The 576,716-nt window shown below is 39.7% G+C and overlaps 21 protein-coding genes and 2 non-coding genes across 31 annotated transcripts; 17 read left to right on the forward strand and 6 right to left on the reverse strand.

The window, feature by feature from the left end:
- Positions 1 to 6,103: 6,103 nt before the first annotated feature.
- Positions 6,104 to 9,213, reverse strand: zdhhc21 (zinc finger DHHC-type palmitoyltransferase 21). The gene is made up of 7 exons (XM_053343501.1): positions 9,060 to 9,213; positions 8,816 to 8,914; positions 8,439 to 8,550; positions 8,065 to 8,203; positions 7,663 to 7,773; positions 6,918 to 6,961; positions 6,104 to 6,298 (listed from the first exon to the last, which is right to left on the reverse strand). Exons 1-7 carry the CDS (start codon positions 9,211 to 9,213, stop codon positions 6,166 to 6,168), a joined length of 792 nt encoding a protein of 263 aa, XP_053199476.1. The 3' UTR covers positions 6,104 to 6,165.
- A 3,825-nt stretch (positions 9,214 to 13,038) lies between these two features.
- Positions 13,039 to 18,766, forward strand: plaa (phospholipase A2-activating protein). Its single transcript, XM_053342986.1, has 14 exons — positions 13,039 to 13,254; positions 13,679 to 13,872; positions 14,002 to 14,102; positions 14,287 to 14,407; positions 14,541 to 14,708; positions 14,892 to 15,027; positions 15,256 to 15,425; positions 15,543 to 15,694; positions 15,781 to 16,000; positions 16,114 to 16,179; positions 16,274 to 16,345; positions 16,571 to 16,678; positions 17,203 to 17,373; positions 17,543 to 18,766. The coding sequence occupies exons 1-14, from the start codon at positions 13,106 to 13,108 to the stop codon at positions 18,109 to 18,111; spliced, it is 2,397 nt and encodes a 798-aa protein (XP_053198961.1). The 5' UTR covers positions 13,039 to 13,105; the 3' UTR covers positions 18,112 to 18,766.
- Positions 18,767 to 19,185: 419 nt separating this feature from the next.
- haus6 (HAUS augmin-like complex, subunit 6) lies at positions 19,186 to 25,236 on the forward strand. Its single transcript, XM_053343076.1, has 17 exons — positions 19,186 to 19,437; positions 19,558 to 19,653; positions 19,742 to 19,820; positions 20,100 to 20,232; positions 20,349 to 20,493; positions 21,169 to 21,231; positions 21,315 to 21,372; positions 21,578 to 21,751; positions 21,845 to 22,041; positions 22,186 to 22,315; positions 22,447 to 22,549; positions 22,640 to 22,700; positions 23,253 to 23,403; positions 23,493 to 23,591; positions 23,759 to 23,857; positions 23,946 to 24,081; positions 24,226 to 25,236. The coding sequence occupies exons 1-17, from the start codon at positions 19,301 to 19,303 to the stop codon at positions 24,945 to 24,947; spliced, it is 2,583 nt and encodes an 860-aa protein (XP_053199051.1). The 5' UTR covers positions 19,186 to 19,300; the 3' UTR covers positions 24,948 to 25,236.
- On the forward strand, positions 22,789 to 22,919 carry LOC128384877 (small Cajal body-specific RNA 8). The gene has a single exon (XR_008324606.1). It is a non-coding gene; the product is annotated as a small Cajal body-specific RNA 8 (non-coding RNA).
- Positions 25,237 to 26,780: 1,544 nt separating the features above from the next.
- dennd4c (DENN/MADD domain containing 4C) lies at positions 26,781 to 62,165 on the forward strand. 3 transcript variants are annotated; one of them, XM_053342904.1, is made up of 34 exons: positions 26,781 to 27,021; positions 41,114 to 41,424; positions 43,923 to 44,175; positions 44,258 to 44,327; positions 45,839 to 46,008; positions 47,082 to 47,323; positions 47,415 to 47,481; positions 47,587 to 47,645; positions 48,855 to 48,999; positions 50,613 to 50,788; positions 50,982 to 51,082; positions 52,182 to 52,406; positions 53,023 to 53,168; positions 53,382 to 53,420; positions 53,716 to 53,846; positions 53,973 to 54,105; positions 54,205 to 54,411; positions 54,534 to 54,662; positions 54,837 to 54,984; positions 55,097 to 55,246; positions 55,517 to 55,630; positions 55,765 to 55,896; positions 56,066 to 57,138; positions 57,283 to 57,475; positions 57,566 to 57,663; positions 57,782 to 57,957; positions 58,090 to 58,248; positions 58,422 to 58,620; positions 58,743 to 58,853; positions 58,940 to 59,077; positions 59,185 to 59,302; positions 59,592 to 59,748; positions 59,847 to 59,911; positions 60,147 to 62,165. In XM_053342904.1, exons 2-34 carry the CDS (start codon positions 41,126 to 41,128, stop codon positions 60,281 to 60,283), a joined length of 5,760 nt encoding a protein of 1,919 aa, XP_053198879.1. In that variant the 5' UTR covers positions 26,781 to 27,021; positions 41,114 to 41,125; the 3' UTR covers positions 60,284 to 62,165. The 3 variants fall into 3 exon arrangements, with proteins under 3 accessions (XP_053198879.1, XP_053198881.1, XP_053198880.1); XM_053342906.1 differs by having other exon boundaries at positions 55,097 to 55,177; XM_053342905.1 differs by lacking the exon at positions 53,382 to 53,420.
- A 1,128-nt stretch (positions 62,166 to 63,293) lies between these two features.
- Positions 63,294 to 65,757, forward strand: cdca9 (cell division cycle associated 9). The gene is made up of 10 exons (XM_053343077.1): positions 63,294 to 63,405; positions 63,485 to 63,616; positions 63,694 to 63,734; positions 63,825 to 63,873; positions 63,978 to 64,045; positions 64,700 to 64,761; positions 64,839 to 64,919; positions 65,093 to 65,174; positions 65,369 to 65,455; positions 65,603 to 65,757. Exons 1-10 carry the CDS (start codon positions 63,294 to 63,296, stop codon positions 65,645 to 65,647), a joined length of 759 nt encoding a protein of 252 aa, XP_053199052.1. The 3' UTR covers positions 65,648 to 65,757.
- Positions 65,758 to 66,141: 384 nt separating this feature from the next.
- Positions 66,142 to 69,720, reverse strand: plin2 (perilipin 2). The gene is made up of 8 exons (XM_053343486.1): positions 69,677 to 69,720; positions 69,428 to 69,476; positions 68,953 to 69,148; positions 68,603 to 68,685; positions 68,132 to 68,405; positions 67,359 to 67,537; positions 67,001 to 67,117; positions 66,142 to 66,882 (listed from the first exon to the last, which is right to left on the reverse strand). Exons 2-8 carry the CDS (start codon positions 69,455 to 69,457, stop codon positions 66,415 to 66,417), a joined length of 1,347 nt encoding a protein of 448 aa, XP_053199461.1. The 5' UTR covers positions 69,458 to 69,476; positions 69,677 to 69,720; the 3' UTR covers positions 66,142 to 66,414.
- A 12,689-nt stretch (positions 69,721 to 82,409) lies between these two features.
- Positions 82,410 to 175,717, forward strand: LOC128384274 (ADAMTS-like protein 1). 3 transcript variants are annotated; one of them, XM_053343821.1, is made up of 26 exons: positions 82,410 to 82,514; positions 116,996 to 117,112; positions 146,012 to 146,139; positions 151,467 to 151,512; positions 151,784 to 152,020; positions 153,338 to 153,464; positions 154,006 to 154,080; positions 155,278 to 155,435; positions 158,389 to 158,500; positions 158,584 to 158,722; positions 158,946 to 158,996; positions 159,107 to 159,311; positions 160,380 to 160,527; positions 160,633 to 160,717; positions 163,859 to 164,166; positions 165,682 to 165,811; positions 168,522 to 168,732; positions 168,833 to 169,012; positions 169,109 to 169,262; positions 169,446 to 170,457; positions 170,584 to 170,711; positions 171,983 to 172,103; positions 172,265 to 172,469; positions 172,864 to 172,973; positions 173,102 to 173,322; positions 173,859 to 175,717. In XM_053343821.1, exons 1-26 carry the CDS (start codon positions 82,458 to 82,460, stop codon positions 173,966 to 173,968), a joined length of 4,575 nt encoding a protein of 1,524 aa, XP_053199796.1. In that variant the 5' UTR covers positions 82,410 to 82,457; the 3' UTR covers positions 173,969 to 175,717. The 3 variants fall into 3 exon arrangements, with proteins under 3 accessions (XP_053199796.1, XP_053199797.1, XP_053199798.1); XM_053343822.1 differs by having other exon boundaries at positions 173,862 to 175,717; XM_053343823.1 differs by lacking the exons at positions 163,859 to 164,166; positions 165,682 to 165,811; positions 168,522 to 168,732; ... (7 more) ...; positions 173,102 to 173,322; positions 173,859 to 175,717 and having other exon boundaries at positions 160,633 to 160,721.
- On the reverse strand, positions 156,116 to 355,823 carry rpl34 (ribosomal protein L34). 2 transcript variants are annotated; one of them, XM_053343836.1, is made up of 6 exons: positions 355,777 to 355,823; positions 355,254 to 355,325; positions 354,624 to 354,723; positions 353,329 to 353,432; positions 353,038 to 353,130; positions 156,116 to 156,126 (listed from the first exon to the last, which is right to left on the reverse strand). In XM_053343836.1, the coding sequence occupies exons 2-5, from the start codon at positions 355,316 to 355,318 to the stop codon at positions 353,046 to 353,048; spliced, it is 354 nt and encodes a 117-aa protein (XP_053199811.1). In that variant the 5' UTR covers positions 355,319 to 355,325; positions 355,777 to 355,823; the 3' UTR covers positions 156,116 to 156,126; positions 353,038 to 353,045. The 2 variants fall into 2 exon arrangements, with proteins under 2 accessions (XP_053199811.1, XP_053199810.1); XM_053343835.1 differs by lacking the exon at positions 156,116 to 156,126 and having other exon boundaries at positions 353,006 to 353,130.
- LOC128384276 (protein NLRC3-like) lies at positions 176,207 to 180,167 on the forward strand. Its single transcript, XM_053343824.1, has 6 exons — positions 176,207 to 176,541; positions 176,906 to 178,622; positions 178,779 to 178,862; positions 179,012 to 179,095; positions 179,673 to 179,750; positions 179,837 to 180,167. Exons 1-6 carry the CDS (start codon positions 176,226 to 176,228, stop codon positions 180,165 to 180,167), a joined length of 2,610 nt encoding a protein of 869 aa, XP_053199799.1. The 5' UTR covers positions 176,207 to 176,225.
- trnai-aau (transfer RNA isoleucine (anticodon AAU)) lies at positions 180,680 to 180,753 on the reverse strand. Its single transcript has one exon. It is a non-coding gene; the product is annotated as a tRNA-Ile (tRNA).
- larp7 (La ribonucleoprotein 7, transcriptional regulator) lies at positions 181,421 to 187,591 on the forward strand. 2 transcript variants are annotated; one of them, XM_053343825.1, is made up of 13 exons: positions 181,421 to 181,717; positions 182,211 to 182,425; positions 183,375 to 183,475; positions 183,642 to 183,725; positions 183,957 to 184,121; positions 184,210 to 184,300; positions 184,414 to 184,725; positions 184,821 to 184,977; positions 185,082 to 185,224; positions 185,626 to 185,726; positions 186,281 to 186,440; positions 186,693 to 186,784; positions 187,179 to 187,591. In XM_053343825.1, the coding sequence occupies exons 2-13, from the start codon at positions 182,224 to 182,226 to the stop codon at positions 187,254 to 187,256; spliced, it is 1,686 nt and encodes a 561-aa protein (XP_053199800.1). In that variant the 5' UTR covers positions 181,421 to 181,717; positions 182,211 to 182,223; the 3' UTR covers positions 187,257 to 187,591. The 2 variants fall into 2 exon arrangements, with proteins under 2 accessions (XP_053199800.1, XP_053199801.1); XM_053343826.1 differs by having other exon boundaries at positions 184,824 to 184,977.
- LOC128384280 (collagen alpha-1(XXV) chain) lies at positions 193,503 to 333,477 on the forward strand. The gene is made up of 37 exons (XM_053343831.1): positions 193,503 to 193,799; positions 193,956 to 194,025; positions 272,394 to 272,438; positions 276,246 to 276,253; positions 287,162 to 287,188; positions 289,090 to 289,116; positions 296,232 to 296,303; positions 296,962 to 297,078; positions 298,225 to 298,260; positions 303,702 to 303,728; positions 305,184 to 305,228; positions 307,231 to 307,275; positions 307,893 to 307,919; positions 310,667 to 310,711; positions 315,433 to 315,465; positions 316,771 to 316,806; positions 318,816 to 318,860; positions 320,351 to 320,413; positions 321,520 to 321,588; positions 322,360 to 322,404; positions 322,898 to 322,942; positions 323,234 to 323,311; positions 323,714 to 323,737; positions 324,604 to 324,648; positions 324,802 to 324,846; positions 325,028 to 325,108; positions 325,238 to 325,300; positions 325,475 to 325,525; positions 326,172 to 326,198; positions 326,539 to 326,619; positions 327,503 to 327,556; positions 327,727 to 327,780; positions 328,045 to 328,071; positions 328,742 to 328,795; positions 330,752 to 330,829; positions 332,459 to 332,497; positions 333,451 to 333,477. The coding sequence occupies exons 1-37, from the start codon at positions 193,503 to 193,505 to the stop codon at positions 333,475 to 333,477; spliced, it is 2,052 nt and encodes a 683-aa protein (XP_053199806.1).
- Positions 337,880 to 348,286, forward strand: etnppl (ethanolamine-phosphate phospho-lyase). Its single transcript, XM_053343827.1, has 13 exons — positions 337,880 to 338,021; positions 338,501 to 338,619; positions 339,115 to 339,274; positions 340,296 to 340,370; positions 340,543 to 340,636; positions 342,235 to 342,351; positions 343,167 to 343,249; positions 343,699 to 343,924; positions 344,571 to 344,725; positions 345,101 to 345,190; positions 346,012 to 346,142; positions 346,290 to 346,360; positions 346,561 to 348,286. The coding sequence occupies exons 1-13, from the start codon at positions 337,963 to 337,965 to the stop codon at positions 346,669 to 346,671; spliced, it is 1,491 nt and encodes a 496-aa protein (XP_053199802.1). The 5' UTR covers positions 337,880 to 337,962; the 3' UTR covers positions 346,672 to 348,286.
- On the reverse strand, positions 349,031 to 350,835 carry ostc (oligosaccharyltransferase complex subunit). The gene is made up of 4 exons (XM_053343834.1): positions 350,631 to 350,835; positions 350,125 to 350,218; positions 349,817 to 350,014; positions 349,031 to 349,637 (listed from the first exon to the last, which is right to left on the reverse strand). Exons 1-4 carry the CDS (start codon positions 350,767 to 350,769, stop codon positions 349,619 to 349,621), a joined length of 450 nt encoding a protein of 149 aa, XP_053199809.1. The 5' UTR covers positions 350,770 to 350,835; the 3' UTR covers positions 349,031 to 349,618.
- A 10,519-nt stretch (positions 355,824 to 366,342) lies between the features above and the next one.
- LOC128384282 (sodium/potassium/calcium exchanger 2-like) lies at positions 366,343 to 405,805 on the forward strand. The gene is made up of 11 exons (XM_053343832.1): positions 366,343 to 367,259; positions 382,805 to 382,853; positions 384,014 to 384,122; positions 387,366 to 387,380; positions 392,171 to 392,221; positions 395,941 to 396,039; positions 398,046 to 398,128; positions 403,261 to 403,395; positions 403,556 to 403,645; positions 403,901 to 404,067; positions 405,556 to 405,805. The coding sequence occupies exons 1-11, from the start codon at positions 366,352 to 366,354 to the stop codon at positions 405,803 to 405,805; spliced, it is 1,956 nt and encodes a 651-aa protein (XP_053199807.1). The 5' UTR covers positions 366,343 to 366,351.
- Positions 405,806 to 419,925: 14,120 nt separating this feature from the next.
- On the forward strand, positions 419,926 to 433,797 carry sepsecs (Sep (O-phosphoserine) tRNA:Sec (selenocysteine) tRNA synthase). 3 transcript variants are annotated; one of them, XM_053343829.1, is made up of 12 exons: positions 419,926 to 420,010; positions 421,543 to 421,658; positions 421,745 to 421,899; positions 426,156 to 426,274; positions 426,414 to 426,572; positions 426,832 to 426,985; positions 427,064 to 427,166; positions 427,375 to 427,504; positions 428,302 to 428,393; positions 430,413 to 430,506; positions 430,660 to 430,750; positions 432,934 to 433,797. In XM_053343829.1, the coding sequence occupies exons 2-12, from the start codon at positions 421,545 to 421,547 to the stop codon at positions 433,178 to 433,180; spliced, it is 1,458 nt and encodes a 485-aa protein (XP_053199804.1). In that variant the 5' UTR covers positions 419,926 to 420,010; positions 421,543 to 421,544; the 3' UTR covers positions 433,181 to 433,797. The 3 variants fall into 3 exon arrangements, with proteins under 3 accessions (XP_053199804.1, XP_053199805.1, XP_053199803.1); XM_053343830.1 differs by having other exon boundaries at positions 420,003 to 420,132; XM_053343828.1 differs by lacking the exon at positions 419,926 to 420,010 and adding an exon at positions 420,723 to 420,857.
- A 2,804-nt stretch (positions 433,798 to 436,601) lies between these two features.
- On the forward strand, positions 436,602 to 442,518 carry lgi2a (leucine-rich repeat LGI family, member 2a). The gene is made up of 8 exons (XM_053343837.1): positions 436,602 to 437,204; positions 437,416 to 437,487; positions 438,509 to 438,580; positions 439,531 to 439,602; positions 439,837 to 439,908; positions 440,162 to 440,331; positions 440,489 to 440,653; positions 440,860 to 442,518. The coding sequence occupies exons 1-8, from the start codon at positions 436,942 to 436,944 to the stop codon at positions 441,675 to 441,677; spliced, it is 1,704 nt and encodes a 567-aa protein (XP_053199812.1). The 5' UTR covers positions 436,602 to 436,941; the 3' UTR covers positions 441,678 to 442,518.
- A 5,801-nt stretch (positions 442,519 to 448,319) lies between these two features.
- On the forward strand, positions 448,320 to 452,389 carry LOC128383459 (serine/threonine-protein kinase/endoribonuclease IRE1-like). The gene is made up of 7 exons (XM_053343078.1): positions 448,320 to 448,515; positions 449,305 to 449,676; positions 449,785 to 449,948; positions 450,075 to 450,298; positions 451,186 to 451,315; positions 451,779 to 451,879; positions 452,170 to 452,389. Exons 1-7 carry the CDS (start codon positions 448,320 to 448,322, stop codon positions 452,387 to 452,389), a joined length of 1,407 nt encoding a protein of 468 aa, XP_053199053.1.
- Positions 452,390 to 459,307: 6,918 nt separating this feature from the next.
- On the forward strand, positions 459,308 to 467,980 carry LOC128384283 (uncharacterized). Its single transcript, XM_053343833.1, has 6 exons — positions 459,308 to 459,323; positions 459,430 to 459,593; positions 464,658 to 464,878; positions 465,777 to 465,906; positions 466,370 to 466,470; positions 467,711 to 467,980. Exons 2-6 carry the CDS (start codon positions 459,531 to 459,533, stop codon positions 467,928 to 467,930), a joined length of 735 nt encoding a protein of 244 aa, XP_053199808.1. The 5' UTR covers positions 459,308 to 459,323; positions 459,430 to 459,530; the 3' UTR covers positions 467,931 to 467,980.
- Positions 467,981 to 505,523: 37,543 nt separating this feature from the next.
- LOC128383461 (guanine nucleotide-binding protein G(i) subunit alpha-1-like) lies at positions 505,524 to 506,564 on the reverse strand. Its single transcript, XM_053343079.1, has one exon. The coding sequence runs from the start codon at positions 506,562 to 506,564 to the stop codon at positions 505,524 to 505,526; it is 1,041 nt and encodes a 346-aa protein (XP_053199054.1).
- A 1,758-nt stretch (positions 506,565 to 508,322) lies between these two features.
- Positions 508,323 to 523,317, forward strand: LOC128383702 (coiled-coil domain-containing protein 149-like). Its single transcript, XM_053343299.1, has 12 exons — positions 508,323 to 508,431; positions 509,696 to 509,857; positions 510,628 to 510,666; positions 512,741 to 512,848; positions 512,943 to 513,059; positions 513,691 to 513,863; positions 514,827 to 514,899; positions 515,063 to 515,147; positions 515,802 to 515,946; positions 516,150 to 516,226; positions 520,528 to 520,620; positions 522,106 to 523,317. The coding sequence occupies exons 1-12, from the start codon at positions 508,381 to 508,383 to the stop codon at positions 522,648 to 522,650; spliced, it is 1,668 nt and encodes a 555-aa protein (XP_053199274.1). The 5' UTR covers positions 508,323 to 508,380; the 3' UTR covers positions 522,651 to 523,317.
- Positions 523,318 to 532,635: 9,318 nt separating this feature from the next.
- Positions 532,636 to 557,531, forward strand: dhx15 (DEAH (Asp-Glu-Ala-His) box helicase 15). The gene is made up of 14 exons (XM_053343346.1): positions 532,636 to 532,727; positions 534,548 to 534,869; positions 536,419 to 536,612; positions 536,823 to 536,982; positions 538,409 to 538,627; positions 542,830 to 542,997; positions 548,481 to 548,567; positions 548,992 to 549,141; positions 550,117 to 550,225; positions 553,224 to 553,415; positions 554,563 to 554,685; positions 554,781 to 554,971; positions 555,722 to 555,891; positions 556,467 to 557,531. Exons 1-14 carry the CDS (start codon positions 532,720 to 532,722, stop codon positions 556,582 to 556,584), a joined length of 2,211 nt encoding a protein of 736 aa, XP_053199321.1. The 5' UTR covers positions 532,636 to 532,719; the 3' UTR covers positions 556,585 to 557,531.
- Positions 557,532 to 576,716: the final 19,185 nt, after the last annotated feature.

A 576,716-nucleotide genomic window follows, 5' to 3' on the forward strand; every position in this document is an offset into this window, starting at 1 on the left:
CATTACCTGTTCAGAGTTGACCTTTTCAAGACACCTGCCTTTAATAAAGCACTAATTAGGAGCCTAATTATGAGCAGGGCCAATTATCTGGTTTCTAAAAACAAAGAACAATAAGACACTGAGCAATCATCACGGGAGGCAAATGTCAGCTCTTGGCAGAGAAACGGCAAACAAATATTACTCAGAGGGATGACATATGTACTCACTACATAAATAAGGAGCACTGTAGCTTATACATTCAAAAGACAAATGACTTCTAAAGCATTTGTAGTAAGTGTATAATTTTATTTGCGGCATTTGAAAAGCAAATGTTTTATGTTTATTATGCATAAGTGGCCTATTTATAATGGCTTTGGCGATCAAAACTACATGAAATTGTTTTATTACTGTGATACTACATAGCTTTTTATAAATGTATGATATAAACATGATTTGGAACTAATGACTGAAAATCCAGTATGCAAGAAACTATTAAATCTGTTCTGTATCCCACACTACTCTAGCTGAATTTCAGTTATTTGAGTTTTATATACTTGTTTATAAGAGGTCTGACAAGGAGTTACACATATCTGGGGCTTTATTGATCCCAATCATAAAAAAAATATTTTGTCTGTGAATGTCAAAAGTAATATCTTTTTATATAACTTGTAAAATATGAAATGATTTGGTGTATGACCAATGTTGGGTCATTTCCATAGCTTGCCTCCTTCATCAGATATTAAAATTCATATTTATTTGTTTGCATTTGATCACTTCAATAATTTTTTTTTAACAAAACATTCCAGACACATTACTCAGCTGATACCCAATATGTGCTTCATGCTTTTGGAGAAAAGAAAACGTCGAGGGCCGAGCTCACACACGAGAGCCGTGTGCACCTTATTGATTTTGAGGGTAAAATCGATACATATCATCGTCTTGATTGGATTAAATGTGTCAAGTTCAACTTTTAATTGGATTTCTACTTTCTACAATGAGAGCTTATTTGAAAATCAATAGGCAAATCAATACCTCTGTGTTCAGAAAGTTCAGCTGTGGAGCTAAAAAAAAAAAGAAAGAAAATGGATGAGTGTATAGCAAACACCTGCCACTGGCAACCCACACACATAACTCACTGAGGTCTAACAAATGTAATTAAGCCTTCTTTTTTAGTGAAATAAAAAATAAAAACTTATTGAGTAAAAATGTAAGTGTATGTGAACTCATTTTAAAAATTCAAATAGCTGAATGATTTATTAGTGTTTATTTTAAAGGATACAGAAAACTAGAAATGGTTGCCAGTCAAAAACATGTGGGCTTTTACTGAAGCATTAACTCGAAACATCTAAGCAAGGCCTTACTCATGTTGGGGAGGATCCTAATCATCATGCCATATAGGATATGTCCCATATGGACATGAAATCTGAAAATGATCATGCAACTAATAATTAATGATCAGATAATAAATGTTGCTATGTTCCGAGACTTAATCCTTGTCTAGTCTTGGCAAAATGGCCAGAGAACACGCCAAGCCAGTAACTCCAATCCTTGAACGGTAGACAGCCTTGTATCTGAGAGATAACTGCTCCAAGCATAGTTTATGTTTATCAAGCATGTGGCTAATTATTTCTTTTGTTCAGCCAGATGTCATAGACTGTAAAACTAGCAGGTGGTCACTTATTTAATTAGTCCAGTTGAGCAACCATTACAGGAGATTAGGAGCACATTTAACCCAGGCTGCCTCTATTATCTACGAGACTCAACCTTATCATCCGAAGCCTAAACTGACCAATTAAATTTAACCCCAAGAAGAGGCTCAATTAAAGTGATGGTTCTGAAATGGCTAGATGTTTTAGAATTATTAGCGACTGATATCAAAAAGATTAATTGAAAGATTAAGATGTCAAAGTAATTGTAGTTACAGGAAAGAAAAGTAACCTATTATTAATTATGATTCATATTTTAATTTTTTTTTTAGATTTGTTTGCCGGTGTAAGAAAATCGCAACAATACAAAATAAAAAACCTTTTGACCACCATCCTATATTGACCCTACATTAGTCAGGGATTGTGGACAATGCTGGGTTTTGGTTGGTCTCAACCCAAAATGGCTTGGTGTTGTGAGGGCAATGCAGGTCATTTGTGAATGTGTTCAAAGCATGTTAAAAACATATGACAATTTTAGACAAAATGCATAGATTATGTTCACGGCCATGCACACATTACATACGCTTCACTGAGATTTAACAAATTTTCAAGACAATAGCCATTCAGTTCAAGACAATTGGACTGCTGCTTATTTGGACAAATAGTAATTATACTGAGAGAAACAAACAAATGAAGCTTCAAGGAAACCTGATTTTGATGTTGCTATGTAGTCTTTCATTTAAAAAAATAATTTTGTGGAAAATGAGACTAACTATGTAAAGTGAAGATTGATTAATCTTATAATTAGGCCACATAGTGTATGTAGAATATAGAGTCCTGGCTAAAGAACAAATATGCAATCTGTGTTTACTATATTCTCAATAAAATTTATATTGTAATAAATATGCTTACACTGAAAAGGAAGACTCATTTGTCCTTCTGTACCATCTTAAGGTATGGTCATTCATTGATCTGATTAAAAGGAGCCACCAGAAGTCCACAAGCACTAACACATGTTAAGCAGCTCACAGGTTGTGGTCTTCTGATTCCTTTTAGGGTGCGCAAAGACAGATCTCTCTCCATAGCCCTAATGGAAGAATGAAATAGCTGTAGCTTGTTTTTTAATCACGGATAGAGACTCACCTCTTACAGCTGAAGGAAAATAATCACATCAGATAGAGGGTATGATGTGTGCCCCTCTCCACTCACCAGCAGCGGACCATTTCGTGATGATGTGAAGTTTCACATGATCTTTTTCTGGTGGCAGCAAAACATTTCCATACCAAACAACATACTGAAAAAGTTGAAAAGAATCAGCTCACAATCTAATTTATTAGAATATGAATACCTGTATGATCATTTCAATAATCACAATTATTACAGCATTCTAATATGATTAATAGACAATTTACCATATGCTTGACATAAAGAAATGGAGTACACATTCACCGTGTATTAACTTCATTCACAAAACTGTTCCAGTGTTTGAGGTTTCCATGTAAATAAAGAATTCAACAATATAAAGCTTGAAAACACATCCCAAAAGAAATGAAATCGACAAAGTAAACAAAACAACGGAGGTCCAAACCGGAAGCCCTGTGGGACGCCAGGTAATATCTATAAGAAGAAGTGAGCGAGCACAGCCTCTCTGAAACACACTCAAAACCTAACTTTGTTATTAACGACATGAGGTGTTAAGGCTGACATGTTTTTGATTGAAAACACACACAGCAGCAGCTAACAGTAGTGTCAGTCTCGGCTGAGGAAGTATTGGTAAAATGTTCGAGCCCAGGAATCACTTGTTACGGAGTACTGATTGAAATCCATCCACTCAGTTCATATACTTCAAAATACATCCCCACTACTGCTATAACAAGATGGCTTTTACTGATAAACAATGCTTATTGCTTTCAAAAACTAAAATACGAAATTGTTACCATGATTTATCAGTAACGTCCCTTCTTTTTTTTGACTATCACATACATTCACATAACCCACCAACTAAAAAACAAATAAACAAATAAAAAAGAATTTCCATAAACATCCAAGAACCTGAATCAGAGTTATAAAAAACACTTAGCAAAGTTATCGACAAACATAAACACAACTTCTCTGATATAAAATATGAATAAAACAAAAGGATTCACACCAAATAAAACAACTAGCTTCAAGTGAAGATGTTCTTTCAAGAGTACCATTGATGCAGTAAAACAGACTGTGTGCTAAGGTGAAAATCAGTGCATAATATTAAACTGCTACCTCCAAATATTTTGGTGAAACATGCATTTGTTAAGTGCTCGCTGACTATTGCAACATTTCCCCATGTCTTTGGCTTATATGGAGACTAATCTGATGAAGAAGATGAGAATTGGCAGCGAAAATAAGACCTGAACAGGCACTTCAAACTACTTGGACACTGTTATATTTCCCCCACATGGCAAGCGTTGTTTACACATACACGTTTAGTTAAGAGATTGCCAAGTAATACAGACGTTGACAACCATTCTATGCTAGTAATGATATTCACTGAATCACCTTCATCTTAAAAAGGTCCTGTTAAAGAAGTCAATAAAATCTCTAAATAGTACCATAAAGTTACAACAAAATCACCATAAATAAATATTCTGTGTTGTGTCCAGTGTGAACTAGCTGTATGTCACCACAAGAAAACTAACCTGGTAGTTTCTGTATTACCAATCATATTCAGCCACTTGTTCAGACACATTTAAAGACTGACTAAGACAGCTACAGCACTAAAATGATAAGTACAAATCACAAATGATATTTCCATGATAGTAAATTAAAGACAATTGTTCAAGTTATTTGCACTAATGCATTGTAAGTGCTCTGGTTGATCCAGCAGAGTTAGATAACCTTAAGCTAGACAGACTTATTTAAATGAAAGGCTTAACATTTTGGGAGATCTACTTATTTGCTTTCTTGAGAGTTGGATAAGGAAATCATTACTACTCTCGTTAGCTTTAGCATAGCATTTAGCTTAGCTTACAATAAAGACTGGAAACGGGATGAATATCTAGCTAGCATCTCTGAAGCTCACTAACTAGCATCTTAGCTAATTAGCTAGTGCAACAATCAATGTGTAAAAAAAAATAATGCAGCTTCATGGGGGGTTATTTTCTGTAACCATTTCTTGAGCAGTGACCTCTAGCTTAGTGTACCCTGCCTATACTTTGACCATAACTTGACATTTTTGCATTTCTGTTTTGTACAAATTAAACAAACAAGATGTATTAATTAGTTAGCTTTAAAGGTGTTGTTAGGTGGATAGCTATGCATAGAGCCAGGCAAGCTATTTCCAGTTTTTATGCTAAGCTTACAGCTGCTGGCTGTAGCCTTTTATTTTAAGGTCAGAGCGGTATTGATTTACACTACAGTATATTAAGCAAAAAAGCTAATAAGCGTTTTCCCCCCAAATGTCAAACTATGAACTATGAATTAAACTCTGAGTACAGTATTTGCTAGCTGAATGTCTTCAATAAAGATTTTAACTATATCTCCAAAGACGGACATGTTAATGCATGAGGTTATGACGTTAATTTGCTGTGCAATGTTCGTTATAGTCAGAGAAACAACTTGATTATACAGCAAATTTAATTACATTTACAGCCTACGGTTGATTGTTTAAGTTTCTTTCTCATTTTTTTAACTACTATTTTTTTTTTTAAATCATGGCACGGTGCAGTGTTAACTGTCTGCTTGCTATTACTTCATACCTGGCTGGTCCTCTGAGACACGTTAGTATTTAAATTACCAACTTTGTTCTGTGGCCATGCTTGATAAAACATCATATAAGATAAAAACTCTCACAGAGTAATGCAAGAAAACATTCATGAATCATTATGTGATTACCCATTAAAGGAAAGTAGTTGATGCCTAATCCCTTTGCATTTTCTAGGAAATTTCCAAACTGTCTTATTTCACTAAAAGATCACCAACCAGGAAACATAAAGCAAAAGCACTGCTCATGCTTGACAAATTAGAAGGACATTGTTAAAAGAAACAAGGCACAAACTTTATACAAAAAAATGCCTTTCTAATAGACACACTGGAATTAGCCTAGTTTTGTCTGTAGTTAATTAAAGGTCAGTAGCAAAGGCTCTTTATTAAAGTAACCTGAGAGGGTCCCTTTTGCCAGCTGCTTTCAGGTGAAAACTTCCATCCTTCTGATGCACATAGCCATCAAAGTGGTTTCCAAATGCTGGGAGCAGTCACAGTGAGTAAAAAAGCAATATCTTCCCATCAATCATCTAGGCGTTTCTTGACCCAGTTAACTGCAAGTCTGGGTCTTGTAGAGAAAGGCAAAAAAATTAAATAAATAAAAAAAACAATTAAAAAAAAAACACCTACAACCATCGCGTGTCCACTGATAAACAAGGACTGCTGCCCAGCTCCCATAGCACAAAAGAGGACGGTGAAGGCGAGCAGATGGATTCTTTAAGTGTGTATACAGTGTCTCATCTGGCTGAACATGGCAGCACCTACCACCTGTGCAGGTAAGGGATAATGTAGTGCTACCAGCCTACACGTGTGTGCGAAAGTGGTGGCTGGCTTGGAGCGCCTGCCTGCTTCGGAGCGGGATCAACCACAGGACTTTCCAGCGAGTGCCACAAACTTCAGCTAGCGCCCACTGCCAGGATCTCTTTGCGCCATAGCTAGAAAGAAAAAAGTCAATTACTCATTCATTCAAACATGTAAGATGAGAGCATTTTAAAGGAATAGTCCAACTTTTTGGGACACAGGTTTATTGATTTCTTCCCTACCATTAGCTGAGAAGATCAATACCACTTTCAAATTAAAACTCCCTTGAAAACCATAAATTGTTATTTTTACATTTTTGGTATGGATTAAACAAACAAGATATTACATGTTAATTAGTTTGTATTAGAGGTGCTGGTTGGACAGGGCCAGGCTAGTTGATGGTTGCCTCCACCGCCCACCCACCTGTTCCACACAGGTCTCCGCTTCTCCAACTCTGTCGGACAAACTCTGCATTTCCATCACTAGATTATCAAGTTTGCCATTGATTTTTTGTCCCAGGTGATTAACTTCCTGTCTCAGACAGTCACTGTCCCCTTTGAGATCAGATTTTAGATTTATCACCCTAATTATGTTTTCTGACTCTACAATTGGACAGATAGAGTGGTATCAGTCTTCTCATCTAACACAACAATAGAATGCTAATAAGTGTATTTCCCAAAATGCTGAACTGTTCATGTCCAATTACGGTCTATTTCTGGCATTAGAACAGACTTAAAAGTTAAGCAGACTCACATTTCATTTGAGAACTGAGCCATTTTCTCAATGGTGGTAGTATCCTGTTAGTGGGAAAAGGTAAAGGACAGTGTAGAATTAGTGGGGTTATTTCACAAAATACACTCCAGCAGGGGAGTCAGAAAACATTGTGTGAGCAGCAATTATCTATTTCTCTTTTCTCAAGTAATCTTCTGCTCCTGTCGACAGCTCCATCTTTACACAACTATTTTCTGAATATCAGCTCCCCTCATCATGGGGGCTAAGTAAGTATAGACTTGTCCTACATTGCTACTCTACCAAAGATTGTGATGAAAGCTTGTGGATTACTTTGATTTGTAATAAAAGTCATTTGTGAGTAAAATATTTTGTTCAAGGCTATTTTCTTTATGTCACCAAAGATGTTAAGAAGGCAATTCTTGATGTCTCCCAAGTACAAACACTAGCATACTCAAACAGTCTGACCTCAGACTCTCTCTCTTGTTTCTATTCTATTGATCAATGCATTACTGGCATTGATGGTTTTATTTTTGTGTACTATGTCATGTTGGTCTGTCTGAAGCTTGTTTGCTACAGAAGACTCCCCTCCTACAGGCAGTACTTTCAATATGACAAATGAGGTAGAGTAGACTATATTTCTACAGAAGGAAATCTTAATTGTTACATGAGCTTGGAACTATTTACTGCAATCTAATAAGAGTCCACACAATCGTACAACTATAATTGCGTCAGTGAAAGTCATTTGAAACCATTAATCAATACTCACAGAGAGGATTCCCGTCATCTGAGTATAAAACAAGCTAGTCATGCCACCAAACATGACCAAACCCATGAGTGCTGACACACGCAGTAGAGCCAGTTCATGGCGTGTAGTGAACTTCTCCTGGCAGCGGGAAAAAGAAGCAACAAACCATTAGTGCATCATGCTCTAATCTTAAAACCCTCAAAGCTCAATGAGATGACTGCTTTATTGTGAATTATTAACTTTTATAGTGTACAGGTGTTGTAGTTAACTGTAACAACATATCACAAAGCATTTAGTGTCTATCCTGATTTACTATACAGTTGATGAGTTCCTGTTTTCAGGAAACAGCTGCATACACATACATGTCTGGAATGCAGTGTGTAAATTCTAAAAAATTCAACAACATTTTCCTGCAGGGTTTACCTGGTCTAGTCCTGTCAATGGCTGGAAGTAATAGTACTGGCAGAAGTCCAGCACCAGGGTGAACAAACTGAGGACCTGAGCGTAGAAGCACAGCTGCAGGAAGAGCCAGTGGTTGTCTTCTCCCACACAGTTATTGATCCTGGAGGAAAATAAACAGGATCTAGCTAATCGTATAGTTTTTATTTATATCAGTGTTGGATATGAAGATGCATAGAGAGAGCCTTTTGTGTAAAAAGAACAATGTTTTATTTTGCCAATTTTGATGAAAATGTGTGCAAAATTCTGTAAATCCTTTGCATTTTGTTATCCTTCTGTTTATTTTTATTTCCAACAGGTAAGATATAAGTGTCTGACGTGAATCTGTGCATACTTACCAAGGACAGTGGTGGTCCATCCTGCGGACACAATGGCCACAACGACTGCAGTGATGGGACCTTTTAGGTCTCATTAAGTTGCACTTGTTGCACAACTCCCAGTGCTCTCGTTCTGCAACATAAAGATAATAATCAGTAGATGTAAACAGATTAGTACTGGTAGTGCTGGTTAGAGCTGACAATGTTTACACAGTAATATCACATTCAAATTTTGCTCTATTGACAGAGTGATAAGTATTAGATCAGTTTCCCATGATCACAGTGATATTCCTCACTGTAATAAATGTGCTCCAGTAATGTAATTAGTGGAACTTTTACTACAAACATTAGATGGACTAGACATGAAACTAGTCAGGCAGGCTTTTCTGTTTCCATACCGGAGTGAGGTATGTGAGGGTCCACAGGAAGACGACCAGGATCTGCTGTGGAAGCTCTGAACAGGGCTGCTATGCAGAGTGCTGATGCTATGTAATAACCTGAAGAGACACAATGTTTGATTTTACTAGTCAGAAATACCACTGACTTATCTTAATGATCCCTATCCAACAGTTGAGAAATCTCACTTTTGATCTCTGATGTGTCAACAGAGAAATTCCTACATTGGAAACAAAGGATACTCACATACAACTATGGCCCAAGGGATGTGTCCTTCATTGTAATGTGGAAGCAGAACCAGTTTTGGAATAAAGAAGGTGTTGTAGAGCCAGATCCCAAATACCAAGCTGATGCACAGCCAACCCATGGGGTCCACCACAAAGTGCAGTCGAAGCTTCATGGCTGCAAGGACTCCAGGGACACCTACAAATGTGTGAAACCAAACACAAACAGATTGGTCAAATTGATCCATATCCACCAGACAGGAGCTGCTGGCATTTGCTTGATCCCCTGCTCTCACACATGCTTGAAGTTCACCTCCACTCCAAAATGTTTTTCTTCTTCACTTCTCATATATGTGCACTAAAAGGCTGTTGTCACAATCATCTGCTGAAAGTGGAAAATTTCTCTGTGCTAATTGAAAATCCAATTTTAAGAGGTGGGCCTACAAACATGATTTGTGACATATCAACTAGTTTTGAAGCTAATCCTGGTCTGAAATTCATTTTACACAAATGTGATGTGGAAACTTGAAGCCTCCAGTACGCATACACTGAGTATCGACTTTACAGTAGAGTAGGAGATATCTTACATCCAGCAATGAATCTTTAGAAACTGAATACAACTGCATATTCATAGAAGAATGGGGGTAAAGGAGGAAGTGCCAATTTACAGATTTTAATGAGATAATTGCACTTCTTTGGCGGAAAAGACATACCAGACTAATGAGGTATTTTATATTAATCTCAAAACATGTCTGAGAGGATCAGTAATAAACTTGACATACATGTTTAGCAGTAGTGGTTGTCATACCTGTTTGTGACACACTATGACACCATCATCATCATCCAAGTAACCATTAATTTCTTGTTATTTTGTTGTTGTTGTTGTTGTTTTAGAATGAATGATCAACTACAAGACAATGACATTTTCCCCTTAGTAACTGATACATGACAGAAAAGATGCATATTGATTAAAAACTGATCTAAGGCAAATGAGCATGATCTGACACTGAATTTGTCATGCGATGAAACCTCAACACAGGCCTACTGTACTGGAGCAGGTGTTTGTGAGCAATTTCAGCCTTAATTGCCTTTCAAACGATTATTAACATTAGCATTATATCTCTAACAATAAGATCGAAGACAACACAAATAGCCTTCATAGCCCTGCCCGCATGCACTGTAAACCTTGTTATTAGAAACCCTCGCCTGCCCCATCCTTCCTACTCCTGATAACACACTGGCAGCCGGGATGGGCTCGGCACTGTAGCCTGACTGTGTTAGCTCACACTCACTCGCGTTTAAATACAACTAATATAAATCAGTATCAGTCATGGTTTCATAAACTAAACTGAAAATATACATACTTTTTTGTTGCTGTCCTATTCAGCGCACGTATCAGTGTAGTTACTTCCTTATCCAAGCCTCTGTGGGCCGGACAGGACACTCATATTTTTTCCCCAGGATGGCGAAGTCACGACCCGCCCTAATTTTCCTTTGATTGGCTAGTATTTGTTACTTTCGTTGTTCGGATTGGTTAAAATTTGGTATGAGACTTTTGATTGGTTAGAGGTAGGGTAAGAATATCAGGACAAGCCAATCAGAGGCAGGTTAAGACGGGTCATGACAGTGTTTTGCTAATCGCAAATCAAACCTCAATTTCCGGTTATGTATATGTACATGTATACAAAAAAAAGTATATATATGTATATGTTTTCATCCATGACTGAGTTTTAAGATTTTAACTATGCGATGAATTTAAAACTGAGATACGTTTGTTCATTATTGAGTACAACACAAGGCAAAATTAGCTGTATGCATTAATTAATAATTAGTCATTTGTCTGTGGTAAAAAATGTAGGTGTTTGCTTTCGATTTTTTTTTGTTTCGTTTTGTTTCTTTTTTATTACCTTGTACATTCAATTTTCAATTCAACATCAATTTCTTTAATTTAAGAATAAAATATATCTATAACATTGTTAAGGATAGTATCTGAGTGGGAATTAATAGCATCAACACACACATTTATGTTTGTTAAGAACAAATCTGTTATGGTTGTATTGGCTAAAGTTGTGAAATAAAAACAGTGATATAATTCACACATTACATTTTAATTTCTGGTAGTTTTCATTTCAGCAACATGCACTGTTCGAATAGCAAATAGTACATCCACAAATAGCAACCACAATTGTGTGGTGTAGGGAGGATAGATGTGGGGAGGTTATATAACAATAATTGTGATTTACACGAGTCTTGTGTTTATTTTGTTTATTTTGAAAAATGGTCCAAAAGTTTTTATGTAAACTATTCAAGTCAAAACTTTCAACAGGGGGCCCAATATTTCTTTTGCAAGGCCAGATTTGGCCCAAAAGTTGCTATTTGCATACCACTGCTTTTATTTCCCTTTTATTCCAGTTTATGGTGCAGGAAAACAACTGCCATGTTTTCACATGAGGCTCATATATAAGCCTTTTTTCTTTTTTTACTACAATTGAAATAATAACAACAATATTCCCATTTCCAGTTGACTTGTTAAGGGTAGTTAAGGGTAATTTGATGTAGCTGTTGTGTGGCACATAGACATAATAAAGAGTTCACTTTATTATTAACACTTAACATAAGTGTAAAGTGTTTGTCATTATTAAACACTTTATTATGTCTATGGTGTGGCAGGTGAGCGGTGGACGCAGTGCACCACGGGTAAAGCAGTCTGCTGCCGCCCTCTGGTCAAATATGATTAATACAGGTGAAAGCAAGCAGTTTTGTTCTCTTGCTTTTAAAAAAATAAATAGGTCTTTATGAGTAGATATTATTACTGATAATAATATGAACTTTCATGTCACCATCATTTAGTTTGTTAAATTAAACCAGTGGTTTTCTAAGTTTTTAATATCAAGAAATTGATAAATAATAGACCGTTGAACCTGCAACTAATACGATTTTGTGCCAGGGAAGATGTTTGTTGACAGATATGGTCATAATCATAATACAATGAAGATATACTAATAATGAAATAAAGATAACATAAAGAACACAAGTTCACTTGCAGTTTGTTAATACAGTCAACAAAGTAATAATAATAAATACATAAAGGCAGATGAGAAAATCAGATTTGTTAAAAAACTGGAGCATGCTTATGACTCTATGAATAATTTTTATTTTCTCGTATACATTGGTCTCAAATGTTTGTTTTTTTTCTTTTTTGTTGTTTTTATGGTCTACACGTGTTCTGTCATAATATCTACTTCATCTCTGTGAGGCACTTTGTACTTTTTTGATTGATTGATTGATTGATGTGCAGATTTCCTATTTTTTATAAATAGGATACACTCCAAATACTTTTTAATGAAAAGTTTAATCGATGATTGAGACCTGGAGAACTTGGATTTATGAATGTGAAATTCTACCAGTCAGATTAATAAACTGACAGTTTGTTGGACTTTCACTATTCATAGTATCTTACAAATCCTATGCTAACATTCATAAAATAAATCTCCTCTTTATTATTTAATGTTAATTTTGTATTATTATAAAAAATTAATTTTTCATCGATATTCACAAAAATGTAGGTGATAGTAGGCCTATTGATGTGACATAAATATTATGCACAATTTTATGTCTTTCAGTTTTTTAAATTCTTTATTCTTTGTTGAACAAATAATATACAATAGAATAAACAAATAATATACAAACAACCAGTCATTCCAGTTCATAAATATACAAATGTATAAATAATAAAAAGGTATAGGTGACAGACATCTTCAATTAAAACACTCTGAATAGATTTTGATGACAAATAAACGTTTCTTATTATTTATATATTGTAGACACTCATATTATATCATATTCCAATTAATTTTTTTGTGTATATGGAACCTTAACTAACAAAATAAAAAAGTTTGCAAAGCTACAAATATTGATTTTTTTTTAATACTTGTACGTTGTACTTTTGGTACGACACTCGGCACAAATGACGCCATTCAACTTCCGCTAGCGTTAGCGGTGTTTGTTGACAGCAGCGCCGCTTAGCAGAACACTACTGTACAAGTCACATCGTGTTTTAGAGGCGAAATGGCATCGTCTAACTCATACAAACTCAGGTGCTCCATTCCGGGCCACGAAATGGACGTAAGGGGACTCGCAGCTGCTGTTTTTCCGGATGGAGCTTTCGTGTCGGTGTCCAGAGACCGAACCGGAAGGATCTGGGTACCAAACTCAAGGTAGCTAGCGTTAGCCTGCTACTGAATAACTCATAGCGACGCTTGGCCAAGATTAGGTTCAGTTTTTAAGTGGCTATGTTTTAAGAGAAGTCGCACAGACTAAAAGAAAGTTACAAGCACATTACCTCCCCCTCTGAGCTTATTTATCAGTTATAAAAGGCACATTAGTACTGTTAGCTGGCTAGCGAGCGAGTTGCTAGTCAAATTAGCTTTGTCATTCATTCAACTGTAACTCTAAACAAACAGCGCCGATGTTCCACTGCTTTCTACAGTTCACCAGATTTAAGGTGTATTAAGATCAACTGTCTGTTAATGTACTGACTCCCCTTTTTAATTATTATCAGCCATATAATTGGCAGGTACTTCTCCCTACTAAGCAGCTTCACTTACGTTGTCTATTGTTTTCTTTTTCCTCTCTTGACAGCCCTGACAAAGGCTTCACAGAGATGCACTGCATGTCTGGCCACTCGAACTTTGTATCCTGTGTATGCGTAATCGCGCCAAGTGAAACATATCCTCGAGGACTTATTGCCACAGGCGGACATGATAATAATATTTGTATTTTCTCAATGGACCAGCCACAACCCCTGTTCACTCTCAAAGGACACAAAAATACAGGTGAGTAGTGTTCTTTAGGATGTACACACCAACAGGTATCTTATCTGAAGTACTGTCGTGTGTCACATTAATGTCATATATCTTAACAGTTTTTACTGGCCTGGTATTAAAATTGTTTTTTGTCCACAGTCTGTGCTCTGTCTTCTGGGAAGTTTGGGACTCTTTTGAGCGGTTCTTGGGACACTACAGCGAAAGTCTGGCTCAACGAGAAGTGTATGATGACATTGCAGGTATGCTGAAGCTCTGATCTCATCTTTTAGGTTTCCACAAGAGACATTGATAGTAGTATATTGATTTTTCTCATTTAACTTTAATATTTATAACATTGTTTCAAGTAGGTAGGCAGCCATTACAAACAAAACCCACATTTGGACAGTGTGACTGAACAGAATTTGTGCTTGTTAATAATTTCAGGGCCACACTGCAGCAGTGTGGGCAGTGGCCATCTTACCTGAACAAGGCCTTATGCTGTCTGGATCAGCAGATAAGACCATAAAGCTTTGGAAAGCTGGCAGATGTGAGAAAACATTTACAGGTGAGTGTTTGCAGTTGGTTGAGGAAAAAAATCTCTGAAATAAGTGGAAATTTATTTGGATAATCACCCTAAAAAAAATCAATACATCTGTGTGGGTGAAGACAACCTTTTCTTTTTCTCTCTTGCTTTTAAGGCCATGAGGACTGCGTAAGGGCACTAGCAGTGATCAGCAGTACTGAGTTCTTCTCTTGCAGCAATGACACTAGTATCAGAAGGTGGATGGTGACAGGCGAATGTGTACAGGTCTATTACAGCCACACCAACTATATTTACAACATAGCCGTCTTCCCCAATTGCCAAGGTGTGTTCATGAAAACATATATTCAGAAAATGTAACGCTGTTTGTCAAATGTGTCACAAAGATGCTTCAAAATGCTTCTAAAATGACGGTTATTTATTTCTTGAACCAGCATCCATCTGTGTTCCTGCTGCAGATTGCATTTGGCCGACCACTTTCCCTTCACTCTTCTGTTTTTTCCATCAGATTTTGTAAGCACAGGAGAGGACAGGACTTTGAGGATATGGAGGCAGGGAGAGTGCTCTCAGACCATCCGCTTCCCCGCCCAGTCTGTCTGGTGTTGCTGTATTCTGCCTAATGGTGACATAGCTGTAGGAGCCAGGTAACAGAACCCTGCATGCTAATGTGCAGTCCATCCATAATCATTTCATCATCATTCTCTTTCTCCATTTCTCACAACATAAATATTTAAACGCCTTGTTCACTGCTTTCATTTCCTACATTATTCTTTCACCACACTTACATCTTTATAATGTTGCATGCACAAAACAGGATGAACAGAAAATGAGTAGTTTTGTGGCTAACTTTGATGCTCCTCTTCTGGCTACAGTGATGGGATTATCCGTGTGTTTACGGAAGTGGAGGACCGCATGGCCAATGCAGAGGATTTACAGGCCTTTGAGGATGAGCTCTCCAAAGCCACCATCGACCCCAAGACAGGCGACCTTGGAGACATTAAAATGGAAGACCTTCCTGGAAGGGAACACCTTAATGAGCCTGGTATTAAATAGTTGTATTCATCTTATTATACATGTATATGTTCTTATTATTTTCTGATAAGGAGAAAATACCATATTATTCTGGCTCAAGATAATTTTGTTTGCTTATTTCCTTCAGGGAATCGTGACGGACAAACGCGGCTGATCAAAGATGGACAGAAGGTGGAGGCATACCAGTGGAGTGTCAACGACGGCCGCTGGATGAAAATCGGAGATGTGGTTGGAGGCTCAAACCAACAGACTTCTAAGAGTGTAGTGTACGAAGGAAAGGTAAGGCAGCAAACTCAGCTACAACGAACTGAACAATGTGATGTGTGTGAGAGCAGTCATTTGTAACTCCTGATCCCCCCCCTCAGGAGTACGACTATGTGTTCACCATCGACGTGAACGAAGGAGGGCCATCCATGAAACTGCCTTACAACGTTTCAGAGGACCCCTGGCTGACGGCACACAACTTTTTGCAGAAGAATGACCTCAGCCCCATGTTCCTCGACCAGGTTGCCAATTTTATTATAGAGAACACCAAAGGACATGTGGTGGGACCAGCCCAGCCTGCTGTTGCTGACCCATTCACTGGTGAGGCCAAAACATTCATACTTGAGCTAGTTATTTATATAATTGTGTATAGCACCTGCACTATTTTCTTGACACATTATTTTACTCTGTACTTTTGTCTCTTCGTCTGTCAGGAGGAGCTCGGTACATCCCTGGGGCCTCTGATGATGGGTCAGGTTCTGGAGCCGATCCCTTCACAGGTATGTTTTAATTGGCCTAAAGATTATTTTTATTCTGAGCACCATCCATAATTGCATTTTCACAGCTTTTCTTTTCTTTTTCCTCTCTCCACAGGCTCTGGTCGGTACATCCCAGGGTCAGGTCCAAACCCAAGTGCTCCTGGAGGTGTGGCGGATCCCTTCACAGGTGAGCTACGTAGAGGAACCGCTGAATTTTCGAAGACTCTTATGTAAACCAAAGACAAAGCAAAACCAACACACTTAAGTAACTGAGATATTGACATCCAGGCTTGACTGTTCAGTGGAAGACCCATGTTCTGTACATTTCTCCTGTATGTAAAGGGTGCAAGCTAGTTTTTTTTTTATAAACTCTTCAATTGTTGAACTGATCATATTCCTCCCTACTCGGCAGGTGGAGGTGCCTACTCCTCTGCAGCCCTCAGACAGACCGCAACTAACATTTACTTTCCCAAGAGTGATGGTGTGACCTTTGATCAAGCCAATGCCTCGCAGATCCTGAGTGAGTACAGTTACACTACAGTACGACTACAATCTAAAAAAAAAACATGCTGGTCAGGTTATTGGTTATAACAATATTGAGTGGACCAAGACTCATCTATTCATCTGTGGAACAAAACACAATTTCACTAGATAAAATATATGTATAGTGCCTGTGTAGGTTTACCTCAGTCAGACATGTAGGTAGTTCCCAAAATGAAAAAAAAAAAAACATTTGGTAGTGTGACATGATTTAATGAGTCTTGATATAACATTTCTATTATTCTCTGGAGTTATAACACTATTAGTATTGCTATAACTCATACAATACAATGTAAAATTATGTTGCATACCTTCATGTAGAAATATTTTGCAAACACTATAGTAGTGGTACAGTAATAATTGGTTTCGAAAGCCTTTAATACTTCAACTGCATACATTTTGTTGTCAAAATAAAAACTGTATATTGTTAAAAAGTCACTTTATCAAAATCTTTCCTCAAAATGTCCTCAATATCGGTCTCTTGATTTGTTCATTTCTCACTAGCCAAGCTGAAGGAGCTGAATGGAGGTGCCCCTCAGGAGCACAAGCTCTCTGATGACATTTTGGAAAGCCTTCAGAGGCTGCTGATGTGTGTGTGTGGGCCCAACTCCTCCGAGCCTCCCCCAACCATCCAGGAGATCAACCTGCTGTGGAAGGCCTCTCACTGGCCTGAAGGTACAACAGAATTTAAACTCGGTTCATGAAATATTTTTTGTCATTTGTTTCATTGTTGTTAATTTCTCCTTAGCAATTATAATAAACAGAAAGATAAAAATGTATTAAGGTTAATCAGCACATTACTGGTCATTTACAAAACTTTGCTTTCCTTCCTCCTGGATTCTAGACATTGTGTTTCCAGTCCTGGACATTATGAGGCTGGCAGTGCGCCACCCGCAGGTTAACGAGACCCTCTGTGGAGAGGCAGAAGGAGTCCAGCTGTGTAATCACCTGCTGAGCTTCATAAGGCCTGAGGGGCGCCCTGCCAATCAAATGCTGGCGCTGCGGACTCTGTGTAACTGCTTTACTGGCAGGCACGGCCGAGCCCTCCTCATGGCCCAGCGTGAAACGGTTCTATCACGTGCTGCTGACCTGGCTACTGTCTGCAATAAGAACATCCACATTGCCCTGGCCACCCTGGTGCTTAACTACGCTGGCTGCTTGCACCACCAGTCTGATCTCGAGGGCAAGGCCCAGTGCCTGTCTGTGGCCAGTAGAGCTCTGGAGACAGTACAAGACAAGGAAGCTGTGTTTAGGCTGCTGGTGGCCTTGGGAACCACTGTGGCCTCAGACCAGACAGCCCAGGACCTGGCTCGGTCCCTGGGGGTCAATTCTCAGATTTCCAAATACACATCAGTATCTGATCCATCAAAGGTGGGCGAGTGTTGCCAGCTGGTTTTAAAAGAACTACAATGATGTGAACGATTAGAAAAAAGGAGTAATTTCTTTCTTACTATTACACTGTTCTGCTTAATCAGTTGTGGTGGAGACAAAAAAATTAATTGTATGTTCCACAATAAAAAAGGACAAATGAAATCTCTGAATATGCATAGCCTGTGTTTTTTTAATTTTATTCCACCCCTTTGCAAAAGCCCCTTGACAAATTTCTTGGATAAATGCATGTAAAAATGGATTGGAAATGTGCATGAAACTTTACACTGTCTGAAGTGAAATCTGTGTCTAGCCTTTAACATGTTTTATATCATATCCTACTGCCATGTTATACTTCCTCAGCAGAGGAAGAGTATTTCAGGGGAGTAAATTAATTGCAGTGACCACATGTGAAATGTAAAAGTCTAACTGGGGGGAGGGGGGGTCACTCAGGTATGGGGCCTGTGAATGTTGTGACTTCTAAACTTGTCCTGCTCAATAGCAGTGGCTGAATTCATCTATGTGTGACCTGTAAATACACAATACAGTATTTTTCTTGGTAACACTGGTCTTCTAGGGGTTTATTATCTATTTACTATCTTTGTGGGATAATGGACAAGCTGACCAATACATCAATTTGCATGTACTTGATTAACATCTAATAAAAAGAGTCACCTTTCCTACACAAGGTTGGCTCTGTCTGTCACGAGGTCTTTCCTTAAAACTATGAATTATAAAAGCATAAGTTCAACATATCTCAGTAATATATATATAAAAACTCACCAATATTATCATAAAGGTTTAATAATTTTTTATTTTATTTTTTTACTTTTTATAAGTGCATTGAGGGCATAGATTGAGGGCCGAGATTTACCGTTCAATCACCGGAAGTACTTCTTAACAACATCCGGGTGACTATTGGAAAATTTGGCGGTTGGACTTCTGCGGTTCACGCTTTCGACTGTAAAATAAGTACAACTTATTTGAACAATTGTGAACTTAAACGTAACTAGAACAGAACCTGGTGTTATAAGACTTGTGACTGGTGACAGGCAGTGCTTATTATGTCGGTATCAGTTAGTTAAATGTTTGCTTACAAACAACAAACAACGACAAAACAAGGTCGAAAGTTTGTAGCTAGCCACCGAAGCTAGCTGGCTAGCTTGGTTTAAATCAGCCAGGCTGGCTTTTTGAGCTCCGGGTGTCCATTCACTGCTCCTACCAACTCGGAACAATGGCGAACCCGGCATCGTTGCAGAAAAAGAACGGGAGATATCTCTGGTTAGCTCTTCTCGGGCTGGGATTTGAACCAGAAACTGCTATATCGTTGCTCGTCGGCAAAACCAACAAAAAACATATCAACCTGGGACCGTGAGTCTGTTTATCGACTTATTAACATATCTATATGCAATAATATTAACTCCACAGCCGTGCCTAACTTGAATTAATCCTTAATTTAACCACAACCAAATGTCATTTTATGTCCAATAGGAATATGTTTGATAAACCTAACAAGGATGCCTTCTACATTGTAACTCATTTTCTTCTGGAGAAACTCAACGCAACACGATTTCATGAAGCATTCAGGTACCAATATATATTATCGATGATTGCCATTCATGTCAAAGTATGCCTTGTATTCATTTTTAAGCAATTAAATTATCTGTTTTGGTAGACATTGCTGGCCGGTTTCGACTCCCAAAGAAGATGCTGAGTTTAGAAAAGCTGCCTGCTCTTGGCTGCGAGAAATTATGGTAAGCGTGAGTATTTGTAAAGTTATGTGCCACCTACCACACATTTGGGGAATTATGTCCTCATTTTATTCCGGTCCTCACTCCATCCTGCCTTCCTTTTGTCCCACTCTCCGTTCTCCTTATTCTCCACACATACAGCTTGTACACAAACCATGTACATAAAACACAAAACTCTTTTTAAAATCTTGTAATTGGCAAATACAGATTTAGCAGTTAACTATGTGAGAATTATAAAATTGAACTTTTGTCATCTTTGTCATTTTTACTGTGTGTCTTTAGGATGAATCTGCAAATGCAGGATCCAAGGTGGTAGCATCCTTGTTCCTCTCACCTGGAGGTCACAAGTTTATCAGCTTGATGCTTCATTTGGCCAGTCATGTCATGCTGCAGGACATGAAGGAATTCAACACGGGTAGGTCTTCATAGAAAATCATGTAGTTCTTTTTTTCTATGTAAGTAGTCTGTGGGGATTGACGACAATCCTAACGCAAAAGACCAGCAACTAATCTTGAATACTGTGTTTGCCAGATGACAGCTGGTTTCCTGAAGCTGCAGCAATGCCGGCTTCCTCTTTGGACATGGGAGTCAGAAGACTGGACCTGATCAATACTAGGTTTTTGAAAGCTGCAGTAGAGCAGGATCGTTTTCTCCAGGAGTACCAGAGACGAGCCCAGTGAGTCCTTGATGGTCTATTTTAGCAGCTGGAAAGAGCTCAATGTTATTCCACATCAATAGAGGCAGGCTGGAAATATGAGCGCTCTACCCTAATGATTACAGTGCAGAGCAGCTCAGGTTTTGGCAATGAAATTCAACTTTTCTCACTTGGCATCAAAAAAATGAAGTCGCTGTTCTGAAGTGTATATCTGACAACATGAATCAATATTCCTTCTAAATAAAACAATTATTACCCTCTAACTTAAACTGTAGGAACTGTGTCAATTTTAAATCTGTTGTTTACTGCAGATACTTAAATCCTGAGACGTAAGGGCTCCAATAAAACACTGTAGTCTATTTAAGATAACATTTAATTGATCAAGAGGAAATAGTTTTATCATTCTTTTTCCATTGAAAATATATACAGTTAATTTAATAATTCCTATGTGTATTTGCTGTATGGCCTTTTATTTTTAGCACATCTTTGCATTATTTCTATTGCTTCTCCTTCTATTGATATCAAGTCATATTCAGTACATTGCTCTTGATGTTGCTTGTTTCTAGCCCCACCTGTGTGAACTAATTGGTAGAGCTGTTGTTAATGAGGCTGATCAGTGGCAGCTGGGGGCGTTTGCAATCAATGTAATTAGCATTACCATGTGCCCTTTGTTTAAGCTCTTTTCCTCTTTTAAAGGGCCCTGGTGAAGTCTATGAGAGACATCAGAGCAGACAGTGCCAAGTATGATGAGCTACTCAAGTATGTATGACTTTTTACCTCCTCAGTACTTCTAATGAATGTTCTTTGTCCATTTTGTTCAATGAGTTTGTTGCATTTTTCAGGCGTCACAGTAGTGATTCTGCCAAGGAGGGAGCTTCTCCAGCAGAGAAGACCAGAAAGGTTAGGTTTCTTAATACCATCTTACTACAAATCACTATTTAGTCATAAAAATGCTTGTTTTAGTTCTTTTTTTAAAAGTGAGGATTTTACACTTTTGTCTTCTTGTAATAGTAAACTGAATGTTTTTGGGTTTTGGACTATTGGTGTACAAACTGATGTAATGTGATACTGTTTAGTTTTCAAAGTGCTTCTTGGTTGTCTTCAGGTCCGCTCATTGTGGTCGACCATTGATGGAATGCTGTCTTCTATCAAAGAGGAGCAACATGCAGTGGAAAGTGTTCTGAAAGGAGACGTGGACCAGAACACTCTTGATGGGACAGACCAGGTCCTGAAAATTCCCCGGTGCCTGCTGGAGAGAATTGAAAAGCTCCCACATCAGGTGAGAGTGAAGAGAATAATGACTTTTGAATTCATAAATCATCACAGTGACTGGTCTCATTATAGACTTTCTTTGTGTCTGCACATTTTCCAGTTGAGTTCAGGGAATGTGTATGAAGCCGGTCAGCTGAACCTCCTGTGTGTGTTCGAGCTGGTGAATCACGCGCTGCAGCTCCTGAGGGAAGAGCGCTGTCGAGTCTCGGATGCCCCCAAGCCTGAGCTCAGTGCTCAGCACCTGCAGGACAAATGTCAGCAGATGGCCCGTATGCTGCAGGACCTTAACCTCATCAGGTACGTACTTCTACATTACATTTATATTGCATGCTTCTCTAGCTATGCTCCAGCTATTTGTGGTTTGATTTGCCTGCTAGCTGAAATATGAAAGATTTAATATCAGTGTATTGACTCGCTAAGTTTCATATTTTCCTGCTCCAGACAGAAGATTTCCAAGGAAGAAATTCCTGAGGTCAGGCATGGCATTAGAGAGTTGGAGGCAGAGTGGGACAGGAAGTGGATGGATACACTCAACGGCACACCCCTAGCCTCTTTTCTGAATGATGATCCTGTGAGTGGTCCTCAGAGTAAATTTAAAGAAATAATAATCTAAACACCCTGTTATATTATACAGGGTGACAAGACCTACTGATTTGTCACAATACTGTCTGTTTAACTTTTTTTTTTTTTGTGTGTGTTTAGGCTCTTGGCTTCCTCTCACCTATGGTTCAACTGTCATTTGAACCAGCAGATGAAACTAGTTATGGCAGTAGTGTCTTCTCTCAGTACCCTGCTAAACTTCTTGGTGAGCAGTATTGGATTACATTACTGTCCATGTATTAACTTGTATAGGTGTTTTTTTTGGTTAACAATTGTCATTTTTACACTTCTTCAGAGAAGCCTGCAGAGAGTAAATCACAGGAAGGCATCGATTCTAGACATTCAAACCTCAAAAGGTAACGACAGTCTTTCTTTGCATAGATATCAAGGGAAATGCAATCCAAATGATTCATAATGTACAGTTGAAGTGTGTTTGGCTTCTGATGGGAGGCAGATACCTGGGCAGTCCTGAGCTGTGCTCTGTCCGTCACTAGTCCTCCCTACAGCATACATGCTCTCTGATGACCGAGGCGAATTGAGAGAAATCGCCACGGACAGATACGGAGCAGACACTCTCTATCTCTGCTTGACTTTCACTGTATAATAATGACATTGTTTTTATTATGTTTAGGATTGCAGGGGGTAAAGTTACATTACAAGAAATAACACTGATTTTCTAAAGTGCTAAGCAGCTGTGGGATTTATCAGTTTAATTACAACATAACAATGGCCTCACTTTGAAGTTACCCCCCCCCTGCACTCATCCATCACTGGCTGTTAGTGGATACAATAAGATGCTCTAAGTATTGCTTGTACTGCACTCTGAGGAAAAACACTTAATGTACTGTAATGTGTTTCTTTGGTTTTTAACAAATGAAGGCTTTTTTTTTTTTTTTTTGTAAATACAGCCCTTGCCCTAAAGCAAATGAAAGGATTGAACATCCCGTTTTCACCACTGAGTCATCGTCGTCAACATCATCACAAGCAAATCCCCCTGTTGATTGGCTTTTAGATGCACCTCCATCCCCTCCTCTGAGGACTCCACCAGTACCTCCTCAGGCAAACACTGTTTCAGCTTCAGTTATTTCTTATTTTGAGTCAAGCCCTGTTAAATAAAGCATATTTAACAAATCTGTGCTTGTTTTTAGGCCAGCGTGAGGAAGACAGCCCGTGTTAAGCCGAAAGGGACTCCCACAAGGACCAAGAGTCAGATATTGGATAAGGAATGTGATACACCTACTGATCAGGTACAGTGACAATTCTTAAAGTCAGTGAGTATATTAGTACCTCCACCTGAAGCTAGCCTTGTATTTCATCTTCAATTTATTTTAAAGTCACACTAATTGTATTCTCTTACTCTATTGACCACCTCCTACTGGTAAAACACATTTAACAAATCTGGACTTGTTTTTAGGCAAGTGTGAGGAAGACGGCCCATGTTTACCCGAAGGTGACTTCCGTGAGGACAAAGACTCAGATATTTGACATGGAATGCGATAACCTCGCTGATCAGGTATAGTACTGATTGTCAAACTGCCTGAGTCACACGAACTGAAGCGAGGATTATTAAGACACTGACTGTGTGTGTGTTTGTGTGTTAGTTTGCAGATGCTGTAACTGCAGCCGCTCCCACAGAAGGTAGGGTCAAAAGTGTGGATCTTGAGGGTCTTCTGAACACTCTACAAGGAGATCCTTTCTCTACTAGGAAGCAGCTGCCTCGTACACCTGAGAGTTTGAGTAAGTCACAAACTGTTAGGGGTTGGATTTCAAATTTTGCTTAAATTCTACTTAAACATATCAGGGGAAAATCCAGAAGTCTGTCATGGTGGTTAAAGCTGTAATTTATTTTTTCTTTTTCTTTACTCTGTTAATTTCTCAAAGTTCTGGATGTGAAGAGCTCGTGGCGAAAGGCAGTGGAGGAAGACAAAGCTGAAAAAATCCGGCGCTCGGCTAAGTTAAACGACAGCATTACAGGACGGGTCACTCCCCTCCAAGAGATTCATAATGTGTGGCAGAGTCCTGCTGCTGCTCCCCAGAGTGTCTCCTGCAATCTCACCCCAACTGTCATGAGACACAGCAGCCCCCCTTTCAGCCAGCAGGGGGGCTTGCCCAAGTCTACTCTGTTGTGGGACACTTTCAACAAGGAGACCCTAGACAGCCCACGTGGCACGGGCAGCAGAGTCATCCAGTTCAGTCTGGATAATGAAACTCTTCCTGAACTGCCAAGCTGCGACAGTCTCAATCTGAGCTCTGACGACGAAGCTGTGGATCTGAAGAGCGAGGAGGATGACGATGAGCTCCTCATCCCCTCCTTGAAGACTGAGCATGTCAGACGTCATCAACTGGGTCAGATCCAGCAGGGGTGCAATGTTGGCTCCTTCATGGAAAATGTGGAGAGGACACCTGTGTGCCTTTTGTCTGATCGCAGTGCTCCCAGTTTGGACATAGACTTTCTAATAGAGCCTTCAAAGTCAGTGGAAGCCACCACCAAGGTATTCTCACTGGATCTAGACACACTAGAGCCCCCCTCATCCCCGAAGAAGCAGGAATACAGCCTCCCCAAACTGATCACATTCTCCCCAATAGATGACATGAAGTGCTAGTAGCATGCATTACAAAAAACCTAAACTGTGCCTGCACTATTATGATTTGTTTCCTTTTGAATTTTTCTTTAAGTTTAACTTATAATAAGACATGAACTGATTTAATAAAAATGTAAAATATGGCTTGTGTACATAATGAACTTAATAACTTGAAAGCATGGTGTGTCTGTATAGGAGAATGACGTTGTACTGTGATTCTTGGGACTGCTCATTCACTGAGTCCACTGTTTTTATTAAAATATCAGCGCCTTGTTAATATTAACCCTGCACTTTGTATGGCTTGTGTACAAACCACTCAATGTCTTAACTTTTATTCAATTAATGTTGTAGATATGTGACAAGTCTGAGGAATAAATGTGTGTCAAATTGATGGTAGTGGAATTTTTCAAATGTTGGATTAAACATTTGGAAACTGATGGCAGAAAAAACACTGGAAGCATGCACTTTTAGGAATTGTGATACAGTAAGTAAAGATTTGATTAATTTGAACAGCTCAGGGGCTGCAGTGACAATAATAATCTTATTTGTATTTGCTTTGACTGTTTTTTCAAAATTAAAAGGCCACCTTCTGCAGTAAGAGTTCTAACTGCAACAACAATTACATAACAGACAGAGTTGACTTGTAGGCTGACTCTTATTTTTCCCAAGAGAGCAGCAAGAAATGGACAAATGAGGCTGTCTCTCACCTGTTGCTTTTCTAATGTCTGTAACTTTTCCTTGTTGAAGATGGGGGGCGTCAGAAACTGAGCAAAACCATAGAGCTAAAGAAAAGCATGAGTCAAGACAGCTGTATAAACTGAGAAAAGACAGGAAGTAAAATCTAGCTTTCACAATAAAAATGTGAAAATTCAGGCTATAGATCTGAGGAGCTGTAAAAATGTATGAAAGAACTGAAATTTATTTTCACAGTATGTTTAGTCAGTACATGGGTGTTGCATATGTCACAAAAAATGTAAGACACCCATGACCAAAATAACCATAGGGTATACATTTTAGACTGAAAACTATACATCCACTTGTCACATATAAAAATATAACCTGCAGTGGTAATACATACGGGGTGTGTAATATTGCACTGGAATAGAATAACTGAAAGGGCCAACTTGAGTCAATGCACTTTTTGACCTATTTTATGGATGCAATGATATTCTGTCTGTACATTTGTATTCATAAACATAAAATGTAGTCAATAAAAGTAAAAGATTTAGAGTCATCGACTGGCATGAATAGAATATGATTTTCATATAAGTATATATATATAAGTTTTAATTAGTGTATAATTACTTGAAAATAAGAAGTGTTTTTGTTATTTTGTTATTTATGAAACTTTACATCTAGACAGGGTGCGGGTTCCACTGAGGCTGCACCTGCATGTTTCTACAGTAGCCCAGAAAGGACAAACCTAACACTGGCTGTGGAGAGGGCCTTGCACATTTTTTGCAAGTTACGAGGCCAGTCTCCAACATCACCATTAATTTTAGATGGCTCTAAATTGAGAAGTAACACATTTTCCAAACTAACATTTAAAAAAAAGTGTTTTACTGCTTTGAGGTGAATGAGACATGCAGGGTACCAGCAGCTGTCTATTGTCTGTGATGCACTGAAATTACCCTTTAATGTTTTATTAATAGCTATATAAATTGCTTTATTCTGAAAACGTATTTGAGCGTCGGTGAGCAGTTTTAGTTTGAAAAGACGTACCGGAAGCTTCTGCTTTTATACTCGCTAGCTTGCCACTGCTCTCGCCCACTTCTGTCAGTTGCAGGCAGGGTTTGTAGCCTCTCCTCTTCTCTGGGCGGGTCCAGTCTGTAAAGAGACGTTTAGGAAGAAAAGCTCGCCAACAAAACTATCAGCTCAGACACAAACATGGCGCCTGCCTCCGCCGACAACTTCAGGTGAAAGTGTGGCGAAGAAAGTGGCCCGCGAAGTTTTCTGAAGGAGTGCTTTATTCTTGCGCCGTCTGGGAGTAGCACGTCTCCATTTGCACACACAGAAATACGGAATATATCAAGCGGGTAAAAACAGCAAGTTGCCTTCATGTCAACATTGTCTCTCGCTGCAGTGTAAACAGCTGGTAAGTGCTTTTATTTTCGGGTGTGGGGATAGCTGAGACTAAGTTGAGTTAGTTCTAATAATTATTCCTTGTAGTTGAACTGTTTTAATGTAACTTTAGCAGCGTGCAAGTGCTCAAAGTACATTTTCCTGGTGTTGCGCTGCTGCGGAGCCTCTATACTTTCCATCGTGTGTGTTATCCAACCACACACAGACAGAGAGAGAGAGAGAGAGAGAGAGCCACGTATCACTGCACGGGGTTGATCACAGGAGGACATTTCTTTTGTTATATCCGCGGACATGTCGTGTTTCCTGCATGAAAGTTGACCTAGTTATGGGTCGGATGCAACAGTTGGGAATATAACACCCTCACTACCCCCCACTCCACCACCACCACCCCCCTCCTCCTCCTCCTCCTTCTTCCACTCTCTTCACGGGCCCTCCTTGACGCCAGATAATCAGACTCTGCTCTCCTGTAGCCTGTCTAACCTTGCAGGTGTCTGCTCTCAGACACACACACACACACACACACACACATGCCAGCTCATAGACTGAATTTGCTGCTTAAAATCATCAAGATACATAGAAAAAAATACTTTTAGCAGTCTAGCAGAGTCAGAGCTGTATGCTAGATAAGGAACTGTAAACCTGACTTCCTTTTGGCCACTGTGGTTACCTTTTTTATCCAGGGACTTTCTGATCATGATATGTGTGCATTTGTGTGACCCAATGCTGAGTAGGACTTGGAGTTGTGTAAGATGCCTCTGTTGATTTGTGGCTATGTGTACGTGTGGGATAGAGGGGTGGGGGTGGGCACAAATGCCATTGAAAGCAATGCTAAGGTGCTCACATATCTGTGGCTCAGCACTTGACTGTTTGCCAGGCAGCCAGCACTAGTCTAACCCCCTAAGGGCAGCAGAGTACTCCTTTCTTCAGCTTCCCATTGGTGTTTTGGTGATTCATGGCATGCATGTGATGTTCCTGTTATGACAGCCATGACACAAGTCACCGCAGAGCCGAGGATGACACTTCCTCTTGTGCTGCTCTGCATTCCTGTTTTCATTTAGGTGTGTTTTTTTTTAATCACCTGAGATATAACAGAATAATCAAGGAGGGAGTCAATTTAATTGTGGGGACTAGCTTAAGCAGAATTGCATCAGCAGCCCAGACGTTTGCTATTAGAAGCTCTGAGCCACTCACATGTGGAAACACAGCAGAAAAATCTCTTTCTTAACCTTGGCTTGACCTGACGGCAGTTTGAAAAGAGGGGAGTGGAGTGGAGTGAATGTTGCCTCCTCCTACAGGCAGCAGGTATAAAGTGGGTCATGGCCGCTGCACTGTGGCTTTGTGTACATTGAACTTGCACTTTGCCTCCGACTCTAGTTGTACAAAGGCCGGTGAGTCAGGTGAGGAAAGGGAGTGGATTGGCCAAGGCAGCAGCAACAGGCAGATGAAGGACTCAGCGGTTGCCTAGGCACAAGTCAAAGAGGATTTTGACAAGTGTGGGGAGGAAAGCCAGTTATTAGTTCTGTGGGACTTCGAGAGGAGTGTTTTTTTTTTCTTCTTCTTTTTGAAAGCAACAAATATGACAGTTACTGAAACGTCTGCTATGCTGCATTAGTGCAGATCTTTTAGTCTGTCAACTGTTACTTCAACTGCTTTCATCGCTCACTCCCTCAAATGACAAAACAACTACTTTCACCTCTTACACATCAACTTCATTTCTTTCTCTTCAAAAGACATTTCAACTCCTTTCAAGCCTCACATTTTACACTGATAGTTAAAATGCTTTTAGGTTGCAGGTCCTCACTTTTTGAATACCGGTGACAAGCACTATCTTCAGCCCTCTAACTTCCACCCCTTCTGCTTTTCATATGCAATGTATTCAACTGCTGTCAGTGTTTACACTTTAGGTAAATTCATCACATGCACTTTGACATTTCAACAATTCCTTGTCAGCACTTTAACTTCACCTGATACTTAACTTCGCTCATTGTTTACACTTAAACCGACACATCAACATCTTTACTTCTTGGGCATCTCCGCTTTATCTGCTATTTCAGTATTTGTACTTCAGCTGACACTTCAGCTGTGTCAACATTTTAACTATTAACAATGTTTAAACTGGGAATTTTCTGAAGCGCAAAACTGGGGATTTTCTCCAGAGAATTGAGCCTCTTCTCATTTTTAATTATTAACTATATATAGTTTTTGTCACTTCTGCAAAGGAAGTTTTCCTCTATTAAGAGGTCAGAGGTCAATGTCAGCAACACAATAGCATCACCACAGCTTGTGGGGTTAATTATGTAGTTCAAAGATACGTCAGCAGGATGCAGACCAATGCTGATTTAAACCTGCAATGATCACTTAGTTAATTAATTAGTAGACACCAACTGTTTTGATTATTGATTAACCCTGTGAAAATGCACCACAGGCAGTCATGAACTGACTGTGGGAGGTTGTTTAAATCCAGTTTAAATTGATCTAACATAAAATCCATAACAGCTGGAGCATTCATTCTTGTAGCTCACAGCGCGGGCTTGTGTGCCATCATGTAATATGCTCGGGTCATTGCTTTACGTTAGTGCGGTGTGATATTACGATATATATATCGTGGTGATATAAAAATGTCTACCGTAGGATATAACCCTCTAGTGTTTATATCGTAATTTTAACAGGTGGGGTACTGGGTTAACGTTTACGTTAGCGGCTAACACAGTTAGCCAAAGTTAACGTAACTACGGTTGTGGTTTAGGTACGCAGTGTAAAGTACAACTCAACGTCAGAATGACCGTTGGATAATCCAAATGTATCATGTGAGTTCATGTTGTATGAACAATGAGTAAAGGCTAATGTAACTGCAGCAACACTACTACTTTGCGGTAGCATTTTTACATCACGCAGCAAAGACTCATTTACGGCACTGCTAGGGGAGCATAGATGTAAACAACATGGCAGAGGTGGAGAGCTTGGTGGAGAACACCGTGGAAATTTGTGCTGAAAATGCTATATCGGGATATAAAATTACCAAAATCGGGATATAAAATTTTGTCCATATCGCACAGCACTTAAGTTATGTGCGGTGAATAACGTGGTGTCAGCATGCTGTTTGGCGCCAACAGAGAAGCAGGTTGATGGTTCACATAGAAATCAAAAAAAGAGAGAAAGTGCAAGATGTGTGGGAGAAACACACCATTCATGTCGAAGGCAGAGGGCCATGGTGTGTTATCATTGACAGGAACTGTCACCACAAGTGAACACAAACCGCAAATGAAACTATCAACAACACCTCTGCACCCTGCTGAAAATGAGCTAAAAATGTACATTACAGTTATATAATTTAGTGTTAGTTGTGCTGTGAATGGTTTTGTGTATTTTTCTATATTCAGAACAGTATAATTATTATAGTTTAATGACTTCCATAACCTTTTAGTTTAGGTTGTGCTGATTTTAGGGAGATTTACTCCAAGATACTCCAAGAAATGTCATCACAATAAGCAAAATTACAATGTAGGCCATGATGGATCATTTCTATTGCAGTGGGAAAGGAAAAGGGTAAAAAAAGCTTCCAGCTTCTTAAATGTGAATATTTTGTGGTTTCTTTGGTCCTCTATGACAGTAAACTGAATATTTTGGGTTGTGGCCTGTTTGCTGAGACAAAAAAAGACATTTTAGGTTGCAGCTTTGGCTTGGGGAAACAGTGATCAACTTCTTTTTAATTTTATTTTTTATTTGACCTTTTAAGTGATCATCATTGACAGCTTATATTTGCTACTACTATTATTATGGATGGTAATAGTAATGGAATGAAGCACTGTCTGAACTGCTTTTATTTCCCCTAGAACATAAAGTGCTACCTGTGAGGTTGTCTGTTCAGACATATTAACAGCACATAGTCATTTCCAGCCAAGAGAAACAACAAGGATCTTGTAATTCAGCCAAAAACCCTCTCAGGTAACCTATTTCCTTCCTTCTGACCCTCGTACTTGTGTGATGTGACTGTAGTATTTTCAGTGTTTCCCCTACCATCGACTTGGAGCCCCCCCTCCTACCTCCACCCTTCCCGCTACAGTCAACCTTGAGGAAACATTTGCGTTAGTTTCTCTCCTCTACTCACCCCCCACCTCTTCTGTCGAGCAGTGAGTGAACCTAGAGGAAACACTGATTTGAGTGCTGTTCTTTTAGCAGTACTGGGTCAGAGTTGGTATAGGCCCAGCTAGTTAGTAAGGGCAGTGAGTTTGCCCTCTCTCCCTTCGCTTCAGAGTGGAAAGAATGCTCTCTGTTCGCTGGGCTGTCACGCTCCAGGAAGGAGGCAGTCTTGTGACGTTTCTGTTGAGCCTAGACTCAACCACTCTGAGACTCCTCTAGTCGTCCAACTTACCCAAGTTGTTTACAGTCGTAAAAAGTTTAAATCTATTTACCAGTCTTCAAGTCTTCATCACTGTCCTTATCTGACCTTCTTGTCATGTTGGTGTAAAGCAAGGCCTACCTGCTGCTGCTGCTGCTGGCTGTGCGGGCAACAGTTGGTTTTGACACAGTTCAGCAAACACTTTAAATGTGTCACTTTCTCTTGAAAAACACACCTGCCTCTTGAATCACACGCTCAGCTCTCTATAGAAAATGGGGCTACAGGTACCCTTCTGCTGGCTTTTGATGTTATCTCGACAAAAAACATTAGACGAGCAGTAGGTGCTGTTGGATTGACAACGATTTACAGAAGTAGAATACAAAGAGGAGCAGACAGTTGGGATGAGCCCTCTGTGATAGGCTTTAGTGCACATCTGTCACAGCGCTGAAACAGTTGGTCCGTCAGTTGATCAAGGACAGTTTGAATTTGTATTAAAATACATCTCAGACCTGCTGATGGCGACTTCTCAAATGTGAAAAAACACACATATTTGTCTGTTTCAGGTCATTATAAATGAATAACTTCTTCTGGCATTTTTACCAAGCAATCATTTATTATTTTAAAGTCATTCTACTGTATTCTACTATTCAGGAAACGCATAAATGAATTGGTTAAAGACAGTTTGTCCCAGCTCTAGTGCATTACTCCTATAGATAATTCCTCTATGTCTTTATAATGTGACAGTGTTTCATTGCTAATGTCAAAGCTGCTCAGTATGTCTTCATGATGTTAGCAGTTTCTTATTGTAAACAAATAAATGATGGATGCTGGTTAATTAGCTGTAGCTGCACTAAAGCTTTGATTGAGCCAACATTTCCAGCCTGTCAGTAACTGAAGCAGCCCTTTCAACTTTGTTAAATTAAACTGATGTAGCTGAGTGATTTTTAAGGGAGATGACAAAAACATTATGTTCAATTATAGCTTAAGAAAATCAAACAAAACAAACAAAGCAACAAAATAAAAATATCCTGTAGCAAAAACAATAAACATGATCTGGACTGACTGTTATCTATGTGATTTGGCAGCCTGATACTTATTCTGAGAAGTGCTTTGACAGCTATTAGTCAGTCCCTAAATAAAATGGTATTTTGCATATTGCCTCTGTATATAAAAGAAATAAAACAGCTGCCAGGGTAAAACGAACACAAGTGAGGAACAGAGTTCACCATTGGCCTTTGGCTTTGTTCAGGCCTTGCAGAGCGAGGGAGATGTTGTTAGCATATGGATATGATAATGCCTGGCTCTCACACAGGCTTATCTGGAGCTGAAAAGCAGATAGGCTGTGAATACTCCACCTCTTTCACACACTCTGATATTTCCTGCCCCTGTCAAGTGTAGTTGTGTGCATATATGTTTTTTGCCACAATACCACACACCATAGTCAGTAAGTTTTTGTTTTTTTTCCCTGTCTCATAAACTGAGAAGTTGTAGCTTGTACCATCTCAATCAAACAGCAACTCAACAAGCTTCAATTTTTTACCTAGTCTCTCCCCCACCCAAAAATGAATGTTTCACCTCAGGAAGAGCCCCATAGTGTGTGTTTCTGTGGTTTCCGCCTTGTAAAATGGAGGCTTCGTTACCTCATTGGCACCTTGTACTCAGCCTGGCCTCCACCGGCAGCAGCAGCAGCAGCACACTGTGATGACAGGTGGCAGGGAGGGCCACTTTGCTCTTCACATCCTCCCAAAGCCAAGAGAGGCGAGTTCCACTTGAGCCAGACACTGGTCAGCGGCTGCCAATGGAGCTGAAAGGCCAACGTGTCACAGGCTATTACAGCTGAAAAATAATCACCTTTACCTATTTCAGCTGCTACCATTTTTTTTGTGATTTGTCATGTTCGTAGCTGAGCTGCATAATTTCAGTGTATTTCAGCAGTCCTGTTGCATTAAGCTGAATAAGTGGCACTGTATTTCTTTGCACAGAAGCTCACATATACATGCACACGTGTGTTACAAGCATCAACTCACCCTACTCATTACTATCAATCGTCAGCCTCGCTCCCTGTTCAGTATAATCTCTGCATCCACACACATTCCGGCTCACGGCATCGATTTTTGTACAGTACACGACAATTGTGAGTGTCATGCTCAGCTGCTGTTTTAGTCAAGCTGTGGCTCCCGCTGGAATAACTGAGACAGACACAGCACTGTCTGTTGTCCAGCATCACACACACACACACACACACACACATGCAGGCAGGCAGGCAGGCAGGCTCTTTCACCTCTGGGGAGCAAGCCTCCAGGCTCTTTTGTGTGAAAGAGATGAGATCATTGTGGGGCAGACCATGGGGGGATGGAGTAAGGGGTTTCCACTCTTTATACTTAAATAGAGAAATCTCTGTTTTCATGTGTTGCTTTCTCTTCATCCTATTTTTTTAAATCTCATTTTAACTTTGCTTTAATTGAATTTGGCACCTTGTAGAACAAGAGGCGAGGCAGGTGAATGACATTAACACCAGACAAGTGCTAAACCGAACAAACAACAGGTTGGTAGACATTTGAAGAGTGGGGCCTACCCGGTTTTATTTATGGCAGCCAGAGAGCTTTCCTCTGCCCTCAGGGGTTGTTTGGCTGCATAGCCAACCTTTGGCACATTTGCAAGCAAGTGAAGACCAGTGCTACTGCCGAGGAGCCAGAATTTCCAGTGCAGGAAAATCTGAGGCTTGGAGGAATGATCCAGTCAGGATTTTTAGAGTGATCACAGATTGAATTTTTATCCATTTGTTGTTTTTTTTTTTTTTACAATACACTGTTTATAGCTCACAAGCACCTTAAATGCAACAGATTTCCCCCTGTATAAGTGGTGCCCATGTTACTATTTAATACCACATGCTTCTCTGAAGTGTAAATGTATTCCTCTGCACTGCTAGTCCCTGCTTTCAAAAAGAATAGGCTATTGTACTGGAGGCTGTGATTCATGACATGTTGTATTCCATCAAACCCTCCAAAATGGTCCTACCTTCAAAAATTTGAGTCATTCTCCCTCTCCTGTATGCCTCACTGAACAACCACAGAGCATTTGGATAGATCAGATGATATTACCAAGGAGTGTTTGTGTATCTATTACCTGCTAAAACTGCCTAATGACAGATGACATCACAGTTGCCATTGACGCTGCCAAATCTATCTGGCCTTTTGACAAAAAATGTGCTCCTTTATCACTCTATTAGGATTATGGCACAGTAGGCATGCTATACATTTGTCACTTAAAGAATATGTTAGACTACTCACAAATGCCATTTATTTGGTGGTAAGTTTTACACAATTTGAAAATAAGTATGTCTCAGCAGATTTATGGTCATTTGGCCACAACTGATATTGGAGATTCCTTTAACACTGGAATGAGTTAGTGTGACAGAGTTCAACTGAGTGATGGCTCTGAAGCAACTTGTGTCACTTGTTTTCACAGTATATGTAATAGGGGTGCGGCAACGGCTATTTCACCATTGATAATCTGTTTGGTCTATAAATTGTCTGAAAATGGTGTACAATGTTACTGTTTCCCAAAGCCCAAAGTAACATCCTCAAATGTCTTGTTTAATGCATAAACAGAGATATTCAGTTTACTATTACAGACCAAATATTCTTAATATATACATAATGTCATGATTGGGAAGCTTACTGGGTGAATGAACCAAAAGGAAAAGTCTATCCAGCAATTTAAACACCTTTTTTTTTTTTTTTTTTTTTTTTAAAGCTCAATAAATCATCACAGTGACGTAAAAATCATATAAAAATCCAGCCATCATTAAAGAGATGCATACCACAGTATAAATACATGTAAAAATTAATATCATCTCTCTGTGTATATCATTATTGTGGACAACTCCAGTTTGAGCTCATTCTAGTGCTGCATTATCAGTGCAAACCGACTTTGTGCTTTATACACTCAAACTGAAAGTGGACTCTTTCAAGTCAGCTAAAAGAAAGTATAGAGATGAGTAAGCCAGAAACCACTTTCACAATAAGGTCACAGTATGTATGTATGTGTTCAGTTAAAGGGTCACGGTATTTTTTCTGTCATGCTTCATTGTGACCCGACTCCACCAATGCAACCGGGACAAAGAGTGTGACACCTGATCATCGGGGCTCGGGAGTAACAGAGGAACAGGTTTTTGCATGGAGTGGGGGGTGGGGGGGGAGGGGAGGTGGGGGCACAGCTCAACCTTTTTTAGAGGCATGTGCTCAAATTACAACACTAGACTTAATACAGTGGAAATCTAATGGAGCAGTTTCTCCCCCAGTTTGACTCTTGAGTTAGCACTTCTTTCACCGTTTGACCCAGGAAGCCTCTCCTTTTTTTTTTTTTTTTTTTTTTGCCGTAAGGTTAGAAAGTTTTCCACCCTGCATGTTGTTACAAGTGGAGAACATGACAGACTGAAAAGTCCTTAATGTTATGTTCACTTCTATTAACAATAGTTTTCAGGCTTTTAGTCTAATCCACTGTCAACACCATCAGAGTTTATGGCCATTACCATGTTTTATTTGCCTGACAGACTTGAAAGCCGAACAATAAACCAAGCCATTTCTGCCATTTTATTCACTGTACGACTAAAACTGAGCGAGTGGACTTTTATTTTAACGTCCTCTCCGACTGCAGAGTACGTGTCAGCTATACTAAATGTGCCCTTGAAAGACTTGGAGATCATTTTCCTCCGCCAGAGTAACACTACTCGCGGCTCAGGGTCGCGCAGCCCGGCATTGTTGGGGCTCGGTTGCCATGGCGCCGTCAGTGTTTGTCTATCATGGGCTGTCACAAAGAGATATTTGTATGGTCGTGGTGGTTGTGTGTGAGTGTGTGTGCGTGCGTGTATGTGTGTATGTGGCTGAGGGACAGTCGCAAATGGCTCCAACCGCAGTGTGTATCCACAGTGGCGTACACACACACACACCTCATGTGAGTGGCTGTTTGGCCTTGCATGGAAACACAGTTACTCATTTAAGTTGCAGTGGTGGCAGTTTGGAAGTTTACGTTTGAATATCCTGCCACGCAGCCTTACGGAAACTCTGAGTACGGTACATAGATATCACCAAAAACAGCTTTTTCTCTTTTATGTCATGTTCAATGTCAGTTTCAAATAGCTGTATTGATATAGCATGACACATCACAGACTAATCTAACCAGTGATGCTAACCTATTCATAACAATTAATCACATCTCATTCCTACTGTCCCTCCTGTCTTTGAGTAAGAACAGGAAATGATAGGAGATGAAATTTATTTTGGTGTTGGAAATACCCTGAAATATTAATGCATCACATTATTCCTAGATATTTAAAAACAGACTACAGAAGTCATATGGGCACAATAAACTGATAAATTCATTATACCCTCCAGCTGATGCAGCACACTCCTCCCCACATTTATTTGAATCCATATTTAAGTTCTGCTTCTTTCTACAAAAACAGGGCGTTGATGTTGTTCTGTGGGTTGGGGTTTCGGCTTCAAAGTAGGTAACTGTGTGTGTGTGTGTGTGTGTGTGTGTGTGTGTGGTTGTGTTCGTGATCAAGATAATAGAAGCGCCACGGTAAAGGGGTATACAGGTATTCTTCATTTTTGTACAGTGGTTGATGTTCATTGTAAAGTACACGTTGATGTGTTGGGTTGGTGAGCATTCGTAGAGCAGCTTTTGAAGCTCTGTCAGGACTCAACAGATCGACTTGTTACCTCTGAATAGGATTTACCTTTTCTTTTCTTTTTTCCTATTAACATGGCTTTGTTCCCTGCTGTGACATTTTGTGGTGATCTGTGCCCATGCTGTTGGGCAGCTGTATGACTCATGGCCTTGATGTTTTTCATACCAGCCATTACCATTTTAGAGAAGATGAATTGTCGAAGCTAATGTTTTCAAAGGTTAAAATAGTCTTTGCTAATCAGTTGATAAGATTATTGCAAAGGAGAGGTGTTAAATTAACAGCATACCAATAAAAAGTGCCTTCTTTTTCTTTCTTCTGCGTGAGAAGGTGAGGCTCTGTGCCAACATAGAAGCCTTTGCCACTGACCATTGACCTGCTACTGCTGCATACAGGATTATCTAACCTGTTTACAGGTTAGAACCAAGACCCAATCTTATCTTTCCTATATGATAAAGCAAAATACAAACTTACTTATCTAATGCAGGAGGGTTTCACAGGAAATGATTCATGCAGAAAATACAATAGTTAGTATTTTTGCTTTTCAAAATTACTCAAACGATAAGGCCTAATCAATTATCAATCAGTTGCAGATTTTCCTTTTAATTTTCTGTCAACTAATAGTTATCAAATGGTCCTATAATAGTAGCCTTAGCCAAAGCGATACATTCTTTTTCTTGTCGGTAGCTCTGTTAAGTTTAATTTTCCTTCTAGTTGTTTTTATTTGTATTTTTTAATTTACATTAAATGATTAACTTTTAGGCTACTGGGTCAATATTTGTGTGACTGTAAGGTTTGTTGTGCACTACCTGATTCATCCTCATGTCATGTTTGAACAACTAGTCCCAGATATCATGAGTCATTAGGTTTATTGTAAAAGACTACACACAGGGGTCAGCCCCAAATTTAGAAATCAAGTGTATTTACTTAAACCAACAAAGAAAACCGTTGATGTAATACAACTGCACAGATCTTATTTTCAGTTAAATGTTCATAAGCTTTTGACATGAATTCATGAGTTCACAGAGTTGGCCTGTTAAAAATGTATGCAGTAAATCATTCACCCACTTTCATTGCGGGTGTGTCTTGATTCATACTGTGGTGAAATAGTATGTCCAACAGGTGTGTTTAGTTTTATGGGGAGTAACAGAGTTTTGTTTCAGCTATAAACAGACATTAATTCACCCACACATAGAGAAGCTATCCAGTCAGTTTAAACCGCCACAGTGTATTTACTGGGCAGCCTTTGGTGAGAACACATTTTAACAGTGTGGTTCGTAATAAAGCAAATAGAGTCTGAAAACATCATTTTGCTTCTCGAATTGTGTTATGACCGGTGAGACGTAACCATGGATACAGTGCAGTAAATTTCTTCAAAGCAAAAAGTCTTAACACACTGAGCCTCTGGATTGCTTGTTGTGCATCCTCATAAAACAAGAGCTGGATGTAGTCAGAATCAACCGCACAGCATTCCTCATTGTGTTGCAAAAAAAAAAAAAATCCACATCTGGAAACATCTGGGCTCATAAAAGCTTTGTTTACTATAACAAAGAAAAAAAAGTTACAGTGACATTCTTCATAATGGGCAAATATTCTATTTTGTAAAGCAAATTATGAAGTGAATTTGTAAGGATGGCCATGGACTTGTAATATAAGTACAGCCTTCACTCAGTTCCCTGACAAAGCTCACCGCAGACCCATCAGGGTCAGGGGAAAGAGAGAATGATGCATATCTTAAAAATGTTTTTCCACTCACTTTCTTACATGTGATAATTAGCTGAGCTTTTCCAAACTGCCACACTGCAACAGCTGCCCCTTGTAAAAGAAATGTATGCGTGACCTGTGAATCCATTTACACTGATGTACTTTTATTGCTGTTTTTGTTTACAGAAAGTCATTTATTCTTTGTTTGGATAAGACATAAAGTCGTAGAGTTTTTGCTGCTAGGGGGCTTTGTTGATTCCGTTACACTCTAAGCACTTTGATTTGAGTTTTTTCCTGACATTGTTTTCAAGAGTAATGAAGACATGGGCTGTATTCTGGGCAAATATCCAACTACCTGGGCTTTAAGGCTGGCTGTACACTTCAAAACAAATCAAATTTGGCATGTTCACATAGGCACAATGCCAAGTCTATGACCAAAAAGCAGTGCCTCATTTAACGCTCAATCCGATAAGGGTCCGCAAGGTGCTCAGAAAGAATGAAACATTAATTTAATTACTTCACACACATCATGCCATTGTTGCGGCCTGCATGATATGTAGCTAATGGAAATTTAAAAAGCACGCTCAAAGTCTAGAAATGCATGGAAAGTGAGTCGGCTGTCCCTGACTGTTTTTGCTGTCTTGCTGCGGCTACATAATTTTCCTCCCAGGCAGGTCAGTCGGCCTTCCACAGCACAAGCCAGCGGATGTCTCGCTCTGTTGTTGCAGCCAGTAGACACCGCCACGCACTCCTGCACACGGATACGCTGCCAGAACCTACTGAACAACTTCAAAACTTCACATGTATTCTTCTAGATTTTCCCTCTCTTGGCAGAACAACGGTTGAAACCCTGTGGCTGTGCTGGAGTTGTTTTTTAAAAATAAAGAAAACTAGACAGAGTGGAAGAGTTTTGCATTATTGCATAACAGCAGGCATTTTTATTTTATGAGATGTCACTTTGGAGATTTGTGTTAAGTTTTTAATAGGAACTGTATTTTATCCCTGTCACCTTTCAAAGTGCCTTCACTGTGTCCTCACCATGACATCATTTTTTTAAACTTTAGTCAAATTCATTAGATCTAAATAAAAACTACAATGAACAATATTAATGTGCGTCATGAAGTCCAGAGCCGTATGCCTGCGCTGTGATGGTTCAAAGAGGCTGCTTTTCTTTTTCTTTTCTTTTCTATTTTTCCCCCCTCCTGCCACAGCTGACTCACCACTGGAAAAATTGAACTTCCTGTGTAGGTCCCAACAGCTCTTTGAAGGGGACGTGGACGTGTTTGCTTAAAAGTTCCTCTTTTGTTAGACAAACTGTTTGCTCTGTGTCAATTAAGACATAACTTTGCCTTGGCACAGGAACAGGATTTCTCTGCACCATCAGTGATCAACAGTAGCTTTTCCAATATACCAGTGTTAAAATGTCCTGTAAGTTCTTTTACAAGCTCATTAGAAACATTTTTCTCCAAAAGCCCTTTTTGATACAATGAGTAAAGGAAATACTCAGTTGAAGTTTACATCCTCGTGCATTCTTTTTTAATTGTTTTCCTTTATTTCCGCCATCCCTTTAACTTAACTTCTTCTCCTGCCGTTAGTGATTTCTCAACACATTTGAGCAATTCTCAGTGAGAGGTGGAAAAAAAGGACACAGAGAAACAAAACAGTGTCTGTGGCTGCATTGTTAACAGATAACTGAGTCACAAACTGCTAATGAGCTCTAAAATGTGGTTACATGGCACAAACATCAAATCATTCAATAGAAAATGATTTTAACAGCACCAACTATGAAATTGAGGCAAATTTGAGCTCATATTTCAAGTGTTTTATAGACTTTGGTGTCTGCTTGATTTATGCTCTCAGTGACATTTCTGAGCATTCCTGTGGGCTCAGCGGCTCTCCCTTGGCTCTGTGTTGTCCACCAGATCTTTTTAACTCTGTGTCGGCATATTCGGAGCAGCGCTGTGATCTACAGTGACAAGAGTGTTTGTGAATGTCAACAGTTTCAGTTCCTTCATTACCTGTCGTGTTTCCCCAGTTTCTTTACTTTGCTGTGGTGCAGCCGTCTTAAAGGATCCTTTTTATTGCCTTGGCCACAGTATTATTTAGCATTCTGTGTATGCTTGCATGTGTGTAGTCCATCCCACTGTCCCAAGCAGGATAGGAGGGCTTTGCTTTCACTAAAAAATGCAGTGTGCTTTTAGGCTATAGCTTAAATACTGTCGTGAGTGTTCAGTAATAGACCGTGGTTTGCCAATACTTTAAGAAGAGAATACTTTTCCTACAAACCTGGTATGGTTTATTATCTATTACCTTTTGTTATGTAAATGTCATTCTAATTTAATCTTTATATCTATTATCCTTGTTTCCTAGGTACGTCCAGCCATGATTGAGGACAAGGGTCACCGTGTGACTGACTACTTTGTGGTGGCCGGGCTGACAGACAAGTCCACGCCATTGGAGCAGGACCTGTCAGAGACCAAGTCCAGCGGGCCCAAATCGCCCATCACTGACCTTGCCGTCATTAACAGGTCGGCTGGGGAAACGGTGCCTGAGGGCTTCACCTGCATTGACAGCACCTACAGCGGCCAGCCAGCCAACCTTAATCATGGCAGTCTGAAGAGCCCCGAGCTCTTTCTGTGCTACAGAAGAGCTCGAGGGAAGGCTCCTCTCATTGACATTGGGTGAGTTGTAATTAATTGTCGTCAGTATTTGTAATTTGTAATTTGGTCTTCCTTTCAACCCCAGTTTTAGTTTGACCAAGCTTTAGGTCCACTTTACCTTGCAGTAAATCCAATAAATACGCCTTACTCACACACTGTAGATGGATCCCAGCAATTTCTGGTTCCCTCTTGTATTTAAATACCACCAAAGTATATTTTTTTTATTTTTTTATTTTTTATTTTTTTTTAGAGATAGAAAGAAGTATGCATCACAAACTTCTCCCTCGCAGCCACACCTCTTGGCTCCTTTCCATCAATACAAATTTCCTGCTTCCCTCTATTATCTTACAAATTGAATATCAACAGGGAACTCCATCATGATTCCCTTCATGCAGTCAACTAAGCGTAAAAGCTACCACTTTACTTACATAACCACAAGACGTGCCTAAAAGTCTGTCCTACATTCCACTTTTTCTACTCCTGATTGAACACAAATCTGACATCCAGTGATGTTTTAGTAAGAGCGTTGATGCAACTGCCTGAGGTATTCCAGTCCTCCACACACCTTTAGTCTTTGTCTGCATCCTAACCTGCTTACAAACTGGAGTTTCCAGTTGCAGGAGTCTGCAGATGGAAGGGGAATCCTTAAGGGAGAGAGCATAGTCAAACGTTTGACTTAATGAAGTTGCAGTCTGTAGATGGCAACACATCAGACTGTATTTCATTTGAATTGGGTTCGCTTCATGTGTTATTAATGTAGTTTTGCACTGTGGAGGGACATAAAAACCCACATGAAAAGCTGCAGCCCTCGGAGCGCTGAGCGTAAACAGAAGATCGTATGTCAAGTCATGTTTCCTTTGAGAGATTGCGCAATCCTGCTGCTTAGCATGTTAACAGACATATGGGGTGGATTCAGAGATTCACAGCCACTGTCAGGCTATTTTACACAGTAGTTTGTTTTCACTGGTTGAAATAAGAAGACTTAACATGTAAATTCATGACTATGTGGTCTATTATTAGTATGTGATATGATAGAGTGGCTGTGTTTTAATAAAGATACTATAAATAGATACATTTTTTAACTTCCTAACAGACACAAAAGGTCAGTAAACAATAATGGCCGTCTTGCAACTTTGTGTTTACCTCTCATCAGCTGATCTCTGTTCCACCTGCCAGTCGTCATCTTTTTTTTCTATACTGAAAGAACAAATGACAAACTAGCAACCTGTAAATCATTCATTCTTCCTTCTGCCACCTCTGCTGTCAGTGAGGCCAGCATTCCTTGCCCAGGGCTCCACGCCGTCACGACTCACTGTGCCCATTAGGACTCTGTTTTTGTCGCCTAAATGAGAATTTGCTGGCAACTGTCCTCCTGGCCTCTTTAGGTTTGTCCAGTGCCCCGTTCAGAATAAATGGAATGTTTCAGGGGGGCTATTATATATCTGCAATGGGATGCCGTGTACCCTGCACAAGATTAAAAGATGTGTTTTGGAGGTTTCTGTCTTAGTGTAAAGAGGGCAGCCTTGAAAGATTTTGGCCTCCCACATGGTATTGTCCAGATGGAAAGGGAGGATATGGAGCATGCTGCCATAGAAGCCCTGCAGTCATGCAAAAAAGTCCAACACAGTGGGGCCCTGATTGCTTCCCCAACTGTGACTTTTAGCTGTGTGACGTTGCACAGCGCCAGTGATTAAGACTATAAAAAGTAGTGTTTATTTGAAGTTGAATATGAGAATCTTGATATGTGAGTTTCCTTTTACTGTCGGGGATCTGAGTGAGTCATTTGGTAAATATGTCTGAATCACATCGCCCATTGAAGACCTGTGTGTGTGTGTGTGTGTGTGTGTGTGTGTGTCTCTGTGTGTCTGTGTGTGTGAGAGAGACACAGAGCCGTCTCGCTAATTCTTTTAGAGGATTCTTTGAAAGCCTTTGCTTTACAGCTCAGACCTATGTGAACTGGAACGTGCTCCTACATAAAACTCAGACTGCAGATACTGTTTAACTAATTCCCTACAGAGGTTTTAGGTGACACCTTCACCATCTGGGAAAGTTTTTGTTTGTTTTTCCTGTTCCAGACAGAAATTCCTGCTCATATTTTTTTTAAATTCATGTCCTCATGTTGTTGCAGTGTAAACTGTTGCATTGTTAGTATGTAAGTTATTTGTCCTCTGGCAGCAGAGCGTGTTTAAGAAATGAAAACCATGCCTGACAGCAACAACTGATTCCAGGACAGCACTCTCTGTGAGCCAATTAATTAAGTGTCTAAGAGTGCTCTGTTGTATGTGTGGGCATGAGTCATTGCACTCCCAGCTCTTTGCACTGCTCTGCCATCTTAATTTCTACACCATTTTGAACACTCTGAATTTAGCTCTAAAGGTATCTATACAGCCGTAGAATCGTAAATCTTTATTTCTCCTCATGTCCTCATCTGTAAATAATCTCATTTTTATTCCTCACGAAGCCTCAAAATGGCAAATGCCAAGCTAACGTTGCAACTTTGTGTTGGTTGTGTTTATCAGTGTGCTGTACGAGGGCAAGGAGCGTCTGATCCAGGGCTGCGAGGTCATCCAGGCCACGCCATACGGCCGCTGCGCCAATGTCAACAACAGCTCTGCCACCTCACAGCGCATCTTCATCACCTTCCGCCGCGCACCACCCGTCCAGCCTCAGAATTCCCTGGCGGTGACGGACATCTGTGTCATCGTTACCAACAAAGGCGAGACGCCACCACATACCTTTTGCAAGGTGGACAAGAACCTCAACTGTGGCATGGTGAGTCAGAGGTTTTTTTTTTTTCAACACATTGACTTATGAGAACAAAAGTGTAATATGTAATCTTTTTTGAATGTTGCAGTGGGGTTCCAGCGTGTTTCTGTGTTATAAGAAGTCAGTATCTGCGTCCAATTCTATCAGTTACAAAGCCGGTGAGTAAAATTCAGATATTGTTCAGATGCCTTGCTGATTTCCATGTAGATTTTATATCTTATTCATAATATTCTTCAGCTCTGTTGTGCCTCTTTTTTCATTAGTGTCGCTTCACCCATTTTCATTTTGTGGCTCACCTTACTTAATGGCACCATTACTACTTCATTTAACAGCTTTTTATCACTGTTGCCTTTGAGATCAATCATATTTAATGGCTCACCTCCTACAATTAGCCCGCCTGGTGCCAGGGTTACTGAAAATAAACAATATTGACAACATGACATGACATTGGTCAATGTTTGACATTTTATTCAGAATAAACTAGTGTTTGAATCTTTATTCTGCAACTAATTTTCTATTGGTATAGATAATAAACAATGAACACAAATGTCATTGGTAGAGGTCTGCTGTTGTTGCTACTGTTAGTGAACATTAGACATCATCAGTTTTTAGGGCCCGATTAAGATATTGTAAACAGGAGTTGTTAAAGGCCACCAGGTAGAGAAAGTGTCCAATGAGTTAAGTGAAACTGTGTGACAACAAAACCAAGTTATCATATTATAAGATAATAAGTTAAAACAAGACTCTGTAGAAGTTTTTTACTGACTTGAACATCAGTTAAATTTTTCACGGATGTTCTATGTCTGTCATTCCTACCATTTTTTCTTTCTTTTCCTGGTGGAATGACTCCATGCATGATGAATAATTGTGATTTAAAATGTTTAGCTAAATAATGAATCCAAATTATTACCATGACCACAAAGCCCTTTTACCTGATGTGAAATGCTGATATCAGCTGATCTGAATAGAAATGCTGCAGCTTGATGTGCTGTCGCAATCGGCCATGGTTTCATTTTTGTCTAAAAGCTGCGAGCGGCACATTTATTGCGTATCTGTGATCGTGCCGTAGATAGTTGCTTCATATTAAAACCCTCGCTGTTGTGTGACATTTTCGCTGACTGAAGGCTTCCTTAATAGCTTGGCCTTTGGAACGATTCATTGTGCAACACACATTTTAATCAGTTTTCCTATGAGTGTGTGTGTGTGTGTGTGCACACACGCCCATGCAGACACACATGTTGGCTTTATCTTGTGGCCGGCCTTTTTCCTGTGAGGCAGCTGTTTATTCATCTCAGACAACGGCCCTTTCCTGCCACGCCCATTATTTGTGAGGCTACGGGCTTGTTTGTGTATGCCTGAATTCACATAGAAATGTTTGTCTTGTTAAAACGGCATCTTGCCACACAAAAGGTTGGATGTGACACTGAGAACAGTTATTTACTATGAATGAAACCAGAGTAACAGTCTGATTCCTGTGAAAGAGAAAATTAAATCTGATAAAAGAAATACTGATGTCCCTTTTTTTCCCACTTGCCACTTTAAGTGTAGTCAGGTCTGGAAACTAGCAAATAAAATAGTGACATTTTTTTCAATACTTTATTTTGCACTCATAGATAATTCCAAATCTTGTTGGTTTATACTCATCATTTGTGCTTTCTCTTGTTTCCAGGTCTCATCTTTCGTTACCCAGAGGAGGACTATGAGTCTTTTCCATTGTCAGAGTCTGTGCCTCTGTTTTGTCTGCCCATGGGCGCCAAGATTGAATGTTGGGCACCAAACACACGTGACCCTCTGCCTGTCTTCTCCACGTTCGTCTTAACCATCTCTTCTGGTGAAAAGGTGAGACGGAGCAACCAAAAGCAAACAGTCATTGATGAAAAATAAAACGAGGTGTCTTTTTTGTGATGTGGAAGCTAACTCACTGGGGGCCAGATGCATAAATGATGCATACATACAAAAGCCATGCATACGCAATATCCTGCACATAAACTGGTATTCATAAACGCAGAATATGCAGTGAGACTGTGCACACCTCCAGCATTCTTTAGAGCAGACGTACACATGTTGGCCATGTGATGAGATGAAGATGAAATATAAGGTGAGAGACGGTATCAGCTGCAGGGATTTTGGTATTTACACAAAGATTTATAAAATACCAGTCAAAAGCACGTCTGTAGATGTGACTTTCTTTTGTGTAATTCATTTGATCGTTCTTTTACTTTACACAGTCACAGGAGTTATTGTGTCCCTAGTTGTGTCACACCTTGTAAAGTCTGTTTAGATATGAGCGCTACATACTAATCATTGCTTACATTTCTGAGATGTCACTGCTGACGATGGTTTACAGTCCATGTGATGAATTAATGATATGGATGGTATAAAGAGCCACACAGCCATGTGTAATCTTTGCGTGTAATGACAGCTGTTCTGCTGTTGCAGAACCTCGCTGGTGCTACACAATCGGTGCAACGGCACTTCTTCTTCCCCTGCTTGTTTCTATGACAGGTGAACAGACTGGTGGAGCAGGTGGTGAACTGATATGAAAACGGCTGGTTCAGGGCGTGTCTTTATCCATTTATGAGCAATTGTGGGGGTGGAAATGAGGCTCGTGCACATGTGTCTACTTCCTCAGTGACTGAGATTTATAAAACCGAACCATGCGCACTCACAGCTTTATAAATCTGATGAAAGGAATGTATATGCGTGTTTCTGGCTTTAGTTTTAGTCATTATTCTACACAGAGTTTTAAGCATCTGACCTCTAGAAGCAAACTCTTCATGCATGTATGCCAATTTAGCACCAGTCTCCTAGCATTACCACAAGTTTTTAGTCACATTTGTTGACAACTATATGGAGTTTTCTATCAGTGGTTAAGTCTGATTAACATATTTTCATGCAATGTCTGGTTCCAGGTGTATGGATCAGCCATCCAGTTCTATGAACCGTATCAAGTGGATCTTTTGAGTGAGAAGCAGAAGATCCAGCTGGGCCTACTCACCACAGTGGAGAAAAAGATGATCCCAAACCGGCCTGTAAACACCAATAAATGCATCTGTCTCCTCTCCCGCTGGCCCTTCTTTGAGTCCTTCCGCAAGTTCTTAATGTTTCTCTACAAGCTGTCCGTCTCAGGCCCGCACCCACTGCCTATTGAAAAGTAAGACCACCACATTTGTTAGGCACATTCATTCAAAGGGCCACGCAGATCTCAAAACTCACAAGCTATGTTTAAATGTGTCTCTCAACAGGCACATCTCGCACTTCATGCACAGTGTGTCATTTCCTTCTCCTCAAAGGCCTAGAATCTTGGTCCAGGTGAGATATTTTACGTCTTGTCATTATTTATAATTTACATTCAAAAATATACTCTTACATGAGTATCGTTTTCCTGTTATTCATGTGAATCCACTTTTCTTCCAGCTCTCAGCACATGATACGTTGATCCTCTCCCAGCCTGTGTGTACACCTTTACCCCTCAGGTACAGTGGAGCTTAATCATAAGCAAATGTTTCTCAACAACAAACCAGTCAGTTGATTTGTTAAAAAAAAACAAATATGGATTGGCAATCATTCATACTGTAACAGTCAAGTGATGCTGTCCTTGGGATCTTATTCTTTACTTAATCTATTAGCCTTACAGCTAAGAAAGAAAAGAAAAGCCATTGTGTTGTTCCAGAAACAAAATTACAGTAGGGATCAGTTTCATTTTCCTGGCTCTCTCACACAAATCACTTTCACGTTTGTTTTTCAAACAGGTCAAATGCTCACTTTGAAAACGGCCTTAGGCATCATGATATTTGAGACTTTATCTGATGCCACATTGCATAATTTTGCAGTGTTTCCACCTGATCTGAGCAGTTCACACAGCGCCTACTTTACCTGACCTCTTTGTGCCTCTGAAGGCTGCCTGATGTTGCCTTGAAAACACATAAAAATGATGATAGTCAGGCTTTTGTTAAAGCTCACACAAACTGTAGATTGGTATTCAACTTAATGTGATCTACTGTTGTAGCAGCCTTTGTTGGCTGTGATTTACAAAGGTTAGACAGAATCACAGAAACAGAAAACAGAAAATTAATTTTGAGTTACAATTACAGAGGCGTTCATAATAGTCATACCAATTAAACTACATGGCAACATAGGCAAACACAGGCGTTAGCAAATAAAAAAACAGAGGATCAAGTAGACTCAACTCTGACCAAATGACATTTATAATTGAATATTGCCACACCGAGTCTCAACAAAGATGGGCAACACCCAATATAAGTGTCATAGTGGTAGCATTAATTGCTGCTTTATGTTAAGTGTTTCACACCCATGCTGTTATTTTACACATTTCAGCGAGATCCTGATGTTGATATTAAAATTACAAAATAATAAATGAGTCCTTGTGAAAAGTTTAAAATGATAAGCTCACACTCTTTGTTATTTTGGGATCATTATCTGTCATATTTGGATAAGTCTTGAATTACATTTGCCTGCATTTTTGTCTAGTTGCCTTGTTTCTCTAATACATAACATGATATGTTTGATTCCCGTTACAACCTCAGTTATAAACCTTCATTTCATCTCTATTCCCTCCATCCCTTAGGGTCTCCTCTCTCTGACTCAGCTTTTTGTTTTGTTTTCCATTCTGTGCCTGCGCTCATCGACTCATTCCTCATTTCTCTGCTCTTCCTCCCTGTCAGTGGGGCGGACTACAGCACTCTGCTGATGAATCTGGGCTCAGAGAACTGCGCCACGGTGTTGCACTTCGTCCTGCTGGAGAGCAAGATCCTGTTGCACTCGCTGCGGCCCGCTGTGCTCACTGGAGTGGCCGAGGCTGTGGTGGCTGTGAGTAACCTCCGCTGAAACAAGTGTCAAACATTTTTAAAATATTCACCAGTATTACTTGTCAGACTTCTGGCAGCTGGATTTTATTTACTGTATTTTAAACCAAGATAAGATTCAGCTATTACATGGAATACATTTTTAGCCTGTGTATACATTTAAACAAAAGTTTCCCCATCAGTTCCTGACATATGATTACATTTAAGATGAGGAACATATGACGGGTATTATGAAATCTTGGCACACACGATAGCATCTTTTTTTATAGCTACCCTACAGATGAGCAGTGTTTAGGGGCTTAAAGTAAGCCGTGAACAGCCAGACCTTCACTTTACTGACCACATGAGAAATTTATTTAGAGACACGTTGCCCTGAAATAGCAATCAAGGCCCAACTGCATTTTTTATAGGCTTCTCTACTCAAACAACACTCATGTAAATACTACATTTCTTACCCCTTTCATGTATAAATAACATTGCATCATTCTCAGTGGGATTAGCCAGGGAAATAGAACCAAATCATCTGTATATATAAAAATAACAGCATTAATTATGAGTGTATTCAGAACACTGTCAGTTTTATAATCATTAAACTGCCCAGAAAAGTCATCCACTTACAAGTTACATTAGAGTGGAGATAATATTCCACTCTGCCAAGCCCCATTAATGACATTAAAAGAGTCAAGTACAGCATGACCCCATCTGCCCTGCATATTCTGAAAGGCACAGCAAATCATAGAAAATGTGAGTAGATATTTATTTAATCCTTTTAACACATATGTTCCATCACTGATTTTGATCAGAAGCCTTAAAAGCATTCCAGAGAAAAATCAGAGAAATATAATTATCAAATGTTCTATTGATTTCATTTAGTTCTCTCTCTTTGACAATAACTGAAAGAAAAACTGAGATCAGTGAATACCATGAAGAAGAAACAGTGCAAAACAAGCAGCAGGAAAACATGTTTTTTAGATGTTCAGCATTTGATCAGTTTCACCTGTCTGATGTCATCCAGATTTTTTTTTACTCTTGATAAGATTCAAATTTCATGTAGATAAAAATCATTAATACCCATTATGTAATTATAATTATTAACCTGTAATTATGTCATTATGTCTACCTATCCACCATTATATCTACTCTGTCATTATATCTCAAAGCCAATGTCTTTGTGAACATGCACCTTATCTGTAATTACATCATACTTTATTCAAAAATACTGCTGCTGAAACCACAAATGCCTCAAACTGTCACAGCTGTCACACAACTGTCAATAAGAGCATTCTGAAGCAAAGGATCTTTTTAAAACATGTTTGATGTTTCATATATTGCTTCTTTATAATTTTCTAGCTCCCTTTATATCTGTGTTCCTGCTTGTAGTAATTCTACTTCTCTCTCTCTCTCTCTCTCTCTTCTCTCTCTCTCTCTCTCTCTCTTCTCTCTCTCTCTCTCTCTCTCTCTCTCTCCTTCCTCTCCTCTCCTCTCTCTCTCTCTCTCTCTCTCTCTCTCTCTCTCTCTCTCTCTCTCTCTCTCTCTCTCTCTCTCTCTCTCTCTCTCTCTCTCTCTCTCTCTCTCTCTCTCTCTCTCTCTCTCTCTCTCTCTCTGGTGTCCCCTTAGATGATCTTCCCCTTCCAGTGGCAGTGTCCATACATCCCCCTGTGCCCGCTCTCTCTAGCAGGCGTCCTCAACGCCCCATGTCCGTTTATAGTTGGTGTGGACTCCCGCTACTTCGACCTTTACGACCCCCCACCAGATGTTGTCTGTGTGGATCTGGACACCAACACTATCTACCTGTATGCTCTGCTTTGTTTACTGAAACTATGACACTACCTGATTTTTTTTTTTTACTGTATCTGTATATTACAGCTCTCATTTGATGTCGCAAGCTGCAGACATATTTGTTAAACCAAGAGCACATAGCAGACTTCCTTTGGCAGCCCTCCTGTTACTTCCAGTTTAATAACTCTGTGGTATTGTGTGTAACAGGTCTGATGAGAAGAGACACAGCAACTGGAAAAACCTCCCAAAGAAACCCTGCAAGAGCCTCATTAACTCACTAAGCAACTTGCACCACCAGCTGGCCACAGGTACAAATAACATGTCGCGTCCTCTAGTAGCAAAACCACAGACCTCAGAATTAACAGGAAATTAACAAAATAACACAAACATCTTACTACAATAGAATGAGTGCAACTATTTCATATGTACTATGTTGTACTAACTATGATGTTAATGACTATAGAACCAAATGTTTATTCCAGTCTAAAAATAAAAGTAATCCTTAATACTTGTCCTTAAGCCTCTCATTCAGGTGGTAAGGAAGCATTTATACACCACTCAGTTGTTGAAATGAAATAAAATCTTATTTTACTCTGTTTATTGGTATGAATATTAAAGAAAAATTAGGGATGTAGGGATGCATAATAATATTGGTATATTGATATATTATAACGACTGATAAAAGCTTTGGCCTGAATTAAACATTTCTGCTGAAATTCTTCCACCGCAGGCACCACTTCAATCAGCTATCTGACAGACCCTTCTTTCCATTTTAACCTGAATAACAAACCTGGGGGGGGGGTCGGTGTTTCTGGTTGGATGCACACAGAGAGCCAGGTCTAGCCGGGAGTGTAGCAGAGTTTAGCCAGCTATGGTTCCCTCCAGCCATGCTGCAGATAATGCCTCTCAGCTAGAATTCCAGCTAGCCTCTGGCTCTCTGTGTGGATCCAACCACAACTACTTCATCTTCTTTTTAGTTTCTAACAGCAGTTGGCAATAGTGTTTTCAGTGCCACTTTCTGCTCCTGAGTGTGGACCAGAGATTAAATCCTACCCATAATCCTACTCATAATCTGTTTTATAAACTCAAAGAAAACTCTACTGCTCGACCTACTTGGCAGGGTTATACAGTTTTAATGCTATGCTCCTGATCTCCAGTCTTCCTAAGTTCTTTCTTCATATATTGTCTTTCTTGATCAAACTTGCTGGACATGCTTCTATCATATTAATATTATCTTTATCTTCAGATGTATTATGTCTCTTGTCTTCTAAAAGGATTATTATGATGAGGAAAAGGAAATGTTACATGGGAAAATAGGAGTTCCATAGTTATAAGATTAAAAGATATGCATCCAAATGTATTTAAATTGCTCAAATTGTTTTTTGGGGGGTTTTTTTTGTGTTCTAGTTTCAGTGCGTCAAACCACACAGGAAGAATCAGCAGTGGACATGACCCCCATCGAGGCAGACTTCACATGGCACAAGAAGAAGACAGCCCTGGAGATGGAAATCCAGGAAGCGTTCCTTCGCTTCATGGCATCCATCCTGAAGGGCTACCGCTCCTACCTCAAACCCATCACCCAGGCACCATCTGAGAAGGCCACGGCAGCAGACTCTCTTTATGATCTGCAAGGTAAACAAAGATGATTCACTGCTCACTTTTCAGATGTGTGTAAACCTGGAGAAAATTAAGCTTTTACATGATAACAATAACAAAGCAGAGGATGTGTTAAAGAATCAACATTTAGGTAATGGTTTTGTTTATGGGCACCCTAATGCTATGGATTTGTAACCTATTCATAATACATAACTTTGGCTCAGCTAATGTTGAATTTTATTGGCATGTCTGTTTTAAGGACCTGCCATCACTCAACTTAAGTGTTTGTAAAATCAATCACTTACCACATCTGCTATAATAGGAATACACTAATGCTTTCTGCTGGGAAATTGGTTACACTCTCACTTACATTCATTCCTATACATCAATTTAAGATATAGAGTTAAGGAAAGGGCTCTATATTTTACATATTTTAACACTTCTGTTCATTACTTTTCAGACAGGGTCATTCAAAAATACATAAGAATCTAAAGGAGAACGCTCACAACCAACTATATTTCTATATGTAGTTCTCCTTAGAGTGAATTCATGAGACCAAATCCTGTTTATTAATACGTGCCAAAATCAACAATGACTGTTTGAGATGTTTGGCTTTTTTGTGACACCACAACCTCTCCGTTCCTTCCTGCAGGGTTTCTAAAAAGCAGAGACCGTGCACACCAGAAATTCTACTCCCAGCTCACCAAGACCCAGATCTTCATCCGCTTCATCGAGGAGTGCACTTTTGTCAGTGACAAGGACACGGGTTTGGCCTTTTTTGACGACTGCGTCGAGAAGGTGATTACAGACCCGGCGTCAGTCCCGTCTTATACGTCGCATGCTGTTTTTGTTTTGTTTTGTTGTCTTTTCTTTCACCGGGGGTTTTCTTCCATGAGTCTTTGTTTCACATTGTTTTATTGGCAAAATAACATTCATCCGCTGGGAGACTAAGGAAGCAAAATTTTCCTCTGATTCATTCTTTTCCCTCTGCTCTCTTTCCTCTTCTTGCAGCTTTTTCCCTCTGATAAAATCACCGACAAGGGCACCAAGGTAATCGGGTACACTGTAATTAGATTTCTTTTTAATGCTTGCCACTATATTTGAACGTAAACACATTAACCTTCTCTCCCTTTTTGTAATTTTAGCATTAACATTCCTGCCTTTCCTCTATAATTAAATCCTAATCAAATAATGTACTGCCTAATTGGAGAAGTATAATAGATTGTAGTGTGCTTGTTGTTTACTTTCTGCCATCAGATAGGAAATGGCCTACACACAATACATGCATGCAGGAGTGTGCTTAATGTACATAGTTTTCATTTTCTGGATTTGATCGTCACTGCAGGTTGAAGGAGAAACATCTGAGGATACGAGGCTGTTGGAGCTGGACGAGTCCCAGAAGAGTGAGCACACCGTTTTTGTCATGCCTCCTGAACCTCCAGTTGAAAGCGGATCTGAACCCTCTGCCAGATACACGTAAGTCTGAAGACAAAAATAAAAAATGTTAATGTGTGTGACCATGCTGCTGCAATTATCCTTTAGTTGGTTTTTGAATTGTGGACATTTGGATGCTTTTCTCACAACCTATGTCCCATCCTACAGCTATAAAAGTTTCCCCAGGCTGCAGATAGAGCTATTTGACCGTCCCAGGGAGTTACGGCCAGCAATTAGCAGCAGAGCAGCTGGGGCCAGTCTGTCCAGCAGCCCTGCACTACTGGCTAAGAGGACAAAGCAGGTGCGTAAATACACAGTCTCATGTTATCTTACTCATCACTCTTATCTCTCTTTTCGTCTACTGTAAAACTGCCTCAAATTTCTTTGCTCTTTCTGACAGGAAATCAAGCTAGCGTACAAAATGGCGAAGCGTTTCTACTCCAACCCTCAGCTGTGGTCCCGTTGTCTGTTCAGTCACTGCTACAGCCTGTGGTTCATCTGCCTGCCAGCAGCTGTAAGACTGGCCAAGTCCAAAAGCAGAGCCATGCATCAGGCATACAACGTCCTCTTAAAGATGAGGACCACTGAGGTGGAGGTGCTGGATGAGGTACAGTCACATTATTTATCATCATTTTCACAGACCTTTTGGTACTTTTTGATGAACTATGAATGGTCAAATCCAAGAGTAATTCATGATTACTGTCTTTTTTTATTCTCTTTGGTTTTCAGGTGTGTTACAGAGTGGTGATGCAGCTCTGTGGTGTTTGGGGTCTTCCTGTCATGGCTGTGCGAGTCCTGGTTGAGATGAAGAAAGCTGGAGTTCATCCCAATGCCATCACATATGGATACTACAACAAGGTCACATACCGCCAAACACTTTTATTTTGAAACGTCTCTAGCTTGTAAAGAGATATCGAAAGCTCATAACACCACTTGCACGAGCATTTTCTTAAATATTTCACTGTACATATACAATTTTATGCCACAACAACTATTTGAAGGCTGACATGGTTCAATCTGTTCCCTCTGCAGGCGGTCTTAGAGAGCCCGTGGCCCAGCCGAAACCGCAGCGGCCTATTTATGTGGACGAAGCTTCGTAATGTGCTGCGTGGAGTGGGCCAGTTCAAGCAAGCTCTAGACCGTACATCTTCCAAGAAGGAACCAGCTAATTCTACCACAGGTGGAAATAATAGCAGATAATAAATGCCAGACCAGGCATGGTATTACTCATGTTTATTTTTCTCTCTTTCTGTTTCCTGGTTTCTCACTGTGTTCTTTCTTTTGGTTTTCAGCTGCATCAATAGGTGGGTCATCAGTCACTGACGCTGACCGTTTGAGTCATGGAAGTGCAGACAGCTCAAGTGAAGTCAACGGTGAGGAACATAACCTATTTGCCCACAACCACAACATGGGAGACTCAACAGACAACCACTGTAGTACAGGTACTGACTCACAAGGTCTAAAGCTTTAAAACCAGAGTCAGAAATCACATTTTTTGTATGTTTTTGGGCCACTGTTGAGATCTGGAGAATCTAGAGCTCACCATATCTTAGTATTGAAGTAGGTGAGTATAATGTTAACATCATTAGAAGCACAATTAGATCAAATTAAAAAAAGACCCATGTTGCAAAATGCAGAATTTTCCTTAAATCACATCTTTTTTTAAAGCAAGATCATTTGTTAATGTGAATGTCTGTTTTTGTGCTCCACAGGCAGACAGTATGATCAAGGCTACGGCTCCAAGGATGAGTTACATCAGGAGCTGGCTGAGCCTTCACACGTCCTTTCCACTGACAACACAAACACTGTCAAAGCTCAACGTAATGGTAAGAAAATCAACTTCCATCTAATGTGCAACATATAGCAAGTGATGACATTTCATCCAGACCTGCATTTTAGAGTTATAAGCTTGCCGCAAATCAGATTGTTTGTGTTTATGTGCTTTTTGTTTTATAACCAGGAGGTGACATTTCCAGCTCAGTGGACAGTGCGGTAGCTGTAGCAGAGCCCCCAAGTCCTGTTGATGTGCCCTCGTCTGTTCCTAGTATTGTGAAGCTGTCCACAGGGAGCTTTGATGCTGGCAGGGAAACAGGTGAAGCGGAAGAATACAACAATTTTGTCACTTTTTATGACTTTTCCCAATGGTTTGGGTTTTTATTTCCCAGTCAAATTAAGCTAATCAACTATAAGTTTAATTATTCAAATCAAATCAAATCAAATTAAACTTGGCTATTCTAACTGTATCTGTACATATTCTGCAGGTGCAGGAAAGCTGTTCAGGAGGCAGAGCAACAATGAAGATGTGTCTCTACCTGATGATGATGCTTCAGTGGCTTCTGTGGATGTAGCTAACAAGCCTCAACAGCAACGGCAGAAAGCCTTTGCTGAACGCAGCTGTAGCTTCAGCGCTGAAACCCGAGCTGGAATGCTTTTGGAGAAAGGCGTGGACCACATGGCCAGCCAGATGGGCGCTGATGCCCGTATTCTGACTGCAGCGCTCTCTGGAGGTCAAAGTCCAACACCTAACGTTGTGCCCAAAGCACTTTTTAAAGACCTGGAAGAAGAACCAGAAGACGATCAGGGCTTGACACTGGGGAAGCTGTCAGAGGAAGCACCAGAAGAAGGAAAGGGACTTGATAAAGAGGCGAATGAAGTGAAAATAGAGAAACGAGAGAGGAAACAGACTGAAACACAGGACGATGAGTCTGGAGCGCGGGGAGTTCCCCTCGAGAGGGCGGACGTGGAGGCGGGTGCCGACCCACTCTCTATCCTGGTTTCAGAGACTGAAGAGTCTGCCTCAGTTAACAGCCAGGAGCCTCCACGCTCCGTGCCTGCTGTGGTGTCCCGCAACCTGGCCGAGGAAATTGAAATGTACATGAGTCTTCGAAACCCCATGGGTGCTAAGTCCTCCAGCATGGAGCTCCAGCAGGCCCAGGGAGACTCCATTGACGCCCCACAGCCCAAACCGACCATAGAGCGGCGGGCCAGCCTCCCTGTGCCTCCTGTTAAAACTCCAATTGGCTCCCCAGGAGACACACCCAAACGCAGCCCCAGCACTGTCACTCGCTCCAAGACATTCGCTGTAAAGACAAAGACATCAGGCAGCACAACGGCTAGCCCAGGTCCTAGATCGTCCTCACTGACGGCGCTGGTCAAGTCCTCCCAGGGAGGGTCGCTGGGCTCCGTCATTAACTCCATTTCAGGCATCAAGATGGACACCCTGTTGTCTGGGCCTAAAATTGATGTGCTTAAGTCAAGCATGAAGCAGGCAGCAAATGTCGCTAGCAAAATGTGGGGGGCAGTTGCTTCAGCATACGCCTATTCAGATGATGAGGTAAGAGTCTCTAAAAGATCATTCCACATATTTTAAACATATTTTTCACTTTTAGTCTTAGCTTCTGCTCTGATGCTGACCATTACAACTACATACCTCACATAAACAAGAAATTTAGAACAAATGAGACATTTTCTGCTGCAGGATGAACAAGGTCAGGGTGGCTGTGGGTTCCCAGCCCATCTGGATGAACACATGCTGGCAGCACATGACATCGACGACAGTCCTGATAGAGGAGCCATCCCAGGGTTGGTGGCCAACGGTCTGAACCAGAGCTGCACCAGCCTGGGCAGCAGCAGTGGCAGTAGCGACACAGGCCGAGGCACACACCAGACACGTAAGTGCACTCTCTACTGTAAATGTGGAAGAAAAGGACATAAAGCCTGTGATAGCAGCTGTTACTGTTTGTCTTTGCCTCTGTCTGCAGATCCAACTCCTGGGAGAGCAGGCAGGGGTCCTGACTCTGAGCAAGGCTCCTCACTTCACGCCTCCTCCTCCAGCATCTACCAGAACTGTGCACTGGAGGTCAGACATTGATGCACAAACACACAACCTCTTTGCATCTGTTATGATGCCTTTCACTCTTTCACTCCAACATGAACATACAGCTCAGTAACTCTCTGTTCTATTTACCTGCTGACAGGTGCTGATGTCCAGTTGCTCTCAGTGCCGCTCCTGTGAAGCGCTGGTGTATGATGAGGAGATCATGGCAGGTTGGACAGCCGACGACTCCAATCTCAATACCAACTGTCCTTTCTGTCGCACAGCCTTCCTTCCCTTGTTGCACATTGAGTTTCATGACTTGCGGACGATGACCGGGTAGGAATCTGTTGTATTTGTATTCACACAGACTTGATCAATGTGAGCTGTGTCCTTATTTGAAAGTTACGTTTTTAAAGATTCATTTTTACAATGTGATTTTACAGTTAGTCTTGTCTTTTTCAATTTCAGGTTCTATATGAATCCTAGTGCCTCAGGAGACAGTATCCACAGCACCAGTGCCCAGCCCACCCCTAGCAGTTCAGCTGACATTAAGGTGCCAGACCTTATCAGTTTCCCTGAAGAGGATTCGAGGGAGACTACAGATAATAATGCTGGAGCACAAAAGAGGTATAAAGGATGTACTCGTGTAGATCTGGAATCAATTTGACACTGTATCCCTAAAGCAACAGCCAGGATGATCTTTTAATTGAATATATATCAACTCCAAGAAGTTGAATATCCGCCCAGTTTCTTTCAGCGTCACCATTTGTTGAGTTTGTCTTTGCTTGCTGTGTTTCCAGTCTGATTCCAGAGCCAGTGCAGTCGGACCCCCTGGGTCTACTGGAGCACCAGGCTGCAGGGAAGCAGCAGAAATGCAGTGGGACGTCACTGACACGCAGCAACAGTGTTGGAGGCCCACTGCAGAGCCTGGACTCCTCCCAGAGACCTGGTCATGGTGTCTCAACTACCAGCCTGCCCTGCAGCCTGCAGGAAGTGTCGGTTAGTGGCCACAACTGTCCCAGATTGTTCCACTTAAATAATCAAAGAAATCCTTTACCTGCAGTGTACTTTCAATGATAAATCTGCCTCTAAACAGCTTTTTATTAATTCATGTTTGACAGGATGGAATGGGAACCAAACGACCAAACCCCAAGCCTGTGTCCGTACCGTACCTCAGCCCCTTAGTGCTGCGCAAGGAGCTGGAGACCCTACTGGAGAATGAGGGAGATCAGGTAATTTACACACACATAGATGCATAGACACACTTAATGCCATGAACAAACATCCTAACGTTTGCTTCTCTGCATCGTCCAACCAGGTGATCTACACCCACAAATTCCTCAGCCAGCACCCCATCATCTTCTGGAACCTGGTGTTGTATTTCCGCCGCCTTGACCTGCCGACTCACCTGCCTGGGCTCATCCTCAACTCTGAACACTGCAACAACGGAGTACAGGTTAGACATCAGACGTGTCCTCTATCACTCTTCTTTCTGTCTCTTTCACATCAGTTAAATAGGGACCATATCAGCAGGAATATAACTAACATTTTTTATCTTTGCAGCTGCCCCTGACGTCATTGTCCCAGGACAGTAAGCAGGTGTACGTCCAGCTCCTGTGGGACAACATCAACCTGCACAAGGAACCGGAAGAACCCCTCTACCTACTCTGGAGGACCTTTAGTGAGTGCAAACACATAGTATAAGCTATGGTGGTTGACTTCCCTAAACATCTTAAAAAATGTGACTATATAAAGTGACTCAATTGTAAACAAAACTTGACTATGCATTGTTTAAGTAAAATTCAGAAGAGATTAACTTTCCCATCTGTGCTTTGAAAGGTTTGAAAGTTAATACTTGGCATTGTACAGTATGTATTCCTTGGATGCAATATCACTGTTGGCCAGTAGAGGTCAGTCACTACCAAGAAGAGAGAAGAAATGGTTTATGTTGGTGTGTGTGTGTTCTCTAGTGGAAAAGAAGGGGACATTGGCTCCAACAGACCATCAGGAGATTCGTACGCTTCTCAACACAATTGTTCGCAACATCCAGACCAACGACGTCTACGGGCCAATCAACCTGCTGATCCGAGAGATCAAACGGCGTCCTGAGGGGGTCAAACGTCAGAGGTGAGCCCTGTTGGTTTTTGTTTAATGCACCCTTTACTTTACTTTATTAGTTCCTCACAATTTATGTGACTCATTTGTGCGTTCCTTATTTGTCTCAGGAGTATTTATAGGGAAATATTATTCCTCTCACTGGTGGCCTTGGGACGGGAGAACATCGACGTAGGTGAGTAAATGTGTGAGAGGGTGATAAGCCAGTTATAGCACACTGCCTTCATAAACTTTTTAAAGAGCCTGAAGATTGTGAACAAGGCTGAAATGTTTCTAAATTACATCATAATTGATTTTTTCAATGATTCTCTCATATTTCTATATATGAGGGATCAAAAAGGTTATAAATGTAACTTAAAACTACCCTTTGTGACTATGTGAATGTTCTGTCCTTCTCTGTATATCTTCAGAGGCTTTTGACAGGGAGTACCGCCAGGCCTACGATGAACTTAGCGCAGAGCAGCTCAAGTCGCTGCACCGCATGGATCGCCCACCCAGCCCCAGCATGCAGTGGTGCCTTAAATGCTTCGGACCGCCAGTTATCTGACCCCCACTGAGAAGCAAAATCGGAAGAATTAAGTGCAACAGCAGGAGGGAAGGGGAGCATCCAGGATAGGTGGTGGGCTGGGCAGTGTGAGCAAAATGTGATTTAAACACCTCCAAACACCCAAACATGGTACTTCTTCCCCTTTTTTGAAGACGCCCCCTGTCTGCTTTTTTTTATTTTTACAACCTTTTTGCTCATCATAGATTTTCCAAGCAGCACCTGCAAGTGGAACTGTCTCTGGAAACCGATTGGAAAGCTGTAGCGAATCTTTGGGGACTAGTTGAGGTGTGTTTCTTCACAGATGGTGTATAGAATGATTCTTCACTGTACAGAATGTATTGACTGCCCCTAAAGTGTAGGCACACAGTATCTGTTTGTGTGTGTGTGTGTGTGTGTGTGTGTGTGTGCGTGTGTTGATGTGTGTGTTTGTGTGTGTCAGTTCCCAGTCTTGTAGCCTTTTGCCACTTTGCTTAAATCTGTCTAACTCTCCTTAGATTAGATCAGTCTGAGTGGGTTGAGTAGTGGACCGTGTACAGACTCTGACTGTTCTTTGTGCACTTTCTAAAAAAAATCCACCGCCTGTCTTTTTGTATATATTTTTTACTTGGTGGGGGAGGATCTGAAACCAGGGTTGCCTATTTTTTTGAGGCAACAAGTCTCAACGCTTTTTCGTCTTAATGAATGTTCAGGTCTGTTTGTTTGTCATTGTAAATGTGCAAGTACAGAGTAGGGGGCCCTCTGTTTTTGTGTAAATATGTTGGCAGCATGCGTGTAAATGGGAGAGGACCGAGGTCATGGACAATCACTAATTACCACAACATTCCAGATGCCCCGCAATCAGAACAAGTCTTGATCAGAAGTACTGATCTCTGCATCAACACTCTAACGCATGTTTAAAACCAGACATATGGAGGGAGAGATCTTTATTTTAAAAAATCAATTGGAAGTGAAAATGTGTGCCACACTACTGAAAAGCAACCATTCCCACATCGTAAAATAAGACACATGTTCTCTTGCAGGGAAAGACAAACCACAGTCCAACTTGTGTTTTTAATGTCTACATTTTTAACAGTAGCATATACTGCGAATGTTCAGCTAATAATACGCCTTATAGTCTTGTTCAGTTACATCTGTATTTCACATTAATCACAGAATATCACAGTGGACTTGTGGCATAGAATAAACCATTAAGGTTTGTTTTTTAAATCGGGTGTATTATTTGCTTACAAGATCGCTCTTATGGTTTACAGACAGTAGCTTTGAATAAATAGTGTTAGCATTTAGAGCTGTATGCTACAAAGGGCTTTTTCAGAACTGCTGATCAATGTCAAGGAAGACAAATTTTGAAAAACATGACATTCCTCTTAATGAAACACAGGAAGAAGAAGAAAAAAAAAAAGCTAAGTGCTGTAATGAACTGTTGAGAAATGAGTGGTAATGGTTACTTTGTAGACTTGGGAGAGTGACTTGTACAGATGAGATAATGTTGTAAAATATTCAATTTGCACTGCTTGGATTAAAAACCTGATCGTAACCCAGGGTGAGGACGAGATAAAAAGCGCCTCAGAATATTAACAACAAATAATAGTTTTCCCTCCAAAACAACAAGAAATTATCAATTATTTATTTTTGTATTATTGACATTCGGATTGCAGAAAGTGTAGTGAAGTAGCATTTTTATCACTAACAATCCTTTTAATGTGTCTTAAGGGATTCTACCCTATACTGACTTTGTACATTTATCTCCTTTATGGCAGAGGATGTACAGAAGAGACTGTTCTTTAACAATACATATAAGTGATCTCTTACCGTCCTGTGGAAAGGAATTGAATGTCTACACAGAAGTGCGCTGCAATAAATGAGTTTGTGACCTGATTGAAAACTAACGTGTGTGTGCTGTTTTTTTTTTTACCATTTAAAGACATCCTCACTTTGTTCTCCATCTTTCTCTTCACTGTTTTTCTCTTGGGTTGGCTGCTGGTCCAGGGTGTCATACCTGCTCCTCCTCACCTAGGATTTCTTAGGTTCTATTTAAACATATTGCAAGCCTGACAGTGCAGGGTCATCATCATGTACAACATTTACAGCTGTGATGTTTTCCAGAATATCCAGGCACCATTCAGTCTCACTTTCCACTTGTATTTAGTTATTCTATGAGGCCAGCACAGGTCTCCTTTAGCCAAGAAATGTGCCTTTTGTGAGTGCATGTTACACAACAGGGTCTTGCATCATTTAGCGTTTTCATGTGATGGTATTTGCTTGTGACATTGGGGCACTCACTTTTAGTTCATAGGCTTTTGTGGTGTCTGTTCAGTATCACATCTGGGGAGGATTGCATAGTCTTGCTGCAATATCCTGAATTAGTGAGAATCAAAGACTAGTCAGGGGCTCAAACAAACACTGACACATGTTCTTCTAGCTATAATCATTCCTCTTGTTCATCCTGGCCAGCTACAGATCTCCTCATAATGCACTTTTGATGTAAATACCCTCATTCTGTGCAAACATAGATTCAAAAGTTTATTTAAAGACAAGGCTTCAGCAGTCCAAAATAATAAAATCAATTCAATGTCTATCAAAGTTACTATCTTATTAGGGCCAAATTCCTTTTTTTGTTACTACTGCACTTGATTCGGGAAAAAACACTTGTCAATTGAAATCACTGGAAGCGATTCACTGTGAGTAATTCAGATGGCTAAAGCCTCAATCTCTTTAGATAGAGTTTTTTAATACTTGTATTTGCTTGTCCCTTACATTCGTATTACAGTAAGAAGCATTAAATATAAATTATCAGCTCATTAAATATTGCTTACTGAAGGCTATAGTTCTGATTTTGATATAAATCGTGCCCTTCCGCCATGCGATATAGTTCTCGAACCTGAAGACTTGAGTTTCAGGTAAAGCGCATTGATATCTTAATTAAAAGTTGTGCGGTCGCAGGTGAGTCTATTTAAAGAACAAGGGCGGTTTAACACAGTAGACCAAAGTTTTGTGTGTGAAGTGAGGCAAAATGTCACTGAGGCGGAGGAGAAACGAAGGCAAATCCCAAATGAAGGAGCAGCTTAGCAGAGAGATGCGACACAGCAGACTGACTCTCTTCATTCAGCAGTTTGAGAAAGAAGGTAGCTAAAAAAATACCCCACGTTAAGTTTTTACAACATACATATGAATCCCGAAGTGCATTACATTTTCCTCACACAGCACAGGAGCGTATGAACGAGCTGGAGGGCAAAATGGAGAACATGTTAGCAACGGTGGACAAAGTGTTTAAAGTGGAGCTTATGAAGATGCCTCCCTCGCTCCAGAACACACGCATAGCTGATTTAATAAGCGGTGAGATGTGCTCATTATTCAACACGTGATCATTTCCTCGTCTAGAAGGTTTATAATTGGTTATTGTTGTCTGTCAGAGGAGGACATCTCAGCCAGTGATGTGTCTATTGCTATGAGGGTGAGTTGAGTCAGCAGATTTATTCAATCATGCTATAATCTAGAAATGTTTTACTTTATATTTTAATAGAAGAGATGATTGTTTTTGCAGAATGAATCTCTGGAGATGCAGCAGTCCCTCAGAGTTCACCGTAAAAGAGGTGATGATCATGACTTTCAAGCACAGTTAAATTTTGCAACAACAAAAAAAAATTATAAATCAAATTGTTTCCTATGCATTTTTATTTTTTTATTTTTTTTGTAGTGAAATCAACAGATTCTGCACCAGCTCAGTCCACCCCAGCCCAAAAGTCCTTAACCAAAGCCTCCAAAGTAGGTGATGTTTCAGTACCCCTGCCTGCAAACACACACCTGATGCAAATGAATGGGTCTGTCAGATTTCTGCAGAGCTTGATGACAGCTGATCATGCCAATCAAGTTTGTTGGAAGAGGGGGAAACATCTAAAACATGCAGGACAGGACAGGACAGGACAGGACAGGACAGCCAAACTGATGTAGCAAGTAGTTCATTTGTGCTTTGAATGAGACTTTTAAACTTTTCAATGTATGGAAAAATGCTTGCATGGGTAATATCTATAAAATAACTTTAAGATTGAATAAATGGTCAAAGGTCATGACTGATAGTGACATTTGGTATTTTTTTCACTATGCTGTTGTAATTTTATTCTCTTTTCTTAACTGAGGTTTTGCAATTTGACAAGCTGTTGTGAAATGGACAGAATCAAAGCACATACTGATTACCCAACAATTAAGAAAACATGGAGAATCAATAGTTACATCAATAATGCATGCAAGATTGGCACTACAGCTGTATGAGTCAGCCATTATATCTTCATGAGACCAACCTAAGACACACTTTTAGCAGGCAGATCAGCTCATCTTGCATCTGTCTGAACATGCAAAATGATTTTTTCATTTCACAAAGTGATCTGTGTAGACAAGTTATTTGAGTTTATTTGTTTTTAGGGAGGAAAAGGAACCAAAAGGACCAGAACATTAGTTGGTAGCAACTCCACTGGAAATGTCAGGTAAGACTGTCATTATGTTATTTATGCTTAACTTTTGATTTATGCAGGCCTTTACATTAATGTTAATTATCTTTCAGAGGATTTTCAGTCACCTCCAAAAGAACTCAAAGCTTGTTGACCAAGACCACCGAAACTGTGCCAGCCAAACCTAAACTCAGGTCTGTTATTGCTGTCATGAGACTTTTTGATTTTTATTGTAAAGAATTGTTCTCAGTGAATTGAATTTCATTGTTTTTTGCTGATACTTTTCAGATCTAAGGGGTAATAATATACTTAAGTCAGCTCCTAAATGAAATAAATTGACTGACTGGTAATTGTCATGCTTGTCCAGGTCGGTGGTCTCTGCTGGTGATATGCACTGTGCACTGGCAGGATCTGCTGCACACATCACTGTAACCACAGCACAGGGACAGGTACTCATCATCATCCTTGTTACCAGCTCTTGAGGAAGACATGATGTATTATGTGAAAAGTGTGTGTGTGTGTGTGTGTGTGTGTGTGTGTGTGTGTCAGCTCTTCAATATTAAGAATCAGAGTTTCCTCACTGGTTTATTTTGAGTTTCTTAGGATCGTGCAAACATATAAATGTGGTTCTCTTTCATCCTAGGCTGTCTGCTTTTCTGAAGAGACCAAGGATGAAATTAACTTTGACTTGCTGGATGATGTGGCATGGTGTCAGATTCAGAAGCTCTCGGTAATACAAAGCTTGTTTTGTTTTTTTTAGGTTTTTTTTTTTTTAAGTGACTGTTAAGTCTGTAGGCTCTTTGAAGTATATGGTGAGACATTTGGAACTGTACATCTGGTAAAGTCTTCTCCTCAGATGGCATTTTGCATTTTTCAGAGACTGATGGAACATCTGTCAGGACGAAACCGCTGCCAACATTGAGCAACGATGCCCGAAGATCAACTGTGACCAGAATTTTGATTTTTGTTGTCAGTTATTCTTTGGTTGTCTTTTTATGTGTGTTTTTATAATATAAATAAAACTTATTTAGTTTTGGATTACCGTCTGTCAAAATGTCTTACTTGACTGATCAATGGAGTGTTTGAATTTAGAAAAGCAGGCAAGCAGATAAATGGTCACTGTTTTCTCCTAATGCAGTTCAATAAAAAAAAAAAAAATCAATTTACCATGGTGTAGCAATGGGAAGTGTAAAGTCTTATCCTGGACATGACTGTGTGATTAGAACAGACATTGTGCCACATTGATTTTATGGTTTATGAGTCATAAACTGAAACTTTGATTCTTTGAGATTCTCACAAAATGACTCCATACGTGTGTCAAACATTGACTCATTTAGCAAGAATCTCAAAGTCTTAACCTCTAAGGAAAGTAACCTTTGTTTTAAGTGAAGGAATAAAAGACCCAGTTACTGCAAAAAAACTGTTTTCCAGTACATGTTTAATGTAGGGATAAAAAAGCAGGGTTATGTTTTACTACATTGGCAGGTAAATGTCAATTTCCTATCTGCAGACAGAACTAACAAATCTGACATCTTGGTTGACATGATTGAAGCAAGAAGTAGAAAATAGCATTAAAGCATAGAACTACTTTTTATACATGTCCAACATTGGTTATAAAGTCAAATCTTTTACTACAAAGCACAAATATTACCACAGGATATGTTGATTAAAACACAAAGCTGTCATAGATCACTGTTGTTGCTGTTCCTGCTGCTGCTGTTCCTGTTCCTGCTGCTGCTGCTGCTGGGAATCCATTGACTCCATCTCGATCTCATTGAGAACCTCTCGGGATGGCTGGGTGGAGGGACGACAGGAGGATTCAGCTTGTGTCTTCTTGGGCGTAATCTGGGGGTAAAATGGACCCACCAGCCAGTTGAGCGGTGTGTTATTGACCAGATAATCCATGACGTTGTCCAGGGACTCTTTCATTTTACCCAGCTGGATTTTGCTGTTGGTCAACACGCTGTCTGGCAGGTCTCTCAGCACTTTAGCCTTGCTGAAGTTGTTGTAGACCAGTGTTGCCGAGCGGCCAACGGAGAACACCTCCTGCTGGACGTGGTTGGGGAGACCCTGCAGGCTGGAAACGAGGACCAGGCAGGTGGTCTGGAGCTGCTGAGTGAGGGAACGTGCCAGAGCCAAGGTGCGAGACTCAATGGCCTAGATAGAGGGAAGGAGCAGATTTTAAAGGTACTTGTTTGTTTACACTTACATTCACAAATGTACTTATCTCACTGCATATTTGACGTATCCTCCTCCTCCTCCTCCTCCTCCTTACCTCTGCCTCGTGGCTGCTTTCATGGTTTGGACCATTGGACCTCCACACCACCAAAGAACTCAGCTTGTCATTTACCATCTGGTTAGCTCCGTCAATATTCTTTCTGCCATATTCAATCTGGAAAGAACAAACCATTTAAAAGTTGATTTGCTGTGCATGAGCAGTAGAAGAAATCATCTGCTTAACATGACATTTAAAGGCAGCAGTCTAATGAATATTAAGGAATTTGGCATCGTTTTTAAATTACTTTCTCATATTTTACTAGTTAGAAATTGTCCCAGATCTTTTCAGTTTCAAGTCATGAAAAAGTGACTTTGGTCCATTATTATTATTATTATTAATGAATGAGGAAACCCACCAGGTCAACAGTGGAGTTCAGCTCAGAAATGAATTCCATGCTTCGCTGCTTGCCATCTTTTATTTTGGCCAAGGTCTTGGCGGCTGCCCGCTTTCTGAGCTTGGTGGAGAGAGAGCCCAGGCGCACGTAGTAGCTCGGCTCCTTCATGTCAAAGCCTTTCACGGTTTTCGCCTCCAGCTCTGTCACAAGGGAAGGAAAACGTGAAATGTTCCATTAAAGAAGACAAACAACATGAAAGCTCAATCGTGAAAACCCTGACGAATTAAAAACGCTAGTAGACCATTGTCTGGCTGATTTAATCCCTTCTTATCTGCTGTGAACTGCTACAGCATTTTGCATGATCGCTTTAAAGCCTTGAGGAATGCGGTCATCCACAACAAGCCACAGTTCACTCTAAACAACAACTCCTTTAACAACGGAGAAAAACAGACCACCACCACATATTTGGATTCTCAGAAGAGCATAATCCGATAAATCCTGTTTTCCTGGAAACTGGACCGAATCCATGGTCAACAACATACTCCAGCTGCTTCTTAATAACTGACCCTTGATACTGTTTGTCATAGAGGCTTAATCTTAGTAGCCTTTCTCACTTAATATTTCATACAAACTGTGGCGCATGAAGTCATACACAATCTTTCTGCCTCCTGAGATCTAAAAAATATATTGAACTAAGCTCAAATAGGGAAGCTACACTTGTAAAAAGGGGTCATGAGTAGATTTCTGTATTTTCAGGGGTTACACAAGGTTTCTCTGGCTCTGAGCCCACTCACCCAGCTCGTCCTCTGTCAGAGGCAGGTACTGCTCCACCAGGCTCTCAGATGTTGAAAGTGCGGTGTCCACTCCACTGCACACCAGCCTGGCCACGCGGCTCTCCAGCACTGTGCTGACGCTCCCGTTGACCACAGCCTTGGTCTTCTCCACTCTTTCCTGCACCGCACCCCGAGTCTTTTCCACCATGACGGTCAGGGAGTCAGACACTGTGCCCTTGGCCCCAGACATGACATCTTTCGCGTTGGTTACCACATCCTTGGCACTGGAGACAATCTGGGCAGGGACAATAAAACATGGACAAATAAACTTAGCTGTCCTTGGAGTGATTGCAGCAAAGGACATGTTTAAAGTGGGTAAAAAGACAGCAGTTGAGAAAGACATAGATTACAGCCCGATCATGAGGAGATTGGCTCACATTACTGTTGGGAGGATATTGTGTAATTTAGCCTCTTTATCAAACCAGTGCGTACCTGCTCAGATGGTTGGTGAAGGATGGGCAAGTTTTTCTCAATCTTGTCCAGACCTTTACAAGCCAGATCATTGGCAATGGCAACTGTGGGTAACAAAAGAAAGACACCAATTAGAAAAAGATTAGATAAAAAGGTGGATAAATATGTGTTTAACTTAGTCCCAGTGATTAAGAGCAAACTAGGTGAAAGATCATGATGATTAATTATCAGCTGCCTGCCTTGAACTTCCTGTTTAGAGCTCACCCCGTATGACTCAACCTGTAAGCATGTAACTACCCTCACACTTTTGTTTTGACATCCTACAAACTTTAAAACCAAGATATCTAAAATGTACACCCAAAAGCACTTACTCTGAGGTTCCAGCTTGTCGATGATGGGTGAAGCAGTGGTGTAGGCCACAGAGGAGATGGTCCACACTCCTTGCTCTGCTGCCTCACACACGGACTTGATATAAGGGTGGGTGCCCTTGGTGTTGGAGTAAACGCTGGACACCAAGCCATAGGTGGAACTCACCAAAGGAAGGCTGGTCACCCTCTCCACCACACTCTGTGAGGAAACACAAAGGGAATTTATTTAAAATTAATATGAACACATTTTCCATTAATGAGAGATGAACTATCCTAGCAGTACAAAAATGATTAATTAATTCATTAATTTTTACATTCCAAAATAGTAATAAATGATGAGACAGCTACATGGTGATGTATTTGAATAGTTCATGTTATGGCACTTTACTTTACATTAAAGAAAGGATATAGCAAAACTATTCCAGAGTTGACATTAGCTAAATAACTCTAAATATAAAAGTTTTTAAAACAAACTTACCTGATTTGACATAACGTCTGCTGCTGCCATATCTGCTGCTGAGAAACACCTGTAGAGATAAAACAATAGACAATGTTTCTATTGTTCCTCATGAAAACCAGGAAAAGACTGTACAGAAAGTTAAATTATCACTTCCGTATTACAGTAACATGTCTTTAGTAGCGACATAATGACTTAAAACAACTTCACTACAGCTGTCACGTCGTTAAATAAAAGTAATAGCCTACTAATAGCGAATAGGAGACTCACCAATCGATATTAGATATCCGAGTCGGTCAATGAGCTGACTGTTGATGCGTGTGAGGTGTCAGTGGCTCTATCTGTATTTATACTCTATAATTATCGCGAGATGTAGCAGGGAGTTGACGTAAGCCACTGTAAAGTTTCTAGGGCAAAGGTAAAAGGGGTAAAAGTTTAGTCGGGGAATTCCTATGAAATCATCATTGAGGGTGCAATATTTCTTCACATTTCATAAGTTGGTGACATGACAAGCTTTTCATTATACGTTCAGACTGTCTGGGCAACAATAAGCCTGAAATATATTTGAAAATACTTAACCCACTATTCCTACATTATCCAAACTCTTTCTTGTAATAACGAAACTGAAAATAGCCATATGGGCTATAAGTACAAGTGCACACCTACAGGGGGGCTTTAGGGCAAAAAATGAACTGAAATAATTATAATAAGAAAAATAAGAAATGCTTTATTGATCCCGAGAAATTTAAGCACCATTCAACAGCACCATCATCACACACAACAATAGAATAAAATAAAAATAAAGAAACAAAAACCTAAAAAAAAAACAGAGGACCCCCTCCCCCCCTTAAAATCCTTCTAATAACAGATGCTATGAGTCGCCTCCTTTGCTCAGTTAATAATCCAGCTGAAAGTATACAGGAAATCATGTGGACACTGGGCTCAGACAGGGCTGATCATATTAGAGGCCACATTAAAAAACACACACACACACACACAAAAGAAAAAACATGCTACCTTTAAGGGTTCATCATGGTGTGAATTCCCTGATTGGTTGATAATGGTGGACAATCCAGGATCTACCTGTGTTATTCATTTAGTTCAAATGTAATAATCAGTGTCTGAAAATGAATTACAGTGTCTGTGCGTACACTCTCATTATCCATCCACCTCATATGCAACAAAGTCAAACATAAGAACTGGATGAAATCTGGATCACCTATTTCTGAAGGATGCCAATAAAGCAAATAGTAGCACTGCCTTTTATGATTTAAGTGGTAGTTAATCTGAAGTAAAGTAGCCCACAAAGCAAAATATTTTGTTCTAGATTTTAATGTTTGGGGCTTTGATTGGCACATCATTTTCTGAGTAATGTCTTTAAAAGGTTTCCAGTATAAATTCTTCAGTTTTAACCGCACGTGTATGTTCAGTGGAGGAAAATATTGAACATAAAAACTGTCCAGTTCAGTTTGAATTCACTGTCAAAATTTTCATTTGCTCTTCAGCAAAGAAAATCAGTGTTGCTGTTTACTTGCTTTCACATTATTTGTGAGCTATTGTGTAATTCTTGGAAATTGATATAAGATATAATTAAACCAGACTAACACCTCTCTTGATAAATTTCTGATTACTTACTTGAATGGCTGAACAGTACCACATGTCAGTGTCTTACCCACAGACGAACAGGTTTATGTTTGCCAGTAGCTCATCAGAGCCAGATGTGTGGCCCTGTTTCTAATTTGAGAGCACTTCACTGTTTTTTATGTGTCATTGTTCATTTCTGTAGAGTAGTGAATCTACAGAATATCTGGTCAGCATTTCTGTATGTGTTATTTTTAAAAAAGGGAGTTAAAAAAAAGTAAATGAAGTGTTAATCCAGTTTCTGTGCATACATTTGGAAACCTTTTGAGGAAATGTGGGCTCTAGTCAAAATCTTCACTGAACCAATATGGATAACACATTTGGATCCTGGATCCCGCAGACAAACCTCTTGGGGCCCATTTTTCAACCTTTTTGTAATTCAAATAGGCCCCATATGAAAATGTTGGCAACACTAAACCACAGTTTGTTAAGATTCTGTCTGAAGGAAGTCCCTATAATAATTTACAAAAGAATTTAGAGAGTATATAACGAATCAGAAATATACTATAAAGTGAGTCGTACTGTATATAGGCCAGCCTATACATACACTCACATACCCTCACACATGCCACGTTGTGATGGACATTGATCTAATCATATTTTATAGTCCACGTCATATTCATTGCTTTGATTGGCCTTATGTGATACGATGCCAGGCAAAGTACACTCAGTTGATCAAGAATGATGACGAAATCTCCTGTGAACATTTCCATTGGGTTTTAAGAGGTGTAATGTTTGGCCTATAACTGTCCTGTGATGTAATACCTTCTGATATGTGTTATAGACTTAAAGGATTACCCTGGCTTCCACATATTTTAAACATGAAAATGTGGGAAATGTAGTGTGTTTATGTCCAGATATGAGTGCCTGAAGGTGAAGCTGTCCATCTGCATAAAAACATGAGTGTTTTAAAAGAAACAACCTGCTTACACTTAACAAAAGTCAAATTTAAACAGACAGAACCAGTGAGGCACTAAATCTAAATATTTTACTGCATATCTTTTGAACATTGGTTTCCAATATTAATTCAGTTATGTTGTATTGGTAAACTTTAATTAAACCCCCACAGAGCTGTGTTCGTGCATTTGGCAGAGCAGTTTTACCCATCTTGTGTAAATACTGTTCACTCTGACTTCAAAGTGACCTGATCAGGGTCACTTTGGTTCAGTGTCCTGACTTGAGTTCTCTTGAGTCACCGTAAAACTTGTATTCATACAGATTTTACTTTTTACATTCCTGTTTATGTTGTATGTGTTTGTCATGTGTGATGTCTCTACGTGTATTAAGCTGCTTAGACCCTAAATTTCCCCTAGGGAATCAATAAAGTTCCTATCTATCTATCTATCTATCTATCTATCTATCTATCTATCTATCTATCTATCTATCTATCTATCTATCTATCTATCTATCTATCTATCTATCTATCTATCTATCTATCTATCTATCTATCTGTCTACCTACCTACCTACCTACCTACCTACAATCAGAATGACAATATCATTAATAGGTTGCAAACATACTGTATAGGGAAAACACTGATATTGATGTATGTACTGTTAAACAACTAAAATATATCATTTGATCAGACATTTAAATTAAATATAATGAATAACAATGTACTTGTTTTACCTTTTACCTGATGACCAAATCAGTTAACAAGGACTTTGTATGTACTTGTTGCTGATATAAAATGTGTATCTTTCTAGCATTTACTGATATATGCCACTAGATGGCACCAAAGTAGACAAAGTTATTACTCTTAACCCATGAGCAGGCAGCCTGTTTCTTGCCCAAATATTTCCTCTTTTTGAGTGTTTAGGTCCAGAATTGTGGCCACTCTAGTTGTACCTACATTACACCCAGTGCTGTAACTGATGATGTTGCTAGTAAGATTGTTTTTTATATCATAACATATTTCACATGCTGGATTTTATGCATCATATGTGGAGCATGCAAAAACATGGTACCTGGTATGTTTAAGCAAAACAAATGGGGAGTGCCTGGTTAAACCCACAACTACATCTAGTTCATTTATTTAACTGTCATGTAAATAAAGTACTCTTCATCTTCTTTAATTTGGTAAGAATGACACATACACAATTGGAGATGTATTGAGTGATGCACTAAAGCAACATACGTGCAAGGGAACAAAAGGTATACAAACAGGATATAAAATGAGGTTTAGGAGACAATCAGTACATATACATATAGATGAGAGGAAACAGGTCAGTGATGATCTGAGCCAAGTCTCTACATGCTTTTCTCTTTCTACAGACAGTCAAGATGAAAAGAGGGATCAATCACGGAAGCTCTGCCCTGCTGTTTCCCGTGAGGTATGCTGGTGTGCAGGTGGCAGCGGGGGGTTGTACAGTCTAGCAGAACTGGAGAGGAGATCCTCTAACGGCGTCCCTCTATTGTGCCCTCCGAGACAGGCAGGGCTGTGGGCAGCGTGCCAAGGCTCCTGGCTGGGTAACAGATACCTGTGGGCTACTGGGAAAGTGTCACACCTCCGGATCACACACAGTCAGAGGCGCTGCATGAAGAAAGAGCGCAGACAGTAGGAGAAAGACAGTGGGAGAGTGGCTGTCCTTTCATGCTGTTTAGATCAAGAGGAAAAAATGGAGAGACGCAAGGGAGAAAGACAGAGATATGTCTTTGGTGCAGAGGTATGCTTTGGTTAACTCTACACTGCTGATGCCTTAAATACACCTGCTGTCAGACAGTATAGCATTCTAGAGGACTACTAGACTGCTGGACTGTCTATCAAAGCTATAAAACCTGTGGAACAAATTACACTTTGTCTCAATCGCTTACAAATTATAACTGGGCTTATTAAATAAACATCTCAAACTATGACGCCATCTACCAAAAGACAGACCCATTTCCCAAAACTATAAACCCCTCATTTCACTCCTGTGCTTGTTCAGAGAGCACTGGCATTCAATATCATTAACTCACGTCATCACAGCTGGAACCCAATTAACACACAGTTCACTAGGTGGAAACACTGAGAGTCAAAATTGTTCACACACCAATCAGAGTCTCAGGATAGATAACAGGACCCAGGGTCAGTCCACTTGTTTTGAAGCAATGAATGAACAAAAAACTTAAGAATAAGAATAACTCCTGATTTCTTTCTTTATGTTTTTTCCATTAGTTTTTTTTGGTAAATACATGGAAATGATTTTACTGCATTCTACATTCTTTATCAGCAGCACATTTTTACAGTACATTTACCTTTTCACTCAATTTCAGTTTATTTTACTACATTATGTTGAAGAATGGCAAATTTTGAAAGTGTGTTTTTATATCGTGTTCATTGTTTAAAGAGACCATTATTCTGCTGTGACAGGTTTTCACAGTGTTTTGAATTGATCTCCACAGTGTATAATGGCTGTTTTGTAGTGTGTCTCAAGGCAAAGGTTGGTTTAAATGTAAGATCACATGATTTTAAGTGGAGAGTTTGGTTTTGAAGTTTGTGAAGATGAGCATGATGAGTTTTGGAAAAATGGAGCATAATTTCAAGAAATGTGTCGTAGTAATTAAGATAAACTAATAAAGTGGAGTTATGAATCATTTAGTCAAACTACAGGCACATTACACATTTTGAATTCAAAATAGATAAAGGTTAAATACCTTCTCTTACAGATAGAAAGTGTTCTAACATGTTTGTCAACGTTTTTACCTTTGCAAGTCTTGTGACTGATTCATTTGCACACACAATAATATAATAACATAATCATTTATGGCCTAAAGCATTGATGTCATGATTGCAGCTGTTTGCTAAAAGCCACCCATTATTTTTTATCTCTGCATGTGTTGAGTCATGTCAAAACAAAACTTTTTGGCTCTGTTTAGAATTAAACAGTTTTATTAAATGAGCTTAATAATCAACGAAGCATTTGGAAAACATATCGCAATATAATTACTGTAGGATTTACCGGAACAACAGGAAGAGGACATTTAACAAGCAGCGCAGCCATTGTTGAGAAATGTCTGGCTGTCTTTTTGATCAAGTAGGGGTTGACTAACTATTGGCTGTTTTCTTTGTGAATTTACACCAGAATTTCAACATCTGGGACCAAAATTACTTTAAAAAAAAGTTGTAACCCTGCTGACAAATTTGGCACTGTTATTAGTCCCAGCATCAAACCAACCACAGAGCTGGAGAAGTGGTGCATGCAGAAATGAATTACATCTTTACAAGATGATGGCCATCCTCTTGAAATAACCATTACTTCAGCCTCTAATACACATCAGATCTATGTAGACAATGTGTGTTTAGCAGTGCAGGAACCACAGATTTATTGCAACAATATAGACAAGAAGAGTCTTGTTAAGCAGGGCTCTGTGCACCTGTTGGATGTAATCCTCAAATAATGACTCTGGCTCATTAGCTAAGACATCCAAGTTAACCGTCCACATTTCCCACTGAGAGGATCAACTCAGAAAATGAGTCAACAGCTATACAAGGTTAAAAGTGTGAGAAAAGGTCAGTATGTGACCGTTTTTAGTTTGAAAATAGGATCCTCTGTATTTGTAGGGGACCACACCTTGGCCTTGCTTCTACCCTGATGATGATTTTCATTAATGATTTTCTCAGGGAGGCAAGAAAAAAAAAGAAGTCTCAGGTTGCGTTGTTGGAAGAGCACCACACTGGATGCTGACCTGTGAAGCAGGCACAGATAAAATTGCTAATCCGGTCAATGAGCACATACTTTGAGTTGGTCAGATGGGAGATGAGACAACGACCACAGAAGGCTTTCCTTCGTGTGCCTTGGACACCGTCCCACATGACCCTGCCATGTTTCGACAATATCCCGTCACAAGCCATTTTCACAGAGCCGCACTGGGATTAACAGGGTTGCTGTTTGTGCTGGCAAAGGGGCAGCAATTCACAGCTATATTTTGTGGGTGATGTTGCTGACAACCAGACCGAGTCCCTGCAATTATGATATAATTAAGAAGGATCTAAAAGCAAATGTCCAGGCTCTGCTGTCCGAGTCAGTGTTTACAGAAAACAGCTGCTTAAATAGGCACTTAGAAGGAATTAGAATAACATTTTTTATGTCCCAGCGTGTGAGTGTGTCTCTGTCTGTGTGCAAGTGTGCATATATGCGTGGGTTGGCTATTTGGGCACCTACACAGACAATCTCTTTGTTTTGGAAGTGTTCTCTTAAGTCTTCGGGGGCAGACAGGAGCCAAGAACAACGTGGGAAATGGGCCCTTGCTTCATTTCTGCTTTCTCTCCGGGCTTTTCCTTTGCAGTCTCTCTGTCAGATGGACATTCAGCTGGCCTCAAAACAGTACCTGAGGCGTGCAGGAGTTTGGAGAAACCAAGGGAACAGGGCTTGGACATGAGAGGAGTCGTAATGGGAACCGAGTGGCAGTTGACAGCCTGGCCAAGCTGTCTGTCATTACCCTCTCCTTCCCAGTCTTTCTCTCTCTTTCACACATGTACATAGTCAACAGAAAACATGCACCCAGCAAGACCTCTGCCCAGGTGGTCTCTACGGGTAGCCAGAGTCTGCAGCGAAGTACAAGATGCTGAAATTCGAAGCGACCACACTGGCAGGAGCTGAATTCACTGTGAGGTCTGGGCTTGCAATGCCTTGAGTATTGCATGACCCTCAGTGCTTGCCATCCGCATTTAACAATTACTTTTTCTTTTATATTCCAGGAAATATAGGAGATGAGTCACATGAATTGTGATGTGCTGACACAACAGCAAGCACACATGTTTGTCGGCCGAATGGAACACCTGACAAATTACAATGAGATTCACACAATAGAGGAAAAAGTTGGGGAAGCTAATCAAATGAGCGGGCAATACATAAAAGCTGGGATAAAAAAAAAGGAATCTAGCATTAAGACAGGAAGTGAAAGAGAATGTGAAGAACGTCCTCAGGCACGTATTTGCCCAATCCTTGCAGATGAAACTGATCCTAGGGGATGTTCAGTCCTCTACGCTTTAAATAACGCTTCTCCACTGTCCTGCCAGCTACCATCTTGCAGCAGATTTACTGAAACAATAGACACCCTCATCTACAAAATTAGAGCAATCTTTTATGCCGCACTGTCTGTTTTTTTTTTTTTTTTACCAGTAGCTTCATTATTTTCTCCTGATTTTTGCTGAGCGGAAATATCCATGGAAAATCTGTTGAGGATACATCAGATGCTGTATCTCAGGTTAACTTTGTCATTAGATGACAGGAAATCCTGGATTTATGTAGTATGATGCCTTAATCTTCTTGTGTGGAACTTGATGCTCAAGTTATTCATCGCTAAATAGTTTAGGCAAATTTATGAATATTCAGCCAGCAGCATATTTGGTTTTAGCCATGTAATTAGATACTTCCCTAAAAAAAGAAAGAATAAATTATACTGTTGGGTTCTCAGACAAGCTGACTGATCATTGGCAACAGTGTGAAGAGTGTTGTGCCCAGTGTCTGCATTTTTTTGACTGGTGGTTTGTGGCACGGTGCCCGTAGACAGCATGCAGTGGATGTGACATGCCCGATGGAAAGCGATGCCTGTAGCTGAAATAGATCTGCGCTGACAGACAGATCGGTCGTTGCAGCCTTAGCAAGCCTGGCATTTCCGGTTGTTATGTGCGTATCCATCACTGAGGCTGATCTGTACGCATTACGATACATTGCCAATGATCCGAAAACATTAGAGATACATATGAAGCAACTACCAATGTGTTATGATAAAATTCAACTCTATTGCGATTTGACGCGACGTGACATGATACAATATGCATACGATGTGATTCTAAAGAATGATGCTTCCAATTCAATACAGTACAGAGAGTTTGATTTTATTTCATAAGCCTATGGGAAATCATAAATTAACTTGGAAAAAATGTTTACTTACTATTTTACATACATGTTTCTGTAGTACAGCTACTCAGTAAGCGTCTCATTTATTGTATTTCTTTTTGACCTCAAAACACTCAGGCCTTGTCACAAGTCCTTGGTAGCGCAGTGTTTTCTGTCTCCAGTTTACATGTATATGCTCCGTGATCCAAACAATTCCTGTCAAAATAGTTTAATAATCCACTTTCTCCGACGTGCAGAACGATAATTCTAGAGTGGAAACATTTTGGCAGCGCACCACTGAGCTGTAGCATGCTAACATACTCAAGAAACAGGAATCAATGTAAATATCAAATTACTGGTCACAAATGATTGGCCACATTTCTAAATAAATCAGATTTTTTTTCTGATGATGTTTGAAACAATGCATCGCCCTAAATTGTATCCGTGAGCACAATTTTGGGGCAGTTGCACTGTGATCATTTGTGCCAGTGCACCATTACGAATCTCCTTGCCCCTAATTTCCAGGAGCATTTTTTTCCCTAGGATGAGGGGTGAGCAACCTCACCATTCTAAGAAAAAAGTGTGCCTTTCTGCGACATTGCAGCCAAGCAAGGGCAAGAGTTTTCCTGTCCTCAAGCATGGGCAGACACACACACACACACACACACACACACACACACACACACACACACACACACACACACACACACACACACACACACACACACACACACACACACACACACACAGATACAGTGCCAAATTCCACAGAATCGTAAAGCCAATCAGGGACAGATGACAAAGGCAACCAAGTGGTGGTAAACAGCATGCCGAGGGGTCTTAAGCTATAATAAGGTGCCACTTACTTCAATAGTTGTGGACTTTTATGTTAAAAGAGTAGTTTGACATTTTGGTAAATACATTTATTTTTGTCTTTTTGCCAAGAGTTATATGAAGAAGATTGATACCAATGTCATATTTGTCCATTAAATATGAAGCTCCAGCCATTAGACATTAAACTTAGCTAGCAGCTAGCCTGGAAACAGCTAGCCTGGTTCAGTCCAATCTGCCTACGAGCACCTCTAAAACTCACTAATTACTACTGTTGTGTATTGTTTGTTTAAAGACATTGGAGATGTAGTGATTTCACCATGAACCTCTTGGTAAGAAAGTGAACAAGTGTATTTCCCAAAATGTCTAAGCTTTAATCTTCCTTTAATTACAAAGTTTCAACTCTGGGTATGTTTGCTTTGTGAAAAAGAAACCTGCATTTTCAAGAAGTGTTAGCTGCCTCTTTAATGCAAAAACAAGCAACCTGGTGTCCCGTGAAGGGCATTTTCTCTAGCTGGTATCTGGCAAATTCCTGCCCTCTCTTTGAACACATGTGACAAGCAGCGCTTTGACTCTCAGGCCAAATATCACTGATCAAACAGCTATGTTTGGTGTCAGCTAAAGGGAGACAACTAGGTTAGTCATATGGGGGCACTGACCTCCAAGAAGTATGTTTAGCTAGGAAACCAACACATGCACTGTACATACTGCAGTACTATTTTGCACTTGTAAAGTCATACTTGTATTTTGTGTTTACATATAAACTGAAGAGTAAGATGGTGGCAGCTGCCTCCAAAAAGGCATGGACGTGTAAAAAGGTGTCACTGAGTATCCAGCATCCAGCCCATCATTGCATTCAAACAAAATATCTCAGCTAAAACACTGTCATTAGCTGCTGTCTCAACCCCTTACTTGTCTGCCCACACAGTAAAGTCCCCTGTAAGATCTATTGAGCAAACAACTGACAGATGCTATTTAAGCTTGTAGAGCCCCTAAAAATACATTAGTGCCCGGGGCAGTGATTTTGTAACTCTGTTGATGGGAGCTTTGAGCGAGTGATCCCACTGAACATGTCCATCAATAAGAGCAACAGCATTTGTAACATGAGGACGTGGCTTAGCTCTGCACCATCAGTCACAGTGAATGTAAACTATTTGTGTCTCGAAGCATTATCTACTGCTTTCTCTGACTTTGTGGGGTGTCTGTGGTGCTCTCAGGGTGCCTGTGGTGGTCAAAGTTCAACAAGAAGCTCCTAGATGATTCTTTGCCCTTTCAAAGACACTGGATGTTTCTTGATGAGTGGTATGAGCAGGTAGGTATGATGGAACTGATCCCAATTCACACCTCAGTCTTCAGGTAAAGATTTTTTTAACCTTTCCTGGGGGAAATAAACATTTGCATTCCTGTGCTTCGTGTGTTAATAGAGATTAAGCCTAATTCAAGCCTGCGTGTCAGACGGCAATTCAGGTAGCTCATACCATACATACCTGTACTATTGTGTGGCTCTCAAAGGGCATCTCCCTCAGCCCTTTGAGCTTGGCTGAGGACAGATGACATTTCTTCAGAACATTGTTATTATGGTGGCCCTGGAGAGCTTCAAAAGCGACAAGCAAGTCTTAATGCCCTACCACTGTCGGTTAAGCTTCAAAGACCTTAATGTCTCTTAGTTTAATCAAGGTATGGGATCAAAAGGAAGAGGAGTTGTCGAGTCCTGCCATCAATTATGATAGAAATTCTTCCTACGGTGAAGAATGTTGTGGTCCTCAGTAAATCAGTAGAAATAGTTATCTTCTAAAGATGACAGAATCTAAATAAGTAGTTGTAACTGCTTCTTTCACAGTGTGAATAGAGTTCATTTACTGTTCTTTCAAGTTTATAATCAAATTAGGTCAGGTTGGCATTTGACCTTGTTTTGGAGCAGCATTTAGTGTGGGAGGCATTCATGCCAAGAGATATAACACAGACCTTCATTAAATGCACAAAATATACAATCTGTATAAAAACTCGGGGAATTGCTATTTGTATTGGAGCCGGAAAGGAATGACATGGGTCTCATCAAGGTAAATCAGAAACAACAGTGGATTTCAATCACATGCCAGCGAAGGCCGAGAGTATGAAAGTTTCATTCCATCCAGTTGACCTCAGTTAGCAAGCAGTCAGAGCTTGATTCAGATAAAACTCTTCTTGACCTTAAATGGCACACGGTTGGCAGTGCTGGGCTCCCAACTTAAAAGGCTAATGCATTTCATACTTGTGACTAAATCTAAAGTTGTGAAAAAAGTAGGCACACTCTTCAGCTGCACAGCACACAAACATCTGCGTTTACATGATCCACACGGTTCAACTGCAGCCTGTGTATACCTGAATGGTTCACTTAATGTGATGGATAGGGCATGGAGAGCATAATTTGGCTTTTCAACTTGTTTAACTGTCTGTTTAAGATTGACCGTTGCATTGTTTCGCCTTCATAAATCAGGATAATTCAGTTCTGTGAATAATTAACAATAGAGTTGTGGAATCCAAAGTTTAGCTCATCTTTTGGCTGATTAAAATTAGTCACAAGTCTGAATTGTTTTGGAATAGAAGCCATATAGTTGTTGATTTTGTGACATCTCAAGTATGTAATGAGATTGACCATGATTTTGAAGGGTTTTGAGGGTCCAACTGCTTTATATGCATGTGCATAATAATGGTCTAAAGTTCTCTGTGGGTTCAAAGAGTTGCATCTGACCTGGAAATACCTCATGTTTATCTTACCCAAAAACCAACATTGGACATTGATACACCTGAGCTCAAATGGGCCTTAGAAAATGGGACCAAATTTTAAAAGAACGTGTGGTTAGACTTCACTCTCCAGCATGTGCACCCGATGAATTGCCAAAAATTTGTTTCAAGTCCTTACAGAATGCTTTCATAAAAAAAAAACACAATCTTCCTGAATATAAACATGAGTTCTGCTGATGTGTGCATGTCTTGTTTACGGGTGTACTGATCAAAATGTTCTGCAGAGGTCCAATGAAAACTGAGTGGAGACCAGTAGCAATAGAACCAGATGCAATTCTGAACCAAGGTAGGCTACAAGTCTGGCACCATTATGTCAAGTGGGAGCAGATTAAACCCAGACCCTTTCTGCATAACAGAACTCATAAGAACTATAAAAAAAAACCTTACTTTACTCAGATAACCTGCAATTTTGCTGATTTGATGTATGAATGCTCTCTGTCTAAAGATGTGCTAATACTGAAATGCCTTTGAGTTGGATGCACGTATCTCTCATTAAAACCCTCCACCATCACACACACACTCTAAAAACCCACTAAGCATCACTTGTGCTGTTTCTGCACCGAGTTGAAAATCAGTGCGTGACGACCCGGGAGTGTGTTTCTTTAAGAATGTAAGGTGGGTGAGCCCCTTTTCCTGACGCACGCCTGGTATGCAAACATAAATTTAGCAGCAACGTGTTTGCAGGGGGAACAAAATATCTGGAAGCGACCGTGAAGTGTCATGCCGTCTCCGCCACTTTTTTTTTTGGCTGACTTTGTCTCATTTGTGACTCAGTAAACCAGAGCCGGGGCGCAGCACAGAGAGAGAGAGAGGAGAGCGGAGCAGACCTCTTTCTCCCTGAGTGACTGGAGTGGAGAGAGAGAGAGAGAGAGAGAGAGAGAGGCTGGGGGGGACAGGCAAGCCAGTGGGCGAGCAATCACAGTTGTCTCTCTCTACACTTTGCAATCACATTGAATTTGTCAGCGTCAGAGATGACAGGAGGTTGTTTGTGGACGGTCGGACTGGTTCTCCTCGCTGTTTGTGTGAAGGTAAGTTGATTCATATACTGATCCTGTAACATCCATAACATGAGAGGCGCGTCTCTGCTGGCTGATGCGTTTGTGAAGTTGACGCACCACCAAGCTGATATAATAAAACTAAATTAAACGCATTTATTTCTTAATTTACTTTATTTATTTCTTAATTTACTTTATTTATTTCTTACTTTATTTTATTTATTTCTTATAGGAAAAGAAAAAAAAACCCCCACTAAAGTCTGTTATCTTATTTCCAAAACCCAACAAGGGCTCAGGCTTGCTTATCTGACATATTTTATCATAATAATAATAAAATAGCACATAACTTGGTGATGGTTTAAATATTAGCGTGGCACTGAAATTGCAAGTATTTCCAGGAAACTCACAGAAATAGACCTCAGATCATTTTCTAACAACCAATTCATTTGTTTTTTGAACTTGAAGAAGAGTTCATCATCCTCCAGTGATGCTGGAGAACCAAGGATGAGAGAATGATATGTTAAGATATAGTGTGGAAAACCAGGGATTGATGGTGATAGAAAGGAACAGCTGGTAATAATGTGTCAATAAAAAGGAATGATAAACAGGAAATTGAGAGAGGATGGAACATTTTGAGTATAGTCTGACAATATGTGATCAGATGAGGGATATAATTTGCTCTGTGTATAAATCCTGTCGTGACTGCCTGCTCTGAAATTTAATAGTGAGAGGACAGGTCATCTTTTGAAAGGTCACACCTTATCAGCCTAGCATTGAACAAACTTCTAAAATCAGTACACTCAGCATGCACTAATCACCCCTGGAATAGTTGAACATGTTATCTTCTGCAGGCCTGTCATGTAAGGGCAGACACACATACTGCATAACGCCACAAAGCAGTTGTTTGGCCTGCAGACAGATTTTAGGGCTCAAACAGAGGGGTGGGATGTCAGCATTTGTAAATGACCGCGACAGGTGCTAATAGCACTTCAAGGTGATTTGGACCTCAGACACCCTGGCTGCCATGTAGCCCAGCTGAGCACGTCCACACTGTAATCAGTGAATGTCAGCGACAGAAAAGCGCTGGAGGCTTTGTAACTCTTTCCAGGCAACTGTCCAGTGCTATCCTGATTATGTTACAGTTCAAATATTGAGACCAAAATCAAGAAATGCCACATTAATCGTCTGTGTATGGGTACGAGCATCTGTGTTTGCAAGAAACAACACATTTCAGATGTTTGGAAGGCGTTGTTGGTTTCAGAAGGGTGTGTGTTTAATTTTCTTACATACACAAAATAGTCTGTGGTGAAAGTGCCACAGAAAGTATTGAATTTAACTCGATGAGCTGTTTAGTTCTGCGTCCAAAATTGTCAGAAGTGGTACTCTCTCACGCTGACTTCTGTGTTTGTGGCAGCATTTTGCTTGTTTTGTGAAAAACTGTGAAATTACTCAGTAGGTATTTGCTCAAGTGGTCAAGTAGCTACCAACACATGACAAGTTTTCCCTTCTGTGCAAGGAGGTGACTGTGCAGCATGAGTCAGCACTGGTCATTTATCTCTACACACACACACACACACACACACACACACACACACACACACACACACACACACACACCAGAGTGACCCAGTGCTCTGCTTCAGAGACCAGGGATCAACAAGTGCCGCCTCCTGGGGTCTCTGCTATGCAGTGGCCTTTTCTTTTCATCTCCCCTCTTGGGTCAGTGTCTCTGCATTACTGTTTGACAAAAGAATGAGACTCTATATTTGTGTGTATGGTTGTTGGAAGTTGTGCTGCGTGATTTGTGTGTGTGGGCCAAATGGCCTGTGGCTCCGACCCTAAATGGAATAGACCTTCCTTTGTGAGTGACATAATGACGTACCACGAGTGATTCTTGGAGGGTCTTGATGCCTTCACACCATTCCCTTGGTTTACGTAGCAAAGTGGAACCTTCCAGAAACTGTTTTTTCCATTTTGCTGGATGAGGATTTAAAGGTGGCTGTGTGCACCGGAGGCCGTGCCCTTAAAAGACACCAAGCATCTCTGGGCACTGAGGTTAGTGCCTGTAAATAAGGATTTGGCACCTGCTAGGCCCATGGAGCAAGTCCCTTTTTTCCAACACAGATCAACATGGATATTCTGGTGAATGCATTTTTAATTCTTTTTTGGCACTTGACTCTCATTGCTCTCAGGGCTTCTCGATGGTTTTGCCCTTTTTTTGGCAAAAGTTGAATATTTCTATATTGTTAAAACTTCCAGTCCAGTCCACCAAAGTATATGGTGAAAGTAGGTACTGATTCAACACCAATGTCTTCTTTTTCCAAAATGTACTGTGTATATCTGGTAACATGAACAGGCAATGTTGCTCCTCTGCTGTGGTTTTTAACTGAAGTTGCTTCCTGAGCTTCTCTTTTATCAAGCTTTGTTAAACATGTAATAAATATGTTCTGTCTATGCATTTTAAGACACTCCAATGGATTGAATCAAAACTCAGTGTGTGCTCTGTTTAACTTGTTTTTCTGGTGAATAAATTACCGTAACAAGCAAACAGACTGACAGTCATATCTCTTTTTAAGTAGAGGACATTACTTTGCCTTTGGGAATTATTGATGAACGAGATGTTTTATAGTTTTCAACATGTCAATGGCGAGACAGTTTCCCTGCTTCGGTCTTCATCACAGTGTATGGCCACTCTTTAGTGCATGCCGTTCTCCTAATTATTCAGCTGGAATTCAAAAGGAAATTAGCCACAAAAGCAACAGATTCTGCTGTTTATTCAAGGAAATGGTCCCTCTCGGAGTCTGAATGCAGTGAGCTGAGTGTATTGAACTCCTCCGGACGGGGAAGCTTTGGGGTCTGATGGCAGGATTAAGTGGGGTCACAGCGTGCAAATGGTCCCAATGGAGCGTCCGTCAACAACATTTCTTGTTCTCCGGGACACGCTCCTCGGCTTGATCGCTTGATCATAAAAACCACAAACTATCCAATTAGTTTTCATGAGTGCCTTTGTTGTGGACGCAAGTGGAATGGGAAGTGAATTAATTTTGAGAGGGATTGGTCCCACTTGAGGAGTAAAGGAAAAGGCTTCAGAGAACATCTGGCCTGTGATGGATGGATGGAGCAAGTTTTTGGAGTGCGTTAACAAAACCAAGTGTTTTCAGTTACACTGCAAAAGCCTTCATACTCATCTCATTGTTCCCATCTGGCCTTAATCTGTGGAGTGAGACTGAGGGTTGCTTAGTGTGGAAGTGAGGAAGTGTGTGTGTATGTGTCTCAGGCCAAGGCCAAAATGCACTGGTACTTGTGTTTGCATAAATTGCCAAGGTACCCACGAAATGTTTCACTTTTCAGGGAGTGCTGTTAGTTTTCCTGGCACGGTGGCAATGTTTCCTGTGTGTCCGGCTCAGGTGTGCCGAGATGCTGCTCTTCCAATCTTGGAAATCTAGAGAGCAGGCATTCATCCCTACAGAGCCAGGCCAAAAGGAAGTAGCCTCACACTGTTCTCAGTAGGCCAATGAAGAAAAGTAGTGCTGAACAGAACAAGAGATGTCAGCTCCCAAAGAAAGTTCACTTTCAAAAGTATTTGCAATAAACATGTAGCTAGGCTTAAGTCTAAAACTTATCTCCAATTTATGTTGTTTATTTTACTTGAGCACAACATCTCATGCCACCATTTTCTTCAGTACAAAGAAGCAAGATAAGTGAAATTTTAAAAATCCCTAATCAGAGATGAATAGATTTTTTTTTTACTGAACAGATTAAATGATCTCAGTAGCAGTTCACACTGATAGGAGTATCTCTGATTTTGTCATTTTTAAAAGACTACTTTTATGATAATGCAGTGAGTGTCACTTGCTCCTTGTGATGGAATATGATGTTAGGGATAGTTAACTTTTGGTGACCATACTTTCAAACCCCCAAAACCGGGACCTGTAAGAATACCACACATTAATGCATGCACACATGTATGCACTTATGCACACACCATGGGCGTTTTCATCAAGATGGGGTACAGTTATTTCAGCGCTTCGTACACATACCAAGCACACCTTTCAACACCATGGACAGCACCTCAGAAGACGAAAAATTATGTTTTGTCCAGGCTGCTGGCTAAATGGCTTACTGTGACACATTCTCTGCCAGCTGTTTTGAAAAAAAAAAAAAAAAAAAAAATTGGGAGGTGCAAATCTCTTTGTGGCCTATAAATCACTTTATAGGCAATAAGATAAAAATAACTTAATAGCTTACATCTTCACAACACTTTCACAAACTGGTTGCATGTTTACCAAGATAAAAACTTCGTTAATAGCAAAAACTAAGAGAAAGTTTCCTGAAGAAAGTTATCTTTAAGGCAATTACTGGGTACATTACACATTGCATTCTTTCTCTTTAGTTATTTTTTCTGGAGCTCTTAGCTCCCAGAGCAAAAACACGCTTATGTGTGGCTGTCTTAATATGACCTTTTTATATCAACATTTCTGCCGTGCACCACCGAAAATGTACTTCAGACATGTGGTGCATTACTATTTTTATATTGTTTTAGGCTATAATGAATGGGACAGAACATAATAAAAGTCTATGTAAGCGTTGAAAGCAATTCTAATATGATATTATGAGAATTGTGGTAAAGACTTGGAAAATTTGTTAATGAATGTTGAAAATCAGGACATTTTAGTGTTTTACAGATATTTGTCAGGATTCTGGACATTCAGCTTGAAACTGGGACAATCCCGGACAAACTGGGATGTCTGCTCACCGTAAGTTAGCTTGATTTAGCATAAAGACTGAAAGTAGGGCGAAACAGCTAGCTTGGCTCTGTGCCAAAGTACAAGGCAGCATGTCGAGCTGTAGGTGCTGGCAGCCAAATTTTCATACCTTTAGACAGAGTCAGGATAGCTGTTTTCCCCTGGTTTCCAATTCTCCAAATCTTCTCTTCTAAAAAATAAAGACAAAAAACAAAAAGAAGAATTGTATTTTCTGAAATGTCAGACTTTGGAGGAAGCTTTTTTGCTTTCTGGTGAAGATTTAAATAAAAAAATTGATACCACTCTCAAATCTGTCCATTAAATGAAGCTGTAGCCACTTAGCTTAGCTTAGCATAAGGACTGGAATCAGAGGCCTAGCCTGGCTCTGTCCAAAGTTAATAAACCAGGATTTAAAGCTCACTAATTAACATATTCTATCTCATGTGTTTAGTCTGTACAAAAACCACAATTGCAAATTGTAGTGTGTGCTAAGCTAAGCTAACCTTTCCCTGGCACTAGTTTCATATTTAGCATACCGACATCAGAGTGGTGTTGATCTTCTCTTCTAACTCTCGGCAAGAAAGTGAACAAGTGTATTTCCAAAACTGCAAAACTAATTCTTCAACATCAGGACTTGATGAACATGAACTAGACCATGTGAAAATTGAAAAGATGTGGAATGGAGAATAAGGCTTTGCAGTTTCCTCTGCAGAATCTTGTGGAATTTGATATTGTTGTTTGCCTTTCAATCACTTGATGCCGAGTTCTAATAACATGCTTTGACTGAGTGCCCAAAGCATCCTGTGCCAGTAAATGGCATAGCTCTCTGGAATCATGTTGCAGTGCTGTGCCAGAGTGTTTCCAAGAGCGTATGTTGCTCAGACTGCAATATCAAAATGTATAATGAGTTTTTGTGGTTTCATGTGGTTCTTAGGAAATGGAAGATATATTTTTGTGCCACACATACACTGCAAAACTTAAACTTTATATTAAGCTGCAGTCACGCATTGATGAAGAGCTGCCAGCAGATGGCAACATTACAGCAGAGGGACTTTTTGTGTCCAGTTCACATGTGACGGATTCTGTAGCTCCCATGGCCATCACAGATAGTCGGCTCTATTGTGATTTTGCAGGTGGCTGCCCTCTGTCCCGTCTCCGTTTCCTCTGGAGCCCCTTGTGAATGTATTTGTTCCTTCATCATGAGGTTTATTTGTCATTGCGGAGCTTGAAAGCCGAGCCTCTGGCATCCTGTTCCTCTGATGAAACATCTTGGGCTCCATCTGTAGAGAGCCCACGTCCCCTCCATCAGGATGATTGAGCGTTGTTGTTTTATCCTGTTGTGTGTTCCTGGACGCCAGCTCAAACTTCATTTGCAGCAGCCGGGGCCCTCCGTGCATCATCTGGCCTCCACATTTTTCACACTGCCGATCTCAAAGCCGCAGAAACTTGCAGTCGAGCGACTCTGCCTTGGCTTAAGCACATGCGTCTAGTTCTGTCTGTTCCGTACTGCCCCGGCCTTGACCTCAGATCTGTCCCAGGGTGGGATTGCAGCAGGAGTGCCGGGGAGTGGTGCTAACGAGAGGGGAGAAGCAGCACTCAGGGCCCCCTCGTGATGCCTAATTAGAGGGGAGGGCAGGTAGGAGGTGTGTGTGTTTGTCTGAGTGTTGAAACAGTCCTGGGGAGGATTGTCAGGAGAGAGGAAGAAGCCAGATTGGACACTGCAGAGGGAATGAGACAGGAAAGGAAGAGGGGAGGATAATAGAGGCAAAAAGGTCAAGAATGGTGGAGAAACAGAAGAGAGCACATGAGAAATGTGCAATGAGATGGTTTGCTATTAGTAAGTCAGGTTAGAGGACTGAAGGGAAAAATTAGGTCATGAGTATTCAAGGAATTGACGTGTTAATGTGACAAATAATGTGATGTACAAGTTCGAAGCCAAGTCCTTCACCAGATGTAGCACGTGAAAAAGAATAAAATTGACTAACATCTTTGTCAATGAGCAGGGTTAAATAAAATGCAGTAAAATAGAACCAAAAACATCACTGACTTGGAGAGGAAAAGGTGGAAGATGAGTGCCATGGTAGAGGACGCAAAAGAAAATTAATGGAGTGATATTGATGTGGATTTAGGTAAAAGCAAGAGTAGAATGGGACACACACACACAGACACAATGATGTCTGCAGAAAGGGGGAAAAAAAGAGCAATATTGATGGAGTGAGAGGGGAAGAGTTGCATGAAGCATGCACAGAGAGCAAAAGGCCAAGCAGAGGAAATGTAGAAGTAAGCCACTTGCATTAAGTGGGAAAAGTAAAAACAAATATCCAAATGTTGGATATTTGTTTTCTGGAGAGAGACAATGGAGATGCAGTAATTCCAAGTTCCAAGTGGTTGACAGGCATGAAAAACAAACATGAGACTGGCTATCTCTCACTGACCTCATTACTTTTGGGAGAGGGGGGGGGGGGAAGGAGATTGCATATGAGTGAGAAAGGTTAGGTATAGTGGGGAAAGAAAGGATGGACAGTTAAATCCACTGAAAGCATGATTGACTGAGGGGCAGCAGTGCTTGTGTCTGACAGGGTCTCCACGGCCGGCTGCAGTGAATGTTTGCGAGGCTAATGATGCTTCCTGGGGTTCTCACATCTGCTTCCCTCCAGTGGCCACATGTGCTTTGAGTAAACGGTGCGCCGCCACGACTTAACACTGGAGATTCCATTACAAATGATCTGCTATTAGGATTACAGTGGATATGCGTACAGGAGCAGATTCATAAGCATGTAATCTGGCACACTTGCAAAGTGTCTGGTGTGTGGATCCTAGTGTGAACGTGCATGCTTCCGTGTCTCATGTAAATCTTTCCAATGTCCACCAATTCAATGTTTTTAGCATGTTAGCATGCCTTAGCAAACACTGTCAATACACAACTCAATGCTTTCTCTGACAATTTGTGCTACTTCCTCATTTCTTTTGGCAATGCCCTTTTAATCTGGTAGGGAAGGGTTGTATAAAAGTGGAATTTATTGAAATTCTTTCTCCCAATGGACATCTTCCCACAGCTTCCTGATCCACCATCGAGCCACTTTGTCAGTTTTACTGCACCATTTTCAGGTGGATTTTGCTCTTGTTTGAATGAAGTTGAATTTTCTTTTTGTTTTCAAGGTGCAGTGGTGGAAGAAGTATTCAGATCCTTAACTTAAAGCGGCCTTAATCAAAATTTTTATATCATCATAACATGACTATCGGTAATGTGAATGGGGAAGCTAATTTTGAGAATCTTCACAGTCCAAGGTTCCTCTTGGCACTGTTTTCATCAGCTGCATTTCCAGGAGCAGAAGGCAGCTGTTATGGTGAAAAAGCTTTGATAAACCTTCTGTACATTTTCTTCCTAGCAGCAAACAAAGTTAGCAGCTCGCTGATGAACTTGTTGGAGCATTTAGCTGCTAAAGAGACAGATGTTTCCCTCAGAAGCTGGAACACAGAGCTAAAAAGGAGGGTGAATATTGTTTGCTGGATGTATAAATAAGGAAGGGTTTGCAAATGAGTCCACTGTGTGTGTGTGTGGTGTGACCAGGGGGGCCAGAGGTTCATCTGCCTTCTCTGTTCCCAGGCCTGCTCACAGGGATTACCTAGGCTACAGTGCCTTTTCTGAAATGCACTAATACACACCCACTCACACACAGTGGAGTGAGCAGTGACACAGCACAGATGTAGCGGCCGCGGAACAGACTCTCTGGCCCCTGTAAAGAGGCCTGGGTCTCCCCTTTGAGCAAGCCTCTGCCTAGGAAGTCTGTGTGGTCCTGGAGCATGTGTGTAAAGTATATCTTAAGTGTGTCTAGGCATTATTTGCGTGAGTGTGAGGGGGCGAGGTGGCAGGTGGGAGTTTGTGGGATGTTAAGCCAGCTTTACGTCGCATGAAAATATCCAGTGGAGCACAATTGTACTGTTTGGTTAAAGTTTTTTCAACTAAAAAGGGGATTTCTGTTCCCTTCTGGAGAGAGTTATGAACTACGAATGAACTTGACTGTGAACTTTAAATGACCCACTTTTTTTAATTTTTGTGTTTTTCCAAAAAGCCTGTATAGTCTTGTTGTTTGTATGTTGTGCAATGATTGATGTTTGACCTATGAAAAATAATAAGCCTCGCGACAAAAATGCACCCGCAGGTTACCGTTGTTGTAGGTCATCGGCTTGGTTAACGGCCTTTGTCTCACCGTGGCCTTACATTTGAAGTGCCACTGTGGAATTTCGTCCCAGCATACCTCTGCGGTACGGTGACATCATCCACACTGCAGTCCTGCTCTGATCTCAGTGGGGGACATGTACCACGCGCAAAAAAACGCCGTCTCATATGCGCCAAGCTTGTTTGAATCTGTCGTCCACTGGTCTTTGCCCCCGTGAATCCTCTCAGCACCTCCCTCCTCCCCTGCTGTCTCGCTGATGACAGGTATGCAGCTTGAAAAATATTTGGCAACCATGACCCGGAAAAGTGCACATTTGACATCGAACATGTCACTCACCCTTCATTTTCTCCACTCCTCCCTCACTGTAGCGAGACATAATGCTCTCTTAAATAAGCTCTTTTGTCTTTATCAGTGCGGTTTCTTCTCTCATCTCAGCATGATTTGCTTCATAGCTGGAATAGTTGGGATTGTGGTGACCAGGTGGCCTGTGAAGCCACTTAGATGATATGACAGATACTGGAGTCAGCTCAGTATGAAAGATCCCAAACTGTGTGTTCAGATCATTTAAGATGCGTGTTGAGAGACAGGTGATAGGTGGACTGAATTAGTTGACAGCAGGGGCAGGTGAATTTGTCGTGCTCCATGTTCCCATTACAATTATTAAAGAATATCTAAACAAAAACTAGATATATTTCATAATACCATGAGAGATATATCCTCTCTTAACTAAAAAATAAAATATTGTCTGCAGCATACTGTTTGTGGACAAAAGCCTATGATATGATTTTAACTTATCAGACATAGCTTTGGTTTGATTTGGCTAGATAGTTGCTTATTATCCATACATTTTATTTTGGTTAAATTAAAAAGTGTAAAACCTATAAGATCACTTCATCTCATTTCCTAAACCTGTTGACATTGTAAGTAACTTCAGGGGGAATATGGACCTGTTCATCTGTCACACTCAATATTTCATACAAAGCTTACTCCAGGTGCAACTACATCCCATTACTGACTCAGTGGATTCGGATAAAACACAAGGAAATCTTGTAATTCAAAGGCAAAACAAGGTGATTTAACGCCTGAGGTGAACGGCATCATTCATCAAAGAGGCTGACTTGCTCTGTTAATGCAGGAGGAACGAGGGAATGCATTTTGATTGACGCCGAGAGAAAACAGGGATGTTTTCATTGTGTGTGTATTAGTACAAAGAATGAGCAAGAGCCATTCTACGTGTGTCCTTTCAGTGCACCAGCGGCGGAGCAAGCTGGTGAAAGATGTGTGTGTGTGTGTGTGTGTGTGAGTGTGTGTCAGTGTGGGACAAGTGCGTATGCTGACGTTGATTGGCAGGAGGGCGCAGCAGGAATGTGCCCGGCTGCAGCTCTCTCTGCGGGACAGGTACAAACCGCTCTATCATCGCATGAGAGAGTAATCGTTACGGGCAAATCATTACATGATCAGAGGGAACCAAGTCCGTGCCAAATATGCACAGCCCTCGAGAATTTTGGGAGGAGGAGGAGGAAGTCAACAAAAGCAAAGCAAGGATGGAGAGAAAGAATGTATGATGCATACAAGATCAAGATTTTTTATGATTCTCTGTCCAACAGGAGGAGGAAAGGTGACTCACTGTTTTGGCGATAGCAGGGCCCATCAGTCTAATCTACATCAGAGTAATAATTGGAAAGGAAATCAGAAGCTTATTTGGAAAATTAGGAGGATATTACTGTTGCAGTCCATATTTAAATTACTCCAATCAAAAAATCTGAAACATGTTTAATTTTGGCTCACGCAATTTGAAATCTGTTGCACAAGTGAAAAAAAATAATGTACTTACTGTATTTAAAAAGCATTCAAATATTGAAAAGTATGTGTCTACCTTTTTTAAATAGAGAAAATGTGAAAATAATGTTGGGGAAAATATCTATAGTTATCTGACTCTAACAGCATCGTATGCCTGTAGGAGGAACAATTTTTGTCAAGGTGTAGTTGCACATATTGAGTATTAAGCTCAACTTCAACCTTGTGATTTACAAGAAGTAGTGCTGCACCTGTTATGCAACAACAAAAAAATCTACAAGTCCCCACCCCGTGTAAGAGATGTTATTCTACATTAAGTACATAGTCTACCTTGGCGATTAAACATTTACCCACAGAATGTGATGACTAATGTCCTGATTGTATCTGATCTCCAGTCTTTACTCACACTTTATTAAAGGAGTAGAAAAGCATCTGTTGAACTCAGGTTATGGTCCATTGATCTGTGTGTCTCAAACTTCCTGCACGTCTGTTAACCCTGATGATGGTCAAGCAGGAGAAAACTTCTGCATTTTCGCCCAGAACTTGACCAATTCACTTAAAATTGACTGTACGGTTGAACCCTGTACAGTACACTTGCCCATATGCAATAAGAAATACATCATTTTGCACACTCCAGCTTGGTCTTGGTCATGACTTTATAAATACCTCTGTAAATGTCTTGCACTTTTAGCTTGACATTTTCCTACATTTGCTGCATGAATTAGCCTTTAAAACATGTGTGTCTTGAGCTGCGACAAAGGCTCTGCAGAATGCTGAGAGAAGACAAACAGGCCCGTGTGTCCAGAAGAGGTGACATAAAACTTTCATCATGCAAACTGGAATAAATTCACAAAAGTGGGCGAGCACACATGTTAGTCAGCAGCCAGATTTGCGACAGTTGGTCGATCAATCAGCTCAGCATTCTGTCTGAGAGTATTATAGTTGCACTTAAATATAGTTGGCAAAGAGTCTTTTATGCACAACAGCTTAAGAATTTATTGCATTTGCCCAAAGCTAACAAAATGCCAGTCTCTCACCTCACATTGAGTAATGCTCACTCACCCAGCGTTAATATTACAATATGTGGTCGTAATTGCAGCGGCTAATCTATGCTGACAACAAATATTTTTGCTGGGGGAATATTTTCCTTAAAACCAGACTGAGCTTGCAGACTGGTAATTTACACAACAGATGTGGAGTTGGGCAATGCTAACAAAACATTTAGGTTTACAGACTACTGTGGTGCTGAATGACTACTACTCAGGTGTTTCAACATAGTGGGCGTAATTGATTATTCTCAAGTTATGATAAAGTGTGACACCTTTAATAAATCAAAGCATATATAGTGGAGGCATTAAGTTGTTTGCATGTGGCATGTGCAGGTGTGTCAGGCAGACACACCGCCTTAAGGTGCAGCGGAGGATGTTAGGTTCATGTTCAACAATGTGTGCCAAAACTGTCTCGCTCATCTCTAACATTTTTTTCCTTTTATCTGTGCAACCATCTGTGTCTGTAATGCAACCTTAGGAGATTCTTGCTCTGACATGCCACCGTCTTTGGGATCACTCTGAAAGTAAATATGCAAGTGTGAATTTACATGTCTACTGTATCTTTTCAATTTATTGTCTATCTTTTCTTCCACTTGACATATTTGATTTATGTCTGTCTTTGTTTGTGCTTATTAAGACAGCCCAGGATGCTGCGTAAAGACATATTAGTGTCGTAAATCCTGGTTTCATTTCCTCATAGCAGTTTTGTAGTTTGGAATTTGCTCCACAATGCTTGACATCTCAGTGCCCACTGGCTGACTCACTCAGCTCCTGCTGAGCCCTGCTCTTGGATCTGGGGGTTCATCCCCAGCCTCTCCCTTTCCTGACTCTAACCTACTGTAGCTCTCAGGCTTCCTGCTCCTGGGCAGTTGAACTCTGAGTGTATAACAGAGAAAAGCGGGTGACAGATGACCAATGCATATATGTGCATAGGGCATAGGTGTACATGCACGCCCTGCAGTGACTCCACCCTGTACGTTACCTCTTCCTTTGTGATGTTGTGCAGGGCGATGGTGTGAGCTTTTCACACAGCTGGAGCAGGGCCGCTGAGGGCAAGACAATTTCCTCCGCCACAGAGAGAGAGAGAGAAAAAGGCAGAGAAATAGAATTATGGTAGTAGTTTGCCCAGAGGTAAGCACATTCTCATGTCAACTTTTTTTTATTTCACGGAGGGTGGGGAAATTGGTGTAAGCATTCCTACTTATTTTACACCTGGCACCTCAATCTAGTGCGTATGCATTCGTACAGTGAGTTCTGTGCATCTCAACAAGCGTTACAACCTAATTTCAGGATGGTATCTGATGGGCGCCGTACCCCCTACGTGCCTTGAACTAGTTATTGACAGTTTCCAACTGTTCGGATTAATTTGGAAGGATATCTCCCTGCTTTTATGTGATGATCCAGGGCAAAGGATGGATTGTTTTTCTTTCCGCTGTTGTAATCCAGGTTAATACAGAGGCTTGGCCAGTTAGTTCCCTAATTGAACACTGCAAATGAACCCACTGATCACTTACACACATGCACAGGACGGCAAAACTTCCCTGTAGGTCGGACTTTGTGACCGCCAATCAGTGCCTGACTGTTGGATCCAGTACTGTGGCTCTTACTGTACACAAGAAGCCGGTTTGGCTCTAGGACCCACAGTGAACTTGCATGCCCCAGTTATCTGGATGACGCAAGTGAATCAGGGCAGATCCACCACTTGTGTCATTAATTTCAGGCACACCCAGCTGTTGTCATAATGCTGCTGTTTGCATGGCCTTTTGTGCTTCCATCCTCTCCGATTTCTTCACTAACACTTGCTCAACTGCTTAGTGGCAATAATCATCTTCTTTTTCTGTGAGATAGTTCCTGTATTCTGTTCTGTAAGGCTCACCGTTGTCACACAGCAGCACTTATACTGTAATGTAGTGAAGTAGTGAAGTACTGAAGTAAAAAATAGGCTTCCCAGAATAATAAGAACTTGAATGTATTTAAAAACCAGAGCCATAAAATATTGCAGCTTATGGTGTCAAACTCACCTCAAACCTTATTAAGGTTTTTTAATCAAATGGAAAACATGTCATTACTCTCTCATTTTATTGAGCTCTTAGTCCTAAAGAGTATGTGACCACTCAGCATGAGTTTTAAATGAGTTTTTTCACCCTATAATGGTTTCATTTCCATTTCTATTAATTGATAGAAATAGACATGAGTAGAGATGTTAGGAAAGTTTTAAAGCAAAATATCCCACAAAGTCATATTTTAAAATGTACTTAGTTAATATCAAGTACAGATGCTAAACAGGCATCAGTGATACGGCAGAAGGGATAACAAAAGTTAACAGGCAGCTGCCATTTTGGCACTTGATTTTGTTTGAGTCTTCTGATAAAAATTATAGTAATTTTAGTCTTATCTTAGTCATTTGATGATTGTTAGTTTTAGTTAACATAAACTAAGGGCATCTTCGTCTAGTTTTTCCCCCGTGAAATGTAATTTTCAGTGTTTGTGGCTATAGTTGGTGCCATCTTTGCGGGCAATTACTGTAATTACAAGTTTCATTTTCATCTGTTGCAGTTAGCAGAAGATGCACTTACGAACTTGATTATACCAGACTAGAAGTTTACATACACGGTGCTCATATCATCCAGCATAGTCTCCTCTGTAAATATATATAATTCCCAAAGTCTGGCTGTTTGAACTGAGCCACTTACTCGCTGTCATTGTTTTTATTATTCTATTATTGCCGCAATCTATCAAGCATCTACATCAATCCTGTCCTTAATCCTATTCATAATCTATTAATACGAAAGACAGCCAACCGAAAGTAGCGTTAGCATTAGCATTATTCACTTCATGATGTTTCAATAATGTTAGCTTACCACTTTATAAATGTCAGTGTCCTGCCTTGCATGTTTTTTGTGGTTTGTCCCAGCTGTTTCGTTGCTTTATTGTTTAATTTTCAGTGGGACTGTGGAAGCTTTTAGTCCATAAATCTGTTTTCATCCAAGAACCGGTAACGTTAGCTCACAAACTGTATAGCAGAGACTGAAATGTGAGATCCTGCTCATATTGCAACAGGAAAAGCACTTAAATCTTCTGACGAACAGATGGTTACTGTTCTACCTGTCATCTACAAAAAAACAGATGTAGTTTCTAGTCGCAGTTGTGATTTGGGAAAGAGTCCGAAATTTACATAACAAAAAGTCAAAAGTGGGAAAGGCAATGAAACACATTCCTCCTCCATCATCTTTGTAGCTAGCGACACTCCTGTCACTCACTACACACCCCACCGGCCTAGCACATGTCTTTACTTCCTTGTCCTTTCCATGACCCATAATTCCCTTCTTCCTGCCCACCTAACTCTTAAAGATTAACAGAGTGCTCACTACCTGTCCACCTGCTAGAGGCATCACATTTACGGGCACCAGGGTAATCTCAGGGGTCCAGTTGGTTTTCTAATCCTTGGAAACAGACATAGAGAACTGGGCCAAGGGCAGGCTGTTCAATTTCCAAGTGGCTCTGTTATTGGAACTACCATTGTTCAGCTTGGGAGGCCATTTGTATCACTATCGTAATTTTCAGTGCCAAATGGAACTTATTTGGATATTGTGTTGTCTTGGCATTGCGAAAATGTCACACTTTGAGGGTTTTACCTTGATTACAACTTGAATTTAAAGAAACAAACAAACAAGAAAAAAAAGCCTGGCATGGGTTCTGATTTGTGGCAATAAAGATTTTTGTAGAGGTCGTGCTCTTGTTCCAGAGAACGCAGGGGTGTTTGGTAGCAGCACCGGATTGCTATAAAGCTGTACTTGAAGCTTTCATTGGTTTCATCTCCTCCCCCTTGGCTTGAGATATACCCCCAGGATCTCTCTGTGTCACCTGGATATCTGTAGCCAATGAAACCCACAGAAAGCCATCTCTGTTACACACGCCAGCAACAATGGAAGGCTGCTTGGACCACATTTTGAAGGTTTTGGTTGCAGAAGCAATTTTGGAGCTATCAGATTGAAACTCAAGAGGCCAGAGCAAGTCAATTCTGTCAGGAATTTCTAAGAGGGGTGTGCGCACCTTTTGAAAGCCACTTTTTTAATGTAAGAAAAAAAAAGAAACCCTTTCATGGCTAGTGAATCTCTACCACAATGGAGCTGAAGATGCCACTATTAGGTTTTAAGAGTCTCAAATGTCTCTAGTATTTAAAGTATGTCTTTACCTTTGAGGTTGTCCTTAACAAAGCTACTCAGGTATTTAGGCGGCCTGAATGTCTTTGATAAGAAGTAATGTATTATATTTCCATAAGTAGATGAGTTGTGTTTTGGTGTAATACTATTCCATTCATTTTAGAAGTACCGTTATCGGTTCTGTGACTGTGTACGGTCCAAAACTCAATGGACCTTCTGGGTTTCAACTTTTAGGATCTGGTAGCTACAAGATTTTTCCACTTCTGACTGCATGTACTATAAGTAACACAGGCTAAACTAAATGATTTATGTGATATCCTCCTGCCTTTGTGTGTGTTAGCACTGTAAGCTGAGCATGATGTATCTCTCAAAACTGTATATTCTTGCAGGATGGAGTGTGCAAAGTGTGCAAATGCACTGCAAACATAATGACATACCTGTTCCTCCTGACAATAAACCTTGATTCAGTGCCTTAGCTTGTGTAGATTCTAGCGCTGCTGAGAGACAGCTTCCAACCACTTGGCTGCTCTTAGGTTTCATGCCACCAGGGGTTTGCTCTTCACTTTGAAAGAATAACATGTATTATAGGAACTGAAGCCACAGCCAGCAGAGTTTTAAGAGACAGATCCCACATCTCATAGAGTGAAACTTACCTGCTGTAGCTAGCCAACCTGTCAAGTTTGTCCTATTTAAAATGGAACTGTAGTCACTCTTTGGGAAAGGCGTCAGTATTGTAATCCCATCAGTCTGTCTGCACTACTAGCTCAAAAGAAAAGCAGTAATATTCAAAACTCAGTGATATTCAGTCTTGAGTTTCTATCAGGGCACAATATGAAAAAACCCTAACGTATCAACTAAATGTTAATTAGAGCCTAATGAATAAAGTTTATATAGTATAATAACACAGTTTAATATGATTCAACCCTAACATTTTCTTTCTAAATTAAATTATGGTGAACTGCTCAAGAGCCTGTCAGGTCAGTCTGCCCCGGAGTTAGGATGTGAGGGAGTCAGAGTAGAAACGGTTTGCTAAGAAGGAAGACTTATGAATTAAAAGGTCTTGGTTTCAGCCAAGCCAAGATGAGCCAGGTCCAAATTATAGTCAGTCGTAGGGGGGTCTGTCCACAGATAATAATAAAAAAACCAAAACAATTTTTTTGTAAGATAAAGATAACGCTTTAACAACTTCCCTACAGCAAGCTAGTGGCTACACCCAGACCATGGGTGGATGAGAAAATCGCAGTTTAAATCACTTTATGATAAGCCTAGTTTTACTAATGTTATTTTTTGATTTGAGTTTAATAAATATTGTAATGATAATTGCAACCACGGCACAGAAGCCCTCCATAAACCTAGAGAAAACCCAGCACGCCCATCCCAGAACAATACTAGTAGTTTCGGGGGCCTACCACACCAACTTCAACCTCTGGAAAAAATCATAGGGGAAACATTGGACTGGGTCTATTTTGGACCAGGTCTCAATATCCTTAGGTCCCGTTTGGATTAGGTGTCATTTTCACCTTGTTGAGTTCACGTAGGATTTCCACTGGATGTTTGTGGATCGGGTCCATGAAGACCTCTATGAACTTCCCGGCTCCAGTCTGAACCTGTACAATGAAGTTAAGGTAGCCATAGTCTCTGTGTGGCCTTGGTTTACGGTTAGTTCATGTGTAAAAAAGCCTATTCTGAAAAAACTTGAACGTAAGAAATCCACAAAGATTGAGTATCTTGCTTATTTACTGTACACATACTGTAAATATATATAACATCTTTTTGTAAAATGTTGATTAGCCATATTGTTTTCGTCTTTTGTCTTCCCATTGCATAAATGGTGTTTGCAAGAGACTCTTCTGTGTGAGCCTTTTGTGAGTTTTTACTCACTTGTTTCTGAAAGGGGAAGGACAGGGAGAGGGAGGCGTCCAGTGATTCTTCAGCGAGCTTGTACTGTAGCTGTGCCCGGCAGTGCCAAACCCTGCTCCCTACTGAGATGACCCTGGCACACGCTCCAGCTGTGCAAACACAGCCGCATTGCTGAACACACACTCACGTTCAAGCTGAGCCAAATCCAATTATTTGCCTTGCCTTGAGACTCTTTTTTAAAATGTTTCATTTCAGTAGCACATATTCAGCCACCTTCCTCAGAACATTTGAGCTGGGCTGCCAGGTCGAACAAGACTGACAAACGCACCACTGTGGGTTCTTTTTCTTCTATATTTCTCTCATGTGAGCGTTCCCCAGCTTGTCAGCTTAATTTCTCACCCTTTTCCTCATTTTTCTTCCCAAAACTCCAGCATGACAGTAGGTATCCATTTTGTTTGAAGGAGAACCACCAAAGTCAACAGGGAGGGGATATGAGACACTCCATCGTCGGCCAGTCGACACAGACAGTGGGCCACAAAATGTTTTTGTCAGGAGGGTCCAGCCCATACAAACATAAGCACACAGCCAGTTATGTTACCTTCAGTGACCTTTTTTGCTTCAGGTCATCCTAGTCTTTAAAAGGCCATTTAAGTTTAATATGCTTGGATCATAATTTTATAGTTTTGGCTATCGTTCATATTGGTAATAATAACATAAAACCAAATGACTTAAACATTGCTTTAAAAGTCAAATGGGGGAATGGAACATGAGCAGTCAAACAATCGCATAACATGTTAACAGCACCCCATGTTCGCCATACTTAATTCAATAAGAAAATAAAGGTGGATGGTTAAGTTATTACCCAATCAGCCCATTGTAAGCATCCATCATAGTTTATAGATTGGCTTCCTGGTTCAACTTTGACATGTCTAACTTGCCATAGACTGCACACGCAGTTTTCCCGTGCATTGGTTATTTCTGAAACTTCAGGTGGATCACTTTTTTTAGTCTGCCAAAACCAAAACAATGAGCTGAAAGACACTAAAACACTATGTAGAACAATTCTCTGTGGATTAATCACTGCGAGCAACCCTGATAAGAGACCTCATGTTCCTTTCCTGTTGGACTACCTTGGAGCAATGTCTTCCGGACCTCAGCAATTACATTGTGAGCACAGTATTATTATAACTGATAGAAATGATAGTCAAGACTTTCTAATAACTTGGAATTTTCCTTCAAATTATATATTTATAATCCTCTAATGTTGCCTTGCGGATTAATAGTTTCACTCTGAATGGCTCACAATCTGATTTTATAAAGTTGGAAGCTGCAATGTCCCGCTGTGTAGCTGATGTTCATTTGATCTGTTTACCTGTATCAGGGGACAAAAGGCTTCTCCCTGCCTCTTTTCAGATGAACAAAGGCAGTAGAAGAAGAAAAGTACGGACTATCACGTTGCGGTCAGCTGGATGAGTAGAAAGACTGCTGGCTGCAGACATGAGTTGACATCTTAATGGCTGCAACCTTGATTCTCAGTCAAACTTTCTGTCCTCGGTTTCTTTTACTCTTTCTCAAATGTTGAGTGGAGAGTATTACCACAAGTATCTGATTCCAGCTACAATGAAAATGATTAAATGCTCAATGTACTGAGTGTCTTTGGTGCATTTCATACACCTGCTCTCTCCTCTGTACCAGATTAAGAACCAAGAAGAAACTTTTTGAAAATATGATAAAGAAAATAATTGTAAGAGGGAATGTTTTACTGTGTTGTCAGTCTCTGGGAAGCAGAAATAAGCATAGAAGGAAACTTCTTTTGTATACAGACCATTTATCAACCTATGTAGAAGTCACGTTGTAGTAAATCTCCGTTCAAGGCCAGACACTTACAATTAGTCAAACACACAGAAGTTGTGTACACAGAGGAACAGCACTTACTTCAAGAATGCTGAGCAATTCTCCCCACATATTTGGAAACTGTCACTCTCACTGCACCATTGTTGGAACAAGTTAAGTGTTATCTTAACTGACAATAGTTTGTTTGGGAAAGAATTTCTTCAACAGTTTGGGATGAGATCAGTAACAGTAACACCCCAACGACAGAATCTTTCCATATCCGATGAACCGGCATGACCCTATAATATATATAAACTGACCGTAGTAGACAGGAGGAGAAGCTACTTTTGGCTCTGCTGTTGCTTTGGAGCTAAATGATTTTCCTGAGATAACCATGTGCTTGTCTGCCCAGCCCTGATGCAAAAACAAACATACATGATGCTGTCACTCAATGTCACTGCGCCTATATGGGAAAGACCTGACTGTAAAGAAACAAAAGTTCCTGGAATTAACACATATGTTCACATTCAAGGAGAAAATCTGAGGAAAGTGTAACAAAATTAGCAGTTTCATGGGCAAACATTGCAGAGAACCCCATAGGAATACCATTATAGACGCAAGGGAGTAAACTCTTAATAATTTACATGCACAGTCACAGTCACACATATAGTACATGAAGTTAGACAAACAGGGGCCCCTGTATTGGACTCACACATGGTGTCAAATAAATCTCCCATGGCATGTTTAACAGTTCCAATGGCGCCTCTGATCTGTCTCTTTAATACAAAGGGAATGTCAAGGGCGAAATGTGCCAAGCTTCCCTCCACCAGCTCACCCGCCCATCCACTCTGCGCACTCTCTCTCCTTCAAACGCCACTTTGGCTGTGTCCCAGATGTCAGGGACTTCATTCGTCAAACTGCTCCCTCTCGTCGGCAATTACACAAGTATGACAGGGATGTTAGAATAATTTTTCTTGATGTGCCATCATTGTCGCAAGTCTCAGCAATCTTCCTCCATTATCGCTGTCAACCACCGAGGCTCAAGACACTTGTTTTCTATGTGTCTATCTAGTTAGTCTTGATGGTAGATGGAGCAGCCTTGCAGAGATCTTTTTCTGCTCTATTAGTTCACAGCGCATCTTTCAGGGTTGTTGTCTGTCAATCTTCTGTGATAATTACACCCTCTGGAATTGCTTCGTATTGACAAGACAATGGATGCAGCACATTAAACTGTCACATCATGTTGACTGTGTCATTGTAGACTAGTGGGGAATACATTGATGTCTCTGATCTTTTGTATGTCTCCGATATAGTTCCCTGGGGTGATTGTCATATTTGAAGGGGCCCTAGACAAATCACTGGGTTTCCCCTGCTTGTCCGTCAGAGCAATGACGATGTTGTGGTTAGTTTGGCTGCAGGAAAATGTTGAGTCAAGTGGGGATGTCTGGGAGCGTCTGCCAGACGGAGACGAGTGCCCTTTTTAGAAAGTGAATCATTTTACTGTTAGTGTTTGTTCTGGTGTTGTAGGATTATCTGAACTTGACTGTTCATGGAAATGTGGCATTTTCTTGGCCAAAGTTGTCTGTATCTGAAAATATGGTGCTCTAAATGCTTCTCTCAATCCCCAAGATTGACATGTTAACATTAATGTTGGTGAAATTGCTCAGCAATAGATGTACTTTAAGAATCTATTACAAATAAATGATAAAATGTGTAAAATTGCTCTTTTATGGCGATTTGCAGTGATTCCAAGACCATAAAGACATGCTTTTAATTAGCAGTTTGCATATCAGTGCATCTGCCTACTCCACCTGGCCCGTAGACCCGTTAATGAAAAGATCATAAATATGGATCATTAATTTTAAATTTATCACAAAATGTAGTGTTGATGCCCTTTATTGCAAATGCTGTCATAATGAAAGTTGTACTGCACTTTACATAAAACCATTAATTAAATCCATACCTAAGTCAGTATGTATGAAAAAACAAAAGTGAGGAAAGCAAGCACTTATGTAATAAACTTAATTATAGGTTTACCAGCCCAAATACCACGGTTGCAGAATGTATCATTCTGAGACTAAAGTGTATGAAGGCTTTTAAAAACTTGATCAGCAAACACATTCTCAAAGAAAATCTCTCTGAGCCATAATTTGACGATTTGAATTCTATAATTTATAAGCATGCTTCAGAGCTAAATCTCCAATTACAGCAACAGCTCTTGAGTGATGAGAGATGTGACCACTATCACACATACACACTGTAAAGAGAGAGCAATTGAATTTAAGGTTAGGTCCAAGTAAAAGGCGGAAAACTTTCTGGTAAACTTCCAAAATTCTTTCCACTTTGTGCCCAGTGTGCAGCTGGCGTACAGTAATGCAGAACACAATTGGAGATTGTGGATTATGGAGCGGTGGGCCGGATAGTTAAAGATGCCACGCTACAGGCAGGGCAGCATTTCATTATTTGCATCGCTGCCAACCAGATGAGATCAGGGCTCGAGAATGCCGCAGAATATGGAAATTAAGATTGTTCGATGGTCAGGCAACTCCACAAATTAGGGGCTTAATTTGGGAGCAGGCATGCAACAGCGATTCGGCAGTAACCGCAGACGGCGCGTTGGAGAGGACCGGGGCTTTCATGGCGCATGTTGCTGTCGACGAAAACAGTTTAGGAAACTCGGCGGAACAAATTTGTTGGCCCTTGCTGTGGTATGAGAATGGGGTCTTTGCATATTGTAATGTCTCTCTCACTTTACTATTAAAGAAATCCTTTTCAGTACCTTGCTTTACACCACCAAGGTTTAATTTGTTTGGCCTTCAGCGATGTGTGGCTGTGATTCAGGCCAACAGCTTGCCAGGCTTGTTCTCTGTCTATTTCAAAGAAAACAGGGATTACTGGATTGGTCTACTGGGAGGTCTGGCATCAGCATCTGCATGCATTTTATGGAAGGATCCATGTTTGGGGCACTGTCAATCCCACACACGCTTATGATGAGATGATATATTGAGTAAATGGGCAAAATAGAAGAAAATGAGCAGATCTGAGTGTGTTACTCAATTATAGACTACACCCACAAAAATATCTAAAATGGAGAAAGAGTAGAAGTATCATGTTGCACTGATGGACCTGGGACACTAATTTAACTTTTTTTGTATCGTTTTAAAATATTTTATGCACTATACATATTATATACTGTGAAATATCCCAAAGAGTCAAAAGAACTGCAAAAGGAGAAAACTGAAGTCCAGAAATATTTTATTCAAGATAACATTTCTGTTTATTTTTTTTAAAACTCTGATGATTCATTTCACCTCCCAGGTTAGTATGAACTTGTTCATCTAATGAGGTGATGGAGTGATCTCAAACTGCTACTCCTACTCAGTTCTTGATGTGATGTTTGTTCTTGTGCATAGCTCAAGCTGAAATGTGCAGTTTAATTCCTAAATATTATGCTGATTAATTGGAGATGTATATTATACTGCATTTTGTGTTAAACTGTAACATGACAACACTATTATTAAATGTCATGTTAAACTTTTTTTTTTTTTTTAAATTCAATGGAAGATACAAATATTTAACTTCACCTTTCATCCTTGGAGAATCTCTAGGGCACCACGAAAAACCCCATATAAACTGTTATCATCAATCATCCAGTGACAGTCACCTTTATGTGTGAAATTACCCTGGTGTTTTGAATCAGTCGTGCAGCAGCAGCACACATGCACTGAACAGTGAACTCGTTGGCCTGCTACGTGTGGAACATTGTGCTGTAATTGTGCTACCCAGCTGTCAATTTTAGTCCCTCTGTGAATTGATATGATGAAGTAGGACAGATGTGTGTGTCTGTGTGTGTGTGTGTGTGTGTGTGTGTGTGTGTGTGTGTCTGTGTGTGTGGTTGTGAATGAAACTCTGAATTGAAATCCACTGCTTAGTTATGGCTCTCTCAAACACGCCACTACACCATCCATCTTTGTAGCTGCTTTTGTTGTGGCGGACGACCTTATGTTCACACACTCGCCACCACACACAGCTTCATTACTGATAGAAGTCAGCGGTCACAGTTACTTAACACCACCGAACAGAGCCGCAGATGGGCCAATGAATCGATCAGACTAATGAGAAACTGGGAGGGAGAGCTGTCACACAGCTGCTGCAGACTCTGCTCTGTCCATGTCTGATGGTTGGACTGCAGCCAGTGTTGTGTTAATTTGATAGTATGCAGCGTTCACTCTCTCACTATGCAGCAGAGATGGTTTTCAGTGATGCTCTCATGCTCTCATGAGTGTATGTGTGTGTGTGTATTGGACTAAATGCAAGTCTTTCACACTTGATTATACACTCATCTAGACCAAATATCAGCCATGCTAGCAGCTCTGTTAGGCTAAATGCTAATGTCAACATGATAACGCAACACTCCCCCTATTTAATACAGACTCAGTAGTTTACTCAATAGTGACTAGTAAATTGAGATTTCTGTCACTCGTGAAGTTTGAAAACTTTAAAAAAAAATGGCGTCAAGAAATATAATGCATACGTTAATAGAGAGTTCTTTCAAACACAACCAATGCTAACATCCTGATGCTAAGGACATGCAATGTTTACCCTGTTTATCATCTTAGATTCGTGTCTTAGCATGCTAACATTAGCTAATGAGTACGCAACCCAAAGTACAGTTGAAGCTGATGGGAATGTAATTAGTAATGCAGGTATTTGGTTATAAACTAATGGAAATTGGACAATTTAAAATTTTACTGAAAGAAACGACAAAAACACCAAAGTTATTACAGTTCATTTAGAGGGAAACATTAATGTCTCTACCAAATGTCATGGCAATACATTCAGTAGTTCCCCAAATGTCAAACTCATGGTGGCAATAGCGGAAATAGATAAAAAGTCCCAAGATCTCCAGAGTCATTAGGATACGTTAGGATGTTTAGATATTTCACTGGATAAGTGGAAACCTGGACCTCATTGGAGAGTTGTTGTGCATAGGCCAATTGCAGAATCTTCCCAGCTGTGCTCATTAGGAGACTGGTCTCTCCATCAAGGATTATTCTCATTGGAGAGCCAGACAAAACCAGATTTTGCTGAATGGCTCAAATTGCTGACAGACATAGCTTCTTTTGAATTTCTAATCAACTGGACTGGACTAATAATTACCAGAAGTTGTATGAAGAACAGAAGTAAATATTCCTTCAATTTATATTTCTTTGTTTGTTTTTTGATGCGCAGTGCCCCCTGATTTTTATTTCTTTCACAATTTACTGTTTTTTCTTATTGTGCTTGTAGCTAATTCTATTTGCTGGGATTTAGTTAGTTTTGTTTTATTCTGTGACTTACTTTCCATTGATTTACTGTAATACGTGGTCTGGTTTCATTATATTTTGTATATTATGAAGCCAGACATTGCAATCCCTCGAGCCTGCTAACTGGCATGGCTAAAAATATTGCTAAACGAGTTTTAAAGGGAAAGTAAACTCTCCTCTCCAGTTACATTTCATAGATACACTAGCTTTGACAGGTGAGATTTTCCCTGAGTAAATAAGACCTAAAATTGCCTTTTTGCATTTATCACACTAGATGTAATATTATACATGTGTGTAATTTTAACTTGTTGCCCCAGTGCAGCAAATTGAATATTCATTTTCCTGATTAATTTATTCTGCTCAAATGTCCACAGATGATCATGTGCTTGTATTCCTACTCAGATGTTTTCTTGGAACCGCCTATCCCTGCCCCCAGATTGTAATTAATAACCTTTTTAGAAGCTGCTCTTGGTTGGAAATGACTCTAAATCATGGATTTAGTCAATCTGCTTTTGATTGATTTTGGGAAGCTAACTCTGTCTCCTCCAGTGAAAACGTGATTTGGTCATGATTGTCCACTCCTGCTTGCTTAAGTTTCACTCTCTTACATAACTTCCCCGCCTGCGTTACATGCTGGAATCAGCTATAACAAAGAGCCAAGGCCATCCGTCATGGGCAGAGGCAGTAGTAGGGAAAACAAGTGGCTTTTTTGTCTTTAAGTGGGTGTGATGGAAGATGCAAACTGGGTGGATTTCTTAAAGCAGGGCTATTATGTCAAAGCTGAATGCAGCCGAAGTCTCCCAGCTGCTTCTTCTTGTTTCACTTGTTGGAAAGAGAGCTTGGACCAACAAAGCTAGACGACAGCAGAATATTGAAAAGAATTTGGTGATTTATGACCCAAATCCATGTCAGTGCTTTTCACTTCTTTTATTTAATCGTGATAAACTACTACATCTACCTACATCTACATCATTCTATTTATTTTATTTGAAAGTTTAAGCAACATTACAGACTTGTATCTCATGTGCTCTCAGCTATTGCTCTGTATCATCCCAACAATTGCACTTCATTTAAACAGCATTTGGTTGAACACTCAAATCACGCTATTAATCCCCTCTGTGCTTTGTATAGAAACTTCTGCAGGAAAAGCTGGCATGTTTAAGGAAATGACATGTGATGGGACCGGATGTGGTCTTCTCTCCACTGCTCCATAACTCTGCCCTCACTGACATCACTATGGGAACCCATGTGTGTTTCCTGCTGCTGGGATACACTGTCAGAACCAAATTTTTAGAAAGCCTGTTTTAAGTTGTTTTGACAGGAGCACAAATCTAGCAACATCTCAAATTTAGAATGACATTTTCTGCTTGCTTGTTTCTCTCCTTTCACCAGATAAAAAGGGCCTAAAGTAGGACTTTGTAGTCTGGAAAACTTTCTGTTTCACATCTTTACCATTGTGCTGCTACACAAAAGAAGGATTTAACTTTCCAATCAAGGATTTCAGTCACATAACTACCACAATGGGAAAAGCATGGAGAATCAATGAAGCACAGTGGCTGTGGTATATCTATCCTATTAAGAAAATACACTTTTGATTTTGTGGTTTTGCAGTATGTTCTGGTACTGGCGTTGTCACAGTGCTTGCATGCTGTTCTCCAAGCTGTCAGAGCTCTTTTGAGTGCCTCATTAAAAACCTCCACATTAAATATAATAGCAGTCGTTACCTGAGCGGGAAAACCGCACCACGTCTGGTGTAGAGATTAATGTTAGCGCTAAAGCTATTTTTATATTGAGATGTCTCCCCGCTGGCTAATGGGATACAAAGGCCTCAGTGCTGGATTTCATAGCTCCATCTGTATTGTAAGCTGGGATATGTTGGCTTTTGGGGGGTATCCTGCAACATTATTAGCTCCCCTCTAAAGTATAAACTTCATGATAAGTCTTGTGTGTGGTCAGCAGGTGGATTAACTTGTCTACTTAGCAGGAAATAAGTTACTTGCTAATGTTGCACACTTGTACCGGTCAAGCACTCAAGTTGCAGTAAGTTTGTGGTCAGCTCAGGAGTGAAGAACTGTGATTTATTGTAAGGGCACAGCCGGTGTTAGCATTACAGTATTTGGTCTCTGTTTGTATTGCAGGCTGATATTTTGCGGTCAGAAGGGATTCTCGCAAAAGCCAGAGGACAGTAGAAGAAAAATGGCTGGTGACAACTATGGTATAAAATGATCGATGATAACCTCTTTAGATGAGTTATCCTGTTGCATTCTGCAGAGAAACCATGTGACTCAGCCTGGACAGTAAGGCAGTCAGCTCTCAGATACATTATCTTATTTTTGCTTGTTCTTTTTAAAGCTGCTGTAATGAATATTTTTATATGAATACTGGATCAAGTGACTGAGCGTAATCTGAACACTGTCGCTTTTAGTAGCAAACCCTCTGCAGTTTTTCAGCCTGCAACTTTACCACTTAGATTCACTCTCACCACTCTCATCAAATTAGTTTCCACCCACAGCAGGCAGCTGTTTTCTGTGAGAAAATCTTTATAATAGCACTGTAGGCTACCTTACCACTACCACACTGTAGGTTACATGATCACTAAACAGCAGATAAAGTTAGTGACTAGCTAGTGAACATAATGGAGCATTTAACAGCCATAAAAGAGCCAGATGTTTCCATTATTACTGTTTAGGGATTCAACAACTACTTACAATCCTGTGTTTGGACCATGCTGTGTTATCTTCACAAATGTCAATGAAAAGGTTCACATCACTCATGGATACAAAAAATATATTTATTAAATATGTTTCGGCAAAAACTATTATACATATTTACAAAGCCTGACAAAGTGGCTTCATTTACATTTTCAGTGATGTGGTCACACTGGCAGTATTAATGACAGACAGTCACTGTCAGGTCTGTAGGGTGTCGATGTTTTGCTGACTGCTTCCTCTCCGGTGATGACAGACACACCTAAAGGAAGATAAAAGATAAACAGTCAGCACAAACACACCCTTTTCAGAGTTTGATGTTATAGCATGTGGCAGGATGAAGTCCAGCCATGAGTTGCTGTACGTCACTTGCTTACGTTGGAGACATGACTTGCTTGCGTCTTCAAGTGCGTTTTACTAACTCAGCACTGATAAGTGGCCACATGAAATTTTTATTGCTCTGCTTTGATAGAGTAGTATTGGAGTAGTATTGCAACATATCCTCCATAATCAAAACCTCCTACTTTTCTGTAAATGTTTAGAGTCTGCAAATTTAGAATTACTGAAATTCTTTTAACTGCTTTGTTTGATTTGGGCACATTACAATAAAAAGGGATTTTATAGTCCTTTTGGATTTTATATTTCTTCCAACCCAAGAATCAGTATTAATGGATACATTCTGCACAGTGTAAAAGTAAAATTTAGAAAATTTGCAAACATTAATAGCACAAGTATTTTGTAAAACAGTAGGTACCTGAATTTATTTGACTTTTGCAGCCATTTCTGTTACAAACAAAAATCAGTGTGAACAAGGAACTCTCACCTCTTTCTTCTCATTTGCTATCTTTAAGACGCAGGCAACAACATTCCCCAGGGTGTTTGTTTGTTTTTTGTCCATTATCATTCTCCTTATGTGCATCCTGCATCTCATAAAGGCCATCTCTGGAAGATAAAAGTCTTTGGAGCTCCTCTTCCTCACACTTAGGTATTTGTGGGCTTCGTCACCTTTCGTGCATCTCAGCTGGACAGATGGGACGCTGTGATGTTCAGGTGGAAGGATTGAGTCCACTGCCATGGTGATTGAAGAGCAGGAGCAAACCCGTCGTATCCGAATCTGCTCTTGCTTGTGTCTGCTCTTTTACAGTAGTGTGCAGCCTGTCATACGTTGAGCAGAGTGAAGAAACTCTGCTGCCAAGCCAAGTGCGCAACGGTCAAAGTCTTGTGTTTACTGAGGCTGTTGACACCATCATCCCTTTTATCCCCACTGTCTCAAGTTTACGAGATCTCAAGGGCCCAATAGAGTTGCGTTTCCTCACATTATCTCTCTGACGTCTGTATGATCCTGTTCGATAACGACTCTAAATGAAAAAATCACATATGGTCACGTAGCCTGTCACGTAGTCTTCTCCTGTTTATAGCTAAATGGATAACCTTCTTTGGACAGAGTCACTCACAACAGTTTGCAGACATGTTGCAATGTAGAGGACCAAACTGCACAATATGAACTGGTAAACAGAGGAAAGACGTAATGCATTGGACTATTAGAGAGGTGCTCTATGAGTTCTTTGCCTCACTGTTGGAGCCCATGTTGAAATGAGAAAGCAGAGCCCAAAGAGGTTCAACATAAGTCTGTTGTTTATCTTTATGTGAGGAAGTAAGTCCAAAGGCAATACACTTGTCTTAGCTCTGTCATAGAGCGTCTTCCTGCTCAGGGTGTATCCTGACTGTAATCCAAAGCTGAAATAGGCTAGTAAAACCTTAGTTTTTCCGTCCGACTGGGTGCAGCACAAGCCGTAAACATAACACTAACTCGCAACCACTTTTAAAAGGTTGTTATAGTGAACGTGTTAGCTAACAGTTGCATATTTAAACATCCAGCAGGTACAGAGCAACATTTGAATTCATATGGAGTTGATTTTGGTCACCTCATCAATTGAAGTTCAATCTACCATTGCTAGTTGCAGCATTTTGAGTTGCATTTGACGTTAGCATGCTTATGTTAGCGATAAACTCAAAGGAGTATGGCTGTAGAAAGAAACAAATTCAGCACAGGTTAACTGTTAATTTGACCATTCATTGCTTTACCATCAGTATCGTGTGTCAATCCAGTCAATCTTCCCATAAAACGTTTTTGAACAAAGCCCCTCCCCCATCAATTAAATCTGACTTTCTCGACCATTCAGTTTCCTGCATTATATTCTGTACCAGTATCCTGTTTCAATGGCAAATACATCAAATTGAACAAGCAGAATGCTCTGAAAATGCTGTGTCTTTGGGACTTTGAAGGGCCGTGTCAAAGAAGTGCTCATGCATCATTAGGAAGACATTAAAACATGGGAGTAACAGAGCGTGAATGCAAGGGGATCTGATGACAGCGCCAGGAAAATTTTTCATTTTCATCATCAAAGGTAGATCCCGCCCCACCAGAGGCTTCTCATTCCTCATGCTCTTCAAGATGAGTAGTGGTGGGAGTTGAGAAGGGCAGCAATGGAGACAAGTTAAGCTTCTTGCCACTCTTCTCCTCATACTCGCAGGACAGCCTGCACTTGGGAGACAGAGATCAGTAAATCAAGTTGAGAGGAATCTGGCAGAGTTGCTAGGAAGAAGGTACATCTTCAAAGTCTGTTTGAGGAGGAATGTTAAGATAACTAAATAATCCATCAGGAATCAGAGAATGTGATGAAAATGGTGTCTCAGTTTTTGTTTAAGTTTCCCAGAGAGTTTAGTCATGAGCTGGTGCAGTACAGGTATCCTGTGTGAACGGGTGAAGTGAAAATTGTAACCAGAAGTGTTTTTTTCCTCGTTTATGCAGAAGGGTGTCTTGTTGCCAAAGGCATGCCAAGACTCTGTCATGGCCTTTATGACTCTTACCTTTATCAGTCATAATATCCTGGAGTAGCGAAGGCTTTAGTCTGTAATGAGAAAATATTAAGATAAGCGCATCATAATCCCGTAGTTTCTTCATGGTAAGCGGAAAAATCCTCTCACGGATCGATATGTGGGGGCCAGTAACGGATATGGTGGAAGCCCTCCGATAAGAAAAAAGGCCCCTTTTTCCAAGCTTATGAAAAGAGGAACAGTGAGGGAGAGGAAAAGAACGCCACAATGTTTCCTCTTCCAAAATGTGTTAAGTGAAAGCTCACATAAATCCCCTTGAAAGTGGATTAGCAAAAATATCTTTTCCTCTTAGGTTTCATTTAGACAGGAGCCAGTCTTGAAAAAGGGGTGTCCTTATTTAAACATTGGACGGAATCTTATTAATCAAAGGCAGCAGTGCACGAAACATAAGTCTAGGTTTTGGTCTACTGTAGAATGGTAAAAGTCACTCGCTTTTCACAGTTTCCACCCAAACAGTAGAAGCTGGCACCACGTTATAGGAAAGCTCAATTATAATATCAGGTTGGTGTTATTACTGTTGATTATGTGCTTTTGAAGACCCGACTTGCCCCTAAGTTCACTTCCTCTCCTCTGCCCTGGTTGAGACGTGCTCTTTGAAATCTAACTCTTTTCGGAGGTTAATGAATCACTGGCTTGGTTCACTGCTATACTTTAACCCTTGCCCTTTGTCACATTGACACAAACATACACCCTCATGATTTGAGCCTCACATGTGTAGTTTTGGAGACTGGGATGTCTGTTGGAGTTGGTTCTTTCAATTATGGGGCTCTGTTGAACCATGAGTGTGTGTTTTCTTAACCTTTGTCGTGTTCATTTCAAATAAACTCAAGCATCGCCTGAGTTAGTGCATGCTTGTACAAAACACACTCATTATCATAGAGGAAAGAGACTTCATGGTGTGATGAAACCCTCTAACATTTCAAATAAGATAACTAAATAACAAACATTTGTCTGAATAATTATGTTCACATGATGCAAATCAGTTGTTGTAACATTAATACCACCCAGTTAAAAAATAAAATAAAATAATGATAATGAGGAAATATCTGAGTTAATCTGTAGACTTTTTATTGCCAAAGTATTTATTTGTATCCACTCCTGGCACCTGAGCACTTTTATGATTTAAATTATGACAACTCAAAACATTTGGTATAAAACTGCTCTCATTTTTGGCCACTTGGGGGCAGCGCAACAATTTTTAAACACAGCATTGACATGCTAACTTAAATAGTTTTTTTGGGTAACATGTTAGCAATTAGTAGGCTATTTAGCTGCTAAATGCTCCACTCTGTTCACCACCAAGTCGCTAACTTTATCTGCTGTTTGTTAATTAGCAAGTTGCATACAGTGACTTAATCAGTGTTTTTTTGTTGAAAACAACCACCTGCTTTGCCAGGAAATTAAGTTCATGAAAGTAGTAAAAATAAACCAAAACTAAAGCAATGAGCTGAGAAGCACGAAACAAGGAATTGCAAATAAAAGATGTTGCCAGTGCCCTCCAACCCTTTCCTTATATGATAGCATAACCCAATACCTGGAATTATTGAGTCCCATGTCAGTTCCTAATAATGTAATTCTTTGGGGGTGTGCACAATGCTTGACGTTGGCACTGAACAGTCAGCTTGTTTTCTTAAGGAAACCAAGTTTGATAGATTCCTCTTTTAAGACTCCAGTAAGGGAGAGTTTAACTGTCATGCACCATTAGCCTGTAGCTGAGTCTGGTTCCAGCATATCCCACGTCTTTAAGGAAGATGGATGCAAACTTCAAAATGACAAGAAAATGGTTGTCAGATTTGTCTGGTGTTAAGACACTAGAAGTGTGTGAAAAAATAATTTGGGAGGACGGGCGGCGAAAAATCTGTTGAGAAAGACACAATCAGCATTTCCATCTTAGCTGGGCCCCCATTTAGCCTTGAGCAAGGACATCTGGTCACTTAAGTGGTTTTCAGCACATCTTAGCTGACATATACACACACACACACACACACACACACATCAGCAAAGCTTCTATTAATGTCCGTATGCTTGACTTATGTTCGCTTTACCCCTGCCTTGTGGTTGTGCAACATTTTATTTCTCAGCGTTGGTGGCAGAGAGGACACGCTTCAGTGCAACATTAGGCTCGTCAGCAGAGATCTCATGTTCTATTCAGACATGCGATAGTAAGCTGTATTTTGATAAAGGTTTCTCATATCAGTCATTTGCTTTCCCATGCTAAATGCATGCATACTTTGGGATATAATTTTTGGGGGCCCTTAAACTGTTGAGACAATGTAAGAAATGTGAAATTGCTGCAGGCAATGTATTTTGCCAGTTTCTCACAGGTGTAAGATGAGTTTTTGCACTCATTCACCTCCTTTATGACTTGTAGACTCACGCATATAGAACCACTTTGCAATCAGCTATTAATAATAAGTGTGGATTAAAATTTGTATCTTTTATTCTTCTTTGAGAAAATACATAAACCAAAATGTTATGTTGTAGCCCAACAGCTGCCCCATGTGCAGATCCATACCCAACAAAAATGTGCCTTTACATCATGATGTTGGTCATCCGAGGAGGCTGATGCCCACATTTTACTGCAGTGACTTATGTGTTGTTACAAATGCCTCCACTGTATAAGTGACTGCAGCTAAGCAGCGCTGAGTGTAGGGCTTTAGACCAGATTTGATTTGTCTTATTTAAGAGTCCACTCTGTGGCTCTTTCCCACAGAAAGCTGGTGTGAGTTTTGCAGCAGTTGCTTAGCAGCACTTTTTTTTTTTTTGCCCCACAACTAAAAATCTTCAACCCCCTACAATGTGAAGAACCTCAAGTACCCCAAACCCACATCCCCTGCTCTGCTTTGCTCTGACTTGGCACAGGCCCAGGAGGCAGGCAGTTGACCGGGTCATTACTGGGTGTTTATGACCCACGGAGAGCAGCTGAAGGCCCGCGCTCTGTGCATCCTTGAGAATGCGGGCCCTGCTGTGTTGCTAATGGGCCCTATCCAAGATGCCCCTCACCCCCCACCCATCTCCCTGAAGAGATGGGTTACTACGTCTTCTGATATCAGATCTCTTGCACTGAGAATTCCAGATCCCTCCATGATTCCCCTCATCAAGAGGAACGTGTGGTTGAGAACACAAACCAAAAGAAAAAAACACAATGTACTCAGTAAGTGACTGCAAACAGAAACAGACGTTTTTACTACCATTTACTTTACATTTTCCACAATCATTGTTGTTCTGGTGTAAAGTCGTGAAAAAAAAATAGATAAATCTGGTGAGAACACAATAAAGAGGTTATTGCATTACTGTGCTCTGTATAGTGGTTCTTTCCGTCTCTTTATTTAATCCCATAAAAAAGAATCTTTAGGAAACCATTTTCACAAAATGTATGGGTATTGTCATGACATGTATAGCCAGACAAGAGACCCATCATTCATCCACAGAAATAATTGTTAACAGTCAATAACATGGCTATTGCCAAATTTATGGAAAAACTAAAGGTATGAGGAAAATAGAATATTTCAGTCAGGTGCTGTTCAAATACAGTTACAATGTCAAAGACTCAAAAATGCCTTGTTTTGTTAGCACTTGCAAGATACTGAAATAAATGTAAAACACATTTAAAAAGGTCTAGAAATTAGTTATGCACAACATGTTCATCTGGCATGAAAGCATTCAGGGTTTCAGCAACTTCTTTAGATTTTCATAATATCATGAATTTAAACATGGCTCTGTGCTCTTCCTCATTGTATATTTAATATGCTTAAACCAAAGTGACCTGAGTAGTTAATGTGAGGAGAGCTTTAGAGAGATGTTCACACCACCACAGACCTGGGTAATTACTGCATTAAGAGGGCATGGTTGGTGGATTGTCTGTTTCCAAAAAGATACAGTAATTGTCAGGTGCAGGCTTTTTTAATCCTATGCCAGAAAGGTAAGGTGTATGGATGCTACAGGACGCTCATGACTGAATCTTTGTGTTTCAGGTTGCAGTGTGGGCCAATGATGGAGACGCAGTGTTCATCAGAGAGTTCACTCTAATTCGACGAGACCACCTCCCTGAAGAGCCCCTTCATGACAGCAGCCAAAAACCAGAAGACCCAGTGAGTACCCTTTTTCAGAAAACAGTGTTATTTACGTTAATTATCACAGTGCTGAATTCCACCAGTCTGCTTTCCAGTTTTAGACCTAAACGTTTTTAGACCTTTCTTTTCTTTATAACGTCATGTCATAAAAAATAAATGGAGATGTCAGATAAAAACAAAATCAGCCAATAAATCTGTTGCCGTGTGTTTACGTAACACGCCACACCAGAGGAGTGAAAAATCAGCCATATTACACCTCAGTAATGAATTCAAGTGAATGATGATCGTGGGACACTGGGAGTGGAGGTGTAATCTGACTGTAGGTTGACCCAGCTTGATGTGAAACAGGGCAGCCCTTGCAAACACATACTTTAGCGCTCACACTAACATACACACACACACATATACACACACACACATGCACACACGTTTCATGTTCTAGGGTGGGGTGGCGTTTTTGCATCACATTACTCCCACTCTGTCATCACCTTTGATGAGACATTTGTCCTGGCCGCAGCAGTTTTCTTAAGCCAATCTCTCACCCAGATGTTTTATCTAATTGGTGGGAGGGAGGGGTGAGCTGCTGTTGTCACAGAAACTGACGTCTAGCTCGCCTATCTCATCATTCCTTTGTGATGGGATTGGTCCCGGTGCAATGTGAGAGGAATCTTTTAAAATTGATCAAAGGTGTTTGAGCGGTATTACGTTATCTCTAACAGGAATCAATCTTGAGGTGAATGTTAATGTTGCACTTTTCTGTTTGCTTTTAGGACATTACATAATTGACTTGATCATACACATGTTTGAGTGATGATTTATGTGTGCGTGTATGACCTCCTCAGTCAGGTGAAAGGTGAAAAGTCCCACTTACACACATCTCAAAAGCTTCCACGCTTGAGTAAATGACCCTTTGACCTTAACATATAGAATATTGAGCAGCTTTCCACACTCTTTGAACACTGATCAAATATAGTGACATTTCTTTTGAAACAACATATCTGCTTGAACTCACCATCACACTTAAAAGCAGGATTATGTGGGCTTATTTTAACATTCTCATGTGCATGATAGCCACACAGATCAGTGACAGGCAGAGGTCATTTTTAGTTTTAAGATAGGGTCAGAGATCATTCTGTTCCCACTTTCTTTCTTATTTAGTGTAATAATTATGTTAACTACCTATATTATATTTGACAGTATATTAGATTTTTCTCTGTTTTTTACATGTTGTTATATCCCAGAGGCAGACTTAATGGAAAAACCATTTAAAAAGTCCATTAGAAATGAGGAATTTAAATACCATGGTACATACTCACAGTACTGCAGTTAGAAACCACAAACAGCTATCTTTACAGCATTTGGTTTTTATATTGTAACCGAGCAGCAATGTGATTTATGATACACTGACCTCAACACATTTTTGAATTTGCATCAGCGAGTCATTTTCAAACCAAACATCACAAAATAGGGTATTTATATCCACTCCTACGTACTGTATTAATGCCATCCAAGCCTCAGTTGCTCTTCTTGAGTTTTATTAGAATGATATTGGTTACATCATTATTGCCATCAACACACAGGTGCAAATAAGGTGCCTTGGTAGTGATACAACTTATTAATTAGAGAAATGGTTCAATATTTAATTTCAGCAGTCACTTTCTTTCTGAGATATAGATTTAAAAAAATGTTCGTTTTCCAAATATAATATTGAGCCAAGAGGCAGTTAGCTTAGCATAAACGCTACAAACGGGCCATTTCTCACTCTGAAAATCTGCCATGCAACAACTCTGAAGCTTACTAATTCACACCATGTGCCATTTCATTTTTTTATTGTAAAAAGTTGTGACTTTAAGGAGAGGAATGTTTCAGACAATGGCCAGCTGAAGTGAATCTGCAGTCCTGTAGACAAATCAGTCAAGTATTGAGTATTGCAACCAGAGCATGAGCATCTTCTCTGCTTCCTGTCTTTATGCTGAGCTTGCTTCCTGGAACTAGTTCTATATTTCATGATCAATTATTTAATCCAAAAAGAAAATAAATATCTGGGTTTTTTTTTTTTTTTTTTACATTTTTTAAATAAACCACGCTATTGGCTGAAATATTTACCATTTAAAAAGGTATACCATTTCATTTGAACCTTGGAATAGTTGTAATCACTTTTGTGAGGAGGAGAAATGTGTAACTCTGTCAGCAAGCATTTAAAATGGGTACTGCAGAATATTGGAAGGAGTTGCTTCCCCCTGTCCTCCCTAGACTCAAAGCTCACATGGATTTTTAGGCCGGGTGGAATCTATCTCAGTTGATCCAGTTTGTTTACTTGCTTCCATGGCTGCAGCACGCTGTGTTTGTGTGCCAATGTTTCATGTCTGACAACCTGGGGTGTCGAAACGGGCGTCAACCAGATCTCACAGAAATACGTGAAATGACCACAACCTCTTAACATGACGTGGTAGTGGCACGTAATATGTAAAAATGATGTGCCAGCACCATGATCAGGTTGAATGGGCAGTGGGCTGAATCAGACAGGCCAAAACAAAAACAGACGTTCTGTACCAAAATGGAAATTTTAAATGAGAACATACTGACTGCGGTATTATAGCCAGGAAAGCCAGTATTTCAACTTAGCATGTTTACTTAACCTCTGATAACATATCATGGTTATTTAATGAGTTAGTACAGTAAATTTATTACACTTTGGGCCTTAAGTTTCCCTTCTGCCTCTATTGGACAGAAGCATGAGAGAAAGCTGTTCTTTAACCTTTTTAAAATCTGGTGCCATGATACAGAAAAGATGAAGGGTACTGACAGTATCGAGGATGATTTTTTTTTTTTTTTAAGATATTCAGGGTCAGAACTGAATTATTACTATTATCTCACATTCATCTGAATGACAGGACTTTTTCGTTTTAATTGAATATCACCGAGGCTTTCTTTTGCTACATGCATCATTCTTACATGCCTTCAAACAAGGAGCCTGCAGACTCCCAGGAGCCGCACTTGTGATTCCTTTCAGCATTCAGTCGATTTCGGTCTCAACTCGCCTGTAGCGCTGTTCTATGTTGGATCTTGGTTCAATATTAAGCTTGATTCAAAGCCAAGACAAACGCAGCTTAATTAGCAAGCGACCCAGGAGGCGGATCTCAGACTCCAAAGTGTATTCGCTTTCTCTTGTTTAACTTTCATGAGTATGTGCCAGGGTCGGTTGGTGGGCAATAAAACTGACCTCCCCAGCACCCTTTACCCCGTCCCCCAAGAGGGGCACAGATGAATTGTTCTCTCTGAAGGAAAGTGTTTTTCCTGGCAGCCTCACCACGAGCTACTTCGATGGAATAGAGCTGTCTTATATAGCTAAGGCCTAACATACCTTTGTAAATTAACCAATATTTATTATGTGATGGCAAGCATGCCCTGTAGAGCTTCACCAGCATTCATAAACAAATATTAAGTATTAGGTTCCTGCATCAGAGTGTGCGGGGGGTCTGATGGCTGAAATGTTGGCAGCCGCATCTGAGAAAGTCTTTTTTTCCTCTCTGTAACATGACTGAATGAGTAAGACTGTGAAGGTAAACAGAAAAGCTGGTCATAAATCTAGCTACGTACAACTCTTCCCTCTCATTGTTTGGCCATGAATGAATTTTTCCAGCATGTTTAGTTTTGATTTGCTGCAGTTTTGAGACCTGCAACATGTAAAAATATGTTTTAAAATAGTGACATGCTCTTTGTTTAAGTGTCAGATTTTATTTAAATAATGATGTAAACTGTTTTAGAACATATCCACTGCAGCTGGAGTTTCAAAGTCGGTCTTCTAACAGAGATATACAGGTGGCGGCTACTACTCGACCTCTGGGTGATTGAGAGAGAAAAATTGAAGATAGTATAATGGAGAACAAGTATTGTCAACTTCTAAGTATTACACATGACACATGGTCAATCAAATAATCTCTAAGATAAGAAGTATTGATCAATGCAGTTTAGATATGATGAAGCTTTTACCTAACTACTTGGTTGCATCACTGAACTTAAGATCTAATCTCTACCTATAAACCTAAAAATGAAATGCTGTATATCATATAGTAAACGAAATGTACGCGACTCATGTAGAAGTATAACAGTAGAGACTTCCAGAAGGACAGAGTGTTTATATTTAGTTTCTTTGCTCAGTAAACCACCTTACTGATTGCCGCTCTGGGTCACATGCTGTGTTGTCCACACCAAAAACGGTCAGGATATTATGGGGTGAGACAGTCTAGTGGTTGGTAATGACAGTCATTAGTGCTCCACTCTGCAGCAATGACTTGAGGCCCAGTGTGAGGACACTTCCAATTTGCCTGTCTTTGCACGTTTGGTGGAATGGCGGTTATGTTCTCGTCCACTGTTGTTTTGTTTTCCTCACCTTTTCTGTCTCTCATCTTTTTACTTAATGATGCGTTAGATGTCCTCCTCTCTCTCTGCTCCATTGTCTTTCTCATTTAACCACATGCCAAGCAATTCAAGCCTTAATGTTTTTACATGCTCAATTGCACTTGAGGCAGCAACAGTCAGGGGAATTTTTCTCCTTTTAAAGAACCTTCCGAGACAGTTCCACCTTTTGGCAGGGTGTCATGGTTCGGAGTAATTGGGGTTGGGCGAGTGGGACCAAGGGCCAGTTGGGGTGGCAAGCAGGGAGTGCACTCGGTGGCCCAGGCAACAGCAGCTTGCAGAGAAGAGGCCCATCGCTCAGCTGCGCACTGCCTTGGCAGCTGTGTTTTGCATGTCGCGCCAGGTGGAAAGGGCAACGGTCTTGCACAATTAAACACTTCATTTGTCTTCATTAAAAGGATGGGTATGTTAGTTTTGGCAGTCGACAAGGATGTTTAGGCTGAAGTTTTTTCCACTACGTGCCGTTCCTCCTGGTGTTACACCGCACCAAGATAAAGCCTCCTGGGCTTTTCATGTTGTCATACCAGCTCACTTTTAGTCAGTGTATATACCCCTCACAGGCTTAAAGGTACCGTGTTTTTCAGCAAAATGCATTGTCGTGCTAACAAATGCATTAAGTTAATTTTCTTCCTCATAAAACATGAACAAAAAGACTATTTCAAATTGTACTTTGTTTACGCTCATGTTTACTGACTGACTTCCACACTGCCTTTGTACATTACTACATTTGGTGGCACGTTACCACCACCAACTGTAGATCAATACACTAGTGTGAAGCCATTGGCAGGATGTGAATTGCATGTCTTCATTGCATGCACAATACAAAAAAACCCCAGTCACCCATAAAACATGACTCCATAGTGCTACTAGTGTTCAAAAACTCAACAGTACCTTTAACTTAGATATGCTTGCATGTCAGATTATGTTCAAGATGTCATACACAAACATATAAAAATATAGACAAGCTGAAAATTGTGTCATCACCTTTCCCATGGACTTTGGTGCACAGATATAAAGAAGTGAAAATCATGAAAAGGGGAAAAACAATGTGCTGATATCAATGATTTCCACTTTTTAATGACCTTTTTTAATGATAAAATATCAATAAGTTACTGCACATTCAGGCACACTAAAACATGGAGTGAAGTAGGGAAATATCCACTTGTATTGTGTCATGGACACATTTGAAGCACATTAGAATTCATTCATACACCCACTGTTAATAAAAAGCACAATATGTCCCTATCAATGTCTTGTGAAATCATTGTTTTTGCTCATATTTATTCACTATCACAGTTGTTTTCTTTAGAGAAATCAGCGGCTTTGGATCTACCCACGTTGCATGCGATTGACTCGGCTGTTTATTAGAACCACTGCCTCTATGCGAAGCCAACCAAACTGTAGTTGGATTGGAAAATCTCAGGGTGAAGCGACGAGTTAATAACTGCTTTTGTGATGCCAGTTAGCCATAGATGCCAGTGTTTGTTTTTGCATTGCCAACTATCTGAAAGATACCCTGATGCTGCTGAGAGTTGTTTGCAAGACATTACAGTTGCATTACAGTTGACATGAATTGTACGGTTTTAAAACAAGAAACAGAAAGGAAGAAGCAGGCGTGCAGTGAATTAGGAGACATTTGCCTTCCTGACTTGTGCGCTTTGGCTCGCTGACTGGTGTTTGGCACATGCGAGCGCTGTTTGGAGGCTTGGTCCCAGCGCTCTTCAAGAAAGTGCTGAGTGCTGGTGAATGTGGTGTAAAGCCACGTGGCTTTGGACTGAGGATCTTTCTCTCACCCCTGTGTTTGTTCCATCAACATATGTGTTCAGTAAAGCCTTGGCCCTCACGGTGCTGCAGAGAATATCTCCCCTCTGCTTGATGTGGTCTCACATCAGTGCACTGTGGGTACTGGAGTGGTGCTGCTGAGGTAATACCACCAGGGACAAGACCTCACCACAACACCCACATAACAAATGTGGGTGTGTGTGAATGTACGCAGCCAGTAGTGTAGTAGTCTCTTGCTGGCTACTGTTGCACGCACACTCCCTTCTGCAGAACCTCATGTAATCCCATAGTTGTTTGTATTTGCATGCTGACATGTGCGTATACTGTGCTAGGAAATATGGGAATACATGTGTTTGTGATTTTTGCGCCTCTGCATTCAACACTATCGCATGTCATTTTGCACATGCACAGCATCCAAAACTATGTCTTTGATTAATGGGCAGAACCCCCTCCCTCATCATCCTCACACTCTTCTCTCCTCACCTTCAGCAGGATCTGCTGCTCCTGAGCGTGTGAAGGCACGCACACATTTTCTGGGCGAGTGATTGATTTCTAATTGTTTACATTTCAGGTCGCACTCCCTGTTGCAGATGTTTGTATTCTACTCCATGTTCGGCATGCGTTCGCACAGGCATGCGCAGACACAAACAGAGACACACTTGTACAATGGGGATATGTTGATGCCAAAAAGTTTCATCCAGGAATTTTTGGATGTCTTAGCTCTGGGTTTTGGCACTGCACATGCTAATTGCCTCCAAGTGGAGGCGATTGTTACTATTAAGCCTCTTGTTGTCTGGTTCTGCATGTGTGTGTGGCGCGTGGGAGTGATCATTCAGGGCTTTTGCCATGAATGCGGTTTAATTCTGGCTGGATAAGAGAGTAGTAAGAGAAATTCAATTTTGCTGCAGTTTTCAAATAACAACGAAATTGCAGCCAAACAATAACATCTCAATCTAGCAAATTCTTACTCTGGATGGGAACCCCCACCCAGATTTCTTGGACTCTTGCTGTGAGAGATGTTTGCTCTGAAATAAAAATGTGCCTAGTTGTTTTCAAGTTTTTTTTCCACCTTGTGGTTTTTGACTTGAAATAAACGTACTAACTGCGGGGTGGCAGTAAATAACTTTAATAACCGCAGTAGCACTCCAATGTAAGCTTCTGTATGAGTTGTTCATAGTGGGCACTTGGCTCAGACAGACTGCAGTATAAGTAGCCAATCTTCAGTGTAAGCAACAGTCTTATCCTGAGGTACGGCAGTAATTACCTGCTGCTGAAGGATCCCTGCCACCCATGCAGAGCAGAATTTAGGTTAACCGGTGGGCAAGGTGCAACTCAAAACAGATCCCTGTCTTTAATGTGGGATCTAATGGTTCAGTTTGGTGGTGGCTGGGCATGTACAGCATAGCAGCAGAGCAAACATACATGTTTTTCCTACTCAGAAAGCCATGTCTTGTTCTGCTTTCTGTAATATTTGCCTGCTGTATCGGGCACTGCTTGGTGGTTTACTGGAAGAGGGAGTTGCAAATTAAAGTTTGCAGACTTGTTGATTCAGTAAGCCTCTTTTATCAAACTTGTGTGACATACCTTTTAAGCAAAGTTGGGAATGAAAACATAACTAAAAATGTGCCTAAAATGGACAGAAATATGGCACATAGTTTTTCACTGTCACTGCCACCAGTTATACTGTAACATTAACAACAACTTTAACAACATGAGGTGTAGCAATGTGTCTTCTTTGCCTCATTCTGGCCTGCATGTAAATGCCACCTGAGGCCTTAGAGTAGAAAACACCCACTGCAACAACAGCATGTGAAAACTGCATTTGTAGTGGCAGTTTTTTTTGCCCCTATTGGACACAAGGGGCAACAATGAGTCCATTATTCACTCAACAACACACAAAGGTAAGATTTATGCTGTGTTGGAAATGTTTTGGGACAGAATGTTTTGGCTATACAAGTGAAAAGACTTTAAGGGTGAGGACTGAGTGTCTGGTCTAGCAACTGTACATCTGGTTAACTTTCCCATCTTTGATAAAGAGCAGCACACAAGCGCTTCCCTGAGCTCTTCTATGGGAAGCGGCTGGACAGTCACACAAGAATCTGGGACTGTCTCCCACGCGAGGGATGAAGCAATCCTAAACAGGGGTGCAGTAGACTCAGGAATTCTGCAATGATCATATTATTTATCTGAGAATTAGCAGTAATGCTCATAGTGAGTTACTGGGCCTAACAGGTGGCCATTTGAGTAGGTCCCAAGGAAATCAGTGTTTTTTTATGACAAATTGTATTGTTAAAATCATGTTTGACGTAATATGATTAGAATTATGATTTTATTCATTTAAATTGAAAACAAATCTAAAAACTAAAAAAGACACACAGAAGCTGAAGTAAAGAGGAAGTCATATTACACAGAGAAATATTTCCTTTTTCTAGGTGAATAAATGTTAATGTGACTTATAAAAAGAGAAGCTAAAGGGCAACAAGAATGCTGAGCTTTCTGCTGAGCTTAATCAGTAAAGAAGTTTAATTACACTCACACAAAGAGCAACCATAGCAATTTGAGTTCCCTAAACTGTCCGTGACTGTAATAACACACAAGATAAAAGTGGAGGGGAGTGGGTTGTCCCGTCGTAAAGTGGACGTGTCCTGGTGTAAAGTGCAGGTGTACAAGACTGCTATCTGGTTTCCTGTTACCTGTTTGGTGCTGCAGAGATAAATCCATAGATAATAAGAAAGGGGTTTTTGACCGCAAGGCTATTTGATTTATTTCTATGATTTCAACATGGATGGATGCATTAATAGTGAGTTTAATGGATCCTTTCAGATTCGAATGCATATATGTCTACATCACTGAATTGTTACTATTATATGATGGATTTAATACATAAATTATTGTTGTAATTTACATCTCATTGTCTACATTCAACATTTGACCAACAACATCTAGATTTTTTAGGGCTGGGCCAAAAAAATAGATTTTTATATTAATCGCGATTTTTTTCTGGGGATTTTTATTTATTTATTTATTTTGTATTGTTTTTTTTAGATATGACTTATGATGTATTATCAAGTGTTTGGTTCAACCTGTTCTTGTTTAAGGAAAGAAAATCACAATAATTGAAATATAAAATCGCAATACTTGTTGAATCAGAATCGCAATTTAAATCGAATCGGGACCCAAAAATGGTTAGAGAATCGAATCGGCACAAAAGCATATCGGCCCAGCCCTAATATTTTTTGTTGTTCACATTTATCAACAACAATAACACATCCTGCACATTACTCCGTATATTATTTGTTTTGGACGACAGCAAAAGCTATGTTTCTAAAATGTAATATAAAATGAGTTCTTCTGCAGGGCATAAAGCAGTGGGGCTTGTCTGTGTGTAAGTTGTATATTCTTGAGGGATTTTAAAGTCTTATAGGCTGGTGCTTAACTTGACATCTCTGGTTGCGCTGGACTTACAGCGTATTGAAAGGAGGTTCTGGTGTCCACAGTGAGAACGTGGTGGTCTCCCTGTGGTGCATGCTGAGAGCCCATCACTGAAAACTGGTGTAAGCACTCTGAGCGTAAACATGAGAAAATCAAGTCCATGAAGTGGTATGTGTCCAGACCTACTGCAGGGCCACTCATACATACATACATACACACACACACCCACACACACACGCACACACACATAGACACATTCACAGACAGTGTTCGCTGTCTGGGAGCCCTGGGAGAGAATGTAATCTGTTCACAAACCACAAAATTGAAAAATAACCCTGACGCTCTTCCAAGCTGAAAAGTGAACAGTGCTTGCAACACAAGAAGGCATACTTAGAGCAAATCTTTATACAACACGGAGGTGAGCCTTTGACATCAAATTAGCATAATTTAAGGATCTCTTAGGCTGTAGCTGAAGTTTCATTCTGTCACACACTCACGCACACTGTAATCCTCTGCAGGGCATAAAGCAGTGATGCTTGCCAAATCTGCCAATTGTGCATTCTTGAGAGAGTTTTAAGGAGACTGTTTTAAATCAGTGTGCGGTTCTATATACAGTATATAGACAGATGGTGATATATATTGTTAGTTAGTTAATCAATTTTATTTCAAACACATAAAAATAAAAAAACAGAATAAAGCAGGAATAACAGACATAAAATAAACTTATACAACAAAGTCTCATAAATAACACAAATTAAATATTGCATGTTTGAAAAGAAGGAAGAAGTGTACTCTTGTTAATTCTTAGTGATTTTTCGACTACTCATCCATTAACTCATATACACTACGCTACTATAATTTACTGTGTAGAACCCAAATATTCACCCGCTGTCAATCAAATAAAACTTAAATGGTAAAAACAACCCTTCCTCATCCATATACCTCTTGACAATCTTTTAAAAAAATTTTTTTTATAGTATTTCAATGCTCTATCTTGTATAAGGTTTCCAGCAGATTTTGTGGTCTAGTATCAAACCTAGACATTTATTTCCATATACTTCTATATTGACATTGTCCACCATCACTTGTAATTGAGTGTTTATTTTACAATTGTTAAAATATACAGTACAAAAAAATAATGCGCTGATGCATTTGCAGCTGATTCATCAAAGTTTTCCTAACCTTATCATTGCTTAAATTGACAATTTTGCCAAATATTGGTTTCTTCTACCACAAAAGTAGATCAAGGCCTGTTTGCAAGGTTAAGAAAAAGATATGATTGAATGCTAATAACCTGAATTTATATACTTAAGAGCATTTTTTAGCATGATTGGGAGACCTCTGCCAAACAAATACAACATACACAGGAAATTATTAGGGCAAACAGTATTATAATGACATTCAGCACAGATGAGTAATATGTCTTTAAAGGATATTCAGTGCCCCCTAATCAGCAATATGCCCTTTTTATAAACCTTTTTCCCCTCCACAGACTCAGCTTACATAAGCTGAGATGGTTTACTTCTCAGAGTCTTGTTTTATGTGACGTGGGCTTGTGGTCTCCCACAGATCATGCACTCTCAATTGTACAACAAGTCGAATGTGGTTGCGGTTTAATTGGTCTCGCCTCTGATGCATGAGGTTTACAAATGCTCTTGGGCTGATTGTGAGCACGGCCCCCGTTCCCTGATTTGAACATGAACGCAGAAACCGCCAAAGAAGCGGGGGCCTTCTCTATTCATCCAGCAACATGGTAATAATTCCGGTGATGCTTCCCAGATGCATGTACCGGACACTGAATTTGGAGAAGCTGATATGTTAAGCACAGCAAAAGTAGTCAAAGCCCACATGCAATGCCAAAGAGATCTTTAAGTATCAGGATTTAAGTGTATGTGTGTGTATATGTGTGTGTGTGTGTGTGTGTGTGTGTTTTTTCTGAAAAGCTTTCTGTTCTGTGCTGGTAAAGCTCTGGGCCTTGAGCTCAGATTCTCCATGATTTTGCTTGTTTTTCTTTTTCATTATACCTTCTTCAAATAATAGGAATTTGAGAGCAATTTATAAGTGAGAAGAAGAGATGGATACAGTTCCATAAGGCCCATATCAAACTAGCATCTGGTGCTTGAAGGGACATGCATCCTCCCACAACAAACTTCCTGGATCACTTTTCCTTATTTTTTTTTTCTTCTGTATCCCGACCCAAATCCCAATAAAAGGGCGACCCAGCGGAGCATTGAAGCTTCCAGATTTATGGGCCCGTAGCGCACGATGAAGGTCCCGCGATGAAAACATTGTCTGGAGGCCTCGGGCCGGGAGCCAGGGTGTTAGTTGACTAAAGACAACTCAGGTTGGTGTTACATTGTCCCCGATGAAACGTCTGCATTGTGTTGTTATACTGTGTGTCTGCAAAGATAGTCTGTCTGTGATTTATGGTATTAATCTTTGCATCCCAGTGGAGCCAAGTGGGAATATCTGTGGTAACAATATAAAACCATCAATCATTTGATCACTGAAGAAATCATTAATATAGTGCGGAAAGCATCTCTATTCAGTCAGACATGAAAAAACGTAGCAAAAAAGAATCAAGAACAAAGAAGAGAAGGGATGCTTTTTTCAGCACATTCCTACTGACCCCTGCAGTATTAAGCTAAGTCTTATTTCCTCTAAGTTAAAAATGTACTGTACACTGTTGGGTTATGATTTGTGGCGCCTTGGGTTTTACAGGTTGAACCACAAGCAAATGAACGGCATTTCTCACAATCAGTTTTGGACTGGAGCAACAGCCACTGAGTCTGTGAATGACCTCACAGGGATAATGATAGGGGATGAATTTACATTCGAGGAGCTTCTCCTCTACTTCATCTCTCAATGGGATGCCATAGATGATGGAGTGATGGGTGGGAGGTAAAGGTCCGGGGATGAGGAAAAGGTTTTAAGGCCTGGCGCTGTTTGCCCTCAATTGCATGGTGGCACGCGGCAATAGAAGGGCCAATTAGAGGGAGGCGCGGATTGAATCCCTACTAGATGAGCTCAGCCTGCGGCTCCCGTCTGGCACGCACACACACTTAGACATACACAAACACACACATAAGCACTCAATCAGGGGCCCTGCTAGCTGCTTTTCTTTTCAGATGCTGTTTGTCTATGTTTGCGAGAATTTGATGATGATAGCTAAGCCAAAGAAAAAGTGTTTGTCTATACATGCTAGTGATTTAAAATGTGTGAATACAGTATGTACCTGTCTGCTTTGTCTATCTAACACCTACTTATTTAGTGTCTGATGCCAAAAGCTATGGGTTTATGTAAACCTCTGCCACACTTGAGAGAGCATAGACCACCCCAAACACTAAGCTTTGTCAGTGCTTGTCCTGCTGCTACTACAGTCTGCCATGGACTGTGTATGTGTGCGCATGTGTGTATGTGTGTGTCCGAGATGGGCAGTGAGGCAAGATGTCCCTAAGATTTAGTCAGAATCCTGCAACAAATCATCAATGAATAGTTTATTGATCACTGCAGGAAACATCTCTCTTCTTTTAATTTCTCTTCAACAATCTTTCTGTAAAGGTCAGAGGTCAAAATCAACAACAGACTTGACACTTAATCAGTTTGGATGCTTGAAAGGCTAACCTGTGTGTTACCTGTCTGTAGTTTATGATGATGATGATGAATATATTTAACAGAATCTACTTCAATCAGATGATCTTTAAAACTTGTTGAATATTTTTTTCGAGACGAGCCTCAAAATGACTTGTAGTTCTATATCTCACACACAAGATGCCACTCTTGAGCTACAAAGGCTGCAACACCTTGAAGGTAAATAAGATGTAATCAAATGCCTGAAGCTTTTTTTTTGCTCTTAGAGGTAGATAGCTCTTTTTGTCCGTCTTTCACTTTTTCTGTCTCTATTGCTTTCCTCATACTCACCTGGATTTGTATGTGTAAGCCCTGTACCTTATGTCAATTATATAATACAGTCTCACTTGCTTTTTGTTGTCTTTCCTTTGTATCAATTGGCATTTTGTGTCCAAATGGCAGGGACAGAATTTAGCAGCTTGAAGATAGAAAGAAGTGTAAGTCTTTCCTCTCATCTTTTCTCCTCTTCTCACCTCCTGTTCAATTTTACTGCCTGGGCTTTTGCCTGTAACAGGCACAAACACCTCACTAGTAGGGAGTTCACTACAGTAGCATATTTAGACAGCTGTAAGCCCAAAAGCTCCAGGGAAAACAGGGTAGAGGGGTTTTTATGTGGGAGCGGGATGGGATGGGGGGTGCATTGATCCATTGCAGCTCTTTTCCTGTGCGGTTACTCTTCAGTCATGCATCCAAATGTTTCCTCTCACTCTCCATCACCTGGGCACGCTTTGACTTGATGCTAACCTTAAAGGAGGACACATGAGGTTTCTGTTCGTGAGCGTGCGCCTGGTGATTTTTGTTTTGTAAACTGTGAGAGAGAAACTTGATGTAATTTCCACATTTCAACAGTACTATAAAAGGAACATACCCCAAGGCGTGAGTTTTGCAAAATAAACTGGCCTTTCTCATCGTGTATTTGATGTATTACAGTACTTGGCGTGCAAACATGCACCGTCTTGTTCTTACACACTTCCACGCAGACACACACACACACACACACGGTTTCGCATCTCTTTCTCATTCTTTTTTTCTCTCTCTCTGTCTTTCTAACTCTCATCCTTACACACACAAACACATTACCCACAATACTCTCAGATGTGCAGATACAGCCTTCCGTGTCTAACAGCAACCTCTCATCATTGCACAAATCCTGTAATCTCATATGATAGATAATTTGACATTTCCCTGTACAATCACTACCCACAAACTTTAAGATGTGGAAAACAGACTTTTTGTTTTATTTTGTTTTATGTCCTGTTAAAGACTGTCATGTACTATAGGCTGTATTCTAAAACTACTCACTGAATAGTAGTTTTAAATATGCTATAGTTGATTTGGCTTCTTGGGGGGAGTAGAAACAATCTGTGAGAACATTGAAAAGCTGTCATTTTAAGTGACATAGTGAAAATGTTAGCAAAATGTTTCCTATATACACGTCTTACAGAGTGTAAACTGTAAAAAAAAGAAGATTAATTTGAATAAACTGAAAACAAACTAAAATAAGAAAAAAAGTTAACAACAGGACAGTGAAGCAATGGTAATGCTGATCTTTTACCATATTCACATCCTTAGTTTAGTGTTAGCATGCTTCCATTTACTAATAAATACTAAACATAAAGTACAGCTGTCAGTGAGGCTGCCTCTAGCTGTTTCACTTTTATATTCACACCAGTGATGTCAGCTATTTTCATTTGCCATTAGCTTGAGGTCTATTTCTTGGATTCTTTGTTTCGTGAAACTTAGCATTTCGTTGCTACAACAGCTTCCTGTCCTATTTTTTCCACTTCAAAGACAGGCAAGAGTCTGAGGGGAAGTTCTGAGGGAACTATTGGCATGTCTTTTTGAAATTATGTTTATCTTGAGGCTTTGGTGAAACACCATAATATATGTCCCATGGGCCATATTTCCCTGTTGACCTACTCGTGAGCACTCTGTATTCGATATGCCAGTGGTTTTGGAAAAGTAGGACTGGATGGCATGCGTGTGAGTGCTCTTTTCCATATAGATCTGTGATCTGCTCAGTGGGTTTAGACAGGCCCGGTTGAAACGCTATCCAGTGAATTCTATACAAGAGGGATGGAAAGAGAAAAGACGACTTGATGGAGTGACAGTTTGAAAAAGAGAGAGGCTCATGGAGAGAAAACGCAGGAAATACAGATGAAAAGGAGCTGCGTATGGTTCATTTCAGTCACTGTGTGTGCTATTTTTCCACTGCTCCATCTCTGCTGTTCTTCACGTTCAGTATCTGCCTGTGTCATCATCTCCCCAGTGCCCTTTTCCAGCAAGGTTGCATCTTCTGTGTGTTTCTCAGCTGATTACAGAAGCATATGTTTGAGGAATGCTTGATTGGAGAGCTGAACTGTGGCAGGCTGATGGGTTGTTTCCTCTTTCAAAATGTGGGTGCTGCAGGACAAAGCCCAGTTGATGTGTTGAAGTGTGACTGCTTGAAAGACCTGTCAGCACTTCCAGCACCATAGCAAGTCATGGACAGAGAGGTACATTGCATAAGAGCTTCTGTCGTGTCTGTGATATGGAATCAAATTAGAGTCAATACAGTTTTGAGCATGTGTAAAGATGTTTAGAAATGAATCCAGTGGTTCTTTGTAAGTTTGTGAATGTGTAGAAAAAATGTGTATGTGTAGCAAATCAATTCGTTCTGATTCTGTACTCCGATATCTACCAAAGTTAAGTGTTTTTGTCTAACCTCATCACTGATGTAATTTGTGAGAGCAATTAATTTTTGTTGCAACTCCAGATCTTTTCTTCACATTCACACATCTATTATTCAGCCTCTTCATAGTGTGATAACAGGCTTTGAAATTACAAATAAAACATAATTTCACAAGCTCAAAATCTTATTGACCCTTATTTGAACCCATACTTCTGCTTAATACAGAAATTGTTAAGGTTGTAATATCTGCTTTTAGAAAAGTATTGCATACTGATAATTTTGGACGACTTCATCTTTGTTTAATTGACATTTTGCTTGGAACCCTCCATCATGCAGGCAGTAATCAAGAAGATCAGCAGTGAATAGAAAACAATGTGATCCAAGGCAGTTTTCTCAGAGTTTAAACAGGCTAGTTCAGATTGGAAGAATAATATAAGCCAAGATGGTTGGCCGTATACAAGCCTTCATCAGGGAATAGGTTATTGTTTGAGAAGTGTTTTGCTGAAAACTAATTGCGTGCATATAAGAGATTCAGTGAATTTCTGTGTTTCTCAGTGGGAATTAGAACAATGTGCTCGAGGTGTCATCCCATTTTTCTTTAATCGGTTCCATATTTGTAGGTCAGGTACAGGTCATAACAAGGAACTGAAGTACACGCAGGCCTTTGCTCTCCTCGTTATTGCATCATTATTTAACCAAGTGAAAAAAAAAATCACATTTCAGAGGACGCTCCAAGGGTTAAAGCCTCCTTCGACCACCTTTATCATATTACTATCGCTTTCTCTGATCGTCTCCAAGCCAAAGACAACACACAATACATTTTCAACAATGAAAAACACATGTTACTGATGTGACTCAATTTTGGGGTTAAAGACTGAAACCTTAGCTGTATGTAGCATATACAGGAGATCAGACACGTCTTTTTGTGGCAAGTGAAGCTTCAACTCACAATGAGCGTAAATACTCCACACTCTCACATCATGAATAATACTCCGCTGAGACAAACCAGGTGCCTTTTTGTATTTAGAGTTGCTGCTTGGTGTCTCTGCTTGAAAAATTGCTGGTGAACTGTTGCGTCTCCTTTTGCAATTATGAAAAAGGTTAACTAGAGAGCCTGTTTCATGTCTACAGTTCAAGAAGAACTGCTTTAAAGCCTTGAACAGTGTTTCTCTTAAATCTCATGTTCTGAATGTCATAATTAGTCAGAGCATTGGCATTATGCTGTTTACTTAAATTAGTGGTTTGCTTCAATTAGGTTGTTGAAACATTGTCCATGTTTTTGTGTATTTATTTAGGTTTTCTATTCAGTGCATTTTTACGCCCTGTTCTTTGCTTTCTCTTCTTCCTCTTACTGTTTCTTTAAAGCTGCTGTGGATCCTAACATGATCTTGGATGTCATATTTACAGTTCTGCAGTACTGATGGAGGCTCTTGAAGCCAAAATTCTGTGGTTTCACAGTGTTGATTACTGCGAACGGCTGCTGCAAATGGCTGCAATATTTCTTCATTATAACGCAAGACTCCCCAGACAGCCTCTTGAACAAGCTTTCCAGGGTTTGTCTTCATCAGGCATCACAGAGATTGGTTCTAACTTCCTTGGAGTATAGAAAATGTGGTTCTCTTTTTAAGTAGAAGATTAAGCTATCAAAGTTTTTAACAAAGAAAAACATCCAGTGATGTTCAGAAGAGCCTGGGAGATGTCTTAACCTGCAGTTAAGAGAATGGATTTAGTCATTATCCAGACATTGATTGCCCTCACATTGGCCCCACTATTCATTAATTTCCCCACCACTCGAAAGTGAAATAATGAACCCCAAGCTAGTTTTAGTCTCTGTCCAACTTTAACATGAATCTTTGGGGTAACGGTGACAGGTTCACACGCTAAGCAGAACCTCTGGTCTTCTAGTGCAGTGGTGCTCAAACTTTTTCACATCAAGGATGCCTAATCTGACACTAATTAGACCAAGGATCCCCATTTTAAGAGATTGTGTCCCAGGGCCTCTATCAGATAAGCCTGATAAGACCAAAATAGTCACACATTCTGTCATTGTGTTACTTATGGATGGAATTATAAAAATGAAAATAAATGATTCCCCTTTCTGCTGGAGGCCTCCTGGAACCCCCCATGGACCCTGGTCCTGAACCCCACTTTGAGAACTTCTGTTCTAATGGACTGTAGTTGTATGAGGAATGTATTCATTATGTTAATAATAACAACAGTGTGTCAACAAGCAACAAATGAAGCAATTGAACAAGCTGTTAATTACTTAATGATTAAGTAATCATTAAAATGGTTACAATTCCCAGATGTTAAGACTGCAGCAGCCACTGACCTGTTGCATTATGTCACCAGATAGAAACCCCTGTCTTAGGGATTGGTTCTGCATTTTTGTGCTCCTTCAAGACCACTCTGCTCCCCTCCAACAAAACAAATGAGTGCAGCAGCATACTTATAACTTTATGCTAATCTAGCATGAAATGTATCAGGACACCAAATAAATTAGTCACTCAGACAGGAAGGAGTTTAGGGGGCAAGGGATGTGTGATGTCGAATGTGAACAGCCACAGATGGAGCGGGGATGTCTTCTGTTCAGTTTCACATGACTAGCACAGAGAGGAGGTACAGACACTGTTGCCAGACATGTTGTTTTACATACAGCAGTGTGAGATATGGAAAGTCAGGTTTTTTTTTCTTGGACTAACTCCTATTTGAATATGAGCTGTTTTGATTTATATTTGTTGTCTATTTTGTTTTTTTAATACAGCATTTGGCAGAGATGACTAAATTAATCACCATGCTCAACTCCAGTATGTTTAGATGGGCACTGAACCTCAAAGGCAATGTGTTGTGCCTGGAAAAAAGAAAAGAAATAACCTAATTGTGATTGAATTGCCATAAAACAGACTAACTAGAGGTAAATGAACACTCACAAACAAAGTATTATTGTATTTGGATTACCAAATACTTAGCAGCAGGATGGGAAAATTGAGACGGATATACAGAGTTTGCTCTCATATGCCAATGCTACAGTTGATATATATACAAACAAAACAAAATCATTACAGATCTGTAGGACATAAACATGATCATATGAAGTTGACTTTGTAAAGCAAGAGAACTTTAGCTTCTTTGAATCATTTAAAATCTCCTCTTCTTCTTCATCTTCTCTTGGTGGCCTCCTCTTCCTTGCTTATTACTCCTCCCTTCCTCACCTTATCCTCTTCTTCTTTTCCTCTTATAGCTATTTTAAAGACACACAGTACAGCTTTTTATGTGAATGATTCTTACAGTTAGTGTATGCTCATTTTAGATATCTAAACTTTGGTAGGGTTGAAGCTGCAATAATAGATTTTTTTTTTGGCCACTTGGGGGCAGCGGAAAAAACACATTGATATGTTATCAGTCACACACACACATACACAACCAACCACACACACCCGCACACACACACACACTAATATTTAATGAATATTTACACATCCACAAGGCTCCTATTAATATTAGCATTTATTTAGAGTTGTGTTCGTGGCCATAGCAACATTTAGAAAATGCAGTTCAGGCTCTGAGAAAGTGTTTACTGTTATGAAAAGCTATAATATCCAGATGATATGGCAATATGGTCTCCATTTTGGAGCACAGGGGATCACTCAAGCTTGATTTTGGCTAGGAGTCCATAAATAAGATGTGGTGCTTAGCGTCTGCCCAGATCTGGATGTGGGTCCCACGCTCCCTGTTTCCTCCAGCCCACCTTGGCGGGCCTGTTTGGCCGATTCCAGCGGCTTTACACGGCTAATTTATGCCCATCCCCTCCTGTCATACCCTCTTTAAAACGCCACAGTGGTCGTGGTTGGGTTAAGGAGGGAGGCATGTGGGGGTCTGGGGGGGATGTTGGTGTAGTGGGACCCTGGTGGACTTAGCCTGTGCGTTCACCAGAAAGCTGCTAAAACATATGAGCTCTCCTGGATGTGCTAATGGGAAAAGCTCAGTGCTGAGAACATATGAACGCAGGTTCAGGAAACAGTAAATGTCACTGCTGATTCTTAATTACGTGTCCCATTCCTCCTCTGTGCCGTGGCCTGCATGTGGAGTTTTAGAGGCTTGCTCAGGTGGGATCTGACTGAGGTTACTGGCTTATTCAAAACGTCACTATAAAGAGTACAGTTAATTATTATAAAACATTGAGTCTCAGTTAGATCTTGTATTAACCATCTCCTTATCAAAAAATAATCTAATTGTAGAGTAACAATTTTATTGATTTTTAAAAAAATGATGTCATGATTAACCTTGCTGGATTGCCAGGACATTTGGTACAGACGTTCATGTTTCCCTTAGGATGAATTGTAATAACTGTAGTTTCAGGCTTTTCATCTAGCGCCATCATAAGGTCAAAATTTCAGTTTGTCTAATACTTTGGTGTATGACCAAATACCTGCAAAATGACACTAGCCTCAACTGTACTTTGTGTTTAATGCCAATTAGCTAACATGCCAAAATAGATAATGAACTTAGCAAACATTATACCTGCTAAATATCAACATGCTAGTCTGCATGCTGAAGGTAGCATTTTGCTAAAGCGCCACTCTGCCAAAGTACAGCCTTCTGAGATTCCTAGTCTTGTCATAGCAAATGAAAAATATATTAAATATATTGAAACTACCATTGTGAATCCATCCAACACAACCTTGCCGGATGTCCCAGGCCATGCAAGCTGACAAGCTGACTGCTGTTCTGAGAAACAAATCATGTTGTTTTCATTCATGCCGTAAAAAATTTCTGGGACCAATATCCAGTCAGAACAAATGTCTTCCTCTGCAGAGCTGTTGGGATTTGCCGTCAAGTCTCTTTGACTGTATGCAGGCAGAGATGGGTCCGTTAAAGGCCAAGTTGGCGTTTTTCTTTCCCGTGAGTACATTATTTATCCCTAAAATGGCCTAGCATGCAGCACTGTTCTTTCTCTCACCTCAGCCATGATACAGTATCCTCAGAAGGCATGTTTATGGCTCCGTAAATCTGTCATCTTCAGATTACCACCAAATACTGAAACCAAATATTACTATTATTTGCAAGACCCAACAATCCAGTTGACCACCCCTCAATACCACATATTAAGTGACAGTATATAATCATGAGAAAGTAGTTGAGAGGAAAAGTTAGAAACGTGGGGATGGGATAGAGGTGAGCGATGGAAAGGAAAAAAAAATGCTGATCAAAAGAGACGATTAAGAATAAATTATTCTGCTTATTCTACTTTACTTTATGTCCTTGAGTTGCCATTTTTAGCAGTTCACCTCCCATCTGGCTTAAATTGGATTAAGCTGATTGTCGGGGAATTACATCTTTATTTTAATCCTTTGGTTTTGGGGGGGGGGGGGCGGGGAAGTGTGGTTGATTTTCAGCTGCAGGTCGTAAAATTCCTGTCCTGGTAAAACATTTTATACTGTGGCCCAGAAAGCTTTTTAAACAATGGCTTTGGTGTAAATCAACCTCGGAGTACATACGCCGTTTGTGGGGGTGGTGGGAGGCTACCATTTATCCCGCCTGAACCTTTTAAGTCTCCTTGTGGGAGCAAAGGGTTCGGGCTCTTGAGTGTAACTTAATGTCAGTCCCTTGTAACTTTAGCTTCATTTGTCTCGCTCTCTGAGAACTTGGGGCCTATTAACTTGGGTCATCACCCCATAATACAGCAATTCTTTAATTTGACCCTTTATTCCACCACAGAGGAGTACAGGAAAAGATCAGTTAAACACAAGCACTTGCTGTAAAGATGTAGAGAAATATTTAAGAAATACCACAGTTCTACATGCCCCATCATTTATCACTAGCATACACATTTTGGGCGAGAATGGGGAAAAAAATACTGGCAATAAGATTCTGGTGATTTGAACTATGGTACAACATCTTACATCATCATCTCAGTCTCGAGGCTAATACCGCTCCTCGTGTTATTTTATAGTACAGTGTGTGCACAAAGCTGTTTAAAGCATGTTCGTTCTGTATGTTTTGGACAGTAACCTCACCTCCTGAATACATAAATAAACCTCCACAGGGAACCTGGGCTCGTTTATGGATCATTCCGGTTAATTACAACATAGGCGCTACTTCCGTGTATTTGGCAATCATTTCTATCAGTAATAATAACATTATACTCACCGAGATTTATTGTTGAGACCTCAGAAGGTGGTGGTGACATCACTAAAAGGTCCAACGGGATAAGGAACAGACAAACAGATTTCAGAGAGAAATCTCCAAATAAAAGAAAACAAATACACAAAACTGTCCATTTTAAACATCTATCAAAGTTCACAGACAGTCGCCCTGGTTCAACTTTGATTGACTGTACTTATCATATTTCAGTCAGAGAGTTTTACGTCAAGGAATTTACCATTTATAGGAAACGGTTCAGTTAGGTTTGTTGGGAAAGTCTCTGCTTTTTGAGGGGATTCTCAAAGAATTTGTGCAGAAATTCTGCTGGCAGAACAAATTTCCCCTCAACAAATAAACATTAAATCTTTGATATATGAATAATATCAAAAAATATAGCACACACTGTTAGGGAGTCTGGTTATAATGGTTGGACTGTACACCTGCTTGTGTCATGGATTCGTGGTTTTGGAACTCTGTGTTTTGTTCTTTTGGTTTTACGGTGCTACACTTATGTTGCCGAGGATTTTGGGTCATTTGGTTTTGTTCGTTTATGTTATTTGACTTCTCTTTGAAGGATTTTCTTGCATTCCTAGTAAGCGTATGGTGTTGTGTATTCTGGGACAGTTTGATGTATGCTGGGTTGTGTTTTCTTGGTTTTGGTTTGCTCCTTGTTTTTTCCATGTGTGTTCCTTCACTCCTCCTGTGTTCATGTGCTCCTCCTCACACCTGCCCTGCTCCTCATGTCCTCCCCAGCCTACCAGCTCCCAACCTGACCTTGTGTTGTGCCACCTGTTCCTTGTTGTCAGATTCGTTTGGTTTAGAAGTCTAGTTTTCACTTCAGTCTTTGTTGAGTCGTCTGTTCAGTCATGCCTGGTCTGTTCTGTTTTGTCCTGTCGTGTCTGCACCGCATCGTTCAACCTGCTCTGTTGTGCCTTGTATGCAGTTCTAGTTCTGTCTGCTCAGCCAGCTTTTGCTTTTTCCCTGCCAGTTGCAGTAATGAAGCAACATTTCTTCAGCCTTGCTTCTATATTTGGGTCCAACCCCTTCGCAACCCGTGGCAGAATGACTGGAAGTTACTAGCCAGTTGATAACCACACAGCTGCTCAATGAACCAGTGTTTGTGAATCACGATTGACACAGGTGATGCCAGTCAGCTTACGCAAGAGTGACTTCAGTGCTCTGCCCGATCTAATGATACGTTCCATTTGTGCACTCACACACTTTTCCTGAACAATGACGAACTGTTCCAGGTGTATAATAAAGTTGTTGATGTAATCTCACTAAACTGTGGGCTTGTTTACAACCAGTTTGATTATCTATTATTTGCCCTATTTGACTTTGTTGCTGCGATGATGTCATCCCTAGATCTTACCAATTACTTTGGAAAGTACAATGTTATCATAGACGATAGCAATAATGAACAAAACTAGAAAAATAAGAGCTGAATTGTAATAACCCGCAGTTTTCCTTGAATTTCTGTGTGTGGACAATCAGTTCCCCTAATCTTGTGAACCTCTTGCATGCTTTCCTCATGCAACCTAATATCTTAGCCTGCCCTTGTGTAAAATAACAATGCACTATATCATTTTTTCTCACCTCGTCGTCCTCGTGGATTATTGTTTAAACTGTCAGGAGACACCTCCAGCAATGTTGTGGTAGAGGACTGGCTCCAATTGAGTGTCAATCAAACACATTAATTTCCTCCTCGAGTGTTTAGTTTTAAACTCTGGGCACATCATCGATGCCACAGTTTATTTTATGTAGTCATACATTTGCAAATATGAGAAGGATTTCTTCTGAAAGCAAATATCAGAAGGTTATGGATTAAGGGTGCAAGGGGGTATGATTTCTGTGTAGGCCTGTGAAAACATGCACGTCCACGTCCCTCCCCGCTGGCACCACAAAATACACCGGTGTTAAGTGGATGTTTGAGTGTGTGTGCGCATGGGGGTGTGTTTTTAGATAGCTCACTGATTCATAGAATGTACACACGTTCAAGTCAAACAAGCCAAGTCCCATACTGTCAGCAGCGAACTAAGACTTCACGACGGGTTTGCTGTGTTAGAGCTGCAATATCCAAATTGTGTGTGTGTGCATGTGTGTGTACTGGTTTAGTGTCAAGACATCCGCTCCCATGTTGTGATTGGGGTTGCTGACTATTTGCTCTGGAGTGCTGCACATTCCTCACAGCCTTAATTGATAGCAATTATGTGGTTTTTGATTTGGTGCTTGATTGGGAGGCGGATTTGAAGTCTTGATTCGAAGGGCACAGAGTTTTTATTGTCTTTGGAACGTCAGGGTTGAATGCCTGAATGATAGCCTGCTACCTTGTAAGTCACTTCACGGGGCACCAGCGGGTTGGCACTAAAATTTGACTGCTGTGTTTTTCATGTTCTGTTTTAGCCTTGTTTTTGTTTCTTGCCATTGCAAAAGTTAAAACTGGAAAGCTACTCAGTGTATAGTATATTCCCCCTGTGCCAAGAGCTGTCCATCTTACCGGTTGTTTTTCTCTATAACCAGAGGAATTGTCCCTCCAGGGGACACCTGGCTCGTTCCCCACCTCCACAGTGCAAATGTTCACTGGCTTAAGCTGCCAGATGTTATGAAAGGCTCTATTGAAGCTCCTGTAGACTTTTTTGCTCATAAAGGAATAGGAAAAAAAAGTCACCATGGCTGAGAAGTCTATCCTGATAGCTTTAGTGACCGGACTATGTCATCTGATTTACATGGGGCTTTCACATGAAGCTATATTGAGATCAAAACACAGTAAAGTGGCTGACATGAAGTCATGTGCTCCCAAGTACGTCTCGGTTGTGTTTGGATGTATGTTTGGAGTCAGCAGATCTATGCATGCATGGAAATTTCTGGAGCTGTCACTTCGTTTTTCTAAAGATACCACAGTATGACGGAGAATTTCTGACGTTTCCAAAATAGAGCGTTGGCAATAGACAGAAGAAAGCTGTCCAGAGCTAAAAAAGAAGAGAAATGAGAAACAGTGGCATGAGTGAGAATAATAGAATGAGAGAAAGGCAAGAGGAATATGAGAGACAGAAATTTGAGATATTAGGAGAAGAAATGGAAAAAAATCAAAGGGGAAGAAAATTGGTTTGCAGTTGTTGTCTGTCTGCCATTATTCCTGCTGTATGACTCTTTGACACATGCACACACACACGCACACACACACACACACACACACACACACTCAAATGTGTGAAGCTGTGAAGTTGCAGCTGGTCCAACTCCTTGTTTGAACTAGCACGCTTGACTGGGGCCCATTTATTGATTGGCCAGAGTGCCAGACCTGAGGACTCGTGGGGCTTGAACCCCCACCACCCCACCTTCCCCCTCCCCCCTCCCCCACCCACCCCGATTACTCCCCCCTGATTACTCCCCCCCCCCCTGCATTCACGCATCGCACACGCAAATACACAGGCGCACACACGCACACACACTCCCAGTCCTCCTCCCTTCCCTCCCCTTCCCCAAGTTACTCCTGAGGAAGAAAAGGAGCAAGTTCAGAGAGAAGACGGCAGGCAGACAGGACACAGAGTGACCTAGAGAGGAGGGCATCACACGTCAGGCTCACACGCAAATAAACAACACACAGTCAGAAGGAGGAAACGACTCGCACACTCTGAAAAAGGCATGGAGCAAGTGTTTTCATCTTGCAAGCTATTGGTGACAGCTCTTCTTATCCTGGTACTGTAATCTCTACTCTTTACTTTTCCTCTCTTCTATCCTGTTAAAAAAGAGAAGAAGTTAATTTCATTATGTTTTTGTCTTTGCTTACTTCATTAACGTCCTTTTTAATATGTTACATTAAGTATTGCATTCAGAAAGTATGTCCTCTAATAGATTTCTTTACTACACTAAGTGTGTATTGTATTGTGTATGCGCAAAATGCGGTTGCAGTGACATGACTCGTCTTAATTACTTACTTATGAAAAGTTGCCATGCCTCTCTACTAAAGTCACAAAAGTAGACTTGTCATTCACACGCAGGTCAGTGAGGTGTTTTGTCTGAGGTTAGGACTCCCTGTTACATTACAGTGACTGCCCCGCAGCGTGACGGTGAGTACAGCGCCGTGCGGCGTGGCGCAAACGACAAGGGATTCAACAGATGTGCAAATATCATGTGTCTTGCCAACTGAAAAGGCCATCGTATGTATATTGACACAGTCTGCAAAAGAAGGCACCAGAGTCAGGTTTCTTTCCCCTGTCGAGGAGTTTTCCGTCTTCAAGGAAAATGTCCTTAGTCTCAGCTGCTGACAGGTGACTTAAATAGAATCTGTCCATCAGAATAACGTATAATGTGCAGATCAGTGGTCTTTTATCATATGCTCATTTCCTCCTATCCACATGATGTGAAAACACGAGATGGGTGACAGCCGGGGGCCGTCGTGGTCATACGTCCTCTGTTTTTCTCATTGTTCAGACGGCAAGAGAGCAGGAGAATATATATGTCGACATATGTCCATGCTTTGTTGCTTAAATGGAACTGTTAAGAAGAATATCACCTGGAGCTTAGAGAACATCTGAGGTGGCATTGTGAGTCCGTTTTAAGGTGTATTCTGCTATGAAAGGGTGCCTGGGTCCCTGTGCGAAGCTGTCCAGTGCAAATAAAAACCCTAGAGTGATCAGAGCAGGAGAGGTGGGATGTGTAATGATGGAAGGTTAGGAAGCCTCCAAGTGGATATCCGAGCCTTTTGATTATTGGATCCAAATCCCAGCGGGACAGCCGTCCGACTAGCGAGCCTTGTGTTCCTCCGCCTTCATTGAGAACAATAGCAGCACAGTGAGCCAAACAACCTATTACTCCTCATCTCCATCCCTCAGTCCTTCATCTGCTTCCCCTCCTCTCTCCTCACCAGCCTTGTTATGCCTCCGGCTCACTTGGCTTTGCAACACACAGCTCGCAGCCGTAATTGAGTGCAAAATTCACTGATTGCTTTTCAAAGGAGAATTAAGCTGGTGTGCTAACTGGCTGCCCAGAGTTCAGCCTGTGTTTATTTACCGTGGATCTAAACATTGAAATAGTTGGCCCGGGCAGAAAGTAGCGCCGTTTGCCGATATGTTTGGCTGTATGCTCCGTTGGCTGTGTGTTTAGGTTTTTGCCGTTCCCCCTCTGCTGTTCCTCAGGCGTCATCAGCACTGACAGCCATTTATATCAGTCCCCACGCACTTTTAATAATGTGAACCCTCCACCCCGCTCCGCAGCATACAGCACGGGTGTTTTTGCTACCGGGAACCAAAGAAAATAATCAGAAGCAGTATTATTACCTTGTATCTGCTTTCCCCTGCAAGACCCATTCATCTTTGTAGACGAAGCACAATGCCATGCTGTTGGGAAAAGGGGCCAAAGAGGTCAAAATAACTTGGCGTACCTTGAGGTTTTCCTCTAAAATCTCCAGGCCATGTATCTCAAATGTAAGGCTGGACCTTCACCCCAAACTAGTTGTCAGCTCAGTGGGCATAAATCTTTTTAAGAGCAGGTGTTACACATAAAGTTCACATGGTTCCTCCCCTATTCAGTGTGTTCAGAATAAGTGTTGTGGCTCAAAGGGCTTCAGGATTTTTAAGTCACTGTCAAAAACTCTGCTGGATGGGTGGTGGGAGGCTGTCTAAAGCGCACAACAGCTGCAATCTTAGATTATTCTTGCATGGTTCACCAGCACCAAAAAGACTGCCAAAGTGTTCAGGTCATTGTGTTAAATGAATTCTTTTTTTTCTATCCATCTTTTCCTTTTAATGGCTAAAACCGCTAGTGAATAGCAGATTATTTTATTGAATGTGTTTGTACCTCTAGTCTTTTGATCCACATTCCAACTGACATAGGAGGTGGATAATTTGTCCCGGTGTTTGTTCCAATCCCCTGAGTTTTCTTTTTTTTTTGGTTTTCATCCATTCAGCAGGTATAGAACCAGTTTTACTTGGCCTTGGTCTTACTGGCAGCTTTTGAGTAAAAAAAAAAAACTCCACTGAGCTATAGCAAAAGCAATCTATTTTTCTTTTCACTTCATCCAGGCCTGGTATTCAGAGAACGTAGCTCTCTAACTTCATTCAATCAGTTCTGCAAGGGGCTTATGTAGTTGATCCACATCACGTGGCAGTGCCAGCCTTACAAATAAACTCTTTTTTTAAAGCAAGGTTAGTGAGTCCAGTAAAATCTCCTTTTGAGAAATACAAAAGGCTTGAAGAGAAAAAGAAGAATGGAGTGAAAGGAGTTAAAAGTGAGTCAGGTAGACGAGCGGAGAGGATCTTCATTTTTTCGCCTGTCACTCTACATCTGAGATGCACATTGTCCTTGCAGTTGCAAAATTCATCTTCTCATAATATTGATTTTGGATCCTGCGGTAATATCCCTAGCTCTGCTGCCAAATACAGCACGATGCAATTAACAGAGAGACGCACACAAGTGAGGCCCAGAGCTTAAGAGAGGACTAACATTTCATAATCTAAAGGATGACTCAGACATCAGAAATAGGCAAAGGGGCAAAAGTCGAGAGCTTTTGATTAGTTCCCCTTGCGGTCTCTCTCATCCTGTCAAATCCAGTCTTGTTACGTTCGCAACAACTCCTGGAATGTAGTTCAAGCTTTCTACCAGCATGTTTTTTATGGACTCTGATAAAACTATTTAAACTATTTATAGGGGATTACTATCTAGATTTAAAGAGAAAAAAAACACAAGGTACTTATAAGATGTTAATTAACGAGTAGCATTATTGGTTGATCAAGCCCTTGCAGAGTTCTTAAGACAGTCTAGCATAAAGATGGCACTGATTTTCAATGCCCAGTGCATTTTATAGTGCCCCTCTTCATGTCTTTTCTCATGGTTTGCAGAGCTCACGGACAGCCCGATCAGAAGAGGACAGAGACACGCTGTGGGATGCCTGGGGCTCATGGAGTGAATGCTCTCGTACCTGTGGAGGAGGAGCCTCGTATTCCCTAAGACGATGCCTCAGTTCCAAGTAAGGTTCTCCATATATCAATGCTTCAGTTAAAAGTCTATTACATACATGCAACAATGTAGTAGGCAACAATAGAGATAATGCTAATGTATATTGCAACTTCACACATTTGAGATAGGAGTGCTGCATGATAAAGACTCAACTAAGATGTATTTCCAACAATGTCTAATCTTTAATTAATGTATAAATAATATGAATCTATATGTGTCTTGCCTCTTAGTGTATATAGTATATACATGGTATAGTAATCTCAGCGCTTCTCCTTTAAATGTAGTTTCTAATAGTCTTTTATGGTTTTGAAAAGTAGAACAGTCACATTTCTAAGTATGTGGCTTTATAGATGCTTAGATTGAAAGAAGAGAGGATAAACAGTAAATTAAATGTGTGTAATTCCAAGTTAGAACCTCACTGACCTCCAGATAAATGGAAACATCTCATGGCCAATTTGTAAGAGTATGTTCGAACACTATCCAGGGCAGTCTTCTCTTTTAAAGAGTAAAGAACTGACTGAGGTTGGCCTGGTTTCTATTAAAGTGCCATATCATTGCTTTCAGGGGGTCTCTCTCTGTTGCTCACAATCATTCAGCCAAATAAACCCGGACAGCATCCGTAATAGTGTGAGTAAATCTCAATCAACCAATCGCTCCATTTCTATGGGCTGTAATGGGAATGCTCAAAATACATATGATGGTTATGTGACTGTTAAATTGCCCTGAGGGGTCAACTGAGATCACTTGCCCATCAACCTCCTAAAACTGTCTAGACGGCCATATGAGCTTAAGTCTTGAATTCATCAGTGACAACAGAGATCTGATTATTAATAATGGCCCGCACATATTTCTTCACAAATCAGAGCGTAACAATCAATGTCCCTTGCCAAAGCACGTGTCACTTTTAATAACTCTTTTCTGTGATACAGTTAAGGCTCTGCAAGCAATGAGCCTCCATTGGATTCCCACTGCTCATCATCTCGGCTTAAGTCTCGGAAGGAACGAGAAGTTGCACTTTAGACCCCTTGGTCCTTTCATCCTCGTGCCAAAGTCACCCGGTTGGTTAGATTCCAAGCTAACCCAGTGGGCTTGAAGATTAAAGCTCAGGGCCAAGTGCACTGGGCAAAGTGGTCAATTACAAATGGATTTAAGGAACACGAAAAAAAAAAGACAGACTGAGTGAGAGGGTATGTTTTCCATAGAAATGTTGTCACATTTATAGACTGGGAAATAGCTTCAAGGTGACTTCATTGCATTCCTTTATTTTACAGTTCCCAGAATGTACGGCTCACTCACTAAAGGTAGCCAGTGCCTGCCAAAGTCACCTCTGTTTCACTGTTGGGGGCTTCAGAGGGAGCACCGGCGGTGACAGGAGCAGCCAATGAGGTCATAAAAGAATACGACTATCCAAAGACTCACTGACAAAACAAGGCAGATCACACTTGAAGACACAACCGAGATGTGTCAAAAGGTGCTCCCAGCGCTGTCATAACCATGAATCTGTCTCTGCTGGAACTAGGGAACCGGGCTAAGAAGCATGAGACTGTCAAAACCTCAACCTCAAAGTGCCAGACCCCTACTGTGCTGCACTGTAAACACTGAGGTCAATGGCTTTTTGAGGAGTTCATTTCATGATATCAGCAACAGCCATTTCCCTTTGCTTGCCCAGAATTTTTTTGGTCAGGCAAACCTCAGAATGCTACTGGCTGTAAAAGCAATTGACGTGTTAAGAGGTGTTTGGGGTTTGAGCTCAGTGTGGGATGTAGGCAGTGTAAGTGTAGACGTAAATGTTCATGTGTATTTAGGTCCAAGCGGGTGTTTATGAACTTGTGTGTCCTTTGGCAGTAGCGGTAATGTATGGGGTTCTTGAGCAAATGGTCCATCCCACCTCCTCACCCCACTGTTGCGTGGGAATGAGGGAGCAGTATCCTGGCCCCGGGTGGCAGATCAAACAGCGTCATTAAAAAGCACAGCACAAGGCCCCTTGTGTGTGTGTGTGTGTGTGTGTGTGTGTGTGTGTGTGTGTGTGTGTGTGTGTGTGTGTGTGTGTGTGTATGTGTGTGTGCGACTCTTTGGAAAGAGAGGTTGAAAACAGGCATGCAACACCCTCCAAACCAATACCACTCCAACTCTCTGACCTTTATACACACACACATACACACACACACAACAAACACACACACACACACACACTGGACTGGACCCACTGCTACTGCAAAGTACACAAGAATAAAGACAAAACACAGATTGCCTGGTCCTCATTAGTCCTACCCATACAACACACTTCACTTGATCACAAGCTCCATTATTAACAACAGCATAGCTGGTTTAAAGCAAGTGTGGACACATGGATTGGGTGTTATGGCAAGAAAAAGCACTGCTCTATTATTTATGAGGCTCATGGTTGGCAGACACTTCAGATATTGGTTCTTATTTTGTCATTTCTTTCTTATAAAAAGAGGCCAGACTTCTCGTTATTTTGTATTTGTCTCGATCATTTAAAAGTAAATAGGAAGAGACAGTTGTGTACCCCATTGATAGCCTTAAATAAAGAGGAGCCTCTTAACCACAGGCAGAAAACAAAGTAGTATCTAAGTATTGCATAAAATGTTTCATTGCTGTTGAGGAGGTTTTTACTACTGATTTGGTTACTGACTTGTGAAAATTTTAGGCAGTGGCATAAGATGACTTTCACCAAAGGAATGCTACACCCATGTCTAAAGGCTATGCTAGTTAAACATAACATTTCTCCAAGGCAATGAGTTGTCTAATTAACTTGGCACCATGATTATGTCTTCACAGTATAAGGGACCACCCTCTGCCTTTGCAGTGCTAAAAACACCTCTTCTCCAATGTTTCACTGAGCCCATGTGCAGGCTGAATCAGCAACAAAAACAATATGTGTACAAGCTACAAAGGATCCAAACCCATCTTAGTTGTGAATTTAAAGTGACACATTTCTGGACTATAAGAGATAGAAAAGAAAATAAGAAAACATTAAACTACAGTAGAAAGCCAAAAAGAATGTCTAAAATCTGTGCTACAGTAGCAAGCACCACATAAAAATCCTGGACAGAACAAATGGCACTGGTTTCACTTTTAAAGTCTTACCACTAGAATCCCTAAATGCTATAAAAAAGACCATGCATTAATTAAAATCAAAGGAAGTATGAATGTGATGAGCAAATTTACTGGTAGACTGCTCAATAAATTATGAAATATGTTATATGTAAAGTTGGCAATTTGGCTTGAGGGAGTTGCTGGTCATTGAGGGCCCAAAATGGAAAATCTCCATCTGGGGAGCAGAAATGTGCACAGTAGATTTCGTGGCAAACGGCCCACTAGATTTCTTATGTGCAAGGGGAAATTGGGGCAGAAAGGGCAAGAGTTCTGCAAAAAATTATACACCATCACAATGTTTCTACCAAATTTCATGACAGTCTGGCCCAATAGTTGTGGTGGCCTCGATGTTACATTACCCTTCTTAAATGGCCTGACTGCTTTTAAACTGGTCTGACTGAAAACTGATCAATAGCAAAGCTCACAGCAAAAGCCCAATTTTTATGCTGCCTCAAATGTATCAATAATATGGCAAAGGTTATTGAGCCCTGCTTGCAATTACTTTCAATCTACTGAGATGAGTTGATGACATGTATATGGACATTATGAGCCAGACAAATTTTACTGCTGACCCAATATTATAAGATGTTATTACAATGGATTTTTCATGGTTTTAATAGATTTCAGTCCATTACTTGTCTGAGCATAAGGGTTTTGGCATGCGACTTACAAGTTTTACTATATGTGCAGTCTTGTGTGTAGTTAACTGATGAGCAAGCTCAGTGTAGTTGTGTCTTTTGTGTGTGTTTGACAGGAAAGAGCAGGGTCACAGCCTGTGAGTTATGTGTTATGTGCTCCAGGAATTCTGATATTTCAACCGAGTCGTTTTTCCCTAACCTATGATGACGCCATGATGAATCCTAAGTCCCGGCCCCACTTCTGCTTAGTCTTCAGTTTGTAGTTTCCAAAGTCAAGAGGAAATGAAGAAGGAAATTCATTCTATTCCTTTGCCTCTTTTTTTTAATGTCTAGATTATATATTGCTCGTCCCGGTGTGATTTTCCACACTGATCCAGATCTTTGCTACCTGTCTCTTTGCTTTTGGTCTTTGAAATCGTCTTGCTTGGGTTCAAGCCCCATGACCTGCTGTTTGACTTGGCAGAGAGGACTGTCTGGATTCGTCACAGGGTCTAATGTTCTTGCCATGCCACACACTCCACATCCACTCCCTCCGCTCTCTGAAATAATATTGTAAAAATCCTTAAAGCCCTCGTTCATCTGCGAGTCCAAACCCTGCAACGTTGCCTCCGATCATGATTCCAGATTAGCTAAGGACTGATGACACTGGAATTCCTCTTAAGTTTCCAAACTCAAAAGAATATCCTTTGATTAGTTTCCACTGGGGTCTTGGATAATTGGCCTATCATAGTCACCATCAATGGTTTATCATCACTCAGCATCAAAGCACAAAGGAATCCTAATTTTCAAGAAGTGGTTAGGTCCATAATTTGGGCAGAGACACTGCAGACTGTCATGCAGAGAGCCGTGATCCAAACTGCTCCAATCTGTTCAGCAGACACTGCTTGAAGGGACCGGCTGTATCTGCTATAAGACTGAATGTGTGGAACTGGTTTATAAAGTCGGCCTGATGGTCCACCACATTGGTCCAGACATATATCAACAGCTATTGGTTGGATTTCCATTAAATTTTGTACAGGCATGCATTGTTCCCTGAGGATGAAACCCCCTGACTGTGCTGATCCACAGACCTTTTCTGTAGCACCACCAGCAAATTGATATTTTTGTTTTGTAGTAACGCTAGGAGACAAGATGGTTCAAGTGAACATGCGTCAACATGATACAGCTTTTCTAATTAAAACTGTAAATACATTATTGATAACAAATGTTCTGAGTTTATACCACAATTCTTGGAAATCATGATTACTACATTTCATTATATTCATAGATTTATGTTAAGCCCCTCATAAACACACACTTCTGAAACCAAATATACACCCTTGTATTTATGCATACTCACATAGTGTGAATTAGAAGTATTTGCGAACACACCACAGGACTCCTGTTTGTGGGTTGCCACATCATCACTGTAGGATTCCTCTCACGGCTCAGCAATTCAAAAAATGAAAGTAAAAAAAATCAAAATTAATGGTTGAAGTACCAGCTGCCTCGGATGAAGAGGACTTATGTGCATTGTGGTTTGTTTTATCATTCACCCCCAAAGCCAGTTCACCCACATTCTCAATTTTTCCTTCTCCAGGACCTGTGAAGGGCAGAATATCAAATATCGCACATGCAGTAATGTGGTAAGTTCAACAAAACTCATCTTTACGTAATGATGTCAACAGAGTTTTCATGTGGTTTTGTCTCGAATTGCAAACAGTGATTGAGAATACAATGTGGCTAAACTGTGAAAATATTACGAGAGTTTATGGTTGAGGGGTATAATTTAGTAATCTAGGATTCTGTTGTGCGAGAGAAAGTGAGAAGTTGTCAGAAGGAAACACCAAACTCCTTCTGATTTAATTTAATTTATGAATTTTACATTTACATGAAACAAGTGCTATCCACCCTCAGGACTGCCCTCCAGATGCTGGCGATTTCCGTGCCCAACAGTGCTCAGCTCACGCAGATGTCCGATACCAGGGTCAGTACCACGAGTGGCTACCGGTGTACAATGACCCGGACAACCCCTGTGCTCTCAAGTGCAAAGCAAAGGGCTCAGGCCTTTTGGTGGAGCTGGCTCCAAAGGTGCTGGATGGGACGCGCTGCTACACCGAGTCCTTGGACATGTGCATCAGTGGAGTCTGTCAGGTTAGAGGAAGACTCACAGAGCTGTATTATTTCTGTCAACAAGAAGTATATATTTATTTTCTTGATTTATCTATTGTTGAAATCAAAACTGCTTCTTGTAGACTCGCAATACTGTGGAGACAAAATATAAAAATAACCTACTACTCACGCTTAATATCTAGCTCTCTGCCTCAGTCTTTGGACGTTTGTGGAGTCCCAAAAGAGACTTCTCAGAAACCCCCAAAATTTGATTTAGATCCATTTTTATTAAGAAAATATGAAACATGCATCTTCCAGAGTACAGTCTCATAGCGATGTGTTGTGAACAGCCACAAGCTGTTGACGGCAGTCTAAAAGACAAGGACAAATATACAATCCATATACAAGTTAATTATGCAGTTAGATAGTTTTAAAGATTTCAAGTAACGAAACATAAAACCATCTGGCACTGGCAGAACCACACTTTAAGAATCTGAGACATCTTTCTTGAAATGATCATATTTAATACATCAATCATACATTTAAAGATTTTAGACTCAGAGGAGTAAATCAATAAAGCAAAAGCCGTTCACAGCAGGATGACCTATGCTAACATTTGTGCCATCTGCTTTACAGATGAATACCCAATGAGAACAATATTTGAGATTTGACTGACAGTCCAGGAAATGGTTTACAATGCATTTTTTCCCGGTTGAATGGAATTACGTCCCAAGGCATTGTACGTGCACAGACACTCGGGGATTTTAATACGACTTCTTACCATGCTTAGAATCACACTGTGGTTTTGGTTTCGTCTTACCTACAAAAAATGCAAAAAAACGCCATCAATCAACCACGGATGGTTGCAGTTAATGAATGTTTGATAGAAAACACAGGAAATGTTTTTTTGGAATAGACCATGATCGTCTCAAAGGGGGATGTTTCATGTTATCTTGGAAATACAAACAATAGATTTGGTACGAATATGGAAGAAATCAGAAGGTCGTTTGGAACATTTGATTATAGCATTCATGTGGTATGAGAAAAAGTAATTTTCTTCGATAAACAAGATTTTAAGGGAATCGACATAAATGCTTATACTCGTATTTTTACTACTTTTATTTATTTGTTCTGTTCTGTTTTCGCAGAACATTTTTTATTTGTGATCTTTTCTGTATGATTTAGGAGAGCAAATGGGTATTTATTGTTTTCATTGGATTATAGTTTGAATTATTCATCATGTAGGCATATTTAGTGGATGACAGTTTGTATATATTACTGTGTATTCTGGCATTAACCAGGTTGCTGTGCAAGTCAGGGGTGTTATTTCGATTGTTTAGTTCTCCCTGTGTGTTACAGATTGTTGGTTGTGATCATGAGTTGGGGAGCACAGCAAAAGAGGACAACTGCGGCGTCTGCAATGGTGATGGCTCGTCCTGCAGACTGGTGCGAGGACACTACAAATCCCAACATGCTTCAGGAAAAAGTAAAGAATCTTTACTCTGTTTTAACTCAAAAAACTATTGCATTTTCAGTCTAGTTAAGCAGTTGTGTACTGGCTTCTGTGGCTCTTTAGGGGCTTTGTCACGTTACAAAATAGCCCTGATGTCATCAGATTTATCTCAGGCTTGGGCTTGGTAACATCAAAACTGAAACTGAGAGCCTGCCTTACAAAGCAGGGCCATGAAGTCAACAAGATGTGATTTATGAAACTGGAAAGCTCCAATAGAAAACCCCTGAGTCATTGGAAATGTTGGATCCGGAGATTTGGCGGAGGCTTGTACCAGGGACTAAAAGTCAGATGTCTCATTCTTGATCCTGACCATTTGTTTTGGGGCGTACAATAGTAAATGGCCATATTGACCCTTTAGTTATCCATTATTGACGTTTTGTGGTCATTATTTGTATTCAGCGTATGTTCTAATTGTCTTTGTATTGTGTGATTACATTGACTTAGTCACATTTGATTGTACTGATTACATACTTAATGTTTCTCTCTCTCTGTCTGTTTGTTCGTCTTACTCAAGCTGAGGACACAGTTGTCGTCATCCCCTTTAAGAGTCGTCACGTGCGTCTAGTCCTGAAAGGCCCGGATCACTTGTGTAAGTCCTGGTAGGTCCAGGGTGCCCTTCCATCCAAACCAGTTGAACATGATGTTTATATTTGGCTGTGCTTTTTGTATCACTAAATACTGTATATTAAACACAAATACTCTGCATGTGCTCTTTGAGTTTCACTGCAGGTCAAGTTAAGTTTTAGTGATGCAAAAAGTATGTTACTTTTTTTTTTATTACATAGGTTGAGAAGTTTTAAAAAGGACCTGGCAGTAAATGCTGTAACTTAATATGAGAAAGTAGATTTTTATACTTGCAAGACCTTCCTAACAATCTATCATTAACCTTTTATTCCTGATAATAGCCAAATATATTACATTTTGGGCTCTTGCATGAAGACTGGATTTAAAAGTACTGTAGCTCACAGCAGAATAACCAGAAGAGGTATTTATTTCTTCCCTTGCTCTGGCTCTGAGGGGATGTAAAAGCTCCCAGCAAATATCACTGATGTCAAAGTACTGGCATCAAATTCCCCCACTGGATCAAATCTATAACAAATATTCCATCTCTGTACCTATCCTTTGCTCCATGGTTAGTTTACAGATCGTTTCCTAAGCTAGGCCAAAAGCACTTCTTTTTCTGAATGGACAGGTTTTTCATTAAATATTTTTCTATTTGGCCAAGGGCACTTAAATTGTAACCATCTGTCGGCAGACGATGACTGCTGCCGGTTACTGCTAGTTCCTGTGTTTCCCTGTTGTTTTTGTTTAAATGTCCGCACTGGAATCACACAAGACCCTGTTAGGCCAGGGTTGAAGTGAGGTCAAACAGTGAAAAAAGCTCACTGCAGTGCTGGGGTGCTCAGAGACCTATGTGTAACTCCTGGCAGTGCCAAAGTGAGTCCCATTGCCTCCAAACACAACAGCCAGCATGTGTTCTTATTGTAACCGGATCTGACTGAAGGTGTGTGTCAAAGGGTCAATGATAAATGAATACATTCTGAGAATCGTAACACTTAAATCAGACTTCCTTTTATTTGTTTTGTTTAGTACTGTAAGGTGATACAATAATTATGAAGAATGTAGACAAGGAGTGATAATTATGATATATCAACAAGAAACTCACTGTTTATGATACATATTGTGGTACAATCTGTATTTTTGGCATCGGTTTCCTCATTTTGCCTGTATCGTGTCTGTGATGTGTTCATGTGCTCTAGTTATCTTTTTTTTCTTCTCTCTTTAGACGTGGAGAGTAAGACTCTACAAGGAGTGAAAGATGAACTAGTCTTGGATAAATCAGGGCAGTACCACCTGGAGAACACGACCTTGGACTTCCAGAAACTTTCCGATAAGGAAGTCCTGAGAATCACTGGACCTCTAGGTGCTGATTTCACAATCAAAGTAAGAGCTAATATTATATAGCATTTCAATTCAGGTGACTTGAAGCTGCATTAATTACATTGTGTCAATTTAGACTAATTGTAATGTAAAACAGGTCACTCATAGTGACAAACCCATGAAATATCACCCGACACTACAGTTTTCTCAGCTCTACGAAGCGTTTTAGCGTCTTTTAGCTAATTGTTTTGCTTTACAGCTTTTAACTTGACTATTTTAGTTCAGTTTCATGGCTCTTATCAACTTCTTTTCCAGCCACAACAGGCAACTGTTTCAAGTGAAAAAGCTCTGATAATCCCACTGTATGCTAACTGACTGTTTAGCACCAAACGACTGGTAGAGAAATTAGCGACCAGCTAGAGCATTTAGCAGCTAAAGAGCCAAATATTTCCAGATTGGTAAAAATGTTTGCTGAGTATGTCAATTCTGGAGTAGTCTGTTCCACTACCCCAAAGTGGTGGGAAAATAATTTATAGTGCTATAAAAAACATTTCAGGTGAGCAAATTGACGACTGTAGCGACTTTCTCATCAAGTAGCTGAACCTAAAAGTCTTCAGAATGGGATCATTAAAAAAGGACGCTGCGAGTTAAGCTTTTTTCTGAACCAAACAGCTTCGTTCTACCGATGACATCACTGCATTGTGGTTGCATTTTCCGCTGTTAAACTCAAAACTGTAATTTTAGCAATACAAAGCTTTGAAAACAGTGTACCCCTGCCAAACTGGCCTTAGATAAGATTCTTATTTCCATGAACTCTGTGTGAACTCCTCGTGTCATAGAGAGTTCAAAGCAGATTTGATTTTGTATGTTTAGATATTGGAGAAGTGTGAGCCACTTAAATATGAAATGCAAACATTTTTTTGTTTCACTTGCTCTCTTGGAAGGGGCAACATGCTTTGAAGGCAATGTGTCATGTAATGATAACAATAGCTTGTAACTCCAAAACTGGTGGTTTGTTTCGGCTTATTGATGCCAAGTGATTTCATGGCTTCAGCTGCCACACTCCGTACAGCTCCACGGTGTAAATGCCCCTTGACGAAACCTGTATTTGATGCTTGGTGGACATTGTAAAGTGAAGGCTTTGAGAATTGTAAAACATACAATCATCAAATATCAAATGTTTACTTTCCAATGCCATGTAACGATGACTACAACATCTCTGATTCCTCTCTCCCACAAAACACACATACAATTTTAGACTATGGCCAGTGAGTGGACATAAAAAATTATACATGTCATGGACGGGGAAATGCCAGTGAAAACTTCCCCCCTCATAAACACACATCAGGATCACACAATAAATAGGAATTCAGGAGACAGAAATCTGAGAAGCTATAAATGCATAATTTTCTAATCTGTTACGAGGCAGACAGCCAATTCCTATCGCAGTGCTGGAAAAGTTTGGACAAATGGAAAAGGATATTAAAAAGTTGCCAGACAGTCTTTCCACTGTAAACACATGCATGTGAATGAGTGGCAGAGGAGTCTTTGGGCATTTCTTTAATATGGTTGAGATGTAAAGTTAACTGATTGCTGAAATGTTTATGACACTTAACAAAATATCTTCCACAAATGCTCTTATAAAATGCACACACACACACATACACGCTAAACGTTTTACACACATGGCTTACTTCCCAACTTCTTTATTTTACTATAAACAAGTAAAGCACTTTTCCTGCTAGCAGCTGTGCTCAGCCTCTGAATGAACAATTGTCATTTTAGGTTACTGAGGGTCAAATTCCTCCACTGTCTGTCTTTTCTCATTAATGTTGCAGCTGACTTCCTCTCTGTCTGTCCCAATAAATACGCTAAACTGTTAAATGGCAAATATGCAATGTTTGTCTTTTCCTTTATATGAAAAAGAAACAAATTTATATATCAAAATAGATTGCGATTGTGAACAAACTTGCTATAATTTAATCTTTGTTACCTTTGTTCCTCCAAGATTAGAATGAAGTTTTGAATGTTTTGATTTTTCCAACTACTGAAACTGCAGTTTCTCAGAAAACAATCTGAAGACACAAAGTTGAAAACTCATTTTGACATTTTGCAGTCTATATATCTGTATTAACTCAGACATGGTATTTATTGTAGGCCAGTAACTTAAGCTCTGGTCATTATTCCATTCCCTAGCAATACATGACCAACACCCAGTCTATTCTATATGGGCAGTGTCTCTAATGGGGTCCCACTTAAAAAAAAGTAGTCATTTAATATCTCCACTGGCAGGAGTGGTGATGGTTTTCTGGTCCAGTGTGCAAAACCAAAGCAAATAGTTTTGCAAATCATGAATTACTTGAAGTAAATTGTGAATATTTACATCTGCAGACAAGGTCAGCTTTCTTACTGTGACTGGGTTGTGTCTAACCACTAATCTTTGTGAATGAAATAATGGTAGTCCCATTGAAATATTAGAGAATGTTTGAATCTCCAAATTGTCCTAAACGTTTATGTGATTAAGTGACTTAAATGATTACTCTACAGGTATAAACTGACTAGCTGTCCATATTTTTGGAGGAAACAGTATCTTTGAATGTTGGAGGGCTCATTTACAGATATTTCATTTCTTTCCTTGAAGTCTTGGCTGCGTTGGTCACTAGAGTGTAGAAAAACATTATGCGTCCAACAAGCTCAGCTGTGGTTCAGGTTCAGGTTTAAATGATGCAGCTGTTTGCTAAGTTGAACCGGATTGCTTTGTCAAAACAAGCACAGTTTCAAGTCATGTTAGGTTTTTATGGCTTATGTTAGCAAAGAATAGTCAAAGACGCCTATTACAGTTCTCCTGACCTCCTATCCATATACTACGTCCATCAATGATTGGTGGTACAGTGTGTATGCAAACAATGAGCTCAGAGCGTTCATCATCCTTTAGGATTTTTTTAACAAAATGGAATGAAATTTTAATACAAAATAGATGAAAATAATTTGATGGCCCTGAACACTGTGTCTGTAGGTGCAGTTTGCCAGTGGAGCAGACAGTGTGGTCCAGTACATCTACTACCAGCCCATCATCCACCGCTGGAGAGAGACTGACTTCTTCCCTTGCTCTGTCACATGTGGTGGAGGTAAATATAACTTAATAGACAGTGTTACCCTTTGTCCCCATGTCATTTCTTTTGGGATATATTTGACTTTTCTTTGTCTACAGGGTACCAGTTAACCTCAGCAGAGTGCTTCGACCTACGAAGTGGTCGTGTGGTTGTGGACCAGTATTGCCATTATTACCCGGAAAACATCAAGCCTAAACCTAAACTCCAGGAGTGCAACATGGACCCCTGTCTGGCCAGGTTAGAAAGCAGACTTCTGGTGGGATTAAAGTGGGCTGAATACTTATTTTTTTTTAGCAGTGATCAGTTACAAGTTAAAGAGAATAAGAGAGGCGAACAGATCTCAACTGCTAACTTGTTGTTTTCCCCAGACAGTGTAATTTTACTGTAGATGTTAATGATGTGTGAGCTGCTCTTTGCATGATCAGAAATCTTAATTTTCTTCAATGATTCTGCTTTTTAGTGACGGCTACAAGCAAATTATGCCCTATGACCTCTACCACCCCCTGCCTCGGTATGTCCTCTCAACTTCTGCAAGATCAAATTTTGACAAAAAGCAAATTCTGACATTTATCAATCTATATACATCAGTCATTCATAACTTTTTGGCCCTTCCATTGTCAGATGGGAGAGCAGTCCCTGGACGGCCTGCTCTACTTCCTGCGGCGGGGGTATCCAGAGTCGCTCAGTATCCTGTGTGGAGGAAGACATGCAGGGAGTCATCACCCCTACTGAGGAGTGGAAGTGTCTCTACTCCCCCAAGACAGCTATTCTGCAGCCCTGCAACACCTTCGATTGCCCCACCTGGCTGGCACAGGAGTGGTCACCTGTAGGTGTCTTTCATTATTCAGTTTTTTATCATTTTAATATTTATCTGTTTCTATACATTAAAAAGATAATATAAAGACATGCTGAACACAAATTGCTAAACCTGTTCTCTTGTTATCTTCTGTAAAGCATCAAAAAATTCAAAGCATAGAGAAAGTTCAGCTAAAATGCCTCGTAACCAAATATAAATAGATGTTTCTTTGTGTTCAGTAACTGTTGCCACCTGGGAAGTCAAATATGAGCAAATGGCTTATTTGTCTTCATAGTCTGTGAATCGCCACAGTGGGTCTTAATTAATCTGTGGAGTTGGAAGAAATTAAAAAACATGATTAATCCTCTCAGGGTGAAACAAAAATATAACCAAATGGTCTGACCTGTGATTCTGTCATCTCTTCAGATGTCAAGCTGTGTTTCCAGCATGACAGGAACGCTTGCAACTACTTAAGTTAAAACACAACCTTCTTATGTGATTAAGAGTAGCAGTGTGAGTGTCCTTCACCACCTATGCCCTTGAACACACCATCCAAAATATACAAAACTTTAATTAAAACCCTCAAATCAACAGCACATATGGAGTCCTTTAACTCTGTGGCATATAAATCCAGGCTATTGGGATGGTACATCTGAATCAATCTAACCCTCCTGGTTAGCTTACTTATTTGGCAGAGTTGCCATCTCATTAATCAATCATAAATGTCCCACACAACTTTCTCAGGGGGATTTTTTAACCTCACCAGCCATACAAGCACATGTAGAGGCCCAGAGAGCCAGATTTGTGGCCTCCTAAAAACCTGGGACACTGTTTACCTAGCACATTCTTCCTTGTGAACTTGCCTATAAATGCTTGTTTTGGCAGAGGATACACAAAGTTCACCCCTGAGCTGAGAGCTGCAGGGATTTTGGAAGCTCTATTTCTTTACTTCCCTTGAGTCAAAGGCTAAGACTTTCTGTCAAACACAAGCAAAAGGATGTGACCATGAGAACGAGTCTCATCAGATTAGTCAACATTATCTGCACTTGAAAATAATCAGTCAATCAGAAATTAATAGACTGTTCTTGTCACCACCAGTGCACGGTGACCTGCGGTCAGGGTCTGCGCTACAGGGTGGTGTTATGCATCGATCACAGAGGTCTCCATGCTGGAGGTTGCAACCCCACAACCAAACCCCACATCAAGGAGGAGTGCCTGGTGACTGTGCCCTGCTACAAGTCCATAGGTGGGTTAATATGTTTATTTTTGTCATGACTTAACCAACAAAGTTGTACTCAATTCTTAAATAAAACTAAGTATTTTTCTTTTTCTCCTGTGTCATTTGCTCCAGATACATTACCTGTAGAGGCGAAACCTCTGTGGCATAAGCAGGCCATAGAGTTGGAAGAGGAGATCGTTGTGACTGAGGAGCCAACGTGAGTACCAACCACATACAATCAGGCATGAAGATATGTGCAGAGAAATATTTGTGTTGCTTTCTATTCTATTGAAAGCAAATAAGAAGGAACTGGAACTTGAGCTTTAATTATTTCATTCTACTATTCAGCTGTATTCCCACACTGCACTTTAATCATATACTTTAAGCCTTGAAGCCAAAAACATTTTGGCATACAGACATTGTCTCCACAAATCTGTGCAGTTTTTCTGAATCCTAATCCAGCCTTCACTGAGATCACATAGCCTGTTTGGAACTGTAATTTATGGTCAGAGGTAAATGTTGAAGCCATCACAGGTGTTTGGTCTTTACAGTAAATTAGTTCAAGATATTAAAGGCTCTCAGGGTTCACAACCCGGAAAAAAGAAGGGGAAATTTACAACAATCAATTTACCTGGAGGTGAAATTGAAGTTGACAGGGCCAGGTGCTGCCATGGAATCTCCAGTATCGTGGCTGTATTCATATCAATAGCCATTTTCATCAACTTAAAGTCAAAATGTGCACCTGTAGCCCACATCTATTTCCGACACTTGTCAAAATACAGTATGAAACACTTTGAGTGCATGTCTCCTAATGCCAAACGTTTGTCAGACATGGTGGCAAAACAGATTTGTCAAGTAAACAAGTACAGAAGAATCTCCTGCCTGCATCGTATGCATTGTTCATCCTTGTTGAAGTTAGATGTTTGACGCTGTTACACATCAGTGAATGTGTACATTGTCAAGTCTAAGCAATGAATATGGAGGTTATTTAAGGTAGAAGGGGAGGCAGAAGGTGAAAGAGAAAACATATTTTTGGAAACCATCGGACTGTCACTGGCTACCAGCATTACCTCAGCAAGCCCGCAGATGTTCCAGATGTTCTTGTCCCACATATCAATTGACTAATAAAGGCTGTCCTCTGAAGATGGACAATGTTTGGACTCTGCCCAGTGTCTTGCATGACTTGTATTAGCGACCATGTTAGCCAGTTCAAAACATCTGTTACTTTGACTTATCTTTGGAGGGAAAGAGGGGGAGAGAAAGGCAGAGAAATGCCAAAACATATGATTATGCTCTATTGCAAAAAAAGCATGTCTTTCCTCCAAAAGCACATAAATATCTGTGTATAATATACCTTCATTCACAAGCCAACAACAATATCTGCCTACCATATGGGGCCAGGTTACGGATGTGAGGACGGAGAAGGAAATTCTTGTGTTAGACTTACTGCACCTCCATTGCCAGGCTTTATGCCTTCCCCCAACCACCGCTGTGCAACTGCTTGAAAAAATTAAACCCATATATGTTCCACAACTTGGCCAAGTTTTTTTTTTTCACCTTACCACCACCATGACTAAATAAAACATTTCCACTGATGGAAATTTAATTGATATGATTAAGAAGGGTCTTTGGCAGATATTACAAAAATGTGTTGTTTCCGTGCATGAATGAAATCAAGGTTGTTTTTGAACTGACAGATGTACTTAAACTATGCATGAAGATAAACATTTCTGTGGGTTTGCTTGTTGACTTCGTTGTTCGTGTTCCAAGGTGATTCAACTGTCGGTGATTCATTTGTTTGTCCTAAACACAATGAGTCCTTGAACACTCATAAAAAGCCAACTTTGCTGTAATTATGAGCTCTTTATTGAGGCATGTTATAAAACACCGGGGTGCTTTTGTGTTGTGGTCAGACAACTTAACTAAGGCAGACAGCTGCACATTGGTGCTGCCTGCTAAGACGGATTCTACCTCTATGGTATACATTTTGACTAAAGACATGCTTCAGGAAACTCCAAAACTTAATCAGTTATAAAGTGAGCTATAAATATAAGTTATATAATTTAGTTATATAATGTAGTAATGTAGTCATAATGTAGGATGGTCACTGATATAGCTGAGCAACAGCATCACAGAAAACCACATTAGCACATTAATCAGTGATTGCCTTGTATTACCATTTATTAATCCATGATCACTGTTTCAAACTGCCCTCAGGTCTGTTTAAGTTCACTTTAGTGCCTGTTGGATTTTTTTAGTAGTTCGAAACTTAACCTATACAACCAGTGTTAATAAGGTTAAAGGGTTAACCTTTATTTAAAGTCTACAATATCCTACAACAGTACTTACGTGCCATTTTGTTAACTGAAACAAGTTTTTGGTTATTGTAACCATGATGCTCTGAAACTTCTTTCAGTAAAAGAGTCTGATGAACTGTCCTCAACCCTTTCACCCATGCTGAAATGAATTTTGTGTATGCAGTGGGTTTATTTTTAGTCAAAAATCTGGATGGTTATGTAAAGATAAAAAATGTGGGTATCAGGTGCACAATGTGGTATGAATTCCGTTTTTTCTTATTAATTCTGTATTTCATTATGAAAATTACAAGAACTGATAATAAAAACAAGAGAAAACATCAAACTACTTCTTAGTCACCAGATTTAAACATCGTTTAATCTTCATGGAAAATGTGGAAAACATCATGAACTAGATTTCACTTCCGTGATCCTTCAGTTTTTTATGTGCATTCCTCAGAAAGTTAGATTCACATTGATTGAGGGTGACAATTAAATCTGAAGCTCAAATGGGTTTCAATCATCTTTTTATCTCATGCTTCCCAGTTTTGGTATTTCATTTACACTTTTCCTAAAGCTAGTAAAAAGGGTGACAGTCCGATCTCTGGAGCCAAAGTCTCACCCAACTTTGACAGGCCTTCAGGCATTCACGAACACCAATGATCTTCAAGTATTTCCTCCTCTGATCCATTCTTTAAGATGAGGAAGGATGCGCATGAAAGCCGTTTATCCAAGAATGGCTGATCCTAATGCTTGACAGCTGTTCAATTAACTACAGCAGAACTGGATTTCAAAAATACTTAGTGACTTTATGAACTTAGCTGTAATGACTAAAATCTGTATAAAACAGGAAAATGCTAAAAATCTATGATTTGCTATCAAACTACTTTCCAGTCAGCACTGGCTGGTTTGGAGACAGTCCTTATCAAATCATGATGTAACTACATTTCCAAACCTGTTTGCATAGGCACTGTATATGAAGTGCAGACCACTGTTTTAATTCATACGTCTGTGATTAATCATCCCCACTGTGCTTTATCAAACATATTGTCTATCATCTTCAGCTTCATCCCTGGTCCCTGGCAGACGTGCAGCAGGACATGCGGTGCTGGGACCCAGCACAGGACCGTCAAGTGCCAGGTGTTGCTGTCCTTCTCTCAGACTGTGGCTGACCTGCCTGATGACGAGTGTGAGGGGGTCAAACCTGCTGCAAGCCAGCCCTGCTACCGTACTCCCTGCTCTGAAGTGTCTGGCCAAAGAAGAGAAGACGGAGAGGAGGAGGAGGGGGAGGAGGGCAAGGCACCTCAAAAAGAGGAACTGCATGACTGGGAGTATGAGGGCTTTACGGAGTGCTCAGAGAGTTGCGGTGGAGGTATGATTCATTACTGACCTCTCTAAAATGAGGCAGTAAAAATAGAAGTAGAAAGAACAGAAATGGGAAGTTGAAACGTTTACAAGACTAGGAATGTATAGCTATGCTAGCGACTCTGTGAGGCTGTACTTAGACACAGGAGCAATGCTTTTAGCTAAGTTCTAACATTAGTTTGCAGGTTGAGCTTGTTACCATGCTAAAATTTGCACTTCAAAAGTACAGCTGATGCCAATGGGAGGGTCATTAAAACTCCAATTAATCTTGAGGGAGATGTGAATATCAAAACCGAATATAATGACAATTCATCCAATAGTGGTGAAAATGATTCACACAAAAAACAAAAATGTCAGCAGTATCATCCTCTGGGGGCCGTGAATGTCATGGCAATCCATCCAAAAGTTGTTGAGGTATTTCAGTCTTCACCGAAGTGGTGAACCGACTGACATTACCATCCCTAGAGTCATGCTGTGATCTTGCATTAAACCAACAGCAGAACCATTTTTATGGTATAAATACTACAAGAATATTGCTTGTATTAAATGCATTGTAAATCCAGGAGGCAAACCTCACTTCATCCGTGTCATAGTTGCAATATTAAAACAAATGTGAAAAGTCACAGCAGTAAGCAGTGACCTTATGTCAGTGTATGACTAAAGCCATGCCAACGCTGGCTTTGAAGTAGGAGTAAGTTATATGATATTAGATGATAATGGATGGAATACGAAGTTTAACCTTAAAGGTCATACGTCACCAACTCTCACAGCGGCAGTGAATGCTGCGCCAGACAGAGACAGCTTTCTTAAACATTCTGCCAGCATGAGTTAAGGCCCACTTTAATCTCCCCACCTCCTTATCCAAGCTTGTATGCCTGCATTGTGTGTCTGTGTGTTAATGTCTGTACGAGTGTGCATGTTTAATTTAATTTCTGCACATGGGCGTAGGCTTTTGTCAATGTCTGTGAGTGTGTGTGTGTGCGTGCTTTACCCAAACCCAACAAACTCCCATTCGGGGATGATTACAGACCAGTATCAGATGTCACATACACACCCTGAGGGCTGCGCTCCTGTGGACCATCACACCACCGTGGCGTTTGAAGTGCCTGCTTCACTGTTATTGTCCCCAACATTAGAAGCAGACTCAGAGATTTATGTTACGTTGCCTTTAACATGACCTGACATCACACCCTTAAAGTTTATCCACAGTTCAGGCAAGAGCAGGCACTCATACTGTTTTGATGTTCATTGTGCCCCATTGGATACAGTGACTTGTTTTCATTTGCATAATATCTGGGTTACTTCATACATTGTGGTGTCTACTTGCAATATTCCGTGCTCTGATGATCTATGAAAAAGAGATGTTTAAAAAAACAAAATGTGTTTGTATTTAGCCATTTGTCCTAAGAAGATAAGAGAAATGTAAAGACAGGACAAGGAGCATGTGTATATTAACATTAGCATTATAGCTTGTGGTTTTTTTGGTCATCCCTTATGACTGCTCGATACTGTGCAATCCCAGGTGTGCAGGAAGCAGTGGTGATCTGTCTAAACAAGCAGACCAGGGAAGCAGCAGATGAGGGCCTGTGTGTGAGTTCCCGTCGACCCCCGCAACTTCTCCAGGACTGCAAAACTCAGCCCTGCCCACCCAGGTAAAAACCCGCAAATCAAGCCTATATCATCATCATTTAGAAAGTGTTTAAAATGGTTTGAGCATGAACACTAAAAATGACTTGATTGATGGGTGCAGTAAAGAATGAGGAGGAAATGTGTTTTTGGAAACGGCTTTGGCTGCATTCAAGAAGAAAATATTAAGTAAAAACAGGACTCGAATCTGGCTGCGCTCTCTATTAGTTTGCCAAGGCTGTAACCCAGCTAAATATGCAATATACAGAGCTGGGACATAGACATCCAATTTCCTAGAGCTCTGATGCATCTCTGGGCCTTAAACCTGCAACTACTTAACTTTCAGACAGATCAGAAAACACACATCACACTCATTGAATCAATTAATATCTACTAATCACTGTTTGTGTAAAAAAGAGATCCTTTTAATCCCCGACATTATCCCTCTCAACTTAAACCACTTGGGCCAATTAAATCACAATTTAAGCCACTTGGGTCCAAGTGATACTGAAGCAGAATGTCAGAGATGGATGGCTGTATCACTGAGAGCAGGAAATGAAGCCAGTGGGACAGCTTGTGGCACCTGGTCAGAATCAGACACAATAGGGATCAGATGTCCGTGGTAGCTATACCTAGTAGACTCAAATGTGAAGTTGTCCTTGGAAGAACTTCTCAATAATTTATGTTTTTTATTGGGTGTGTCAGTGCAGAAACATAGGAGGCCTACTGCTGCTGTAGATAGTGTTCCTTTTTGGTAAATTGCTGAAGGAATATTGCTGAAAAGGCCATCATTCATGAAAATCCCCCTTGAGAGCACGGATGTAGTCTTAAAATGTCATAGTTTGGCCTAAGATGACTTATAAAGAAAACTCATTAATTGTCTAAAATGGAATCAATAAATCTAAAGATTTTGAAACTTCTTTCATATAATTAGATGGATGTTTATTCCTGATGGCTGTGCTAAAAAGTCACCAGAACATTTTGATTCTGGGTATTCCTTGGACAATAAATATATCTATTAGTTTTTTATAATTTGTATAAAAAGGTGACTCTTTGACCAGAGAGTGGCTGTAAAGCAAGGCTCATTGAGTGTTAAAATAGAAAGAATTCATCCTCTGGGGTGCAGGAATGTGCTTAGTAAATGTAATGCTCCCATTTAGATTTCAGAATTTCAAGAGGAAAGATCAGCATTCATTTTCTTGGAACTATGACATTTCATGGAAATCTGGGCATGAGTTTTAAAGATACCCTGTCACAGACCAATGCTAGTCAAAGGAAACGTTTACCCTCATGGTGGCAAGACAAAAGGCCAAGGTTTTACGAAAATCATTGTGAATCCTCTGGGGACCATGGGTTACCCGTGTAATTTCAAGTTGACATAACTGAAATGTAACTATGATGCTATTGTAAGTAGGCTGCTATTGCAGCATTTTGGTTTTAAAAAAATTGCAAGTTTTAGTGAAAATTATTTTTAGTTTGTCCTTTTGGTATCAATTTGGAATACAGCAGATGAGCAATGTTTGAAATTAGAATCTGGAAACACAGCAGTATTTTGTGTTTTTTAACCCAGCACACATAAGTTTTCAAATTAAATACCTGAATTGCTAAACAGATTAATGGCATGTTGTTTAATATAACTGAGCCGTGGCTAAACGGTGAGTGGATTTTGCGGTAGGCCACACGTTTCAAGTTAACACCATGCGCAGTGTCGGTGCTCCACCGCTCACACTCTTGCCAGAAAACCCAGAGGCTTGCAGCCTGGCCTTGCCTGTTTTTCCAGGCCTTGAGTCTTGTTTTCAGGCACAACAAACGCTGTATTGGACTTGTTTCCTTTGGCCCTATGCTCCCTCCCAGAGGCCTCCTCACCCTCCCATATTAAGCTACACTCTTTGGATACTGTTCCCTTTGAAGAGAAACAGCCATAGGATTAGGCTCTGAGTATAGCACCGGTGCAGAAACGAGCTTCATTCCCAATTCTCCTCAGTCCCTTGACCCTTGAGTAAATATGAATAGTTTTGAAAAATCACCTAAAATCCAAAACTGCTAAAAGTGGATTAGTTGCCAATTTAGTCAAAGCCAAACCTTTTGGAATCCTTTTAAAGGTAAAGGACTAGTTTAATACAAACCATGTCAGTTTCAAGACAGGAGTAAAGGTGTCAAAATAGCTTTGATGCTGGATCGATCACTGTGTATACAATTGTGTTGGACAACAAAATGAATATTGGTTCATGTAGGTCATGCGAGTAAAAAAAGTAATGCCAGGGGGATTTCTCAAATATCACTAAATTCAGTGGGAGATTTAATGTAACTTTGCCAGGTTCCGGCCCCATGAATCACTCTTTTCGTTTTCACTTGTATTCACTTTCATGAATTTCTCTTTCATGAACTTACACATTCATGGAACTGCAAGAGTGTCCTCTCATGGGATCAAGAAAAAACAGCGAACACTGACTGAACTCCTCCTGACTGCACTTCTGTATAGATTGGATAACAGGCTGCATAGATATTTATATTTATATATATATATATATATATATATATATATATATATATACACACAGAATGAAGAATGGTTATTAATCATGGGATAATCTAGTTTAAGAGTTTAAATATAAACGGTCTAGCACAAAAAACTACATGCCCTTCTGTAAAATTCAAAACCAACCAACATGTGTCTGTATTAGCATATATCGATCATTTACCATTATATAATATTATTTACATTATATTTCACAGATGGGAAACAGGGGAGTGGAGTTCATGCTCTGCTTCCTGCGGGGTTGGTCTGATAACCCGCACTGTGGCTTGCACTCATCGGCCCTCTCGGGACAGCAACCGGACTGAAGTTTTGAGAGATGAAGACTGTCAGATCCCCAAGCCTAGCCCTGTCCAAGCCTGCAACCGCTTTGATTGCCCTCCTATGTGGGACACACGTGACTGGGGACAGGTAACAGGATGTTGACCAACATAAATGCTTGATCCCGTGATTGGACCTAAGTGATCTCTCACTAAAAGGAAATGGCACCTCTGTTTTTTTGTCGGTACAGTGCTCCCATAGCTGTGGTGGTGGAGTTCAAATGAGGCAGGTCTTGTGCAAACAGCGGTTGGCAGATGGCAGCATCCTGGAGCTGCCTGACACCTTTTGCCCTTCCAAGAGCCCTGCAAACCAGCAGCCCTGCGCCAAGCAGGAGTGTCCACCTCAATGGGTCACAACTGACTGGTCCCAGGTAGGCTTTTTCTCTACCTATTTACAGCAGTTCACATTCAATTTTTCTTGTGGGTCCGCTCATTTACATATTATGCAATGTAATTTCTTTGACTAGTGTTCAGTAACCTGTGGACATGGCGTACAGAGACTACAGTCAGTCTGCAAGAAACAAGAGGACGATGGGCGACACAGGACCGTTGACCCTGAGAACTGTTTCTTTATGGCCCTGCCCACCAGCACCCGCCCATGCTCCCTCAGGCTCTGTGAGAGTAAGAGGCCCTTTGTTTGGCTGTATTTTGTTCAGTTTATACTAAGCAGGATTCCATAGCTAAGGTGTGTCAGTAAAAATTGGCATGAAATCAGGTCTTATTTTCTGACCTTCAGTTGCATGATTATGGGATAATCCAGACAATAATCAAGCTATTCACCTGTCCTATTAATTTTTATCACAGACTCAATCAAGCCTGATCCCACCATACTGTCGCAGAGGAAGGTTTATATTCAATTGAGAAAGGGCAAAAAAGTACAGTTGGTAGTTGGAGGATATGCCTACCTGCTCCCCTGGACAACTATGGTTCTTCGCTGCCCGACCCGCCACTTCCGTAAGGGCCACATCCGATGGTTGAAGGAAGGGAAGCCCCTGGTCAGCCTCCCGCACCTATCTACAACATCAATAGGATATGTGAAGATTCAGCAGGTCCGCCCATCTGATGCTGGGATATACACATGTGTGGCAGGCCAGGCACGGGAACATTTTGTCCTACAGATCATTGGCAGCAAGCAGAAGTTGCTTGTGCCAGAAGTAGCAGAGTCATGGTTGCTCACAGGTGGACAACAGAAGATTCGGCAGCCAGATGTGGCCTCAACAGGAGAGAGATTTCAAGAGCGTCCCATCTCTGCCAACCAGTATGACAACATTGTTGAGCGTTTGCTTGAACTCAAAGGCTCTGTCCAAGAAGATGTTGTTGATAAGCCACATTCCAGTGAAAAGAACAAGTCGACTCCAGAAGATGAGAGAACAAGCTCAGAGCATCCTGTCCCAGTCGTCCTAATTGCTGATACCCACAGGCTAGATGAGATCATGCACAATCTCTCTGAAGGCCTCGGAGGACCACGAGGGGAGCAACTCATCACTCAGTTGCTCAGTGAGCTCACTATGACACAAGATGAAACCAATGAGTCTACTCTTCACCCTCCGGAAAGTGCGGAATCTTCTACACAAGGGCCCCCTCTTTATAAACCCAACATCAAAGCACACACAACCAGGCCAAGAAGCCCGGTGATAATCCAACGGCCCAGAAAGGTTGGAGTAGTGACATCATCTGAAATCATAGTTCATGTGGGAATGCCGATTTTGCTCCAAAAAACAGTTGCCAGTTTGGAAATGAGATGCGAGTCATTGGGGAACCCCGAACCATCTGTAACATGGACAAAGAACGGAAAAGAGTTACACTACAACAGCAGGTAAGAACTACCCCCTAATGTGACAAAGGGCATTGACAAAACTGCAGATTCTATTTTCCAAATGTAGCTGATTATGAATGAAGAGTCATAAATTTAGGGGTTATATTTTTGTCTTTGTGTTGGCAGAATAGGCCTATTGCCCACCGGCTCACTGACTATCCAGTCTCCAAGCAAGGTGGACGAGGGTCTGTACACCTGCACTGCCAGGAACCGTCTTGGATCAACATCCCTCTCGTCTTTGCTGCATATTACAGGTAAGTTACACAGACACAAAACCCTGTTGTAAATATATTTGAATAAACTATTCTTACCAGGTAATGGTTAGTTTGAGTGGTTCCATGAAATACATTTGTATGAACAATAATGCTCAGAGATGTTCAGAATTATATACAAGAAAGCTAGAACTTTGCAATAGAGTTAAAAACGTGTGATATAGCAGATAATGAAAACATCACTGTGACTATTGAAGTGTTTTTGTAGCTACACAAACAATGGAGTCAGTATTAACCTCATGTCAAGTTGAGTTTGCCCTAATATAGTTTAATGTAGTCCAGTTTGTGGTAACTTGTGTTGTTCTTCTGTGGTTCAGGCTTAGAGGTTCTGGGAAAGCATTATTTTCAACTGAGAAACACACACAGTCATAACCGCAGATACAGATATAAGTCAGCTTTTACATTCAGGACCTCAGTGGCTCGTCTGACTGAGTCAGTGATGGGGAATGTCCAGAGCCTGCTACAGCTCAGGTCACCTCCGAGCCGTGCTGTCCTTCCTCTCCTCAGAACATGATCTTTTGCAACCTTTTTGCATTCCCATCAAAGTACCGCCACTGTGGGTTTCTTGATGCGCCAGCACTTTTCCTCCCCATATGACAACAATTAGAGGTTCCAGGCAATGTTTCATAGAAGATTAAATGAGTACACGCCATTCACCTAATCTAAATGGAAAGATAAAAAGGCTTAAAAATGCTGCGAAATAGCCAAACTGCACTGTCTTATGTTTAATTCAAACTCATTTATAGGTAAGGTCTAATGGCTCAACTTTTAAAAGCGTATGTATCTTGGAAAAAATAAATAAATAAAAATAAATAAATATAAATATAAATATAAAGCTTATATATAAAATTCACTTTCAAGTTCTTGGAAAGTGCAGGCTCATTTCTGAACAAGAATAGGCGACTTTCCATTTCCAAAGATACAAATCAAAGAACCATGACTCTCTGGATGATGTCAAAGACAGAGTTTGGAGATGTAGAAATGACAGTAACTGGCGGCTGATTTAAAGGACTCATTAAGGCACATTTCTGACTGTGGGACCTTTCTTATGTAATGCATCTTTAACTCAGTATTTCCATTTTCACTTATCTGCAATAGCCACAATAAGACATCTATTGAGTTGATGTTTTCCTTAAGATCCTTCTAAACCTTCTAAAATGCTATGAACAGCAATGCACAGTAATTTTTTAGTAAGATTGTCTCTCCTCTACCAGTATTCAAAACTGTATACATTTGGTTTACTGAATTTTCAGGTGGCAAAGGAAGAAACTGTGTCCAAGGTAACAGTAAGGGTGTGAGTGGCCCTCATTGCCCTGAGAGGACAAACAGCAGCCAGTCAGCTGAGCTGTGCCATGGACAAGACTGCCCCTTCAGGTAGCTTGCTGCTACTACATGTTTGTGCTGTTGGAAACTTTGAATATTGAGTTTGTCAAGTCACTTTAATATTCAGATACTCATCTCTGAGATGTTTTAATCATTATCTTTGGACCAAATAAAAAACTGAACCTTTCTGATGAGTTATTATTAACTTTTAGGTGGCGAGCGGATCCTTGGGCACCATGCTCAGGCACTTGTGGAGGTGGATCTCAGACCAGGATTGTCCGCTGCATGAAGGGTCCTGAGGGCAGGTCAAGAGAAGTAGAGAGCCAACACTGCCTTGGCACAGGGAGGAGACCCTCTGACACCAGGCTATGCAACCTTCTGCCCTGTGCTAGATGGGCCTCTACACACTGGGGGGCGGTGAGTCCACTTAGAACAGACATGCAAGTGTGGCTGTACTGTACCAAGGCTGATGACAATATGCAATCCTTCCTAATTTATTGCTGTGGTTAGTAAAGTGAACTTTTTTCTGTGTTAACCTCCTGTTCTGTCTTTCTCAAGCGTATTATGAGAATTTCCTATTCACGTAAATAATGTTTAATTTTACAATTAAAGTATAATTTTTGCAAAAAAGAAGAATCCATCAGTGATGCTGAGTGTAATCAAAAGTGAAAGAGGGACAGTAAAATACTTTTTCAGCCTGGATTTAATTGACTTATTCAGAGGAGAAACTATAAAAGTAGCTACTGATAAGAAAATATTTTTGTATTAAAAGCTTGACTATGTTGTTAATATGATGAAATCTCTATTTTAGTGTCATGGTCAATGTGTGGGTCCCAGTTTGGCTGCACAGCACCGCCATGTTTACTGCCAAGACACAAACGGCACCAAAGTCCCCTACAGGATGTGCAGTGGACTCCAAAGGTAAATATCGAACTCAGAATATGAATTAATGCTGTTCACTGTTGAAATTGAATTATAATATGGTCATGCAATTAAAAATACAGTAATACTATATTCATTGAAAAAGCTGCATGTATTTTTATTTCAAGGCCCAGCTCCCTGAAGAACTGCTCTACAGAGGCCTGTGCCCTTCATTGGCGTGTAGGGCCTTGGACACAGTGTACTGCCACCTGTGGACGACACGGTTTCCAGTCACGCCAGGTGACCTGCGCACACCGCCAAACTGGCAAGGCCATGCGTGAACATCACTGCATGTGGAGGCCACGCCCGCCAAGCTGGCAGCGATGCAATATTCTGTCCTGTGGCAGAGGTGAGATAAAGACAAAATCTTTTTGTGCAGTGTCATTCAGTGACATCATAGAGTACATGATGGCATGACATATTGGTCCTAAATACATAATTTATTGTATATGTATTTAGTTTATACAATTCCTTGTGGAATCCCAGAACAAAACAGGGGAAGGGAAGTATGTTTGTGGTACTCAACAAACAGTGTCATAAAAACTCCACCACTGATGTCCCTGAAAAAATAGTCCCTTTGAAAGTTATTTACATTGAAGTCTGTGGTTTAAAACCTTGATATCAGGTGTCATGTTTCAATGCTTTGAAAAGCATGTATCTCCAAACCTTGGCACATATAACCAAAACATGGCTGAATAACACTCAGGCCAAATGAGAAAGTACGTGTTTTGTGATTCGGTGAACTGATCCTTTAACCCAGGAGATTAAATAGGATTTATGAACTTGTGTGTTGAGTGTTTGAGGAAAATCTACTCTATCTTGGGAAGTAGTGGTCAGGCTTTAAGTGAATTCATGTAAGTTAACTGCATCCTCTGTGTATTCTAGCAGCAGACTGCCGAGACAGCACAAGGTACTGTGAGAAGGTTCGTCAGCTGGAGCTCTGCCCGCTGCCTCAGTTTAAGAGCCGCTGCTGTCACTCCTGCCGGAACACTTGAGACGGGGATGTGAGACGAGGGCCACGGACAACCTGTATAGGTCAGGGAAGGTGTTCAGAATGCCAACAGAGACTTAAACCCCTTTACCCCGCCCTAACACCCACAACTGTCTTCAGTGAACAGTCTTGGATGGGGATACTTGAGTGTGGAGGAATGTTTGCACGGTCATACCTCATGTGGTTGTGATCTACTTTCCTCTAAGATGCTATGGGTGGTTTGAATTTAAAAGTATTGTTTCGGAGAGAAGTGACATATCACTAAATGAAGGCTTCGGTTTTACTTCTTTTCTTAAAATCTGAAGTTCATTTCAATAGCTTTCTTAACTTATACAAAAGTGACTGATACATTTCTGTTATGAGTAAACTTGTGCTGAGCGCATGGTTTCATATCTTAGGAGGAACTCCTTAAGAGGCATTACGTCAGCAACTAACAATCCACACAAATGGTTTAGTTTTAGGGTTTTCCTTAAAACAAAAAACCCTTCCATATTCTACGATAGCAGCATTATTCCACATCAAAAGTAGGGCGTTAGACTGCTTATTATCATGCAATGTAACAGACAATACACAAAATAGGTCATCATATCCAGGAGATTTGAGTTTTTGATAACCACTGGATACTTGTGTGATTTTATTGCAATTATCTCCAAAACAGTGTTGTTAAACAGTGTAGATACTAAAAGAGCTTTTATTAATGTGGTGTGGGTAAACTGAAATACAGTATAATGCTGCATATAAAGGGGAAATAGCTAACATGACTGAAACCCTAATATTTGATAAATGGTATACATTTGGAAAAACCAGCCACCTGGAAAATAGATCATGAACTGTGCTACCATTTTGTTGACCGCAATGATTGGTCAAATCATTAAAAGAGGAGAGAAATTAGGGCAGGAGATGTTTTGACTGCATTTTTGGCAGAATAGAAAGTAGGACAAGATGATTTCAGTTGCATGGGTTGCACTAATGGAGGTGTATGACTGAAGCAAATAACGTTTTTTGGGAAAAAAGACACTTGTTTTGCACTCTGAACTCATCCAAGTCTTTGTTAAAAACATGGCTTGTAGAGTTTTTTTAATCTAGTTTTGTTGTTAAAGTTACATTGTATTTTATTTTGTGATTTTTGTCAAACGTTTTGTCAAAATGTCCCTTTAACCACTTTTGTGACATTACAGTGCGTAATGAATTTTGATTCATTCTGTCCACCAAATCCTATTTTTGCTTTAGTGTGAAATTTCAGAAAGAATCTTACTGAGATTTGAAAACCATTTTTATGTAAATATTTTGCCTTACAGCATTTGGTGTTCGCTGTAATAATCCTCTCTTGCAGCTTTAGTAAAAATGACCTTTGTTGTCATTTGTAGTTGTGGGTCAAAACATTTGGGAAGTTTTTAAAAACATTATTTATGTACAGCACAGCGCCACATAGGCAGGGTTTGCACTTTTGACATTATGTGCTAAGTTCCATAACGCTTAGAAGACGTCTTCGAGTGCAACACATACTTTAACAGCAGACTACTTGGCCTTTCATTGAGGTGTGATTATTTGATTTTATGAGAGAAAAAACATTAACATATTGTGTATGCTCTTAAGTTATGTAGATATTTGTTTTGTCTTCAAACTATTTATTTTCATGTGTGTTCTTGTGCATAGTTTTGTAAATAATTACTGGGGTGGGTTTTAAGTATTAATTTCCCTACAACTGATGGTATTTGATGTGCATGCAATGGGGACCCTCTGCTGGTGACTAGATGAGTTGCTCTCTGCTCATACCTGGTTAATCATGAAATAAAAGCAAACACATTCCTTTTATAATATCCGTTTGTTGTGATTCTTTTTTTCAATAAAAATCAGACTGCATTATTTGGTCAAATGTGTTCATTTAATAAAGTGGTTGTACAGGAGAACTGCTGGATTTTCATTTTCATTTTGGAGTTTACTAGGGTACTTTGGCAGAAGTATAAAATGTGCACATCATTGCAAAGGGAAGTTCTACTACAAACCTGAAAAACCCCCTATTCAGCTTTGTTATATTGCCATCACACAACTCTGTCCAGATGAAATGTCTGCATAAATCTTGTAAAAGGGAAATACACTTCCTCTTTCTATATTTATAACATGCGGTTTGCACTGTACTTCTTAGCTCTGCAGGATACATTTAAATTACAGGAAGTCACTTTAACAACAGCAAGTTTAACTGCCACTATGAGCAGATCATCACTGGACTGATTCGTGCTGGGGCATCTCTCAGAGGAGTTATGGTTGAAAAGGGTAATTGTACTTCTTCTTTGACAGAAATTAGGGTCTTGCGAGTTTCCCTTGTAGATGAACTGGAAGGACGGATTGACTCTCTGCTAGAGAGCCTAGTAAGCCAAGAAGTATTCTCTCGTGATGACCGCGAAGAAGTGCTGTGTCAGTTGGGGCCTCGGGCAAGAGTAAGAAAAGTGCTCGATATCCTGGAGTGTAAAGGTGAGGAAGCAGCCAAGACTTTCCTCTCCATTAGCACTCGTCACCAGCAAGAAGCACACCAGACAGACTCCAAAGAAAGCAGCAGAGATCAGCATCAGTCAATAGGTATGCAATTCTAACCACAGAGATGCCATTGATATATTCAAGATTATCTTTGGAATGACAATTATGTTATGATTGAAACCCAAATAACATTGCACTGTTGCTGTGCTGAATGAGCAATGCTAAGTGTTCTGTATTGTACTGTAAAATTGTGTTGTACTTAGATTATAAGCATTAAGGTTGTGACGTCCCTCTCTTCCCCTTGTCTTTGGACTTTAGTCTTGGACTGAATTTGTAATAAATATTATTTTAGATACATAATTAGTTATGTGTGATTCCCATTTCAGTGGTGGACTTTGAGCTGGTTTGTAAATAGGTAAAGTAAGAAGTGTACCAGACTTATTTTATTTATTTATTTACTTTCCAGATTACAACAAAGTCAAACAAAAGCATAAAGATGTCCTTAGGCGCAGGAGTGAGAGCATGCTCTTCTACAACACTCGACATGGAGAGAAAATTCTTTTTTCTGAACATTATGTCAACCTCCTGTTGGTCGACGGCCACCAGGGCTTAGAGATGAAACGACACGAGGTGCTCTCCTTTGGACAAAAGCGACTATCTTTACAGCAGAATTTGGCGGTGCATAAGAAAATCACACCAGCAGAACTCTTCTCAAGTGCAAACCGTCCTGTCAGGAAGATTCTGGTGACGGGGGTAGCTGGCATTGGAAAGACCATCCTGGTGCAGAAGATGTTGCTTGATTTTGGGGGAAATAAAGATAATCTTGCATTTGACTTTATCATCCACATGTCCTTCAGAGACCTGAATCTGATCGACAAACCCACAAACTTCCGGGAGTTGGTCTTGCGGAAAAACAGGCACCTGGCTAAAGAAATAGATAACATCTTGGCGAATGACGACAAGTTGTTGATCATCATGGATGGCTTCGATGAGTTCAGACACCACAGGAGCTGCGATGTGGACGTATTTGTGACTGAGCCAGACGAAGATGCTGAGATAGTACAGCTGTTTGGAAGTCTGATGCAAGGTGAGCTGTTACCCAACGCCTCTGTCATGCTCACCAGTAGACCTGCAGCTATTAACCACATCCCAGTGGGCTGTATCGACCGCTTTGTGCTCATCACTGGTTTCTCCATGGCTGAAGTTCAAGACTTCTTCTCACGTTATTTCAAAGACAGTGACCTTGCTGACCAAATGTTTGCGGTGGTAACGGCAAATGAACTAATGCTGACACTGTGTTACATACCTGCATTTTGCTATATTGTGTGTTGCATCCTAAAAGAAAGCACAGATCTCTATGGAGAAAGCCCAAAGACTATGACAGACATTTATGTACAATATCTGGTGGCATTGCTTCGTTCTCACACCCAAGCTAGAGCTGAAACAGTTCTTCAAGAGCAAAGAGCAGGGGCCACACAGCAGCTGTCTGACGTTGTGCTGAAGCTGGGCGAACTCGCTTTCAAAAAACTCATGGACCATCAAACACTGTTCTACAGCAGCGACCATGATGTTGCAGCACTACAGGGATGCAGCCTCGTAAGTACCTTCCTTGACAAGACGGTTGCACAGGAACCTGGCTGTACCGAAGAGGTTTATTCCTTTGGTCATCTTACCGTTCAAGAATTCTTTGCTGCAGTTTATTGTGCAGTGACAGATCATCCTTTACCTGATGCACTTCAGCACTCCGCCAGTCTTGGAGAGACGTCAAACAATGGACACTTGGATCTTTTTAACCGCTTCCTTTCAGGAATTCTTTCTGAACGCAATGCTAATCTTCTGTCCAGGCAGGTGGGGTTGAGTTGCCATAAAGAGAAAGTGGAAACCTATCGTCAGAAGATGATCAAGGAGCTTAAAATGCTCTGTGAGAATGGGGCCAATATCCTAAACCATTTACACTGCCTGTTCGAGCAACAGGACTCCTCATTAGTCATTTCCATACAACCAGAGACACTGCGAGTCAATGTAGGTGACGAAACACTCTCCCAAATGGATTACAATGCCATCAAGTACTTCCTTAACCTCACAAAGGGCAAAATATCAGAGCTGGATTTGACAGGGACAGGACTAAGCTCTGAGGCACTTAGAGATATTCAACCTCTACTGCTCAGATGTGAGCACCTATGGTGAGTTTCAGGTTAAATCTGGTTGCATTGTCTCCTATGCTGATCTTACCTATCCATCACAAATGGTCTTCATTTTTCTTCACTTCCACATTGGTAACTCCCTGCTTCTGATTCATGAAATGATTCATGTACTAAATCCACTATTTCAATTTTAAGGCTTGGAGAAAACAACCTTGATATGGACACAGTTCAGGTCATTGCTGATGTGCTGCAAGTGTCAGATAGTGTAACACAACTAGGGTAAGATGACTTTTGATAATATGCTAAAAAGGAGAATAATTTTATTATCAAAATAATACTATATAAATACTATATACACTATAATAAATACTACTTCACATAGAAAAATCACCCAAATTATATTTAATACTTTCTCTTCCTCATTTTAGACTTGGATGGTCAAACATTGGCGATGAAGAACTACTGGTTCTTTCTAGTGCCATACGAGTGAAAAAAAAGCTTGAAGAACTGTGGTAAGAAACTTGTGTCACAATACATAACATAATTTGGAGAACTGAATCCTTGATTATCACGATGGTCTGAATCACAAATAATTCAAAAAGGACGCAAGGATGTAGAAAAAAATCTATTATACTATCAACTGTTGAAAAGAAAACCTTTGTCACTGCTCCAATGAATTAACAGTTTGATAAACTACATTTCAGCTATAAATGTAAACCCCAAATAAAATATACTCCACTGTTGTGTTGTCCATAAAACTGTTTTAGATTAGTGGTAACTACAATGTTAAACACTAAAATTGAAATGGATGCAAGCACTGAAGTCCAAGGGAAAATGGCAAAAGTTTACTCTAAAATTAGCCTGTGTTAAACTAAGGAAAGGTAAAATTGCTTTTACAATACAATCTCAATAAGAAAATATTTATTAATTGAGCACCAGGTACAGATAATTATGTGGCTCTTTTCTATCTACATTTTAGTTGATATAGAAGATGGTGGTGCTTACAATCTTTTCATACTTGAGAATTTCCTGCCTGGTTGCGGTGGTTTCAAAAAATTGTTCAGTTTATGTTACCATGTGGTCCCACAGGATGGAGGGAAACCGAGTGAGCTACAGAGGTCTGATGTCTCTCAGTGACTTAACTCCAAGTCCTCTGAAAAAAGTTGTGTGAGTGGATGACTTTTTAAAATTCAAATCCATATTTCAATAATTTTGTTTTTTTTTAATCTTCTGTTTATACCCTGTTAATACAGAGCCATATGGAATGACTCGGTGGACACACAGCCAGAGTACCTTTGTGAAGTCTCTGCCCATGAAAGCATTACTGTGAACTTCACAGATGACAATATGTGGGAAGCATGGGGGGACTGGGTCTTCAAAAGGTGTGAAATCAGCAGCAATGAGAAACTGGTGACGGTACTCCATAAAGTGTGCAACATATCAGCCTGCTGCTTAGAGGCCCAGTGGGCGAAGACCTTCTACACGAAACTCTCACAGCTTGTCAGGAGCAGGATTGAGTGCTGCACTGAGGAAGACATGTGCAAGAGACTCGAAAACTTCCAAACTGTTTTAAACCTAAGATAGACTAATGTCTGCACTAGCCTTGTGTTATAAGTGATAATTAAAATGTATGTTTTGATACAGGAGATTTTGCAGGACACAAAATATTTTGTGGAAGAAGAAGACAAAAGAAAGAAATGGGTAATATTGAAGCACAGTTAATGCGGAAACAAAATATTTTGTGGAAGAAGAAGACAAAAGAAATAAAATGTTGAAGCAGTTAATGTGGAATAGTCTTCATGCTTAATGCACAGACACAATACCCAATTTATTAAAAAAGTGAAATGCTCTACAAATGTGTTCATTGTGCATTTTAAATACATTGCATTGAAGGCCAAGCTTCTCATATTCTCCCACACTCTTGCTTTGGATTAGCCCTTATCTCCATCTGGGACCATGTGAGAAACACTACAATACCCATATGATGCTCAAGTGCTTTATGACAAGAATACGCTTCAAAAGACAGATTACTTACAAGGACAATCAATGCACGTTACTTAATATGTTCTTTCTTGCAATATTTGCAAAAGCGACAGTGGCCCGTACGGGGATCGAACCCGCGACCTTGGCGTTATTAGCACCACGCTCTAACCAACTGAGCTAACCGGCCATGTTGCTCCCACAGCACAGGCACTTTTATGAAGTTGAAAACATGCGTGCTTCTGTTTATTGTTCTGACGTTTCAAGTGATCGTGTTTGGACAATATTCTGTGTATGTAATTTCTTCTTTTTGCATAAAGTCAAGGTAACTCTACAGAAATGGACCTGCAGGTCAAAAACGACTCACGGTAATGAAAACAAAATAAACGAACAAAAGAAACCTGAAGTCGTCTCAGTTAATCACATTTCTGGGAAATGGTTGATCAAAATACAAAGATGTAATAAACATAAAGCATAAACACCTTATCACATGCAAGTGGAACATCTTTAGACGTGAAACAATATGTTAAAAACATTACAGGAATTAACAATATTAGAATGTTTCAGGCTGTTTATTGAGAATGTAGGCTATATTTATTGATTGCATTTATGTTTTATTTTCATTTTAAACTTCTCCATTGTATTGTATACCTTTGTAATACATATAACTCGCTTATTATTTTTATTTCATTATTATTATTGTTATTACTTACTCTGTATACAACTTTCAACTACAAGTTAATAAAATGTTGTAATACAACGTTGTATTTAATTGATATAACTGACCGGAAGTTGTGCAAAGCGATTCCTCTAATGCTGTTTTTTTTTTTTTTTTTCACAACCCGCATTCTGCCTATTCTGCCTCTTATTTGCTCATACTTTTGTCCTTGTAACCTTCTGCCAACAGTTAGCCAATCTTATCCATGAAGGCAACGTGTAATATCCAATCAGTGGCAGAGTAGGGCGGTTCTCCTCAGAATCCGGGTGGAAGAAGAATCAGAGCTCATGAGCTATATTTCGTGGTATGACGAAATAACTCTGCGCCAACGAATCAATACCGTTTATATGAAGTTAGCCAGCTAGCTAGTGGCTGTTTTATGTAAGTTTTGTGTATGCTGTGCATATAATTGGACTGTTCCCTCACCTTCTACCGGGTAAGTTCCATGATTAGTTGTGCCAGTTCAGTGTTTAGGTACGGTTTGGCGGGTTTGCGAATGTGGTGGGCATGACTGCAGCTTTTTTAAAATACCACTACCCGCGAACTGACGACAGCTGTTTGCTAACAGTAGCAACCTGCACAGATAACTGAGTCAAGAGTTGCTAATTGCGAAGCTAATTGTCGTTTACCAACTTTTTTCATTTGTTTAATCGGCATACACTCGCGTATACTGCACATACGAAGAAGACTCTTTAAATAGTTCATTAATAACAGTTGTGAATTAAAGATATGATTCAATAATAGCCCCCCACAGTGTAACTCAGTCCACAAACCTGCTTTATAAACTTATTGAAAAGACTCGTCCCTTTTCAAGATAAAGACTGACGCTACAAAGACCAGTAATATAAATATAAATAGTTCATAGGCTTAATAACCGTGCTATCTTTAATGTTTCCTTTTTTTGTGCTTGTTACCGGTCTGTGTTGCAGTCTCAATCACAGGATGATCGATACAGAGAGGGGAGGTGGCGATGCTGGTGCTGCAGAGACCAGCAGTAAGAACAAGGACACAGAAAAGAAGAAGAGGTCTCGTGTCAAACAGCTGCTGGGTGATGTGAAGAGGCAGGTGGAGTTTTGGTTTGGAGACGTCAACCTTCACAAGGACCGCTTTCTGAAAAAGCTCATCGATGAGTCAGACGATGGATGTAAGCCCTGTCAATAATAACTCAGATTCACCACTTCAGTCATGTCTGTCATTGAGTCTTTAAAGGATATGTTTGGATATATTGAAGTCTGTCTTAGTACAGTACTCACATGTCCTCATTGCTGAAATGATTCCCCCCTTTATGCCCTCAGTTTACTGCCATATGAACTGAAAAATGATTGCAGTAGCAACTATTTCAGTGTATGTATGACACTCCAGTGTTAGAGATGAGCTGATATACCTCTGTGAAACATGCTGACCAATCAATATTACCAAACGTTTCAAATAACCTCATCATCATGATTATCGTTGTTTTTAGAGGACAAGGTGAACAGATGAACAGCCTGTATTTATAGATTTATATTGTGTAGCCACAAGGAAGGAGCTTTCTTCAGAGAAGCAGTTTGTGCAGCTGGCCTGTATATTATGTTATGTGTATGCTTATTAATTTCACTGCCCTTTTTAAAAGTGAATTTAACTGGATACACCCAGTAGATAATACTAACTACAAAGTAATCTTTCCCAGATATCAATCAGTTTCATCAATTTAAATGAATGAAATTTAATAATATGAATGTGTGTGTACAATCTAGGAGACACTGAGCTGCAGTTGAACTCATTTACAGTCAAGTGTCTTAAACTTTGAACAACCTTAGAGTTTTAACAGTTTTTGATGTTATTTAATACCCTGACCACAATCATGCTGTAAAGTCATTTAACTGCATTTTAGCTCCAATAGTATGATTTGAGAAACAATCACACCAGCAGTGATAATACAGTTTGCCATGAAATTTTTGCCTACAATAATAGCAGCAGTTTGATTTGATAACGGTGCATACCAAGTGAGTATTAAGACAGAAGCTGAACATGCTCTTTTATGCAAGTGTTGACATGGAGTCACTGGATTTTGTCTGTAACAATGGACTAATTGTGTTTTTAATTTGTTTTAGATGTTGATATATCTGTGTTGGCAAGCTTCAATCGAATGAAGAGCCTGACAACTGACACCAAGTTGATTGCCAGGGCGCTGAAAAACTCAACTGTGGTTGAGGTACTTTAATGACAATTTTATAGTGAATATCTTTTTTAAATGATTCTGATGAAACACATCTCAGCTGTCATATTTTTATTGTGTTTGCATGAGTTGGAAGGTTTATAGATGAATCCAGACTGAGATAACCAATAACACAAATGTCTCCTGTTTGTTTGTGTTTCAGGTTAATCTAGAGGGAAATAAAGTAAGGCGTCAGCTTCCGATTGGAGACATACCAGATGATGTCGACAGCCGCACAGTCTATGTGGTAAAAAGATTTATGTTCTTATCTTAATGTTATTTCCACGAGAATGAAATAAAATGAGACAATAATTTGATCTGGGCTGTAACTGAATGAAACTTGACACTGGACCCCTTATTGTGGGGAGACTCACACACTCTTTTGCTGGTTATTTGGTCAAATGTTGTTTTCCTATGAGGAAAAACAGTCCTAGATTACAAAATATTAAATATCTTCTTCTTCTTTTTTTAAAATAAGGAACTTTTGCCCAAAGATGTGACGCACAGCTGGATAGAGAGAGTGTTCACAAAATGCGGAAATGTGGTTTATGTCAGCATCCCAAGATACAAGTCCTCCCGCGACTCCAAGGGGTTTGCCTTTGTTGAGTTTGAGACTGTGGAACAAGCACAGAAAGCCATAGAGGTGACAGTAATATTTGATAATTCATGTCAGTCCAGTTTTTGTTTTTGGCATGAAGGAAACTGATTGGAAAGTTTTATTTTTGAAACAGATGCTGAACAATCCGCCTGAAGATGCTCCCAGGAAGCCAGGCATTTTCCCCAAGACAAGAAGCAGGAAGCCCATTCCTCTGTCCGCATCAGGTACGCCTGATCGGTTTCTACCTACAAACCAATCCCTGACTCATTAGACACTTGATAATATCATGAAAGGCTATTGGTGTTATTTATTTCTTCTTCACATTCACATACTCCAGGTGAGGATGAGGAGAAGAAAAAGCGGAAGAAGAAGAAAAAGAAAGACGGTGCCATAGTCCAGACTCCTGCAGAAGAAGCCAAAGAGCAGGAGATGGAGGCAGAGCCGTCTGAGCAAAAGAGGAAGCGGTCAGTAGCGGACGACATGGAAGAAGAATTGGGCAGCAGTCAGAAGACACCAGGGAAACTATCGGAGAAAAAAAGACGGAGGTCGCAGACAGCAGAGGGAACAGAAAGCGAATTACCATCTAAGATGAGAAAGACTAGCGAAAGTGAAACTGGAGACAAGGAGAGAGATGTTGCAAAGACTGATGGTATGTGCCATTTCCAATTACAGTTTCACATCATCATTACACTCTAAATATACTCGATGCATGACATGTTTATTAACTGCATCATTTCCCCTAAGTAGATCCACCCACTGAAGGCAATAAAGAGAGAGGTGTTGATGACGGCAAAGAAAACAGAGATGACTCAACAGTTAAAGCAAAGAGGAAGAGAAAAAAGAAACACAAGGAGAAACTGAAAATCGGAGAGGAAGTTATCCCACTCCGGGTCTTACCCAAGTAAGATCATATATCCCCTTTCTCTTGAATGAATGAATGAATCCGGGACAACCCCCAACAGTGCTAAAAATCTTTCTTCCTTTTTTTTTTCTTCCCTCATTCAGGAAAGAGTGGCTTGAATTGAAGGAGGAGTATATGACGTTACAAAAGCGCAGCATGGGGTCCCTAAAGAAGTGCATTAGTAAGATTGACCACAAGGAGCACAAGAGTTTAATGGAGATGGACAATGAGCCTCATGATGGTAACAGTGAGTTGAGACAGAATATTACTATAATTGAGATTACCACCATAAGCAGGGGAGATTTGTATACACCATATGTTCAGACACATTAAGTTGCATTTCAGTTATTTTAATGTGTGAAGTGAACCTATTATAATATAACCAGAGCATTTGAGTGGTTAAGTGTCACGCACAGGCGACATTAGGAGAGCCTAAATTATCCGATAGTCCTGACAGCATGCCATCACAGCAAAAATATCAAATGGGGTTTTGTAAAGAATTTCCCACAACATCTGGTGCCTTACAAAGTGATGAGTAGATCATATGTAAAGGATTGGTATCTAGTTTATTTTTAACAAAAGGAGTGTCAAAAATGGATTATTATGTCTAATGCAATAATGTTGATTTCTGTGTCTCTCTTCTTATAGATGAGAAGAGTGAAACGACTAAACTGGGCCCTCAGTTTACCAGCGGTGTCATTATGAAGATTACAGACAATAAGCCGCTGCCAGGGAGGAAGTTGATCAAAGTACAGTATACCTCATGCACTCATCAACTTTTAACACCTTTCACCTTTATCTGTAACTGCTCATCAAGTCATCACTTAACAAGATGTTTTTTGCAATTATTTAACTTTTTGTTCAGTTGTTTACAATCTCCAATCTACAGTAGTGTGTACATGTTTATTTTTGAATCCGTTTCCATGACACCAAACAAGGAGTTGAGCTAATATGCACATCTCTATGATCCTATTGTGGTTATTTCAAAACAAAATGGTTAATTATGTTTTATAACAGAAAAGTTTGGATGAGAAAATGCATCTGCTGTGTCATTCATTTAATAAGCAGCAGTGGACAGTACTGCCTGTGTCATACTGATTTGCTTCATTCAAATAATAACTTCCTGTTTTAGCAAGGTATATTCACCAAGCCTGTCCCTCATTCAGCCTAAAACTCATAACAAAGGAGAAGCATCTGCACAAAACAATATCTCTTATTCTTCAGGTTAATGTCAGATGTTTATTTACTGACACATGGATCTATTTTCATTTGGGTTTGTGTGTGTTGTTTTTTCTTTCTGTAGGATGCCCTGTCCAAAGTATCACCCGTAGCATATGTTGACATCCTAGAGGGAGATGCTGAGGGTCACATACGTTTTAACACCCCTGAAGAAGCTAAAGCTGTCAGTGATGCGAGAGCAGAGCTCCAGAGCGAGCACAGCTGGAAACTTGAGATTCTCTCAGGTGTGAATTTCTTTTTCCTTATTTTACAGTATAATTCTATTTTATGTGTATTACTCTCTGCATAGCTCACATGCATACGTACTAGTCTAGTCGACACGAGGAGAGAGTGTGGGATGACAGAGCTGCTGCTGTGGTTTTCATAATTGATGATAGTGAAAATAATTTATTGGTATGGTGCCCATTATCCTGTCTCAAGTTCTGTGTTTTTGAAAAGGTTGAATACTTATAACAGAGCAAACTGTCTGTTCAAAGGTGACCATGAGCAAAGGTACTGGCAGAAGATCCTGGTGGACCGTCAAGTCAAGCTGAATCGTCCAAGGGAGAAGAAGCGAGGCACAGAGAAGGTGAGGTCACCCTTTTAAACGTTTAAACATAAACATACATATAGCTCACATTCATGTGACTGTGCACAACAATAAATGGATGATCAGTTATTTGAATATTTAAACAAGGGTTTACAGGAGGTTGTATGAGTGCTCACAGAACTTGTGAGAAATAAAAATAACACTGTGATACAGACTGCAGATACTCTGTTTCATATGGTAATATTAAAAAACGTACACTCAAAACAATTACATTTGTGATTATAATCTATGATGCATATTTTCAAAGCAGCTTAAATTCATTTTAGGATATGGAATACCTGGAATACGGCCATTTCACTTGCTGTCGCTTCAGTGTCTCCCGTCCGTTTATCTGCTATCACATCTGATTTTTCTATTTCTTGTCACATTTCAGCTCATATCCAAAGCAGAAAAAATCATCATTGCCCGGGCCAAGGAAGCTCATAAGCACATTCGTTTCCAGGATGACTGAAAGCTACCCAAACTTGTTTTTGATGACCACACATTTAATTAACTTTGTTTAGTCTTTACGTAATGTGATAAGAAGGGGACAGTTTGTGTAAATGTGTACTAAGCTTGGAGAGAACTGAATGGAAACTTGTTCAAATGCAAAATGTCCCCTTATTTTTTATTTTTTTTTCGTTTGTTTGCACTGGAGCCCCAGAGATAATGTGGTTTGCTGCTATGCATCGGGGGACATTTAAGCAACATTTTAAAATTGAACGCCTTTTTAAAAAACAAAAAGATTCTGTACATGATGTAAATATGATTCATTTCAAAGTTCTCCCAGTCAAAACATGGACAAGGCATTTCTTTTTGAAGATGCCTTTTTCGGTTTTTTAAAAATAAAATGTCATGATTGTATGTTTACAATGTTGATTGCTTATTTAAAACAAAGTGCTTTCTTATCAAGTTTGTGGTGAAGGAAAACAGTAACTCTACAGTTACTTTCAGTGAAAACCTGTTTCCCAAAGTGCATATGATTTGCCTGCAGTTTTCTAGATTACATAATGCTCAAAATGTGATATGCTGAGTAGTAGCAGTGACATGCTTAGTAGTACAAAAATAGCTGCCATTACATAATCTCAATGCATTCTGGTGGCTTTTATTGTTATGAAGGTAGAAGCTACCTGAGGTAATGTGGCAGCCTGGTGTCTAGGAGGTTTTAGGTTCTACTAGACATCATGCAGCTGATTACTTGGTGTGGAGCTTGTTCCTCACACATGCTCTCGTCAGACCAAGTCACTCCTTTGTCCACACCGGAGGCCCAGTACACCCTGGATTCTTCATCGCCCCTCGAGATGCATTCATAACCAGCTACTGCTCCATTCTCAGCAGGACATTGAGGCTTCTCGGTGGCGTTGCAGTTGAGACTACAGGCTCTAGTCTGCTCCAGTTTGGGATTTGTATGGCGGATCTCGGCAGGTGGGGCAGATTTAGGCGCAGCAACGGTGGTTTTCTTGGGGCAGTTACGTTGAGTGGGGAAGCATTGTGGCATGTCCCAAACTTTGTAATCCTCCTTCTGGGTAGTCGTTCCCTGAAAAGGCTCCTTGCTTTTCTCACAGGTCTGTGTAACTGGCAGGATCGGCTTGGCGCACTGACACTTGTGTGCCAAGTAGTCTGCGTGCGTTGTGGAGAGGAATCCATTTTGATTTGCTGGTGGAGTTAACTCTTTGGCCTTGCCTTGGGTGTAGAAGTTGGTTCCGACTCCAAGGGACCATTTCTTGAATTGCTGAAAGAGTTCACTGGCTTCGTCAAAAGGGTCTGGGTTTGTTTCCACAGCCTGCTTTTTCCTGAAGGATGTTGCAGGCTGTAAGGGCAGACTTTTGTTGGTTTGGTAAGCAGGCTTGTATGTCTTCATCCTGGGCTGCACTGGATGGGTGATGTAATCAGATCTGTAGCTGGTCATGCTCTCAATAGGGAGTGGTTCTTGTACCTGTGGGGCGAGTGCTGCAACACATTTTTTCGGGCAGCAATCTTTCTTAAAAGCATCTTTTGGGACAATCAACCCTTGGTTGACTTTCAAATTGTCTCGTGCCTTATACGGCTGCCGCTTGTCTGATGACCACACTTGGAAATCATCTGAAAAGGAGAATTTTAAATCAGTATTTGTACATTTGTGTAATATTTCTACAATGTGACTGTGAGACACCACAGGTCTTCGAGGTCCTTACTTTTGTACACTGACATGTAGTCCTCCCCGATGGATTCATTTTGGTTTGCCACACAGCATCCAGGTTCATGTGGGGCGCTGTTGTATCTTTTGCGGTTTTTGGGTGGCACAGGTGGCTGTGGGACCTGGATTTTCTGTGGATTTTTGATCCATTTCTGGGCCACAAAGTAGGACCTAAAAGACATGCTTATGCTTTAGAATTGTTTACATATAGGTTTTCAAAACTAACACATCAAGCAAATCTCAGGAATTATATTGTGATTAGGAGTAATTTGATTTAAGGTATATTTTTTTAATCTACATGTATCCAGTGATAATAAAACAACAGAGCTTACCTAACGTAATTGGTCATATCAACACCAGTCCCCTTCAGTGGATGGTAAGGGTTGATCTTAGTTGAGGTGGTGATGATAGCCTTGTGGCAGGTGGGTGGAAGGAACCTCTCCTGGTACTCTGTGGCCATGGAGGCCCGAGTCTGTGATCTCTGCCCAGGCTGCCTCCTGGACAAGAAGTTTATTTGTAAGGGACTTTCAACATCAAGTAAATTTAAAGTGCTTTACATGACACAACAATATCAAATTTGATGAAGCTGACTCATTGACTGAGAAAAGAATTCCTGAACCATCTGCCTTAGTTTCTACCTTTCCATAAATCAAATCAAGTAGGATATATAGTAATACTTATACCTACATATTTAAATTTAGAACTGAGTTTGATAACCTAAAGTTCTCTCAGCATACATTTCTGTAGACACATCACAACAGTCAATTCCACTGAAAATCATGTTGAAATTTGAAAAAATACAACAAAATGCAAGCTAGTCTCTAACTCATATTGAGTGTTTTGGTCGAGGAAAGCCCATTAATAACACTTTCCCTTTGCACAAAACATTAAGAAATAGATGGCCTTACCTCACAGACGATGCTGGTTGGTTGCTGCCATGCAGGGTGTTCTGCTGCTTCATGGTTTTAGGCTGCATGGCTCGTCAGGCGGGGCGCACTGTGCACTTTTCGGGCGTCCTGTGGCTCAGGAGGTAGATGCCGCCTGCTCTGTGACTCTTCTCTGCTGCAGGCCGCCTACAGCATATGAATTATTGACCGGAGGAACATGGGATGTGTGTTGAACGAGTGTAGCAGGCAGCGGCCGAGAGGATTCTAAAAATAAACACTCGTGGATTGTGCGGGCCTGGTTGTCAAGGCGAGGACGCTGCTGGTGATGATGCGCTGTGTGGCCGCGGTGAGGAGGATTCCACAGCCCTCCTGTGCTCATACAAAAAGTGGGGAAGCAACTTTTGAAAAGGACACCCAGTAGTCCAACAGTCCTCTGCTGTGTGCATGTTATCAAACCAAACGATATTTTACTGCTCAGCCCATTTCAGATTATGTCACTAGTATTACAGTTTTTTTTTTTTTTTTAATGCTGAATATGCGAGGTGCAATTGGGTCGCAGGACTCCATCTGTCACTTTGTAGCAAGTCCAAAAAAAGAAAAAAAAAGGAGAGAGAGAGAGAGGGAGCGTCCACAAGCCTGCATATTATGACCTTGCAACTACTCCAAGCTAAAGTAAAGAGGATGATTTTTGCTACGCACAAGCACAGATGTTAAATTATATATGATTTAATCCATCAGGTCAAGAGTACGGCTTTTTTTTAACCACTAGATGGCGTCCAAAGCTTTATAGAGAGGGATATGCAGTAAATCTTTACAGTCTTTTCAGTGACTTCTACGTCTTAAGACATTTTTAATGGACAGCAGACGACTGTTTTAACAAAATTTAATTAGCAGTTTCAGATTTGAATATAATCTGAGCAAAATTATCTATTTTAGCTATAAATTACACTTTTAAAGGCCTTCTGATAGAGATCCACTGCTGTAAGTTATTGTTGCTTTTAGACTCAAATTTCCGATTTTAGAGCTAATATTCAATATTACTGGGTTAAAATATTTCAGTAGTCGTAAAATGTAATATTTAGTGATTCTTGTAGATTTCTTTTGGTTGGGAATTATTGTGTCAATGTCTCTATATGTCAAGAAATAGGAGCCTTCTGATTTTCAATTCCATGAGAACTCTGGTATGTTAGCCCTTTAAATAAGTTAATGACTTATTTAATTCGTTTTAATAAAAGCACAAATGAAGAATATAGTTAGCAAAATATGAAAAAGTAATTTAATGAAAGTATATCAGTATTGGCTTAATATGCTGGCTAAATTGATCTAACCTTGATGAATACTACATAAAATGCACTGTAATAACTGAAATGGGTCACATTCACATAGTTCATATGGTCCCATTGAAAAGAAGCTGCCCGTCTGTAGTTAATACATAACAAAGGTCCTGCACACCCACACAGATGATTTAAATCATTCTGGCTGATTACTTAAGCTCAGGTTGGGTGAATCAATCATGGAGATAACATTGTGTCCTCCTCTACAAATAACAATCATAAAGGATACATTTGTCCCGCCCTAACAGGTGCAGAGCTAACAGGAGACTGAAGGAGATGTCAATCAAGCAGTCTGTAGCACCTACACAGTCCTGAGAAAAAGCTTAATCGGGTACAGTAATTGAAACCACCTGTGTAGGTTTAATATTGGCGTGCAGGGTCTTGGATTTCCACTTAATATGAAGCATTGTGGGTATAACTTTTGCTCTCCAAGCCTGCAGTCTGAATTTATTATGCTTATATAAATGTATGTGCTTTAATGATTCTGTGCAATTCAAGTAACACATTAGTTCTTGCTGGATGTGCTTTGTGAACACATTCCTCCACTGGATGTCGCATTTGACAATATAAAATCACCTGGCGCCAAATTTCATTGAAAGATCATAACTACTCATTTCATATTTTAGTATGGCCTTGACTCAACTGAGGGGGCAGATCTGAACTTGACGTTTAGATGGTACAGCTGCTAAAAGCTCTTTTATAAATCTGATTATTGTAAAAATATATATATATAGTTAATTCATTATTTGGAAAGAATAATAAAGAGAGAATGTGTCCCTGATGAACCACATCGATGACTCAGACTCTTGTGCAATTGTGGCTGTGCACTTCAGCTCCTTCATTCTCTCTGAGTGATCCGAGTGAAGATTTACTTTCCCCGAGGAGCATTAAAATGCAAAAAGGTTGGAAAGGGGAACGTCAGGATAAGAAGCCAGGAGTCGTAGGAGGTTTATGGATATTTGATATGCAAGTCCCTTGCAGATTAAGAATTTCTGTTTTAAAAATCACTCAAAATGCGTTTTGGCATCTCGGAAACGGGTGAACTGTGTAGAGAGATGAATGTGATTCTATACTGATGTTTATTAAATGTAGCTTGAAACCACCTGCACACCAGCATCATAACGCAGCCTTCAGCATTAATGCATTGTTGTGCTGATGGCTATGTGAACCAGATGGTGGTGCAAAAGCCTTGTAAATATAACTGCACCATTCAGTCGAACTGTTCAATTATGAATGTGGATTACAGTTGATGCAAAGTGCAAGAATGTTTGGAACACTTCTTCACTTCTGCATTTTCAGTCTTTTGTTTTATACAGGAGTCCTGCTGGCACCTCTTAGAAATGACCCTCTCCAACAGGAAAATCTCACCCTCATCTTCAGTGTTTGCCACTATCATGTAATATGCAACCCAACTAAGACTTATGTGCATTGTTTAACACTACGTAATCCTATCAACCAATATGCGAGATGGAAGATGAATAACAGCTTATTCAGAGAATCAAACAAAACCAAGGTACAGAGCGACCCACAGGCGTTGGGCGCTGCAGGGTTTAGTGCCTCTTTCCTCTGCACATGAGGTCTATTTAACACAATGAATTCATAATGAGACGTGCTCTTTTTATAATATTTGTTAGGTTCAGTGTATGCCTTCATCTACCAAACTCTTCCAAAAAGAGCGTTTCAGATGTTCATGCGCTTTTACGCAGCACCTTTGCCCAAAAGAAGGCTTCTAAAAAAAACAACTCTTCTGATTTATTAATCTTACATGTGTTTGTTGTCTTGCAGTGAGTGCCCTTATATTGAACTATAACTTCACAAAATGCAACTGCAAGAGCTTCTTAACACATAATTCCATAATTAGAGATCTCTCAGGAATTCACTTTATGTAAACTAATTGCCAATGTAGTTTGGTGTAAGTGAGCAAAGGAATGGGTCGATAAATTATGTAAATCAGTCAGGACAGATAGGAGGCGTGTTGTTGTCGTAATGAGGGGGAGCATGCCTGCACCGTGGAAAAGCTGTGAGTGGTAATGCTGCCTCCACTATATGCGCACTGTTTCTATTTCCCCAGTCTCTCTTTCCACTTTATTGCGCATAATAGCAATTTCCTCTGCTGTAGACTACTGTGCAAGGCTCGGTGCAACAAGTTTGCAGGAGCCCCCCAACGCACCGTCACACAGGTTGACTCGCTTTGGCTGGAGCGGAGAGGGCTTCACTTAACTATCTGTCACCGTCGCAGGCACACGCACTCACACTGTGCCATAAATTCGTGACTCCGCGCCAGATGCAGTTTGCTCCCAACAGCGCGTAGTTGTAGTTAAATGGAGATCGCGAAGGCAAGAGGAGCATCTAAGTGCGTGGAAAAAATGGAGAAAGAAGTGGCGCCCCAGAAGCGACAATATTGTCGCACTACAGTGCTGAACATAATCTCGTCATTATGCTCAGTGGCGTCCATCGCCTTTTGCATTCTCCTGAGCATCAACACAACTGATATTAAGAACCGGGTTGTGGATTTGGAGAGTGGGAACGGCGAGCACACCTTCATCCGTACCCCTGGCTACTCCGTGGATGATTTTAATTCATTGATTCAACAAAGAGTGAATGAGCTGCTGTCTCAGGTAAGAACTTGCTCTCATTGAGTTAAATTATTACACAGACTCTATAACCCATAAAGTGACACTATTGCAGTTATGCAGAAATTCCAGGAGATACTTATATTTTACTTAACGCATCATGTGCAAATGAATGAAAACTGTATTCTTTTAATATTTCAGCGCTCCTATGAAAATTTGGTCAAGATTCGGACTGCCCGACAAGCATCACCTGAATGCAGCTGTCCTCCAGGTAAATCAAACTACTTTTCATTCAATCCTGTGTTTGCGATTGTGTGTGTGTGTGTGTGTGTGTGTGTGTGTGTGTGTGTGTGTGTGATTTGAAGCCTATTTGAATTTGAGTTGTGTTGATGTCATATTGAATGGGGGCACTCTGGACAGGTTGTTAGTTAATTTCATTGAAACCAATAACACATGACAGTTTGCCTGAATAGTGTTGATAGTTTGCTATGAAGGATGCAGACAGCTGACTGGCTATTAGGCCCAACAGAAAGAAAGGTATTTAACAGTGGCCTATACATAGAGGTGCTGAGTGGTTGTTTGACTTGTGATGTTGCCTGCTCACTTGTCCACTTGAGGGGAAAAAGAGCCACATGAAATTCACATTTCCCACCAGTAGATGGAAACATTTATTCCTTCAGCGTGGGTCAGCATTCTGATCATTTTGGGATGGAGTCGAGGTTGGGTTTGTACATCGGTGTCGGGGATGTAAGAGGGAATGCTGCAGAATCAGAGCTGTAACATCACTCCCACCCCCCTACAATTTTTTAAGTTTTATGCATCATTCTCCACTGTCCATCACTGTCAGGTTTCATCAAGAGAAACACTTTAATGCTGCTCCTGAATGTGATTGACAGCTCCACTTTGAATGTGGTAAAAAAAGAAGTACATTTTAACCTTGCAGGTGTTTTCTGACAACATGGATTTACAATTGGCACAGAAGCTAAAGTAAAAATTCAAGGGGTCTATAGAGATACAGCTCTTTTATCTCACATTTTCTTCATACCAGTGTTGGTCAAAAGGATGAAATATAATCGCTATTTCATGACAAGCATGTGTTTCCAATTCTGATTTTAAATATTTCAGTTAACTGAAGGTATAAATGTCCCTTAATCGGTTGAGAAAATCCTCTTTCTTCATAAGCCTAAAAAAACATTTAAAACCCACTGGATTATCTGGAAGATGCATTACAAAGCTGAAAACAAAGATGTTTTTTTTTTAGCTTTTGAAAATATGGTTTTCATAAGACAGCAGTGATTCGTAATTCATTTGGGTATTTCTTTTGTATCCTACCACACTTGATATTTGAATTGTTTGCTCCTAGCCTTGTACACTTTTATCCAGATATATAAAATATTGTTATGAGTTCCTCAAATATTGTCTTTACAAGGCCACTGACAATCATCCATTTTGAGAATAGGAAAGTCTTACAAAACAGGATCCTCAGCTCCTTTCAATTTGGATATAAGGAGTCCTTGAAATCAGCATGAATTGTCCTCTGTTGTAAATTACATGTCACCGCACCCGACAGGCCCATCTTCAACTGTTCTTGAGGAGCCACATGTGAACCTAATTCTTGTTTCTGACAAACTGCTGTCTGTGTAACTGCGTTGCTGAGCCAGTTGCTTAGACTGTGTGCTGCAGGAAACATGGAGACATGTTTTCACAACTTTTTAAAGTTTGATGAAGAGGGGTCTGCCTACATCATCCTCTCACTCAACTCCAGATGGCAATCAGATACAGTGTGAACATACTGTAGGTGACCTCTGAGGAAAAGGTCATAGCTGTGACATAGCACAGAGCACTTTTTGGTCGGATCTTTCGATGAATTATCCAGGTGTCAGCAGTGCAAGCATCCGCACTGCAGGGTTTAACCCTGAGTCCTTGAGCTTGATGCTGAATCCCAGTTGAAGCTGAGGAACAGTTTTGTTGTTCAGCCTGACCTGTGGCCTCTCTGATGAAGGACTATACATATATCGCAATCAGACGTAGGTGAAAGAAGAAATGCGAATGATTAAAGTGATAATCTGCCTTTTAAAAATGACCCTAATTCTGTAGTTTTCACAAGTGGTTTATCAATTGCCAATGACTCATTTGCTGGGCAAGAATGCCTGAATTAATGAGCTAGAAGTACTGGAAGTATTAACCATAATGAGACTCGCACAATCATGCTGCTCTCTGTTCTAAATCCCTATCATATGTCTGCTATTTATTTTCTCCCACCACATTTCTGTTCAGGGCAGAAATAAAACAATGAAAACATTTCACATCAAATGAAGCACCACAACGCTAAAACCAAGGCGGCACCAAGCTTTGAAACAGGCAACAAGTCAGGCTCTCAAATTTGATTACATTTTTTCATGTCCAGTACTTATTCCACAGTTTTTGAATCATGACCACAAATAAAACACACATATCATCAGTATACTTTGAAGAATATCAAGTATATTTTAATATTGTAAGTGTATTACACATGCAACTTTTACCATACTTTGTTAATGTTCGGGAGTAGGTTTTTTCAGGCCAGGTTTTTTGTGCTTTTGAATGCTGAATGGGTTCACTCAATATTAATCCTCTCTTCTGTCTAGGAGACAGCCCGTGGCTAAGATGTGGGTTTTTTTTCTTTTAAGGGAAGGCTGTAATGTGCTTTTCACAGTCTTCACTTTATTGCTGTCAAAGAAGATGGAGTGGTTGCATAGACAGAGCAATGGTCCATAGCTTCAGGATGTTTTATAGGTTGCTTCTGAATCTGAGGGTGGCATCTTGGCTAGAGAAAGTCTGTCATGAACTTAACATATATTCACACTGATGTAATTCTTGTTTAAGAAAGGCAATAAAGTATTTCTATTGTCATTTATCATTTTAACAGTATCTGGTATTGCTGTCATTTACCCTCAGTTATTAGCCTCTGAGTGACTGAAACCATTTTCACAGTTGGGGTGATCAGTGTTGGGTGTAACGCGTTACAATGTAACACACTACTGTAATCACATTACATTTATCTGTAACGCAGTAATGTAATGCATTACAGTTTATACATTCAGTAATCACATTACAGAAACTAAACAACAACATACGGCATTACTTGTGTTACATAAGTTCTTCAATTATTATGTATAAATTAGGCCGATAAAAAGAATAATCAAAGGTGCTTTTCATGCACACTTGTACAACAATTGCCTGACATCTCATGCTACACAAAGCTAGTAATGAAACATGAATGGACACACAGTGTTCCTCAAGCTGAGTGTACGCAGACCCCAACCAAGCAGCCAAAGCTTGTGTGCTGCTTGAATGGACAGCTATCATCAGACAAGAACATTTTGGTGAGTTTTGGGACCGGTGTTATGCCAGCATGGAAACACCATCTAGTGCGCCCATGGAGAGTCTCTTTAGCCTGGCCAGTCTTGTGCTGACTCAGAGGAGAAACAGGCTGTCTTTATATTATTTTGAGGCAGTTATTATTTGTACAACATGGTGTTATGATGGTCAAGACCCATATTATTTTATTTGTTATATTATTTTTTACAAATATTGCCAGCGTTGCAAAAGAGCAAACCAAAAGTATTGTAATTAGTAGTGTAATTACTTTCCACAGGGAGCATTCAAGTAACGTAACGCATTACTTTAAAAAAAGTAACGAGTAATGTAATACATTACATTTTTTGAGTAATGGCCCCAACACGGGGAGTGATAACGTTGGTCTGAACCTGAGATAGTTTTTGGCTATGTTACTGGCTCTGCTCTAGAGATAGCAAAGTCGATAGATCAGTTGGTCATTTGGTCCATCACTTTGGTTTAGACTGAAATATCTTACCAACTGTTGGATGGATTGCACCACCATGAGGTTGACATTTTTATTTTCTAGTCATCTCAACAACACCTTGATGGACTGACACCAAATTTTGCACAGACATTGATGGTTCCCAGATGATATTGCCTAAAGAGATCCCCACATTTACTCTAGCACCCCCATAAAGTTTACATTAGTGGTTTTTAGTGAAATGCCTCAACATTCATGATGAACTGTGGTCATTTTGATGATCTCGGAACTTGACTGAGTTTGTCCAGTACTTTGATTTATGACCAAATCAAAGTACTGATATGGGGTGGCTGTAGCTCAGGAGGTAGAGCGGTCGTCCTCCAATTGGAAGATTGGTGGTTCTTCCAGTCCACATGTCGATGTCCTTGGGCAAGACACCCCAAATTGCTCCTGTTGCTCCAGGTTGGCCTGCGTGGTAGCCCCTGCCATCAGTGTATGAATGTGTGTGAATGGGTGAATGACATGTAATGTAAAGCGCTTTGAGTGGTCGCAAAGACTATAAAGGCGCTATATAAGTACAGTCCATTTACCATTTACTATATACCTACAAAAGTATTGACATTGTGCTAATTAGCAAATGTTAGCATACTAACATGCTACACATAGATGGTGAACATGGTAAACATACCTACTAAACATCAGCATGTTTTGTAACATTTTCACTGTGAATGTGTTAGCATATTGATGTAAATATTAGGCTCATTGTGCATAAGTATAGCCTCACAAAGCTGCTAGCATGGCTGTAAACTTCTTTGTGTGTGTGTGTGTGTGTGTGTGTGTGTGTTTTTAAATTTTAAGTAAGTAGGGATGCCACACCCCCATGTTCATGTTAAACCAAAGTCAATGTTTTTGGACTGCACCTTGAAACTGTTTTTACACTATACATTCGGTGCATATGGTCTTGGGTTTGGTTGAAAAGCAAACCCATCAAGCCGACTTGGTGTGAAAATGTCTGAAGTCACACCCGCTCAGTGTGCCACACTTTGAAGCGAGTCTCCCTTTAATAATTGCTTCAGCATTGGTGGGCTGTTTTCTTTTTCATTTTTTTGTGTACCTTCACCTCCCCTGGGATCTGCATTCCAAGCAGGGCCTGTTGTTTAATGGGACTATAATAAAATGTGCAGTCAGCAAGCGCTGGTGCTTTGCTCCTTCCCTGTTTACTCACGCATATGCCTCAACCCCCCCCCACCCCCACCCCCCCATGCATCAACTGTTCCCACTCTGCTGCATTTCTTGAAGTTAACGCTTCAAAAAGCCTGGCAGCTAAACACCAGCCAAAGTGCTCTTGATAAAACAGCAACATACAACTCGTAATGTGGGACTTTGTTTTCCCCCACTAAACACCCAATACTGGTTGTCAAGTGCAAAGGGTCAGCAGCGGGTCATGTCAGTTGGCTGTCATGTCTTCCGATTTCGAAATAAAATCATAAGCAGATGCAATAATATATTTTTGGGGTTTCTTTCTCAAGTCCAGGTTGGATTCACTTCACCAAAAGCAAAACAACACAGACACACAGAAAGTCTGCAACATTATCAACCTAATCACTCCTTTTCAACTCAGTGTGGCCAATTTGGTTTACACTCCCCCTTTCTGCCTCACAAAATGTAATCCCAGTGGCTTGTTACAGTTACAGTTGTGCCAATCCCCTCAGATATCCTCAACTCAGTGGGCAACTGGTAATTAATCACTGACAGCTTTTGAATTAAGCCCTCTGTGTGGTTTGGTGCTGGGAGGTGCCCTAATGGCCATGTAATTACTGAGTGCTTGGTAAAGCTAAGCAGACTTCCAGGTAGCCACTGTGGCCAGCTGCTTTTGGTTTGGTGAGTCAGGTTAAGCCGTCTTTGTGAGCAAGTGAGACCGGAGACGAAAGGTGGACGCTGGGAAACCTCGCCTAGAGTCAGTGGTGAATGGGCAATTACAATTTGATTGCTGCTCAATTGCTTAAAAGGGTATCTACATGTAAATCATGAGCATAATGTACATTACACAGCATGAAAAATGGCTTGCAGGCATTGATTTAAGCATGAAAAGCCAGACTCTTCAGCTCTCATTTTGCATCAATCCCAATAAATGAACATGATTTATCTTGATGAATCATCAGAAGTGGTGCTAATTCTCAATTCTCACACAAGGTTTATTATAAAGGCCAAGATGCTGGAAATAGCACAGATGGTCTCTTTATACCTTTGACACAGCAGTTTTTTATGGGAGATGATAAGGCATGCCAGCTGAAAGCACTGGTAATGACTGTGGGGTTTGAAAGGGTGGCACACTTTTCTCTTTCAACTATACATTAGCCTGAGGGGACACTCTGAATGGAGAGGAGATGACATGATTTTTATATGAGGGATGTCACAACAGCACTATACTGGATATTGAAGTACCTCAGGCTGGGAGAACGGGGACAGTGCCAATAGGAACGGAGTAGAATCGAAATGCTCGTGCCTAATGGTTCGTCTCATATGTCCTTGAACATTTCCTGGCATTTATCCTCGATCGTCGTTTTGTGTGGAATAAAGTAGGAAGCCAGGAGATCCTGTCCTGGCTGCTTCTATGGTTACTACTTGGAGATAGATTAATGGGGTTTCCATGACCACAACATAACTGCACACCCCACCTTTGAATAAAAGAATTGCCCCAGTATTTACATTTGACATGCAATTGTTCTGAAGAAGGCTGCGTTTGTAAGAAAATGTATGTTTCCCCAGGGATTTATTGCAGTTTCGGCATCATCAAAGCATGAAGTTGGACAATGTGAAACTGTTAAAGGTGGAGCTAGATTGTTACTTTAGGTTTAGGGCTTCAATAAGCTCTTAGTCATTGGATGGCGTCCAGGTTCTTTGATTAGTTTGCCTCTTGGATTTAGTGTATTCAGGCTTTTCTTGGTCTTCTATGTACCTACTCAGACATGATGTTCGAGTCGAGGTATGAGGCATTATTTTGTGCGGTGTCTTTTCTTTGGTTACACTGTGTTCTTGTAGATGCTTTCCTCAATATTTATAACTCTTCTTTGCGAGTTGGAAAGAAAGGTTCAAAATCATTACATTAGAAGATCTAGAAAGAATCTATACTTTCAAAGGGAACTTTGGTGGTGGTGATGCAACATTAATGCTCTTTCCATTACCCTATGACCACCAATGGAGGATAGAAACAATCCCCTTGATGCTTCTTCTTAGTGGCCCTGACTTGCCTCCTTTGAGCTGGGTGGGCAAACCTTCCACAAAAGACGGCTCACAAACTGTCTGTCTCATCCACTGGTGCCCTCTGACACTGCAGTGAAAGTTCCAGTCATCCTCCCACTGAAGTTTCCTTTGTAATGGCTTAAGTTCATCTCCCTTCACGAGCCCACAGAGTTTCATAGATCAGGGGAACCTTTTCTGATGTGACACTCTTTTGGAACAGCTGGTCTACTGTTCAATATGGTGATTTTTTTTTTTCCCCCTGTGACTTCAGGAAGAAGTTAATGCCACAGTAATGTTTGAGGAATTTCCTCTTTGTATTTGTACTTTAATGATCGAATCTCACATTACATTATTGTATTTATTTTACCAGCCTGTCTCATTGAAGATATTCTTGAGAAACTTTTGATAGTTGGTCAGGTCTTCCTCTTTTGTGAAGCTTTATTGGCATGATGTGAGCAAAATGTCAAATACCAGCTATGTGCAATGCTTTCTGATTGAGAAAACCGTTTAGCTCCAATGCTTGTCTCCATAAAACCATTCTTGTATTATTCATTTTGAATGTAAGAATGATTTTCCAGTGTCAGTCATCAATTTCAAGTCACAAGTAAAACATGATGATGCCAGTATTCACCCGTGTCATGGAAATTTTGGGCTCCAGACAAGCAAGGCAAACTAGGAACCCCTGAGGCGCTCCCCTCATGCTCTGCTACCCCCTCCTTCCTTACAGCCTGTGGCTTTGTGCCCCAGGCCTCTCAGCCCTAGCAGGCATGGAGGATGGTGGGGGGGGGGGAGAGGAGGGAGGGCACAGATGCTGCTGCTCTGTACTCCATCAGCCTAATAAGAACTGGCACTACAAATAAAACAGAATGGTCTGCAAAAAAAAAAAAAGTGGAAAAAAAATACATATACAAAAAAACAAAAAAAAACAAGTGCACAGCAGGAAGCTATAATTTTGCCAACGTGTGCCTGACATGCAAACTATGGTTAATATGACCTTGCCACCTTTCATGGGTATCCCTAAAATGACATCTAATATATCATTCTGAAAACATTGCATGAATTGGGTTTGCTCAGTTAGTTTATTTTGTACAGTGTGTACATATGCATACTTTACTGTAAGTCCACCAACCCAGTGCATTTCTATGTTGTAGTTTGTTATTGGGTCCAAAAACAACTTACCTTGACACCAAGTCATTTTTAGTTATGGTACTAAAAATTCAAGACCCTTGACAAGTGAGTGACCTTCCTCCAATACCTCAAAATGACTCTACAGTATTGAATAGATAAAAATAACCAATATAGATTATACTATTAATAGTATCCCATTTAAAACAGTTCAAACGTATTATCATTAATAAAATCTACATGTATTCTTTTACAAAATGGGCATATCTGTACCACAGTATTTGAGACAACACTGCTGTCCTCTGCATATGTTTGAACCTTTATAACATAATGGTCAACATGGAAGTTATCTTTCTGATATTTTCTGACATATTTGAGCCTCTTTTATATTATCTTGCAAGGTAAGGCTGAAATAAAGTATAAATATATGTGGTAAGAAAAAAATAAGTGATCATACCTTCCCTTTTCTGAAATAATTGAACACAGTCCCTAACCACAAATCCTTCCTCCAAATCAATTTTATTTGCCATTTATGACATCAAATGGTCATTACTTTAAGCTTTTTTGTTTGATTTGAAGTACCCAAACAAGATATGGCAAGGAGCACTTTCCGGCCAGAGGAACCTTTTCATAGGACTGCTACTACCCCCTTTTTTATTGTGTCCACACTGCAGGAGGAACCTTAAATAACAGTACACTGTAAAAATAATAAAAGTACCACTGACTGGTTGAACACATGAGCCAATGCAGCACTGTCAGCTGACATCTTAAAAAATTAAACCCATGGCACATAACAAGCACATCGTTTTCATCACAGTGTTCTCAATTTTGTTGTTGTTGTTGTTGTGTCTCGTGCAGTAGAGATATACTAACCGCTGGCCTGCTTAAGTCACTACGTTTTCTTATTGATGGTGTGAATGCAAATTTTTTAAAAAGCCCTTGATGTCAGGGGAGCTCCCCAGTGGGTAGTTCCTCTAACGGAGTCCCCTGAACTGTTTGGTCTGGAAGTGCCTAATGTAGACCTAATACAGTAATCCTTCCAGAACATTTATTTACAGTGGTTGCAAAACATTTATCAGGTTTAATGCTTCAGAGTGCGCTCTTTTCAATTTTCAAATCATTTAGTCTCAGTAAAAACAAGCAAGCCATTCCTAAAGCTATCCAAAGACAGCAGGGATTCAGGCGGTTTCTCAAAGTGGAAAAAGTGATGGAAGCAAGCAGGGTTTGCCCAGCAGCTGGTCAGATGATTTATGCTCTCAGACTCCCCTGGGGTGCCACCAAGAGGCTGGACCCAAAGAAAACCCAACGGTCCAAATAGTTTGGATGGACTGTTGGTGTTTCCTGTGCTCCTGTGTATGTGAGCCACACATCATTAGATGTCCAGCGTGGCTGTCAGTGAAGGAGACCCTGCTGTGGTTCCCTCATATGTTCAGTTTAAGAAATAAGAATGTCTTGCTTGAAGTCTCATTGACTTATTCGATGCTCCCCTTCCTTGACACCAGGCACTGGGGTACTTTGCCCACAGGCTCGTCCCCCTTGAAGCTGTGCTAAATGTGACATGAAATATGAGTCATGCTGTAGATCTGAGAGGGCAATCAACATACCGAGCAAACATATGAGCCCATGTGCACTCACAAACATGCTGTTGCACACCCATGGACACAACTGGATCACAGAATATGCACACTCGCGGATGAGCTCACATACACATGTAGAGACACCAGCACCACAGAAACATGCAGCCATGCGTGACACCCCTGCTGTACCCTGTTGAAGCTTTTGTAACTTGATCTATTACCAGTGGCAAAGGTTTTTGAAGTTACTGTGGTTTGGTTTATTTTATTTTCTAAATCAAGAGAAGGAGAAAGCATGAAATAGACAAACAGATTGAAGCTGTTCACTCTCAATTTTTTTCAACAAGCTGTGATGTTGAAAATGGCGTGGAGTGCGGTTTTCTAATTAAGGCTTATGTAACTGTATTTTTCTTCAATATTTATGGATACATTTATGTCTTTCCCCTTTAGCATTCAATTAATCTAGAACATGCAATGAAATAATTTGGCTCACACAATACAGCGCCCCAGGAAAGTGGCAACTTGCCAAATTTAACATACTTCGGAATATAAATGCATCTCCTGCATCAGTGTCAGTAAAGATGAATTGATATGCTGAAAGTTGCCTCATGGTCTGGTCAAAGCACGGTCTTGCTTTTAGGGGCCCCTCCCCTTGTATCTGATGAAGAGGAGGGTAGAAACAGCTGTGTAAGCCACAGTTAAGGCCTGGAAAACCCAGCGGTGAGACAGACAACCCTATGCACTTTAATTTAATTGGGCGGTCACTTGATATAGTTCAAGCAGGCTAGACGGCAAGTTAAATTGTAATTTTCGACAGCTTGATGAACTGCACTGATGCTCCCTATGGCAGCCTGAAAATAGGTTTGTCTAATGTCTCGTCAAGGTACTCATTTGTGGCATTGAGAAGGCTATGTGAGCCCTGCTTGTCTGCATACTTTCATTGCTGCTATTGTCAGCTTTGAACTTTAAGATGTTTGGATAAAGTTAGGTATTTTGCCCTCCATCCTCTGTGCAGTGTTTGAATGGAAAGCTTGACAGGCGTAGCAACAATAACCAAGCTAGGCGGAGTAGATAGCCAAATAACCAACAAAAGTTAATTTGACATATGTATTAAAGTGTGTATACTGTTTGTATGTAGATTTTAAAAAAAACCCCAATAATAATATAATAAATAATTAAATAAGAACCAAAGTACTTCTACTGGTGTATTCCCTGCTCCAGTGCACACTGCAGAAGAAAGATTATCTCAGTAGATAATGCCATTCATCTGGATTCATGTTGTTCACTCTGAGACTGATGAGTTGCTTGTGTGCATTCATGCAGTATAGCGTTTGTTAGGTTTTTAATGAATCCGGTTTAATGAGTGGAAATGTTAAATTGAAATATCTCATGCATATTTTACCAATTTTCCTTACAAACATGAAAGTATAATGTTCATTTATGCCGAATGTAACATCCAGATGATACACAAACACAAAAAAAGTCAGCCTAGTTGCCCCTTAAGTGTTCTACATTCTAATACAAATGCATTAATTTATTTTTAAGGAATGACCTGAATTCCCTGCTGTGGTAATATACAGATTACTGTTTTTCTATTTGTAGTGTGCCCCTTTTTTCTGCTCCAGTGTTCCTACACACAATTTAGAAGAGTTCAAATGTAATCAGAGAAGTTTGGGATGCTTGTGCCTCATGTTTTGCTCCCTTAACAGGACTGACGGTGATGCTCTGAAAGCCTTGCATCAGGCTTGCCCTAAATCTTCCAGGCCTACCACCTCTCGCCACGACACGTTGCAAAGCTGTGTTTAGATTCAGGTTAATGAGCCACCCCCCATGAGCCATGCTGCTATCTCAAGCAGTTTCACATCGAGTGAGATACTTGCACTGCACTTGATCTTGCAACACAAGGTTAACTCCTCAACAAAAGTTAATCTGTCAGTCTGTCAGTTTACACTTGAAGCACTGTTCATTTCACACAGAATATTTCACTTAACCACCTGCTGTGGCAGCTGCAGGGTGCCTCAGGTAGAGCATTCTCTGCATAAATTAAACACATGCAAGAAAGTCTATTCATATACGTGACTGTGAATGATGAAACATATCATATTTAGTTGTGCTTTTGTAGGTGAGCTTACATTCAAAATATCCAATGCATATAAATTGATGCAGTGGCAGATCACAAGTGAAGTATCACGCCACCTTACATTGTGTTCTAGAAGGACCATATTGCCCTTTTATGGCACCTTTTGATGGGTAAATTGTGTAAAGGGCAAAGCCTCAATGAATCAGTTGCTTAATTGGAGCCATCCCTGCTCCTTAAATTTTTAGCGCACTGTAAATGTTTATTATGCTCCTAAGTATGCCCCCAAGTGTTTTCACTGTTTTCTCAGGGTCTGTGATGAATTGCAATAGTCATAACCACAGTTTGAAGTGAAAGCAGAGTAAGGTGGTCAAACCCACTGAAACCCTGCAGATGATAGTGACGGTTGATGGGAAAATTGATTGATTCCTTTTTCCGAAGGCGCCACCCCATGGGTGATCCTGACTTAATCTAGATGAGTGTTGGTCAAGGTTATCACTATTGTGAATCTGGATTAAAAAATAGCAAGTGATCTTTCCTCCTCAGCAGATATACTGGGTGTCAGCATGACTGATTTGAGGTGCTGCAGGTAGAGATTATCTCTTCCTCAGTGCTAAACAGTAAAGGATGAGTTGGGATCCATCACCGTGCCCTTCACCTTGAAAACAAATTACCTTCCCCGCATTCCTTTCCCTGCCTCGGCTGCTGTTGTTGCACATTAGCAGCATTTAAATAGCCATAGGAAAAAATTATGTAGAGGAGGAGCGACATGACTTTACATGATGTACATTTCAGTTGATTAAATGTGACATGACGTGACAGTAGTTTGAACTTGCTGTGTTTGGTGCCAACGGTAAGATGGCGACCAGATTAGTTTGTCTTTCCCATACTGCCAAATAAATGTGTAATATCAATTTAAGGCGTGCAGAGCTGACACCCAAATTGACTATTGGATTTCAGCTTCAGTGTGCGTTCGCTGTCAGCTTTAACGTTCTTTTTCCTTTCATGTAACATAATAAATGAGAGGGAAACTGTTGCACACGTGTGGGTTCGCTGTCAGATCCCGAGTGTAATACAGACTTGATCATGTTGTTATTCTTAAAGCAGTTGCGCATATACTATTGGCTATCCCCTCTATGAATGTTGAGTCACTCTGAGGTGGAGGTCAGTTGGCAGGAACTTGCGAAGCGTCTACGTTACTGTGAATGTCAGGTCCCAATAATATGAGGGTGTAGGTTTCATCTGAGCAAGAACAGGGAATAACAGGACATAAGTCAGTGGAACTCAAGATTTAAACCAAAGAAACACAGAGTCCCACAGGAGTTAAAGCACTCTTGCTTGTGAATGTCATACCCATAAATCTACATTTTGCCAGCCCTGGATCCAGTTGCAGTTTAAGATAATGCTGCTGAGTTGTATGAAATTAATGAGATTTCATAGTAAATATAGTCAATCCCAAAAGTATCTTAAAGAAAAAGAGATTGTACCATGAAACTTCTACTCAGCAAAATCACTTAGCATTTCATCATTATATGAATACATAAAAATACTTCATGAAAGATGACTGAAACTCATCAGCGCCCGTTAAAATCTCCATCACCGTGAAGTGCTAGGTTCATGGGCGTATGTGGTTGTGTTTGTTTTGGTGGTGGCAAAGCGAGACAGAATCAAGCAGCCGGATATGAAGCTACCTCTGAGAGGTGCCGCCTGAGGCAGGGTGCAGTGCTGACAGAGGTCAGAGCTGTAAAGTTTTAGGTTGCAAAACTGCCCCACTGCATTGGGCATAGTGTTCATAGTAGCAGGCTTTGCTGAATGATTTAGTTTTAAAAGAGTCTATACAGCTTAGTGTACAGTCAGTTATTAGGCTACATACAGTAAATTGAGACAGTCATGGAGATATGAATGTCTTTAAGAAGGGCTTTATGTGTTGATTCAATGTCATAGTTTTGGGGATGAGTTTAATGGGTGGTTATATGCTGGCTTGTAAGAATAGCACACTGAGAGAGATATGTTGCAAGAGCGAGAGAACAACTTTTAAGGGCTTGCTGGAAAAGAAAAAACAGATATGTACTACATCTCACTGTTTATAGTTTACTGACACTCTGCTCCAGGTAGATTGCTCCCCCCAGGCTACTTCTCAGATTAGCATGTGCTGGCCAAAGTCAATATGAGAGGAAGTGGAGAAACGACTTGCCCCATTTGCACCATGACTTCTAATGCCTTACCAGATCTGGTGTCTGACGAGTCAATTTGAGGTGTGTAATTTGCGTTCAGCTCAAGACAAATTAGAATCTGACAAATCTGAGGAAATCATTTATGATTTTATTATGTTTCAGTGGGCTTTGTGCACATAAATGTGGTCATATTAAAAAGGCAAAAAAAAAAAAAAAGATAAAAATTGTGCCAGAGGCAGTGTGATTAAAAAAGGAGCTGTTCACTGCAGCTGTCACACATTTTTGGGACTTTTTGGTCCTTTGATTTTATTATATTGGCAAGACATAAAGAGATGATAAAAAATATTTAGAATAACAGCTGACTGCTCTTTTGTTACACTACACTGCGTCAAAATCCAGGACATGATGAATATCTCTTTGAAATAGTCTTGACTGCTGCCAAAAAACCCATTTTACAGAGAGGGCCATATATATACATATATATATATATATATATATATATATATATATATAATGTCAACTATATTTTATCAAGTATCTGACCTTTAACGTTAGACTGCAATATAAACAAAAGGTAAAATACAGGTGGAAAAAATGCACTAAAAAAGTCGAAATGCTACTGTATGCGCATCACTGATCAAAAAACACTCAGCAATTTGCATTTAAAGTTTTACACCCACATTATACAAGCCAAAATGGAACGGTAATAAGTCGTAAAATGCACAAAAGTCACGAAAATATCATCAAGGCACTGCTTGCCACCTCTTGATGTCAAAATTGGGTCATGTTCAAGTCCCTTCCCAACCATGTTTAATTGCCATGTGCTAAAGAATTTCCCATGTGCGCACAAACCAGTCAAGTCTGGTGCAGCCTAATAATTGTTCACTCAAATCGCCTCTTTGTGCTGCTGTCTGTACTCAGGCTGCCAGGATTTTTCCCCCTTTCTGCACTCTTCAAATGAGAGCTCCCCACGCTTGCAATCATGGTACAGAACGAACCGGGGGCAAAATATTCTCTAATTGACAGGGGTTATCTGCTCTGCTTTACTGCTATCTGCCACTACATAAAATGCATACTTAGCTATTTGATTTCAACCAGGAGAAAAGCAGTTTTTTCTAAACTATCTTTCACTCGCAAGAGACATTTAAGTCATCTGTGCCCCCTCCTCTGCTCTGTCCAATCGGCTCTTTATCCTGCTCAAAGGCCTCTCTCCAGCTTCAGTGAGAGGAGCACAGGGATGCAGGCTGTTTGGGGTCTACAGCTTGAATGGATTTATCGACTAGGCTAGACAATATAAAAAGTGACCAAAATAAGCAGAAATTACAAACACAGAAACAGACTGGTGGGCAAAAAAAATGAACACTTTGTTTTAAGCGGAGCAGCCTGTGTGTGCGCTGCTGATATGGATCCCCCATGAGAAGGCTCAGGTCACTGAATCCCTCCTCAAACAGTTCTAAAAAGGGAAAAAGAAAAAGATTTATGTGGATTTATTTTATTTTTTTCAAATTGTTTTTTTTTTGTGGGGGGGGCAAGAACAAACAGGGTTTTCAGCCTGCTCTCTGCAAAAGGGTTTTCTGTGATGCTTCAGAATGATAAATTATATGAATGTGTTTGGAGCCCACATTAAATGGTTCATGAAAATAGCAGACCCTCTGAGAGTTTACTGTGCCTTCTCTGTATAGCACACTTTGATGATGGTAAATGGTACACTGTTCTATCTACTGTGACAAAATGTCAGAGTCCTGAAAGGTTTCGTCCCAAGTCATTTTCCCTGCATTGGTGTGTTTTCCCTCCAGTGAGCACGGCAATGTACCAGTGTGACTTTAATGATTGCTGTTGACTCCCTGATGACACGGTGTTGTCACGGATAGCTGGGATTTTATCCAGCACTTGCCACATTCATCCATGAGAAGCTTCTGAAACTCTAAACGGGCCGCTGAGTTGAAGCAGGTCAGGTTTTGCCCAATATTGATGTCTGAAAATATTGTATATGTCAGCTAGGTCTTGTAGCTTGTTTGGGTGTTGTGTGTGTGTGTATGTGCGTGTAGAAATCCAAGCTCAGGTTAGACAGACTGTTGGCATGGCTCCTATTTCTCACCAAGAAAGCAGCCCCTGTCAGACTCCCAAAAATCCTAGGCTGGAGATGAAACAGAGAAGAGTGTGTGTTTGTGTGTATATGCATGTACTGCGTATGTGTGTACCTATGAGCCTTGTGCATCTCTTGCTTGCCTGCCCCTCATACTGACATTTCCAACTCATGCTGGTGTAAATAAGGCCACCGCAGCAGGTGTGGGGAGCAGGCATGGGAGCAGGGGAGGTCTGCGCCCCTTCAACCCCAGGCCACAGTCAAATCATCCTGGAGAAGTCAATATTTGCATTCGGTATCAAAGCCGGCCCTGTTTTTGTATAAAAAAAAATCAGCTGTACAGAAGAAAACTTGTCCGTATATCCTAGGAGATGTCAGGATGCATCAGTGCATCATACGCAACAGTTCCCCTCAGCTCCATGGAGCTTGTTAGCATCTTCCACATCTTTGTTTTGGTTTGATGTCCAGCAGCTTTTTTGGTTCGCTCCCACCACTCTCATCAGTGTCTTTTTTGGCCACACTAGGCAGCTTTTTCTGCCAAAAAAAAAAAAGGTATGCTGGTATGCTAACTTCCCAGCACCAAATAGCAGATGAACAAAGTTAGCGTTTAGCAACAAATCAGGCCAGATATTTCTCATAGGAGTTGGTGGAGACCAAAACATGGCCTGAAACCAAATGAATGTTAATGTTGCTCCATGTCTGCTTGTGTAAATAGCTAAATGTTTGCTAACTTGGGTCTTATTTTTATAGTTTTTGCAATGTCTGCTATCAGAGTGCAGTGACTTTGCTGAAAGGAAGTCCAATAAAACAAGAAACTTAGCAGAGTCAGAGTAAAAAAACAAAAACAAAACAAAACTCCCAAGTTAGCAACATTTTTGATAAAGAAAACAAAGACAATGGCAAAAGTATGACCTTAAGCTTTAACTTTGACTTCCTGGGATAGCAATAATTCAGTTTTTCTGCACAATGAATAATTAATACAGATGTTATATAAAAGGGATTTGAGGATATAGCGAAAGTAATCTGTGTCAGTGTCTGACTCAAAACCTATAGAAAAGATGGAAAAAACTTGAAAATAAATTGTAACTGACTTTTTTAAAGTTAGTTTAGTTTCTACATTTCTTAGGTATGAAATAGACCTGATTCAAAGAAGTAAAAATGTAACTGTATACATCCACCACCCAAACTACGTCAGCTGTACTGCCAGGCTAGCTAATTTAATCTAAACCTTATACAGAAACACATTTTCCTCAGTTTTTGTACACAGAGCACACATTTTCATTTTATGACATTCACAGGAGGCCAGACTGCCCCGGTGTCTGGGCCCATCCCTCCCTGTCTCTTGAAAGTGTGTGGAAAAACACTTACATGGCTTCGCTTTGATTTGCAGTGTGTACCAAGGGGTTTCCATCAGCTTCTCTCATGTGGTCCGCTGCTCCTGCACCCGTCTGCTTATTGAAACCATCCTCTCACGGGGTTCCAGGACAAGACAGCGTCTTGACTCTATCACAGACCATTGCAGTCATCTTTTTTTTTCAAGTTTACACAACCTCAGCTGCAGGGAGGGTGTTTCTGTAAATTTGCTAAAGGAGGCACAGATTGGTTAGTCATACTCATGTAGGAAAGCAAAGAGACACCAGTTACAAAGGATTACACATTAAGGATAAAATATTAAAAAACCATTACTCAATTGTGAACAGACCACATGAGTCACAGGCAGACAAGCTTTGGTTAACACTTGGTATGACACTGCGAGGTCCAGTTAAGAAATTGGAGTGTGGACCACACTGGTTTTCACACACCTTGCATGCGAAGCAAATCAGCCACACTTGAACTTTAAGGTTCCACATTAGTGGGAGCTTGTGGTAAACAAGACAAGCAGGGCACTGCTTGCCTGACTCTCCTGTGTTGCACTCTTTTTTTATAGCCTCCTTCCTTCCTCCTCACACTCCACAGTCTTCTGAGAGGCCGTGCAGGCACACTGGGGAGTAAGGAAGTCAGTATGCTTCATTAAGTGAATGCGGCACACCACGCATGTCACTGGAAACAACAGAGGCTCTGTTCAGGAAAGAAATGACACTTAGAAATAATAGTGAGCCAGAAGCTGCCTTTTAGGAATGGTTGATGGTTACGAGGCCTCCAGCTGTGGTTCACAGATTTTCATTTTATATTAGCAAGCTGGAAGTGTTGAAAAAGGCCTGCTTTTTTACATCAGCGTGAACATGAAAACTTGATCAGTTAGTGGCTACAAGCAATTGATTGAATTACTCTACATAGCATTTGCAGCGGGTGTTGTCTTATAATTAAGTTATTTTATATGGTCTTTGCTTAACCTGCACTTAAACTGAACAAATAATCTTTTAATTCATTACTATTTAGTGTGTAAATTCCTGATAAAGTCAAGATAAGAACACTCACATTTTATAGGGTAGGTATTATTTTATATGGATGTACTTAACTTAAGTACCCTGTTCTGAATTTTGGTCCATTGGATCAAGTATCAGCAAATATTTGAATAAGAATACGATGTAAGAAGATCCCCACAAAGAACAGGAGAAACTTAACATTAAATTGTAGATTGGCGTGGCACATGTCCAATGTATCTATGTGGCTGCCAAGATGGAGGATTAACACCTTTTCCTTAAAATTAGGTGGTAGTGGGGATAGATGTCCACTAAGCTGACACAAGCCCAGGGCTCATACTTGGAATGTGGTCCAGCTGTAAATAGTTGTCTTTAAAACTCCAGACACTTATTGGATACTATAATTATCAGCTTCAGAAAGTGGCTTGACTCTTTGAATTTGTGCCTTAGCACTGACATTGTTCTTATGAGTGGAGGTGAAAATGTGGGAAAATAAATTGACCACAATTTTGATGACCTATGAATCATTCAAAGGTGCCCTGTGGAGTTTTTTGGTAAATAAAACAACTGTTTAAAAAAAACCTATTATGTATGTCCTTGAGGTCTAACATATCTGTTGAATGTATTTTCTTTTTTATAAATTTTGCAAAGCTGATTTTAAAAATTGAAATAATTTTTATCCATATTTACTAGGTAGCAGGCTTATTCATTGCCTTTGTTGGCGCATTGCTACACTTCTCATGAACCCATTGGCAGGAAAGTGCATCAGGTTGCCCACATGCTTGTGCCTGTACACGTGTGTCCTCCAGCGTGTGCATAGTAAAATACAACACAAACAGATTTTCATTTAAACTTGAAGATTTTCTGCTTTTCTCTGTATTAAATAATTATTGGATGTTTTGGAGGCTTTGGACTATTTGTTTGGCAAAACAATCTGGGAACCATCTGCCATTTGGGAGCTCTGTGAATTTGAACCTGGCAATGTGAATATTTTTTATTATTGTGAAAATGATAAATTTCTTGACAATGAAATATTTGTTTGTTGCAGCCTTTATTCATAGAACTATTCCAATGATAAGCCCTAATTCATATATCATTTTTCCAGAGATGCTTTTTGCCTTGTGAATGGTCTTGAATCATGGTGCATTACATGGACAAGACTGAATGAATCCCCACAGACAGGTGCTTGTCTGTATCACCTCCGGGGTGGCTCTACTGGGGGATTAGAGGAGGTGAGAGTGTTGGAGCTCTGCCGCAAGGCTTGTCCCGGCTGCTGCTGTTTAGCCAAGACAGCGCCAGCGAAACAGAAAACAGATGACAGAGGAGAGGGAGGGGGAGCTGAAAGGCTGGCTTGTGTTCCTTCTGTTCTGTGTCTGTGTTTACCCTCGAGGGGTGTCAATAGGATATGGCTACCATATTGTGCATGATATTACCCATGTTGCAGCATGATGTGGTTCCTTCATTTGTCCTGCTTTGCTGGTTATTGTATCATCAGTCAAAGCTAATACACGCTGTGAAATCCAATAATAACTCATCACCTACTTGTGTCAAAACATGCCTCTCTGAACACCCTTCTACTAAAATGCATTTAAACCCAACAACCCAGGCTTATGTAGCTCTTATTTCTGTCAAAGTGAAACTACACATTTAAGTACAGACTGTAAAACACCTTGGATAATTTAATCCAAGGTTATATTGTAGTCAATCTTTTACTTAAACAATCATCCCTGTGCTTACGCAGGAAATTCTGACAGTCCACTTGTCTTGCAGCTGTGCAGTGGCCCATGTCAAAGTGGCTTTGGCAAAGCCTGACAGCCTCAATTACAACTTCTGTGCCATCTTTTTCTTTTTTTTTTGTTGTTGCACAAGCTGCACTGGTCCCTGCTCTAATCTTACAGGATCACGTAATGTTTTCTTTATTTCTTTTTCTTCTTTTTTTTTCTAATGATTTTATGTACATGGTCATTTTTTGCTGTCTCAAAGCCAAGACTGTAAGCTCCATATCCTTGGAGGTTCTACTGCACTGGCTACAGGATACTGTCAGGATGTTTTCTTTCACCAACCTGAAACAGCATGAAAGGATTGTTCAAGTAGTTTGTGAGTATTGGCAACTATTGTAGACTCCAGTAGGAGACAAAGGAGGTCTCAGTATTACCTCATGGTCTTTATTTGTTGGATACTCAGCTTGTTTAAGGGGTGTGGATCACATCATTTTTCAAGATGAAATAAACCCTTTTGGATTAATAAGAGATGCCTTATTGTACTTATGGTTGTAAATAGAGGCATTTACAGCCTGGTGACTGCAGGCTGATGGCTTGGCTCCAGGTTGCACTGACCTTAGGGCACAACACACTTGTGTACAGCACCATGCCATCACGTCAGCCACTCAGCGTTGACAAGATTTGCCAAGGCTTGTATGTGCAGGCGGGTGGGCAGGCAGACAGGCAGGCAGACTCTGCTGTCTGGCACAGGCAAGACTCAGAGACAGACGGCTGAGCCATGGTTGATGACTCCCTGAGCTCATCTATCAATCGCCACCTTTCCAAATCTTCAAGGCTCTTTGGAGATGCCGCAGATACCACACTCTGACGTCAGTACTGACAAACAGAAAGTTAGGAAATGGCCACTCACTTGTTTATGGTCTGGTGCCCTCAGAGTGGACAAGGCCTTTGACCTCAGAGAGCTCTCGTCAGAATTGTGAAGCAGGCAGCAGAACACTTGAGACTAAAATAGTAACACAGGCGAAACATGAGATTTCTGCCCATCTGTTGCAATGCTTAAGTCCCAGAGAGATGGTGCTGAAAGAAATCTTAACAATACTATTTGCAGTATCTCCATTGTCATGCACAGGGAAGAAGCTGTCTGCATTGTAATTTGTCTTCAGTCAACAGTTTGACTGCTTTTTAAATAGATGATAATATACTGTATGTATTAGTCTCCTGACACTGTAAAGAGGTCAAAGTTATTGCAAGGAGCCCACATGCTATAGAGTTTATGGTATGACACAAATGGCCAACAATGCAACCTTTTCATTTCTTACAATGTTTGTGAGGTAGCAGTGTGAGTGAGGAGATTAGTCTCCAGCTGGCTTCAAGTCCTGGAGACAACCCTGGTCAACTGGGACTACTAAGTCATTTTGAAAAACACTGTCAAATGACTTAGTTGAATAAACTGACTTTCACTATGTACATTTTGAATTGTTCTGGCCAGAGCACCCAATATGTAGTTTCTCTGAATGGCCTTAAATAAACACATGTATAAGAGATGCCAGTGTTTCTGTCTCTGTCAAGAAATGCCAAGAGACATAGTGTCATTGGTTGTATAGAAAATGAAGCGTCATTTAGTTTTTTGCCCAAACCAAAATAGAACGTTTGCCTTCTTTGAGCATATTTTCTTTTGTGTATGTGGTACAAACCTTGGCCAACGACACATTTTGTAAATCTTGTGGAACCAGTTCATGTGCTGTGCCTTGTAGCTGCAGGGACATAGATTCTCTTCCTTCTCGACTTTCCAGTGGTTCCCTCTTCGTCCTTTTTTCTTTTACTCTAAAGTTACCAACACTGTTAGACCAAAATGTGCTTTTGTACCATGGGATTGATGGGTGCCAATTGCTGCCCCTTCTTCTGGGAAACATTTCCTCAAGTGAAGGCTTGTGGTGAAATGTTTACAATGTGGCAACTATTAGCAACCTTCAGGGAGAAAACAACCCAGTGTGGTGTAATCAATACTTCTTTTGTTTGTTGAACCCACACACTCAAACCCCAGAGTCTTCAGCTCCCCAGCTATATGGCCCATCGTGAATTTTGCAGTGAGGCAGCTGCTTTGTATATCTGATGTAGTCAAGTGTAATACTAGAGTTTTAAGAACATGTAAATGGCCTTACTGATGATGTCTAGCTTAGCACCGAGAACAAGACTGTAACACCGGAATGTACTAATCAGGTTCTTGTTACTAGCACTAGGCTAACAAGAAAGACTAACCGGGAAGACAGTACGCTTGAAAGTCTTTGGGTCTATAATTGCTATGTTGATTGAAAGTATCATCCTCAGAGACTGGCTTTGTGCAAATCCATCTTTTGCAATAGGTGCCAGCAGGGAATATAGGTGATAATGGGAGAGTTCACTGGATAAACCTGTTGTGCAGAATGTCCCCCATTGGTACCCTAAGTTGAGCACTGGTATTTCTGTAGCCATACCCGTTTGCAACAGCTGTAGATGTGCAAACGGCTCATTTCCGTATGAGGACACATGCATGTAAGTCATATGGTAAAGACCCACAAAACCCTGGATACAATCAAGCGAAGTGGGTCATTGAGCAACACCTGCTATTGGAATTTGAGGATCAACACTCACGCTATACGTAGCAGCTGATTCCCCCTTTTTCTCTCAAATCCCAAATGTATTGTGATGATTGATGAGTTGAGCACATGCGAAGTAACTGTTTATCTCAGGCATCGTCTCTCACCTCCTTGAAATTAGTCTCTCCATATACCTTTGTTGTATGTGGCATAAAGCTTGCTCTCAATTGCGCACAGTCCAGCAGGCATCCACAGTCAAAATTGCCATGCACCTGTTCCCACTTTGGCTCCCTCCAAAGTCCACAACAACTGGGCTCAACGCCGAAATCTTTGGGGCTGAACTGAGATCAGTTTGCCGGTGGATCATCCATAGTTTTCCGTTTTTTTCTCTCTCTAATATCCCTCTGCAATTTTTTGTGTTTTCACCTGCCTGTTAAAAAAAAAAAAAGAAAAAACAACCCCCAGGACCAAACTTATGACATAGACAGCTGGATTCTCCACTTTCATTTTCACACATTAAATTGAAAAATATCCCTTTTATGCTGTGAGGATTTGGAACGATCTCAAAATGTGTTGAAGAAGCAATTTAATAGAAAAGAACAGAGTATGCAAGGTGTTGAAGAAGCAATTTAATAGAAAAGTACAGTGTGCACACCTGCTGTTAGGATTTCAGTTGCCTTCAAAGCGAGCACGAGGATTATGTTTAATGAGGTAGTCATTGATTTATTCTTGGCAGGAAGGTTACCTACCTAGTTAGAGCTGTACAGTTACTAAGTATGTGATATTATTCATCTGTTCACTTCCAATGAAATCATTGTGGCAAGGTCAAATAACCTTTCTGGGTGTAATTGAACTCGGGTTGTAAAACAGTAAATGACAGATTTGCATTCAACATGAATTATCTAAGGTTCATAAATATACAAAGCTTTCTGTGAAAACAGCGCAAATTTATAAGGATGGCACTATCCTTTGTGGTTAATTAATTAAAGGTTTTGTTGTGCTAACTTTCCTAAATTATGAGTGTTAAACCTCAGAAAGATGCTTACAGAGACAGTTATTAAGCTTTCAGAAGGGGGAGGGCATAGTGATGTGTGCCAACTAGGCGTGGACAGCTGTGAACATGAGAGCCATAACAGTAGCTGTGCACTTTTCCTTTTTTAGCAAATCTACTTTTTGATACTTCAGTCATGTGTGAGTTATGTGAATTACGGCCAGTATTTCATTACATTTCACATGATCAGTGGGTCATCCAAGTTAAGCCGTGATCTGATTATATTGGCTGTTAATCTGACAAATATGTTGAAGGAAAGGTGCTCAATGAATGCATACATAGATTTCATATAGAGGGCAATAAGGATATAATATATTTTTAAGCCAGACAGAGATAATTACATCAGTTTAGTGCAAAAATGATACAATATAGCACATTATTTATTTCTGGAATTTAAACTTTATCTGAAAAAATGGATCAGATCAGTTGTAATATGTGTCCCTGGCTCATAGTTCACAAGATGATGCAAAATGATCCCAATAAGACACAAGTTCAGCTCACAATTGAACTTACTTCATTATTTATTCATTGGACAACATTACTGTTCTCTCGATATTGTTACCTCATAGTATGATTTCGCCACAGGTGGTCATAATTGCCCACTTACGCATTGACATCTTTTAATTTAAATCATTCAATAGACTGAACAGCTGTTCACTCCACAACAGCAGTAGTACCTTCTGTCAGTCACTTAACATTGCGCTTTAATAATTGAAAACTAGTTCTGTGTCTAAATGGTGCACTGCAGCCAAATCAATCTCCTAGCAGTTTACAACACCTTGCAGCTGCTGACAGTTGGTTGGCAGGTATATGACCTGTGGTTTCAGAGAACAAAGCACATGTGATTAATCTCCTAAATAAAAAGAACATTTGTCTGTTTACTACTTTGCTGTAGACACAACAAACGTGTATCACCCATACAAGAGAATGCTGTCAACTGTGAACCAGAGAAATATAGGTCCTTATTTTGGGCCAACCTGCAAATCTTACCTTGAAAGCCCCATGATAAGCACACTGTGTTATGCAAATATTGATATTTCAGGAAAGGGTTTTAAATTTTTCCTAAGGGAGCTCTAAGCACATTGTAAACAAGGTCAGATCAATCTGGCAGGTTCATTATAAACAAAGTCTCAGCCTTTCGTCATCATGACATAAGATCGACGCCAATGGTATTAGTCAGTCCTGTCTGTAAACACTGGCACTCCGGGACTGGACAAAACTATGCTGTGACTCTTGAACCAGCTTGGTGTTGTGCTTGGATTTAAAGCTGTATACCAAAGGCAACTGGAGAGAAAGTGCCTGCTGTCTATGACTGCATTGCACCCGAGAATACCTCCACCCTTTCTCAGAACACTACTACATACTGTACCTTACTGACAACCAGTGCTGATTCTACAGCATAGTGTATACAGTCGCTTGATATCTTAATTTGACCAAAATGCATCAGTTGAAATACAAATAAATCCATGTTTTATATTTTGGTAAAATATGTAAATGAACCAGTATGACATTTTTGGATACACTTTTCATACACTTTTTCGCTTTCTTGCCTTTAGCCTTTTTCAACCAGCTTCTGGTTATCTGAGTTATTTCATAAAATGTTAAACTGAGGTGCATTTAATTGTTAGGTCTTTACAAGCCTTTCTCATATCTGCTAATGTAATTGTAGCACATTGAACTAACAAAGTGCTGCAATGCTGTTGAAATAGTTTGGCTCATCGGTAGAGGTAATATTGGTTCTTTCAATTTGAGCAAAATTAAAAAATTGCATCTCAGTGTTCATACAGTTAATACAATTCTATTTTCTGCACCTGAAAGAGAACCTGAGTGTGGGCGAGAGTCTTAACTGGTAATGACTAAACCATGGGAGCTGGATCAGGGATGCCTCATAGCTCACCCTTCCACTCTTCTTTCAAGTCTTGTCCCAGAAAAAAAAAGAAAAAAAAACACCTCACGCTAGACACTGTTTCATCATGCGAGATCGATGGTGAGAGTAACCTACCTGTCCATCTTAATGAAATGTCTGAGGACTTTCCAAGCCAATTAGAGAGAGACAAAGCGAAAGCTGCTCAGGCCACACTTGACTGCATGCTGATTATCTGCTTTATGAGCAGAAAGGAAATTAATTTCCAATGCTTCTGGTCTTTTTTTACCACCAAAACTCAAATATATTAAACAATTTCACTGGTTTCTGATCATGCAAAGACCCTTATAAACTACTTTATCTGGAAAGGCCAGTGCAACTCCAAAAATCCCCCCAGCGCTTGTCTTTATAATGTTAAGAGAAACACATTCTAGTATCATATTTTCATTAAGTAGTCAATGTGGTCTTTGTGTGGCATTTTAAAGTGTGGAGACAGTCGCGGTGAGGTCGGGCACCAGGCTGTAAGGTTAGAAATAGTGCCCTGGGGACTGTGCCGAGAACTTGGCGTTGATCAGATGGAGTTCAGGTTACTACCAGCTGCCCACCCAGATTTGCTGGCAGGTTAAAGTGTCCAAAACCAAATCCCTGCCAACAGTGAGCTCAAAACCCAAGCCCTGAGGAGAGTATTGTGTCTCTGGCACAACCCGATGTTCAGCTGCGGCAAAAGCCTTGAGTGAGGGGAACTAAGCGTTGATACTGTGCCTAGGTTAGGAAAGCCACAAATCAAAGGTACTCCGCCCATGGAAAGAGATGCCCCATAAAAGGCTGGAAAATGTGTGTGTTTAAAATCAAATATAAACCACGATACAGAGTGTTTTGAATAGAATACATCCTTAAAGACGCACATGGATTTTTGGAACTTTTTGTAAAAAACATTTCATAATACAGTTTGTATAGAATGTGGTGTTTCGGTGGTCCCCTTGTGTATCTGCTTGTTGCTTTGTGTTTTTTACTCAACATTGCAGTAGTTGCTGTTTTCACAGGGGGAAAAAATGTGTGAAGAACTTGGAGAGTAACTGATTGCCAGGCAAGCACACTGCTATATTGCCTGCACACTGGCATATTGACCCTGGCTATATGAAAAGCGATAACTTTTGTGGGAAATAAACTTGTTGGACCAAGCAGCAAACCTTTTGTGATTTTAGAATTCCAGGTTGAGCCTTCCATTAGCTTGTAGTTAATAGAGCTTGAAATTAAAGAGCAAAACTGCAAGTGAAGTGTTTTCTTGTTTCATGATCTCTTGCCCTTTCTCTGCCTCCCCTTCTGTTTGCAGCATTTCCTCCATAGCCTCTTTACCTCCTCCCTGCTTCATCACATTCATTTTTAACAGAGTTCATCAGGCACACTTGGTTTCATTTGATTTCTGGATAGTGGACAATTGCCTTCTGATAGAACTTTTGTTGGGCATTGCTTGGTGTATATTTTTAGTGTCATGGCAACGAGTTGAGGCATGGGCTGCAGTGGGGGTGTGTATTCTGTGGACTGTTGAAGCAACCATGCCTGATCAATGAAAGGCCAACATTGTCAGCAACCCAAAGATCCCTTTGTGCGTGGATGTATTTGATGGGGGCCTTGTCATCTCCATGAGACAGTATGTTTGTTGATTCACGACGGGACTCCTTTGTGAGGGCCTGTCACTACAAACGGCGGTTTGCTCCAATGCCAGCTCTGTCTCTTACAGTATCTGAGTGCAGTCGCCTCAAATGATGAGCTGTTACAAATTGTGATGTCTTCAGCCATGATAGTGGCATGGCTCTGATTGGGAATGCCGGTTGGTCAGTCCACTACTTTAGTCGAGATACATTCTTTGATAATCCCCTAACCTTTCCTTGAGTGCCACCATGGCATTTTTGGCTTTTAAAATGTCTCAGAAGGATTGCCCTGATATTTGGTACAGATATACATGGTGACCAAAGAAAGACATGAAATTATGTTGGCGATGCTTTGTTTTTTGCTCAATATCAGGTCAAAGATTTCAGTTGTCTTGTGAAATATCTATAAGATAGATTGGCACAACATTTAGTATTAGTAAGACATTCATGAATCGTAATGACTTTTGTGATCCCCTGATTTAACCTCCAGCACCATCATGATGTTCATATTAGGACTGCACAATATATTGTTTCAGCATTGACATTGTGCCCATGTGTAATAGTCACATTGCAGAACATGCAATGTCAAGTAATGAAAATGAATTCAAACATGCCATGCTACAACGTTTGATGTGCTCTGGTTAAAGGGTGGACTTCATCAGTTTATTAACAACATCAAGCAGGCCGTAGATCTACTACACATTAAACTAATCCTGGTGCACGCAAAGTCTGCATATCACCTGCCTGTAAACACCTGCCACCTGCCATGCACACAATGCAGCTACTGTCACAGATAATGTTGCCTGGATGCCGGAGGCAGTGTTAAGTTATGTGAGGTTTCTGATTTCTAAAGTTGACTTCTGAAGCATTATCAGTAATCTTCCTCCATAATTATTGACTCTACTTTCCAGGTGGACTGACCTTTCTGGTGGACCAAATATTGTCATTTTGTGACAATCTCAGCCACTTTTAAACAGAGAATGGACAAATGACTGGCTGCTGAGTCTCCCCTGAGTTTTGCTCAGCACATCCTTGCCCCCATTGCAATATGTATCACAGAAAAATAGTTATCACAATGAGTTGTTTCCAGTATCATGCAGCTCTATTTCATATTGGTCTTGCAAAACAATGCTGTTCTTTCTGAGGCACAGGTTTCACACATTGCACATTTCTTGGGAATGTTGATATCTTCAACTCTACTTTCTCCAGTTTCCCTGCAGTATAACAAAGTTAGTTATTAGTTGGCTGAATTAGAATTTGAGATTGTATTTCTCTCAAGGCATACTGTCATATTGAAAGAAGACCTGACCCTTAAACAGACGTCACAACCGTTGTGAGACAGTCTGTCTCAAATCCTGTCCTCCAGAGATGCTGCTGAGACTGAACAAGTGGCCTCTGTAGGGCTTGGGGACTGCTGGTTATTTGTGTCTGCACTGATCCACTGTATTTGAAGCTCGTCGTATCAAGTGTTATGAGTGTGTGTAAAGGGTGGATTTGATAGGGAAGTTGAGATTTGGTGTATGTCTTTGCAGGGGGAGTTGGTTGCGGTTGAGGTACGATAGCAGCTGGTAACGCCACTCTCTGTATGAAATGTCTGGCGTTCAACCCAGAGTCAGGAGTCCAGCCATTCATTCCCAGTGAGAGCAAACAAGGCCAGGTCATATCTGCCATCATGGCCACTACACTCTTTTGGCTCTCCAAAGAGGGTGTTTTTGACTAGTCTAGTTTGGCAATGAAGGATTCTGTGTTGAGACTAAGGCCAAAGGGGGGCCTGTGGGCCAGATTTGGCCCTCAACAGACGTTTTTGTTGGCCCTCCAACAAGTTTTTAAAAAAGTGATATGGTCTTTTTTATTTGGTCTATTTAAATGTAATTTAGCAATATCTGAGGTGTGTTTTGATTTCCTTGGGTATATTAACCATAATTTTCCAGACCGAAGAAAATATTTTGTCTTTTTTGTTTTAAGATTACCAATGACCACTGGAGTTCTAGGCTTAGCATCCACTTAAAATGTTAGATTTCAGTCCTTAGCCATAATGTCAAGTTTGGTCAACTATGGCATAAAGCAGGGGTCTCCAAACTATTCCACAAAGCGCCATGTGGCTGCAAGTTTTCATTCCAACCAAGCAGGAGCACACCAGACTTGATTCATTTAATCAGCTGATCTCAGTCTTCAGACAGCTGATTGGTCAAATGGTGTGCTCTTGATCGGTTGGAACTAAAACCTGCAGCCACATGGCCCTTTGTGGAATAGTTTGGAGACCCCTGGCATAAAGTGACAGGTCATTGTACTTGTATACATTACTTAATATGACAGTTGGACATTGGTGCTTTGTTTAAACCTTTTGGAGATTAGGAGTTTCACATTGATGAATGGTGTACCATAAAACAGAAAGTGGAGAGTATTGAAAAGAAAACTAAAAATAGTTGGAGCAGGCTGCATCCACCAGAGAGCAGGACTGAATCTGTGAAATGTAGAGGCAGTTACATTAATCTCCATGATCAGTAAGAGTCTTCCCATCTGTCAGAGGAAGGGCTGCCATGATTAATGGTGAGGAAATTAGCCCCTGTTTGAGTGAGTACACTGAAATTGCCTGATCGACTGAGGGCAGAGCAGAAGGCCTTTAACTAGTTTGTCTTATGTCACATGGTAAATGAGGCAATTAATGAAAGAGCCACATTACTTGTCCAGATGAAATCTACCCAAATGGAATTTGGTTCATTGTTTTCAGGGCATTTCTCAAGACTCTTTCTGACCCACAGTCAGGACCAAAAGGTTATGTCAAATGATATTATACTACATGTTCCATTTACATCTATGCAAATGTTACTGTAGTTTTAGCACCTCTGGAAATGTGAGGCAGGAGAACTAATAGGAATTGGCAAAACGCTAAAAGGGCCTCAACCCTGAAATAGCCTGAACACAGACACAGAATTCCCTTCACGCTTGGGTCACTGAACACATTCAGGAAAAAGGTCCTTTTGAAAGGAAAATAAAGCAACAAGCCACTACCATTTACCATCATCTCCCCTCAGGCCAAGTGTAGGATTGACTGACAAGGTTTTCAGTTTCAGACTTCTCAAAGCTGTCAACATTAGGCCTCAACTACAAGTTGCTTACTGCATGGACTGTTCATAAGCAAAGGCACATGTCCTCTTCTGACCACAAAAAATTACCTTGCTGTTTCGACCCCTTCTTGTAGCCCAAACCGCTACTTATATGGGGCTCAGGAGGCTCATCCGAGAATGATTTAAATTGGACCTAGAAGCAGCTGTTTCAGACAATCTCTTCTCACAATTTGGTGCCACCACACAAGAAATGCCATCAGAAAGACCTCGCCCCATGCCCCATCTTGCTATAACCACCTTGCCCTGGATTTGGAGCAATTACCCAAACACACAGGATAGCGCCATTACTCACAAGTGTCACAAGTATGTGTTAACTGAGCCTGGCATCAGGCTACCAAAGCTCCTGATCTTTTTCATCGCTGCCACTGCTGACACTAACGACTGCAGGTTCTGAGGAGAACTGCATGGTTTGATTTACGGTGAAGTTATTCTGTTACATAGACTATGTTTGCAGCATGTATTTACTCTTCAAGTGCTGTTGCTGGATCTGCATCAGAGGGCAGAGTATTGGAATAGATCTGGGAGGATGCTTCAGAGGCTGAGTCAGCCAGTATTAACACCTGTTATTTAGTACCATATTAAATTCTTAAGCCTCTCTACCGTGATTATACAACATACCAAAATAAATCCGTGCATACTTTGTTGATCCTATTGCCCGAAGGACAAATGCCAATACAGATAGAAAGATTCATATATGACAGACATAAATGAAGTCACCCAAATAGCCCTTTACTTCATTAAGAGTAAATCAAATTTTGCACATTTTCCAAAGATTTCTTTGTAAAGATAATGTATTTTTTGCACAATCATAGTCACTGTGGCTATTACAAGTGCCTTTCACTGCTGACATATAGTGGACAGATGGAGAGAGTGAGTACACATGATGATCAAGGTTCCCATGTGCCAACACAGACGTCGTTATGCCGGTGACAGACAAGGGGATATGTTATATTTTATGGTAGGTGCCATGTCTGAACCAACAGCTGACCCAACCCTCCAGTTTAGTGTGTGGTGAACATACGTCTGGAGCACAGACAGCTTTAACCATATATCTGTACATGACAGAATGTTGTTGTGACCAAAACAAAGACAGACATTCACTAGTTTCACCTGTGGTGAGCATCTGTGTCTGCCCATATTATGTCTCTATAGTTGTAATGTCTTCTTTACATTTTGGCACCATGAAGTGTCATAAGTACACTTTAAGGAGTTACTAAAGCATTATTTTAGAATAGTTTGACCACTCTTGAATGGCAGTGGCAAATGTCATCTTCTGTCAGTGTTTTTACAGTACTTCAAACAGTTTGTGTTCCATAAATCGGTTGATTGAATGTATTTGGGTTTTTGGACTGTTGGTTGGACAAAATGAGCAATCTGAAGATGTCACCCTGGACTCTGGGAAATTGTGAAATTGTGATTTTTTCCCCCTGACATTTAATAGACTAAAAGATTAATCAAGAAAATGATTGGCAGATCAAACTAATTGTTAATTGCATCTGTACATCTATAATGTCATTTGGGCTGACAAAAATGTTCTCCTTTAACATTGATAATGGACTGAGTTATTGGAAGCTTAAAGAAGCAAACTAATCAAACTCTTCTTCTGTTTCACCTGCTATCCAGATGTTCGAATACATCAAGGGATTCATGGAAGTAAACTAAGCCAAATGCAGTGAAACATAATAAACTGATAAACTGGCAACCGTTCTATGTCCGTTCATGACTAATACATGGACGTAAAGTTGGAAAATCAGCTAAGACACACTTTAAATTTCTAAACTGCATCTGCTTTACATGAGGTTCAAGTTAACTGTGTGCATTATGACATTTTGAGGTCTTCTATGAGACTTATCTTGAATGAGTACAGCCTTGTGTGCTAGAATAACTGATAAATCAAAAAGGGAAATCATTTGCAATCCTTCCACAAACACACAACGTCCAATTTCCCTCAGCCGATGCACTCACAGAGAGCCCAGTATTTCCTCTCCTTTTTTCTCTATTTATTGAAAAGCACAGCATGACTGCATTTCATTTTGTTTAGAAACTGACATGTTTGCAGCTGAGAGACTTTTCAGAAATAAATGGATAATGCTGGGTGGCAAGAAGCTCAGTTTTGCATCTCAGGAGTGCAAAAAACTTGTGTCAGTTCTGTGACTCTTTTTTTGTAATTTGGCCTTTTAATTGTCACCATAACACCACTTATTAGCAACTACCATTACGCACATTAAACTATGATTTTGGGCATTTTTTGCCTTTTAATGGAGAACAATAGCAGAGTACCAGGCAGGAAACAATGAGGCAAAGGGAGGTTTATGACATGCAACAAGGGAACAACAAGGAAAGGAAGCTGGGTGCATTGCGAGAAGCAGTGTCAATATCTTTCCTCCATTATTTTGGCAAGAACATTACAGTATATGTCTCATTTCCTTCCTTTTTTACTGACAGTTTTCTTACCAGGATGATCCTTGGCCTCGAAAGTATAAGAAAGTAGATCGGAGTCTGTATCAGCCAAGCTTGTCCTTGAATGCCCTATGCTCATGTAACAGGTCTACATAGGAGTATAGGTTGCAATATGTCTCCTATGATTAATTGAGATGATTATGACATTACCGTATAAAAAGCCAATATCTGCCACCCAAGTGAAATATAATGGCACAATTTATTTAGTGTACCCTCAGGGAAGGGCTTCTTAATTCATATTATTGAGCTAGTTTAATTTATACCGTCTACACGTCAATTATTTTAAGAAATACTGTTGATTTTTTGAGACGTGCTTTTTGGCTTCTTGAGAAGCAATTTAAATTGTGGTCATTACAGAGGTGGTTAGCTTAGCACATCGGACTAGAAGCAGAGGAAGGCTCCTCAGCTTTGTCCAAAATCACTCCCTCATTCACTTATTCACTACTCCCTATATAATAAACACTAAATAGTTCACTCAATACTGAGCAGCAAGTCAAGATTGTGGATGCTCACTAATCGTCATCATTTTGTGTCATCACCATCAGCTGTAGAGTCATGCATGTTTTCACACCTTAAAATGTGGAGAGTTGTAATTTAATTAATTTCAAAGTTCAAAGTAACATTTCTCACTGCTATGTGGGGAGAAGAACACGCTGCAAATGCACTATCATCACCTTGAAGGACAGGTTCACATTATTTTAAGTCTGTCTTAAAACAGTTGAAATCAGGTACCTACATTGAAACAGGTTTTTCTTGCCATAATCATAATAATACTAATTAAAACCAAAATCCACAGTCTTTCTGTATAAAAATGTTGTTAATCGTGTATCTGAAGCTTCAGATGTCAAATTATTGAAATTGAGAAGATAGATTTCAGTGTTAATCTTTTTAGTGCCAAAGTCCCTCTTTTTTGTTACTACTTCCACCGCAGCTCAACAGGGAAACACTGTCGGAGGGAACACAAAGAGGAAATCTGATGCTAAAAAGACTAAATAGGGCTCCACTTGATATGACAGCTGAAGTCTTAGATAAGCTACAGATACACTTTTAAAGCATTTTTGCACAAAATGACTGTGTGGACACACTGTGGATTTTGGCCCCCGTCACTCATACTGACAGACCAATTGAAAGGGATCTTTTAATAGCCAGTATGAAAAGGAAGAATGATTACAGTGATGAAAACCTCTTTCACTGTTCATATTGGCACCTAACTATTGTTTTAAGAATTTAAAAAAAAATTATGAACCTATCCTTTGAGAATTATTGTAAGTAACCAATTCCCTATTTTCATATCTAGCAGACATAGACCAACATTAACCTTACATTCTAGCCACCTGACAAATATAGGCCCAATATTCACTCTCTTTTCAGCTCTGTTTTTGGTCTCCACCAAATACCAAGCAGTAATATATGACTCTTTACCTGCTAAATGCTCCGCTGTAACCACCAGCTAGTTGCTAACTCCTAATGCTAACACCGCTGTGAAGTGCTGGGCAAGTATTGTAAACAGGGTTTAGTGGTTTTTCACTGAAAACGGCTTCCTGCAGTGCATGGAAATTGTGATGAGTTTGGAGTTAGTTTTGGAGCCTAAAATGCTGAGGGAACGATCATTCTCTGTGGTTTCGTCAGTATGAGCACATTACACATATCATTTAAACCACTGTTAATAAAAAAAATATTCATTTAGTGCAGCTTTAATTCAATTCAGACTGCTGAACTTGCTTTTCAGTTTTTATGTGCTATTAATGTTAAATTTTTAATTTGAGTATAAGGATGCATTTTCAAGGCATTCCTCAATTTTATCAGGGTGTTGTTGTTGGCATTTGTTCATAATATATCTAGAAATGAGTCCTGTGTCTGGTGCTAAAACTACTAAGTATCACCTGCAAAATGAGTGGGCAACAACAACATATTCACTGCTCCACTGGGAGCTCATTTGTGAGGCGGAGGAGACATACTTGGAGTGCCCGCCATAAACTTAGCTTTCTTATAAAACTGAAAAAAAAGTGTCAACACTGTGCAGTTCTCTTTATTTAGCAGATCAAGGAAGCCACTTGCCAAGGCTTCCTTTAAGATGTTTTGTTTATTTTGACGAAACTGGGAGGAACCATGGGCCACACAAGTGGATGCTTGACAAGTGCAATAGAAAGATAATAAACACTAATTCCTGGGGTTTCTTGCAGAGGCAGTCAGCGACCCAATGTTTCAAGTGTTTCTCTAAAAACCTTGCAAGGATTGCCAATATTGCCATTAGAACATCTGTATTTGTTACAATTTTTTAAAGAATTAATTATGATAAGTACTCCCTACTTATTGAATTATACTATTATGAATCTCTTATATTTTATGTGTTTCTCTCCTTTCCTGAATAATGCATATGTATAAGCGCCATTCTTCAGTTGCAATGTTTTGGGTGGATTTTATCCATACAGTCCTATCATGCAATTGTTTTTCTACATAGATTTAAACAGTAATACTATCTCCTGTTCCTCCCATTTGTTTTCCCTTTACCACATTATGCTATTGAAGAAAATTTCTGGGCTGCTTCACCTCGTTTTAACAACAAGGCACAAGGACAGTCTGTACTTAAAAGACTCATCCTCAGCAACCAAGACGACAGCAGCCAACATCTGGTGGCCTCACTTCCACCCATTGATGAGTAAAGGACTTTTAACCATGCGTTGTGGGAAACCAATATCTTACAGTGTCCTATTATGACAAAAACACACACAAAAACCCAGCTAGGTGAATGTAGAGCTTGAAATTGCAATTATGTTAAAATTGTAATTATTGTCAACAACTATTTGCCGCATAAAACAATAACAACCAATTTTCCATTCACATCATCATTTAAGAGTGAATTGCAATGGAATAATGGAAAACTGATTAGTCTCAAAATGTTACGTTCCTGGTGTAACCATGCAGCTACCACACAAATTTTTTAACCTAATCATACCGTACGGCTCATAAAAGTTACAGAAGTACCCTTCAGCGTTTGTGGTCAAACAGTAATGTTTCCATTCAAACAGACAATGGACAGTATTCCTTTTTAAAAGAGAATACTTTCTCATCCAGAACACTGAAAATGGTGAAAGGGGTAACTCTATCTGCACCTTTTAGGCTCATGCATAAAACAACAACAATATGGTTACAAAAATGCAGTTTCAAAATGTAATTCAAACTATTTTTAGTGGTAAAACTTTTTTTGTTATGTTTGGCGTTGACAGTTTCCTCTTCCAAGCTATTCTTAACTTAATAGTGACTTCATTTGATGAGAAAACACAATTAAGTTTAAATAATGGATATGAAAATGAAGACGCTCGGAGAAACGTCCAGCCACTCAGTCTTAAAAGCAAAAGCATCTCCAGTACTTTCCCTAAATATCTTCAGACCTGTTCTGAGGAAGCATTACACATAATTTGGAATTCATAAATGTGCTAATTTGACTCTAAAATGAACTGTACACATACAGTAGGTTGCTGAGCCGTCCACTGGTTTCTTCTGCAGGCCCCCATCCAGCAATGACATTACTTACACTATTTCACTCCCCATGTACATGCAGTTTCACTTCCTGGAACATGTTTATGCTTTCTCCCTCCCTACTTATTACTTCTCCTGCGCGAGCTCCCTGAGGTTTCTGCCTCATCCGAGATGCATGGGGCCTTTGTCTGCACCGTGCAGATGAAAGGTTCGTGGTGAAGCAGCAAACCGCGTGGAAACAAAAGGATTCTTTCTCTTGCACTCACACATTGGAGCAATCTCAAAGACAGCTGTTCCCCTCCCGGGTGTCCCAAAACCCTCCGACTTGATCCCTCTCTCCCTCTTTATCCCATCCATCCTACTTGTTACTGATTTATGAAAATATCAAAAGGGAAACAAAAGGGGCCACCAAAGTGGTACAGAGAATGGGCAATGCGTTTTATACTCCTGTTTACTCTGTCCTTAGCCATTCAGGTTCTCTCTCCAGTTCAGATAGCTGGGATTCTAGAGCAGTGAAGCTATCTGAGCAGCACAGAGGATGCACTCCTGTCACAAGTTCCCCGAATGATCTGGGCAGATGACTTTTCAACACCCACAAATTTAACCCATGGTGGGCGTGTCTGTGCGTAATGAAGGCAGACTGGGTTGTAAATCAAAGTTGTGTACCATAGCTGCAGCATGTGGGCTTGTGCTTAAAGGCAGAGGGCACTCCAATTACTGGCTCTGTCACCAAAGCATGATGAAAGTCCTTTTAGCATGGAGAGAGAGTTGCTCAAACATGGGACTTGGACAGTTTAAACAATGTGTAACAAACTTGCTCCAAGGAGGGACTGTGGATTTATTTAAGAGTGAACAGGATTTTTTTTAGCCATCAGTGTGTTATTTTATTGTATGGTGTTGCTTTTTTAGTGCCTACAGATGCAAAGAAGGGTTGACAGTCATGATCAAATCCAATCTTGGGGATAGTCGTCTGCTGAATTGTGTCATAATTAACTCCAGAGAGAGCAGTGCGTCTGTGCTAAATTCTGTGACAGAACTGAATTGCAATGAATTGCCTAGGAATGGATTTTCATATTTAAAACAGGTTGACGTCCTACGGGATGTCTGCATTTTCAGGAATTCCTATTGCACTTTATTAGAAAAAAAGCATCTTGCAAGTTATGTCATGAATTTACATACATCTGTTTTTGAACTCTGTGCATTTGGAATTCCAAAAAATATGAAATATTACAACCTTGGCAAGCTTCAGATAGCACAAACAAGCCTACCTAGTATAATAATAATAAAGCATTAAAAAATCCTGCTCCGCTTAACTTTTTTGCATTTAATCAGTGTTTTCTGCATTAGCTGGATTCCTGGAACCCATGGCTCAGATGAGTAAGACAAAGAACCACGAAAAAGCAGGTCAAAATCGGCTTTGACCTGGCAGTTTACCACAAACCAGCTTTAAACGAAATGGAAATGGAGTGCAGAGCCACTTGCACCCTGGAGCTTGGAAAAAGCGACGGACTCCTTAACGAATCCAGAGCGTGGCAGGTTTACTAGTCATAAACACGAGAAAATATTAAAGGTCCAAACACGGGGATTTATGGTTCTTCTTGAAGGCATCTGGCACAGTTGGACAACATGTGAAATGAGTCAACACTTATGTAAAACATAGGTTCCTCTGCAATGACTTTATGTGTACAAAATTGAAACGTGCATGGGTTTTCTTTTATTGTATCTGCCCACCAGGAGCATAACTCATCTGATACCAAACCATTGTTCCACATAGAGGTTAGATACTTTGACATTTGATCTTTCTTCAAAAAGTTATCTGATATACTTGTATATCTTTGTATACTATATAAAACCTAAAGTTTCACAAGTGCTCAGAATTTATTTGTAGGAGGAGGTCACAGGACTGATTTATACATCAATTTCAATACCACTGGCTGACATCACTCGTTCACTGGTTTCTTGGCAACACTACCTATCTGTAACAACCCACTGACAGAGGCTTCAGCCCCTATTCATGCATTGAAAAGCATTTATAGTGTAGCACATACAGGATACAGATCAGTGTGTCGACAGCTATATAAAGCACAGCACTCTCAGGATCGATCCGCTTGCTCAGCCCAGTGGAAAACTGCAGGCATCTGAGAAAATACCGTGCCTAATCATTTACTGCAAGCATGATTTACCTTAAGTTCAACCTTACAAAGACAAAATAATTATGAAGAAATAGGGCCGATTAAGTTGTAAATTAAGCATAAATGCACAAAATGTTCACAAGAAGTGTTAAGTTTGAACTGTGAAAAAGCTTATAGCCAGAACCTGTTTCAATAACACACATCTCACCTCTGACCCACACAGTGTGAGCCAGGTAATGACTGACACCCAGTCTTGTTGATCACTCTGGTACAGTATGTACCAACTGAAATCAGCTGTGAGGCAACTGTTGCCTCCAGCTGAACATAGAGCGATTTTTAATCTAGAAGACACTGTCTGGCAATCATCAAATGGGATTGTGGGATTGTTTGTGTTTAGTCAATAGCCCATGTATTTATGCATGCTGTCAACAGCACGGCTACAAGGGCTTGCCAGCTAGTTAAAAAAAAGTGTCAACAAATCCATCTGGATAGTTTTTTCAGTCAGGTAATGTATCCCGAAGTCGGCACGCCTTCGCTTGCCCCCCTCCCCTTCCTGAGTGTTTGCATATGCATACTGTAGCAACGACTGAAGCAGATATTTGACGAGGAAGACTCACCAGTAAACACAGTCCTTATCTGTTATAACAGTATTCAGAAGATGTCAAAATGTGATAAATTAAAGGAAATAAAAAAAATAAAAAAAAAGTCATGAAGTCATGTTTTTTTTTTCCATTGGGTTTAGTGAATCCTCTCTTCCTCTCTTTGGACATGCATCTGAGAAGATATAGTTTGGACTCAGAGTGTTTTTCGCTTCAAATATCATCCAGTGGGAGGCTGATGTGTTCTTACCTGGTGTTCTTGAACTGTGTCGACAGCTGAAGAATGTTGTGTATATGTTCTTCTGATAGTTTTCTACAAACTGAATCGAAGTCAACTATTAAAGTGATGTCAAAGTTCCTTTACCATGAAATAAAAATGTACTGACTCCTGTGAAAAATACTAACCCTGTTCTCTTTCTCTGTTTTTTCCCCTTTTCTCCCTATCCATTTTGGCTGGAAAATCAACTGCTTATCTTGGATTGCCTTGAATGACTTCAGGTATGTCAAACTACTTTATACTGACACTACATCACTACATTAACCAATGAGGTTTACGTCCTTCACCTTCTTTGTGCTATTTCAAATAGTAGCTCAATATATTTATGTAAAACAATATTTGCATGTGGAACCAACAAATTTATACATGGCACAGTGCATAACTTGTGGTTCAGTTGCAGTCATTACTGAAACTTCGCAGAAAGCTGAGCTAGCATCTAGCGCTTAGCTCTCGCGCAAATTAATATGTATTGCAAATAAACACATTAATTCAGATCAAAGGCCACAAAGTCTCGAGTGGCAGAGAAAAAAAGGCTTTGAAGTGGCCAGAATACCACAGACCTAATGTTTTTCCCCTGTCAGTGTTAAATACCCATCCCCTCTCAGTCCTTGTGTTTTCATTGCAGCAATGAAGAATCTAAGTCCCCCTAAGCTCTCATGTTCTGTATCTCTGTATTGCATAACCAGCAATTTGCACCCTACTTTTCAACCAGAGAACAAACTAGGCGAGGCATAGTGTGCAACCAAACTGTGTTTGTATCCCCCTACAGTGCAGGAATGTTTTCTTAAATAAAATACCCAATTTATGCAATAACACAGACATGGCAAGCGAGTAGAGTCTCGGTTATATTGGATTCCCCTCAAACTTGGTGCATATTTTCTTAGCAGAGTTTTACTTTTCAATGTAATAAGGACCTGTATTTTTAATTTAGCAAAACAGAGAAAGGAAAAAACTTGCTGCAAAGTCAAGTTAAGAAACACTAAAATGGATGATGACAATATTTGGAAGGGAGTTTTGCTTTAATCCTCACAAGAGAGACTAAGGGATCAATTCAAAACAATTTCTAATCCTCGGCTCTTCATTGACTGGCTCTGGCAGCAGTTTTAGACTACAAACAGCACCAATAAGAACAATCAGAACATATTCTCATCCATCTGCTTGATAGGATCATTGCAGTGTGGATTAGGGTAATGCATTTGATCCCTACTTACTATAGGGCACTTTTTTTTTAACTGTGATATGCCCTCATTTAGCCAGCCAGAACCAGGATATTTCGCTGAATGGCTGCTCACGAAAAGATCATAAGCTTTATTGACTCCATTCAAACACATAAAATGTACAAAATAGAAGCACGAGTTTGTGCAGCACACATGTCAAAGCAATGACTAATTTGTGTTTGGTTAGGGTAATTAGCAGACTGAGCTACAGGCTGGGAGGAAGCTGTGCTCAGAGTGGCTCATAACAGTGAAGGACCAGGGTTGTTGCTAAATCTCGCTGCATTCCCCCCAGTTTCTCTAACCACACTTCTCACCATGATGCTTATTTCCTGATTTAACCTCATGTTGCTTACTCCTCAAAATGTCCCTTCTTTTCATGCCACCACAACCCCTCCTCTTGTCTATCAACTTTCCTACAGTTTTCTCTCTTGTATATTGTACCTCTCCCAGTTTCTATCAAGAACTCTGCCTGCCTCATTCCTGGCCACCCTCCTCATCTAGGACTTCAAGTTCACTATAAATAATGCCACCTGTTGGGCTGGCGCCCGCATTGCACTCGTGTAACGTTAAGTCACTGATCAGGGCAAGTGAGGGTGCCCTATACAGGCGAGGCAAGTCATACCACTGGCACAGAAAGCTATGCCTGGCACTCACTGACTAATGCATTCACAAGTGAGGCCACAGGGAGAATAGCAGGAGCAATGAGGCCAAGGTTAAACCAACCTCTGATTCTCTGCAGAGGGGGGAGTTTAGATATAAACTTAAAGAGGTTTATGATGGTCTGTATTTTGGACTGCAAATCGAACATGATCTCAACACACTTAACATGCAAATATGTACAATATGTTTTAAGTATGATAAAGTTGCAGGCCAATATTGGCTCTTAAAGAAGTCTGATGTAATGGCGATGCACAGTGAAGGAATTGGGTAATGGATACATGTTTCACACTTTTAAAGTCGAGGGCACGGCACAAGGGTTAGAGGGTTGAGTACTTGAAAGCACGCACAGTGGGATGTGATCAGGGTGTGGGTGATGGGGTCAGAGGTCAGCTCTCTCAAATAGCCTCGGTGAGTACAACGGGCCATCGGCTCCTTTGGCTTTGAAATGGAAGGCGGCGCTGGCTGTTCTCGTATGCTGGACCAGCTCTCAGCATACCACGGCCTGCCATCAGACACAGTTGTCGTGTCAGGTGTCCTCCTAGGAGAGGTTATTTTTGAGATGATGAAGGAGGGATTTACGAGTGTATTTGATGATCACATGCTGTATTCGATGTACAATCAGCAAATTAACAGTACAGTAGAAGGCGTGAATACTGATTTGAGCCTTGCTATACACACTCTGTATGCTTGCGCATTTCTACTAATAAGCATGTATGTAGATGTGACAGATGTGGCTGGTAAATCATTTGCATTGCTAGCCAGGAGGAGAATACATGGCTGGTTAATTAGCTCTTGCTACCCATCCATGAAGAACAAAATGCCACACAGCTCCGAAGGACAGAAAATCACAGTTATCTCATGATGTCTGTCTTGAGGGCACTTTCGTTCATCTACTAATTACTGTCTGGTAAGTCTGCAAGGAACAAAAAAATGCTTCCTTTTCTCCTTCAAAGGGACGCAACACGTCAGCCTATTCTGTATGCCAAATCAATTAGTCATCAAAAGTCATTTGGAGAGGAAGAGTTAACCTTTATCTCCATCAATGTTTCATAAGCTACCACCCTTGCCAGCGCCACATTTTCCCAGGACTGGAATAAAAGCAGGGCCCTGTGGTGATTAATGTAAATAAATACGTAAATGCATTCATTAGTATTCTCTTTGTCCTGTCACAGATCTAATGTATCAGAAGTAGCTCAGAGGGGGAAAAAAAGCTTTAATGAAGGTCTCTGAGCCACTTGCGTTCATGGATTATTCAAAGAGAGAGAGGGGCTACCCTTCTGATTGTTTAAATACCGGACCATCATGTACCATAGCACACTGCGAGAAATGCCGTTTCTGTCTCCCCACTGCAAAGTCAGGTACATGTACAAATGAATTCTCCATGCTGTGTCCTGTAAAAGCAATGAATAGTCCCCAAGAGGTTTGTCTGATACTGACATGAATTCTCATAGAGGATTGTGGTTTGTTAGATTGGTTGGTGTGGCAAAAAAGAGGCGGTACAAGCCATACAGATTAACAGGAGAGAGCAGGAACGTTTCAGCATGTCAGGGTGACTTGGATTCATTTCCCACATTTCCATTTTCTACATTTCCTCACTGCTTTTCGAGTTCTACAGGAGTAACTCATTGCTTAAATGTGATAAGCATTATGAGCGTTTTTGCTGGTTGGACTTAAATTGCTTTTGTCATATGAACGTTAGCTTAGTGTTGCCGTTAGCTTGGTGGCTCCTGTCCTTTTTATAGCAACATTTTTCCAAAACGTTAAACTATTCCATCAAGAACAATGCCTTATACTTCTATAAACTCAGTAACAGTCATAGTAGCAGTAGAAAAAGGTAAAAAGTATTCCATTTTGAGATAAGTGGCTATTTTTCAATTCTAAAACATGAAACATAGCAGGGGGGAAATTCAGAGTTCAGGGTGACATCATGACATGTCCGTATTTTGTAAAACCAACAGTTCAAAAAGTTTAAATCAGAGAATTTTTGGTGTTTGTCTTGATAAATGCCTTGATTGATTAATTGTTACTTGTTATTGTCAGTAGTTTACTATCTTTTTAAATATACATTCCTTTTAAATATACGACTCCAAACGTTAAGCTGGAGCACATTAACAAAGCTGTCATCTCATGTTGCCAGAATGCCTTTTTTCTCCCCTGATCTCTTAATTGGATCCTGAGAGGGGTGATGGCTAGGTGAGAACTCCTGCTGGTAATACCCCCTTCTCCACCCTCCGCACCATCTCACACAGCCCAATTCTGCAATGTCTCGCAAGCTGTTGTGCCCATGTCCCACCTCATTAGAAAAGCACTGACAGAAAACACACGTGACAGAACCAAAGAGGAGGAACTGGAAGACTACTTATTCTCTCTGTCCACAGCACAGACTTGTTGGGATAGGTGGCAGCTAGACAGACTGCAGCTGGCTGCGCTTCAGCTCATCTAATCACACCCCTGCTTTCCCAGCTTCAGCAAAGGCATGTCCTTATTTCCTATAGGGGTTACTCCATGCCTGAAATCACTTATAGTTGACATATGACAGGGTAATATGGGTGAAAATGGTGTCATTAATTCTGGCATTGTCAGCACCCATATAACAAGCTAAGCCAATTGAAACCAGTGGAGCAACAGTGCCAGCCAGCTTTAGCAAATCAATGCAGAGAAACTGTTGAGTTAAGTTCTCCTTAGGAAAACTTTTAGAAGTGACTAAAAATACAGATTATTGCAAGAGTGGTATTATTTCTACATTAAGAACCTTCAAAGAAATGTCAGCATGAATAAAACTCTCTAGTTGGTTTGTTGTCTTTATTTCTTCTGAATAAAATACAGCAATGCAGCTTACTGTAGGAATAAAGTCTCTGATTTATAATAAATATCAGCTTGCTTTCATCAAAAGGCTTTACAAGATTACCTTACAAGATTTACAACATTATTGTCATTTTACAACACAAGATTGTAACAAAATGTAGCTTGTAGTCAAAAACAAAAATCATATAAATGCATTAATAATTAAATGAAGTCGTGAAGAAACTATTTTTTATATTGGAGTATATTGGAGAGGATGAAGTGAGGAGTGAACAGCCTGAGGAAAGAAGCTGCTCTGTAGTCTGGTGATACGACAGCGGATATTTTCTGTATTTCTTACCAGACAGCAGCAGGGTGAACAGGCTGTGGCTGGGGTACTTATTGTCTTTTAGTATCCTTTGGGCTCTGTGTTGGCACCTCACTCCACCGATATCACTGATGCTCTGTAAATTAGTTCCGATGATGTTCTTTGCAGGTTAAATCACCCGCTGGAGAGCCTTCCTGTCTTGGGCCATGCACATCCAATGCCAATTTGTGATGTTTCCAGTCAGGATGTTTTCTATTGTTCCTCAGTAAAAGTTAACAAGGACTTGGAATGGAATTGTGCTCTCTTAAGTGAAGAAATACAGCAGTTTCTGAGCTTTGTTTACTGGGGTGGAGATGTGTGATATCCATTACAGGTTCTCTGGGATGCTGATTTCTTTGTTGTATAATTTGTTGCAATACCGCAATTCAGTTGTTTAAACTAGGAGATCAGATCAGAAAATACTCATGTATTGTTTCTGGATCACTAATACGGATGGTTTTGGAAAGCATTGACCATCCTATTTTGTCATTATGGTGTATTTTGTCTTGAAATATGGACACAGAAAGATGTCCCCAGAGTTTGAATACAGCTGCAAGATTTTGGACTGTACCAAAAAATAATGTATACAAACTAATTACTGTACTTTATATTTCTTTACTGTATATTCAAACCATAGCCAGAACTAGCTAAGTGAATCTGTGTTTCTGCAATAGCAAAAACATCCCTGAACTTTTTTTGCAGTCAGTGCACTCTTTTCTCCTCTCAACAGATGCATTAGAACAAAATACAGCATTAGTGATGTTACTTTGTACTGTTTCCAGAAGAAAACATATTTAATTTCAAATGGAAGACCTTTGCGCTAAATTATAAAGAAATACTTGTACTCATTGTTCCCCTTTCATCTTGGTTTTGGGCCTGCTCTGTCTCATTAGCAGCAACACAATTTGCCAGGCAAAGGCAGTCATGCAGACGGGTAAAGGTTCAAACTGATGGGCTTTGTCACCTCGCATTAATCCTGCTCACAATGATTAGAAAGGATCCGCCGCCCAAAATTCCTCACGATGGAATGCTCATCTTGATGAGAAAAGCCACTGCAGACGGTCCTGCTTGCTCTCCCATTTTGTTGCTATTGAAGTGTCTTCCAAGAAAAACTGTATAGTATTAATGAAATGTCCATAGAAACAACATGGGAGGCAGGACTATAAGTGTGGTCCTGTCCAAGCCATAATTAATGAATATATCTTTAAAGTGAATCCCCAGTGTCATAAAGTTCTGATAGCACTTTGACACTCAGTGCCAACAGTCTGGAAGATGTCTGTCAGATAATCTCTATGTTGTGTTAGTCCTATGTTGTTCCATGCATAGGAAATCTGAGATCATCAAACCATTAACCACATTCCACACAGAAAATAAGTACATTTTCTAAACAATCTCCTGTGACAGATGCATGCTTCCATTTCATGCTCATGCACATGGGCACAGTTTTCTTCCTGTCACAGACAGAACACACAGTGTTCCCGTCTGTCCCACCATTTCAAAATTCACCTACCCAAAATTGGAAGCATCCCCAGAACTTGGAAACACTACTGTACATGGGAGAGTTCATTTTTCACTGTCAGCAAATCGGCCACTTCCAGAACAAAGCCCATCAATTTTTCATTTTTATGTGGCATGCTTGCAAAAACAAGGTTTCGTTGGAGGATAATTGTTTGCTTCCAGCATGGGTCTGTCAGCAGGTTTATTTTTTTTTACCAATCCTCAAAACTTTGAAGATGTTGCCGGGGTTGGTTCATGCTTGACTTATACTGATGCACTGATTATTATTTAAGTTCACGTTGATGTATTTTATTAAAATGAAGCCGTCTTCACCTCTTGTGGTCAATTAATTGCATTTTGAATAAACTGCTCATTAGGAGGAGCTGTCACGGTTCTGTTGGCAGCGAGACGCTCGGGCATTAATTGTCTCTAAAGAATATTGTTTTTGGTGGAACGTCCTCTTCTAATTAACTTGTAATTTATTCCAACAGTGTAATGAAGCGCAGCACATGTTCATCTTGTGAAGTTGTTACATGGGGTCTTGCATATAGTTTTTGTAGTCCATGGACAGAGTTACACAGTGATGCAAAAACACTGCTCTTGTCATGATATATGAGAAGAAGGTTATTTGTGTTTTTGTTTATCTGCAGCGTGGACTTGAATCTCACCGCAGTGTTCGTGCAGATAACAGAGAGCTACAGAGATGATAACGGGAGTGGTTCCTTCATTTGTCAGTTACTGGAAGAACTGCTTATCGTCAGCAGCCTCTCATTTGGGGTTCATGAGCGCGGTGTGGTGTATGATCAGTGGTGGGGAGCCAGTTCAGTGGGGTGCCATCAAGGACCCGTCTGCTCTTATTTGAAGCCACCCCAAGTGATTCATTAAATGATATTGGTGACCCAAGGAGGTTTTGGAAAGGAAACCAAAACCGCAGGCATTCCCACCATCCGTTCCCACCAGCCATTCGCATTTTGGAGATGAGAAAGAAAGAAAGTCCTCTTGCTGGAGACATGCTTCAGTGGCTTTCCCAACTTCATTTTCTCCCTGTGTGCTAAAATCATGCTATAATACATTGTGAAAGGTTACAGCTTCCCACAGACATATATCCAACCAACACAAAAGCCAGAGATCTGTCTAACAACTCTAATAAGACTGTGAAAACTGTGCAGACGTATAACTTTATTTGTCTTTTATCCTGAGATCAGTTTGTACATTTCACTTACCTTTTTAGAAGCAAATACTGCATCAGACCATGAAAACCCCCCCAGCAAAGTGGCAAAGCTGCTACCAGTCCCAGACTCTAATCTAGTCGTAACCCAATCCCTGCACCAGGCTTTTTGTGTACAAACGAGCCCTCTCAGTCACTTCAGCCCTGCAGCTTGTGGTCTGCATTCCGCCTGTCGTAGACACAAGCTGTCTAAATAAATGCTCGCCGTTGCCTCTTTATTCTGGTGGCAGCTTGTGTTCAGGGGGCCTCTGGCGCTTTTATGCCAACATCCATGCTGCACACATGCTCGGTAACATCCGCAGACCAAAACAGTGGCGTGCTACCAGTCTAACACATACAGCACACACCAGACACCAGCTGGGGACCTGTTAACAACCAAATAGCATTGGTCTGTCAGAGCACAGCTTGATGCTGATGCTGCCTGTTCATTCTTGTGCCGAGCTACAGTGCCTGCAGCAGTTCGGGGTTTTCAGTTGGCACTCAAGGCTGGTATCAGATGTGCGAAGTGACTTTGCCAGACACTATAGCCGTATGTGCATTCTGATCAGGCTGTACAATTAGCCTGGAGGCCCTGTCCTCAAGTCCGCAGACAACATCTGCTACACTCCGCAGGGGCTAAAATAGACCCACACTCTGCTAATGAAGCATTCCTGTTCAGTGTGTTGAACAGTACTTATTTTAAGTTAAGTGAGTAAACCTGTTCACTCTTCAATAAGGCCATGAGCTGCTATATGACTCCATTTCAAAGCCACACTGTTGTCCTGAGTGGCATGTTCATATTTCTGCATCTATTTTTGGATGAATGATAATCGTTTGCCTGTGAATCAATCTTCTCAGCTTTGCTAAATAACCTTGTGTTCTTCACACTTTCCTGTGTGGTCCTCACCAGAAACTCCACCTATCTTCCAAATGCCAAAACATGTCAGTTATGTAAAGGGCTTGTGACAGAAAAGCATTTCATTTCATCAGCAATAATTACACTGTATTTAAGAAGAGAGGAGATCATCATCCCTTCCATAATGAAATAATGACGGGAAAAAAACAGGCTGACTGTGCCATCCAAGAGACACTGGATATGATTTTTTACAGATGTTCAGGTTTAAAAGTAGAATTGATGATCATTTTCTTAAAATGTATCTTGAAGGGTCCCAGGAAATAATTATTGCTTGGTAAAAGCACTTGCTGCAATTGAAGGATGCAAATAGTCCATTCCTGATAAGGTCTGGGGCAAATCTACCTCGAGATTTGATGAATGAAAGCTGACAAAAGCGTGCACAGCTCCTCGACAAGTTATTTTTTGTCCCCCAGATAGATGTTCATGCATGAAATGTAAGGATTTATTTGTTGACTAGAATGTTCTAAAGCAGTCTTCAGTGACTGTGAGAGTGACAATGTGATTTAACATTTCAGGATATTATTTCTCTCTGAACCTTTTTTGACTTTTATCCCTCAATACTGAAATTCGCTTTGCAGAAGTCCATGAAATTTTCAACATCTCTTCCTGAAAATGATAATAATGAACCGCTTGTGTGTCTTTGGGCTACAACTTTGACTGAAAACATACAGTACGCGTATTACTGTTTTTAACGATCCAATGATGTGGATGTATCTGTGACATTTAAGGCTTACGCTTGCTTAAATTATCAGCTGGTGCTTAGTGTCTTTGACGTTCTTGATCAGTGTGGCTGCAGGATGGGACTTTCATTGGAACCTGAAGAGTGTATAATTCTTTGAAAAAGGCTGCTAAAAGAGCTCCAAAAAGTTTGTTAACTTGGACTCATCCCCACTCCCCCTCCCGTGTCGAACCACAGAAAGAGCCAAAGCTTTGGTAAATCAAAAGCACAAATTGACCTTGTTCCATCTCTTGTCATCGAGTCTCATTAAAGGCTCGGTTTCTGAGGCCACAGGCATCTGGATTTAAAAATAGGATGCTAAATTGCCTTGTTGTATCCCCATTTGGTTTGTTTATTTATTTCATGTAGGCCATGCATCATGCAAAGCGTTTTCGTGGGCGCCTTTTGTTAATTATGCTTGTTTGCACATTGTTGCACTTCGATGCAAATACCTTGATGAATCAAGCCCAGATGTCGGCGATGGAATGCCAGAGGTAGGCCTTGGCAAACGGCACTCTGGCCACCCCTCAGCTCAAATAAATACAGTCAACGTTGAGCATGTCAATTCCTTCTGCGTCTGTGGCCAGAGTCAACAGCCACGCAGAGCAGTGTCCAGCAATTACACATCTCAAAATTAATTTTATTATACATCTTGACAGGGAAAATAAAATGGTAATGGTGCTGAGTTTTAAATGTGGGCTATAATGACTTGTACCAGCAGCCGCTTCAAAAACTGTCCCGCCCCCCGAGACAGCAACAATTCGGCAAGCAGCTCCAGAAGGCGCCAATTAAAATTCAGCAGATATCTTTTATGACAATCATTGCTGTGAAGTCACCACACGGTCCAGCTAGCACCAGCGATACTGTCAAGTATGGAGATGGAAACTTGGACCCGTGTTTCTCTTTTTCTCACTCTCTCATACACACATAAATGTCTAATATCTTTGGCATGCATTGCACAACCCAATGGGTGACAATGTGGGAGTGTTGGGTAATAACATCGAATACAAGACCTTTTTTTTTTCCAAATATGACTCGTTACTTGTTTCACTCTGTGGTACTAAAAATGTTGGCCATTGTGATTTGTTAGACCCAGCATTTTGATACATGGGGAATAGTGAAGATGTATCAAATCTCAATGCAGTTTGACACACACATTCAAACAATTTTGAGTAATTCTTAGAAGTTTGTTGGCGGCTTATTTGGACACTATTATGCAACTAGAGCCACCAGAATGTAGCCCTGGCCATTTTCTGTTGCATCTATGAAAAGAGAAGAACTAATCATCTTTATTTATGCAGTAACTTACTGGAGACATCAGCACTGAATTTTTTCAGCCATTGCTTTCATTTTTGCTTCTGTTTTCCTCATACTTTATAATAGATGAGTCATACAGTTACAGTACAGAAAATGTATGTGTCCTTCATATTTGAAAGATATCTTCATCCAATCTCAAATATAATAGTTTTTGCACTGCATCCTTGAAATTTCTCACTCAAGTTAAAGCATGTGCCTCTTCCTTGCCACCTGTATATTTGTGTTTTCCATCCATTTTATATACACTGCACTTGTTTAGTCTTTAAACATGCGAGTTGGAAGTTGTCACCTCCAACATGAACCTGCTTTGCAAACCATATTGGAGGAGTCCTGAGTTTGAAGTTTTAGGTGCCTGCTGCCACCTCCCAGTGCATATCTGTTTATGCATCAGCAGTCTGATTTAAAAAGGGTCAAAGCTTTGCTTGCCTCTTGTGTCAAAAACATTTCCACAGTCCTGCTTGCCTGTCTGATCTTGGCTGCATTTTATTCAGCTCAGCATTTCTTCTTTAAGAAAACTTAATGAAAATGCTCCTGAATGTTTCTATGCATGTTCAACTACAGCACACACTGAAACTACACTCTTTCTACCTATGATTCGAATGCAGCTGACTTATATTCACAACAAACAACCTCCTGTAAGAGTAAGAACATTTTTTTAACCTTAAAGGGAATATCATGCTTCACACACATAATTGCAAGAGATATTCACCCATTTTTCCAATTTACAACCTTTGTATCAACTTTCCAGATGATTCTCATTGGCTGAATGTGAGAATAATTGTTGCGGCCTGTCCAGAGTTCACAAGGGTCACCAGAGTGATGTGAGGGTTATGCACCCAAACTGGCTCCATGCTGCTAATGTCAATCAGGTTAACAATAGCCCATTTATTTTGTAATTGTGGAAAATACTTGCAACCATCACAAGGTCAAAGTCCATTGTGTAGGAATGCAAAGGTGGCTACTTGATGCAATGAGAGTTAAGAGCTTGCTGCATACTTATAGTGAGGAAATTTGACAAGGGAGTATGTAGATGGAAGCATGTGTGCATTTCTGTGTCTGCTTTACATTTTCTAGACTCATTTTAAATAATTTTGTTATTAATTAAGCATAAATACACGTCATAAATTTTAACCAAAAAAGCGAAAGCAAAAACCCTGCAGTTGATCATGTGCACTCACTTAAATTTCAGTCCACAGATAATCGAGTAAAATGCATGGTTTTAAATCAAGTGTAAAATGATCCTGCATCCAGCTAACTAAAGGCTTTTTCAAACCTATAGTCTGTTTGCCCTGGTCAAAATCAATGGATCAAGAAGCCATAAGAACAATCACTTGTTTATTGGTTAGTTTTGTATGGGGCGGGAGGGAGAACATAAACACAGAAAAAAGGTCCTCAAGGTCCAACTTGCAATGCACTTTGTTGTGCCGGTCCAGTTTGGACTCTCTGGCTAGCTGCTAGCAACTGTTCCCAGTATGCAAAGACCACCTGGGACCTGTCTAGCTCCAACTTGCAGTACATCTTGTCATCAGATCGAGGAAGTTGAAGTCATCTTGATCCAGTTCTGCACATGAGTTTGATTGCTGCCTTCACATCTGTCCAAATGAATCATACTAAGGGGGAAGACTACTAGAATCCAATTCAACCGGACTAAACAGCACAGGTTTGACAACCTCCTAAAATAGAAAAGACATTGGTGTGAAGTGTCAGGTGACATGTTTTTGGCATTGCTTCTTGTAAGGCCCAGGTAAATGATAGTAAGCACAGACTAACACTAAAACAACACAACTATAATGCATTATGGGGTAATTCACATTCACTGTCCAGGCATATATTAAGTAATCTACAAATAAGGAAGTTTGTTTTGTAGTGTGCCTTTCCAGTGCAGATGAGGCTACTACTCATGTAGGAGAAAGAAATATCTCTGCAAACTTGGAAATCCCAAATTAAAATATGTAATGTTACTTATCCACAAGCATGTATTTGGTCATAGTTTGGACAAATGGGTTTCACTTCATGGTTACTTGAGACTATTACCTTAATGATCTGCACACTACTCTGAATTTAATGTAGACACTCATGCAATCCGTAGGTTAGTGACTGAGTGCTCAAGGGCAATCTGCACTCCAGCAGACCTGCCTGTCGATAATTTCCCAATCCCCTTCTCACTTTGCAAAGTAAACACACGTCTGTTCTCCAATTAACTACTACAGTTCCTTGAGTGTTATTGGTGTGTGAGTAAGCGGTGCAATTACTCAGTGCACTTCAGTGTGTGCTCACAGCCTCTCGCAGTACAATAACATTTTTCTTTGCCGCAATTATCACATTGCAGCAGTGAGCAAATGAAGACCCTTTGCATTGTAGAGCAATTAACCTCGTCTGGGTTGACCTGTCAGCTTCCAAATGTGTTTGCAAAGTCTTTTTAATATGCTTTTTAGAGGAATGGTCTCACCTCCAGACATCTCTGCTTCGTGCAAAAGATTTTATGTGCAAAGCAAGCGTGCATCACAGTTCAACTGATATGTGGCCAACTATTATTATGCTGCTCTTGAAGTGATAAACTTCTCTTTAGTAATTATATGTAACAAAAATAAGATGGTTTGGTTGAATTGGGCACATTGTGTGTCTTCCAGTGACACTAAAATGCTGCAATTTTAAACTGATTCAAAGAATAACATTGCAGGGCTTTTGTTAGATTGTGCAAAACATTTTCATTGGTGTGTGGAAACCCATAGAGCATGCGTAGTATGTTTTCATCCGGGCAATTTCTTTGGTTTCATGCTCCACTGAGGGGTTTGTATCCAGTTCACATGGTTGGAAAAGGGCTACTCTTCTTTTGTCATTACCATTTGAAAGGATGTGGTGGTGGTTCTGTCTGTTTAAGGGCAGGTGAAGTGAAATCAATCGAATAGCTTTTCAGGAAAAGGGAAAGTCTAAGAGGCAACAGGAGGTTGTAATTAGCAAATTAGGTTGGTTTCCATAAGGGAATGGTCATTAATGTGGTGCTTTATCAGACCTGTTTCCTCTGTGTGCTGCCTCTTTAGTGCTCTGTCCAGATTTATAGCCTCACCAGTCTTTTCTTCTCTCCGCCTCTCTGCGTACTCTATCAAACACAGAAACAAAAAGTCAGCCACATTATAACCTTGCTAGTGACATCACCATGGTACACTTTAGTACTTTATCTTGTAGAAAACATTTGCTTTTTTCTATCCAGTTAATTAAAGTTAAAGTTAAAATGTACCTTCATCAACTGTAATATCTTAATTCTCACAATCATTTTAATATTCATAAAGGATTGTTGCATTGCTGTGAATGAGCCATGGGGGCAGCACAGATCCCTCACCTGTTTTCAGTTTCTAAGCTGTCTCCCTCTCTCTCCTTCCTGCCCATCACTCTCTCATCCTTTATGTGATCAGTATGAAGTATCTGCCTCGGTGCAGAGGGCCCTAGTTATCCTCTTTGGCTAATCAGCATCCCCTCTGACCCTCTTGTTTATCCGTCCCTTCTATCTGGAGGCTGACAAGGTTCGGTAATGATTTTTCCCCTCTTGAGGCTGCTCCTCTCAAATCCCCCATCTCCTGTTTGTTGTGGGCGGCAGACTCAGGGAGCACTCAAGCTTTTCTATTGCATATGATAAACAAACAAACAATTACTGGCCCAATGACCATTTATATAACAGCGATACCAGTTTTCAAGAATTACTGCACTTCCAAATGTCAGTTCTTTTTTGTGAAGCATCTGGTTTATGCAATGTCTCAGTGAAAAAGTGCACCTCCAAATGCCAAGTTAGAACTTTCTGTTTTTTTGGTAAATCTGTAATTTGAAGCATACATATGGCTATGAACAAAGACAACTATGTTCTCTTCTACTACTGCACCGACTTCCCAATCATCACTTTTAAAGACGCCGCCTCATTTCCTCTTCTTTCTGTATTAGTAATTTTGATGAAAGGCAGGGGTTGCTACTCCAAATGTGAGAGGACGTCTTTGGTGGTTTTCCTCACTGTAATCGATACACATCCACGTGCCTGGATTTAATCAAGCTTGCAACATCACTATTAACACTAATTGGCTTCCTGTACAGTAGAAAGCATGGTCTTAATCTTTGCTGGCAATCAACATTTTCCAGGCATTATTAAAGGGATGTCTTTTCTAATATACTGTAGCTATACATTTAAAATCAACTGACAAAGTTGTCTGTTTGGTTTCTGTACTAAAAAGCACAGCAGCTCCCGCAGACTGTTTTAAAGTCCAACTGAAATCACTGTTAATCATCCCTCTTTGAAGTTAGTATTAATGTCAACATGTTTTAAATGTATTGTTAATAGTTTTTCATTATTAGAAGGAAAAAGGAAAATGGAAACATGTCATGAATGCTTATGTCTAGGTTGGCTGGAGAGGCATTTTGGAGGCATGTTTGATTGACATTAGCTGGTGGACCTTTGCGGTGCATTTTTCCTCACAAATGATTGTCTGGTGGCTCATTCAGCGAGCTAAGGTGCATTCATGTTTGTAAGTTAGATAATGTGGGTTGTTGTTCAGAGTCTGTGGCTCTTGTATTTTGCAACAGGATGCTATCAGGCTCAGTGTGACCATCGGATCTGCCTTTGTTAGAATGCCAGATTTGAATTGCTGCAGTGAAATAAGGTCTCCAGCTTACATAAACATATAACAGAATTCTATTTGATTGAAGTAATTTAAAACAATGTGGCATCATGCAATTGAAGAATCAAGAATATAAATGTCTCCTTTTAAGGGGAATTTTAGGCATCGCCAGGTGATGGATGTAGCAGGGCGTGGCATCACCCATTGGTATGAAATCCAGATTTTCAGTTTACAATTGGCTCTGTCAATTGGCTCTGACCTTTCAAATAAGGAATGTGTGGGGGTGTTAATGCTAGCACGACACATATCATTATCAGGTAGCATTAAACTTGACAAAATACTGCAACAATAGTCTGACTCAGTGTGAACTGAGACCCTGGAATTGGCAAGAGCAGTAGGTGAGCCAACTGTCAATAACAGCTGTCACATGGTGGGCATCAAAGTTACTGTATGTCTTTAAATATTGTTAATGGAGCAATAATTTCCCAACACAAGACAATGATTTACAGACCACATGTATGCTGTAGTAGACAAAGAATGTAATTTAATTTAATTTGAACTTTAAAGCTGTATGTAGGCACTGCTGCACCACTAAAAGATGGATTAATGTAACTAAATATTGAATACTGTACATGTATTATATGTTTCATCTGCTGCTGCAGCTAAACTGCTCATTGCAAAATCTGCTGCTGTACATTTTGCAATGTTGCTGCTGCTCATATAACATTTATAAGCAAGCTTGGTGAAGTCCACTCATGCCACTTTCGGGACAACACTATGGGAGAATGTTAGTGTTTGATCCAGGCTACCTGCTGTTAAACATGCTGTTAGGATTCTGTAACTCCATTTGCCGCTGTTTGTCATGATTACACGGGCCACACATGCCACTTACTGATGCTCTCCTGTGTCTGAATATGGGAACTCATTCTTAAGAAACCATTCTTTACTGAAATGTCAAGTTCTCCCCTTTACCACACTAAGAATTACACTTGGCTAAGTTGGGTAGTTGTTTTTTTTGTGCGTACGTGGTTGATGTCAGGAAGATGTTGTCGCTGCTTTACTGCTTGTTAGTGCAACAAGAATGACACCAGTCAAAAAGAGTTAAAAGTTAAACTTTTTATTGCTGTGTCACACATTGGTTTGTGAGCCATGGTGTCTGCTGTCTGCTGTTAGTTATGTGTTGTGTGGGCATTATGATGTTTCATGCTGTTGGATCCCACAGTGGAAACTAACGCTTGTGGGTCCATAGCTAAGTACAGAGTACACAAGTGATTTGTGGACGCTGCTTACATGTAGATTTCAAATAGTACTGTACTGCAAATTGGTGGTCATCCCTTAATCCCCTAAATTAAGTATATATCTAGCCATAATTGTCATAATTTTGTCGTAGGAGGGGATGTTTTCACATTTTCTCCACTCACTTCATGATCAGACAAGCATTGCAGAACTAATTCAACTCAAAAGCAATGGGTCTATGACATAGTTTGCTATAGTGTTTGTGTCATAATGTCTGCAACTACTCTAAACCGTCTTTAGTATGCTATGATAAAAAATGTTACGTGCACAAGTGATTCATTCCCTGCTGCATATCAGGTGAATTGATGGGTTTAGATTTGTCCATCTCTGTTCACAAGATAGAATATTACCCCCAGCAAATTGAGCTGATTTGTTGGGGAATGGCCTGATAGCATAGTGTTCAACACATAGTCGGTTTCATATATTTTATCTCATACAATTTGGGGGGGAGTCTGTTATCATTGCTGTCTGTGCTGAGTTTGGTGTATGCTCCCAGGAAGAGATCCGAACCTAGAGGGCAAATATCAACTTTGTATATATTCTGTATTCACCAAGACTGAAATATTTAATATCAAAAATATCAACACAACAAGTCCATGTTCATATGACTTTGCTGTAGTGTGCTGTTTGGCTTAATAAGGGACTTCAGTCAGTGGGAAAAAGGAAGAATGAAATACCTCATTGTATTGTGCTCCAGAGAGGGCATTCAAAGCTGCTTCATCTTACAGTCCCCTGCTGTCATAGGTATAATGTACAGCTTGGGTATAATGTCATCTTAAGTTTTGGTCTCTTTTTTATTGCAGGGGAAAGGATTGATGATTTGGCATGTTATTACCTTGGCCAGGAAAGATCACACCTTATCTCTGCAAAAGGCTAAGACAAAATACAGCAATTACTCCAGAGAATTGAAATGTCAAGGCAGGTTTAGCATTTCCAGCAATAGAAATTAGATTTCAGACATGCTTCCAAACTCTGATGAAGTAAGGTACTGAAGTCTGTATTCTGCTGCATGTAACTGTCTAAACAGGTTTGAAGATAAATAATTGATTCCTCAACTATGATTGAAGCCGAACATTGTGGATTGGTATACTACAGTATAGGTTAAGGCTATATAATGAACTGCAATTTATAAGGCCTGCTTCATTATGAACTGATGAAACTTAATGACCTAGGCTGTTAGTAAAATGTTGTACATCAACCTCCTTTTAATTAGTAATCAAACCTTTGGTTACGGTGGGGCCAAGAAAATGGGGATTAATTAATTTCCAAGGGCTTTGATTTTAAAAGAACACTTTTCATTGCTATTTTATTAGTCCAGCTATAATTGCCTTAGTAACTGTATCAAGCAAATCCATTACATTTCTCTATGGTTCAGAAACTGGGAATAAAGATACTCTTAAAAATCAGTTTTTGTAGATAGTTGAAGGTTTTGCAAAATGTTGTTCATAGTAGAAATGGTAGATTAAAGTAGGACAAACCAGATACATCAAATATAAAATAAAATAATTATTTCTCTTAATCAGTATTTTATAATTAAAAGTAGGAAGTTTGTTATTACATGTGCACCTGGTTTGTCTAAAAGTTTGTGTTCAGAATCCACCCTGTGCCTCTGAGAGATTTGAAACCAAGTAGAAATCCCTTTTGCTTACACGCAGCTGTCACCACCTGCCAAAAAAGTCTGAAAAGCAGAGTGGTGAAGTCAAAACAGCTCATGGGCTTGTCTGAAGCATCTAACCTCACTCCAGGTCTCTGGTGTACTGCATTTGCGCCACGTCTGTCTCTCCAGCTTCCCCTAAATACACCCAGGACGTCACCCGCCGCTGTTCAATTACCATTAAAGAAGCCTTTAAACGTAGTCCAGGAGCAGAGAGGTTTATGTCTATGCGTTTGGCATATGCTGAATCATTAGTGGACAAGACAGGAACAAAGAATTTTTCAGGGAAGAAAATTTAGAGGGGAAAAGGAAGTCTCCGGTATGGGAAATGTCAGCTGTCTGACATCTGCTTTCATGAATGCGTCATCAGAAGGCTTGATGACTGAAAAAGGACATAATTCTGAAACATGATGAGTAAAGACATAGCTCAGCTTTGGATTCATATTTTTAAGTTGGATACCTCCAATGAAATCATCTTCTATTTGTTTCAAAAAATGTTAGAAAGTCATAATTTCTGTTTTGTCTGAAGTGGCCTTCAAAGAACAAGAAGAGCCATCCCAAGGGGGTGCCAGTCTGCAGTGATAAAAGACAGATCCACTTGCATACATCCTCCTTCTGTCGCTCCACAACTCCACTGTCTGTCATTGGGGTTGGGGTGAACGCTGAGCAAAGACAGGTTGGAGACTGGTGTAGAATTCCCACACCCTTATCCTGCCCCTGCTTCTTTTTCCTTTGCATCATACGCCTGGCACTAGCACAACCTAAGCAGGGAAGCAAGGCCCATGATCTAACTCCAACTACCCACTCCACAAATCACACAACAACAACGGGTGAAGGGGCTTTTCATGCCGGGGTGTACTCTTACCCTGTGCGGGAAAGTTTCACATGCATAATGTCTTCTGGCAACGTCACACTCATGTCCTACGTCTTGTTATGTGACAGGATAACAACTGAGCTGTTTACTGATTGTACAGCAACGCCGGACAATCGCACTATTGTGTGCTTTGACACAGCTTTTATAGTGCCAATGCTGTAAAGGGAGCTACAGACATTGAGGAGTTTTGGGTAAATTTATCTCCATGTTGCAGAAACCTTAGGGCTGACTTTGCATTAAACATTTCAGTGTCTGTGTTGAGCCTGTCTGTGTTATCCATCAGACTCTTTGGGAACGGAGGCACTGATTCAAAGCATTTTCAAGCAATAGTTTTACATTTTGGGAAACACTCCTATCGCTTTCTTGCCAATGGAAATGATACACTGTCATATTTGTCTGGTAAATATAAGGCTTCAGCCAGCAGCCAAGACTGGAAACAGACTGACTATATCTGAAGGTAACAAAATCTGAAATAGTCACATCTTGACGTACTCTATATCCCCCCTTAAAACCGTAAATTCTCATTTATAGTCATTTATGTCCGTGTGGAGATTAAACAAAGAAGATATAGTGTGGCACTGTGCAAACTAGACTAACTCTCTGCTCTTGAGTTCAGTCCTGATACAAAGCTAAGCTAATCAGCTGGTTGCTTTAGCCATATATTTACTGAACACTTATCTACCTACCTCTTTTTTCCCCTATCCCATTGGTACATGGGATTTAAAAATCAAAGGTGAAGTAATGTCAGTAAATTTTGACTTAAAAGTTGGCTGCTTGTGTCTAATTTGAAGACATGTGCATTTTGTCAAAATCATTTAAGTACACGTAGTCACACAGAGCAGTGAGGTAAACCTTGGCAAACCCCACCAAGGTCCACTTATTAGCCCGGTCCAAGCCTGGTCCTGCCCATAAAGGCCCATTCAATCAAAAGTTATGTGGAAACCATTGTTGCAGGATTATTGTATTGTGGCTGTAAATTGTGTGTAAGGCTCATTATCAAAGGGGCCTCCCTGGCAGAGCTTTGGCACAGGGGAGCCCGACAAGCTGGGGTCTCACCATCTGTAACTGGGGTATGAGAGGGGAAAAAAAGTTTTGCTTCCACTGTGTACATGCATTAGAGAACTTTTCTTGGGATACGGCCAAAGCTCGACTAAGTTTCCCAAGCTTTATTGGAAACGGTGAAACCTTTGAATATGGTGGATCAAGCTGCAGGGAGAAGTGAAACTACCAGTTATGGAGCAGAACGAGGCATATGGTGGATCAGCAGCAGTGAGAATTCAAGACAAGTTTCCCTACAGGATCAGTGAAGTGTGGCGTACTTATTTGATTCAGCAGAATTCTTAAAAAAAAAAAAAAAGCGATTCAACAGTTCAAAGCAGAATTGTCTTGCAGCAACATACAGTTTGAGTTCTAATCTGCTAGTTTTCAGTGGTGGCAAGTTTTGTGTGATGATACACTTTGAAATATCTCTTCTATGTTTAAATGAGAATACCATCTATTATGGCATTGAAGTTGCGGCCAGTAAAAGAAACAAATTCCAATTTACTAAAATTGATTCCTTTCTAAAAAGAATTCCTTGTTGCCATGTTTATATACTGCAGTGGTTTCAGTAATGGATTCTAGCCACAGCTGCAGCATGGAAGAACATTTATCCTACTCCTCATGTTTGCTAACGCTAACTGCAGGTGAAACTTGGAATCGGGAATTCTCTTCAAGTGCTGCTATCTTTGTTTCACTACAGAACGTTGCCATACTTTCATCAGGTTTTCCAACCTAATTACGAGACCTGAGACATGAGCTTTCACTTGGAATATCTGTTTTCCTGTTGTGATGTTAACATGATAGTAACAATGGGCAAAGAGAAATTTGGATACATTTGTTTGGATAAGGATGTGACAAAAACATCCACAGGGCTGATATCTCTAGCAGAGACAAGTTCATCGACTTAAAGTGGTGTGTTGACAACTTGCAGTGAATGTCATGATGAGGCGCTTGGAGATAAAAACAAGATATGCCTGTCATATTTGGATTTTCCAATACAGAGAAGTCTGCGTCCATTCAGCTGTGATCCCTTTGAGTGTTGTCTCTATTCAAGCAGCCTGAATCAATGCAGCTGTTCAAGGCTTCGAGCCAGCCACATCACTTTGATTTGGTGGAGTGTTGCACTTCCAGTAATCATGCTGAAGTTATTAAGGTGTCTGTTTTCCTTCCTAGGTTATAAAAAAAAGTAGTCGGAGTCAGTAATCGGAACGTTTTATCATCAAACTACGAAATCGGGATTGCAAATCGGAGCTAACACAATGTCAGGAAACTAAGTCATAAATAATCATATGGAATCTAATATATTTCCCACACAATTTCCCCTTCTTGCATACTTTTAGGTGCCATTGATCTGGATTTCATTTTTCCAAACATAAATGAAATTCAACAAAAATGGAATTAAATGCAGTTGATACAGTATGACTGCTCACCCGCCATAACAAACTATTCATCACAGTAATAATAATGCTGCAACTACAATCTGCATACTGATCGAATCATATTAGCATCAAGGAGTTTTTTAAGCCAAATTCAAAAACAACACGTCATCATATAATGATCTGCATTTTCATAACTGGTGGAGATTGGAAAGAAAATGTATGAAAACATATTTTATATTTGGATTATATAATTGTGTATGCCAGAAACTTTCTTCGAGTTCATCCCCATTAACATCTTTTCATCACCTGTTTTTAATAACGCCCATCTGTAAATGTTCAGTGTTTACGTAAATCACAACCGCCTTAGCACGCACAAAATGATCCGCCAAAATTACTGCAGAGGGCCTCTGTTCGGGCACTTTTCCAGTAATGATTGATAAAGTGGAGCTTGTGGAAAATACAGGCTGCCAGGGTAGGTGTTATATGTGTAACATCACAGGCAGTTAACCAAGCAGCACACGCACATGACAACATCGCTCATACACGAGCAGTTCCAGTGCATGACAAGCGCTGCGAGGACTGGGCGTATTGGAAGGCAGATAGATGCAGCGTCTCATCGCTTCAGAGGCTGATAGATTTCAGGGAGGATTGTCAAGGATGGCTTGGTGTGGAATTTGGACCAGAACATCTTCACATGCAGGCTCCGAATAATTGAACCTTCTTTAGGAGTACAGTAACACATTGCCTCGCCTTTCATCTGCTTCCCACAAGTCCAAGGCAGTGACAAGTTCTCATGGAACATACGCAGCAATAAACAGCGTAACATGGCAATTGTAATGTGAACAGTATGCTGCCACTCGAACGAGTAATTGACTTCAGCAGACCTACAATCAGTGCTCTGTTTGCAGGGATAAAACCCACTTCTTTCCCGTGAGAGTGTCCAATATTAGGATTGAATTTGGCTTTTTCGGTTTCTTTAGAAAAATCCACTTAAAGGTAGGGCGATTTGATCAAAGTCAAACAATACTAAACGTCTTTGTTTTTTCTAAATGGGGATATTTTCAGATAGAACACAATTAAACCACTCGACACGAAGTCTAAAGGTATTTGCTCTGCTTCAAAGAGCAGACATCGAAAAGCGTCATCTGTTATCACAGAATCTTTCAGGATGTCCCTCTCTATTAAAATGCTCTAAACAAATGGCCCTTTACTTTCTGTGAATGGAAAGTGCGTGCATGTCTCGTGTGTGGTCTCGCTGATGTTCCAGTGGTCTCCAACTGTAAATAAGGAAACATGCATACAGTATGCTACTGTCTAATCCCATTTTCATTAGCGTTTGGAAATTGGAACTGCAGGAGACTCTAAAGTGATGCCAGTTGCAGTGCTTGTCACTTTATTTGGTCAGAAAACCAAATCTGATCTCCACCCAAAAGTTTCTTTTTCAAGTCCAAAGTTTCCCCAATGTCATCATCTCCGGCCTAGTTCTGTCTTTTAATGAAGCAACCAAAAGCTTTGTAGTTTGATTAAACAGAGACTTGGTGAAAGGTGACAGCAACATACATGTTCGATGCGCTGGAGACATGAAAGACTTATTTGGATGAAAAATAATGAACCGGAGCATTAAAAATGCAGCGCATGGGCCGCTTAAGTAGAAAAACGACTTGCTTTCGTGTTTCTTCATATTCTGTTTGTGCGGCGGCTCATTATGCTATGAAGGTAATCCAATGCAGAGTGCGTTCTTGGATCCTTGTAGACACACACAAGTTCTAAATAAGAATAGATTTTATCACAGCCCCATCCAGGAACTCAATAGCCGCATTGTATGCTGAAGGATTTCTACTTTGGCTCGGACTGTAACAAATGGGTGGCCTGAAATAGCATCCAGGTTCCTCTCATAAGCCCTTTAAACCAAAAGATCCTCTGCCTGTACTGCTGGTTTTGTTCACTGTTTATCTAATAATGATTTTGATTCCTTTCTCTTCAGCTATGGTTATTAGTTTGTTTGCCATTTTACTGGTATAGTCCACCTCCTTAAATCTCTTCTGTAAATACCATTCATACTGAGCTCAGGGTATTTGGTTCGGTGTGCAATTTCCGTGCCGCCAAGGTTAAGCGAGCAGGACTAATTGAATCTTGCATGTCTTCTTATGATTTATGGAGGAACAGAATAGATTCAGAGGCTTAATCTGCTCTAATCTCTCTCATTACAGGAGATGTAAGAAGAGATGATTGTCCAGCTTAATTTAAAACGGCTGCAAATTTTTCATAACCTCTTTGATACGGCGCTGGCTCTCATTTGCAATCGACCGATTGCAGGGTATGGCTGCCAGCTGGAGCATGTGCCAAATAAGGTGCCCCCTTATCCCAAATTTTTAAAAATCTATTTAATTCACAAGCTCATTAAAATGCTGCAGTTTAGCAAAGCAGTTGGTTTTTAAGGGTAAACCATAACCATAAGGGACAGCTACATGGGAAAACTTGTTAGGAGACAAACACTAACTCACTAATGATCAAATAATGTTAAAATGCACTTTGTCATATTTGCTGATTCTCCATCTTCTCATCGTGCATAATACAAAGTGACTGCTCTTATTCATCCTGCCACATCCTGCACTCTAATGGTTTTGTCCACTTCCTACTGAAACTTCAGCAGAAGAATAATATTAGGATGCAAGTAGTTGTAATTACCACGCAGGCTCATTTCCAGGACTTCTGAGTCACTTTCCATGTTTGCTATGGTTCACCTTGCCTTCTCGGTTCATGTCCAAACATCCCGTTTTACTGGAAATGTGTTGTGTTATGAAAGAGCAACATTTTGGGATGCAATTTTATGTTGTCTTGAACCATTTAAGTAATTATACATTAGTCTGTCTTCATTATTCACATTAATTTCCTTGTTGAGGTAGCGGTAGGTGATTATCACTGAAACTGGGAGTCAGATATTACATATAAATGTGTATTATCCAGAGAGAAATCGACTGAGCGTTCTACAGCCATTTATCGGCTGCTGAGGAGCTCCACGGAGCGACTAGGGGTTAAGTGCTTCGCTCAGGGGAACTTTGAAATTAGTTGGAGAGAGAGGGAAGAGCTTGTTACTGATTTACTTTCTCCACACATAGCCTACTGTATCTTCACAGACAGTCTGGGGATTTAAACTGATGTCTCAAACCTGCATTTTATCATTTTCCCTAAACCTCATAGGAAATCTCATAGGCAATATCCATAAAACTGCCCTCAGGAAAACCATATATAACATATATATAATTCTTTATGTCACATCTAAGGAGGAGATTGTTCATAGCAAATCTGCCAATGACATGACTCAGAGTTGAGGAGATGGACAGTTTTTATCATGGTGGTGTTTGCAGCTTCTTTGCTTAAATCCTTCAGGATCAAACCTGTAATAAGAACAATGTGTACTGATGAACAGCTGGGCCCAGCAGCAGCTTTACCGTGGCCCTTCAACCACCTGAAACTACAGGTCAGGATTACAAATCGTCCCAAGAGGATGAGGGCCCCTCCTCCTCATCCTTTGGCCTTTGACTTGGTCAGTTTGACTGACATATAGGGAGGAAACATGATGCAGAGGTACTTTGCCTGAATGCTTTCAAAACACTCTTTGTTGTCTTTTCTATAAAGCTTCAAGGGAGCTTGAAAAATCTCCTCCAGTTATTGCTCATGTGGAATTGTGTTACCGCGTCTGGCATTTCTTTGTTAATCACTGAAAAGGTCCTTCAGCCCCGGGTGTCACATATGATTAGCATTTTTTAAACAAGCTTGATGCCGTCACACTGGTATCTAACATTCTTATTTAGTACCAAATATTTGGGTTAATACAATTACACTAATGCTTTTTCTCATATTACATTAAGCTCTGCAAATGTTTTTATTATATTTGTATGGTGGCGTGTGCCCTGCGCTTGATGTGTCCCAGAGCATGAAAGCAGCAAATGCCGCGGTGCACAGTCTTCGCTGTTGGTTTAACTTACAGCAGTTTTGGGCTGGTGGTGCGCTGGTGATGTCAAACTCACAGCTGGGATATAAAAAAAAGTCTCATGCCATGTTTCTGAAAGCCCTTTATTGTGTCTGCCTCATGGGAAAAGATGGATGCCTGATTCACTCATCTTAGTTGGCCAGAAAAGATATATGGCTTGCGGATAAAGATCTTGTTAAATGGTGGTAATGATGTTTTATTGTCTTTGTTTTTGGACTACTTTAAGGTTTATTGTGGAAATACACACTTTCTTGCTGAGAGGTAGAATATAAGAAATTTGATTTTTTAAATTTAGTTTATTATCTCATCATCTCATTCATATACAGAGCCAGCCTAGTTGTATCCTTTCCTGGCTTTAGCTTCATTTAATGAGCAGATATGAGGGTGGTATCTTCTCGTCTAGCCTAACTCTTTGTAAGAAATTGAATAAGCGTATTTCCCAAAATGTAAAACAATTTATCTATTGGTTTTTACCCCAAGAGAGAAAGAATGGAAAAAGTGACAACTTAAGGCAAGAGACCAGCAGGACTTGAATTTGTTGGTGGTCCAATATTGGGAAAATCTTCAGTGTAAATCCTTCCATAGTTGACTTGTAGCTTAAGCACTAAAGTGTGCAGGTTTTTTATGCACTTTCCTTCGAACAATTTGCTGTTTAAATGTTTCATTTGAAACAAGGGAAGACTGAATTAACTTTCATTCCTGTTTATAAGGCTCCCCTGACTTACTGAATGCAGCAAAATTGCTTTTACACCATGTACAGCAGTAAAAAATGAACAAGGTGTATTTAAAGCTTGTTCTTCATGGCTATGACTCAGCTCCAGAGGAAGGTCCTGCAATGAACTGTGATTGCTTTGTGAAAAATAGCCCTCATTAAGGGGAATTAATGGCTCACAAAAGTAACTGAAGGTGCAGTGGTTTATGTGTTTTTAAAAGGAAAGATTGACAGAGGTTAGGAAAAGGGGAGCCTTGTTCATTTGCAGGGAGTTTTGGCTTTCCCTACCAGTTCATTTCCACTCTGGATTGCAGTTAAGCTGCATGTTTGTGTTCTTGATGTATCTATTTTTCCCTATAAACCATCATTGCAAGTTCATAGTGGCAAGATTACAATATATTGTGGTCTCAAATAATCTCTAATAGCAGTGCTTCATTTGATTTGGTTGTTTTGGGGTTGAAAGAAGAGGCAGCATCCCTGAGAGCTTTGCAGAGGGGTTTCCTGGGTTGGGAAAATAAACTCTTGAGTTGGCTGACTCTCAGTGAGTCTGGGGCTGACATTCCAATGATGACACTATATTTTCATTTCCACTCAGGATCCGTGAAAGGCTGACAGACACTTGCAGCATTCACCATTCACACAGAGCTCATCTGCACTGTTTTGAGTTTATTTAAGGTGTTCAGGGAAGTCATGAAATCCTGCAGTAAGGTGAGGTTTTGATATCATGGAGCATATAATGTGTTTTAGACACATGCATCCAAATATACACAGCAGTCATCCTGTTTATCCTGCCAGCACTTTCACAGACTGTGCATGGCATATAGGTCGCTGAGAGGTAGACGATTAGTAGTTTTGATATCCAGATGCTGCTTCTGGTAACTGTACACCTACCTGTCTTATTGGAGCATCAGCCTCTTATCTCAGTCTGTCAGCACCCACTGGTCCGGTCTGGCTGGACTTACAGATAATACCACAGTTGATTTGACATACTGCGCCATTATTTTATGATTCGCTGGAGTGCTGAATGGAAAAATGGGATTGTATTTTTTGCAGTCTGTGCCCAGCAGAGGGCTAAATTGGCACTAGTCTTAAGTGTGGGCAGTTTGAGAGTTCAGTGGAGCATTGTCATTTTGATGAAATTCTAGTTTCAGACTTTAATTGAATCACCCTGACTCATTCTTTCATCTGAAATGATAAAAGGATCCCTTAGCCGTCATTTAATGTCCAATGTAGATTGCTCTAGTGTAACAACTGAACATTTTGCTCAGATTTTTATATGAACAGTGAATTCATCAACTTCACGCAACGCACTCAAAACACTCTGCTGCCGACTCTAAACTTTCCATTTTGCTCTTAAATCTTTCATCAATCTATTCTACTAAGAGATCTCCTCCCTGGCTTACTTAGGCCTCCCTCCTCATCGTAGCCTCTCTATCATACATTTTCCTTTGCTGTTGACAAGATAGGATATCTATGACACAAGAGCCTGTACTCGTCACGCTTGCGTGCTCAAACTGTTGCAGGAGTAATCCCACATGGGTCAAGTAAACATCGGCTTTAGACCACCAACGCTGGCTGATAAGTTGAAAGATAGTGAAAGTGAAGCCCTTGGGAGCTGTGGGGATAAAATACAGTAGAGGGTGGGAATAAAAACAATATTGCACTCACAATCATAGTGGGCAGATCAAAGTAGAAGGAAGCTTGCCACATACTGGTGAAATTGCAGATTAGCTGACCGATGTAAAACAATGTGAGTGTATTTGTTTAGATAAAAGGGTCAATTCAAGACATATTTTCCTTACTTACCTCTTGTGGTATCTATCCATGGAGATATTCTTTGTTATATTTGTCTGTGTTTCAGGATTTTTGCAATACAATAGAGGTCAATTACATTTTGTTTGTGGTATTCACAGAAGTGAAACATGAAATCAATGTCATGGTTACTCCTGGCTTCTCATGAATAACTTTTTGACTGATCGAATAGTCCCTTGCTTTAATCACAAATTCTTAGAGCTAAAACAATCAAAAAACAATTTCTCAACAATTTTTTACACAATATACAGTAGTCATCTTGGACTTCAATTTGCAATGGAGAAAATGTTTCTAGTTCTAATGATTCATTAAATAATTGAGAAATTTTTCAGCAGATGGAAAAAATTGTTAGCTGCAGTAGCACAAATTCAATTTACCTCAACTGAGGAGAGACTGTTATCTCTAAACCTGGACAAAAAAACAGAATGTTCTGGAAGGAAAATATCTTTATATCTTTCTCTTTTTTTGTAATTTGGATTCACTGACATTTCAGGATGCAGAAGTGAACTACACACAATATCATGTGTAATTATATAGTACATAAATCTATATATAGCTATGAATTTACACTATGCAAGGCATGCATGACAGCACTAAAACAACACAGTACATGAATAAGTTCTGTATCTTATACAGTATGAACATACATGGTAATTGGCCAGTGTAATCCCAAAGACCTAACAGAAGTAATGAAATATAGAAGGAGTGCCTCTTGGTGCACGAATTGTGTTGTCAGTGGATAGGTATTCAGGCGAGTGTACTGTACAGTATGCCAGTCTATTAAAATAGCTGAGGATTGTAATAACATTCTTGACTTCCATTGAGGCAAGCTCAGTTGGCGTTTCACCAGCGACTTCATCCCTGTCAAGGAACTGGGATGACTGTCCTTGAGTAGTTTGAGGCCCTGTGGTCCATATTATATCGCTTTGCATCTCTAAATCCATCTGCACACATTCAGACGCACACCACAGACACATACGCACACAGCGCACACTGGCTCACACATCCCTTGTGTTGATAAGGTCAGCCAGCAGTCATGTCATCCGTTAGCGGCAGGTATAGGGTTACGCATGATTTCAATGCGACATCCAATAGCCACAGAAATCTTAAACACAGATAAAGTATTTCATTTGAACTTGAACAAGAGAGGGATCATTTGATGCAAATCATGCACTGTATGTCCCATTTGCCTTCTGGCATCCCAGTTGAAAGTTTCTTCCAGTGACACGAAATGCTCCTGCAACTATTTTAGAGACTCAAACCCCCACAGAAGAAGCCAGAAGAGATACACACTCATAGGTCTATGTGATACTATGCGTGTTGCTATCAGTTTGCTTGGTGCAATATTCGCCAAACACACCCTTGGTAAGCTTCAAAGGCATCTGCTGGCTGATCCCCAGGAAGGAATCATTTTGCCTCGTGTCCATGTGTCCTCACTTTCTTCAGTGTTCATCTGGATGCCACAGAGTCACATGTCTATTACATAAATGAGGATTCTACTGGACTGAAATCAGTTCATCTTGTACTTGGTACTGTACTAAAGGTAGCACACTGTAGGTTCATTTGCTGCCATATGCGTCTAATTAGGGTTATTGATTGACTACCAGATGACTCAGGGCAGAAGCTTAAATCAGTCACTGACTGTAGTCAATCAATTTTTGCTAGGTTAGGCTGACGTTTGCTTTCCTCTCTACATCCATGTGTTGAGTGGTTTAATTAAGTCTTGGTCAGTGTCGGCTCTTCCCTGGTGATTAATACTGTTGCTTGTGCAAATTACATCCCACAATTACACTTATGTTGAGACCTTAAGGCCTTTCAGCATTTGGGTGCTCATGTTTCTGTTCCCAGCCTCTGTTAACATGCTTCCAACACCCAAGCAGTACCATAGGTGGAAGGCGATACAGTTCAGTGCATTTGACTAGACTTTTGGCTGTACATGGTCACTTTGTCATGGCAATTAAATTAAGTTTTATTTATCTGGCCACTCTGCATGCAGGGAGTGTATTCCAAGGTATAAATTGGTTAACACTTAAAATAAGCCATTCATTTCCATTGTGGATTACATTTAAAACTGGCCAAGCCAAGCTGGACTCATCCTAATGTTTCCCTTTTTCATTTTCAAGACATGAATTTGTTGGACTTTTCTCAGTTTAATAATGAAAAAATTATGAAGTTACCCAAAAGTAGCAGTTCCACACATGCAAGCGTAGGTTATGTTACTAGAAATGTCCTCAGCCTACAGCGAAGCTTTTCTGATAGAGCCGTCAGGATGGCCGCCTGTGCCAATTTAACTTGCAGCATAAAGTGATGGGACTTGGCCAATCGATTGGCTGATTACTGACCTCCCCTCATCAGGGAGTGTGTTCTGCTTCCATCACGACCGCAGTCAGTACTGCGGGGAGGATAATTGCAGTGTGCAGTGCGCGGGGTGGGTCTCAAGTATCCCAGCACCCTGCTTGTTGCCAGAGGAAAACACATTGATCTCTGAAGGTGATGAAAAGGCTCTCTCAAAAGGCCCTGCTTCCTTCTCAGGAGCGTTCCAGCCTTGACACTGAACCGGAGCAAAAGCGTAGATGATCCATGCATGCCTGCCAGCCATAGTCGTATTCATGTCATTTGTCTTCTGCGATTGTGTGTGTGTGTTTGACAAAGAACTATAGAAGAGCTGCTTGTTCGGTAATGATTTTCAATCCCTGAAAATGTGCATTTAGTGTTTATAAGTGAGCGTGTGTCTTTGTTAAAGGTTAGGTGGAGAAGACTATAGCAGGATTGTCTTTGTTGTAAGCATTCAGTCAATGTAGACACTCTCAAGTACTCTGGCTGCAATTAGTGTAACACTGGGCAAGTCTGTCATTCTGGTCATGCAGGGAGAAAAAGATGCATTTTTAATACTAGTTTCAATCTGCTTGATGCAGTGTTAATGGAGCCTCCAGCGACAGACAAATTCCTTGCATCCTAATGGACTGACTCTAGGTTTAATGAACTGATAACTGGCATCTGAACAAACACAGTGTCGGACGCAACCAACATATACACACAGACTCAAACACTCAGGAACAAAATATTCTTCAGGGATGGGTGGAGAAATGAATTAATTTCAAGTTGATAACATCCTCTGACCACTCCTGAGTACCAAGTATGTATCATTAGATGTTTTTTAATCAACTGCTGCTTTCTGCATCGTAGTGAATGCTGCTTCATGTAATTAATTGTAATAGCAATTTCCAGTTATTTGATGTCTTGGGACTAGCTGACATTAACAAGTGTCCTGTTGGTACTGTGAGGTAGTTTCAACTTAAACATAATGTTAACAACATGGGCATGCACCCTTGAGTATCAAAGCTCATGATTTTCATGATGCCTTTTAATAGAAAATTGAAAAACAGAGTTTCATTATAGTTTGTGGAGCAGGCGTCACTGTTCATTACCCTTCATGACTGTTCGTTAGATTTAATTCAGACTCTAATCAGTGAGATGTCTTGCTTTATGACTGTTGTATAAATCAAACTGTAAATTTCCAGCTTACTAATCATACTCTCTTGAGTGGCAATGTAAACACATGTCTGACTATATATAACAATGCATTTATTATAGAGAAAAACAAAGATGTCCTTTATTAAAGTTGTGGATTGTAATTGAAAGAGAATCTGTCAGAGCTGTTTCACATTTTATTCACAACACAGAAAATCAGCATTTAAACTGGGTTGCTGGCTTGCATGTGTGTACACCATAGCCACTACTGTACAAGATTCCATGTCGTGACAAAATAATTTTGAAATGAGCAAATGTAAAAATCAGACACAATGGTCTCTTTTCTGGGCAAGAGATTAAATATAATTGCAAAGAATTATTAGGAAATGGCTATAATCATCATATTTATTCAGGAAATGGTTGCATTGGAGTTAAGTGTAGTTGGAAATAAGGATAATGAAGATACATGCCACAGAATTAGAGAATAATGTGAAATATCCTTTACTGCATTGTTTTTCTAGGTTGAGCTGGGATTCAAATGTGAACCTTGGGAAAATTAAAATAGGCCTCCAAATTCTTTTGCAGTATTCTGTGTTTATATTGTGTTGCCAAAACCCTTTAGAGTCTGTAGCAATATAGAGAAGGCAGTATTTATTGCAGACTTATAGGTTAGCACTCTTTAAACAGGTTAACAAGCTATTATACAAGCCTGTATTATAATGCACATTTTATTTTTGGATTGCAAGAAAAATAATCCGAGCAGCATGGGTCCTATTTAAAGGCAGTCAAAGAACCGCTGCCGTTAAACAAGGTTGATAATAGGGTTGCTCTTTGAAATGGCTTAACATAACATGCTAACCATGCTGTAGTCTGCTCCTTATATCAGATTGCCGGAATGTGGAAACTTACCTCTAATTTCCAGGAGTTGAACTTTCATCGACACAAGTGAAGCTGACTTAAAGTGAATCACAAGCATCCACATATCATGGATTTGGAAAAAAAAAAAAATCCTACCAGGGTAAAGCTCATGTTATATGTGTCAGTGCAGCTCTTAGAAGACCTTTAGTTGACCTCCTCCAAAGTTGTGACAGCCATTAAATAGATTGTGTGCTTTACTTATGGTAAGTAAGCACACACAGCTTAAAAGGGTCAGGTGAACTAACTATTGACCAGGACACTTGTGAGACAGTGTTTATGCTACGAGCATTTAGAGAGCAATATGGTAATTTAAGTGCCAGCATTTATTTTGGGACTTTGCAAAGGCCTAACAAGCTGCTCTTTGAGAACAAATTCATTGTTCTGCTTTGTTTCCTAAATCTCCTAAATTGAAAAGGTCTGAGGAAGTTAAGGATTGGAGTAGTCAGAGTACTACACGGGCTTCCTTCGATTCCCAGTTCAATGGGTCATGAGTTCAAGGGGACTTTTCCATTTCTCTCAACAACACATTTAACGGTTGAGCTTGAGTAGAACCTAAAGTTGTTGGAGACACAGTCCAGATCTTCATCTTGTTGTGCTGTTATCTGTTGATTGCATTAGACTGTGAGTTTTGAATCGGATCTTTCTGCTCGAGACACACAAAGGAAGTTCACATTGTGTAACCTCAAAGACAGAGGTCAGCTGTAGTTCGATTTAAATGAGCTAAATCTGGAGCATGCAACAGTTTTAGCACACATTGTACATATGACATACTACTACTGTAGTTGATTTCCAGCCAAAGGAAATTACCCCAGGGATACTTCTGCAGTTATCAGGAGGTACTGTGTGTGGAAAGACTCAACAAATTTGAAAAGATAGAAAGTATAATTTGAGTCAGCTGTAACAACTGAAGACCACCTGTTAGTGCATGAATACCAGTCAACAACCAAGCAGAGAAGTTGAAACAGCTAAACGTGATTGATAGATGGTTAAAATAAGTAGCTAAATGTAAAGGTTAATTGAAAAGGTTTGCTTAGTGGATAACTGATGAATTAGCTGTAATGTTGGCTAAGATAGATCACATTAGCTTAAAGTAATAGTTACCAAAAGTGAAAATAATGGATAATAATAATAGTGAAATAGTTGAGTGTATGTTTAAAATAGCAAAAAGTAATTGATATGTAGTCACAATAGAAAGCTATGGATAGTCTAAGGGATAAAGTAATTGATAAACAGTTGAAATAGTTAGCTATAAGAAATGGATGAATGAATGAAAGAGATGGCAGTGCTTAGAAAGGGGTACTTGAGTTTGTCAGGGCTGTGGAGGTAAATCTGACAGAAAAGGTTGCGAACAGCTGAACTACTGTGTGGAAGACATAACCTTATCTAGCATTTCAAAGTTATCCTCACTCTTGTCTCAGGTTTTACAGTAAGCCCTGGGGCTAAAATCAGACTTGACATTTTATGAGGAATATATCTCTACTTACTTCTTTTGAAAATTCTTCCACATGCTGGCAAGACTCTCTGTGTTACCCGTACAACTTTTGCGATTCATGTTTCTGACAACAATACACATACAGTACACCTCCTGAAGATGAAGAGAGCAGTGACATTCACGGATGAGGCTGATTGTAAAATTATGGCTCAGTTTCCCTTGGACAGTGGACCCAGTGTTCCAGGAATTAGCATTTTTATGTAATGATTTATTCATTGTTATGCAGAGTAATACAGATCTTGGATCACAATTGTTGTTGTCTTTGCCAGACATGTCCACAAAAATGTACTTGTAAAGTAACAAATGATTGTACAGTAGAAAGCCAGTTTTTGTGCAGCTTTAGTTCCGTTGACCTGGATACCCAAGTGTTGCCAGCTTTAATAAACTCATCCATCCATGTTGTGGGATTAAATGGACTATAGCAAAGTCTGTTTTGACTAAATCTTCCTAAATTCTTGGAATGCTTGTGAAGACGTTGGTCATCAGATTTTGTGAGAAATAGTCTGAACATTTCACTCAACGAACCTTGAAACCGCATATTCTTGAAGCTAGTGGCAGCCACCTTGAGATGGTCCAATACACTGTATATTTGTCACTGCTTATCATTTAATTCTCATATTGACAGGCAGAGCGAATGAACATGGACCATCCTCTAAGAATGATTTAAATTCTTTTTCAAAAATATTGCACCTTTGGCCAACACAATAGTGAAGTCAAGATGGAACCGGACAATGATGACAAAACCAATGTTATACATTTCAACTGAGAACTGAAAGCAAACCTCTCTTTATATAACAATTTACAAAAAGAAAATGGTTCCGTTTTGCAGCAGAATATTTTGAGAAGCAAATCACTCAAAAGCGCTTTTATTCTCGGGGCCCCTATTCTATCCTTGGCGTGAAATTCACCATAACTGAACCAAACACCAGTTTGCAATATCATGTCAGCATCTGAAAACATTGGTGTTGGAAGTATGGCATTGCCATGACATTTCCTCAAAACATTCAGGCTGAGCATTGTATTTCTATGACTCATGTATAAACAGTAAGGTCAGAGTGTGGCCCTTTTGGTATCCATGAAATAAGAGAGGATATTTACAGGTTAGCATGACAAAAAGTGAGTTTTAACAAGGACAATGTGTCCATGAATGAATCAAACATGACATGATTTTATTTGTAGCACTAAGTTGATTTCAATAAACAGGTGTTTGTTGTACAGTCATTAGAAACTGCAGCCTATCACTTTCAAAAATGTATGATTTTAAGTTTGAATCATCACTCCATTTTGCCAAAAGCAAAGCAAAACAAACTACTTCTTCTGATTATTTGATTTCATTTGCACAAAGAGAACATGGCAAGGGTCTTTCAACAAATCAAAATTGATTCCAAGTTTCTCTCTTCAGTGACATGAGCAAGAAGATAACATTTGACCATACAACAATCTTTAAACATCTGAATCCATTCACTTTACCCAGAAAGGTGCAGTTGGGTTTGCTGGGAGGTATACAAGCCAGTTCTCTTCAAACCTGATTTACTTTGGAGGTTGGAGCGGGTACCCAGTTTGCTATTTTTGGCATAGACTTTGACTTTTATTCTGAGGAATAGCTGTATTACTTTGCAAGAGAAGCTCTGAGTGGTCTGATTATGTATATCAAGCTCTGAAACAATCCTGGTATTGTAAATGAGTCCGGCTGGGTTTGGTTCCCTTAAAACTGATTTGATTTGAGAGAAAAAAGAGAAGTAGAGCAGAGGTGCGGTATTGTTAACTGTTCAGGGCCAATCAATATTTTATGGGTGATGGGTAGTGGTAAAATTAAATTTTGTCATGAATGCATGAAATATAAACAAGACGTTTATTATGTCAAGCAATGCGTAACTTTGAAGTAATGAACAGCATGAGCAAAGTGGATTCAAAAACAATACAACCATGGCTGAAAAACAGCATGTTTCACAATGTTGCCAATTATATGGGATCCCTTTGTGCCAAATAGCATTAAAAGACTACTACAATCAATATTTTGGACAAAAATACTGTGGGACTGTAAAAATCTCATTTGGTTTGAGTGATCCGGAAAAAGCTGAAAATTCATAAATTTTGAGACCAGCACAGTACTTTCAATATTGTGCGGGTTTGTGGTGGTTTCATGCTGTTCTTACAGCTAACTTGGTGCCATTCACATCACAATCAATAAACATCTTATTAACAGATGCTCCAACGACCTTTACAGCCTGTGTGATTCATTGCATTTGAGCAACAAGACAACTTTTATGCGATTTAAGAAAAAAAAAAACAACTTAAAAAAACTGCGGTGACGGGCAATATGACAACATCACTGGCCAAAATTGCAATTTGCAGTGAGGTCCTAAAGTCTTCTACAGAAACCGACTTCTACAGAACAAATCTAAATTCCATTTGTTGTCTACTTATGATTCCTGTCAGTGACATTGTTTTAAGAAAGCAAAACAATATGATTGTTGACAAGGAAGAAGAGAAAAACAGGTGTTCATTATTCAGCAAACACTCTGATCAAATAAGATTTATGACAGAACCAATCTTTCTCTCAAGTTTACTGTCAGTGTAGTGGAGGAGACTTATAATGTTGTTTGTGCTCTAGTTATTTCAATGAGATTCAAATTAACTTGGTGGGGCACAACATTAAAAAGATTGATAAAACACTGATGTAGCTCATTGTGGTATAGTGAGGTATAGTAAGTGAGCTCTAAATCTGGTAAATTATTGCAGGTTAGTTTTTAGAAGTATTGTTTCAATTCCAGTTGTCTTGTTTGTTTTTAATTACCAGTATGTTCATGCCATTTGTGTCTGCTGAAGCTGCTTTCCAAAGCAAGTTTCTGCTCTTTGATTTATAAAATACAAAGCCACGAAATAACACAATGAAAAAAACAAAATACACAACACCGCAGTTCATTTTGTTATGTCAGACCAAAAGCACTTGAATGAACAACAATTCGCGATGATTTATATCGTATATTTCCAGACTCAAAAGCTGTTGAAATGGTTGAAAAGATTTCAACAGATTGTTCATAGCTGCTGACCCTCATCATGAAATCTGCTGCCACATTTTTTAAAATCTTTTTTTCTGAAACCACTGTTCCATGACCGTACTTGGGATGCAGTGAGAAAAAGGAAGGCCAACTGCAATGTTTTAGAGCAAGAGTGATGTTTTGCATTGACAGGCGGCTGAGGATCTCTCAGCACTTCAGGAGCCAGTTTGAGCACTATTCATTTTATTTGTTACCGGAGCTTTTTTGTCTTAATTTCTTATGATACATCTGAGAAACAGCTTGGACTGATTGTGATAGACTTTGTTAAGTTATCCTTTCATTTGTGTATCATAAACTGACATTTTATAGCATTTTTGTTGGCATACGTGCTACAAAAGTCTTTAAATGGTGTTCTGAATTGGTACAGTTTTGGGTGTGTGGCAGTCTCATCTTTCAGTCTATAATCAGAATGAAAAATATTGTGATGAATATTGTGACTCATGATATCTGAAAATAATGTGGGGCATTTTGTCTGGACCACCAGTTCCCATGTGGGGAGAGTTTTCTCAGGAGTTGTCAAAAATGTACCACTGAAATCACGAGGATGTCGTATCGTCATACCAAATATTCCTCAAAGAGGTGTCAAGTGTCATTTCAAAGTCAGCAATAATGAAGTGGCTGCCAAGTGCAGTAAAGCCCCTTCTGTTTCTTTTAAAACCTTAAAAAACAAACCTACGGAGAAACCCGGGGTTGACGTGAACCATAGTAAAATGAGAGTCAAACTCCACCTGTGGTTACATACTTTAAACTGTGCCTGGACCCTTCGCTGGCAGGGCCTGACATTATATTGGAAATTTTCCAAAGGAGCAGAGTTGGAAGCTGTATCCGAGCCAAACAGTGGGATCAAACTGAGGACTATGCATCATACAAAGGGTTGTGCAACATAATCTTGCATTTTGCACCCCAATAACACATCTGGAGTGTCATAAATAAGCCAAATGCAGCATGAAAGGCATTGCTCTTTTTTATCTTACTCTTTCTTTTCTAACTCTACTCTCCTTCCTTATAGAGGGATGTATAGGCAGGATGGTAACAGAAAGAAAAGCTGACTAGACAACATGCTGAAACATTGAAATGGGTTTTTGCACTGGCTGTGGAATGAAAGGTCATATCAGGTTATTTAGATTTGTAATTAGTGTAGTTGTTTTGTATTTTTAGTCTGCTTTTTCAGCTTTAACAAAAGCTTTGTGTCACAAAGTCATCCTAGGCGCAACTTTGACACTCAGGCAATTAATGTTGAGCCATAGAGTCTGTTCAGAAACTTTCACCAACCCCATTACACGACTATAATTATCTCAAACCTCTAACATGATGACAAAATGCTTTTCTTTGGTGGTACAGAGGTCAAAAGAGTTTTCAAAATGATTTGCATAATAATTCTGCAGAGTATTGTTGCCGCCTGAAATTGGATTTGGATATTTTCTGTGATGCAGAAGCAGACAGGGAGAATTGTTCCTCTTAGTTACATCAACTTCCAGTTTCTTTGATCCTGACAGGTTCTTTAATGTCTGAGTGGAAAGTGCAATTTTTCCTTTTTGAGACATTATCCATTCCACTGCAAGTTGACAAGTTCTTTTCATGAGTCCCAATGCATAACTTTTAATTTCCAACAAGTCTGAAAGTCATAGTCTAACCCTTTGACTAAATTGTGAGTCCACTATTTTTTATGCAAAGGCCAAACAAAATGCCAGTGGCAGAAAGTTTGTTTCCAGCTTCCAACCTCAAGACAAGGTTTCCAGGAGGAAGGAGGAGGTCATTTTAGGAGAGATGCTCCTTGCTCAATTTCTGAAGGTTTTTTTATTTGGCAAGCACTGAGGACTACCTGCAATAACCTACAATACGCCCCAGTCAAGTCTGCGTCGTGTAAAACTTGCCAAAGCGTGTAATTGTTTCACTCCTCCAGCTGAGCTTTAGCTGATTGATAGTGTTGACAGGAAAATGGCAAACAGGAAAATACTGTCTAGATAAACAAATTACAAACCAGGGCATCCATGCAGAAAGGAAAAACTGAAAAAAAAAATTATGTATTATGTGGTAAGACGGTGTGTATTTCCTTTTTCACCTCAGCTTATATCCAAATAGAGACAAAATATTTAATGAATCTTGAGATTTTGACGTGTTTGGAGTCCAAAGGTAATATTTTTCAGTGACTCTCATTGCTCATCCTGCGGCAAGGCAGTTTGACTGTGAGAATACTTGAAGAATATGAAACTTATACAAACAAGAAGACAATCACTACAATGTGCCATATTCTCTTTTTTTTTTTCAGGACCTCCGGGAAAGCGAGGAAGAAGAGGCCGCAATGGAGAACCTGGTATGTGCAGTTGTGTCTATTATGTGTGTGTGTGTGTGTGTGTGTGTCCAAAGATCACTGAAGTCTCAATCCAGAAACGTTTAAGGAATAATTCAGTAGGACATCAGCAATTCATACGGCACTTACAATCATGTAAAAGTACACTGTATATCTTTGGAGGCCAAAATAGGTTATAGATGTGTAATTTGTGGCCTGGTGGTTTCAGTGTTCACTCGGATTGTTTCAGCTTCAGTTGCTATAGAAACACCAGATTTTCACAGTAAAACTGGAAGACACTTTGAGAAGCGAGGAGAAAGTAAATGTGATGCCCGAACTCGTTAAAACAGATTTTTTTTTTGTGACACTTTAACCTTTCAGTAAGTAAAGGCCCACACGTGTTGGCCTTCACATATTCAGCAACAAGTGGTCGTAATGCGCTAAGGCCCGCTCCAAGTTTGCAGGATCCCCCCCCCCTCCCTCCTCCCTCCTCCTGCTCACGCTCTCTCCTGAGCTGACTCAACAAACTTGGCCAGGGCGACAGTCGAGTATCTAGAAAAAGGACATGTTGTGCAGTGACACTCCTACAGACGGAAAGTGTCGCCACAAATTGAATTCACAGCGAGAACATGTACTTGGCAGGGAGCCGCATCCACACTCGGCTCACCTGATAGTGAAAGCGATAATGGGCTCTGGAGTGTGGCAGCGTTCCTGCGAGTACAGCCAACGCTTTGGAACAAAAGTGCTGCCCTTGGAAAATGAAATTAGAAAGACAGAGCAAAGCAAGGTCCCAATTTTAAATGAGGTTGAGTAATAAGGAAGTGGTTTGATTTCACAGCCTGAGAAACAAACACTGCTGCTATTACCACTTAATCCAGCCACTACTTTTTAAAGTCGCAGGAATCAACCCTAATCAGTCGAGGTCTGTTATTTGAATATCAAAGATTCTATTACTTCCTTTATTTTTGATTTTGCCAAATTCATTTACAATCCTGTTTGTGGCCAAGTCTCAACATTTCGAGATGCGGATCAGTGTGGCGTGGCTCTCTGCCTTTACTTTTCACTGATTTACATAATGCTAAAGAGATCCAATGTCTGACTTGAAAGTTAGAGGGAATGTAGAAAAAAAAAGGAAAATGAAATGACAGATAGACAACAGTTCAATGTTCCGGTTGGCTGCAGGTCTGAAATACCGCCAACCTTTGTTTACGCAGTGATTAACGTTCCAATAAACATCCACCGTGCCAGCATATTTCAAATGACACCATTGTGCATTTTTTTTTACTCTCTAGTAAGCCGGAGCAAGTGTGGAGAATGTGAATGGCTTCCTCTTGACAAATCAATTGGACAAAAAGCAAACAATCATACCCACTCTGAATATCTGAACTGGACTGGCACAGTGGTTTATTAAAGGTGGACAAATAGAGCACAATTGAATGACACGTTGCACCATTGTGTGGTAATAATACCTCCATTACAGTACTGAACCAGACTGGAGTGTGCGGTCAAATAAGACTGATTTGGACCACATTAGTCCACCTGAAGTAAAGATCTCACCCTCCAGAGGGTCTTTTTTTTTTTTTTTTTACGAATGTCATAAACTATAAACTTAAGCAGCTTTTATTTGCATGTTCACTGGTTATGTGCAGCCTCTGCAAAAGCATTCATGGACTTTAAGTGGCTTTACAAAAGCAAAGCTTTAGAAGTCTTTATGTAATTTCAATACTGGCACTTGAAATGCTCTTAAAGTGATTCTGCATATTAGCATGCAGTTATAGCTCAGTTATTTCTGCTACATTTGCTGCCTGGATATGTTGAGCAGCAGAAAGCAGTGGAATGGTTGAACAATATTCTTGTGAAACTCACTGAAGCTTTCAAAACAAATAAATATGAAGGCACCACTCTGCATTATTGGAGCCCAGTGTCAAACTCTGTGTACCCATTCCACAAGAGAAGAGAAAGAGAAAGCATTTACGAGACATTATTTATACGACTGAAAAATTCAGTCCTTGATGGGCAAAGGCATTCTGCACTGTAAGACTTCTGTGAATCTAATTTCCTTCTTTTAAGTTCTCAACAGTGGTGGATGTTGAAGGGAAGCATATTTAATTTATGATCCGTTTTTTAACCAAAAGTAACTAAGCCGCTACGAGTTTACCCACAAATTGACGGCGAGGTGTTTTGCAGTTTGCTCATCTACAAAGGCAAGAGGAAGCTCTCACCCCGACTTGGCCACAACTGACATAGAGAAGAAATAGGAAAAAGACACAGTGGCATTTACCTGTGCATTAAGGATGAATGGAATACTTCATTAGGATGCCTTGTTTGTTCACCGGTAACATATGGAAAGGAAAAATGTGGCATGACAGTGTAGGATGTTGTAGCAGTGAAAGCCACAGTCTCAAACTGTTCTAGCAGGTGGTCAATGTTGGAAAGTGTTAAATGTTCCTCTCATATTTTCCCTATGTGTATAATCAGTACTTGTTTCTCATGTAGTTGCCTCCCCAAAACGATGGAATTAAGCTTTAAATTGAGCCATTTATCCCCACAGTTGGGCATCAGTACAACAAAGCCTTGCTTTTCTTGACTAAACAACAACAAAAATCCTTGATAGCTCCAGTGCAGCTGTCATGCAAATCTTTTTATTGCTTTGTGCATTATAACAACTCTCCCCATTGTGTGATTAGTCACATACCACTTACAATACAAGTCCAGTGAGTTACCTTTACATTCTTTAGTGACTGTGGTCAGCAAAAAGCAGTAGGATGACAACACGCAGAGGAAATGAGTTAAAGCACCAACATGAGAATAGAAGAGAAAGTGAAACTGAGCTTGACTGAATTAAACTGAAGTACATGATGTCACAGACAATTTAATTTTACATGGATTATATTTCAGCAAGTGTTGTTTTTGGTCTAGCTAAGGCCATCAGCTTCCAAAATTTGTAATGCTTGAATAATTTTGGTATACCTTTGCAGTAGTGAGTATGTGCTTTATAGGATATTGTACATTTTTTAACACATTATTGCTTTGACTTTCCATAATTGTGAGTCAAACACTTTGAACTGAGCCAGTCGACACAGTGGGACATGTCAAAAGAAAAAAACCCACTGCGTAGCAGGTTTATTAAAAGCTAAGTAGTCTACTGTAACTCAACGATCCATAAAACAATGCAACAGAAGTACAGCCCAGTGAGCCTCAAACACACGGCTCCTTAAAATGCCCCAGCTGCAGGAGCAATTTGCACTTTCCTTTGGTCATGAAGAAGAACAGTTCAAGGACATTGGACTTGTAAAAATAAAATCCCTTTATTTTTTGGGGGTTAAAGCAGCTGGGTTCCTTTTTAATAAGAACCTAAGGACATAAAATTATTTGCAGGGTTCTGAGGAGCCCCGCGTGCATTGGCATACAGTCCAATGAGCGGCAGTAATTGGGGAAAAAGACGAATGTCACCTCACAAAAACGTGGGGGAATTTTTTTTAACATGCACACAACCCCTTGTTGTAGTGAAATTAGAGCCACTTACAAATGTTAAAATCAGATCATCAGGCTTAGTGGTCATTGTTGGCCGAACAGCATGGAAACCAGATAGAAATTTTCTTTAACAATAATAATAAGGGGAAAAGACAAGTGGGATATACAGAAATAGAATGTTGGTGAACGCATCATGAAAGTCTTGCATCTTTATGAAATGTTCCTTCCCATGGAAGAATTTCTCTGCCTGATTTCCCGTCCTACTTATTTGGCTATGTGGTTTCATTGATGATCTGGGTTCTGTTTGCTTGCTGATTGAAAACACTCTAACCAAGTATTTTTTCCTGTCTTTTTCAGGACCTCCTGTAAGTATGCCTGCTTCGCATCTTCTCCAGTTGTTCTAGCCATTGTAAAGGTAAAAACTCCAACACAACAACAGCAAAACATGACTGCGGGATGCCGCAGCTAAAAAGTAACAAACATCCAGTGGCAAAACAGATGAGTGTTTCCAGAGAAAAGGTCCAGCAAATATTTATTCACTGTTTGAAGTCAAGTGCAATTTACATGAAAAGAACAATGAGGTCATATTCAAGGACTAGTTTGACATTTTGGGAAGTTTGCTTATTTAGAGTGAAGATCAATAATACTCTTGTAACTTCACACTACAAATGAAGCTAGAGCTAGCATTCAATTAGCGTAGCTTAGCATGAAGACTGGAAACAGGGAAAAAGCTAGTCTGTTTTTGTACAGATTAACCACATAATATAATCTGTCTATTAGAGAGCTTTTGGGCATTGCGAGGTCAGCTGTTTCCTCCTGTTTTCCAGTCATCCTGCTAAGCTAGGCTAATTGGCTAAAAGCTGTACACCAAACAAACAACTACTAAGCTATGTTTTTACAATTGATTTAAAAGACATCTGATTATGACAAATTTGCCACCAAAAATCTCAGTTACACCACACAGTCTGACTATATTATTAAAATAATCTCTTCATCCCTGCCTTCCCCTAATAGGGACCCGTTCCCTGTCATCTGTACAGTCTGGTTTGTAATATCCTTGCTACCAGCCTCCGTCCATGCCAGCTCGCTGCACCCGAAAAGATTATCTCACCTCATTACACTGCCGACTGATCACAGATTCACTATCCTTAACAGATGGAAAACTTCAGAGTTTCCCCCCAAAGATGAAGACAAATCCATACATACATAAGCACCAAGCCTTGTGACAGTTCTCTGTATAACCAGGTCAAGCGGGCAATGTGTGTGTGTGTGTGTGTGTGTGAGAGAGAGTGTGTGTGTGCGTGTGAGAGTGAGAGTGAGTCCTCTGTTAAAATTATTTATAGTCCAGAGGCAAGTGTGATTGAATAGGTATAATAGCGTGTGCCGACTGAGCCGTAAAAGTCGTAAGTTAATCCTCAGAGCCTTCTCAGACACTCGCTCCTGGGGTTCAGGGACGTAAGTAAGTGCAGGTGGTCTTACTTCTCAGCCTCTCTCGCCAGGTCTTACATCTGACAAATAAAATCACTGGGAGATGTCTCAGGAGCTGACTGAAGTCCAACAAACGTTGTCTCTGACATGTTCTTATACGGAGGGCTTGAATTTGCTTGTGTTTTGGTACTTTTGGGATTGTTCCTTTGGGTGAGACATAGTAAATCAGGTTCTCATACTGTACAGTACAGTTAGTACCTGACAGTGTTCAAGTTGCGTCCAACAAATCACTCTCTCATGAAGTCATTGTGAGTAAGAGAAGGTGCTATAAATGTTGTTAGAGGTCTCCAGTTTTACTGTAGGTAAAGGAAAATGAATCCCTACTGCACTAAGAACAAAATAAAGGCTGTGATTATAGTACAGTACAGACAAAAAAATGGAACTCTGGGTGACTGATTGCATTTCTAAAAACGGACCAGTCTGAAAATGTCTCCAAAATATGCAATGATCTGACAATGACTCACCCAATGGTCACCAAATGTGTTTCAGAAAAAAAAAAATCCAGTGCCAGTTTCTTAAAAAAGAGACAGTAGAAAATGATCTAATGCGGTTTCTCCTTTGATATGCCCACCCGGGGGATGGTTGGGGACACATCGCTATGAATATTCAACAGCTCCCTCCATAACTCTGGGAACACAGCGTAAATTGTACACAGCCGTCTGAGCCAAACAAATACGCCACCACTGAAGCCATTACAGAATCTCTGTGACTTAATTGTGACTCAGCCATTTATGAATGGACAGGGACCTGCGGTTGCCGTCGGTCTCCTCAATCAAAACTCATCAGGAAAGATCCTCATTGATTGGCGTTTAGACATGGAAAAGTGATTCGCTTTGCTTTCATTTCCCCTTCTCTTTTCCACTGCTTGAGGTTTTGTGTTAGTTTCACATAGGATCACAAGGTCAGTTGTCAAGTGATGTTCTGTTTTTGTCCTTCAGACAGACTGGAAAAATATTAACAGAGAGATGTTACAGATAGGCCTTGAGGTGATTTTCAGCTCCGGCAGCATTTACAAGAAGAGCGCTTTGCTGTAACCTGCCACTGAAACCAGAGAAATGTTTTTTTTAAGCTGTACATAAAGGTTAGTAAAGTCTGTGGAATGACAGCTGAGGAAAAAATTATCATGTCTTCTCATTTTTTATTGTCTTTTTTTCATCTTCTGCCGGTCTTCAAGGGCAGTCTGTGTCAAAACATATACCCGAAACCCCCACCACTGCGTGCACACCATTTAGCACCAATCAAGCATAAAACATTATCCCTGAGGCAGCTCTTGAGTACCCACTAACACCACCCGTCAGCTGTACTTTTTTAACACCAGACTCTATGCCATACTAAATTAAAATGATACAGACACAGGAAGAAATGAGCATGCTTTGAAATCTGGTCACGAGGAAGGGGAAATAAATGTTCAGCCCACTGTGCATACCCCTATACCCCACTGGAGTCTCAAACCAGGCCAGTCGCAGTGCAGCACATGAAACGTCTACGAGAGTGCAGTCACATTAGCAATGAGGTAAATAAAGCTGGTTGCATCTGTATGTGTATTTGACAGATAGTTTCCTCCTCCCTGCACCTTCAGCTGAGATACCAACTATTCAGGTTGAGGATGATCTGTCACAACGTATGAATTATGCAGCTGCGGTGGAGGGATTAGAGGCACGTGGGGGTGAAGCAGAGGAGACCAGGCGCCCTCTACTCTTCATCCTTCATCAGCTATGCACCACAGCTCCACACCTGTTAATAAAACATATTCCATCTGAACTTTGATCACTTTTGCCCCACAGAAGGAGAAGATTTGCCAGTTTATTTAAAATGAACTCCAAGTTAGAGTTGAGAGAGGCCCCCGCACATTTTAGATGTTGTGTTATTTTACACTTTTTGTTATGTCGCCTGTTTAACAGTGTTGTATCAGCTCCAGGGAGAACAAGCACACACACACACACACACACACACACATACATGCAGGCGTTGGAATTGTTTTTAACACTGAAGAAGCCCACCAAGAGCTAAAAGTGGATCTATCTGATATGACAGTGTTTATTTGGGCTCATAGGGGCAACGGAGCCTGAGGAGGCCCACTGGCAATGGATGTGACAACATTAAGAGTTTGACCTTTTTAGATGTCAGCCCTCTACTCACGCTGTGCCCATCAGCAGCTCTTGTCTGTCAGCAGATGACGAATGGCAGCGCTCGGGCTAACTATGAGGTTTACACGCTGTGATGTGAAGCAGTCAATAGTGCACGTGGCTGAATACTCACAGAGGAAACTGAGTATTACTACCATAGCTTGATAGAGGAATTAACACAGTATGATTGCGATGCTTGAAGGTTGAGAAAAAGTTCGACAGCTTTTTGATTGAGAGGAATTTTCCTCCAACTGACAACATCAAATGATGAGGAAAGTGGAGCGGCCAATGTGTGGTTCTAATCAAATCAACAGAAGAAAGTGAAAGAAATCCAACTGAAACATTGTCCCTTTTTTAACATTTCATATCAACAACAAGAATTTTGTGGCTCAGACATTTCCTTACATATTGCACAGAAAAAAATTTGGCTGAGATGTTTGGCTGTTCTTTGCCTGCCATTTGGTTAAAGCTGTTGAAATGTCTCCCCTCCTCAGGAATGACGAGACCTTCGCCTGACTGAGATTGTGAATTCAAACGTCCTCCATGTTTGATTTGCATCTTAACACTTCACTTACGAAACACGCACCTACAACAAATCAGACTGCCTTAGTTCACAGTGTCGCCGCTTCCACAAGAACATCCAACACATAACAACAAGCAGACGCATCCTCGCAAACACATACACACACATTAAAGTCATTTTATGCCGGCTAATTGTGATACACTGTGGATATGGGAACCAGATGCCATTCCCAAGTCAGTTTTCCAATGTGGTTTCCCTATCCCTGCCTAACCTCTGCGTCCAGATTCCCCCGACGAGCACCAGCCACTTGTGGTCGTCCGTTCCTGCCTGTTCTGCTCTGATTACTCACATCCCTGTCCTCCATTAGTTTCCCGCCTTGAAAAAAGTTCCCCCGGGGCCCTGACGGTAATATGATTGAGGGTTCCCATGCAGAACTAACAGATGGAGGTGTACATATAGATCTGTGTTTTAACTGGATGTCTTTTACTGCATTCCAGCTTTGGAATTGAGTAGATTCCCTTCCAATGATTTCCACATCAGGCTTTTAGCTGCAAATAGCTAAATGAGAATTTTGCAATTGCTCCGCCGCCACTTCCACTCTTGTATCAGTGCAGCTGATTACATTCATGAATCCAGATGGGACATATCTACTTTGCTTGGTAAAAGAGCTTTTTGGAAATGTGAGAAGAAAAAAAAATACAACGCAAATGCAACAAGAATAATTCTTAAAAACACCCCACTGCTGGTAGATTGCAATCTTGAAAGAAATTAGTCACATATTCTTGGAAATGAGTTTATTCGTTTTCTTGTTTAGAGTTAGATGAAAAGATCGATACCACTCATGTGCGATTGGTATCAGTCTTCTCATCTAACTCTCGGTAAGAAAGCGAATAAGCATATTTCCCAAAATGTCAAACTATTCCCTGATTTACAACTCTTCTTGTTTCAATGTATGGCAAACATGATGCTCAGCTTTACTCCATAAAGTGCGTAATTCAGGGTTTAGTCCTTTCAACTCCTTTATCTTGGCCTTCATCCCATTTTTGAGTGAGCTGCACTCCTCACCTGCCCCCTCTTCAGTTACTCATTCGCTGTCAACACTTGGTGCCTGGAGGATTGCTTTGCTTAACTTCCTGTGTACACACATGTTTATTAATATTGTGTAGCTGTGTTAGAAAACCATATGCCCATAAAGAAGAGGTTGTAAAAGCGGTAGTTGTTGGCCTGCACTCTCAGGGATGCCAGTGCTCCAGGGTGAGATGATTGGATCCATGTGGCCGGCAGTTCGGGCTACAGCAACTGCTGCCAGCCCAGTTGGCACAGGTTCTACAACAAGGATATGAGCCCCATTTGATGGATTGATTTTCTGGACCTCGATACGTTTAACAGGTCACTGTGATGAAAACTAATACAGCTGAATCCAGACAGAGGTTACATGCAGATTCCCTGTTCCTGACTTTTTGCATCTTGTTGGATTAGGTGGATTGCTTCATAAGATTGCACCAGCAGCTCGCCGCCAAACCCACGAGAATTATTTTGCTCAAGTCAACAACAGCTAAAACTGGTGGACGTGAGCCAGCCCCTCTCCTCGTGCTGCATAGTCAGGCGAGCACTGTCAAGCTTTCATCCATCATGTTTCCAGAAAATTATAGGAGAGTAAGAATGTGAGGAATGGATATTCACTGTCTCAACTTCTATGTGAGACATCTTGAAATTAGGCTGACAGAAATCTCTGCTTGTGAGTTGGTATGAATGATGCCTGGATATCCTTAATGAGTTATAGATTGAACTAACTCTCTTTGTTAATGACAGGCCTAAGAAAAAGGGAGCTTATTCTAGCAAATACCACAGGAAAATACAGAATTTGGGTATTCCAATCAGTCATACATAAACATACATAGAGATCACAAATCAAAATGTTAATAAAAACCAACTCAGGGCTTGATATTGGTAAAGCAATAGCATTTTTACTTAGATTTCAAATCCTTTCTAAATTGTTATCGTCACATTGTTATTTTGCCTCCAGCAGTTGAAAACTAGCATTGCAGGGCGAAAGTATAACCCAATAATCTAGATGAAAAGTAATTGACCAAGACACTTTATTCTTGACTTTGGAATGTAGTTTGACAAAATAATTTTAAAGGTGCCCAGTGGAGTTTTCTGGTGAACATAGTTATGTCTACATTCAGTAACTCTGCTTCTCTAGGTTAGGTTGTTTAAAATGTATAGGAGGATACCAACACTTGCACACAAAATGAAAAAAAATATATCCACTCCTCTAGCTTCTGTATAATTAAAGGCAGACCAAGACAGAACAAAACTATGCTGTAGTTGTGCAATGTTTTCAATTCGGCTAAGCAGGAGCCACATATGAAATGTACCTCAGTGCCAGTATCATTTTATTGAACATCAGTTACTCTTTACTTATAATATGAAGTGAAGTAAGTTATTTGTCAGATTTGAATGGCAATGCTCTCCACGTTGCTTGTGGGTTTGGTCCGAGCTCTCATTGCCTTTTTATATTTCCCTGCAGACCTTTCCATATTTCTCCCCCACTCTCTTTTAAAGGTGGCAGGGGTTTCTCCTCACTTTTTTTTTTTTTCATACCAACAGCTCATTCAGGCCATTGCAGGAGACAGTGGTCATGGTTTGGCTGAGAATAAGAAACTAGACATGTATCTGGATAGAAAAAAGCTTAATCCTGATCCAGTGGTCCACCATAAACTCGGCGATATCATGCACACAGGATGTTCTGTTACAAATCATCTCATGATGGAAGTTTGACATAAGTAAAGCAGCAGAAGATGTGAGGCTTACCATCAACGTTATATGTGTCATTTTCAATAAATGGGTGTTCTGCTATGTTGCAACTGTAATGTTGTGTTTATCACCACGCATATGATGGACATATTTGATATTTTAAGTAGCTTTTGTCAGTAAACCTTGTTTTTCTAAGAAATCATCGGCCCTGCTCCTACAGTAGTAGTAAACCACCCTGGTCCAATCCCAAGTACACCCAATCTAAAATGCAAACACATTTGGAGCAACATTGTTCTTAGTTCCTACAGAAATGTGTTCAAGGAATAGTTTGATATCCCTGTTTGCTTTCTTGGTGAGTTACATTAGAAGATTCATACCACTCTCATCTAAATTATCAATCTTAGTTTAGCACATAGACTACAATCAGGGGGGGAGTAAGCCTTGCTCTCTCTAAAGGACAATAAATCTGCCCACCAGCAACTCTGAAGTTCACAGACAATTGACAACAATGTAAAACTGTTTCTTGCAAGAACATTACATAATAGTGTACAGTTTTTCAGATATGCATGTGCCCATTAGAGAATCCAGTGTAATCTGAATAGCTATGAAAGAGTTGAACAGACTACAAAGGCTTAATCTTGTTAAGCTAAATAACTCGCTAACGCACGGCGAGTACGTTTGATCAAACAGAAGCAGCCTGATGAGCCATGGAGCACCTGCTGGAGGGCTGCTTTTGAAAGAGAGCCAGAGCAGAAGCAGTTAAAAAAAAAAGATGTGAAAAGCATACACAGGTGCTGATTAGAAACCTTCCTTGGGGCAGAGTGAAACCACAAAGCTGCAGAGACGGTTTGACAAATAGACACCCTCTGCAATTCTACTGTAGTACAGTTTGCGTCTTTGAAATAGTCTTTGCAGGAGAACTATTTAATAGTATCTATAAAAGACCCTCACTGTAATGGCTTAAGCCTTTTGAAAGGGCTCCAGTGGATGCTGCCTGTCCAAGTGATGTGCAAATGATGCCTTATAATGAGTTGGTGCAGACTGTGTAGCGAAATCATTTCCACATGCTTTACAGCCAGATGGTAGAGTAAAATGGACAAGCTTTTGCAGCAAGATATGGTTGAATGAGTCAAAAGTAGCTTTCGGCTATTGTGAGGAACAAATCTAGAGGTAAATGCTGCTGAATAAAGTGCAGTTACATTTTTTTTATTTGTCTGATACAGATTAACAAACATAAGATTATCAAAGGTTACAGTTTAAAATGAGAACTTGACAGTACCTGATAGCCTTACATTGTTCATCAAACGTATTTGATTTATCTGACATATCTATTGCAGACTTTATTGTACATCTAACACATATGACCCCATTTACCTCATTTATTCCCACTCCCCAAACTCCCAAATTATGAATCTTTTCCCTGTTATGGTAGTTCAACATGGATTTGTTCAAGTTTCATTATGTTGCTGCAGTCATTGATATGTTAAATCATATAAAGCAGAGTTTAAATTTCTTTCCACAAACTTGTGGTGCCCAGTCATTTAGCCTAGTAATTTTGTATGCCAACTATTTATATTTTTCATTGCCAGATGTTAAGCAGGATTGTGCAAAAAGCTGTAGCGGGTGTATTTATGTTTTTCTTTGTTGCACCCTTTTTTATGTTTGCAACAACAGCATGTCAATCACCTCCTATTGTCCAAAGGCAATTTTTCCTTCACAACAAAAAGCCTGCATTGATGTTCTGTAACTGCCTTCCATTTTCAGGAACAAGCTAGAAACTTATTAGCCCCTCTGGAATGCCACTACACCATTATAAAAGTAAAAGTCACATTTGATTCCAATATGTTGCCTCTGTTATTCCTCCCCCGGGGGAACCGCAATCGGAAACATTGTTTTCAAAATGGCACATTTTGTGTTTACAAGTGTGTTGTGGTGGCTGTGTCTATGGCTAGTCGAGTAAACAGCAGGACCACCTCCTTAGATGTGTGTGTATTAATGTTGCATTTCCTTTCTGGGTTTGTACTGTACAAGTAAACACAGTTGTCTTATACAGTATTTGAATTGATGGGACAAGATTGCTGTAAAGGTTCACAACCCCATGACCAAGTCGAATTGCAGATCCAGTCGGTAACACAAGCACTTCTATACATAATACTATACATAAACGAAAAGCTACGGATAGTTAACTACGCATCAAAAATAATGTCCAGAGGCACTGAGCAGGCAGAAACCTGGCTACTTCTCACTTCTCTCAAAGCAGTGTGGTTGAAATTGGCTGAAGAAAACTGCTGGACTACGTCTGGAGCATTTCAGTTTTAGACTGTGCTGTTTTGTGCCAATGCAATGGAAGCCTGTCTGTGTCTGCAGGCCTGCTATTCAGGGTCACTGATCCATAGACTTGCAGGGACAGTATCCAAACACGGATCCCATACTAATGTCATCAGTCTATGGATTACTGTCAGTGTACCTTTCCGTGTCTGTCTGATTTCTTTGGATTCAAATCATGTTCTAGCTTAGAATTCATTAGCTTAGAAAAGTGATCACTGCAGAGCTGTTAGCTGTAGTTGTAAGGCTGACAGCTGAATAAACATTCCTTTTGCATATCTTAATTACTGAAGAGTTTATGTGGCATTTTTATGGCAGTAACAAAACAATGACAACGGATGAACAATTTCCCAAATCATTGCAGTAATACTAACTTCATCCAACTACCAGATAACAATCTAATATATTTGACATATAGCTTTTTTATATGGAATACAGATCAGCATTGTTATACATGGCACAGCAATCTTTCTCAGTTCCTGTAAAGGCTGAAGAACATTGTTGCGAGGCGGGTGGTCAGTTAGTCACTCCACTGACACTGATCTAATACTGGTTTTTCCAAAGCTAGATTTTCCAAACGCCTGACCTCAGAACAAGAAAAGGAGCCCAGTATACAAGGTTCCGCCTCTAAATTTGAGTGTTAAAAATACTATTTTTGAACACAAGCTCATTAGGCTCAGGCGTGTGGATGCACACCTATATGTCAAACCCTCTTATTTTAGTCTTTGGTTGCGTACAGAGCCCACCCAGGAGCCCCTGCCTGCTGATTGACACACACTGGATGCAAAACTGCCTGACAAAAACGGCTGTGTTTAAAAAACAAAAAAGTACAAGAAGAAAGAAGAAAAATTGTTCCTCTTGTTTAGGGCACATTTTTACAATCTGCCTGCCAGTATTTGGTTGGAGATGCTGGATTTGTTCCTCTAAGTAAACATGGACTTGATTTGGGCCTCTTTTTGGTTTAATTGTATGTTTGTTTAAGCCCTGCTGTCTATAATGCATAAGGTACCGCTTCCCAAACTGTGACAGGATATTTTAATCAAATGCTGAAAGAGATGTCAGAAAGTACACAAAGTTAGTTTCATAAAAAAAATCAATTCGTTAACCTTTTGACTTCACTCTCTCTCTCTAAGTTCATGATGTTTGGGCCTTGTTTAGCAGCACTGTTTGTTTTTTGGCTTATTGGACTCATCATTCTGGTTTTTTACATTTTGTTGTGGTGTCCTTGGAGCTGTAGTGAACTGTGACTCTTAAACCTTTGCCCTTTGACCCTCCTGCCCTCATTGCGGGAAAAAAAAGCAAACTACCAGTCTCACTTACTGTGTCCTCTCTTATCCTACTGCAAAATTTAGCGATGATTATTCCAGCTCTGAAACAAAGAAACATGCTAGTCCAGCCTTAGCAATGCAAGAGTGAGAGTCACCACCAAATCAAAAAGTTTCGAATTTTACAAGCAAAATGCAATGCTCATCGCACTCCCACCACACAAAACCAACACAATTTCATGTACTGTAAGTCTACACATCATGACAGTGCATACACAACCAAGCAGCCATTAGCAATTGACGCTCACATTGGTTGATCCCGTCATCCAGCATCCAGAGGTATTGCATTGAAATGTCTCTCAAAAGCATTCGTTTTCTGCACCAAATTACACCCTGGTGTAAGTTTTCCTTTTGCCGACTAACTACAACTTTTCATTAAGAGTTAGTCACAAAAATTTATGGAGAACACAAGCTGTGTTATCCGTACACTTAGTATCATAACTCTTAACTCATAACTCTTTGTTTTTTCGCTAGATTGTAATTTGTGTCCCCTACAGCAGGCGGAATCTGTCATAAATTTAGCAATAGCAAAGTCCACCAATTCAGAGGAGAGATATGATCGGTCAGTTTTAGTGCCATTTGAAATTTGTCTCTGATTAAATCACTATTGCTCAGCCCCTTAAATTTATAGCGGGACCACCAATCATGCAGCTGAATGCAGAGCATTTTCTCTGTTATGTTCATGTGTTGTCAAAAGCTTTCAACAACCTTTTTTTGTCTTCATAGGGTCCTCCAGGTCCACAGGGTGAAAAGGTGAGTAATTGACTTATTGATGACTATAACGTAGATCTAGCTAGAGCCAGCAGGTGGTTAATTTAGCTTAGCATACAGACTGAAAACAGGGAAACAGTTACAAAATCCCAGCAACTCTAAAGCTCACTCATTAACATGTTTTTCTCATATGTTCAATCCATCCCAAGAAATTCAGTATTGAATATTCTCATACATTTTTGCTGGTCAAGACAATAAAGATCTTTGTTTTTTCTCCACTCACAGTTAATTTTTCCACAGAGAGTGTCACTTTGTATTTTCTGCTATAATTCACATTCATGTCATCCTGACCTTAAGTCTCCCAGTCTGAATATTTAAATTCTCCCGTCGTTCACAAATCCACAGCACAGAACGTTAATGACTGAAAGCCGGAGCCCAAGTTGAAGCCCTTAAATGCTTCGCTGAGCATTCCTCCATAAAACAGCAGTGGAGCATGCAAAATAACCACACTGTCTCTTTATAAGTCTGTAAGACTTTGGGACAAATGTGTGACCGTGACTTTGCTTTGAAAGATGTGATCCTCTGATTCACACCAAACTTGATTAAGTTCCTGAATTCATAATGGGAACAGGTGGCCATTAAGCAATTTTAAAGTGCAGACCTCTAAAACTGATACTGGGGTAGAGCAAGGCCTTTTTGGTGTGTCCTTTATATTCCTCAGCAAAGAATAAATTAAGCAGTTATCCATATTTTGTCCAAAATGAAAAATACAAATACAATGAGATAGCGTGAGAGTGCTAACCAGAGCTAAAGTCAAACACAAGAAAAACAGATGATCAGAGTTGTCAACTGCATTAACTTGTGTGTTTTTTTTGGTAACTTATGATTTCCAGTAATGTGAAGTGTGGAATGGTGTTGATGTTGATGACCAACATAATGAATCAATAGTGTGATTTTTGCTTTTGGCGCCCCTTAAAGCAGAAAATAGAACCCATAAGCATGACTTATAAAACCAGATTTAGATGCTTGTGGATGATGATTGTCCGTTATGACAATCATGAATAAGTGAGTCTCACTGATTAGATGCATGTTCATGCCTCTCATGTGAACCACTTCATCTGCAGTTTAATGAAATGAAAAACAACTGTGTTCATTCTCCCACCCAAGACGAATAAAGCGAGCATCAACATGGCCATTCACAACTGTTTTCCCATTACACCGGGGTTTGGAACGACTGCCCAATGAAAAATTACAAAAAATTCCAAAAGCTGTTTTATTTGAAATTGCTCAGGCATTACATTCATGTTTGTTTGAAGTTACTGCTGTGGCTAAATTGCAACTCAGCCAACAGGAGAGCTAAGCGCATCAAATGAAGTGGGTTAAAGATGTTCACTTATCCGATTCTAGACAGATTAAGGGTATAATTCAGTGTCTAACATTTGGTCTTCCTTCAGTTCTTTCAAACAAAAGTATACTTTTGGTTGGGTTTCACTCTAATGTGATAAACCCACAGGCTTCACCATACAGGTTGATTCGAAACCAAACGTCTTTACAGTTTCTCCTTCAGGAACGTGCTCCATCCTCAGAGATTTACCCCCAGAACAGGCAGAAAGCCAAAGATCTCTGGGGCATAAAATCTGGCCTGGCAATGAATTTCACCCACACTCAGCCCCCTCACCAAACCCATCTAACCTCACACCACTAGTTTCTCTCTCTTTCTCTCATACTCAATTCATGTCAGTCCATGTTATCATAAGTGATTTTAGTCTTGACCACAATGAATAGTTGAGGGTTCCTGCATTATTTTGCTTTATCAATGTGTTCTAAATTACGCCTCAATGATTTCGGTGTGAGTCTTGGCTTATTAATGTATTTGTGTGCGTTTTTCAGTGTGTGTTCGACTCTTCCATTTCAAGACAAATTCTCTTTCTTTCCTTCCGCAGGGGGATCAAGGCGACCAGGGACCACGGGTATGTGGGTTTTTTTCTTGTTATTAGCTGATGAATGTGACTTTGTGCGTCTCCCTCAGCAGAATTGTGGGCAAAAGGTTTGAGATGCATGAAATTCCTGGAATAGTGTTCTTCCCATCTGGCCAAATACAACAAGCATTTCAGCACTGCTTATTTCTAAATCAAGAACGGGTAGGCAAATGTGCAAGATACCTCAGACGGCATGGGTTGGTATTCTTTCCCAGATGCAAAGACCCTTTTTTTTTACCTCTTGTCTTCAAAATGAAGATGAATACAAGCTTTTGCATACCAGCAGCAGTGAAAAGTTATCTGTTTAATCGTCTGTCTCTATAATTACTCGTGATTCACTTCAATCCTAGACGTGACATGGCGCTCTTAGAGCTTTAATCATTTCCAGCTCTGTAGTTTGACATTTCTATGAAAGTGCAGCTTCTAAATGATAATAATGTGGGTGCTTATTCATGCTTGACAGACTCTGAAAATGAATTACTCTATCTCCACCTAGCAGCAAGCGCATTTTTCTCAAATACTAGTTAAAAAAGCGACTATGGCCGCACAGGTTTGTTTAAACTAGACTGCATTATAACAAGGGTCACATGTGCACAGGCATATGCACACTTTTCACTTCCTTTGTATCTGCTATAGTCATCAAGGGTAGATCATATGAAGTCGAAGTCACTTTGAATGGCTGTAATTGATTTTCTGGAGAGCAGAGAGCATGTAGAGGTTAGAGGATAAGGACAATAGACCATAACAACGCAGAGGTTTGTCTTGTCACCAGAACACCAGCCATCTCCCAAGTGGATCTGATCCCAATTCTGTACTGGCGCCCACCCAGACGCTAGTAGTTTGCCGATTAACTTTGTCAGCCCTCCTCCAGGCCAGTTCTGCATGTCAAAGTATCGTGTTTCTTATTATTTGGAAGTCAATACAAATGGTCTTCCCTGTGAAATTTGATTAGTGGTCTCAAAGTGATAAGGTATACATCTTACATTACACATGGACACTCAGATGACCAAGCCAAGTTCACAGAGTTTGTGGATATCCTGGTGCCTTTTGCTGGTGGCGAGTTCAACAAACACATTTGCAGATCTGTGAGCTCCTTAGTTAGTTTTTAATTATAGAAAAAGTATTGGACAATCATTATCATTTCTTTTCTAAATAACATTCCAACAAGTTTTTCCCGATAATTTGTACTTCTTTAACCTGGGAAATGAAGTCATCTGTCTCTATCAGTTAAATGGTTTTCACTTTGGAAACGGCAGTGTGGCTGGCTGACAGATTTGTAACAGGGACCGGCCAAGTCCTATTTGTCTTACAGAGTCAATAAATAAACTGTCCACGTCAAGATACCATTTCGTTAACTTCCAATTACTGCAAAATTGTCCCCTAACAGGTACAAATTAACACACAGTCACAGTCACATATGAAGGACTACAGGGCCATGGAAGCAGTCCAGGTCACCACCAAATCATATTAGCTCCCCAGAATAGCATATTGGCTTTGCACATTAGATTAGTAGGTAAATGTAGTGGAACAGTATTTGAAAGGTTTCCTTAATAAATGAAGGCAGAACAAGACAAGTGCTGCCTGACCTTGACTCTGGCTCGAAATGAAGCTCATTTCATGGCCAATATTGACTGTGTGCAGAGTCAATTAAACCCATATGGACGTACATGTAAACAACAGAGTATGTCAAGAATATGTCCTCTACTCATCACAGTCTGCCAAATTAAGTCAAAACTAAGCAGATTTTGTTTTCAAGCTAGAATCAGAGTATTCATTTGAAAGACTGATTATTTGTGTTTGCATGTATATGCAATATGGGTTGTGTCACAAAGTCAAATCAAAACCCCTCAGTCTCTGTGGTCAAAGACAGTGTGTGAATTGCCACATGGCTGGCAGAATTTCCTCGGCCACTTCCTCTGCCTGGTCTCCACATGTCAGGGTCAGCCATTTGTCGGCCCTAAATGTCAAAGGCCAGATCCAAACGTCAAAGGTTAACCAAGCAACAAATAATAAATTGACCAGTTTTGACAAACAAATGTGTGGCTGCAGGTTGCGCTCCACTGGTGGGATGTAATTAACAGGAGTTGCTGGCTATATGTATAACCCAGGAAAAGGTGTGTGGTCTTTTTAGAGGGATGCCACTAACCGCAGCTGTCAAGCAAAGGTTGGAAGAATTCATGGGTGGCAGCCCAGTGAGAGGAAGAATGTCTGAAATTTAACAAAAAAATCTGCCCTTATTTGTCCAGTGCTTTACTTTTTACGTCTTGGGTTCTGACCAATTTGCAATCTTCCAAAATAAAGAGGCTGTGATTATGTAATTTCCAGGATTTTTCAGTTGTGAACAAAGAAGTGTTTTACAGTCTACTGTTTGCACATGAAATCAGAAGCCTTAAAATGAACTTCACTTGAGATAAATGTGATGGTATCATATCCATGCCAAATCTGAGGCTTCAAATGAATGTATTATTCCTCTCTTAAATGTATTAAAACCATCTGTGCACAGAGTTGGTAATCCACTCCACATATAGATATTCAGAAAAATGCCACAGCGCGTAGTTGTTTGAGATGTTTTATGTGTTTGGTGTGGTTGAGTAGATGCCGGTTCTGGCCAGTGTCCTATGACGGCTGTTGCTGATTGTCCTCATATCTGGCTTTTTGTTTACTACAGTACTGTTGCAGTCATCTCGCTGCAGGCAAATACACAGCAATAGAGTTCCCCACCAAATAACCTACATCCGTTTTGGAGGAGAAAAGCAAAACAAAAGCAATCTGTGACTGGTTAGGATTCTCTGTCAACCGCCATGTCATTATCATTCTCACACATACACATCAGCAGAGGGGCAAGTGCAGAGTTAGCCCATGCCTAAGATTTCTCCTCTTTCTGTCATCTCCCACATAGTAAGTTCAAACTTATGTACTAGTTTTGGTCAGATAATCTTTTTTCGACATTTCAAACACACATTGGAGGTGAGGTTGCCAATCTGGCCGCAGTATCTCTCCAGCATCTCCCTTAGCATATGTATAAAATTGACCATATAAAGCACATAGGCTACAACATAGACACTAGTGTTAGTCTGCATTTTCATGCCCAAACTCTTTCTATCATCCATTCCTCCTGTCCAATCCAGTACTTGTTTTACTTTTCTGTGTTCAAAATGCTTGAGGTCGTAAATAATTTGAGAAATATTTGTGCTTCAGTCCCACTTACACACAGCATGGCTATTGTCTGCCCTGTAAGAGTATCAATTGCTCTCTTGTGCTGCAGGGCTGAATTAAATCAGCCTGCCTTGAAAGCAATATTCCTAATGAGCCATGCTTTTTGAATTATCTTTGGAAAACCAGTGGGATGGCACCAAAGCTATGTTTGGATAGGCCAGATTTTATCTTAAGTCTAAATATAAGGAAAGATCAATCTCTTACAGGGCATGTTTATGCTAGTGTGCCAATCTTTGTGAAATACTTCATTCAGGTTGGTTATTTATGGTGGAGCCAAACTTTCAGTCTCAAGAGTCAAGCCAACAGTCTAAAGATAAACAAACATTGTCTTGTTATTGACTATTCAACAAATGGTACGACCTTTGCATGTTTTATAGATCTAATATTAAAGTTAAAGTACAATTGGCCATAGCAGGCAGGCAAAGGTAGGCTTCATTTCTGACTAGCAGCCATCTGTTTTGCCATTTGAAAGCACAAATTTCATTGGCAGCTGTAGTTAGCTCTGTGAGTTACTTGAAAACACACACTCTGGCTGACTCTTTAACATTTCCTGTCTTACTCATTTTAAAACAAGAATCTTGTACAAGGAGACTTCAGTCTCCACTTGATGGCTTCATACATAATGTGCTAAACATCGACAAAGGCTAAAGCTCCATGTCCAAGGTAAACAGTCAGCATCCTTACAAGTTGATGACCCATGTAGGAGACATGGAAATACAGCAACATATTTTTTCTTGTGCTGCATTATAGAGCTAGTTTGTCTGAGTATTTTAAGTCTGATAGGAATAAATGTAAGATTAGACTGTTATTTAGTTCTAATATAACTGTGTTTAACTGCTTAGCTTCATAACTTGCTCATATTTTCCATATGAAAATATGAGGCTTTCAGGAAAGTGGATGATATGATGCGACCTGTACTGCTTCGACAGCTTCAGACAGTATAGAACTCAGCAGCCAGGCTTTGACCAGAGTAAATGGGTTTGAACACATCATCTCAATTTAAGTATCTTTACACAGAGTTCCAGTACATCTTAGAATTGATTTTCAGGGTTCTTTGAATTACTTATAAGGCACTAAATGGTCAGACTCCTCAATAGAGCTCAGATCTTTTATCCCTGTACGACCCTGCTTGCACTTTGAGATGCTAGGGCAGGGGCCTTCAATCTGTTCCACACTCTCAGCTGAAGACTAATGGGGACAGAACTTTTGAAATAAGAGTCCCAAGGCTCAGGAACACCCTGCCCAAGGAAATAAAGCTGGCTGAGTCAGTGCCTTCTTTTAAATCTAAGCTCAAAATATACTTCAATCAAACTGCCTTCCCCAGATTTCACCTGATTCTAGTTTTTATTCTGCTTTATAGGTTTTATTATCTTAGCTTTTATGTTGCTCTTCTAGTACTCTTAGTTCTTGATGTTATTTGTGTTTTTATGTGAAACACCTTGCAATTTTGTTGCCCAATTTTTATGTTGCTCTTTTAGTACTTTTATTTTGTTTTAGCAATAACTTTTGTTGTGTTACTGCTGTGTTTTTGTTTTTATGTGAAGCGCTTTCTAACTTTGTTTTGATGAGCGCTATATAATTAAAGATATTATTATCTCGGATATCGTTAGAGCCAATAACATTACCCTTTCTTTTTACCTAACCTGTAAGTCTACAAACAAATGTGTTAATGATGTACTCCTTGGCTTTGGAAGGAAGTTGGATCAGTAGATAAAATTGCAGCTTACTGTATGTTAAAGTACATAAACACACTGTTTAATTGATTTCTTACGCCTTAGCTTTTTAGTTTAGAGAGGCTGAAATTGGAGACCACCCTTCAAATTCTAAATGCCAAATACCATTCTAACTACAACCCCATGCACACAGCTTGGCATAATGCAAAGCTTGAAAAGCCTGCTGTACCCAGTTATAGTTGCTAAACTATGATTGGACAATCACTGTTCATTGGAGGGATTTAACGAATTCTGAGTGAATGTTTAAGTGGACATTTATGTGGCATTGTGACTGTGAAAAACTCGTCACTGTCAAAGACCTTCTTTAACTGGAATGCATAACATGCAATAAAATAAGAAGGCACTATATGTCTAAGTATGGATGATATCCACAAAAGGAATGATTAATGATAGCCAGTGAAACTTAATGCAGTGCATTTAGTTGAAAAAACATTTGAAACCATGTTAAACTGAAGATATGTCAATGTTTCTGGACTCAGATTAAAGTTACTACCCAGCTATAAACTGTAAGCCCAATGCTTTCTTCCTTTATTCAGTTTTCATGTGTGGATCACATCTGTCATGACGATTGTTAACAAGGGAATTGGAAACCGTTTGATTGAATTTCCAGTGATTATCTCAATTCCTTGATGTTGCTCAACTCTGGACAGTACTGCTTCTCAATTTACCAGCATGTTGTAGCTCAAAGACAATTGTGTGATAATCATCTCAACAAATGTTCTGTCAGATTATATGGGAGGAAACAAGTTGAAATGGTTACTTTGCTATGACATTGTTGCATACTTTACACAGGGTGGTCACAGTGCCATTGCAAACAGTCTCATGGCGGAGAGCAAACATGAATGTTTTGTAATTTGTGAATTTTAAAGATAAAATGTTCTTTGGTCTGGATTTACATGTCTTATCTTCTAAACTTTTAAATTTCATGTTGGCTTTTGACAATATTAGGAAATTCTTTGAAATCCCACTCTCAAAACCCTCAAACACTCACTTACGATAAGGCTTATTTCTCACAGTGGTAAGAATAATTAGAAATAGGATGCTTATCTTCTTCCTCTTTTAACTGTTTTTTTCACCCAGTGTTTGAATGTCATGTGTGTGTTGTGCCATGTTCTGCTGTTTGTCCCTTTAGGGATTGCCTGGTCTCCCTACGCTGGCTGCTTTGCACAGCAATCAGATCCTGACTGTCAAGGTTTGTCGTGGTGGAGTGGCCTAGCTGCTCAGTCCGACCCCTCCACAGCACACACTGGGAATAAATTAATCCCTGTCAGGCCTTTTTCTCATATGCCGATGATGGAGTAGGCACAGGAAAAATCCCATCTAATTAATCACGGCCGGTCAAACCAGTCTCTTTCCCAACTGTTGTTACCAGTCTTTCACTCAACACATTTCTGTTCCGTGCTATATGCCAGGTCCCCCATTGAAAGCAAAGGTGGCCTTTTACAAGCCAGTAATATGTAGCTGACTGGAACAGGAACCGGCATCCTAAAACCAAGACATGGTCTGGCTTGTGTCCATTGATGCTAAAATGAATGGAAGGAACTCCAAGAGGAATACTCGATGATGAACCAAAGTGGCAAAATTGTTTTTTTAAAGCTCATGCCCATGGTTCACCACAAATCCTTCAATCCACCAATTTGGCCTTCAGGATTGTTTCAGCGATAGATGAAGCCACTTAATACCAATGGACACTAGCAGAATAATGCATGCATTGAAAGGAACAAGGTTAGAAATCAACCTCAACTCAGAAGGTCGACCGCCTTGGTTTCAGTGTGTGCAGCTCCCGGGGTCTGACTTAGTAGCAGGCACGTTGATGATGATGACAGCATTTTCACAGAGAAGGAGAAATTCCCATTTTTCCGGCGAGCCTGCTGTGGCGCCCTCGCACCCCTGAGGTGGTAATTATGGGCCCTGGCTCCAAAAAATACGCCCAGACTTCCGAAGCAAACCACCTCTATGTTGGAAAAGTGTGGATTTCTCCCAAGTCTGTGAAGACGCTGGACCAGGGTTCATGAACATAGGCCTTTCTAACAAAATCTGTTTCCTTTTGCATTTGCCTTCTTCCTCCTCCTCCTCCTCCTCCTTCTGGGACCTCATCCTCCTTCAACCTTCTCTCACCTCTGACCTTCGACCTCTTGACCTCACACACCTGCTCAGATGGTCTTCCCTAAGATCAATCATGGCTTTCTTTCCGCTGACCAGCAGCTCATAAAGCGGCGTCTCATTAAGGTAGTGGCTGTGTCTTCACTCTTCTGTCTGTCCACCGTGCCAAGTCTCACCGAATCACTTCTCCCTGGCCATTCTGCAGTTTGCATGCAAGCCTTTAAGCAGATCTGTCATATGTGCTCTTATACTCCTTCTGTTATTGTTAAGGGAAATATGGAAATGTCTCTTTTTTAAACACAGTTTTATTAAAGTAAAATGAATTACTGTCCTGGCACCACTTAAAGCACTTTCCCTGCAAGTTAGAATATTTTCTTAGAATGTCTTATAAGTAAGTAAAATAATGGACCACAGACCTCAGTATGTTTTTGCCTTGAGTATTGTAGCTCTTTACTGACAAATGTGACTTTTTTTTATACAGAACTCCCATTAAACTGGGAATGCTGGGAATAACAGTTGGGAATGCATGCATTTTAAAGGATTAATAGTTTAGCCATAAATCAGATAAATCACAGCATAATATTCATTGTTTTATGCTAGTCTCAGCCATAAGATCCAAAATGCAAACTCTCCTCCATGTTATGAATGGAGGCAACCCATAGCCACCCACGAGATCATTCCACTACTCTTTCTTCATTATCATTTAACTACAGTTGCTCCAGTCTCAGTGGATCCAACAATATCACAGTAAAATAATGCTGAAATGTGTTATTTTGTCCCATAGGGAGATCAGGGACAAGCAGGACCACCTGGGCCTCCAGGGCCACCTGGCCCTCCTGGCCCGAGGGGGCCTCCAGGAGACACAGGAAAAGATGGACCCAGGGGTGTACCTGGTCTACCGGTAAGTATTCATTGTCATCAAAAATCTGGAGAAAACTGAACACAATTTTTCAGTCAATATGTTATCAATACCTTATTAGATTTATTCAAATTATCTGGAATTATCCTTTAAAAATACTGTATTGTTTACAGTAAGAGCAAAACAAGTTCAGTGCTCATATTCAATTTGACTTTGACTCAGTGCCAGAAGAGTTTATTCCAATAAAGAGCTTTCTAATGAAGACTAGACAAACTATGATGCAGTTCATTGCACTTATGCCTTCAGCTAAACATGAACATGGTCCCAAGAGTACGCTTTTCTGTATTAATTTGTGTTTACTTGCTTGTTTTTCATTATAACGTAACATTTTCCATGTCTTTACGCCTGTCACTGGCATCACACTTATTTTTATGCTCTGCCTGTGAGAGAAAGAAGACACAGGCCTGTCAATTATGTTCAGCTATAAAACACTCTGAAGGCTCCAGATGATCTTTATTTTCTTGGCAGTGTTCACAGTGAGAATGCAAAATTATTAAGTGTTGTTTATCTGCATCTGTCCAAGTTTTTAATGATTATTGTTTTTAGTTCTTCCAGTTACAGTTGCAATAGTTGTTGAGTTTTTCCAATAAATTAAGCCTCCCTTTCTGTGGTGCTTTGTTTCTCTCATGATTTTTTTCTTCTGCCATGAGTCATTACAGAAAGTGGCAAAAATTATACTGTAAATGTTACAAAGAGGCAAAAATGGAATAACGTGCATGCAAGACTTTGGCATTGAAATCTGGACGTGGCATATGTCTCTTTCCTACCCTGAGAAATGCAGGAACATCCACATAAGTGCCAAGTCTGAACCAAAAACAGAGACTAAAACAAGGGTATTGGACAGAGACAGTGAAGGGTACAGGTGGCACAGCATGATAAATACCTCCCAGCCAAAATGGTATATGAGCAGAACAATGCTGAGCTCTACTTGGCAACCTGGCCGCTATGCATCATAGTGGCTGTTAAAAGAAAGGGGGAATTCAGCCATAATGTGAAAAATTGTGTAATTTCTGTCTAGAAAATTGGATTGAATCCTGTTTGGAATGATTTTAAAATACCATGCAAGTTCTCAACTTGTCAAAAGATCACTGCTCTCTCAATTAAATGGCTGTTTTGTATTTCTTTAAGGGTGATCCAGGGCAGCCTGGAGACACAGGACCCATGGTAAGCACAGACCTTTACTTTTGGAATTTTGATCATGATCTGCAGCCAAACTGTTAGTGGTTTAGCATTCAGGGATTGCTTGAATTTGATTTGAAATCCATTGGTTCACATTCTGGCCAAGAGTTAACTAGATGGATATTAATGAAATAATTAACTACATTAGAAACAGATGTCATGTCTGTAAGGAATCTACCACCAGCAACCAGTCAAAATTTCACCTTGTTGAATACTTTAGACGCACAACTTATGACATTCCCATCAGCCTTAGCCGTACTTTGTGTTTGTTGCTAATTAGCTAATGTTAGCGTGAAAACACACTAAAAGATGGTGAACATTACATCTTAACATGAGCATGTTAGCATTGTCATTGAGAACATGTTAGCATGCTGACGTTAGCATTTAACTCGCTGGTCTACTGTGCAGCCTCTTAGAGCCGCTAGCATGGCTGTAGACACTTAGTCTCGTTAAAAGTAGATTTAATTTCCGCGATACTCATAAGGTGGTTTATGGATACTATGGTGACTATTAATGACACATTTTATGATGCATTGCAAAAATGTTTTCACCCACAAAACCCCTTATACAGTAGGGACAAGCTGTTCCAGTTAACAGCAACTGGATACTGCTTGTGGTGTTCAGCAAATAAAGCATTTGATTAAGATTTCCCCATAAACGCTACATCGAATAGGTCAAGCCAAATTCCAGAGAAAGCAAGGACGGAAAATGTGACATGTGAAAAGACTTGGTGATGTCAGTTTTCACAAGTGCAGGGGAGGGTAAGTGAAGCTGACAGAGGAGGTGATATCAAGGACTTTCATCTCTTGATTTCTCTCCTCTGACCCTTTCCATGGTTTGGAAAGAGTCAGTACGTTGGAAAGAAAACAAAGGGTGGTGAGGCTTAAATAGACACATAAACTAGAGACAGATAGGAAATCACTTAACACACCGCCTTTTGTTAAATTGACTCCCTCTCTCTGTTTTTATGTCACTAAACCTTTCTGCTTTTTTTGGCTTTAAATATGTTTTATCCATTAATCACCTTTGTGCTCGTAGCTGTGTAAGCAGCACAGCTTTGTTTTGAAATTCAGTGTCACGAATGTCAAATTTGCAATAGATGGTCCCAGGTGTGCTCCCATAAGTCTCCAGTGCTTACACAACCACTCATGGCAGCAGCTGAAGTGTTTTTTTCCAGAAGATGAATGGCGAATCCCATTCAAAATGAGACGAGAGGCCTTGCAAAGAGCTTTGAATAAAAAATACGTGTTGCTCACTGTAATTCTTAAAATATGGCATACTATTTCACAAGTGTACACATAGCGTGACACTAATGGACTTTTAACAAGGAATAATGTCATCATTTGGAAATCAATCCCAACAGTAAAGCAGCTTGAGATGAGCATGTCCCAGAAGTTGTAAAAAGATGTGACATGTCTGCTCAAACACAGTGCAAAACAGTGTGCAGGTTTGTCAGATGGCTTGACTTTCATATAGCTTCTGTTTCACCCAGGCAACAGCTGTTTGTTTACTCCTTCATGGAGAAAAATGTTGCAATGATAAGACAATGGATTAGAGAGAGTTACTGTAAATGATCATTTGGGTTGTTACACATCTGGAGAGGGAATAAAAGAAAACGTCTCTATCCAGACACAAAGCACAAGTCCACACCCTTGATTGGCCTTTGAAAATCAATATGAAGTAGATGTGAATAAGCAACTAGACTGATGGACTCCACTTTGTGCAGCAAGCTGAAAGGATAATCTTTGATTGGCAGTGAATTTGAGGTAGGGATTTTGAGGTCGACCCCTTAACCAACGTTTGCTTCTTTTATGGTACTCTAGGAGCTAGCGCCCACTTGACACAGCTCAGCGTTTTTGATGTAGATGCTATTGTTAAAGAGGCAAGAGTAGATTCCACAGTTTTCCAGCAGCCTTCAAGGACATATGGTGCTGGTTAGAAGGATTAAGCTCTTGTGGAACAACGGGGGAGGAGGGGGGAGGGGGGAAGGGGGAAGAAGAAGAAAAAGGAAATATTTTCAGGACTCAATTCAAAATCATCAGTGCCATAAGGTCTCTCTGGGGTAAATTAAGGGGGTCTTCAGCTCTCTAAAGGTGGCTTGCAGCCTTGCACACAGTTTTCATTTAGGACTTGCTTTTGTTTCAAAAAGACTAAATATGGAAAACCAGTGGTGTATTGTTTGCGGTGTTCCACCGGTAACTGAAAAAACGTCCTCCATCTGCTTTTTGGTGTTATTTCCAATTATGCTGCAGAAGTTCACTGCTCCACTTTCACATTCTGTTCATTCCAAAACTACCCACAATTCACCAGTGACTCACCTTAGACATTAAAAAAAAGCACAACATGAATGCATGTAGGAATCTAATTGTCTTTATACGCTTGTGTAATGAGGTCATACCTATATAGTATTTTGATGTTGTTGACTAAGTTTTCTTTTCATGTGAGGCCAAACATGAGGAACAAAGATGTGAGTAAATGGCTCCGGACATGCTCAATGGACCCAAACAATGTTGTGGCAAATGTTGATATAAATAACCAAAAGCATTTTTGTTTGGAACAATTTTGTTTGTTCTTACTGGAAATTCATGCTTTTTTTTCTTTTCTTTAACAATAAATAAATAAATCTGAGTCTTAATGTGATATGTTCAGCCAGTAGATCTATAGGCAGGGACATTAAAAGGATTCTAGAAATACTGACACATAAAGTTTATTATACAGTACAGTAGCTGCTCAGGAACTGCTGATGGAAGGTAGCAAGTAGCTAAATCTGGTAGAAACATCTTCTCTCTTTCTTCATATTTTGTCTGTTAATTGTTCAATTAGTCACAGTGTACATGTTTTAAAGCCTTCTCCACACTACCACATATGTAATTGGAGGAGACCCTAACCCTAACCCTAATCCAGTCCATATTAAAGATAGAGTGAAAAATGTCAATTAAACTCTAAATTGGGTGTAATTATACAGTGTAAACCTATTGAATATCATTACATCAGCCAGGTTCAAAGAGCATCAGGGAGGCAGGGCAGGGATCTTAGCAACAAGATTAAAGTTGATTAACAATAATCTATTGTAGTCAAATTTTGCATTGCAGAGCTGCGTTTAAGTTCAAATTTTAGGTTGGTTCATTGCATACCCCGACGACAGTTTTTGCAAGCTTTTTGCACTTGTGTTTATAGTTGAAATAGCATTACAGCTACTATGATTGAAATGCCTTAAAGGATGAGTAGTCATGTACACAGTTTAAATAAAGAACACAATGTCTACTATGATGGTGGTGAGCACAATATTATGCTAACCTATAGCTACATTAGCCAAACATAAGACAGTAAGGCCCAAATTTTAATAAGAGTAATGTTCCTTTAAAGCTAAAATCACTCAATTTAACCTAAATACCAGCGTATTATTGCAAAGACCTCCTGACTGAAACCGAAACTTTGAACAGAAGCTCTTAATCTGCACTGCAAAGCTCCAACATGTAGCTTTTCAGTGCTTTGATCAGCCCAAATATTTTTTTATACTCAGCAAGAAATGTAGACTTGGGAAGTTCAAGTGCTGACTGTGTGTGGGAAATGACCAGACCTCATTGCCATTTCCAAGTCATGAATGAAAGCACAAAACATTCAGCGCTTTGTGTTTTGTGCTCTGATGCTCCACTCCAATGGGTGTTGATGGAGCACATTTGAGGTTTCCTTCATTTTATCAATGTTGGGTTTGTGCTGTCGTGATTAATACTGTTGGTTGAAATAATCATCCTTTTTCATAAAAAATGATTATTCTCAATTTTAATTTTCTTGAAATTTCTGGACCTAAAAATAAGAACAAAACACCAAGACTTCCAAAAGGGTGCTTGACTTTATAAAAAAAGAATCTCCTTTCAGCCAGTAGCTCCTGAGTGCTCTCAGATGTAGCCAAGCTAATTAGTGCTCAAGCGAGTGGCACATGCTCCCACATACCTATTGGGTCATAAACATGTTTACCAAACCCAACTGAGGATAGCTAACAAAGGCTTTTAAAGGCAAGTGGAGGAAAACCTTTTTCTTGGTTGGCTGGGATAATGAAAGTTGTTCATTGAGGTTTTTGTTATAAGCGCAGATGGAATGCACTATAAATGTGCTGCAACTGTGTGGGCCATTTCTGTAAATGTGAGAACTTGTTGCTGCCCGGATTTTAACAGGCTAATTTGGTAAAAATGGAAATTAAGAATGGGAAAGTTAAGAGCTTTGGTTACTTGGTGATCAGCTTGTTTGATCAACAGAGTCAAAACAAGGAAAGATGGAACAAGCAGTTTATTCCCAGAAAATTGGTTATTATTATGATCCTTTTAGCTAAGCCAAGTGTCCATTGGTTCTTTGGCCACAAGGCATAAGTTAGCCACTGCCAGGCTGCACTTCTTCTTCACTAAAATTTGCACTGACAGTCAAACTTTTCAACCTGAATGTGTCATTGGTTACTTTTGAATACAGATTCACAAAACTTTCACACTCATCAGGGACCAAATCCTTGGCTTTGCCAATTATACAGCATCAACAAGAATAATACTTGGAGGGTTGTTGTTGTGGAGGGCTTGTGGGGCACAAGGTCTGCCTGGCCTTGACCCAACTGAAGGTGATGAGCCAAATGGCACATTTTACCGTAGACTCTGAGCCGAGGGTGAGAAAAATGTTGGCCAACAAGAACTGTCATAACAGCCAAGCGTAAAGGTGTTGATGAACTGCTGTGGTAAGAGACTTGCGTAGCCAGCAGAGAAGGAACTAACTTTCAGCTTGGTTTCTCATTTTAAGTAATAAAGGAGTCTTGCTGTTTAGGCAGATTCTAGTGGAGAACGTTGGCCTTGAGTTTCATTGTTGTAAACAGCAGGTTGAAAATATAGACTGTCCTCCCAGACACATCTATCACTGATTTAAATCTCACTTAGAGAATATGTGGCGCCTTTCTTGCCCTAACTTATTACTTTTGCAAGGCCTTCCAACTGTTGGCCCATTTAGGTAATGAACTTCTCTGGTTGCTGGACTGTAGATGTCAAATGTAGAACAGCCAACAAGACACTTTTTACAGTCACTAAAACGATTAAAGAAGCAGATCAACATAAAAGATAAAACCATAAAAGTTGTTGTTATTCATGGTTTCATTAGTGATTCATCTTTGGTGCAGATTAATGAATAGAAGGCACAGAGTGAGGATTTTTTTTAAAAAACATTTTTCGTCAAAAGAGTAAAACAAGGGATTGACTGTGATTCTGTTCTGCCTGGAGGGTGTGTGCTCACTCTATGAAATCCTACACAAGCCTTGCCAGTCTCTCTACTGTGACCGTGTTGGCTGTGGAAATCATATTATTTCATCTGACATGGGCTCTTTTTGTTTCTCCCTCTTTCTTTCTCTCTCTCTCCCACTCACACTCTCCTGCTGTCTCTCTTCCCATTTACAGGGACCTGAGGGGCCACAGGGGCTGAAAGTAAGTTTCAGAGAATCATTTCTTGTTTCATTGGTATTTCTAACTTTTGAAATGAGATTCTCTGACTGAGTTATCTACTGAATGACATAAAAACGACACCTCATACTGAAAAGGTTCTTTCTATGTCATCTCTGTTATAAGATTAGTTTCATTTTTGATGCAAATTCTAATGTAAACCAAAGGGAAATCTCATTAGTATTAGAATAATGTTTTGGAACTGTGCACTAGAGACCGTTTTGAAAAAAAGAAAAATCAAAGACGGCAAATTAAGCACCAAAGGGTGTTGAATATGTGTACCTGGAGATTACAGATATAAGGGCAGGGTCAGGGCAAGTAAATAGAGAAGAAGAAAGTTAAGGCTCTAACAACATGAGGAAGAGAAAGGAAAAAAAGGGTGACAGAGTAGGAGACAGAGAACAGAGAACCTAGAGCTACAGTGCTGCGATATAGGCTGCGGGTCCCCAGCGGTGTTGATGTGAAGAACAGATGTAAGCCATATCCAACCATCAGGTAGCTGCCAGTGTTTGTTCAGTGTAACCCAGTCAGACACTTCCTGTCTGCGCTGTCATCTGTCAGAGAGGTCAATGATGACACAGCGCCGAGTTAATGACTCAAAAGACAGGCCCCTCGGCTACTCAATTAGATCCACTGCTGGTGTAGCGCTGTGTTTAGCAGAGGGGCCAAGTCAACAGTTATTTAATTTTCGTCACCTTGGTGATTGATTTAGTGTCATTACATGATGACATGAAGTAGAGTGTGAATCACAGTGTATATTTGCATTGATCTAAGCTGGAATAATACATTTTATGAAGCTTCCCACCTGAGTTTTAAGCACACTATATGATCTCATTGCATTCCCAGTTATATTTTGGAGTGAAATAAGTTATTTTTAGTCTAAATAATCTTCTTTAAATAAGAAAAACCAGTAACCAGGTAAACCAGTACTTATGAAGCTATACATACTATTTCAAACTCTCTCAGGTTAAAGTTCAGCTGAATTATTCTCAACACCCAGCCATCTGCCCACAGTATGTCATCAATAACTTTTGAGATTTTGAAAATGTGACATGCAATATTTATTCTGGCCCGGTTTTGTAAGATCAGCACACACGTGTCCGTGCAGAAGACAGTATGGGAACAATTGACAGACCTGCTGAGGGGTGCTTCTGCAGGCTGTTTAATCCACATCTGTTTGTGTCTGATGTGTTGACCTTTGATGGTAGTTTTTACATGTCTTTATCTCTTTTTAGCTTTTTGAGACTACTGGACAATAGTTCAGGCATTAGTTTATTGTCATGTGCAAGGTTAGGCTTTTAGAGAAAAATTGACACTTTTGAATGGTAATTATTTCTATTTTAAAAACCATGACACTCCAGTCTCCAGTGTCCCATGCTTTCTGCTATGCAAATGTAATGTGATATGTCATCAGATCTAAGGCTTTTGTATTTCTTCCAGGGTTCACTTGGGCCTCCTGGTGTTCCAGGTGTCGACGGACTGAAGGTGAGCTCACTCATATAAAAAGATTCAAATAAGATAGTTGATGATGAGTTCATGAGTTATTTACACTGGTTTTCACCAAGGAAAATGATTGTTACAGCCAAATTGTCCCGAATAACAAATCATATTGTCTTATTCAGTTGGGATCTTTTCTTTCAGAGTCCAGATAATAATTTTATAATGAATGAAACAGGATGATTTTCAAGTGGAAAGTTGAAAAGTTATATTCTTCATAGTGTAAACTGATATATTCATAACAATGAATGAGAAGCCGCTCTAAAATCAAAATACTGCACATGAAAGTTTCCAAAAAGTAAACTTCCATCCACACCTGAAACTATTTTATCCTCAAAAGACTCACTCTAACATACTTACAGTTTTCATTGGTCATTTTTGGGCCATGTGTTGCGCTTCATATTAGAAACTTTCTGCCATGCATTCTGACAATTTCAAACCGCCATCCTATTAAGGAGAAATCCCTTGGGCTGCATCCTCAAGTCTTAACCACAAATATACCATTTCGAGCTGCCTGTGAATCTGCTCACACTCTCAACTCATTTCTGCTTTTCATTCTCAAGTCGAATAAAGACGACACAGTGCAGGTGTGTCACAATGAGGAAAAATGGAAAAGCATATTTGTTCCACAGTAAATGATGGCATAAGCGATGAAAATGAATGGGGAGATGATTTGAGAGGCGCCATCTTTTTAATCTCAAGCATGCATTTGTAAATATATGAGAGGAGAGGCACGCATAGCTGTAATAGGAACCAGAGTAAAGAAGTTTCATTCTGGAGTGAAAGCCATACTGAGTGTGGAGACAGCAAAAGCTGAAAGCCTAATTCTATACTTGTGTAAGGAGTGGGCTTTGCCAGCACCCATGAAATAGAACCCCAATGCTGCGCAATGCAGTTATAAAACTGAATCCGTTATGGTATGTAAGTGTCACTCATGCAGAAAGTTGAACTCCAAAAAAGTTAAAGCTCTTCCACCAGCGGTGGCAGGTTGACGGGCAGACGTCTTATTGATCTGAAATAGATATCCACTGAAGGGGGGTGATCACTAATGCAAACCTTATCAGCCCCAGTTTTTAATCAGACTCCATCATCGTTATGGCAATATATCATCATCATTTTGTCAATGACTCCCATATGTGGGCTGATAGATGATACAAGATTCCAGCATCAATAATGCAGAGGAGGATACACCCTATATAGGGATCATACCACAATTCCACATGCAGAATCATGAAGCATCAAAGACTCAAAATTTATAACTATAAGAAAGTAAAAAGGAACAATAAACAATATGTACAGCAAGCCAGTGTTCCTCACAATATAACCAGTGTTGGGCAGCACATTGGCATAGTTTTATCCAATAGTTTGCTTTATTTTCCTTCCTGGCTACATTAATCAGCGTCATCTGGTCAAAGTTGTCTGTCAAAGTGAGGAATAGCAGCTACTCTTCAAGAAGCCTAATGATGCAGTAGCTTTGCACAGGTCAGGGGGTTAATTGTTTTTGGCAACAGACGGACTGAGGTTGGTTTTCTCGGTTAGAGCCGCAGAGAACAGGGATGCTGGCGTTCCTCAGATGGACTTGGCTTTCTTCTTTTACTCATGTACCGAACCAAACCGCAGATAATTAAGCTTTTAATCAGCTTGTTTATCCTCTCTTCTTTGTGACTTAGTTTGTGGTTTTCAGATTTTTACACTACTAAACTTTTTGGAATTTCATGTTTTTTACATTACATTAACATGTGCAAAATAATTTTAAGCCCATTTCTTGCAATTTAGTAAAATACACTATCTATGCTATCTATCGCTCTGTTATCTGCCATCCTGCAAATGCGTAACACCTGCGTGACACAAATTTCACCTCTTTTAAGGTTAAAGGTTATCTATCTTTTTTTCTTTTTTTTTTTTTTTTTTAAATCTCCTGACCTTAAGTTCACATTGTTTAAACAGCCCACTAAATGCAGCCACTGTGTGTATGTTATGCTGTCCATAGGGGGATGTTGGCATCCCAGGACTGGACGGTGTCCCTGGAGCCAAGGTCTGGTGCACACATATTCTGTGTGCTCTCATTTTTATAAATTCAGTGTCTATATTTTTATTTATTTATTTTTTGTCAAGTCATTCCTAATTTTCCCCCTCATTTTCTTAACTTAAGGCAACTTCTGCCATTTTTTCACATCGTACTTTTTGATGTTTTGGGAACATTTTTCATTTCACTATTATTTTTTTTATACATTTTGTTTTTATATTTATTGTTGGAAAAAGAACCAATGTCATTTAATTTATGTTCTTATAAAATACATTATGTTCTGCATATACAAAAATATTCATAAGAACATGTTACCCTCTCATCTTAATTAATCATGTTTTAAATAACTAACTTTATAGTGAAACTGTGGAAACATATGTTTGGACTGGCATTAATGCTTGTTAATATTGACAGGTCTTTGTGCAAATTATAGAATACCTCAAAAAAGCTGATACTTGGCGGTCTGTCTGGGGAAAAAGCAGCCATAACATGAGAGAATTTCCACAATCTAACATGAATTTAACCCCAGATACCATCTAAAGCTTAGTGGCTGCAATAATTCCCCAACTGAACCCAACTTGCCCTGAGATTTTCTATCTTTAATGCTCTGCTTTCTTTCCCAACAGGGTGAAATGGGAGAGCCAGGTGAAAAGGTAAAGTGCTAATTCAGATCCCCAAACATTATTGTTCACATCAGCCTGAGATCCAGCCATGTGTTGGAACAGCCGTCACAATAAAACGACAGCAGTTATGTTTTACTTCGAACATAGCTGGCTCCTTTTTTCAGTGGCACTCTTTTCTCAGATTTGGCCATCAGTGAGCCAATGAGTCACAAAAACTTAATCCAATTTCTCTAACTCAGGCCTTGAAGAAGACCAGACAACTTGAACCCGCACAATAGTTTGACTGAAGAAAAGCAGCCTTATTCTCTCTATTCTCTAATTCCAGTGGTGCCCTTTTCTTGCTGTTGTTGGACACCAATGGGTGGGAGGTGTGAACACTGACTGTGCTGAGACTTAGGCAGGCTTGGGAGGGAGACGATGACTCATTGTGCCTCATCGACCACAGAATTGGTTTTCAGACAGTTGTTCACAGTTGTTGTTCTGTTTTGTGTTTTTTCGAATCAGACACTTATTCGCCATCATTAAAACACCTGATTCCTTGTAATAATGAGGCTGTGTTGTCACAATCTCCTAGCAACAACCACAGTCCTCACTATGGGTGTCCTGTGGAGTGTAAGCAGGATGCAAATATTGGTTCAATATATAGTTATAGGAAAAGCATCTAGTGGAGATTACCTTGAGGTCAGTTCCGAACAGAAAGTTGTAAATATGATTAAAATGGTCTGAAAAGGTAGATTGGTTTCCAAATTGAAGTCAAATTCTAAGGCAGAGTTTCACAATCTTTTTTAGACAGAAAATGCCAGAGCAATGCAAAGCACAGATTAGACAGAGTAAACAGTTTGTGTAGCAGTGTTTATTTTTCTCTATCCAATCTTCTTAATCATTGTAAGACTTCTCAAATTTACCCTGCAACCTCTTAGAGGGGTGCAGCCCTCAGGTTTGAAATTCTCTACAGTACTGTGAGTTTTCAGTTTAGACGGAGCCAGATCTCTTACATGAAGTGTTGTCTTTGACTTTATTAATTAGCCTCATTGCTCTTCCGTTAGCTTTAAGAAAGCAACTGTCCTTTTTTATCCTGGCTCTGTGCTAGTTGTAATGCTAGAATCTAATAACAAATACAGTCATACATTGTCAAATTGAAAAGAAAGGCATCTAAACTGATGAAGACGTGAAGCCCAACAACTGTTATAGTCCTTGAAAGTGCAATTAACTTTATGATTCGCAAACTGATACTGATAGCTCTTATAAGGTTATCATTATCTTACTATAAACTCATCTGGGTTTCTCAGAATTGAAATGGTCAGTTCCGTGACAAGAACAGCACTGAAACTTCAAGTTTATCTTACTGTCTTTCCTCCAAAGTAGCTGATGTGAGATTATAGCTTGAAAGGAGCCAGATCTGTGAACATGACAGCTGTTTTTTGTCTTTGTTATGTAACAAAAGAGCAAGGATACAACTGTTAAAAAAATCATTGGATTTGCTATTCACCTTCAAATTAAAAACATTCAAGGCTATCATATTCTCAGTATAAGTCAACTTGATTTATCAGCAGTGCAATGGTACATATTCTGTCAAAACAGCTCTGACGTTAAGTCTATTTCATACCGATTAAATGACAAAGTCATGAATTTAGAAGTGACAGTTGTCGATTGTTGCCAGGAATTTAGGGTCTCTACATTGCCCCACTATGTGGCTTTTTTCCCATCTTTATTCAAGAGTGTGGTCTTTCAATTTGAGCATGATTTATTGATTTCACGTTCAGACTTTGTCAATCTCTCCCTCAAACCCTGTCCTCACATTCACATATCCCCTGCTTGTGCTTAGGTTTGCTCTGATTCTGCTCAAATCGTACGCTTGCACTCAGTTGTATTGTTGCTTGCCTAGATGTCTGGCTCCAGCTTCACCCTTTCTCTACACACTCTGAGATATGCTATATGGTTATTATTATATGTGGCTATTATAGTAAGAAATGCAGGCGTTGGTAAATATATTAACTGTCATTTTATTCCAAAAGTTATATGAGAAAGTAAGGCATGTATATTTAATAAAGCCCTGGAGGACAGATGTGAAAGTAACCACCCCTATGGGATGCTCTAAAAAGTAAAAGGAACATACTCGCAAGGAAGCAGAGTCAACACTACACCTAGCCTTCTATTGGTTGGAGAATTTTGACAGGGTTGTTGCTCAGAAAAATCAGAGAGCACACAAAAGCAACTTGAGTGTGAGGAGAAGGGCTGAAGCTGTTGCACGAAATCTGTGCATGCAACAATGTACCTGAGTGCAAGCATAGAGCATAGAGTTTGAGCAGAAGTTGAATGTAAGCACAAGTAGGGCCTGTGTGAGTGCGCTGACAGGGTTTGAGGGGAAAGAACTACAAACTCTGAACATGAAATCAATAAACCATGCTCAAATTGAAAGACCACGCTCTAAAGTAAAGATAGGGTGAGTTATATCACCTGACGTCAGTCATATTTGAACCATGTGTGATTACTCAGTTAGTGACTAATGTTAGCTTAACATGTACAGTAACGTTATTTCATCTTTGCTTCAATGTTCTTGGCTTTTTCCTCCTAACATCTATTATACTCTAACCCTTTTACAGGGCAGTCAGAGAAAAAGCAGAACATTTGGCAAATGCCTGCTATGTTTTATGCCTGTTTGAAAATCTGAAAATCCTGTTTAAGCTCTTTTTCTTTAGAGTTTAGGTTCTCAGAATTGATGTCCCCTTGCTACCAAAAGACTGAATTTGATTCTCTTTGTGTGATTTGTATCACAGGGCGATATGGGTGAAGAAGGCCTAAAAGGTGAAATTGGAGAGAAGGTATGTAAAGTCCACTTTACCTCTCGCTCTGTGTGTTTATGTATTTGATCCAGCTCAGAAGAACAGCAGAGAGTCTGACTGTGGCCGGAAAATATTAAAAAATAAAAAAAACAAGTTAATGTTAGCCATCTGAGTGGAGATCTGTGGTGAGCAGCAGCAGCAGAAGTAGCTGAGGTCAAGTGCCATCAGCTGTAGTGAAGGCTGCAACAACAACAATCATCCTGCCACATGATGCATCTTTTGTGCTTAATGTGGACTTAATTGCTATGCTACACTGACGCTACATTTTCTGGTTGGATGGCTCTCGCATTAATTTAGGACCATTTATCATCAAGACAGCTTGTCAGGTTTAGATCCATTTCCAACTAAAATGCTGCATGGAGCTCTGCTGGACAGATTGTTCGGTGAAGTAATAGATTCATGTTTCTGTCCAAAAGCTTTTGTTTTTCGGGAAACGTTTCTTTGTTTTGTGTTAGTACACTGACATCATGTCCAGAGGCAGTTGATGCATCCTATCCAGAAGTTGTCACGCTGCCTTTTGCTGTTATTATTTTGTCAAAGCAGCATTTATGAAAATACGAGTTGGGAGTGAAAATAGGTCACAGCCTTATTTGTATTGGTCGACCTTGTGACAAAATTGGGGGCCTTTTGCAAAGCATTTCAGAAAACAATTACGGATTGGAATAAATACTTTAAAAAATGTTGATTCAATGTCACATCGGCTCAAACAAAGCTGTCTCACACTTCTGGGAAAAGATGAAGATTCTGCACAAAGTTGCCAACAACTGTGTAAAACATTTGCTGAGAACAGACACGTAATACTGGTATTTTTTTTTTACCCACTGGAGATGCTTCTTTTTGCTAGAAACACTGAGTTAGGTATAAAAACAAAACATAACTGATAGACCAGCAGTGCAGTAGAAGCAATGTACTCAAAATGTCACTGCCAATTTATTGCTGTTCGGCGGTGAACAACTTTGATAACTTCTCACTTTATGGGTACTCTGGTTTTTTTTTAAAAGACTGCCGAACACGGCTGCCAAGAAAGACACAATTCGAGGGAAACAGATGCAGGATATCATCTGTGGAAAATGAGTGAACAAAAAGGAAAGTGGAGGGCGATAAAACTTTGCAGCTCAAGCACTGCTTTGATCTGGTCTACCTTAGCGCACTTAAAGTGAGAAAAAAAAAAAGTGATGGATTTTCGCTGCAGGAGTAAGAAGAAAAAAAAAGGAAAAAATGGAATTGAGTGTCATGGGAATGCAGACTTCTGTAGCCAGTCACCTGCCACTTGTTCTTCTAAAGCGTACTCATTTATTTTGCAATAAAAAGAGACAGAAGGTGGTATAAAACGCTGGAAACAGGGAGGATTTTATTATAAGCATGGATACGATTACCTCATTGTCAGTGAAAAGATGTAAAAGTGGCTTTTTGAGCATATGGCAGGAATAATTGCTTTTCAATCAAGGTATAACTTGATTTGGCATTCGAAGGAGTGTAACATCTGTCAGACACCCTATATGCACATACAAACACATGCACACATAGACTTTTAGAGGAGAAAACTGCATGTTACTCTCCTGTCATCATTTAGAGTTTTTGTGTCTGATCAATTGCTCTCCCCTCACATTATGTGGAAGAGGAAGCCAGAGAATAGCGGGACAGATAAGAAACGGCTGAGGCATCTTCTAGCCTTCATGCTGAAGGTGCCAAAGTTAACAATACACAGCACGCACTACTGGGTGGGGGGGTTGGGGGGGGGTTGTGGTAGCACGGGGTGAGAGGTGACGCAGTGAAAGCTTTAGTTTGGTGAGCAGGGAGACCTCAGGGAGCACATGAGGGGGAGAGGAATGGCAAAGCAAGCAGTCGGACCGGGCTGTGTTTGATACAAAGGGAGATTGTTTTGATGGTGGGGGATCTGCAGAGTGTGAAAGAGACTAAATGACAGGACAGATATACACACACACACACACACACACACACACACACACACACCCACACACTTGACTTAAGACACAAGTTTAAATGCACACATGCAAAATCTCCTTCTTCCTAAAGACACAATCTATTGTACTCTGAAACATGAATGACAAAACATTCATTAATATGATGTTTTGTGCATTTCTATATAGTATACATTTATGTAACATATCACCAGCTGTGTTGCTTTCATAAGCCATCATCAAATCAAGAGTAATGTTGCCTGCTGTCTCTGCGTGTCCATTTCTGGATTCACTAAACATAAATCATTAGCACAATTTAAAGCTTTCGCTCTAAACCATTTACTTCTAATGTAATTAACAAGGTGTGAAATTAACTGTGACTGCTCTTGTTGAAAAGAGATAAGAAAATCAGAAGAAATAAATCTTGAATCTGAAGAACTCTTCAATGAGTTTTTGGGAACTTCCAGGCTGTGAGCATTTGGCTCAAGCTAGTGTGGCACAGTGGTTGGTATAATGTTTGAGTCCCAAGATCCGGTCCAAGCTCTTGTGAACTGGCTGCGTTTCAGCTGTTGGCAGAGCCGCTCTACCCAGGGAGCCCAATCATAATCTGTGTTGCCTCACATATATCCCAACTGAGTTACTGAGGTTGAAATTCAGCCGAGGCCTCTGAATTTGGTCATCTCTGCTAATGATCATAATGTGGAGTAAGAGTCATGCTTTGAAGGCTATGGTGGCATTTAATGGTTTGAGTTTTCACAACTGTGCCTCGGCTTCATCGCTCTCAGATTAATTCTCTCCATCTCAGGCGCTCTTGCCAGGCAAACAGCTGGAGAATGGTCTGATTTACCAAGCATACATTATAAGATCTTTATGCTATTATCTTTAAATGGCAATATGCACCAACAGCTCTGGGTGCCCATAATGAAGCAGAGCTGTGGTGACAGCTCTCCGTCCTGGTTTGCTCTGTGGTTTAATCACAGGCTGTAGCCTCACCATGGTAATTGGCCCAATTGGGACATTTCAGCACTCTGTGCCACACCTCAGCTCACCTCCCAACTCCCCCACTTTTTCCATCTCATAGTACTTCATTTAGAATAGATTTAACCAGTGAGAACTTTCACTTGGTACTTGAGCTCGGTGTCACTTGTTAGGCCTGTGATGACAGAAAGCGTTGCTGGGGTTTAGCACTTCAGCACTAGTGATAATTGCTTTTGTGTGTGATATTTGTTTTCACACAGGTCACCGTGGCTTTTAGGTTGAAAGTGCACATCATGCTGTAAATGTGTATTTTCTACACTATCAGCTCTTTATTGTACAATGCTGCTCAGCTTAATCATTTGAAGAAAAGTTAACAGCGCTTGCACTGAGTCTCAATAGGTTGATTATGAGTTTAACAAGGTGAGACCTTTTTGTAGTTTCTTTTGTGCATAAGATGTAAGAATTAAAGGCAGATGTGAAGCATTCTTCCATGTCCATCCCTGCCAAAAAGCAACAGGTGTAAACCAGCACTGACTTTGATGTTTGTTTTGTTGAAACAATTATTCAATCAAGACACAAAAAAGTCAGAATATGGGGTTCAGTGTAAAGTCTCCTGTTTTATTGTGATTCTTAGGTCAACCACAACATAACATCCATGTTGTTTCTCACGTATTTGCCCAAAACATTTTCATTTCATGTGTTAAATCATCCAAAAGCCTTCCATTCATCTTCTATATGAGGAATAATGTGAGGAGGCTGTTATTGTATCTAACTGTAAAAGTCCATCCTCTGAGATCTTCTGATCCCTTAATGAAATCTGTAAAAACTTGTGAAAACATCTATAAAAAAATTGGAACGATAAGTTTCAAGATAGGGATAGAGGCACCCTTGAGTATGCAACAAAGCCCAGCTGTAAACAGTAACACATTTTATTGTCTGCAAAAAAAATGCCGCAATTAAACATGCCTTGTGTGCTATGCATCTTAATGACTCCCATAAAAAGCTGAGGGCAAGAGGCATTCCTTCAGCAACTTCTGAGCACGAGGCGTATGTGTAGTGCAACCACAGAGTCCACACCAGAGCTAAAGACCCAGTCTCCTTCTTCCCACTCCCTTTTCCCATCAACCGCCCATAATTACACTTATTGGCCCCTTGTTTTATGTCTGTTTTTACTGTACACTGCAGTAGTAATGCAGTGTACAGGAAAGGTCTGGATGACTTTGCTGGAAAAATGTGATATAAGTAGCTCAGTCCCCTTTTACTTCAATACATAACATTAAGAGATACAATGAAAAAAAAAGTCTAAATGGCTGACATTAGTACAGTATATCTAGCAAGCACCTTATATACTATAGTGTTGTGGTTGTGGATTTCTTCTTATATAGTGTTAGATTTCACCCATGTCATCACCACTATGCAGCTGCACTCTGACAGTGTAAAAACAATGAAATGATTCCCAGTGCTGTAGTTATAAAAAACGCTGTCTCAAACTTTTGTGAATAGGTACATTCAATCCGAACACTGCTTAGAATGGCAGATAATCTTCTTTCTAATTGGATTTCCACACAGTTGTTCTCCAAACAACTCAGTAAATGCAGCAGCCTCGACATTATGTTCTGCATTGTTCAATAAAAATGGACTTCTTTCATTTTTTGTTGTAACTTTAATTACACAGTAATGGTTAGTATCTCATGTGACTTTACAGAAAGAGCCATTGTGTCCTATAATAACCTCTGTCACTGTTGGATTGTTTTCCCCTGTTGTACCTTTTTCATTTTTCTTTTTCTCTTGTCCCTTTAGGGAGATGCAGGCTCTTCCGCAGCAGGCATCAAGGTAAGAGTTAAAGGATTTTAATTTCTCTATCTTGATTCTCATCAGGAACCAACGGCTGTCGACTCTCTCGCATTGATTGTGAGACTAATGCAGTTTTCACACTCTCACGCCACACGTCCATTTTTCTCATCAAAACTGATAACGGGGAAAAGAGGACACTGACAGACAGCGCACAGACAGACAAGACAGAGCAGCACAGCACAACAGCAGCACCATGCAGCCGCAGAGTTATTCAGCAGAATATACACAAATCTATTATATTGTAATGTAATTGTAATGCATGCAGCTCAGTCAGTGGCTGTTCTATCAGCAGCACAGCGGCTCTCCCTCTCCTCTCACGCCATGTGAACACAGGCAGGGGTGAGAGTGAGTTACTACGGTTACGGGAATGCTCTGTGTCTGTTTCTCTGAAACGTTCTCACAATTCCAAATAAGACGATTTCACTCATTTCATTCATCCGAACTGTTTCCACTTCGTTGTGATTGTTTGACTTTGAAGATGGCCATGAGAGTATTGAGAGAAGCAACCCTCAAGTGTAACATTTTTTAACCAGGTTTCATTATTCAAATCATATGAGTTGTAAGACTATTTCATATTTCTTTTGACCTTGAAGATTTTCTAGTAGCCTGCAACCTACGGTACTACCTTTTATAGGCTGAATAGTGTTTTTATAAATATAATTTATAATATGAAATAGCCCTTCTTCTGATAATCATTTCCTATCCTGATCCACCCAACTATATACTGTTCTGATGCAGTCTTGGTTTTCATAGCACCCTCAATCTAACTAATCTAGACTGGCTGTTTCTTGGCTTAATCCAAGAGATTAGGTGGTGTAGAAATGCAGGAAATTTGTTTTAAATTACTTTTTTTTTCTGGGTGAGGACCCCCCTTAGACCCCCTCACCAATTATGTATCTTTCCAAGTTCGCTCCCCCCATTTGAAAACATCACCAGGCACCCAGAGTGAGAAGCATAGATCATAGAACTGGCTTTTATATTGAAAATATTACCCAATAAATGCAAATTAGCAAAAAGAAAAGGTGTTATAAAAAGGTGTTGGTTCATAAGGCCAGAGAGAGGTCATCTGGGTCCGTTTGGAAGTTCAAACTTACGAAGTGGAAATGTACTTAAAGTCTCTTCTCACATATTAATGATGCAACCTGATACAATAAATCACTACAAGCTAGTAGTTGCTAAGAACTTTGGACGATGTTATGCACAAACTTATAAGGGAATTATTTAATGCAATCCAATCCAGAAATGAAGCAGTTGGAAAAAAAACCCTCTTTGCGTGTATTACAGGGTGAACCTGGAGAACCTGGACGAAGTGGACACAAGGTAATCATTGCTCTTTGCTACACATGGCTCTTTAAAAATATAATAGAAAAATAGTATTAGCAAATAGATAGTTGTAGCAGTAATGGTACTAGTGTAATTTCAATAACAAATTCAATGTCCTATGATTAGCTATAGTTAGTTAACTCTATGATGTAGAGTCATTTCTATATTAAGTGAGTAAATGTTCTGGTAAGAGAAAATGTTTGACACACAGTAGCTGTCTGAACATATTCCTTCAGTTTCAATGAATACAGTATTTCCTCTGTGCTATCTGACACATACAAAACAAATTCTAATGTAAAAGGTGAAGCTCAAGTCTGTTGTGCAAGATGAAACCGTTCCAGTTTTGACAAGAGCTTTCCAATCTAAGTTAAACCTCAATGTTTAAAGTGTAATGAGGTCTCATGTCCATGTAAGGCTCCCCGCACAGGACCTGGCATTTAAACTTGAACTTCGGCTCCGACTCATTTTACATTTTCTTTGGCTTCACACTTGTTTTGAGCCAGACAGGGTAAGCTCCCAGGTATCACACTGACACCTCTGGACACACTAAATCTTTTGGATGTTTTTTGCTTAGTTTTATTGCAACGTGCACTTGTCGCAGTCTTAAACCATCAGGTCATTGCAACAGCCTGACAGCACAATGTGTTAAGTTTGTTAATATAACCTACCGACCGGTTTTTATTCCACACTTTGTAAGCCAACACACTGTATGAAATAAAATTAATTTGGAAAAGAAACAGTTGCTGAGAAGAAACTAATAAAAACAAGCATGCAGCAGATAAGGAGCTATTTTCCTACAAAATGAAAGCCATTACTTGTCCCCTGACCAGACTGCTGCTGAGATTTCACCAGTGCACCATCTAATTACACTTTTTAATCCCAAATTCCGCACCCCATTAATTTCCCCTCTCATTCCTCCATTTGGACAAACTGTTTCCAGACAAACAGAAGAGCTTTTAGCAAATGTCTTTTTACTGCTGTGCTGCAAAGAAAACACACATGACCTGACTAATTTTTTTTTTTCACTGCTTCATCTTATCTCTCATTTTACAGCCGTTCTGCTTGTGCTGACACACTTACAAATTGTATTCCTCATCATTACGGCCATCATGAGATTGAGACATGCCCCCCCCCCCATTAAATATTACCACTGGATGCTATTCAATAAGTGTTGGTGAAGTAGTAGTCCACCAGAAAGACTTTTATTCATTAGTTTTACAATGCTTTCATTAGCCACAATGGAGATTTACAGCCCTCTCTGATCCCCTGAGTGCTATTACGGCTGATCATTCTCGTGTGGCGCTAATCATTTCTTTTCATATGCCATAAATACAATGGTCTTAATAGCACATTAAATTATCCAGAGACAGAAATTTTGTTTTTAAAGTCTTGCAGAGGCCTCGCAAGGGACTTGACCTCTGATTTTTTTTCCACAGTTGAATCAAATGACTGCACGTTACTCAAACTTGCATGTAATGGGAGTCTGGAGTTGTCAACTTGACAATGACCCGACCTTGGTAACAGAGAAATAGGCCAGCTCTCGACATCCCGCACTGCCAAACTCTAACGACCTTGAAGCCACGGCAGCTCTCTCAAACAGCTTTTGCAACTTTAATCCAAAATATCTGACAGTTTTCCCTTCCAGAAACCAGAACTTTTCACACCTGCCCAAACCAATAAAATCATAAAAATAAAAACTCCATTGCACTTTGCGAAGGTTTGAGTGGTATAACAAGCACTAATCACACTGTCAAACCATGGCTGCATGAGTTGGTATGAAAGTGCATGTGCAGTATCCTCTGCTAGTGCTTACCGCAAGCAAATGACAGTTTACATACACTTACGGACAGCAGGCCACTTTGCCGGAATTACAGCAGGTTGATAGCCAGAGAAAACACAAATAGAAAATAAAATGTAGAACTAATAGAACCCTAAAGAGCCTACCAATGAGGCTTGACTCAGCTTAGCTTGGCTTGGCTGTAACATGTCACACTCTTCCTGTGTAGGGAGAGCCAGGACTTCCAGGGCTGCCTGGACTCCCAGGGATAAAGGTAAATGCTTCGCTGTTTTTATCCCCAATCATTGCCCCCGGTGTTGTCCCTGTCCAATCGCTTCAGACCGTCAAGAGCAGATTTCACAGCAAAGCTATCGTCATGCCTCACGTATGACCAATTAAGGTCTCATAATCTTGCTTTTCTCGCTGTGTGGGATTTTTTTTTTTTTTTTTACCTCAACCGCAAGCTTCCATCTGCTGGAGTGACAGAGACACAGATTTACCTGTACTGTATATTCAGTGCAGAGAGAAGTCCTGAGCTCAGGCAAACTGACAGGGCCAAGTAGTCAATGTTTTTGATCTAAACATGCCAGAAGTCAGACAGGAAAGGATCTCATTAAGGTTTGTGGGTAACGTAGAGGTCTATGAATTAATGATTGGAACACTGCATCCCTGGCAAAAACATCAGTCGACTTCCTGGAAGGTGCAACATGTTTCAATACTACTGCTTGTTAAGAGCAGGAGGTTTCAGTTTTACTTTAACTATTAGCATTTCCCAAACTACACCTCAGGTATTTTTTTTACTGTATCACAGCAAAACAACAGCAGATGGTGAAACTAAATGCACAAAAGGCACATAATATTGCTCTGCCACCTATATGCTTAAAGAATAGGATCATCAGCTTGAAACATAACATGTGAATGCAAGGAATGTTCAAACGGGCATGATGAGATGATGCTTGTTGCTGTTTTGGTTTTATTTTTTCCTCTCTGTGTATGCTTGTAATGTGCTGGCTTTGTAAAAGCCCGCTCATTCTCTTTTTTTATACACTCCTGTTTTTACTTAAGAGGCCTGAATGCTTGATGGACTCTAACAATATTTTGCTAACGTAGCACTCATGTGCTCTGAGCTCCGCTTGCACTTTGTTCTTCTCCGCATTCTTAGCCATTTATCCAGTTGAAGTGTAAAGGGTTTGAGAGGCAATTGTCCACTGCCTTTCCAAAGACTTTCAGAGTGCCTGAAGTACTGGAGGTGGGTCCTCTGACAGCAGATGGTTTACTAATATATTGCAATTAAGTTATTTCACAATCAAGTGTACTCAAATGGAGCATCACACCTCATACAGTAAGCTCACTCCTCATAAATCGAAGTTCAAATACAGAAATGTCAACGCTTCTTCATAAGTGGCAAAGAAGCTGTTTTTTGCACACACAAGCAGAACACTTCTGTGCCATGATGAGTTTCTAACAAGGTCAGTCATTATATCTGTAAAGGCTCAGGAATGTTCTTGAAACGAGGGCATAAATTAACAAGCCACTGATGATTTGTGTCCGTGTGTGTGATTTGTGCATGTGTCCCTGAGTGTGTATGTTGTGTGCATGTGAAAGGAACAGTAAGTGCATGCCTGTCATTTTGGATATGTTTGGCCATGCATCTTGTGTATGTGTTTAGTGCTCATTAGGACTGAGTGAAGGTAGTTCTACACCAAAAATACCCTGTGGAAAACTGAGTTTTTGTTCTGATTTATTATTTTTTTTATTTTTCAGGGTGAGCCTGGATTCCTTGGTCCCCAGGGAGAGCCAGGCCTTCCTGGGCTGCCAGGAACAAAGGTGGGTCACTTTAGCTTTCCACAAAGTGAACTACAGTAGTCTTGCTTATCACTGTGTGAGAGGTATTTTCTGCTGACAGCCACACAACAGATGTCTCAAATCAGTGACAATAGGATGTAGCAGCTTCCACAGATTTGTATCACATCCTGTCTGTGTGATCATCATTGAAATTCCTGATTGTTTATGGTCTCATTAGCCACTATTATCACTTTTCCAAGGTGATTAAGCCTCTGTTAATTCAAAATGTCACTTGGAAGTTGCCAGAATGAGCTAATCCTCGTCGCTCCCTTTGTGTTGTGACATTATCACACTGAGAAGCCGGCAGTGATAATCCAGACACACTGGAATTAATGTTCACATTGTCCTTTTACATCAGGCTGTTTGCGCACTGATAATATATCAGTCTGGCATTGTCCTCTGACATAGTTCTGTTCCTTAATCAAATGTCAGAGAGAAAGAAGGAGCATTGCAGTAAATATATGATCTAATGGTTTTTCCTTATGTTTGCGACAAACTAACAGCTACAAGTAATCGTTAGCTGGTATTTGAAAATGAAGACAGAGCTATATTGACTCAACATCGCTGAATAGTGGTTGTGTCTCACTTGGTTTCAAGTATCAGCAGTGAGCAATTAAGAGTATGGGCTCTAAATTATACCACACCTCCCTCTGTTGGCTCTTTTAACTCACTTCATATTGAGAGAAAAGGCACGTAACTATCCAACTATACACTGCATTTCCCCCAAAATATTCAACATAAAGGACAAAGAGGGATTGATGCATATTTAAGTTTTGTTTTTTAGGAAATTGCATTTACCTTCGTCAAAGGTCACAATCTAATACAAAGACTGTGCTTACTCAGCGTAAATATCCATAATTCACCATGTAAATCTGTTGAGTAAGGAAACTTCTGAGAATTTGTCTATGCAGGAAAGGTGGAGAACTATTATACAAGGTTTCACAGCTGTTCTGTTGACAACAGAAGACAAAAAAAGACACTGACTGTGGATCAGCATTTCTCTGTGATACTTGTTAATTATAGGTTGCAGGAGAACAGTAATAATTTACAGTTTTTGTCATAACTTTTTCTTTCTTTTGGCTGTATAGGGTGAGAGAGGAGACCATGGGCCCCAAGGAAAGGGTGAACGAGGAGAAATTGGACCCGTTGGACCAAAGGTCAGGAATGCAAGTGCACATACATGTGTGCATTCACAAATGGCATGAATTAAGAAAGAAATGAAACTGTATTTGCTTCAGAGCTTCATACTTGCTCATGTATGGCCCTCCACCCATGAGGCTCATTGATTTTTGCTGCCATCTAGAGCCTCTATGATGTAAGTGCACACAGCATATCTTGGAGTTTTGGATCAGATGAAGTAGAATCATTCCCAAAGCGGGGGTTCATTTAATTCATCAAATATTCAGTTATGTTAACAAAGAGCACTGGCTAAACCATTATAGCCTGTAATAAGTTCAATGTTTTCCCTGGAGTCCTTGCAATGTAAACCAAATATAAATGAGTTTACCATTGTTTACATCTGGCACTGACCCAGCAGGTAGCTTAAGCTCCAGTCTAAACTTAGACGACACACAGATTTGTTTCACATCCTATTAGAAACCCCAAAAATGAAACCCCTCCTTTGTCAGTGACAAAGTTCAAATAAACACAGTCTCATTGCTTGGCAGTTATGACATATTAAAAGCAGGTTATTTTAGTGAAGTTGACTGCATGAATCTCTCGGGAGGAGTAAGAGAGGTTGATGATATTTCTTGTGTGAAATCTGAATTTGGCCTACATTACATTTTTCATGAAGAATTTGGACTGAATCCATAAAGAATGTTTGTATAATTTAATGTTTATAATGTCAAGTGCTTTTCTTTCCTTTTTTATATGTACGCTCAAACCATGACTTTTTTTTGGCATCTGTGTTTTCTTACTCATGACAGGGTTCACAGGGAGAGTCTGGCACACCTGGTCCTAAAGGGTCAAAGGTAAGAATGGCAGATATGTTTACTTTAAATCTGGAGACTCCTTATTGGTTCAAGGGTCAATTGATTATATTTTCATTTTTTAGTCACTACTAATACTTTTAATATGCGTTTTTGGCAGAATGACGCTATAGGTTTGCAAGTGGAATTCAATGTTGGTTGGGGTTTTGTGGCATTATTCATAGAAGCAGTATTTATAATATGGCTCTGATTATTATTGGCGGTGTTATACTTATACCAGGTCTGTCCAATGCAAAAAAGAACTTGAAAAAACAGCCCCATATAGTTGCATTGCATGTCATTCTAAATACTAGACCATGTTGCACTATAGTGAGGCTTCACGTGATGTATGATTGACAAAAATTATTCAATGTTCCACAGTTTTACAATGTGAACTACTTATTTGAGAACAATAGTTTTACTCACAATGTGAATGTAGTAATAGGACTGCTGACATTTTTTTGAGCTCTGAAAATTTTTTGTCATCTTACATCAGGGGGAGACTGGAGATAAAGGAGACTTGGGATCCGTCGGCCCAAAGGTAGGAAAATACATTAAAATATGATACCAGTATTTCTATTCTCCTATTTCCTTAATAAGTCTGTGATGTTCTCATCTGATTAAAATAATTAATGCTCCATGAGATGATACACTGCCGGCACACTGATATCCATACATTGTGAACCACCAGGGGGCAGCAGTCACTCCAGAGCAGGATCCCATGCATGAAAATCATTTTTTTCAAACAAATGTATTTTGGCTTTACAAGTCTTATGAATAAGTTATATAACATGCAATGCATTTAAATGTGTTTCTAAATGTATGTGTGCAGGGTCCTCCTGGGCAGAAAGGAGACCAAGGAGCCACTGAAATCATCGACTACAACGGCAACATTCAGGAGGCTTTACAGGTCAGAGATTTGATGACCTAATGCCCATTTTTGCTGCTTCAAAATGTTCTATTTTGCCAATAGTAGATAGTACAGTCAAGCATTTTGCAATATCAGTCACAGTAGGAGTAAGATTTTTCATACAATATACATCACCCTGCACACATACAACTTCCCTGCATTCATGAAGCAATAGATGTGCATTTAAGCATTTGTATCTTGTAGTAGTATCTTTTTGCAGTACTTAATGTTATATTTTATGAATTCAAAAAAAGAGAAAGCTAAAATCTGTTCTTTTAGTATGATTAATTTTAAGGGTGTATCTGTACAGTAATGTGCTTACACAAAGCTTTCATTCCTGTGTGACCTCTGCAATCTTATCTCTCAACTCCTCCTCATTTGCACTCCTTTGGCCCACTGCAGAAGATTACCACTATTACAGTAACGGTAAATTGGCTCTGTGCATTCTGTGTGTTGTGTCATCTCCACAAGTGATTCATCTTTGTCCTCGCATGGGCCCAACCCAATCCCAACTCCGGTGTGCGCTGCCCTGTTGTGTTTGCGCTCCCTCCTCTAGACACATGTTTTGCTTCTGTGTGACCGACCTCACAGGCTGCCATAGTTGCTAGTTGTCTCCTTGAATGCCAGTAATACATGCTTAAACTTATATGTTGCTTATTCCTAAATAAAGTTGTTAAATAAGTCATGCAAATAATGTATAATGGAGCCATATTATAGTATAGAAAAACATATCAATCAATATTATCAATAAGAATAGAAGGAAAAGCATCACGTGTACTAAACAGAGATAGCTTTGAGAAATCATCCTTTTTTTAAAAACCGAAACTCTCCCCTCCATTTGGATTTTTCTTTAATGTTTTACACCCTTTATTTTACTTACTCTGACGCTACTAAACATAAAGTAGCATTTAGCATCAACGTCATAGGTGTGAATGTCTTCCAAATTATTGACTCAAATGGGATGAAATTAATGAATTTCCGAGGCCTCTGTAAAAAAAAGAACATCACATCAAAATATGTGACTGTCAATGATTAATGATGGTCATTATTTATCCATGTGTTCATGCTAACATGTTTTCAGCTTTGGCATGTGTCTTTGAGTTCAGCATCTTGTTCATAGTTAATAACTGATTGCTAATATTTTTTTGTGTGCTGTTGGCAAATCATTTCATTGTGATTAGCAGTTCTGTTGCTGATGAAATGTAATTCATAACATCTGTCTCCACATTTGTTGCTTTGTTTTCTGTGTTGATTATAATGAAATCTACCTCTTTGTGTCTATTTCTGTGCAGGGTCCTCCTGGCCCTCCTGGACCAATTGGACCAAATGGTATTAAGGTGAATATTTTCTGTTCTTTTCCCCCAAATGCATGACAACTGGCACCTTCTCCTTTTCACAACATGTAGCTGCCCTTTAGTTGCTAAATTAGACATTTAATCAGCATTTCATATTGTGTAAAAATGTTAACGTGTCATTCTGTCCTCTCACAGGGGGATCGTGGTATGCCCGGCCTGCCTGGACTTGATGGAGAAAGAGTAGGATGATCTTGTATTCTTACATTTGAACTAGTTTATAAATAAGGGAAAGAGGACCTAAGCTTTTATGCGTCATAGTGTTTATTACTATACAAAATAGATTTGCATAAAGATACACTGGGTGAAAACTTAGAAAAATAGTTCATTTCCCAGTGTGTACATTTTTGCCTTTTTCTCTCAGGGCTACAAAGGTTCCAAGGGAGATATGGGAATGCCTGGAGCTTCAGGGGAGAAAGGAGCCACCGGTTTACCTGGTTTACCTGTAAGTCTCCACATACCATTGTCTAACTACAAGACAGCTGCCCTAGAAATGTCTGTGTTGACAAGATGATTGCTCAGCCATTGTATTTGATATAAATGACATATGTTACATTGGGCTTTTGCTCCTTAGGGTGTCAATGGAGGAAAGGGTGATAAGGGAGATTCAGGTCTACCTGGTCCTCAGGGTCCTTCAGTAAGTCTCAACTTTTAATAACTTGCTATTAACACTCTTACTGACGTGACTTACTGACTTGTATTCTAGATTATGTATATTGCTATATTATTTTGTCTAGTCTGTCTCATCAATGATTGATTGTTTCTTTTTTAATCATAATTTGTGAATAAAATATTTATTATTTTGCATTAGATCGTCGGCACTCCAGGGGCACCAGGGCCCCATGGTCCACCAGGACCTATGGTGGGTTTTTCTAAATCAAAAAAGAGTTGACAACGTTCTGTACCAATCCAAATTGCATAAAAGTACAAATGTACAAACCACAGTTACATAAATATTAGTAAATAGAGACTGTGAAAATAGTCTCAACTCTCTCTCCCATGTACATATTTTTAGACATTCATAAGCTCAGGAAAAAGAAAATGTGATTAGTTAATTGAATTGAGACTCATTTCTCTTCATAAAAATCTTTGGTTTACACTGTACTAACCTAAGATAGCTTCTAAAAGTATTCTCAGACACCACAGCTTCGTACAAGACTAAAATATCCAACTCATGTCTGATTAGAGAAGACAGTGTTCAGATACACTGTGAACGATTGGTTCAGGGATTCGCTTACTGATTGCATCTTTCACCTGAATGTTTATGATGGCCCCATATACCACTTTGTCTTTTATGTAATTTCATAGCATTGTTGTGCTTGTGTGGAGTCACCAAGGAACAAAGAACAAACACAACACAGAGCTGAAGACTTGGCATTACTTGCCTGTGGGAAATTTCATCTGTGCTGCAGTTGCTCTGCTTGTCCCATCTCATCATCACAGCTTCATCAGCGGTTCATTTTATGTGGTTTTGAACTAAAATTTTGCCATCTCTTGATGTTTTTCAGGGACCCCATGGATTCCCTGGACCAAAGGTAAATCCCTCCTCTCATGGAAGTTGCTAATGCATATAAAAACGTGTTTATTTAAGCATTTCTAAAACAATTGCAACACCTCCTTTAAATCTGGATGTATAGACAGTTGGACAAATTATTGGTATATATATTTTCAAATATTTTTTTGTTAAACATTTTAAATACACCTAAAGATATAAAGTTCAATCAAGATGTTAAGTTCACTAAATTCAAGGTAATCAGACACAAAGAGGTTGACTCCTTGATTGAAGGATGTACTTTTAGACAGGCAGGACAACATACTGCATTTAGTAACGGTATAGCAAGAGCATAACCTTCCCTTGTTCCCTTTTTTATCTAGGGAGAACCTGGTTTGCATGGTGTAAAGGGTATCCGTGGAGAACCAGGCCACAAAGGGGACCGTGGACCATTAGGTCTCCCTGTAAGTTCAGCTGCACACTATGGAATATTCCAACCACATAGCCTTGTCATCAGTAGGAATTCATTATTTGTATTTTAGCCCTGTCAGATTCCTTGTTGTGCACAAGAGTGTGTGTTTGTGCGTGGGTGTGCGTGTGCCTTCTCCATTTCCTGTCTTCATTTTCATTTGCCTGTGCTGACTAGTCTGTCGAACTCCCTGTAACACATGGTGTAATTTTAGTTGTTGTAAACCCTGCCATCAACCTGTCCTAATAACAGTGTTCATCTGGTACTAATCCCGCCTTGTTCATGTCACTCATACCTCCATAACCACGCAGGGAGCCTCTGGCTTGGACGGCAAGCCCGGAATTATGGTGAGTGTCATGTGACCAAGAGGCTTCACCACCCCACTTTTTTCTACTTTTCTCCCCCTTTCACCCTCCATACAGTCCAATTTTCCCTCAAATGTTTCATCAACATCACCCCACTGTATTGTATTTCATTGTGACTGAAAAAAAAGCTATGTCAGCATTTTAAGTATGTTAGCCAGGAGTTAAATTAAGCCACACTGAGTTTAGTTCACTAGATATCAACCATACACAAATCTGTTACAGTAGTCATTTCAAGGCTCTCGTTTGTCCTGTGTTGCATTAACTCAGCATTAACACACACTCATACATTAACTGTGTCAGCAGTGCTGTAAATGTCCTTTGTGGCCAATGCACGTGTACTAGCAACAGCTGTGTGTGCTGGTTGTAGGTCAAACCAGGTGAGAACATTGTATAAATGTGGATGCTAAATATTATTGTTGCTTTCCATCTGCTACTTGTTTGGAAATTATTTTTGAAAGAGCTGCTGTGTAGTACAATGATGTAAACTCACCATGGCAACGCTGCTCTTTGCAGGGCACGGACGGGCCTTCGGGTCCAGCTGGTCCAGCTGGGCCGAAAGGTGACAGAGTAAGATGGACTTTTCTTTTTAACAACCTATCTGCTGTTTGGGCTGATATCTGCCTGAGGATATTGTACATATTATTTTATCTTCAGTTTTAGGTGTTTGTACTGTAAAACTGGCTTATTTTAAAGTGACTATGTACAATGTGATTGCAACACTGATTCATTTGTATCAGGGTGAGAGAGGGGCACAAGGAGAGCCAGGACCAAGGGGACCTTATGGACTACCTGTGAGTTTTATGAGGATATTATCACATTTTGTGTCACATTGTGTAGGTTTAAGTATCTTCATCACAACCTTCATCAACACATCCACAAATGTTGCCTGTAATGGCTCTCCCTGCTTTAGAGGGTAATAATGTGTAGAAAGTTATGAATTTGCTGACATGACCCACATTTATTAGGGTATGTATGATCTTTGCTATGATAGAGAAGTATGGTTTGTTGAAAGTCAAATGTGAAATGTTCACACGGCTGTTATTTTTTATTCGCAGGGAGCTGCTGGAACACCAGGCTTGGATGTAAGTCCCTTCATTTACTTTTATCTGAAGGCGAAGAGAGAGAAAAAAAAACACTTGTTATAAGTGATGTGAAACATTTTTCCAGTATAGGGGTGCTTGGCGAAATAAGGCTTTTAAATGTAGAAAAAACAGGGAAAGAACCAGCTGTGTAGAATCAACTGATTTGACATAAAACCTGAGTTGTGCCGACAAACACACACTCCTCTACCACTAGTAATTACCTAAAAGAGCACCAGGTGAAACTTGCACGCTCAAGCCCATAAATTCATCAAATGTATTCCAGGAATTAAAGATAACCAATGAACACAGAGGAGCTCTAGCCTCAGCCTAAGTGGCACAAAAGTCTCCCAAAGTACAAAGAAAATGATGGCATTTCAGCATTAATAATTTCAGGGCTGCACTTCATATCCAATAAAAACAGTCATTTAGTGTGTATTGACTGATGCTCCACAGCTGGTGATCAAAAGGCATGTTTGTCCTTTCTCAGGCTTAAGACAGCTGAAGTATAGTATTTACAGCACTATTTTTGTAGTTATTTGTTATTTCCTTCTACTTTCTTTGTCGTATGAAAGTGATATGTTTTCTTCAGCTATGTCAGAGGTGACTTTGCTCAGTTTAGTTGAGTTTATCTCTAAAGCCAGAGAAATGAAGTGGAGTTGTACTTTTACAGGGTTTACCAGGCTTAAGGGGAGAGAAAGGCGACGTTGGGGAAAGAGGAGAAAAGGTAGATGTAGATATGCTATAATGGCGTGTCAACCCTTTAACATTAGAGGACTGATGTCAATGGACAGTGACAGTATCAGCATAGAGGTATTTTATGTAGCTACTTTGCTGAACGTTTTGTTTCATTTTGTTTTCTCCAAAATTGATATTCATAGTAATTGAATGAGGTGTATACTCTAGCTGGAAGACAGGTTGAAGTTGAAATATATTTCCATGCTTCCTAATGAATTTCTTACATTGTTACTGATATATTTTTACATGCTAATTTAAGTCTATTTTGTAGCAATTCTGTTCTCTAAAGACGAATGAAACAGTTCTATTAAATGTAAAATCATGTTTGCATAAAATCTCATCCACAGTCCTCTCAAATCAGCTTTTGTTTTCCACCTTTGAATGATTTGTCATCTCATTTCTCAAAGTCACAAGTCAAATCTCATTCTGAGACATCTGAGACATGTTAGAAGGAAGTCCATTGACAACAGACTCTTCAAATTCATATTTGTTTTATTTTCTGTTTTGTTTCCATGCATGGACATAACCTTAAAAAAACATCTCACTTCCTTGAGTTCTTGATCCGGTTGCTAACTCTTCCCTTGCTTGTGTAGTTTAGTGGTAGTTTATATATCTTTCTGTGTGTGTCTCTACTATACTGACTAACAGGTCTGATGTGTTTCTTAGATGTTTTATGTCTTTGAGAAACTGTATCCCATTTCTTGGTGTGTAAATATAAATATACTCTGCATTTGGCATGCTCGTATCTCTGCACTTTCCAACCATTTTCCAACACAGAACAGATCCAAGGATTGCTTCACTTCAAGTATTTAGTAACAACTGTCAAAACACATTATGGAAAACAGAATTTGGTGCTTTTCTTTTGAAAAACATACAATAAATAGCTGTTTAATTGCAAGTTATGAGTACTAATATAAGGTTTTTAAACACAAAAATGTGTACAATCCCATATTGTACTTTTTTTTTACACTTTGCTAAAAATTAATACCATTAAAAGTGTAATTCTCACATATTGTAATTTCTCAGCTTAAAGTGAAATTTGATATCCAAATGAATTGGGAGCTGTTTTATTGTGTATTTGTTATTCTCTCACATATGCAGTGAATGTTTTAGACTAACTCCAACCCAAATGTGACGGGATACAGTTTGAACTTTGTCACTGTTGTAATAGATTTGATTAATTTTGTCCCTCTGGAGGTTTTTTCCCTGCTAGTCTTTCTCATCCTTTGTGCCCTTGACACCCTTTTATTGATTAGCTCTGTTTTCCACTCCTTCCTAGTACTGTTACCCCTTTTTGTCCTCTTACTGTCCTGAGGAATGTTTTTGGAATACCCGATCTGATGTCTGGTACCCCTCTCCTATCTAACATTGATCATGTCTCTCTCCTTTTGTGGGCCATAGCCTCCTTTCTTTAATCAATCCCCTCCTAATAGCAGTGCTGTCCCAAATGTTCCACAAAAATGATTTTAACTTGACCAAACCGTTGTATCCACAGGGGGAGAAGGGAAAGAAGGGCAAAAAAGGGCCTAAGGGCGAGAAAGGAGAACAGGGTGCCCCTGGATTAGATGCACCCTGCCCATTGGTATGTCCCAACTTTGAGTTGGAAACCACCTCCCGGCTGCATAGAGCAGTTGTCCCCAAACAAGGATGAGCGCCCTGTGGCTACACTGATCCCCAGCTTCCTGCCCTCAGACGGAAAAATATCACCATACCATAGCAACCTGAAACACAAAGTCTGTTACTTTACTGAAACTTTCAAATTCGGACACAAAAACATGACATTAAATGCGTTAAAACATGTAATTGGGCTGGTTTGTGGTATCAGCAAGCTCACAGGGCAGCTCCTCCCTCGTCCCCTTTCGTGTCCGTCATAGTGGACGGACGCCGGGGTTAAAGGTCGTCCACCTCTCTCCCAGTAACACTCCTAGGTCATCTTTGCAAACAGGGTTTCCGGGGATTTAAGGGTGAAAAGGGGGAACCAGGGCAGCCAGGTCTGGATGGGCTGGATGCCCCATGCCAATTGGTACAGTATTTCTCTTTTTCCTCCACTTACCCATGCATGCCTCTCACCTTCAGTCATTACTGAAAAACCAAACCATGCATGACTTGAGAGCTTGACAAGCATGTAGACGTGAACACACATCATTTTGACAACTACATTTATGAATTGTTACTACATGCACCAACATACACAGCATCTCACTAACTTCCTGACCGCAAGCAGCCTTCTTTAAATAATACACATTATTATCAGTCAAATATACAGAATAAACATATGATTATTGATATAATCGATACTTCAATCCCTCTAACTAAATCCTTTGATTCCCTGGATTAAAACTTAAGTAAAAAAATCTTCCTTAAATCCTGTTCTTCCTCCAGCTGATTCCTGTATGGAACCTTTACCTCTTAACCTGATGCTAACACAGACTCCTTTACTGATGAGTTACCCATGCTACAGGCGAATGGACCCTTCCTCTACTCTGTTAACTCCCCCTTTCCCTTCCTGTATTTGTACCAATTGGGCCAGACCATGACAAGAAGAGAAAATGAGAATCTACATTTTACTTCAGGCTGATTTAAGATGAGAAAATGAATTACTTCTTTTTGATTTTAAATGATGTTTTCTGTTTCTAATGTAAAACAGTGATGTGTAATGCATGGAAGCTGTAAGACTCTGGGAGGAAATACTGTATGTGTCATTTAAGTTTGGAGTACAATGAAACTAAACATGTTTAGACAAATGAAACTAATGAACTATACTTAATATATGACAAAGGTTGTGAGCAAACACCTCGTTAAATTACATCTACATTCATTTACTTGAACCAGCTGCTTTGAATTCAAAGATACACTCACTGATTTTGTTATAGTGCCTAACAGTGCACACAATTTTCCTGCTAACTCAAGTACAGTTTTGAAACTCAACCTGCAGGGCCGCTATAACAAAATCAGAGAGCTGGGTTGATATATTTATTTGCATGTCATATATTTTTGCTATGTATTAATTGCATGGTTTAGAACACATCTGTAGCTGCCATTACATGTAATATTGATTCATATTATCATAACACACATTTAGCAATAATAATGCACATCTAGTGTGAGGTTTTATCAGTGGTCTCTGAGATACTATGAAGTTATCCATGTATGTGATGGAAGATTTTAAAAAAACACAAACCTGTACACTCATAATCACTATTTTATAGATCCTGGTACAATAAGACATTTCCTGCTCTGAACTTTAATAAATTTAGTATTTCAACATGGACATGAACAATTTAGTCAGCAGCACTAGATGGAAGAGAGAAGTAGCCATTACATTTATAACCCAGAAATCATATAAATTGAGTGTAATGATCAGTAATGTGCACACAGCGAGCCAGTCTGTAATCACCTTGTATAGACAAAAGGAAATAATATAATTAATATGGATGAGTGCAGCTTTTTGTTTAAAAAAGTCCTGGTTTTGCTTCTGTTTTGTTCAAGTTTAGACTTTTACTTGACATTTGCTATGTGTGCTATAAAATCTACTCATGTTTGTATCACATTTTTAATCATTGTGTGTACTAATACTAATAACATGAAGCCTTCTAATCCTGTTTCAGTCCTCATAGTTTTTTTTCCTTCCCTGCTACTCTTCTCTACACAGGGCCCAGATGGATTACCAATGCCTGGGTGCTGGCAGAAGGTAGGATTGTGATTCATGTACTCTTAGATAGACATAAGCACTCCTAATATTTTGCTCACTCAGTCACTTTTTGTTTCATGTGGTTTTCAGCTCCTCCATGTCTGCATGGGTTTTCTGTCAATTTAGTCATAACGACTGTGTGTGACTGTTCTCACTGTGTCAAACCAGATTGTACAACTCAATCATGAAACAATATGAAAAAATCTCCACCTTCATGTCATTCTCTCTCTCCTGTGTTTTTTTCTTGCAGTGATCACTCTAACCTGAAACGCATGGAGTTTGTAAATAATGCTTCTTTTATGGTATTTATAGTTTTTTTAATGGGAAAAAAAATCTAAAAGAAAAGAAGTCTATGTGTACAATGATAAGGAAAAAGACATAACCGTCCTGAGTTTCACGCCCTAAGCTGCTTCTACTCACATCTCCGTGTGGAAAAACAAACAAACGTGTGTGTCCGCTCTCTCACATCCACATCGTGGTGGAGTTCAGATCCTATGGCTGGCAGCAGAACTTGTCTCTTAGTCTTTGCATGGCTCAGACTGGAGCATCGCAGCCCGGCCTGATTCACGGGGGGTGAAAGGAGACGTAAGAGGAGGAGGAAGTGGAGGAAGGGATCTGGACTGGCTCTCTAACACCAAACGCTAGGTGTTTTGTGTTGTTTCGTCTCAACAAGCTCATTCATGCGGCATCATTTTGTAAAAGACTTTAAAAAGAAAAGAGAAAAAAAAGACTGTGCCAAACAGAACATTGCACCCCTGACCTTGCAAAAGCATGAGTAGTGTACTGAAACTATATTTATATGTATTGTACATACATGTCACTGTTTTGTGGTTGCATCATGGCTTCTGCAGAAAAGAAAAACAACACTAACATTTATGTTAAAAACAAAACAAAAAAAAACCAAGCCCAGAGCTCTGAATTAGTAACTTTTGCTTTCCTTTAATCTTCCCAAGGGAGTCACGCCATGGCTGGTAGCCTGAAAAGAGTTCCAGAAAGTAAAGGTGTTGGTTATTGTTGCTTTATTGGGGTGATGCCTGCAGAGGGGATGATGATATCAGCAGGTTTTCACTGTTGCATTCGTGTGGCGCGGCATCATCACCAGGTGCGGTGCCTCCAACCAGCCACACGTCTCCGGGACGAGAGGGGAGAACTTGGCAGGCTCGCTGCACTGATTGGGAAAACAAATTAGGCTCGGATTTGAGATTGGACATCCCTGTGTTCAGACGAGGTCCCGAACACGGGGATGGATTCTGCAGGAGAGTTGCTAAGAGTCTCATCGGTCTCCATAGAGATCAGCTGGAGCGTCTGCCTCTCCTATAAGGCGACGCTTTGAGGTCTACTGAGAGCGTTGATAGAATGCAATCATGTTTTTTTTGTTCTTTATTTTTTTGTTTCTTTTTGCTCTCATTCTTAAACATTGTTTGTATTTTGTGTATAATAGCCTTCGGTGCCTCAAGCCTTTATTCATTCCTTTATCAGAAATGTACGACTTTATATCATATTTTTAATTACTGGAATGGTGTTGATTTCAGAAGGGTAAGCTTTGTTTGGTGTAAAAAAAAAAAAAAGAGAAAGTTGTGAGTATTGAAAAGACACACATTGCGCACTGTTTTTCATATGAATCAAGCATTATTTTTTACAGGATGTTGAAACAGGATTTAGGTTGAAGCTTCACCTGAGTGTACTGTAAGATTACATCCATCTTGACTGTACAGCCATTGAGCTTACTCATGGTTTTGAGGAAGCTCACATCCAGCAGCAAATATGCTACTTGTCCACTCTGGACTTGTCATGATGGGATGTTATTTGTACATTGTTGTCAGTTCACTGCATGTACACAATATATTACTTATGGGTTTCTTATATATTGAAAAAAAAAAGCATTGATTTAGAGGTGCGTCAGAAGGTTTCATGTGGTGTAGAGGTTCCTTTCAGCTCTAAACAAGCGACAATCCCATTTAAGTGAGCAGTATTTACAATAGCTGGTATTTTAGATGTTGCATATTAAAAGCAGATTCTATTGACAATCTCAGTTAGAATAAACTGCTCCTTTTATCTCAATTATCGTCTTAAATGAAATAGAAATCACATATTCAGCACAGGAAAAAGCTCAATTTGTTCATATCTGTTCATAGGTCAGTTTCCATTGATTAACTACAGTTTAACTAGTGGCCAGTTTTGTCACATTCCATAACAGATGGAGCAAAAACACAGAGCAGTGGATTAATTCAGCATTAGATTGATTTTTTTTTTACCACAGTCAGTTGATCATTTCATGTTCATATTATTTTCAGATTGCCTTCTGACATAGTAGGTGCTATGCAAGGTGATACTCACGGTACTTGTTTTCTTCAACATTAGAAATATGCATGAGTGACTTACTGTAAGGGCAGACATGAAAAACCAACATTTTGTTGTGATGTAGCAGCAACCACAGGTGGATGGAAGAGGATTTATTTCCATATGGTTTTTGTTTGTACAGTTCATCTCATCAGTATAAGGAATTGATGCACATCTGTATAGATAATAATGGTGCTATCTGATAGTAGGTCAACAACAGTTTAGTTGATGCGCGCTACCAGTGGCAAGAACTACACAACAGGTTTCTTTATTGTTGTTGGGGTTTTATGTATGTAAGTTGTTTTTTTTGTGCATATATTTGTGTATTTGTCTCAGTATTTTAAGTGGTACATTATTTATTTTTCTATAATTTCTTAAATGAAGGCATTTTTTTGGTTCTAAACAGCATTCCTTTCAGTTGTTTTGACTTTTCATGTCAGTTTTCTGCGGCGTCTCTGTTGATATTATGAAGAATTTTGGATCATGAAGTAGTTATGCAAATGGTACAGAGAGAAGGAGGTTGGTCATTTACACATTACAGACCTGTGTGTATTCACTGTGCATTAACTTCAGCTTATAGGCCTTATCATGGAGTACATCTGCTTTTATTTAATTTTGTGTGTCAAAAAGCTAACTATGACAACAAAGAACTGATGGCCTGGATGCTGGACAGGCCCAGCCAATGCAAATAGTGGAGTTAAACATCACAGCTTTTTCTCACGCTTTCTCTCTCTCTCTCTCTCTCTCTCTCTCTCTCTCTCTCTCTCTCTCTCTCTCTCTCTCTCTCTCTCTCTCTCTCTCTCTCTCTCTCTCTCTCTTTGCATTGAATGTAGTTTGATATATGTATAGTGGATTATTAATGTACTGTTGAAATGTGTGCTCATTTGACAAGAAGTGCAATTTATACCTTGGTTCATGCGTGTAGCATCAAATGCAGCTCCAATTTCACACAATTGTGATTTGTAAAGCTCCATTTGTTCAGTCATGCTACCCTGTATACCACTACCTGTAAAAAAAAAAAAAAAAAAAAAAGACAAAGAAACAAATGTAAACATGGACCTTTCATTAAATCTCAAATTTGATTGGTTTATTTTTGTCTCAAATAGTGTCCCTTTACTTAAGTATTTCCATTACTTACTATTTACTAAGTTTTTGCAACGTTTTTTTTTTTTTTTTTTAATTATGTGTCTTGATTTCCAGCCTTTGTTACAGTATTTGTTCTCACAAGGTGCTGTATCTTTAGCATGTGCAGCTAATTTTTTTAATTGATTTTTTTTTAATTGATTGATTATTTTTGGTTGATTGTTGTGTGTTTCCTTGTTAAGATTTCAGATTTTTTTTAAAAATTCTGCTAATAGCAGAAGTGCCAAAATATTTCAAAGGTTTATTTCTGTTTCAGCATTAGCAGAGGTGGTCAGAGGTTCCAAAGTGACTCACTAATATACCACATCTGTGTTGTAGAAACATGAGTCATGTTTTCCTCTAAAGAGACATCCATGAGCCGCATTTCACTCATTAAACCCCTCAGATTAAAATAGCTGGGGTATAACTAATTTAGTCACATCAGCATTATTCATCTAGATTATGCTGAACGATTCTGGTCTCTTCTGTCATCCTCCAATGCACGACAGCCTTACTGAAACAAGTATTGCCACATTATATCCAAAATCAAATGCAGTATAAGTACAGGTACAAACATGCAAAGCAACATCCACTTTGTGACTGATTTGGTTGTGGTGTGTGTTCAGTTTCTGTTCTGCATTTGTATTTCTAATTTTTTTTACCCACTTGATTAAAGTTTATTTGAAGACCATTGTGTTCAAACACTACTATATTTCAAGATGACATTTCATTTGACTGTACTGTTGGAGCCAAATAAACACAGTCTTTCAAATACATCATATAACAGACTTGCCTTTATTGGTGCTTATCACTTTATAACCCTAATGCATGTTGCACACACACAGCTATATACATTGGAGACAGATGCAATTACTGTAAAAAATACTACTTTTGCATGTGTTCTTTGTGCATTTTAGCAGTTTAGTAGTAGTTGTGTATTTGTGTAGTTACAAGCCTGATAAAACACAAATCACTTACAAATGATTTTTACATATTTTTTACAAGGATGGTGGATTAAAGTAAAAATTAAATATGGCAGGATTCAACATCCATGAGTGCATTTACTAATATAGTAATATATTTACTAATAAAGTAAATGCACTTTCTTTCTGTGGAAGTTCTGCATTCAAAAATATTATTTAAATAAAAGTACAAATGATCAGCAAAATGTATTTATCAAGAGGAACACGTGCATAATACTGTTACTGACTCCTACTGCTGTTTGTTGCAACCCATAGGCTACACTACAGCAACCCATACACCCATCATAGGTTTTATATCTATATCTTCTTCATCTTAACCTGCAATGTACCTAGAGTTGCTTGGGTCACAATAAGGTGCTATAAATTGTAACTAATGACTTAGTTAATGGTTGATAACTCATTTATTTTGTATATATTATAATATAGGAATAGGAACAATATGGAAGTTAACGACTTGTGAATAATCTCTGTGGCTGTTTATCCTCCTCCTGCATTGGGCTATACTTGCTTTGTCATTTTTTATAGTTCATCAAGAATTACAGTCAATTACAGCAGTTACAACTTCTACTGAAAACCTATTGAACACTTAAGATAGATAGAGATAGTGGCACCATTATTTAACAAAAGCGGGAATAAGTCGTGGAGTATAAATAAAGTACTTAAGTAGCCCTCAAACTTGTAGCCTTGTAGAGAGAGAGAGAGAGAGAGAGAGAGAGAGTGTGTGTGTGTGTGTGTGTGTGTGTGTGTGTGTGTGTGTGTGTGTGTGTGTGTGTGTATTTGGAACAGCTCAGTACATACCTGTCAGTGAGGCTTTACTCGCTTCTCCGCTCCCAGCACCTGCAGGTTGTTATAGCTGTAGGTGACAGCACGAGGGAGCTACACGAGCCGCTTCTCTGTGTGTGTCCTTGTGCGCGCGCGCACGTGTATAAAGCCGGGCTGCTTTTGCTCGAGCAGATCATCTACGAGTCAGCGGGGAGGAAAGAGTGTGTGTGTGTCGTCCTCCAGCTGGGTAACATCAGGATGTCTGTGGAAATAATGGATAAAAAGAAAACTCTCGACTTGAGGAAGAAGCACATTGGGTAAGAGATGAGTGAGATTCAGCTGTTTTGTTACGCTACAAAGTTTTTAATAAGGATGACAGATGTTGAGCAATGTCTGTAACGTCACAGCAACTGTACTGAAAAAATGCAAGTAAAAAAAATCCTCCTTTTTTTTCTAAAGACATCCTTTAGACACACACTTAGGTAAGACTTTGGATTTGTTTGACCTGAAAGTTGAAAAACGAGTATATCGTCTATTAATTTTATTATTATTAGTTATATTGATAAGCAGATCAAATTAAAAAAGTGTCATTTCATTTGGATTTGAAATACTTTGTCACAGGATTGAAAACATGCTGCATACTGCAATTATAGTTCATTTGTGCATTGCATAACCACTTATTGTTACTTATGATATATATTACTAAGCATTTATGCCATGTTTATCTATTCTGCATAAAAATGGTAAAACCAGAGTGAAAGGCACGTGAACCTATGCCACTATTACTCCTCTATAGGCCTTCTTGCAAGATTTTCTTCAGCCATGACCCTATCAAGATTGTGCAAGCCAGAGGCCAGTACATGTATGATGAAAATGAACAACGCTACCTGGATTGCATCAACAATGTGGCCCATGGTAAACACAGTTACACACACACACACACACACACATGCAACCACTCATGAGTTGAAAAATATGTTCAGCACATCAGTTCTGTTTTTATACCACATGGATGTTGTAATTTCCACCAACAATTACACAAGAGATTTGCTCTCTCTTACAGGTAGGCAGATTTAGAATAAACACTAGAGGCATTTGACATATTTGAGGCTGTGTTTTCACTAGGAAGCATGAGCAAAATGACTTGATACCTGATATGAAGTCTGCACTATTGCAGGGAAACAGGAATGTAAAGCAGGATGTTTTCTGAACTACCACTTTCAACACTCTTTAATTTCAGAATGTAGCCTCCAATTATGTGACTTTAATATCAGTTATCATGATCTGTTTACTTTTGACCACAAATTACAGTGATGAGATGATGTAAGGACTTCGCTGGAAAAGTGTGTTTTTCTCCTTAACGTGAGGAGCGGCTTTAATCCTGTGTTCATCCTTTCCTTGATCTCTCAGTTGGCCACTGTCACCCAGATGTGGTAAAAGCAGGAGCTCGACAGATGGAACAACTCAACACCAACTCGCGTTTCTTGCACGACAACCTTGTGCTGTATGCCCAGAGGCTGCAAGCCACACTGCCTGACAAGCTGTCTGTGTGCTACTTTGTCAACTCTGGGTATGTCTCATATTTGTCAGGAAAGAAAGATCCTCGAGCCAGACTTGTTTTTTTACTTAGTTGTGGAACAAAAAGCTAATTATGAATGCACAATACAGATACTGGAGGTTTATTGATTGACAGATTGATTCATGTCCTGTCTTGTATCTCCTTGAACTTTACCTGTGGACCATCTATAAGAGGAGCAATAAAGCTTTGTGGCAAATTGTTGTGAACACCATATTGCAAGATAAAAGGTTATAGTCCAATCATATACGGCTATCAGGCTCACTGTAATCAAAGAAAAACAACGCATATTTTAAGAGATAAAAGAAAATTGTTAGAGCGGAACCTCCTCTACAAACTCCAGCCTTCCATTAAGTCTGGATTTTCAAGTCTGACAGTTGTGTTGATTTACAACTGATCAGTATCAGTCTATTTAACAACACCTTAAAAGTTACAGTAAAGGTGAAAGTCCCAGATCAGTGCTCCTCCTAGGGAATGTCTAGACTTTCAAATAAAATAATTATCGCATATTAAAATGCATGATCAGCTTTTTAAGCCTTGATATGGACATCCTAAAATGAACCAGGACTGGAGTGTTTATTGATTAACACCACTTGCTGGAGTCCCACAGTGTGAGCAGGACTGATCTGGTCTAAGGTAGATGATGACCCTGATAGATTAGTCTAATGCTTTTAGCTGACATTTGCTGCATTGGACTAAAATATTATTTATGGTTTTTAAGCTCTGATGTGGGACAATTAGTGAACCAAGTTGGTCTGAAATAACATCTGTTATCTGAAGTTTCATAAGGATGTATAAAAATGTTTTTTATAATATCCTGAATTATAGCTCTAGTATTATATTTTATAGCTCCATGATGATGTTTTATGTCTCGATTTAATTACCATTTATTACCTCATACGCCCTCATAAAGGGAAGTGAAACGTCAAACTGTGTCTGACGTGTTAGTGACTTCGCCTGTGTATTTTGTGGTGACTGAGTAACTGAAAGTAACCCTTGCCCCTTTGAACTTCAGATCTGAAGCCAACGACCTGGCCCTTCGTCTAGCATGGCAGTACAGCGGCCACAAAGATATCATCACCCTCCAAAAGTAAGTGATACTGCTGGGTGATTGTTCAATAACACCTCCGATGCTGTGCCACATGAGCAAGAAGAACAATTGCCTCTGACTTCATAAAGCCATGTATTTGTAGTACCTCCACTTTATACTGCAATTGAGTGAACTGATTGGGGTCCCTGGCTTGTGTTTTCTTTGTTTGCAGCGCGTACCACGGCCACGTCTCATCGCTCATTGACATTAGCCCGTATAAGTTCCACCAGCTGTCAGATGCTGAGAAGAATCAATCTGTACATGTGGTGAGTGCTTTTTCTCTCCTCATCTGCCTGTTCACACACTATTAAAACACCATGATTCAACTTGCTCTACTGGGCTTTGGCAGGCTATACTAAGTGTTCCCACCTGTGCATGCATGAAGTAAGGAAAAAGAGAGAAATTAAGAGATGTGACTTTGGCGAGACTATTGTTCATGTCAGAGGCCAAAAAAGATTTACTTTGTCCCTGAAATACATTCCTAATCAAGTAGACGGAGAGAGGAATGGAAAGACAGCTGAAAGGCAGGTTGTTACTGAGTCCACAGTAGTGAGTAGAGGAGCATCTCAGAAAAACACAACTGACTCAAACTACTGCATGATTGTGTCAGGTTCCCATTACTTTTCATAAAGAAGGCTTCCTTTGGAGGCAGGAAGAACAGGATGTTTATTGCCTGGGTGTGCTACCAAAAATGTGCATCAACATGCCTGCTCGGTGGTGGTGAAATATGTTTTACTCATTAGTCAATATTTAAAGGGACACTTCAAATATTTAGGATTAAAATTGTATCTTTTTGATGATGTCACCAGGGTTATCTTGAGTTAAGCTTGAGACTTATATGAAACTAATATGTTTCTTGAAATAGTAACCTTTTAAATGTAAACTCTGAAGATGTCATTGTATGCACCAGTACAGGCAGGGAGGATGACCACAGGCTAGAAATACTTAAATACTTAAATCAGTATTTTGTGAGGACATTTGTCACACGCATACTTCTAAGATACTCAGAATGCAGTTTGGTGAGTAACACTATACGTGTGTTTGTTTCCAAGAAAACACCATAGGGCACCTTAAAGCTTGACTGACTAAACCTCCCACATACTGAATAGATACCTGTAACAAGACAAGTTAAAAACACACGTTTGCTTTGCTCTGTTCCTTGATAGCATTGGTGTAGTTGGATAGGGCAGCTTGTGGAATACCCAGCTCTAGTGTTACATGCCAAAGGTGGGGCTGTTTTCACCAGCTTGCATAATTTATTAATGACCATTGACACTAAGGAATTAAGGTGTGGTTCAGATGCTGGCAACTGCAGCCTTTGCTTACAGCTTCAACGGCTCTGACCCCAGCACAGCGTGAGTGAAATGTAAACACTAATGATAACACAATTCTGGCCTCTCTACAGTTTTGCTCATCAGCTATGCTTGTTTATCACATTAATCTTTCAATCATTTAATTAATATTTCAACATATGTTGGGTCTGAATGAAAGTCCATCCATCCATCCACCTACAGCTTATATGAGGCCAGGTCGCTGTGACATCAGACCGAGTCAGGAAACCCAGACATCCTTCACTCTGGCAACTCCTTCCAGCTCTTCTTGGGAAATCCCAAGGCATTCCCAGGCCAGAAGAGATATGTAATCCCTCCAGTGTATTCTGGGTCTGCCCCAGGGTCCCTTATCAGTTGGACGTGCCTGGAACACGGCCAGAGGGAGGCGTCCTCTTGACGTGTTCCAGGGAAATAAATACTTTTGTTTAATTTACTGTTTTGTTTGTTTTCTGGGATGCTGCTGGAGTTAGTATATAATATGTGGTCTGTGAATCTGCTTTGGTAATCATCTCAATGTCTTGTCCCATTCACAGGCCCCGAGCCCAGATGTATACAGAGGTAAATACAGAGCGAACCACCCTGATCCTGCAACAGCATATGCAGATGACGTCAAAGGCATCATAGACAAAGCCCATGAGAAAGGAGGCAAGGTACAGTTTGTGTGTGATATTGTTATGGTACTATATCACTGCTGAAATAGTCACATGGATATTGTAGCACACAGTATGGTTACATGTATTGATGGTTTGATGTGTTTTCTTAAGTTTTTTTTTATTCCAGAAATAAGACCCACACAATAATTTTACAATAAAGCCCTGGGTTCCATGGATGGTAACTGGCATCTACTGTATGAGTTACCTTGTTTTATCTACAAGTACTCATGTCATTTTCCGCCTTTCCCCTTTTTCTCCCCCCTCTCTCCTCTTTCACTGTTTCTCCAAATTCTCAGGTTCAGGCCAAAGACTTTGGACGTAAAGGCTCAAATACCAGATCCGACCTTGTGTAGGGACTCTTAATATGCAAGCTTGTTGGCTCTTTATCCAATGTTCAAAAGCACAACCGTGCTCCATGCTTCCAGTGGCAAGAGGGACGGGATTTCAACCCAGAGATTATACAGAATGCCTTTTGCAGTTTCTAATGGAACTTGTTGCAGATGTGCGTCAAGAGGAAAAAACCAAAATGAATAATGACTGCACAGTAACACTTTCACCTCTTTCTGTGATACATTGTATATTGCACCATGCTGATCTTATAAAATACAGAACTGTCAAGAAATGTTCTTTTTTTCTCCACAGTGACCTACATTAACCTCTGCCCCAAACATTTTGTAATGGCCTCTCTTTTGGTTATGCACTAACTTATGAAAGAGGAAAAGTCTACAGGTCAAAGATGCCAGGGCTCCTCCTCTTTCCCATTTTATCAACCCGGATCTGGATTGGACCTGATTTGTTTTTCTCTTGTGCAGATTGCTGCTTTTATTGCCGAGTCATTGCAGAGTTGTGGTGGGCAAGTCATTCCCCCTGTGGGCTACTTCCAACAAGTGGCAAAGTATGTAACCCAAAAAATGGAGCAGATTCATTCATGTTCATACTGAGGATTATTGTACTATAGGGTGTTTTTTTGCTACTCAGAATCAGCTAAGTATGAGGAAAATGCAGAGAGCTGTCATTGTGACATGATTTACTGAATGTAAAATATGTTAAGCACGTGTTGAGCTCAAGTTAAGCACGTGTAGAGTGTACATTTTTCTTGCATACTGTCAAAAATGCCTTAAGCAATAAACAAAAGTACACACCCTTTGACAACATTGTAGCACCCGTATTTAACATTTCCAAATGAATGGATTCACAATAATTGTGCAAGGCACGTGCTTCTTGAGAATGTACTCTATAGAGAAACCTCTTGTGTCTGGTGCACTGTTTCATGTGAGCCTGTGCCTGGTTGAGTGAGTAATTTTAGATTAATACCGTGCCTCTGGATTCTTCTGCCCTCTGCAGACATGTCCGTAAGGCTGGGGGCCTTTTCATCGCTGATGAAGTCCAAGTGGGTTTCGGGCGTGTTGGCTCCAAGTTCTGGGCCTTCCAGCTTCAGGGAGAAGACTTTGTGCCTGACATTGTCACAATGGGAAAGCCAATTGGCAACGGCCACCCCATGTCATGTGTGGTCACTACCAAAGAGGTGGCAGAGGCATTCATGACATCTGGAATGGAGTATTTCAACACAGTAAGTGTATTATATGATTATCCAAGTGATATAATATAAATAAAAGTTTTGTACCAACCCTCTGCAACAAATTAACTGTATTGTTTATATAAATATTCCAGCAGCTTATTATGTAGCTATTAAGAACAGATAAAAACAGATTCCTGACGACACATTAATCTTTGCCTTTTATTTGAATCTGACCAGAGATGACACTGACCTGACCTCATCCTTGACATAAAGTTCTTGTCCATATTTGCTAAGCGCATCAACACATCTGTTTTCCAGATTATGTGGAAAAATACATTCTGTTCAAGCCAGTTCTTTTTTTTTTCTTCTTTTCTTGCATTGACAGTCTCAGATTACAGTTATTTCCTGTGAAAGGAAACATTGGGAATAATAATGCAAATATTAGAGTTTCTTGTCAGATTTTTTTAGGTAGTTTGCAGCAGTTTGGATCGTTTCCTGTCAAAAAAAGTAGTGGAGTTGAATGTGTTGAAGCATTTGTTTGTCGTTTAGTCTGTTATTATGACTTCTCATTTGACATTATAAGTCTGCTGTATGTTTAATGCAGATGGGCTCGTCTTCCCACAAGTAGATTTCTTAGCTGGTGTAAAGCTAACCTTGGTGTAATCTTTCCTCTGTGTGCGGGTTTTAAATTTCTCAGTTTGGTGGTAACCCAGTGTCGTGTGCCATCGGTCTAGCCGTCCTAGACGTGATTGAGAAAGAAGATCTCCAGGGTAATGCACTGCGTGTGGGGGGATACCTGACCAATCTGCTGGAAAAGCAGAAAGAGAAGCATCCACTGGTCGGAGATATCAGGTGAGCAACCACACAACCACACACACACACACACACGGTTACAGTCATTCAGTGACTCTACAATAGATATAATTTTGGCATCAGCTGCTCTTCTCAGTGATGGACAGTTAAACATTGCAGGTGATTTTGTGACATATTTACTTTGGATTTAGAGTTAATACACTTAACTTTTTTGTCATATTGACTAGTGATCATGCTAAATGCTCAGTTCTTGACGTCAATTGTTGCACTACTGCACAAAACATGTCACTAGGAATACATTTTAACTTTAAAGGTTTCATTTGATGTACATTTCATTACCGTGATCCAGATTTTTCAGTGGTTGTGAAGAAAGAAAAACTCATAGAAAATACATTTTTGTCCAAAATCTTGCAGGGGTTGCGGCCTGTTTGTTGGGATGGAGCTTGTGAGGGACAGGTTGAAGCTCACTCCTGCTACAGCAGAGGCCCAGGAAGTCATATATAAGTAAGTGTAAATATGAGAACTCAGATTAATGATCAAAGACCACGCCTCATACCTTCCTTAATTCCTCAAAGGTAGTATTTAAGGCACACCTTATCTATTCCTCTCCCCTATGTCTCAAACGCTATGCTTCTGCAGTGGTATTTCAAAATAGAAACTGTATTACAAGACTCCAAACCTGAGCTTCTAGTTCCAATGTTATGATAGTTTTAGTAACAATCTTTCATCACACAAAAGGTTTGTCAGTTTATGGGGGAAGTTGCATCACATACACTCTTGTATAATTAAGTTTGGGCTCATTATAGTCTTCTTGTTAGTACCTATGAATTAGATTTCATTTATGTAGTACATTTCACATACACCCTTTGAAATCAATACCAGCATATTAAGCCATTTATAAATTGTGACATCACTCAGTCTGGGTTCACACTAATTAGCTTATTTGTCATTCCTCCTGTGGTTAGAAAAATGTGTTCATGAATTGAATCACAATAATGTACTGGTGGTCTTGTACGCCTTTTTTACTTACTCCTTATTCCTTATTATAAGGAGTAATAAAAAAATATGATCTGAAGGTTTTACTGAATTTTCATGTGAATTATATTATGAAGGATACAGCTGAATTCACAGTAGACATTTTCATTGTACATTTAGGTGAGCTCTGTGGCTTTCTGTACACCAGCATGAAACAGAACCATCGTTAATGTTATTAGTAACACCTGTGCTCTTCCTGCTGTGAAAAAAATACCTGTTACTGGCCATTTTGCCATTTTAAATCACTCAACCTCCTAATATATTGTAATTGGCTTCATCTTTTGTCCCAGGCTAAAGGAACAACACATCCTCCTTAGTGCTGACGGACCTCATCGCAACGTGCTCAAATTTAAACCCCCAATGTGCTTCAGCACGGAGGACGCGGACCTGGTGGTGGAGAAAATCGACCACATTCTCACAGGTACTTAACATTGTCTCATTGTGCTCTGCATGATGGTGGTGCTTAAACTGGCTGAGCGTACTCACTGTTAAAAAAATAAGGGTGTGTGATGATCGCGTACAGTCGCTGAAAGAGCTCTCAATCATGTGTGCTCTGTTGTGTTTGCAGAAATTGAAGCAGCATTAGGTCTGAAGTCCTCCAACTTATTGAGTGTAGAGACTGACAGCGGTAAAAGAAAGGTAAGTTTGACTCTGCTGCTTATCAGAACGCTACTTTATTTTTATTTTACTTATTTCCCAATGAGTAGCCCATCAAATCTTTGCATTCAGAGGGAAAATAAATAAAATAGTCATGTGTTTTGATGCAGAAAGTACAAAAGATCTTTCTAGATTTTCTAAATTTTCACTTCAATTCTATTTGTTCATGGTTTTATCCCAAGCTGCCCACTGACGAAAATGGACATCAGTCTCAAAATGGGTCCGTGCACAGCAGAGGGAACGGTCAACGAGCCCGTGAGCAAACCAAACAAAGCAAACGCCTCAGGTCTTAACAGTCAAAGCACTGAAGTGACCCAATGTATTCTATCTGTGTGGTAACAGACACTATAAACTTTATAGTTGAGAAAAAAAATATGTAAGTATAAAAAACAGTGGTGCCTTAACACGTAGTGCAATTAATGTTTTTAATATGATGAATGATGTTATATGCTGTATATCTGTGTGATTGCAGTCTCTTCTCAGGTATTTTTTTTTACTACACTGAGGAATCATGCCACTTGTTGTGTGACATGCCAACATTGACTTAACCGTGATTATCAGGGATCAAAACATGTACATGTAATCATAAGATGTTGTCTTAATGACTTTAATATTAAAATACTGCTTTCCTGATTTTAAACATTATCTCAAATGCAGTTGAAGGGATGGAACAATATATTTGTATTGAATTAATCACACTGGATTAAACAAAATATTGCATGTGATTCTACTTTGATGCACCAGAGAAATTCTGACCCTAATCACTGCCTTCTAGGACTGAATGCAATGCATGTGTATTATTCGCCACATGAAAGTGGAAAGTAGCTCCACTGCGTATATGCTGTCGGTTTTCAATCTTATCCCACTCTGTCGCAACCAAACAAGCATGGACACTGTTTGACAAGTCTGCAATTATTTACCAATGTTCCCATGTTCCTCATTAACAGAGACTGGACATGGTTTCCAAAAAGAGTTTACTTGTACAGTGTTCTGTAAGAGAGACCCTTTGGTGCCTAAAGAAAAACAAATAGAGTGGAGTACTGCACATCTATGGTGGACATTAAAAAAAAAAAAAAAAAGATCAAAATGTTCTTTTAAGTCTCAGGAGACACATAGTTGTATTCTTGGACCATGCTCCATAATGTGGAGAGACAGACAGGAGGCATTAGGCCTACTCAACACAGTGTGTGAAGAAAGTGCCATCCAGTATACTAAACCATCAGGCAGCCCACAACAATGAAGGAAGGACTGACCAAATATTTGATTTTATGTGGATGTTTTTGTCTCCAAAGTCATACATATTTATTTACTCTCATTGACAATTGGTTCTTAGAAGAGGGGGGGAGGGGGGTGTATTTTAGAAAAAATGGTATGATGGAGTGGAAGAATGAAGCAAATATTTTTCCAAGAGAAGAAAAGAGCAGTGCAGTTTTGGTATAGCATCTGGTAAAAGTAGACTAAACCCTTTTAAAGTACACTAAACGACATACACAGGATCTTTTATAGCTTGTGGTTTAAATATGTATATTAAGAGGAGCATTGTGCTATAGATTTAAGTAACAGTATTTAGGGTACTGCACTTTAAGACGGCTTTCCTGATGGTTAGCAAATATTTGTAATTTTTGTAAGTAGTGATAAGCAATTCCATTATTTTGATTTCCTGATTATTTTCAGCATTGATTAAGCTTGAATTTTTATCATGTAATATCTCTGTAGCAGCCCGTGTACAGTATTTGGACCCTGGGAAGTACAGTGAACTGCATCTCCCATGTGTACTTGCATAGCAGAGTACAGGTGTGCTCTAGTTGTCATTAAAAGCTGTGGGATTCACATTTGTCATGATGGAAGCTTGGCTTTATCATTAAATACTACATTGGACCAAAAGGTGCAAACGTTTCTTTTTCCATATTTGATTGTTTTTTTTTCTGCCTTGCATGAATGCAGTGACATACTAATGTTTAGTAATGCTCTCATACAGTTCAACACAGCTGGGAAAACCAGACACAATGTTAGCGCCCCCCCCCCCCCCCCCCCCCCTCCCTATCAGAATATAGGTTTATGTCTTTAAGAGTTACCACAACCCCATTACCTGCAGACAGTAACAGATGGTATTTTCATCATACTCAGCAGTCCTTAGTATATGTGAGTGCTGCTTAATGTTAAGCCATATAGTAACAACTATGAAGAGCCATGTAGATCTTAGTTTGCTCTTAGGTCAAAACTACAGACTAGTAACACTAAGAGCAAGTAACTAATTTCTATTAATGTATTTTAACTGTACAATCTACAATTACCACAAGATAATTATAATAACCTAGTGAGCATAGAATGGGTAACTGTCTAATTTATTTCTATGAACATATAATTGGCAAAATATCTGTATTTTGAGGCTGTCAGTAGTGGCCTTTAGTTACTTTTTAATGTAATGCAGCTGACCACAAAACTCTGCTTGGTAGGTCTATAACGCCACCTTCTGGAGGTCAAATTATGTTGCCAAAGTAGTGTATATGAAACCTACTAAAAAGTAGGAAGTCACGTTACTCCTTGTTCTATTCTTTTCTTAATACAATATTATACATTTTTACAGTAGAAATAAATCCTAAATTAGCTTGATAGTTGACAATTCACATACATATGACAACTGCAAGGAACTCTGAAAAGGAAGATTTATTTCACCATCTCGTACAAAAATGCAACTGTGACAGGTTCAAGGCATTTTCAAGAACTGCTTTACAAAAAACAAACAACTTAAACAGTATTGAGAGTCCCCTCTAAATGATTTGCAGTGCTAATCAATGCCAAATCAATGGCTCCATCCCAATTATGTCCAGTGACTTCCTTTCCTTTTTCTTCTGAGACACTTTCTCCTAACCCATTTCCAGGTTGTCAGTAAAATGTGTCTCCTAGGGAAACAACACATTTGGTAATGATGTGCCAGTAATGCATGTGGTAATATAGAAGATAAGCATTACTGTTGGATTTAACACTGCACAGGGAGAAAAGGAGAGGAAAGGAGGTCACTGATTACCAATAAGACACAGCCAGTGTCAGACTGTCAGTACATCCGGGACTATTTTCTTAAGCAAGGTCAGTGCTTTCAGTCCTTAATCATTGTTGATTATATCAAAAGGTTGAGTTAATCCATATTTTTTTACTGCCTGTTGGGCCCTCTTCCACCTTATTTATGATGCCTTCTGTCCATCCAAATCATCTGTCAGATTGTGTGTGCTGTCTGCGCTTTTAGCCCATGAGGTATCCACTGAAAAGAAAAGCAAACTTATTTGTAAAGACCAAAGAACTACTAAAATGTGAGAGTAGTAGAACTGCTGCAGACTATCATTTGCAATTATCAGGTAACAGGTTAAAAAGCATCAGATGGCTGTTTGAATAGGCAATGAATGATACACATCTAGATCTTTTGTGGGAGTTTTGACTTACGGCAGCTTCATGCGCATGAACACTCTTGCCATGAAGAAGCTGAGGAGCACGCTGACAAACCCGATGAAGAGCAACAGGAAGCGGTTGAGTTTGGGAATGTTTGGTGCATTAGAGCGGTCCAGGATTATGAAGCCCAAGCCTCCCATTGTGAAGAGGAAACTTGAAGCCAGTCCTTCCATAATGTACTGGCCATTTACTCTGTAAAACAAGCAAACTTGCATCAACTATGCTTTACCTGTACAATATGCAACTACTTTATAGTTCAAGTTTAATGAGATGCAAGACGTTCAGGACTGCCTATGACATACCTGTATGCCAAAAAGGCCACCGGCCGCTGGTGTCCATGCTCATCAGTCATTGAACCCACACTTGGTGGTTCAACTATGACATCGTAGATGATTCCTGTAGTGTCGATAGAAAATCATTGATTATAGATCAATCAGACCGTAGAACAACTTTCAGTGAGAGCAGCGTTTAAGCTCAATGTACAGACAATTTGTAATGTTAAACACGACAACAACACAATTAGAAGAAAACCCTACACTTTCTCACTGTTGCACTAAGACTATCACTTTAGAAAATCTGACAAAGATGCATTCAATTAGTGTGATGCTTAGCTTAGCTTAGATGTAACGTTAGCCTCCTCTCTCGTCTATTATGGTAACAGCCTACTTATTAGCGATAAGAAGCTGATTTACAAGTGCAACAAAAGCCTTTATCTATGCACCCTTTTTACATTAAATGAAAGCTCATATGTCGTAGATTAAACGAGAAGTATGCTAGTTAGCAGTCTTAGCTTAGCAGGTCCGTTTACCTCCAGTGATGAGAAAGTAGGACACAATAACGACCGCATACACCGTCATAGCCGACGGCATATGCAGCCAAGACGGTTTCTTCAGTTTTATATTTGGACATTCCAGCACAGCAAACGGTATACTGTATAAAGTCTCCATGGTTTATCAAAATATGTCCTGTGGCGACTGTGCAGCTGCTGGCTGGAGCTGTGACGTCTGCGTAGCGGCTTGGTTGACGTGTCCCGGAAATACATGCGCTTTTGTCTTTTTTGTTTTTTCTGGGGGTTTTTTTGTATAAAGTGTTCAATTAATGGATTGCATTAAGCTATTTTACAGCAAAATTCCTTTAATGAAACCATACCTTTAAAAAATAATAATAGGATACATTTTTTTTCCATCAATAAAACTTTATTGACAATAATAATTCAGTACAAAAGCAGTTATTAATGTACATTACAAAGCAATGAACAGCAGCCAGAGGGGTTAATAATAGGATACATAAATGCACGTTTAGCCTGCGTCATTACGTCATACTCAACGTGACCGTAATAAAGAGATGACTACGCTTGAAATTTATCACACTAGATTTTGAACATGATGACCCCAAAATTAATATTATTGCAATGTCAGTAATGGGATTTTTCTCCAGTTTAAGTGTTTACTCTTTACCTTCAAGATTTTGCATATTTTACTTTGATATGAATTCAGATTAGAGCTATATTTGAAAACGATTTTGATATTTTTGTCTTTTCTGAAAATATTTCTAAAGCAAGAGATAGGAGTAGAGACTTATTCCATTTCTCATACTCTATTCTATATGATTTGCATACTATTGTTTTATGAGATAGATGAGTGTTTATCATAAATAGATGCATGTGTAGATTTTATTTAGTTTGGATGTGTTTGTACTTATGGAGCTGTGTGTATATTTGTAGTATTTCCATTGAGGGATATATCCTGAAGCATCCTCTGTGGGAGGTTTATTATGATTGTTATTGATGTATTGTCCTGTTAAGACGATGTCAGATTGATTGATTTGTTGATAATGTGTCTGAATGTTCCCAGAAAACAAAAGTACAACTATTTATTTATTCACTTTAAAATGTTCATATAGAGAATGACCTGACCTGGAGCATCAACCCCACTGCTATCATCAAGAAGACACAGCAGAGATTGCACTTCCTGAAAGTACTCAGGAATAACCAACTCTCACAAAAACTGCTTGTGTCCTTTTATCGTTGCTCCACAGAGAGCATTTTGACCTACTGCATGTGTGTGGTTCTCCAGCTTCACAGCTCCGGGGGGTCATCACCACAGCCCAGAAGATTATTGGCTGCCCCCCTACTCCCTGAAAGATCTGTTCATTTCTCGCTGTTTCAGGAAAGCTCACTATATCCTCAGGTACCCATCTCACCCAGGACACTCACTCTTTGAGCTGCTGCCCTCAGGCAAACGCTACAGGACATTAAGAGTACGCACAAATAGATAACACACAACTTTTACACTAAAGCCATAAATGCACTTAACTGCATTAAATAATTGTAATTTATTTATTTTTGTTTCTGCACTTTAAAGATGGCATCTCAATTTCGTTGTGCTTTGTACAATGACAATAAAGACTTTCTATTCTAAACAGTATTGCAACAGATTTTTTTTATTGCAAATTAGCATCAGTTTAATTGTATTTCTTTCTTCCATACTGCTTTGTCCTATATTATTTTTTTACTTTTATTATGCTTCAAATAATGACCTTCCAAAAATCCATCAATTCTTCCTCTACATTTGACACTCATAATTATCTATAGTAATTTACCATAAACTTAGATTCATGGTGATTTTTTGGAACTGTATTCAACTGTATTATGATTGTGAAATTGTGCCAGCAACCCATGCTATTCCTATATTAAACAATTCTCAGTTTAGAGCTATTCCACTCACCAAAACAGGTTTACTTCAGTTTTAGATTTAGGTAGTGTACATGAGTGCATCATCCTGTGGGTGCTCTAGTCCCTGCCACTTCAACCACCTGTTGACAACAGTGTTGTGCTTTTGTTTTTAGAGCACTCAATTTAAATATTCCAAATATTCAGTCTAAAAGTCTGTTCAGATTCTCTGCTTCAACTGCTGCTCTCCAACATAACACTCTGACTCATAACATTTAACTGTAAAATACTGTATTTGGCTTCATGTAAACCTCACATCATAAATGTTAAGTGATCAGCTTATTCCCATAACGATTTCTAATAGCAAGTTTGGCATTTTGTCAACAGATCTGCAATAAACACTAATTTATCAGAAACAAGGCTTTCAAAAATCACAAACCAGTCATGCAGAGTTCTATCTGCCTTTTCAATTTAATGTAAATCAAATGAAAGAGAAGTCAGAGCAAGAAATAGATTTGTTTGTCATTTTTTATTGTGGCAGTACAATACATTTTACTTAGACTTTTGGATCTGTGCCTGTGCCTTCAGCACCTTGACGACGATCTTCTGCTCCTCAATCAGGAAAGCACGCTTGATCCTGAGAATCAAAGAAATAACTCAATTAGTCATTTACTACAAACTTGAATTCCATCATATCTGACTGTACAACACTCCTTATTCTTCATTACACACGTTAAAAGTTTGGACTAAATCTTCTTGTCAACATCTTTAAAAAAGGTAAATCGGTGTTATTCTCTAAAAATAAAGCCAGATGAAGGGGAAATGCTTCTCTTACCTGTCACGCACGCTCTTGGCGCACATAGAGCCACCGTAGGCCCTGCTGACGTGCTTCTTGGTCTTGGAGAGCCTCCTCAGAACCTGAGGTCTAACAGCCCGAATCTACAAGACAAAGAAGAGTATAATTGTCAGAAAAGAGCTGATCAAGTACCAACAATCACATTTCAAAGACATGCCATAGTGTTCAAAAGCAGAGGAACAATTTGATAAGTCTGTTTTAAAACAAAGCTTGTACTGTAGGCTTCAACAGAAAGGATGAAGGATACAGTTACAGCTAGTCTACATTTAACACCCGCAAGCATTAAATGCATTTTACATAAAAAAGGCAAGCAGCACAGGCAGACTAGAAGATGTGTGCAAGTTAAAGTAAACAAATCTTTTAAAAGTTTAAAACCTAGACCACTGCACAATCTACAAACACACTGACAAATCAGACATTTTTTTTTTTAAACTCTTATGTCCCCTCTGATGCACACTGTACTGCTCTGATCTTATTTTGAGGATGATCTCCAACATTTGTAAAACAAATTTGGAACACACCTTCTGAGTTATAACATGTCAAACAGGGAAAGGAGTAGCAGGATAAACACATGGATGTAGGATAAGCCCTTCACCAATCAGGCTAATGAGCCCGATTACTCAATTTGAATAGTACTTGCTGGTGAAATTTTGTTTAAGCCAACAACTCCTTAAGACGCCAATTTTAATTAAAAACAATTGTATAATTATGTTGCTGAGTGTTACTTTAACTCGTCAGTTAAACTCCAATGCCCAAGTATGAATATCCACTGCTTCATTGCAAGTTCACAATGGTCCTCCATCTCTATCCAGATCATGTTGTATGCTGCTTAACATTAAATCAAAGATTTTATTCATTTGCGAGCTAATCCAGTTTACCTAAAATTAACAAAAAGTCGTATCACAAACAACTGTTAATCTCCAAAGTGACAATCATTACGTTAGCACTCTGAACTCATCACTTCAGATTCAGTTATATCACCATAAAATACAAAAGCTTCCTCACTAACCACATCTTGATATGTCAAAGTTATGAGAAAGTACAAAGCAGCACACAACACCCCATATAACACATCTTCTGCACCTTATATCAGTGATACAGATAGGACAGAAATTGGCAAAAATCAGTTACAGACTAGCATTTTCCCACCAAAAAACACTGATGTAGGAGCTGTGTGCCTACTGCAAAAACAGCATCTTTACCAGTATTGCCAAACAACAAATCACATGTGTATAGAGCATACTGTTGGGGGAAGATATTATGCATCTACTTACACCATGCAGTCTTCCTGGGAGGATGCCACATGCTGACTTGGGAGCTTTGCCGGTCTTCTTGGTGTACAGGTACACAATACGGTTACCAGGCGTCCGGGACCTGCAGACCAGCAAAGAAACAGTTTCACAAACAAATACTTTAACTGGCTATGATGCTGTCAGCTTCACACATATCTTCCTGCAAGATTGAAGCACTTATTACTTCACAATATTCATCTTCCATTGTGTATTCGATTATACTGCTTGTACCAAATATGTAATGTTCTCATTTATGCCAATATCTATACTGTTTGTACTTTTAAAACATGTATTCATATTTATACTACTATATATAGATAATCTAGTTTGTTTTTATCATAACTTGAGCTGCGTATTCAGAAATCGGTAGCTTTCACATTTCATACTGTTACTTACATTCACACTACACTATTCATACTGTTAATATTCAAACAGTATAGATCTCTTAACACATTTCTACTGGTATTTATTTATATATCAAAAACACACACACACTCACTTCACCACTTCTTTAACACTTCCGTTAAGATGCTAAGCTGCATTTTGTTGTCTCAACTTGTACTCTGTGCACTGACAATTAAGCTCAATTTAATATATTTAGATACTACTTACAGTCTAGTTTTGTTGGAGGCGGTGTTGTAGGACAACCTACGACGGTAAGTCAGGCGCTGCACCATGATGAAGCTGGAAAAAGACACACTGTTGAGTTAAGATACAAACATGCTGCCTGGATGCTAACAACCCTTATTGCTAGGCTATCGGTGCTACGGCTAAAGACTGAGACACTAGCAACCGGTAACGTTGGTAAACTTGTTAACAGCCTCAATTTATCTCCAAAGAAAAATAGTCCATGATGTACAGCTTAATTATATGTCAGGTCACTCTAAATGAAGCTACAGCGACGCTACTACATGTAGCTCGGTGTATTCATAGCGGCCTCTTAAGAGACCCCAGAGGGGAGCTTTAAAAATGTTAATTGTAACCCACTTTCTCGGGAAATCTTCACGTAGTTATAAGCCAACACTTGTTTATAGAATCATCTCTACTTGAAATTAACCACACAATTTTCTAAAATGTAGGATTACACTGGATTATTTGGTCAGAATGTATCGGAGTAAAGTAGGGGCCACCATACCTGCTATCACCGTAACCGGAAGAGGAAGGACTTGGGCGCCTGTCAAAGGTTATACTTCCTCCATGCCGGTGTTACATCGTATTTGGTCACCCTTCAGCTTCGTGACCTGCAGTGGTAGAAAAAGTAAGTTTCGATACCATATTCTAAGAATACTAAATTACAAGTAAAACCACTGCATTTGGAATCCTACTTAAATTTAAAGTACTTTTACTTAAGTAAATGTATCTGGTAGGCTAATACTTCCATATTTCTAGGACTTTAATGGAATGATTTTTTACGTGTAATAAACTATTTTTATATATTTTTACATTTTTTATCAGAATCTTACCGCTTTTCCACCTAATCAGTTCCAGTGCTTTGGTGGAAAAATGGTGGAAAAGGGGCATCTGTGCCTGCAAGACAGCAGGTCACAGAATCTGATGGGTTACCAAATACGATGTAACATCGGCTACCTCAAGCCTGTCTCCTGCTGGTGTTAAAGTTTTGCAACACAGAGAACGTATGAAACAAATTATGTGTTTATATGCTTAAAAATGTCCTTCGAATTATAATAACCGATACTTCTTTTGTGTGCGTTGCACCAAATTAAACACTTAAAAAAAAATCTAAAAAAATATTTTCACAAGTTTGTTTACAGGCACATACTTGGCATGGATGATAAAAAAAGTCCTGATACAATAACACGAAGCCAAATTATCATAGCTGGCTATATGAAATATTTGGCAAATATAGTTATTATATTCAAGATCAAATAAAAAATTATTTGACATTTAATACATTTAAAATGGTATACAATGTGTATTAAAGTAATAATGACACCCTTTTAACTTGACATTAAACACACATAAAACACATAAGACACATAAAAGATCCAAAAAAAATCCTAACATGATCTAATTAACAGTATTGACTGGAAAGTTTTTATGTTTTAGTTGCTCAAGCACTGATAAATATACAGTATCTCACAGTTTGAGAGAACCCAGAAGGGACAAGTCACCAAACAGGAACAGACACAGTGATTCACCAGTTTATTCAAATCAGGCGTTTTCACAGAGTATTTTGACATTTCATTACAGGAGGAGCACATGTGCAGCTTATATCTTAACAATGGCTTAAGTTATGATGGCTGCATGACATTTAGATTTAGATTTAGCTCTTCAATCCTGCTATTGTATTTACTGACATTGACTGACACACCTAAATGGAGCAGAGTACAAATAAATTTCACTAGTTGCACCTGTGTTTTTCCTACTTGACAAGTCAATATGTTTGCTAGAAAAGGGCCTATACTTACTTTGCCTAAACCTCAGTGGGGACCCACCTATTCCCACAAGCAAGGCAGCAATAACTGGATCAACCTCAAGTCCACGAATTGGCAGTGTAAAGACAATGCATAATTTGTCCACAAGATGGCAGCAGAGTTAGATTGTGTTACTTGTAGGTAGTTTACAGGGTGACACTTGACCAAGAGGCAGACTCTACAGCCCCTGGACAAGGATGGAAATATACATGTATGTGTGCAATTGATGTAATAACAGGTACATTTAAGCTTCAACCCTAATATTGTGTAACTGGAAACATACACTTTCTAAAAACTTGAGATGGACCATTCAGCTTTCTCTTGTATGAAACACAAGCATGCTGACACAAACACTTTAAAGCTCCTTCAGTTGAACTAACGTTTCAAAAAATAAAAAATAAAAACATAACACGTATTTCCTTACATACTATTTATAGTATTCTCCAATGGACAGGGGCGCCTCTTCTATTATATGTTATGCTCTGCCTGTCTTAGCTATGCTAATTTATGATAAATGTCCCAATGTGAGTGACCCTGCAAATATATAAATAAGTGGTAAAATAAAATTATATGGAAAATTAATCTAGGTTTTCGAGGAAATTAGCAAAGGCATTACACAGATAAGAAATATAAAGTGCTATTTCTTTTGAGTATTTAAGTTTGCCCAACATAATCTAGGGCAGCAACAAAGTGGCACGTTATTTTTCAAGTGGCACAAGTTGGTTTGATTTAATTAATAGTATAGCAAACATAATTAAAGATTTTTTTTTAAGTATTTTTAAAAACCATCTAAATGATGCATGTATGCATTTTCTTTGCAACACGAAAAAGTAGCTCTATGCCATGAATACTTAAAAATAACTCCCAGGTATTGGAATCAGTAGCATACACACCGTAGCTCTAAGGAAAGAAATAGCTCAAAATGGCTCCTTATCAAAGAGGTGCGGTGTCACGAACAGATATTTGCTGAGCTCAGCCAACAGATGGTGAGCTTGGCATCCTTTTAGATGAGGCATTTGGCAAAGGCAAAGTTCAGTGACAACTCACTGCTCTGTAGAATGTACTGGCACATTACGCATCCTGTTTAAAGGAATGATACTGTGTGTTTTTATGCTTAACGGAGTTGTTTTTTTGACAGTGAAAATTACTTTGCACAGGTTTTGCTGATTATTCAGTTTTCTGGCAATGTTTTTTACAGCTAAAATTAAACTACTAAATTGCATGACTTGATGACGTTTAAAATTCTACCATGCTTTAAGACTTATCATAAATATGTTGTCCGTTACAACTAATCAATTTGGACCAGTCAGTGACAACATCCAAAATGTTGGTTTGTGATGGAAAAGTCTTAAGTCTATTCTATATTATTTACACAAGAGGTATATGTTTAGATGTTCAAAGTCTGCTAAACAAAGGGTTCTCTGAAAATGTTGCTTAGTTACCTTCTCCAGTATTTTTCTTTTTGTCATCAAACCTGACATAGGCCAAATATGTTTTCTTAAATCCACAGCAAAAAGATTTCACTTTCTTCATTGACATTTATCTTTTTGATCAGTCATTTTTTATTTATCACTGGTGATCTCTAGAGGTCAAATCGTGTTCTACATGATCTGTTGAGGGATTGATTTGATTGAGTCCAGATGTGACACGACCTGGGAATAACTCGTTCTCTATGAGAATAAAGGTCTCATACAAAGGTTGCCAAGAAGATTTGTGCCGACTCCAAGGGACACCAAGGCACAAACACATGTCCAAATAATTAGTAACATCTGCAGCCAGTTGGTCTTAATCTTGTCAAAAGTAATTATTCTAAAAGGCAGCATTTTAATTGAATCTTTAATTTAGATGTTAATAAACAAAATATCAATAAACTCACATCATTCAATAATTATTTACAATGAAGCCAGCTGACTTTACTGCTCATTTTGAGGATCACCCCTGCACCCATTGCACCACCCTCTCATTCAGTCGTGACTGGTCAAAGATGAACCATATCACCTTAAGTGCACTAGATTACGCAAGCCATGCCGACCCCCCCTCTACACATCTCCTTGGGCCTTCTGTGTAATCTGCTGAGATTTAAACCTGCTGCTCCTGTTTAATAAATCCACTGCGATTAAAATAGGATTACAGCTCCGCTTTCGCCTTCCTAATGACATCAGAGCATGAAACATTTTTTGACTCCCCCCACCCCCCCAGTTGGAAGGTTTTTACCCAAGCTCACTCATTCCTCCCTCGTACTTGTCGTAACCAGACAAGCGGCAACCTCCTTCCCCCAAAAACCTCATCTCTGCAGCCCAGCGGGTCAGTCCGTCTGTGGGGGCTGCTGACATAAGGATTAACCTCATAATGCAGCAAACATCCTGTATCAATGCTGTCCTCCTTCACATCAGACTTCTCAATGACAGATAACAAAAGTGGGCTGTTGTTTACCTGAACCTTGACACCTCCACAATACACAGCCTACACCAGAACAACCCTCTACTCTTTCAGTGCTTACCATTGCGTGCCTGCTCTTTGTGGCCATATGTCATGGATGTAAAGCTATGAAATATTAAACACCATATTTATCTACCAAAGGTCATGAGGACACAGTGCACATGTTGTCCCTCCTGCATTTACTGTGGACTTCTTGTAATGTGAAATGAGGGATGGAGCAGAGCAAGCAGATCAATACAACTCTTTTGTCCTATTTGTCCTTCTGTAGTATTGTCCTGCAATGGTTAAATGCTGTAAGGTCACAAAAGGCAAAGATTGATTGGATTTGCACGTCAGCTAAGCTCGTATTTTACCCTAATACACAATGTAGTTCTACATCATCATACAGCGAATGTTGATGTAGAGTGTTTTATGCTGTAGTTTCTGTAGAACTGATGTGATTTAAGTGACTACATAAAAGATGACAGTTTTAATTATTTCAAGTTTAGCTACTTGACAAACTCTTACACACAGTCTCAACTTATGCTTGCCAACATACACACTATGTCCATCATGCTCTGTATGCTGTAGAAAGCAGTGGCTGGCTGCTTACCAGAGTGTTATGACTATTACAATTAAATGCTTCGAAATCAGGTCAAAAATTCATAGTTAAGTCTGCTAATTCGTTTGTAGAGAACCACTGTTTCACTTGTGTTTCAATGTATCATATTAAATCACTGCTCTATTGGACACTATGCTAGGGGCAGGCCTCTATGGATAGTGTCAGTCTGCCAGTTGGTCGATCAACCACTTTGGTCTAGACTGAAATATCTGAACAACTATGGATTTTCATGAAATGTTATGCAGACTGGTGATCTTTTGACTTTCGTCCAGTACCACCATGCAGTTGACATTTGTGGTTTTGAGAAGACTATCTAGAGTTTGCGTGACAGGGTGGGGTTTTTAGACTCTTTTCTTTATGTTTCCCTTACTTCCTTCTCAATTTCACTGGTTGTCATTATTGCTCAGTCATGTTTTGCGATGTACTATTTGAATGGGAAGTTGATAGTTTACCACATCCTTAGGTTCTATGGTTGGTAAACTGTGCAATAAGTGACATATCTCAGACTGCATATGAATCAAATATGCTCAATAATGTTGACATTTGGTACACACATCCATTTCCCCATCAGGACGAATGTACCTTTATGATCTCCTGACTTTTCATTTCCCGACTGTATCATTCGTCTTGACTATTTTAACTCCCTGTTCCCTGCATCAGCAAAAAATCGATGGATTGTTTACAAGTGGTCTAAAATGCTGCTGATAAACTATTGACCAGGTCCTCCTAAAGGTCTCAAGTTACACCAATTATGATCGCTCTTAGCTGGCTCCCCATCAAATTACGAATCCAGTTCAAAGTTATAGTGATCATCTATGGAGCTCTGCATAGTCAGACTCTTGCCTAGATTAGAACTAGGCTAAAACTAAAGGAAACTGTGCTAATGAGTCTATAGCCTTTAAAACCTTTAAAAATTAGCTCAAGACCCATTTGTTCAGACTAAATGTGTCCAATATTTGGTTTATGATCAAATACCTGTCAGCAATTACATTCCCATCAGCCTGCGTAGTACTTTTTGTTTGATGCTATTTAATAAATACTGGCTAATTAGCACTAAATATCAATATAAGATAACACACTAAACTAAGATGGGTTAGGGTTAGAAATGATGAAAAATACAAAAAAAACAGCTGACCAATTAAAGCATGGACTAATATCAAGATTAACAGTTTTTCAGAATGATGGGTTTGGAGAGGTTGGACATACAGTATGACCTCACCCTTTCTAAAACCCTGTCTGCGCTGTGTTTACATGGACCACCAGTGAAAGCAGGGTCTCAATATCGTATCTAATCAGCTCCAGCACTTAGCCATCAGACCTGCCCGTGGATTATCAATTCGTTAATCTCTTTGGAGCTACTACTGCTAAAATGAATAGCCCCGTCAACCCCCCCTTTTCAACTAAAATGGTCTCTTCCATGTTATCTTTGAACAATCTTGCTTTTGTGCGATAACTCCAAGGCAGACCATTTGTCTTTTAAAACATTAACTCAGCAGTTTTAAGAGCCACATTGACTCACTATTTACTGTCAGAGCATCCCACTGGTGCCTGTGCCCATTTTGTTTTGCTGACCACATTTTCCTAAGGGGCAGGTGGTCTGTCCAAGCCTCTTTATACAGACTTGTGGTGGTGGTGGTGGTGGTGGTGGTGGGGTTACTAATACTAATATGAGGCTTTCAACATCTAATCCGGACCAAGTCTCTTAGAAAAAGCTTATCTTGAGACTCTCCAGTTTGACTGCTTTCCTCTTCTACGAGACCAAAAAGCTTTTGAATTGTTTAATAGAGCTAATTCAATACCTTGCCGTAGTCAATTGCCCTTCCCTCTTCACCGGAAAAACTTGCTTGGTTATCATCACCCTATCTATCCCCCACTGCCCCTGCCTCATTGCTGACAAATCCATACAACTATGTGGGACACAAAGGCATGGATTTAGCTGCCGGGCCAAAGCGAGGATGGGCCGGGTGGGGGGCAGGGCCATCATGGAAATTTCTGTTGTTTTGTCACAGCACAGATTTCAGACAAATCAAAACAACTGCCACCATCACCCCTTCAAACCCCCCCTTCTCCCCACCACAACCCACATGATCTGTGACCAGTCATCACTTTTATGCTGGAAATGCAGCCAGATCAGGAGTGGTGCGATGGCGTGGAGGAGAGGAGTGGCTGCGTATGCACCGGGGGCCATTGTTGAAAAAGAGCTGACAGTCTGGATGGGATCTCATTTGATAGGCAAAAATATTGACGGATCTCATTCGAAGAGCTGGGGGTCACAGGCTCGTAGTGCGCTTTATGATGACGATGTGGACTGATCAGATACATGTAGTCCTACGACTAAACATCCCATTAAAAGAAATGTATCGGTTACTATTATGATAGCCCTTGTGTCTCTTCCATTAACCATTAAAACTAACTTTTGATTCACTATTACATTTATCATGTTTATTCACAAGATCAAAATACCAGAATTTTTACAAAGGCCTATTTTGCTGACACATCATTTCCGCTCTTCTACGTCAAAAGGTTGTTTGCTCAAACTGTAAAATTCAGCTGAGTTCAAAGAGGTAATCCAGCAATTTAGCACTGCATAGCCATACAGTTGGGTGAATCAAAAGTGACAGATTTTTTTTTTCTTTTTTAAAGAATGAACAATATCAAAGCAGCACAGACCATAATATCGTAACTTTTAGTCTTTACTATGGGTCAAGCTCCAAACATGCTGGATCCTACATTTACCATAATGCAACTCGATAGTGTCAAGGTCACATTAGACCTTCAACACCCCCTGAAAAGCCACTCTTCCACCTTAAGTTTGTAATGCAGACAGATAAAATCATCAGACATTTTTTCAAACTGAAAGTGAAATTCATGTGTAAAATTGGTGGAAATTCCCCCTTTAATTCTTCAACTTGACAGATAATACAGTGACGAAATCTCTGCCTCACAGCTCAGCTTTATCTTCCCCAACTATCTAATCAATGATGTAGCCTACTTACATGTTCATTCACCCCATCATATCCTCCAAATGTTAATCAGCTTGAGAGGGTGTCCACCAGTTTGTTCATGTGGAAATACTTGGGACTGCTTGGTGAGGAAGCCCATTCGTGATAGCTCCAGTATGACAGGCAATGCATTATAGATCTACTGTAGTGAGGCAATCATACTCACTCTACAACAGAATGAATAGGCTTCTGGGCTTAGAACTGTGAAAAAATGACATTTCCAGTCTCAAGAGAGCATTTTGGTGAAGAATTAAATTACACATTTTCCTTACTTTTTATATGGACAGATAACTCCAAGTGTTGATGTAACTATGTGTTAGTCCAATTCAGAGGCACATCCATTTATTTTCATATCAGATAACTTCCAGAGGGATTATATTTGTTTCAAGTACTACCACACCAACTATACTTTAGCTGGAAACCTCTAGACCCCATACTATAATGGATGGTGGTCACAAAATATCTGAGTATTGATAATGTGAGGTAATTCAAGTTAACACTATCAGCCTCTGTGTTTCCTGTTAGGTAACAGGAAGCAACTATGGTGGAGAAGAGAGGGGAGAGAGAGAGAAAGGGGCAATCAATGAGGTCAGTGAATCATGATTTATTATACAGCACCAGGGCATCAGTGTTACACATACTTTACTTCACTGTGTAGAGATTGTGTGTCTACCCAACAGGGTTTGACCTGTCAACTAACGCTAAGTGGTTGGGGGCTTTATTGGACGTGAGGGGAAACATGGCAATCTGGGGCCTAAAAGGATGATGGTCATGTCAGATGAAGGCTCTGTGTTGGATGACATATTCAACATGAAGAAAAATGGCATATAAAGCATGCGTGACCTTTTTAATGTTTAATCTGCCTTTGATACTAAATGAATAAAATATTAAAGGAATAGTTTAACATTTTTGGAAAATATGTTAATTGTCTTTCTGGCAGTGTGTACAGCAAATATGAAAGTGTAGCCAATAGCTGTTTAGCTTTGCATTGGTGCAGCATCAAAAGAGTTTCTGTTAAATGAGAAATAGGGTGTTAATTGGTGAAATGTAAAATAGGTAGATTTTGTTATTTTTTTTGACAGAATCACTCTAGCTTTCTTTATGCTAAGCCACTGCTGGCTCCAGCATACACATATGAGAGTGGTATCCATCCTCTCACCTGAGCTCAAATTCAACTATTCCTTTATCACATATTGTATTGTAGTTTACAAATGTGAAGATATTGAATTAGCACGTGACAGAAATCAATGATGCTGCTCATTAGGGTGTTATCTGTGAGACATGGATCCAGCACTTGCATGTAACCTTGGAATGACCCAAGACATGCACATAAATCAGCTGCTGAGCCGAAGCACATCCACCTGTTCCGTCATCAGAGTAATAAAAAAAAGGAAGAAATCAGTGGAAATACTGCCTTTGCTGTGTAACCAAGGCAACTCCTCCCTCAAAATGCAACATCACTAAAGCCCCTACTGCGTGAACCGAGCAAGAAAGGATGCGCTGTTTGCCGCTTACCTGGCTTTATTAATAAACCACCCAGTTCACGTGGTCAGCCCAGCCCGGCATAATATTCTGCTACATAAGCAAGGTATTTTCAACCGAGGTTTTTTTTTTCTCTCATCCGAGACGGGAGGGATGCTGCACTGAGCTGCTGCTGCTGCTGTGAGGGAGAGAGGTGAGCGCAGTTGGCAAAGCAGTGTGTTTTTTTTTTCCTCGTCCAAAGCTCCTCCTCTGTCGTCGGAGAGCGGAGACCGGTCACATTTTGCTCAATGAGAGCAAGAGGGCACTGGAGAGGATTTCCTAATTTCAACCTGCTGCCGTGCCGTGCGGCTGTTTTCTCGCCTCTGTCAAAGGTAAGGCATGACACCGTCTGCATGCTCTCCACGCGTCATGCGCCTCGGCATGGAAACTAATGTTGGGCTGTTTTGGTCGGGGACGGTGGTTAGCTGTTTGTTGTGTGATGATACAGCTGAAAGGGCGAAGGCATTATTGAAGGGCAGACATAGGAAAGAGTTGTCAGTGGAGCTGGCATCTCAGACGAACCATTCAGGCTTAAAGACAAGCAGGCTTGCATCATTGTAAAAGTCAAACAGGACGGGGATGTGTGTTTTTCTCTGCTTTACCTGAGCAGCAGCGTCATAGCGTTGACCATTTTTCACTGACTGCAGCCAAGTGGTGTCCGTAAACCAACGGCCTTCACATTTCATGATATTTTCCCAGGTAACAACATCAGATGTCAGATTTTTATTACAAGTTGTCACTGAATCAAAATGGGACAACCAGCATCAGTCGGAATCATCTGCCCATATAAGTTTTTCGTGTGGTTTGAATTCATACTAGATTTCTTAAAAATGGCAATTAGGCTACTCAATACACTTATTGAATATCTGAAGCTAATAGTCCTCTGAAGCTTTATTGTGACCGCAGTGGACTATCTTATGCTATATATTCATTTCCATATCATATGATCTTTTTTTCTTAATTATAGAGATTTGTTTCAGTGTTTTGTAAGAGACTGACAGTAAATCATGGGATTATTTTAAAACCGTACTCAAATCTCTGCGTTAGATATGCATTTTAAGATGATTATCCCACATGTCTGCATGATATTGGAATTGAATGTTTGACTACATGGAGCTATTTTTGTCAATTGTCAGAAGTAGATCTCCTGATTTGGAGATGAGTCTTCCACAGTAACACTAAAGATTATTGGTTAATTATCTAGCAGGTGATTATTGATTTTTTTTTCTGGTTTGTCTAAATAAATGTCAATATGAAATTACCAATCATTCCATTTGCAATGTTATGAAATAGAGAGAGATTTCAGAGTCTGAGTGTATGTTTTACATTTTACATGACATTTGACAAAAAGATTCTGTTTCATTTAACTTTCCAGCAACTAGACTATATAACCTGACACAACAAGATCGTTAAAATAAACTTGTGTACTCAATATGCAAACAGCCTTTTTAAATCTAGTGTTTTGTCTTAATTTTAAACTTTGGCTTCTTTTTTGGCTTCATAATTAATTTTTTATTCTTTTGACATTTGCCAGCAGAGGCTAATATGAAGACATCATTTGGCAAACCAGACCCTGGAAAGCACCTAGAATCTTTTCAACTCATTTGAAGCCGAAGACCAAACCATGTATTGTCTCCGGTAAAACCGGCTCCCCACTCTCCCCTCTTCCTACCTAGTCACTGAGAGTGAGGACACTCAAGAACTGCAGAGAGATGGGTTCAGATCAACCCTGCATGGATTCACTAGAGCGAAGGCCCATATTGGGTGACGCCTGTAAGCGGCGGGGCCACCGGTATATGCGGAGAAAGCTGAGGCCTGTGCGAATCTTAGGGTTTGTCTTAAGCCTGGTGGCCATAAGTGCCGTCTCCTCCTCCTTCAGTGCCTTCACCTGGAGCTCAGGGGGTCTCAGTGAGCAAGTGCTCCCCCAGGAGAGTCTCCATCAGTCAGCCCCCCACAGGACTCTACTTTTCACCCAACACCAGACAGACCCCAATGTCTCAGTCGATATGCCAATAGCCATGAAATCTACAGCAGATAACAATGAGAGCCAGGGGGACTATCCACCAGACATTTTTACCCGAGATGAGAGGCGCAAAGGTGCAGTGGTCCTCCATATGTTTGGCATGATCTACATGTTCATTGCCTTAGCCATAGTGTGTGACGAATTCTTCGTCCCAGCGCTGACAGTCATCACGGAGAAGCTGACCATTTCAGATGACGTCGCGGGTGCCACCTTCATGGCGGCAGGTGGCTCAGCCCCGGAGCTTTTCACCTCCATTATCGGGGTCTTCATCTCACACAGCAACGTGGGCATCGGGACCATCGTGGGCTCGGCCGTCTTCAACATTCTCTTTGTCATTGGGATGTGCGCCATCTTCTCCAAGGAGATCCTCAATTTAACATGGTGGCCGCTCTTCCGTGATGTCTCCTTCTACATCCTGGATCTGATCATGCTCATCATCTTCTTCCTGGATAACGTCATCTCCATGTGGGAAAGTATAACGCTGCTCTCAGCCTACGCCGCTTACGTGATCTTCATGAAGTTCAACAGCACAGTTGAGGGCTTCGTCAAAGGTTGCATGAGCAAGAACCAAGTGGTAGAAGTAGAGGTTCAGCCCAAGGTGAGTTTGTTTCTTGATCTGTATAATTTTTTTCCAACCTTCTCAGGAACCATTATATAGGAAAGAAAACCCTTGTAGAAAGTAGTATTTAATTTGAAATCAGAAAAAATAGGATTAGCTAATTGGTTGGTAAAATTAACCATTTGTGGTTCCTCTGACATGGGCACAAACACTCATGCTTTTCACATAGCATGCAGCTGATTTGTTGTTATAACAAAGCCATATTTGCTTTTTAATTGTTTACATTTCAGGCAAAAATGAAATTGGTTTGTTAATGGAGACATATAATTCCATACATCTTTTTTATGTTCTCATCAACCTAATGACCATTTTCAATTGAGACCAGAGTCTCACTTGCATCCTGAAATGACCAGTACCAAGACTGGTTGAGCTCATACATGTCATTTACTTTAGAATAAACTAAATAACAGAAACACTAACTGTGTGTGTTAAGTGTTAAACACTCTCCGTAACTAAACAACCATTGAACATTCATGCGTTTCAAGTGATGCAGCACAGGGCTGCCATACAGTATTCCACTGTGGGATTAATAAAACAGAGTCAAATGTGTAATTCTGGGTTAAGCTCTACAAATTGTGTTCTGGTCTGACAACAAATCCCTTGGAAAATCTCAGGAGCTATTTTTTTCCCCCAGTCAGGTTAGATTTCCCCATTAAATACTTTATTTAAACAAACCACACATAGCTTGATGAGGTGAAGTGACTGTTGAGATATTGTTGGCTCTGTGTATTTTTTTGCTCCTACACATTTACTCCCAGAGGAGGTTCTTCATGTACAGTCATTTAGTGTAATATTTGTCTTTTTGCTTAATGGCATAAACACTAATTACTCTGTAGACAAAAACATTAGAAATCACAGTGTTACTTCACATAGTATTCGTCCCCTCAATGACACTTAAGGGCAAAAGACACTGCAGTGCAATTTGATACCGGTGTAGAGATTATCTGTACGGATTTAGATTTCTTTGTGACATGAGATGGAAATGAAATTTTAGAGAAAGTTGTATTGTAAAGCTTTCATTAAATCAGGATTTATTCTAAGTACATAAAGGATATTTAAATGGCAGGTTACACAATGTGGTGAAAAACTCATGAAGAAGACAACAGGCTAATGTTAAAGCCTCCCTTCATTTAAAAAGAAACCATGAAAATAGGTTTATTTTCATTTTGTTATGTTACTATATATTGCGTAGGTTGTACTTGTGTTGTATTAGTTTGATTTATGTGCAAGAAGATGTTGAGAACCGAGTTGCACAGGCTGAGTGCCAGAGAGGACTCAGGTGACCTTGAGCTGCAGTGGATTCTGGGTACTTTGGCTAACAGAAATGTGTGTGTGTGTGTGTGTGTGTCTGTATCTGTATGTGTGTTGAAAAACATTCTTTCGATGGGGTGTGGGGGGTTAGTGCGAGACAGGTGAGTCGATCAAACCCCGCCATCAAGTCTCTGCTTACAGCAGATTTAGCTTTTCCATGCTCTGGCATTGTGGATAACACTACCACCTCTTAGTGCCCTGCTTTACTGCGCACACATATTCTTAATAGCTATTACGTAACATAAAGGAAAAAAATGTTTGAAAGGTGCACAAAATTAGCAGATTTCACAGATATAGGTTGTCAGTTAACCTCTTTATTTTGTCACTCGGTCTACAGGGTTAATAGAAGAAGAAAGTCACAAATATTATTAGAATATAATCATCTAAACACCCTTTTCTAATCAAGCTTTGACACTTTGGGGACATGTGTATTTCAAGACACAAGTGTTATTTTGAGATTTAATTGGCAATTTAGCCAGTGTGTGTGTGTGCGTGTGTGTGTGTGTGCGTGACAGGATAGCAAGGACAAAAAGTAGTGAGTTAACTAACAAACCTAAGGTCAGGTTTAGCTCTTTTTTTTCTTCTTTTTTTTTGTCACGACATTCACGACTATGAATTGGGAGCAGCTGTTGTTCAAATAAATCATTTCAAGGTGTCCTAAATCCTCCATACAGTAGTGCTCAGCTGTGAAGAATTGCATTGTAAAGACAATATGGTGTCATTTGAAGCTATACCCTTGAACTAAACACTTGATTAAAATGGTCTTCCCTGAGATTATTTCATGCATTTTGATATTGGGATGTCCCTGTAGCGTGTTACATTGCTGCCATCAACAGAAACACTAAGTCAGCAGTAAAAGATAAGTAGCAGCGATGTTATGGTGTCACCCTAAAGATAAAATTGTGTAGGTTGTGTACTTGATAACTGGCAATTTGCCATCAACATGCAGGGTACGCATGCTGAGATTTTGGACAAGTGTAATGTTATGCACAGAGTGTAAATGAGAATATGCCATAAATACATGAAATATGTGATTCTGAATGTAACATGAACAGCAGTAGATGCATTTAGAAGTCATCTGTCAGTTTTGTGCTGTCACTGCATAGCTGCTTATACTCGCTTCTCTCTTTTTTTTGACATGAAAAGTTTCTTCTGTGTTTATTCTGCTCCTGGTAACATAAAAATAGATGACTTTGTTTCTCCTATTTTCTTGAAGATAATGGCTTAGCTTCCGGGCAGAGCGTTAAATGGTAGGTGCAGTTTTTTTTTTTTTTTTTTTTTTTTTAGTTTAACCCTGGGGATGAGGTGTTACATTATCAATATAACGAAAACATTCCTGTCAGACCTCCCCTTCTACTCAGTGATTGCTAGGTCTATTTAAAGCCATTGTTTTATCAGCAGTTAAGTGGTCAGGCCTGTTAAAAGTAATCTGCAATAATCTCTCAATCCAGTTAACACAACTATAAATGCTCCATAATACGATGCACTTACACTGGCTTGGAGTTTAAGTAGAATAAGATTGCTAAGGCTTTATTTTTTCTTTGTTTTTGAAAGTTTTTTTTTTGGCATTTTCACCTGTACTGGAAATCACAGTATAGAGGCAGACAGGAAACAGAGGAGAGATGGAGGAGTATGATATGTAACACAGGTCCCTGGCTGGAATGGAAGCAGAAACGCTGTGGTTATGTGGGAAGCGCCTTAAGTATTTGACTATCAGGATGCCCCGAGGCCTTTGTTTTTAGCACATTAAAGTTTACAGAGCTTACAGAGAAGAAGATGTCCTCAGTTCTGTCAAATCTTGCTTGTGGAAATGCTGAAACTGAAATTATAGTTTTGAAATACTTGATAAGTGAATAAGTTAAAAACGATATTATACCCCAGAATTAAGAATGAATGTTTTTGACTTAATGTGACTGCTAACAAAATATCCTTGCATGGATATGATTGTAAAACAGCGGAAACCAGCTATAAAGACAACACTGGCATGCTGGGGGACTTGTTAGCAAACAGTGGCTTATTTACACGTTCTGCAAACAGTGAGCAACATTAGCATCCATTTGGAGTCGTGTTTATGGCCACCTAATGATTGAAAGTCTATTTTTTTTAGTTTTTAGCCCTCCACCAATTAAAGGATATCTATTTAGCCACTAAATGATCCACTACATTCACTGCTAAGTCAATAACGTCATCTGTCTGCTGCAGGCCAGGTAAACAATGAAGCTTTAAGATGTTAAAACGTAAAATGGAAAAGCTGAGGGGGAAAAGTATAGTCTAGTGATGAACCCCTTTCACATACACAGAGAATAATAATTAGCAAAGTGGTGCACTGTAAAATCACAACTGACTTAATAGCTCAGTAATTCACATTAAAATCATGTTAAAATTAATCCTGCTTTAGAGTTATCAGATCAGTTGACTCCAGTACATTTGTTCATCTTTGACCCAAACAGATGTTGGAAGGATATATTTACCTATTAGTTTGGGCCTGATTGGTGCCTAATACCTTTGAGTGCTTAGCTGCTGGTTAATCTCACAACAAGGGCATTCGGCCATAGCCCATTGAGTTAGGTTGCCACCTCTGCCATCCTAAGTCGACCCTGCAGACACAGGCTGTGTTTTACCTGCTGTCACCAACCTTAATGACATTTATTCAGAAAGGTATTGATTTCACTTTCTACTCATCTTTTAAGCTATAGTTGTTTTTCTTGTGTTTGAATGCACAGTACAAGTACGCTAATGTTATTTTGTCACATCTGTCAAGTCAGACCACCTCTGCCTTCGTGCCAAAAGGGTGACTAAAGTGTGGCACATCTCGGCCCCGTAAGAGGGTTGTTAAGGTCAAGCCGGCGTCGCTTAACTGTATTACTGCTCTTAATTGTTGCACGTTCTGTTACACTTAATCTTCTTAGTCTGTTGGTGTGGTTGGTGACTTAACGGGACAGAGTTGACTTGGGCCCATGGACAAAGGTCTGATTACTGAATGACTAGGTTATTCAGTATGTGCACGAGGGGTGAAAGAGATCACCCAATGCCTGATGCCTTTTCTGCCCAGTCTGCACACAATACATCTCACACCCACAAACTGTAATTCACTGGAGAGGAATTCTATTTTTTATCATTTATATTTATTATACAAATTCATTTTTATACATACATAAACACACATTCATGTAAACTTACTACATGCTTTACATGTCTTCAGTTCCTGACTACACTTTTTCCATTAATTGTCCTTTGACTGTAATACAATCATATTTTACATTAGTGCTCACTAATTGTTTTCTGAACTTCTTACTTCCTCTTGAGTCATGTTGACTGTCAACAACTCATTTGATATAATGATGTACTAATTGATTTTAACTTTGTATATGATTTTAACATGATTTTAGGACATTTAATTTAATAAAGAGTGGATTTGTTGGTTCTTTTGTTACAGCCATCTTTTGAAGGATGAAAATTGGATTAGTGTTTGTTTTCATGCAATCATTTATATATGGGGCTATGAAGTAACAGTATAAAGTATACAACTTGATAATGATCTTTAACTTTATATGAGGTTGCAGTTGACATATTTTATTTTTGATATTATTTATTATTTATTATCACTCCAAGAAACTGTTTTTTAAGACATTTGGAAACCTTACATTTATTATTTATAGACAAAATAAATAACAATGGTCCCAATGCTGGGTACAACACAAGTAACCTTTATTAGTTGTGGGTTACACTTAGTATGACTGCCTAACCAACAATGTGTTACCCCTCTAATTCCATATCTTTATAATTTCTTCAATAATAAGTCATAGTCAATCAATACCCCACAGTTGATATTTCCTCCAAATGAAGCCCTTATTGCTGTATTGTGATAGTTATCTCATCTCTACTAGCATAATTTTTCCAGTATTTTAGAGAACTGTGAAAATAAAGAAACAGGTCTATAAATAAAAAAGAACATGGCTTTGCATGCTGATGGCATCCCATTAAAGCTATGATTTTGTCTAACTTATTTCTTTGTGCCCAGTGAGCTAAAGCCAATCAATCCTGACATCTTAACCGCACTTACAACACTAGCATTTTCCATTCCAATCTGTAACACTTGTTCTTTTCTTATTGATTTTACCTTTTCAAAACCTCTTTTTTTTAGAGAGATCAGTTTATTGTCTGGCATGGCGTAAAATTATGAATGAGAGCAGCAGCTATACCGGTCTTTAATCATATGCCCACCCCCTTACCCCCTTTTCGGGACCACCTCACCAGGCCCCGGTCATGTCTTATCTTGTTATCTCGTGACCTCTCTCATTGTTCAGCTGATGAACTGACTGGCTGCTTTTGAAAATACTGGCTCAGGCAGATCAGATTAGCCAGCACCACGGTTTTTATGAAGCGGGTTTAGATTGAGAAGGAGTGACAAGCCCCCCCTCCTTCCACTTGTTGTGATTGTTGTGACACACCAAAAGTCAGTGTTTGTCAGTAATGATAACATCTTTACAGTCACAAGAGTGAAGCCACAGCTGGTTGGATTTTCACATTAGATCACAAACAATTTAATAGCTAGTAGATGAACAATGTATCATCCATCATACCATGTATAATCAAAGCTAATTGGATTGCTGGATCATTACATTAAATCCTTTAAATCAAATGACTGAGAAGTTATAATAAGACACTCAAGAAAGTGGATCAAACCAGGGGAAAAACTTGTTGAAATGAATACACCCTCAGATTAGAGTCACGGTAAGATTCAGTACCCAAACTCAGTATTAGATGCCTGCTATCGTCAATGTTGGATAAGCCAGTGTGTATCGAGGCAGATGTTGGTTCTGCTGAGATGGAAGGTGCGACCTCTGATGCATTACCAAGCTATAAATAGCGTCACGGAGGCGAGATCTTCCATCAGGATGCGCTTCAAAGATCAGTTACAAAGCGGGTTCTGTACAGAGAGCAGACTGTTTGTGTTTCCTCCCTGTGGATTTGGACTTTTGGGCACCAGTGCTGATACTGTACAGCTTCTGTGTGTTCAAACATAAAACCCACTGCATGCTGTTCATTCTGCTATGTTTCATTTTTGATCCACTCCAATCCAAGTGAACTCCCACCTCATAAAATATAATTCCAGGCTGCACCGCAGGGATGCCGTCACTAGCTGTTTATTTTAGTAGTGTGTGACGTGCTCACAGGATTATCTTCCATTATGACTGATGTCAAGCTAATTTTCAGATAAATCCAGATGTGCACAGCTGAACTCTTTTATATAAAGTGCATCTGTTTCAGATGGCTGTTTTGGGTTTGAATGGGGTTTGCTGTAATAAAAGCAGGTGCCAAGCTAATTTCTAGGAAATCCAGTTGAAATACTTATTTTTAATTGCAATAAAAATATGGTTTATTCAATATCAAGAAACACTGACCTCGCTTTTCAATGTAGGCATGTACTGTATTAATAGTAGAGGTTGTGGACTCCTATGATTGGACTTTTAGAAATCACGTCTTCCAGTGTGATATGCCCTTGAGTTGTCAGTACTGTGTGTTTCCATGAAAGCAGTGAGAGTATTCATGCTTGTATCCTTTTGATAGGGGAAGTTGTAGAAGTGACCTTGGTTTAAAATGAATGAAAAATAGACAGAATTTGATAATACATATGTGTGTGTGTGCAGGCCCAAGGTTACAAAGAGGTAGGCAGAAGTAACAAAATAGAAGCAATTTACAGTGAATACAGTTGCATAGTCTGACATGTCAGAAAGGATGGGGGAAACAGCCTGATTGATGGTTTAATGTATACATTTTCAAGCAAAGTTCCTAAGAAGCTAATGTCTTTAATTGTGGTTTTAAGGTTTCATGTGCACATGCTCTGCAAACACACTCTACAGTAGATACCTGCTCACACAGACAGATACAGAATCTTTTGGTGCTTCAGCTTAGCGAGTGACAACAGAGCAGGAGTTCAATAATTTAAAAATAGAAAGTCTGCGACTTTGATCTCACCATGACGAAGAGGAGTCCAAGTTTTATCATCCATTCCAGCTGTGGCTCCTTGTCTAAGGAGGGAGGGGGGTGGGTGCGGGGCGATATAGAGCAAGTAATTAGTTTTCCTGTTTTGGACGTTTTACCTTGTTTTGGGGCTGTTAGACCAGTCAATAAAGATAAAGGTATTGTTCTCAATAAAGTAGCGGCCCAATCTAAACACACTATATCAGGTCTTAGAAAACTAGGGCAGATTAAGCCAGAGTTGCTTCTTTCACTGTCTGTCTTCTATTGTCTACAATTATTCTGCGAGATCTCTTGGCATTGTCATTGTTCGGCCACGGCGGCACCCTGCTTTTGTCCAAATTCAATTTGATTGCATTCAGTGGTAATAATTGTACAAGTGAAGTTCTCATTTGCATCACGGATGCTGATGACTGCTTTTTTTGTCATTCTCAATTAGTTATTGTACTATTTGGCTTCACTCTCCATTCTTATCAGGGTGAACAGTAGCTCTTCACTGCAGCCTTAGAGTTGTTAGCGGTTTGAAGGTCACACTTAATACAGTGTCTGTGTAATTATTAAAAACATAATGTAGTCTTTAAAAAAACAGTTAAACAGTTAGGCTTATAATTAATGCCTATGAGAGATCTTTATACATTATTATGCAAAGTAAAGCCATTGTGAGTCTGCTTCAAACATGTTACACAACTAAATTAAATAAGTGTTCATCCCCCTGATACCAACAACCATTTCTACATTTATATACCAGCATGGATAATTCTGCCTTATCCTCACTTTATATTATCTTATGATGCACACATACATTATGCTTGATTTGGCTTAATAATTTTGGCTTCTCAATTTTAGAGGTTTGTTTCATTTGGCTTCATCTCTCTGACTTCATTCAACGTTACTTTTCAAAACTGTGTGTAAGCCAGCTGCAGCTTATATCACACACATGAAGTGCTTGTTTTTCTGTTTACATCCAGTTCATGCAGCACCATGGACAGCGACTCCTCCATCTCACTGGTCTTCAGCACCTTTTTATAATGTTATAAGGAACTGCAGTGCTGTGTCCCATCAACCTTTCCGCCCTCTGATAGTGTGTTCACGACGTCAAATGTTGTGGTGGTATTATGAGCAGTGGTTTCCAGAAATAGATTTCACAGACAGTTGGTCAAAGAGGCTTCCTCGTCTTGGATTTGTCTTAATAATCTCGCGCTTGCAGAGCTGGCAGACGCACCAACTGCTGGATCGTTCAAAGCCGCCGCATTTTATATCCCACGCAGAGGAGTGGATCTGAACAGACGTGTATCATGAGGCTGTTTGTATTTTTAATGCTTAATGAGTGTATATGTTTGATGTGACCTGGACAGCCTGAAGAGCTCCGGCTCCAGCCTTAACTGCTGTCTTCAATGGAGGCCATTTCTATTTCATTCGTCCTTGTATGGACCTAATATTAATTTTAGCTATTCAGGTTAATGGGTATTCAGATCTGATATGAGATGAGCTGACATGGGTTCTGCATGCAGGCTGAAATGGCTGCAGAGACAAACACGTCATGCCATGTGATTATTTTTGCACATGTGGCTGTCGTCAGTGGTCCAAAGTCATAAAGGTCAAGTCATGTATAAAGATGTAGGTATGCTGGCTTGTCTATGTATGCTTGAAAACTTGAAATAAGAGATTTTTTTTTTCTGAGGGAGAGCCTGAAGGTGAAACGCTGAGGCTTGCAAGAAACTGAAAGCCTTATCGATCATAGGCTATTTTTGAAAGCGGGGTCGAATTAGCTAATGTAACTGCACTGTAAAAGCATCATGTGAAGGGCACCAAGATCCCTATCTCGTGAGTGTATGAAATGACACACACAACCCACTGAGATGGAAACTGTGCATATGGTTAGAAGTGGCCGAGGACTGACAGGCCTTACATGCTTAACTCCTTCCTCGGGGGGATTTTTGACCCTCAACATCAGCCCCGCTAAGCTGCAGCAGCTGAACATTACATCAGCTCTTAGAGTTGTGGTTCATGTAATACCCGTAATTTGTGAAATCCAGGGTGATGATGTCTGCGCCACACAAAGTGCTGGTGTATAGATCTCACAGCTGCTGAGCGACCCGACATCACGCAGATAGCCACTGAGAATTTTGAAACCAAATTTAAGAGAGTAAACCCTTAAAATGGAAGTGATTGCAATCAGACAGTCTCTAATGAATTAGAAAATGCTCTGGTGCTCAGCGAATCTGCTGAAAGCCTCTCCTCCTCTTATTCTCATCTAAGAGGGTTCCCACTTGTCATGTCCATCATAGACAGATAAGTGATGCATGTAACTGCCCATCCACACAACCCCACTCCCACTCATGCCCACCAAGGTGACCTGAAAGGGCTCCATCAGCATATTATCCCATTTAAATAAAAAAAACAGGTTTTTCTGACAGGGACAGTGGCAGAAAGCTTCCTCTGCATTCTTCCTCTTCCAACTTCTCTCCCTGATAAGGGTCTTCTGTGCGTGCTCTTTGCCACAGATAGGTTGTGACTGACTGTCAGCTGTCCTGCTGACGGTGCAACAAAGCAAGTCAGCGGTCAGGATTATGTGGATGAGGTGCCATAAGTAAAAGCTGCTGTGGAGATGGGAAACCCGGCCTCCAATCCCTATCTCCTAATGATGTGAGCTTCTCTTATTAATATTTAAGTGGGTTTTAATAATAATGATAATAAAAACTAAACAAAGATCTTAATGACAAGCCTTTTATAGCTTTCTCCTTTGTTCCATAGAGCTCTATTGTTGCCCCAAAAATGATTAAAAACACATAAAGGAGCCACACTGCCACACTGAGTTACATGTTTTTTTCATTGTGATGAACATAGGCACAACAATGTAGTTAATTTTTCGTCTAATGCGTATACACCATAGCACACCAAATGTAAATGAATCCATAGCTGAAAATAGTCCCCAACAAATGCACTCTTTATTGCAGTTTGAGTAGCACAGCTGTTTTCAGAAATCACTGAGCCTTTTTAAAACATAAAAAGATGTTTTTTCATTTCAAAGATTTACATCTCGATGTGAATAAACAAGATTGAGCCTGAGTGTTACAGACAGTATTGAGTGACGGACTAAAGCATAGCTGGGATTTGTGAAAAATGTGAATAATGTGAGCCTTATCCTTTGATATAAGACCAGTAAACTCATTTAAGGGGATCTTTAGACTTACATTAATATATTATTGAAAAGCATTTAAATAAATTACAAGAGGCCCGCTAAGTAAGCAGGTCTGCTGCTTGAAAAATGAAGTGGGTGCTTCTGGTCAGTACCGTCCATTAATAGTATAAGCTTTCTGGTGCCATTTGTATTGACGAGAAATCTGCTCCCACAGCCCCTATACATTACATACAATGACCAGGGCCCAGCAATACTATTCCAACCTGAAGAGCAGGAATATTTTCATTACCTTACAATCCATATCATTTTATAGGTCAGTTCCTGTTCACTGATAAGACTGGTAAGATTCTCAATATCATGGTTTTGTTTGGCAACTGGAACACAAATACTGCCAGATGCCTATACCCATCAGCTTCTGGTAGCTCTGTTTATATTGTCCCAGCCAGGTATTGATATTAGTATCTGTATATTTGTTTTTATTCTTGAATAAAGTGTCTGCCAACTCTAACATTTTATATTGAGCTGAACTTGTAATCCATAATGTCATTTTGCAGATTGTTATTTCATTGTTTCAAGTCTTGGAAACTACGTCAGTGGCTAGGGTGCTGTAACAATACTGAGAAAACTGGAACGTACTGTGGGTGTTACAGTGTACAATGTAGACATGTCATCCCTATGACCAATACCTGGAAAAAAGCAGGGCTGCCCAGTTGCCTCGGGGCAGCTAGATTTGGACCACTGTCAACGATTGAGTTTGGTGTGGTTGCCCCTGTCGGGAACCACTTTCCTCTGACTAATGAAAGCCATCCAGCATCTGTAACTGACAACACAGTATAGGAGCAGTACTGATACAACAAGCAAAAAAACAAACTGAAACTTTATTAAAAACTCTTAGGTCATGCAGATAAACAGGAGAGGGCAGCTAAAAAAAAAATCTAGGGCAGAGAGCTCTGCAGCAAGAGCACAGCAGACACGCTGCAGAATATAAATGCGGACTCCTGAAAGAAACTTTCATCTGTCGTCTCTACAGTCTAAAAAACAAAAGGGTCGTGTTCAGCCCTTTTCTTGTTTACTGTATCAAAACTGACTCTGATCTGACAGCAACGACAAGATCTGATCACACTTACAAGAGATCTTTATTCCACGTTGTGTATTTACCCAGCTAATACTTTAATTTTAGGCAGAATCTAAATTTAATATGGCAAATAAGGGAATAAATATTATTAACTCATTTGGTATGGCTATATTTTTTTATTTGCTGTTTTACAGTACAGTTAGGAAAATGACAAGGTGCCTCATCAAACCTGGCTTTGAGTGATTGCATTTACTTGCAAAAATGACACAGCAGTATTTGTCCCCCAAAAGCCTGAGTCTGATTGGTTCATGGGAGGGGGGGGGGGTAAGAGGAAGAAATTTTGGCTTAGTCCTGGTAAGCATTGCCTTGTGGGAAATCAGCGTCGTGGCAGCTCCTGTAATTAGTTCTGCTTGTTAGAAAAATGAAGGGGTTACTAATTAGCAAGTGGATGGCTTCTTGACTTGTTGTGCATCTTTTCCCTGCTTTCCTTAAAGATCATTATTATCGTCTCCAAGCAAAATGGGGAGGGGGGAGAGATAGAGAGAGAGAGAGGGAGAGAGAGAGATGCTGCTGCTCAGTCGTGCTGCTCAACATTTTAGTTCAAACACAATGAATCTAGATGGACAAATCTCGAGGGGTGTTCTGTCATGCTCTGACAGACAGGCTGCCTACTGTAAGCACGTGCAGGCAAACGAACGCCTGGAGCTGTGCAAGATTTCACTTTTCAAGTTTGCTAACAAGCCAGTCAGTCTGTGTTTTCACATAGCTTTACATACATATATAGACAGATGCTCAGATCCGCTCACTTTTGTTTTATGTACAGTATATCCATATACTATACAATTTGAGCAGTTTCAATACATGACGATACAAGCTTGACTGTCTGGCTTAAATTTTAACTTGTGCACATTATTCTTCTCTGCACAACCTTGTCACAAACATTACATCACAATGAAAATGGCCTGTTTGGGCCTGTTAGTCATTAATAGCTGATGAAATGATTTCACTGTTTAATTTACACATGTGAAATCTTAAATAACTTCAGAGTGGGGACTGGACTGAAAGCTTGAGTCATTCACATTATCATATCCTTTGTGTTGATTGCAGATTTGTGGAAGGAATAGCTCAAAATGTTGGGAAATACACTTATTCATTTTCTTGAGTTGAAACAGCTATTAAGCTAATTTGAACCTTCTGTGCATATTCATTCAGTACACCTGAGAATCCCAAAACATTTATATGATGCTAGTTGAGTTTTGGAGGCTTAATTTAATGCTGTGGAGATTGCAGTATGAGTTGCACTGTAATGGTAGCTGAATTGAGTGTCCCCAATGATGGATCCGCATTTAGCTTTTGGAATTTGATTCCTTGCAAACTCTCAGAAATCCAAGCAGTGCTGAACAGAAATGAGGTGGAAATAATATGGAAAGAAGCTCATCAGATTTAAAAAATGTAATGCTGATTACTCTTACCATAATTCATGATATATCTGTGATCTACAACATATTAAGGAGTATTTTAAGGATAAACTGTTAAAAAAGGGAGAAGCTATTATTCTTATGTAATTTGGCTTAGATGTCAAAGCATAAAGGATAAAACCCTTTCAGAAATTGACCCCTTTTGTGCACAGACATTGCATATGAAAATACCTATAATCTGCCAATGTAGTCGAAAGTCAATACTTCAAGCTCTGCTCTCAGTTTTTCACCAATATGTTCAGATTTCTCTGAAATTCCCCCTTTAAGCTGTGGGCAATTTGAGAGGTGATAGTGGAAGTACAGTAACTTTGCATGATGTCACACTCTTAATCGATAATTCTCTGTAACAGCGTTACATGCGTGCAGCTGCAGAGGGACATTTATCTCCCTCAGCTGATCCGCTTCCAAGAATGATCCTGATGTGACATTACGTAAGAACTGGAGGCAAAAGCTGCTGGTATTAGAGAACACACAAACTCCAGAGAACATACTAATCTCTCTATGTGATTATTAGTCATAATATTTAACGCTGGCTTAATGAGCGACCCACAGCGTAATCTCTATCTGGCACATTCACCTGTTCTCCCCTAACCCTCCTGACTTGCTTTTGAGTCGGGTGATAGGGAATGAAACAGAATAATTATACCTTGAGAGTGCAGGGAATTACCCAGAAGATATGAAATGGGAAAAAATTAGGTTATAGTTGAATAGCTTTGTGGAATATCTCAGGATTAGCTCAGCTTTTGCTCTTTTTTTTCTTTTTCTTTTTTTTTCAAATGTTTAATTTCAGCTCCCTCATTTCTGTAATTATTCTGTGACTATACAGAAGCAAAACCCAGTATATGGTAAATTATGAGCTGTTATACAGAAACAGTGGGACACAGCTCCCAAGTAGAAAGTTCTTTGAAGTTAAGGGGAATTTTATTTGAATTAGTAAGTTCATAATTATACTATGATAAACAACGGCAGCTTGAAACAATTTAATTAATAGATAAGCATTTTTTAAATCTAAAAATCTGTTGGGATAGAATGTCAACACCCACATAAGCTTTCACCTCATGAACCAGAGTGCAAAATTATCAAGAGATTTGATATGCAATGCAAGGCAGCGTCATTTAACATGCAAATGAATCACTGAGTTGACAAGCCTGAAGGCCTTGTCTTGTATATTTGCGCCGCACTTTTAAGAGCCCACAAGATCAAACTGGATCGGGGGTTTTTTTGCATTTCATCGGGCATTGCGCATCTTATCAGCGCACACCAGTGCCTCCATGTCGTACACATTTCTTTCTGAAGACTGTGTAGGCTGTGAAACAAAGCCTTGATATGCTAAGATCTGAACAAAAACCTTTGTGTTTGTTCCCATGCAGTTAGAAGCAGAGGCCTTAAGCGACGGTTCTTTCACACATACACACGTTTTTGGAGATGAAGTGAGCGCAGTTCAGTCAGGCAGTTGGTAGAAGGCTTTTGTATCAAAAATAGACTGTCTGTGTTGCAGTGGCACACATGCCAAACATGCCTGCTGAGAACGATGGCAGAGAATTGAGTGATTGTTAAAGGACTTGAGTCACTTTGGCACGATTTGGCATGCATCCACTCTCAGAGGCAAAGTTATCACGTTAAAACTGGCAGCCCTGAACCTGCAGGGCAACGTTTTTACACTTAATACCACTTTCAAGTCAATGTTTACTTAAAGGAAAAGTTAACATTTTGGGAAACTCACTTTCTTGCATAGAGTTAGACAAGAAAGTTAATACCACTGACTTGTTTGTCCATTAAGTCTTGAGTTGGAGCCATGAGATTGCTAGCTTAGCTTAGCATAAAGACTGAAGCAGAGGGAAACGTTGAGCCTCCCTCTGTCTAAAAGTGAAGGTTAAACAAACGCACATGTATGTTTTTAAGTGTTAAGTTAGTGAGCTTTAGAGAAGCTTGCAGGCAGATTTTCAACACATTGTTTATATTTCATGTGTACAAAAACGGAAGTATAAAAACAAGTTGTGCTGTCTTTGTGCTAAGCTAACCTTCTCCTGGCTCCAGAGATGGAGATGGACAATCATTTGACAGGTTGTCATCTCACCTTACCCTCTGCAAGAAACAAAATTTTGAACTGTTCCTTTAAAACACATTTAATACTGTATCCCTTTTATTTCTTTTCCCTTCACTATTCCTTAGTTTTACAGTGTATATCAGGTTATGCCAGACATTCTGATATGAGTTGACGTCCTCGATTCAAATGGGTGAAATCGAAATGACATTTTTGAATGAATTTCAAGGAAATTCATGTCGACACAATCTAATCTTACTCAGCTTGCGACTGACACAGTATGCGGGCACAGCAGTGGGGAGGAATCTGTCCCTCAAGTCTTGTCCACTTACATCACAGTCAGTCATCGCCATCACTGTAACTGTGCTGTAATGTCTCTCTCTATCGTCTCTTCATCTTGTCCGTCTGGTTGTGTGCGGCATGCTTCACATCTATGTCCTGTTTTCTCTTTCTCTCCTTCTCCCCCCTTTTACTTCTTCTCTCTTTGTGTTGGATGAGAAGGCGAGTCCTGGAGCGCCAGAGGATGACGGCAAGTTGTCGGTAGGTCCTGTCTGATTGACACTCTTTCCGTCTGCTTCTTTGTTTGTCCCTGTTTCTGTGTAGATGTAGTAGCGTAACTTGTGTTTCTCCCACCATACTGTGAACAAGACATGCACACTGTTATCTCTAACCTTCAGCCTCCCTGTGTGCAGAGAGTAGCTCTGTCTGTTTTCTGAACCCCCTTTTTTTTTCAAGTTTTATTTTCTACACAGCATGCAAAAAGGCAAACCAGGAAGGAGCATGTGTTTAGAAAATCTAAGATATTTTTAATGCTTGTATGCTTTCAAAAACATAAATCACAGTGTTAAGTTTTCATCCCGATTGTAAAAGGAAGCAGATAAAACAGGGCAGCAGAAGGAGGCTCTACGGGGTCACACTGAGAAGCCACGTCTCTGAGAACATACAGCCTACATGTGTCCCTTGCCTCCTGCTCACACCCATATGGGCCTGTGAATTATCACCTGTCGCCTCCTGTGCCTACGCCTCACCTGTGGGCAGCCAAAGGCGGGGACACTCCAAACAGCTGGTGCCTTGCCTGGGGTCCAGACCTTTTGAATCTGCCCTCTCCACCGATTTGAACGAGTGACAACTAGTTGAATATTCAGTCTAAAATCAGGCAAGCTGCCGCCTGCAACGGTGCCCATTTCCCACATTTCTCAAGTTCAGCTTCGGGCCCCTGGAGCGACCTTTGCGAGGGCTGTCTTTGGAGAAGGAATTCATATTCCACTTTAATTGTGAATGCATGTCTCAACCCATGGGGCTTATATTTTAAGAAGCCGGGGTACTTTATGGTAGTTTTTACTGGGTTGCAGGTTCCGCTTACGGGTTTTATGCAAAAGAGGATTAGGGAATCATTTTCCTACAGGGGGCACAATTGAAGGTGCTGGGACATCATATATTCATGAACAAATGCAGTTACATGAATACTTCTCTCTGTGCATAAAATGTTGATGATCACTCTTTATACTGTAAAACTTATAAAACAGCATGATTTCCGGCACTTAGTTAAATAAACTGGGATTAGAAATGGCTTTAGTAAAGTGCTTATATTTAATAGACTGGTGCATATGTGCTTCATGACTTATGCATATTTTTTCTAGGAGGAAGCATGTACTAGGCAGTATGGTGTGTGATTGACATCCATCTCTGTCCTCTCACAGGCCAGACCTCGGCTTCAGAGGGGGGGTAGTTCCGCCTCCCTGCACAACAGCTTGATGAGGAACAGCATTTTCCAGCTCATGATTCATACATTGGACCCTTTAAGTGAAGGTGAGACTGTCAGATAAACCACACACATAAAACAGAACTATAAAATGCAGTATTTCACAGATGTTCTCATTTACTGTCTATAAATGTCTGTTTGCAGGTTCTTCTTGCCTTGAACTTGTTTCTCTTTTGAAAAATGAAAGCTTTCCGACAGCATGGTTCATTATGAAACAAACTTAAGTGAAAGAAAACTATTTTTATGAGTACATAAGAGGTGTTGATGCCCAAAAACTTTCAGCTCATATTGTCAGCATGGTGTTTTTGGCAGTTTTTTTCCAAATAAAAATAGCCTTTCGCAACTACTCCATGTATCCCTTAAAATCCAGAAGTTCTGCCGTTAACATTTAGAAACACTTGTTTAGCCCCAACATGTCTGAGACTGGATTGATCCTTTTTTTTAAATAGTCGGCAAGGCAAGCTCAGTGCTGTGTCAGAGCACAGTGGAGGTGGAAGATCATTTTCCTTTAATCCAAGATGAAGGCCTATTAGCTTAGCTAAAGGAAATGTAAAACGGCAGTGTCAGTACTCGGCACAGAGGATGAATATGTTAATACGCCAGGGGAGAGGCGGCATCATCCCATTTTCAACCCGCCGAGAAAAAACCGAAGTAAAAGGAAAAATGGGGTGTGAACAAGAGATGGGTTTGAGGAGGGTTTGAAGAATTTGTCATTCCACTCTCTTCTTTTCAGTTTTGTTGAAAGGTCTTTTGAATAAGATGAGGAAGCAGTATATCATGACGTGATGTATCCTAATCTTTCAAAAAAATAATACTAATGTCGAATACTAATGCCTGCTTACTGTGTGACGTCGTTCTTTTTATTCCCCTTTACCTTTTACCTTTCTTTGAAATATAGGTGCAGTGTGTTGTTTGATTCAAACGTCACGAACAGCATTAGAAGATAACAAAATACCACTTACTGTCGGACAAGGTCAAACAGCCATTTATAAGAAAACAATTATGGTCAGACTAAATATTTTCCCTCTGGATTGATTAATCACATTAGGAGACATCTGCTCAGTGGTGTGGATGCATTTCAGCTTTCTCCGAAATGACTTTACATTCCTGGAAAGCCAAACCTAGAATGAGTCAGCTCAGGAAAGATTAATACGCTGCGACGAGACGGCCCTTAAAGAACCCATTAACATGCATCAACTTGTTGTTGTACACTGAATCCAAGGCTGAGTGTATTCATCTGTCTATCTGAGTGATTAAAATGTAAATTATAGCCTGCTGGGGGAGTCTGTATGGACGGTCGTATATGTACAGTACCACCCTGCTGCTCTTTGTAGAGGGATTTATCATTTGCTTTTATTTGGGACACACACTGACAACGGTAGCCTGAAATATTTCATTTGACTTCAAGAAGAGTAATAGACTGAATTGTATGCCTCTGTTTTTTCATAGCGTTCAGGTCTGAGTCACAATGAAACAACTAAAAATAAACATCTAAATAAATGTCCTATGTGTTATAAATATATTGTTTTTAATCGTGGATTTCAAATGGTCAAACGGGCTAATTCTGCTTCAGAAATGCTAGGATGTTGCACAGTTTGCCACATTTTGACTGATGAGCCTTTTGGCAAATTACAGGCTGGAAATGAATGCGCTGGAAAAAGAACAACAAGAGTGTGACATGACTTGAGGATTGAATTAATTAACACAGAACAAAAGCAACACTTTGGGATTCATTTTTACTTGAATGTATTATTTGGAATCTTGCATGTAGCAGGATGGATGTTTCTCACAAGCTGCAGTTTACACATAGAAGCGATGATGGAAGGAAAACATTTTTTGCACTGCACTCATCAGATACCTTATGCGTTTATATAGTGTTTACATTTTTTTTATTGATCGTGTTACGGTAAGGGCCCAATAAAAGTCGGCCCAGTTCAGAGATGAGCAAATGTTTTCTATGCACCTTTATCGATATCATTAATGCAAAGGAGCATTTTGTCAGTGCACTGACTGTGTTGAGAGATGAACGGGTGCATCCATCAAAGACGGAGGCTGTGCTGGCTGTCCTCGCGTGCTCTTAGGCTTTAAGAGTAGCTCAGCTGGGCCGCCGAGGAGCTGGCAGGACTCCATCCATACATTTTTCATAGACATTTCTCAAAATAAGTTGTCAGTGCTTTGGAGCTGAGGGGAAAGTCTGAGGTTGTTTGCTGGGAAGCCTTTCACTTGTTTGACTTTTAGAGTGTGGGCTAGTTAGAGGTATGTGCGTGTGTGTGTGTGTGTGTGTGTGTGTGTGTGTGTGTGTGTGTGTGTGTGTGTGTGTGTTCGTTTTAATGTGTGTGTTAGTGTTTGTGTTCTGGGGGTTTTTCCTGACTCATAACGAGGCAACGGTGTTAGCTCAACCGTGACTTCCTAGCTTTTGATTCATCTTGTGAGAAAGAAGAAAATGAATGTTAACATGTAGCAGGTCCTATAAGCAGATTCATGAGTGACTCTTCACTCCGACATTGCTTCCTTAATCCTGCAGTATTTGATCTGTAATTAATTGAATTTGCTTTTCATGGCCATGTTGCTATGCTGTTTTGTCATCTAGTGCCACCACAGTTGCCTAAAATCCATTTAATGCAACGCAAGTAGGTTTTAAGTAAGAGTACTCTGCTGATTTAGCATATAGCACTTCTATAATGGGAGTCAAAGTTAAAATCAATGCAGCAGAACCATAGAGATTTTTTACTCTTGTCAAAGACTGCAGCAGCATTCCCCTCTATGCAGGAAAAACCCTGGTTAATGTTTGTGGATGTCTAGAGTATTTTTTGTGGGCATGTCGGTGTGTCTCTCTTAAAGGAATAATTTGACATTTTGGGAAAGATGCTTATTCACTTTCTTGCCAACAGTTAAGTGCAAAGATTGATACCAATCGCTTAGCTTAGCATAAAGACTGAAAACAGGGGGAAACGGCTAGCCTGGCTCTTGTCAAAGGTAAGAAAGTACATCTACCGGCTCCTCTAAAACATGTAAAGTGGAAGAAGGACAAGACAGTGTTGGCTGTAATTTGAGTGGTATCGATCTTGTCATCTAACTTTTGGCAAGAATGGTTATTTCACAAAATGTCAAGTTATTCCTCAGGTTTTTATCATTTCATATAATTTATTAGTATTTATAGAAGTACATTTCTCATCATGGAATAATACATATCAATGGTTAAATGTGCGCTTTTAGACGAAATATCACCTGGATTTATCTCATTCTCTGTTTCTGTCTTCCTATCTCTCTTTCTTCTACTGTCCCCTCAGAATTTGCTGACTCTGGTGAGTTACTCTAATTTCTGTATCCCCCCCCCCCTAAAAAATCTGTTTGTTCTCATTCCAATAGCCTGGAGGCAATTCTTCTTGCCAACATGTCCCTTATGTATACATTTCCAAAGTGCTGCTGTACTGTATGTCAACTCTGTACTGTCCACCCCTGCAGACTCTTTCCTTCAAATATCCATTCTCTTCTGTGGATGTATTCTCCCTGGACACCCTCTGTGACCATTTCTGCATCGTTTTCCCCATTGTCCCCAATCCTCTCTCTCCTCTTATGAACTTCCCTTTGGTTCTAGCATTGTAGCGCTGTTCTCTGTGAGACAGGTCGGCCCAAAATGAGAGATTTGGGTTATCTTGTCAACATTGTCCTTCAACTCCAGGGTTGTGAGGTCACTGAAAGGTATTTTACACAGCAGACGTTCAGATAAAGGAAGGAGATGGAGTGCCATATCCTAACTGAGTTGTCTCGACTTGACAACTCAGTCCTTAGTTCATGACTTGTTGTTCTGGGCAGATGGAGAGATGTAGTGAGCTGCTTTCTCTTCTCTTCACACGGCCTTTGTCAGGATTCAGAGTCAATAAGAGCTTGACAGAGCAATTAATGGCGATGGACTAAAATGTGTTTCCCTGTACAGGCTTTTAAAATTAGCTGCTGCACCAAATCGTTATTGATTTTAAGTATTCACTTGCTGCTTTAGAGATACAATAGATGTTTAATCAGCATCCAAGTTTTGTTAAAGGACAACAGCTTTCTTCTTCTTGTAATACTGAATGTCCTTTAGTTTAATAGTAGACCTTTTATCCTGCATGTTTTTGTAACATGCAAAAAGCATGTAATGGTCTGGTACAGTTAGTTCCAGGCACGAGTGCACTGCATCTCTTTTTCCATCAGTGAGGAGCTACAAACAATATCACTTAGGAGTGGCATCAAATATTGAACTACAAAGAGAGACGGGGAGGGAGAAGGGCAGAGTGGCTCTCACTCTACTGTCAGAGCCTGCAGTGGATGGTTGAAACAAGCCACCCAAAACAGCATTCAGAACTCAAGCATGCATTCTTTGACTCAAGCTCTTCAATAATATCATCCATAGAACTGAACTCAGGTGATGATTATGGGCATATCCACAGCTTGGGTTGACCTCAGCATTTTGGAAGGTGTGGGGGTTGTATATGTAGAATATATAGTAAACTAAGGGTGATTCTATGAAGTTGCATGCATTTTTGATAAAGAGGTGCTAGCATGAAGATAAAGAATTAATCTTCATCTTCCAGTTCAGGTATATTTGAAATGAACTCCTATTTACCCAACAGCACAGCTGTGTGACAGTGAAGTGCAGCTCTATAAATATGGTGGCACAGAGAAGAGAGATCTCATCAGATGTTTTGCGGCTGATTGCTATCTCACTGAGGTGGACTCGAAAAGATTGCTCACAATGCCAACACGGTCCTTGTTGATGTAAGGTGCAGGTGCTGTATGCAAGTCACCCACAAGCTGAGAGAGAGGAGGACAAGGTCATGTCGGTAAAGCATGATACACTCATGTACATATTCATAATGGCAGACAGTGTGCGCTTATGTGTTAAACTGGTGAGACAATGGATGGTGTGACCAACAGTTTGATTGGGGAAGGTTTTGATGCAGACACGGAAGGAAATAAGCCCAAGGGCAGCAACTTACTGTAGGCTTACGTGCATGATTTATTGTGGGAGATCTATTTGGACAAATGTATATATTCAAAACAAAATGAAGTTAATCAGAGGAGGAAACAAGAAAAGGAAAAGGAAAATTACAGTTTTTACATTTTTAGCCTTATGACGTTCATCTGGCCAACATGCCTCATACTGTGCCCCTCCCCCCACCCGACCCAACTGCCACCAGTACTGTCTGCAGCCACATTGATCACATGGTTCAATACTGTACCCACTGTCACTGACCTTCCAAACCCAATGTTTTCCATTTATATAGATATATTATATTGACATACTACTGTAGGCCTTTCATTATTGGTATCAATTTAACATAGTTTTTGTAACATTTTCAGCATTTGATTAGATATAACACACATGAAGAAACTGAGAGTATACTTAATAACAGTAAATACACAATAAATAATACAAATAATACAGTATTTGAAATGTAATCAAAACATATACAACTATATAATGTTAGCTATTAATGTGAATTCAAGAAATAGGCGATGTGAAGTCATATCTTGTATCATAATTTTTTTGATTGGCACATCTTGCAAAATATACTGTAAATGGGAGTCCTTAATTTAACATTTTGGGAAATATATATATTCACTTTCTTGTTGAAATTTTAATGAGGAGATTGATACCACTATTGTGTGGTTACAGCCTGAGAAAATGACTTAGCTTAGCTGGAAAGGACAGTAAGTGTATTTCCTAAAATCAGAAACAGTTTCTTTAACATTTTTAAGGTGTAATTCATAAAAGATCCTTGTATTGCTAGACGACTGCACCTTCAGTATGTTATGTAATTAGACCAGCCGACCAACACCTACCATCCCATCATCCCTCCATCTCCACCACCAACACACACACGTACACATATAACACACACACATGTCACAACCCCCTCCCGCGCCCTCTGAGCCACCCCGCGCCGGGTGGGTGAAAGAATCAATGTTAAAAGCCTTTTTGCTTCAGCACAGACTGTGAATTTCCCTGACACCCCAACCCCCAGCAGACAGAGCGGGCATGCACACACACGCACTCACACACACAGCTCACCAGAGGTTTAGAGGTCACACCACAAGGACAAGAGGGCCCCTGATAAACGACAACAAGCCTCCCTCGCTCGCTCTCTCTGGTAACAGAGGGCAAACAGACGACTGCGCTGCCAGTGATTGTGTCGTGGGTTAATTGCCCTTAGAGCAACCTCAGTTAGAGGCCAGCCTTGCAGTGATAGTGCACTTCAAACCTAAATCGCCTGATCATATGGGATTGAGGCACTTGTCTGGGAGTGCAGCAGATGAGCAAGACACTCTCAAAGGGGACGTGTTTTCATCTCATTAGATTTGTGTTTTCAGGGCTGCCAAGTCTCGCATTTGGCATGAGAATCGCGCCATAATCCCCTCACATGTGAGCGGAGCAGTTGCCCACTGTTGAGCAGAATTGGATATTAGTGTGAGTGCATGTGGGCTTGTGGGTGTGGCCATATACAGCACTTACTGCACTGCACACCTACAACATGCACATGACTTCATATGTATGCTTGTGAAGATAAAATGTCAGCTTATGTCTTACCTCTAGTTGTGTATAAGTAGTTAGTTTTTAAGTTGGCAATTGTTGAAATGTATCACAGTGAGGTCTGTCGAGTATGCAGAATATCATGGTCACTGCTACTATTCAATAAGAGTGTAGAATGAAGGATGTTAGTCAGCTGCTTTGGTCCACTGCTTTGGTCAAGGTTGAAAATGAATCCTATCGACTTTGGTGATGTGTACTTAAAGCACCATCATGAGGTTTGCATTTGTGGTTTTGTGGATGGATTGTCATTAAAATTTGGTACAGATATCCCTGTTCCCTCAGGATTAGTTGTTATCATTTTCCATCTAGTGCCACCATCTGGCTATCATTTTTAAATGGTGCAACACTTTGGTTTATGACTTATACCTGCAAAACTAATAACACTCCCATCAGCCTCAGCTTTATTTTATGTTTAAAGCTAATTAGCAAATTATTGCTTGCTAACACGCTAAACTAACATGGTAGACATTATACCTTCTTTGTTAGTATTTAAGGGAGCAGAAATGTCAGATACAGATATAAATAGATTAGATTATAAAAATGTATGAATGAGGTAACTAGGCATTATGTAATGTGGGGGATTCAGTGTCTATTTGGATATAGACATAGCTTTGGTATTTGTGCAATAAGTACAAAGTTAAGAAAAAAATATATAGTTTTTTTTATTTTGTAGACATTTATATAATACACCAACCAGTAATATTTCTAACCATATTTGTACATCTTGGTTAAGAGAATTGGACAGAGCAATGCTAAAAAACCCCATTAGTTATTTATTGTTGAAATAGGCAGAACAGCATGTGTCAGAGTGAGGCTCCAGGCTGTGGGCTACTGTAGTATCCAGGATAAAGTGCAGCGTGGGAGGTCTTGTTGGTCCAGTGTCTTCTGTTCAGCTGCTTCACGCTCAGTTTTGAATTCCTGACTAATTCATCATGCAGATGTGCTGACCGTCAATTTAGCTGTACCATGAAGAACTGCTTCAGTAAGGGAATCAAATTAATTGTTCGGGTTTCATTGTAGAAATAAAATGCTGAATCACCATGCCTTTGAATAAGCTTGCGTGCAGAGGAGAGGAGGACTCATCTTTTTGTTGCATGTTGACCCAGTTAAATCTCTTCTGACTTTCCTGTTCTGTTTGTTTTTTAATATATCATTTTATGAACCTCTTATTATTTTTTTTATAGTATATTAACTGCCCTTGCCCCCTCCCCTTTCTTGCAAACCTTTTCTAATAGCATCTAACCTGTGCCATCGGCAGGCTCTTTATCAGAGTTATTGTTAGACTATGATGTATTTTATTTGTAACTCAATCCTTGCTGCTTTGTTTTGCACTTATGCAGGGATGACTTGGAGAGATTTTGTCTTTCTGTGTACAGTATGTCACCTTCTTGTGCCTGTGTGAGTGTTTGTACAGTATGTGATGTAGAACCAGCGGACCTGTCTTGTTTCTGTCATGTTCACTCTCTTCCTTTTCTCTGTGTGTTCGTTGCCTTACCCTTGTCTTTTGCTGTGATGTTGTAGAGCTTGGGACTTATGGGAAACTAAAATATTATCACTCAATGACTGAGGAAGGTAAGCCTGAAAGTTTTCACTTGATTCTTTGTGTCAGCTTTTGCCATCCCTCTTTGTTTTCTCCATCTTAATCATAAAACAGTACCTCCAGCCCCATTATTTTTTTTTTGTTTGTTTGTTTTTTTGCTTGTGACATACAGTTTTTGGCTTTTTAGTTGGACAACCTCTCTGAGATTTCACTGACATGAGTGCAAATCATTTTAGCCATGTCATTTTTATCAATTTACTTTCTTATTTTCATTTTTATTTTTATTTATTTTTGGTTTAATTTTCAATTCTGCCCAAAAAATATGTACATATTGTGTGTTACTGTGTGTAGTGATTTTATGGATTTTTTAAAAATTCTACTTATTAATAAGATATTTAAACTGAAAACAACTGCAGTCATATGTTGCTTATGTTTTTATTTTGTGAGAAATAAACTGCTACGTTGGATTCTTGGTGACATTTTAAGACATTTATTATTATGCAGGCTAAATACACACACACACACGCACACACACACCCACACCCACACACACACATAAATGAACAGCATACCATCCCCTGCCCCACGTTCAAGAAACATAAGCACAAGGTTTTCGTTTTTTCTTTTTCTTTTTCTTTTCTTCTTTGGCACTGTTTACCATCTGCGCCGCTGAGAAATACATCATCCATGCCTCAGCGCTCACTTGGAGGTTCCACTTGCACCAGCAGTGAGTGCACAGACGCAAGATGTACGTTGCTGAATTTGGCAAACTGGAGTGACTCATCCACCCAGTGGTTGCGTAACAGGCAGAGCTGACAGGGAAAATGAGCGTCTGTGTAACAACAGTTAGGGAAGGGCTGGACTTGGTTATTTTTTAAAGACTCTGCAATTGCTTCATAATGTAAATTGGGTCATCCTGAAAATGCATGCTGAACCTCCCAGGAAACATTTTCTCCACATTTCACAAACTGAAGATAGTCATTTAATCAAGAAAACCTGTAATTTTATTTTTTTTATGTTAGAGCATTTGTCTAAATAAGCGATGGGCTTTTTTTTGTCTTTGTGCTCACTTTGATTCATGCACTTTGGTTGGATGATATTTCTCTTTTTGGTTTGCCCTACTTAGAACCATACCCTACAGGCAAAATGCAGTAATCAGATATTTGGTGTAAAATGAGACCTGAATCTGACTTTTTGACCTCAGGTCACAACATTAAAAATACTTTCCCATAGCAATGGCATTTTTTCACTACTCTATTAAAAAAAAATAGATGAAAACCAAGCTAAACCCAAGTAACTGCACTCTGGCTGTGTAGCTGTCGTATTGTGACTTTGTATTGCCCACATACACGTTCTACAGTATACAATCATCTAGGCAGCTAAAGCAAGAGAGCTATATATCCAGTGAAAGTTAGCTAGTGAGATAGACGCAGCTACCTGTTGTCTGTACATGAAAATATCAATTTTAATAAATCGACAGTTCATTTAGTTATTCCATGTGATTAAATGAGGCAGTAGCTAAACTCAATTAGCAAAGAAATTGGATAAACTCCTGCTAAAGCTAACAAGGTTAGCAGATATCAGCATGCAAGATGGGGTGATTAAGCTAGCTTTAAATCACATTACATTACAATCACCTGAAATTATAAATTGAGTAAATGTTATCAGTAGATGGACAGACAGGCACCTAGCAAAACAGAGGTGCATTTAATTTCTAGGCTATGGACTGTAAATAATCAGTTAAGGAAGTTAAGGGAACTAGCTTAAGTGGAAAGATAACACATTAAGAAAAGCACATTATATTAATAGATACAGCATTTCCCTCTCTTGTATTTCATGAGGATTATACAAAAGTATTATTTTCAGCATTTTAGGTATACAGTATGCAGATTTTATGAGAAATAAGCCATAGAAAGATAGTAATGCTCTTTTTTTTAATCTCTAATGCCATTTTCTGCGGCCAGCCTGAAAACCTGACATTTTCTTTTCCTCCTTAATTTCACTGCTTCTGTGGTTACTGCTCACTGTCTTCATAGGTATTTTATTATTTCATACTGGAGTAGGTACTGAACCCTCATGTGAACCTCTTGAACCTTAAAGCACTTTTAATCCTTTGAACGCCTACATCAGAAAGCCCAACCCTTCTACTTGTATATCCAAGTAGAGACAATGATCTCACGCCTACATTTGTAATAACGAATACACGCGAAAGCCCACTCACTAGCATACCAACTGACAGCATCCGCCTAAGGTGAGTGATGTCAAGGCAGTGGAATGTGTGATTACAGTCTTGTGAAAATGTACAGTATGTATGCATGGCTGTGTCTTTGTGTGCATGTGTGTGTGTGATAACAAAAGAGACAGGGCAAGAACCGTGCATTGCCAAACAACAAGAAGACAAAGTGAGAGAAAAATGATGCGAGTGAGAAAAGTGGAAGCGATGAAGAGATGTAGAGAGAGATGGAGGAGATGAGAGGAAGGTCTGGTGGTGACTTGGGGTGTTTAATGATTTTGCCAGAAGGTCACAGACAGTGATGGCATGGTATGGTGGAGTACGTATCGATGCGTCACTGTGTCAAGCACTGACAAATCAGCCATGCCCTCTTAAAATGAGAAGAAAAAAAAAATCTTTCATATTGATTGCAATAGGCTGATTGGGACAAGGCAGGACACGTGTGCAAAGACGGACACACACAGGAAGTGAGTGAGATTACATCTGGATACATGTCAGCATAAAGGTTAATGATTAACAGTAGGATTAACTCAAAATATTTTATAGTTTTGTTTTAAAAGATAAAACTTGCAGTGTAGAAATCAAATATTAACATGGGAACATTGAAAAAAACTGAACTACATGGTTTTGGGGCATCATATTTCTTCTTGTCTCAGTACTGTATTGTTGTTTGTGTGTGGGCCGTCGGGGGATTTCGAGCCATAGGGATTTTGAGGAAAGTCATTGTTCCACAAGCCAGCGGCTAGTCATCACTAGTCATTACAACACAGGCAGAACTGCCCTGCGTGAGCCATTATTTGTAATGTGGGCATAACGCTTATGTAAGCAACAAGGTCATGATGTTCAATTGATGACTGGTTTCAATTCAGTGCACTGCGTCATGGCTTCATCTGTCCAGTTATTGAAATCAATAAATGTTATCAGCAAAAATATAACTACCAGTGATTTCCTTTACACAGCTGTTTAAATTCTCCAACTAGCAGATGTGTCTTTCATACTACAGTTTTAGTGTTTTTCTGAGGTTTTGCACATGGCAACTGCGATCGGAAACAGGAGACGCTCCCTTGCATGTGAATAAAAATAAGGAGCTACTATAAAAATCGGACGCCTCCTGTTTGATTATATGAATACAGATTTTATTTGAATTGCTGTGACACCAAACTAAACCTTTGGTTGTGTGTATTTTCCCACTTGCCTCTGACATCTCTTGTGAATTTTTGATCTGATATTCGAAGTGTAACTGACCTCCAGAAAGGCAGATCTCTTCACAAGAGATTTCCTCCCTGCTGGCTTTGCCTCCACCAAGGACCAGGACATTGCAGGATCATCAGTATATGATATGCTATGTCATATTGACTCTCATTGTTGTCTGAACGGCAGTTTTATGGGAAGCCGCTTTGCTTTTGAAAAGTGACCCATTCTGGGGTCAAAGGTGACGGCGAAGGAGCTCTGACTGGGATGAGGCCAAGAGGCTTTGAAGATGCTCCATGTTTAACCACTGTGGCGATTGTTTTGCAGGTAAATTTCGAGAGAAGGCATCTATCCTTCACAAGATCGCTAAAAAGAAATGCCAAGTCGAGGACAGTGAGAAGGCCAACGGAGTAGCAAGCCGTTCAGGTGGGTAGCTTACTTACATTTTCCTCTGATTCGAAGTCAGTTTCCACAAAGATTCCAACTTAACTGCAAACTATTTCCTACTTTAATCACTAGCATTGCTGACTGAAATCGTTAATGAGCGTCCGCATCCGATGTTAAACAAGCATGACATTATCAAGAACTGCCAAATTGATTGCAAGTGTTGTCTTCAAGCAGTATTTAAATCAATCACAGTCACTGCCAAGTGTAATTTATGTGTGTTTTTCACTTCAAAGAGCACTGGACCAAAGGATAAACAGGAGGCCAGAGGAAGCGCTTTCATGGCCACAATGTAGTCAGAGCAGCAGATTCAAAGCGAGACATAGATGTTTATCAACAAGGCAAAATTATGCTAACAGCGTCGCATTAACATATTAGCATCTTAATCAGAATGCATGACTGGTCTCAGGATACTTTATTTTCCAGGCCTCACATTTCTCAAATTAATTTTTGTAATGCCTGTAGTAAAGGATTTGCTGCAAATGTATTAAATGTCATTATATTTCAGTGTATAATGCATGTGATTAGTTGCATATCCCATCTTTATCCATAATATCACACAGCATCCAAGCGAAGGGAAGAGGTCGTTTGTTGGGCGATAGTGGCACCAAGTCACATTATCCATCTGAGAATCTTTCTAATTGTGTCACAACCACACTTGGATTAAAGCAATTTCCACAGCAATTATAGTTTTATCATCTGATTACATGGCTTTCGGCTCTTTGTATTTTAATAAGGGCTGTTAAGTAAGTCTGGCCTCAAATGAAAAAAAAAGTCGTATCAGACACCAGGATATGATGAGGGAGAGGGATGATAGTAACAGCCTCAGACATACACTGTTCCTTTTGATCATTCAAATTTATGGTCTTATTTAGTTTTCTACCTTTCTTATAACTTTATTTTATACCACGATACAAAATGGAAATATTATTTGAAGTTGGAAAATAGTCAGTAAGATACACTGAGATTAGTCAAACCAATTAGAACATTTAAGACGTTACCTTGGGCTGAGTGTTTGTTAGTATTTTGACTATTTTTTCACATGATAAATGACAGATGAAATGATTTATAACATCATTAAAAGTTATGTGTAAAATCTTAATCTGCATTGTAACTTTACTTCTCAAATAAATGTAATGGATAAAAAAGTAAAATACCTATCTCTAAAAGAAAGCATAACATGTAGTAATGTATCTCAAAACTTTACTTCCACTACTTTCTTTAACCCTTAAACAGACAATGTGCACCAGGAGATACAGACTCTTTAACCTTTGTGTTGTCCTCCCGGGTCCTTCCTCTGTCCTTCCTTCCTTCCTTCCTTCCTTCATCTGTCCTTCCTTCCTTCCTTCCTTCCTTCCTTCCTTCCTTCCTTCCTTCCTTCCTTCCTTCCTTCCTTCCTTCCTTCCTTCCTCAGATCTAAGTTCAGCTGTTAGGGTAAATGTTCCCTCCTTCTGTCCTTTCTTCCTTCCTTCATCTGTCCTTCCTTCCTTCCTTCCTCCCTCCTTTCCTTCCTTCTTCCTCCCTTCCTTCCCTTCCTCCCTCCTTTCCTTCCTTCTTCCCTCCTTTCCTTCCTACCTTCCTTCCTTCCTCCCTCCTTCTTTTCCTTCCTTCTTCCTCCCTTCCTTCCCTTCCTCCCTCCTTTCCTTCCTTCTTCCCTCCTTTCCTTCCTACCTTCCTTCCTTCCTCCCTCCTTCCTTTCCTTCCTTCTTCCTCCCTTGCTTCCCTTCCTTCCTCCTTTCCTTCCTTCTTTCGTCCTTTCCTTCCTTCCTTCTTTCCTTCCTTACTTCAGGTGCAAATGACATAACTAGTAAGGTCTGTTTAAGGGTTAACAAAGTAAGCATTTAGATACAATTTATAGGGTTGAAGGGGTTAACTACTTAACGTTACTGATATGTTGGCTTCCACTTTTCTCGACGTGCTGACACTGTCGGGTCTATTTGAGGCAATGACAGCTTCTCACTTAGATTAATCTTTGAACTTCTGTGCAGACAAGAACCTTCCAAACAGCTCCAGCGTGGAAGTGGAGGTGACACCACCCATGAATGGAACCGCAGGTCAAGAGGGGGAAACGGTAAGAAATCACAGGACATACACACACACACACACACACACACACACACACACCACAATAAAGTGACAAACTGTAGTGTCTTCTACCAGAATCTATTATTATCCATCCCCAAAATATCCCCCAGCCAACTAAATGGGTCGTCTTTTGAAAAAGCAACAAAACTGAGACAGACATCAAAGTTCAAGAGACATTTATGAATATTTAAAGCCTCTCATCTGTGTCTGTGTTCCACCTTGAGTGTGATTGATGCAAAGGTTGCACTGACTATGGCACAGGTCACTACTGCTGGTAATTCCCCAGCATGCAATCGGGCAAGTTCCTCCATCCTCAGCCAGACCTGCCAAAGACCCGCCTTCTCCCACTGAGTTCTGTAATCACACTCCTCACTCACCTGCTGCTCCCCGCCGCTGGGTGCTTCAGACCAACACACTCGCACACACATACATCTCCAAACACACACGCACACACACACACACACACATACTGACGAAAGGCCAGGCACGGAGAGCCTCCGAATGACACCTACAGCAGTTGTACTGGCATGAGCGATGACGATAGGATGTAGCAACCTGCCAGGCCAGCAGACGGTCCTTGGGCAAGAGGGCGGCGATTCAAAGTCGCACACTGAGAAGGATGTCGGAAGAGGAGATGGGTGTGTCGGTCATTCTGCTGGATTCCCGCTCATTATTTTGAGACGACCAAGAATAAACCCAAGACAACCTGAAGCCTTTCAGTTTGGTCTTGAAGTATTTAGCTGATATCAGATAAAAATAAACAAATGTTTTACCTGCAAATGTAATTTTCTGTTGACTCTCAGTTCAGTTCATAACAGCATGTAAAACAGAGCTTAAAATTCAGATTAATCACTCAAGATTTTAGTTCTGCTTGGTGCGGTGACACCTGTGTGTGCTGGTGATCTTACTAAGACCATCTTAATAATACCAGTCCTGGAGTACTGTTAGAAATGACACACTTGTCAAACAGCTTGAAGACAAACAGCTGATCTAACTATTCTTTATAAATTCCTGCAGTTATATTTAACACAACGCAAAATTCCAAAGACAGAAGCTTTCATTGAGTACACACATTTCCTGTGAATCACTTGTACATTAGCAGGTCATTTGAATCCAATGTGGGACAGGCGGACTCCACCACTGACAATGCAGATTACTTTGCCAGCAATAAACAGCATTCAATACTAAGGACATTTATATCCTCACTGTTTCTATTGAAATGATTTTTCTCTGACCTAATGCTTTTCAAATCTGAACTTTGTGCAGCAACGTTTACAAAATAATTTTTCTCAAGGCCTAAAACTAATATAATCTCCTGTTCTCTGAGTTAATCTAGTGCAGTTTACCTTGGCTCAAGCTACTAACCCACTATATTAATTTACTCTCTTTTTTTCCCTCAACTGATCTTGTGTTGCAGGGATTTGAAAAGGTTTAACAAATAAACTGTAAAATGGACAGTAACTTTGCATGCAAAGGTCTCGACAGGACAACAGGGACAGATTGTAATCTTGCATGATCCCCCGTTTGAATCAAAGCCCAGTCCATGAATTACACAGTTCTAATATACTGAGTTGTAGCAACTGAATTTAAAATTGAGACCTTTGTGTTCCTAAAAAAATGGATATAGCAGCACTTTGACATGCAGCTATCATTGCAGGTAAGATAAAGTATGAACTATTGTGAAAGCATTTACAGTTCAGAATCTCATTCAGAATAAACTGCACAAGAAACTGCTACAGATTTCTGATTCACAACATGGTCATGTGTGTATTGATTTATTCCACTGTGCCAAGTTGTTCTCAGATTGACTCTCTCTGAGTTGATAATAGTCTTTACTGATAAAACTGTCATCACTCCCCTGAAGCTGAAAATATTTGCATTTGTAAAAATCGAGGCATTGCAGTCTACTTCAGCCAATTTTTAGACTCACTTCAAAACTTTTGAGGTGAAGGCAAAAAAAAAAAAGAAGCTGATACATGAAACAGAAACACCTTTTTCAGGTGGTAATTCACAGATTTTGGAAGAGCTGGACGCCTATTGGCATGTTTAATTCCCACATGCTGCTATTTTTAGTGGTCTGTCCCACAGTGCACCTGTCTGTGTCAGGCAGGAAGTAGCTGGAAACAGCTCACACCTTCATATGCTGCCACAGGGCCTGTCATACTAATTGTTCAATTCCTCATGGATGCCTTGGCAACCAAGACTGGGGAATAAGAGGATAGTTAAGGTCAAATTAAAATCTGCAGCAGACTTCTAGCACAATTTCCTGGCTCCCTTTTTTGTTGTTAAAACCCAAGAGGGTCGTGGTGACAGAAATTATCATATTATATTCCCTTGAAACAGCTAAAATTAAAGGGGTTTCATGAAAGCAATATTGTATCGTGTACATGTGTAGTACACATTCATCCAGTTCTAATTTTATAATGTTTTTTCTTGTAAAGATGAATGATGAGCACATTCAGTCTATGACTCACAGCAAATTGTCCATATAAAAGATATTCACTTTCAGCACATACTTTGAATATTTATGAGAGCATAAAGCTCCTGTAATCATTTCTTTAAATAAAATACTTGGAAATTAAAGAAAACCATAACCAACAGGAATTTATGACTCATCCTACCTCGTTTAACACGGCTAAGACGATTGGGTTTCATGCGTTTCACGGGTTATATGATGGAAATAACATCTGATTTGAATATTTTTTCTTTTCCTCTTGCAAAACCACTTGAAGCCTCTTTGTCAAAAAATAAATTCAGATAGCAGTAGTAGATGCAGCTGTTACACTGTATAAATAATTATGTTCCAGATTGTGCTGTGTGAATACCACAAGGATATTGAACAGGATTATTTGACAAGTTTAAGAACTTAAAATTTTTAATTTAGAAGGATGGCGGAAACCTGTAGTCTGAACTCTGTGCATTTGTGATGCTACAAGTTGCATCTGTGCTTGGTTGCAGCTGTGCTCATGAGCAGTTTTTTTGACCATTTCAACTTGTGTAGCTTTGTTGCCTAACACCAGGTGCGAACGCACGTGCTTCCCCTCCGGGAAGAAAAAAAATAGTAAATGTCACACCTCCCCTTGCAGCACTGTGGTGTCTAGTAAAAGTCAGTGTCTTTAATCTCGGAGTTGGCAGTGTTGCCAACTGAGGCACCACAGGGCAGGAAAGGCCCCCAAGGGTCTGGCATTTGGGAACCAACTCAGGGTCGGGAGCTCAGGCTCTATGGGGTACTTCAGCCTAGAAAGCAAATAAAGGAAATCATAAATAGACAAATAACAGCCTCATGGTGTGAAGTGTCAGCCAAAAACAATAACCTGCACACTCACCTTATCTACTTGGAGGCCAAACTGCAGTCCACTAGCACAATCAGTGACCTGAATCCAGAGACTTTTCCTTTTATGAGATTGTCTGATGGTTATATTGCTATTATGATCCTGCAAACACTGTCAATACATACTGTAGTTACCACTAAAGAAAACCTATGGTATCCTCGCATCTTTGAGGGGCATGTTTTTGGTTCAGAATTGATCTTCATAAAGCCTCAGGTTTTTGATTTTAGGCCTTTCAACTGACAACAATACAGCCATCTGGATATGGAGAGGAGGAGAAATCAGAATGCTGAGCATAAGTGATGCAAGCAGTTGTTCAGCAGCTCTGATTACCAAGGTTACCAGGCTATACTCAACAGCAGTAGCTGTCACAGCAGGATAGGCTCCATATGATTCATGATTTGTGCAGGGGCCATGTTTACAGCTTTCTGCTTCACTCTCTAGGCATGCTTAGTTGATGTGATTGATACTGTTAAGACTCAAACGGTCTTCTGGAGAAAATTATTACTTACAGAATGAAATCTGCTATCAGCATCTGTCCTTCTGTTTGTTTTACTTGCCAGTGTATGTCTTAGGCTGTGTTTTTTGCCTCTTTACACCTTGGTTTGCGTCACTCTCAAAAGGGCAAGAGACATTTTTTGTCATCAGTGTGTTCTGTTCAGATCTGCATGTGTGGACCTGCTCTCTGCAGGTCCCAATGGCTCCTTAGCATCCTATATAATTGGATACAAAGGGACCCAAGACATCTTTCTATTCTCTGAAGGCTTTGTTGTTGTACCATGAAAGTACCAGAATGTTTAATTGAGAATCAGTTTTTGCTTGAATCAGCACAAAAAACTAAATAGGTATGGTAGATTATTACTATAAATAAAGATAATTCAGTTGGCTTTTGTAGAGCCCATCTGCCTTTGTCTCAGTATTTGTCATCTTTAGGCAGTGACAGCTTATTTGATGCTGACCTGCAGAGAGGTGACAGTCTTTGGCTCACTTGGCATTCCAGTGGCAGGTCCAATCAGACCTTAGGGGTCTGTCGGTGCAGCCAGCATCAGCAGTCGGCAGTGATGAGCCCGTGATGACTGGAGAAGCAGAGCCCTTCGAGCTTGGTGCAATCTCCCAAATCACAGTCATCAAACTCCTCCGTCTTAGGGTCACAGCAGAGCAAAGGCATGTGCACATTGAGGTCTCGCCATCAATTTCTGCACCTGTGCTGTCTTTTCTCTCTTGAAGTGCTTGTGTTGCTTGAGTACTGCCTGCCTCTCTGGACAGTTGCTATGGGGAGAGGTACAGTACATCCCAATGAGACACCATATCAAGCTTAAGGACGCACTTGTGGTATAATGAATTTTCCAGACACTCCTTTAGGTACATGCAGAAAGGATGACTCAACCCAGTGGGTGCTTTCTCTCATATATGCCTAATATTTATTCCCAAAGGGTAAATTACATGCCACATGTTTACACAAAATGTGGACTCCCAGACTTTACACCTGCATGTGCTTGTTGGACATTTTATTCCCTAACTGTATGTATTAATATGCTACTGCTAGTTGCTTTCCACAAGATTTCAGAACCTGGCTGCTGGGATTTTCTCTGTCCCTAAACTGTTGTGAACAAAGTTGGAAGCACACTATTGTCTAAAATATCACTGTTTGCTGTAGCATTGAGAAATCCCTTAAATGGAGCAAAAGAGTCCATGAAAAATGCATCAAAGTACATGCTTTAAAACGGATATTCTGATTAACTCATATACTTTCTTTCCCTCTTTTCTGTTTTCTGGTGTCTTCTCTCAGGCAGAGGATGAGGAGGAAGAGGACCAGCCTCTGAGCTTGTCCTGGCCCGAGTCCTGTCGCAAGCGGTTTACCTACCTCTTCATTATGCCTGTCGTCATCCCCCTGTGGCTAACGCTGCCTGATGTCAGGAAACAGGTGTGTATCTGTGTAAATGGTTGCATGAGGGACAGATTTTGACCGATCAACATCATGTTCTCTTTGTCAAAACCTTTGTTACGAAAGTGTTACCAGTTTTATGTATTGTCTATCTCTTATCTGTTTGCTGCTAAATTCACAATTCTTCCTGGACTGCTAGTCGTCAAAGAAGTTCTTCCCCGTCACCTTCGTGGGTGCCATCTGCTGGATCGCAGTCTTTTCCTACCTAATGGTGTGGTGGGCTCACCAGGTACACATGAAATGAGCAATTCAAACAGCAGCATTATAAAATCCTCATATAATCTTACTGTATTCTATAATCTACACAGTCATTAATAATTACAGCTGTTACAGGTAAAGACAAATATAATGTCATAGCTAGAGTTTTCTCCACCTCCACCAGCTTTCAACCATCACTAGAAAATTAAAAATACTAGAACAACAGATTAGGTTTTATTTACCGCAAAGCTTAGTTTCCTTTTCTTTTTTTTCTTTTTTTTTGCAGGTTGGAGACACCATTGGGATTACCGAGGAGATTATGGGTCTGACTATATTAGCAGCTGGAACCTCCATCCCTGATCTCATCACCAGTGTTATTGTGGCACGCAAGGGGCTGGGTGATATGGCTGTATCCAGCTCTGTAGGCTCCAACATCTTCGATATTACTGTCGGGTATGCTATCTGATTGTGTTTGAGTCTGCACAAGGTTATATGGATTTTAGAGTCATAGCCAGGTGTATGCAGAAATACTCACAAAAAAGAAATAATCCATCATCACTCACTTATTGAAAGAATGGTCCTCAATTAACATTTTAGGAACAGTTTTGATAATATAGTAATATTAACACAGTCTGTACCAAGTCATATGCTATCATTTAGTCTTTACAGTACCTTGTTCTTTTCCGAGTTTTTGTCATTGTGGCATGTTACATATTGAATCCATGTGCACATTACAATGCAGCAGAGTGTAAGCAATCTGACTGTCATTATTGATTAGTTTTCTGTCAATTGACTAGTTGATTATTGTTTCAGTTCTAAGTGCTGATCATTTCAAACTGCTGAACTTCGTAAAGTTTATAAAAAGAAATTATGAACAACAATGTCAATGTTGAAACTAATTACATGGAGCACAAATCAATCAATCAGTCAGTCAAGTGTATTTGTCAGATGTAGTCATATAAGGCACAATCAAAGTGAAGTGTAATCCCACTTTAGGCTAAGATCCTAGTGGGCTGACAGTAGAAGCACTTCCTGAGCCTCTCATTGCTGGCGTGGTGTATCTGGTCCCTGGTTCCCTCCACAGCAGGGAGGAAAGGCCGTTATCCAGATGGTTGGGACTCTTAATAATTCTCCTGGCCATATTCTTGCAGTACCAGCTGTAAATATGTTTTAGGCAGGGTAGAGCACTGCTTACTGTAAGTCAACTTAGAAATTGCAAGATAACTGGTGCAATTTAAATGAGCCATAAACAGACATCCTGTACCTCAAAGGATGTTTTGTGTGATTCAGTGTGGAAGTATGGAGGGGTCTGTCAGTATTCCATAGCAAGGGTGGCTCATTTGATTGGTATTAGTCAGGTTGATACCTTACATTTGCTCTAATTGGTATTTTTGTATTAACAATGGATCTATCACTTTTGTGAAAGGGGTGACTTGAAATAATAAATTCTCAGTTCCCTGCAGCACTACGCAGAATTGTAATTTTGGTTTTACAGACCACAACTTTACTGTTTTGATTCATTTTCAATGCTCTAATCAGCCTCATTTTAAGCTGTAACAGGCACCTGTTTTCTGTGAAAATCTGGCCAACACAGTGGTGAATTTAGCAGCTTCAGAGCTTGATATTTCCATCAAGAGCTACTAGACACCAAAACAGAGTTAAAAGGAGAGTGAATATTGGACTTACATTTACCAAGTGGCCAGAAACATGACTCTAACTGAATGCTAATGTTGCTACATTTCTCCAGGGTGAGTAAGTAAGCAACTGTTTGCTATCAAGTTTACCATAACAACTTTATTAGGTGATAATATGTCAAAAACTCAGTTAATGCAGGTTTAAACATGAATAAAGACACACAGAGTAAATAAGAAGTGCACATGGACAATAGCTTACTTGTAAAAAGATCCTACAGCAGGGTAATGTGTGTTTGTGTATTTGCAGACTGCCGTTCCCATGGCTCATGTGGTCCTTTTTCAACGGAATGAGCTCAGTGAAAGTCAGCTCCAACGGCCTCTTCTGTGCCATCGTGCTCCTCTTCCTCATGCTCTTATTTGTCATCATCTCCATCGCCGCCTGCAAGTGGCGCATGAGCAAGCTGCTCGGCTTCATTATGTTCTTGCTGTACTTCGTCTTCCTGGTGGTCAGCGTCATGCTGGAGGACAAGGTCATTACCTGTCCCATATCCGTCTGAGGACCTTTGAGGACCTACTTCCTCTCCCTCGTCACCACCACTACCACCACCACCACCACCACCACCACCGCCACCACCATCCTTCTTGTCTGCCATCACTCTCACCTGACCCTTGTGATCCTTTACCCCAGGGATAAAAGAAGAATGAGGAGGACTGGAAAAGAGAATCATATAAAACTTTGAAGAAAATATGGAGTCCACCAATATTTTCAGTAAGTAGGTGGTGGCGGGGAGGGGTTAAACCAACAAAGGCACAAGACTTTTACTTGGCTGGTTTACTGTAGGCCTAACCTGAGTGGATTTTTATTTACTATTATCTAATTGGCAGGTATAGGAGGGTTATAGGTGTATCAGCCAAATATGGAAGCATTATGCATGCCATTAGTGTCACTAGATCAGCTGGAATCAAAACTACACCTGGTAGGTTGAGGAAAAGACCTCCTGTGAACTTTGGGGAGAAAGAAACACAACTCTTAATTATAAATGCAGTGGCTGAGCTGGAATTGTGAGCATATTTGTACACATACACACTAGTTCAACAGACTGATTCTAAGACACTGTTGAAAAGAGTGAATACAAATTTGTGGATGAAGAAATGGAGGACTGTGCAGGTGATTTTGTTCCAAACGTATTTCCTGTCTGATGATATTGAGGGAAAAGACTCTTTGAACCTGAACAACAAGGGGAAAAAACTCTTGCTGAGGCAGACGAACTTCTTATTTGTTATTTTATTTTATTTTTTGGCAAATTCATCTGTGCTCAGTCTGAATGGCGAGTTTAAGCTTCTCCTCTTCCCTGCCAGATGTCATTTTTCACCACTGAATGTCACTTCAGAGGATTCTTCTTTTTTTAAACTTTTGGGTTATGAAACACTTTTCATGAAATAAATAGAAGTAGCACTAGATGTACTGTAGCAGTATTAGTTGATGTAGAGTCCTCTTGACAATCTGCTCCTCTTTTTTTTTTCTTTTTTTTTGCCACACGTTCTGATTGTACAGAACTTGTCATGCTCACATGCACCGACTGACAAAGGCAAGAAAAAAAAAATAGCCTAACTGAAGTTTAGCCTCTCAAAATATATGCTAGCCTTCAATATCTTTCACTGGTTGAAAAAAAAGCATGAGTACTTTAGGCTCTTTAAAGTTCCATAATGAAGTCTATGTCAAAATAATACATTTGAAAAGAACTTAACAGTGTTTAAGCGTCATGGTTGATTTAGATTAGTCAATGTGTAGTGCTTTGTTCACAGTAGAACTGGGCTCAACTCACCGGCTAGTCAAGCTCCTGGGGAAGTAGTTTCAAGGAGTCAACTGCATGTATAAAAAAGACACTTGGAGGTGAATATTACCAATCAACATTATGAAGTTGTATACCAAAATGTATACTTTTCCAACATGTTTCATAACTTCTTAATGCAAACCAGTGCTCAGTCTCTATGTAGAAAATGTCAACATGTATGGTCAATGATATCTATCAAACTTGTGCAATTTATTTTCTAATCAAAGGTGCTTTTGTGTGCATGTGTGCAATCTGCATTTGAAGTCATCACACAATGACCATTCCTTAAATTTATCTATGAATAGAGGTAATACTACCAGTATTTTGCAACTAACTGCAAAAAAATATATATAAATATACACCAATCTGTGTTTTGTACTGGAAATAGAAAATCATAATCACAATCTCTCTTAAGCTACATAGAATGTGGAAATCACAGATTTAACAGCAATATACCGTGTGTGTCGTTGTCGAGAATCGCAACCCCCCCCCCCCTGCGTCTGTCTCCCCGCTGTCTTTCCTGTCTGACGTGGTCCAAAACCCTCGTGAGAAAAAAGTGAGCGACCATTTCTCCTAAAGCAGACCCTGGCGTTCCCACAATCCCTTCCTGTTAGAGCTGGCCAGAAACACCTGCTTTACCTCAACACAGCCTCTGTACAGCAGCTTAGTAGGAATTAACTGTAAAATAATAGTAAATAGATTCTCTGAATGTGTGAGGATACATGCATGCGAGGAATTTGGGCTGGTTACCCACTGACTGTACAGCTGAGCTTAGACCAACTATAAATGTTCACTTTTATGCATCCATTCAGAAAAAAACACCAAGTACTCATTGGTTTTACTTTGTAAATATAAACTTTTTTTTTTTTTTTTTTTTGGAAAGAACCAACTGGTTCAAAAATGTATTTTAATTTACTTTACTTTTTATTTCTTTTCTTTTTGTAATAGTGGATGGAAAAGGACATTGATATGCTGTTGGCCCTTAAGTATCATAGTATTATTGAGCGAAACACATGCCTGTTCAGTCTCTGGGAAGAAAACGAGGGCTTTAAATACCACTTTGCCTCCTCAGATTTAGCAAATGTAGGACTGATGCTGCCAACAGGGTTTCTGACATTTGGTAAAGGTTGCAAATGCACAGGAATGCGATACGATCCCTGCATAAACCAAACTTATATGTTAAATTGTTATGTGTGTGGTGCACTCTCATATACATTTCCTTAAACATTTCTACAAAACAGATTGGAGAACTAAATTTACCGCCTCTATAATGACTCCTGGTCTTGAGTGTGAAATTCTCCTGTGCACATTTGCCGTAAAACTCTTCCCACAGAACACCCTCACACTTGCCCCTCTCTTTAAAGGAATAGTTTGACATTTGGGGAAATAAACTCATTTGCTTTCTTGATGAAAATGAAGGTAGAGTGTTATCACTCTCATGTATTTATGGAAGATATAAAGCTACCCCTAACAGCTGATTCTTTAAACCTAGTATGATGACTGGAAATGAGGGAACAGCTGGTCTTAACATGCAATGTCTCATTTGTTTAATCTGTAAGAAAAGTAAAATTGTGGTTTTACAAGGGGTTATGTGGAAGTGAAGAGAGCTAGGCTAGCTGTTTCCAGTCTTTATTATAGCTTCATATTAAGTATACAGACATGACAGTGATATTGATCTAAGTGTCTATATCACAACAAGAAAGCAAGTAAGCACATTATCCAAAATGAGTAAAAGTTCTTGAATTAGGTCGATCCTCTACCACTATGGCCAAATGTACATAATGTACGTGTGCACGTCACTTACTAAAATTCAAGACATCAAACATATTTTTCCTTCTTCAAAGTTACCTTGGTGTTTGTGCGAGAGCGTGAAAGAAAAAACATTGAAAATGAAAAATTCAAAAGGCAAACCGGGTTAAGCACATGAGCTTGGCGTTGACAGTGGAAAGAAGATCGTGAAAGTTGACCACTAATGAACATTCTTGCACTGTAAATGTTTTATTTTCTTGGTGTTAATGTAAGATTTATTTAAGGTGTACATATATACAGATACAAATTAACCATATAATCTATATGTGTAAAAGAAATATGTCTCTTTATGTAAAAACACAAAGTATATAATGAAACCAATAAAGACGAGAATTCAAATATGCAACCATGTGTTTGTTGGTTTTACATTACTGTCAACTATAACTTCTCATTTGTTAATGTGTGGAGTGTAATTATATGAAGGGGATATTTTCACATGTGGAAAACCATGCTGATTAGTGATTATATCTGCTTACAACATTATGTACAACATTATAATGTGTTATAAACCATCTATTAATGGCTTATAAACTGGATGGGTTGAATTATGCTATCAAACACAGGTTTTATATCCTTAGAAAAACTCTTTCTGGAAAGATTTTATTCTTATATACTAATTAAAGGGGCACTTGAAGTTTAAGAGGCAGGGGCGTTCAAATGAAAGCACCTTATGAGATGCATTATGGGAAATGTAGTATCTAGTTTTTTAGTCTGTCTCATATGTGTCCCTCACCTTTGTGGAACTTTAATACTATATTGTTGGAGTAACCCTACAAACATAAACCAACACAGTCATGTAACTATAAACTCACCTTGGCTGATTTCATGCCACTTTTGAATGTGTAGACTAAGTACTAAGTGAACCTGTCCTGTTTGAATATCCCATAAGAAATACTTCTCCTGCAGATTATCATTATTATTATTATTATTATTATTTCTCTACTGTCTACCATTGTATACAGTTACCATGGAGAAGTTTGATGAAAATAAAGTCAACTCTGCTTGAATACCCCAAAAGAGGGCTTTTACTGAGTGTCTTTACCCCATCAGCTGTATATTAATTCAACCGAGGTGGGTTCACTGATTATCTTAAATAGTAATCAGTACTGCAAAAGAAAAGTTGTTTTGTTTTTTTGAAATACCCCCCAAAATCTGAAACAAGGGCAATGGTTTGCTTCTGTCTACTTCTCCATAGCGCCTTCCTCCATATATGAAGAGCAGTTGTAGGATATGGCGCCCTCTTCTGCTCAAACCCTGACACTTCAACATGACCATGAACATATGACGCAATCATCACCTTGATTCAGCCTTTGCAGTCAGCCCACCTGGTTTTGTCTTTCCATAGAATCACGTCTCGTTGTTTTCCAAGTACCATCAGAATTATAAGCATGAGATAAATATATCACTCTTCCATGATGTTGGTTCCAAAAGATTGGTGTTATGAGATTGGGATATAGATTTCTAAGGTAGTTCTGATGTACTCTTGGCTCTTGACTCTTGGAAGTAAATGAGCCTTCAAAACATAGATAGCAATCCCAGCTGCACCATAAACACACCCTTTCAGTATCATCCTTGCATGACTGAAAAAAGGTTTTACTACTGTATGGGGCCCTGTAGTAAACCCACATGGCTTGGATGTCGACTTTGAGGTACTTGTGGTGTAACTGTACAGCAAAAAAACAATTCACAGCTCTATTCTGGTCAAATATTGGTTTCCCAAAAAGGAAGGACAATTTGACAATCAAAGCAGCAAGCAACATGTGGTTTTGGATGTTTTAACTTGATAAAACATGCATAAGAGCTCTCCTATAGTTAAGCTGCCAAAGTATTGTTTGTGGTGTTGGTCATAATGTTTCTGGTAAACTCACACTGCAGCTTTCTGGAAGATGAGATCAGATATTGCACAATATGTGGCTATTAATGAGATTGAGGCTATTTATTAATCTGTAAATACAGCATTTACCAAAAGGATCATTCATCTTTACAACAAGAAAGCCATAGAATTCCTAACAAATATGATGATGTAATATATGTCCTGTATCTACTGTTAATTTCTCTTTCCCAAAGCTTAATTCAAGGTTGATTTTTCTGGACCCTCACACCATTGCCTTCTCTTTTTTTAGAAATGTGTATAGAGTTCATGTGTAGTCGGTTCATTACGGACTTTCCAGGTCTTGCGCTGTCTCCATTTTTCCCCAGAAGCGTGTCTCATTATTCAAGCCATTCCCAGATTTTCCCTGTAATCCTGGTGACTGCTACACTGTAACTTTCTGTGGAAACTAATCCTTCATGTTGTCTTCCACTGAGTCAAATTGAATCATCAGTGAAGAAATATTTCCTGATAATGTTACAGTTCAAGTTTGAGAAATGATCAGCATTCTCCTGAAGATGGGTATACTGATAGTACGCTTCATTTTTCTATTTCTATTTAATTGCTGCTTGGTCTCAAATAGCATTACTTTCCACTACATGGGACTTTGGAAGACAAAATAATATGGTAAGTCTAATTGTGTCATGTAAAGAAGAGCTTGATGTACTGTATGTGTGCTTATCCCAACACTGGAAGGCACAGCTTGTATATTTACTCATTGAATGTGTGTCTAATGGGCAGTGTTATTCATGGATACTCTCAGTTGGAATTGGTTTAAACCCAATCAGCCTATAACTGTATATGTCCAGATTACAATTTCCACTTTGGCCAATGGGACCAAATACAAATTTAAACAAAACTATAGAGATTTTTTTTTTTTAATTTACACCAAATGTCAAAAGTTAACTGAGATTTTAAAAAACAGCATGAAATAACATAAAGTATAATTGGAATCAATGGATTTCTCAGGACTAAGTGGATTACTGTAGGTATCAAGCTAAATTGGAAATGCTGCAATGATACATACATATGAGCTATTTTAGTGTGAATTTTGAACTCTTTGGAAAATGTTCAGTGTAACAATTAGCTAGTGACTGTGCTGCTTTAATTCACATTATTTATCAAATGTTTGTCATTAATTTTAGAAATGTTTAAAAAAAAAGAAAACATACTTCAACTATTTTAATCTCTGTCAGTACTCCTGCCAACAGTGCTTCCATGTTTGCATGTCCTGCTCGCCATGCAACCCACCATTTGCTTTCATGTATTATTTCTACTTCACTTCTCATCTCCATTGCCATTAGCTCTTATTTACATTCTTTACTCAGGTGCTCTGACTTGTGTCGTAAACCGTATTTCCACAGTAGAGTCAAATACTGGAAAAACTTCAGACTATTCTTTCATTTCCTGTTTACTGTCCTCTTATGTTTCATGGAAACTTTGATTGCTCTGCTTTTGGTTTTGGTAAATTCCACTTTTGGTTTTAAATAATGAAAATACACCACTAACACTGAAAGAGACATTTAGGAAAGTAAATGCTTAAATGTAGTAAAAGTATTAGTCATGGTTGTGATCATGGTAATGTTTGTAGTAAATGAGTAAATTCAATTAAAAAGTAAATTGCTGAACATTTTTAATGCTTTCCAGTTCACTTAGCAATCTGAATGGATTGAACAGGAAACAGTTGGACTTTGTCTGGCAATATGTTTTTTGACCTGAGACACTGTAGATAAATGATGGTGGTAGTGACAACTTTGGTTCATTTATTGAAAACCTACTGAATAAAACAAATCATCAAACATAGTTTTAGCTGTTACGGAGTCATATAACATTTTAGTTTTTTTTGACAACTTACAAGTGTTTGAATTATATATTTGTTTAGCAGTTATATCAACTCATCTAAAAATCTATAAATCACAAATACAAAACTAACACACACACACACACACACACACACACACACACACACACACACACACACACACACACACACACACACACACACACACACACAAAGTCATTGTGGCCTTTATTTATTTGATCAGCATTTCATTGTTCACAACTTTAATCTCAGGAAATGTGTTTTTTGGCTACACATACTGTCGTCTTTGCCAGTCGCTTACTGCTTACTCTCATCATAATGCTTGGTCACTCAAAACACAGTTGAATCCTACAATACATTGTACATATGCCAGTAAAGTGTACTAAATGACATGTGCAATTCTAGTTCAAGTAAATTCAGGTTAATCTTATGAAGAATTATCAAGAAAATGGACTGATTCACTAAATAGACTACACAAGAAAAGCAAATAGAGATTCCTTTTAAATGTATGAGTCAAGCAGGCAGAGTCTACGGGGATTTTCCCTCATCCAGCTCACATTTTTGACAGACCAACTCACTTTCTAACTCATTTACCAGCAGTTAATAAACTCCACATGGCCTTAAGGGCAAAGTTAGTGGCACTGAGGGTGGCTTGTTCAGCAAGTAAGCTTACTATCGGCCAGACTTTGCTCAGTGACTTCATCTGGTCGCTGTTACAGGGTGTGCTCGCATTTGACTCAGCAAAAAAAAAAAAAAAGGTCTCAGAGGAGACTGCAGGCAAAATCCTGCACACTCACTTCTGTTGTGAGCATGGCAGCTGTGAAACATGTCTGAGGCAGACTCTGGCTGCAGAGTGAAAAAATACTTATATCTCAGACACAGGCGAGTCATCACCATAACTGCCATGTTTAGCTGTTTTTAGGGGATTCATGTGGGGAGTTGTTTTCATGACTCTTTGAAAAAAAGGGGCCTCAGTGGACTTGATGAGTCACAAGAGGGTCTGTGTTGATCTGAATTGTAACTGCTGCACATGTGGCTGTGTGATTCAGCTTGAGTAGTGTCTGAGGGAGGTTTTGGTTTGCAGCGCAGTGAAAATGATGTACAATAATAGCTATACGAGTGGACATGTATTGATATGTCACCGTGACATTTTTAACTGAGTCAGAAACAGTGGAATAATACCAAATAAGGGCAAAGTGAAGAGATCCATCAGAACTGATTTTTGTCGTTCTGTCATTCTTAAGTTGTTCTGTCATAACAGGAAAAGTTAGTCACGCCTACTGAAACTACGGGCGAAACTAAAATTGCCTAATAGTCGAAAAGCTCACCGTGTTTAAAAATGGAGAATTTCTTACATCAATTCCTTTACATACATTACAGGGATGCTAATTGGCATCAGAGTTTAATGAAAAGGTCACCAAAGGTCAAATGTTGTCATCAGTACAGAACGAATACAAAAAAATTCTCCATTACATGCAGTTTAAATTTGTTCTATTATTAGTGAAATGTACTTAACATTTTACAAGTAAAAGTACATTATTATTTCATTGTTGGATTACTGTTGCATCAACATGTAAAAAATATATTTGAATATTTCAGCAGGTCAAATTTAAGCTCATTTGAAATACTTAAATAAGAAAAAAGCATGTTTCAAATAAATACATTAAAAAGGGAATATATCCCCCAAAACTGTAAAGTAGTATTAAGTTAAATAAGTCACTTATTTCAGTATTTTTATATGTACATTCTGTTATATATTTATTCCTATGAGGTGTGTGTGTGTGTGTGTGTGTGTGTGTGTGTGTGTGTGTGTGTGTGTGTGTGTGTGTGTGTGTGTGTGTGTGTGTGTGTGTGTTTGTGTATATATATGTGTGTGTGTGTTTGTGTGTTTTGAGTGAGTATGAATAGTATGTCGGCTTATTTGAGTAGTGTTAAGTTTAAATCTGTGTTTTTATTGTTTCCTTTACCTGTCCAGGGACTGCAGATGGAAATTAACTGTTGGCTAAATCTGGTGCTTTTTTTTTGTTTGTTTTGTTTTGTTTTTTTGTTTTAGATGTAGAATGTTTAGATTAATGTTTTTTTTCTGTACATGGTAAAAAGTAAGATATATCAATTTCCACAGCTGTGTACAATAAAAAAGTGTACAGCCAAAAACAGTGTAATAAAAGCAAATATAATTTTTTTAAAATAAAAAAAAAACAACTATGTTCATGTGCTTTTCTGGTCAGGGACTAAATTACACTCTAGACATTTCTGTTCATGAGCAAATGTGTGGACTTACTTTAGCACAGAGCTTAAAATGAAACATGAATAGGATCAACTCAAGTTGAAAGAGCCTTTGAAGTGCGATCAGCCCTCTAGTTGTGAATGATATAGTATTATTATATGTGTTATATTATTATATGGTATTATATTACAATATTTGTCTTAATATTGGAAGTGTTGTATATAAAGTATTAGGCAAATTCATTACATTTCTCTGGAGAGTGGAGCTCAGCAGGTATTTGTCTAAGATAATTCAGTTAATCAATTTATCAGTTTATCAATTGTGCAAAACAGAAATTTAAATTTACTTAGAATTACTTTTTTAAAAAGTAGTGTCGTCTATACTTTTATTATTTCTTTTTACTATTTACTGAGCATTGAGAAAACATAAAAGTGATCTGAAATCACAACATGTAGTGCACTTTGGCGATGTATCAAGGCCTTTAGAAATAACCAGGTGAAGAGTGTGACCCTGAGTAGTTCCGGCAATGTGCTTCATGAACTCAAAATGTCAACATGTCAATAAACTTGTTAGCAAAAAGTATGTGGTGTTATCAATATGAAGGTTGAAAATAAAAACTGAGTTATTCTAAACAGTGATTTTAGAAATTCTGAATTTTTTGAAGCTTTAGAGGGAAGTAAACTGTGAGTACTAAAGTCAAATATACAGACCTGACAACCAGAGATTAACAATCAAACAGTAAGAACCAAATAAAATGCTCTCACATTTAAAATATCTAAACTAGTAGTAACACCACCTCCCTTCTTGATAGACCTTGTACAATGTAAAAATTAAGTGTTTTGCCACCACTTTCATCAAGCCATGTCTCAGTCAGGATATTGCAGTCAAGCCAATGAAAGTTTAAACAGTGAGGGAGCTGACACTGAGGACAGACATCTTTAAAAAGCTTACAGAATAAGTCGAATTTTAAACTGTAGCAGAGTCAGGCATTGGATGTCCTCTTTTTTCATCAGCAGAACACAACATTTTTAGCTGGAGACATTAATGTGTTATTTAATACTTAGATATCAGTTTTCTCTTAAGATTGTGTTTCAGAAACATCCATCCTGATGACAATTATTAGTCAATATTAAGTGGTTGGCTTTCTGAATGCTCATCTGAAATCTGAGTGCAAACCAAATCTTATTTTGACAGCTATTGATTTTGCACTTTGGCGATTTTGTAATTCTTGGACTGTTTTTTTTATTTCTGCAGGTACTACATTAGTCTCCTTCTTTCTCAGTTGGTGCTCTTAGAAAGGAGAGTCCTCTGCTTAATGGACCCCTGTTTGAATGACGTAAATTGATTATAACTGATTATAATATAATTTATATTAACACTGTGGTAACCATGATAAACAAATGCTTACTGTATGTAATGGAAATATTATCCCTGTCAGGTACTGTAATTGTCTTTTTACAGCTACAAACATTGTTTGCTCTGTGGGAGTTGACAGGTGTGGCCAGTGTCGACACCTTAGGAAGTGAGTCATGAATGACAAAGCCGCTAATGTCAACTTTAAGATTGTCAAATTGTTTAAAAAGAAAGAATTATGTCTTGTTCATCATCCTTAATGAGTTCACGTAGTATTTAATCACAAGAAATTCTGATACAGAGAATTTAATATGACTTGAAACAGTGTGAGTGACGATGAACAACTTTTTTCCCAAAATGGAAACTGAAGGAGCAAAAATGTCATCAGCTCCATATGCAGTGAACCTGGATAGAATGAGTGCAAGATGTTCTTCCTTACAGCTGATGACTGTTCACCAATATGAATCACTTATATAAAATAACTGTAAGTCATAGAGAATAAACTATTATGGCATCCATAGCAATAACACTGAAATGTCGTGTGTTTTCATATAACAGGTAATAATCAATTAAAGGGAAATACAACATTTTCTCATAAAAGTATCTGAACATAGAGGGGTTTCCTGTCACGTATAGCCAGCAACTTCTGGTCTAGACAGATTTTGAATCATTGTGTGATTCATTAATTGACCTGCAGTCAGTCACGGTTTATTTTGTGTGCGGATCAGCAACTAAGTCGGATTTCTGGTCAAATGGGACAGGGACGTTTAAGCTTTTGGGATTTTTTTGGTGAGCATGGACAGAAGCTGTGTACAATAATTCTTTTAGCAATCATTTCAATAATTTACCTGCTATGGTAACCAGAACCATACTATATAATATCCTTATAAGAACTTATTAAGAAGTGATTGGATTGTACTTGTAGGTTATTAGGACTGTTACATCATTTAACAATAGAATAACTTAGGGGTTTTGGGAGACCCATTACTTCTGACAGTTTTTGGGCGGATTTATTCGGGAAATGGGTGCCCTTATATCTGCTAGGCCAATGGGATTCCTCGTCAGCGCCCAAAGGTGCAGGAAGCCACGCCAGAGCTACCCCGCCAACCCTGATACCACACCGTAAGCTGCGATAGTCATAGTCACACAGAAGTGGGCGGCGGAAGGCAGACTTATCTCTTCCACCCTCGTTCTAGCCTACTTTTTTACTCTGCTTGACGCTTGATGCCATGACACATGGATCTAGGACAACGGCCGACGGAGATGTGGATACGGGAATCCTTGTTGATCACACCTCAACAGGTACAGTAGGTGTGATAGGGACCATTAGGTAAAAGCAGGCGGGGATGATTACTTAATATGTTCACTAAATGTGTTTGAGTTCTCTCGGTTCATTGCCAGTCTGATCTTCCTGGAAGCTCCTTTGTGTGATCATATAGTTTCCTTCTCTTTTTTTTTTTTGCCTAATGATGTTTCAATAGGTATTTTCTTCTCATTGTTATAACCTAATAAGCAATCATACTTTATAATATTAGTGTATAGCCTATTTGGTAAGTTATTGAACTTTGATTAGTCTTTAATTACACAATCTCGAGTCATTTTCAACCACATGCCTGTTGGATCTATTTGGTTCGATGTTTAAACTACTTTCACAAGTTTTTTTTTGCAATATGTGGATTTTTTTTTCATCCATATAGCTCTCCTGGATGAAGATGAACCTACGCCTGGATTTATGAATGGACTGTGTCATCTAAAGTGTAGACCTACTTGAACATGGGTCCAGGAAGGAAGGCAAGATGTTGGCATAGCTGTTGAGTTGAAAGCCCTGCTATGCCATCACATTGCCATCTTTCTCTCCCCTTTGCAGCAAAAAAACAAAAAGTCCCATTTCATTTTCCTCAGATCAAACTATGCTAAGGGAGTGTTTGTGTTTTGGTTTCATTTTTGCTGAGTTTTGTCATTTTGGATTAGATTATTTTTTCCTAGATGATTCCAGTTACAGCTACAACAGGAGGCTATTTTTAAAAGTTAAACAGCCACACATATAACATTGTCATGTACGTATTATTGTATTGTGTAATAATACGATTTTACTACGATAAGATCAACTTTCAATGACCCACAGTTACTATAGATACCTAACTGAAAATATGCTGACTAAATTGAAAATTCTAAAAAAAAAAAATAATAATAATTGTGGTTAAAAGTTAACAAAAGATTTTTTTTCACAAATGTTGAGCTTTCTATCAGGATATAATGCAGAGCAGTGGTTGTAAGGTCAATTCATTTTTTTTATTTTATTATTTTTTGTACATGTCTGTGCCATAATGTGATAAAGATACTGGACACTATTCTTATTAATTTAATGATATCTAATTCACTCCATATTGTCTAACTCTGTCATCTCAAATCATATTTCAGTGTACAGTGAGCCTATCATATGTTGCAAATATCATAATGATGGCAAACTAGTATGAAAAATGACAACTTTTTCTACTTTTTTACGATTTTATACTGCTACCCCACTTCATTTCAGAGGGTTTTTATTTTATTCTATTAACATCACTACATAATTTGACTAGGTGTTACTAGTTAGTCTAGTCTACTTCTCTGATTAAACATGTCTTTGTCTATAAAATATTATGCATTATTGGAGAGACAACTACATTTATAGAGAATTAGCTTTATTGTGATCAATTTCTACATAACATGTTACAAACTCATTAATGCCAGAGACAATTTTAGACCATTTTTAGGGGTGTGCAAGCATTTGCAGGGCAATATGTCAAATTCACATTAGGAGCTGAGCCCCCCAAAAGGTCTGATCCCAGAATCGCCCATGATTAATCCATTAGTAATATCTGATCAAGCTATATAGGCTATAGTACTGTAAAACTCAAAAGGAGGCATTCTGTTTTAGTAGTGTACTTATACTTTCAGTTCTCTAGGTTGATTTTAATACTTTTATAGTGACTTATAGGTACTTTTAAGTGAATGCAGAACTTCTACTTAGTCAGCAGTTAAGTAGTAGCCTATATTTACATTAGCCTATATTTATATATTATATTATATTTTGTATTAGGCTATTACTTTTTTACTTTATTTGTAGCCTACTTGAGTACAGGATACACTCTGGCTCCTTCCAGCTTTGTCCCTCTAAAATATCATGTATACCAAATTATAAGTGCATTATTGTTGATCCAAATACCATTAACCCTGTATGTAATGTAAGCAACTCTTGTTTACCTCCAATGCAAATAATTCTAATAAAAGTTGATTCAAGTGCTTATATGCAATTTGTTTTCTTAAGTCTTCAGTAGGCTATGTGTATCACAGCCTTTTGTTAAGTTGAACTGTCTGAGTATTCATTCATTCCTTAATAAAACATACATGTTCCTAAATATAAACTATTAAATTAAATTAAATTATGTATGCTTCTGTTTCACCTGAAAAAGAAACATGAATATATTTTAATATTTTCCATCTGATTTTTTTTCGAATAGATTTTTTAATTTGTTAAATTTCTGGTGAAATTTGAATAAAATACCAAATATATCATCTTTTTTTTTAATCAAATGAAATTACCGCTAAAGTTTAAAATGAATCAACTAAAGAGCTCACATTGTTTAATGAAACTGATAAATTAATGCTTAAATACCACGAATAATACATCCATGTGAAATACAAGGTGACAGCCTCGGTCACGTGATCAGCCCTCATTGGTCATGTGACTGCACGTTCCCGCTGAGCCTCTTCCCACACACGCTGCCTCCTCCTTCTCCTCGTAACTGCTTTGGAGGCAGTTTGACTTGCCAAGCTTGAGGGGTGTTGCATGAAAGCCGAAAGGTAAGAAACGTGGTAACTGTGTGTTTTAGCGAAACAGTCACGTTGAAGCTACTTCGGGCCTGGCTCTTCACGTGTAAACATTAGCTTAGCTTTGCGGAGCTGCTAGCACCTTTGCTGCCAAGGTAAACAACATGAGGTGGCAAATTGAACAAATGCCTTGTTTACACCTAAATTATATTAAATTGTATTACACCTGCTGTAGATAGCAAGAAGTTATTTAACGCAGATAAAACCCTATGTTGCCTGCTAATGTGTGCTAGTCTTTAAATGGTATGCTGCTAAACTTTAAAGCACTTAATCAAGCAGAAAGCTAACATGGATGATAGCCGGCACCTTTAATGTTTCCCCAAACCACCGCTGCTCTTTATCACCATCACTAACAAGAAACTTTGAAAGCTTGACAGCTTGGCAGGCAGCCGGTGTGGTTAAGGAGGAGTGGTGTTATTAGTAATGAAGCATGTTAAAATGTTGAAAGTAGGTCCACCTCCAGCAGGTACAACAGTAAAGGCTGATTTATACTTCTGTGTCGGAACGTTGTTGTATCTGCTGGAGGTGGAGCTACTTTCAACTTCTACAGTAGGGTCCAAAAGTCTGAGATCACTTTCCCAATAGGAAAGTGGTTTTAGACTTTTGGAGCCTCTTTTATACAGTCAGTTAGTTTATTCACTGATACATAAATCTGTTCTTAGTGTTTTGGACTTTTTCTGTAATTTGTGACTTTTGGATCATTGAACATTTATTGAAATGAGAAGTTAAGAGTGTAAAATCACTACTTGTTGGAGCTGTTAACAACTCAAAGACATCTGAAATGTGACCCTGACTACACACTGCTTTAAAACTCAAAAAGGTTGGAAACCACTGGTTTCATCTTTAACAATGTGTCATATTATAAAAGCTTACTTACTTTATTATCCATTGTGTCAAATCTATAAAAAAAAGTAACTAAGCCTCTCAAATAAATGTAGTGTAGAGAAGAAAGCGCAATATTTCCCTCTGAAATGTGGTGCAGTGGAAGTAGAAAGTAGCATCAAATGGAAATACTAAAGTAAAGCTCCGGTACCTCAAAATTGAGTAAGTGCTTGAGAATGGGAATAGGAGGAGGTTAAAGCGGTATCCAGCAATATGATGTTGGAAGTTGGCAGACCGATTTTTCAAAGTAGACTTGAGATGGTTACTTTTTAGTCCCATATGAAGTTGAAAAGTCCAAAAATTGTGGATCCTGCATTCCTTGTGTGGTGATTGCGTGTCATTCAGACTCCCCCAAGCCTTCTGTTTTAATTAAGTGTCCACACCCAACTATAACATCTGTCATGTGCATGTTTAGACTCATTGAAATTATTGTTTTTTTCCCATCTGTTTAAATTAATCAAAGCTTATATGGTTTGATTATATTAATGCCTGAACGTATGGCTCAAAAGAAACTAAAGGCAATGTACATGTCTTTTTTCTAAGGGCTCCTATGATTTGTAGTTTTAAGTGTGAACAAAATATATGCTGACTAGGACACTTAACCGCAGCTGTGTCTTTGACAGAGATGAACGGTGAAAACTTCACCCTGAGTGAGAAGATCGTCTCAACCTCCTACATCCGACAGGGATGCCAGGCTCGCCGCGGCCACGAGCAGCTCATCAGACAATTACTCGCGCAGGTAACGTCAACAGCTCTGCCTTCACGTATCCTCAAGTGGTCACCACATCATGCATCTACTTCTCACACTGCATGTGTGCGTTTCAGGGAAAGTGCCCAGAGGAAGGATGGAGTGAGAGCACCATCGAGCTCTTCTTGAACGAGCTGGCTGTGATGGACAGTAACAACTTCCTCGGCAACTGTGGCGTCGGAGAGAGGGAAGGCCGGGTGGCTTCCAGTCTTGTGGCAAGACGACATTACAGGTACAAATTTGACATGAAATACATTTCCAGTCAATGAACAGGTTAGTTCTTGTACAGTAGGGCAGGTAGGAGGTGTTAGAGCCTGACCAATACTAGATTTGTGAGTTTGATATTGAGATTTAAAGTTTAAAAAAATGGAATGATTAGCTGATGAGGATCACTTGAATGTGTTTAGAACTGCACCCGACAAATACATTTAAGCTTGAAAGTTCTGGCTTGGGCGGGAAAAAGCAGATTGACAAAACACTAAAGCTCATCTTACTAGCTTTCTCTGGAGCTTTTAACTGCATCTCAGTCTTTGCAGCAGTTGGAGTTTGGGTGGTTGTCAGAGAGATGGCTCAATGGTCATCAGATTGTCACTGAAGTATCATACTTGGGTCATGTTATGTCCACTAAGGCATCCTTATGAGAATCTGCAGAGGAAGATTATGATGTAGTTTAAAGCTTCAGATAAAAGTTGTTGACTTTGACTCAGGATATGTAGTGAATGGATCATTTTTTTCTTGAAATACAAACTTGTCAGCACTCTCTGGTGGACGCACTATGCAACTGCATTCTGAGTTCACTAAGGCTTAAATTGCCCGTAGATGCGTCTGTGAGGAATTACTTAAAGGTAGGGTTGGTAATGTTGGAAAGCTAGCAAGAGAGCTAGCAAGATTTGAAAATAGGACCTCCTCCTGCCTCCTCTAAGCTCAACCCCGCTGCTCCCCCTCCCGTCAGTGAGTCCGTCCAAGCCACGCCCCCACAAACTGGAACGCGCACACTGCTGCAGGGAGGAGAGGAGAGCTACGAGCTAGCCATTTCCAAGTATTTTGGACAACAACCAAACAGTCTCATGTCTCATTTACCTGTAAGTAAACTATACTATTATGTTTTTTGTTTGTTTTATAGCACATCAGTCTGTGCAGATTCAGATCCGGGACCCGGGTCTGAATCTGCTGAATCTCCCCAAGGATACGGCTGGATTCAGACCCATCAGCTAAATTACATTGTAATAACTGTTACGTGTTTTTCACTGACAAACGTGTATTTTATGTTTTTATTAGTCACGTAGCATATCTGCTATGTTTTTTTTATTGACAATTATGCAGGGTGATGCAGAAGTGTTAGGAAAGTAAATTTGGGCCAATATCTCAATTTTACTATAAAACTTAGACACTTATGCTACTAGGCTAACGCTATGTTTGTTGTTTCATTGTTAGAGTTTACACGATGAGAGCACTGGCTCAGACCCGAGCTACAGTCCTGAACCGAGCACGTCTTCAGCTCCAAGGGGACGCGGTCGTGCTAGAGCCAGAGGAGGCCGTGCTAGAGGGGGTGCAAGGGGCAGAGGCCGAGGAACTTGAGGTCAAGGACGTGGAGCAAGCCGGACTGCGACCGGAGAGCTTTTACAAGATGAGGATATTCAACGAGTGGAGAATCTGCAAGCTCAAAGAATTGCAGATGAGCAGGTAGCCTTTCTAAAATAGCCTCTTTTTTCCTGATCTCAACATTATCAAGAACTGTAAACAATGACCTGCCATTTACTGTGAACACAACACTTCTGAGTTTATTGTCATTCATAAACTGTTAAAGAATATAATACTATAATATAAACACATGAAACTTTTAACTCTGGTCCGGCAACATACCAAAAATATAATAAATGAAATTACAATATTAGTAATAATAAAGGACAAGATGGTGAGAGTCTAATCTTCTTGATGAACTATTTTTTACAGGCTAGAATTGAACGACTGAGATTGGAAGAATCTCATCAGTTGCTTCAGATCAAGAGACCCAAGCCTCATGTTTGATGTCCTGCAGATGCTCCTCCACCAGGCCCTCCAGCTCCACGTCTACCTACATGGTGTGTGTGCAGGAAGTGCCGTGAGATGCCCACAGATCTAGAAAAAAAGTGCTCTAACCCTCACCTGGAAGTATACATTTTACATTTTAAATTTGGTCTTTTATTTATATTTTGTCAGTTTTTAATAAAAATTTGAAAATGATGAATGCCTTTCATTTGACTATTTCTGCAACAGAAGCAATATATTTTCTCACCACCACATTAAAAATAAGTGATTACAGAATAATTACAACAAAATTGGTATAATCCTTTTTATTGTTACATAAATAATATGTACATTTTCAACATGAGTGTATCTACACATTGGAAAAGGTGTTTCCAGGTAAGGCAGACAGGTCAGGCTGTGTGTAGGGAGTATTTGTCAGCGGTGGTGATCTACTCCTTTGGCAGTGATTTACCTTTAGGAAGAATATCACAATTACACATCTGACAATAATGAATACATTTTTGAGATAATCAAAGAATAAGAATACTTAGAGCTTTATTTCCCATTTATTTTGCACATAATTATGTTAGAACTTCTTCATCAAACAACAATATTGTAAGAAAACTCACCTAGGCCTCTGCTGAGTTGGGTCTGCAAAAGCTGTATGCTTTTGAGCTTAGTGTGGGTAGCATACTAGAGGTGTCAACGAGGGGGGTAGCTGCAGTAATGGCTGGGCTGGGGGAGGGACAGATGTCTGCTCAAACCAGTTGAAGAATTAACATCATCTCCTCACGTCATCTCTGTGAAGATTACAAAATTAGAAAATACTGTCAACATACATTTACCCTTCATTCACAGAGGACAAAACACAGAACTTTTTATATGTAGAAATAGAAGTCTTGGGTTTGGCAGTTGGACCAAAGGAGCATAAAGATTGATATAAACTGTTGAGAAGATCCTCAGTTTGTTTCTATCCTCTCTGCATAGCATCTACCAGAGTATAGTCCATAGACAAGCTTGTAACATGATCAATTACTCCACCAACACCACACAGAGTTAGAGGTACAACTTATGCTAGCTGTGTTTTATTTTAGTGTTGATGGTTGTTGTTGTTGTTGTTGTTGTTGTTAACAACTCAGTGTGAAGTGCTGGACCTCCTAAGGTGAAGGACAGGTTTTATCCTCAGGCCATCATATTTCTCAAAATATCTAATCACTAACATTTACTCAATGGCTGTATAATGATATGGCAGATATCACTGATAACACATATTGTATGTGCAATAATGCTGTTTTCTGAAGTACCTCAAATGGCACTTTGAGGCACATAAAACAGAAAAAGCTAGATATGAAAGACAGATATTTATATCCCAAAGACATATTCATAGCAGCAGCAGCAAGTTGAACTCACCGGTCGGACAGAGACTCAGAAACAATAGTTGAACTGGAGGGAGAGTAGGTCTCATCAATCCGTGTTTAGACGGCGTCGAGGTTGATCGGTCCTTCTCATGGCTATGAAAACATAGATGAGCTACATCACCACAGTTGTAACGTGTAAAAGCCAATATACGTAGGTCTTTTTATCACAATAATAATGCAGACACTGAAGACTAGGGTAGAGTAATATCTTTAAAATTAATATACTAGTATAATCTATTCAATACTGGCGTCACCGACCCGTTTTAAACACACAGCAAAGCTAATATTAGCATTACGCTAATACAAGCTACAAAAGTAGCTACGTTAGCAAAACTTACATATATATAACAAATCCTCCCCGAAGCAAAACAAATCATTACCTGTCCAACAGAAAGAGAGCAACCTCGGCATCACTGTTCAGGCCCTTCAGATCCCTCAGTTGTCTCCACCGCTCAAATGCTACTCCGATGTTGATTCTTGTTTGACCTCTTGCTTTATCCAGAGCCTTTTTATTAGCAGTCCTTTCCTCCTCCGGCTTCTCTTTCTTCTCCTTTTCTCTGGACGAGCCGTTACAAGTAGACGTGCAAGTGGTATTTTCTCAGCCATTGCTCTTACATAAATATTACATCCGTATTCGGTAGTTCTGCAGAGAGGTGTGCTGGTTTTTCTGGCAACAGCGACAGGTGAAGACTGTGCACGCGCGCAGTAGGCAGGGAGAGAGGGGGGCGGGGCGTAGACTGTATGCGGAAGCAAAACTAGACATGAAGCCACCTGATTGGTTTTTTCTGTTCGCACCGAACGGCTCGGATTGGTCGGGGTTTTATCAGTCCTGTGGCCGCTACAGAGCTCTGATTTTTTCCGTTCCTTTTTCTAAAGCCATAATGTATTGATACCTTTCATAACAGAAGGACCATTTCTCCCAGTATAACAAAAAGTGTTTCTGAACAGGATTACCAACCCTACCTTTAACACATAACACTGATGCAAATGAGCCACACTGTTGTTTATTAGTGGTCAATGAGAAATGTGATTTTCTGCTGTGACATTCAGCTGTTTCATACAGGTTGATCCACGGCATCGGTCGGTCAGGTGATATTGCTGCAATTCAGCCAAAAGCAGCAGGATCCAGCCTGCTAAATAAACTGACAAACTCCATTGTGTTGGACATCTTGAAGCTCTCAGGTGTGTTTATCTTATCAAACACAGAAAATCACACTTTCCAAAAACAACTTTAGGTTTCGCTTTTTTTAGCCAGTAAACAGTTGAGTAAAGAAGCACTGTAACTAGTAAAAAAATAAAAGCCTTCTGTGTTGTGTTTCAGGTGTGCGCAGCGTGGCGAGTTGCTTTGTAGTTCCTATGGCAACGGGAATGAGCTTGACTTTGTGCTTTCTGACCCTTCGCCACCGGAGACCCAAGGCTCGCTATATTATTTGGCCTCGCATCGACCAGAAGTCCTGTTTCAAAGCCATGATTACAGCAGGTGATAATATGACTCTACTATCCAGCACCTCCCGTCACCCTCACATCCTGTACTCGGAGGGGGGGTCATGGCAAAAAACAGATCGGTGTTAGAAATATGGGAGCAAAATTTATGTGAAGACAGAAAAAAATATATCCAACCTTCCAACACCCCCACTTTATGCTAGTCAGAACTTGAAGTGTGTTGTTTCCTCAGAGCAACAAGTCACACCTGAGGGCTTTCACGGTTTCCCCACTCATTTCTCCAAATTATTTATCAGGCTTTGAACCCGTGGTCGTGGAGAATGTTCTCGAGGGTGATGAGCTGCGGACAAATTTGGAAGCATGCGAGGACAAGGTTATGGAGCTCGGAGCAGAAAACGTCTTGTGTGTTCATTCAACAACATCTTGTTTTGCCCCGCGGGTGCCTGACAGGTAAAGCTTTTGAAACACTTTTGCAATAGTCAGTTTATAAATACGAAAAGGATTACATGTACTCTACTTGTCTTGCAGGCTTGAGGAGCTGGCAGCTATGTGTGCCAAATATAACATTCCCCACATAGTTAACAATGCATACGGAGTGCAGTCATCTAAATGCATGCACCTTATACAACAGGTATGTACCAATTATCACCATCATCTTTCATTCAGTTAGAATACTTGTGCGTGTCTTCACTTGTAATTACATACTGCAGTTCGAACTGGAGAACACTTCAGACTCCAAATAAATTTGCATAAGAGTCTGAACTGTCGTCATGTGTATGTTGCTCACTGGTGCCAGACACAGTGGTTGCTTTAATCTTTCTTGGACTGTCTTTCATCAGGGGGCTCGTGTTGGAAGAATTGACGCCTTTGTACAGAGCTTGGACAAGAACTTCATGGTTCCAGTAGGTGGCGCCATAATAGCAGGTTTCGATGAGACCTTCATTCAGGAGATAAGCAAGATGTACCCAGGCAAGTTTTAACAATGCTACAGCTGTGTTTGTGTACTTAGCTAGTAATGATGTGTATATGTGCTACTTTATTGCTTAATTCTGTTAAAGTTATTTTCTCCTTAAGTCTAGAAATTGCACTTTTACATCTACAGCAAGTAAATTATTTATTTATTTAATGTTTTATTTGTAGTATAAAACAACTGTTGTTATGTCTGTAATCTAGTTTGCAATGCTCATCCCTTAAATGGCCCTTTTTTAATATACATAAAACTAAAAGGCAACAGTAAAATACATATGAAACTGCTTGTCTTACAGTGCAATCTAAAATGAGGGAAGTTATGATTTAAATGGCAATGCTTTAATCACCTTTGCTTAAATAGAGGCGCCGGTGTGATTGTGAACAAGTATTTCAGTCAAGAACACTAATTAAATAAGAGGGAAAGAAAACAATGTGAATCTGATTAAATATACGATGCCAGCTTTTTGATACTCAACAGTTTTTGAATCTCAGTGCTACGTAGAAATTTTTGGTTGGGACCCAGATTTTTTTGAAATTCACTACCCAATTATCATATCTATACACTTTCAAATGGCCCTTTTTGTCAGGGAAGCTCTGTGCAGGAGTCACACAAACAGTGAGACAAAAACTGATACCTGGTCTGCCATAGACATATACAAGAGGCTTCACCTTCACAGCCTGTAAGACAGTGATGTTTGTTTTATTAAAAGGTTAATGAGAGAAGCTATTTACATCTATAATATAAAGTGTTACAGTATGCAACAGCTTAAACTCACTGCTTGACCTTCTTTGTCCAGGTCGAGCATCGGCCTCACCTTCCCTTGATGTCCTCATCACCCTTCTCACTCTGGGAGCCAGCGGCTATAAGAAACTCCTGTCAGAGAGAAAGGTGAGAGCATATCACCTAAAAAAATAAATATAGTTTGACACATAATTCAGATAGGGTGTTGATACCTGTTCAGTTCTCTTAGATAATATTATTAGATAAATATGGCTGGTAATAAAAAACACTGCAGCAGTGTCAGTCACACATTTGAGCTGTACCCAAGATATTGTTCATTTGAGTCAGCCTGAATACATTCCTGTGTGTGCTGTGTCGACACCTCTCTCCTAAATACTGCAAAGAACAGCTTACATAAGTCGTATTGAGTTGCAGTGAATCACATGTTTCGACTGTGTGTGTGTGTGTGTAGCCCTCAGCTTTACCTGCATCCCGAGCGAGAAATGAGACTTTTCGACTTGAGCGAGCGGCATGCTTGGTCGCAGGAGGAGTTGAGGCAAAGAGAGATTAAATTGATCCAGAAGTTTCAGAAAACATCCCCTGGTGGCTCCCTGCTTTAAAGCAGAGTTGCTCACAATGCAGCACCCTCCTCTTCAGATTTAGGCACTGCAGCATTTTCACACCTCTCAAACTGCTGTAGCATAAATGTACTGTAAGTGTACCACACTGTATGAGTTTCTCTTGATGATGGGATCTCAGGAAGAGTCAGAAATAAGTAATAAAAGTGGGGCTTTTCAGAAAGGCCTCACCTTGTTTTCTGGCATGCTGGAGTCGTAAAATCCTTTGGTAATAGGTTGTGTAATTACAGATCAATCACTGATCTAAGTGATTTACCTATCACTAAAAAGGACAGTCTTACATTATGGCATACAGTACCCAGATTGGCTATTAGTGGGAAACCTGCTCCGTAGCAGGAAAGATAGGACATTCCTCTGGCCTCTCGCATGACCCGACACCATCAAGGCTTATTGATTTCTCTTGGTCCACATCATACATAATTAATGTACCGGACCAGTTTTCCATAGTGTCTGCAGAACTGAGTGATTTCCTCACACTCCCTCCCCGGGGTCAAAATCTTTAAATAATTCAGACATTTTATCTGGTCAGGTTCATTTTCAACCATCTGAGAAATATCTAGATTTTGAAAATAATCAGCAGATGATGTGTGTTTTTGGTAAGGATGGGTTTTAGTCATTACACACACTCTCTCTTATTGTCGGCAGAGGCGTAGCCATGCACTCTGTCGGCCACAAACAAGCCCACCCCCCAGCCCCCTCCCTTCAGGATAATAAAGTCATCCTTTGTTATTAGAGAACAAGGGACACTTAGAGACTCTTGACATCATTGAAAGGCTGTTTGTGTTTGACTCATGACAGAGAAAATGTTTTCCTTCTTGATGCCCTCAAATTAGGAACGTATGAGTCAGCAGAGTACGCTAAGGCTGACACACACATACACACACACACATACACACATCCACTGTTGCAGAGAGCGAATCCGTTAATGTGCCGGCGCTTCACTGGGGAATCTGGCGCCAGTTACCTAGCACAGCAACAAAAACACTGCCATTTGTCGTCGGGCAGCTTCCCCCGCCTTTCCCCCGACTCATAACATCTGTGTCCAGAACCTCTTTCGCCCTCACTCAGTCTCAGTCTGTGTATTCTACTCTGCACCAAACACACACTGTCAGCACATTAAAAGAAAAAAAAACAATTAAATATTAAAAATCTTGTCTTAAAAGGATGCGCGCCTCCTCTCTTGCCTCTCTAATTGATCCCAGAGGTAGACGTGTGATGTGAGCCAAGACTCTGACTGGACCACACTGCTTCAACACACTGCTTGTGTTGAAGCTTGGAGGGAAACGGTATAGGCAGCCAGGCAGGCAGGCAGGGGAAGAGAGAAGGGGAAGGGAAGGGAAGGGAAGGGAGGGGTTTGGACATGAACCGGTCTGCATGCGGTTAAAAACGCTTGATTAGCAATAAACCGAGGCTGCTGTTGCTAAAATAAGGTTGTGGCAGTGTGGGAAAGGAGCATTGTACTACTATTTATAGTTCTTTTGTACGGCCCTTTGCTCCCTCTAGTTTCTTCTCTCCATGCCTCTCTTCTTTGTGTCTACATGTCCTGCAGGAGATTTATTCGTTCCTGGCTCAGGAGCTGAAGAGCTTGGCCTCAGCACACGGGGAGAGATTGCTTCACACCCCACATAACCCCATTTCACTGGGTAAGCTCAATGTACTGATTTCAGGATGGCAGGTCCATAAATTTTGGATTATTTGGGGTTTTTTTTAAGAGTTTTTGTGAAAGCTTAATTTATCACCCTATATTTAGTGAAGTAATTATGTGTGTTGTTGGGTGTGGCCCCTTTCTCCTGCAGCCATGTCTCTGGATGGTCTCCAAGCCAGGTGTGAGAAAGCAGTCACTCAGCTGGGCTCCATGCTGTTCACCCGGCAAGTGTCGGGAGCCAGGTATGAAAACTTCAGAAAGGGCATGGCGACAAGCTGGCGGGGAATGGGATGGATGGAGAGGGGATGGAGAAGAGGGGAGGGGGGGGGGGGGGGGGTGTTGGGAGAAAGCTCAGAGAGATGGAAGGTGAGTCAACGCATCACTTCAGTTAAAAATGGGTTTATCCGCGTCCTCAAAAAAAAAAAAAAGCCAAGGGGACGAAGTGCGTGTTGCCAAAACAAAATGGCCAGTGGAAATCTGTAATCAGCCAGATGGAAATGCTGAACACGGTGGAGCGGAAACTACTTTAGATGATTAGACTGTCCTTCATATCAGCGCCGCCTCCTAATTTAGCAGGATGTTTCCATTACAGAGCGACGTCGTCCCCACTGCGACAACAGGCACAAACTCTGACGCAGCTTTGACAGCCATGTTCTGGCACCCGCTGCTAGTTTTGTCTCAATTCTTCATTGTTGCCTTCTGCTTCAGTTACTCAATGCTGCATAAATACAGAATTCATAGCAGGGCGGAGGAGGGGGCTGCTTTTTGTCATCCTTCCAGTATTTTTTTTTTTGACCAACCATGGGAGACCATCTAAATATTTAAAATATCCCCCAATAAAAGATTTATTCGGGTCATTCTGTCATGATTGTTTTGTGTTGTTTAGATGTTAATGCACTCATGGCTTAATTGCATTTTTAAAAGCATCAGAGGAAATAGCCTCCACAGTTCCTTCCGTGACTGTCTTGCTTTCTTCCAAGTGAGCATTTTTCCAAGGTCAGAGCGTGGAGCTTACTGAAATCTTTTATCCTCGTATCTCAGTAGAATACTTAATAAGAGGCACTGACTTCCAAGGTTTATGGCACACATTAAGCTTTAGAATCCGTAGCAGTATATAATAATAACACTTTAATTAAGTGAAGTATTTTCAGTGCCGGACATGAATGCAATATTTTGTGATAAACCTCAGTGTCAATGAAGAGGTGTTAGCTTTTAACTATCACAAGATTGACATCATAAACAAATAAGCTAGAATTTCAGTTAATAACATTTAAAAATTATCAACCGATTATTCATGAGCGTCACAATACTGCAACATTTTCTGATTGACACCGACCCTAGGGGCATGTGTGTAACTATTGTCTTGTTAGAGTTATAGTGTAACTATTGTATTCATGTTGCAACTGCTTTCTGATGTGTGCGGCTCCTTTGTAATTATCTGCTGGCTCAAATGTCTGTAGCATTTTGATACCATGAGAAAGCCGAATATATTCAGTGAGTGATAGTGGTGGTCAGGTTATATGCTGCTCCCTATTTGTTAGGGTTAGGGGGAGCAAATTCTTACATATTGAATCTTTAAAGAATGTATCAATACTTAATTTCTAAGGGGTCATAGTGGTACTGCTGTGAGAGGCAGTTGGTTTTTATTCACATCAACAGTGAGCTATTCTCCCATCCAGCAAAATGGATTTCCGAGGTCTACATTGTGAAGTGAGTTTAAACTGCGCTGACAGTGGTGAAACATTGCCAAATTTCAGAAGCGTCTGTTTTGTTTACAGTAATACAGAGTCTGACACTTGGAAATCAACTAAAGTTCAAAAGTTTTTACTGTGAAATCCACCTCCGAATAAGTTTAAAGCTGCAGTAAGTTGATTTTTTGCAGTTGATCATGCAGCACGGCTTCATGTCTCTCATCATGGCTTTAAAAAGATTTTTTTTTTTTTAAACTGGCGAGATTGTTAAGAGATTTACTCCACTGAAGAAAGCTTTTAACTTTGCAAAGATAACAAATGCCTCAGTTGAATTACAAGGTAAACCTTTCCTTTTTAATTTGGGTTGTCACAATACATGTATGTCCTTGATAGAGAGCTGCCAAATTCTGATAGTTGCTTTCATTTATTCATTTGCTCTTGAATCTAAAAATGCATTTAAACCATAAAACCACAGACTTTCCAGTGAAATATATTGTAGAATTTATAGAATATATTGTTTTTTCAGAGTTAAATATTTCATGCTTAGTTTTAGATGTGTATATATTGAGGGGGAAAAATGCAAATGGTAAAGTTAGTGCTACAAGCCCATCAGATAGTGACTAGGTGTGATAGGGTACTGCTGTTTTATTAAATAATAGAAGTGAGTAGCTTTGGTGAGGCCGTAGTGAAAGAAAACAGTAATTCATCTTTGTTTTTCATCCATGTGTGTGTAGGGTAATACCACTGGGCAAGGAGCAGATCATAAGCGGACACACATTCCGCGGCTTTATGTCACACTCGGAGGTGTACCCCTGCCCTTACCTCAATGCCGCCTCAGCAGTGGGCATCACTCGTGAAGATGTGACGCTGTGCATCAAAAGGCTTGACAAGTGCCTAAAGACACTGAAGAAAGAGGGAACTGCAGCTGAAAGTAGTTCCACATCACCACCAATGTGCCAGAAGGACACGACTGGAGAGTGACTGACTGGAAATAAGGCGCTACAACCATGACTGCATTGTTTGTTTATTATAGGCATGTGCATTTTTATGAATGTATACATGTAAATCAAGATATCTCAAAGGAATTCAACAATCAACTTATAAGGAAGCCCCAGTGGATAAAGTGATTTTTAATTATTTTCTCCATGCAGCAACCAGCACTTTCTAGCCTGCTATGAAATATGTGTGTGCGTTTGTATGAGCCTGTGCGTGTGTGTGCGTGTGCGGGTGGAATAGCACTTGCTGTGCATTATCAATCCAAAGACAGAGCTCAGCAACAACAGCTGGCGATCAAACTGTGTGCAGATGTGTCTCATAAACAAAAATGACCCAAGCTGATGTCATTGATTAATACCCTCCTCTGTGAATGTGCACTTATTATTAGTTGACAATGTAAGAACAAAACCTGCATACAAATGAGTCATACCACTGATCTAAAATTAGACCAAAGCATCTGCAAAGACTCTTGATGCATTATTGTTTATATTATGCTTCACTTTATGATGAACTTTGTACTCAGAATAAAATATTATGGATCTACTGTACGGCTCTACATGGCCATTACCACTTCTCTGTCATTTTTCTTCATTAAAGCCATCTAAAGCCCCCACAGTGCAGTTATTGGATGGAATATGCTATAAACTAGCTAGTCCTTCAGTTTGTAAACAACAATAGAATGCAATTGACTGTGAGCCCTCTTCTATTCTTTGCTAATGTCAGGCAGACTCATGACCTGTGCACACTTGTTTTGGAAATACATGAGGCTTTTACACTGGTTGATATATGAAACAATATAGCTTTATAATGTAGTGTGTTGTTCTAATCTTCTGCGGTGTGTTGTAATGCGATACCGATGCTGTTGAACCATTAACTCCATTTGAACCCTGTGTATTGGATTAGCTTGTTTATTTCCAGGCTGTAACAGTTAATCAATGACGTATACAGACACATTCCTGTGTTAAGTAAAGCAAATGTTCACTATTAGTCTCAGTAAGGACCTGTACTGTATGTACTCGTATCTCTTAAAGGTAGTTACTGGATATTCCTTTTGGATTAGGATTCTCCCTCAGCAGAAAACTGTCATCAGGGGAGTTGATCTTTAATCACACCAGTCTCCTACATGTTTACACATTTCAGAGGTTTTTCTTAAGTCCTGCCTCCCTCTGCGCTCCGATCTCAATCATTAGGAGGCAGAGCAGGTAGTACCCTGAGGCACAAAAATAGACTCCCACGAAAGCCTCTCTGACTGATGACTAATCTATATTTCGATACTGCACCGTCCAAGTTCTTCCTGCGCCCTCCCCTCCATCTGCTGTGTTTTATTAAGGTTGATTGCTCTTTGAAAAACTTGGTGAGTGGATCAGAATTGGAAGTACTAGCTGTCATGTATGGATTTGACTGCTACACCTGTGCTTGGGTACAGTAATATATGCATTACAACACATATTGGCTTTCAACTACAATTAGTAATTTAGGTCAGAATACAAACATGGTAGCAAGAGCCAATGCAGGACCAATCTTCCCAACAGCCTGTAAATCTGGGCTGACATCAGAGAGATTAAGGTGCTGTATCAGCACACTTTCACTGTTCCCAAGCTGTACTCAAGCTTTCACAAAATATAGTGGAAAAACACAGTGCAGTGTGACAGTGCTGGTACAGTGCAGCACTCTGAAAAGCGTAAGTGCACCTCATCAGCTTCAGTCAGAAATAAGAAATAATCAGCTGTTGATGGTGATGACTGCTTCTGCATTTGGCACACTACTCTATGACAATATGCTGTCAGTTATGGGGGGCTTTTTTTGTGTGTGTCCCTCCATTCCCTGTCATGACTTAGCAGTGTTTCCCTATCTTTTGCTGACGTTGCAGAGATGAAATGGGAGTGGGGAGAGTCAGACACACTTTTTTTTGTGCCGGCAGTTTTAAAGGATCCCCTGCTATTGATCAACTTTGCTGCAGTGTGTAAATCAGAAAACGTCGTACACATTAGCTGTTTTATTCAATAGTTATCACTGTCACAGTGTCACATTGCCAAGAGGAAGATCAGATAAATGAAACTGTGATAATATCATGACACTTAGCTTTTCCATCAGCATTGAAGTGCTGTCTTGGTGTTAAGACTCTTGCAGCCTTGTTTTTCCCTGAAACCCAAATAATTGTTTACCTTCATCCATCCTCACCAAAATAGACTGCCTCTTAAAAATATCCCTCCTGAATCTGCATGCCACACACTTAATCATAAGCCTCAAGTAACCCGGGGATGTTGCTGGATGACAAGTGGGCCTTCGCTCCTGGCTCTCAGCAGCAGTGATGATGGAGTATCAGAGTGGTACAAAATGCCATAGATTAGAAGATGTGTGGCAAATGGAGCCACAGTTAACCAGAGTACCAACAGGGCCATTTGATTACCAACACAGTACCAGTAGGGATATTGCACCTGGTTGGTTTGATAGCTTATTTATCACATTGTTTATTATGGACCTGGACATTTATTAAACGTCTAAGATCTAAACATTTATCAAGCAGACTTAATTCAACATACAGAGAAGTTTAACTTTAATTAATTGTAACTACAATCCTGTTGATCCTCAGATACAGGAAAAGCATTCAGATACAGGGCTTAAACCCATCTAGATTGGTATTATATACATTTTTAAAGTGTATTCAGTACTCATAATTCCCATGCATCAGTAGCAATTTTCTACATTTTTGGAAGTCTGGTAAAATAATGATAGGAAATTTCCTAAAATGGGAACAACTAGAGAACCAAAACTGGAGGGCTTCACACCAAATTGACAAATGAAGGCAATGAAGATGCAACCAATGCCAGCTTTCTTCTAATTGTTTGCATCCCTGATAAATGAAAAAAAAAACATCCTAGTGGTGTAACACACACAAATACTAGGTAACACATTATACATTCCTTCAGATAATGAAATTAAATTTGATAAATTGCTTTTCTTATTAAACTAAGTTTGTGAGTGATGTAAAGAATACTTCTGTCCCACTTGAGTCCAGAATTTCTCTTGTATCAGTTTAATAAAGACACTGGCCTTATGTCAATATATGCTTCTATGTGCAATCATACATTACAGACTCCATACACCATTACTCATATCACCATTACATTTAGTTTTGTACCTCTCTAAGAGCTAAGCAGCTGTGCGTGGACCGCCACAGAGGCGCTGTCCATGGTGCTGCAGTTATGCGCCTCTATGTGGAGGAGGCGTATAGATTACTATATATAAAAATGTTCCAGTGTAAGAATACATTACTCCCTGGTATGAGTCAAATGGTTTGGCCTCATCGACAGACTCCCACATGACATTTTTGAAATATGTTTTGGATTGTAAAGTCACTGTTAGAATTGTGCCAAAATTTCCAAAAAAACAATTTAATATGTATGTATTTGATGTCGATTGAAGCCTATTAATTGTATAAATCTAGGGATCTAATTAACATGCGGTAGTATCTGCGAATAGAAACTGCATTTCTAATAAATACCACACATGTCCAAAAATGTCCATGTCTACATACAAGATGCGTCTTTGAAAGCAACATCATATGAAACACACGCTTTACCAGATCGCCAGAACCAGGCTTATTGGCTTTTTTTTTCGATGTATGGCGCATGGTTGTTTAACCAACAGTTACCCGACCGTAGCTCTGACTTAATAAATAATTAAAGTGGACGGAGGGGAGCTGCAGCTGATTTGCTGATGTCAGGGAGCCAGTGCAGCATTTCATGGTGCAGGGTGTAAACGCGCGGTGCCATCTGCCTCGATCGGTGCTCTCAGAAAACCTCACACATGCAAGCCCGGCAAGAAAGATGCTGCCAACTCTTAAGATTTGGGCATTATTTTTTGTGTCGCTGTGCTGCCTGTCTCAGCCGGGTCATATGAAGAAGCCTTTCCGATGTCCTTCAACATGCAGCTGCTCCAAGGAGTCTATCATTTGCGTCGGGTCTAATTATGTCCCCAGGATTAGCCCCAACGACATCAATTCTTTGTGAGTAGCCTTCTTGTATGATGTTTATTAAACAATACATGAATAGGCAATGCGTGTGTTTTTAATATACACAAATATCGCCTTATTAAGTTTCATTTCAGTAGCCTTAGGGCTGTTCTATAACATACACCCTGTATGTATGTATGAGCTGAGGCTGAAAGGTATTACAGGCGTGTTTCTTTATGTTTATCTCTGCTTCTTCTTCTTTCAGGAGTATCGTCAATGGGACTTTCTCTGAGGTCAAAGAGGCAATGTTTTCTCACATGCCATCTCTTCAGCTACTGTAAGAGTATTTCAACTGCTTCTCATTCTGTATAAGATTTCATGGGTCACCCTTACCTTGTAGAAAAGGCCTCTATTTGGAAAATAAATAAATAAACTGATTTTTCAAATGTCATTTCAAATTCAGATTTCAACTTGTGACTGTCAGCTGTGGATGTTTCTATTGCCTCATCAAACTGTGTAGTTCAATGGTGATAGTCTTAAACTGCAATACACACCACAAAACACACATTACACATAAATGTTATACTAATGTCTCGGCATGTAGTAACATGAATTAATTAATTTGATTCCATTGAAACATAGATATGTGCCGGGAAATCTTCTGTATTGTTGCATTATTTAAGTGCATTTTGAACCTATTGCCAGGGATATAATCTGGATATAAATCAAAGCACAACAATGGAAATCTAGTCATGCTTTCAAAGCAACCCCAAGCTACCCTGCACTTAAAATAAGCCATTAATCTTATTCTTCTTGTAGTGATTGCTGTGAAGTCAGCATAATAAACAAAGGCGTGGCAGGTACAGAGCATTTGACCGAAGTGATGACACTTTAGGATTTACAGTTCATGGTTAGAGTCCAGCTGCTGTCATGGTTTACTTTTTACTTTTGTATCACTTATGCAATAATGACATTCTCACTATATGAGGAGTAATAACTTAATACAATAGAAGAGGCCAGGGAACCCATGTGTGTTGTATAATGTTTGTTTGGTAAAATGTGTAGTTTATTACATTTAGTCCTAACAGATTGCATTAATATGGTGTTAGAAGCCATAAAAATAACCAAGTTGTATGATTATTAAACTTTCCAGTCTAGATTTCACAAGTGTGTTGGCACTGGGAATTCGAGTCAGAGCATTTGGAGTTGGTGCTATTTTGGTTACTGAATGTATTGTGTTGTTGTTAAGCAAGCTAATTCACAATTTGTAAATTTGTATTTTTTCAGAAAGAAGTATAAAACAGTACAGCATGTTAGCAGCCAGCATTTGCTAAAATGTATTTCATGATTCGTTACAGGCTTCTGAATTCCAATTCTCTCACAACTATACGGGATGATGCATTCTCAGGCCTTCCACATCTGGAATACCTGTAAGTTATTTTATTGTTTTCTTCACATTAGGACAAAGACATTCTGTGTGTAATAACTAAACATGTTGCGCTTGCTCTATTAATTTAATACATTGCGGCTGGATACATATGCACACTAACAACAGTCTTCTAGGAATGTTTTCATGGACTTGGGGTTATGCGGTTGGATGTTGGTCTCTTCATAAGTGAAAGGGGCAGGAAAGTACACACTGGATGCCCTCTAGTGGTTAATTTGTACCAGAGAGAATCTTTAGACCCATATCTAAAACATACTTTCTATTCAAAAGATTACAAATTTGTATCAGTACAGTTGGTGGGCCTTTTTGGAAAATGTGGTTATATACTGTAGAGCAACTTCTGTTTAATCACCAAGCTTGATTTATTGTTGACCATATCAATTTGACATCATTTTTGTGATTGAAATCCTTATCAAACCAATAAGCATTCATAGCTGTAGAAGCAGTTTCATTGCTGTTCATTAAAAATGTAAATTTGCAGTGGTAATACAAAAATCTTACTTGGCAGAATATGTATTAACTGTGTTTATGTGTGAATGTCACCATAATATTTGGTTTATATTTTCATAAAACTGGATAATTGTAGCTGTATTTCTGAGGGTGCAATATCACTACAAGGAGGTGACTTGATCATGTTCCCTCCCCCCTCACTCACAAAAACAGGTGCTTTTCGCATACATTTGGCTCAAAATACATTATACTTATTAAATACTGACTGTATTGATGTTTTTCATGTATCTTGAGAGACACTGTATGATTAGCCACATGCAACATTATGAATGTGACAAAGGTGATGAAATATAACAAACACTTTATTCATTTTACACACTGACTTTTTCTCAGCATTTTCAAATTGCTACAGTATGCATTTCAATGAACTGCCTTATCCCAAACTCACTCACTAAATCCACTATGTTTTATTATCTTCCACAGGTTCATTGAGAGTAATAAGGTAGAGACTACATCCAAATATGCCTTCAGAGGACTCAGGGATTTGACGCACTTGTATGTTTCAAAATTTTAAATGATTTCCTACAAAAATATTACAATAAATATTTTGTAATATTTATTTCCTGAAAATGTTTTTAATACAGAGCAGGTTGCACGTTTTTAGTGTGTGTATTATCTACACATGTTCACACTGCATATGAGATTTTTTTTCTGATGCTAGCAGTACAATTACACTCTTACTTGGTAACATTAGCTGTAGACCTTATGATTCAATGCTGTTGTATGTAGGTCTCTGGCAAACAACAACATCAAAGCCCTTCCTAGGGATCTCTTCATTGACCTGGACTCACTGATAGAGCTGTAAGTATGTTACTCATTTAAAAGTTGTAAATAAGGGGTAAATAGTGGATTGTCCTTTACTGTCCTCACAATTCAGAATCGTTTTTCCAGAGTTGTATTGTGTCTTCTGTTTTTTCAATATCTCACTTTTCCAACTCACCAACTATATTTATCTGTAGTGCAGTGCATTCAATTCAAAAATATCTTCTTACTTGGCTTTTAGTTTGTCTACTTTAGTTTTTTTGTAATAACATACAGTTCTCATCGTCTACAGGGACCTGCGAGGTAATGCCTTTGAGTGTGACTGCCGTGCCAAATGGCTGATGATGTGGCTGAAGAACACCAATGCCACAGTGTCGGATGTCGTGTGTGCTGGACCTGAGGACTTGAAGGACAAGCGCCTCAATGATATGGCCAGCTTGCACAATGAGTGCATCTCAACGGGTGAGAAACACCTGAGCCAATTGGCCTTGTCTCTACTCTAGCTGACATCAGTATCAGCCAACTTACATGTGACTTACAGCAAGCAGTATAAAGTAAAGGGGAAAATGTTACCTTTGAATGTATCTTTGATTGTAATTTAGAATATGCCTCTCTGCAGATTTCGCCCTTCATCAGTCCGTGGCATCGGAGTCTCTGTCTGTTGACACATTCAGCTATAAGGATGATGTCTATGTGGCTATTGCTGCTCCCAGTGCAGAGAGCTGTATGATTTTCCAGTGGGACCACATAGAAATGAACTTCAGGACTTATGATAACATAACAGGTATGACAGTGTCTTGACAAACTATTTCATAATACCCTAGTTGAATTTTATACTCATGTTTATGGTCCCTTTATTTACCTTGATTTTTATTATTATTTCTTTGTTTGTTTTATCTTTTGAAAAGCATCCTTGGGTTTGTGAAAGGCCCTATATAAATCACACCTATCATTATTGTTATCATTATTATTATTTTCCCTGCTTTTCAGGTCAGTCCATTGTGGGTTGCAAGTCACTTGTTATCCAGGACCAGGTATTTGTCATTGTTGCTCAACTCTTTGGTGGTTCCCACATCTACAAGTTCGATGAGGATCAAAGCAGGTTCAGCAAGTTCCAGGAAATTGAGGTGTCCAAGATATCCAAACCCAATGACATTGAGGCATTCCAGATTGGCTCTGACTGGTTCTTTGTCATTGCTGACAGCTCAAAGGCAGGCCTGTCCACTCTCTACAAATGGAATGACAAAGGTTTTTATTCCTACCAGTCGCTGCATGAGTGGTACCGTGACACAGATGCAGAGTTCTTGGACTTGGATGGGAAGGCCCACCTTATCTTGGCAAGCCGCTCACAGGTGCCTGTAATCTACCAGTGGAGCCGGAGCAACCAGAAATTTGTCCTACATGGCGAGATCCCCAATATGGAGGATGTAGTAGCTGTGAAGCACTTCCGGATCAAGGAGGACCTCTACCTGGCTATGACGCGCTATATTGGTGACTCCAAAGTTCTACAGTGGAGTCCCAAACAGTTTGCAGAGATTCAGGCTTTACCTTCAAGAGGCTCCATGATTCTCCAGCCGTTCTTTTTCAAAGACCGCTACTACCTGGCCCTGGGAAGTGATTACACCTTCTCACAGATGTACCTGTGGGATGATGAGAAGAAACTCTTTGATCGCTTCAAGGAGGTATACATCCAGGCACCGCGGTCTTTCACTGTGGTTTCCACTGACCGTAGAGACTTCATCTTTGCCTCTAGCTTTAAGGGAAACACACAGATCTTTGAGCACATCATCATTGATTTGAGCTTGTGAGGGGTTGTGCCTTATTACCCCTCCTGCAATCGAACGTCTTCCACTAAAAAGATACAGCCATGAAGGAAAAAGTAAGGATGAGAACAGACTTCATGAACTGTTCATTCCTGTGTAGTTTTTTTTGCCACAAATAGGAGCTCAATCAAGTAGTATTTGGATTCCTTTTATTTTGAGCTCATCTTGACTGTGTCTCAATGGCCTTGTCCTATTATCTGTTCTCATGGTATCTCAGACTTTCAGAGGTTCTACCATTTCGGAAAGGCTGTCAGTCAAGAGGAGGGACAATTGGACAAGGCTGCTGGTATTGTCTTAAAAATCCAGCTTACATTCCTGAGGTCGGAAATATTTGAAATATGATTTGAGCTGTTTGGATGTATAGATTTTGCAATGGCAAGTTTGGATATCCCTTGTGCTAATGGTTTTATATGAGGAAAAAATATAGATTAGGACCTGAGAAAGATCATATTACTAGTTTTGTTTTACTCTAATTTGGGGTAACTGAGGATGAAACGGGTGTGGCTTCTCATGTATGTACCACTTACCTCATGTCCTCCAACCCTGTGGTAATGTACTGTATGTTGCCTTATCAGCGCTGGGGTTCTGTGTTCTGATGGGCCTACAGTGCCTCCCTCTGGCCATGATAAAGTATCACACCCCTTGCTTTTTCCATACAGGGAATGTCTTGAAAGCACAAACCTTTAACTAGATACCAGTCATTAGAGTGTAGTTGTTCAGTGGTAAATATTACTGTAGGTGCTGTAGATTATATGGCATACAGTTCAAACAAAAGTGGTTTGTTGTTTAAGAAGGTTAAATATTCAGGACTGGATATAGATAATGCCTTGTTAGGCAGACATATATGAATGGATAGACCCCTTTTACTGGTAGGTACCCTTTTAGTTTAGAGGTACTATACGTGGCAAAATAGATAGAAGCTCTTTTGAATCCATGTAGTAGAAAGGACCTGTGTTTAGGTGATGTCAGGGAAATTAATCCATACAAGTTTGAAAATAACAACTGTTGGTGTACTGACATAATTTAACATTTCTTTATAGTTGATTACTAAAAGGCTTTTGAATGGTTCTTTGACACTGGTTTATCACTGGAACAGATGAGGTCAAAGGTCAAATAAATACATCTGATTGAGGACATAATTTGTTCGTCCAAACATGGAGGAAGCAAAATGTTTATGTAAATATATCTACTCTAGTTTAGAGACTTTTTCAGTCTGTCATTCTGTTCTTTGAAAATACTGAATGTTGACTGACAAGCTACAAAATGTACATAAAACAAGGACTGCAGTGCCACTACCTGTTTGTCTCACAAAAATCAGAATGAAACTTTGCACTTACTTTAAAAAGATGAAATGTAACTGCAGCTTGCAAAAAGCATGACATTCAAAAAAGAGTGTTTGCTTTATTCTTTTTAGATAAACCTAACAAACTCACGAGGTCTTAAAACTCTTCTACTCATTAAGTGAATGGCATTGCAAATAAAAAAAAACATAATGGAATATGCAAGCTTTACAACATGCAGATTATTTTATATGATTTTGTTTTAAGCATATCGAATGTTACTCTCAAAATATACTGTAAGTTTAATAAGTTGAGTATCAAAATAAATGTGTAAAAATATGATTGTGTTTAATCATTTATTGATCATCATGATTGGGGCATATTATCTGTCAATGTTAATTATTTTTCTAAGAATCACCAGTTATCTTATTGTCATTTGAAAGGAAAACTCATGATATAACATTTCTATGATTTTTTTAATGAGGGATCAAATGATTATGTGTTATATGAAAGAGTTGTTGGTATTGACAAACCCACCGAATTACTGCTACGCCTCCTTTTAGCTCTGTTTGGTTTTATGACCCACAACTTTATTGTTTTTTGGTCACTATCACCACCACCAACAGCTTTGTTTGCAGTCACAACAGGCAGCTGTTTTTTATTGAAAAAGCCCAGATGAACCTCCTGTAAGCAACCTACCCAGCGCCAAACTGGTCAGCAGCTAACTGGTTCAAAAAATGAAAGAGAGAGAGATTTGCACATATGGTTGTAGTATATTCTTGCATTGTTGATAAATGTTTGTAAATGTTTCTTTATGGTAAATATCTTGAGTAACATTAACTTCCACTTCTCGCTTTTTTGAAATTATTCTTTTTTATTGACTTGGACATTTACAAACAAAGACAGAACAAAAACGTTCTCTCCACAAACAGGAAATCAGGAAACCAAGAAACAAACTAAAACGTGTGGGGGGAAAGAGAGAGAAAAGAAAAATACAAGAAAAGAAAAGAAAGAAAAGAAGATAAAAAACCAAAGCAAACAAAAGACAAAATAAGTTATAACAAACAAAACATAAAAACACTCAATCACAAAGAGGCAGAAGGTAAGTACAAAATACTGCGTCAAGAGTCAACAGGCATAATTTCTCAGTAATGACTAATTAGGAGTGACTACCCAGTTATTTCTGACCAAGCTAAGTCACTTAAACCCCTCTAAAAAGCCTGGGTTCAAATGTTGAGGAAATTAAAAGATTTGTTTTTCAACCAAAAGCGTGATGCTTCAAAAGGAATAAGTTCCATTACACTCCTGATCCAATGCGAGATAGTAGGGACAATGTCCAATATCCAGTGAAGGAGGATACATCCCCTCGCACTAAACAGCAACACCTGCAGCAACTTCAGTGAGGGGGGAACAAGGTTCACTGCAGTGGGCTAAACACCCAAAGAAGATAGGTTCTAATGAAAGCTTCTTAAACATATCAATTTCCTTACACTCTTTATACCAGAAGTCAGTTACAAAAGTCAAAGATACACTCTCTCAGTTTAATTAAATCAGACTTATTTCTCTTTTAACATATATGTTTCATTAGTTTCCACTTGAAGCTGTTGCTCACTTGGTAAGAGGTGTGCGCCACGCGTTTTTCCCATATCTGTATCAGTAAATCTCTGATCGATCGAGTGGTCTATGTAAGAAAGCCGTGAACACGCACTTATCTGAATTACTTACACCTGGGGGGTATTCCAGAAAGCGGGTTAAGTGGAAAACTCAGAGTATGTTAACCCTGAGATGAGAGAAACTCCGTGTTATCCGTTCCAGAAAGAGAGGTAAGTGAAACTCTGAGTCGGTCACCATGGTAACTGACTCTGTGAACATAACCTGCTCGCTGGCAGGTTTTCTTCCATACGGTCTTCAGAAATATACCGTCTATGGTTTTCTTCAAGAAACCCTGAGTTTCGACCTGTCTCCTCTTACCTGAAGCAAGCTACATGGATGGTCCGTTTCTTCGCAATCTGATAGATAACGAGGCAGAATTAATTCGCAATGCCTTATGTCAGGAGATGTATTCAGAGCTCAATTGTATGTGCTTTCATTCATTTCATGAATATCTTTTATCCCTGGTAATTACACTCAATCATTTCTTAACATTCTCCGGCCATATCATTCTTGTTAATCTTATTTTTAGGAAGTATTTTATTTAATGTTCATGTACACATTGTCACATTTTAGTCTTAAAATCAATGACTCCAAATATGTATAACTATAATAGTGTAAAATGTTAATCTACTAAGCAGAATATTAGATGAGAGGACATAGGTGTTAAACAGCTTTCTGTTGGGGGTTTAACACTGAATTAGTATTTACTTAAGTTTAATAACCTATAGTTTTCATAGTATTCATAGTATTCAGTATTCATAGTTGACGTATACGTCAACTATGAATACTGAATAAAAAGCGAGGTAAGGTAATAAAAGCGAGGTAAGCCCAGCAAAATGTGCCGCCTACTTTTCTGAATTTCATTTTTAACTGCTTCCAAATACGTTACACCACTTTTTCACCTGTATGCTACAATTTTAAGTGAGGCAAGTAAGTCAGCTTAAGCATTGACTCGGACAACAATTTTCTCCCATGCTGCTTCTCTCTCCTTACCGTCTGCAGCGGTGGTACTTTTTGTGAAATATATGATCATATTCACCACAGGCCTGCAGGGGGAGCTCCAGTTCCAGTGAGTTGACGTAATTTGAGCTTGTTTTCTCAGCAGTTGCCATGGTGAATCAAGGTATCGGGGCTCCACCTTATATAAAGTCTATGGGCTCCACCCATGGCTCCACCATGATGGCTTAATAGCATACTGTATAAAGCTTAATAGTGATCGCACACGCGCCAAACTCAAGGTGAACACACTCAGAGTTGATTGAACTAATTCAGATCAGCTGTTCTGGAACCGGATACTCAGAGTTTTCCATCTCAGAGTAGCTAAACCAACTCAGAGTTCAGGGTTAGACTCAGAGTTTGTTGAACCTCCTACCTGAAATACCCCCCTGGTTTGACATATTTGCATATCCTCATCCTGGATTGGCATACGTGCAGCAGATTAAGCCAGAATGCATTGATGATATTTTGTCGAGCCTCGCTTTTTCATTTATCCTGGATTTCTTAATTCTACTTGTGTTTAACAGCCCTCGGTCGTTCATTTTATAAGCATAGGATGTAGCTAATGCTAAATGGATGGAGCAAGAGACAAAGAGAGAGATCACTCACATCATCAGATCAGAAACAGTTTCACTTTTAGTGGCAGGAAGTTGAAATGCGTGAGAGAGACAGTGAGAGTATCGGTGACAAGAAAACTTTTGATGTATGATTCATACTAACAGCGGACACCCTACTTCAACATTGTAAGTACATTTTCCCATATTCCCCCAACATCTAACTCGTTGGTGTTTCTTAATACAAACACACTCATGCATGTCTTAAATCACAGTTATTCATAGCCTATTTAATTCTTATGGTTACGTTACATCGTCATAAGCACATTTCTGTGAACTTTTAATTAGAAAAATATCAAGATTTCATTGTTGTTTAAGACAAACAATTGCTTATCAAGATTTCACACCTCTGCAAGTTGGAAGTTGAATCCTGTTTGCCGGCCTAAAGGAGGAAGTTGGGCAGAGGCGGGGCTGGGACAACTTCAGTCAGGGAATTTGACGCCATTCTAGATCACTCTTTTCATGCAGACTTCTAATTTTGTATTCGAACCCTATTTTTTGATATAACGGTTAAAAGAAATTTGGGAGTGACCAATACGTTTTCTATTTGAATAGTATTTTCATTGAAAACCCTGTATTCAGATGTTATAGCAATGGGTGAACCTTCAAAAAAATCAGAAGCAGAAGAAGAAAATCTACTGGCATGTGTAGTCCTACTTTGAAAGAAATGAAACAGGGCTGTATGCAGGCCTATTTCAGTCCTACCTGTGTGTATAGAAAATAAATAAAATGAAAAGTAAACGCCGTTAACAGGGGGGCTTCCATTCTGTAATGTGATGCATTGTATGCACCTTATGTCAATGCACTTTTCTCGTCATGTTATGTGTTATATGTACTGTAGCAGCCAAGACAAATTTCCTTCGGGACTAAATAAAGAAATCTTGATCTTGATCTTGATTTTGCATACATGTCTGTACTTGACTGAGTGAGTCACAGCCCTTGTGATAAATGTACAGTACAAAACTGCGTGTAGCCAAATAGATGGTTTCTGATTGAGGTACCCAGGTTTTAAGATATACACCTGTGTATTAGAGGTGTAACAGTGTACAAAATGCATGGTTCAGGTTTATGGTCATGTTTTGTTTTTGGTAAATGAAAAATAAAAGTACAAGTACCCAAAAGAGTGACAGCCCAACCCTCTCGGAAGTTTCGGGAGTTTCCTGCATATTGATAGCGGCCCCCTAATGCAGGCAAATCATATACAATCTGGAGCGAGCGAGAAAAGCGTGCACGCTCTAGAGTGACTGCGTGTGTGTGATTGATCATGTATTGGAGGGAGAGGGAGAGAGTGTGGTTGTGTGATTGTCGATGCAGTGCAGCGTGTGAGAGAAAGAGAAAGCGTCCTGATTGCTCTGTGTTGCTTAGTGATTTGAAAAATAAAAAGAATAGATATTATGAACCATCAAACTTAAATTATTTTCATATCTGTCTGGCTATTTGTTTTAAGTTTAAAATGCCATCAAATGTAACAGTATTATCATAATTGTTTTCCCACAGTATACGCTGAGGCAGTATCATCACACAGGATGTCACAGTTGCAAGTGACAGTCCTAGGGGCAGAAGTCCCAGGAGAAACACATCCTGTCATACAGTGTATATTTAACAACGACCTCAAGAAGCTTAAAAAATTACTAAAGGACAATGACATCAATTCTGTATACCCATGCATGGAGTGTAAGGATTATATAACCCCACTGATTGCTGCTGTTGTAAATCACAACAAGGATATTTGTATTTTCCTTCTACATCAGGGTGCCAACCCAAATAAGACTTCCCAAAATTACTTGACACCTTTGCATTATGTCTCAATTTCCAAAGCTCCAATTATGTTTGAGAGGAAATTGCTTGAAGCCAAAGCTAATCCAAATGGATGTGATATCATGCCATTCACACCACTGCAATCTGCTGCCCTTAATGACAGGGGGGATGTCCTAAGAGATCTAATCTCTGCTGGCGCACTGATAACATTGTTACCTGTAGATGATCCTGAACATATGATTCACAATAAGAAAATATGTCAGATGATTCACAACCTTGCATCAAAAGGAGATGAACTCTGCTCCAAAATCAAATATTTTTTTGATATGGAAGTTGCTGTGTATAAGAGAACACCTGAAGAAGTGTTCAAAACTTTTGACAGTCACATGCTGCGTGAGCATCCTCAGAACCATCTCACCATGATTGAAATCCTCTTCAATGTTAATTTGCCTGACAAAGAAAAATACAGCCAGGAATGTATTAAATGGTTGAACAATGGAAATCTGAATTCCTACATTACAGGTACAGTCAGTCGCTTTCCAAAGATTCCCCAGGATCATGTAATTCTGGCAATTGATAGTTTACGTACTGTGTTCTGTACAATGGAAGAGATACCAAATGAGCAAGCACTGGCTATAATCCCCCAACTACTGGAACAGGTTTGCTCATGGAACGGACCTGAGACATGGAAAGTTGTTCTGCAAGCATTATTTGTGATAACACAGAAAACAAAGGGCACTAATGGCTGGGATCCCAACTTTATTGAAAAACTATGCAAAACTGTTGCTCCTTTTGGAAAGAACCACCACTCCTCTGAAGTGAGAGTTTACACATACAGTGTATTTGCAAACTTGCTTTCAGTTAAACATGCGCCTAAAATCTTCACATCAGTGGGTATAACTTTAGTGCCTGAGGACATACTTGCATATGCAAATATGGAAATGAATGACACGCTGAAAAAAGGGCTCAAACGATTGAAAGATCATTTCAGTAAACCAAACTCAGAACATGAAGACTGTACACAGTCAACTGAACCCAGCAAGAAGAAGAAAAAGAAGAAGAAAAAGAAGAAAAGGCCAGAAAATCAAGAAGACACCAATGATGAAGTTTGCACTCCTGCAACTGACCCAACAAGAGTTTCTGTTGTGGAATCAACTTCAAATGTTAAGCCGTTCAATAGTACTAATTCATCAACAACACGCAAATGGCTACAAACCAGCAAGAGATGGAAGGAAAAATTAGAGAAGCTGGTTAGTACTGATGAAAGTAAAGTCAGCAGAATTAAAAGTATCATTTATGTGAATGATGCAGAATTCCGCATCGCAAAGGGAAGTGATGGTACCGAAGTCTTCTTGGGTCTGAGAGATGATGGCACTGAAGTTGCTATTAAGAGAATGTCTAAATGCAACTATCAAGTGTTGAAGAATGAGGAAGGAATTCTGCGACTACCAGAGCTAGATCATCCATCTATTGTACGATACATTGATGCTGCGGAGGATGACAACTTTGGATATCTTGGTCTTCAACTTTGTGAATACACTGTGGAAGACTATATCAGAAATAATGATAGCAGTCTGCTGATAAAGAAACTGGTCTATGAGGTCATCAACAGTTTAAGAGTTCTTCATTGTAAAAATCCTCCAATTCTCCACCGGGATCTCAAACCACAGAATGTTTTGATTGGTAAGACAACTTAAAATCTGAAATTGCGAAAAAGGATACAGCATTTGAATTTATGATAATCATACATCATTTGGTTTGCTTATTTTCTTTATTTTAATTGCCTTGCAGATGTTAATGGGAGGGCAAGACTAGCTGACTTCGGCATAAGCAGACGGTTACCTAAAGGACAAACAACTTTGCGTACAGGCAGCGCAGGAACAAAATGCTGGATGGCCAAGGAGACTTTAGCAGAAGAAGGTGACATACCATACAAATCAAACACAGACGTACAGGTCAGTTTTTTCTTCTACAAAAATTACATTTTCCAATGACAGCTTGGCTCCAACCCCCCCAATCCTCTGTAGGATAAGCTGTGTAGAAAACAAATGAATGAGTAACATGTTCTGTTCATTCTTAAGGTGGCAGGGATGCTGATTTATTATATCCTCTCTGGAGGACATCATCCATTCGGCGACCTATCCTTTGAGTGTGAGTTTAACATTTACCATGGGAAGTACAATCTGGACCATGTTCAAGATGTGGTGGCAAAGGATCTCATCGAATGGATGATCAATGAAGAACCAAAGAAGAGACCTAAAGTGGAGGAATGCCTGAGTCATCCTTTCTTCTGGACCAATGTCATGTGAGGAAGAAATGTTGTTTGATTCAAATCTAATGTCTTGTAAACTAATTTTCTATTTTCCATGTGATGGCATTGTCACTTGTTTAGTTGGTTTGCAACATTGTCTAGGAATTTGCTGTACCAATATCCATACAGTAAATGTTGAAACATTTCACTCTGGATCAATATACCCCAATGACTTTGGCGATCTTCTGACTAAGCATTTGTCATTTGTTTATGTATAACAACCAAGCTCTATGTCACAGAGAAATAAAATATATCAGTCAGTATATGAGTGACTTTCCCTCTAATGCCACAACATTTGAATTCATCCTCAGCTGTACCAAATCTCATGGCAACCCTCCCAATACTGTTAAGACATTTCTTTCTTTTCCAGACCATAACGTGTTCACAAAATGTCCTGCAATGTATCAGGCAGTTGTTGAGATACTTCACTCTGGGCCAAAGTGAGCAATGCCATCCCTAATGCCATGCTGCCACTATGACTAAAACAAACAAAACCCTGTACTTTCACTATAACTGATTTGTGAGTTACTTGAAATCTCTTATCAAGCTGACTCATTTTAAAATGAGAACCATGTAAAAGGGTCTTACATTTACATTTGATGGCTGTATTTTGTTCAAGGTATAATGCTAACAGATTGAGGCCTAATCTACATGTTCCAGCCAAAGAGTTAGATGTTGTTTCATTTGTATTTTAAAACAGTGTGTTCAACTTTTACAGTACAAATAAATCATTAATAATAATAACTGTTGTGATGGGGCGACTGTTTCCATCTCTGATACCATATTTAATCAAGTGTTATTCAATATTATTTTAGAATAGTTTTAGGTTGTGTTCTGCACTTCTGTTGAATTTATGTAGACTAATGTACAACTTTTTTCAGGAGAGTAGAATACCTAAGAAGGATTGGTAACAAAGAGGAGGCAGCAAACTGTCGAAAGGCTGACCAGGAAATGGTTTGTCGCCTGGAAGAATGTGCTGGAGATGGATCCTTCAAACTGTGGAAAAATAAGGTGACTCCAACATGAAAACCTTTAACTTCTAAATTCCTTGGGTTCCTCCTGGGTCAAAATTGACCTGTTCTGGTTTGGCTGTTTATAAAGCATAATGTTTAAGTTATGTGTTAGACCTTTTCAGTCCACTTTATTCCAACTTATTACACAGGTTTTACACAATGTTTTGGAATTAATGGCCAATAGACCTTATTTAAATGAAAGTATATCACATTTTCAAGCTATAAAAGCAGAAAATATTAAACATTTTAGCGAAAGTTAAGATCAGAGGAAAATCTGATGATTTGTTGATAGATTATCACTGACTGGTATATGTCAAAGTTTAGTCATGATACTGTTTTATAACCATTTCAAAACAGTATTATGACTTAATGGCAGTACATAATCACACCACGTCAAAACTGGTCTGAGGAAAACAGGAGAGTTAATTCAACTTCATTACTAACTATTTTTGATGCTGCAGTTTCCACCAGAGTTGGTCCAGAAGATGGATGCCAAGAACAAAACCTACCCTGAAAACACGTTGGGATTACTGCGCTTCATACGAAATCTACATGAGCATTAGTAAGTGAAACTCAAAGGTTGAATACTGTACATTTAGAAATTCAGTAGGCAGAGATCTCACATTGGCTGGTATTGCAAGACTAGTTATTCCATATAACTGCAACATCATTTTTTCAATTCTCTAAGACATTTACAGTACTGGTTAAATTTGGACACCTTTGAATGAGAGGGTGTGCCCAAACTTTTAGAATACTTTTAGAAATTTTTTAGAATAATGTGCATATCCTCATGAAATAAAATTTCCGAAAACTGTAAAACGAAACTGTAAAGTTGTTGTTTTCCATTTGCAGTGCCAAAGATGCAGCCACACTTGACCTGATGGAGATGTTTCCTGATCTCTTTGGATGCGTTTACAAGTTTGCAAAGAGCCAAAGTTGGAATTCAGAGACCCCTCTGAAGGAGATGTTTCGAAGAGAAGACATCTCTACCAGATTTGAAAGACTGTCTGTAAACCATGAGGAGCATGTTAGTTTCCCAGTTCAGGAGTCTCAGGCCAGTGACTTGAAGTAAAGTTGATTTCAAAAGACATTTCTGACTTAAAGAAAACCATTCAAGAATCTAATAAGAGGAAAAAATATGAGACATTTAATTTTCATAGTGAGTAGCATGTCCCAAAGCAAAGGTACATGACTTTTATGGATCATTATTGCTATACTAGGGATGTTCACTGAACTTTTGTATTATGTAAGTAGTCACCATTTCCCAAAGTTAATAGTAAGTAGTCCATTAGAAAAATTTGAAGGACTTTTTAAAACTTGTCAGATTTTATACTTTATTATTTTACTCATTACTCTTATTACTTACTCTTATTTTGCTCATTGTACTGCACTATTTTGCTACGTTTTGGGATGGCTTTGGTTTCCAGCTACTTTGCATTTTAAACCTCACATGCTGATCTATCAACAATGTAAAACCCTGAAATTAATGGAAGATAGCTTGTTCTTTTGATATTTTGCTTGTAATACTTTTGATTATATTTTACTGCTGATATAGATATTTTTTTTATTGTAGCAAAATGTATGCTTTTTAACAGTTGTGCTTCATTATTTTACATGATGCAGAAATATAGTTTATTCTACTATACATTAGATATCAAACGGAAAGGAAAATACATTAGAATGGATGTAATGAACTGATAAATATCAATTCCTGTGTAGTTTCCTGTCACAAATAAAAGTCAGGTCAAGAAGTGTTTGAAATCCATTTAGTTTCTTAGTTTCATGTCCTATGAGCTCTCTTCACAACCTGTCAGACTGTCAGAAGGACCACCATTTCAGATTTTGCAGTCTGTTTAATACTAACTGTAGCAACTATTTCTAGATCTTTCTTTTCTAAACTTGTTCTGTAACTACATAATAATGACGACTGGAGATTGTTTACGCCAGGGGTGTCAAACTCATTTTCATTCAAGGGCCACAAACAGCCCAATTTGATCTCATGTGGGCCAGATCACTAAAAAGATGGAAGGACGGAAGGAAAAGAGGGATGAGAAGGAAGAGAATACAGGAACGAAAGGAAAGATGGAAGGAAGGAAGGAAGGAAGGGAAGATAGATGGAAGGGAAGGAAGGAAGGAAAAGAAAGAAGAAAGGAAGAAGGAAACTGGGCCGGATTGGACCTCTTGGCGGGCCGGTTCTGGCCCACGGGCCGCATGTTTGACGCCCCTGGTTTACGCGTTGAGCTCGGCAACGGTAAAACACTGTGTTGCCCCACCATCGCTTGTTTAATTACCTTCTTACATAACAGTATAATACAACACTTCCTGAAACTAGGGATGCCTCACAGGGCAAAAAACTACAGAAGCCGTCTAAGGCAAAACAAATATCAGTGGTAAAATGTAAGCCTTAATCACCAAAATGTGAAATTATAGTTCTCAAAATTTAACTGAAATATTTCTTTCACGTATGACAACAAGTAATACTATGCAACAAAAAAGACAAATTATAACTTATAAATGTCGCTTACACTAACCTCTGTAATGGTTTTATACCCCAAGCAATTACAGATTGTATCACTAGTTCTGTTTGGTGAAACTGCAGATGAAACAGTCTTGGTTGCTCCTGTATGTTCCACTTATGTTCCTTATGAGAGCTGAGCTTCTGTGATCTGATGTGCACACAGCGCCTCCCTCTGGCTGTGATAAAGTATCACAACAATTAGCTTTTTTTCATACAGGAAATATCTTGAAAACTGAGATCACAGTTGGTGTAGTTGTTTTCTGTTTAATATTACTGCGGGTGCTACAGATTATATTGAATTTAGTAAAAATGAAGAACAGGTTTATTGCATTAGAAAGCAAAATATTCAGGAACACCACCATAAATTAATTTTCTTACGTATTTCAATTATCTATCTCAGTTCAGCAGTCCCATATTTGTGCAAATGTATGTAAATATGGCTGGATAGTAAACCTTACTGTATGTTGAGTATTTATGTGTGAATCCAGCAAAACCTTCCAAACAGAGATTTAAGGAAGAGATCCATGGAACAGTCCATAAAGGTATCAAAATAAATGTGTAAAAATATGATTGCACGTTGTGTTTAATCATTTATTGATCATCATGATTGTGGCAAGTTTTTTGTTATTTTTTTTTAAGAATCACCAGTTATCCAAAAAATGAATCAGTCATTTGTAAGGAAAACTCATGACATTTGTATGTTTTTTTTAATGAGGGATCAAATGAGTATGTGTTATATGAAAGAGTTGTAGGTATAGACAAACCCACCGAATTATAAACTGACTCTGCTTTACCTCTCAGCTCCACAGAGAGTTTTAGCATCTTTCGGCTTAATGATTTGGTTTTATGACCCACAACTTTATTGTTTTTTGGTCACTATCACCTCCATCAACATCACCACCACCATAAGCTTTGTTTGCAGTCACGACAGCAGTTGTTTTTATTGAAAAGGTCCAGATGAACCTTCTGTAAGCAACCTGCCCAGCACCAAACTGCAGATAATCAGCAGCTAACTGGTTAAAAAAGTGAAGTATTTAGCAGCTAAAGTACCACATATTTTCCTGAAAGAGTTGGTTGAAATTAAAAGAGAGTTGACAGGGGTGATGAATATTGGACTTGCATTCACCTGGTGGCCATGAACACAAATTCAATACAATGCTAATGTTGCTTCATGTTTCTTTACTTTCACCATGACAACTTCATAGGGTGATATTAATGTTGTTCATGTTGTTTCGCTGCCCCCAAGTGGCCAACTCAATTATTGCTTTTAATATTGATTTATGGTAAATGTCAAATGTAAATATATAGTCTCTTAACTGTCATACTTCTACTGGTAACTGAAACTTTCAAGCATTACTCATAATATTGTAGAGATGGCAATAATGTCATGAAGGAGTTCATGGTAATTATCTGACTATAGTACTAATAACAGAAAACTTTTTGGCAATAGTATGTGTTCCAGTTCAGTCATCCCTTGTAGATATCAACACCCTCTTGGCTCAGTCATACTTTAACACCATAAAAAATACTCACAATATGACTTTAGACACCATTATTACATGAGCACCATACAGTATAATATTTAATATATCCTTATCCAAAACTCAAATCAGCATGGTTCCTCTACATTGTACATGCTCACTGGTTTGACGTCAGTTCTATCTGAATGTAATAGCCTGCTTTAATGGATCATACTACAGCAGGATTATACAACTACTGTATGGACTTTGACCCATTATCAGTGGTGAACATATTTTCCTACCTTACATCAGCTTGTGACGGTATATCAGTCGTTCTACTGTTCAGTTTTTTTTTCTAGTGACAGTGTTAGGGAATAAAGGGATTGGTTAATTATTTCTAGATGGCACAAAGAACAGAAACATATTTGAACTGGTGTTTAAGAAGTGCTGCACAGCTGCATTGCATGCTTATCCAGTGCTTGCTTTATTATTTGCATTGTCTTCAGTAATATGTCTCCTTAAAGTTGTATCCCAAGTTAACCCACACACACCAAACACTCCAACCATTACCTATTAATATACAGACATGGTTCACTTTAAGTATCCATGAATTTTAGACCAAATGCCAATATTCACCACTGCCCATAACAGAGTAATTATAATTAGTTACATACTTGCTTGTTTATATATCATCATCATCAGTCAAGCAACAATGCATCAAACCTGTCCTTCAACTTCTAAGCACAGGATGTAATGCTGTAAATGGGCAGGGAAAGAGACAAAGGGAGGAAGAACACTGACTTTATATAATCAGCGACAGTTTCACTTCTTTATGGTGGGAAGTTGTGGTGAATGAGAGAGACAGTCAGAGAGACAGTGTCAGTGACAAACAGAGAAAAAAAACATTTGATGTAAGGATATAACTCATACTTACAGTGGACAACCCACCTCAACATTGTAAGTACATTTTCCCATATTCTTACAACATCTAACCTGTCAGTGCTTTCTTAATACAAACATACTCATGCAATTCTAAAGTCATTGTTATTCATGTTTAACTGTTATAGTTAATTTACATCATCATAAGCATGTTTCGATAAACTAGATTTAGTTAACTTAATCAAAAAAACACACGTTTTATTTTTTCAAATGAGACCAACAATTACTTATCATCATTTCACAGATCTGCGCGTTGAAAGTTAAATCCTGTTTGCCGGCCTAAAGGAGGAAGTCTAAACAGTCAGTGAGGGTAAGGTGTGGTACACTTATGTACAAGTTATATCTAAAAACATCAAATCATTAGCATTAGCAATTATATGATTTACAAGTAGTGTTCACTCTGAACTGTGTTTTTTCTGTCCAAATTAAATGACCACTCAACTTTTTTCAACTTGCATTACATTAATCGTGGGACAGTTTTTTTATGATATAATGAAATGATTTTGCATACATGTCTGTATTTGACTGAGTGAGTCACATTCCTTGTGATAAATGTACAGTACAAAACTGTGTGTAGCCAAGTAGATGGTTTCTGATTTAGCTGCCTAGGTTTTAACATCTGTGTGTTTGGGGTGTAATGGTACACAATTTATGGTTCAGTTGTACCCCGGTTTTGGGTTCATGGTTCTGGTCTTTTGTTTAGAAAAATGCAAATATCCAGCAATGGTTCATTGGTTATAACTATTGATGACAGTTTAGTTTTGCTGATGTGGAATAAGAACTAACTGTATTAATTCAAAGTAGCACCAGTTCCCAGTGGGATTAACCGTTCGGCATATCAGAATAAGTGGATTATTAAACTATTTTAACAATAATTGTTTGACTCATGCAGCATAATCAAACTGAGCAAAGCCACAAACCAAACCTCCTGTACCGAACACACACACCATTAAACTGTAATTATCTAAATTCAATGATGGTAAATGGAATTTCGTTTCCCCTTTTCAAAACTTTGAAAATTTGGAAAAATAAAATAAAATACACATGATGAACCTTCAGTCTTAAATATATTTTCTGGATGCTTGTTTAAAGTTTAAAATGCCATCAAATGTTGTAACGGTAATATCAGAATTGTGTTTGTTTTTGTTTTTTTCACAGTTACTTTGAAGCCTAGATTTAAATATCATCATGCAGTGATGTACAGTACAGTACAGTTGAAAGTGACCCCAGTCCCTCCAGGACAAACACATCCTGTGATATTGTGTATATTTAACAACAAACTCAAGAAGCTTAAAAAATTACTAAAGGACAACGACATTGATGCTTCCTACCCATGCAGGGAGTGTAAGGAGTATATAACTCCACTGATCGCTGCTGTTGTGAAACACAATGAGGCTATTTGTACTTTCCTTCTCCGTCAGGGTGCCAACCCAAATAACGTATCCCAAAATTGCTGGACACCCTTGCATTATGTCTCAATTTCCAAAGCTCCAGTTGCACTTGAGAGGAAACTGCTTGAAGCCAGTGCTAATCTAAATGGATGGAATATACAGGAATTCACACCACTGCAAACCGCAGCCATTCATGACAGGGAGGATGTCTCAAAGGATCTAATCTCTGCTGGCGCACTGGTAACATTGTTACCTGTAACTCATCCTGAACATATGATTCACAACAAGAAAATACATCAGATGATTAACAACCTTGCATCAAAAGGAGATGGATTATGCTCTAAAATCAAATATCTTTTGGATATGGAAGTTGCTGTGTATGAGAGATCACCTGAAGAAGTGTTCAAAACTTTTGACAGTCACATGCTGCGTGAGCATCCTCAGAACCATCTGACCATGATTGAAATCCTCTTTAATGTTAATTCGCCTGACACAAAAAAATACAGCCAGGAATGTATTAAATGGTTGAACAATGGAAATCTTAATTCCTACATTACAGGTGCAGTCAGTCGCTTTCCAAAGATTCCCCAGACACATGTAAGTCTGGCAATTAATAGTTTGAATGCCCTGTTCTGTACAATGGAAGAGATACCAAATGAGCAAGCACTGGCTATAATCCCCCAACTACTGGAACAGCTTTGCTCAAGGAAAGGACCTGATACATGGGAAGCTGTTCTGCAAGCACTATATGTGATAACACAGAAAACAAAGGGCACTAATGGCTGGGATCCTGACTTTATTGAAAAACTATGCAAAACTGTTGCTCCTTTTGGAAAGGACAACCACTCCTTTGAAGTGAGAGTTTACACATACAGTGTATTTGCAAACCTGCTTTCGGTTAAACATGCGCCTAAAATCTTCAAATCATTGGGTATAACTTCAGTTCCTGAGGACATACTTGCATATACAAACATGACAACGAATGACAAGCTGAAAGAAGTGCTCAAACGATTGAAAGATCATTTCAGTAAACCAAACTCAGAACATGAAGACTGTACACAGTCAACTGAACCCAGCAAGAAGAAGAAAAAGAAGAAGAGAAAGAAGAAAAATCAAGAAGACCCAAATGATGGAGTTTGCAATCCTGCACCTGATCCAACAAGAGTTTCTGTTGTGGAATCAACTCCAAACAGCGCTCATTCATCAACAACACGCAAATGGCTACAAACCAGCAAGAGATGGAAGGAAAAATTAGAGGAGCTGGTTAGTACTGATGAAAGTAAAGTCAGCAGAATTAAAAGTATCATTTATGTGAATGATGCAGAATTCCGCATTGCAAAGGGAAGTGATGGTACCGAAGTCTTCTTGGGGCTGAGAGATGATGGCACTGAAGTTGCTATTAAGAGAATGTCTAAAAGCAACTATAAAGTGTTGAAGAATGAGGAAGGAATTCTGCGACTACCAGAGCTAGATCATTCATCTATTGTACGATACATTGATGCTGCGGAGGATGAGAACTTTGGATATCTTGGTATCTTCAACTTTGTGAATACACTGTGGAAGAATATATCAAAAATAATGATAGCAGTCTGCTGATAGAGAAACTGGTCTATGAGGTCATCAACAGTTTAAGAGTTCTTCATTGTAAAAATCCTCCAATTCTCCACCGGGATCTCAAACCACAGAATGTTTTGATTGGTAAGAACTTAAAATCTGAAATTGAGAAAAAGCATATAGCATTTGAATTTATGATAATCATCCATAATTTGGTTTGCTTATTTTGCTTATTTTAATTGCCTTGCAGATGTTAATGGGAGGGCAAGACTAGCTGACTTCGGCATAAGCAGACGGTTACCTAAAGGACAAACAACTTTGCGTACAGGCAGCGCAGGAACAAAATGCTGGATGGCCAAGGAGACTTTGGCAGAAGAAGGTGACATACCATACAAGTCTAACACAGACATACAGGTCAGTTTTTTGTTTTTGCAACAAAAATTGAATTGGTTACTTGGTGAAAAATATTTTCTTTATATTAACATGTTCTGTTCATTCTTAAGGTGGCAGGGATGCTGATTTATTATATCCTCTCTGGAGGACACCATCCATTTGGTGACAAGGCCTTTGCCTGTGAGTTTAACATTTACCATGGGAGGTACAATCTGGACCATGTTCAAGATGTGGTGGCAAAGGATCTCATCGAGGGGATGATCAATGAAGAACCAAAGAAGAGACCTAAAGTGGAGGAATGCCTGAGTCATCCTTTATTCTGGACCAGTGAAAGGTGAGGAAGACATTTTTTAAAATTCCAGTTTAACATCTTGTCAATTTATCTTCTTGAATTCATCCTCAGGACGCCATGGATAGCTGTACCAAATCTCATGGCAACCCTCCCAATACTGTTAAGACCTTTCTTTTAGTTATACCAGACCATAACGTCTTCACAAAATGTCCTGCAATCTATCAGACAGTTGTTGAGATACTTCACTCTGGGCCAAAGTGAACAATGCCATCCCTAATGCCATGCTGCTACTATGACTAAAACAATAGAGTTCAAACCATGTATTTTCACTATAACTGATTTGTGAGTTACTTGCTGACTCATTTTAAAATGAGAACCATGTAAAAGGGTCTTACATTTACATTTGATGGCTGTATTTTGTTCAAGGTATAATGCTAACAGATTGAGGCCTAATCTACATGTTCCAGGCAAAGAGTTAGATGTTGTTTCATTTGTATTCTAAAACAGTGTGTTCAACTTTTACAGTACAAATAAATAATTAATAATAATAACTGTTGTGATGGGGCGACTGTTTCCATCTCTGTAATAGCCTGCTTTAATGGATCATACTACAGCAGGATTTTACAACTACTGTATGGACTTTGACCCATTATCAGTGGTGAACATATTTTCTTAATTATTACATCAGCTTGTGACGGTATATCAGTCGTTCTACTGTTCAGTTTTTTTTTCTAGTGACAGTGTTAGGGAATAAAGGGATTGGTTAATTATTTCTAGATGGCACAAAGAACAGAAACATATTTGAATTGGTGTTTAAGAAGTGCTGCACAGCTGCATTGCATGCGTATCCAGTGCTTGCTTTATTATTTGCATTGTCTTCAGTAATATATCTCCTTACAGTTTTACCCCCAAGTTTACCCACACACACCACACACTCCAACCATTACCTGTTAATATACAGACATGGTTCACTTTAAGTATCCATGAATTTTAGACCAAACGCCAATATTCACCACTGCCCATAACAGAGTAATTATAATTAGTTACATACTTGCTTGTTTATATATCATCATCATCAGTCAAGCAACAATGCATCAAACCTGTCCTTCAACTTGGAAGCACAGGAATGCTGTAAATGGGCGGGGAAAGAGACAGAGGGAGGAAGAACACTGACTTTATATAATCAGCGACAGTTTCACTTCTTTATGGCGGGAAGTTGTAGTGAATGACAGAGACAGTCAGAGAGATAGTGTCAGTGACAAACAGAGAAAGAAAACATTTGATGGATGGATATAACTCATACTTACAGTGGACAATTCACCTCAACATTGTAAGTGCATTTTCCCATATTCTTACAACATCTAACCTGTCAGTGCTTTCTTAATACAAACATACTCATGCAATTCTAAAGTCATTGTTATTAATGTTTAACTGTTATGGTTACTTTACATCATAATAAGCATGTTTGAATAAACTTTTAATCAGAACAAAGTTTTATTTTTTTAAATGAGACCAACACTTACATATCATCATTTCACAGCTCTGCGCGTTGAAAGTTGAATCCTGTTTGCCGGCCTAAAGGAGGAAGTTCAAAGTCTAAACAGTCAGTGAGGGTAAGGCGTGGTACACTTATGTACATATAAGTTATATCTAAAAACATCAAACCATTAGCATTATGATTTCTCTGATTTACAAGTAGTGTTCACTCTGAACTGTGTTTTTTCTGTCTAAATTAAATGACCACTCAACTTTTTTCAACTTGCTTTAAATTAAATGTGGGACAGTTTTTTTATGATATAATGAAATGATTTTGCTTGACTGAGTGAGTCACAGCCCTTGTCATAAACAGTACAAAGCTGTGTGTAGCCAAGTAGATGGTTTCTGATTTAGCTGCCTAGGTTTTAACATCTGTGTATTTGGGGTGTAATGGTACACAAAATTGATGGTTCAGTTGTACCCCAGTTTTGGGTACAAAATGCAAATATCCAGCAACGGTTTATTGATGACAGTTTAGTTTTGCTGCTGTGGAATAAGAGCTAACTGTATCAATTCAAAGTAGCTCCACCTGCAGCAGCTACAACATTCTTCTTACACGGATGCTTCAGTTTTAATAGTAGGGGAATGTTTGTGGGGAAAAAATACATACATGAGCATACTACAGCTATGATATCCGCTGCCAAAATGTTCCCAGTGGGATTAACCGTTCGGCATATCAGAATAAGTGGATTATTAAACTATTTTAACAATAATTGTTTGACTCATGCAGCATAATCAAACTGAGCAAAGCCGCAAACCAAACCTCCTGTACTGAACACACACTATACTACCATTAAACTGTATTTATCTAAATTCAATGATGGTAAATGGAATTTCGTTTCCCCTTTTCGAAAATTTGGAAAAATAAAATAAAATACACATGATGAACCTTCAGTCTTAAATATATTTTCTGAATGCTTGTTTAAAGTTTAAAATGCCATCAAATGTTGTAACGGTAATATCAGAATTTTGTTTGTTTTTTTTCACAGTTACTTTGAAGCCTAGATATAAATATCATCATGCAGTGATGTTACAGTTCCAAGTGACCCCAGTCCCTCCAGGACAAACACATCCTGTGATACTGTGTATATTTAACAACAACCTCAAGAAGCTTAAAAAATTGCTAAAGGACAACGACATTGATGCTTCCTACCCATGCAGGGAGTGTAAGGAGTATATAACTCCACTGATTGCTGCTGTTGTGAAACACAATGAGGCTATTTGCACTTTCCTTCTCCATCAGGGTGCCGACCCAAATAGCGTATCCCAAAATTGCTGTACACCCTTGCATTATGTCTCACTATCCGAAGCTCCAGTTGCACTTGAGAGGAAACTGCTCGAAGCCAATGCTAATGTAAATGTATGGAATACACAGGGATTTACACCACTGCAAACCGCAGCCATTCATGGCAGGGAGGATGTCTCAAAAGATTTAATCTCTGCTGGCGCACTGGTAACAGTGTTACCTTTAAATGATCCTGAACATATGAGTCACAACAAGAAAATACAACAGATGATTAACAACCTTGCATCAAAAGGAGATGGATTATGCTCCAAAATCAAATATCTTTTGGATATGGAAGTTGCTGTGTATGAGAGATCACCTGAAGAAGTGTTCAAAACTTTTGATAGTCACATGCTGCGTGAGCATCCTCAGAACCATCTGACCATGATTGAACACCTCTTTAATGTTACTGGGCCTGTCAAAGAAAAATACAGCCAGGGGTGTATTAAATGGTTGAAGAACAATGGAAATCTTAATTCCTACATTACAGGTGCAGTCAGTCGCTTTCCAAAGATTGCCCAGGAAAATGTAATTCATGCAATTAATAGTTTACATGCAATGTTCTGTACAATGGAAGAGATACCAAATGAGCAAGCACTGGCTATAATCCCCCAACTACTGGAAAAGCTTTCCACAAGGGAGAGACCTGATACATGGGAAGCTGTTCTGCATACATTATTTGTGATAACACAGAAAACAAAGGGCACTAATGGCTGGGATCCTGACTTTATTGAAAAACTATGCAAAACTGTTGCTGCTTTTGGAAAAGACCACCGCTCCTCTGAAGTGAGAGTTTACACATACAGTGTATTTGCAAACCTGATCTCAGTTGAACCTGCTGCTAAAATCTTCACATCAGTGGGTATAACTTCAGTGCCTGAGGACATACTTGCATCTGCAAACATGAAAATGAATGACAAGCTGAAAGAAGTGCTCAAACGATTGAAAGATCATTTCAGTAAACCAAACTCAGAACATGAAGACTGTACACAGTCAACTGAACCCAGCAAGAAGAAGAAAAAGAAGAAGAAGAGATCAACTCCAAACAGCGCTCATTCATCATCAACATGGAAATGGCTACAAATTAGCAAGAGATGGAAGGAAAAATTAGAGAAGCTGGTTAGTACTGATGAAAGTAAAGTCAGCAGAATTAAAAGTATCATTTATGTGAATGATGCAGAATTCCGCATTGCAAAGGGAAGTGATGGTACCGAAGTCTTCTTGGGGCTGAGAGATGATGGCACCGAAGTTGCTATTAAGAGAATGTCGAAAAGCAACTATCAAGTGTTGAAGAATGAGGAAGTACTTCTGCGACTACCAGAGCTAGATCATTCATCTATTGTACGATACATTGATGCTGCGGAGGATGACAACTTTGGATATCTTGGTCTTCAACTTTGTGAATACACTGTGGAAGAATATATCAGAAATAATGATAGCAGTCTGCCGATAAAGAAACTGGTCTATGAGGTCATCAACAGTTTAAGAGTTCTTCATTGTAAAAATCCTCCAATTCTCCACCGGGATCTCAAACCACAGAATGTTTTGATTGGTAAGACAACTTAAAATGTACTGAATGAAATTCACTATCTGAAGTTGAGAAAAAAGGATACAGCATTTGAATTTATGATAATCATCCATAATTTGGTTTGCTTATTTGGTTTATTTGAATTGCCCTGCAGATGTTAATGGGAGTGCAAGACTAGCCGACTTTGGCATAAGCAGACGGTTACCAGAAGGACAAACAACTTTGCATACAGGCAGCGCAGGAACAAAATGCTGGATGGCCAAGGAGACTTTGGTAGAAAAAGGTGACATACCATACAAGTCAAGCACAGACGTACAGGTCAGTTTTTTCTTCTACAAAAATTACATTTTCCAATGACAACTTGGCTCCAACCCCCCCAACCCTCTGTATGATAAGCTGTGTGAAAAACAAATTAATGAGTAACATGTTCTGTTCATTCTTAAGGTGGCAGGGATGCTAATTTATTATATCCTCTCTGGAGGACATCATCCATTCGGCCTATCCTATGAGTGTGAGTTTAACATTTACTGTGGGAAGTACAATCTGGACCATGTTCAAGATGTGGTGGCGAAGGATCTCATCGAATGGATGATCAATGAAGAACCAAAGAACAGACCTAAAGTGGAGGAATGCCTGAGTCATCCTTTCTTCTGGACCAATGAAAGGTGAGGAAGAAATGTTGTTTGATTTAAATCTAATGTCTTGTCAACTGATTTTCTATTTTCCATGTGATGTCATTGTCACTTGTTTAGTTGGTTTGCAACATTGTCTCGGAATTTGCTGTGCCAATATCCATACAGTAAATGTTGAAACATTTCACTCTGGATCAATATACCCCAATGACTTTGGCGATCTTCTGACTAAGCATTTGTCATTTGTTTATGTATAACAACCAAGCTCTATGTTACAAAGAAATAAAATATATCAGTCAGTATATGAGTGACTTTCCCTCTAATGCCACAACATTTGAATTCATCCTCAGCTGTACCAAATCTCATGGTAACCCTCCCAATACTGTTAAGATCTTTCTTTTAGTTATTCCAGACCATAACGTTTTCACAAAATGTCCTGCAATCTATCAGACAGTTGTTGAGATACTTCACTCTGAGCCAAAGTGAACAATGCCATCCCTAATGCCATGCTGCTACTATGACTAAAACAAACAAAACCCTGTACTTTCACTATAACTGATTTGTGAGTTACTTGCTGACTCATTTTAAAATGAGATCCATGTAAAAAACCATGTGAGAACCATTTACATTTGATGGCTGTATTTTGTTCAAGGTATAATGCTAACAGATTGAGGCCTAATCTACATGTTCCAGGCAAAGAGTTAGATGTTGTTTCATTTGTATTCTAAAACAGTGTGTTCAACTTTTACAGTAGAAATAAATCATTAATAATAATAACTGTTGTGATTGGGCGACTATTTAGTGAATGGATAGTTTCCATCTCTGATGCCATATTTAATCAAGTGTTATTCAATGTTATTTTAGAATATTTCTATGTTGTGTTCTGCACTTCTGTTGAATTTATGTAGCCTAAAGTACAACTTTTTTTCAGGAGAGTAGAATACCTAAGAAGGATTGGTAACAGAGAGGAGACGGCAAACTGTCGAAAGGCTGACCAGGAAATGATTTGTCGCCTGGAAAAGTGTGCTGGGGATGGATCCTTCAAACTGTGGAAAAATAAGGTGACTCCAACATGAAAACCTTTAACTTCTGAATTCCTTGGGTTCCTCCTGGGTCAAAATTGACCTGTTCAGGTTTGACTGTTTATAAAGCATAATGTTTAAGTTATGTGTTAGACCTTTTTAGTCCACTTTATTCCAACTTATTACACAGGTTTTACACAATGTTTTGGAATTAATGGTCAATAGACCTTATTTAAATGAAAGTATATTGCATTTTCAAGCTACAAAAGCAGAAAATATTAAACATTTTAGCGAAAGTTAAGATCAGAGGAAAATCTGATGATTTGTTGATAGATTAACACTGACTGGTATATGTCAAAGTTTAGTCATGATACTGTTTTATAACCATTTCAAAACAGTATTATGATTTAATGGCAGTACATAATCACACCACGTCAAAACTGATCCGAGAAAAACAGGAGAGTTAATTCAACTTCATTACTAACTATTTTTGATGCTGCAGTTTCCACCAGAGTTGGTCCAGAAGATGGATGCCAAGAACAAAACCTACCCTGAAAACACGTTGGGATTACTGCGCTTCATACGAAATCTACATGAGCATTAGTAAGTGAAGGTTGAATACCATACATTTAGAAATCCCTCGATTTCAGTAGGCAGAGATCTCACATTGGCCGGTATTACAAGACTAGGTTTAGAAGTATTCCATATAACTGTGTTACCGGTCTCAAGCCTATGGGTACCTGGGCCTGCACAGTGAAAGATGTACTGTGGAGCAGTAAGAAACAACACGTTTCAGTGGTGTGTTACTACCTCAAGCGCAACTTTATTCTGTCTCACCCACATGACATACATCTCATCTCACATTCAATAAGCCTATTAATATATCGATAAAGTGTAATATCAGGCAGCTGCTTTAGTCTGACTCTAAATGCGTATTATTACCAATACATAAACGGTAAGACAAAACAGTGGAAGCACATGCTGTGGCTACATTAACGAATACATAAAAATAAAGCTCACTTGAAATAACTACATTGAAATAATCAACAACATTACATCACCATAGCAACATGGTTATATACTTTATGGCTCCCTAACACAAATATATCAATGTACATGCACCTGCACTATCTGCTGGTGGCTATTATACAAACTACAGCGCTACAAAACCACCACACAATGACAGATATCATATTTCAAGTGCAGTCAATAAGAACTTAAAACCTACTTTTACACTGTCAGCAATGAAAACAATAGCTAGTGCGCTAGCTTGCTACATAAACATATAGATACATAACTCCGTTCAAACCCAGTACATGAACACTTTTAAAATGCACCAGCGTGATTAAATGATTTTCCAGCAGTAAGAAACAACACGTTTCAGTGGTGTGTGTAAGCGCCACTTCATTCTGTCTCCTATGGGAGCAGCATGGGCCCAGGTTAGGTATTTCTCACTCAACCTGGTATCATAGTGCCACCTGTGGTCTCAAAATGGATTAACAACCAGATGTATGTTTGGAAGTTTTAGACAGCAACTAGTTATCTGTGCTCTTTTTTAAATAAATGAAATGACTTTTCTTTTTTTTTTTTAAATAAGGGGTGTGTTAGTTTCATCCAAGTTCTAATAAGAGGCTTTTATCACACCCTCTACAACTGCAACATCATTTTTTCAATTCTCTAGTACATTTACAGTACTGGGTAAAATATGAACACCTTTGAATGAGAGGGTGTGCCCAAACTTGACCGGCACTGTGAATTTTTAGAATAATATGCATATTCTCATGAAATAAAATTTCTAAAAACTGTAAAACGAAACTGTAAAGTTGTTGTTTTCCATTTGCAGTGTCAAAGATGCAGCCACACTTGACCTGATGGAGATGTTTCCTGATCTCTTTGGATGTGTTTACACGTTTGCAAAGAGCCAAGGTTGGAATTCAGAGACCCCTCTGAAGGAGATGTTTCGAAGAGAAGACATCTCTACCAGATTTGAAAGACTGTCTGTAAACCTTGAGGAGCATGTTGGTTTCCCAGTTCAGGAGTCTCAGGCCAGTGACTTGAAGTAAAGTTGACTTCAAAAGAGATTTCTGACTTAAAGAAAACCATTCAAGAATCTAATAAGAGGAAGAAATATGAGAAATTTTTATTTTAGTAGTGAGTAGCATGTCCCAAAGCAAAGGTACATGACTTTTATGGATCATTATTGCTATACTAGGAATTTTCACTTAACTTTTGTATTATGTAAGTAGTCACCATTTCCCAAAGTTAATAGTAAGTAGTCCATTAGAAAAATTTGAAGGACTTTTTAAAACTTGTCAGATTTTATACTTTATTATTTTACTCATTACTCTTATTACTTACCCTTATTTTACTCATTGTACTGCACTATTTTGCTACAATTTGGGCTGGCTTTGGTTTCCAGCTACTTTGCAGTTTAAACCTCACAAGGCTGATCTATCAACAATTTTAATACTTTATACTTTTGGTTATATTTCACTGTTGCTATAGATTTTCTTTTATTGTGGCAAAATGTATGCTTTTTAACAGTTGTGCTTCATTTAGTTTCTTAGTTTCATGTCCTATGAGCTCTCCTCACAACCTCTCAGACTGTCAGAGGGACCACCATTTCAGATTTTGCAGTCTGTTTAATATTAACCTCTGTAATGGTTTTATACCCCAAACAATTACAGATTGTATCACTAGTTCTGTTTGGTGAAACTGCAGATGAAACAGTCGTGGTTGCTCCTGTATGTTCCACTTATGTTCAGTATGTTTCCTTATGAGCTGAGCTTCTGTGATCTGATGTGCATACAGCGCCTCCATCTGGTTGTGATAAAGTATCACAACAACTTTTTTTCATACAGGAAATATCTTGAAAACTGAGATCACAGTTGGTGTAGTTGTTTTCTGTTAAATATTACTGCAGATGCTACAGATTACGGTATATTAAATTTAGTAAAAATGAAGAACAAGTTCATTGCATTAGAAAGCAAAATATTCAGGAACAACACCATAAATTAATTTTCTTACATATTTCAATTATTTATCTAAGTTCAGCAGTCCCATATTTGGGCAAATGTATGTAAATATGGCTGGATAGTAAACCTTCAGTACTGTATGTTGAGTATTTATGTGTGAATCCAGCAAAACTTTCCAAACAGAGGTTTAAGGAAGAGATCCATGTAACAGTCCATAAAGGTATTTCCGGTTGAATAATGTGCATATAACTCATGTATAAAAGCATTACATAAAAAATCACTAAATATAATAAATGATTAGACACTATTGTGCTATTGTGCTATAAATGACAGACCTTTGTTTAGGCCACACAAATTCACCAACAAGCTCAAAAGTATTAATTAAATCAATGAAAAATTCAATAAACATTAGAACATGAAGATTCTTTGATATATATTTTTTGTAAATCCATTTGAATGTACTCTAAAAGTTATGTTGAATGTCAAAATATAAGATCTTTGCTTATAAGGTCTGGTTCAGTGTGCTTGAATATGAGTTTTATCATGAGTTTATATTTGGGTTATGGGTTATTGGGTCATTAGCAATCAAATGTCAAATAAAAGGGACACTAAAGCTTTATTTCCAAACTATTAGTTAGTCACACAAAACATACACAGTAGTAATATTCATTTATCTCTCAAAGGAGGTAATAATAATTATTTGGCCCGTTCTTGGGAGAGAACAATAAAGAAACACATGTTAGCAGAATGATGAGTACCAGCACATAAGTACACTGGGTTTTCCTCTTCTTCAATTCTGGAAAGTGACACTCCCCCAACATAAAGACCACTTATCCATACACATAATATGATGTTGTCATCCACCATGCCACAGTACATAAAGTAAAGATAAAGTGAGGATTCAAATGGGGACTGAGGGTGAGTGAGGGTAAAATTTGGGGTTATCAAGCAGGCACCTTGTTTTACTTTTCCTAGTTGGATAATACCAAACAGTGTATTTTAGAAAAGAAACCACCTATTCTTTGCCCAGTCACATTTCACCACAGTAACAACCAATACTATATACTATCAGTGAGCTAGTCTCCTCTTCAACATTAGTTACACAGCGAATATTCATCCTCTAAATTGGCACACTGTAACACAGCACATATACCCCACCAACTTCACAGGCTTCATTTCTACATTATATTCAATAATCTATTTCTGTCATGAATATGCCTTTACAGTTTTATATTCCATGTAACTTTCCACCCATCACAACCCTCAACATACATGGGCCCCATTTTGACCAAGATGATAGGATGCAGGGTGTCGCCTTTTTGACAGAATATACATATATATATGTAAATGCTGCACCCTGCATTATATGTTATTTGTATGGTGTTATTTGTATTATGTATTTCAGGCAATCCAACAACGACAAGCGCAAACATGTCAGGAGAAATGTTGTGCCACAAAACTCATGACACTTGTATGATTTTTTAATGAGGCATCAAATGAGTATGTGTTATATGAAAGAGTTGTAGGTATAGACAAACCCACCGAATTATAAACTGACTCTGCTTTACCTCTCAGCTCCACAGAGAGTTTTAGCATCTTTCGGCTTAATGATTTGGTTTTATGAACCACAACTTTATTGTTTTTTGGTCACTATCACCTCCATCAACATCACCACCACCATAAGCTTTGTTTGCAGTCACGACAGGCAGGTGTTTTTATAGAAAAAGTCCAGATGAACCTCCTGTAAGCAACCTGCCCAGCACCAAACTGCAGATAATCAGCAGCTAACTGGTTAAAAAAGTGAAGTATTTAGCAGTTAAAGTACCACATATTTTCCTGAAAGAGTTGGCTGAAATTAAAAGTTGAGAGAGTTGACAGGGGTGATGAATATTGGACTTGCATTCACCTGGTGGCCATGAACACAAATTCAATAGAATGCTAATGTTGCTTCATGTGTGCTTGAAGTGTATGGCAAATAAATGCAAGAACTTTCACCATGACAACTTCATAGGGTGATATTAATGTTGTTCATGTTGTTTCGCTGCCCCCAAGTGGCCAACTCAATTATTGCTTTTAATATTGATTTGTGGTAAATGTCAAATGTAAATATATAGTCTCTTAACTGTCATACTTCTACTGGTAACTGAAACTTTCAAACATTACTCATTATATTGTAGAGATGGCAATAATGTCTTGAAGGAGTTCATGGTCATTATTTGACTATAGTACTAATAACAGAAAACATTTTGGCAATAGTATGTGTTCCAGCTGAGTCATCCCTCATATATATCAACATCCTCTTTGCTCAGTCATAGTTTAACACCATAAAAAAATACTCACAATATGACTTTAGACACCATTATTACATGAGCACTGGTATATACAATATAATATTCAATATATCCTTATCCAAAACTCAAATCAGCATGGTTCCTCTACATTGTACATGCTCGCTGATTTGACGTCAGTTCTATCTGAATGTAATAGCCTGCTTTAATGGATCATACTACAGCAGGATTATACAACTAGTGTATGGACTTTGACCCATTATCAGTGGTGAACATATTTTCCTACCTATCAGCTTGTGATGGTATATCAGTCGTTCTACTGTTCAGTTTTTTTTCTAGTGGCAGTGTTAGAGAATAAAGGGATTGGTTAATTATTTCTAGATGGCACAAAGAACGGAAACATATTTAAACTTGTGTTTAAGAAGTGCTGCCTAGCTGCATTGCATGCTTATCCAGTGCTTGCTTTATTATTTGCTTTTTCTTTAGTGATTTAAGAATATGTCTCCTTACATTTTTACCTCAAGTAAATCCACACACACCAAATCTGTTAATATGCAGACATGGTATCATGGCATAAATGTTATTAGTTACATGCTAGTTTGTTTATTCATCATCATCAGTCAAGCGACAATGTGTGAAATTTGTCCTTAATTTTGTAAGCACACGATGTAATGCTGTAAATGGGCGGGGTAAAAGAGACAAACAGAGAGAAACCTCGGACTGTACTTCATCAGAGACAGTTTCACTTTTAGTGGCAGGAAGTTGAGATGCATGAGAGAGACCGTGAGAGATAGAGTATCGGTGACAAAGAAAGAAAACCTTTGATGGACGTATACAATTCATACTTACAGTGGACACCCTACTTCAACATTGTAAGTACATTTTCCCATATTCCCCCAACATCTAACTTGTTAGTGTTTCTTAAAAAAAAGCACACGCATGTATGTTTTAAGTCACTGTTATTCATATTTAATTATTATGGTTACTTTACATCATCATAAGCACATTTCTATGAACATTTAATCAAAAGCCCAAGATTTCATTCTTGTATTAAGAACAACAATTATTTATCAACGTTTTACAGCTCTGCACATTTCAAATTGAATCCTGTTTGCTGGCCTAAAGCAGGAAGTTCAAAGTCTAAAGAGGCATTGAGGTTAGGGTGTAACACATTTATTAACATATTTCCAAGTTATAAAAACATTTTATCATTAGCAAGTATATGATTTAGGAGTAGTGTTCAAGGTACAAAGGTACCCAGGCAAGCGAGCAAAAGTGTGATTGATCATGTATTGGAGGGAGCGAGTGTGTTCGTGGGACTGTCAATGCAGTTCAGCTTGTGAGAGAAACAGAAATCATCCTGTTTGCTCTGTGTTGCTTAGTAGACAAAAACACATTATGAACTTAAATTCTGATAATATATTTCTGGCTATTTGTTTTAAGTTTAAAATGCCATCAAATGCAACAGTAATATCATTATTCTGTTTTTTTCACAGTTACTCTGAGGCAATATCAGCACATATAGTGATGTTCCAGTTACAAGTGACTGTCCCAGGAGCAGCAGTCCCAGGAGAAACACATCCTGTCATACAGTGTATACTTAACAACAACCTCAAGAAGCTTAAAAAATTACTAAAGGACAATGACATCAATTCTGTATACCCATGCATGGAGTGTAAGGATTATATAACTCCACTGATTGCTGCTGTTGTAAATCACAACAAGGATATTTGTATTTTCCTTCTACATGAGGGTGCCAACCCAAATAACCCTTCCCAAAATGGCTTGACGCCGTTGCATTATGTCTCAATTTCTAATGCCCCAATTATGTTTGAGAAGAAATTGCTTGAAGCCAAAGCTAATCCAAATGGATTTATCATGCAACTACAGCGATTCACACCACTGCAAACCGCTGCCCTTAATGACAGAGAGGACGTCTCAAGAGATCTAATCTCTGCTGGTGCACTGGTAACATTGTTACCTATAAATGATCCTGAACATATGATTCACAACAAGAAAATATGTCAGATGATTCACAACCTTGCATCAAAAGGAGATGGATTATGCTCCAAAATCAGATATTTTTTGGAAATGGAAGTTGCTGTGCGTGAGAGACCACCTGAAGAAGTGTTCAAAACTTTTGACAGTCACATGCTGCGTGAGGATCCTCAGAACCATCTGACCATGATTGAAATCCTCTTTAATGTTAATGGGCCTGTCAAAGAAAAATACAGCCAGGGGTGTATTAAATGGTTGAAGAACAATGGAAATCTGAATTCCTACATTACAGGTACAGTCAGTCGCTTTCCAAAGATTCTCCAGGAAAATGTAAGTCTGGCAATTAATAGTTTACATTTAGTGTTCTGTACAATGGAAGAGATACCAAATGAGCAAGCATTGGCTATAATTCCCCAACTACTGGAAAAGCTTTCCAGAAGGGAGAGACCTGAGACATGGGAAGCTGTTCTGCATGCATTATTTGTGATAACACAGAAAACAAAGGGCACTAATGGCTGGGATCCCAACTTTATTGAAAAACTATGCAAAACTGTTGCTCCTTTTGGAAAGGACAACCACTCCTCTGAAGTGAGAGTTTACACATATGGTGTATTTGCAAACCTGCTTTCGGTTGAACATGCAGCTAAAATCTTCACATCAGTGGGTATAACTTCAGTGCCTGAGGACATACTTGCATCTGCAAACATGAAAATGAATGACAAGCTGAAAGAAGTGCTCAAACGATTGAAAGATCATTTCAGTAAACCAAACTCAGAACATGAAGACTGTACACAGTCAACTGAACCCAGCAAGAAGAAGAAAAAGAAGAAAAAAAAGAAGAAAAAGCAAGAAAATCAAGAAGACACCAATGATGAAGTTTACAATCCTGCAACTGATCCAACAAGAGTTTCTGTTGTGGAATCAACTTCAAATGTTAAGCCATTCAACAGCATTAATCCATTATCAACACGCAAATGGCTACAAACCAGCAAGAGATGGAAGGAAAAATTAGAGAAGCTGGTTAGTACTGATGAAAGTAAAGTCAGCAGAATTAAAAGTATCATTTATGTGAATGATGCAGAATTCCGCATTGCAAAGGGAAGTGATGGTACCGAAGTCTTCTTGGGGCTGAGAGATGATGGCACCGAAGTTGCAATTAAGAGAATGTCTAAATGCAACTATCAAGTGTTGAAGAATGAGGAAGGAATTCTGCGACTTCCAGAGCTAGATGATCCATCTATTGTACGATACATTGATGCTGCGGAGGATGAGAACTTTGGATATCTTGGTCTTCAACTTTGTGAATACACCGTGGAAGAATATATCAGACATAATGATAGCAGTCTGCTGATAAAGACACTGGTCTATCAGGTCATCAACAGTTTAAGGGTTCTTCATTGTAAAAATCCTCCAATTCTCCACCGGGATCTCAAACCACAGAATGTTTTGATTGGTAAGACAACTTAAAATCTGAAATTGAGAAAAAAGGATACAGCGTTTGAATTCATGATAATCATACATCATTTGGTTTGCTTGTTTGGTTTATTTGTATTGCCCTGCAGATGTTAATGGGAGGGCAAGACTAGCTGACTTCGGCATAAGCAGACGGTTACCAAAAGGACAAACAACTTTGCGTACAGGCAGCGCAGGAACAAAATGCTGGATGGCCAAGGAGACTTTGGCAGAAGAAGGTGACATACCATACAAGTCAAACACAGACGTACAGGTCAGTTTTTTGTTTTTGCAACAAAAATTGAATTGGTTACTTGGTGAAAAATATTTTCTTTATATTAACATGTTCTGTTCATTCTTAAGGTGGCAGGGATGCTGATTTATTATATCCTCTCTGGAGGACACCATCCATTTGGTGACAAGTCCTTTGAGTGTGAGTCTAACATTTACTATGGGAGGTACAATCTGGACCATGTTCAAGATGTGGTGGCAAAGGATCTCATCGAATGGATGATCAATGAAGAACCAAAGAAGAGACCTAAAGCGGAGGAATGCCTGAGTCATCCTTTATTCTGGACCAGTGAAAGGTGAGGAAGGCATTTTTTTAAATTTCAGATTAACATCTTGTCAATTTATCTTCGATTTTCCATGTGATGGCATTGTCACTTGTTTAGTTGGTCTACAACATCGTCAAGGAATTTGCTGTGCCAATACCCATACAGTAAATGTTGAAATATTTCATTCTGGATTAATGTATCCCTATTACTTTGGTGATCTTCTGACTTTCCAATTAGCACTACTAACGATTGACATTTGTTTATGTTGAAATTTATGTATACCTATTGTTAATAGCCATGCTCCAAGGAGGGGTGAAAGTCCTACTCACTCTCCAGTCTCTCTTCAGTTATTCTGTCTTCTGCATGTCTTAACATCTTTGAGGTAGAACAAGAGATAACAGAGCACATTTTTGGACTGTCTCACTTAAAAGGCTTTCATTGGGTTTCGCTCTGTAATGCGAAACATTTCTTCACAGAGGAATATCAGTCAGTATATAAGTGACTTTCCCTCTAATTCCACATTTGAATTCATCCTCAGGACACCATGGATAGCTGTACCAAATCTCATGGCAACCCTCCCAATACTGTTAAGACCTTTCTTTTAGTTATTCCAGACCATAACGTCTTCACAAAATGTCCTGCAATCTATCAGACAGTTGCTGAGATACTTCACTCTGGGCCAAAGTGAACAATGCCATCCCTAATGCCATGCTGCTACTATGACTAAAACAATAGAGTTCAAACCCTGTATTTTCACTATAACTGATTTGTGAGTTACTTGAAATCTCTTTTTCAAGCTGACTCATTTTAAAATGAGAACCATGGACATTTACATTTGATGACTGTATTTTGTTCAAGGTATAATGCTAACAGACTGAGGCCTAATCTACATGTTCCAGCCAAAGAGTTAGATGTTGTTTCATTTGTATTTTAAAACAGTGTGTTCAACTTTTACAGTAGAAATAAATCATTAATAATGGTAACTGTTGTGATGGGGTGACTGTTTCCATCTCTGATGCCATATTTAATCAAGTGTTATTCAATGTTATTTTAGAATATTTTCATGTTGTGTTCTGCACTTCTGTTGAATTTATGTAGACTAAAGTACAACTTTTTTTCAGGAGAGTAGAATACCTAAGAAGGATTGGTAACAGAGAGGAGGCAACAAACTGTCGAAAGGCTGACCAGGAAATGATTTGTCGTCTGGAAAAGTGTGCTGGGGATGGATCCTTCAAACTGTGGAAAAATAAGGTGACTCCAACATGAAAACCTTTAACTTCTGAATTCCTTGGGTTCCTCCTGGGTCAAAATTGACCTGTTCTGGTTTGACTGTTTAGAAAGCATAATGTTTAAATTACGTGTTAGACCTTTTTAGTCCACTTTATTCCAACTTATAACCACAGGTTTTACACAATGTTTTGGAATTTATGGTCAATAGACCTTATTTAAATGAAATTATATCGCATTTTCAAGCTACAAAAGCAGAAAATATTAAACATTTTATCGAAATTTAAGATCAGAGGAAAATCTTATGATTTGTTGATGGGTTATCACTGACTGGTATATGTCAAAGTTTAGTCATGATACTGTTTTATAACCATTTCAAAACAGTATTATGACTTAATGGCAGTACATAATCACACCTGTTGTCCTCTCACGTCAAATCTGATCCGAGGAAAATAGGGTTAATTCAACTTCATTACTAACTATTTTTGATGCTGCAGTTTCCACCAGAGTTGGTCCAGAAGATGGATGCCAAGAACAAAACCTACCCTGAAAACACGTTGGGATTACTGCGCTTCATACGCAATCTACATGAGCATTAGTAAGTGAAACTCAAAGGTTGAATACTGTACATTTAGAAATACCCAGACATTGGCTGGTATTGCAAGACTAGTTTTAGAAGTATTCCATATAACTGCAACATATTTTTTTCAATTCTCTAAGACATTTACAGTACTGGTTAAAATGTGGACACCTTTGAATGAGGGTGTGCCCAAATTTGACCGGCACTGTGAATTTTTAGAATAATGTGCACATCCTCATAAAATAAAATTTCACGAAAACTGTAAAACGAAACTGTAAAGTTGTTGTTTTCCATTTGCAGTGCCAACGATGCAGCCACACTTGACCTGATGGAGATGTTTCCTGATCTCTTTGGATGTGTTTACATGTTTGCAAAGAGCCAAAGTTGGAATTCAGAGACCCCTTTGAAGGAGATGTTTCGAAGAGAAGACATCTCTACCAGATTTGAAAGACTGTCTGTAAACCTTGAGGAGCAAGTTGGTTTCCCAGTTCAGGAGTCTCAGGCCAGTGACTTGAAGTCAAGCTGACTTCAAAAGACATTTCTGACTTAAAGAAAACCATTCAAGAATCTAATAAGAGGAAAAAATATGATTTTCATAGTGAGTAGCATGTCCCAAAGCAAAGGTACATGACTTTTATGGATCATTATTGCTATACTAGGGATGTTCACTGAACTTTTGTATTATCTAATTAGTCACCATTTCCCAAAGTTAATAGTAAGTAGTCCATTAGAAAAATTTGAAGGACTTTTTAAAACTTGTCAGATTTTATACTTTATTATTTTACTCATTACTCTTATTACTTACCCTTATTTTACTCATTGTACTGCACTATTTTGCTACAATTTGGGCTGGCTTTGTTTTCCAGCTACTTTGCAGTTTAAACCTCACAAGGCTGATCTATCAACAATGTAAAACCCTGAAATTAATGGATGATTACTTTTGATATTTTGCCTTTAATACTTTTGATTATATTTCACTGCTGATATAGATTTTCTTACATATTTCAATTATCTATCTAAGTTCAGCAGTCCCATATTTGGGCAAATGTATGTCATGTGGTAAATTTGGCTGGATAGTAAAACAGTGTGGCATTTCTATCATTTCGTCAGTACTATATGTCGAGTATTTATGTGTGAATCCAGCAAAACTTTCCAGTCCACCAACAAGCTCAAAAGTATGAATTAAATCAATAAAAAATTCAACAAACATCAGAACATGAAGATTATTTGATATATATATTTTGTAAATCCATTTGAATGTACTCTAAAAGTTCTGTTGAATGTCAAAATATAAGATCTTTGCTTATAAGGTCTGGTTCAATGTGTTTGAATATGAGTTTTATCATGTTTATATGTGGGTTATGGGTTATTGGGTCATTAGCAATCAAATGTCAAATAAAAAGGACACTAAAGCTTTATTTCCAAACCATTAGTTAGCCACACAAAACATACAAGTAACACAGTAGTAATATTCATTTATCTCTCAAAGGAGGTCATAATAATTATTTGGCCCATTCTTGTGAGAGAACAATAAAGAAAAACATGTTAGCAGAATGATGAGTACCAGCACATAAGTACACTGGGTTTTCCTCTTCTTCAATTCTGGAAAGTGACACTCCCCCAATATAAAGACCACTTATCCATACACATAATATGATGTTGTCATCCACCATGCCACAGTACATAAAGTAAAGATAAAGTGAGGATTCAAATGGGGACTCAGGGTGAGTGAGGGTAAAATTTGGGGTTATCAAGCAGGCAACTTGTTTTACTTTTACTAGTTGGATAATACCGAACAGTGTATTTTAGCAAAGAAACCACCTATTCTTTGCCCAGTCACATTTCACCACAGTAACAACCAATACTATATACTATCAGTGAGGTAGTCTCCTCTTCAACATTAGTTACTCAGCGAATATTCATCCTCTAAATTGGCACACTGTAACACAGCACATATACCCCACCAACTTCACAGGCTTCATTTCTACATTATAATAATCTATTTCTGTCATTAATATGCCTTTACAGTTTTATATTCCATGTAACCTTCCACCCATCACAACCCTCAACATACATGGCCCCATTTTGACCAAGATGATAGGATGCAGGGTGTCGCCTTTTTGACAGAATATAGTGTAAATGCTGCACCCTGCATTATGTATTATTTGTATGGTGTTATTTGTATTATGTATTTCAGGCAATCCAACAACGACAAGCGCAAACATGTCAGGAGAAATGTTGTGCCACTTGAAGGCGGCGCCACATATTTAATTTGACTATGACGTGAACAGCAGAGACAAGAAGAAAGTAGTCAACACAAAGAGACACACCGCAGAGCCTCAGGTGGTTTACAGCTGTTTGTTGCAAACACAGGTGCTGCATACTCTTTGCTGCTTTTAATACTCAAAGAAGACTTAGGTAAGTAATTTAACTTTTATATTCCAGGTTTTAATACAAATGATAGCATCGATTTACTTAAATCCTTATATAAAAACTTTTATGGGATCCACGTGCTGTAACTTACGGAAGTTGAGTTTCAGTTCCTATCCTTCATGGGGAACTTCACTGGGCATTAATAGCAAGATGTAGTAAGATTAGTAAGATGTAACTCAGATTTTTGCACAAATAACTCAAAGTGAATGCTTACTATTTATTTGGGCGAAGAGGAAATATAAACGCATGTGGACACAGCTTGAAGGCAAAATGGCGTCTTTCCAAGTGAGTGCAGAAGGAAACGGCATGCTGGTTCATATGTCGATTTTGAACTTGACCTGATTAAGATTTGATCACGCGAGCATTGGTCAATATTTTAAAATGCTTTCTTATGTCTAAGAGTCTCTGAACAAGAACTGTAATGCTGTACTTGTGAAGCATTTTGGATATGGCAAAGAAGTTTGTATAACGACACTCCTGCAACCGGCCATATTACAGTTGTATGGGGGAGGGGTCTGTTCTACCTACTGTAGAGAGGACAAAACCGTTGGTAAGCTATTCAGAGCTCATGAAAAGGAACTTGGTTTAGACTTTTGTTAATATATTTATTGGCACTGAATGCAGAAACATTGCATCATGATCTTGCTGTGACTACTGATTCAACACTTGAGTGACAGGAACGGTCTTATTAGTGTAGCAATTATGTTGATCTGACCTGGGCTTTGTTAATAGAGCTTTTTGTAGAGAGCTGTACTTAAAGCAATTAGACTAGAATTAAACCAAGACTGGACTGTTTCTCTTTATCTCTGTCAATAATAGGGAGACATAGATGTAGGATGTAGACATATATCAGAGATAAGATAAAATTGGAAATATATAGCATGACCAATATATCAGCCACTATAATATTTAGTGTAGGTGCACTACTTATTCATAATAACTAAAAATATGTAATACTTCAAAAATGTCTCAAACACAAAAGTGAAAGATAACCAAACATCAATAGTGATAGTATCCCTAACTCTAACCCTTTCCACAGATATAAAGATGGGGAAAAAGAAGAAGAAGATGAAAAAGAAGCAAAAGCCAGCAAAGCAAGAAAACCCAAAAAATGAAGCTTGCACTGTTGAGACTGATGTTTCAACAGTTCCTGTTATGGAATCACCTTCAAATGTCAAACCGTTCAACACCTCTGAATCATCACGTCCAAAACGTAGATGGTGTCAAAACAGCAAGAGGTGGAGGGAAGAGTTAAAGAAGGTTGATGCTGATGAAACTGATGATGATACACGGTTCGGAAGCTTTAATTACCTGAATGCTCCAGAGTTCTGCATCGGAAAGGGACGCAATGGCATTGAAATCTTCGTGGGTCTGAGAGATGACGGCACTGAAGTTGCTATTATGAGAATGTCAAAACTGAATGACTCTCAATTACTGGAGAATGAAGAAGAGATTCTGCGACTCCCAGGCCTCGATCATTCATTCATTGTACGATACATTGACTCTGTAGAGGATGAGAACTTTAGGTATCTTTGTCTTCAACTGTTCGAGTACACCCTGGATGAATACATCAAGGATTGTCCAGAAGACAAGCTGTACCGAATCATGCGCTTCATCCTCAAAGCTGTGAAAGTGCTTCATGATCAAGATCCTCCAATTTTCCACTGGGATCTCAGTCCACAGAATTTTTGGATCGGTAAGACAAGTTAGAAAAATAAATGCTGAAATACTGAATGTATAAAGCAACGTTTGAATTTATTTCATTCAATGTCTTTTTTATTTTCATTGGGTGTACTCTTCTTATCTTACAGATGTTAATGGATGGGTGAGACTGGCTGGTTTTGGCTTATGTCGCTGGTCACCTGATAAACAGACAACCTTGTTCACAGGCCGTGCAGAAGCAAAAGACTGGAAGCCCAACGAGACTTTATCAGGAGAAGTTAACACACAATACAACCAGAGCTCTGATATTCAGGTTAGTCTTTCTGCTATACACATTTTTTATCAGTGATACCTGAAAAATCTTCCAATAATAAAACTGTTCTTCTCTCTCTTAAGGGTGTCGGGATGCTGTTTAAGACAATCCTCTCCAGAGGACAACATCCTGATCAATGTCAGAACAATACTCAGGAGAGGAAGTACAGTTTGAATTATGCGCTGGCAAAGGATCTCATTGAGAGGATGACTGACAAAACACCAGAGAACACACCTGGAGCACGAGAATGTTTGAACCGCCCCTTCTTCTGGTCCTGGACAAAGTAACATGTCTTTCATCTCTATTTCTCTTCAATTGCTGACTCTTCTGTATTGACATAGTTCTATAGCATTTATATTACACCATCAATATGACATGACAAATATGTTATGTTTTGTAAAACATAGACCCTAATTCTTTTCAGGAAAGTAAACTACTTGAGAGTCGTTGGAAACATGAAGGACGTGGCAATGTTTAAAAAAGACTCCCAGGAACTAATTTCTTCACTGGAAGCACATGTTGAAGATGGATACTTCAGAGGGTGGAAAAATAAGGTGATATTAAGAATCCCACTAGTTTGTTTTCCTAAACTTCACTGTAACAATACTATAGTCTCAACTAATGTTTGGCTTATATACTGGCTATAGTTTCCACAAGACCTGGTCCAGAAGATGGATGGCAAGAAGAATGATCCCTGTTACACTGACAATGCGTTGGCATTGCTGCGCTTCATACGAAACCTCTACGAGCACTAGTAAGTTTTTTTAAAAAGAAGAAAAAACTCTACACACGAAAGTTAATCTCAAATGTTCTGGTTCTCTTGCTATTCTTTGTTGAAGGAATAAAGTTTTCACAGTAAGTACTAAAAAACACATTTCCATTCCCCTTTGTTCTGTTCTGTTGATGATCTTTGACACATTGGGGGTTGTGTGATTTTTTTAAAAATTGTTTTTAAATAATCACGTGTTTAATTTTCCCCCTTCCTTTTACTGTAGTTGAATTAAATCCCCCTCCCTTTAGTGAAAGGTCAATCAACAATCTTTTTAGTGCCAAAGTCTTCTATTTGTTTCTTCCACCACAGCTCAACAGGGAAACACAAAGAGAAAATCTGATGCTAAAAAGACTGTAAATGTTGCAGATATCCATTTGATATCTAATTTGCAGTTTAGTACCGATTCCAAATTCTCAGAAGGATCAAAATGTCTACGAGCTTATCAGTTCCTCTTATTGATGTCCAGGTGTGTGGTGTTGTTGGAATGTGAGGGCAGTGCAGCCTCTAGTCTGTCAACAGCACACACGTTAAAGTTAACTTCAACCATCTTGTTCATCTACAAAAATGGCAGCGGTTACAAACACGTTTTGATTTAATGACTAATTTAATTAGACATGAAAAAGATGAGGAATTGATAAGGGAATGGATAAAGTATCAGACCAATAAGCAGAATTGGTGATGGCATTGGAATCAATCAAATCTTATCAACTCTCATCTCTACTCATGTAAGCTTCAGATTAACTATTAAATGCATTTGGGCACAAGAAAGGACATTTGAATGAGACCTTTCTGTATTTTCACGAGTATTGATTTAATGCAGGCTTGGAAAAATAGCATTATGTACTTCAACTATAAACATAAACTAAATCACATCTTTATTGCCGCATTATTTGCCTTCATCTTTTTTTGCACCTTTCCTTTTGTTTTGTTGTTGTTATAGCACTTAATATATTTGCCCTCGAAGATTTTGTTTGTAATACAATTTTATTTTTCTTTGCAGTCTAGACGACATCGAAAGAGTAGATGTGATCTTGGAGTTCCCTCCTCTCTTTGAATGTGCTTACAAATTTGCTGAAAGCCGAGGATGGAATTCACAGTTACCTCTGAAAGAAATGTTTACAACAGAAGATGCCTTCTCTACCAGAGGTGTCGTGCCTCCAACTACCTTGGAGGAGAATCTCAGCATCTCAGTTCAAGAATCTCAACAAGTTTCCACAAAGCCATTTACAAAAGACCAGCCACAATGAGTTGACCACAACAGAACTGTTCGCCTTGTCTTTCTCACCTGCAGTATGGCGAAGTCCGGGTGAAAGAGGGTCGGGCAGCATGAAGCACTGTAGTGGAATGGAGATGGACAAAACTCATTTACATGCATACATTGGGGTTCTTATCCTTGATGTTTTGGACTGCATGCTCCAAGACTGTTGTATATGTAGTAGGCTACACTCAAAATATATGATCATTGTGATGTTTTTTTAAATGAGTTTAAATCGTGCCTTAATTGTGCTTATTGTAATAAGCAAAACAGTGCAATATTGTGACAAAGGTCCAAAATAATTAATCTCCATATCTGTTGGGAGAAGAAGTTTTAGTTTAGTAGGAAAGAGAAGAGCGTAACCTAAAAGCATGGGTAGTGACCCGGTTTCCTAACAAGGGGGTTTCCGCCCCCTCCCCAGAGGAAAATTGGTGAGAGAGATGGTTCACGTCTTTATCCTTCTGAATGTTTCACCTGTGTTTTTCAGGTCAGTACACTGAGCTAGCACAAGAGATACCTCTTAAAACTAAAATGTATGTAGCATGATATTGAAGAGTTAATAAGCTGATTTGAGTGTCCAATATGAAGTTGTTTTTTAAAATACCTTTTCAAATGTGAGAGCCCTGGACACTTGACAAATATTTTGAATGTTTGTGTTGGTGGTATGCTTATATTGTGTGTGACATTTTGAAAATCACAGTGTCTGAAACTGGTCTACTTAAAGTAGCTTTAAGTAAAAGTTTGTGATTTTTACAAATATGAATGTTCTCTTGATTTAAAGAGTTTAAAGGGAGAGAAAGTGTACTTGACCTCATTGAACCCTGGGACCCCTAACATATAATCTGGTATGAATAGGCTATGTGTTCAATGGGGCTAATGTGTTGTGTGGACTGACATGTATGTGTTCGATTTCTAATTAAGTTCAATGTAATACACATCAGTATTGATGAAAAACTATGTTTTGATTTATATTTGTTTTTTTCCACCCATGATTATGATTGATTTTTTCTTTTCTTTTTTCTTTTACATTTTATCACAAAAAATGAACAGCACTTTTATTCAGAAATGTGAATTAACAGAGCTAAATGGCAAATATTAACCATGCTGTCTATATCACTTGTAACAAGAATGTTGTACTGATTTAAAAACCCAATAATACAGCAGGTCCACCTGACCCACAAACATTGGCTGAGTGACAAAAACATGTTCATCAGTTTTTCATTGGCTACTTTCATATTTCAAGATAATAGATGTTTTTAACCTGAAATGCTGACTCATCCTTAAATAGTTTTCTCACATGCTTAACTTTTTACCAGCAAAAATCTCTTTCAACCAAAGAGTTACACCTCACAAGGGGGCCTCAGATGTTTTGTCGTGTAACTTTAAAATAATTCAATTTTTAACCCACTGAAATGGAAAGAACCCCATCGCTTTATCTGCCTTGTTGGGATCTATAGGATGATCAGCTAGAAAGTGACACCCTTAATCTGAAATAGTATCCCAAGACCTGTTTATTAAAATGTGTTAAATGGTAGCCTGCACATATACAACTAACGTGAAGTGAATTGAGAAGATTTTCATTGCAATTCACTACTTGGGAATTGCAATTAATACTTGGGAGGGGTTAAATGAAGAGACTGAATTTCACTGTGTGACAAATAAAATACCTTCAAACTAAACTAAGATTTTAATAATGTGCACTAATTCACATCCGCAATATTTTGTTTTTAAATAGCTGAAATAAGGCTATTTTATGTGGCCCAATGTCTGACTTGAGGACTTTTCCTGTTGATATAATTAAATATCAAATCAATATAATTCAAGTCTGGAATGATTTTATTTCAAATGGACCTTACTATCACAATATTACCAATAAACAGGAAAAAAACAAAGTGCAGTAAATCAACTTAAAGTGACTGTGACATGATTTAAACCTATTTTTATTAGCCTATAGTTGTGACCATCCACTTGGGACACAGTCCAGTAGGTAGCGGTAAATACATCTATAAACTGGATGCCAGATGCTAATAAAACCCAAAAGAAGAAGAAAAGACGCCAACACATGTGTGCATCTTCCGGTGCCATCGGCTGCTGAGAGAGAGAGAGACAGAGGGAGAGAGAGAGAGAGGGGGAAGAAAGAAGAAAGAAGGGGACTGGTGCTGCTTCGAGGTGAGCGTGAAGAAATGTTCTTACTCTAACAACAGCTGGCATTGTTAACAGCATATTGCGTGTTGTGTTGAAGTTAATTATTTCAGAGTTTGTCGGGGATGTGTCAAGTTTGTCGTACTTTGCTAGGAGTTTACGTCTAGTTAGCATCGGCGTTGCAACCGCGTCCTCAGTGTTTTGGATGCACACCGACTATCATTTATATGTTCGCCTACGCTCGACATAAAAAACAAACTCTCAAATTCAGAAACAGTATAATTTATGCAGACTTTCATTACTTGAAAACATTTAGTTCAGGCTGTTAGCTTCATACTGTAGTTTCTCTTATCGCTTATTCTTTCATGTAAACACCTGTAGGATTCTTACGGAGACAGCTGTGATTCATAACCATAGTTCATAACACGGAACTAACTAATCACCGCTAGCTACTGCTGCAGGGGTGTTTAAAACAAACGAACCTGAAGCTAGCAGGCAGACAGCAGCCGTATATCCGATAAATACAACCAAGTAGCTAGAAAAGTGTTGTTTTAACCGTCCATTCTATCTGCTGCTGTAAGTTATGATACAGTAATGTTAATGGAGTTTAACTTGCTGATGAATTCCCACTCTATGTAAATTGTCCATAATTACTGTATTTAACATTACAGTCAGACTTTTCAAAGGACTTTTTACACTGCGAGAGAGAGTGAAGGCGTCAGGGGAGAGGAGACAGATGTGAGGAAAAATGGCAGGAATGGATGTAAGGTTAATGGTGCTGAAAGAAAAACAAAGAAAGTAAAAAAGAAGCAACTGATTCAAGATTGAAATAAATAGTTTAATGAGGAAAGAGAAACACACAGGGGCAGCCCAGGCATCAGGTGAGAGACATGAACACATTAAAAGGAGGACAATCTGTTATCCAAATATAAACTCATAGAAAAAGCAAAATAAAAAACACAAGATTAAATCCTGATATAAATGGATTTACACACTTTTAAAAACACTACACACTCGTACACCCCTGAGTAGAATCTTAGGGGAAAGAGAGACTCTGTTTAGACTTGGCGTTAACATGCGTCTCAAGTGATCTGATCACAACTGCACAGACACATTGCTGTTTACACCTGCCTCTATTATGTGTCTCGAGTGGTCTCGAGCTGACCACACGTGTCCAGATTTTGCATTGAGGAGGTCGAATGGCCGCATATATAGTTTTTACATCAGTCAGACAAGTGCCAGATTTGTTATTAGTGCAGGCTAAAGCGCTAAGAGTTAATAATAATGTTTCAAGAGCTAATATACATGTACAGGCTATTCAAATGGTTCAGAATACTCCAACCACTTACACCTGCTCCTCTCCATTCTTTCAACCATTTCCAAAAAACCATCACGTCCTGCATCAATGACATATTGGCCGGGGATACATCAGGACACATTAACATTTACACTACAAAATATATGTGGTGAAATATGTCCCACACCATCTCTGCAAGTGCTTTGAGTGAGTGGATCACAATGCATCTTGGAGGTCATTTACACTTGTTAGCGCTGTCCAGTTGTGATCAGATCACCTGAGACTCATGTTAATGCCAAGTCTAAACACAGACAGACAGTAGCTGATGATGGAGAGCTGAAGTAGTTTAGCACTGCATTGCATAAACTGTATCTGAAAAATGTGTGTGTGTGTGTGTGTGTGTGTGTGTGTGCTCTAGTCTGGTACTGTACCATGTCAATATATGATGATGAACATCACAGTTCCTTATCAATCTGGAAAGTACATACACATATATATATATATTTAAATTTTTCAATAATTTAGACATGCACTTTTAATATAAATAAGATGCCAGAGTGCTTAAAAGGGTCCAAATACAGCTTGTTTAACTGAAACAATTTTGACAGTCTGAGATAAGCCCCAAATGTCCTCACGTCCTAGAACCACCCCTTAATCTAAGTATTATTAAGGTAAAGGGCCAAACTGCTTGTATCCTTAACAAGCAGGCATGATCATGTTAGTTTTATGTGTATGGTTCTTGTTTGATTTAATCCTCTATCACTGCTTGCCTTGCAGTCAGAACAACTCAGCAACTATAAGAGAGTCTCCACAGAAAAGGAAGGTCTGGATATAAGGGATCAAACAGCCTGAAGACAAGTGAGTTCCACAAACTGTCAGCAGCATTGTCTAAGATGATTTTATTATCACATAGCTATAACTATAACTATATGCAATAGGTTCATTTACACTGATTCTTTTCATTCTCTGTGTTCGCCTTACTCATCATAACTACAAAACTGAAATAGATCAATAGAGAATGAATACGTATCTGTATAATATGTGCATGCCTGCAATGTATTGAGCTATCAGTAGATGCACAGATGAGTGAAAACAAATGTAAGATGTCAACATGAATTAACAGAGTTTTTATTTAGTATGCCTGTAACTACCTGTGCATGTTAAGTTACACATTGTCTATGGTAAATGTAGTTATGTTCATTTCAATCATGTTTACATGTTACATATCTATAGCCAGTGTGCACATATTTCTGTCCTAGGATGAACATATTTTTATGAGAAAGTGTGCTTTCATTATCTCACTATTATAAATCTGCTGCTGTTCCTTAAGGAGAATCATCATGTAGGCACCAGGGCACTGCGAGGAGGAACTGGACAGCAGGGATCAGTGAAGCACATACACAGGTGAGTTACCAAGCAAATAACTTTATATCCAGTGTATATTTTAGCAATCTTCAACTCATTGAAAAATAAATGAACATTCAGCTCCCTAATTACCCTTATTCAAGTTGCTCGATTAGGTCACATCAGATTGAGTCAAAAACTGTAAAGCTGGTTGCTCAGTATGCTTGGTAAAATTCAGATCTGAACATAAAGGAATGAATTCTCCCTCTGAAAAAGAGAACTCTACAATAAATAAATAAATAAATACTGTAAATAAAGTTTTCTGAAATTGCACAGAGACAGGACTGGTCAGATTGGTGTAGCAGTGGTGTTCATCTGGTTTGAGCTCTGTTGAAAGAGCATTTTATAGCTCTACTTGATGTAATTCCAATAAAGCAGACTAGAATTAAACCTAAAGTGGGCTGTTGCCCTTAGTTTCCGTCAATCAGATGGAGACATAGATGCTGCTGTCTTTAACAAGGTTATTGACCCACATGGTGACATTTTAAAAAGAAGACCTGATGTGCAAATGAGCCATAGAAAACGTGTGTGCAACCCATGCTGGCCCCTGAATACTGCTTGGTGAGACAGCATTCACCTCAACGAGAAATATCATGTTTTAATCTTGCGAGGTCTTGTGGCATGAGATATCGTCACACCCCTAATGAGCAACGGAGGCTCCCAAGTTTCCACATCATATATGTGAATTCACACGTTGGTAGATACTCAACTCAGAACTCAGAACTCAGAACTCAGCCTTTTGGTTCAAACACTGCACATACATTATTCAGCACAGTAAAGCTCAAACATCCATGTGGAAAAAAAACACTTGAGTGGACAAGAACTTGAACATTATACTTCCTAACTAATGTCACCATGATGACGATATGTAAAAATACCTAAATACTGATACCTAAAAAGCATGTCAAACACAAGAGTGACAGATTAGCAAACTCAATACCAGCCACATAGAAAAACATGTTATTTTAATTGCTATACTAGTGATAGTCTGCAGTTTTGTATAACATCAGGTAACCTCATGCTTTTGTCTTTCCACAGATACTCTGAATCAACAAAATGGATAACACGATGGACTCAAACATTCCCTGGGAAGACTCACCTGGATCCAAAGAAGAGAAGATGAAAAAGAATCAAAAGCCAAAAAAGCAAGAAACCTCAAATAATGAAGCTTGCACTACCGAGACTGCCTCTTTAACAGTTCCTGTTATGGAATCACCTTCAACTGTCAAGCTGTTCAACGCCTCTAAATCATCACCTCCAAAACACAGATGCTTTCAAGACAGCAAGAGATGGAGGGAAGAGTTAGACAAGGTTTTTAGGGCTGATAAAGCTAAAATAACACGGGTTGGATGCATTTATTACCTGAATGAGTTCTGCATCGGAAAGGAAAGCGATGGCACTAAAATCTTCTTGGGGATGAGAGATGACGTTACTGAAATTGCAATTAAGAGGATATCTAAACATCACATCAACTATCAATATCTGAAGAATGAAGAAGAAATTCTGCGACTCCCAGGCCTCGGTCATTCATTCATTGTACGATACATCGACTCTGTAGAGGATGACAACTTTAGGTATCTTTGTCTTCAACTGTTTGAGTACACCCTGGATGAATACATCAAGGATTGTCCAGAAGACAAGCTGTACCAAATCATGCGCTTCATCCTCAAAGCTGTGAAAGTGCTTCATGATCAAGATCCTCCAATTTTCCACTGGGATCTCAGCCCACAGAATTTTTGGATCGGTAAGACAAGTTAGAAAAATAAATGCTGAAATACTGAATGTATAAAACAACGTTTGAATTGATTTTATTCAATGTCTTTTTTATTTTCATTGGGTGTACTCTTCTTATCTTACAGATGTTAACGGATGGGTGAGACTGGCTGGTTTTGGCTTATGTCGCTGGTCACCTGTTAAACAGACAACCTTGTACACAGGCCGTGCAGAAGCAAAAGACTGGAAGCCCAACAAGACTTTGACAGGCGAAGTTAACACACCATACAACCAGAGCTCTGATATACAGGTTAGTCTTTCTGCTATACAATTTTTTTTATCAGTGATACCTGAAAAATCTTCCAATAATAAAACTGTTCTTCTCTCTCTTAAGGGTGTCGGGATGGTGTTTGATTATATCCTCTCCAGAGGACAACATCCTGATCAATGTCAGAACAATACTCAGGAGAGGAAGTACAGTTTGTATTATGCGCTGGCAAAGGATCTCATTGAGAGGATGACTGACAAAACACCAGAGAACACACCTGGAGCACAAGAATGTTTGAACCATCCCCTCTTCTGGCCCCGGACAAAGTAAAATGTCTTTCATCATTTTATAATTAATTCAGATCAATGCAACACTGTAAAAACATGTTTTCTTAAATCATACTTTTGCTTCAATTTGCTGATTTTTCTCCACTTTTTTTTCAATCAATATTAAATGACAAAAAACTTTATTTTGTAAAACATAAACCCTAAATGTACAAATTCTTTTCAGGAAAGTAGAGTACTTGAGAAGGTTTGGAAACAGGAAGGAGGTGGAAAAGTGTGGAGAAGCCTCCGAGGAATTAATTACTTCACTGGAAGCACCTGCTGGGGTTGGATTCTTCAGTGGGTGGAAAAAGAAGGTGATGTTAATAATCACACTAGTTTGTAAATTGACTTTATCAGTAGTGTAATCTAAACTATCATTTGGCTTCATAGTTTGAGGAGAAAGAAGTGCCGGTCCAGTGGCTGAGTGACGAGAAGAAGGAGGAGGAGAAAAAGAAGCAGAAGAACAAGAAGCCTCGGTACCCTGACAATGCGTTGGGATTACTGCGATTCCATCGAAACCTTCATGAGCATGGGTAAGTTAACCTGATTTTTAAAAACAGTGAGAATAAATTCATTCTAAACACCAAAGTTCATCCAGTATTTTCCAATTCTTTCTTCTTTTTTTTGTAAGGAATAGTTTTTTAAAAATTAACAGTGATTCTTGGACATTTTGTTCTGAGCACTAAAAAAACAAATTCCTAGTCACCTTCATTCTGTTAGGTTTGAAACAGATATGGCAAAAGTGACAAAATATGCTCAGGAGACTGAGCTTTTGACTTTAGGCAAGTTTTAGGATCTTTGGAACATTCTGGATTGTGAGAATCCAAACAAGGAGATATATATATCACGGTTTTGGGGTCACGGTTTTGGGGTCACGGTTTTGGGTTCGGTTTGGTTTATGTTCTTTTCTGGGGGGTTTTTACACTTCCTTTCTCATATTTTTAGACTGGAAGATGTCATCAAGGCAAGAGTACAATACAGTCATGTATCAAGGAAACTTTTACATTAGTGCCTCAGATGAATTAACATTATTTTACACACAATGACAGTGTGAGCACAGGCAGGGGTCTGGGATTCCCCCTGGAGAAACATGTTATCAGGAGGGTTTCCCAACTGATGGGTCATAACAGAATAACAAAACGATAACAGTATAAAGAGTTGCTACATGAAGACCATCGTGATTGATGAAGTTACTAGAAATGTCCTGTGTTACTTTGTTTTCTGCGTCAGTTATTTTTAAAAATATGCGCATTGATTTATTTACAGCTGCTGCACGTCTCCTGTTCAAATGGACCAATTTTCCTCACAATGCTAAAATACAACAAGCCAACTCTAAAATTAAACGTGTAACTTATCCCAGGCTACATTATATATCCTATTTCAACCAGTATATTGCAGGATAAATGAGAAAAGCAGCCTGTGGCATGTGTAATAATGATGATGATAATAATAATAATAATAATAATAATAATAATAATAATTAAGGCTGTCAGCGTTAACGTGTTAATCGCGATTAGATTAATGCAATCCATAACGCATTAACTTTTTTTAATTGCATTTTAATTTTGCAAGCCTTTTTGTCCCTTCTACTCACCCGTAGACGGCTCCTCTAGCTGTAGCGCTATGCTTTGAAGTGGCCTCCTGCAGTAAACCTACCGCGCTGATGGAAAGTAAGAGAGCTACTGGACTTTTGAACGGCTTGTTTAACTTTAAAACACTTCCAGACGCTTCAGTTGACAAGTCAAAAGTAAAATGCAACCTGTGTCAAACGGAGTTTAACTACCACCGGAGTACGTGGAGTTTGAGTTAGCACCTCCACGCTAAACACCCAGGTGCAGCCAAGCGAGCCTCAGCTCCACCAAAGGACCATTTTGGAGTATGGGAGTCGCAGCAGAGCCGTGATTGATTCCCAGTTAAGACACTCTGGAAAGAAATGCTTTACATTATGGGCTTAAAACTGCCTTGAAATGTAAAATAACAGGATTTTAAACATGCAATTCAAAATACGATTAATCGTGATTAACTATGGAAATTCTGCAATTAATCTCGATTAAAAAATTAATCGTTTGACAGCCCTAATAATAATATAATAATAATAATAATAATCTCCTTAGGAGATCAAGGTCACGCATCAACATAAAATGGGATCATTTATTCGTAACCGATCAACAGCTGTGCTAATATTTAATTGTAGAGATATTTTGGGTCCACACATGTTTGTGTATCCTACCATTTGTGTTATTGTGTAGTTTGGCTGCTTTGCTACTTCAACCTACTTTCTAACTTATAATCATTCCTCTTATTCATACTGACTACTAGAAGATGTCTGAAGCTAATCTCAAGCTTCAGATGTTCAAATTAGTCAAATTAAGTAGATATAATTTAACGTTATTGTATTTTTTAGTCTCAAAGTCTCTCTTTTTATTACTGAACAGGGAAACACAAAGAGGGAATGTGATACTGAAAGTAAATGTGATAGATATCCCCGTGATGTGACTCACTCAGACTGCTGAAGCCTTACATTTAGGCCCCAGTCACTTTATACTGAAAAGACATTTGAAGGAGATCTTTTAATAGCCAGTATGAACAGCAGCAATGATTATAGAGAGGAACACCTCATTCTGTATTTCTGACTGTTGTTGTACTACAGACATGGAAAATTGGGAATCTTTTCTTTGAATGTAAACATAAACTAAATCACCTAAATGGCCACATCAGTTTCTGCCTCATTGTCTGAACGTCTTACTTCACTTTCTTTTTAAACTTACTTTAGTGTTTTTTGTTCTAAAGCTTAATATGATTGCTCTTCAGGATTTTGTTGGTAATACATTTTCATTTCTCTTTGCAGGCTAAAGTACATCGAAAAAGTTGATGTGATCTTGGAGTTCCCTCCTCTCTTTGAATGTGCTTACAAATATGCTGAAAGCCAAGGATGGAATTCACAGTTACCTCTGAAAGAAATGTTTACAACAGAAGATGCCTTCTCTACCAGAGGTGTCGTGCCTCCAACTACCTCTGAGGAGAATCTCAGCGTCTCAGTTCAAGAATCTCAGCAAGTTTCCACAAAGCCATTTACAAAAGACCATTCACTGTGAGTTGCTGCCTTTCATTAGCTGACCAGTGCTTGCCACTAACTCTGCAAGGACTGAACAAGGGAGCATCCTGGGCCCTTCAGCCTGCATGAGTCAGTGTCAGAGCCACACTTGTCTCAGCCTCAACCTCCATCTACAGAATCACTGACTCAACAAAGCAGCAAACCAAAGTTTCTCTTCCCCCATAGACTTGGAAACATACTGGATCTATTAGTGATTTTAATAATTGCAGGCTCTAGCTAGCAGGCTCTAGCTAGCCCTTCATGGTTTTTAAACAGTATGTTAAATGCTGAATGTGTTAAATGTGACTTTTTTCTCTGGTTTGAAACTCAGGACTTTTATCCGGCTGAGGCCTTAGATTCTGTAACCAGCACTGATTGACTTCTTTTTTTTTCTTTTGTTGCGTGCGCCCCGTGCTGCCCCGTGCTGCCCCCAGCAAAATGTCACCCTGGGCAGCTGCCTATGTCACCCCTATCTAAATCTGCCACTGAATAAAATGTAAAGTATTAAGTTAATAAAGGTTATACTCTTAAGTATAACTGAAACATTCCCAAGGTAAGAGATAAACTAAAATGAGTGAATAAGTGTTAGAATAAAATAAGTATGTAATTTATTATTGTTATTTATTAATTTTATTAATTAATAATAATTATTAATAATGGAGTGTATACAATGATTTGGGAATTGGGATCATGTAAATATTCTACTCGACTGTGCTGGAAAGCTTTATCAGATATGGCGTGGCAGCATGAAAACTATTATGATGCTGAAAAGGAAAATACCTATGATAGAGAACAGTAGTCAGACAGGCACACACTGTAGGAATCTGAAGGACACATTACACATCTTATTCCAGGAATACAAATGATTCCCTTCAGGTACATGTTAAAGAGCCAGCTGATGTAAAAGCAGCTGTTCTAAGATTTCCTTCATCCTTTCTGTTGCACTATATATTGCACTTAATAAGTAACTGGCTCAGCCTTCACAGTCGCAGTGCCTTAAACACAGTGCAGAGGTGCTATGAGAAAGGAGAACTGCTGCCTTTATTTATTTTCTTACGTTTCACTTTGTTTACCATGGCTCATGGGCTACGCCTTAAATGTGTTACAATGTCTGAGCCATGTTTTTATTGGTCCTCAATGCATTGTGTGATTGCAGCTGGATGAAGCACTCTTTTGTATTGTGAACCACTACATTCATTTGTTGTCTAAGCATTATCATGTTATTTTTATTTTGGGTTTCTTTGCAGCTATGTGCAGCACCTTCCGCACTAGTGCACCGTTGCATTGTCTTGTTAGTCATGTATTATTTCTGACTGTAGAACTGTTGCCCAAGAACAATACAAGCTTAAAGCACAAATGTAATCAATGTACATTGAATGTACTGCTTTGGTTAATGTTGTTCATCAAACTGTATTGTTGTGTTGTCTGTTCATAGTCAGGTCATGAATAACAACACTGCTAAGTTGATGTTAGCATACTTCACACATGTTACATGCACTAACTAGTCCTTGCATGCAGGTAAACTCATTCTCACCTGGTGCCTTATCCTACACCAATTGGCCTTAAACACACACACATCTACACACACTCTGTTCTGACCTGACTCATGTTCAACACACAGAACAAAGAAGACGTGCACTTTCTGCCTTTGCCTTTCGAGTTTCCTTGATCTCAGCCTGACATGATCTGACTTCCATCATCTCTTTATCATTCCAAATAAATATTTTTGGATGTACAAGTTACAAATACCTAGGGCTGCATCTGAATAATAAACTGGACTGGTCAGCAAACACTCATGCACTCTACAGGAAGTGGCAGAGTCAGCTTTATTTCCTGAGGACATCTGCAGTAAACTCCTCCTGATGTTCTACCAGTTTGTCATGGCCAGTGTCTTCTATGCTGTGGTGTGCTGGGGAGGCAGCACAAGGAGGGCTCTGGCTCTGTTGTTGGCTTTTTCTTTTCTGTTCATTTTAAGATGACAAAACAGGAGCCAGACTCATCCAGATATAAAGCTCAGGACAGTCAGAGAAATGAAAGATTGTCTGCATTTTTGATTTCTCTCCATTAAAAACACAGGGACAATTAACCCCATAGTGTGTGACAACCATTCCCTTCATGGGTTTGTCACAAGTGCACAAAACATATTTGACGTTCCATATCTTTTGAACAGTATCAGCTGAAGGAGAATAAGACCACTTTATTACTACAGGACACTTTAGGCTTCCATTACAACATTAAAAGGGAATTTATTCAGTATACAGTTTATGTGAAATTCAAAGGAAAGTAAAACGTGTGAGAACCAAACCCATTCTCCCCTATGTTTATGTTTATGTGACTGAGAGCACATGGTTTTTATGTTGCGTTATTCAGCACCACCAAGCTCCGCCCCTCCGTCACACACCACCAAGGACGTGCGGTGCTGACGGTCTGTGACAGCGGCTTGAAGCAGGCAGAAAGCGGATTGAGCTGATGCTTCTTCGTCGGGGTGAGCTCTAAAACATTGTCTTACTCAAACAACACTCGAATAACAATTGGCATTGGTGGTAGCATGTTGCGTGTTGTGCTGTGGTCATTATTCAGAGTTTTGTCGGGGGCTAGTAAAGTTTGTCGAAGTTAGCTAGCAGTCAAACAGCTTCAGTGTTGCAGTGTAACTTAGCGTCGGCGTCTCAAGCTCGTCTTGCCGGGTCCTTTCAATGCATTTCCAATAATACAGAATACAAATACAGCTACCCGGGGGTGTACATCTAATTATTCCCGTGCTGAAAATAGCAAGCCGTGCAGCTGCTTTCATCAGGAAGGAATGAATGAGTTCAGAGGGTTGTATGATCCGACATCGACATGTGCAATGTAATTTGATAGTTTAAGTTTACCAGCTGATGCATTTCCTCTGTTTGTCCACAACTGTAATTAACGTCATACGGGGTCAAGTTCAACTTCATGCTCAGTCAGACTCTTCAAAGGAAGACATTTTACAAGGCCTGAGTGAATGAAGGAATGAGTGGAGGGCAGACAGAAGTGAGGAAGCATGGCAGGGTAACCTTACTTGTGCTGAAAGAAAAACAAGGAGAAAGTAAAGAAGGCACAACCATTCAAGATTGACAGAAATAGTTAAATGAGGAAGGAGAAACTCACAGAGGCAGCCCAGTTGTAAGGTGATAAACCTGGTAAGGAACTTTTTAAAAGCACTAATAAGCACTGTAAACTCATGGACATCCTAACAAACAAAATAAAGCACAGGATTAAACCCTGATATAAAAGGACTTACAGACCTTTGAATAAAAGTAATAAAAGTACACACTCCCACTCCCTGAAAAAAAAAACCTAGGGGAAAGAGAAAGTCAGACAGAAAAGCTGCTGATAATGGAGAGGTGAACAGTGCAGTTATCTGAAAATTGTGTGTTTTTCTCCAATCTGGTACTGCAGCATGTCAATCAATATATGTTTAATGACAGCAGTTGTGAAGTATTCTGCTTCTACTATATATTAATACTAATTACTAACTACTAATATTTTTGACCTCACATTGTCACAATTGCTAATTAATCTGGAAAATAAATGGTTTTTGAGGTATACATGTATGATTTTTAATGAGACATGTACTTTGAATATAAATAAGGTACCAGAGTGTTTAAAATGGTCAAAATACAGCCCCAAATGTCCTTTTAGTTCTAGAAACAAACCCTATTAGTACATTAAACAGGCAGGCATGATCATGTTAGTTTTATGTGTATGGTTCTTGTTTGATTTAATCCTCTATCACTGCTTGCCTTGCAGTCAGAACAACTCAGCAACTATAAGAGAGTCTCCACAGAAAAGGAAGGTCTGGATATAAGGGATCAAACAGCCTGAAGACAAGTGAGTTCCACAAACTGTCAGCAGCATTGTTTAAGATGATTTTATTATCACATAGCTATTACTATAACTATATGCTATAGGTTCATTTACACTGATTCTTTTCATTCTCTGTGTTCACCTTACTCATCCTAATTACAAAACTGAAATAGATAATGAATGAATAAGTATCTGATATAATATGTGCATGCCTGTAATGTATTGAGCTATCAGTAGATCCAAAAGTAAGTGAAAACAGATGTGAGATGTCAACATGAATTAAAAGAGCTTTTATTTAGTATGTCTGTAACTACCTGTGCATCCTAAGTTACACATTGGCTGTGGTAAACATAGTTGTGTTCATTTCAAACATGGGAGTTATATATCTATATCCAATGTGCACATTTAGCCACATAGACCAACAGCTGCTATTATAATTACTGTACTAGTGAGTAAAACATTAAATAATTAACATTAACCTAATGCTTTTGTCTTTCCACAGATACTCTGAATCAAAGAAATGGCTAACACAATAGATTCAAACAATACCCTGGACGACTCCACTGGGTCCAAGGAAAATAAAAAAGAAGACCCAAAAGAAGATGCATCTGGTATTACAAAAAGTCCTGTTATGGAATCAGCTCTACATGTCAACACCTCTGAATCATCACGTCCAAAACGTAGATGGTGTCAAAACAGCAAGAGGTGGATGGAAAAATTAGAGAAAGTTGTCAATGCTGATGAAACTAAAATAACACGGGTTGGAAGCGTTTATTATCTGAATGATCCAGAGTTCTGCATCGGAAAGGGAAGCGATGGCATTGAAATCTTCTTGGGGATGAGAGATGACGGCACTGCAGTTCTTATTAAGAGGATATCTAAACATCACATCAACTATCAATTACTGGAGAATGAAGAAGAAATTCTGCGACTCCCAGGCCTCGATCATTCATTCATTGTACGATACATCGACTCTGTAGAGGATGACAACTTTAGGTATCTTTGTCTTCAACTGTTTGAGTACACCCTGGAGGAATACATCAAGGATTGTCCAGAAGACAAGCTGTACCGAATCATGCGCTTCATCCTCAAAGCTGTGAAAGTGCTTCATGATCAAGATCCTCCAATTTTCCACTGGGATCTCAGTCCACAGAATTTTTGGATCGGTAAGACAAGTTAGAAAAATAAATGCTGAAATACTGAACGTATAAAACAACGTTTGAATTGATTTTATTCAATGTCTTTTTTATTTTCATTGTGTGTACTCTTCTTATCTTACAGATGTTAACGGATGGGTGAGACTGGCTGGTTTTGGCTTATGTCGCTGGTCACCTGATAAACAGACAACTTTGTTCACAGGCCGTGCAGAAGCAAAAGACTGGAAGTCTAAAGAGACTTCGACAGGAGGAGATAAAAGACCATCCAATCAGAGCAGAGATATACAGGTTAGTCTTTCTGCTATACACATTTTTTATCAGTGATACCTGAAAAATCTTCCAATAATAAAACTGTTCTTCTCTCTCTTAAGGGTGTCGGGACGCTGTTTAACACAATCCTCTCCAGAGGACAACATCCTGATCAATGTCAGAACAATACTCAGGAGAGGAAGTACTGTTTGAATTATGCGCTGGCAAAGGATCTCATTGAGGGGATGACTGACAAAACACCAGAGAACACACCTGGAGCACAAGAATGTTTGAACCATCCCCTCTTCTGGCCCCGGACAAAGTAACATGTCTTTCATCTCTATTTCTCTTCAATTGCTGACTCTTCTGTATTGACATAGTTCTATAACATTCATATTACACCATCAATATGACGTGACAAATATGTTATGTTTTGTAAAACATAGACCCTAAATGTACATATTCTTTTCAGGAAAATACACTACTTGAGAGTGGTTGGAAACATGAAGCAGGTGGCAATGTTTAAAAAAGCCCCCCAGGAACTCATTTCTTCACTGGAAGCACATGCTGAGGATGGATACTTCAGAGGGTGGAAAAATAAGGTGATATTAAGAATCCCAATAGTTTGTTTTCCTAAACTCCACTGTAACAATACTATAGTCTCAACTAATGTTTGGCTTATATACTGGCTATAGTTTCCACAAGACCTGGTCCAGAAGATGGATGGCAAGAAGAAAGAGTCTTGTCACACTGACAATGTGTTGGCGTCGAAAAAAAAGGTGATATTAAGAATCCCACTAGTTTGTATTCTGTAAATCTGCTTTATCAGCATTATAATCTTAACTAACATTTGACATTACAGGTCAAGGAGAAAGAGGAGCTAATCCAGTGCATGGGTGACAAGGAGAAGAAGGAGGAGGAGGAAGAGCCCTGTCACACTGACAATGTGTTGGCATCGACAAAAACGGTGATATTAAGAATCCTACTAGTTTGTATTCCTGAACTCTGCTTCATCAGTATTATAATCTCAACTCACATTTGACATTTGGCACTACAGTTGGAGGAGACAGGGGAGCTGGTCCAGTGCATAGGTGACAAGGAGGAGAAGAAGAAGAAGGAGGAGGAGGAAGAGCCCTGTCACACTGACAATGTGTTGGCATCGACAAAAACGGTGATATTAAGAATCCCACTAGTTTGTATTCTGTAAATCTGCTTTATCAGTATTATAATCTTAACTAACATTTGACATTACAGGTCAAAGAGAAAGAGGAGCGGGTCCAGTGCATGGGTGACAAGGACAAGGAGGAAGAGCCCTGTCACACTGACAATGTGTTGGCATCGACAAAAACGGTGATATTAAGAACATAACTAGTTTGTATTCTGTAAATCTGCTTTATCAGTATTATCATCTCAACTAATATTTAACATTACAGGTCAATGAGAAAGAGGAGCTGGTCCACTGCATGGATGAGGAGGAGAAGAAGAAGGAGGAGGAGGAGGTGGAGGTGGAGGAGGAAGAGTCCTGTCACACTGACAATGTGTTGGCATCGACAAAAACGGTGATTTTAAGAATCCTACTAGTTTGTATTCTGTAAATCTGCTTCATCAGTATTATAATCTTAACTAATATTTAACATTACAGGTCAATGAGAAAGAGGAACTGGTCCAGTGCATGGGTGACAAGGAGAAGAAGAAGGAGGAAGAGCCCTGTCACACTGACAATGTGTTGCCATCGACAAAAACGGTGATATTAAGAATCCTACTAGTTTGTATTCCTGAACTCTGCTTCATCAGTATTATAATCTCAACTCACATTTGACATTTTTGTTTAAGGGAAAAGGACAGGAGGTCCGGTACATGGGTGAGAAGGAGAAGAAGAAGAAGGAGGACAAAGATCCCTGTTACACTGACAATGCGTTGGCATTGCTGCGCTTCATACGAAACCTCTACGAGCACTAGTAAGTTAAACTCCTTTTTTTTTTTTTTAACAAAAAAAGTAGAAAAAACTCTACACACGAAAGTTCATCTCAAATGTTCTGGTTCTCTTGCTATTCTTTGTTGAAGGAATAAAGTTTTCACAGTAAGTACTAAAAAACACATTTCCATTCCCCTTTGTTCTGTTCTGTTGATGATCTTTGACACATTGTGGGTTGTGTGATTTTTTTTTTAAATAATCACGTGTTTAATTTTCCCCCTTCCTTTTACTTTAGTTGAGTTAAATCCCCCTCCCTTTAGTGAAAGGTCAATCAACAATCTTTTCAGTGCCAAAGTCTTCTATTTATTTCTTCCACCACAGCTCAACAGGGAAACACAAAGTTAAAAAAATCTGATGCTAAAAAGACTGTAAATGTTGCAGATATCCATTTGATATCTAATTTCCAGTTTAGTACCGATTCCAAATTCTCAGAAGGATCAAAATGTCTACGAGCTTATCAGTTCCTCTTACTGATGTCCAGGTGTTGTTGGAATGTGAGGGCAGTGCAGCCTCTAGTCTGTCACCAGCACACACGCTAAAGTTAACTTCAACCATCTTGTTCATCTACAAAAACGGCAGCGGTTACAAACATGTTTTGATTTAATGAATAATTTAATTAGATATGAAAAAGATGAGGAATTGATAAGGGAATGGATAAAGTGTCAGACCAATAAGCAGAATTGACGATGGCATTGGAATAGGGCTGGGCGATAAACCGAAAATTTATCGATACCGAAATTTACGACGATAACCGACGTCATTTTGCTCATGTCGGTATATTCGGTTTTTAACCTCCTAACGCACGCTGTTCCATCTATGGGACGGGACGGATGTTAGGAGGTAGCCACACGTTCTTCTGAATGTATTACACAACCCTTAAACATATATATTCATGCCGTACATTGCTGGAAAGCTTAGATTGCCCTGATTCATTCAAGACCACTCACGACGTATATGGTTGCTCACAGCCGTAATAGTATTAGCGATAAGCTCGGCTAGCCACTCAGCTAAGTGAGAAAAGCTATAATGCTACATACCTTCAAAGTCTTCCCTTTATCCACAACGATCATCTTATGACACAGGACTTTCTGTACAGCTCGCCAAGTATCCATTCTGCTGAAATATGAAATCCGTTTCCATAAAACCGAAATACTTTCCTCAATATGTCCATGTATTTAGTCCAACACGTAATGTAATAACACAAATAACAAACCATATACGTTCCGTTTACGTCATTTCCTGAGAGTACACGTGACTAGATGTTTACGACCGTGAGCCTCTCCTGCTTCAACGCCACACACAAGCCAATCGGTGTTTAGGATTAGGCAGTACATGTCTCCAAAGCCAATGAGGACATGTGACCGACGACAACGTGGGTTTGATTGACAGCTGTTCCAGCCAATGGAAGTATTCTGTGAAATGAAGTTGATAACCTTTTAGCCAATAGTCTGAGGTTTCCAACGGCGTATGACACTGAGCTATCATGTTTGGCTGTCCATAAACAAACTCCAAGCGTAACCGGCGTTCGCCCGGTGCGTAAAAGAGTTGAACCATATCATTACGCACTCCGCATTTTGGTACACGGTTGGTTCTTCTTTGACTTGACATATGACTTATTATAGCAAAATAAACAGATAGATAGATAGATAGATAGATAGATAGATAGATAGAGGACAGTTCAAACGTCGAAGGGGCAGCTGCAGCGCCGGCGGCGGAGGTACACCTGGTGGAGGTACCACTGGAGGAGGTGGAAGAGCAGCAGCTTGTTCCCAAGAAAAAACGCGTCTTCAATCGTGTGGCAACATTTTGGTTTCAAAAGGGAAGATACTGCTCAGAAAGATGTAAAATGTAAGTTGTGCAAAAAGACTGTCGTCACCAGCCAGGGCAATACATCTAACCTTGGAGTGGAGCAATTATGCTGCCACAGCCCCATCTAGTGGCCAAACTTTTTATAGCGCACGGGGTGGTGGTAGTCAGAGCGGTAGATATAACATATGTTATATCTATCGCTCTGGTGGTAGTTATCGTCCATTTATCGTTATCGAGGTGAACTGCTCAATATATCGTGATATTGATTTTAGGCCATATCACCCAGCCCTGCATTGGAATCAATCAAATCTCATCAACTCTCATCTCTACTCATATGAGCTTCAGATTAACTATTATATGCATTTTGGCACAAAAATTTGATTTTGACCCCGATCACTAATATTGAAAGGACATTTGAATGAGACCTTTCAACAGCCAGAATCAACAGCATGAATGATTACAGCAAGAAAATCCTCTTTCTGTATTTTCATGAGTATTGATTTAATACAGGCTTGGAAAAATAGCATTATGTACTTCAACCATAAACATAACAAACTAAATCATACCTATCTTTATTGCCACATCATTTGCCTTCATCTTTGTTTGCACCTTTCCTTTTTTGTTGTTGTTGTTATAGCACTTAATATATTTGCCCTCGAAGATTTTGTTTGTAATACAATTTCATTTCTCTTTGCAGTCTGGAGTACATCGAAATCATTGATGTGATCTTGGCGTTCCCTCCTCTCTTTGAATGTGCTTACAAATTTGCTGAAAGCCAAGGTTGGAATTCACAGTTACCTCTGAAAGAAATGTTTACAACAGAAGATGCCTTCTCTACCAGAGGTGTCGTGCCTCCAACTACCTCTGAGGAGAATCTCAGTGTCTCAGTTCAAGAATCTCAGCAAGTTTCCACAAAGCCATTTACCAAAGACCAGCCACAGTGAGTTGCTGGTCATTGGCTATCATTGGTAGATGATTAGCCCTCAGTGTGCCATGAAGAGATTGCCACTTTGATAAAATATCTTTTTAATATTCCGGCCAGTGTAATGCAAAACATAGACTGTCAAGAGTGTAGTTATTACGCCCAACCTCACCCCTCTTTACATGACAGTACATAGTAGTAATACAGAACTCATAACAAAAATAATTTAATTTAAAGTGCACAAACAGGTAATGCAGAAAATTAAGTGCCGTTAACGATAAGGGCTTTAAATAAGATAAATGTAGAAGTACAAAATTAAAAAAATAAAAGGTAAAAAGGACAATCATAGTAAGAGTGGTAGCAGTATTAAGATATTACACTAATAGTAACCAAATATGGTCCTGGTGCAGTTATCGAAAGATGTGGTGCCAATAAAATGTATGGTATTAAATTAATGAAGTTTATAGTCTAAGTAGAAGTACACATTCCTAAGGTACGAGATCAAGTGTCCATGTTGGTTTGGGAATTGGGATCATGTAAATATTTTACTGTGCTGTGCTGGAAAGCTTTATCAGATATGGCATGGCAGCATGAAAACTATTATGATGCTGAAAAGGAAAATACCTATGATAGAGAACAGTAGTCAGACAGGCACATACTGTAGGAATCTGAAGGACACATTACACATCTTATTCCAGGAATACAAATGATTCCCTTCAGGTACATGTTAAAGAGCCAGCTGATGTAAAAGCAACCGTTCTAAGATTTCCTTCATCCTTTCTGTTGCACTACTCAATAAAAAACCAGCTCAGCCTTCACGGTTGCAGTGCCTTAAACACAGTGCAGAGGTGCTGTAAGAAAGGAAAACTACTGTATTTTGTCTAGTTATTATGTTGAACAATTTTTCTTTTTGGAACAATTTTATTTATTGTCTTACGATGTGAATCACTTCATGGCCAATGCCTTGCAGCTGGATGAAGCAGTCTTTTATGTTGTGCACAAATGCATTGATTTGTCTATGCATTAATATGTTTGGTTGTTTTGTTTTTTTTTGCAGCTGTGTGCAGCACTTTCCGCACTAGTGCACCGTTGCATTGTCTTGTTAGTTATGTATTATGTACTTTGGTTAATGTTGTTCATCAAACTGTATTGTTGTGTTGTCTGTTCATAGTCAGGTCATGAATAACAACATTGCTAAATTGATGTTAGCATACTTCACACATGTTACATGCACTAACTAGTACTTGCATGCAGGTAAACTCATCCTCACCTGGTGCCTTATCCTACACCAATTGGCCTTAAACACACACACATCTACACACACTCTGTTCTGACCTGACTCATGTTCAACACACAGAACAAAGACTTGCACTTTCTGCCTTTGCCTCTCTAATTTCCTTAATCTCAGTCAGCACATGGTCTGACTTCCGTCATCTCTTTATCATTCCAAATAAATATTTTTGGATGGACATGTCTGTTTAATGTTGTTGTTATGGTTATTAAGCTAATTATCAATCATAGTAAATTTTATGAAACTGAAGGGATTGACTGTCTTTTTTGCTGATCTCAGGGAGTTGCACTGCTATTATTCATTCTTAATAATAAGGCCAAACAGAGTTGACCACTATTATTGTTCTGATTTGCGCACCACGTGACACGACTGCCCACCCTGTCTGTCTCTCCAGCACTGTGGTGGAATCTGGATAAAAGGGGCACAACTGGTAACAACAGGTCCCTGGAGCACAGCATTAAGTATAAGCCTGCTGTAATTAGGAGAGGAGGGGGAGGACGAGTTGAGTTCTGAGTACTGGACATCTGTCTCTAGCTTGCTATTTCTATGCCCTTGCTAAGAGTATAAAGATCAGGGGCAGAGCAGAGGTGGGTCGTAGCAAAATGGGGGCGCGGGGTCAGCCCTTAACACCTGTTTTCCAATTCTTCAGATAAAACACCTGCAGATTTAGAGGAGCCTGAACTCCCGCAGGTCGACCCTGATGATGACGTCGGTGATCTCATCCAACACAGTCTGCACATTCTTGGTGTCTATGGCACAAATGAAGTGGCTGTACATCACATCCCGTTTATTAATGTATTCAAACTGGCACCGGATATAATCTGCTGTCTCTTCATATGAGTGGCCGCCAGAGTACTCTGGGAAGCAGAGAGTGAGTCTACTCTTTCCGATCTTCTCCTCAAACAGGTCCTTCTTGTTGAAGAGAAGGATGATGGGGGTTCCTGTGAAGTACCTGTTGTTGCAGATGTTGCCAAACGTTATCATGGCCTCGCGCATCTGGGACATTCCGTCGTACAAGATGCGGTCGTAGTTGCTGAGCGATACACAGTAAATGATTGTGAATGATGATTCCCATATAATCTTCCTCAACCTACTAGTCTTATTCATCAAGCCCATGTCAAACGTATCGAAGGTAAGATTTCTGAAGGTGTACTGAGTGTAGAATTTAGTGGTTCTCTCGTATGCACGCATCACATCCTGCTGAGTCGGCACGTAGCTCGGCTGGCAGATCCTGTCCAAATCATCCAGATAGTAGGCAGCAGAATCATTGAGCTCATACTCTTGGGACCGACTGAAGCAAGCCTGAACTCCGCCGTCTTTCCACAACCTCTTAATCACACCTGTGAGCTCTGTCGACAACACCACTTCCTCCTTCACTGAGCTCGCCTGGGCAAACAGCTGGCTGACATCTTCCGCCCTTTCAGCATCCTCGAAATCTATCTTTAGCTGTCTCATAGCATCGATGATTGTCTGGATGAACTCGATGACGTTGTTGTACACCACCACCTTGTACTGTCTGCACTCCTCTTGTGAGTAGTCACCTTGGCAAATAATCTTCATCTGCTTTTGTATTGTGCTTTTCCCAGATCCATAATCACCATAAAAAAGTAATCTCACTTGTTTGTTGAAGTCTGCTCGCAAGTTTCTGTCTATCATTTTACTCCTCTCTGCTGCAGCTCGGTCCTCGGCGCTCATCGTACAGCCCATTCTTACCACCTTTTTGGTCAAGATCGAGATTTTAGCGATTCATGAGTTGAAAGTTGAAAACTGAACTTTCTAAGCTGGGAGAGAGAAAAATAGACTAGTCAAACCCCACAGGCTGATACTGAACTTCCGTCCACTATGTTAGCAAGTCCATGTAACTCAATTCTATGACACCCGACCCCGCCCCCCATAGGCTCCACCTAGGCTCTCATTCCACATACAAGAGGCCCAAATGCTGATCTCTGATAGGCTAAAACAGTAGTCATAAAAGGAAAAGACCTTTGGTTTTCAAGTGATATCTTGTTAACTCCTCCTGAGACCCAGTCCATTGATTTTGTCCTCTGTAGTGGACATTTGTAATTAGTATTTTTTTTAAATGTTATTTAAACAGGGACAATGCACAATAAACATTAACCTGCATTGTACACACACACACACACACACACACACACACACACACACACACACACACACACACATATCAAAATCCTTTCCTATGCAAAACATTACACAAAAAGGTGGAAATACTATTTAATTGCACCTTCAAATTAAAATAGGCAGCAGTAGCAGTAGCAGTATGATTCAGGCTTGCTAGAAGATGCAACAGAATACTGAATTTGCATATCTGTTGTTAAAGATATTTAATGTACAGTTTCCTTTGGTTCTTGTGCATAAAGCAGGCAAGTGTACACATATATCAGCTGAGTTTTTGAGACATTTGTGAGAATATCTCAAGACAGCCCCACTGTGTTTCCCATCTACACTAGGCACATCCGGTATTTCGGCACTTGCCAGTACACATACAAAAAAGGGGTCAAGAGTTTAATCAGAAATCAAAAGGTCTATGTTTTTGTAAATAAAGACTTGTTTGTTTTTTTTCAATGCTTTCTTAAAATGTATTCATTCATGAAGATCAAGAGAAGTGGCCTGGCACTAGCAAATCTGCCTTTGTGGATAAATGATTTAGCCATAACAATCTTTTTTTGTCCCGCATGAGTACAACATTTAATATTTGGGACGATTGAAAGTGTCTTAAATGATTACCATAAAGATCTAGCAATAATTGCAAGCAAAGAACAAATGTTCAAAATCAAACATTATTTTTAAAATGAGTTTCTTTAGCTTTTAATTAAATAAGGAAAGTGAGGCTATTTGGTTCTAATTCTGTTCGTCTGTATTTTTCCTTTTTAATGGGAAAGAGAAGAGTTCAGAGGACACTCCTTTCAATTTAGATTTTTTCTCTTTAAAATCGAGTTCATCTAGGGAGGCTATATAAAGTAAAAGGATATGTGGTACACATCACAGGCAACATTGTCTTTCATCATGTCCACCATTAGCCTACTTGTGGAATTTCCTTGATAATCACTAAATGAGTACTTTTTATACTTCACATTGAATTTATCAGTGATTGTATTCAAGAAGATTTTGTCTTGCATCCATCAAATGTAAAATAAACATATTTTCCTTTAAACAAGACCTGTGGAGTGAATTTGCTTATAAATCAGTTATCCAATTACCTGCTGATGAAATCCAGACAGCTTAATGGGTAATTTTGAAAGCTAGAAATCATATTTAACTGAAAATCTATCCCAAATTGGCGCTAGATTGGAGCAGGTTGATGGATTTGAGGATGTGAATATGTTATTCTCGCGAGATACGCGCAATAACCATAGCTGCACTCGCGAGACTTCGCGCCTCATTCTCATCAGAGCCCAGAAAGTGACGTTGCAGGATAAACAAACGGAGGCGAGGTGACTCGGGACAGAGGCAGACAGGAAAGGCAGTCTGTATCCTGACATTTTATGAAATATTTGGGATAATGCAGTCTGCCAAGAGGAGTGAAAGCGACTGGCAGGGGCTCGTCAGCGAGGTAAGTGGGCGGCGAAGACCGTGTTGTGCATGCTGCCGAGGCGGACTGCTTTAAAGACGCTCCCCGCTCCATATGGAACAGCTACTGCTCTAATACACCGTGGAACTGTTTAATGTCTCATAGAAAACTCTCACTTCTCCGTCTGCTCGCTTGAATGATTCCTCATTGATGGGGGTAAGCTAGCCTGCTACTCTGCTACTCTGTGAGGCCGATAGCATCTGGTGCAATAACTGCCCACCTCTTAAACAGGCAGATAACCCACTGCATTTAATTCATTCCAGCCCACAGAGAATCGACTTATATAAAATGATGAAATATATCTAATTTAATTTTAATACCTCCAAACCGCTTAAATATATGTGTAAAAACTAAACAGTGGCAACCACTTTATTAACTAACTTAAATTAGTGGCGTTGTAATGCAGGATGACACGCACAGGGTTGAGACTAAAATAAGACAGACTAACCCACACAACCAATATTAATATATTATTAGTAAAGTTAAATGTTAATGTGGCTGTGGTTGAGGAACTTCCACTTTGTGAATACAGGACATGACTGGTTTAAATAGTGATATGTCATGGTTATACAGCTGTTCTCTCTGAAAACTAGAAAAAAAAGATACTAACTTTGTGGCTTTGCAGAGCTGAAATTATGAAATTATTAGTTAAACATAGAAAATGAATTAGCAACTACAACACTTTGGGTCACTTTTTCTTAAACATAATTTGTAAAAGTTCAGTGATCAGAAAAACTGTCAAATGTTATTTTCCACTATTTTCTTACACTGTGTCAGGTTAATCAATAAAGGAAAATAATAATTTATCGCAGGTCTTCATAAGATAAAATCATAGTTGAGATGCAAACCATACTATATATTTTACACACACTGTCACTGTACATCAAGCTTCATGATAGCAGCTACTATTTAATTTGGTTTGGAGCTGGTCTGACACCTATCAAGTTTACACTGTGTCCTTTTACTGCGTCTTATCTTTATTTAAACACTCGGCTCCATTTGTTTTTCCACGTGTACGGAACTGGTCTGTGTTGGTATCATTTGTATAGTCAGGTAATTTGAACCAAAGGATAAGAATTTGAAGTAACTATGAAGCTCCAAAAAAGAAATTGGATAATGTATTTCTGAAGTCTTTCAGTGTTTATATGGCCCTGGAATCAACACATATAGCCTACAATGAACTGCCTAGAGTTTTATGTGTGATAATATCCTTTAACCTCAGCCTTGTGTGCTCTGTTCATTGTAGTTCCTGGTGTGTAAGCGGAAGCTGGAGAGTAAGAAAGAAGCTCTGCTCATCCTGTCCAAGGAGCTGGATACATGTCAGCAGGAAAGAGACCAGTACAAGCTGATGGCCAACCAGCTGAGGGAGCGCCACCAAGGACTCAAGAAGAAGTACAGGGAACTCATCGTGAGTAGTCCGAACTTTCAGTCTTTGTGTGTGTGTGTGTGTGTGTGTGTGTGTGTGTGTGTGTGTGTGTGTGTATGTTTACTGTAAAGATATTAGCAAAGAAGCATAGGAGCAGGGAGTCAAATGGGAGCTTTAACCCTTTATTGGGTAATAAATAATTATATTTAGTAACTTCTGTAAATATCCCAAAATATCCTTCCTTCCTTCCTTCTTTTCTTCTTTCCTTCCTTTCCTTCCTCCCTGCCTTCTTTCTCCTCTTCCTCTTTTCCTTTCTCCCTCCCTCGTTCCTTATTTCCTCCGTCCTTCCTTCCTTCCTTTCCTTCCTTCCATCTGTCCTTCCTCCCTCCCTCCTTCTCTCCTCCCTTCCTTCTTTCCTTCCTCCCTTCCTTTCCTTCCTTCCATCTGTTCATCCTCCCTCCCTCCTTCTCTCCTCCCTTCCTTCTTTCCTTCCTCCATCCCCTTTTTCTTCTTCCTTCCTTCCTTCTTTCTTCCCTTCCTCCCTCCCTCCTTCTCTTTCTTTTCTCCCCCCTACCTTCCTTCCTTCCTTCTTTCCTCCGTCCTTCCTTCCTTTCCTTCCTCCCGCCTTCCTTCCCTTCCTTCCTTCCTTTCATCCTTCCTTCCTTCCTTCCTTCCTTCCTTCCTTCCTTTCTTCCTCCCTTCCTTTCAATGAGTGTCCTATAAAGGGTTAAGCACTATGCATAATGTCATATTTGCTTATTGTATTTGATAAAAAGAATATATTGACCAAATTTTTTTTTTCTTCACGTTAGGATGGTGACCCCTCTTTACCACCTGAAAAACGCAATCAGGTAAGTTGTAAGTGGCTGTATTTGAGCACTTTATGACATTTCACTAATAAGAATAATAATTCTGTTTGCCTTCATTATGTTACAGTGTAAATGATATGGTGGTTCAATCAAACCGTTCACATGATATATTTCAGAAGACAAACAACCTCCTATTAATGCTTACTCTGTGACACTGAACAACAACTTTTTCATGAGGTCTATTTGCAGTTTGCAGACTTCTTATATAATTTGCCTTCACACAAAAGTTCAAGACAAGCCAGACAATTATGGTTAGGAATACATTTAAAGTGATCATCTCTGCTAAGAGTGCAAAAATACCTTTCTCAACCTCTTTGAAAAGCTACAAAATGGGATTCTGCTTGTACATGTTGTGTGTGTGTGTGTGTGTGTGTGTGTGTGTGTGTGTGTGTGTGTGTGTGTGTGTGTGTGTGTGTGTGTGTGTGTGTGTGTGTGTGTGTGTGTGTGTGTGTGTGTGTGTGTGTGTGTGTGTGTGTGTTTGTGTCAAGAGGACTACTCGGTGGTGTTTTCAAGGACACTGTGACAGCCCTGATTTAAGAGTTGACTGCTGTATAGCACAACCGAAAATGAGCCGTGTGATTTTTGAAAAGGATACATTTCGAGGGCAAGCAATACAAACGTTGTGAAAAGGATAATGCTGACTTTTTTTATAGAGAAATTGAGATTCTGATTGTAGAAAAAGAGTCACTGACCAATTACAGGCTGCAGTAAAATGAAAAAATGAACTATGGTTTAGACTGGGAATGGATAGCAGTATATACAATTTCATTTTCTAAAAGGTGGTACCTGTTGATTTATGTTGAAAACACTATATTATGTACCAGTCTTCTTAGGGATGTACATGTGCACTGTATCTAATTTGCAGTCTTTTTTTTTCATCAATACTTAAAATTCAGTTTTCAGATGTTTCTGATACTAATATTGAAATAATAAGACTGCTCTAACTGTGTTATAGGTGAGAAATCAGCCATAGCCAAGATATAGTTAAGTGTATTTTTTGTATAACCTGATCCTTCATCTCTGTCCTTGTCTGTTTAGTAGTGTGTGACTGACAGGAAACTGTTTGGCCGTTCCTCCTGTTTGTTTATATGTTTACTGTATTTTACTTATTTTGTGCTGAAGATGAAAGAAGTGGTAATCTAGTTGAATGGGGGTTATAGTTGGATCTCCACCCACCTTATAAGGAGTCAAATGGGCTGCTATTAGATATTTGGGTAACACTTTATTTGACACTTATCTCTATAACACATCATAAATATACTTATAATGCGTTATAATGACGTTATAGCGCCGTATAACTATAGTTATAAACACTCATAAATGATAATAATGCTTTACAACAATAATCATAACACACTATAAAACATTTTATTATGACTTATAAGATCAGGTATTATAATGCGTTATAACTGTTAACAACTCACTGACAATGACCAAATAGATAATGCATTATACATATATTTATGATGTATTATAATTGGCTTATAAACATGTATAACTATCATTATAAACACTCATAAATTATCATAAGGCTTAAGGTCTAGAATTATAATACTTAATGATTGCTGGTCCCTTGCTAACCAGTTTTTGTGGCAAGGATCAAAGGGTATTATTATAATTATATAGTTGTCATATATTAAAACTCTTTTATAATGCATTATAATCACTGGTATAATGCATTATAATGTGATTATAACTTATTGTAAATGGTCATTGGGTGCTTCAAGTAAAGTGATGAAACTGCTCAGGTATAGGCTGATATAACACTTTAGAAGCTGGTCATAACAGTTATAACGCATTATATTACCTGACCTTATAACGCATTATATTACCTGATCTTATAAGTCATAATAAAATGTTTTATAGTGTGTTATGATTATTGTTGTAAAGCAATATGATCATTTATGAGTGGTTATAACTATAATTATACAGCGCTATAACATCATTATAACACATTATAAATATATTTATGATGCGTTATAGCGATAGGTGTCAAATAAAGTGTTACCGATATGTGTGTTTTTTTTCCTCTTCTTTCCCGATCTCTTCTTCTCAGGTGAACCTGGCTCAGCTGTTGAGAGACTCGAGGGAACGGGTGAAAAAGCTCACTGAGGAGGTGAAGGAAGTGACTCAGAGGTTGACGGAGGCTCAGGGGGATAACAAGGTGAGGTTCACACAACGTATGCAGTTTTAAGATGTGACTTCATCAGTTCAACGTATGTGTATCTAATGTGTTGTTTTTTTTCACTCTTTGGCAGCTCCTGAGGATGACCATTACCCGACAGAGGCTCGGTGACGAGGAGGTCGGGGTTCGCCACTTCCCTGCCCATGAACGTGAGGGTCTGGTTCGTCAGCTGGAGAGAGCAGGGCTACAGGTGGACAGTCTCCCTTTTTTCCATCTTGAAATAACTAAGCACTGTATTCCCATTATCCCTGAATTAGATGATACTCAGATCTATATACTGCATTTCCAATACAGTTACAATGATGCTAGATAGGGTCAGTTTCCGGAATCTAAAATATTGAAAAGTTACTGGGATATATTGACTAGTTGGTTTAATTTCTTAATATCTGTGTGGATTGATACATTTAATTAAACAGGAATGTATCACTTTTGTGAGTCAGACTAGTTAAAGGCACTTCAAAGTTGTGTATTGTCCTTTGATTTAAGGCTTCTCTCTAATTTTTCCTCTATGCACTTTGCACACTTCAACATTGATATATAAAGAAATCCATCATAGAATCCTTTATTAAAAGTAGCCTTCAGAGTCTGTAATTAACCTCTATCTGCTCTAGTGGAGCCACTCAGTTGAAAGCAGTAGACAGTTGTTTTTCGCACAAGGGAGCTCCTAAAAAGTTGCTGAATGCTGAAAAACAGCGCTCTCATGCACTCTCAGCAGACTCCACCTGAGTAAACAAAGCTTTAAAATATGTTTGTCACTTCAACCTTTTTTTTTAGTTGCTTCTCTTACAAAACAGTTTTCGCCTGGTTGCCCTTTTTTCCAGATGGAAGAGATGGAGCACAACATGAAGGCTCTGACGGACGAGCTGCAGGACGTGAAGGCGGAGCGCACCGTGTTCAGGGAGAAAGCCGACCGACTCAACGTGGAGCTCAACCATATCCTGGGCAACCGCGAGGCACGCATCATTGATGTGGACGCCCTCTGTATGGAGAACAGGTGAGTGAGGAGTATCATCACTGCTCACAATGTTTCAAGCCTAAAACATTTCTTTTTTTTTTTTTTTCAAATCTCCATCTCCAGAAAGGCCATGGGGTTTTTTTGTGGTTTTTTTTTTACAAGCTCCAACTTCCAAACAGCCTTTACTGGATGTAAAATCATCAAGGAGATAAATGGAAAACAATAGTAGAAAAGTACAATATTAAAAAGAGAACATAATCACTTTTTACAGCACTTTGTAATTCTTTATTGCTGTTGGATTCTTACATCCTGATTTTTCTTTCACAATTCTCTATGTATATTTTTCCTCTAACACTTCAACATGCGGTGACTTAATGTTCCAATTTAGACTAATATGAGCCTTCAGGCCACACGTTGTCTTCATTCCCATTATGTCACTGAGCTGTGATTAACACAACAATGTATCTTTATCTTTTGTGGCAGTTTCAGACTCTAGATTGAAATATTAAGTCAACAGAAATGTATTACCGTTTTAAAAATCCTTGCATATTTTTATTACATGGTAATATTGTGGCTAAACTAAAATGTTTTCAAGTGTTCATTTGCCACAGCCTAATTTAAAATGTGTTCCTTATATACATGTACTTTTTGTTGATATTAGATAAGAGAGGTGGAGTCATTTTTGATTTTTTGAGACTTGGTAAAATTTAAAAAACTAGAGACCCTGTCAGTGTTTTACTGATGTAATATTTTTAGCTAATAACACTAATCAATATTTTACTAATGAATTAAAATAGGCTTGGTGTACAGGAGACATGAGACAGGAGGCATATATCTGAACTTATTTCAGTTGTTTCCCCATGTTTCATATTCAGAATATTCATGATGAGCTTCAACTTAAAATGTTAGTATCTTTTCTGTGTTTATTTCCCCTGCACCTTATCAGTCGTTTTAATATGTGCTTTGACTCCTCTGATTATGATTCCACGCCTGTTACTGCAGATACTTGCACGATCGCTTCAGCCAGCTACAAGAGGAGGTGAACCTGCTGAAATCAAACATCATGAAGTACAAGGTACGGATGAAACACCTCTGTTGAAATGTCAAAATGCAAAGCTGATATAGAGGCTGAATGAATCATGACCAAACATGTTGATTTCACTAAAAGAGGTTACTTCTATTTCAACCTTTAGCAGGCATGGAAAGGTAACTTTAATCTCCTTTTTCCCTCTTTGCAGACAGCTCTTGAGAGGAGGAAAAACTCCAGCATATACGGGAAATCAAACAGCAGTCCTCTTACCGGAGTCCTCTCAGCCAAACAAGGTGAAAACACAAACTGTTCAGCTCACTTTGAAATCTCTGCAAACTCTGTAAACATAAATATAAGCCAGATCAACCAATAGTGGAAAACCTGTAGAATATCAATAAAATACTTTCCATCACTTTTGTTTTACAGCATCTAAATTAGACCCTTGTTTTTACCCATGTCTCATTGCATTATTTAATAACTCCTACTTTGCCCGATCCTTCAAGCCACCGCCCAGACACCAGCTGGGTTACTAATTGTATTCTGAGTGGTGGAGAGCATCACTGGCAGGGAAATGAGCCTGCCATGATGACTGACAGTTGCTGGCAGAAGCAGCACAGTAGGCTGCAGAGTTAAAGTTAGGGGGATGTCACCTAGCAGACAGCTGTTTCCAACTCTCCATCTCCGACTTGCTCTTATCATGCTGTTTTCTCCTCCTTTGTTATATCACCCTGTTCTCCCTGTTATTTTTTTATTTTTTATTTTTTTCTGCAAGTTTGCTTGGTAATCTTTGCTTCATACTCCAACATCCTAAATAAGTGAGGTGATTTTTTCATCTGGCTTTGAATAAAAACTGCTCTCTGTTGATATATCTTCCTTATCCTCCTCACACTTCCTTTCTTTATCTATTTTAACCCCTTCTGCACTGTCCTCTCCTCCTCCTTCTATAGTCCAGGAGATGCTGCTGGAAGAGCAGGGCTGCAGCCTGCCGGCCACGCCTCAGTCCATCTCCGACCTGAAGTCCCTGGCCACGGCTCTACTGGAGACCATCCACGAGAAGAACCTGGTCATCCAGCACCAGAGGCACACCAACAGGTAATGAGAGGGCACATAAAACGCTGTTTCACTGGGATTATCTTTTAACTTAGCTGACATACTTGTAATGTTTGCCTACCTGTCCTAAGAATCCTCCTCCACCTCCAAAGCAAACACTATATACACACACACACACACACACACACACACACACACGCACTGATCAGTCTGAAAAAACTTGACCCATCGTATTTGGTCTGCAGGATCCTTGGAAACAGAGTTGCAGATTTGGAAAGGAAGCTTAAGACCTTGGAGGTGTCAGGACTATGGAGTCTTCCAGGTGGGTCTTGAGACTAGATGTAAGTGTTACGACTGGAAACAAAACTTCAAATTGTAACACATTACAGTTATTACAGCAAAATTTGGTTTGTCTATAAAATTATCAAGTCTATCTTTTGACAGTTATATCCATTTTTAAATGTTTTAGTGTAATCCAGCTAGTAAATGGGGATTTCTTTTAAGAATATAATAATAATATAATATTTAAAAATTCCTAAAGATAATTCACTATTCTCATCCTTTGTTTGTATGCACTCTCACAAAGTCTGTGCATCTGTATTTCTACATAGTCTTTGACCTAACTGGTACTTAATATAACTGTTACCATACCACACAGTTAGCAAACATGGCAGAGTGGGCGTGTCTATGTGTCTGTGTGTACAGTAAAAGCAGAAAAAAGAGAGAAAAAAACTCACCTTTGATAAACTGTGCCAATGTTATGGACCTTAGTGATTAATAATTTGATGGAGAAACATATAAACATATAAGAAAATGTTTTCCCTGATATTCTGCTTTTCATATATTTCTCTCCTATCTCTTATTTTATCATTGATGCCATTATGTGTAAAAATGCTCAGGAATATTTAGTTTAATTATTCTAGATAACCAAATGTTTGATATTTATTTCCTCTCCTTTTATTTAAAATCTAAATGCATTAGTACATGTTATGCTCATAACAGTGTCTTTCTCTCCTCTCTGGCTGCGTCTCAGGCTTGACCTACCGCGTATCTGTGGGAATTGGGAGTATGTATTCCTTCTGCCCCACTTAGCCCCTCCATGCCCTCCACTATGTCATGCCAGGACAAATCTGGGTAGACGCCCAGAAAGCGTGTTACCTCATGCCCACCGTACAATGTTTTGACTCCATTGACCACCCCGTTCATGTTTCTGTACATGATACCATTGACTGAACAGGCTGCCTGAATATCACACACTGATACTTTTGGTCCAGTGGGTCCGTTTTGAATTTGACACTCAACTTCGGTCGGGCTGCGGGATGTTTTAAAGGCAGGAGTAGACCTTTTTTAAGGCAGCACACTGCTGTTTTTGGGATCATTTCAAAATGTGTTCGACTGAAGGCTGTCATATTATAAAAGGATAAATAGCAACATTTGTAGAGAAAAAAGACTTTTAGCATGATTGTTATTTTTCTGGGAATCGAAGCCCGAGGAATTTTTTAGGATATGAGAGTGAAAATAAATGACACAATATTTTCTCAAAACACTCAATAAACAGCATATTTAAAAAATAAGAAAATCTTGTCTTGCTAAGGCAGAAGAGAATTGCTTCTCAGGTTTCAAATTTGCAATTAGTCATATTAATAGATCAGTGAAACATAATCTGCATCTAAAATAGTATCACAAACTCTATTTACAGCTTGAAAATCATTTACAAATGCAACAAATGCGACAAGACTGTCCTCTCGCACCAGAAAAATAGTTCCCCCTTTTACCCACTGGAGGGAGATGTTGTGCCGTGCATGAGCCAGCCCTGCTAGGTGGAGGGGCTGCGGCTGGATGGAGGTGCCCTGTCATGAGACCGTCATTCTCACCGCCATAAAACTGACAAGCATCCATTACTGAAAATGATTGCCCACATTACAAACACATTTAGGGGAATGTGCCGTTATTAGGGAATTTGTAGGCGAGGGCCCAGAGTGCCTGATGACCACGCTGTCCACCACAGTTAGGGAGACAGAGATATAGAGAGAGATGTGAGTGTCCGTGGCCTTGATGTGATATGAAGTTGTGCTGATGGATATTAAAGGCAAACAGGATAGGATGGAGAGCCTTGGCTTCCTAGGCTCGAAGAACACTCGAGGTGACTACGTCGTCTGCCGAACCAGAGTAGAGACGAAAACAATAACAATGACATCGATGCAGTGACTCAGATAAAGTTGTGATTGATAGAGCACCCACCCCCACCCCTTCACCCCTCAACCTCAGTCCTCCCACCACCACCCCCAGTCTGAATGGTTGCAAGCTGAAATGTAACGCGGCAAGTAAAAGCCTGTCAGTGCGCATTAGCTGTTGAAAAGACAGAGGTGAATACAGAATGCACCCGTACAGGGCTGTTCTAGTCCAGTGACAGACTTCTTCCAGTTAACATGAAGGCATTTCCTTGTCACCCGAGAAATGTGGATTTGACCATGTGACTCTTTGACAGACATGTACCCCTCTCTACTTTATTTGTGATATAGAGTAGGTATGAAGAGCGTGTTATCTCCCTGTATACGCATATACAGTACTTCCTACGTATGTGAGAGTTGAGGAGATGGTTAGAGGGCTGGACAGGCAGCTGCCAAGATAGTTTAAAACAAGTTGTCTGCACTTCCTGCCCCCTCATGAGTGCTGCCTGGCTGCTGGAGACACACTGCTGTGCTCAGTCTGAACCTTGCTCTGCATACTCAATAACCAACGTTGCCTTATTATTTGCTTTAAAAGGCACTCTGCAGAATTCCTCTAAGGCCCCTCTCTAAAACTAGAAGACTGTGCTCGGATGCAGCGGCACAGTCTTAAAGATACAGGCCGACTATCCGAGCTTAATGAAAGAGATTTATTGAGAACTGCTGACTCTGCTGCTCTGACTGCATGAAGTAGGATTTAAGTAATCAGGTATTTTGATCACAAAGTAACACATTTGTGAGCCAAGTAAGAGTTTAGATTGGGTGATATATAGCAAAAAATGTTTATATCTGGCTGTGATAGAATTGTCAACAGTTACTATCAATAAAAGAGATGTATCTATGTAAATATATGAATTTATCCAATTGTATTCAGTCATTGTGAACAATGTTGCAAGTCAGTGAGCGCAACTGCTTTCTGGCATTATTTGATTTACAAGGGTTTTTTTTTTTTTCATTTAGACATACATTTTTCTGGATAAGCGAAAAAACAAAACATTCCCTTCTAGTCATTTTATCTGTTAACACATTGTATTTCTAGAAAATGTATTATATCATGATTGATATCAATACATTATAATAAATACAATATAAATGTACATAAGCCATGAAGGACTATTTTACCCATATCACTCACCCCAGTTTCTCAGACCTGGGCACTAGCACTTTTTAAAGATTACTAATTAGAAAAATGACATCACTCAAAACATACTTCATAAGCAGTTTGAAACAATAATTTTATAATTCAAGGATAACTTTTTGAAAAACAAGATTAAGAGTCTGCAGTCATGTTAGCGTCTCTGTGAGGCAGTGCGTACGGCTAATGTCAGCATGCTGATGTTTAGCAGGTTTAGCAACGCTTTGTAAATCATCTTAGTTTAGTGTTTTAGCATCCAAACATGTTCTAATTAGCACTAAACACAATGTAGAACTGCAGCTGATGGCTTTGGCATTAAGGTTGCAGGTATGTAGATATAAACCCAAGATTTGGATAGTTGAAATTTAGTTGAAATGATGGCGCTTGATGAAAAGTTAATGGATCACCAAAGTTGTTGCAGTTCTTTCTACAAAATATCACAACAATCCATCCTAAGTGTCATAAGTGATATTTCAGTCTGGATGAAAGTGATGGACCTACCGATCAGCAGACCGACAGCGCTATCCATAAAAAATGATAAATAAAAACTACAAGGTCCATGTCTCTTTCTAAAAGAAATCAAGAAACTTTTTTTTTTTTTTTTAGCCAACCACAACTTTGTTGCTTCTCTTGACAACCTTCAGGATCCCAAAGTCCCGACACCACCCTCTCACTCACACTGTCCTCATGTCAGTGTAAACACTCAACATCCATAACAATATGGGCTGCATTCATAACAATATGGTCTCCGTTCACCATTCATGATTCCCACGCATCGTGTCACCCAGTCATCCATTTTCTCATTCTTCTGTTTGTTTTTGTGCCTCACACATGAATGGTCAGAGAAACAGGCTATTCACAGAGTTTCTGTATAGTCAAAGGCTGGTGTGCACTCTTACAGGCTTACGTGTGTGTCTGTGTGCATTCAGGTTTGTGTGTGTATTTGTGATGTCTGGTTTATAGTGCACAGTCTCCTATCAGTAGCATATGGTGTCAGCCTAAGAGGCGTGTAGCCATCACTAATGAAGACAGATGACAGGGGATGAAACCACTTCCTGTGAGCAATGCATATGCTTGTATGTTTGTATGCTGTGTTTAAGTACATACAACACAGGACCATACATGTGCTTGGATGAGCTCCATCCATTCATAACATACACCAAACTTTAAAACCATCCTCATGCTACTGTCTGTGTCTTTTAGTGCTTATTTGCACATGAAACTAACAAGGAGTTTTTTTTTGTGGTTGGGGATTTTCAGGGACACGGGACAGTATCACGCTGAATGAAAACCTTCAACCAGAGCTTCATCCCACACGTGCTACATCTCAGCCCAGAGTGCAGCCACCCAAAGGTGAGTGTGTAATTGTGTGCAACGGCCTACTCCTCTCATTGATAAGAGGACCCACAGCTAACGGCATAAACACCGCAATTAGCCGCCATGTGCTAAACAATCCTTGCCATCATCCATGTTTAACCCGGGTCCTTTCCCTTCCCGCCTCCACACCTCTGCGTTTCTCATTGGTGCAAGCTGCCCAAATGCCATGGCATTTTGGAAATGTGAAGCAAATTCTCGGCCGCTGACATTCAGAAACTTCTGCCGTGTTCTCTTTGAAAGGAGATGGGGGGGAGGGGGGGAGAAAGGAGGAGGGGGGGGCATAAATATGGATGCCAGCACAAGTAATGTTGCTTTCTTCCTGCGTGTTTTTGTGTGCACGTGTGTTTCTGTGGGGGGGGGAAAAATGTGGCTGGGAGTCTATGCGCAGTCTTTAACCTTTTTGTCTGCACATCCACAAATATGGGTCAGTAATCCCCAAAGTGAGAGCATATTTTGACGAAGAGGCAGAACTAAGCTGTTGCTATTGCCGAGATGCGGGGCGTCACACTTGTCTTGCGTCCCTTTGTCTGGGGCACTGCTGCTGCTATATTTAGCCTGTTGCCATGGAAGCACTTCAGTCACATAAGTAATTGAAATAACTTTCTACATTGACACAGTGCTCCAACTCCAAAAGAGGAAACTTTTTCTTATCTTTTCTTCTGAAAGTGTTTTTTAATTTTCTCACATAAAAAGACAACCTGAATGATAAAGAGCTAGACCGGTATGGCATTATAAGCCCTGGTGTATCAGCATGCATAGTTTATATTAGCTGTTCATCTGGTTTTCTTCATAGTGTGTCACATGTATAAACAGGGTTTGAATGTAGCCCCAACCTTTGTCTACTTAGCTCCTTGTCACAGTATTTTTTTCTACTACTTTGACAATAATATCTCAGTTTATTATGCCATTAACAGAAACAAACAAAAATATTATAATACAAGCTGGCTTTGAAATGCCACTCAACCAGAGTTCACTATTATTAGTATAAGTATTAATAACAGCAGTCTGAGAGCTGAAGTGACAAGTCTATTCACAGAAAATTAATCGTAACAATTTGGATAATTGATCATTTGTTTTTAGTCAGTTATCAAGCAAAATGCCAAATATTTGCTGGTTTAAGCTTCTCAAATATGACAATATTCTGCTTTTACTGAGACAAACTTTTTTTTCACTATTTCCAGATTTTATAAGCTAAAACAATTTAGCAACAGTAGATTCATTGATAATAAAAATGACCATTACTTGTAGTCCCAAATGGGTGTTAGTTGCAGTTGTTGGTAATGTCGCTGTAACTAATTTGCCTTTGCTGTGGTCATCACATGTGCTGATGTTGCCATCCAGCACAAATCAGCACCTTTACTTTGACAGAATGTGGCAAAAGTACTTATTTTCTGATGCACTGATGGCTGCAGTTCAAGTGAGCAATTAAAATGACCAGTCGTCTCATCTTCCTTCTCCCAGCTGTGTCAGACGACAGAAGTTCACATGAATCATCGTGGGAATGCCGCACCGCTGGCAGCGACCTTGGCACAGATGGCGTCAGCATGGAAAATACACCTGCGCTGCTCAGCGGCCTGGAGCCTCTCGGCGGGGTGGAGACGAATGGGATTGACAGGAGAGAGGGAGATATAGTGACCCTGACGGAAGATCGAGCCGCCCTAGAACTCGAGGAGGGGCGGAGTCCGGTAGAAGAGGCGGGCCATGAGGTGGAAGGAGTCGAGGATGAAGAATTGGGTTCCACAGTGGAGGAAGGAGAAGAGGCAGAGTTGGCGCTGGATGTCCCTCCCAGTGAATCAGACCTTTCATGGCTTTCAATTAGGCAAGCATCTGTTAATCATTCAGAGGTGGGTCATTTGCCCTGCAAGCCCCAGGACGATGGGTCCAGTAATGTACCTGAACATGTAGAAGCCTCAGAATCAATTCCAGAAAACCGGGCCACAGACATTTCGAGCACAGAGGATTGGAACGTTCATTGTCAGTCTGTGCAGAGTGACAACCTGGCATGACACTGAAAGACCCTTAGAAGCTTATTAAAATCCCCTCGCCTTTTTGCCGTTTATTGTGATGATTGCATTCATCATCCCCAGTTCTCCACAACGTATCCACTGCTCACTAGCCCCCTTTTTCCAATGAGGAGTTGTGTTTCAGTCAATAAAGCTGAGAGAAAACACTTTCTCAGCTAGCGTTGATAGAGCCGGAGGTGCACTTTCTATCTAGACGGGCTTGTTGCTGCGCAGGAACAGACAATCTCAAAATCAATGGAGTTGCATACTTCGTGCCCTACAGGAAAAATTTAGCTTGGAAAATAACAAATATGGCAGCTCCGACTCCCGTGCCCTATTTTCCCTCCTTGCTTCCCCCCCCCCTGTGATAAGATAATCCCAATTGTTTGCTTTCTTCTGCCTCCTAAGGGATGCCAAGAAGCTGAATGCTGCGTTTTGTTTTACCCTCACAGGGGGGGTCCAAATTAGCTCGCCAAAAGTTGTGATGAATGTGTTGTACCTAAGTGTAAAATTCATGTTAGAGATTCTATTGATGTCTGTTCATCTGTATAGGTGACTCTTGCAATTGTTAAGTTATTTTTTATTTTTCGTTCATATTTGGATGAGACTACATGTGCCTTAATGTGGAAATATTTACTGATATTTATAAATATAAATGCATAAACCTGCAGTATTGTCAGTTGTTGTTTTTTCTTACCAGTAAAGGTGAACGTCCTGGTGTAGGCATGTCAGTAGTCCTGGAAGATGTAAGTATTCAGAAGGAGTGCTTGATATTTTATATGAACCACAGACATGAATTCAATCTGATCAAACCTCTGACACAGAGCCCCGACTTTGTGAACTTGGTGTAATGTTTGTTTGAGCTTTAACACGCTAAGTGAGGTTTGTTTGATAGTCAAGTTCTGAACCAGAAAATGATCCCATTTCCTCAGCAAATCGCTCTGCCTAATTTCTAAGTTCACAAGGTTGATCTCTCATTAATTCTAAATGCAGCAGCCTCGGTCTTTTGATTGTTTTACAGATTAGAGCCGCTTTACTTGATTCTCTTCTTTCCAGCCTGTGGAATTAATTGTTTCTGCATCACAAATCTACATAAAGTTGTTAGTTTTTAATTGAATTTACATATCAAGTTTTAGAGAAATAAATAGTTTGGTTGTACAGTAGACATAAATACACTACCACACACACACACACACACACACACACACACAGACACAGACACAGACACAGTAAGCATGTCAATATTATTATATAACATTAAAAAAAAAGTTGTAGACACCAAAAGTTTTCCATCACTGTAAATCGATGCACGGACACACCCGGTTTGTCTTGCAGCCAAAGTCCAGAGCCCACTGTGTACTGAGAATCAGTGATGAGGCCTTCTCTTCCTGTGTGCAGGTGACAGCTGGCCTCTCCAGGCAAACACAGCGTCAAAGCCAGAATCCATGAACTGCTTATTCTGCAGAAGGCCACTTGCTATTTTTAATCCCTGACAAAAAATAGAGGCGAAGAGAGAAAGAATCTGAGCTAGGGGGCCGTGGTGTGCACCCAGTGTCGGCCCTGTGCCAGGCAGCTGATTTGGCACACTGCAACAAGCCCTTTTTTCCCCCAAGGAGTTTGTTAAGTTTATAAACCAGATGGAATCTGAACTAATGAAATTGCAAGATGAAACCAGCCTACCACTGGATTCCTTATAAAGATGCAATAAGATAAAAAAGAACTTCATTAATCCTGGAGGAAATTCTTGTGCCATCAACATGCTCCATACAACAGGAACACAGTGTAGAGAAAGACATTCTTAGTCAAATCTACATGTTATGTAAATTAAATATAAACACAAATAAAGAGAAAGATTAAAAAAAGAATCAAATATTAACACAGTGCAGCTATAGACAGAGATGTGACCCTAACCCAAAATAGAACAATAGTCATCAGTGATGGGTTGAAAGAGAAAATGAATGATAAAATGATTGAATGATGAATGCCACAGTACTGATAGCAGAAGCAGAACAGATGGGTTGAAGGTTGCTGAGAAGTTTCTGCACCATCCTCCTCTCAGGATTCACCGGAGTCTCTGGTTCAACTCCCAGAACAGAACCAGCTTTCTTAATGAGCTTGTTAAGTCTGTTGGCATCAGCTGTCTTCACCCTGCTGCCCTAGCACACTGCTGCATGGAAGATGACGCTCACCATCACGGATGCTGCAGATGTTGAATGACCTGAGACTCCTTAGTAGAAAGAGTCGACTCTGGCCCCTTTTTTGAATACCACATCTGTGTTCCTAAACCAATCCAGTAGTAACAGGTATTTGTAATCCTGAACCACGTGACAGGAGTCGGGAGCGTCCACAGCTCCCTGAAGTCCACTACCACCTCTTTAGTCTTTTATGGTGTGAGTTCACACCACTCCACGAAGCTATCCACCACCCATATATACCTACATTCCTCCTCCTGTGCTGAAATGTCCCACACTGATACAACCCACAATAGCCAAGTTATCCAAGAATTTCTGCAGATGATAGGACTTTGATGTGTACCTGAAGTCAGAGGTGTAGATGTGAAGGGGAAGGGAGATAAGACGGTGCCAGATATACATTTTTTGGCCCATGAGGTAGTTGGTTATCCAGGCCAAGAGTAGTGCATCCACCTGCATATCAATTAGTTTATTCTCCAGTAATGATGGTCACTGGAGAAGTCTGGAAACGTAGCCCTCACAGTGTTTCCGAGTGTCCAGCTGGAATAGGCATGCATACTACACACACACACACACACACACACACAGGGCTGAGAGGGGAGTAGGATGTCCAACTGTGATTCCACCAGTATGTGCAGTATGTGACATGCGAGGTCAGAGCCACTGGCCTGTCGTCATTAAGCTAGAGAGGGTGGGCCGTCTTGCGGACTGAGACATGTTTTCCAGAGACCGGGACCCTCTGCAATTCAGGTTGAAGATCCATTGGAGGACTCCACATAGTTGGGTGCCACTGCCCCTGAGGACTCTGGGGCTGATGCCAAGGTTTTGACCAATTTCTGATGCTTTGCATGCCTTCAAGAAATTAATGACCTTTGGATATTTGTTACAAAAGAAAGAACACAGTAGTGAGATGCATTTTCTAATTTAAGAAAGCTGTGTTTATACAATTAGACATGTGACAGATTGAATTTGGCAATATTTTTTCTGCCCCCTGCCCTTTTAAGATCCTCTTGAGACATGTTTTAAGATGGATATAAAATACTTGACTATGTGTAATGATAAGTGTCTAATGGGGTTTTTCCACCAAAAAAAACCCCAATTATCTTGTTAAAATACTTAAGACATCTACTCCTTCTCCCTCATTAAAAAGTCTAGAATCTATGAATATACAAATATTTTCCATTTTGTCTAACTGCTGGACACAAGTTGAATACTTAGACCACGATTGGCTCTATTTGTGATGTCACAAATCCTGCATGTGGACCTTACAGGCTTTCTCACTTTGTTGCTTATCTTTCAACTTCCAGCCACATTTTTAAGATTAGTTTGGTGAAATATGTCAGCGGATTTTCAAAAAGATCATAAATAACTAATAAAGTATACTCACAGAAAAATGCCCAAAATCGTTGTTTGGTGCATATTTATGTATTTCAATCATATTGGACAGCAGTTTTGGCACACATAAGTGATTTAAAGCTGCAGCTAATGCCCTGCCTATTAAATTAGTAATTTACTGAACAGAAAGAAAAGAAAAACATCAGCTGCCGGTAATAAAGGGAACAAAGTTTTTAAGTGGATTACTTTATCGAGAATGACTTGAATTAACCTCATATAAGCATACAAACAAACCGCTGTAGACATACTGTGTGAGCTTTCACTTGCTAAAGATCCAACAAAGACTTTGCCCCCTTGACCCATCAGGATTTCATTGGCTAGTATTTGGTCTTGTCACACAGCTGAGAGATTCAGTCTGCCTCCCAAGCCCCCCAGAGAGCAAAAGAGGATTGCTGCAGCCAGCCATCACCACTACAGATAAAATGAGGCTATGGAACCAGCAATGAGCCCATGCCAAAATCTAATCTTAGCCCCTTATTTTCTGACAGCGACATCCCCCACTAGAGGGCAAGTTAAAAAAAAGAAGAAAAAAGTGCATTGCAGTGATTAAATCACTCAGGTGGGTGTTTGGCTCTATATTTGTGCTTGAAAGAGAGATGAAGAGAGAACTCATTAGTGTGTGTATGCATGTCTATCTTGTGATTTTTGTAGCTTTGTTCTTAGCTGCTACCCTTTTATGTTTTTGATGTTGAGGTGGGTTGTACCATATCATATATACCTCTAATCTTATCTCACTATCAGCTTGCTTTGTTCTGATCCCCAGCCGTCATTCATCCCACCCTGGAGCCTTGATACTGAGAGAGACCAGCCGGGTCACAGCAATGCCCATTGGCTCTAATAAGTGGAACCAGGGAGCCAGGGGGCTGCTGGAGGTAGTAGGAGGGTTTGACACCACATCATCTCTAGGTCCTCTGAAGGTTTGAGGGATGGGGGTGGAAAGGGGCATTTGGAGCCAGCAGTTTCCAGGCCAATCACTCAGCAGGGTTAATTACTATACCAACCGATCGCCCCTTGCAGTGATGGTCAGTGCCCTTGTGATCCGCGCTTCATTCGCTCACCTTGCTTTTTTACGCTTACCTGAGTTTTATCATGTGGTGCCTCTGAGGCACTCGCCAAGCCCTGCAGCTTTGCTCCCCCGGTGCTGTGATTTGAAGAGTGTAACTTTCTGCTCTGTTGCTGACAAGGCTGTTATTATCTGCGATAATGGAGGAGAGAGGAAAAAAAGGCTAAATATGTCAGTCATCTCTTTCCTGCTTGTTTCGTGTGGAATTAATAATTCAAATGCATCATAATTACTATATGCATAACTGAATATTTACGTACCCACACTGAACTTATAAAGCCAAGTCAGTTGTATTTATATAGTGTCAAATCACAACAGAGGTTATTTCAGGGCACTTTTCATTTAAAGTAGGTACTCTTTCATTTACAGAGACCCAACAGTCCCCCATGAGCAAGCACTTGGTGACAGTGGCAAGGAATAACTCCTCTTTAACTCCATCTGCCTTGATGAGTTGGGTTTATAGAGAAAGAGTGAGTGAGGGGGAGAGAGAAGAAAGAGACACAAATACAATAATAAAAATCACAACAATACTAATAATAGAAATATGCGTCTCATTTTTGCCATGTTACATGTTACAAGGCAGAAATGTGTTTAATGTGGAAGTTGAAGGACATATCCTGATCAAAGATAACCCTCAGATTCCGTATGGTGGTGCTGGAGGCCAGGGTAATGCCATATACAGTAGCTTTATCATTAGATAATGTGTTGCTAATTAATAACAAAATAATAATAAATAATAAAATGTGTTAACAATTAATATAATTGGCTATCATCTGCATAACAATGAAAATTTATGGAGCGTTTTCTAATAATGTTACCTAAAGCAAGCAAGGTGAATAGTATTGGTGTAGATATACACAACCTTGTGGAACTCAGTGTCTTACTTTTGCATGCATGTATAGGATTTATCATTAACATGTACAAACTGAAATCAATCTGATAAATAGGACTTAAACCAGCCTAATGCAGTTCCTTTGATGCCAATTAAACGTTCCAGTCTCTGTAATAGGATGTGGTGGTCAATAGTATAAAATGCAGCACTAAGATCTAACAAGACGAGAACAGAGAGAAGTCCTTTGTCCGATGCAGTTTGGAGGTCATTTGTAACTTTCACCAGTGCTGTCTGTGTTCTATGATGGGCTCTAAATCCTGACTAAGTCCTTAAATAAACCAATAATTGTAGAAATTCACACAACTGATTGGCTTTCTTATGGTTCTTAGATTGAAAGGGAAGGTTAGATATACCACTATAGTTGACTAAAATACTTGAATCAAGAGTAGGCTTTTTAAGAATTGGTTTTTGGATTTTTTTAACTTGACTTTAAAGCAACATCAAACTTGCATGTCCTTGAATTCAAGTGATAATATTGCCCTCATATTAGTACAGAATTTGACTTGATCACAGAAATGACGATCTGTCCAGCTGGCACTGCCTATCGTTGTCTGTCACCTGCGATCTACCTGTCTAGTTTCCCAATTTCCTGGAGGCAAAACTGAAAGTGACTGCAACAACAACAACAACAACAACAACAACAGCAACATGGCTCCCAAGGCCCTGCTGGAAAGTAAGGTGTGCAAAGTCGCAGGGTGTTGGAGGAGCGAGAGTTTGTGGACAGCCGATAAGCAGAAAGGCCACGCCAGGGGTCAGCATATAGTCACGGCATACAGTCAGATCTCGATTAAGATAGGAGATGGTGGGCCAGTGTGATAAGAGCCGACAGGACCTAGTGATGTGATATCAGTGATGGGGCTGCAGCTGCGACACAGGGTTCGACCAAACTTAAACTTTTTTACAGATCATGCATTTTGTTATTAAAGCCTATTATAAGTCATCATTCTAGTAAGGGTTGTGTTTTACAGAAAGGCAAAGCATTTGTCCTCACTTTGTTTGGAAGAATATTTTCTTTAATCTCTTCCAGATAAGAATGCCTTCATTATGAAATATTACATGGCTGTTGTGAAGCAAAAAAAAAAATTAAAAAAAAATGGGCAAAGTAGATGTTAATGAAAACATGTTTAGAAAAGTAAGCTATTTTGTTATTTCATCCAAAAGTCTTATGAGCTGATATCATTGCAGCTTAACATTTCTTCTCAAATGATGCAGCATGTTCTTGTTCTCTCCACCAACACAGAAATTTGATATGAAGTTAACAAAACAGGTCAAGTGAGGGGAAAAAACATCCTTGGTTGCAGTTTATTTGCCAGCAGCTTCCCTGCAGGAGTCCACTGTATTTTTCCCATGAGCTGTTCACTCCATTAACACACCAGGCAGTGCTCTGGCCTGCACTCCCACTCCTTTGGCTCTCTCTCTCTCTCTCTCTTCTCCTCCATTTCTAGAATGATGCTCTGTACTTGACCATCTGGGTAGATCTGCTTAAAAAAGACCTGTCAGTTCAACTGTTCCCAAGCTGAATGTGACTGACATAACAGAAAGCAGTGCAATAATACTGAAAATAGTAGATTATTATGATGACTTTGCAAATACTTTAAATTGAACATGTGCTTAATTTGCTATATCAAAACCCAGATCAGTTCCCTGGATTGCAATTACAGAAAGGAATGATTTTTAAATCCACTCAGCTCCACATTGGAAAGTTTTGCAAAGTATTAGAATATTTCCCCAGAACTCTTAACAGCCTCGGTGCCATGTACACTTAATTCTCCAATGTCCAATTTTATGAAATGTCTTACCCTTATAACATTTCAGTGGTAGCCAAGAGACCTGTTAAAACTTCTTGTTAATGTAATATTAACACATTATACGAGCTCGCACACTGCACTGGAAGCGTGTATGCTTACAACAAATAGGGAATACTTTGGAAACACATGGCCTGACCGGCAAAGAAAAACATTTGACTAATCTTACATCAAATTTAGATGGGAAAAAGACGAGTGGTTATTTTAATAATGCTTTCCGCGCTCCTTCAATGTAGCATGAAGAGAAAGAATGGTAGGGGCGTTAAAACATCTGTTCTAGTTCTTATTTTCTATTCTTTGTGAATTTTAAATATTAATATATTTTAACCTATTTAGTCCCTAGTTTCTTAAAGCTGGAGGTTTCAGTTTCATTCTTTATATGGTAGTAATCTAAGCGATTAGTCCCCAGTATTATCCATTCTCTCACAGCCAGCACTCTAGCTATATAGTATGTTTGCCAGAGCTATTTCATACACAATTGGACTGCTATTTAATAGCCCGTGAAACAGACATAGAAAGAAAGGTGGAAAATCCCCAGTATTTTAAATTATCCTTGAATATTAGAGCATTATGACTTTGTTGTAACGTTGACTTGTCTTTAACCGTTGCCATCAATCCCCCAGCTATAAGCAATGAGCCATTTGCCATTATGCAGCTTGTTAGCAATGTCCAGGCTGTGTAATTACCTGTGTCAACAGCAATGATTGTCTTCAGTGACAGATTATTCATCACTTCATAATTGTAGAGGTTGAAAGAAGGATTGTAAGCTCTTCTAACAGAGCCCTGGACAAAAATGTTCATGCTCCTCCACTTCTCCTAGTTGCACAGTTTAGACTAGATGGAGTGTTTGTTCATGTCTACAGAGGCCTGTAAACTACTGTTCTGATGAAACAAACAAACATAAGGGTTTCATGTTAATGCCATCAGATGAGTTTTTAAAAAAAACATGATTTCAGTACTGCAGTATAATAGGATTGCTTTTCTTGTCACTTTCAGCTGTTGCTTGTCCAATTCCCACATATGAATAGCCAATAAAACCCCTCAAACCAACAGGTAGGTGTATTAGATCACTGCTGGCTTGTGGGGCTGAGTGATGATATTGAAAAGGAATTTTAGCAGTTTGATAAGTGTCAAATCCCATGTGCCAGCACACAGCCAACGGAGGCAGCGAGAAACAAGCTTTCAGATCAAACAGCTTTAAAGAGTGTTTAGAAGTTAACATTTGCCATATTTGTTGTGTGTGAGGGAAATTACAATTAGGTGCTGATTGTTGGATGTTTTCAGTCAGAGAGTGGCAAGATTGTCACATAGAAGATGAGACCAGATGAGGAAGTGTGAGAAAGTGGTCAGATCTATCATCCCAGCAGACAGTCGCAGAGCAAGGAGCCCCCCAGGGAAGAAACATTGATAAAAGTTATGAATGAACAAAAGGACAACTGTGTATTAATTAAATGCCAAGGGCAAGGTCTTTGAGGTTGATGGAAAGCTCTGTGACGTGCGAGGCTGTATGTACAAATATAATCGCTGGACTTCATTCCAGCTATCTCTCAACCAAACAAGCTCCCAGATCCATTTGCAAATGATTTACTGAATATTGTAATAAATCTGCGAACGACAAGTGCTCTCTGTGAATGAAGCTTTTACTAAGAGAAATTATTAACACAACATAATCTTTAATATAATATTCAGATTATTTTTTATTTTTTTCAAGAAAATATGATCTGTTGTTTGCTGAAATCAGTTCATAAGAATCAGGATAAATTGTTTATTTTTGCTTGCATTGCAGTTTTTGATTCAACTCATTACAACTGGGGTCATGTTTATTTTCAGCAGAAAAAAAACAACCCAACAACTAACCAACAGAATCATAGGAATGTGTTGCTGATTATGTAACTGTGTTAATATATTGCATTTCCTCACAGCAGGGACCCTGTAGCACCATGGACCTATGAGGTGGCTCCCAGTGGGGCCCCTTCAGTAAATCTTCTTTGTTGCTTTCACAACTTGAAGCACCAAAGCAGTGCAAAAAAACTTAATGATTATTCTGAAATAACTATTCTGTTTGCACAAACATGCATTTTTGCAGCAAGTCACATGTGACAACAACATATCTGCAGGTATGTTCAGGTGTAACACAGACCTGCCATATGAATTCTCAAATATCACTTCCGGCTGTCACAGCATGTATTAGCAAATATTAAAATCCAATATCAATTCCAACCCAGACCCTTTGCTGCATGTCATCCCCTCCTTACTGTCTCTTTTCACTATACCTGTTATTAAGGTGTGTGTGTGAGAGAGAGATTTGTATGTTACTGAGGAATCTATCTATCTATCTATCTATCTATCTATCTATCTATCTATCTATCTATCTATCTATCTATCTACCTAAATAGTGCTAAGTAAGGTTTCCTGTTTTTTGGGGGTTTTTTAGAGCTTCTTTTGGGCTTGCTTCTTCTATACAGTCTATGCTTGCTCCCACAGACCTGGTTCTTTGTTTGTCTCGCGAGATCTTGAAAACCCACTGATTGTCCCGCATCTTCCACCCGCATCCCTGAGCTGCTGCATCCCCTCTGCATGCTCTGAGACACGCTTTCCCGGACAACACCATGCGCAGAGCTCTGTAAAGCCGGGATCCTTCTTCTATGCAACGTGCTCGCCTGGTTTTGCAGTAAAAAAAATAAATAAATAGTGACTTTCGAGTCATTTTATTAAGGATATAATAATGATGAGGTAAGAGCTTCCGGTCGCCATTTTTCCCGGTTGTTTCACGGTTATGGGGTGAATCTGCATGGGCATAATGTAGCCTTAAGAGTCGCTGTTTGGACGGATGCTGGTAGCGATATGTTCATGCCACACTGATGCTTATTTGTCGGGTAGAAAATAGTCCTCTGATGGGTATGTGAGGTAGTTTATAGCTGGAGGCTGTTGTTGACCTGCTGCTAACTAACTAGCCTTTTGACTATGGCCAAGTTGAGCTAAGTTAGCATTTGTAGGGATGATAAACGATAATATATCGCTCTCTAATTAAAATGACAAGAAGCATGATAGGGTTGCTTCTGTCTGTGCAGTAGTCCTCCAGCAAGTAGTCGGTGTTAACGTAGCAAACAGCTAATGTAACCTACCTGTAAAATGGCCTGGTTGGGTCGCACTTAGCTAACGTTATTGGTTCATGTTAGCTGGTACAAGGTGAAATTAAACAGTCTCGTACTTTTCGTGACACAAAGTCGACATGCAGTGATGGACTCTTGCTCATTACAGCATGTGGCTTTTATAAGTCACGTTAAATATGGAAAGTAGACATCATTAGCTGGGCTAATGCTAGCTGCCCGGTCAGGTCTCATCATAACCATGCCTCATCCTAGACAGCAGCCCAGAATCAGTGTCAATCTACTTTTGCTGTGAAAGCCAACCTATACATGTAAATATGAAAGTATTACAGTTGATGCTGATTTAGAGGACCTGACATACATATATAAGTTGCACGTTGCACTGCTCTTGACATTTGCTTTAACCTTACATCAAACACGTATTCCCACGGGAGTAACACATTATTGCAAGCATTACATGTATGGTTATTATAAATCCAGTCTCACTGATGTAAAAACAATCAATAGGGCCTATCAGCATCATCTATGTCTGATGATGGTGTGTGCAGACTGCAGCCTCCCCACAGACAAGGACACAGATACCACAGATGTAGATACACCTGTACAAGCTGTTTGGTGTTCATATGTTCTTCAAATGAGAAATTGCCTGGCATCACCTCTGTTGTCAGCTTCTTTCAGTATATATCACTCACAGACATGCATATGTATGTGTTTTTTTCATATTAAAATGTTAATAAGGAATATTAATAATGTGTTATAGGTGTATTAATGATCAATTTTAAAGACAAAGTTAGTGGTCTTTCAATGGGATAGATGTCACAACACAAAATAAGTACTAAGTTGTGCTAGATCAAGGTGACATTGTCTTTTTTTAGCCTTCATTTATCCCTAGATGACTCTTGTATCAGCACTACACCTGAAATGAGCAAGATAAACCCCCTGTACACACCATCTTGTACATTTGGCTGGCATGCAGTCAGTTTTACTGCAGTAGTTGGCTGCTAAGTACCCAGCTCTAGGGCCCTTTAAAGTCAATGTGGGGATATTAAAGGCTTACATTGTGGCCTGAAGGCATTAAATATGTCTTTCTGCAATTGAAAAGAAAAAAACAGCATTTTGCTTGATCTACATTGTAGACAATTACTGTACTTCATGACCTTTGCATGCTACACTTGATTAGGCTGTGCATTTTGCCACCGTGAATAAGAATGCACAGTAACCTTTTCATGTGATTTTGCGAGTAAAGAACTTGACAGGGCCCCAACATTTTGTTCCATGTTCCATCCCTTTTTATGTATGCTTTGATTGTGTTTCACGTGACAATTTCTAGGCTAATATTGTTAGACGTGTTCCTTTCCAATATTCAGGTCATGTTGTGCCTCTGCAGGAAGCTAAATTGGATAGTTTGAGCGGCAATGCGCCTCATGCACCTTTCTCTTACAGGCGTGACTGCGACCGGGACAGAGAGCGTGATGAGCGGTCGAGGGACCGTGACCGGGACAGGGATTGTGTCCGTGACAGGGTGAAGTCCTCCGGGGTGCCCAACAACCCAATCGCAGGCAGTGGAGGCTTCTTTAAGCAAATGCCCTTTCAACAGCAGATCAACCCCTTTACCAACCTGCCCCACACACCACGCTACTATGAGATCCTCAAGAAGCGACTGCAGTTACCTGTCTGGGAGTACAGGGAGAGGTTCACTGACATCTTGATGCGTAACCAGTCCTTTGTGCTGGTAGGAGAGACCGGCTCTGGAAAGACCACCCAGGTAGTCAGAATTTTGGGAACTGCTGTAATACCAGCACATTAAGATGCACTTAAGTTGTCAGCTGCCTCTTAAATCACTTTTCTTTTACTCTGACTTGACTGATATGCGTCGGTTTAAATGAAAAATAGCAAATCTCCAATAAATTGGTATAATAATAGTAACACAGAAAACATGGTGCAATGACCAGATGATGCATTTTAAACAGTTTGTCTCTAGAGTTGCAAAATCTGTAGTTGTTAAGGTTATTTTAAGTTCTTTAAAGACCAGGGTTGTCTGTTTTTAAAAACATGTTGGAGAGATTAGATTAGAGTAAATCACTGATTGAGCCTTGGCCTCCTCCTAAGGGGAATACAAAATATCTTCCAAACATAGCTTGTTAAATTAATAGGGGGGAATTTTGTCAGTGCTTTCTGCCTTGATGATGCTAAAAAAAAACAACATGCACCAACTCTGAAAGATATAGAACATGTTCACCAATACAGTGGCTAAATCTGTGAGAGGGTGTGTGCTGCAGTACATCTATGGATTTTTAAGGACCTGCGGTGATGTAGTAAGGAAAAGTAGTCAGTGATGCTTTTAAAAGTTTAATTATTTACTGTTTATTGAAATTTTGAGTGTTTAGTATTGTATTTAGCCAGAAAAATAGCAGGAAAGTACACACTGCCTCACTCAGTTTGCTCACTTTGCACTTAGATTTTTTTTCTCACAGTTTTCAGGGAAAACACATTTTAAAACAAACTTTCTTTATGCCAATCACTTCTTGTCTTGCAGACAGAACAAACAATACAATCAGCACTGGAAGGAAACTGTTCCATCAACTAATGCAAATGCAGCTGAAGTATCAATTAAAATCATAATTATAAAACAATTGCGCAGCTCTACCGAGCACAAGTGATGATCAGCATCAGATCCTGTAAGTGCTAAAAACATATTTTTAGTCTGTCTATGAAATGTTTACCTCTTCCAAACCTGTAATTTTTGCTCTTCTGATTGGTTGACATTTCAATGACTGGTAAGATTTGAATCACCTCTTAAGGGCAGTCATCTGAACCTCAAGCTTAATATAGTGGAAGTAAGATGCTCTAAATCGAGGCTTCTCTTTGCAAGCTGCCTCTTGTTTTTAAGCTGGAAGTGAAGGGCTCCCAAGTGACCATGTTAGCTTTGCAGGACATGGGAAACTATAAACAATCTCCACAAAGCAGTGCTATGCAGTTATTTGAGGAAAACATGTTTTATTGCAGTAGTACAGGAACAGAGATATTAGCATCATCTTATTGAACTTATTGGGCCCAAACATCTCTTACCAAAGTTTATAATGCAATAGGGTGTGGCAAAATATAAAATAAATAATCTGCTAACAATAGAGGAGTCATGTCATATGGCTCAATGATATTAACCAACTCGTCAGAGAGAGAGAGGATAAAATATTACAGTAGGAAATAAGAACTAGTGATTCAAGAACTTTGCAGTCAAACACTATTCCCCCTTTTTTATTCTACTTTTTAGAAGCACTCTCTTCAGTTCTAACACCATCTCATTTGTCTGTCAGATCCCTCAGTGGTGTGTTGAAATGGTGCGGTCAATGCCGGGACCAAAGAGGGCAGTGGCCTGCACCCAGCCCCGGAGGGTGGCAGCCATGAGCGTCGCCCAGAGGGTGGCTGACGAGATGGATGTCATGTTGGGCCAAGAGGTGGGCTACTCCATCAGGTTTGAGGACTGCAGCTCTGCCAAGACTGTGCTCAAGTAAGACGGCTGTTTAAAAATCTGACTATGTCTCAGCTCATAGGAAAAAACACACACATGTATCAAGAGGAGTAGATAAGAGTAGGAGCTTATCTTATCACTTTAATAATCTAATGAGGGCGGGTTATTGCTTTAATTTGAAGCAGTGTGTTATTCAGATAATTGTGGTGTACATGGTGATAAAAACCTGCAGCTCCTCTTTTCGCCCAGGTACATGACAGATGGAATGTTGCTGCGGGAGGCCATGAACGATCCCCTGCTGGAGCGCTACGGTGTCATCATCTTGGATGAGGCCCACGAACGCACATTAGCCACAGACATCCTCATGGGTGTCCTCAAGGAGGTGGTCCGCCAGAGGCCTGACCTCAAGGTATAAACAGTCCACTTAATTATCCTAGTCATTTAAATGTAAAGTAAGTCCTGAAATCTTAATGCAACTAGCTACTTCTTCTGGTTAATTGGCGTCTACCTCCAGTTTTATTTAGTTTTACTACTGGGTTCACTATTGAAAGTATTCTAGTGGTCTGATTTGTCTCCACAGATATGTCCCAGTTAGTGCCAACAAAACATTGTTAAAGCCCTAAATATTACTCCCCACCCTCCAGGTTAAGCTTAGTGACAGCCAGTGTTTATGTCCCTCTTCTGTCACTCCTCCCTTCAGTCACATTTTTCCTGACAGTGTCCCCATGTTTGACAGCTGTGTATCTGCTGAGGAAAGAGAAATGTTGCTGTTAGGCTCAGAAATGCACATCTATTCTGCGCCGCAGCGCTAACAAAGATTGCTTCCAGAGTCAGCCCCAATTTAAGCCTATCAACCACAGGAGAACACAGCAACGTGTCGGTTAGGAAAGGGGGTGGGGGGGTGGAGCGTAGAGGCAGGCAGAACATTTATAGCCAGACTGTGCCAGACATCATTCTCATAAAGCAGATGGATAATGACTAGTTGTTTGTCAGTGTGGAATCAAAGGTTAGATTGTTGTTGGTGGACTGTTAAATGAGGTCTAGGTTATTGGGAATGATCATCCACCCAAACCCCTCTATCTCCTTCATCCCGATCCCTTCTCAAATTTGAAAGTTTAATTTGCCTTGATTAAGAGCAATTATGATGCCTCGCAGAGCGTAAAGCGAAATGCCGAGATGCTGGCCCTTGAAAATGTTTGAGAGGGGGGAAAAATGGGAGACGCGTTTCCCATCAGAATCCTAATGCACTCTATGTAATGGCTCTGGAGAGAACACTGTATTCCCAACATCAGGAATGAGGACTGTCGTGGCTCTTTGTAGGTCAGTGACTTGGAGTCTAATGCCAAGTTCTGAACACACTTCATATTTTTTCCGTTTTGTATTATTTTCCATCCACTTAGTATGTGTCTTTATCACCCATATCCTGTATTATCATCAAGCCATATATGGAATGTTACCTCATTTTTCACTTGAGTGTTCACTCCCATAATTAAGCCTGTCACGATAACCACTTTTGTTGGACGATATCTTGTCCCAGAAATTATCGCGATAAATGATATTATTGTCATTTGAAGACTACTAATATAATGATAATAGCATAGTAAAGCAAGGCGGGCCTGGGGGTGGGATTGGAGAGATTATGTCCATATATCATACGATAAGTCAATATATAGACATCATGATGCTAATTATATTGTTGTCCAATAATTTGCCTAGACATAATCACTGCAGTCATTTACAGTCTGTTGCTTAGCCTTTTATCATTATCTTTCCCGTCACCTATTCTTTGAATATATTGCCCGTTACATACTCCTTTTTAATCTCTCTCTATTCAGGTCATTGTCATGAGCGCCACGCTCGATGCCGGTAAGTTCCAGGTGTACTTTGACAGCTGCCCATTGCTGACTATCCCTGGACGCACACACCCCGTGGAGATTTTCTACACGCCCGAACCGGAGCGTGACTACCTCGAGGCCGCCATCCGCACTGTGATCCAGATCCACATGTGTGAGGGAGATGAAGGGGACGTTCTGCTCTTTCTCACCGGACAAGAGGTATAACTTCCTAGGTTTTTAATGATGGGGTTTTTGGTTTTTTTTTGCAACTGTTGCAACCACAGCCATAGGTTGCGGTTTTAGATTCATCATCATTGTGGAAGATTTTTATTATTATTATTATTATTGAGGCCATTTGATTACCCAGCCTTACGTTTCAGTTTACAGGACTGTCATAATTCATAATGGTTAGCTGACTAATGATTTAGCTGAATTTTGTATTGGATCTAGAGATCACATCTACGGGAGAAATAGACTTTCAAAAAAACCTGTGCACGCTGATCTAAGCTTTGTTTGTGTTTAATTAACAAGATATCACCTCTGACTAAAAGATGTGGAGTCAACTGAACAGCATGCAGATTCTACTGTGTTCACTCTGTCTTTACCGGCTGAGTAGCTAACGCTAACTAGCAGCTGTCTGTAGGTATCAGACTGATCTCTTGTCAACACAAATGCGAACGGCGCATATGAATTAAAGAGCAGACTTTCAGTTTCTGCCGTCTGTGCTCACGCTGATCATTAAAGTAGATCCTTCTGACTAAGTCAAAATGGCAGGTACTGACGGTCCATGTGCTGCTGTATTAGATAGTCATCATTTTTAAAACAAATTATGTAGAAGCTCTTGTTAGTGATCAACTGTTGCGAATGTTGGACTAAAAATACCCAGGATGAACTGAGAAGACCTTTTATACAAAATTAGTAGTTATCTTATGTAAGTGAGTCAAGATTTGAAGGTAATCAATTCTGGACATTGTGAATCAAAAGAGTAAAATTAATTAATCAAAAAAGTAATTATCATAGCTGTCTGGGTTTTCTGTTTATCAACCAATCGTTCAATAAATACATGTTGAATATTATTTATGTACAATTAAGATTTTAAACCCAAGCAAATATTTTATACACGTCCCAAAGTTAAAAGTTACACACGCTGTCACATGAACACATGCACGTCTGCACAGGAAATGATTAATAATTGCATAATTCAGATAGTTAATAAAAGATGTTAATGCACGTGACTGCGCCTGTTTGGGAACCACCAGGATTTGTGCAGCGAGGAGAGGGAGGAGGAGGAGGGAGGAGGGTGGGGGGTGGGGGGGTGGACAGCAAGGAGTGACCCAGATTCTGCCCTTCCCACGGATCTCTGAAATTAAGTCATTTATTATTTTTTTCCCTCCCTGCAAATGTTGTCCACTGATGTGTAATGGAGGGCAGGGTTCATGCCCAAAATGATGAATTTGGTCACAGCTGGGTGGACACACACACACACACACACACACACACATACACACATACACACAAAAAAAAGCACCAACAAATGTTTCAATCTCCTGATCATTGGACAGGAGAAGCCTGTCAGAGCCAACAGCGCCTGTGCTGCTATGATTATTCTCTCACCAATCCGACAAAACGCTTTTGGAGACCATGTGATTACTTGTGGTCGAAAAGGAGAACGTAACCAGTGTGAACAAGGAACAAATTGCTCCGAGGATTTAAATGACACGTTAGACTTTATCTCAACATTTACACTTTAGTGTCACAGTACAGTTCTTTGATCTCGAGAAGGAATCTACAAAAAGAATCTCACCTTGTGATTTTTCTGGCCTCTATCCCTTGTTGCGATGGGTTTATTAGCAGTAATGATTTGTCACTCAACATCAGCTGACTGTTGCAGTACACCTATGTCAGATCTCATTTGCCAAAGCGGGATCAATATGCAGCTTGTTACCAAGTCACGGAGGGCACGGTGTTTGAAGTAGCTTCCTTTGAGGGCTCGGTAATTGATTTTAGATTTAGTGGTATCCCGCCTGCTCAGATGACCAGAAACACGATAGCTGCTCCTTTTTATTTTGAATGTGTCAAAGTCTGGTGAAGTGTGTTTAAACATTTTCTGCAGTTTAGTCGTAATTTGTTGATTACATCTAATTGCACCCATACCCCCCCACCCACCCACCCACCCACCCACTCACCTCCATCCTCCTCACACTGTGTCAAGCTAAGGCATTACTGAGAACACTCCATCGGTGAGTTTATTATCACCCCCTCCTAATTGGGTTAAAGAAGTTAATGTGTGGTAGGTCTGGCAGAGATGGGTGTTCAAAGGGTGCTGCAGCACACCCCTCGAGCGCTTCTTAACCTCTTCAGTCTCCCAGCAACTTTGATGTAGACTAATGATTGGGAGGCAAATCCATGGCAACACTATAGACTCCTTTTTATCTGACGTTTAATTTATAAGAGACGAAAGCAAAATGCACAGGACTCTCTTCCTCCTTCTTACAGAGTTTTTTTTTTTTTCCTGTGAGATATTCAGCTTCAACAAACAAATAGAACCGAAGCACCAACTCCAAACAAGAAAGTCGAAACTTATCACAGCTGTTGAGCAAAGATAAGTCCTAATATTTAAGCTTCCCCCTCAGCTGCTAACATCAAAACATGGGGATTGGAGGAGGAAATGGGGGGGTGTTTGCAAGTCAAGAGGAGTGCCTAAATGTGTTGGTTATTAGCTTGGCTGTAGATTGTTGCTTCTGGGGTCGCAGGGAGAACTGGTGGACAGGTTCCCAACACTGGCCAAATGCCCCTGTGTGTGTGCGTCTGTGTGTGTGTGTGTGTGTGTGTGTGTGTGTGTGTGTGTCTGTGTACACACCCACATACACACTCTGTCTTCATATCCCTAAGGGACAGACAGCCAGCTTGCTTCCAGCGCTTTGGCAAAGAGGTCCATTTTTTTCCTCGATGGCAGCTGCTGCATCCAGAGGCTTGATAGGCTATTAATACCCAGGCTAATTTTACCAATCCATTCAGATTTACCGTTTTCCACTTGTCAGTGTGTTGATTAAGAGGCACATGGCCATCAGCGGGGTTTGACTTAATGCAACCAACAAGGGGACAAACAGGGCTAATAACACACTTGCAGTCCAGAAGGAGAAACAGGAAACATCACCGTGGTACTTTCTCATGTCAAGGCAAGTATCACTGGCTTGACACAGCAGTATAAATTAAGTCAGTCATGCTTCAGATGATTTAAGCACTGTATTTTTATTTATTTATTTATTTTTTTAGAAGAGGAAACGAAACTATGAGACATTTACAAGCTGTTTTGTTTGGCCCACTAAATAATGAAAAGTATGCATAAAGAGCGTTGATGTAACGCTTTATCTGTCCACAACCACCAGTAAAATCACTTGTTTGGAATCAGCGAGCTTGTGCATGAGCAACCTTGTGACACCACCCTCCCCACCCCCCTTTTGTAAAAGTCGCTGCATTGCTGCCATGGGCCTGCAGGTGGTGCAACAGTACAGGCTGTAACGTGACACATAAAGTAACCGCTGCTTCATGAGAATAAAATGATATGTTGTTAGGAAAACAAAGAAAACGGTTCTTAACAGTGGGAGTTACTATAGCTGTAGTAGCCGGTTCTGTTGTCTGTGGCTGTACCAGCAACAGTGTAAAACACAAGTATGAGCAGTTTAATTGTGTGTGTGTGTGTGTGTGTGTGTGTGTGTGTGTGTGTGTGTGTGTGTAGAAGAGGGTGAAATAAATCAAGTCTATGTTAATTAGCTAAGCGGGGGGAATGCCTGTGGAATATGTAGATTTAATATAGGCCCTTTGAGAGCGGGCCCTAGCCTGGTGCTCACTATCATGCTTATTTTATTATTTTTTTTATTCCTGGCGCTACTCAGGTCCTCTGTCTGTCTGCCAGCCCACCGGCTCTAGAACGTTCAGCTTCACTAAACTGATCTGCCATGATTTGCCGCTGGTTATGCATCAGTGCTGCAGTCTCATCTCACATTCCCCTCTACAATGCTGCACTGTGGAATAATGAACCCTGTTTGAGTCTGTCTGCCTCTGTGTGTGTGTGTGTGTGTGTGTGTGTCTGTGTGTGTGCCTTTAGAGCGTGCGCGTCCATGTTTTCCATGATTGCTGCATTTGACAACAGAGCCACAGGGAGCTCAGCAAAGCATACTGCAGTCCAGGTTTAATTTCCTCCGTCAGATGGAGCGATAGTGAGAACAAATGTACTGTAGCAGGGAACCACGGTTTCCCCGGCCTCCTCCCCTCGCCTTCCCTATCACCCAGATACGCCGCCATTGTTTATCCAGGTGTTGTTCAGAACCTGTTAGATTCTTTGCCGTTTTCACACTCACACACACACACACACACACACAAGTGACGCCCAGGTTAATTGTTGTGCCTCCATCTTTCAGGAAATCGACGAAGCCTGCAAGCGAATCAAGAGGGAGGTGGACGACCTGGGGCCTGAAGTCGGTGACATCAAAATCATCCCACTGTACTCGACGCTGCCCCCGCAACAGCAGCAGAGGATCTTTGAGCCGCCCCCACCTAATAAACCAAATGGCGCCATTGGAAGGAAGGTATAAGTGCCTCGCCGCTATAAAAACATACTCAGAGGGGGAGGTTGAAGCGGGTAGTTTGAAAGAGAGGGCGAGCGGAACGAGAAATTGAGTGGAGTTGATTCAGAAAGGACAGATGGGGGAATAAGGTGGGTAAAGGAAGAAAGCTGGAAGGTAGGGACTGAGAAACTTTTTATTTTATTTTTTTCCCCCTCCTTTCCTCAGCTTTAGCGCAGAACTGACTCACACAACATATGCTGCTTTTGTCAGCATGCGATTCTCTGCTCTAAATTATAACTGGGGTATTACTCACGCCCTCTGAGCCTGAGGAAAGTACTTTATTCTCAGTCATTTTTATCTTTCCACTACATTTGCACAGGCGCCGCTGCTGCTCAGACAGGAGGCCTCTGCTGTCTGAAACCACGTGAAAAGGTGCACCAAAAAACAGGACTTCTTCAATCACTTTAATCTCAGCGGAATGGATGATCCTCTCATTGATGCACACACTAGACAGTTCCTCTCTCGTTTTTGTCTGACTCTTTCTATTCAGATGGGCCAATCACCAGAGTAGCAGCATCACCAGCGCTGCCCCGCTGTTGGCCAGCGATCTGACAGAACATCAGAATGTCACCACTGCCAGCGAATGAGCAAACATTCACCCGCGGCATCTGATAGGGGACAGTGTTGATGAATGAGTCATCGCTACAACCCCTCTAATTGAGGCCGATCAGGCTGACATACGAGCAGCGAAAATATTTATGGGCTGTCGAAGTTAAACACATTGCAAGGCTTTCAAAACGCAAAAGTATCATTTGACACGCCTTAAAATAGGGATCAAGTCTGTCTTCAAGTTTAGATTTCCAGTGCGGCACATGCTGGGGATTTCCTTTACAAAGTTTGGATCAAACATTTGACTCTAGCCCTCTTTCCCTTTTACTTCCTTGAGTTTGTGTAGTTTCATCTCTTCAGGCTTTGTGTGTGTGTGTGTGTGTGTGTGTGTGTGTGTGTGTGTGTGTTGCGCAGGCTTAACAGGCTCAACATTTTCAGCAGTTTGATTACCCAGTGATGGATAAGATCTTTTTTTAAAAGTTCAAATATTCTTAGTGTTTGCCTCTGTTCAGAGGGATGTTGACATGAATCAGGAGCACTGTTACACAGGGACTAGTATGAATATTACTTGGTTACATACATAGGTTTGATGTGATAGATCTAGGAGGAAAGCAGTGATTTTCAAGTGTGATTGAGCTTCTTGGATAGCAGCGGTGCTGCAGGTGAGTATCATTAAGCAGCTTCTACCTGATTCCCATCATTAAGCGAACTCAGGAAATAAAGCGAGTGCTGTGCTCAAATTGCGACCCCCGCAACCCCCGACGCAACTGATGCCCCCCTATTTTTACCTTGAGATCAATTTGTCAGGAGCTCGTTGAATTGGTCAAGGTGGTCTCGAAAGTTGCCGTGCTCGAAGTAAAATGTGCTTCTCCTCCATGACTGAGAGCTTCATTAAGTGAAAAATGCAGAGATGTCACCCAAGCCAGCCCAAGAGGAAGTAGTGAAAAAGAATTAAGGTTCGACACGTTTGCCGCCACGCATGCTAACGACTGCATTAAGAACCCCTCAATTAACATAAAGCACTAGCTCGTCATTTATCTGTTTCTTGAGGAAAGCCACTGATCTTCCTTTTTTTTTTCTTCTTCTTTTTTTTTGAACAGTTTAATCATTTAGAGCCAAGGCAGCAATTGACTAATTACAAACAAAGACTATAATCTCACTTTGCTTTCCAGCGTGTCGAAGATTGTCTCAATAAATGTGCTGCGATGAGTCTTCGGTTTGTTTTTAGCTTTGTCACGTTTGGAATATTCCCTCAAATGTCACTCGTGATTCTGCCTCATATCCATTTCAATGAGCTTTGAACGCGGACGCGTCAATGCTGTCGAAGGCACGTTCTCCTTTTTCCCCAGTCAGAGGAAGGCTTTATTTGTCAACAAGGCTCTGTTCCCCAGCAGGGAATGTGAAAGATGGCTCGCGTTAGCCATAGTACTTGCTCTTCTGCAGGTAATAACCCAGAAATAACATGCAGAGATGATGCTCTAATGATATTACTGATGAAGAAGCCAGGATTATCCAGTGCAGCAACAGACTGGAAGGAGCCAGCCTGCATTCAGTGTAATGGCCCTAGCCTGGATAATCCTTCAGAATCAATGAAGTCAATGAGGCCACCCATATGATCATGAAATGTGAGAGGGTGTCATGTGTGGCATCTGCTGGAGCTCCGACTGTGTCCCAACACGCAGGACAGTGGCAACCTCACCTAGTCCATTTTTTAACCAGACTTTGAAGCACTCCATGCTTTTCATTCCTCGCCGGGAGGCTGGTCGCTGGCATATAGTGTCTGTCATGAGACAGTGTCCGATAGGCCAGTCTGTCCTTTTTTTTTCTTCTTTTTTTTTTTTGGTCAGGCTCTTTAATTTCAAACTGCCACAGTGTGGTTAATCAGTTTCACAAAGATATGATTCCTCTGTAGCTTGGGGACACTCACAGCCCTTTTCCACTGCAGGAACTTAACTACCTGTAACCTGGGGCTCCCCATAAACTAAACTTTTAGGAACCTTGTGAGTCTTTGCTACTATGTTCTTTCATGCATTTTCACTCTATTTTACAGCCCAGGATGTTTCTGACATGCGCCATTAAAAAGGCAAAAGCTGGACAGACTAAGTCATTTTATGTGCTGTTTGGTAGGAGATTTAAGCAAGTGATTGTGAGACTGATAATAGTGTAAGAAGAGGTTTTGAAAAGATATAAATAATACACCTGCAGAGATTGAAGGGCACAGCAGGGGCAGGTACAAGATGATCAGTGGCCCAAGCAGATGTCCGCTCTGTCAGAACATTTTATAGTTTTTCATTTTTCTCCAACTGTGATCTTTATTTTTGAATTAATCATTTTTTCATCTTTAAAAAAAAAACCCCAAAACACCTTTTTTGTTTCTAAAGACTGCCTCCAGCTGTCTCTTAGCAGCCTCCGCGGTTCTTCCTTTTTTACAGCAGTGGTTCTCCTGTTTGTTACAGATTCACTAGTGAATGGTGGTTGCTGTTGTTACAGCATGGTTGACAGCACTGCCAGCAACCCCCGGATAGTACCTGGAAGAAAAGATTTAGTAAAAAGTTAGTCTGAAGAATGCATCCTCAAAGCAAAGCAGGGAGCAGTTGAAACTAATGCAGAGCCCTTAAAAACAACCACATGTTACATTTAATTAGGATACCTCTGAACCTAAACCTTCATATAACACCACGAGGCAGGCTGTTATTTACCATTTTCATTTGTCTATCAACATTAAGCAACTCACATTTGTTATGGTGCACTAATGCCAATCAGATCTACCCAGCAATTCATCCAAGAAATACATGAATAACAACCCAACCGTTTGCCAGATACTTCATATGGGGAACGTGTCTTTCGACAGGTGAATTACCCGAGGTCAAGGGCTGAATGAGGGGGAAAAAGGCCCTCCCTGGCATTAATAACTCAGCAGTCAGGCATTCTCAGGCTGGAGAGAAATCCTCGCTTAAAAGGTGGGATTTAAAAGTCTCTGAGGCTCACAGCTTGAAGACAGCTGAAGAGGCACAGCTACAAAGGAAGTGTGTCAAGTGTGCAAAATTGGTTCTTTGGACCTGTATCAGCAAAGACTACAGAGAACTGTTTGGTTTTGTGCTTGGCATTTTGTCATGAAGACTACCAAGAAAGCAGACCGCTACCACCAAAACGACTGCTTAGGTCAGCCCACAGCGTGTTCCTATCTTAGTAGATGTCGAGCAAGTGAGCAAGTAAAAGAAAGTGTAGAGAGGCATTTTTTCTCCCCAACGCCCACTTGTATATTAAGCTATGACATTGGAGCGGCAGCTGCCAGCGGAGCGGGCCCACTCTGCTGGCAACTGCCAGACCAGTCGCAGTCTGAAGTACTGTGATGAATGGAAAGGGTTTCTCCGGCCAGTCGGCTTCCATTGTTATATAAGGAGAACTCACCCTAGTGGCAGTCAGGGTTCGCGTGCGAGCAGCTGCAAATCTTTCTTCTTCTCCTCCCCCTGCCTTCCTCCCCCTCTTTGTGTATACGCTGACAGCAAGACAGCCATAGGGTGATGTGACTCATTTGAATTATTTTTTTTTTCTTTCTGATTCAGCTGTCATTTCTCATAGACGGCCTTGCTATAGGGGATAATTGTGATAGAAAAAGATCTGAGACTGAGATGGTGCGTGTTCACAGTTTCCCCACTTGCCTTATTTTGAAAATCCAAATAGCTTCTCATTTTGGTTGTTTTTCTGCTACTGTTCCTGTTCTTCCACCTTTTCATAAAGACGGTTAACAATAATGACTGCCCTGATGCTAGAAATTGCTGCCATACCAACCTCCTGCAACACCAAGTATTAGATGTATACTGTTAAATTTCTGAACCATAATCAGCTTACTGTGTTATCAGTGTCCTATAACTTTCAAAATGTGTCAAACCAAAATTGCTGCAAACATTAGCAGGGCCTCTTGTCTCTGACGTTTGAAGCACAGCTTTATAAGAGGCAGCATTGCGTAGCACACAGCAAGAGCCAATCACAGACAATGAGCCATGCACAGTCGGCATATCTGCAGCGCTCCAAATTTTCGAGGCATTGGCTCGGGTTCACACGAGAGATCTACAGCAGCCTTTATATTTTTTGGGAGGGGGGGTGCTCGCTCGCTCACTCTCAATGTCTTAAAAAGCAGGCCACCTGAGAGGAACTATTACATCAACTATTTTCTGTGATTTTGAAAAGCTGTGGGAAGAGATGTCCAAAAGAGGGAAGCTGACATCTTAACAAAACCAACAGCGGGCTGAGGACAGTCAGGCAGACCCCCAACCTCACAGACTCACGCAGTCATTCACCCACGCACGCACACACAACAAATACATAACAGAAAAAAGCCAGAGGGAAATGCATTTGGATTGGACATTGAGCACCAAACCAGCTCCCAGCACAAATGCAGTTGATAGCACATTGAACATGATTGCAGAAAATGTTATGGCACTCTCCTGTTGGGTCACATCAGACTGCTTGTGTACAGTTCACCACAGTGACATTTCTTCTTCAGTCAACCTGCTCACATCTTTCAAGTATGAGAAAAGCTGAGGTCTGCACCTGTTTGACTCTCTTTCTAACTGATTTCTGAACCGCTCCACAAAGTTCTGTTTGTTTAGGTGAAAGTGTCACATTATGATTCTTCAAGGCACTTCAGTGTGACAGTCCAAATTTAGTCCTGTACTTCGGTGTGTTACTGTTTCCCTAGAAGAATTTACCTTTATTCCTAAAATTGTTGAGTCTGTATTTGAGAATGTGGGAATGTAACTTCCGAATAAATGATGATACATGTAATACGCTTCAAATATTTTGATGTTTGGCTTAACAGTAGAGTTTTGTCATTCCTTCCAGACACCCCCCATGTAGATCATTTCATAACATAGCTGGTCTCATTTCCACAGGTCGTCGTGTCAACAAACATCGCAGAGACGTCCCTGACCATCGACGGCGTGGTGTTTGTAATTGATCCGGGATTTGCCAAGCAAAAGGTTAGCTTCTCTGTCAAACACACACACACACACACACACACACACACACACACACACACACACCCTCTGCCTTCTCCCACTACTCTTTATCTGCTCCGATCATCTGCCTCTGTTGCCTGAGAATCCCCAGATAAACACAGCAGTGCACACCTGACAGCGGCAAAGATGGAAAAGCCAGTTATTTATTCCTCTGACATTTCACCAGCCCGGAGCCAAGTCATACACATGGCGCATGAAGAGATTATATGTGCACTATGATGGATTTTGTGTATGTGTTAGTATAATTTTTTTTTTTGTTAGCTACTGTGTATATGTAGTGTATTCTGCAATATGTGTGTCAACTACTTTTTTTTTTAACCCTCCACAAAAAGCTAGATTTAGCGTTAGTCTAAGCTCTGATTCTTCTTTTCCCTCTTCCTCTCAGGTGTATAACCCTCGTATCAGAGTGGAATCGCTTTTGGTGACGGCCATCAGCAAAGCCTCAGCCCAGCAGAGGGCAGGTCGCGCCGGACGGACACGCCCGGGGAAATGTTTCCGCCTTTACACCGAGAAAGCTTACAAGACAGAAATGCAGGTAAGAAAACCACAATCAGGAATTGCACAAGTTGTGAAAACAGCTGATTCTCATGTACATTCTTCAGGGCTGTACTAGTCGAAACATGAACACTTTTTGAGTCTGTCTGTGTCACAATCTCAAGGATTAACTTAAAGTCAGTAATATCAGAAAAGGCAGAAAGTGATTCACCCACTGTGATCACCACTCCTGTCCATGTAAGAAGCCATGTATGGACAGTTTTTGGATTTCCGTCCAGTAAAAACTGTCAAATTAAACAGAATGCTGAGTGATCAGTGCAGAGCTGCAGTATGGAGCTTGAACACAGAGCTCCTACTCATGCTATCATCTGGGCTTACAGTGCATCATGACCCAAATAACACGTCATGTATTGATGTTAACAAGCGCTTACCAACGTGGGTTTATTTATGATTCAGTGCAGTTTAGTAGCTATGAAACAATGTATAGTTAATATTAATAATGAGCTTAATTTATTCGAATATTAAAAATGATAAGGAATAAAATTTGAATTGGATTATAGAGCAAGACTGACAACACTTTTTCTTCAATGCCACAGGCACTGTGCATTTCTCCCCAGAGAAGCCTTTTGACTGAATTATGCAATGTTTGCTAGTACTACATACTTTTCTGTTCATTTGAATTATAATTTCAAGAGCTCAGTGCGAAACCACACTGCCTCCACCCTTCTTCATAACCTGTGCTAACGACAGAGCCACCTTGTGACAGATGAACCTGCAGAGGCCCAGTTCTCCATTTTAACAGGCTAATTCTTTCACGTCACGCTGAGTGGCAAAGGGAATTTTTTAAACAAGTTAAATAGCCCTTCAAATGCCCTAGACTCACGGTCTCTGTTCACGTTGACATATGAGCGATGCATGAGGAGATAAAAAGCACCCTGACTAATTCATTTTGAATTGTTCCTTGGGTCCCTCCTTGGGTACCTTTTTTTTTTTTTTTTTTTTTTTTCTAACACAGGACAACACATATCCAGAGATCCTGAGGTCTAATCTGGGCTCAGTGGTGCTGCAGCTGAAGAAGCTGGGTATTGATGACCTGGTGCACTTTGACTTCATGGACCCACCAGGTTAGTGTGCAAAATGTACATTATTTTGAAAGTATTTAAAGAGGAATTTCATTGTTCTTCACATTGTTTTGCTTTGCATTACATCCTATAACCATGAATCTTCAAACAACAAATCTGCAAACATTTAGATGAACTGTGGTTGTTTTAATGTACAATATAAAATCTGGGTTGGCTGTGTCACTCGAGCTCAAGGGGGGGGTAGAGGTGGCAAAGAAAAGATAAAATGATCTGGGCACAATCAAATACTGCAGACTGAATGTTTGGAGATTTGAGGATAAGTGCTCTGACAGGCATGGTCTACACAGTTAGCAGTTTTTATGAGGAGTGTACTTTAAGTTAAGAATATTTCTGTTGAAGTGGGTAAAGACAGTTATGTGTTCAGTTTCTTATACATCTGAATCATGCTGAGTTTTCCCTCCAAAAAAAGGCCTCATCTCATTGAGGTGCCAACTTATGGCGTTCTCCATGAGAGCGTATGTTCCTACATCTTCCCAAGGAGACCACCCCTCCTTTTTCCCATCCTTAACCTCCCCCATTCCCCCCCTCCCTTCTCTTTTTCTCACCATAATATAGTTTTCATCTCACCTCTGAGATTAAACCCATCTCTCCCCGTCCACTGTGGCAAACGCCATTTTGAGAATGAAATTGGTTACATCAATAGTGGCGCTATCACCTTGGCTATTGCCTTCTCTTTATATTCCTCCAGTGAAACGCGACTGACCTCCACCACCATCCCCAGGTTTCTCACAAAACGCGAGGGGTAAGCGTCAACATATCGGATTGGCCTCGGCCGCCGAGGCTAACTGGGAACAGTGGGGCGAAGGGATAGGGGGAGGATTACCCTTTTTTATTTATTCGATCCACCGGTGGCGGACAGAGGGCCTCCTAACTAGCGCCTGAGCACATTGGAAGCTGGAGCTAGTTCAGTGAAATGAATGAAGTCTTTGAGTCTGTGCGAGTTCCCGGACAGGTGCTTTATAATATCTAGTTACAGCGGATCAATTTTGATACGCCGTGTCAAAGGCGCACCTCAGTGTGAATGAACAGGTCAATGATGTGTGATGGAGTCAAGAAATGGAAGACGACGACTTATATTTTAGGTTAAGTTTAGTTGGAACTGCTTTGTTAATCAGGGTTTTTTTTTTTTAAATCCTAAATGTGTTTCACAGTTAAACTCTTAGCAATAAAGCAACTGTGTTAACTCTGATGAAATTAAAGAAAAATACTTTAGCACCAGCGTCTTTCTTTCCATTTAAGCTTGTCCATAATGTTAACAGAAACCTTGATTTCTCCCTTTTTTACTGTGGAATGCCTCCCCCCTAAATAATCCAGTTCACCCACCCCCCTCCCCCCACCCTCACCTTCTTCCTCGCTCACTACAACACAGGAGCGACAGTGTGAGCCAGCCAACCAAATGGAAACTCCAAAAGAAATCAGTAGCGATTTACACACAGTCTTGGCTGGGTGGGATTCATTTGCCTCGTGACATTTTCAAAGAAGTACCTTTCAGAGCCAATGCCGTTTAATGTACCTTTAGCCTTTCGTCTCATTGATTTGGCCCTTGGTTAATATATCGGATTCTCGTGTGTTGAGGCAGTCAATACTTACTTTCTGATGAGCTGCGTTGTGTATAGATTGAATTTCCACACTGGTTCATCATGCTAGCAGTACTCTGGAAATCAGATTTTCACCTTTTGTTCAGCCCCACACGAGCCGTCGGTGTGGTAAGCAATCCAGGTCGGCACTTACTTTTTGTTTAAAAAAAAAAAAAAAAAAAAAAGTAGCTTTGATGCCCCAAATCAATATTTGTTAATCATAAAAAAATGCCTCCCTGCTGTCTGAAATTGAATTTTTTTTTGGAGGAGCACTTGAGAGAAATGAAAGTGAGCACGGCAGCCGGCGCTTGAAGCTAATTTTCAGTTAACATGCAACTGGTCATTAGGCTTCAGCTCTCGGGAGCCAAAGGTCAATAATTGCATCTGGAGGAAAAATCTTTTAACCAAACGGTGGAAGCCTTTTGTGTTGAAGCATTAAGTAGAAAGTTCCCCTGTAATTGCATTAGTTGTTTAGGATTGCCCGAGCGGAGGATGAAAAATGAGCTCTGCCATGATTACTCCTCCGCTAAGTTGCTGTCTAGCGTAACTCCAGCCATCACATACCAAGAGACTTCTAATTTTGATTCTCCTCATGCTCCCTGCCACCATCCCTGCCCCCCCATCATCCCCACCACCCTTTTGTTTGAGTGTCTATGTCTTTTCTTAACTCACATTTGTCTTCCATTAAAGGTCCGAGTAGAGCAGGTGTTGCAGCTCTATTGTTTTATCAGCTTTTCTCTTTCGCTTTCTCTTTCTTGAAATACTCCCAATCTGACACTGTGTTAGTGTTGGAGCTGTTATATAAGGTTGATCAGGTTGCAGATATTCCTCATTATGGAACCATAAAATTAATCTAGATTATGTTACAAAAAGCAGGATTATGCCCAGCCAAACACTACTGAACCACATGATACTGATTGTTTCCCTCAAAGCTTTAGGCTAAAATAAATCCCACATTGTTATTATTATCATTTTATTTTAATTTTTGCAGTGATAGTTTTTCCATGATTTTGAACGTTATGCATGTTTAGCAACGTTAATCATTTTTATAAATAAGTAAACATAATTTTTAAATGCCCAGAAAAACTACTTTAACATTTTAGCTTTAGCCCCCTAATGTTTAATGCTAAAGTAGACCCACTTATTGTTTAGTGTTGAAAGTGAAGTTGCACAAGCATGAACATGTAACAACAGAGAATTGATCAAACTTGGCATACATGTGTGTGAAAGAGCTCCACAATGTCCTTCTCAAGTGTTGCTTTGATCAAAGAATGACAATGTAGCAAATGGTGTTATCTCTGTCATCTGTGTGTGTGTGTCTGTATGTATGTGTGTGTGTGTGTGTGCGCCCCATGGGCTTGGAACGTTTTAATGGCCCATCTATCCCATTCTGTCTCCTGCAGCCCCAGAGACCCTGATGCGAGCCCTGGAGTTGCTGAACTACCTGGCGGCGCTCAATGACGACGGTGACCTGACGGAGCTGGGCTCCATGATGGCAGAGTTCCCCCTGGACCCCCAGTTGGCCAAGATGGTCATCGCCAGCTGTGAATTCAACTGTTCGAACGAGGTCCTCTCCATCACTGCCATGTTGTCAGGTAATGCTCAGGGCTGGCCCACTGTGTGGGACTGAGCTGCTACTCTTTCCATTCCCTGTGCTCATGGACCTCGCCTCAGAAATAACTAAAGAGCATGAAGAAAATACACAGAGCATCTTCTTTAAAATCTAAATGTATTTGCATTCTTTAACTTGTTTTTATATTTTAGTTGTAAGGATTTTAATTGGTCTGTTTAACTCAGCTAAAAAATGTGGAGTGTTAAGTATAATTTAATAGAATGTATGCCCTCATTAACATATTATTTACTTGCATTATCAGTATGAACAATTTGAACCCCAGAAGTGTTAATCTACTTAGAATCAGTATAATATGCACCTACTGAACTTAACTACAAGGCAAGTAGAGGATAAAGTCAGCGGTATCAGCTATTATTTGTGAGGAAGGGGAAAAATACATGTCTGTACAAAACGTATAGGTGTAGCTGGAACAGCAGCAGCGTGCTACAGCAGTAATTGCACTTTAGGCTTGCCAAAGCAGAATGCTGCTCATTGAGATGAATCTTGACGCCTTTGAAGGGACTGTGAGGGTCTTTGAGAGCGGGGAAATGGATTTAACTAGCTGTTTTGGACGTGGTGTGCACTTAAAGCAGGTGTTTCAGGATGGCAGTTTTTTTCTTTTCTTTTTTTTTTTTTGTTTTTTTCTTTTTTTTGTGCTGAGTTCATTAGAGTAAGCAGCAAAAGTACACCTGAGAATGGTGCCGCCACAGCAGCAACCAACCATGAGGCTCAATAAACACCGCTCTCACCCATTAAACCCACAATCAAGAGTGTTTGACGTAAAGCAATTCAGAGCGAGCTCACAGATGGGGGAGAGGGCAGAAGCACAGTCCTCTGGGTAAATTACACCACTGTTTTATCTTTCCTCAGTGCCAGGTAGGATGCTTGTTTGGACTGCGTGTCATCATGTACTGTATATAGCATCATCAGCACGGAGAACCCCCCATCCTCCACCCCTTCCCTTTGACCCTCCTTCCTTTCCTTTTCCAACATAAGCACTTCACAGTTCAAGTGTGCCCTGTGAAGTGTCTCTGTGCCTCTCTTGAGCTGAGGCCTCGTTCCTCTCTGTGGGATTTGCTTAACTTATCCCTATGGGCGGCTGTGTTGGGGCCTATACCAACCTTGTTTAGTCCCACAGTGCTTCGTCCGACCCACGGAGGCTAGGAAGGTGGCCGACGAGTCCAAGATGCGCTTCGCCCACATCGACGGAGACCACCTGACGCTGCTCAACGTCTACCACGCCTTCAAACAAAGCAAGTGGCCCCCCTCCGAAGCGCACGTATTTCACTGAAGGAGGTTCACTCTGTCTTGATTTGTCCTTAACTAAACTGACCCTTGTCTCACACAGACCACGAGTCCAATCAGTGGTGTTATGACAACTTTGTCAACTACCGCTCACTGATGTCAGCGGACAACGTACGGCAGCAGTTGTCCAGGATCATGGAGCGCTTCAACCTGCCGAGGCGGAGCACTGATTTCACCAGCAGAGACTATTACATTAACATCCGCCGAGTGCTGGTCACCGGCTTCTTCATGCAGGTTATTATTATTATTATTACTACTACTATTATTTATTTTGTCTCCTATTACTACTTCAAGCTAATGTCGGTCTTTATTAAACCCCTCCCTCATTAAAAAAAAAGTGTTTTCATGCAAAACATTTGTACTGAATAAAAACAGAGGAGATTTATTGTAATGAATAGCCGCCTTTTAACATGTACACACACACACAAACACACATACACACATACACACACACACACAGAGCAGCTGCTGTTTTAAACACATAACAAGAAATCAAGTCAATTTGTTTTCGCTTGAAGAAACATGGCATTTTGCAAGAAGCCATTTTCAGGGGTACCTGAAACAAGCAACCTGACAAGTTGAATTATGGTGTTAATATTTAAATATTTGTCAACATTAACCTTTATCTCGGAGACAAATTTGCAGCTCATGTGCGAGCATTCGCAGCGTTAGAGATCATGTCTTTGTTTGGAAAGGCCTTTATTGAGACTGATTGCCTTGGTTAATCACAACAGCCTCTGTCTGCTTTACCAGGTATTGGATAAAGTCGAGTAAAATCACTCACCGTGCAGCTAAAAGCAAGTTAGCCTTCAGCGTCAGGTTGCTTTTTTTTATATATATCAAAGCATTAGCAACATAATTAGATTTAGAAAGATCAGAATAGTTAAAATACCTCACCTAAAAGCAGACATTAAATAAATCACCACTAAACACTGTAAATGTTTTCTTTCTTTCCTTTCTTTCTTTCTCATTTCTTTCCCGTAGGTCGCTCACCTTGAACGCACCGGCCATTACTTGACTGTGAAGGACAACCAAGTCGTACAGCTGCACCCCTCCACTGTGCTGGACCACAAGCCTGAGTGGGTGCTCTACAATGAGTTTGTGCTCACCACCAAGAATTACATCCGCACATGCACCGACATCAAACCAGAGTGGTAAGTTGAAGGTCTAGCTCCACGTTGCAGGAGGTATCGTGTACAACATTATCAATTCAAACTATTATTACTCATGTTTTGGGATTTTAAAGTTTGACTAGGAGATATTTCTCCTTTTTTTTTTTTTTTTTTTTTTTGAACATGAGTACCGCATTATTCCTGGAGATGCTAGCATAATGCAGTCTGATGTCCTGTTGTTGATCATGTACAGATACATGGGATCTGATTGGGTCTGTGTGTGAATGCCTATGTGAAACACCCTGGATATTTTACACGCAATCTCTTCCTGTTTTATTAGCATAACTTCAGTCTCTGTGAGTCAATAAAAAATGTCACTTCTTATTCAAACTTAAATAAATAAATAAAATAGACTCATGTATGCTGTTGGTGAAACTGCATCAAGCTCTACTACCTGCGCGTCTCTTTTCTTTTCAATTCCTTGTTCAATTAAGTATCAAATTTGTCGTGCCCGCGCCGGTAGTCGCCATGTGAATATGGAAGAACTGCGTCCTCCCACAAGTAAACACTGAAGACAATTTTTCTGACTAATATTTACTCGCTTTTTCTTTTTCTAGGCTGGTGAATATTGCCCCGCAGTACTACGAGATGGGTAACTTCCCCCAGTGTGAAGCAAAGAGACAGTTGGAGCGTATCATTGCAAAACTCTCATCCAAGGAATACACTCAGTACTAAGAAGGTTTGCATGGGCTTCAACAGCATCGTCATTATTTGTACAAAGTTCATTTTATGAACTTATTGAGCGCTTGTTTATTTAGTTTTTTTTTTTTCCCACAAAAGACCTTATTTTGAATTCTATTTTTGTCCCACTGTCTTTTAATGTATTTTCATAAGAGTTGATGTTACATTTTAGGACCTTGTCTTTTTTTTTTTTTTCTCTCCAGCCAACAGGGTTAAGCACCAACCAAGAGAAATGTACTGTAAATGACCAGGAATTAGTCCTCAACCATTTCTGTCTAGACATGCATTCGCACCAGATCTGGCACTACAACACAGGGGGTAGAATGACGGGGGCGTGTTGTTTGAGGTACCGTCGGAACAATGAAATCCACTCCAGGAAGTCGAAGTTGGAGTTACAGATTTTATGCATTTAAGGATTCATCAGAAGCCGAAACACCGCGTGAAAGTCAGGCAAGATTTTTTTCAAGTCTGGAAAGTTTTCACAGCGGCAACTGTCTTGTCTTTCATCGTGATGATCATGAGGTAAACCGTTGAATATGGCACTCACGTTGCAAAGAAATCCACCAGGAACGTGTGCTTGCATTTTATATGATTGGCCGCTGCAGCGTGATGTCAAGAAATTGAACCATTCCTCCATTGAAATGAATGGGAAGACTGCTGTTTTTAAGGCATTTCCGGATTTGGTGCGAATGCAGCCTAAGCATGAGTTCTCATATTTAATGTAGATTTCAACATTCCTTCTTCAAACATCTGTAATAATATGTCCCAACTCTGGAGTCTTGGCTGTTGTTCCGCTTCTACTGCTAAAAGGTATTAATCCATGGAGAGAAGCTTTTGATCAAATGTAATTTATACTGTATTTTGATGCAGGCATAATTTAATGTTCTCTTGTCATGGAGATACTAATTTCCTGTCAACCGTTCAACTTAATAAAAATGACTTTGTAATAAAAAAAAAAATTCCAGTGTCAGCATTAAAATAACAGGATAATCTGTGTGTAAACTTTTCACTTAACCCTCACGCACACGCACACACTGAGCAATCACGTCTGACCTGCCAAATCCAACTCGTTTCCTGGCTCTTCGGGGAAGTTAAATCTTCTTACTGGGATATTGATAGCTTCAGAAACAGTTGGAGTGAGGGGGAATGTTAATTACAAATGTTTCGGAACAAGATCAGTGTGAAATCCCTGCTGCGCTCGAGCCTGTTCTGGCTGTACTGCTTTGTGTCAGCGCCTCTCCAATGTGGAAGGTAAAGCTTTGCAGTTTGGAGAAGCATGAATCCTAAGCACTGCAGTGATACAGAGTATAATCAGAATACTGCTCAGTGACATGACTTGAATGGTAATTCAGTTTTACTATAGACAAACTATTACAGTCTTGTCAGGTTAAGCTTAATTTGGCATCAGACTTCAAAAGTATAAAATTTCCTCGGCAACAAAGAAACTTGGCTCAGCTTTGACAAACTTCATTTGGAAGCTTTCCCGTCTCATTCTGTCTCTCTTGAACATGTTTATGAGTTAAGGGGAGCACTACAGTTGTTGACATGTTTATGAGTTACATTATGGGAAAGATCCAGGTTCTTTTGTTTGAGAGATATATTGGCCTCTGCTGCACTGATTGTTGACCGTTCCTTTAAAAATCTGTCTCTGGCAAACCTTCCAACTTCACAGAAGTGCATTTTATGGGCAGTTATGCTTGAACAAGATGAGAGGCGTGTCCTGTACTCAAACTGCATACCAATTTAGTCAGTATAGTCAGCAGTTTTAGCAGCAAGTATGCGTCAAGTACACAAAACAACAATCAAACTGCAACTTGGCATGCCACTGACAATTTAACTTCACAAAGACAAAACCTCAATCTGCTACTTTTTTGTTTTCCAAGATCTTTCTGATACTCTTGCCACAAAATGACTATTTTTTCTCCTGTCAGCTGTGAGCAGGTCTTCTATCCAACATATTCAATCTGTCTATTTTTGAATACATTTAATTTTTCTAGTGTGAACCTATAACATATTGAAAAGATTTAGTTTAGATTTAGTGACATGTTAAAGTCTATGGCTGTAATCTCATATAGTTAAACGCTCACAATGACAATTCTAACATGCTGATGTTTAGCAGGTCTAGTTTTTACCATGTTCACTATCAGTCATTCTCAAACTTTCATGTCAAGGACCCCGAAACTGATTATTTATTAATCAGGGTACTGGAAAAATACAAAAATATTGACCTGATGAAAGTCAAGGGATCCCCAGCTTTATTGTAATTTATTCTACAGGGAACACACATGTCTGTACGGAATTTAAAGTCCATACAATACTGGGTTGAGGTATTTAACTCGAAACCATGATAATTCCTGGTGGTGACAAAGGAAAAGTCAGGGGTTTATGGGTTTATTAACGGTTTACCAAGGTCATTAGGATTCATCCCCTGGGCACTGTGGATACCTGCACCAATGGCAATGCATCCCATAGTTGAGACGTTTCAGTCTGGACCAATTAACTGTTTTGAAATGGGGCAAAAAGTTCTGAAATGGGGCACGTTATTAATTTAGTTCCTTTCCAATTATTATATTTCCACATAAATAAAGGATTCTGTGTGGAAGTGTGGAACACATCAATAGTTCTCTTTATCTGCTAAATTTAGGCAGTAGGTGCAATGATGCAAAACAAAGACTGTTACATCACCTTTAAAGAAGCCATTTATTTCACTGCCTCTAATCGAGCACAGGTGTACAGTAACCTTTCTGAGCGCTGTATCTCAACCTAACATCAGTTGGAGAAGAACGTATATGACATTGACCTAAGGACGGAGGCAAAAATGAGGCCGTAAGCGTTTTTCACTATCTCTATAGCGTCTGGAAGTCGGCAGGCAGAGACACCAGACCAGCTATGGGAGTTTTAAATTAAGCCGGCAGATTGTGTAATATGCTAAGTCAGTAAAATTAGCATGTGTGATTTAATATTTTTAGACTGTTGGGAGACAAGTTTTTAAGTGGATGGCCTTTTTTTGCTGGAGAACATACACAGAACCAAAAAAAAAAAAAAAATAGTGCCAGAGAGATTAGTCTCTCTCCAAAGTGAAACCAATAGAAAACCCATTAGTTTGAGCTGATCTGGAAATTATATGGGATTGATCCTGAGGTAAAAACAGTTTTTCATGCTCAATACTTCCCATTGATTCATGCTGCCATAATTACAAATGAAAATCATTATGTCTCCAAGTTGTATTTTGTTAGTGTCTGATAGGAGGCTACAAAATGAGAGCATGCAGTCTTTCTCCATGTACTTAATCATGACTCTGTAGTCGGTGGCTTGATGTTCATACGTAGAAATTCTTCCATATAATTCAAGTTGAATTTCTGACAGAGTTGGAATGAGATTTGTTTAGCTATTAAAAGCTGAGAAGTTATTTAAGGACAAGGTTACGCAGGGCTGAGTCATGCAGGTGGATACTGTATATTCCCCCTCACAGCTGTTCATGCCACGTCCAACATGATGTGCCCATCCTTGGGGCCGTTTAATGCGGCCCTTTTGACAGTAACTCACCAAAAGTAGCAAACACAAACAAATACCAGACAGGTATTGCTCAGCGTGTTTCCAAACAGTGTGAATCACCAGCTCGCTACAGCTCAATCTCCTACCACCCACAGAGTCCTGGATGGTGCCTCATCATCATTTGAGACTGTGGGTAAGGAAGTTTATTGCAGAACACCTCAGCGTTTCAGGAAATCCATCCGCCCACCCGGTCCTCCTCCCCTGTCCCACACCGGTCCTTTTTCCCCCACCGGGGCCACCACCAATCGGAGCCCAGACAGGTGTCTTATCTCCATCGCGCAGCACAAGCACAGCCAATCTTCCAGGAAGATGGCGACTGGAATGTGACAAATCCATCTGTCCTGGTTTGAATTTGTATGCTAATTTGAAGTAATAGCCCCTCTGGTGACAGTGCAAGGGAACAATTCAATCATGCCATCTATGACAGTTGCTTTCCAGCCTACTCTGTGATACGGGAGTATATGCACGTACCGCCGGGTTAGGCTTGATAGATTGGTTATGTAGGGGAGATGTGGCATGTAGACTGCATGTTTAAAATGGGCTGCCAGTTTGAAATGAATCACGCCACTACTGAAGGCACCTGTGCAGCAATGTGCGGCAGTGCTACCTGTAGGCTGAGGCAAACAATATTTGATTTGACTTCATTTATTTCCCCCAACAACGACACTGGATTTGTCTTGAACTTTCACCCAATTTCACTCCTGCAGCCTTCATGAGATATGTGTGAATGATAGAAATATCCCCCACATAAAAATCACACTAACACAATTGCTACATTGTCACACTGAATTATCTCAGGCTGTTGATTTGATTCAGTGAAAAGCTTTCATGGTCACTGGGCAGAAAAAGAAACAGATCAGAGAACGACCACGGTAGATACAGGCGCGAGTGTAGCTACAGACGAGCTGAGCTGTGCCATATATTCAGAAAGAAGCCGGCTATACAATTCTGTGATTTCTCTTGTGCCTTGGCACTCCCCTGCGCTGTGCAAATGTATGACACTCCATAATCTTTAAATTAATCTACAGCACAGGACAGATTATGGTTGATGGTGACAGATAAGGCTAAAGAACAAACCGCTCTTCATTTTGCTTGCATCATTCTTTTCCTCCTACCTCCACATCAGGCCTTGCTTTCTTTCAAGGCAGAAATGGTTTACCATAGTTTTTTTTTTTTTTTTTAAACCTATAATAAATCTCAATTAAAATATGCAACCTAATCACGATCCTTGTGGCAATTCAAAGGCATAGCAATTTAATGTGTTTTCATCACACAATTTAGAGTATTGACACTGCTAAAAAGGCTCATGAGAATGAACAGTTAGAAATATATATGAGCAGCGTTCTAGAGAATCACTATAGGGAACATTCACTCTCATTTTCTGTCTTTCTGCACCCCTCACTACTGCAGTGTATTCTTCACACTTTCCACAGGAGGAGGATGAAATGCAACGTGCCAATTGACCACACTTCAAACGGGCGCAGATCATGCGTGGCAAACGTGTCCGATCAAACAAAGGAGGAGGACAGTAAAGAAAACTGATGAGCAGAAGGCCCCGTCTAACTGCACTGGTCTCTCGTTCGCCATAAATGGTGTGCTTAAAAGACAGCTTCTTCAAATGAGCTCTGCTAGCAGCTGCTCTCGTACAGTTTGCAGAGAAGTGAGAAGATTTCCTGTGCTCAGCATGGCTGCACGTGAATAACACACATTCACCAGTACATATTGCACTAGTTATGTTCTCGAGGGAGGAAGGTTTTCTTCAATGCCTAGCAATTATTCAAATAGTTGACACACTGTACTCACACTAGTGTTATGTAAAGTAAGTAAAGCTGAACTAATATAATAGAACTTTAATCAGGCTGGCTTTTCACTTTAAGCATTTACACGATCATAATGGGCTTGATCACTGCTCACAGTTCTTATATTATCAAAATGCCGCACTTTAAAGGCAAAGTTGATCTCAAAATGTTGCAAAAAAGTGAATTAACAACAAATATTTTTTACTCATCCGCAATAACTTTTATTAATTTCAGTATTTACACCCAATGAATACCTTTACCTTACACAAATCTCTGTCAAGCATGAGCCACATTGTTACAAATGAAGAGTCTATTATGTAGTGCTTTACTGAAGATCTACTGCACAGCTCCCATTTAATACTATATAAGCTCAAGCTAATTGGAATGGCGGGTCATTTCTTTTTTGTCAATCTTTGATCAAATTAGTTGATAAATCTTCAGGTGTTCAATTTGATTTGAGATTCCTGAGATTGCACTGGTCATGGCTCCAGATAATTGCTTTTCTATCCTACCAGTAAGTTTACTGCATGCACCTCGGGTGTAAATCAGCCTCTTGAAGGCAACATGGCTACAATAAAAGCAGCAGGGCTTGTGTTGGGGAGCAATTTTGAAGCTGCATTAAAGCACCAGTCTCATGGAGGCAATGCTGTGAGGGACTAAGGCACAATTAAACAACTGCAAACTGAACACAAAGGTAGTCAGCAAACCTTCAGTTATGGACTAATAAGCTAGTCAGGTACATAAAATGACTATGATATATGTACTGACAGATAAAAATGTACTGTTTCTAATTTTTGTTTTAGTTTCCTGTGCTTTGAATTGTTCTATTTCAGTAACACACGATTGGGACTAACCTTGTGCAAGTTCACCTAAGGCAGGGGTGTCACTCATTTTCATTCAAGGGCCACATACAGCTCAATTTGATCTCATGTGGGCCGGATCACTAAAAGGAAGGAAGGAAGGACGGAAGGAAGGAAAAGAAGGAGGAGAAGGAAGAGAATACAGGAAGGACAGATGGAAGGAAGAGAAGAGAAGACAAAAAGGAAGGAAGGAAGGAAGGGAAGATCGGAAGGAAGGAAGGAATGAAGGGAAGAAGGACAGATGTAAGGAAGGAAGGGAAGATCGGAAGGAATGAAGGGAAGAAGGACAGATGTAAGGAAGGAAGGTAAGATCGTAAAGAAGGAATAAAAGATGGAAGGAAGGAATGAAGGGAAGAAAGGAAGATCGGAAGGAATGAAGGGAAGAAGGACAGATGTAAGGAAGGAAGGGAAGATCGGAAGGAATGAAGGGAAGAAGGGCAGATGTAAGGAAGGAAGGTAAGATTGTAAGGAAGGAATAAAAGATGGAAGGAAGGAATGAAGGGAAGAAGGACAGATGTAAGGAAGGAAGGGAAGATCGGAAGGAATGAAGGGAAGAAGGACAGATGTAAGGAAGGAAGGTAAGATCGTAAGGAAAGATAAAAGATGGAAGGAAGGAATGAAGGGAAGAAAGGAAGATCGGAAGGAATGAAGGGAAGAAGGACAGATGGAAGGAAGGAAGGGAAGAAGGACAGATGTAAGGAAGGACGGGAAGATCGGAAGGAAGGAATAAAGGGAAGAAGGACAGATGTAAGGAAGGAAGGTAAGATCGGAAGGAAGGAATAAAAGATGGAAGGAAGGAAGGGAAGATCGGAAGGAAGGAAGGAAAAGAGGAAGAAGGAAACTGGGCCGGATTGGACCTCTCGGCGGGTCGGTTCTGGCCCACGGGCCGCATGTTTGACACCCCTGACCTAAGGCTATATATATATATATATATATATCTTGGGTTGTTGTCTCATGTGCTTAACTTGTCAAATTAATGTAAGAAAGTGTAGAGACTAAAGTGTACTATAGGTTAGTCTCTAAAAGTGATAAAAACTGAGCTTTAGCATATTTAATGTAGACGTAACATTTTAACTTTCATCTTAACTGAAGAAGCACAGCGAGGCCCGATAAGACCTTTGCTCAAGTTGAAGCTTGGCAGAGAGCTTTGCTGAGAACTACATGATGTCTTCATTCTCTCTGTACTAATAATAAAGACGATAAAGGCGTAAAAGTTGCAACAAAACTAACAAGAGACTGAGAGACATGTCGATCTAGCACAATATAGATGTCCACACTGCTAAAATGAGATCTAATCAAACACCTGTGTGAATGCATCATTATTGTTTAGGGGTTAATTAAATAACACTTACAGAGAGCTATATACATACTGCATATACTGTATACTTCAACAGAACAGAAGTGGATAGACCTTTTCATGGTTTGGATATCAAAAGTCATCTAGTCCCAAGTCAAGACAAACAACAATACAATATACGTTACTTTAAAATAAATATAAGATTTAAAAGCAAAGCGATCCAGTGGTTTTATACCTATGACACAAAATCATTTCTACTTTCTAAGCTGGATGTTTTGCACATTGCCATCCATTTTTTTTTTTACCAAATAAAATATCAGAGGTTGTCAGTTTTTCTGGCCGTCACTGCCTGAAGCATCTTTTCCTCACCAACTTGTGCAAAAATGATTGGCTGCTGTCAAAGTGATTCAGAGTATAGCTATTGTCAAGGAAATGTTGATTTGTTTTTGCATGCTTGTTTTATAACATCATTTTATGGGGAGGACATCCAGTCAGTCCAAGTCAAATGGCAAAAGTCCAAGTGAAGTCGAAAGTTATTATTAGTGCTGCAAGTCAAAGTTGAACGTTAAAAAAAAAAAAAATCGAAGTCCAAAGACATCATAGTATGCTCCAAGTGCAGCTGTGTCCCAATTCCATATAACATACTAAATTCTAAAGTCACTAAATTAAAGTCACAAGTTCACATATACTCAAAACAGACTGATTTTTGACTGAGCTATTGATGGACATTATCCTCCTACAGTGAAATGCACAAAGGAAGTGGAAGGGCTTTTCATTGCTGCAACATATTAAAGCTGTGAGTGATAGTAAAGCACTAAAATGCAATGCTGCACATTTGAAAGCTGTGTAATCTGCAAGTAGCCTTATACTGGAGATGTCATTGAATGCAACAATGAAGATGAAACCCAATTTAAACTTAATGTGTATAGCTGTTGAACTGTGGGTGTAGCATGGGGCAGCAGGTGAATTTAATGAACATACAGGAGGGTCAGTGTTGTGAGCAATAATGACAACAACAGTTCAGTTCAGTTCCACTCATTGAGATAGGGAGTAAAAAAGTTAAAGATCCCCTCCAGACATGTTTTAATATGTATATAAAACACTCAACTTTGAATAATAGGCTAATTTATGTCTAATATGATTTTTCCCCTACAAAAAAAGTTCAATTATCTTGTTAAAATCCATAAATTGGCATCGACTCCTTCTCCTCTTCTCATTAAAAAATCCTAAAAACCATGAATATGCAAATATTTGTCATTTCTGAAGTTAAACTGATGTCTCCTACTTCACTGTAGAGTCCATTTTCAATGTTTGTGCACTGCAGGTTTCAACTTTCCACATCAATCACACTCAATATAAATTGAACATCGGACCAGGATCGGCTTTGAGACCATTTGTGATGTCACAAATCCCGCTTCTAGGCCCACCACTTCAAACTGGATTTCCACTGAGCTCAGAGAAACTTTTCCACTTTCAACAGATGAATGTGAAAACAGCCGCCTGGCGTGAAACTCAGCGCAAACTGTTCATCATTCTGCACAATGAAGCTCAGTGGGAACAAGAAGAAAGACTTTTTTTTTTGTAGAGGGGGAGTTGTTGAAGCAGTTTTCATGTCAGTCTTGGACTACAGTGATGAGATTTACAGACACACATCCTTTTTCCACCCTCAAACTTCTGTCCATCACCCTGCCTTGAGATTTATTACTGCTGATGTCTGTGGTACACATCATTGTATTTTTTTTTATGATAGAGCTCGGTGGTTTTCTCTCTACTCCCCTGGTCTCTAAAAACCCTTTATAACCTCTCAGATTGCTTTCTTACTCAGATGGAATATACTGACTGGCTCTTTCTTCATGTTCCATTAGTTAGATCTGAACTTGGAAAGACTTATTTTAATTGTAGTGCATCTGATTCCTGCAACATAATACAGCATCTCCTCAAAAATCAATGCACTTACAATACATTTTGGACATTTGTGGAAACTTGATATTAAACCTCCCAGCTTTTACTTTTACATGACTGTAGATTATTTTACATTTGATATTGAATCTATTAAACTACCTCCCCTCATTAGTAGGCTTTAGTGGCTTTTTAATTGGTAATTGTGGTATTGCCTTTTCTCTGGAAGTATATCTCATATTATATAAATTAGTCTCATAAAGGCTGATTCGTTAATAAGTTGATTTGTGAGTGGAGGGTTAAACTTTAAATCCAGGTATGCCGCATCATGTTAGAGGTGGGTAAACTTGACCCTGAGTCGACACCTTCGGGCGGGTCCGCGGACCCCACTTTGGGTACCATCTCACTCCGCAAGCATCCCACACACTCTGTATTTTGGGGTGGGGGGGAGAGAAAGACACCCACGTGACGGTGGAAAGCAGCAGCCAGCACACGAGCCGCTGTTCGTTTGATAGCTTTCACGGCGCCGGACGGAGAGAAGCAAGCGGGGCTAGAGAGGCTGAACGCCGGCAGAGAAAAAAAAAAAAAACAACACTCGTCGAGGAGGGAAGACTTGAATGAAAGAAAAGACACTAAATAACAAATTCTCCGTTTGTAACAGAAGAACTGCGCAGACTCCTACTACCACCCGAAGCGACGAGGCTGGCACACCATGGACGGTTATGCCCGGACCGAAGATGAGCTGTTCTCCTCCTGCCTCCTCAACCTCACCTGGGAGAATTGCTACGAGCAGGTAGGGACACCTCACTCTGACTCCAAACAAAACAAAACATCCCAGCCTGACCATTGTTTGTAATGCAAATGCTCTGATATATAAAAAAAAGAAGAAGAAAAAAAAGAGGTGGTAATAAGTTGTAAAGAAGGCTGTTTTCTGAGTGAGTCAGCACAAGAGGTGAGAGAAGCAGCAACTTCACAAACTTGATTTTCCTTTAATTAGGCTAATGAACTTCAGGAGGATGCTGCTCAGCTCTCCTCTCCTCAGCTCGTGTTTTACAGGCAGGTCTGTCCAACAACTTTTTTTTTCTTTTTTTTTTTTTTACAGCATGACATTACACTTCCAATTAAACGGGGGAAAAGTAGCCGACTAAGCCCCCCCCCCCCCCCCCCCCCCCCCCCCCCCCCCTCCCACTTCCCCACTTCCCCACATCCCCACCTTCCCCTCTCAGTGTCTCCAAACTACTTTCCTGAAGGAGCCTCCACATCTCTGTGTGAGGGCTCAAACATCCCGCCCTTGAGATCAATAATGAATTAACCTAGTAGACAAAATAAATCTTATGCCAGGAATTCTATCAATAAATTAGAGGCAAACACAAACTTTGCATTCTTTTTGAAGTTACTGAGATGACTCATTTTCACTAATATATGGACTGAGTGATGTTTTCTTTTTCACACGTACACACACACACAAACACACAAACACACAAACACACACACAGATCATAAGACACTCTTTTCATATTGCTGTGTCCTGTGACCCACGGGCGGCCAGGTGGGCTTTCAAACCAGCTGATGCAAACTTGGGTGTGTTTGATCCTGGATGTGTTGTGTGTGTGGGGGGGGTGGGGTGGGGTGGGGTGGGGGGTGGGCTTTCTCACAAAGCAGAGCATCACTGTCTGTTTTGGAGAATTACCTAATTCCCTACCCCCCCACCTCTTCCCCTCAAGCTTAATCAGTTCTGCCTTTAAAACACACTTTATCGTACTGTATGAAATCCCCTCTTAATTCTCTCATTCTAATTTGTGTGAGCTAAAGTCATCTGCCACAAGAATGCCACTGAAATCATTCTCTATGAATGCTAAGAGGGCTTCGAGCTATTTAGCAATTTATGCTCAATGACTGATGCCAGAATATTTGTACAGTGATTTTTATGGCAATTAACTTGAATGCCACCATGAGAGCTCAGGATATATATATTTATATAAATATATATAGACAGGATATTTATTTCTGTTATCAGTTTCCAGGTTGCAATACAGTGGAGGAGGACATTTAAACAATAAATCTCCTCTGGTTTAGTGGCCTACCATTTTTGAATTACAAGTAATCACAAATTAAAGAGGATTAGGCTCTTAAACCTTGGAGCTTGCCATTGGCTGTGCTAAGAGTCTTGTTGTAACAGTTATTTAGGCACAGGAAACAAAAGGCAGCCCCAAAACATGATTCAGAAAAAATTGCAAAGTCATTGTGAACGGCATCTCAATGTGCAACAGTTAAGCCTCAGCCGATTCCGCTCGCTAAATGGATTTTGGCACGACAATTGTGAGCCGCACATTTTACAAACTTATGACACTTTAAATCTTACAATCCAGAAATGGACTTGGCATTGTAGATTTGAGCCGTATTCACGTCTCTTGTGTTCCACTCAATCACAGAGAACGCTTCAAATCAAAGTGGTGGCGAATGAAACATGCCCTCAACTCAATTAGCACAACGTAAACTAGGACAATTAGAAGTTGCTATATTGTAGTTGAAGATTAAGGCTTAATTTTATACATTTTCTCTAGCACTAAAACATTGAACTGACTAATTGACAGCAGACCAATGAGTTTAATATTAAGTGAATTCAAATGAACTTCTTCCAACTTCTCATATATGAGGAATTCTAATTTAGGTTATTGACAAAACAAGCAATTATAAATGTTACCTTGAGTTCTGGGAAACTGTGATGAGCGTTTTTGGAATCATTTGATTATACCAAATATATATTTCTGATATCACATGGACAGTTCAGAAGCACTCAAGTCTTCCTAAAAAGCTTGCATGTAATCTCCCAAATTTAGTTTGCCTCAGTCCCCCCTTTAAAAAATCCCTCCATATTTAAAAAGAAGTAGAAGGAGGAGGAGGAGGAGGAGGAGGGAAAAAAAGAAAAGTGAACCCTCTGAAAGCAGGTCACTCGCTCGGCCAGCGTGTTGTTAGCCATGCACATTGCCTCCCCGCGCCCTCCCCAAGTCCAACGGCTGGTGGGTAAATAAATAAATAAGGAAGTAAAGGGAAATGTTGACACAGCCTGTCCTTGTGGCCAGATTATCTACTCATGCTTGAGCAGTGGGTAAAGGCCTTGCATTATTCAGCCTGAGACACAGAGACGCGGGAGGGGTTGGGTGGGAGGGGGGGGGGGGTTAAAAAAAACTGGAAAAGCTTGGTCTTGCCGCAGGAGCTTGTGCGTGCTAGCAGTTTTTTTTTTTGTGGGGGGGGGGGGGTGAGTGCCGTGCCTCCACTTTTTTAAATTTTATTTTATTTATTTTGAAAGAGGGAACATGGGGGATAGAGAGCTGAAATGCACAGTGTGAAGAGGATGATGCCTTAGCTTAATTATCAAATAAACTCATTGCCTCTCACTTTACCCAATCCCTGTTTTCATTTTCTCTGCTCTCTGCATCTCATCCCCCCCCCTCCTCCCTCCTCCCTTCCCCCTCTCCCCTCCTCTCTCGTCAGGCTACTCGAGGGCTGCTGTCCATGGTGCTGAAAGTTTCATCACACATTTTGTGCATGTCTTTTTTAGAATTCCGGGCTCCAATCCCTGCACCAGCCCCTCGCCGCTCTTCAAAAGCAATGTATTCAGTTTGTCTCGACAAAAAGCGTGCCAGCACTTGGCAGTCCGGCTCAAAAAGGGTGAAGCCTATCATTCAAGACGTTTTTACCAAAAAAAAAAAAAAAAAAAAGAAAAGAAAAAGCTGTAGGTAACACAGCATGCTCTCAGAAGCAGAGGGGACTAATGCTTTTTTTTTTTTTATGTGTCTGCTTTTTGCCTACAGCCTGTTTCATCACAGCGAGGCTCAAGTTGCGTTACTACTCACTCAGTGGCTTGGTTAAATGAAAGCTCCTTTTGTGTGCGCTCTTATGTACAGTATTTGATCCATACGAGGCACTTCACTCCTCACTTTTTACCCCCCCCCTCCCACTAAGTAATGAGTGAGTAGCCTGGATGTGAATGCTTAGTGGAGGAAAGGGATAAAAACATTTAAATATGGCAGTTTTTGGGGGGAGGTTGCACGGCTCGCGTTTCTGCTTAGATCAGACTCAGCCGAGAGCTAGATCGAGTCGACCTTTTGTGTGAGTGTAGAATGACGGGCTCCGGGTTGATTGACAGGAGGAGTTCATATTTTAATGTTAGTGATTGCACGTCCTCCCCTCTCTATTCTCTCCCATCCAGATGTTGTGTTTCAGGGTGTAGTAGTAAAAGTTCTCACCTAGAACTGAAACTATTTTTAGGACTAATTGAGGAAAAAACTGTCACTCTTTGATGCTAGCTTCTCTAATATAAAAAAATGCTGCTTATCACTGAATATTTTTGGGATTGGACAAAACAAGGTCCGTGGTAGGCATTTTTTCCACAATTCTCACTCATAACACTGCCAGAAACTGGGTGTCATATCAAGCACAATCAGCTGTGTTTGGATGGAAAGTCAGTGAGGGATCACAATCTTGGCTCCCATTAGAAAGTCGGGAAGGGTTTGGGAAGTTAGGACAACCTCAGTGTGTGTTACATGGTCATTCACTATCTAACCCTAACCCTAGTAACAATTATGAGACCCTATTTGTTTAGGAGGCTTGAATTTATCCCACAAGCACAAGTGAACATGATGTGAATAATACACTGTAGCAGACAACTATCAAGGATATCTGAAGTAGCTTATTCCATAGGTAGGAGCACAAGATTGGCAGTCACATGGCCCTTAATGGAATAGTTTGGACACCTCTGATTTAGCTGTATCAGCTCCTAAAGAAGTAGCGGTGATAAGAAATGTAACATGAGTTGAAGTGGTTATTCCAAGCAGGAGTCAAAGGTAGACATGCTAGTGAAAAATTAAGAAGTCTTAACACCTACTCCATGTTCTAGAAACTCACTCACTGCTTGTCACGGTTTCAGTCCATGATCTGCACCGTTGTACCAAGAACTGCTCCCACCTTTTACAACTACCCCCGAGGAGTATATCTAATTTCCATGTTGGCACATCTTTTTTTTTTTTTTTCTAATCAACAAGTGTGTGCCCGCTGAACACCTTGCTTTTGATAGCAACCCACAAGAGTTGGGGGAGGGAGGGAGGGGGGTGGGGGGGGTGGGGGGTGGGGGTGGTGTTTAATGAGAGCCATGTTGTTCCCATGCAACATATTGCCGAGATATGGATGGGTAATTATCTAATCAAGACTTTGTGAGAGCGCTGCCACTTACTCACCGCTGACCTGCTAACAGTCTGCCAGTGTTGCGAGATGTCATATTTTTCTAAGAGGATCCTATAGCTGTATTTTACTGCCACTTGTTTCAGTATGGGATGAATATGAAGCTTTACTTTTCAAATGCAGTGCTTTTTAATGGTGTATTCCTGCTTGGAGGGAGGGGTGGACAACAGCTTTTTAAATAATCAAAACAGCAGCATCATTGCAACACTATGCGCTATGTACTTATTTATATACTTACACGCAAATCCCCAAGCGTGACGGTGTCCTCAGATGTAGCTGCGGCTCCGTCTCCACTTTCATTTTTTAAAAGATTTAACAGTGTAGTCGTCTCCACAAAGGTGAAGAGATGAGCAGAGTTTCTTAGCAGAGACTGAAGCAGGTTTTGATGACCACATCATAAACATGAGAGCACCCTAAGCAGACTGTTATTTCAACTCCAAAGGGAGATGTGAGCCACCAGAGGGAGCAACAAGCTTTGATTCCCCACGGAGGGATGAAAGGGAGTCATGTGGAAAATCTAATGTAAAGAGAAACAGGAGATGCTTTTTTTTTTTTTTTTTTTTTCCCTCTCTCTCTCTCTACAAAAATGAAGAGTACATCCTGTGTTTTAGTTGAGTGTGTGTGAGAGAGAGAGAGAGAGAGAGAGAGAGAGGAAAAAGAAGAATGCTCTCAGATGGAATAGGCTAATCTTTAATTTTCAGTCTTCATCATGTCTCGGTGAGGTGCTCGTTTCACAGCTAAATTCATGTAATCACAATATTAGTTTCAAGAGATAGGAATCTTGTTTTGTAGCCTTCTCGCCGTCTGAATCAGCATCATAGCAGGGGGAGTGCAGACACTTCAGACTACATTCTTTGATTATGTGTGGGAAAATGTCTTCCTCACCACTGACAATCTGTTGATACCTTGCAAAATCTGAGATGAAAGGAAATGCAGCTTAGACTGTGAAAAATCCTCGCCTTCTCACCGGGAGGTAAAAGTACTCTCACAAACATTGAATTGTACATCTGAAGTGTTATCAATTCCACCTGAAACGGAGGGCCCCGGTGGCAGCGCTGAACCCCTGCGCTTTTGATCACGCCAGCAGCGCCTGTAAACAAGTATTTTCCCATCTCCCACTCTGCCTGTCTCTCCATCTCCCCCCCCTCTCCTCTCTCTCTCTCCCTCCTCCCCTCCTACCAAGGTGTCTGGAGGGGGAGGTTCCTTTGATTATCTCCACTGCCGATTAATTGCTTTTCTTAACCTCTGCACAGACGTGCTCCTACACCGCCCCGGAGCCCGCCGCACGCGTCCAGATGGACCCCTGCCAGGAGAAAAAACAAACCACCACCATGCTTCTATCTCCCCCCTCCCACCTTCTCCCAATTACTGACCTTCATCCTTTCATTTTCGCCTCGGACGTTATCATCGCCATTATCAGTGTATTTACTTTGTTTGTTTAGCTAGTTACTTGGCGCACTGCAGCACTCTCGGATAGATTTTTTTTTTTTTAAAAGGCAGGTCCAAGCACGTGCGGATGGTGTGTTCATTTCCGGGGAAGAGTCAAGGCGACGGATGGGATGAGTTTGGCAGGTAAATTGCGAAACGGTGCGCAGGTGAGGCGGGGGAGGGACAGCAGGTTTTCATGCAGGAATATTATACTGGCTGTTTTGTGAACTGTCCTTATTCCATGATTAAATAGATTTTGGCCTTGAGTTGTGCTGACCGAGCAATTTCAGTCACGTTTTTTTCCCCTTTTGCAACACTTGAGTGCTCATTTCCATCTCACTTTGCCTTTGAGACATGTGCATCACATCTCCGGAAAAAAGGTCCCAGCCCCTGCCTCCGAACACTGTCATATAGCAACGGCCTCCTTCAGACCTTGGCCTTTTTTTTCTCCCTTCAGGACATCCTGAAAGCACGTCTGGAAGCCATTTCAATGATTTATGCAATACATCTCACACGCAGACCCCACCTACAGCACCCTCAGTGTTTGGACGTCGGCATGCTAAAAAGGTTCGCAGGATGATTCAGAGTTTGATTGCAAAGGGAGTAAAGAAAAAAAGTTTAATACAGAGTTCAAGTCAAGATGGGTTTTATTTAGACCTAAAGAAGTTTCATTCCTGGCCTAGAGTTGTTGGCAGGAAAGTGTTGGAATATAACCTTTCTTGTAATCCATAACTCAGACTTTTTTGGTCTTGGGCTCCCTCCAGTTCATTTTTCTTATCTCAATAAGTAAATCCAGACAAACTTTGCTTATAACTTAAGTTTTGCATGACTGTGTGTGTGACATTACTGTAAATGGCTTTAGGTATATATATATTTATTTATTTTTTATTTTTTTGCAAGTGTAGCCTAATTGGTTCAGGTGTTTTTTGATACGGAGAGCACTGTGGGGCTCCAGTCTAACCGAGATGAGACAGCCCACACACACATCCGCGCACACACTTGGGTACACAAAATCTGCATGTGAGACATGAACAGACACATAATGTGCAGACTGACTCACTCATTCACTCCCTAACAGGCTGGGCTCCCTGGACTGTATGGTCAGTGTGGTGTTGCTGATTTTCCCCATCAGCAAAAAGCTGGGATGAGCTGAGCTAATTGAGCTGGGAGGCCCGGCGGGGGAACAGGGCCCCTTCACGCACCAGCTCGTCACTTCCTTTCTTTATCCATCTACCACTGAGTCTTTAGTCCCATATCGCCAAACCACTCTGCTGCTCAGATGAAGAACTACTTAATGCACATTTCAGTGTTTCAGTAATGCCAAATAAATATCGACATGATCTACGCGTTACATACATACATACATACACGGGCTGAAATGGCAATTTGTTTGATTTTGTTAAAGTGTTGTGCTACACCTAAACAGAATCACAAGCTCAAATGGACAAACTGCACTCCCTGTATCACAGCAGAGTAGCTGACAACAAAAGCAGATTACCTGTTCTATTTGAGGGATATTAAGACATTACATGCCATTCGATGGGCCCTGGGAGGCCCGTCATAAAAGCCACAGCAAGCTGTTGAGACGGAGACTCAGAGTTGTTTCCATCTTTTAGCCGCACTTGGGGACTGATTATGGTCAGGCAAACGGCCTTTACCTGGAAAGTCACTTTCACTTTCTGGTCCACCATTTGTTAGTATGGCTAATGTCTCATTAAGTCTCACAGAGGGGAAATGATGTGCTCTTTGGGTGAAGGTTAGGCTCTCAGCTTATCATGAGACAAAAGAGAGACTGATTATCCCAGCACAGGCGTGCCTTAGCCTGTGTCTTTCACAACGAGGCCTATTTGTGTTACTGCTGGTGCTGCTTCATTACCCATAATCTATTAGCACTCCATCCACCTCCCCCAAATAAAAGTTAAAACATTTGGGCTAAATGATAAATGCTTGATCACTTTTGTATGGTGTACTACGGAAAGGAGTGGACGGAAAGGGGGTGGGGGGTAAATTTTACATTATCTAGGAGATAATTACAAAGCAATCATAAGCTGTTTCCGGTAAAGTGGTAAACAAGCCAAGGGCTTGTGCTCTTTTCCCAAGAATAATTAAAACTCGCTTTGCATTCTATGCATCATCAGTGTCCTTTCCCCTACTCAGTGGCCACCTCTTGGCATAATAAAGCTGGCTGAGTCTTACCATAGGGGAGGGGTACTTCACTCACAAGTGATTTGGCATTTTGTGGACCCTTTTCTGTTTCATATCTTCTCATAATTCTGTAGGAAACACATTTGTAGTTAGCATTTCTAGGCATTTCCTTTGCTGTAATTTTCTTTTCACCATTTTTTTTTTCTGGGTGCCAACTGACAATTCACAACAGCTGTGAATTGCTGTGTCACAAAGTGGGAAGGGCTCCAAATATGAACTACAACTCCTCCATGGATTTGCATTTAATGCTCAAGTAACAACTTCATTCATCGATTGGTCTAGACTTGAGAGACTGGCAACTTGCCGACAGAGGTGTAGGAATATAAAATTAGAAGCCTCTACATTTGGCTGATAACTTAACTATAAAAAAAAATCCAATCAATTTTTCCTCCAAGTGACAATTAAGGATATTTATATGCCACGAACATTTCAGCCAGGACTTAATGTTGAAACGAAGCACAAATGGGTTTTGCAAATTTCTTAGTTTCCTATATCTTCCTATGGTACAGGTGTCTCTAACATGCTTATTGTTTGCATAAATTTGCCTCCCATACCTTTTTTAACACGGTATCCTTCAGGAAAGATTGCATGTTCTCAACTTCCTGTGTCACTTTCCAAGCCACGTCTAAGAAAAGATGCCTGCGGCATGTGTCACATCACAGCGCTGACATATAGTCGTTACTCCACTTCTAACAACACCAGAATAAGTCAATTATCCATGGAATCGATCAACATAACCCTACTGCCACTCATTTAAAAGAGCCAATCAATCTGCATAGGTTTTTCTGTTTTTCTTACCGTGGTATGAGCAGTTGTGTGTGTGTGCGTGCACGCGTTAGGTGCCGCATGTTGGTCCATGATGGATCTACTGGAGTGACAGCCCATCTTGTGATTTATGGTTGTTTATTGCCAGAGTAAAACTGGAGTTGACCCCCTCATCTGGGTTGCCACCATTTCCCATGATGCCTGTAAAGCCACACATTGAGCAGCATGATTGCCTCACTGGCCAAAGTGTCGTGTGGAGAAAATTCATATTTCACATATGGAATTTGTACCTGAACTTTAAATGTTTTTACTGAAAATCTCTCAACTTTGACAGGCACAGTCCTGCGTTGGTATATGCTGGCTGCACCTGCCAACTCCTGTGTGACTTCATTACTAAATGAAGCAGCCCATCATGCCACAGCCCACCGTGGATAAATGCTGTAACGGCAGTCTGTTAGGTAGAGAGGGCGGGGGTGGTGTGAGGAAGGGGGACACAGCGTCCTCCCTACCTGATGACATGCAAGGTTTATCACGTTGAGCAGAGACATGGTCACCTTACCCCAGGCCTCATTGTGACAGCCAGCAAGTCACTTGAGAGCACCATTGGAAATCAATAAGCCTCCGCTCTTTAATTGTTAGAAAAAAGCTCCCCTGTTTACAGCATCACATCATCAGTCAGGACAACCTGACTTTCATTTATTTTTGCCTTTTTTTCACTCTTCCTCTTTTGTCTTTTCCTCCTTCTCTAACAATTTCTCCTCTGTGGAATGTGCTAGGCTGGCTGATCGCTCAGTAGATTACGCAACAGGAGCCGGCTGGGATTTATTTTAGGCCACCTGTTTGATATGCACACAGAAAGCTGCTCTGGTTAACTTCAGGGTGCTTATGGCATTTGTGTGTCTTGTCTCTGTGAGTGTTTGCCTCAGTGGAGCGGACACGTGCTCGCTTCTGTCCTCTGTTGACTTCAAGATGCAACTGCTCCAATATGTATCTGTGTTCCCATCATACTCTTTATCTTAAATCACACACCACTTCCTCACACTACTACTACTACTGGATAATGACCCACCATCATGT

This window comes from Scomber japonicus, chromosome 22 (genome assembly GCF_027409825.1).
Source record: "Scomber japonicus isolate fScoJap1 chromosome 22, fScoJap1.pri, whole genome shotgun sequence".
NCBI classification, from domain to species: domain Eukaryota; kingdom Metazoa; phylum Chordata; class Actinopteri; order Scombriformes; family Scombridae; genus Scomber; species Scomber japonicus.

What these genes read in the sequence shown, in the direction of transcription:
- zdhhc21 (XM_053343501.1), bottom strand. Translation starts at nt 9,213, where the DNA reads ATGAAGCTTCGACTGCACTTTGTGGTGGACCCCATGGGTTGGCTGTGC. An exon ending in CCCTCACATACCTCACTCCG is followed by an intron (nt 8,551 to 8,815) that starts GTATGGAAACAG and finishes TTTATGTTGCAG; the next exon opens with AACGAGAGCACTGGGAGTTG. An exon ending in CATTGACAGGACTAGACCAG is followed by an intron (nt 7,774 to 8,064) that starts GTAAACCCTGCA and finishes TGCCAGGAGAAG; the next exon opens with TTCACTACACGCCATGAACT.
- plaa (XM_053342986.1), top strand. Translation starts at nt 13,106, where the DNA reads ATGGCATCGTCTAACTCATACAAACTCAGGTGCTCCATTCCGGGCCAC. An exon ending in CAAAGGACACAAAAATACAG is followed by an intron (nt 13,873 to 14,001) that starts GTGAGTAGTGTT and finishes TTTTGTCCACAG; the next exon opens with TCTGTGCTCTGTCTTCTGGG. An exon ending in GGAACACCTTAATGAGCCTG is followed by an intron (nt 15,426 to 15,542) that starts GTATTAAATAGT and finishes TATTTCCTTCAG; the next exon opens with GGAATCGTGACGGACAAACG.
- haus6 (XM_053343076.1), top strand. Translation starts at nt 19,301, where the DNA reads ATGGCGAACCCGGCATCGTTGCAGAAAAAGAACGGGAGATATCTCTGG. An exon ending in CGATTTCATGAAGCATTCAG is followed by an intron (nt 19,654 to 19,741) that starts GTACCAATATAT and finishes CTGTTTTGGTAG; the next exon opens with ACATTGCTGGCCGGTTTCGA. An exon ending in GAGTACCAGAGACGAGCCCA is followed by an intron (nt 20,494 to 21,168) that starts GTGAGTCCTTGA and finishes CCTCTTTTAAAG; the next exon opens with GGCCCTGGTGAAGTCTATGA.
- dennd4c (XM_053342904.1), top strand. Translation starts at nt 41,126, where the DNA reads ATGATTGAGGACAAGGGTCACCGTGTGACTGACTACTTTGTGGTGGCC. An exon ending in ACCAGCTAATTCTACCACAG is followed by an intron (nt 54,985 to 55,096) that starts GTGGAAATAATA and finishes TTTGGTTTTCAG; the next exon opens with CTGCATCAATAGGTGGGTCA. An exon ending in TGGAGAATGAGGGAGATCAG is followed by an intron (nt 58,854 to 58,939) that starts GTAATTTACACA and finishes TCGTCCAACCAG; the next exon opens with GTGATCTACACCCACAAATT.
- cdca9 (XM_053343077.1), top strand. Translation starts at nt 63,294, where the DNA reads ATGTCACTGAGGCGGAGGAGAAACGAAGGCAAATCCCAAATGAAGGAG. An exon ending in CAGAGTTCACCGTAAAAGAG is followed by an intron (nt 63,874 to 63,977) that starts GTGATGATCATG and finishes TTTTTTTTGTAG; the next exon opens with TGAAATCAACAGATTCTGCA. An exon ending in AACTCCACTGGAAATGTCAG is followed by an intron (nt 64,762 to 64,838) that starts GTAAGACTGTCA and finishes ATTATCTTTCAG; the next exon opens with AGGATTTTCAGTCACCTCCA.
- plin2 (XM_053343486.1), bottom strand. Translation starts at nt 69,457, where the DNA reads ATGGCAGCAGCAGACGTTATGTCAAATCAG. An exon ending in CAGACGTTATGTCAAATCAG is followed by an intron (nt 69,149 to 69,427) that starts GTAAGTTTGTTT and finishes GTTTCCTCACAG; the next exon opens with AGTGTGGTGGAGAGGGTGAC. An exon ending in TCTGACAGAGGACGAGCTGG is followed by an intron (nt 67,538 to 68,131) that starts GTGAGTGGGCTC and finishes CCCTTGTGACAG; the next exon opens with AGCTGGAGGCGAAAACCGTG.
- LOC128384274 (XM_053343821.1), top strand. Translation starts at nt 82,458, where the DNA reads ATGACAGGAGGTTGTTTGTGGACGGTCGGACTGGTTCTCCTCGCTGTT. An exon ending in TCCTCGCTGTTTGTGTGAAG is followed by an intron (nt 82,515 to 116,995) that starts GTAAGTTGATTC and finishes TTTGTGTTTCAG; the next exon opens with GTTGCAGTGTGGGCCAATGA. An exon ending in ACACACGTGACTGGGGACAG is followed by an intron (nt 168,733 to 168,832) that starts GTAACAGGATGT and finishes TTGTCGGTACAG; the next exon opens with TGCTCCCATAGCTGTGGTGG.
- LOC128384276 (XM_053343824.1), top strand. Translation starts at nt 176,226, where the DNA reads ATGGTTGAAAAGGGTAATTGTACTTCTTCTTTGACAGAAATTAGGGTC. An exon ending in AGATCAGCATCAGTCAATAG is followed by an intron (nt 176,542 to 176,905) that starts GTATGCAATTCT and finishes TTTACTTTCCAG; the next exon opens with ATTACAACAAAGTCAAACAA. An exon ending in CTCAGATGTGAGCACCTATG is followed by an intron (nt 178,623 to 178,778) that starts GTGAGTTTCAGG and finishes TTCAATTTTAAG; the next exon opens with GCTTGGAGAAAACAACCTTG.
- larp7 (XM_053343825.1), top strand. Translation starts at nt 182,224, where the DNA reads ATGATCGATACAGAGAGGGGAGGTGGCGATGCTGGTGCTGCAGAGACC. An exon ending in AGATGTTGCAAAGACTGATG is followed by an intron (nt 184,726 to 184,820) that starts GTATGTGCCATT and finishes ATTTCCCCTAAG; the next exon opens with TAGATCCACCCACTGAAGGC. An exon ending in CAGGGAGGAAGTTGATCAAA is followed by an intron (nt 185,727 to 186,280) that starts GTACAGTATACC and finishes TTCTTTCTGTAG; the next exon opens with GATGCCCTGTCCAAAGTATC.
- LOC128384280 (XM_053343831.1), top strand. Translation starts at nt 193,503, where the DNA reads ATGGAGATCGCGAAGGCAAGAGGAGCATCTAAGTGCGTGGAAAAAATG. An exon ending in CAGGTGTCGACGGACTGAAG is followed by an intron (nt 305,229 to 307,230) that starts GTGAGCTCACTC and finishes TGCTGTCCATAG; the next exon opens with GGGGATGTTGGCATCCCAGG. An exon ending in TTACCACTATTACAGTAACG is followed by an intron (nt 323,738 to 324,603) that starts GTAAATTGGCTC and finishes ATTTCTGTGCAG; the next exon opens with GGTCCTCCTGGCCCTCCTGG.
- etnppl (XM_053343827.1), top strand. Translation starts at nt 337,963, where the DNA reads ATGTCTGTGGAAATAATGGATAAAAAGAAAACTCTCGACTTGAGGAAG. An exon ending in GAATGGAGTATTTCAACACA is followed by an intron (nt 343,925 to 344,570) that starts GTAAGTGTATTA and finishes TAAATTTCTCAG; the next exon opens with TTTGGTGGTAACCCAGTGTC. An exon ending in AATCGACCACATTCTCACAG is followed by an intron (nt 346,143 to 346,289) that starts GTACTTAACATT and finishes TTGTGTTTGCAG; the next exon opens with AAATTGAAGCAGCATTAGGT.
- ostc (XM_053343834.1), bottom strand. Translation starts at nt 350,769, where the DNA reads ATGGAGACTTTATACAGTATACCGTTTGCTGTGCTGGAATGTCCAAAT. An exon ending in CTACTTTCTCATCACTGGAG is followed by an intron (nt 350,219 to 350,630) that starts GTAAACGGACCT and finishes TCGACACTACAG; the next exon opens with GAATCATCTACGATGTCATA. An exon ending in GTGGCCTTTTTGGCATACAG is followed by an intron (nt 350,015 to 350,124) that starts GTATGTCATAGG and finishes CTTGTTTTACAG; the next exon opens with AGTAAATGGCCAGTACATTA.
- rpl34 (XM_053343836.1), bottom strand. Translation starts at nt 355,318, where the DNA reads ATGGTGCAGCGCCTGACTTACCGTCGTAGGTTGTCCTACAACACCGCC. An exon ending in GCCTCCAACAAAACTAGACT is followed by an intron (nt 354,724 to 355,253) that starts GTAAGTAGTATC and finishes GCTGGTCTGCAG; the next exon opens with GTCCCGGACGCCTGGTAACC. An exon ending in TCCCAGGAAGACTGCATGGT is followed by an intron (nt 353,433 to 354,623) that starts GTAAGTAGATGC and finishes TTTGTCTTGTAG; the next exon opens with ATTCGGGCTGTTAGACCTCA.
- LOC128384282 (XM_053343832.1), top strand. Translation starts at nt 366,352, where the DNA reads ATGGGTTCAGATCAACCCTGCATGGATTCACTAGAGCGAAGGCCCATA. An exon ending in TGGTGTGGTGGGCTCACCAG is followed by an intron (nt 403,646 to 403,900) that starts GTACACATGAAA and finishes TTTTTTTTGCAG; the next exon opens with GTTGGAGACACCATTGGGAT. An exon ending in ATCTTCGATATTACTGTCGG is followed by an intron (nt 404,068 to 405,555) that starts GTATGCTATCTG and finishes GTGTATTTGCAG; the next exon opens with ACTGCCGTTCCCATGGCTCA.
- sepsecs (XM_053343829.1), top strand. Translation starts at nt 421,545, where the DNA reads ATGAACGGTGAAAACTTCACCCTGAGTGAGAAGATCGTCTCAACCTCC. An exon ending in GCATGCACCTTATACAACAG is followed by an intron (nt 427,167 to 427,374) that starts GTATGTACCAAT and finishes GTCTTTCATCAG; the next exon opens with GGGGCTCGTGTTGGAAGAAT. An exon ending in ACATAACCCCATTTCACTGG is followed by an intron (nt 430,507 to 430,659) that starts GTAAGCTCAATG and finishes TTTCTCCTGCAG; the next exon opens with CCATGTCTCTGGATGGTCTC.
- lgi2a (XM_053343837.1), top strand. Translation starts at nt 436,942, where the DNA reads ATGGTGCAGGGTGTAAACGCGCGGTGCCATCTGCCTCGATCGGTGCTC. An exon ending in ATGCCATCTCTTCAGCTACT is followed by an intron (nt 437,488 to 438,508) that starts GTAAGAGTATTT and finishes GATTCGTTACAG; the next exon opens with GCTTCTGAATTCCAATTCTC. An exon ending in GACTTATGATAACATAACAG is followed by an intron (nt 440,654 to 440,859) that starts GTATGACAGTGT and finishes CCTGCTTTTCAG; the next exon opens with GTCAGTCCATTGTGGGTTGC.
- LOC128383459 (XM_053343078.1), top strand. Translation starts at nt 448,320, where the DNA reads ATGGAAGTTGCTGTGTATAAGAGAACACCTGAAGAAGTGTTCAAAACT. An exon ending in ACCACAGAATGTTTTGATTG is followed by an intron (nt 449,677 to 449,784) that starts GTAAGACAACTT and finishes ATTGCCTTGCAG; the next exon opens with ATGTTAATGGGAGGGCAAGA. An exon ending in TTCTTCTGGACCAATGTCAT is followed by an intron (nt 450,299 to 451,185) that starts GTGAGGAAGAAA and finishes AACTTTTTTCAG; the next exon opens with GAGAGTAGAATACCTAAGAA.
- LOC128384283 (XM_053343833.1), top strand. Translation starts at nt 459,531, where the DNA reads ATGGCCAAGGAGACTTTGGCAGAAGAAGGTGACATACCATACAAGTCT. An exon ending in AGTCTAACACAGACATACAG is followed by an intron (nt 459,594 to 464,657) that starts GTCAGTTTTTTG and finishes TTCATTCTTAAG; the next exon opens with GTGGCAGGGATGCTAATTTA. An exon ending in CGAAATCTACATGAGCATTA is followed by an intron (nt 466,471 to 467,710) that starts GTAAGTGAAGGT and finishes TTCCATTTGCAG; the next exon opens with TGTCAAAGATGCAGCCACAC.
- LOC128383461 (XM_053343079.1), bottom strand. Translation starts at nt 506,564, where the DNA reads ATGGGCTGTACGATGAGCGCCGAGGACCGAGCTGCAGCAGAGAGGAGT.
- LOC128383702 (XM_053343299.1), top strand. Translation starts at nt 508,381, where the DNA reads ATGCAGTCTGCCAAGAGGAGTGAAAGCGACTGGCAGGGGCTCGTCAGC. An exon ending in GGCAGGGGCTCGTCAGCGAG is followed by an intron (nt 508,432 to 509,695) that starts GTAAGTGGGCGG and finishes TGTTCATTGTAG; the next exon opens with TTCCTGGTGTGTAAGCGGAA. An exon ending in AGAAGTACAGGGAACTCATC is followed by an intron (nt 509,858 to 510,627) that starts GTGAGTAGTCCG and finishes TCTTCACGTTAG; the next exon opens with GATGGTGACCCCTCTTTACC.
- dhx15 (XM_053343346.1), top strand. An exon ending in GCTCTGGAAAGACCACCCAG is followed by an intron (nt 534,870 to 536,418) that starts GTAGTCAGAATT and finishes TTTGTCTGTCAG; the next exon opens with ATCCCTCAGTGGTGTGTTGA. An exon ending in CATCACTGCCATGTTGTCAG is followed by an intron (nt 553,416 to 554,562) that starts GTAATGCTCAGG and finishes AACCTTGTTTAG; the next exon opens with TCCCACAGTGCTTCGTCCGA.